Source organism: Pholcus phalangioides, unplaced genomic scaffold (genome assembly GCF_987345545.1).
Source record: "Pholcus phalangioides strain wild (caught in Gottingen) unplaced genomic scaffold, Ppha-v1.0 ptg000002l_1, whole genome shotgun sequence".
NCBI lineage: Eukaryota > Metazoa > Arthropoda > Arachnida > Araneae > Pholcidae > Pholcus > Pholcus phalangioides.
Genome location: NW_028301595.1, coordinates 15106009 through 15603395, shown reverse-complemented (window position 1 = coordinate 15603395; position 497387 = coordinate 15106009). Strand labels below are relative to the sequence as shown.

Sequence of the window (497387 nt, the reverse complement as noted above, 5' to 3'; positions counted from 1 at the left end):
TGATCCTTCTGAGGAATTCGTTTTGGAATACTTCAAGTACGTACATGTTAGCCTTCCTATCATAGGTCCTTCGAGAACACGCGTTGAGAAGAATTGGACGAACAATCGCCTGATAAAAGGAGAATCCTGTTGTAATATGACAGCTTGCTTCTTGGGGAAGCATATTTTGTATAGCATGTTGGTAGCCGCATTTGCCTTCCTTATAGTCTCCTCTACATGCTTTCCGAACATAAGTTTAGTATCCAGCCAGACACCTAAGTATTTTCTGGATACGTGTGCAGTCAATTCAGTACCATTTAGGAAAATATATAGGGTGATCCATAAATGCGTAACTAGTTCAGAAATAATTCATAAAAATCGAAGCAATTGGTTTATTTAAATGCGGTTGGCGGAAAAGTTATTTTCACGAAGAGGGAATTCCTTTTCCTGTACGGGAAGGGGGAGGAAATTCTGTCATTTTTTCATATTTTTGTTGATAGAGGGTACTACATGAAAACAAATCTTCAGAGTCCCATAGAATGCAGGGTTGGGGGATTACCAGCTCATTCATAACTCCGAGGGTAAAGATATACTTCCAACCACATCTCTAAACTTTCCACCCTCTTAAAGATGGCGTGAGATGACTCTTAAATTGTCATCATCCCTATTCTCTTATACCAACACTGGCTTCAATGCTCTACTGCATGAAATTGGCAGAGCGATGATAAGGGGGGAGGTATGAGCTGTTAGAGTCTCATCTATGGCACGCGGACATACGAGTGAAGGTTCAAAGTTCAGCTCAGATCATTTCTGAATTTTCCTGTTACTGGCGCAGATTTGCGAACGTTTAAAAAAACCCATTTTCGTGGGAAAACTTTTTCCTCAAACCGCATTCAAATATACTGATTCCTTAAAATTTTATGAATTTTTAAACTACTTATGGGGCACCCTGTACATCCTATGACGTGGCAGTATTGAATAAAGCGATCTACTCTAATCTACTCGTTTGTTCCAACAAATCAGAACATCCCAGGAATTTACGAGCACAGTTCATGAAATGCTGTGCAAGTTGGAAAGCCCGAATTTACAGTATGGCTGCAATTCATTTTTTCTATTTATAAAAGGTTCTTGAGCGATTCGCTCAAAAAACTCGCATAAAATAGACAACGTCAAGATGTCAAATTTTTATACTTTGTTTCAAAAAATTAGAACATCTGACTTAGAACGGATTATTACATGAATATTTTAATGCACAAATGGACATCAAGTTGATCGAATTTATGTACGTTGTATGGTGTTGTAGGTCTTTCCCGGTTTGCGTATGCAAATTTAAAATAGGCCAATCTTTTAACATTACGGGTACAAGAAAAGGACATTTTCCGTAAACATAAAAATCACCTGTGAAGTGTAAGAAAATGCGTGCGGATACAGCACCTCCTAAACATAGATCTTCTCTAGGAGGTGCTGGCTGATATCGTAAAAACACGTTGCAACCGTGGCCATCTCTATATTTTATGCGTCAAGACTTTGAATCGAAAAAGTCTGGATTGGACTTCAACCATAGATTCTATGGCCGCTGTTTTCAAGTGATAATAGCTGACATTAGGATAGCTTCTCTATTTTCCCCCTTATTTTTCGTGCGTATGTGTTACCACCATAATTTCTTGATAGAACTAGCATCAGATATCACAAAATCACCGAAGCGTCGTTGAAGTTTGATGTACGTGGCCTAATTCGCAATCGAAACTGCATTTTTCCATCTTCAAAGTCTTCAACTGCTTGAATAAAAAAAAAAACAAACAAACAAACAGATATTTAAGAGAAGTTCCTTTATCCTGGAATAACTCGCGAACTGTCGGTCCTCGATGCCAGGGCCGTCTTAAGCAGTGCCGTCTTAATGCATGAGCCCACCCGGGCACGGCCCGGGGACCTCGGAAAAACTAGAGGTAGTTGAATTGTTCGAGAATTAGCCAGGTAGGGCCTCGGAAAAACTAGAGGTAGTTGAATTGTTCGAGAATTGGCCAGGTAGGGCCTCGGAAAAACTAGAGGTAGTTGAATTGTTCGAGAATTGGCCAGGTAGGGTCTCGGAAAAATCACTTATCCTGGGGGCCCATGATGCTCTTAAGACGGCACTGGTCTTAAGAGTATCATAGGTCCCCCGGCCAAGTGGTTTTTCTGAGGCCAAATCCTAGAAAATTTCATCCAGATCTCATTTTTGTGAGGCTCCTCTTCTCTTGAGGTCCCCGGCCCGTGCCCGGGTGGGCCCATGCGTTAAGACGGCACTGCTCGATGCATATTTCCAATTGGTAAGAAATATCCAAATAGCATGTGGACCTCAGCTACGTCATTCATATTGAAAGTAGTTGCATAGGTTACTAATAGGGCTCCGATTTTAATGACAAGTCATATTTCAGTCATTTTCGAGCTATTGTCCGCAGTTGTAAAAACGATGAAGAGAGCACCGCATTATTTTAAAGACAACTCCAAACAAGATTAAAGAAAAACATACATACAGTACAGTGTTGTGGAGAGATTTGCCGTTGTATCGAGTGTCATTGTAGCGAGGTTTCACTGTACTACTCTGGTAGGATGAAAACGTCCTCTCATTTTTAACTGATTTAGTTATAAAGTCTCATACTCTCCTGCATTATCACCAAGTGGCAAAAGATGCTATCATTTAATTAACACGCGGGCAGTTCTTTTCTTCAATCTTGACCAAGTCTTGGTATCTTTCGATCAATGATCTGACCTGAAAAAACTCTTTCGAGAAAGTTCATTCACGGCAAATTTCGATTTCTCGAGAAGCACCCGGAGCCAAATGTAATTTGTAATTGCCTCCGCTGACAACTATCGCGGAGATAAGATTCAAAAAAACGAAAAAAGGAGCCAACACCTTTCTGTAACAAAGAAGACTCGCGTAACACTTTCCATCATGACATGAGAACATCGATGACCGAAGCGTCATCTACGCCCATCATTGGATGGTGAACGCGATTAGCTATTCACGCACAGCCGGCTGTGAATTAGGTTAAATACCGTAACGAGGTTAAAAGAAAATATACATGTCAAATTATTCTTGCTTTTTTTTCTTGAATTTCTTAATATTTCTGAACGTTATATCATCGTGGATAGTGACAGAATCAGAAAAAGATGACTAATTTTCTCCTTGAAACAGTTCGTCCAGTGACGTCATGCATCTCTTTTATTACACATAATAGAGTTTTAATGTCAAAGACGACGCATCATGTTACCCGATATGCATATTCTAATGAGGACGGTGGTGACACTTCATGCTAATATTCAGGTCCGGACTTTGGCTGATGCGTGTGAAGGACGCGGCCGCACTTGGCCGCTAGAGTTTAGGGACCGCAAATGGGATGAAAATGATTTGATTACACTTTGACTTTAAAGAGTGATTTTAATTTACATTTTGACTTCACGACGCAATAGCTTAAAATATTATCCGAGACTTAAAATTCAGATATCCAAGGCCTAAACACAAGACATCCAAAAATTTTATAGTAATTCTTTTACAAATGCAACCAATAAGCTGATCTGTTGCATTTGCTCGAATGCAACCGATAAATCTATTGGTTGCTTTTTTCAAGTTTTATAAAATAACTTTAATAAACCTTTTAGAGTGAAATCCCATCCTTAGATTAGTCACGAGAGAGACTCGATATAGACTCAATATCGAATAAAATATACTTGTAGGTATCGGGGGGGGGGGGCATCAAAACTATTGAAGTGCTTAGGGCCTTCAAACGTCTTAATCCGGCCCTGAGTGAACGCCGTACGGGGATATTTAAAAAAAAATTAAAACTTATTAATTAAATTTAAAAGTTATTAAAGTATTTAGTCAATTAAATACCAGAAAACTAAGTGCGGAGCCCGCACTTAGGTTTTGACGTACGCGGACGCCATCCGGACCCGCACGAACACTTCGAAGTTGCGGGCCCGTTCCGCATCGTCTGAAAAGCTCCGTATGTTCCAATAATTAAAACTTCTTCCGGACCCGCGTCCGCTCTGGGTGAAAGGGCCCTAAAAGATCTAAGATTCAAACATCTAATAAGACCTGAAATTCAAAAATCTAAGACCTAAAATTCAGACATAGAATCTTCTGGCCTAGGATTTTAACAGAACCTGCCGTAGAGAGCCGCGAAGCTGCTTTTGCACCGGGCCGCAAAATACTTAAGCCCGACTCTACTAATATTCACTGTTATTTCAAAAGAATAATAATATTTATATACGTATATCTTAATCTCTCGTTGCTGATTTCCACGCGCAGCGGCAACTGGAAGGTCCTGGTCGTACTCTTCGACCAGCCTTCCAATATCTTCCTGCCTCGGAAATTTCACGATCATTACCAATGGCGGAGCGGCCGCACACTACTCGCCCAAGACCAACACTTGAAGGTATTGGGCCAGGCTGGGCCAACAGAACAAGGCCTCCACACGAAACTTGTGACGTCACTGAAGAAGGCAATTTCTCCTATTGCCATTAATTAGATATACTGCAAAAAAGAAAATTCTTCTCTCTCTTTCTGTCTCTCTCTCTCTTATCTCTTTCTGTCTCTCTCTCTTATCTCTCTCTCTCTCTCTCTTATCTCTCTCTCTCTCTCTCTTATCGAAGAGAAAAAAAACTCACGATTGAGAAATCGCTCGTTGTACAGTGGAACCTCCCATAGAACCGGGTTTTCCTAGGAGCAGGTTTTCTGTGCTACGCGCAACGCGTGAATCGTCCAGCGCAACACGCCGCCCACTCACCAATAAGAAAAGCAGTATGACTAACAGAGCTCAATAAGGCTCACCACAGCGTTTTTCGTCGGGCGTGATTGGCCGATTGCTTCTGGAGGAGTCGAAATGCGTCGTGCGATCTTCTTCACCGATCTTTCTCTTAATTTCTGTTGTTTTTCCCCTTCAAACCGGAGCATGCAGACCACTGGGTAGGGGTCATACACTTCTTAGCTGCGCCCTAAGCTGATGTGCCAAGCTAGGAAAACACAAACGCGTTGCGTGATTACGTAGCACGTTCCTGCAGACGCGAAGTGATCCAGTTCGGTTCACGCGGCGCAAAAAACCTTCTCCTGGGGATACCCGGATTAACGGACACTTTTGTGATCCCCCGTAACGTAAAATAGGGCTTGTAGCAATGGAGGGGGGGGCACTTACGGGTCTGGTCCCCCCCCCCGAAATGTGAGAAAATGACCGAAAAAAGGGGAAAATATGGCCAAATCTATTGTTCTATCACTTTGGTCAACCCCCCCCCCCCGGAACAAAATTTCTGGCTACGCCCCCTGCTTTAATGTATTTCACTCCCAGTTAGCGGACGGTAAAATCAGGCAATCTGTAATTTATCAATTCTTTTGGCGATATACCGAGAAATTTATCATATTCAACTAGAATTATGTTTCTGGCGTTGGTAAATACGATAAATCGTCAATTAATTACTTGATTAACTGAACGTACGGAAGCAAGGCCGTAACTAGGGTTTTTGCCGGCCCCCCCCCCCCAATTTTAAAATTCGATAATTTTATAACGGTGTTCTTTGTTCCCACCCGAAAAATTGCCACCCACTAAATTTATTGAGCTCCCCGCTAGTCCGAGTTCTATTCAGGGCCGTCTCAACATCATGCGCCCCCTAGGCAAAGTGTTGCTATGGTAGTCCCATACTTAGCTGGAAATAAACAGCCTACATATTTCCTACTTATTTTCAAAATTTATTGTACTATATAAATATCATAAGGTGGGGTTACTTATGGACATGAGACCCCCCGGGCGTGACCCCTCACAAGAGTGGGACTGACAGAGCTGCAGCCCGGGCTTGATATGGTTTCCATAATTTTTGTTTTTCACACTATAAATTTAATATAGAGGAGGGGTCTGTGAAAAATGCAGCCGGGGCCTGCGAAAAACCCCATCATACAGCGAACCTGCAGCAAAATGTAGGTGGTAAGGCCAGGGTGGGGTCCATGCCCTAAGACGGCCCAGTTTTTATGGGTGGGTTTTGTTAGATTCTGTAAGTGTATAACCACTAACACATAAAAGCTTTATTTCTACACACATTAAATTTTCTTCTCTGCCCTCTGCAGCCCTCCAAACTACCTGTTATGGCCCCCTTTCTCCATTTTCTTCCGTGCACCCCCCCCCCTGAAGTATCCCAGTACCACTAGGGGTCCATACGGCCCCCGGTTGAGAACCACTGATATAAACGATGTTCTACTGTATATTGTACCAGAGTGCTGTCTTAACAGGCATACGGTTAAGACGTGTCCAGTTTGGCTCTCTATACGATAGCTCCCCCATTCTCCCTGCGGCGCGTATGTGTTTAGCCGACGGTCAAGTTTCTCCCTGCCCGGAGAGTGCGGGAGCTGCTGTAAAAATCAACTGTTAGCAAAAACCCAAGTTTTGCTTTTGTCTTTGTTTTTGTAGAGTGTAATTCGCGGCGCATATTCTGGATGATTTTGATCACGATGTTCTGACGTTCAGGTCTGATTTCAAGGAGCAGAAAGCAACATTTTTGTGAGTGTGTGTGTGTGTGTATTCGGGTGTGGACTGTTTCAACATGGGATACAGGCGATATTTTTGTGACAGTGATATGTGATCCTCGCCTCTTTCGTATCATATTGGATAATCGTAAATGGAAATCCACTTTTGAATAACGGGGTAAGTCATCTGCTTTATATTTTTCACGAAGCAACCCCTTAGGGAAATAGATATACTCACCCGCCCTAAATTTCTGATCTCAATCACTAGTAGTCCAAAGACTCGTGAAAGGCGCTAATCCACCTTAAAGATTTTTGTCTCTATGGATCGAGCTGTTCAGACTTCATAACATTTTTAAATATTCTTCTTCGCCATTTTCTTTCCACTGGCCTAAGAGAGAAGAAAACACTACGAGCATATGTAAAGAAGGACAATGAAGGAAGACAAGCTGGTGACAACGACCCCCCCTCTCTCACTCAATCTGTGAGGAAGGGAAAGGAAATCGTCCACACAAACTCGCCCCAGGCCATTCAAGGGGTGTTTCTTCTTTTCCCTCGCGTAAATACGATTCCTGCATACACATCCTCTCCACCCCCATCGCTTTTTTTTTGGACTGCAAAATTTTTGTTGTGAATTGCTGCTACTATTCTTTTTTGCATCTCGTAAAAAGAAAGAGGGGTTATATAAAAACAATGAAGAGATCCCTGCTTATATGGACACCCGATACCACTGAGGAAAGAATTATGCTGGAAATGTCGGACCGTCCTAATTCAACCCCCCAAAATGGCAGCATCGAGGGGGCCAGCCTGCTGCAGGAGGGCTTTAATGCCGATCTCCACTCTGAGGAATGGATAACCAGCGACACAGAAGTGGAAACACAAAACAGTGCCGATTGTAGTTTTCTCGCAACCCCAAAAAACAAGGGACAAATATCGACTCCCTGGCCTAAACGTGTCAAGCGAAAGGCCATAACGTTAAAAAAAAAGAAAACAAACAAACTTGCGTCCCCTCCCCCTGATAAAGAGGACACTGAACAGTCAGCATGTGGGGGCGCACTCAGGCCGGTGCTCACACCCTCTAAACGCAAGTGTAAGGTGACAAAATTCCTAAAAAAAGAGCATCTTGAGGTAAAAGCGGCACAGCAACTGTGGACTCTACTAACCTCCCCAAGGAAAGGGGGTAAGAAAGAGCGCCCTTTGGTACCGAAAGGGAGGCAACACGAGGCATTCAACCTCCTGCGAGAAATTATAGATCAAGCCAGGATTAGCCACGCCCCCAACGCTGCAATCGATACATTCAGGACGGCAGACGGGCAAATATTTCCCACGGATGACCCGAATGGGAGCAAATTACTACAGTTGTATTTGGCGAATGAAATTGACCCACTGGCCTACGATATGCCCCAAGATGAGTCGGATAATCACAACCTTCAGTGGACACAGCCACCAGCAAGTAGAGGGGGGCACCACAGATTCAACGATTTGGAAGGGTCGAAACCGGGAGAAGAGGAACCCGCGGGAAATAAAATACAAAAAACTTATACATCAGTAGGGACACAAACAGAGGAGGAATCCAGCCCGACAGCGTGCAACGAGAGTACTAAGACACAGGATCCAGTGACGGGATCGGGAGCGTCAAGCGTACAGGCAGAAGTTGCGGAGCAGAAAGTTCATTCGGAAGTACCCACCTCAATCAGTGAGGATCTCACGGCTGGAGAAACAGAAGTGGGAAAGAACGTACCCCAGAGTATCACACAAAAGAGCTGCCAGGAGAGACTATTGGCGATGGCAGGATACCCCTGGAAAAGGTGGCGAGCACAACATCCCCATATTGAAACGCATCCAGGTGTTCCGCGGAATCAAGACATTGGAGCAAATAAGAGCGTATTAACTTCAGGGCCCACAGCAACGCACCAAAAGATGCCACAACTAATGACCACTAATTCCCATGGACAGGAGAAGAGTGACAACCACGGCCAACACAAACCTGTCCACAACTTGCAAGAAACTGAACAAGTCAAGTCAAATGATAAGATCCGGATCAACAGTGGCTTCTATGGAGAAAGACTACAAATAGCAATCCACAATCATCTCGCCCCTTCAACAAGTAGCAATGCCACATACAATCTCAACAAAAGAACGGTAAGCAGACCCCAAGCTAAAGATGGTAAAGGAAGAGAAGGAGCAGGGATCGGAAAAGTAGTGGCAGGGGGAATAGAAAACAATATGAAAAAAAGAACCGCAACAGACAACACCAAATGCAAGAGAGTTGAGACAAGGATAAACAGAGGCAACGGAGAGGAAAGCAGCCTTGCCAATCCCAACAAGAACTTAAGGGAGGCGTGGAGGAATACTGGCTCACGCCAGCTGTACTCACAGGCTTTGCTGCGCAATACGGTGCACACAGTTTTGATCTACCCTCGCCTGGAAGGGGAAGATACGAATATTCCATACTTATTAGAAGATCACTTCAGCTCCTGTGAAAATGAGATCAAAATCAAAGCCATCAGAAAAATATCCCGAGGCTTTGCTGTTGACTGTTTCAGTGAGGGGGATAGTGAGACCATTCGACAAGCGATACTTAACGTTGAGCACCTGAGAGAAACCCTAGATACAAAGCTTCCAGGCAAAGCAAGACACCATATTATGGTGAGGGAAGTTAGACGTACATCGACCTCAGAGAAGGTGGCAAAGTTACTAGCTAAAGCCTTCTCCACCCCCGAAGACGCGGTTATCTTCAAGACCTCCCTACGCTCTAAGAACCCAGACACCGGACACCTGGTATTTCAGGTACCAATAAGTAAAAAAAGTGTTGAAGCCTTGCGTAGGGGACATCTACTCTTGGGCTTCTTGGACTATAGGATATCGGAATTCAAGGTCACCAATCGTTGTTTTAAGTGCCAAGCATTCGGGCACAAAGCAGCAGACTGCAGATCAGGCGATCCATTCTGCGCTAAATGCGCAGACAGACACAATACCCGGGACTGCCAGATGAACAAACTGCACTGCATAAACTGTCTGTGGTCAAACCAGGCAAAGGGCACCCGATTCAGGTCAGATCATATGGCTTCAAGTCTGAACTGCCCCTGCTTCAAAGCATATAACGGGGCGCAGCGCAGTGCAGCACAGGTCGAGAGACACTCAAACCAATAATCAAACGTCATTAAAGACAGGAAAAGAGAAGAGCATCGGTGACTAACTTGGTATGTCTAAACTATCAACCAATAAACTGCTTCCTTCTCACGTGGGAGTAAATCCATCACCCGACAGCAAAGTCAGAATTTTACAGATTAACATGGACCATGCTCGGAAAGCCACAAACCAACTGATGCAAACAGTGGCAGAACTCCGGGTGGACATAATCCTCGTTCAAGAGCCATGGGTTGCAAACGGGAAATTAAAGGGGATCCCGATGGCCTGGCAAAAATGGTCCTCTGCTAACCTAAAGGCTGCCATATTTATTCCAAATCCAAATATTAGAGGAGCAACGCTGGCGGTGCACGACCACACGGTTGCAATAAAAATCGGCCTGATGGGGAAAGAGCATATCCTCATCAGCAGCTACTGCTCTCCAATTCAAGACATCACGCCAGCATTGGAGGAAATTTCAACAATATATAGAAAAGCAGGCTCTACACCTACGCATACTGCAATGGACCTGAACGGTAAAAATAGTTATTGGAACTATAAACGGGAGGACGATAGGGGACAGGCCATCTTGGATATGGTCATAGAGCGAGATCTGTATATCCTCAACGGGGATAACATCAGACCGACATATCAGCTCGGGGACTCAGAAGGATGGCCAGACCTCTCACTAACGAATACGAGACAGGAAAGCCCAACTAACTGGCAGGTAGGGGAAGAGGTCACACAGAGCAGCCACAAGTATCTCCACTGGTGGCTCAATGACGCCCCTCTGGTGGAACACAGAGTAAAGTTTAGTTCCTCCCAGAGAAGACTGAAAATATTTGCTAACAAGTTCGGGAAGCAAGCCACAGACTGGCTAGATAAAATATCAAATTGCAACAACATCGAACAACTTGAGCATACCACCACCTCTCTCATGCAGACGTTGAAGTTAATTGGCGAAAGAACACTCCAATCCCAACACAGACTGGCTAATAGAGAGGTGAGGTGGTGGTCATCTAAGCTGGCAGAAGAGAGAAGAAAACTAAGGGCCCTGCACAAAAGATGGGAGAAATCAGCCGATGCGAACAAGGCAGAAGCCCTAACCAAATATAAGAAGCAGAAGGCCATTTACACCAAACAAATGACAGCAGCAAAAACGGACGCATGGCGCGCATTCTGTCATAGTGCAGTCAACCCATTTGGCGCTGTCTACAAGGCTACGGTGAGAAAGTCCACGCTCCCCCCACAAGTGCTACTCCTAGGTGATGGGAAGAAAACGATCCTCGAAGCAGTAGAGGCCCAACTACACACACTATACCCAATAGATGAGAGCGCAGATCTGGCTGAATATATATCTAACGAAGATGAAAATGTTTCTCACATCGCAACCAATGTCAATCCGGAACCTAGCATTACTAAAAACGAAATCGAGAGAGCACTAGCGAGAACAGGCAGGAAAAAGTCGCCAGGGCCTGACAAAATAACGATCCCCATGCTGACCATTATACACGAAAAATTTCCAGATATCCTCGATGCCCTATACAACAAATGCCTCGGACTGAATTCAGTGCCTGCGGCTTTTAAAACGGGACAAGTGTTAATGTTCCTTAAGAATGGCAGATCCCCCGACAACTTGGACTCGTTCCGGCCCATCACATTGCTGCCACACATGGGCAAGATTCTGGAGCGAATTCTAGTGCAACGTCTCACTTATCACCTCGACAAAGTGAATTTTTTTCACCAGCACCAATATGGCTTTCGCATGGGCCGCTCCACAGAAGAGGCACTCTGTGACCTGCTGGACGCCATCGATGGGGCAAAAAGAAGCAACCGCTATGTCGCACTTGTGTCCCTGGACATAAAAGGAGCATTTAATTCACTGAGATTCCCCATTCTCCGAAAGCTCCTAAAATCAATTCCGGCGCCACGTGAAATAACAGCAACTCTGGAGAATCTCCTGTTGGACAGAGTTATAGGCATGGAGACACAAGGACAGTTCGTCTCTCATCACCAGACCAGAGGCTGCCCGCAGGGATCATGCTCGGGCCCCATGCTATGGAACCTGGTGGCAGATCAACTGCTCAAACGCAATTGGCCGGAAGGAGTGAGAATACAAGCGTATGCAGATGACGTCCTCCTCCTTTTATCGGCCCCGAAAATTAATGGCGTGACGGCTAGAGGGGCGACTGCGATGAAGATAGTCAGTGATTGGTTAACAGAGTACGACTTGGAAATTGCTGCAGACAAGTGCCGGTACATTTGGTTTAGTGAGAAATCCCGTCCCACTATCAAACTGAATGGGGAGCCAATTAGACATTCTGCTACCCTCAAGTGTCTAGGTCTAACCATAGATGGCAAACTAAATTTTTTAGCACACATGAAGGAGCAAAAGGCAAAGGCAATGAGGACCCTACAGCGAATGCGGAATGCAGCGGGACCGCAGTGGGGCCTCAAAACAAAATACCGAAGGATTCTCTATACCCAAGTTGCGGTTAAGATAATTACATATGGAGCAGCCGCATGGGGGTCCTCTATGACGGTTAGAACGCAGCGCATGCTGAATTCCGCACAAAGAGGATTTCTCCTGTACATGACTAGATGTTACCGCACGACGTCTACCATGGCAATGCAGGTGCTGGCAGGTACTCCTCCGTTGGCCTTGATCACGCAATTCCTTGCAAAATCCGCCAGACTCACCAGGCTGGGAAGAAACATCACGTCAGCAGGAATACACCTTGACTCAACCAATTATGAAAGAAATGCGATAGGATGGACCCAACACCCTGCCAGTGAGCCCATCGATGCCCAGATAACAACCGATGAGCAACTCGTGGACCCCAAATGCAAAGCAATCTACACAGACGGCTCCCAAACAGCGGACGGGACGGCAGCAGCCCTTATATGGCTGACTGATGGAATCACTACCAATCAATGGGCCGCGAGGCTGCAGGACGGTTGCAGTGTCTTCCAAGCGGAGCTGTGGGCCCTCAAAATGGCTACAGAGCAAGCCATAAAAACAGAGGAAAGAATAAGGATTTTCACGGATAGCAGAGCTAGCCTGGAAGCAATAAGAGACCCGCTCACACGACACCACAATGCCAGACAGATCCGCAACTACCTGACCACCAACAGAAATGTCAGTCTGCACTGGGTGCGAGGTCATTCTGGTATCCATGGCAACGAGTTGGTGGATAAGCTCGCCAAGAAAACCACCAAATCTGCTCAGAGCGCAATGTTAATTAAGCTTCCCCCTTCCCATGCCAAAAGACTTCTGAAAAGTCACTTATTAAAAATGTGGCAGGAGGACTGGGACGAACCTGAACACCCAGGCAGACTGATTCACGATATCCTACCTCGAGTCGGATGGAGGGCTGTGGGATGGTCCCGAGAGAAAGCCATTTTCTTTACTGGTCATGGACCATTCCCCAGCTACCTCGAGAGATTCAAAATATCTAACAACAACAAATGTATGTGTGGAGAAGTCGGCACACCACTCCACTATGCCACCAGCTGCCCTTACACAAAAGTCTTCCACCTGATCAAACCAAGGAGCTGGTGAAGGAGTGGTTTAGGAGGATGAGCCGGCTCGAAAAAGAATCACGAACTCTTGAGAATCTCGTGCGCTATCTCGAAAAAGAGGGCATTGAAAAACTCCACAGGAGGAGAATAGACATAGGCAACCACACAACTAGACCAGATCAGCCTACGAGAAGATCCAGCAGACTAGCAGCACAGGCAGCAACACGGCGCCATTGAACAATAAGTTAGCGACCAAGTCACGGCCCAAGAGACCCCCGGGACAAACTGTGATCAGGGCTATGAATGGTTGTGCATAAAAAAAAAAAAAAATGAAAAATGTCGGTTTACATAGCGGCGTGAAATCTTTATGTATATAATGTATATATCATGTAAATATTTTTCTTTTGTCTTGCTTTGTAAATATTTTTTCATAAACAATAAAAAACCCGCATTAGCCCCCCCGAAAGGGATTCGGCAGTAAATTGTCCCTAGACGATTTGCCGGGGCTATTGTCGGCGAATTGAATTGAATTGTATATTGTACCTTCTCATTAGCGGGAAAAATTCTCGGTCCCATCGGTGTCCGTTATCGAGAGGTTCTACTGTAGCGGTAAATATATCTCGTAAGAAAAATAAAGAACTATACGCATTGCGCAAGGTGACTCGAGAACCGAAAAGACCACCCTTTAGGCATTAAAAGGCTACCACCTATGCAATATTACACATCTCTCTCTCTCGATTCTGATGGCGACCCCATTGCCCTATTAAGGTGCTCTCTCTCTCTCTCTCTCTCTCTCTTCCATGACACTCTCCTACTCATCTTTCCTTTTATTGTTCCGTAAATAATGATGTCTTATAGGGTAACGGAACAAATAAGAAGTTTATTAAAGGAACGGACACCGAAAAACAAGATGGCGTAATTCTCCCCCCTCTCAATTGTAAGAAAAAGAAACTCATTAAAAACGATCTTCTTTCAAAGATTTACTGCCGTAATAATTATAAGAGGGGAATAAAATATATATATATATATAAGAATTCCTGTGATACTTAAAGCTCGTTAATAAGATATTATCATTATTATACTACCGTGACGTCTGTTATAATCTCTCGCTTTGACTGCCGCGCAATGAAAATATCATCAAAACGTAATTTTTTTTGCAATAATAATCGAAATGTCTTCGTGAGAAGTGTGTGTTGTACGACTTGAAAGTCTTTATAATATATATTTTGCGGTTTCTTTTATACTCCCGTATATTTTCTAGTAATTATCGAAGCAATAGCCGGTGTTTTTTCCGTGTGAGGATTAAAAAAAAAAAAAAAACCATTACTAAGTACGTATAATGTTAAAAAAGAAGTAAATGAATGAATGAATGGAATCAATAATCACCTTCTTCTTACGCGTTTCGTAACACACCATCTGAATACAGGTTTCGAAACAACGGAAAGAAACGAAGAAATAACATGGAGAAAAATTAATGATTATAGAACAATTAATGGAAGGAAAAGGAAGGGAAAAATATGCACGTCTGTTAAAAAAAAAAAATTATAATATCCCAGAAACTTGCTAGCGTAGCACCAGACGGGTCACGGTCCTGACCCGTAGCTCAAACTTGCGAGCGTAGCTGCTCCTGAAATGCTCAAGTTTTTAACTTGAGCCCGAAAATTACAGTATGGCTGTAATTTGCATTCCCACCGCTCAGGAATCCCTGGCTGTAAGTGGATTTTCACGACTCGTCTCGGAAGCTCTGCGAATCAAATTTGTATAGTGACCGGTAGCTCAAGAACCCCTGGATGCAAATGAATTCGTACGATCTTCTCGAAAGACCCTACGAATCACGTTAGGGTCGTGACCCATAGCTCAAAAATCCATGTCCGTAACTGGATTTTTACGGTCCGTCTCGGAAGCGCTGCGAATCAAACTTGTGTAGTGGCCCGTAGATCAAGAATCCCTGGCTGTAAATGGATTTTTGTGACCCATCTTGAAAGTCCCTGCGAATCAAGTTTGGGCCGTGACCCATTAGCTCAAAAATCCCTGGTTGAAAATAGATTCATACGACTCTTCTCGGAAGACCCTACGAATCAAGTGATAGTGATAGGAACCGAGATAGGAACCGAAGTGGGGGTCGTAGCATAAGAGCCCCTGCCTGTAAGTATATTTGCACGACCCGTCAAAAAAGCCCCAGCGAATCGAGTTAGGGTCGTGATCCGTAGCTCAGGAATCCGAGGCTGTAACTGGATTTTCATGACTCATCTCGGTAGCCCTGCGAATCAAATTTGTATAGTGACCGATAGCTCAAGAATCCCTGGGTGTAAATGAATTCGTACGAATCACGTTAGGGTCATGATCCATAGCTCAAGAATCCCTGGCTGTAAATGAATTTTTGCGACTCTAAGATTGATACGGCCCTTCTCCGAAGACCCCACGAATCAAGTGTGGGTCGTAGCACACGAACACACCTGGCTGTAAGAGTATTTGTACTAGGTTACCTATCTCGGAAGCCTCTGAGAATCAAACTTGCGTAGTGACCCATAGATCAAGAATCCCTGACTGTAACTGGATTTATACAACCTATGTCGGAAGCCCATACGACCCGAGATTGGATCATGACCTATAAAATCTTGGCCTTGCTCAAAAATCCCTGGCTGTGTAAATGGATTTGTGCGACCCTTCTCTTAAGATAGTAAATCAAGTTTGAGTCGTGACCCACAGCACAAGAGACCCCGGGTTTTAGTAGATTTGAAAGACCCATCTCGGAAGCTATAGGTTAAGAACCCCCTGTTCTAGAGCTTATCGGTGGCGAAAAATCCGCATAAAGTAGATTGAGTGCGTCCTTAAAATGCCAAATTACTATTTTCCCCTCTTCGGTTCCAAAAATCCTGAAACTTGCTTCAAAAAATTTGAAACTGAAAACGGATCATCACGTGAATATCTTCATGCAAATGAACATCATCTTGATCGGATAAGTGTGAGTGTGTGTGCCTTCCCTGGTTATGTAAGTAAACCTAGAATAGTTCAATCCTCTCATTACGGGTGGAAAAACGACACATTTGTGCAAATGCAGAATTAAGCGTGTGTTTACTTGGACAGAATGAGAAAACGCGTGCTGATATCTATCATACGGAATACATTGTACTCTGGCCATTTTTTGGCTTTAACCAGGGATTTTACACATCAAGACAGTGAATTGATGTCTCCGGCATAGATTTGTGTTTGCCAGACTTCGACCATGAATCCCATCGTCGCTATTTTAGAGCCGATAGCAGCTGGTTTGCAATGGATCAGCCTTTTTAGCTCGACTCCACGATCTCTTGATAAGATTCAGCACAGGCACAATCACATGTACGCAATCCAGAACAGTCCATGTGAGCATGGACAGGGCTCTAGCCCTGGGGCCCGGGAGAGTTCTCATCATTTTTAGCTTTTTCACGCTGTAAATTAACTACAGAAGGGGCCCGCTAAAGATTTCAGCCTAGGGGCCCCGCTCCAGGATGTGGGGATCATGCAGGTGGGCATATAAAGAACAGGACACGCTCATTGTTCGCGGAGACCTCTCCTCTTCTATCTCTCGAAGACATCTCGAAGAGATATGCTGCATCGTCTTTATGCGGTTTCACCCTCATCTAGAGCGAGATAATTTCTAGTTACCATATTTAGTTAATTGATAGTGAACAAGAATTTTATAAATAAGGTTAGCCTCTGGACACGTAAGCTAGAGTTCAGCCAGCGAGGGTTGTCTCGTGGATGTTCTATGCCAGGGGTCTTCAAAGCATGTCCCGCAGGCCACATTTAGCCCTCAGAGCTTTTTGTTGTGGCTCGGTCGATCATTTTCAGAGAATGGTTGAAAACATTGAAAAACGATTGATTCTAGAATTAATGAAACAAATAATTTCGGAATTGGTGGAAAAAAAAAGCTTATAAATGAATATGAGAAATGATTTCGTATTTTCTGATAGAAATTATTTTACAATCAGTAGAAGAATAATTGTACGGTTATTAAAAGAAATGATTTTTCACAAGATATATTGGAAGAGAAATAATTTTTCAGCATTACCGAAATAAATAATTACAGAATCATTCAAAGTGATTTCAGATAAAAATTAATCTCAGAATTCATTAATCAGTAATTAATCAAAAAAAAAAAAAAATTCAGAATTAGTGAAAAAAAATCATTTCAGAACTGACTGAAATTGATAATTAATAAAAGAAATAATTTCAAAATAAAAAAGTGTAGCTCGGCTGAAAGAACTGGTTCTTGGTGGTTAGAAGCAGTTCCGACGATGGCAACTACCAAGATTTAAAAAAGAAAATCCGATAACCATGGTCTGCATCTTCACTGAAGCTGGCCATCACCAAAAGTCCCATAACCAATGCCTGTATCGTCACCGAAACTGGACACTACCATAATCAATGCCTGCATCGTCACCGAAGCCGGTCATCTCCAACCACTCCATAGTCAATGCCTGCATCGTCACCGAAGCTGGTCATCTCCAACCACTCCATAGTCAATGCCTGCATCGTCACCGAAGCTGGTCATCTTCCACAATTCCATAGTCCCTGATTTCATCGTCTTCCGAAGCTGGTCATCACCAACCATTCCATAGTCCATGGTTTCATCGTCTTCCGAAGCTGGCCATCACCAAAAGTCCCATAACCAATGCCTGTATCGTCACCGAAACTGGACACTACCATAATCAATGCCTGCATCGTCACCGAAGCTGGTCATCTCCAACCACTCCATAGTCCATGATTTCATCGTCTTCCGAAGATGGTCATCACCAACCATCATTCCATAGACAAGGACTTCATCGTCACCGAAACTGGTCATCTCACCAAGGATTCTTCTATCTCCGCTTCGTCGTGTGGACCAGGGACTTTCCATCCGTCTCTTCGAGTTCTACCAACGATAATGTGTTTCTGTTATGTCCAGTCCGAAAACACTCTCTTCAAGTCAGTTTGAGGCCGTCTGGCCTTATATACACCTAACAAGATTTCGTTTTGATGCAATATTTTTCTTATATGATCCAGGGGCCCCCTAAGAATCAATTATGAATATCTCGATCTAGTAAAAACAGTGTTTAAGAGGGAAAAGAAAGTATGTTGAGTTTTGATATATTGTGTCAATATATTGAGTGAATTAATTTTAAGATGTTCTTTTTTAGATTACGAACCCCTGGGTGAATTACTAGAGAGCCTTCCTTCCCCTCATAGGCGGAGATTGACTTGGAAGTCTGGGAGGGGCAAGGTCATTATTGCTGGGGGGCACGATGATGATGATGTCAGCTCATATATACATTAGATCAGTCGACTCCACCTGTGACGCTGGGGGGGGGGGGGGGGGCAATGCCACCCCCCCGTATCTCCGCCCATGCTTCTCTTCACGGCCAACCCTTCTAGTCAGTTTTGAATAAATTAAATTTTAATTCGTAGTTTAACTCAAATGAACCATATAACACATGTAATGAGCAAACTTTTTCAGGAGCGGGCCAAAAGTCAAAAGGAACGAAAATTCTGGCGGGCCGGATAGAACCTCTAAGTGGGCCGCAGTTTGCCAGTCACTAGTTGGGGTGGGAATAAATAACTCTATTAGGGAGTTGCTGGTACACCGTCCATATCAGTTGTTCTGATATGGACTGTTATGTTCTACAGTCAGAAGTCGTTTCTGTTATGTTCTACCTCGGCGCACTACAAGCCTAAATTTTAGGATGCCGAAATAGTGCTGTAGGATCGATTAACAGGTCTGAAACTAGATGCTCGGTCAGCCGCAGTAAGCACACATTTCTTAACATTACAAAGGGGTAATGTTAAGAAGAGTTTAAAGGGTGAAATTTGCGACCCTCTGGTTCTTCGCCTAGGGCACCAGACCAGCACCTCCTAGAGATAGAAGGCCTCTGCACTGTTTGAAATAAACGTCGTTCAGACTACCTAGGGGCCGTTCAAGTATTACGTCATCATGGATGGGGGGAGGGGGTTTCCGATTTGCTGACTTTTGATGACAAGGGGGCAGGGGGGTCAAAAATGGCTAAAAATTTGCATCTTCATGATTGGCTCACAAATACCGCATGGTGATTGGATGTGGGGTGTAGAAATCGCCAATTCTGAGCCCCATCATTTCTTTTCCTCACGATGATGCTGACATTTTTTTCCCTGAATATTCTGAGGGAAAATGGACTAATTACTGACGTCACAAGCAGACTGTGGAGCCTTTCTATCTCTAGGAGGTGCTGACCATAACCCCCCCCCCCGCCCCGCCCTCACTAGTCGCTGTCCTGTCGATTATATATAATCAATTATTATAATATAACAGTACCAATATAATCATGCTTTCTAATATAATCAATTATATAATTATCATAATCAACTACAAAATGGATTGTCATTTTATATGTTAAATAGTTCGCAAATTTCAGTTGTTTTTTTTTCAGGAATAAAACGGTCATTCCCAATAGCGGCCCGTACATTTTCACGGTCCCGTAAGTGGCCGTTGTTGGGAGGTTTTATTGTATTTCAGAGCCATAGCTTTTCATAGATGTGTTGTTGTAGAGTCGCACTCGCGTTTGATCATTCCATTAAAAAAAAAAAAAATATGGCATTCAGCAACCAATTTACGTGCCGGTTTATTTTCAAATATTTTTTAGGTTTACTGACAACCAGGGGCGCTTGAGTTATGGGTCCCGATTCAACCTCGATTCTCACTACCGAAATGGACCATGCAATAATACATTTACAGCCAGCGACTCTTGAGAACCAAACTTGATTCGCAGGGGCTACCGAGATGGGCCGCACAAATCCACTAACAGCCAGGGGACTCTTGTTCACGACCCAGGAGCTTGCTTGACGAGTCGTACAAATCTACTTACAGCCAGGGATTATTGAGCCATGGGTCACAACCTAGACTTGATTCGCAGGTGGGGCTTTCTATAAGATGAGTTGTATACAAACCCACTTACAGTCCTGTTAGAAATGCAATTATTGCATCACTGGGCTTTATCACTTCGAAAAATAAAATAGTCCCACGAGTCCCGCGAAGCTGATCTTGCTGTTGATTTTGGGTAGCGGCTGAAAAAGGTTAAGAACCCCCTGATTTAAATCATTTTAAAACCGAAAAATAACAATATTTCCTCCATGGTTCGAAAAAAAGCATGTTATATGACCAAAAAAAGCGCACACAGTTTTATGACCTTTATGTTTGCGAATTGAAAGCACGTTCTGAATCAACGTTTTCTTTCCTTATCATTTTTTTGACTGACGTCATTCGAACTGAAATGATCAAATTTTCACGTCATTTGTGACGTCACGCCGCATGAAAATTAGGAAAGAGGTAGGAACAGAAAAATTGGCGGCGGTAGAGAGACAGGAAAAGAATGTTATTATTACAGGTAGTTTCGTAATCCCGCGAAGAGATGCAAAAAGACACTCGACGGGATGTGATTTGTGGGCGATTGATTCTCTACAACAGGAATTACTTTGCATCGCAATTATGCGCAGAGGCGTATTTAGATTTGTGTGTAATCGCGGTTTTTTATTTATATGCTTGTTTTTTGCCGTCCTGTCAAGGCCGTACGACAGCTGCTTCGTTAAGTTCGTTTGTGGCAAGGGTGGAACTCCGACCCCGCGGGCCAAATGCGGCCCGTAAAAGTCGTTCCGGTTGCAAAGTATCATCACACACACACACACACAACCCGTTAATTGCCTGGGATGACCATATTTCCTAAATAAAAGGACGATAAGATACTCGATTAAAGTGCCAATGGATGTGTAGAGGTGTGGCTAGTTCGATACCCTGTTCGTACTTGTCAGAAGCTTTCCTGGTGCTGGGGTGCAACCATCGAGCTTATATTACTTAGAACTCCTTAATACACTACATATATGAAGGCGTCTTAATATTACTGGAGGGAGTATGACGTCAGAGGTCTGCGCCTTGGCAGTGCTGAGAGAACGGTGTCCCCTAACATCTTTCGTCGGAAGATCACGTGACTCGGTGAAAACAAACACAATCCCCCCCCCCCCCGTCATTTTCTTATGGCATCCACAAGAATTTAAAACAATAAATGAAAGAAATAATTTCAGCATCGATTAGATAATTCCAGAATAAAGGAAAGAGATAATTCCAGAATTAAGAAAAAGAGATAATTCCAAAATTAATGAAAGAAAAATTATAGAATTAATGAAGAGATAATTCCAAAATCGATGAAAGAGGTAATTTCAGCATTAATGAAGTGATAATTCCAAAATAATTAAAAGCGATAATTCCAAAATAATTAAAAGCGATAATTCCAAAATAATTAAAAGCGATAATTCCAAAATAATTAAAAGCGATAATTCCAAAATAATTAAAAGCGATAATTCCAGCAGTAATGAAAGATAATTTTAGATTGATGAAAGTGGTAATTCCAAAATTAATGAAAGAGACAATTCCAGAATTAATGAGGTATAATTTCAGAATCAATGGAAGAAATAATTCCAGCATTAATGAAAGAATTAATTCCAGCATTAATAAAAGAAATAATTTCAGAATCAATGGAAGAAATAATTTCAGAATCAATGGAAGAAATAATTTCAGAATCAATGGAAGAAATAATTTCAGCATTAATGAAAGGAACAAATCCAGAATTGATGACAGCAATTATTCCAGAAGTAATGAAAGAAATAATAATTAACAAAGGAAATAATTCCAGAATTAATGAAGGAAAATTCAAGAATGAAAGAAATTTGTCAGCATTAGCGAAAAGAATTACGTTGCACATTTCTATGGGCAAATTGCCAGGGGCACGAACTTTGTTTTGCACCGAGTCACGTGATTTCCTTGCATTTGATGTCGCTGCCGTCGCGGCGGCTCGATGCTCCCTCCAGTAATACTATAAGCTCGATGGGTGCAACAGAAACTGCTACGTCACCACAGAAAAAAAAAAGGTACCGCAGGGAGTCCCACACCTTACTACAAGGTTAGAATACCAACCTCTCGATGAGTATATATAAAAAAAAAAAAAAGGAATACCGTTTCCCTCGAATTGGTGATTATTTGTAGGTCCCGTTCTAATTAGCCCTCGTGTGCAGGAAATGACCGTGGCGCCGCACAAGTGATCAATGATCTTAAATGAAACTTCCATTTCCAACATGGAACACAGATGGCGAGTGCCGTCTTAAGGCATGGACCCACCCGGGCACGACCCGGGGGCCTCTTAAAAATGGGATCTGGTTGAGATTTTCGAAAATTTGCCTGGTAGGGCCTCAGAAAAATCATTTGGCCCGGGGGCCCATGATGCTCTTAAGACGGCCCTGCAGATGGCAGCAGCCCTCGAGCGTGAAACATGCATAATTCTACTACTACTAACCAGACACGACCCAGGCTCTGTCCCTCTCGGGATATAAGCCTTTTACCCAATCAGGTTGAGTCGCGCTGGGCGAGAATCAGGGGCGCCGGGCCAGGGCGCCACCCGGAGAATATCCGGAAGGCGCCCCCCCCCGGCGCCCCCTACCCTCTATCCATGACTACAGTCGCCAACAAGCTCCATGCACGGCCCTCAGGGCATCTGAATAAGCAGCCACCAGGAGGAGCCCACAAGCCCGAGCAACAGCCCGGAGCACCCTCATCCAGATCCCCGGGACCCAACCGCAAAAACCCCTGGATTTTAATGACAGAAAAAATATACAATATATACATATACACAATATGCATCACACAGTCATCTATTTACACGTGACAGATCCGCCCACGCGACAGCTGCCCCTGTAAGGCGCGGAGTCTTTATGTGTTCTGTTCGTTTTCAAAGTCCGAAGACTCCTCCTCTGTGGAAAGTGCCCTGCAGTTTCTTGCTCTTCGCGATCGAGGCGGCTTTCCGTCGGGGATGAATGTTCTCTCGTCTGTTGTTATCCTCTCCATCAATCTTCCAATTTTTTCTTTTCGGTCAGTTCTTTTTAACAACTCGGCTCTCCAAAGGGCCAAGTTTTCTTGTGTAGGCTTCCCGAAGTGAAATTTCTTGGTCAGTGGGCATTCAGTGGCATAGTGCAGTGGTGTTCCCACCATTCCACATCTGCAGGCGTCTGTACCCCGAAGGTGGAATCGCTTGAGGTATGCAGGGAATGGCCCATGTTCTGTGAAGAACAAGATCATTGCTCTTGACCACCCCTGATCCTGGAGCCTCACCCTCGGAAGTACCCGGTGGATCTTTCTCCCTGTTTTATCGTTGCTGTCCCACTGCACCTGCCACTGCCTTAGAAGATGTTGTTTTATCTTTGCCTTCGCCCAAGACCTTGGAAATGGAATATTTCGATTGACTTCTGGTCTTTCTGTTGTTTCTTTCGCAAGAGCATCAGCTTCCTCATTACCCCAGTTACCCTCGTGGGCTTTAACCCAGGAGAGGGCGATACCGGGGTTATTAATGAGAATCTTCCTGACTGCTCTTGAAGCGTACGTTTTGGACAACGGATTTGTGACTGCATGCAGCGAAGAAAGCGAGTCCGTGTATATTTTGACTGAAGGGTTTAATTCCTCTGCCTTCCTCGTTGCCTCTAGAAGAGCCAGCATCTCTGCCTGGAACACGGAAGCCTCTGCGTTAAGCTTATGTGCCCACTTGCTGATTATTTTGTTGCCTTCCGTAACGACGTAGGCTGCTGCAGTTCCGTCTTTAGTCTTTGAGCCGTCCGTGTAAATTACTGTCGGCGTTAGCTGTTTGTCATGGTGTAAGCTGATCTGTCCGTCTTTTACCTCTACTGCTGGGTGTGAGGACCATCCGATCTCTCTCTGTTCAATTTGCGAATGCTCTATGCGCTCGTTGTTGACTGTGATAGGCCGATTGAGTCTCGTCAGCGGTGCCATTTTTGCTTCAGACTCTATCCAATGCCCGAGGGGGGCCAGTCCTGTTATCACCTGTAGAGCGTTTGTTGGTGCCGTGCAGTATGCCTTGGTGATATAGAGGAAAAAGCTCCTCTGAACGGAGTCTAGTTTTTTCTTTACTGCCTTGGTGAGCTTGGAACCCCAGACTGGGGCACCGTAGGCCAGCATCCTCTGTATCACCGATACATATAAGGTGCGACGCATGGCACTGGTTATGCCCCATCTTGAGCCTGCACAGTTTAACAGCTGTGGGAGAACTTTATTAACTTTATCAGCTTGTAGCCTCACGTGTTCCCGGAATTTGAGTTTCGGATCTATGTAAACTCCTAAGTATTTGAGAAGGTCCGTACGTTCGATAGGAGACCCATCAATCTGGAGCCCTGATGAGGTCTTGGACGATATCCACAGATATTTTGACTTTTCTGACGACACCTCAAGCCCGTGTTCCGTCATCCAGTTGTTGATCTGTTCGAGTACTTCTGACGCGAGCGTCTCCGTTCTACCTTCCGTGGGGCTGCTGACCAAGATGGCAATATCATCAGCGAACGCCTGGACTTTCACGATTTCATTTCCCCGGCCTGGCCATCTCATCTTCAGAAGGTGGTCAATTACAGCGTTCCAGAGCGTTGGACCAGAGCAAGATCCCTGTGGACATCCTTTAGATAGCCTATGTGTCGCTAGTCCCGCTGTAGTCTGAAGTGCCACTCTTCTTCCCTGAAGAGTGTGGCACATTATTTTGGCAAGCTGTTCTGGTATCGGCATATCTTCGAGTCTTTCTCTGATGATGTTATGTCTCAGTGCATCAAACGCTCCTTTAATATCCAAGGAAATGAGCGTGATATCCTGTTTTTTCGCCCTTTGTTTGACGATCACCTCCTTAATAGCCAGGAGGGCTTGTTCTGCAGAACGTCCCTGTCGAAATCCGAATTGGTTTTCTTTCCACCATCGTTTTGCCTCTGTGTGATAAGTTATTCTCTGAGTTACAATTTTTTCCAAGACCTTTCCAATGGTAGGCAGAAGATGTATAGCTCTGTATGAGGTGATGTTGTCAGGATCCTTGCCCTTTTTGAGTATAAGAAATATTTTCCCCAATTTGAAGTGAGATGGAAATATGCCCAGCTCCATGCATTTGTTGAACAAAGTTCTAAGCAGTTGGGGAAATTCTTTATTGATGGCTTTCAAGAGCTGATTATTTATGTCATCGTGTCCCGGGGCCTTCTTGTCACTTAACCCTTTTATGATTCTTGTAATTTCCGCCTTCGAAATTGTCGGCTCTTTTGTTGTCTCTTACATGCATAATTCTGGCATCATAAATACAGGGTGGTCATGAAGTAACTTTGCCGATATACGAAGCCCCCCTAGCGGCAGCAAAAATCAACGAACGCAAATGTGCGAGATATAGGTGTTTCAAAGTATGCGCTCGAGAATAAGAACAGGAAACAAAAACCTCGGTTACAGCAACAAAATTTTGAAAAATTCAAATGGCAACACTCACTATTATTAACAAAGGAAGAGTGTGGCGCCTTAAACGAAAATATCGAAATTTTCCTTGAAATTTGGTCTACGGACTTTTCAGACCTTTTCAGATTTTAATATTTTAAATATTTTTGTGTACTTTTCTTTATAATAAAGCATATATGCCCAACCAATGTCCCTCGGAGGCACCTGATGTGGCCCGTGACCTCAGCCCAAATTTTGTAAAAAAAGAGCTATAAGCGGCGCATTTACAGATCGCTTAAGTGGCCCGTGACATGTTTTCAAACCAATGAAGTGGCCCGCCCTCACCTAAAAGTTGAGCACCCTTCCAATAAAGAGTTAACACTAATATATGATAAGTTTACGTAGTTTAAAAAAAAAACCTGTTTCCTGATTTTTGTTTCTGATTTTGTGTTTTCTGATTATGTTTTGTTTTTATTAATTCCACTGGCACAGATGGTGGCCCGTTTCCAGGTTAACTTTGCCACAATGCTGTTTTTTATTTGTTTTAACGCGCAAATGTTTACTTAAAGGATGCGAAATTTTATAACCATGAATCCGCTTCTGCCCAAAGAGCGAGTGGCCTAGAGAGTTTGCAAGCATGGGAGTAAAAATGAAAGAGTGGGCAAGTAGCGAGTGAGAAAAAGAGTGACTTGTGGGGCGTGCGCAAGCATGTGAATGATTAAAAGAGTGACTCGTGGGGCGCGCGCAAACATGTGAATGATTAAAAGAGCGTCAAAGCATGTGGGTGACTGAAACAGTGTGCAAGCGTGTGGGTGATCAAAACATTGTGCAAACATGTGAATAGCCAAAAGAGTGACCTGGAGAGTATGTGAACATGAGAGCGACCTAGAGAACGTGTGAGTTTGAGAGTGACTTGGAAAATGTATGAGTTTGAGAGTGACTTGGACAGTGTGAACATGGAAGTGACCGAAAAAGTACGCAAGCATGTGAGTGATCCAAAGAGTTCTCTGGCTCAAGCTTGTGAGAGATCCAAAGAGGACGCAAGCATGCGAGTGATCGAAAAAGTTCGCAAGCATGGGAGTGACCAGAAGAGTACGCAAGGATGCGAGTGATCGAAAGAGTTCGCAAGCATGTGAGTAAGCAAAAGAGTTTCCAAGCATGTGAATAAGCAAAAGAGTTCGCAAGCATGTGAATAAGCAAAAGAGTTCGCAAGCATGTGAGCGGCCAGAAGAGTACGCAAGCATGCGAGTGATTGAAAAAGTTCGCAAGCATGCGATTGATGATCGAAAGAGTACGCAAGCATGCGATTGATGATCGAAACAGTTCGCAAGCATGTGAGCGGCCAAAAGAGTGCTCAAGCATGTGAGCGGCCAAAAGAGTGCTCAAGCATGTGAGCGGCCAAAAGAGTGCTCAAGCATGAGAGTGATCGAAAGAGTGCATGAGAGTGATCGAAAGAGTTCGCAAGCATGTGAACGGCCAGAAGAGTTCGCAAGCATGTGAACGGCCAGAAGAGTTCGCAAGCATGTGAGCGGTTGGAGACACGAGCATATTTACAGGCGTTGGGCTTAAGCGGGTGAGCAGGCGGGTTATAGCACAGGGTGGCGAATTCGAAGAATGAGTAGTCAAGAAAACTAAACTATGATGAAAGAAGGGCGGCAAAATCGTAAATATATGCTTTTGCAAGTGGAGGAGGAGGCATTTGTGTAACGAACAACATTTATCTCTCTCTCTCTCTCTCTCGAAGCAAAAATATATATCAAATGGTGAATCACAAAGGGGGGGGGGGGAAAGAAATGGTCTGAACGAACGTTACGTAAGTGTTGTAGAAATCAATGTAAAAAAGGAACCGAACACGAGGAGATACATCAAAGGCATTCAAACTGGTGAATAATGGTGATTCTGTCTCCCCAAATCACGTGGAGGGGGGGGGGGGGGCAAAATTCGCCTTATTTCTTTAACGAGAGGCAAATGGGGTTAACAAGCGGCGTTATTTGGGCGAGATCGAAATCACGGGGATAATCGAATGGGAGGAATCGTGATCATTTCTACGAATCGGAACATGATGGAGAGAATCCAGGTGTTTGCTCAAAGGGTAACTCATTCATCACCCTGCGAATTACCATTATTCGAACCATATGTACATACTCTGTAAGTCTTATTAAAGGTCTTTAAACTAACCTTTAACGAGTGCAGTTTGCCTGTACAGGTAGGCGTCAACGTTCTGAAGCACGGGAGGGGGGTGCTCAACCTTTACGAGAGAGGGAGGGCGGACCATTTCATTGATTCGAAGACGTGTCGCGGGTCACTTGACCAAGTGGTCCGGAACAGTGCTGCAAATTACTTGAAAGATCTGTAATGCGCCGCGTGCCACTCGGTTGGTCTGGAACTTTGCTGCAGGCAACTTAAGTGATCTACAGGTATGCCGCGGATCACTCAAAAGATCTGGGGATGTGCCACGATCTGTAAATACGCCGCAAGCCACTAAAGTGATTTAAGAATATACCGCGGGACACTTAAGTGATCTGAGAATTGGCCACGGGACATTTAAGTGATCTAGAACTGTGCAGCGGATCAATTAAGCGATCTGGAACTGTGCCGCGGGTCGCTCAATTGAGCTGGCTCTTGGGGAAAAATATGCCGCGGGCCGCTTGAGTGTTCTGGAACTGTGCCGCGGGTCACTTAAATTATCTGTAATGTGATGCGGTTTACTTAAGTGATCTGCAAATGTGCCACGGGACACTTTAATGATTTGTAACTGTGCGACGAGTCACTATAATGATCTGGAACTATGCCGCGGGTCACTTAAGTGATCTGTAAATGTGTCACGGGGCACTTTAATGATGAGGAACTGTGCCGCGGGTCACTTGAATGATCTTTAAATGTGCCACGGGAGGCTTGGATGATCTGGAAATATGCTGCTCACAATTCATTTTTCCCGAATTACGTTTGAGGTCCCGTCCCACATCAAATGACTGTGAGGGCAGCATTTGGCCCGCGAGTCATGGATTGAACATGCATGGTCTAAAAAGCTTGGTTCTTCCACAGGAGTCCACATAACCCTTGCGAGTCTTTAGAGAGATTTCGGGGGGGGGGGGTTCCGTCTACTTAGATGAGAAAACTATTAACACATCGTGTCTTACTGGTCCGTGGCCTTCATTTTATGGGCACAGGGCAGGGGCGCCAGATCCGGCTTGAAAGGGTGAAAAAATTTGAAATTTGTCTGAATCAAAATAAAGCGATTAAAAACGTTTTTTAACGAATTATGTTGGGAAGAGGATAAATTTGGGGGGTTTGGCTCAGGGGGTCCATGGACTTCATCCTATTGGCACAAAGGGTCCGCGGAAGAGAAAAAGAACCCCTGCCATAAAGAGGGACCTCTCTCGGCGTGTCTTGGAAAATAAATCTGATTTTTTTTCCCCCGAAGAAGGAAGCATTTACGTTCGAAGCGAACGACACGCTATCCCACGATTTTTGTTTAATCTTTCCCAGGCAACAGATGGCGCTACGAAATAATTTATATTCCCTGGAAGTTATCTGAAAAATTTCCCACGATTTTAAACTTCGGGGGTGGGGACGGGGGGAACCAAAAAATTTTCTCCGACAATCGAAATACATTCGATGCCGCTTAATATGATCACAGCGAGATTCGGGGTTTTGATATAGGCTGGCCACCGTACAGGGCCGCAACTAGATGCTTGGTCACCCGGGGCAAGCGCTCATTTTGACGCCCCCTTGTAATGTTAAAGGAGAGGTTTCAGAATGAAATTTATGCCCCCTCCGGTCTAGCGCCCGGGGCACGGGACCCGCCTGCTCCCCCCATAGTTGCGGCCCTGCTACCATATTTACTCGAGAAAAATACGTGAAATTGGACTCCGAAATACGAGAAAATACGGGACATTGCCAAAAATGACGCCAAGAATAAGCAAAGTCACACCAAATCATGCTAAAATCACAGAAAAGGTGCCAATCGAGGAAAATGAAGAGCCCCTTCTCTCTCTCAAATTGCAAACAAAACATGACGAATATGTGAAATAAATGTTCTTATTCTATCGAATGTAATTTCTGGGATGAGAAGATAATTTTAATCGTTGATTTGAAGAATAAAAGTCAAGTTGGCAACACGTTGAATACACGTAAAAAACCGGGACTGTCCCGGAAAATACGGGACGTATGGTTACCCTATTTAAAAACAATAACCGATTGATAACTATATCCGAAATAAATCCTGGTCACAAACACCTGGACCATGCTCCAGGACGTATGGTCATCGTATTTGAGGTCGGAAAATGGGAAAAACTCGTTGCAGGATATGTTTAACCGTTCCGTTTTTTTTTTTTTGGTTACTTAAAGGAGATGAGAATGAAACTGTCTAGGTGTATCATGAATTACGATACCTTTTATAACCCTTTGCGCCCCTTCACGGCCTCCCTTAACGCCCCTGAGGCGGCGAGATTAGTATTGAACAGCCCAGATATTTCGTGAAGTTGATTTCTCAATGGGACACATTCCTCTACACCCCCTTAGTTTGCACACGTAGAAAATTTTAACTTCATTAAAAAAGATACGGGATTTAGAAGAGGGTTTAGTTGTCTCTTCTGTGCCGCTCAATCTCGAGATCTAATTCGGCATCTGCGGTATCTCAATCTGTGCCGCTCTAGATCTCAAAAGAAGTCTTTAAGGAGAAAACTGTGAATCTGAACAACTGAAAGAAACTGAGCAAGAACTGAAGAGAAAAGGACATTTTTCTGTTTAATCATGCATTTGTTTCACTATAAGGTCATTGCAAAAGCATCTTCATGAGTATGTGGATCATAGCGACATTAAGTACGAAAATGTTTGTCAACAAGGAAGGGGGAAACCCGGGCCGTAATTAGTCGGGGGCAACTACTGGGGCACTGCCCGGGGTCCCCAGTGCCGTCTTAACGCATGGGCCTACCCGGGCATGGCCCGGGGGCCTCAGGAAAATGAGAAGTAGTTGAATTTTTCGAGAATTTGCGAAGCAGGGCCTCAGAAAATCACTTGGCCCAGGGGCTCATGATGCTCTTAAGACGGCCCTGGGGGTCCCGAGCCGAATATAGAGCCCCCAAAAAAATTGACACTAATTTTTCATAATAATAACCCTTTCAAGAAGGGCCTCCTTTCCTTTCCAAACCGAGCGCAACTCAGGTCTATCACCATTTATGTGTGGGTTATTTACTACCTAGCGAGTTGTGCCGGAGGTGTAATTGTGTGTGTACCTAATAGTCTTAATGCGTATGCAGTGTTGTGTTTGATTTTTCAGTGCCGCCATCTACATTTCAGAAGTAGATATCCCTAGCGGGACAGAGCCAGGTCCCTGCCTGGTAAGAAGAAGAAGAAGTGAGTGATGTGTTATGATTGAATTACATTTGTGCTGTTTGTAGGTCTGTTGCTCTCTGTGGCGAGACTTTTTAACGGGGAGATCGGCTCGCATTCGCGCCTTGAAGTAGGGAACCACAGAAAACCAACTTCAGCCGACCACCACTATGGGGACAGTGGGGTTCGAACCCGGATCCTCGCGATGCGAGTCCGTCACTATGACCACTCGACCACCACAGCGGCAAGAAGGGCCTCAAAGAAAAGTCTGCCCCGCGGCCACGAAAAGGCGTGCTACAGCCCTGCGGGGGGGAGGGGGGGAACACTTTCTAGGCTGATAATGGCTGGCCCGCAAGCTGCAAAAATACTGCGTATCTGTCCCGCGGACTGAAAATGTTGTGCTACCCTTCACTACAACATAGCAGTTCATTCAACTGCCGTCCGACACGTTTCTTCGTTTTGAATTACGCTCGTGCTGGACGTAAGGAATATCTATTATTGCGATTGTCCAACAGCAGTCAGCCAGCGTCAAGGTTGAGCATTTTCCCCTGATAACGTTGTTGTATTGCGTCGTGTCAAAACCACCTTTTCACCATATAACAACACTCGTAAAACACTTCTCAACTGTTAGCATGACAATATTCGTGTTCAGCAGGTCGAAACCATTCGGAATTGCATATTTTCATGTTGGACACAATTTCATTGTTGTCCAGTGATACCGTTCTTAGAGTGCTTTTTAACATTGAGTATGGTACAGTTGACGCTCTTTACAACGACCTCACATTATAGCGACCATTCCATTACAACGACCGGTAGGATGGATCCCAAATGCTTTCATATAGGAAATATCCTATATGTCTACCTTTCGATACAACGACCACGCAAAATAACGCCCGTTTCCGGCGGAACGATAGTGGTCGTTATAACGAGCGTCCAGTGTGATATGTAAAGAAAAGAGCCAGTATAAAAAATGTCCACGTTGATATTCGTGTTAACTGTTGTCCAGTGATACTGTTCGGAAAGTGTACTTTTTTAACGTTGAGCATGGTACAGTTGAAGCTTGTTACAACGGCCATCACCTTATAGCTACCATTCCATTAAAACGACAGGTAGGATGAGTCCCAAATGTTTTCATATAAGATATATACTATATGTTTACCTTTCGATACAACGAACGTCCGCTTTCGGCAGAAAGATAGGGGTCGTTATAACGAGTGTCCACTGTAATATCTAAAGAAAAGAGCTAGTGTAAAAAATTTTCATGTTGATATTCGTGTTTAGCAGGTCAAAACCATTCAGAATTTCATGTATATTTGCATGTCAGACGCAATTTCATTGCTGTCCAGTGTTATACGGATGAATCCCGTTATAACGAACTCCAAGAGACTGGAGAAATCACTTCGTTATAACGAAATTTTGTTGTAAAGGAATTTCAGGCTTTCCCATTCTTCCTATGTAAAGTTATGTGGAGAATTATGAAACTGTTCGTTAAATCAAGATTTCCGCTATAACGGTATTCGTTGAAACGGGATTCGACTGTATTAGTGTAAATTTTTTTTACAGGTATTGTGGAAACCGAGGAAACAAAAAAATCCCTGCGCTTGCTCAAACAAATGGTCTGGAATGTTCTCTTGATCCAGGGGTTCTGAAACTTTTTCCACCCGCGGTGCCCCCTTTCCTTTTCAATGCTTGTCTGTGGCACCTCAGAGCTGTTTAACCTTTTCACAATCACGGGCGTAATATTACGTCCAAGCTCCAGTGGAATAAATTCAAACAAGTTTTTCCTGTTTTCTTTCCTCTCTCTCTCTCTCTTCACCATCGAGAAGCTTTATTACAACCCTATTATCTACGGAAGACCTTTTTCCACACATATAATTTATCTTTCTACTATTAATATACATGTAAGAGCAACACGTAGGATGAGGGTGAAAAGAGGAGTGAGAAACAACTTTCCTTATGTACACATCTCTTATCTATTATACTTTTTTCTTCGCCCCCACCCTTCTTCATTTTTCTAACGTGCGATTAGGTTAGGACAAGGTTACCATATTTATCACCGATTCCTTAAATAGAGATAATCCGAATTTCTTGCCAAACGCTTGAACGTAAACAAAGAGAATCTCTTCCATAAACCTTTGTCAGGGTCCGCGGCGCACAGTTTGAGCACCCTTTGTCTTAAATATTAATATAGTGAGTTCAAGAAAGCATAAATATAAGGGGCCGTTCAAGTATTACGTAAGCAAATTTTTTATCATTTTTGACCCCCCCCCCCTTGTCAGCAAAATTTCGTCATCAGCTCTGCCCCTCTGAATCCTAACTCATATTTTCATAAAGGGTGGTTGATGACGTAAGCGTTATCCAAACCCCCCTCCCCCCCTTGTCATCAAAAGTCAGCAAATCGGAACCCCCCCCCCCCCTCATCGATGATGACGTAATACTTGAACGGCCCCTAAGCTGTGAGTTTTTTTTTTTGATTTTTTTTCAAACTACCTGAAGTTTCAGATGCTGTAGGTACCGGTTATGACATTTGCGATGTTAATTTCAATTTTCCGCCCTTTCTGACTATTGTTTCCAATCTGCGAGTGAATTCCCCCCCCCCCCCCCGTGCTTCTTGAGTACAGCTCCACCTATCGATAAATTTTCATAAGTTTTTTTTCTTTCCTTTGCCAAACAAAATTCAATTACTTTACTTCAGGGGTATTCATGCAAATGTTCATGTCATTGTGACCAGTGGTTCTTATTTTACAGCGTTTCGGAACTTGAACTTTAGTCATAATCACCCTGTATTTTGTTGATTTTCAGGAACTAGTTTTCTCATTCGTTATAATGAATTTTTCATTTCGTAACATTGGAATTCGCAATGCGTTGTTCCTACGAAAACTTATTTGTTGGGGGGGATTAGAAAACTTTTCGTTAAAACGAGATTTTCACTATAACGGTATTGGTTAAAACGGGAGTCAACAGTAAGGGGTCATTCAAGTATTACATCAGCATCGATGGGGAGGGAGGGGGTTTGGATGATGCTTACGTCATCAACCACCCTTTATGAAGATATGAAATATTCTTAATGGCATCTTATTCGGTGCGCCAAAAACGGAAAAAACCCTTTCGGTAGTTATTGGGCACCTGAACTAAACATTCTTTCTACCTATTGATGAGCCCCGTACAGAGCCACTTTAGTGATCTCTAAATGTATAACGGATCCTTCAAGTGCTCTGGAAATTCGTCCGGGCCGCTTAAGCGATCTGGAAATGCGTCCGGGCCGCTTAAGTGCTCTGGAGCTGTGCCACGTATCACCCAAGTGATCCGTAATTACGCCACGGATCACTTAAGTAATCTGGGAATGTTCCACGGGTAGCTTTAGTGATGCAGAAAAGCACTGGGGGCTGCTTAAGTGCTCTAAAACTGTGCCACATGTCACTCAAGGGATCTCTAAATGTGCCACGGATCGTTTAAGTATCCTGGAACTGTGTCGCGGGTTACTTAGGTGATCTTTGAATGTGAAAGTGATCTTTGAGGCCTGCTTCAGTGATCTGAAAATGTGTCACGGGCCACTTAAATGCTCTGGAATTGTGCCACGGGTCATTTAAGCTATTTGTAAATGTGCCGCTTAGTTCATTTTTACAAAATTAGGTTTGAGGGGGGCAAGCCACGTCAGATAACCTTCAGGACCACATTTGGTCTGCGCGTCAAGGGTTTACCATATATGGTTTAAAGCAGTGTTTCTTAACCTTTTTTTTTTGCCCGTGGCCCCCTTTGAACCATATTTTTTTCTCGTGGCTCTCCTGTCTTACCCAGAGTTTTCAACTCTCATCTAGAAGCAAGACACTTTATACGTATTGAAATGATTTTTTTCAGTGAATTTATACTGAACGAAAACTTTGCAAAGAAAATTGGCCTCCACACCACTAGCCTAGAATTTATTGATCTCCCAGCTAGTCCGAGTTCTATCAGGGCCGTCTCAATATCATGGGCCCCCCCCCCCCTCCTTATGCAAAGTGATGCTATGGTAGTCCCATACTTTAGCTGGAAATAAACAGCCCACATATTTTCTACATATTTTCAAAATTAATTGTACTATACAAAATATCATAAGGTGGGTTCACTTATGGGCATGAGGCCCCTCAAGAAAAACCCCATCCTAGGGAACTTGCTGCAAAATGTAGGCCGTGAGGCCTGGGTGGGTCCATGCCCTAAAGAAGGCCCTGGTTTCGTTGGATTCTCTCTCTCACTGTAAGTGTTAGTCACTAATATAAAATCTTTATTTCTTAACACCTTAATTTTTCTTCTCAGCTCTCCAAACCACCTGTCATGGCCCCTTTCTCCATTTCCTTCCGTGCCCCCTTGAAGTATCCCAGTACCACAGGGGGGGGGGGTCACATGGCCCCCGGTTGAGAACCACTGGTTTAAAGGGTGGGTCGCAATGAATTCCTAAAATTAAATTTTGCGTTCTTAGCCTTCAAATATTGAAATTAAGCATTGAAATTTACAGAAATTCATTATAGTAACATATAAAGATATTTTCTTTCGAAATTTTAATTTTTTTTAAAAAATTTTTTGCATCAAAACTTTTTTTCCATCTGGGGGGGAGGGGGCGCACACGAGCCCCCTATGCCTCCCCCCTCCCGCGTACGTTTCTGATCCCACCAATATGCGTTAGGAGAAAAGGGGGGGGCAGTGCTGACGGAATTTTGCTGACAAGGGGAGGGGTCAAAAATGGCTGAAATTTTGCTGACGTAATACCTGAACGGGCCCCTAATTATTCATAAATTAATTTCGAGAATAGAAAGAAATTGATGTTTTAACGAAATGATAACATAATAGTGATTATAGAAACAGCTGTGAAGCGAGAAATATTGGGAATGGAATATTCCCATCAAAAGAGGGGGGGGGAGGGGGGAACGGTAAAAGGGTGCATTGCCCTCCACAGGGCTATAGAATATTCATAGCCATTACCAACCCCTGACACATCCATACATACATACAACAACGATATGATAGTGCAGTAAAAGAACTTGTTCCGGTCAATCATTTGATAACTTCCGCGACCGATGATTCCGCTTCTGTATTTGGCGGATCGCTTCCGGATCGCGCGGGGTTGCGAACACGGACATTGATCGGACCGTCCCTCGATCGAAGAAGAACCAGACCGAAAACAAACATTTATAACTATAGTTAATTTTCCTCTCCGAAGGGTCGTCAACCTTCACAAACGCCTTCCTTCTTCTTCTTCTTCTCGATGAAAACGCGATATTTTCGCGTAAACAACGGAGAATATCGATATCCGATCGCACTTAATTCTAATGGATTTACCCCGTCCACCATTTTCTTTCTTCTTTTTTTAACCGAGACTTCCGTGTATCCGCTGTCTTAACGAGGTTGATGAGAGAGGGGGGGGGGGGGTAGAGAAACTATTTCCAACCATGTTTTAGGTCTTTGGGACCCTCGAGTGTCGAACTAATATTATAAACTCTTCAAATATTCAATCACGGGGTGCTTTATCATGATTGACAGTAATCCAGGGAAGTGGGAGAGGAAAGAAGAGATCGGTTGAAACGTGACTGTATATACACTGAAGAGCCAAAAAAACTGGTCCACCTGCCTAATATCGTGTAGGGCCCCCGCGAGCCCGCAGAAGTGCCGCAACACGACGTGGCATGGACTCGACTAATGTCTGAAGTAGTGCTGGAGGTAATTGACACCATGAATCCTGCAGGGCTGTCCATGAATCCGTAGGAGTAAGAGGGGGTGGAGATCTCTTCTGAACAGCACGTTGCTAGGCATCCCAGATATGTTCAATAATGTTCATGTCTGGGGATTTAGGTGGCCAGCGGAAGTGTCTAAAGTCAGAAGAGTGTTCCTGGAGCCACTTTGTAGCACGTGTGGGGTGTCGCATTGTCCTGCTGAAATTGTTCAAGTCCGTCGGAATGCACAATGGACATCAATGGGTGCAGGTGATCAGACAGAATGCTTACGTACCTGTCACCTGTCAGAGTCGTATCCAGACGTATCACGGGTCCCATATCACGCCAACTGCACACGCCCCATACCATCCCATCACAGAGCCTCCACCAACTTGAACAGTCCCCTGTTGACATGTAGGGTCCATGTAGGTTGTCTCCATAACCGTACACGTCCATCAGCTCGAAGCAATTGGAACCGAGACTCGTCAGACCAGGCAACGTGTTTCCAGTCCTCAACAGTCCAATGTCGGTGTTGTCGGGCCCAGGTGAGGCGTAAAGCTTTGTGTCGTGCAGTCATCAAGGGTACACGAGTGGGCCTTCGGCATCGAAAGCCTATATCGATGATGTTTCGTTAAATGGTTCGCACGCTGACGCTTGTTGATGGCCCAGCACTGAAATCCGTTGCACGTCTGTCACGTTTAATGATTCTTGTCGGTCCCGTTCTTGCATGATCTTTTTCCGGCCGCAGCGATGTCGTAGATCTAATTTTTTACCGGATTCCCGATGTTCACGGTACACTCGTGAAATGGTCGTACGTGAAAATCCAAATTTCATCGCTACCTCGGAGATGCTATGTCCCATCTCTCGTGCGCCGACTATAACACCACGTTCAAACTCACTTAAATCTCGATAACCTGCCATTGTAGCAGCAGTAACCGATCTAACAACTATGCCAGACACTTGTTGTGTTATATAGGCGTTGCCGACCGCAGCGCCGTACTCTGATTGGTTCCATATCTCTTTATTGGCATACGCATGCCTGTACCAGTTTTTTTGGCTCTTCAGTTTATATATATATATACAGGGCCGTCTTAAGAGCATCATGGGTCCCCGAGCCAAGTGGTTTTTCTGAGGCCCTAACAGGTAAATTTTAGGAAATTTCAACCAGATCTCATTTTTGTGAGGCCCCTCTTCTCTTGAGGCCCCCGGACCGTTCCCGGGTGGGTCCATGCGTTAAGACGGCGCTGTATATATATTTTGACCTAAGGATGAATCAGGAAAAGATGAAACGGGACATCACCACTCCGAAAACCCCTGATTAAGAGGAGATGAAGAGTATAAATGGGGAGGGGACAAAGACCCCCCCCCCCCGATTTTGAAATTTAAGGAGGCAAAGCAAAAACTAATGGTTCTTGCATTTGAAAAAGAAGAAAGAAACAATGAAGTTTGACCGTAGAGAGGGGTAACCCCCTGAAATAATTACGGGGGGGAGGACATCTGGATTTCACGAGGAGCATGGTCTGAAAAAAGCTTGGGAAACACTGCTCTACAAGGATATTTTTTTCGCGGTTCACAGACTATCGTTATATCGAGATTTCATTGTAATTTGAATCATCCTGTGTATTACAACAACAACAACACAAACAAAAAATGGAATAATTTTTCAGCGGACTTTGATAAATCTTCTGCCATGTGGGTCGGGAATACTCAGCAGCTGGAACCCATACAAACACACACACACACTTGTGTAATGGGAATTTACTACGCTTCTCTCTCACCAGATGGAGATGTTGTTCTCTATCGAACACATTTCATTCAGTACTATTAATTCATAACTACTTCGCTTAATTCATTCACGGCACATAAAGGAAAAAACCTGTAATTGACCTTTTGAGCATCACATTTATTTATCACCTTCTCCCCGCTCAAAAAAAGAAACAACCACAACAACAAAACGCCGCCACCATCATGAGCTGAGCTGAGGTTGTACGGGTTTCCAATGTACAACATATGCCCTATTATGACAGACTGGAGTTGTGAATGTAAATGCTCTCGCAGGTTTATTATTTATGTCTTCTTCTTTTTTTTTTCTTTGTGCATAATAATTCATCCTCCCTTTGTGAGAATTATTCTTTTTTTTACTGGGGCAGTCACGTGATCGGCCAGACACCTGCTTTTCGTGATGAGCTCTCCTCCAGCTTTCATTTTCAAGGTGAAGGTCAGACCTTGCCGGAGTCTTGAAAACAGTTCAAAAGCTGTTGGAGCGGCGATTCCTTATAAAGGGTGTGCCTTTTGAGATCGGTGGTCGTAGATAAAGTTGCATGTATGTAGTAATAGGGATGTGATTCCCGAACAGTTCGTCACGGCACTTCAAAGTGCAGCCGAAGCGCCTTGAAATAGGGGACGGGTGGCGTGCGTGAAATATTTTAAATCCTAATCTCTCATTTCTAATCTTTCAATTTGCACTGAGTACTTATCATGGCGTAGACCAGTGTTTCTCACTCCTTTTTTCAGCCTACAGGACAATATTTTCTTCTCGTGCCCTCGTGTCTTGCTCAGGGCCCTCTACCCTCATCCAAGAGCGAGATCCTTTTTACTTATCGAATTGAATTCAATGAAAACTAATTTATAATGAACAAAAATTGAATAAATAAGATCGATCCCTGGAACCCTTAGATAAAGGCACGAGTCCATTAGGTGGGCGATCACACCTCCGAAGAGCCGATTTATATAGGGAAAATTTGGTCTGCATAAAATGCGGGACAATCCATCCCGACACATCACCCTCGGTCGGCGCCTACCTTGAGCTAGAGCTCAGTGAGCTTCCTTCTTGGAGGGTTTTATGCATGGCCGTCACAACATCGGCGGATCCCCGGACATGGCCCCACAATTGGTGGGGGATGATAGGGCTCCAGCCAGAGGTCCCGGGAAAGATCTCATTATTTCTTGTTCATTTTTGTAATATAAATTCACTACAGAGGGACCCGTGAAAGATTTGGTGGATCCAAGATGTTGGGACCATTTACCCGGGCAGAGTGATGTTTTGGGCCCCCCCCCCATATTTAGATGGTAGTAACAGCTTACATATTTACATACCTTCATTTAAAAATCAGAACACCAGACTTAATATTGTAGACCCTCTATGGACATGAGGCCCCCGGTTCATGCCTACTTCAACCCATGAGTTAAGAGAGGCCCTAGTTCTATAGGCAGCTCTGCTCTGCTGAATTCTGAAAGTAGTCGCATTTTTCCCAACATGTATCCCTTGAAAACTCTATTTCTATCCCCCACAGCTCTCTGTGGTCCCCTTCATCACTTGTCATGGCTTCCCTTGGAATATCCCAAGGCCACGATGGTGGGGGGGGGGGGACAGTAACAATCGTAAGTGTTTAACAATTGTTAAAATTGTGAACGTTTGCCTAAATGTGTCATTTCTCAATAAAACGCCCTCTGGTGGAGACATGTGGAACTAACTCCCCCCCCCCCATAATAAAATTGAATGGAATAAAATTGAATTTTGATGCGTGCAACGCATTAGTGAACAGTGGGCGCTACATAGGTCAGAGTGGTGACACTACTCGGACCTATGTAGCGCCAAAGCCTCCTACATACTAGTTTCTTGGAGGCTTGTTTCAGTAGCGCCCGTTGTGGAGGACGTATTTCACTGAAACTTCGTATATACGTCATTTAGAACGCGTGAGAAAAGATAACTGCGATTTAAAAAAGCGCCACATTTTCATCTGGTGGTCAAAAACTGAACTATTTTTATCGGATCTTTCTTTTCCCCCAATAGTTCATATTATCCTATATACCACTATTACTCAACCGTACATGCGCACCTCGTACACATTCCTCTACGGAATTTCTAACGAATTAGTACATGCCGGAATGTACGTGTTGTAAACCTAACTTCAAGATTGTTTCCGTTTCAATGCTTGTTATGTGCAGTGCTGCCATCTGCCATCAATTTCTGTGACCGGTGTAGGCCCGTTGCTCTCTGTGTCTGAACTTTTTAACGGGGAGATCGGGTCGCATTCACGCCAGGAATTTGGGAACCACAGAAAACCAACCAGTACTGTGGTATCCTGTATACCAGGTTTCATCAAAATACCTCCATTGGAATGTGTGCTACTACACCAGACATGCACCTCGTCCATATTCCTCTGCGAAACTTCTAATGAATTGGTACATGTTGGAATGTGTGCACACGCATAGCGAATCTTCCGTGAAGTTTGTTTCTGTGTAATGCTTGTTATGTGTAGTGCTGCCATCTGCAATCATTTTTTTAAACTATGATTTTTTTTCTCAACTCATAGTGGTTGAAGTGTAATTAATGAATGAAAATTATACCGTTGTAGAGAGGTCCGTTGCTCTGTGTGGCGAGATCACATTAGCGCCTCGAAGTTGGGAACCGCAGAAAACCAGCTTCAGCCGACCACCACGGCGGCGACGGTGGAGTTTGAACCCGGATCCTCACGATGTGAGTCCGTCACTATGACCACTCGACCACCACAGCGGCTGGAGTGGGGCTACATGCGTCTGAGTAGTGCCGGTTTATTTATGACCACCCCGTATAACACGAATCCTTTTTGGCTTTCCAGCGATGTAAATTTTATGCCCTGAAGTAATATATTTCCTATTTTTTTTACGTTTGCCACACAATTACTTCTTGTAAGCACCAAAAAACCATATCAACCTACTTCACTACGTACCAACTCAGTATCTCTTAGAGATAGAAGGTCTCCGCACATTGCTTGTGACGTCAGTAAGGGGCCATTCAAGTGTTACGTAAGCAGATTTTCAGCAATTTTTGACCCCCCCCCCGTCAGCAAAAGTCAGCAAAACACTGACCCCTCCCCCACTGTCAGCAAAATTTCATCAGCAGCTTAGAATATTCCGTATCATCAAAAAGGGGTGGTTGATGACGTAAGCAACCTTCAAACACCCCTCTCCTATCATCAAAAGTCAGCAAATCCGAAACCTTCCCCCCGCCCCCCCGCCGTCGATGCTGACGTAATACTTGAATGTATTACGTAAGGCACAGATATCTGCAGCTACGAATGAAGCCGAGGTAGACAACCTCAGGAAGGAAGGCAGACTGTCTGCCGCAAACCAGGGCCCGTTTTAAGAGCATCATGGGGCCCCAGGGCCAACCAAGCTATTTTTCTGAGGTCCTACTAGGCAAATTCTCGAAAATTTCAACCAGATCTCATTTTTGTGAGGCCCCCCTCTTGACCTTGAGGCCCCTGGACAGTGCCCGGATGGGCCCATGCCTTAAGACGGCACTGGGAGACATCATCTTCAGCTGTGAATGAGGCGGAGGTAGACATCTTCAGCTGCGAATGATGAAGCAGGGACAGGCGATTTCAGATTCGAATGATGGAGCAGGGACAGGCAATTTCAGATTCGAATGCAACGAAGGTAGGCATCTTCAGATGCGAATGAGCCAAGGCAGATATCTGCAGCTACGAATGAAGCCGAGGTAGACAACCTCAGCTTTAAATGGAAGGAAAGCGGACTGTCTGCCGCAGGCATCATCTTCAGTTGTGAATGAGGCAGGGGCAGCGGATTCAGGGCTATGTGCCGGAGTAGCGACTTATCGTGTGGGCGCATCATCCCGTATTTTACGGGGCAGACAAATTTTATATTATCCGGCTCTTGGGAACATCGCCCCCCCCCCCGCCTTACCTCCGGATCCGCATTTGCGTCAAAGCTCAACGGCAATATTCACGAACAAGTGCATAGCTAAGAACCAATGAAGATATAGTATATCGAGTGAGAAATGCACACATCCAGAAGACTCTGACCTCTCGAAAGCAATGGTCAAGTTCCGAACTATGAAGTGGAACTTTGAACCTTTTGATCACAGTGAAGGACACTTCCGAACTCGAGAGCCATTGGGAAAGGCAAATAAAAAAAATTAGGTCGTTGTTCGGACTTATCCACTTTTGATAGAGGTAACAGGACATGTGGGACACCTACTGAATCCCTAGACACTAGACCAGTTCTTGAAACTCGAAACCCTTCGGCTCCCCCCCTCCCCCCCCTTTTTTTTTTACATCTTACGAACGAGTGTTATATTTTGTTAGTTATATTGTTTCCTGACTTCTTCTCTTTTAAGGCATTTGTGAGTGAACGCCCTCTACCAGTTGAAAAACTCGTTATTATTTTGGAAATGAAAAATATATACTACATACTCTACCACTACTACTCGTCGGGGCCGTTTGTGAGTCATACTAACCTGTGATCTACATGGAAACCCGCTTAATACGATGATTTCCCCTTTCTATCTCGAATTATAATGTAAGCTTTAAAACGAGAATTTGTCAGAAATATCAAAAAAAAAAAATTAGTATTTTTCCAGTTGGTTATTGTTCAAGAACTGGTGTTCGTGTCAGAGGCTTGAAGTTGTTTCTCGAATATTCAAAAATACAGCGGATCCCGCTTATAACGTTTTTCAAAAAGAACCGTCATGAAAAAAAGTGTTGTAAGCGGAAGAACGCTAAAAACGGGAGATCTTTATGAGAATTTGTCGTAGTTGGAATTCACGAAAATGAGTCGTACTAAGCGGGAAAAATGTTCTGAGTGGAAACGTTATAAGCGGGATCGACTGTATATTTGTCGACAAAAAAAAGAACCGTCATAGAAAATCGTTGTAAGCGGAAGAACGCTCCAACAGTGCTGTCTTAACGCATGGGCCTACCTGGGCACTGCCCGAAAGCCTCAAGAGAAGAGGGCCCTACAAAAATTAGATCTGGTTGAAATTTTCTAGAATTAACCAGATGGGGCCTCAGAAAAATCACTGGGGCCCATGATGCTCTTAAGACGGCCCTGCGCTCCAAACGGGAAATCTTGATGAGAATTTGTCGTAGTTGGAATTCACGAAAATAAGTCGTACTAAGCGGGAAAACGTTCTGAGTGGGAGCGTTATAAGCAGGATCGACTGTATTTGCAACGAGAAATTTCTCTGCAACTTTGCAATTGGAATTTTTTTTTGTTTTCTATCTTTGTTAGTTCCTGAGTTATATGTAACGGGGGTTGTGTTCCATGGGTCCTTCAAGTGATTTGGAAATGTGTCGTGGGCCGCTTTAGTGCTTTGGAACTTCGCCGCAAGTCACTCAAGTAATCCGTAATTATTCCGCGATCACTCAACTAATCTGGGAATGTGCCGCGGGTAACTTGAGTGATGTAGAACTGCACTGTGGGGGCCGCTTAAGTACTCTAAAATTGTGCCACATGTCACTCAAAGGATCTCTAAATGTGCCACGGTCCCCTTAAGCGTTCTGGAATTGTGTCGCAAGTTACTTAAGTCATCTTTGAATGTGCCACGGGCCGCTTAAATGCTCTAGAATTGTGCCATGGGTCACTTAAGCGGTCTGCAAATGTGCCGCTTTGTTTATTTTTACAAAATTCGGTTTGAGGAACAGGCCCCATCAGATAACTCCCAAGGGTCACACGGTCCGTGCATCAAAGGTGTGCCATATATCTCTTAGAGGTGAGCGCAATGAATTTCTTAAAAAGGTATTTTGAGTTCTAAGCCTTCAAATAGCGTTGAAATTAACAGAAATTGATTATAATAACGTATAAAGGTATTTTCTTTCGAAATTTTAACATTCGAAAATAAATTTTTGATCGTCTGGAGGGGGGGGGGCATAAGCGGGCTCATCCCCCCTCCCCCATGTCTTTGATCCCATCAATATGCGTTAGAAGGTAGAGGGCAGAGTAGACGAAATTTTGCTGACTTTTGCTGATGGGGGGGGGGGGTCAAAAATGGCTGAAATTTTGATGACGTGATACTTGACGGCCTGCATTAGAGTTGGATGAATAAGGTGAATATATGCAGCAAAACCTCTCTTTTGCGGGTGTTCTCTACATACAAATCTACAATTTCAGATCGATCGTCGCCAAATTTTGCATATATATACCAAACAGGACCGGGATTGAACCGTAGGCTACTGTAAAAGTTCGTCAGAGCAGGGCATATGCCCGAAATGGGCTAAAAACTGTCGGGCAACAATGGTTTTTGGGCCTCAACAATCACTTTCGGAACGCTTACTTTGGTTACCGTGGTTCCCTAGCAATGCGTTCCAGACGTGCATATGCCTTTATAATGGTTTGCCATTTCTTTAATGCCGCCAATATTATGCACGATAATGATGGGTTTGTAATGGTTTATCAATTTTTCAATCCTCTCAGTAATTGCAGAAAACCCGCGCAAGAGGCGGGTATTATAGCTAGTATGAGATATAAGTACTCGTAGATTACGAAAGTGGGTGTTGGTCGCGGAAAAAAGAGGGAGAAGCAGGAAAGGAAACATCTCTCAGAGAGAATCAGACATTTTGTTCAATGTCAGTAATTGAAAGGAGATAAGATCTAATTAGTTTTCTATATGAATGAAGAATGACAGTCTTCAGAAGAAGAATGACACTGAATGAAGACTGACAATGACAATGACAGAGAGTTATAAATTTAGGAATTATGTGAGTAAAAGGCTTCCTTTTTTCAAAGGGGCCATTCAAGTGTATTACGTAAGCAGATTTTCAACCATTTTTGACTCCCGCCCCCAGAACATTCTATCGCCCCCAAGAGGGCGTTAACGCCCACGTTGGGAATCACTGGTTTAAACGACTGAAAATAAAAGATGGAATAGGGAGTAAAAATTGCCTGTAAGAAGTCACACGATTCTTTTCTGAAGTGAATATTACAGTAAAACTCCTCTTAAAGGGATACCCCCCCTAAAGTACTGTCACCCCTCTTTTAGGGCCAAATGATATCTGCTTGTACGATAAAAGTATGTATTTCAAACTCCTGATAAATAGTCACTGCCCCACAGATTGGAAGACTGTATGTGAAGTAAATGACAGTGAAAAATAGAATATTTCACAATTAATAATAAGAATAGACTAATAAAATATTTAAGGCAGTAACATTTTTATAAAGGATAAATCTGAGTTTACGTTGAAGGAATTTAATATGATATTTTCCTTTCCGTTCTTGATCAATGCATAAGCAAAGGTATTTTATTGTAGAAACCTGCTCCAGAGAAAATGTAGCACATAATACATTACGTGTATTATATATAATACATAAATTGTCCACTAGGGGGCACTTCCATATTTGTTTGTCCTGGGGATCCGTTCGTTGCCTAGCAACGGGCATGTGGAAAGTGATTGGGAATCTGATAACAATGACCAGCTGGGAGGAGAAAACAGCAATTTATATTTCCCTATAGTTAACGTCAACAGTGCTTTCCAAAATTTTCTCACGCCGTCAACAATGCTTCCGAAATTTTTTCATTCTACCAACAATGCTTCCGAAATTTTTTTACACTACCAATAATGGTTTCCAAAATTTTCTCATACCTCCGACAATAGTTTTAGCTCCCATTCATTTGGCTGAAGACGATGCAACAAAATTATTGACCCCCAAACAACGTAGAATTTAAAAACCGAAGAAACTAGAGTTCCAGAAACTTCGAAACGGACACACTCTGTCAGGTAATACCCAAAGCGCTTGAAGAGATCATACTCTTCAAGCGCTTTGGTAATACCGACAATGCAATAACTTTTTTTTTTCTTGGAAGGAATTGGAAGAAAAATTCCAACCACACACACACAAACACCTTCCTTGAGACGAGATTATAATGTTATTTCACAGGAGAGAGACAAGAAAACGTTAACCCCCCCCCCCTCCCATCTTTCCCGAAAAAATCCTGCATACACGGCGCACGTACAGGGTGAATAGTTTGAAAATTCATAAAAAATTGAAAAATTTCAATGTAATAACTTATTGGGCTTGACGAATGGTTCGAAATTCCAATACTAGTCACAGGAATAGAGACTTTTTATAGATGCCTCAAAATATAGTCTAAAAGGTCTTCTTCATATTGGGAACTTTGCTTTTTGCTCCAGTTGCCTATGACTAAAAGAGTAATGTGTGGGACATTTTGAAACATATGGCTCGAATTGGTGAAATACGAGAACAAATGTGAAAATATGCGGTAATTTGAAAGTAGTTGCCGTGATATTAGATGCAACAAGACTACACTAAAATTTGGATGTTTTCTGCGTGAGTGGGATAGCCGCGACAGAGAAATTCCCGTTACAAAAGAAAGATTTGACCTCAACGTGAATGGAAAGTGGAAGGAAAAACAATGAGAAATTGGTAGCCAGTGATGGTGTCCTGCTCCCCCACATTAAGCTGAGTCTTATAAAACAGTTTGCCATGAACCCATCTGGGAGACGGTGTCGTCTTAACGCATGGGGCGGCCCCACCCTTGGGCCTCAAGAGAAAAGGGGCCTCGCAAAAATGAGATCTGGTAAGATCAAGTTTCTGAGGCCTCAGAAACTTGGTCCGGGGGCCCGTGACGCTCTTAAGACGGCCCTGCTGGGAGAGTATGGTTACGTAAATTTCCTTGTCTTTCGGCAGCAAAAATAAAGGAGGGAGTTTGTGTGCGTCCCCGAATTCAGGAACTTCAGAATGACAGATTTTTAAACAACTCCGGGCACCAAAAGGGAAAAGTGTATGGATTTGTTTCAAGAATGTAAAGCAAAACTTTCTAGGAAAGGAAGGAGAGCTAACAACTATGAAGTATTGGTTCAACAGCTGATAAAAACGCGTACAGGGATTTAGGATGTATTGTGTCCCTAAGAAGTGCATTTCCTAGATTCACATCTGAATTATTTTCCCGAGAACTGTAGCGATGTTTCCAACATGGGAAATACGCCCCCCCCCCTCCCCAGCGTCAAAGGTGGAGTCGTCTGATCTATAGCCACTAGAATAAGGGCCTTATTCTAGCTAATCCCTATTTTAATTAATCCTTATCAAGTCGCCTTAGTCTGATCTAATGTACATGTGTATATGTGAATTGACATAATCGTCGTGCCCCCCAGACGTTCAAGTCTATCTCCACCTATGATTTCCAACGAACATGGTGAAAGGTTGCATAATGACCCAAGGTTTCTAAAATATATATGACCATAGAAAAGCAATATGAATGAAAATGAATGCTTGCTGACTATGGCTGTTGTTGGAACATTATTCCAGGGAGCAAAAGAAGAAAATTCATGCAGATGGAAAAGGTAAGTCTTGCAATGAAAGAACGCGTGCTCTGAAAACATAGGCCCCTTGTTCTAAGTATTTTCGATTAGCTGTGTGTATTTTGTATCTTTCATTTTATATAAAATAGTTCAAAACTTTCAGAAAGAGAAGTGTAGGTACATCTAGAAAAATATTCCGAGGTTGCAGATTAACGCATGTGTTAATCGGTTGAGAGTAATTTGGGTGATGATTGCGAGAAAAATTCAGCTCGAGACGCGGTGGTTCTAGGTTAGCACGTGCAACCGTATCAACGAAAATCTTCGTTAGTCGAGGCAGAAAAATCATGAATACCCCCTCTTTTTTTTTCGAATTTCTTTGTTCAGCCAGTGTCCGCAGAAGAGGGGTTTTTACTGTATCTTCTCCTCTCTTGAGGACTATAGGAAAATATCGCTAATCACCCAACAAGAAATAGACTAATATAAGCCACAAATGCCAAAAAAAAAAAAAAAAAATGCGAAAACTCCATTAAAACGATACACGAGTTTTCCTCTGATTACATAATCAATAATCGAGCAATATTATAAGTCAAACTGTGTATAAAGCTGACATATACTTAACAAAGAAAAATAGAGTAAGGTGGGAGGGTCTGTGAATCTTGTAATGTTGTGTGTGACACACAAACACGTCACTACCGTGAACCATATTTCAATGTAAACGCTAAATACCATACCGTCCTCGATTTTCTTTGGAAATCGGGGTCGGTCGAAACCTTAATTTGGAGATGAAAGCGCGTGTGAATGGAAATGACTCTTTGGGAAAAAATAGTCGCACCGGCATTTTCGGGAATCACGAAACCAAAAGGGGGGAAAATAAGTATTGTGTTTTTAATGGGAGTAAATTGTACCGAGAAAAATTCCCAGGGGCTGTGGTCCGGTCCACTCTCCGAACGTTGGCCGGAAACAAACACAGATTTTTCTCTGTGTGCCATTTTTTTTTGCACGTTGTCCTGGATACCCAACCCGGAAACAATCCCTGATCACTCTTGTTTTTTCTTTCGTTTCCATGGTTACTTATTTATTGCTTTGGGGGTGGATGTGGGGACCCTATCTCTCCCCCCTTTAAGAGGTGGCCCTCAGTTCATAAACCCCCCCCCCCTCCCCATATCCCTTCCACCACGAAAGATTTTCGAGAATAAGTATGTAATTCGATTGATAGGAAGAATAGATACTGTGTGGATGAAAATTCTTAGAACTGTTTTCGGAAAAAAAAAATGTGGATGAATATTCCGATTCAGGATGTGTGGATGAAAATTTAGATTTGATTTCACACAATGTGGATAGAAGTCCAGAATTGATTTCAAAATGTGGATGGAAATTTAGAACTGATTTTTCAAGATGTGGATGGAAATTTAGAACTGATTTTTCAAGATGTGGATGGAAATTTAGAATTGATTTTTCAGGATGTGGATCAAAATACAAAATTTCAGAAGTATGGTTGAAAATTCAGAATGTGGATTAATTTCAGAAGTATGGTTGAAAATTCAGAATGTGGATTAATTTCAGGATGTAGATGAAAATTCAGAATGTGGATGGAAATTCAGGATTAATTTCAGGATGTAGATGAAAATTCAGAATGTGGATGGAAATTCAGGATTAATTTCAGGATGTAGATGAAAATTCAGAATGTGGATGGAAATTCAGGATTAATTTCAGGATGTAGATGAAAATTCAGAATTGATTCCAGGATGTGGATGAAAGTTCAATATTAATTTCAGAAATGCGGATAAATTAGTTCAAGATTAATTTCAGATAAATGAAATGGTAAATAATTCCTGATAAATGTGTTCAGGATTAATTTCAGGATGTAGATGAAAATTCAGAATTGATTCCAGGATGTGGATGAAAGTTCAATATTAATTTCAGAAATGCGGATAAATTAGTTCAAGATTAATTTCAGATAAATGAAATGGTAAATAATTCCTGATAAATGTGTTCAGGATTAATTTCAGGATGTGGATGAAAATTCAGAATTAACTTCAGATTGCGGATGAAAATTCAGAATTAACTTCAGAATGCGGATAAAAATTCAGAATTATTTCATAATGTGGACGAAAATCCGGAATAAATTTGAGAAAAATGTGGATGAAAATTCAGAATAAATGAAAAAAATAATTTTAGAATGAAAACACACAGAATTTATTTTAGATGGAGTGAAAATTCACGTTTAATTTCAGAATGAATGGAAATTCACATTAAAATAGAAAGAGTGGAACGAAACGATGAACCTCTCCGCTAATTATACGAAGTACAAATGACTGGATACCAAGGGAAGATAATTAGAAAGAGAAGTCAAATTCCTCTGTGGGGGATCGAACCACCAATCTCGCACTTTCCGTGTTCTACCGTTAAACTACAGAGGACAGACATTTTCTTTCCTAAGAACACTTAGAAAACGCGCCCGGAAAGTGCAAGGTTGGTGGTTCGATTCCCCACAGAGGAAAATATGACTTTTCTTTCCAATTATCTTCGCTTGATATCCAGTCATCTGTACTTCGTAGAATCAGTGGATTCCGCTCTTAGAGCGTTTTTCAAAAAAAAAAAAAAACAGTTCTGAAAAACGCTGTAAACGGGAAATCTCGACGAATATTAGTAAGAATTGGAATCACGAAAATGAGTCGTGCTAAGCGGGAAAATGTTCCAAGCGGGATCCTTGGAAATAATTTTAGAGTGGGTAAAAATCCATAATTAACGAAAGAAATAATTTCCAAAATATCAGTGATGGAAATAAATTCGGTGTGTGGTTTGAAATCAATGAAAGAACTTCTCTCTCAGAGAATAGTTGCAGCTTGAGGAAAATTGAGCATTGATTGAAATTCGGCTTCGATACCAGAGTGGTTGGGAATTCGGAATAAATAATTTCAGAATAAATGGAATAAATAGTTTCAGAATAAATGAAATAAATAGTTTCAGAATAAATGGAATAAATAATTTCAGAATAAATGGAATAAATAATTTCAGAATGAATGGCATAAATAATTTCAGAATAAATGGAATAAATAATTTCAGAATGAATGGCATAAATAATTTCAGAATAAATGGAATAAATAATTTCAGAATGAATGGAACAAATAATTTCAGAATAAATGGAATAAATAATTTCAGAATGAATGGAACAAATAATTTCAGAATAAATGGAATAAATAATTTCAGAATAAATGGAATAAATAATTTCAGAATAAATGGAATAAATAATTTCAGAATAAATGGAATAAATAATTTCAGAATAAATGGAATAAATAATTTCAGAATGGAAGAAGTAATTGCAAAATAAGTGGAAGGTCAGAATAAATGGAAGAAAAATTTTAAAATAGATGGGAATTCAGAATAAATAGAGGAAATAATTTCAGAATGGATGAGATTTTTCAGAATAAATGGAAGAAATAATTTCAGAATGGATGGAAATTCAGAATAAATGGAAGAAATAATTTTAGAATGGATAGAAAATTCAGAATAAATGGAAGAAATAATTTTAGAATGGATAGAAAATTCAGAATAAATGGAAGAAATAATTTCAAAAATGGATGGAAATTGAGAACTAATTTCAGAATGGAAGAAAATTCAGCTTCGATATCAAAGTGGGTGGAAATTCAAAGTAAATGGAAGAAATAGTTTTGAAATTGTGAGAAATTCAGAATTTCTATCTATTCCCATCTATTCTGAAATTCAGAAAATAATAATTTCAGAATGGACGAAAATTCAGAATCAATTTCAAAATGGATAGAAATTCAGCTTAGACACCAGAATTGGTGAAAATCCAAAGTAAATGGAAGAAACAATTTTTAAAATTCAAATTTAAAGAGAAAAAAAAAATTCAAAATGGGTAAAAATTCGTTTCAGAATAGATGAGAATTCATAATAAACGTAAGAAACAATTTCATAATCGATGGGAGTTTTCAGACTGATGAAAGGGATAACTGCAGAATGGGCGAAAACTCAGAATAAATGGAAGAAATAATTTAAAAATTTGGATGAAAATTTAAAAAAAATAATAATAATTTGCAATGGACGAAAATTCAGAATTAAGGGAGGAAAAATAATTCCAAAATTGCTGAAAATTCAGAATAGAGGAAAAAAATAATTTCAGAATTGATGGGAATTCAGAATACATGGAATAAATAATTTCAGAACGGGAGAAAATTCAGAATTTATTTCGCAATGAAAAAAAATACAGAATTTCGAATTCACATTCAAAAGTACCTATACTTGAAATAGTATAGTTATTTTTATAATAATCTTAAGTATAGTAATCTATACTTAATCTATAGTCCATAATTCAGTAATTAATAAAAAATTTCAGTGGGCTCCTGTTTTTTAACTCGAAACCCTGGGGCCATAGCCGTCGCATCCTGGAGCAGGGCCCCCAAACTAGGATCTTTCGCGGACCCCAAGCCAGACTTGTCACGGGCCCTTCTTTGTATTTTGATCCGCATCCTGAAATCAGTTCTAAATTTCTATCCACATCCTGAAAAATCAGTTCTAAATTCCCGTCCACATCCTGAAATCAGTTCTAAATTTCCATCCACATCCTGAAAAATCAGTTCTAAATTTCTATCCACATCCTGAAATCAGTTCTAAATTTCCATCCACATCCTGAAAAATCAGTTCTAAATTTCTATCCACATCCTGAAATCAGTTCTAAATTTCCACCCGCGTCCTGAAAAATCAGTTCTAAATGTCCATCTACATCCTGAAAAATCAGTTCTAAATTTCTATCCACATCCTGAAAAATCAGTTCTAAATTCCCGTCCACATCCTGAAATCAGTTCTAAATTTCCATCCACATCCTGAAAAATCAGTTCTAAATTTCTATCCACATCCTGAAATCAGTTCTAAATTTCCATCCACATCCTGAAAAATCAGTTCTAAATTTCTATCCACATCCTGAAATCAGTTCTAAATTTCCACCCGCGTCCTGAAAAATCAGTTCTAAATGTCCATCTACATCCTGAAAAATCAGTTCTAAATTTCCATCCACATCCTGAAAAATCAGTTCTAAATTTCTATCCACATTCTGAAATCAATTCTGGACTTCTATCCACATTGTGTGAAATCATAGCATGGAAAAAAACAAAAAATTATGGTAATTGTCCCGGGCCCCAGGGTTGGAGCCCTGTCAGCCCCCATGCTAGTGGTGGTGGGAGGGGGGTCATATCAGCCCCCATGCTAGTGGTGGTGGGAGGGGGGGGGGTCATACCACACCCATTAAGACGCCACTTCCCTACCCATCGATATCGATTGTTGTAGAGACACAGTTGTTTCGAAAGCGACAATAGCCCATTATCGTCGAACGCATTGTTCAGTCGAGTGTCAGGCAAACATCAGGACCCACTTTGATTTTGTTTCTTTCATCGACCTTCGCGTGTTATCAGCTGCCATGTGTGTACTTTGCTCACTTGTACCTGCATAACAATCATAATATATAACACCTGCGTATGGAGATAAACATTGGGGAAAAACAAAAGAAAGAGTAAACACAGCTAAAGCGTGTGAATAAGAAAGAAAGAAAAAAAATTACTACATTTTAAATATCCCCGGGTTTCCAAGTAAAAAAAGTTGATGTCAGGTTGCTATACTACCACACCAACACCATCATCACGGTGCCGACATATCCTACCTGAATCGATGAATCACGGATAGATGGCGCTCGCGGTCTAACGTGAAGGGAAAGCTAGCGGTCAGGAGTACATCAGTTATATGGACCAGCAGACGACAAAAGTTCAATCATCATCATCTGCGTCCGTGTGCGCGCTTTGTGTGGGGGTGTGTGTTGTTTTTGTTTCTCGCCGCTCGAAAATGTCTTCTGGTTTTTTGTGTACTATTCAGTGAGCTCTGACAGAGAACAAACAGCGTGAAGAGCAACCACACGACGGAGTAAAAAGAAAAACTCCCCATCATGGTGGACGTTGACCCTTGTGTCACTGAAAGATACGAAATTACCAATCGACTCGGCAAAGGGGTAAAAACAAAATTATATAACTTATAGAAATTATAATTATATATAATTTATAGAAATTATAATTATATAACTTATAGAAATTATAATTATATATAATTTATAGAAATTATAATTATATATAATTTATAGAAATTATAATTATATATAATTTATAGAAATTATAATTATATATAATTTATAGAAATTATACTACATTTCATGAAATTATCAATTTTTTTATTCAAATTTTATTTGTATACTCGGCGCTGACCGAGTTACTGGGAATATTGAAAAAGTGAAAACCCAAACATATGTCAGGTAGAGTTTTATTCAATATTTTATGTTAGAAGAGAACAGAACCACACACTCGGACTACAACCAGAACAAAAAAAAAACATACAGGAGCATTCTAGAAAGAAGAAAACAAAGAAAAACAGGAATAAAATATGCCTTGTTAAAGGATAGTCTGGGATTAACAATAATAATTGTTCTCTGTCCTATTTTTGCGTCTTGTCATATATCTCCCCCCTTTAAAATGTTCAGCGCCTCGCTGCAAAACTGTTTAGTTTGATTCCTCGTCACTGGTCCGGGAAGATTATGAATACCTGGAAGTCGGCTTCTCTGGACGTACATCGTCCTGTTCTTTTGGGTTATAATACGGCTTCATCCGTAAAACATATGAGCAATATCCTTCAGCTGCCGCTTCCGGGATTCTTTTCCTCACAAGGCTCCATTTCGAACGTAACTTCTGAAGAAACTATCAGAAGTCACAGAGAACAATAATTGTTCTCCGTCCTATTTTTGCGACTTGTCACAATATTATACTGGCAGCATTAAAGAAGTGACAAACCATATTGTGAAGGCATATACATATCTGAAACGTATTGTTTGGGAACCATGGTAACCAAAGTAAACATTCCAAAAGTCATTGTTAAGGCCCAGGAACCATTGTTGCCCGACAGAGTTTTTTGTTGTTGTTTTTTTGCCCATTTTGAGACGCCTAGCTCTGACGACTTTTTAAAGTAGCCTATCGTTCAAGTCGCACCCGGTTTCGTATGCATGCAAAATTTGGCGAAGATCAGTCTAAAATTGAATATTTGTATAGAGAGCATACACACTGAAAATAAATTTTATTTACATAGATAAATATTTTTGTATAATTTATTTTTTTCCACAGTGAAGAAAAAATTGGAGTTTTTTGTTCCGATACAAAGTTTGTTACGGAAACTGAGGCGGATTTTTTTTATGGCTTCGCCGCCTGCGGGCTATAAATTGAACATTGAAGGACCGGACACACTCCGCTTTCCATCTCAGAGAGATATCGAAGCGGGCTATACAGGGTGATTCAACGTACAAACTTTTAGGGAAGGTCGAAAAACACAAAAACAAAACAGAATCACATAGGAATGTATGACCGGGAACCCCAACCTGATCAGCTGGAGGATAAACAAAGATGCAGAAATGACAAGTCAATAATAGGTAGAAAAACTCTTTTTTTTAGCGATACTTTACACAAGGACACAGTATGTGTACAAGTTTCACAACAAGTGCTCAAAGTTCTTACCATCCTTGAGTTTTGAATCACCCTGTATGAACTTTGCCACCCTTGTCTCTTTTTAATTTAATGTTAATGTCCCCTTCAGACCTTCCGCCCTGGGCAATAGCCCGCTTAGCTACCCTGTAAACACGTCGCTGAACGGGAAACGTGTTCATAGTAGGGCCAGGGCCGTCTTAAGAGCGTCATGGGCCAATTGATTTTTCTGAGGCCCTACCTGGAAAATTCCCGAAAATTTCAATTAGTTCCCATTTTTATGTAGCCCCCCCCCTCTTCTCTTGAGGCCCCGGACCATGAGTTAAAACGACACTGAGTAGGGCAGTAACCTAATTGGGACATTGATAATTGATCATTTTTTCACACCACAGTCATTTTCCGCCCACGAGGGCTAATTATACCGGGGCCTGCAATTTATTGCCGATTCCGAACTGCAGCGTTCGAAATTTTACCTTTTTTATACTCACCGAGAGGTTGCTGTGTTAACTCCTCGGTGTCGGGGGTTCCTGCGGTAGTAATATTTTTCTGTAGTCACGTTGTCACTATTTCTGTTGTACCGTCGCGTCAGGAAAGTTTCGGGTATTGAACCCGCGAAACCTCTAAGCATCCTTTGGTGCTTCAGAGGAGTATCTTATCGACCTGGGCTACTGCAACCATTTCATAGGAACAACCTGGTCAGGTCCGCCTAAACGCATAGACCCATGCGGTGGGTCTTAACTTTATACAGAAGGATTCTACGATAACGAGATCTGGTGTTATAATTTCCGACAAAAAAGTATGTAATTAGCAGAGATATATTTACGGGGAGGTGGGGGGCTGAGCCACGACCACCTAGATAACCTATGGTTATATAGGAGGTCGTGGCTGAGCTCGGGACGGCAAATTCGAGTAGTCGAGAATATTAGAGTCGAATGGGAAATGAGCGGCAAAATCACAAATCCACCTCTGCTCAGAGAGTGAGGAGGACAAGTTAGTGAACAACCAAGAGTGACCTAGAGAGTGAGCAGCCAGGTCAGTGAGTAACCAAAAGAGTAAGCTAGAGAGTGTATGTGTAGAGAGTGACCTATTAGAACGAGTAGTCACGAGTGAGTAGTCTAGAGTGTAAGCGAGGGAATAACGGAAAGAGTAACCTAGTTAGCAAGGGATGAAAAAAGTGTCCTAGAGAGTGTGAAAGCACGTGAGCGTCGAAAAGAGTGACTTGGGACAGGGGTATATTTACGGGGGAGGGACTAAGCATGATATTGCTCAGGGGGTCAATTTGAGGAATGAGTGATGGAGAAAATTAGACTAGAATGCGATAAGTTCCTCAGAGGAATGTTATAAGGTGCGTGTATGGTTTAGCGGGGGATGGGGGGGGGGCTTTCTTTAAATATATTTAACACGGGGATTAACTTATTTTAATTTTGCTACTCGCATCCACAGTAAATCAATATGGGGGAAGGCACTGAAAAGTGTTGAGGGTCCTTCAAAAACTGTGTTTAAGGAATGGTATCGTTTGGTACGGGGCTGCTGCAGAGTGGGCTATCTTAGCACGTGGACTTATTCGGTAGGAGTCTCATCTGTTAACAAGACCATGTGCAAAACAAAAATAGTCTGATGCATCACATAAAAATTTTAATTGGATGGTTTTGCACTTTAAATCTGATATGGAATGTAGAGAATGTCTTTGCCATGTTGCATTGGCATATACATGAGGGGGGGGGGGAGATGGGCAATATAGCCACCCCAACCCCCCAGCTCGGGGGGGGGGACTGTATCCACTTATTGTCTTCTTTATGTGTGTCTGCTGATCAGAAGTAACATCGAACACATGCAATGCATGGCTTGGCTACGCGAATAGTAAGAGAAATGCTTCTTTCTGTGGGAACGAATCTTTCTTCGATTCGTTCCCACAGAGAGAATCGAATCGAATCGAATCGTTCTTTCAACGAAGTTATCTTTTGTGAAATATAGATAACAACCAAACTCAGACGTTGAAAATTGAATACAATCGAAAAAAAATGGTGATACAAACACAAAACCTGGATTCGAACCCCGTCACACAAATGACTGGAGATAGACATTCTACCACTACACTAACTCATATGCACCCATCCCAACAGTACAAGCAAACCTGTCAGAGAATAGAGAAATACTTTTAAAAAAATGGAACATGTCATGCGTACACCATCTGTACGTCATTTTAACAACTTCCTCTTTTAAAAAAAGGCAATCGAAATCATCGGAAGATGATTCTAGCAAGCTACAACGCTCATCATCTAGATCAGTATTTCTCAACCCTTTTCAGCCCACAGCCCCCTTTGGACCATATTTTTTTCTCGTGCAATCCAGTCTTATCCCCCCTCTCTCATCTGAGACTTTTTCTACTCATTGAATTTAATTCAGTCAGAACTAAATTTATAATGAACAAAATATGAGAAAAATAGGCATCTGTAAAATACGAAACGATCCAACGAACCTACACAATAAATCAGTCCTCCCGACCAGATGAGTCCTCACCCTAGATCCGTGCCTACCCTGGATGGTAGAGTTCAGTGAGCTTTTCCTTCATGTGGCGTTCTATGCATGACAGTCTCAACTTCATGGGTGCCCAGGCAGTGATGTTCTGGGGTCTCCATACTTGATTGGGTAACAGCTTACATATTTGCATCACTCAAAAATCATATGAGATCTCATCATGTAGGCCCCTATGGACACATAGGTTAAGGTTGCCCTGGTACCATAAACAGCTCTGCTAGATTCTGAAAGTGTAGTCACATTTCTGTCCACTATATTTCACATGGAAGCACAGTTCTTTGTGGTTCCCCCTTTCATCTGACTTCCACCCGTGCCCACTCTTAGAACATCCCAGGACCACAAGTAGGGTTATATGGCCCCAGGTTGAGAAACACTGATCTAGATCATCTTTACGGGTTAAGTAGACTCAAAATGTAAGTCCGGTAGGATCATATCTTTCGCACCTTCTCCTGAAGAACTGAGGGGGGAAGGTCATTCTTTGGGCCAAGTGCGCTCGGTATACGACGTATTGTGTGATGTGTTCGTACAATAGAATTTATATAAAGTCATCTCTGAGAGAAAAAAAAAAATAATGGAATAAATTTCTATTAATCTCTGAATTATATTGAAAATGACTCTGGACTGATTTGAATTTTTTTATCACAGCGCTTTGTTCACTGTTGGTATTTATTTGAATGTAGGCTTATGGCATCGTTTGGAAAGCCGCAGATAAAAAGACAAGCAAGACCGTAGCACTGAAAAAGATATACGACGCTTTCAGGAACAGGACAGACGCCCAAGTACTTCTTTTTTTTTAAATTCTTTGATAAATTCGTTGTTGTCGAGTTGATTATATCTGGGTCAGAGTTTCATTCAGGGTGTTCATTTAAGGACGTACTATTGATTCCGGCTTTCTGTGCTAAGACCAAGACATTTTTTGGGTTGGTCTTGAGGCCATAACTTCATATATTTCTGTGGGGAAGAGTCGACATCCAAAAAAATTCATAATATTATTATAGAACACGCACAGGAATGATGAAAAATACGGGTACAAAAAATATGAAACCACTAAAAAAATTAATGAAAATTCGAATTGATGAGAACTTGGAAGTTCATGAAAGGAGTATGAAATTCCAGAATTGATGAAAAAATCTTCAAAATTAATGGAAAAATCTCCAGAATTAATGGAAAAATCTCCAGAATTAATGGAAAAATCTCCAGAATTAATGGAAAAATCTCCAGAATTAATGAAAAATAATGTCATTTATAAAATTAATGTGACGAATAATTGAAAATTCATCAGAGATATATACATTCCAGAATCAATAAAAATTCAAAATGTGCCAAAGAAATACAGTCGAATCCCATTATAACGAGCTCCAAGAGACGGTATAAAGCACTTCGTTACAAAGGAATTCCAGGTTATTTAAAAATGTCCCTATGTAAACTTGTACGGGGAGATTAGAAAAGTGTTCGTTAAAACGATAATTTCGCTATAACGGTATTATTCGTTAAAACAGGATTCGACTGTGATTTTAGAATTAGTGAAAGCCTTCAATAATTTGGGGTCGCTGTTTGATTCTGGCCCTCTTGGTGGGACCCATAGACTAAAGATATATTATTCTAACTCTGCGGTCGGACCCTATTGAGTTACCCACTAAACCGTCACCCGATTGGTTTTATATACAAAAAAAAAATTCGAAAACCAAATGTTTTGGTTTCCGGTCAGCAGAAGAGTTTCATTCGGCCCACGGAAAGTTTTTCACTCTAGAAAAGTAAACACAAACACGATATACCTAGGTTGGCCGCATTTTCCTCGATGAAAATACTGTACGTGAAATCGAGATCCCTACAAAAGAGAAATACGGTTCTTCGCCAATTGTATCACCAAAAAAGCTGTGAATGTTTTCAGTCTTTAAACGCCTTTATAGAACTGTTTTTTTTTGGTTTCAAGATTTGCCTTATTTTTCTTCTCAGCGAACATTCCGAGAAATATGGTACCTTCAAGAGTTCAAAAATCATCAGAACATCATCAAGCTATTGGAAGTTATGAAATCTAAGAATGATAGGGATATATACCTGGTGTTTGATTACATGGGTAAGTAATACATTGTCAAACAATCGTTTTGACGCGTTGATAAAAAGAACTTGTAAATGAATTCGAAACTAAAAATGCTGCATTACACCGATAGATGGCAGCAAAATAATTAAATATATTTCCGCAGATACTGACCTCAACCGTGCAATAAAGAACGGTACTCTCAAAGAAGAATACCAACATCGCCAAATCATCCACCAACTCTTATCTGCATTAGCGTACATACATTCCGTTGACGTCATTCACCGTGATCTGAAGGTATGCATTCATATAACGCTAATCATGATAAAATAATATAATTGACTGAAGGAAAAGAAGTGTACAAGAATATGAATATTATTATTTCAGCCTTCAAACATTCTTTTGAATGAGAAATTCGAGCTGAAATTAGCCGATTTCGGTTTGGCAAGGTCACTGGATCAAGGTGAAGAGCTCTCGTCAGATCCCACTCTAACAGAATACGTAGCCACAAGGTGGTACCGGGCTCCAGAAATCCTTTTAGGTTCAAAAAGGTAAATACGATAGTGCAGTGTTTCTGAACCTGGGGAGGGATACTGGGATATTCTAAAGGGACTACGCGTAAAAATAATATGGAAGGGAGAGCCACGATAGGTACCCACGGGGCCACAAAGAGCTTTGAAAAAGAAATTCAGATGTAAAATAATGAAGATTTTGATTATATGATTTTTCAAAGTATGTAAATCGATAGATTAGTATTTCCAGTCCGGAAGGAAAGGGTCTCACATAGCTCTCTCACTCTCTTCCAGCTAATGTGCCGCCAGAAAATTCTGAGGCCCCAGAATATCACTTAGCTCGATGCTGTTAAAATGGCCCTGCTAGGAGTCTCGTGTCCATAGAAGAGCTGCACAATTAGATTTGGTGCTATGATTTTCGCGTTTGAATAGGAAATTTAGCAATAGCACATTGAATGTTGATTCTAAATAATGGGCTTTCGGAAAATTCTGGGGACCCCAGAATATCACTTTTCTTGAGGCTCATGGTGTTGAGATGGCCCAGCATAGAGCACCCACAAGAAAACCTTAGCCTAGGGAAGGGTCCTGAGATTATTTTTTTTTATAAATAAGGTCAATCACTACAAATGTATTCACTAATAAGAAATGATTTCACTCCTGTATGAGGTGGGGATGCGAGAAGAAAATATGGTCCAAAAGGGGCCATGGGCGAAAAAAAAAAAGGTTAAGAAACACTGCAGTAGTGCATTTCGTTTATCACGAGAAGTCACTTGGTCGTCACCTCGTCGGATAATGTAGGCGTGGTCAAGTGTCTTCTCGTTACGGACAAACTTAAACTGTCTCATACTTCGATACGTGGAATTGTTGTTGCATTCCGTCTGACCTTTCTAACCCACTCTTTCTCCAACAGGTACACAAAAGGAGTTGATATCTGGAGTCTCGGATGTATAATGGGTGAAATAATTCACGGGAAAGCTCTATTCATGGGAACATCAACCCTCAATCAAATCGAAAGGATTATGTCATCTCTTCCGCATCCATCCCAGAAAGGTAATGGAATTATAGCAATTCACTGGTGGAGGTGCGTTATTATCATGAGTACGACTCCACAACGAACATTCTCCTATTGCCAAACAATATTGTAGAAAAAATTTCATACATATCGATGAAATTCAAGGCTTTTTTAATGCACCTGCTGCCAAGTACCGATATGAACAGGAAGTATTCGACATAATTTCCATTAAAATTTATTGATAGCGCACTAAATGGTTTCTTCTCTTTGTTAAATTTAAAATTATATTTTATAATTTTCACAGCGGCTTATTATAAGCCAATGTTCTTCGACCGCTGGTACTTCACGACTTCCTGCTCGTCCGTGAAATATTTCACTAAATTTTTGAAGTCACTACATCATTGGAGAGCTGTATTATTCCGGTTAAGGATGCTTCTAAAATTTCTACTTATGTAAAAAAAAGGATATGGTGGCAATTATTGGGGGGGGGGAGGGATTTGGGCCCATTGATCAGATATAAGTTTAGTTTACCCCTATGCATCCCCCATATATAGTAGTAAAACCTCTCTTTTGCGGACACCGGTGGGACAAAAAAATTCGTCCTTAAAAGAGGGGGGGGGGGGGGTGTACCCGTAAATCAGGGGTCTGAAAAACGCACACTTTTATACACGAGGGGAAATTATTTGGTTTTACTTTCTTTCTTTCAAACCGAGCAAAACTCAGGTCTATCGCCATCTATGAGCAATTTACTACCTAGTGAGTTATGCCGGAAGTGTAAGTATATAGTATCGTGTCTGATTTTTCAGTGCTGCCATCTATATTTCAGAAGTGAAGTGAGTGTAACGATTGAATTACATTTGTATCGTTTGTAGGTCTGTTGCTCTCTGTGGCGAGACTTTTTAAAGGGGAGATCGGCTGGCATTCACGCCCTGAAGTTGGGAAGCACAGAAAACCAACTTCAGCCGACAACCACTGTAGCGACGGTGGGGTTCGAACCCGGGACCTTTGCGATGCGAGTCGTCACTATGACCACCACAGCGGTTTTTACTGTATTTTTGTGACGTCAAAATCCCTCCTTTGCGGACACCGGTGGGACAAAAAAATTCTTCGGTAAAAGAGGGGTGACCTTAAATCAAGGGTTTGAAAAGAATACTTTTATTATACTAAGGACAATTATTTGATCATAAAAGAGGGGAGACCGCATCTGAGAGGGTATCCGTAAAGAGGGGGGGGGGTTTACTGTATTATCAGAGGCAATCGAATACTGTACATGAAGATTTTATTTATAATTAAGGCAGTGTTTCTCATAGTGTACGTCGCGACCGATAGGGGCGTCGCGAAGAGCTGGCGACCGTAATGTGCGCCTGCTCATTACTTTGAAAAAGTTTCCGTTGACCGCTCTGGGGAGCAGAGCAGTCTTAAAGAGCATCACGGTACCCTCAGGCAAAATAATTTCTTTGAAGCCCGTTTGGAAATGTCTACTTACTAAGTTACAAGTTTAATCTCGAAACTCTTAATCAGATCTCTTTTCATGAGGGCCCCCTAACCGGGCGCGGTTGGGCTCATGCGCCAAGACCTGTATAAACGGTGCAGATAAACAATGACTGGGCAAAGTCGAAAAAGTTTGAGAACTACAGGATTAGGGGAATGACTCAAACATGTTGCAAAATTGCCAAATATTGCTTATAAATAACCATGGCAAGAAATACAGTGCTACAGCAAGTCTACTAAAACATATTCCATGGGAGAGGGAAATTAACTTGGCAAATGTGTGTGAGTTGAATATTTATAGCCATAGTCATTAAACAATTTTCAAATTAAAAATGCAAATTACCTTCTTTCCTGATCCTAATGAAGATAAGGAATTGAATTAAGGAGCTATGCTTTGGAGGGGGGGGGGGAACATTTTCATTGGGAAATGGAAGTCGGAAGGGCAAATATATGGAAATGTTTTGCATTGTGATCATGTCGCAGCAAGTCGGCGCGTCAAACATGTAGTAATGTCTTTTTTCCAACGTCAGGTGTGAACAGAATAGACGAAAATTCCCTAGACGTGATCAAATTTAATCTTAGGAATTTCTCGGGCAAACGCCATTAAAACAAATCTGTCATTATACCCATTTGGTTGCTTTTCACCGACGTTATAAGCAAGATTCATTAACATAAATCTACATGGCAGTGGTTCTCAAAGTGTGCGCCGCGGCTCCTACGGACGTCGCGAAGAGTTGGTGTATTGATGTGCGCCTGTTCAAGCTTTGAAAGGAATTATTCCTAGACAATTCTGGGGAGCCGAGGATAAACGATGACAACGCCAAGGGCGTCACGGTTGGAAAAAGTTTTGAGAGTCACTTCACTATGGGAATCAGTCCGGACCACCAATTATTGACATTAGAGCCGAGTTGGCGTTATAATCACACACAAGTTCGACTGTATCTCTGTGAACCATTACATTACGGTTAAAACGATGTTATTCGGGGGGGAAAAGTGTTCTTAAATTCAGTCTCAAATCCTAATAATTCTTAAAAACAATGGCACGCATTTGTCACAAGCAGTGTTCACCAATACACATCTAGTTGCGTGATTCACGCATCATAATTCAATTCTAATCCTCCGAATTTTGTTTGAGAAGTGAAAACATTCCAAATTTTTGGAATTTTTTTTAATAGCGTTATTTTTCACTGATAAAAAAAACCACCTCTTAAAATTTTGGAGAAGAGTGAAATTACTATTCAGAATTATTATTTCGGATAACGCTGCTCACGACGCATGGGAATATATAATAATAAACCAGCTTATCCTGTTAAGATATAATGAAAAATTTAAAAATATATATTTATACAATCTCAAACATGTGGATTTTTTTTTTCAGACATAGACAGTTTATGCACGGGTTATGCAGCCTACATTGTGGAAAGAGCAGCGAACAAGTAAATACATTTTATTCATGTTGGATTAACAGCCTCAATGAATAATTAACCAGAAGTATGAATAGTATAGAATTATACAGACATTTAAAAAAATATGTGCATTATAAAGCTAATTCATAGTTTCAAAATGTGTAAGGTCAAAATCAGAACAGGAACTGAAGGGAGGACAACTGCCCTAGATAGCAAACTTATGAGGGGCGAAAACTTTTTTGGCGGGGAACAAAAAAAAAAAATGTACATAATTATTGAATTTTACTATGGAGGAGAGCGGCAAAATTTTGTTTGTTCCCCTCTCAAAATCCTATGGAATTATGACCTAGTCAAAATCAAAAGAAGCTCAATTCAGATCTTCTTTAAAAAAAAATTTCAAACCACATTCTTACGCTAAATATTGAATAGTATAGAAGAATTGGACATTAATCCAAGACTTATTACTGAAATTTTTTTTTCTTTGGAACGCAGACCAAAACGGCTTCTGAGAGACGTTCTTCCAAATTCTTGTGATGAGGCTGTAGATCTACTGTCCAAGCTTCTGACGCTAAATCCTAGCAAAAGGATCACAGCCAAGGAAGGATTGAACCACTCTTTCTTATCCAGGTAATAAAATACAATGGCTATCAAAGAAAAACGCAATAGCTTTCACTCTCTATCTTAGGGTTAAATTAATTATATGGCTCCCTTTTATATTAGGGTTCACATGTCATTAATATCTGATTGATGTTTTTCCTGACAAAATTTTTCTGAAGAAATATATGTAAATATAATTAAAAATCGCAACCTTTTAAATGTTTTTTGTTTGTCTTTCTCCTCCACTGAATTTTTCCTGACTTTTGCCAAACGTTTCACTTTTCCCCGACTATTTTTCCTTTCCCTGATTTGACAAGTCGCAAGGAACCCTATATATCCTGTGCTTTCTTTCTAATTCATTAAATTTCAGTTACAGGCACAACAACATGGCAGTGGATGCATCCAAATGTGCACCACCTATATGTGATCGAATGAAGTTGCCAGTTAGCCAATATAGAGAAAAACTTTACGAAGTAGGTCATGATATTCGTCACTTCAGCTGAATTAAAATGTCTTTTAGATCATTTTGTTCCAATGATCAACTAATGAATGAACAAACTGAATTATAGCCATGCAATGCATGGTATATCAATCTATGTGTCTATTTTTGGTGTCAAAGCAGTTTATTCTCCAAGATATTTTTTTGCACACAATTTTTTATTATCATAACGATTTCGTCAACCAACCAAAATTAAAATTCTCAATTATTATATCATTGCTTACTTTAATGGCCATATGGACTCGTCACCTACAATACATGCTTACTTCAGAAAACTCAAAATATCTATGTAAACAATAAAAATATTCATGCTGTGTGACTGCTATTGCCTGGCAATAGAAGTCACGCAGGTAAAACTGAGGCAATAGCAGTCACCTGGGTCAACTAACCGAGGCAAAATTAAAAAAATAATAATAAAAACTTTTTCAGGAGAAAATAGACAATAACTAGCACCGTAATTATGCAGGGGCACCTAGAGCAGAGCATCAAGTCACTACAATGATTACCCCCCCCCCTCCCACAAGGATGGGGCTGACAGGGCTACAGCCCGGGGGCCCAGGAAGGAGTATAGACCCCCATTATCATTTTTTGACTACAAATTTACTGAAGAGGGAAAATTTTGACCTGGCAGGAGGGCCGACAAAGATCCCAGCCTAGGGGCTCTGCTACAGGACGTGGGAGCCATGCCGAACTCAACAGTTTCTCCAAGGTGAGCTGAGTAGATATAGAGAGAATATGTTTCTGAAGTGAATACAACCCTGGTCCTGCCAATTAAATGATTCACTGCTGTTTTACCCCGCTTTCAGGGGTAAATGAGTTGTGCTGGTATATATTATCTGAGAGTCTGTGTGTGTATCTAGTACTGTGTTTGAAATCGTAAGCAGGGCTGTAACTAAGATTTTTGATACCTGGGAAAACATTATTTTGCAGCCCCACAACATTGAAATTCTATAATTTTATAACAGTGTTCTTTGTTTCCACCTAAAATTGATGCCTTCTAAATTTTGCTGCCCAGGGTAGTCCCCCTCCGTGCTAGTTTCGGCAGTATCATAAGTGATGTGTAACAATTGAATACTTTTACCTATTTGGGGGCCATTGCTTTTTGTGACAAGACTTTTTAACCAGGAGATTAGCTCACATTAAATTGAAAAAAGAAAAGTTATCAAATTGAAAGTGAATTGTGATAACCAAGGTTCGAATTTCACCATGGCACAGTTGTGGTTGGCTTACGTTAGTTTTCTATGGTTTTCAAAGCCGATCTTCAGTTGAAAAGTCTCACCACAAGGTACAAATATTCAATCATTACACTTGACTCACAATTTGAAATATAGAAGTCAGCACTAACTTCACACACACCACCAGATACACATTCCGACTACACATGTCTACTACACAGGCCCATCATTTCAACTTCTTCCGGGGGGGGGGGGGGGGGGGGCAAAAAACATATACTCAATATATGTATATATTATCACGTTGTGTTTCTCCATTTCTATATTGTATTTTTTAAAGCCTGTCACTTTCTTTCCCCCCCCCCCCGAATGACAGCCTGCTACTACAGGCACACACACTTCCAGCACAACTCACTCACCGCTGAAAGGGAGTGAAATGGTAGTGAATTGCCCAAAAGACCAGAGTGTTGTGCTCAGTTTGGCAGAAGTCTTTGGACGTTAATCTGCTCTGAGGTTCCAGCAGCATATGATCTTGTCCTGACAATGATATCAAACATATTATGTATATGGCATGTATTAAACATACACACACATTGTCATACCTGAAGGACATATTTCAAACCAAATACTGTGAGCTATCAATTAATATTAATCTCAACTATCCTATTCAAGGCCCAAGAATTTAATTGCCTATTCTTTAACTCTGCCCCTATTCTTCTATTAACCCCCCGAGCAGTCATTTATAGTTTTCTAAACCAGTCTGGGGACAAAAGCACACATGCATCATGGAAAATGTAAAGACATCCATGATAGCCAACATGTTAATTATGAACATTTTCTGTTGCGCTTAAAATTCAAGTAGCATCGCAAATAGTCAATGATGAAAATAACATCATTTCTCAATTGATAATTTCTATTCTTTAGATGATAAAAGATAACGTCAAAACAAAACCAGTTTCACCAGTTGTTCGAGACCTGTCATCGGCATACTTAGGTGATTGAATGAAATTATCTATCTAATCATAGCTTTATTATTTTCATTGACAACTGATTTGATGGAAATTATTAAATTGCATTAAATTATAATTATTATGCAGTAAAAGTCGCTATAAAGACAGTTCACAATCACGAGGAAAATTGCAATTATAACACAAGGGCGCTGTGGCCCACGTCAATAAGATACTCATCTAAAATACGAAAGGATGTTTAGAGGTGTTGCTAGTTCGATACCCAGTTTGCCCTCTTCAGAAACTTTTCTGACACAGGGTACAATAAAAACAATAACATGACCACAGAGTCCCCCACACAGAGGGGTTAGCACACCAACCATTCAAAGGCTGCCGTTCAGAATTAGCAATAAACTGTAGGTCCCAGTCTAATCAGCCCTCAGGTGCAGAAAATGACTGTATTGCAACAAAAATGATAAAAACTATAACAGATTGTTTTCATTATAAGCAAATTTTGATGTCTCACTCTGTCACACTATGAAATTATAGAAAATTACCACTTTTTATCTGAATTACGTCTCTTAGATCATTACGTTCTAATATTAACAAAGGAACAGAATTATAGTCATGAAAATGATAGTATATTAATCTATGTATCTATTTTTGGTGCACATAGCACCGATATGGTGGTCGAATGGTTATAATATCAGGACTCGCATCGCAAGGACCCCCATTGTTGCCACAGTGGTCAGCTGAAGTGGGTTTTCTGTGATTCCTAACTTCGAGGTGCGAATGCGAGCTGATCTCCCCATTAAAAAATCTATCCACAGAAAGCAACAGGCCTACAACGATACAATTATTCAATCATTACACTTCCCTCATAGTTTGAAAAATTGATGGCAGATGGCAGCACTATAAGCATTACACAAAAACAAGCTTCATGTTAGGTTCATAACACACATACATGCAAATTTCCCAGCATGGCCCAAGTCTTTGACCACCTTTTAAAATCTTTCTATTGAGACAGAGCAGCTGGCCATGATCTGGTTAGGAGGAGGTGTACGCAGCTGTTTATATATTTTCCATTTTTTCACAGAACTTTGTATTATCAAAGTGATTTAGTTGACCAACCAAACAATTAAAATTTTCAATTATATCATTATTTACTTCAATGACTGTATAGACTCTTCAACATTTTTTTGCTAATCTGGAAAGTTTTTCAGAATGATTTTTTTCAGTCATTCGAAAAAGACTTTGAATAGCAAGCTTTGGTCCAGTGACCTCTTGCTCACTGGGAGGCAAAAGTCGAATAAAATCACTGCATCGTGTGTACAGTAGAGAACAAAAATAGAAAGGGGGAGGGTAAAATAATTGATTTTTTTCTTTGTCCATTCTTTGTTAGAAGTAACTTAGAGTAATTTTTATGAAGAGCAAGTGCCATGATAAGAATTGTAATGTCGAATCCTTGAAGAAAGAGAAGGGAAAAACTAACATTGACATTTTATAGCTTATGTTTTTTTAATTTTCAACTCACTATAACAGTATTTTTGATATCGTTATCTTTAACATTAGCTATTTGGCAATCACTTGCAAGTCACTCATTATATTGAACTTTTTACTGTATTAATTTTATAGTATGGTCTAGTACAAAGTAAATGTCATGCTTTTTTTTCCAGCAAAAGTGAATGAGAAAAGAATAATAGTGAAGCAAAGAACATGCGATGAAACTCCGACAATAGATGTAAGTTTATAGGGAATCCAGAGAAATTTTATACATGCTTCACAGTTTCAATAATACAAAGAAATGTGCACAAATGTAAAAGTAACTATTTTTCCTTATTTCTATGAAGGCAAGGAAAGAAATGTTATTGAAGAATCAGCTTACGAAGAAGCAGCTCATGCCACCAATGGGGCGTAAAGCCCTGACACCACCTTTCCTCAGCGACAAGGGCAAATTCAGTTTAGGCTTTAAGCATCCAGTCATTCTACGAGGACCGAAGGTCAGTTGTGAACAGGTGTGTATGTGTGTGTGTGTGTATATGTATCTTGAATTAGATATACATAAGTTTCATACAATACATAAATGCACTTTTTAACAACTTTGCTTTCAATGGTATGAACTACTCAAACCTCATTAAAAACTCCCTTTTACATGCAAATTCAATATTCATTCCGTCAGATGGCCATTTGAAAATAATACAATAGTAAATGTTAATGAACTCTATTTCAGATGATTAAATTGATCCATTTCAGATGATTAATCTATGTTGGCCCACTGTATTCACGGTCTCCATCTCAGTTTTTAAAAAACACCATTGCAATGCTAATTCTCATAACAGAACAATATAAATTAATGTATAATGTGAATTGACATTAACGTGTTGAATAAACATTTCAAAAACCCCTTCTGAAGTTTTTTCCTGCGCTTAAGCCCTATATATGCCTTCTAACTCCACATCCTTTCAGCTGCTTCGTCGACAGCTATCCACAGAGCATTCAGCTGCTTCATCGGGTGTTATGCAAATATTTATGCCTCGCAATACACATTACTCAATGATGATTGTACTAGCAATCGGAGAAGATGCAAATGCAGGAAGCGTCACTACTAGAACTATGGAAGCTATAAAGATGGGAAATGTTATCTCGTGTTAGAAGAACTTTTGCCTGCAATATGTGCCCCAGGACACTTCCATTTTTATGGAACCAGTGGAAAAGGTTATGAATGATATTGTCATATTAGCAAAGCAGGTGGATGGAGAAGGGTTGGATGATGTGGGCTTTGTTGGTTTGAATCGGCAATGAATTGTTTCCATAACGTAGACCCATCTATGATACGTACATTTTTTACATTTATGAAAATCGGAAGAGAGAAGCCCTGTTACCATACTCTTTCTTCTTTTCAAACCGAACACTGCCCACCAGTCTTTATCAACTTTAGCCACTTTTAGCTATTGCTCCCCCCCCCCCACCCAGACAGGACTGTCGGAGAAGTTACCATAATCTAACAAATTGACTGCGATAAAGAAGAAATGGCTAACAGACATTATAATAGGCTATCAGAAAACATAGCTGAAAATCACTGGATGCCCCATTCCATTCTACTTCGGCCACACAAAACAAGTTTATGGTTTGTGTTATTCATGGATTTTCTGCATTTGTGGTGACCCCCCCCCCCCCACAAATACTGAGGGACAACTGTAACTAGAATAAAACTGATTATTCCCTTCAAAATCACCCACTACAAACTTATCCAGTGCCTTTCAATGACAGGAGCAGAGATACAGCTTCATGATCTTCCGGCATCAATCATGGAGATCCCAAGATGCAATATGTACTGAAATCACCACGACCTTTAGCCCTTCAAGGCATCTCTACTACATTTCACAAAAAGGGAACTACGAAAAAGGCAAATACACTGAAAAAATACAGAATTCCTAATGCATTTTGACACTGTGTACTGTTTTCAGAGGATAAATATAACCACTATCACGCTCACCAAGGGTCCCATTTGGATTAGTTATTAAATCTTAACTCCTGATTGCTTAATGGAAAAAATATGCCTGTTGAAGTCAAACGTTTATGATCAGAATAATAAGCTTAAAACTTACAGGTTAAGTCTAATGTAATGTTCTTATTGGTTGCTTGGAAATAGAGTGATAGTAGAATATTGTGATAGTGTGTGTGTGTGTACCGTTTATATTTAACCTCTGAAGATGGCACCCATAGGCAGAGCCTCCCCCTCCACCCAGAGTTTTCACTGGCCCTGCCAAAGTGAATTTATAGCGTAAAAAAATCCCCCCCCCAACAATCATCCTGGGGGGGGGGGCCTGTCAGCCTCATCCTTATGAAGGGCCCATGCCCATAGTGTGTTGCATTAGGACTTTTGTATTTTTCGGTGTATTTGCATTTTTCATTGATGGATACAGACTTTTCATCAGAGCACCCAGGCCCATTAACTTTAGGCAGAGACAGAACACTACCCAGCCCCCCCCCCCCACAAACCAAACATTTACACTTATTTTGTATAATCCAAGGAAAAAGTCTGCTCCAGGGCTGTGAGAAGGCACACTACAGCCTTAAGAGCACCCATCTCTGACATTTGTTCTCACTTAAATGAGCATAAACTAAAATACTGGACTAGGACACAACTTGTGAGAATATTTTATTGGGGAAGACCAGCACAAAATAGAGTATGAGTATTAATCGATTAATACAAAATATTTTCTGTGTCTCTTCGACTTGGCCTTGATGAGGGTTTGACTGTATAAAAAATGAACTATACTTAAGACTTTTTAAAGCATGTCATAAAGTTAGAAAAAAAAATTTATATGTACTTACGGAAAACAAAATTTTCACATAATTTATTAATACATTTCTTAGCTACCAGCAGCAGGAGTCAAATCATCAGAAGATAGACAACTGCCAAAATATGGAAGGCGTCAATATGGAAATCCGTCCAACAAAACCTACAGCAGTTCTGCAAAAGCAGCCCTACAGAGCTACAGTAAAGAAGGATGCTACGCAACAATTTCTGCTAGTGCTTATCAAGCAATTAGAGAAGCTTATTGGAGATGAGAAAAATATCAAACAATGTGTTCCTGTGGGTGATCAAAAAAACAATTTTTTTTATAGATTTTTTTTTTTTTTAAATAAGTCTAGTCATGTGTGGTTTATGTTCCTCTAAAAAAAGATTGGTTTTTACTTTTGATGTCACAATAAAAAAAAGTAACCTTGATGTTTTAAGTCGGACTGTGATTTTCAGTTTATCAATCAAAAGAATTCAATCCAGGAAAGAAGAGTGCCTCATTCCCAACATTTTTCCTTTCAAGGTGGCTGTCCAAGAAATAAAAAGAGTAGTTAATTGTTGACATAAGACCTAAGGGTGACACTTGCGCCATCCTCTCCCAGGTCTTGCACCAATAAATTATCAACTATTCCATTCACTGCTGAACCTTCATGGAAAATACTTTTTTGAACGAGGTAGATGTGATTACTTTGCGCCCAAGACCCCTCAACTTTTATCGCATGTTGGCAAAAAGAAAGCTGATTGCAGATGGGATCACATTGAAAATTAACATGAAGCAGCATTTGTTGTATTCCCATTTGTTTTTGATGATCTCATATAACAGACCCAAGCATTCCCAGTCTTTATATGCCTAGGAAAGCATATGTAAGTGCAATCATTTGTAAGGGAGAGAAACACAAATACCCAAATTTATTGTTAGAAATGGTTGTGTAAATCATTAACTGAATTATATAAACCGGTTAGTCAACTTGTTTGCCCTGGTGCATATTGCTTTATAGCATTAAATACAGGGTTTGACAAATTGAAGAAATATCTAGGTGCCAGCCACATTTTTTAGGAGGCAAGCACATTTTTATCAAAAGAAATGGTAAAAAAATAAAGGTTTCCTCCCCCCTCCCCTTCCTTTCTAAGACTTGGTGATCTCATTCCATGTTCAATCACGCCAGACATAATTTTCAAAAATTTTGTATTGTTTTCAGACTCCACTCTAATAATCACATAAAGTTCTAGGTGCCAATGCCAATTTTCTATCCCCCAATGGTGACTTGGCACCTGGTATTTGTAATACCCTGATTAAATATTAACCATCCGAGGATACTTGGCAATGATTGATGCAAATAATAAATGCACACATTCAAAGGAATAAAAATAATGAAATGATTCAAAACTTTTTTTCCTTTATGTGAAAAATAAATATGAATAATAAACACAAATGACAGATGTAAATATGTCTAACTGACATTTAGCACTAAATTCTTGAGCAATACAGAAATTCCTCAGAGCTTTTATTAGACATAACTCTGAAATTACTTTGTAACAGTCAAAAAATTCACACAAATTCAAGTAGAATATTATGAGGTTCAGATAATGTATAAAATTTGAAAAGAAGACCATGCGTTTATAGTATTAAAAAAATATTAGGCAAACTGGAAATTTAGTTTAGCATTTAGCAAGGTATGAATTAAGAAACTTATAAAATGAAAAAGTGAGTGTAGCTTCCACTAAGCTTCTCCATTTGAATTTCTGAAACGCATTAATTTCCTAAAATGTGAAAAATATTTCCTTAAATAATATATATTTGCCTTTCTTAGACACAAGTTTATAACTTGAACAATTACAAGAACACGGTTCTTGTTATTTCCTTAAGAGCTTTACACTGGCTCTAAAATGAAACTGATAAATGGTGGAATCGATGAGACTGAATCCTTTTTCACCTCACTGCACACCATTATTTGGTAAATACCTTTTTTTTTCACCATTAAAAATAAAAAAAATTGGAATTTGAATGAAGCAAAACTGTCTGTTCTGAAAACTAGGGATGAAGTTTATGTTACAAAGTACATAAAACTTTGAATTTTGAACTAATTTCTGTTAGAAAAATTAAAAATATTGAATTTTTTTTAAATGTTAAAAAAGCAGAAATTCTGAAAATATTGCATGAACAACATTCAATGACTAGACTGTGAGAAGTAGCTTCTAGTACTGGCAGTATTTAATCATTTATGAGATATTTATAGATGCTAGACTAAATATGCTATGAACACTAGAAATGTGTCTCAATAAGGCATTGGAGAGGATCAAAGAATCCTATATGAAACAAATACAGCGTTCTGCTCATATTTATATTTGAGCGTGAGAAAATGCCCTTTCTATACAAATAATAATAAAAACTTGAAACACTTAAAATAATTAAACTCATGCTGTGCATAACTAACATGAATGAGACAAATTCTGTATCACTGGTTTCAAACTATACAACACATACATTCTTCAAAAGGTGCTGTAGGTGAATGAAAAAAATTGCCATTTTTTCATAAATCAAACATACAAACAAAAATACAACATGACCATTTCTAACTTGTAAGTAGTCACTTAAGATCTTGATGCAAACCAAACAAAGCACAAACTTCCTTTCCAACATTTTTTACTTGTGTTCAAAACAGCATACGGATCACCTTTCTACAAAATAAGCAAATTACTAGCTTGAATAATGCAACAAGAGCACTAAAACCCAGTTTGAGTTTGAAACCTCCTGTAGAATCTTCGTAAAGTCTGCCTCAAATCATTCAGAACATGCATCTCCTAAGAAAAAGAATAAACTGTTAAACAAGTTTGTATAAAAATATTGCAGTTTTTACTAAATATGAAATTTTTTAAAAGAATTAATACACAAATAACAATCTGAGTTTCTCTGCATCAACCAGCATACCGGGAAACAGCAAGGAAGACCAGCATGTTGATAGAAACCCTTAAATAGATATTCAAAAAATCGATTGAATTGACGGATTTGAACCTCTTCTGTTTTCAGCATTTCAGAATTCTTTGTATTTTATGAACTACTTCAAGACAGTTGAAGCTTTATGCTTGCTTTTGGGACCGTATAAATCTTGGTTTATTGCAAATGTTAGACACTCATATTGCATATTGATTCTCATGCATTAGATGAGCTAAATAGAAAAACTAGCAGGCTGCAAAGTATTTTTAAAAATTCTTCGATCATGCATTTAAGATTAGCATAAGCAAAGGAAAAATAAATTGAAGAATTACAGTGGGAAACAAGGTGTATGTAATACAAAAGTGATCACATACAGTGCACCACAAAAGCTTAGACACTCATAAACTTTGCTCTTAAATTTAAAAAGAAACAACAAATTATTGAATAATAAATATAATCAGATAATTCTCTCTCTTTCTGTCTCTAAAATTATTATACAAACATTTGAATACAAAAAGCAGTGCTGTAATTTATATGTAAAAAAAATAAGTTTTTGCAAAAAAAGATGAAATTCATGTTTGCAAAAGTTTAGACACAATAAAGAATATTTGCAATCAGTCATCAAAATATGCAAATCCGTCACCAATGGCATCACAGCTGTTCGATATTTATGTCCTCAATGCGATAACATCAGTTATTTGAGATGTCGAAACTACAGCGAACAGTTCTGAAAAAGTAAATAAAATACGGAAGTTGAATTGGAAGGGCAGACTGTTTTGGAAATTGCAGCTCTCACACAACGTTCTAAAATGCATATCTGCCGAGTATTATCTGGAGGTGGTATATATATACAGCCCAAAGCTGATCAGGAAGGTCACACGTTACAGATAAAAGAGAAGACAGAAAAATCCAAAGACTGGCATCTACGACTTTGACTGCAAAGGTTGACTGAGCAGAAATTTAAAAGTTTATCTGGACTATCAAGTGTGAATAGATATGAATGAACGAGTGCGGCGGATGCTTGCAGATTGATCTGCGGCTGACTTTAAGAATGATAGTGGATGAATTGGGGATTAGAGAGGCCCCTGCAAACTTCTTTTTGTTGTCCTGACTCAAGGGAGTCATGAAAGGTTTACACTTTGTAGACGTATTGGTAGTAAGTAAATGTACTTTGCAGACATCCAAGCAAGAGTGATACCGTTGCTTCGGGAGATTCCAAAGAAAGCTTTTGCTGAAAGTTTTCAGCAGCTTCATAACCATTATTAAAAGTGTATTTTAGCTAATGGAGATTACTTTGAAGGCCAATAAAGGAAAAGACGAGCATCTTACCACTGCTCTACTCTGGTCACACAGACACTGATCCGGTGAACCTCTAGTTCATAGAGTTTCCCACGCTTTTTCGAAATCTATCCCATAGGATCCTATGTTATACCAGCATCTTCTACCGTCCCCCAGGGGGGCGTTAACACCAACGTTGGGAATCACTGCTCTAGCTGGTTCCCAGTGGGAGTTTTAGCAAAATAATACTGGCAGGTAATAGTTATTGGCAGATCGGGCACCCAGCAGGTTGTGCAGAAGTCTAGCTTAATGTGCAAATTATTTGAAGTTCTCGACTGAGTAGCATGTGGCCCCGATCTCAAACCCATTTAGAATCTTTGGAGCATTTTATCGAGAGGTTTATGAAAATCATCGATAGTATTCGTCTGTAAAAGATCTTAGAGCTTCCATTGAAAGTCATTGGCATAATTTTGAGCCGTACAAGACTTAATTCATCTTTTTATGGAGGATGGAAACGATGCACCCCTGCTCCTAAAAAAATTGAAAACATATTTCAAAATCCTGATAACTATAAACAATGTTTACCAATGTTCGATATATGTCTGGTCTGCATTTTGTGAAAGTGATAATAATATATGAATGATGACATTATCAATGACTCCAATGTGCACCATCTATTTTATTTATAAATCAATTATTAGTAGTAGTAGTATTAGTAATTATTATTATTATTATTATTAACTATATTGCTTCAAAACTGAATTTGTGAGCAATAATGCTGCAAAATTAAAATAGATAACATTTAAGTGACAATCATAAACCTGTTTTTTGCATTTCTATGAAACCCTGCTACGATAATGCTTAATTATAATGATATCCATTGCTGTGATAAATCCATTTTAATAAAGATATTTTTATGTCCATAAAGATATTTTTTAATGTCTCGCTCAGAATTGCTTCCAATATAATTATGAACAGCTCTGTAGTTTTTGTTTTTCCGAAGGCACCTAGTAACATCTATATTGCACAACATTTGTCCGGATGAAGATATTAATAAAGTTACTGTCCCTACTTTCTATATGACATGAAAGTATATTGCGATGAACTACAGAGTGCTAAATTTACCAAACTGAATTTTATTAATTAGCCAATTAATCATAATTTTGTGACACAAATAAATGTAAAAACTAAATTTTCTGCCATTACTGAGAACAACGATTAAAAAGAGATATCGATAAAAGCATAAATTTGCGAAGATGATTAAGATGTCTCTCTCGATATAACCATGATTTCTCTACAAAAAGTTTTTTTAATGTCAGAAGATCATTGTATCAAGATTTCAGTGTACCACATATCCAAGTACAAAGTTGTGCATTACTGATGGTATACCACTGAATATTTATGACAGCACTCGGGGGAAGGGGGGTGGGTGCGCAGGATCGACTGCTGAAAGGAGCACAACAGCTTTTTGGAGAGGCACAATCTCTTCAAGAGAAACTTTAAGTTACTAACCTACAAAGAACATTTTAAATTGACAGAAATTGATTAAGATAGCATATAAAGGTACAGTAATACTGATTTATGCTAACTGAGTTGCGCTACTTTAGAGTTACATGATTCTCTGTGAAAAAAATTAACATTTCTTAAATTTATCACAATCACAGAATTATTGCTGAAATATTATAGATCATTAAGTGGTAATCAAGTAAAGAATTGTTTTATTCGATCAGAACATGGTATGTGATGAAACTATACCAACTTTTGAGAAGCTACAATATAGCTACAGTCCGTTTCAGGTTAACTTTGCAGTGAAGAGGAAGCTACGAGGGAACCTCAGCACTCGTTTCTATGGCAACAAAATCCTTTTAACCAATGTATCAATGCGCAGACTCGGTAAGGTATGGATTATTTCTAGGATAGCGCGTCAAAATGTGTTGTGGTTGCTATGGATTTTTGATCATGGCAACCAATATTTTTTTCTAATTTAAAAATTTCAAACAAAGAAACATTGGTTCAAAATGATATTTTTCATTTTTTCAAAATCATTAAAAAAAATCGAAACATTCTGTATAAATGATCATCACATAAAACTCCGATATATGGGAACTATATTTTGCAGCGAAGGAGTACAATCTCTACCTTTCTTTACACTGCAAAGTTAACCTGAAATGGACTAGGGAAAATTATAGAAAACTTTGCCAGGATTTAGAAATGTAATCCTTAGGCTTGGTTTGGTATCTGTCATTTTTACAAAGACAATCAGAATTTTTTTTTAATGGCAAAACAGCACACATAAATACATGAATACAAAATAATATACAAAATAAAATAAATAAAGAGAACAGAACAAAAGACAAGACCCATTCGGTCCGTCCTAGAGCTTAAAAAAAAATTCTATACATAATAAACAGCATGCTCTTGATTTATTTACTTTATCCATTCATTTTTTTTTATAATAGATATTTCAAATTTTTCCTTGGTTACCTATTTATATTTTCAATAAACTTTTCAAAATGTGAAAATTTCTTTCTTTAGATGTTTATTTATTCTAAGGTCTGATAATTTTTTTTAAAATTTGTTACAAATGGTTGGTCCTAGGTAATTTATAATTTTTTGAACAAGGTATTTATTTGCCTAAAGTCCAATGCCAGTTTAAAAAAATAATTTATTTAATGTATTACTCTTTGATGACAATGCACCTGGTCCACAAACATTCACTTAACTTCAACTCGTGACTGAAAATTGTTTCCTTGTCTCCAAACAAAAGCAGCTCATTTCTTTCGATGGGCTAAGGTATTATCAAAACATTTAAAGCGTTTTGTGCACAAGAATTTTATTTGCACAGATTTAAGGGGAATAGTCTTTTTTGCTGTACTGGGATTGCAGTCACAATGTGAGATTTCCTGATGCAATAGAGAAGTATCACAGCAACACAGTCATAGTAAGAAAAGCCTCGTTTACAAGTATAAGATTGGGGGGTCACTTTGATGATTATTACCTGCATGGTAACTTTTTTCCTCGCTGGGAAAAAAAGGAGGGACGAAGATCCATCACAAGAGTCCCATCTTTGTTGATGGGCCTGATGTTGGGTGACTCCAGTCTCCTCTCCCATAATCCTTTGTGCTGTGAAAACTACTGTAAGGTCTTTCATCAGCCATCTTGAACCAACCACTTCCGTTCAACCCAAGTAACCAGTGACGACTTCCAGAAGGAACAGAGGGAATACCGGTATAAACTAAATGCCATGTAAACAGGTTGTAGCGAAAAATCCCTGTTACAGGTAACTTCCCGGGATATTTTATTGCCCATGTACACAGGGCTAAAAAGTTCTTCTGAAAATCTGGTCCCAATCAACAAGTATTTATATGGGAAAACCTGTACCCTGACTCACACAGTTGTTGTCAGTCTTACTTTTCGTGTAACTTTGAGGTATTACTGTATTTCCTTTTGATATTTTCATTTTTGATCATTTTGGGAAGGGGCAAGGGTCCTATGCACCCTCCCTGCATACACTGCTGATAGCGCTTTTAAATGGCATGGTAGAGGCAAAGAGCATGCAGAAAAATTAAATTTATTATATAATTTTCTACAGAAAACATTTTACCCACATATATCAATCTCTGGGAAAAGAAATGCATAAAATGTTTGAATTAAATAACTTTTACGCACCACACATGAATCCATCAGCAATAATAAGACACTCACCTGTTGATCCACAAATGTTCTCCTTCTTGTTGCAATGTCTTGAGTAAATTGTTTCAACACATTTTTCTAAAAATGTATACATTTAGTAAGTTCGATCATTTGTATCAAGCATTTTATGAAACAATATTTTGTTCAACAATAAATCAAGGAGTTGTTCTTCCCCCTTACACACACTGCTTAATATCTATTGAGGAGACCCCACTTTTCCAAAAGGACAATTTTCTGAGAAAAGGAGGGTTGCCATCTTAGAGAAGTTTTTTATTTGTGCTAACATATTGAAAATTTCAATGTTTTGTTGAAAACTGATTTTTGGAAAATATTTTGATGCATGTATCAATATACTCACTTGTAATTGCTCCAGCTCAATATCCATCAAGTCGTTTGCCTTGATATAGACATCAAGAGCTTTCCTCATATTACTTATGCTGCAGAATAATAATAAAAACTAATAATTTTATTATAAATAAATTTCACCATAATTCCTCAATATAAGCCATAAATTGATAAAAAATATCTAAAAAGCTAAACTTTAAAATTGAAATTAGAAGAGGTGAAGATTAAGATGAGAATAAGAAAGGACTTGTGAATGAGAAGTGAAAGTGGCCAAATGCCTGAATTTTATGTTGAGTAAGTATCACGTTGTAAATCTTAATGCTTTTTGTGGAGAGTGAAGCTAAAGACTACAGTAAATCCACTTCAGCTGACCTCTGTGGTGCCATCTGCAAGGATCGCACCTCAGCATTTACAATATGAGGCCCTCACAATATCAACAAAACTCAGCATCAGCAACGATTGGCTGGGTGTTTTGCTTTCGCCTTATAGAAATATGGTTATTCATGTGTGGGTGTGTCCCTGCTTTAAGACTTCAACAATTGAAAATTTGATATTTCCATTTGATAAAATAGTTTATTGTCGGAGAAAGGGAGAGGAATCGCATTCTTTCTGAAAGCGCTATATTCAGAGAAATCTGTTTCAGTCAGAGGGTATGGGGAGTAAATGGTCAAAGATGTATTTAAAAAAAAAAAAAAAAAAATAGAGAGAGAGAGAAATTTTTAAGGTTTACAAAAAATTATTTTTAACCTCTTCCCAGCATATTCAGACCACGGGTACACGTGATTTGCTATTTTCATTGTTCCTGAGTGTAGGCAGCTAAGTCACATTGTTCTTTCCTGCATTGTTTGGATCACTTAATTTCGGACTAACAGATGCGAACAATAAGGGCTAGCCAAATTTATTGCCCCACATGCCCAGTGCATGTAAAATTTTTGAACAAACATGTATTTTTTTTACATGTCTGATGCGGGCATATAAAAAATAACCCCAAAAATATAAAGGCTTTAAAATTTTAAATTGTTTTATTGGCATTGATGCAAGTGTTTCTACACAGATATATGAAATTACGTCAAGAAAGGCTATTAAGCAGTCATGCTACAATGCATAGTCACCAGATTTTGATTATGGATGAATATGATTGTTGAATTGATAGTTTTTCTAGGCTTTTAAATTTACATGAATAAATTCCATCTTTCACACATTCCATGGAATGGAGCTTTTTCCTCCTATATATAAGCATTTTTAATTCCTTTTAATGAATGAATTGAACATTTTTTTTTCTTTGCTCGCTTTTGGCTGAAGTCTGCTTCTACTTCTTATCTTTAGCAAAAGCCTTTAGAAGCTTGTTTACCAATGTGTTATATTTTTCACATGGTGACTACCATCATATTATAAACACTCTATTTTGTCTCGTTCCCACGTTTGGACGAAATTCCAGAATTAGCACATGATCCTATCAACCAATCAGAAAATAGCATCTCCGTCAGATTGCTCTAAATTTAAGTGTATCATACACTTCTTGGCGGGAACTTTTAGGGTAGGAAGGCCTGGCTTTTCGCTGCCGGAATGCCCCGAATTACTTTGAAAATCAATTTTTTAAACATGTAATAAAATAGAATATGAGTTTTCCTCCCATGGGAGTGCTTTCAAGGGCAGAGGCAGAGGATGATGGTGGGTGAGCGTTGTGTTTTTTGTATTTTGAGTGGCTTTTGGCAAGATTATTCTAGCTTTTATTACAATTTCTATTTGAGTGGCTTTTAATATGATTCTTTCCATAATGTGAATTTGCTTTTTGTTCTAATTAATTGAATTCCTATATCACGACCGAAGTCAGTTTTTAAAATGTCAAATGTTCAAAATAATATGCTCATATTTTGAGTTGGATTAATCGTTTTGAAGCTTAATAAATATTTAAAATTTAATTGTGAAACAATGTAATGTCACCTCTGTTTCTCAATGAGTACTGATTATTTCATTTTAAATAAATACTGTGATCCATTATCACAACAGAAGCAAAAGGTTTGCAAAATATCTCTCGTGAACAGTCAAGCATTGAAAATAACTGAATTAACCCCCTACAGTGAGTTCATTGAGATATTTTTTATGCATGTAATGTAACTGAGATATTACCTCTCCAACACAATTCTTCTGTGTGCTGATGCCAATTTGAGCTGCTCGTTCAAGGAAAGACCTTCATATTCAGCCTCAAAATTTCCCTGGTTGATGGCGTAATAAAGGTGTCTTTGATATTGCACCATACTTTCACTACAGGAAAAACAATTGATTAAAAAATTTTCACAAACAAAATTTTCAAAAACAGTTCTTTTGCTCTTAATTTCTCAGAGAGAAAGAATGCAATAAACATAAAAATCGATCAAAATTTATTGATACTTCAACATTATTGACAAGCAATTGAGATTAAGTCCCCCCCCCCCCCCTCAACTTTCTCTTTTAACTTTTTTTTAAGTTCATTAATTCGACAGCTACACAGAAAATTCTGAGAATTTTTTTTTTTTTAATTTAAGCAGCAAATTATAAATTTAATCAGTGCAACAAGTGTGGAGAAAACGTCCAACCAACATTCTAGTGAAGGCAGCTGATCAGGGTTCATACAAAATTTCCTAAATAAAAAATTAAGGAGTTTTAATGTTTTTGCTTATCAGTATTCATGCTTTGTTATATCGCATATACGTAACTTCAACAAAAGAAATTTTGACCATATGCGCGCCACTATAATCTTCGATTATTATCCAGGACTATTGGCTGCTAAGCCATTTCCCTGCACGATAAGACAAACAACTTTCTTGTTACCATCAGAGTGTTTGTAAAACTTCCTTAAAATGGGAATTTCCCCATTTACGACGAGTGACGTCATTTCGAAAGGGAAAAAAAAGGGCTTCATGCCCCACAAGAAATTCCTTAGGGACTGTTTTCATAAGCGGGGATTTTTTAATGAAGTAGGTAATTTTTAGGGACAATTAGGGATTTTTGTGATTTTCGTAAAAATTCGGGAGATTTAAGAACTTTTCGGGAGGTCGAGCGATGAAGCTAAAATTCGGGAGATTCCCGAAAAATTCGGGAGACTTGGCAGCTATGAGAAGTGGTTCAGAAATTACAACTTTTGATTTGTTATCCAGCATCATAAGAATTCATAAAATAATCAATCTACATACACACTTTTCTGTTGTCACCAAAGTATTCTAAAACTTTGAAGTTTCGGTCAAAAATATACCTCATAACAGCATCACATAAATTATAAAAATTCTAAAAGTGATATTCATTCCCCTTCCCCTAATTATTCAAAATAAAAATCCACAGCTGACAAAGATTTTTCTTACAAAATTATATTTGCAGCAACTCTTTATTTATCTCTCGCTCAAAGTGGATCAACACATACACAAATTCTTTAAAATTAAGTTTTTCAATTATCCTTCTTGTTTTTCAGTAGTACTCAGAAAGAAATTTTTGCAAAATGAGAGCAAATTTCAGAACATTGAACACAATATTTGGCAATTTAGCACTCGTTATTTGGCGACATCGGCAATTTAACACTTGTTATTTGGCGAAATTTACAAATTAACTCTCATAATTCGGCGGACCAGCTCTTATTCATGAAATGAATTCCCCCCCCCCCCGAAACATCGGAATTTGACACAATGACGATCGTCCATTGTAATGTCTGCTGCTTGCAGTGGCGACCTCTTCTTTTCTTTGTTTTGAAAACTGAAACCGTGGTCGGTTGTTGAGAAACACTGGACTAGAGTAAAGCATCTTCAGCTGTACGATCAAGGATATGATCGTGGTTTCACGATGGAAAGCCCGATAGTTTGAATAAGGAGCTGCAGTTATCACAATCCGATTTTCGGGGACAAAATCAAGAGCGGGGGAAAGCCTTTTTTTTAGAAACAGCTGGAAGGATTTTAAGGCTTTTTTAAGGGCCCTTAAAAAGGAAATGAAAATTAATGACTTTTTAAGGAGTTTTTAAGCACCGTACGAACCCTGCTGATTCTATGATCAAAAGTTGTCAGGCCGTATTAGTAGTCATAATGAGTTAATAAAAATGCTAGTTACTGCATTGAATACCTATATAAAGAACCATGAAAGTACTGTTATGTCTAGAAAGTAAATGTACTACTGTACTATCGTAAAAAGCAACCCTCTATAGTATATGATCAATCAATAAACATTTCTGTACATAGGTTAATGAAGTTTGAAATTAAAGTCAAACATTACCAGCTCAAACAATTTAAACAAAATGCCACACATGCGCATATATGTAGGTTTTACTTACTAAAAACTGCTTAGGTGCTGTTGGACACTTGAAAGGAGTTCTTTGAAAAGGTCTTTCACCTCATCGAAAAAATCAGATGAAACAAAAAAGTTTTTCTGGAAAAAATAAAAATGTTTAAACATACAGGTAAAATGTTATAAAAAATTTAAAAATGGTTCCCCTGATTTCAAAAGATTGTTTTTTAAAGGATGAAACATGGAAAATTACAGTAAAGAAAAAATTATTTGAGGATGTTCAAATTTTTCCTATCGGCAGTGAGTGATAAGTTGAAGCGCCCCCCCCCCCCGCCTCCACCACTATTCATGAATATACAACCCAACACACATGTGCTCCCCCCCAAACTCTATGTCATTTGACTGCATGGTGTGTTGTATGGAGAGCTAGCTATAAGTGCTAATTGGAGAAGGTTTTCAAATCATGCTAATTCAGTTTATTTCTCTCGAATTAATTTTCAATTAAACACATATAAGGCAGCAATAAATAAAATTTACTTTAACAATACAGGTTAAGCAAAATCGAGGAGTTATAATGACTTCTTGATGATATGAAATAAATCCCAAGAGAATAAATTAAAAAATAGTAAAATAAAATAATTAAATCCTAAGAGAGAAAGAAAAAATAACTACACAAACCTCAGGGCTTGATTCACCGCTAGACGGAGAACTAGAACGATAAAAGTTCTTATGCTTATGAGGATTGCGATTCATTTTCAGTGTAGGACTGAAATTCACTTGAACAGAAGCATCTATTTTCTCATCTGCATATAATTTTGTTTTTTTATCATTTCTTGATGTACGGAGACCTAAATATAAATAAAATAGCAAGAAAAGTTACAATCACTCACGTGGTGAAGAATTGCAATTAAAAGTATCATATCATGTTCTGGATCAAAGATCCCTACACCTTTGTATTTATGGCCCTGACGACAGCATTAAATACAAGGTTTGAATCAAAAAGAGTTGATCTTGCTCAATACATAATTTCGTTAGACCTATATAAAAAAATATTAAAAGGAGAAAAATTCTCAAATGAGTTTATATTTAAAGACTTAAACCTTTTAAAATTTTATCAAGCTTCAAGGCCATCGTGCGGGTTGGAGTTTGCACTCAATATTATTTCTAATAATGTTGCTTCAACTAATATTTTTCAATGACTCACACATTGGTGTTTTAAAAAAATATGCGCTGACCTGAGGGTTTATCCTTGATTGTGACATTACCATCAGAAACATTTGCATATGTATCCTGAAGAAAGAAGGAAAATTAATAATACAATAATTTTTTTTGCACAGCATGGGGAAAAAACCACAAATACTATACTTATTCAGCAGGGGGTATGAAAAAATCATGGTTTTTTTTTAGTACTAAGAAATTGAATTTGATTCTTTTGATTTTATATCAGATTTTTTTATTTAAATTAAATGACTACTCATTAATAAAAACAAATCTTATTAATCATTAAGAATGCATATTTTCATATCACCTATATATTTTATTTCACTCAATCTCTCAAATTTAATTCAGCATTGATGAATAAACTACAAATGAACTACAAGCAAAAAATACGAACACCAAAATTCTGTGTTGATGTAACATGAAAAATTGTTAAAAAATTGAGCCCAAATTAAGTTAATGAATTAATATTTCCCTCATAGAGAAAAGTGCTTTCATTCTCTTCCTCTTTGAAGTGAATGCCTGGTGGTGATTCAGCATCACATATGATGCTAGGTTATGATATTTATATTTTTACATTCTCTACAATATCAACAAATGAGAGGCTAACATACAGTACTTCAGATTTCAGAAATAATTTAATCACTAAAGGAGAGGCTTGAAACACTCACTAGAAAAGTAATTATTTTTCTTGTTTTTGTCACTGATGCAAGTCTAAGTTGTGCTTTTGTTCTCTTGAGTTGCAAGCATTTTTGAACATTTGATCTTGCTTCTTTTACTAGAATTTACCCCTTTCATATTTAAAATCATGTGTTTCTTTTTGAGCTCACTCTTGATCATTACCTCAGTTTAATTCAATGTATTGAGATAACTTCTTTTTGCTAGATTCTAAGAAATTTAGTATAGTGATTAAAAACTATAGACTTGAATTATTTTTAACTTGCACTATAGTAATTTAAACCATAGAATTAAATTATTTTTAATTTAAACTGTAGAAATAAAAACTAGAATAATGATTCAACTATTCGATATTTAATAGAATGATTCTATTTTGACAAAATGCATAGCAACGCCTGATGGTGAAGACAGATTCGTCATTGCTGTTTTTCCAGTGCCGATAATAAGTTCTTTCACAAACTTTTCCATTCTGTTAAAGGATACACAAATGTTTTATCAAATACAACCAGTCAGGGAAAATTAATGCAATTTAAAAATAATTAATGTAAGGAATGCATAAATCAGAGGAGTCAACTTTTTTGTAAAAAAAGTAGTTGGAAACAGTGATTGAAGGTTTTTTTCACTATTCTGCTAATGAGCGGCAACTTGTATAGTTTGACCCTATTTTATACGTTGTCAAAAGCCTGGGTGTCAATCCTAGTGAGGGGAGGGCCCTAAAGCTAATTTTATTTGTGGCCCCCCAAGAAATCAAATTGCGAGGACAAATGATGTTATCAAAAAATCAACTTCTATTGCGATGCATGCAACTTCAAAGTTTCTTAAGGAAAAATTTGGTTTTTGGTGCAAGATGACGCAGCATTTTTTTAACAAAATGTAGCAAACGGCAAGAAATTGTAGCAAAATATAGCAGACATTGGAAATTGTAGCAGCTTGTAGCAATTGTAGCAGATTTTCCACTCCTGCATGCAGCTTATATGCCACAAAGGCATCAAAATTATGTTTTGCACAGGTGAGAATTTTGTCTCAAGCCTTCCCTGCTCCTTCACATGATTGCACAGGGCCTATTACATAAATTTTTTTAATAAAGGGACCTGTGAAAAATTGTGATCCGAGTGTGCATAGAAAATAACGACCTACACAAACCACTTTCCTAGATATGGAAGCCCTTATAGCTGTCGGTATAACAGCCAGCTTTATCTCAAAGCAATGTAGCCTGCGTGGGATGGCCGTCAAAAAAAGGACAGCTCCAGGACGATTTATTTCATAGGTTTGTTAGATCATCTTGTATTTTATGATACCCAAATGTTTCTTATTATATTCAGACCTTGGAAGGGGCAATTGCCATTCTATGGAACTGTGTCGGTTTTGGAATCGGCTATAAACTGTAGATCCCAATACAATTAGCTCTGGTATGCAGAATATGATAATGTGACAAAAATGGTCACTGTGGCTGCGAGGGATGCTAGCTTGTTACCTTATTATTTTCATTATCAGAGTGTACCACATACTCAAAGAAAAATTTTGTGAATTTTTGTTGACCTCTGCTTTTCTGCCTAAATAAACTTTGCTGGAATCTTACATCAACCAATGCCTTTCAAACCAACCACGAAAATGGCCTAGACTCCATTGAACACTAAACCTGCCGGTGAATGGTGCAAAAGGAAATGGCATATCAAGAAAATGAATAGTAGAAAATGAATAATAGAAAACTTGGAAGCAAAACGAGAGACTGAAAATCTGTTAAAGATGCTGCAAAATAAAATACATGGAGCAATAACAAATCAGTTAAAAATATAGAGTGAAAACAGATGCACTCGGATTGAATTTTTTGTGAAAATGAATCAAAGGAGTAGACTTTTTTTCGAAAACAATAGCTGGAAACAGCGATTGAAGGGTTATTTGTTTTGTTGTTATTCGGTGAATGAGCAGCAATTCGCGTAGTTTGACCCCATTTTATATGTTGTCGGAAGAGTAGACGCTGAATCCTGAGGAGGGAGACCCTCAAGCTAATTCCATTTGTGGCCCCAAGAAATAAAATTGTGGGGAGGACAAATGACGTCATCGAAAAGTCAGCTTCTATTGTGACATAACTTCAATTCTTAAGGAAAATTTTGTTTTTTGGCACAAGATGGTGCAGAATTAAAGAATTTCTGCGTTTTTGAAGTAGAATGTAGCAAATAAAAGGAAATTGTCAAAATTGTAACAGAATGTAGCATCCGCCTGTGAATGTAGAAGCTTGTAGCAATTGTAGCAGATTTTCCACTCCTGGGTCATGCAGCATCAACGAAATGAAAAACATTCTATTGACAAGATTTTTTCTTCAATATTATTGAAGTTAAATGAAGTAAAAATAAAATTTTAATTTTGTGATTTAAATAATGATTTAAATCACCATACCCTGATATTCAGGATAGTTTGCCTGAAATTCCAAGTAAGTCAGAAAAAATTAGAAAAAAAGTAACACAAGCAACATGAGCATATAAAAAAATACTTAAATACTAAGAGATATAAATGAATACAAATACAAAAGTTTACATACATTCAGAAATCTTTCCAAATGAATTTTTTTTGCTCCACTGTTTACTGCAGGGACTACAAAAAAGATTATAAAATTTGTAAAAACTAAAGTACAATATTATGTAATAATGTCTCTTGACAGTAAAAACAGCTTGATCAAAAATTAACAAATTAAATTTATAGTTATACATCACATTCTGATAAAAAAAAATTATAAATGAACTTTGTGAACACTGCAGCTCACATTAAGAAAATTTTTTTTTCTTGCCCTCGTTCTGCATAGCCATATCTAGGACCTTGCTCTCACAAATACAAATACAAATACAAATACAACGCCACAACAGGCAAAATGCCCAACGAGGTGGCTGATAAAAAGATGCCCATAAAAATATGGTTGTCATATGTTTCAAAAATACAGCAACCCAATTAAAAATGCAATTAACACAAATTACAAACAATATATACACATGATAAAATATTATACGATGCCCATAAAGATTACTTATGGTTGTCTTATTCTAAGAATGGATAGCTTCTCGATTTACCCCAACATGTTTATCGTATTTCTTTTTAAACGTGTCAATTGTGTTACAATTTACTACCTCCGGGGGTAAGCTATTCCATTTATTAACAACCCTATTGGAGAAAAATTCCCTGCGACACCATAACCTTGCATTGTCCCTCACCAATCGATACTGGTGTCCCCTTGTAAAAGCAGTCGATTGGCGGTGTACTAAAAGTTCATGGTCCATCCTATCCATCCCATTGAAAATTTTGAACACTTCGATCATATCTCCTCGACACCTGCGTTCATCCAATGTAAACATATTCAAAAAATGAAGTCTTTCTTCATAACTCAAGCCCTGTGTGCCAATAAGGACACGCGTAGCTCTTCTCTGCACCCCTTCAACCAAGTCTATGTCCCTCTGTAGGTATGGTCTCCAAAACCTTACAGCATACTCCAGTCCAGGACGAACTAAGCCTCGAAAAAGAGGAAGAATGACTTTAGGAGAACGCGAAGAGACCTTTTTGAAAATGAGACCAAGCATTCTATTCGATTTTTTGACAACCGCTGAACAATGTTCAGAAAACTTAAGTCGCTCGTCAATGAGAATTCCCAAATCGGTGACTCTAGTTGCATCCGGGATTGTTATAATTGATATAATGTTATTTAAGAATTAAATAACATTATACACACTCAAAACACATTATGTTCCATAATACCCTTCCTATTTTTCCCCAAGTTTACTCGACACTACTGCAATTAACTGAACTATACACAGTGGAGGATGAAGTGCCATTGATGCAAGAGGTATACACGTACAAGGAAGGTGCATGAAGGCTGACCCACACAACTACAGTTGAGCATTCCATTGACCAAACCAGCCAGAGAGCTACCAGACTTTTGTCTAAAATGCCAGAGTATCTAACCCTGCTGCTCTGTTGTCTATGGTGCTCCAAAGCTGATAACAAAGTTTCTTTGGTATAAATGACTTCAACTTACACTGTGGTATCCAAATTGGACTTTTCTGAAAAGCAAAGGGTTTGCCTTCTTGGATGAGTCTCATTCTATCCTGAGTGGAAAGTGTGGCTGCTGTTTCATCCAGGGTGAAACCTCAGAGAACAAGACTTTTTAGCCATTGCTGGGAGAATACAAACAGGTAATAGCAGTAGTGCTGTCTGAAATTTATTGTCTCTATGTTATTATAACATTATCTAGGTCCACTGCTACTCCTGGAATCCATTTTTAACTGTTATGAATCATGTATACCAATGAATATGTTTGTCTTTAATAGGGCGAGGGGCCATGGGATATTCAAGAACAGTAATACAACATAAAATTTCACCCTGAAATGTGTGAAAATTATAGAAATTGCATGGCCAAAATTTCTAAATTATTTTCTGGTCCCCAAACTGACTTGAATTCAATCGAGCTATTCTATCTACAGATCTTCTGCCACATGTTTTCTACTCCAACTAAATGGACAACAGTCTGCCTGGATCTAGGTAAATGTAACAATCTTCCAATATCTAATTGTGTCACTTCCAGACCACATTGCTGTGACCAGGACTGCATTAAACCACTTTTTTGAATATAAGCTGGTGGTAGTATTAACGTGGCTCCCCTGTGTACCTACAAGAAAACTTATAGTACAATAAATTTACAGTAATGGGTTATCATATTAAGGGTTGTTATGAACAAAACTTCTTACAACTGCAGTCACGGCTGTATATTATTTCCCCCTTTCTGAAAAATATAAATGTAAAAATGTCCAAGGAAGTTTCTCACAATTCACATGACATACAGGAAGAAATTGATCAAATTACTGTACTAAGTAAAAACAAATTTCATATTCAACAATATTGAACCGAATACTTGCAATTATTTAAAGTTAGCATAAAAAATAAAACTTATCATTTATGTTAATGTTATATATTATGTTCATTTAATTTAGAGCAGAGATTGTACAACTTTAACATTCATGGCATCTATACTGAATTTCAAAGCATTTTAACTACAAGACAGTGACACACTGGTGAATCATAGCTGTATCAAAATGTTACAAAAATCTACCAAAAATGAAAATTCCTTATGGAAGTATAAATATAAGAGTAGGTGCATAGGTTAAGCATCTAAATGTAACATGGAAGTACAAAAAAAAACTTTCAAACATACTTGTGGAAGTTATCTCATCCTCGATACTAGATGCATATTGATGACAGACCTACATGGCAACAGAAAAATTAAAATGTGTTATGCTCACAAATACACTATCATCATTTGAGTAGCAAATTACTTGGCTATGTTAAGCCACCACTATCATTTCAAGAGCACAAAGGATGACTACACTGGGATTTATAATTTATTATTTCAGGAAAAAATGATTCAATGTAAAGTAAAAAAAAAATCAACAACTTTTTCGAATGTGCGTTTAAAAAATTTACAATAGACTGTAGACAAAACATGCACTCCATGGCTTAAAGTTCAAGAATCGTGTAAATTTTTCATACAGTGCATAAATTTGGAGCTGTCCTTTAGATGTGTCTATATCTGGTTAGCCAAATTTCCACAATTAATAAATGGCTAGCAGGATCCCTGATTACATTAATCAAGCAATACAAACATATAAATGCAGTACTAATAAAATGTACCATCAATAAATAAGCAGTTAATTACTAGAAGATACACTAAGATGTTAAGATACCACTGTAAAAATCATTAAAAATAATTAAAATTCCAAAAAAATCAGCTGCTTAAATTTCAATGCAGTAATGTGTCAGATACTTTATTTTGCTTTATCATCTGAACTTCATGCTAACTGGGGGGGGGGGGGGGGGTCACCTGTTGTTGTGCACTACTCATAAATATTATTAAACTTTTTCCTTTTTCAGATCTTGCAAAATATTGTTTGACTGGTCAGCTTGATGGTTTGATGTTTCTTCCATTGAATGAGAAGAAATCAGCCACAGTACTACAGCATTTAGCAAAAAAAAGTTTAAAGCTTATCAGGACTAACTAAATATGTGAATTTATATATTAATACAATAAATAGATAAAAATCAATCATAAAACAAACTGAATAAAAAAGGCAGCTGTACATCACAGCTTTGACACAATTAAATTCACTTTCATTATTTAAAAACATCACAGTATAAGTTTTTCTTACTTCAGAAGCAATCACAGCTTCACCTGTCTCGGAAACCGCAGAAGCAAACTGTGACGAATGGGCAGTATTGATATGCCTTGTCTTTAAAGCTTTGTGAGCAAGAAGTTTATTTTCTTTATTTTTTTCAGTGACTGTCCTATATTTTGATTGTGTCAGTATTTTTTTTGAGTCATCTAAATGTTGTTTATTATGTTCAATACTTTTAATTTCTTCATTTGATTCGGCTCTTTTCTTCTTGCTTATGATATGGGTAGTGTTTCCCTCATTAGAAAGATCTAGATTGTTTGTTAAAGTAGCATAGCCTTCAAGTAATGAAAGTGAGCCAGTATTAGGAGGTATATTATTCACACCAAAGTCATCAGAGAGTTTCTGCACATGTGTTTTTTTCCCAGCAGACAAGTCACTTGCTGTTCCATGAGTGTCATTTCCACCACTGAATTCTGTTGTAGAAGACTTTTTGTTTCTTTCGAATGTTAAGGGAAATTTATCAATGCTGGAATAGTCTAATACTTCTTTTTCTAATCTTTCATCATTGATCCAATCCAAGTTGTCTTCCTGATTTTTTCTTTGCTTTGTTACAGATTTCTGCTTTTTTGGCTAAAAACACACAAAAAAAAAGGGGGGGGGGGGGTTAAGATGAAATGAATAAGAAAATAAATATTTTATGAGAAACATGACAAAAGCTTCCACACAGTATATAATAAGTGTAATCCTGCTCAAGTACCCAGTATATTTTCAAGAAGAGCTTTCCATAACTTTTGACATCCTGCATTACTTGCTCTTCCCATCTAAGTAACACAAAAGCTTAACGTAACCCTTGACAAAATAACTTGGTAAATGTATGGTAAACATATATTAACCAATACATAACTTGGTATTTCCAGCTCATGGTCTCATCTTGTGAATAATTTTACTTAATTTTTGCATTATTATTTTTTTCTACAAAAGAGTATGAATTTTAATTTACTGGAAAACTTATGTTGTCAGAAAACATTTCCTAAGAGAATTTAATGATGTCCATTGTGTATATATATATATATCTATATCATTGTATATACAGTATATATAAATGTATATATCTATTCTATAAAATCACAAACTCGAAAAGGGCCTGTTTCTAAGCAACCGAAATTAGTGACGATTTTATGTTACGGAAATGAGTGACGAAAATCTGTTACGTTTTTGTGTTACGGAAGTCAGTTACGATTTTGGGTCGTATTTTCATTTAACTCCTGAGGACATCGGGAACCGCTTGACCTGTAGGGATCAAGTTTTGTGCATGTACCCAGAGCTATGTATACATCACCAGTGCTCCCAACACACAGGGTCTGGGTACCCAGGGCGGGGCATTGGACAGATCTCTTTATGGGGAAATTGACAGGTTTCATTTTGAGTCGAGGATGAATACTTGCTTCTCATTGCATTTTGTGCTGCATTGCTTATTGTGGCACTGCAGAAATAATGGTGCATTACTGATTGCGGTGCATTGCATATTGTAGTGAATCGCGTGCTGTATTGCTCATTGTAATGCAGCGTTTAATGCGTATTGTGGTACATTGCATACTACAGTGTTTTTATAGTGCTTTGCTTATTGCGATGCATCGCATACTATGCTGCATTGCTTATTTGTGGTGTACAATATTACTGATTACACACATTACTACATTACTGATTGTGATGCTTTACGTGTTGTAGTGCAATGAGTGCTTATGGATTGATGATTATTGTGGCTCATTGCGTATTATGGTGCTTTGTTTAGTGCGATGCATCGCATATTATGCGGTATTGCGGTGCATGAGGTATTGTGCTGCATTGCTTATTGTGGTGCCCTGTAAATATTGGCCAATTGCGCATTGTTATGCGTTACATATTTTAGTGAATCACGTGCCATATTGCTTATTCTAATTCAGTGCTTTTGGTGTATTGTGGTGCACTGCATGTTGTGATGCATTGCTTATTGTGTTGTATTGCCTACAGTGGTGGTGTATTTGTTATTGTGCTGTATTGCCGATGTGGGTAAATTACGCATTGTGTTGTTTTGCTTATTGTGGTGTATTGCGTATTGTGCTTAATGTGGTGCACTGAATATAGTGGTGCATTGCTTATTGCAGTACTTTGAATATGTTGGTGCACTAATTATTGTGCTGTATTGCCTGTGATGGCACATTGCTTATTGTGCTGTATTGCCGATGGTGGTGCAATAAGCACTGTGCTGTATTGCCGATGGTGGTGCAATAAGCACTGTGCTGTATTGCCGATGGTGGTGCAATAAGTACTGTGCTGTATTGCCGATGGTGGTGCAATAAGGACTGTGCTTAATGTGGTGCCCTGATATAGTGGTGCATTGTTTTTTGTGGTACATTGTTTTTTGTGGTGCCCTTAATATAAGGCTGCACTACTTATTATGCTGCATTGCCTAAAATGGTGCATTGATTATTGCACCGAATCGCAGATGGTGTAGCATTGCTTATTATGCTGTATTGCTTATTGTGGTGCATTGCACATTGCAGCGCATCGCATGATATATTGCTTATTGTAATACAGTACTTTTTGCATATATTATGGTGCTTCGCTTATTGTGATACATCGTGTATTGTGGTGCATTATGTTTTAAGCTGTATTGCGGGACACTGTAAATAGTGGTGCATTGCTGATTGCGGTGCGTTGCTAATTGTTATGCATTATAGTGTATTGCGCACTGTATTTCTCATTGCAAGGCAGTGCTTATTGCATATTGGGCTGTACTGCTTATTGGGCTGTATTGCTTATTGCGTATTGTGGAGCATTGCTTATTGGGCTGTATCGCTTATTGCGTATTGTGTATTGCTTATTGTGATGTACTGCAAATAGTTGTGCTTCGCTGATTATAGTGTATCACTTGCTTATTATGTTTCAGTGGTTATATCGTATCGTGGTGCTTATTGCGATGTATAGAGCTTTATTGAATATTGAGCTGCATTGCTTATTATGGTGTGTATTGCGTATTGTTATGCATCGCGTACTGTATTGCTTATTATAATGCAGTACGTATTGCGTATTGTGCTAGATTGCGTGTTGTACGTACATCGTGTGCAGTATTGCTTATTATAATGTCGTGCCTACTGCGTATTGTGGTGCACTGCAATATGGTGAATGTGGTGCATTGCGTATTGTTATGCATCAATGCAGTATGCGCATTGTATGGTACATTACATATTGTGGTGCATTGCGTAATGTATGCATTACCTAGTACATCGTGTTCCGTATTGCTTATTATAATGCCGTGTCCACTGCTTATTGTGCTGTAGGCCTTATTGTAGTGCACTGCAATATGGTGCATTGCTTATTGTTATGCATTACGTATTGTGGTACATTGTGTATTGTGCTGTATTGCTTATTGTAATACATTGTGTATTGTGCTATATTGCTTATTGTAATACATTGTGTATTGTGGTGTATTGCTTATTGTAATGCATTGCCTATTATAGTGTATTGCTTAATCTAATGCAGTGGTTATTGCTATTGTGCTGTATTGCTTATTGTGGTGCACTGCCAATACAATGCTGATTTTAGTGCATCACATGCTGTATTGCTTATTATAATGCAGTCCGATGCAGTCTGCATTGCGTATTGTGGTAAATTGCTTATTGCGATGTTTCCCTGATTGCAGTGCATTGCTAATTTTGCTGGTTGTTGATTTGTACTGTTATTCATTACGTACTGTAGTGCATAACGTGCTGCATTGCTAATTGTAATGCAGTTCTTATTGCGTATTGGGGTGCATTGCGTATTATTCTGCTTTGCTTGATGTGATACATCGCGTTTGCGTATTGTGGTGGATTGCATATTATACTGTATTGCTTATTGTGGTTTATTGTATTGCTTATTATTTACACTGCAAATGGTGGTGCATTACTGATTGTAATGCATTGCGTGCTGTATTGCTTATTATTGTGTTTTGTTCAATGTGATACATTTTGTACTGTGGTGCATTGCTTATTGTAATGCAGTGCTTACGGTGTATTGTGGTACATATTATGGTACTTTGCCTATTGCGATGCATCGCGTATTGAACTATTTCGCAGGCATTTGCAGTGCCTGAGGAATATTTTGCTTTATAATTAAAGAAGTATGACGAGTAGTTAGCTCCATTAGAGGAGTTGGGGGGGGGATTGGACGCTGGAGGCGTCAGGGGGGCTTTGTACCCCAGTACAGTATATATAAATGTATATATACAGTATTTTAACGTACATAAGAGACTCCTTTTTGCCAAAAACTGGGTCCCAAAAATGAAGGGGGTTCTTATACATGGATAGAGTGTTATAGATATATCTTTTTAAACTTTTTTCCAAATTTTAAGCCCAAAAAATCACATATTAAGATGTGTCAATGTATTCATCATTAATCTGACTCTAAATGAAATCTTTAAGTTTTTCTTTCAAGCCCGAGTTTGACTGCCATCTATTTTTCACAAAATAAAACCAGAATTTTTTTGCTTGCACAAAGAGAAGTGAATCTCCAACTATTTGCACAGTTAAAGGTTTAAAATAGCAACTCTGTGTAACTATGCATTTTAGCCAGAGTTCCAACTAGAGGCAGATCTATGCTTTTGCCACCTTTTCCCAATTTCATTCAGTAACAGACCTACAATGAATAAATGAACGCCAGAACTTTGGCACTAGACTTATCCCGTTGCTGAGATCTCTTCCAGCCCAGCTCCGTGGCAGAGTCTGGAACATGTAACAGACCTACAAAAATACTGCTATTCAATCATTACACTTCACTAACAGTTTGAAAAATAATTTGCAGCACTAAAATGCAAATAAAACACTAGATATTAACTCAGACTAGAATACAGTATACATGCACACTTCTGCCACAACTCATTTGGTAGTAAATTGCCCATACCGATAGACCATGTTGTGCACCGTTTGAAAAAAAAAGAAAAAGTACTTTTTACTACTTCTCATACTATTTTGACGTTTTTTTTCAACATATTACTTAAACACTCATCAAAACTACAGCATTCCATTTCAGAAATAAATAGAATCTCATTAAACATGTACCAATTCATTAGAAGTTCTGCAGAGGAATGTGGATGAGGTGCATGTGTTGTTTAGTAGTAGAATCTTGATACAATGAAATCTCCATCAAAATGTTTGTACTCAAAATCAATCTACTTTACAGTACAAATTTTCTCTACACAGAATTTTTATGGAACAAAACACAACTTTGTAATATGAAAACTTGACTTTATTGTAACAAAAATATTGAAGATCAGTGTAATAAAATAAGAAAAAAATGTATACCTTATCAACTGTAACTTTTCTCAGATTTTTCTTCCTGAAAAAAAAAATTGAATATTATACAAAGCATTTAACCCTTTGCACTCGAGGCCTTTTTTGCTTGGGCGAATCAGCAACTCGAGACGATTTTCGGCATATTTGGTGAATTTCTTACTAAAAACTAACTTAAAATGATTTCACACACAATTAAACGTTTAAAACTTTTATATTTTAATATTTTATATATCTTTATACTTGAAATAAATAAAAAAATAACTTTAAAAAATCTAATGGTTCTTTTTTACGTCTGAAGATACTTGCGGTCCTGTGGCTCTTTCGCCGAATACAAACGGTATTCTTTGCTGTATTTCTTCGTATGTATTGTTGAAAACACTTATGAAGCGATATTGCCCAAACCAAACCTAAATAAACATCACTACCACTCGAATTATCGCGTCAAACCGAGTGGTGATCGAGAGTCACCTCTCGAGCGCAAAGGGTTAATATCATTCTAAACTATTTGAAATCATTTGCATTCAAATATGAATTTCTATTTGAAAAAAAAAACAAAAAAACATTGATATATGGTTTTATTTTGCATTAAAAAATTTAAAGACTGTGGCAAGCCTCTTAGTTATACAGCGTGCATAGGTAACAGTGCAAATGGTATTTTTCTGGCGAACCATTGATAGTAGAGACATACTTCCAGTTAGAAAAAGTATCCAAATAACATGTAGTACTCAGAAATTTCATTCATGTAGCAAGGGGCTGTATAGTTATTGAAATAAAAATGTTTACTTTTTATACCGACACCCTGTGCTCAAGAACTCAATTATAAAGTTGTTGCCCTTTCTCTCCTGATGCCAACAAAAAAAAAATGTTCCACGTTTCTAAGTGCAATATTTACTCAGGTATTTGAATTTAAAAGAAAGAGGAAAGTTGAGAAAAAACAGCGTTGAATATGGCTAAACCCTTTTGCCTGCATTTGACGCTGGTTTTTCTCTAAAATTGATACTGTTTTTTGAATTTGAATATCTCATTGAATATTGCACTTACAAATGTGGAATTTTTGTTAGCACCAGGAGAGAAAGAGCAACAAATTTGTAATTGGGTTCTTGACCACAGGGTGTTCATATAAAAAGTTAACATTTTTATTTTAACAACTACAACGCCACAACAGGCAAATTGCCCAACGAGGTGGCTGACTTAAGAACATCATGGATCCCCGAGCCATTTTTGGTGGCCCTACCTACTACTGCTACACCGCACATGCACCCCGCCCACACCCCCCACAGAACCCCCAACGAATCGGTACATGCGGGAATGTGCGTGTACGCGTAGTGAAACCTGATGTGAAGTTTTTTTTTGTTTCGCTGTAATGCTTGTTATGTGTAGTTCTGCCATCTGCCACCAGTTTTTCTAACTATGAGTGAATGATTTATCGTTGTAGGACTGTTGCTCTCTGTGGCGAGACTTTTAACGGGGAGATCGGTTCGCATTTGCGCCTTGAAGTTGGTAACCACAGAAAACCAACTTCAGCCGACCACCGCTTTGGGGTTCGAACCCGGATCCTCGCATCGCGAGTCCGTCACTATAACCACTCGACCACCACAGCGGCTTTACAACCCTTTGCAACATGGAAGACATATCTGAGCACTACATGCTATTTGGATACTTTTTCCAATTGGAAGTATGCTTCTAAGATCAACTGTTTGTCAATACAATACCATACCCCCTGTTACCTACGCATCCCTGTATGTACACCACAGAGCCTTCTAAATTAAAGTTTGATTTTTTTACAATAGATTTTTGGATCCACCCTTAAAACATGATGAGAAACATGCATGCCCTTTTGAGTACGATGCTAGTAAAAAGAAGCATTATCTTTCAACACGGCCAAATTAAAATGGTCAAACAGTATTTCAAACATAACAATTTAGTACATTCAAGAAGGTACTATTTATATATTTCTTGAGCAAGAACATCCCACAGCATTCAAAAGTGCTGATTTTTCTTAGCACCTTTTTCAAACAAGAGTTTGCAATCTGATTTGAGAAAAAAAACTAACAATATATATTTTTAAAACTTTTAGAAAGTTGATATTTCAATGCAGAGAGAAATAAAATTTCTAAAACAAATTAGTCCTATGAATTATGATAACATGTAATTACTCAGATGTTCTATATGTCTTCTTAGGTGTTTCAAAAAGATTATATTTCTTTTTTGGTTCTATCCAGCTGACATCACTTCCTGTACTCTCGACATCTGTAAATACTTTCTTTTTCTTTTCTGCTTTTCCTTCATCCCTAAATGATTTTTTTTTCAAAATCAATAAACAATATACTTAATCAATGAAATTGGATAAGATAATGCATTAATAATGTACCAGACTCCCTAATAAATACGAAAGGGATTTTTCCAAATAAAATAGGGATTTTCACACATAAAAGTTAAAGCATAGGGAATAAAATCCCTACTCAAAAACTGGAGTCAAATTAAAATAGGGATTTTACACACATGGAAGTTAAACCCTTGGGTATAAAATCTCTACACAAAAAACAAGTGAAATTGGAGGCCAAAATGGTGATCTAAATAAATAAATAAATATTGTGTTCAATCAGAAACGCTGTGAACAAGCATTCTGCACAAATGACCCCAAAATCATCAGAAGATGAAGGGGAAAAAAGCTTCAATTTTTAAAGAACACAGACTTTTTGTGTGACACATGCTTGATGTTTTTTTTTTTTCATTTCACATGAGTGATGATGGCAGTCTTTCCATGACCGATGTTTATGTCCGTAACACAACTTGTACAAAAAGGAAAAGTCGGCCCTTTTCTGAAGAATTTGATGAAAGGAAATTCATCGGAATAAGTATCTTTAAAATTGATTAAATATGTTTTTGCTTATCAGTATTCATGTTTTGTTATATTTTGACCATAATGCACGTCAAAAAGAAATTTTGACCATATGCACGTCACTATAATCTTCAATTATTATCCAGGACTATTGGCTGCTAAGCTATTTCCCTGCACGATAAGACAAACAACTTTCTTGTTACCATCAGAGGGTTTGTAAAACTTCCTTAAAAAGGGAATTTTCCCATTTACGATGTTTGACGTCATTTCGAAAGGAGAAAAAAAAAAAGAGGCTTCACAGAAATTCCTTAGGGATTGTTTTCATAAGAGGGGATTTTTTTTAAATGAAGTAGAGAATTTTTAGGGACAATTAGGGATTTTTGTGATTTTTGTAAAAATTCGGGAGATATAAGAACTTTTCGGGAGGTCAAGGGATGAAGCTAAAATTCGGGGGAATTGGCAGATACGCATTCATAAACAGAATGTGTACAGTTACATATCATCATAGCTGCAGGGGGACTGTTGCCAAGTCCCCACACACAAATCCTCAAAGGGCACAAAGCTACAGTCCCACCATCCATTGAACACATTACATAATTTCTATTCATAGCACAATAAAAATGCATGAAATTGGTTAAAAATTATACGGTCATCCCACAGGGGTTGCGTTCTGGAGGTGAACACAAATATGGAAAATCCACGAATAACACAAACCATAAACTTTGGTTTTAAGCATCTGATTTGTGTGGCAGAAGTAGAAGGGGCATCCAGTGATTCATGAGGATGTTTTCTGAAAGAATATTACAATGTCTGTTTGCTGTTTCTTCTTCATTTTAGTTAATTTGTTAGAGTATGAACACAAGGCTTCCTCAATAAATTTTTCTACACGTGAAAAACGTCTCATAGATGGGTTTATGTTATGAAAACAATCCATTGCCGGGTTAAATTTATGATGCCTTTATTGAGCCTATGTTGTTCATAATAAACTTGTCTTCCATTTCTTAATTTTGATCATTTTCGTGGAGTATCACTTCCGTTTCAGGATTAGTCAATTCAACTAATTCCTCCTCTGTTGATTCCTGAATTGGTGTTAATTAATTCTATAACTTATTTTTTATGTCCACATCATTGAACCCTTCTCCATCCATCTGCTTCACTAATGTGACAATGTCTTTCATAAACTTTATGGCTGTCTCCGTAGAAATGGATATGTCCTCAGGCACACATTGTGACCAAAAGTGCTTTCAATATGAGACGACTGTTCCCATCTATATAGTTTCCGCAGCTCTAGCAATGACACTGATGGTATGAGTGAAATTCATTCTTGACTTTAAGACGATTCCTGCATTTGCATCTTCTTTAATCGCCTGCACAATCATCATTGAGAAATTTTTATAGCAAGCTATAAATGTTTGCATAACATGAGAATGCTAGATGTTGAGTTGGAAGGCATATAGAGAACGCCATGGTGTTCAGGGACATTATCCAGTATCCAAAGAACTTTGAATAGCATGTGTTTAATGCCAAGGAACCTTCTAACTTCCAGAACAAAACAATGTTTGAACCAATCCAATTTGTTTTAAAAATTAGAACTGTTTTCCAGTAATGAAACAAACTTCACATCATGTCAGGTTCACTACACACACATTCCAACATGCACCAATTCGTTAGAAGTTCCGCAGAGGAATATGGACGAGGCACATGTGTGGTTCAGTAGTAAACTGGGAAAGAGACAGTGAATACAAAAACCATGAAATCTGCGAATACTAAGGGCTGACTGTATGCATTTAAAACTTTTTCTACCAGCATTGTGGTGAGCTGTTCAACAATGAAACAGCCAACAAAAATATCTTTGAGAAATCTCTAATGTCAAGAGTATTGAATTTCTATGAAACTGCCCTATAAATGTGCAGTTATCTTGACAAGAAAGATGTATTACGATAAAACAATTCTTTTGCCAACACTGGCAGGACAAAAAAAATTTACCCATAAAAGAGGGGTAACCGTTAAGCTGGTATTTCAAATAAATACATTAAACAGACATGAGAAATTATTATTTGGTCTTAAAAGAGAAGAGTGACAGTTAAGAAAGGTTTAAAACTATATCCAATGGTGCCCCTTTTGATCAATTTATGTCATTTTCCACAATTACTGTTTCACTATCAAATTTGACATTTTACATACAACAACCTAATAGTAACTTTATGAAATCGGTGCAGATAGATATTTGGCTTTCAATACCTAATATTATACAGTGCTATTTAGGCGACCCTTGACTTCGTACAATTTCGCACATTTTAAAAATGAATTTTTTCAAAGATTTTTGTCGATACTGCAAAAATTGTTTGCTTTCATGTAGTCGCTCCTGCAGAGTGCGGTAGCTAGGGGTCACATTATAAAGACAAAATTTATAATTTAAAGCATTATTAATCTTGGACAATGCTCTAGGATACCTAAAATTTCTGCAGAATTTATACCCAGAAATCAATGTTGTGTTTCTCCCTCCCAATACTACCTGCCTTATACAGCCCAATGGACCAAATAGTGATAGCTACGTTTAAACAATATTATATGAGGACAATAATGAATCAGTTCATCATGGCAACTGACAGGGAAGGTGGGAAATTTTTGGAAGAACTATAAAATATGGAATGCGCAATTATTATTGGAGAAGCGTAAACTGAAATAAAATAGATGGCTTTTTTCTCAGCCCGAGATATCAAGGAAACAGTTATTTTCCGGATATTATGCTGAGGTGAACTCGGAAAGAAAAGTCATCACATCTCGGCAGAGACGGGATGAAAAGCCATCTATCTCTCTAAACCGTCCCACCCGGGGGCCATTTCCTGAAGTTAAGAGAGGCTGCTAATGCCTCTACTTCAGCGCCTCACAGTGCGCCACAGTGTGTGAAATAAGGAAGGCAGGGTCATGTCTCCAATGGTGTAGATGGTAGCATGCTTGCCCGGTATGCAAGAGGGCCTGGGTTCGTGTCACGGTGGAGACGTGATGACTTTTCTTTCAGAGTTCACCCCAGCATAATATCTGGAAAATAACTGTTTCCTTGAAATACAATAGTCAACAATGAAAGGTTCGTGGAAACAATTACGCCCAGAAATGATGAGTAATTTTATAAAATTTTGAAGAAACTCTGGGGACTATCATGGATGAAATAAATAGTTATCCTAATGAATGAACTAAACTTGGACATCAACAATGAAGATTTTAACAAGTTGGTTGAATCTCACTATGTCAAATGAATACCTAATTGTGCAACAAGAGTTAAATGAAATATACAGTGAAAGTAAGGAAGAAGCTAATGATAAAATCGTCAAGACTTTGACAATCAAAAATATGAACCATACATCTTGACAAATTTTTGACTATCATGGATGAATGTGGAGTACATATATCTCAAGTACGTAGGGCAATTGAAAAAAATACAGCATGTTATAGAACACTATCAAAAAAAAAGAAAGAAAAAAGGGTGGTAATCAAATAACTCAATAAGTTTACCTGAAAGCAAATAAACACACCTCATTAACTTAATTATGCACATTGTGCAATAAATATTTTAAAATACATGTACAATTTTTGATGTTTTTTTTACATAATCTACTTTTGAAAATTTAACATTCGTACACATTTTCAGGAACCAATTATGTGCGAAAGTCAAGGGACACCTGTATTGCAGTTTTCAAAATTTTCCAGTCTTCACATTTTCCAACTTCGAAGCAAGAATAAGAACAGGTCTGCATTTTGAAAAAGTCTCTTTCCACAGAGAGCAGGCCAGACCTTCAACACATTACCTACACAGCATGAAAATTTGGTCATTCATCATTTTAACTTCAGAGTATTGAAGACAAATGGTAGCACCAGTATAACATGAAACAAGTGTATCTCTAACAATATAAATATATTAGTCTCACATATTTTTTTCCCTGGATGGATCATGCTGATCCCTTGGGAATACATGAAGATCACATTATTAATTAAATAAAAAAAAAAAAAATATATATATATATATACACACACGCACACAACAGATTCACGTATCTATTCATTAGAATTCCTCAGAGAAATGTTTATGAGGTGCATGTACAGCAGGGTTTAAGCTACGGTCGCATTTTTTGTAAAATGTGAAAGAAAATTGTAGAATGCGAAAGAAGAAGTAGCTACTTTCGCAAAAATGCTTACAGGAGGTACGAAATGAGTAAGACATTCAACCATCAATCATTACATAGCATTGTAGCATTTTGCTAAAGCTTTTCCCCCAATTTTCGCTTTTTTGCAAAAGGAATTTTTTATATATATATCCAGCTTAAACTCTGATGTACAGTTCGTTAAATTGTAGTCTTTATAATATTATACCATATAACCTTTTTATACCCAGTTTGCATGTAAAGTAAACAACTATTTATACAAGCTAAACCTGTCAGTCACCATTAATATACAAACCTTTATCATACAACCCTCATTTATCTGGAAACTTCTGTTAACCAATGGTGGTTTTCTCCATGATAATTTTTTCATGATAAGTAAATCATGAAAGTCCAAAATTCTCCTATCGATGAAAATGAGGATGTTTCACTAATTGCAAATAAGCAACAACAACGCTTCTATTTTTCCGAAGGGTATTCTGTTGATGCATCAAAGAGGTATTACAATTCATAAGAAATAATGTTGCTAAAACAATTTGGTGGCACATCTGCAAAGCAATTAGTCCCTTAGTTCTATGTATATGGAAGATGTGCATCAAATACTGTTATGTAATACAGAGGGGGGGGGGGAAACAAAAGGCAACCAGGCTCTGTCACAGAACACAGAAGTGATTTTAGAATAGTGTCTTGAAAAATGTGGTAGTTGTGTTGTGTCAAGAAAAATTAGTAATTTGTTACGTAAATGATGAAAAACTTACAGTTTTGAAAAATTCATATCCTCCAGATCATCAGATGTAGTATAAGGGCTCATGATCAGCTTAGTTTTTCTTTGAGACATTACAGCTGCTCTACGTTTTCTCTATTAAGCATAAACAGAGACCAATCAAAAATGAATAAAACAGTGTGTATGTTTCAGTAAAAGGGATAAACTAGATGCTATGTATAGCCACCAATTGTGTCAGTAGGTGTGATAAATTTGACTATATAGAAAAATTATAAATATAGAAAAACCATAAGAAAATATAACCTTCATTCAACCACTTATCAGCTTTGCCTAAACGATATGTATATTACATAATATTTTGTAACAAAAATCATGTAATTTGCTTCCTCCCTATTCAACAAGTGCAAACATAAACACCATTTCTATTGAGGGTTTGTAATCCTAGACTCTGAATTTTATTTTTATACATACTCTCAAAATTCAAGTAATTCCCTTATGTATGATTCATCATATTTTCTAATAAAAGCTGCAGATTACACATAATAACCAATAAAATGTGATAAATTCACAATATATGAACAAATTTAACTTAACTTATTATGGATAATCACTGAATTTATTACGCTTTCAAAATGGATTTTTATCTCTAGTAAAGCAAGATCAAAGAATACAAAAAATAACTTTTCAAACATTACAAAAAATATAGGCATAACTCTCTGCTACTTTTTTTACATAACTTCTATTTTGATTCAGGTACTTACCATACCTTGGCACGAGAGTTTTATTATGCATTTCATCAAAAAATACTTTTCATATTCCTCTGAGGTAACCCATATTTAGGCTTTTCTGAGGTAACCCATATTTAGGCTTTTCAAGACCAATTAATAAATGACAAGAAATCAACACCCTCTATACCATTGCATTACCTCAATTTTATGTCTAAAAAAACGTTCATTCTTGGGCCAAGTTAATTCAAGCATTCATTTTCACTGTCAGCTCCTTGTGAATAGGAAGACAGTGATTTCACAATGACAACTTCATCTAGAGCAGTAATTCCCAACGTGGGTGATGAAATGTTCCAGGGGGGAGGTAGAAGCTATGGATATAACATAGGATCCTATGGATTAGATTGCGTTGGGGGCGATAGGCAGGGCCATCATTTAAACTTTTTCCAGGGGGGGGGGGGGCGGCGGCAAAGCATGTGTACTCAATGTATGTATATATATGGGGTGATTATAAAAAACTATCCCGACATATGGGCTCCTAACTATCATTCCATTCACAGAAACTGAATGAAATTTTGGCATAAGGTATTTTGAGGTATGCGCTCAAGAATGATATGGAAAACAACAGTGTCACTCTAACAGTTACGTTTACAGTGAGAAAATTTCGAAAATATCAAATGGCAACACCAAGTTTTTTGTATTGGAATGCGATCTCCATACTGAAAAACACTAAATAGCGTTGGAATGGCACCTGTAGCACGAAAATCCCCGGAGCTAGGCAAGGTAAAAAGGACTTTGCCGTGCACCAGAGCATTAATGTTTGTTTCATTCGTCACACCGTTTCTTCGGCTGAGATCCCAGCCTGATTAGTCCTCCACAAGGCCATGTGGAAAATTTGTGAAACACAATAAAATGCTTTATTTTATGCTGCTTCTCTGTCCTTATTGGTTGTCCTCACTTTTAGCCTATCTACCGCCGGTGATTTTCATGCTACAGTTGCCGTTTGAACGCTATTTAGGGTTTTTCACAATGGAGATCACATTCCAATACAAAAAACTTGGTGTTGCCATTTGATATTTTCGAAATTTTCTCACTGTAACCGTAACTGTTAGAGTGACACTGTTGTTTTCCATATCAATCTTGAGCACATACATCAAAATACCTTATGCCAAAATTTCATTCAGTTTCTGTGAATGGTATGATAGTTAGGGGCCCATATGTCGGGATAGTTTTTTTATAATCACCCTGTATATACACTATCTACCAATAAGTATTTGGACACCTGTGATAGAAAAGAAAAACTAACTTTATTCAAAATCGATAGTTGGTAGAGCCTCCACGAGAGGCAATTACAACGTGAACCCGCCGGGGCATACTTTCCACAAGTCCTTGTGTGATGGCTAGTGGTATTTTCTTCCACTCGGCTTGGAGAAGACATGTCAGTTCCTTCACCGATTTTGGACTGGTAGGACACCCCTTAATTCGGCAATCCAACTCATCCCAGAGGTTCTCGATAGGGTTCAGGTCTGGGCTCTGGGCAGGCCAGTCCATTCGATGAACCCCATTGGCACCATACCAAGCCTTGGTTAACCTCGCAGTATGACAGCTGGCATTGTCGTCCTGGAAATAACAGGGGTCCAGCCCATAAAACTGCCACAACGTAGGAAGCACATTGTTATCCAAAATAGTGCAGTAGGCATCGGCGTTGAGCTTACCATGAATGGGGACCAAGGGTCCCAGTCCATACCAGGAGAAACATCCCTAGACCATAATTCCACCTCCGCCGAACTTGACTGTTGGCACAATGCATTCTGGCAGGAGACGTTCTCCAGGCAGACGCCAGACCCAGACCCTGCCATCCGAACGGTAGAGGGTGAACCTTGATTCGTCGCTCCAAAGAACCCGTTTCCACTGATCTAGGTCCAATTTCGATGTGCTTTGCACCACATTAACCGAGCAACGCGGTTGGACTTTGTGATCAAAGGCTTATGGGCAGCAGCACGACCATGAAAACCAATCAGATGTGCTTCCTTACGGATGGTATTCATTGAAACAATACTCCCGGATGCCTGTTGAAACTCCTCGGGGATGAGAGCCATCGGTTGGGTGCGGTTCCTCCGAATTTCTCTGGACAGCACCCGTCTGTCTCTATCTCCTAGTTTCGTTGGTCTGCCGACTCTGGGCAAATTCCGAAAATCACAGCTCACCTTCCACTTCTTAATCACATAGGCCACTGTCGATTTTGGGTACTTCAGCTCGCTAGATATGTCCCTTAAGGATCGGTCATTTTTGTGATACCCGATAATTATACCTTTCTCGAAATCATAGAGCTCTGAACTGCGAGGCATCTTGCATGCGACTAATGCCGATGTTGTTGCCTACGCGATATATACCGGCAAAGGGCGTGACGTATCTCAGGACTGCAGATATCGTCATTTGCATAGGTGTCCAAATACTTATTGGTAGATAGTGTATATATACCATTTTTAGTGTATTTTCAAAAGCCCCCCCCCCCCAATGACAGGCCTGGTGATAGGAGAAAAAAATCTGAAGAAGGGGGCGATGGGACAAAAAAGGTTGGGAAACTATGATTTAGAGCATGGTTTCTTAACCAGGGTTCATGAGCTTGATTGAGAGAAAATTCAACTAAATACATTTTTGCATACACTGAATGAAATTAAGTGTTCGTATTTTTTCAATGTAAAAAGTTGTTCAGTCATATTAGTAGCATGTGTAATCACAAGTTTTTGGAGTGATCTTAAGAGTTGTACCCTTATCATTAAGTAAAATTGCTAATTTGCTAATTTGTCACTGGATGCCAATCTGGTGTTCAGGTCTGTCATCTAGCAAATGAATTATTGAGCAAAGTAGTTGCAAGTAACCTGGTAACTCACCAAAGTTGCCTACTTAGTTGTATCCTTACTAGATTTTGTCTTTTTTTTTTTCAATTGTTTAATTGAAGAAAAAGCAATCTAAGCAAGTATGATGAAAGCTATGAATTATTTGATTTTACTTGCATCAATGAATGCTATAGGACTCAGATGTCACAGGTTTTTCCTGTGGAAAAAATTTTGCAAACGGTAGCATGAAGCCCCAGCAAAGCTGAAAGAACATTTCACGGCCATCCATATGGAACAAGCATCTAAAAATTAGAGTTTTTTTCCTTCGTGAAAAAAGGCTCAGTTCGAAAAAGCAGGAATATTCCAAAACTTGAGATTGCAAGTTTGTGAAACCCTTTTCTTAAAGCATCCTACAAAGTTGCTTACTGGATCACCAAACAAAAAACCCTACTCTATTGGAGAAACTTTGGTGAAGCCATGCTCACTAGAAATGGTCCAATTGGTCTGTGGACTCGAACAGAAAAAAAAACTGGAAGCTGTTTTACAGTCAAATGTGATTTATTGTAGAATAACTTTTAATATTTAAAAGCAAATCATCAAAAAATTGGCAGCTGTGTCATTTCCCTTCAGTATGCAGTTGGATGAAACTACAGACATCTCTCAATGTTGCCAGCTTCTTGTTTTTGCTTGCTATGTGCATGTTAGAGTCACATGAAAGTAGAATTCTTATTCCACGAGTATCTTTTGGGAACTGCAAAGGCTATCAATGTTTTCAATATTATAAAAACATTTTTTTACAAAGTTTTGATTGGAAAGTGAAACTTAAATCAATTTGTACTGATGGAGCTTCTGAGTTACTTGGTAAATGCATCTGGTTTCGCTACTTTAGTGAAAAAAGAAGCTCTTCAAGTCATTGTCACTCGTTGCTTTTTGCAGATATGCACTGACAACAAAGACTCTTCCACCAACTATGAAAGAAATTTTGTCAATAGCCATAAAAGTTATTAACTATATCAAAAGCAGGTCTTTGAATCATCAAATTTTTAAAAGCTTTTGTCAAGATATGGGAGCAGAATATGAGGTGCTTCTCTGCCGCTGTGGTGATCAAGTGGTCATAGCGACAGACTCGCATCGCTAGGACCAGGGTTCGAGCCCCACTGTTGCCGCAGTGGTGGTCAGCTGAAGTTGGCTTTCTGTGGTTCCCAACTTTGAGGTGAAAATGCAAGCCGATCTCTCTGTTAAAAAATCTAGCCACAGAAAGCAACAGGCCTACAAACACTACAAATATTCAATAATCACTCTTCACTCACTTCACTTCTGAAAGAAATATCCCATTCTTGCAGCATTTTAGAAAACAAGATTTTATTCATGGTTTGGCTTTCCTGTAAGATATTTTTCACCATATGAATGAAATAAATATTTCCATTCAAGTTCGTGAAGTGACCATTATGGATGCTTCTAAAATATTGCATGCTTTTTGGGGAAGGTACCAATACAGAAAAATAGAGTAGTGACCAAAATTCCAGCTAACTTTCCTATGTTGGAGGAAGTGTTATGTCGAGATGGAATTGGGATGCAAAATGCTCTCTCAGCTGCTTTAAAAAAAAAAGTTTCTTGCAAACACTTAAAAATCTTACGGTATTCTTTTGGAAATTTTAACTTTGATGGCCCTTAAATAGAAACATGGATAAGTAATCTTTTCCTATTTAATATAAACAGCATTGTCGAAGATGCTGATTCAGCAAAAGATGAACTAATCTACCTCAGAGCCAAAGACCTTCCACGATTGGAATATGATTTAAAAAGCTTTATGGTGCAGCATGAGACAATTATTCCCCCATCCTGTAAAGTGAGTATTGGAGCATTTGATTCCATTTGTAACTGCATATCTATGTAAATTAGGATTTTCAATGCTTGCATCAATCAAAACAAAATATTGCAATCGATGTACAGCGTGACATGCGTGTTGCACTTGAGACAGTACCACACACACGCAATACAATATTCTCCTTCAAGATAAACAGCAGCAGTTTTTCGATCATTAAGGATAATAATCCTGATATTCAGTAAATGTTTTTCGCTAAGCAACTTAACTATGTTCGCACTGAAATGTTTGAAATAAATTGAAGTTAACTAAATGTAGTAACATATACATTTGTCCTACGCACAACCTGAATAAGGCGGAAACTTGTTGAATGTGAACAAATTTTATAGTTACGGATGTTGCAATGTTATTTGTTTTACATGAAGTGGAATGTGCCCAACGCAGAAATGGAAAGAAATATTTGAAATGTTTGAGTGAAAAAAAATAGTACACAGGCTGTCCCAAATTGTTTGTACAGCGCTAACAGCTGACTTTCGAAACATACTTTCAATTACAAACAGTTTTCAAATGATGTGCTGAGTTACTTAAAACCTCACAATTTATTTGAGGGGGTGTATACATGAAAAAATGAAGAAATTAACTTCTTATACAGCCCTGTGTGCCCCAAAACCCAATTAGAAAGCTATTGCCCTGTATCTCCTGACGCCAATGGGAAAAATTCCAAGTCTCCAAGTGCAATATTCACTGAGATATTTGAATTCAAAAATGGAGGAAAGTTGGGAAAAAGCTGTAAATGTGGGAAAAACTTATTTTACCCGCATTTAAGGCTGTTTTTTTTCCCCAAATTTCCTTTGTTTTTCTAATTCAAATATCTCAGTGAATATTGCATTTGGAAACATGGAATTTTTTCTACTGGCATCAGGAGATATGTTCTACAGGGACATGTCCTATAGATATGTTCTATAGGGATATATTCCCTGGTTTTCCCCCTGCTTGGAATGTCTGTACATGCACATCTGTGTGTGGGAGTCAGGGAAAAACATTCCCTGAAACATAACCAACAAATCATGTTGTTTCTCTAGTTTTGGCTACAGTTAATTTTTTTGCCTGAACCGGAACCCTAGCTTTCGCCGTTTCATCTCGTGAAGATTTTTTTTTCCACTGAAATCACTCAAAACAAATGAAATTATACTAAAAAATGATAAAATTTTACCATTTTATTGTCATTTCAAAATGATATGAATTTAAATAAAGAAATTTCTGTATAAAATTTCACCTGTCCGCTGAAATTCTGTAGCAATTTCACATGTAATAGAAATTATTTTACTTATTTCTTTGTAATGATTTTTATTTATTTTTGATAAATTTCAATTTTTCCAATCCCTGTTAACATGATAGTACCTGAAGATAAAAAGTAGAACTGTAGACTATGCTGTTTTTACTAATTTTCCAGGGCTTTGAATGTTTTTTTTAGTAGTGCAGTATGAGGGATAATGGGTGACTCAAATCGTTCAAGTTGAGGCAACTCGAGTTCGACTTTAGTTTCCCGTGTGAGGAGGACCTTAGAGATATCCACTGAGTAAGCAACTTCTGATAATCTGCGTAGTGGAAAGTATTTAAAATATACATATAACATAGATTTAATTTTATTTATAGCTCTCATACACACATTTTTTTATTGTTCTGGAAACATCTTCTGATGTCTTCACGGATTTTAATTCAGGAACCACCGCCACTGATTTTCATTCATAAATATGTATGTACCGAGTATAAAATGATTTTGATTTTCAAATTTTGATAATGCAGAAACATATCCAACTTTGAAAATATACACTGCCCCTTGTGATTCTGCTTTAGACAAGTTTTACTGTGCATTTCAAAGGTGTCGAAGAAGAAACACACTCATTACATGACTGTGTTTTGTGGTTTTATTTTATTACATTTTATATGTGTGTAAAAGTGATTTTCAGAGAGAGGGTCTGTGCTCTCCATTTTACTGACACAAGGGGTTCATGGCAAAAAAAAAGATTAAGAACCACTGATCTAGAGAGAAGTAAAAATCTTCACAAGCTAAGACTGGTCCATACGGTTACTTCAGCTGCTCTTATCTGAATATCTGTGGAAGTTCCTGAATTTTCTGCTTTTGTTCTAAAGTATATCAACTTCTGCATTTGTTATAGGGTTTCACAGAATTATTATGTAGAGTGGAGTAGCAAAAAGTTGTACCTATATTTTATTCACAATTTAAAACTTCAAAATTTTTTTTCTTTCCTAGTTTTTAATTCTTCTTTGTTAAGGTTGAAAAAAATAAATCTCTGCAATCATAATGTGAAAAATAATTACCCTTGATGTTTGGGTGATGCTGCTATCATTATGTCTTGATAAATCACTAAAGAAATACAAAACAAGCTTAGTAAGAACCAGAACGAAAACCTCTATAAAGGATATTCACAGATTATAGCAAATAAAAATGAAGCTAATACAAAGTAAAAAGTAGAAGAAGAAAAATTAATCATGAAATCCTTTCTGAAAAAGTGATTGTACCCTTGAAATAATAAAAGCAAATAAAAAATAATTATCATTTTGCTTTCAATTCATTTTTATTTAATTTCAGTGGAATTTTATTGATAACAAATTTATTATAAGCAGGTGATTTTTATTTATACAAATACAAATATACAGGCAACAACAGGCAAAATGCCCAATGAAGTGGCTGAAAAAAAAAAATTCCCATAAAAAATGTGAACGTCGAATATAACAAAAACACAGACCTAAAATAAAAGCAATTATTACGAAAAAACTAATATACACTAAAATAAAACTAATAGTTATGATAAAATGAAATACACTGCCCATAAGAAAAAATCATGGTTGTCTTATCTAAGTATTCATGGCTTCTCGATTCCTCCAATTATAAACATTTCTTTTTAAATGTATCAATTGTGGTAGAATTCATGACTCCTGGGGTAAGCTATTGCATTCATTCACAATCCTGTTAGAGAAAAATTCCCCATGACACCACAATCTGGAATTGTCCCTCACTAAACGATACTGGTGTCCTTGTTGAAACACTTGATTGACGGTGTATTAATAACTAGTCCATCCTATCCATTCCTTTGAAAATTTTAAAAACCTTAATCACATCCCCACGACACCCCCATATTCTTCCAATGTAAACATGTTAAAAAAATCCAGTCTTTCTTCATAGCTCAAGCCCTGTGTACCAACAAGAGCACATGTAGCTCTTTGCTGCACCCCCCCCCCCACCCAAGTCTACGCCCCTCTGTAGGTACGGTCTCCAAAACCTTAGGACATACTCCAGTCCAGGTATGACGATTTAAATCACCAGATTTAAAAAAATAATAATTGATTTAAATACCAAAATTAAAAAATTGTTTTTTATCCTTTACATTTAACTTCAATGATATTGAAGTAAAAGTAACCCCTAGTGTAGTATGCATGTTGCTGATATGTGCCAAAGTTCGTGATTAAAAGAAGTACACCTAAAAGATCTTTGGGGCAAATATAGACTTGAACTGAATTTCTAGATACAGTGCAGAAAGAAAGCTGCCCTAGTTTTAGATTTTGTGCATGAGAAAAAATTGCAGAAAAATATAGGGTGCTAAACTTAGCTAAACTGCACTAACTATTTTCAATGCATTACAATGGGGCACTAGGGTTCTCCTGATTAAAAAAACAGAGGAATTATTATTTTTTGTATAAAGCTTTGAATTCTATGCCCTAATTGCTGAATCAAAATAATAATCAATATTGTACCAACATAAATATCATTGGCTTTCAACTTTACTTTTCATATTAAAATTTTGAGTATGCTTTTTTTTTAAATAAAATGCATTAAATCTGTGAAAGAATAAAAATGTGTAAACTATTAAGCAACATCATGCAAGTCCAAAACATATCTACAAATTGTGCAAGAAACACAATCTTGTCAATAGAATTTTTTTTATTTAGTTGATGCTGAATGGCCCTTTGGTTGTTCATCCATTGAATTGAGATACCTGCACCATACGTGTAATACTGATTTGCCACCATGCATTCACTTTAATAGAAGGGGAGACCATGAATAAAAGCACTTCACAAGAAAAATTTTATTCCATGAAGTTAATTTGGGCTCCTCGACCTTTCATGTTACATAAACACAGATTTTTGGTGTTCATATTTTTTTCTTCTAGTTCGTTTGTAGTTTGTCCATTAATGTTTAATAAACTTCGAACAATTAGGAGAAAAAAGCAGTTAGGCAATATGAAAATATGCATTCTTAATGATTAACAAGGTTTGTTTTAATTAATAAGCAGTCATTTAGTTAAAATAAAAAAAAATCTGATTTAAATCAAAAACTTGTCCAAAACTTGTTAAGTCAAAAATGTGATTTTTTTTTTTAAATCATACCCTGAGTCCAGGACTAACTAAGCCCCTGAAAAGTGGAAAGATCACTTTACGAGAACAGAAAGTGACCTTTTTAAGAATGAAACTGAGCATTCTATCTGCCTTCTTGCCTACTGCCAAACATTGTTCAGAAAACCTAATTCGGCACCTCAGATACCAAATTTCATCAGCTGGGTCAAGCCATGAGTAAAATTTGCCAACTTTCTTCATGGCCCTTAGACACGCGTCTCCAATATGATCAAAAATAGTAAGTATCTGTTTGTTTCTTATCACACTAAGTGCCTCTTCAAGTATTTCATTTGAGTAATTGCGGTAGGGTTGTGACCACCCAGCTTCCGCACGTGCTAGGACAATAACAAACTAATGAAAAAGGGACAAATACTCTGAAAAAACAGGTGGTACAAAGTCACCACCTGAATCACCATTTTTTTTTTTCATGCGTCATATTTCTGCCAAAATCCAGTATTTTTACAATTCAAATAGGTATTTCTTATCGTATAAATAACTTCTATATAGAAATATTAAATTACCTAATGTCCAAGAAACACACACTGTCTGCACCAGGAGAGGTTTATGTGCATTTGAAAAATTTCGTGTAAATCACAATATAACCTAAAAAATTCTCTAGACAACAACTGACAGCAGATGATGCAATAAATGCTGTCGGTGAGTCACCTACAGCTCCTCAATTGGCATGAAAAGTTTTGAAATCGATTGTTCCTCCATACGCTCCCGGAAGCACTTGCATCCTAAAATCTGAATGGCGCATAGTCGGAACCTTTTCACAAAGTCATCCGTGTTTAAGGTATGTAACAACATAGTGTTGAGAGACACACAGAGTCTCAAGACATTTAAATGAGTGATGTTTGAGAAAAAATGTTCCTTATTTAAAAAAAAAAAATCAGTTTTCAGAAAAAAGCATTTTAGTGGAAAAACATTAGCATGTGTAATGCCTGCCGCCAATTTATATTAAAATATTTTAAGAGTATTTTAAGTACAGGTATAACCTTGCTTTTGTCTATACCAGGTTTAAGCTATGGTCGCATTTTTTGCAAAATGCAAAAGAAAATCATAGAATGTGGAAAAGTAGTAACCACTTTCGCAAAAAATATGTACAGGAGGTAAGAAATGAGTAGACATTCAACCATCAATCATTACATTAGCATTGTAGCATTTTGCTAAAGCTTCCTTTCTCCCCCCCCCCCCCTCATTGTCGCTTTTCAGCAAAAGGAATTTTTCATCCAGTTTAAACCCTGGTCCATACTTCACAATTTTATTCTTAAATAATAAAATAAAACTTTAAAAAATTAAATACTATATAAAAACAATGTGCTATCCACATACAGTGTGGTGAAAACAAAATGAGTTTAAAGATGCGGGCCTGCAAATATGTGCTCATGTGAAAAGGCATGATGCGGATCCGGACCTGCTCCATGTTTAAGGGGGCCTTACTTTTGACAAAATGAAAATAATGATATAACGAAACCACGATATAATGATATTCTGCGGAACAAGAAAAATATCATTGTAGACGGATTATCATTATATCCAGAGGCAAAATTGTCCTTACGTGTGATCAAATTTGTGGTGGTGTTCTCGTCTTTTCTACATTGACATTATTAATACCATCAGAAAATGTGCTTTTATGTATTTATTCACTGCAAAAAATTGTAATTGATTAATTTATTATAAAAAATCACTAAAATGCTTTGTCCCTGCGAAGAAGTTTAAGCATTGCACTTTTGTGTCGTACACAAAAAGTAGTGATAGCTTTCTATAGTTTTTGGTGGTTTTTTAGTGCAAGATGTTGATGTTATCAGTTGCCTTAACGAAAACAAGTGACGAGACAAAGTTAAAATTTAATTCAAAATGATTTTGAGAAAAATATAAACAAATATTGTTTTTTATAGCAGTTTCAAAAATCTCCTAAAAATATGGTTATAGACGGATTTATCGTAGTAAAAGATATTGTTATATCAAGTATCGTTGTAGTGACGTTTTGCTGTATTTAAAATAAAAATTGGGAAATTGCATTCCTTTTTTAAAAAACAGTGACAATGAGATCAACAACCAATAACGTTTGTGAAAGAAAGATTCTAAATTTAAGTAACATTTAAATTTTGCGTTATTACACCTCCATGAACTCCATTTTTATGTTCAAATAAAAACGTGTTTCTTTTTGCTGGTGACCATCTCTACACTGAATGAAAACCTCTGCAGTTGAAAAAAAATATATATTGCTAAATTGCGAACAAAAATACGTATTACTACACAGAAGCATATTACAGTCTCCCAAAATTATCAAATGTTTTCCAAGAAATAGGAGTGTTTTCTAACAGAAGTTACCATTTCCATTATACACTGAAGAGCCAAAAAAACTGGTCACCTGCCTAATATCGTGTAGGGCAACCCGCGAGACTGCAGAAGTGCCGCAACATGACGTGGTATGGACTCGACTAATGTCTGAAGTATTGCTGGAGGTAATTGACACCATGAATCCTGCAGGGCTGTCCATAAATCCGTAGGAGTAGGGGGGGGGGGGTGGAGATCTCTTCTGAACAGCACGTTGCAAGGCATCCCAGATATGTTCATGTCTGGGGATTTAGGTGGCCAGCGGAAGTGTCTAAAGTCAGAAGAGTGTTCCTGGAGCCACTTTGCAGCAATTCTGGACGTGTGGGGTGTCGCATTGTCCTGCTGAAATTGTCTGTCGGAATGCACAATGGACATGAATGGGTGCAGGTGATCAGACAGGATGCTTACGTACCTGTTACCTGTCAGAGTCGTATCTAGACGTATCAGGGGTCCCATATCCCAACTGCACACGCCCCATACCATCACAGAGGCTCCACCAGCTTGAACAGTCCCCTGTTGACATGTAGGGTTCATGGATTCATGAGGTTGTCTCCATACCCGTACACGTCCATCAGCTCGAAGCAATTGGAACCGAGACTCGTCAGACCAGGCAACGTGTTTCTAGTCCTCAACAGTCCAATGTCGGTGTTGTCGGGCCCAGGCGAGGCGTAAAGCTTTGTGTCGTGCAGTCATCAAGGGTACACGAGTGGCTCCAAAAGCCCATATCGATGATGTTTCGTTGAATGGTTCGCACGCTGACACTTGTTGATGACCCAGCATTGAAATCTGCAGCAATTTGCGGAAGGGTTGCACGTCTGTCACGTTTAATGATTCTCGTCAGTCATCGTTGGTCCCGTTCTTGCATGATCTTTTTCCGGCCGCAGCGATGTCGTAGATTTAATTTTTTACCGGATTCCCGATATTCACGGTACACTCGTGAAATGGTCGTACATGAAAATCTAAATTTCATCGCTACCTCGGAGACGCTATGTCCCATCTCTTGTGCGCCGACTATAACACCACGTTCAAACTCACTTAAATCTCGATAACCTGCCATTGTAGCAGCAGTAACCGATCTAACAACTATGCCAGACACTTGTTGCGTTATACAGGCGTTGCCGACCGCAGCGCCGTACTCTGATTGGTTCCATATCTCTTTATTGGCATACGCATGCCTGTACCAGTTTTTTTGGCTCTTCAGTTAATATATATATATATATATATACAGGGCCGTCTTAAGAGCATCATGGGCCCCCGGGCCAAGTGGTTTTTCTGAGGCCCTAACAGGTAAATTCTAGGAAATTTCAACCATATCTCATTTTTGTGAGGCCCCTCTTCTCTTGAGGCCCCCGGACCGTTCCCGGGTGCGCCCATGCATTAAGACGGCACTGTATATGTATTTCGACCTAAGGATGAATCGGGAAAAGATGAAACGGGACATCACCACTCCGAAAACCCCTGATTAAGAGTATAAATGAGGAGGGAGCAAAGACCCCCCCCCCCGGTTTTAAAATTTAAGGAAGCAAAGCAAAATTAAAATATTAGTTTGCTGACTTCTGATGATGGGACGAGAGGGTCAACAAAGGCTTATGCTACTGTGGTGGTCGAGTGACCATGGTGACAGACTCTTATCGCAAGGTCCCAGGTTTGAACTCCACTAACGAAGTAGTGATGGCCAGCTGAAGTTGGTTTTCTGTGGTTATCAACTTTGAGGCACATATGCGAGCCAATCTCCCCGTTAAAACATTCCCAACAGTCCTACAAACGATACAAATATTCAATCATCATACTTCACTTCTGAAATACAGATGGCCGCACTGAAAAATCAGACAAAACACTAGATACGCAATCAGACTGTTAGGTATACACACGTACGCTTCCGGAACAACTCACTAGGTAGTAAATTGCCATAACCCCCCTTTGTAAACATATCAAATATTCTTAATGCCATGTTTACCAGGAACGTGAAAAACGAGAAAAACCTTTCCCTAGTTTGTGGGCACCTGAACTAATTCCTCCATCCTACTGACAAGTCTTCAAAATACCTCCTTTGATGAGGACTTTGCTGACAGTGGAGGGGGGGGGGGGGGTTGTCGAAAAAGAATTGACATCTGCTGCATCTAAAAATACATTTCATGCCAAATATTTTGCATTAACAAATGATAAATTATCAGAGAATTTTTTTATGATTAGGGGGGATACTTATCATACTTTTTTGTTTCTGTAATAGGTTTTTTAGGTGTGAGCTCTTCCATTACAATACAACTGTTTGGTGATGGTTTGTTAATCAATGTAATTTCTGGATCAATGTATTCTTCCTGCAAAGAAACCAAAAAAAAAATTATTTAAATTTGCCAAAGGAAAAATTTTTTGGCTTTCATTTTCAAGTTCATACCTTCATAACTTAATTTAGCTAATTTCTGAAACTTATTTAACAAAGAGTACATATGCTTATTGAAATTCTGATACAAATCAAAATATATGCTACAATAAAAGTAAAAAACCAGTGATTATGGATTTAAACTGATTGCCTCAGTAAATTTGAATTTCATTACATTTATCACCACCAGAAAATAATATCCAAATATTGCTTGTTAGTTTGATAAATATGGGAAAAATCCATATGAGAGTACCCCCCCCCCCCCTCCCCTCTATTTAACCACCCATCAATTTTGTCAATGTGCAATACACGTATTTTACCATAAAATTAAACTAAATAGAAGTAAGCAAAATAAATGATTAAAATCAATATTTAGATCACTTGATTTAAATCCAGAAATTTAAATTCACATTTTTCTCTATTTTTCTTTACCAGGTTATTTTTACTTGAATATAATTATAGTATGCATTTTATTGTGATGCGGTAAGGTCATAAATTTCTCTATTAAAAGAAATACATATCTGATAAATTAGACTTGAATGCTATAATTAGATACAGTGCAGAAGGATAGCTGTTCTATTTACAGATTTCCTCGTGTATAAAAATACTTCAAGGAAAATATAGAAAGTTAAACTGCACCGAGTATTTTTAATGCATTACAACAGAGGGAACTTTTCCCAACTTTGTGTAAGCAAATTGACAACACTTTAAAACAGAAAAGGCTTGTATGTTTCAAAATGAAAAATATTTTAGTGCTTTTAGTATAAATAAATCATGAAATTTTCAGCTAAGGCAGGTTCACTCCATGATTTCATCTTTGGGGGAAACATTGTGTCCTAAAGCTTCCTTCAGATTGGTGGATGACACATTTTAATTAAAGAGTTGTGATGCAAAAGACAAAAAATATATACTTTTGCATCTGCTGAAAGATCTATTACATGCTTTCAGTTTAGCACGATGGTAATGTTGAAATAAGTTGAGCAACAAAAAACCGGTGAACTGCTTTTGTATAAAGCCTTGAATTCCATGCCCCAAGTGTTAATTGAAAATAATACCATATTCCTCCACATTAAGCAGCATGCCAGGAAATTCGAGTAACAGATCTTGGATAATTCTTGAATATCAGGACTCTTAAGAATCAAATTGAATTGGGTGATTTAAACCTCTTACTTCAGATCTTTTCTGTTTTATGAACTACATTCACATAGTTCACACTTTATGTTTGCTTTGCTAATACAAATCGTGGCTTATCCAAAATATCGGCTCAACAAACTTTCATGCTACAGTATTTAACCGGCATGCTGAGAAACAGCGAGGGAGATCAGCATGCCGGAATATCCTTATTTTACCACATGCTGAGAAATTAAAGTAAAAAATTCCAGAAAATTCTTAAATATCTAGACTCAAAGTACTGACTGAATTGGCTAATTTGAACCTCGTCTATTCTCAGCACCTCAGGATGCTTTCTATTTTACGAACTGAATTAAGATAGTTCACACTTTGTTTGCTTTTGCTACAGTAAATCTTGGTTTATTGCAAATGTGTCAGATGATGAGCACATTTGTTTACAAAGATTAGATGAGTTAAATAGAAAAATTAGTAGAATACCGAACATTTTGATTACATGTGCAAGATTTAAAAGAGTAACAAAAAAAATTACAGCATGAAACAAGATGTTAGCATACTTAACAGTGTTCAAATTCATTGGTGGTCCGAGAACAGCTATTAAACAATCGGACTCCCGAGAAAAAAATTGTGATGGTCCGCGGGACCTGCAGCGAAAAACCTGACCAGTCAGTTTGATGCCTTCACTTATGTGAAGATATTTTGTTTCAATTATTTCAATGTTGCAATTTGAATCAGTTAAAACTATTCAGTATATTATACTTTCTTATAATTACAAAATATTTTCTTAAAATACAAATTATAAAAGAATGCCTCTTTAAACCTCCAAACTTATATATCGATATGGCTACAAAATCAACAGTGGTGGCTTCAGAAAATTTGACTAGAGTTCTAATAATTTTTTATGGCTTTTTGCACCCCTCGGTGGTATATCACTCTTCTAAAAGACAATATATATATTTAGGAAAATGAATTATAATTATGCAAAAGAGATTTTTTGTTTAATGGACCACACATGATGTCTGGCAACCAGTAGTTTCCCATATTCACTGGTGATTTTTATTTTTCAATTCTAATGCTGCTTTAAGCAACAGCATATTTCTTTAATCTGTAAATATGCTTCAAAAGTACAAACAGTACCTGTATTTCTGTATTAGGTTAGTGATAATTTAGGTTACAGTGATAAGTTAATGCTTAATTTTTATTATTGTTATCAAATTCTTAGACAAAACGTGTTTGCTAATGAAAATTTGCAGTGAAAACTATTATTTTATTCCAATTAACATATTTATTCAGTAATTTACAGTAATTTCTCACTTATGCGTCCTCTTATTTATACACTGCTCAAAACAATTAGGGGAGCAAGAAAAAAGTGAAGAAAAACGTGCGAGACAGCCACGTATTCGCATACAATGGATAGTACAAGCATATCAATGCGCAATACAGAAAAAAGACGTAAAAAAATTTGGAATTAAGCTTTAATTCTTTGAAAATATGGAAAAAAACATGATTTAGGGCAACAATTTGGTTACATGTAAACGATAAAAAAAAGTACTGTTTAGACATGATGCATGAGTTTTAATAGGGCGTGTGGTCTCCTCGAACAGCTAAGACTGCTGCACACCTGTTTGCCGTGGATGCGATGAGGTTATCGATCAGACTTTAGGGAATACTGTTCCACTCCTCAAGAAGTGCAATCTGCAAGTCTCGGACAGTAACAGGCGGCCTTGGTCGCGCAGCAATGCGTCGTCCGTGCATGTCCCAAACATGCTCGATTGGATTCAGGTCAGGAGAGCACGCTGGCCATTCCATACGCTGTATTGTTTCAGCTTCAAGCATGTTCTCCACCAGACGAGCTCTATGCGGTCGGGCATTATCATCCTGGAAAACAAAGGAATCTCCAGTGGCTCCAGCGTAAGGGATGACATGAGGTCGCAGTATCTCGTCTGCATACCTTCGGGCCGTCAAAGTGCCATTCCGAATGATATGCAGGTCCGTACGTCCGCCTATGCTGATTCCAACCAGCTCGTCTGTATTGTGACCTTTCACGAACGAATGCAGGGTTATTTTGAGTGTCCCTGTCCCTCCATACCAGAACACGTTGGGTGTCACACCCCAGACTGAATCGGGACTCGTCTGTAAACAGCACTTGGCTCCAATCATGTTGCTCCCAATCTCGATGTTCAGCAGCCCATCTTCTTCGGCCGCACGGTGGCGTGGGGTCAACGGAATGCAGACCATTGGCCTACGTGCATAGAGCCCTCCCTCATGAAGCCGATTACGTACTGTTTGGCTGGACACCCTTCGTCCTGTTGCCAAGAGCAACCGTCTTTGCAGCTGCGTAGCATTCTCTGTTCTGTTAACCGTATATACCGGTCATCAGTTGCTGTAGTGGCGCATGGCTGACCTTTCCCTGGTCGACGTCTAACATTTCCTGTTTCTTGGAATCGATTCCACAGCCTTGCAACAACACTTCTGATGACTCCAACAGCATCCGCGACACTATGTTGTGTTTGCCCGGATTCCAGTCTGCCTATAACACGCCATGCCATGGATTGCGGTAAATCACGTTGTTGAGACATCAAGTTACCTTGTCTCAAAAAAAAATACTGCACAATCAAATTTCACAGTTACGGCAGTAAAACAGACGCTTCTGCAACATCCCGATTTCTGCCCTTATCTCCTTTTTCTGGTTTTTGACGTCATGAACTTTGATTTGCATATGAAGTTTTCTTCTTCCGTTTCCTGCTAGGCTTTAAATTATGGATGATTCATTTTATGTTACTTATCGGTATACATCTTTGCGTAATTTTGTTAAAACCATGTGCTCCCCTAATTGTTTTGAGCAGTGTACATCCCTCTCAATCATCAGACAATTTCATGCACTTCAGGCCAAAGATCATTTGATCATTTTTGTCACACCACGGTCATTTTCTGCACATGAGGGCTAATTAGACCGACAGACCAGACACGACCGAGGCTCTGTCCCTCCCGGGATATAAGCCTTCTACCCGTCTGGGTTGAGTCGTGTTGCTCTTAGTCGGGCTAATTAGACCGGTACCTATAATTTATTGCTGATTCCGAACAGCAGGCTTGTTTTTTATATTCATCAAGAGGTTGGTACGCTAACCCATGGACTAAGACTACATTGCTTTTTATGACTGACTGGATATCAATCAGAGTGGAGTCCCCTTTAGAGGTTCTTTTGCCTTCTGTAGACCTCACATTAGGATTCTGGTATCTATCCTGACTCTGCCTAGTGAAACTTCTCAGTATTGATAAAACATACTGCTCCACAAGTGCTAGTACTAGGAATTTCAACTGAAGGTGTTAGTTGAATTGATGTGATGAGAGATTGGCGATAAGGATAAGAAATATCAACCAATGGCAAGTTATTCATAAAAAGGTGGCACATTTTGATTTTCACTAGAGACTGCATTTCGAGTTTGTCTAGACATTCTAGCCTGTATTAGCTATGCTATGCTTCAAAATAGGTAAATGAAAGCAATTATCAATTTCACTGAAAATGAACAAATACACTCATGTCCATAAATTAAGAATCACTCAGATAATTCAGAAGCACACGGAAATCGAAATCTAAAGTAAAAATTTCACCTGTACAATTATCACACATATCTGCAAGAATGATATGCAAATTTCAAGAAGCCACCAGATGATGCCGATAGTACGTCACAATGACAAGAGTGTAAGGGGGGGGGGTATATAAGGAATGGTGGCAAAGAAGTAAAATTGTTCACAGGAGTTCTGTAAGGCGCTCAGTGCCATAAGCGAATAGTTATGATACAGAGGACGCATGTGGATGATTTTTTACGTGGTAGAATTATCGGCCCCCTGGAATGTGGGCGTACTCAGGTGGAAGTATCCGAGGAAATTGGAATTGGCTTTGGCAACGATTCCAAGATAACAGAAATGTCAGTAGACGTTACAGTACAGGTCGCCCCCGAGTTACAAAGCCGAATGAAGACCGGTATTTGGCAGTAACTGCCAAAAGAAGCAGACGAAGTACAGCATCCGACCTGTCTCGTCAGCTATCTGCAGCCACGGGTACCACAGTTTCAAGGCAAACCGTGTACAGACGTTTGGGAAATATTGGTCTATATGCTCCCAGGCCTGTCAGATGTGTTCCGCTCTTGGCAACTCACTGCCGGCAGTGATTAGCCTGGAGTAGAGAACATGCAATGTGGACATCGTCACAGTGGGCTTGTGTGATGTTTTCCGACGAGTCCAGGTTTAGTTTGCAGTCTGATTCACGTCTGACTTTCATATGGAGAACGCCAGGTACCCGTTACCACCAAGATAACATCATTGAACGGCACCATTACGGTGGTGCAGCATTGCTCGTTTGGGGTGGAATTATACTGGGTTCCAGAACAGATCTGCATGTTCAAACCGGAACCCTGAAAGCTCAAATTTATCGGGACATCATTCTGGAACAACATGTAGGTTTGTTTAGGGGTGGCAGAATTTGTGTTTATGGATGACAACGCCCGTCCTCACCGAGCAAACATCGTAAACGAATGCCTTGAATCTGAGGATATAACCCGTATGGAATGGCCAGCATTCTCACCTGACTTGAATCTGATAGAGTATGTGTGGGACATGCTTGGCCGACGAGTTGCAGCCCGTCAACCACCTCCTACATGTGTACCGGAACTTCGAAGAGCATTGCTTGCTGAGTGGAGTGATCTTCCCCAAGATCAGATCGATAATTTGATACTCAGCATGCCTAGGCGTTGTACGGACTGTATTTCATCGCCTGGAAGACATACAATGTATTAACCATCATACCAACCATGTAATAGTAAGTTTTTGTAAAGGAGATATTTTTTTATACAATTGCTCCAGGGAGCAAAAATAATAGTTTTTATGAATGGTATCATACATACACCATCGTTTTTGTTCTTTATCTTTTGTTTAATAAATGGGCTTTATGAATGAGTAACGTTTGTTTTGTTTCTGAACCTTTATTTGCCGGAGCTGGCATTATCTTTAATTTATGGACATGAGTGTAAAAGCTTGATGATAAGTTGTTACGAGAACTGCAAAATATTGGATGGTAATACACAATTGCAACAATAAAGAGATTGATGCAGAAGATAATTTAAAAAACTCTGACACATTTGCAAAAGCTTTAAAAGCAATAAAGAAAAACTCTTCAGAATTACATAAAACTTCACAAACTGATGCAACTTTTTCTAATTATTTGAACTTGAGATGGTAGTTTTCTGGGATAGACTGCAACAAAATCAGTCTTCAAATTGAAGGTATTTCAAAATATTAAAAATTTAATAATGTAATAGTATTGTAATCATAGGGATGTTTTTCATGTTCATCTGAATTCGATGAAGAAATATTATTTACCAACATTTTAAGAATAAAGCCAATGCCTTTATATTCAGCCAAGTATTTCACTTACTTGCATATATTAATTTTCATGTTATGAATTCATTGACAAGATTAAGATTAATTTTTTGCTTATTAAGAAATTAAGTTAATTTGAATTTTTAAAAAATTATAATTTTTTACATTCCTTGGGAAATAAGTGTGAAGATAGAAACAAAATTATTATCAGTCTTGTAATGTTTGCTTTGTTCCCACATATCGGCATGTGCAAAGAAAACCAATATTACCAATCAAGTTCATCATCCTAGACTGAAATATGAAAAATACAAACTGGTAAATTTGAGTAATTCATTGACGATTCACTATATTTACCACTACTTAATCACCAATTCTATGGATATGTATATTACCTCTTCGTGACCATCTTGAACAAAGTCAAAAATGAGTTCTTGATACATGGAATACTGCCTTGAAGGTAATTGAAAACTTCCTGCAGATTGAACTGTATGCATGGTTCTAACTGTAGTTTTCTGAGGTACCTGTTTGCTAGGAAAGGGTGTTTCAGGAAATAGGGGCCATGTGTGATAAAGGGAGGTCTTGAATAAGGATGATTAAGTGTTAAATGTGGAATAGAATTTTTAAGTATGTTTAAAGGTAATTGGTAATGTGAGAAGCAGGAAAAAAATATTATGTTTAGACCCATTAAAAACTAACGATATTAAAATAAATCTATCATTATCTAAATATTGATCTAATGATTTATTATTGCAAAACAATTTTTGAGATATATACAGTCAATTCTCAGTAACTAGAATTCAGATAAGTCAAATATCTCTTTAAGACAAAGTTTCCTCTGAAGTTTTTCTCTGCTCCAGAACCTTCACTATTATTTTAATGTTAAAGTTTTTCCGGTATGAGATGAATTTTTTAAAAAATTTCATTTATCCTCCCCATGAGGAATTAAAGGTATATGGCGTACATAAATAAAAACATTTTATTCCCCCCCCTCTTCTATTCCAGTTTTTTTCTAAGCACTGAACAATGACTAGGAACTTGGTCATCTGCGCGTGGAAATTATCTGTTGCGTGTATGGTCTTGCCAAAATCACCATTTCTTTTTCATCCTGCTGCGAGTAAATTGAGAATTCAAATGCTAATACATTGAGCAGTGATTTTTCAAAAACTTTGCAGGAAAAGTTTAAAGCTTTAGATTTGAAAGAAATGCATTTCCCAAGGAGAATATCATTGTTAGAAAGTAAAGCATCCCTCCAAATACACTATCAACAATCTTAAAATAAGGACATTATTCAGGTAAGGTTCTCTTCATATATGGTTGAAATAAAAGACAATAAAAATTATTGAATTTTTTTATTGAGAATAATTTTGTTTTCTTTTTATTCATAATTTTGTTTTCTCTTTATTCATAATTTTGTTTTCTCTTTATTCATAATTTTGTTTTCTCTTTATTCATAATTTTGTTTTCTCTTTATTCATAATTTTGTTTTCTCTTTATTCATAATTTTGTTTTCTCTTTATTCATAATTTTGTTTTCTCTTTATTCATAATTTTGTTTCTCTTTATCGATAATTTTGTTTCCTTTCTACTGATAGTTTTAGTCTAGACAAATAATATTGTGTACACGTTTATACTCATAATACATATATTCACGTATTTTTATTTATTTTTTAAATATTCCAAGGATCCATTCAAAAAACTGGAAAAAGTAGAATGCCGGGGGGGGGGGGGGTAATCCAAATAAAAGTTTCCAAAAGTATCTGCTAAATTTTGATAAATTACACAAGGATGATAAGTAAACAGAATAGAGCACATGGACAGACAGTTGAATTCTCACAATAACAGGGAAAACTGTTATTATAACAGACTTCTCATTATAAGAAAATTTTAATATTTTCTCTGTAGAAAATATTGTAGTAAAATTTTATAAAATTTCTGCCACATATGATGATATAAGATGATGCCACATTCTAATGATATAAGTCTTTGTATCATTTTGTAATAATATTAATGAAAGAATAGGACTGTGCAGTAGTAAAGTTGGTTTTTGGGTGCAGTTGATTCTATAAAATATTTTTGCAAAGAATTTCATATTCTCAAAACGATTTAGCAAACCAAATGAACAACTAAAACCAGGGCTGTTTGGTTTAAACCATATTGGTTTTAACCAAGTGGTTTTTTTAAAAACACCAGCATGGTTTTTTTTTTCAAAAAATCAAATAAAAGTGGCCTAAATATAATTTTTTTCCATGAAAAATATCATATATATTGGTCATTCTTAATCAAAATTTTTCATTCTCACCACATTTTATATTCTTGGGGTACACTCTGATAGTATATCTTTAAATAGTATAAGATGATATAAGTGGTTTTTTAAAGAAGTTTCATAAAAGTGGCTTGAATATAATATACTTATATATAATTTTTTTCCCACATAAAGTATCTTAAAGTTATATACAGAAGCCAAAATTTCTCATTCTTACATTTTTTAACTTTTGGCTGCATTCTGATGCTCTATCTTTAACAAATCACCAAGTCATAACATTCAACAGTTGTTATACTTTCATCTTTAAGCCCAGTTAATCAGGGTTCTAATGTGTAGTAGTAACAGATTTATGAAAAATAATCAGCTATATACAGGGTGATTAAGATTGAAGTTTTGATTCCAAAGCTATGCAATAAGAACTACTGATAAGAATGACTTGAAAATTTGCATAGATACTCCTGAAGCAAATGGAAATTTCTTTGACAAAAGAAAAGAAAAAAAAAAGTACAAGTAGTGCAAAATGTGCAAGTAGATGATGCTGTACTTGGCCAGCAGTAGGTCTATAATTTATGTTGTGCAATCACATCATATTGGCATTTCAACAGCATCAGTGTGTGGATAGCACAACTTTTATCAAGATGCACATTGCGATACCAGCAACGCAGCTGCTGAAGAACCATTTTGGCAATAACAGGATGACATGACACTGGCTGGCTGCCAATTCACCTGACCCTTGAAATTTCTGGCTGTGAGGAGGTACCTCAAAATGTTATGAACAATGATTGGATTGTAAACTTTGGTGAATTGAAAGCACATTCCCATTATTACTACGACATAGCCTGATCTGTTGCTAAACAAGCATTTTTGTGATTTCATCTCATATCAGAACATTTCGTCCAGAACACAGCAGACAACATATTTAACATTTTTTGAGTAATTTGTAGTTATTTGTTCAATTACTTCACTTTTTGGGATGTTTCCCAGAATTATGAAATTGTGTAATACTAATAAAGTTATCATTTTGCCCTGACTGGCTGTCATTTCCATTCTGCAAGCAGATTTCTTAAATGATGGACAGTGTCGTTAATTTTACATTTCTAAGTATTTTTCCCCCTTTGCCATACAAAATTTCATTGTTTCAGGAATATTCATATAAATTTTAGTCATTCTGACAATGGTTCTTTTTTTTTTACAGTGTTTTAAAATTGTGTTTAGACATGTACCAATTCGTTAGAAATTTCGCAGAGGAGTATGGACAAGGTACATGTGTGGTTTAGTAGTAGTAGTATTTTAAAATCAGAATTTTAGTTACAATCACCCTGTATATAATAAATCATTGCTAATTAATCTGCATTATTTGTGTTTCATTAAATACATTATATTCACCTAATTTTTAATCACAATTTTTGCAAAATAGCTTTCTAATTAAGTGTACTGAAAGTTACTGAAGAAATTACCTTTATATCACATGGTTAATAGTAACATTAAGAATTTTCAAACACAAAATAATTCATTGAGTTAATCAAAAAATAATTAAATTGCAAAAGCTGGTTTTTGTTGAAATGTAAGAAATATTTATAGATTAATTAATATGGGAATAGTGTGAATTACGTTGACATTTTATTTTAATTAATTATTAGAAGTTTTAATGATTTTTTGGAAAATTTATTGTTTTTATTGTTAATGCTATTTAAACCAAAAAAAAACTGGTTTAAACCACAGTTTCCCAACCTTTTTCGTCCCATCACCCTCCTCTTAAGAAATTTTTTTCTCCCATCGCATCACCAACGCAATCTAACCCATAGGATCCTATGTTACACCTGTAGCTTCTACCGCCTCCCCGGGACATTCTATTGCCCACATTGGGAATCACTGGTTTGAACCAATAAAACCTGGTTTTTGGTTGTTTTTTTTTACCAACCCTGATTAAAACTGAACTGCAGATTTCATCAACTTGGAAACATTTTTTCTGCTCATCTGAAAGTTTTTTAGCATGATTTATTCAGCTGTTGAAAACGACTTTAATCAGTCATCTGGCCAATTAATTTCTTCTTTTCCTCTTTCTTTTCTTTTAAAAGTTTGAAGCTAATAAAATATATTTTCCCGATTAAATTTTTTTATGAATACATTGAAACTGACTTCATCATATTCTTAACTGCATTTTTAAATCATCAACAAAAAAATTATAATAATTAAAGTAACTACTAATTAGTTTTCAAAATTGAAATAATTTGACAAAATATCTTTGCAATGGCATATGCCATCATAACCAGATGAGTTCTGGTTCCAGATGAGTTCTGATGCAAAGTTCTGGTCCAACAAGCCCTAGCAGTGACCATGATCTCAGAGTCACTTTGAGAGACTAAAGTCGAATAAAATTGTCACATATTTCATGTGTATAGGGAGAAAGCCTAAAAATATGAAAAAATAAAAAATATGACTTTTCTGAGTACATCCTTTGTTAGAAGTACCTCAGAGTAATGTTTACAAGGGCAGCATGAACGATGATAAGTGATAGTAACCCATCCTTTTAGTTTAATTCTTCAAGGAAAAGAAAGAAAAACTGACCTTTTAAGAGATTTTTTGATGTTATAGCAAAAGCTCTAATTTGTACTTGTTATAACCGAATATCTTTCTATCTTTAACATCAGCTATTTGAAAATATGTTTTGTACACTTGTTATACTGAGATTCTCATTAAAAGCAATCCTCATTGTATCAAACTTTCACTGTAGCTAAAATTGTTCCAGAAATTTGTATCACTTTCACTTACTAGAAAGACCAAACACACCATGTTCCCCAATCTTATGCAGATTTCAGAGCATATAGCAACGTGGTACATAGTGAGAAGTGAGTGAGCCACTTCGACTTACTAATAATTCTCATAATAGAACTTTGATGTCTATAGATAATACAGTGAAACCTTGCTACAATGATACTCAATGTAACAATAAATCTCTCTACAACGATATTTTTTCAACTTTTTTAAGAAATGTCTATACTTTAATGCTGAATTGCTGCTTCTCAATATAATGATAATCCCTCTACAACAATGTTTTCTTGGTCCGCAGAGTATCTTCGTATCGAGGTTTCACTGTATATCACACCCGCATAAAATTACTTTGACATATTCAGATTTTAAGTTATAGAATTTTTGACTAAATATAATAAAATATAGAATAAATACCTTTTCTGCACCAATACTGTCTGCAGTAATTTCTTTGTTACTTACACTACAAAAAAAAGTTATTCAAAAAAATTAAATCTTCCCTGAAATATGTTAACAGTAAAATAAGAACACTGGCATTCTACAGAATGTCTAATGGGTTTTGGCAAAGTATGAAATATGAGGGCTTGAATTTAGAAATTAACCTTTTCCCTATTCAAGGGAGAGATATCTCTGCCTAGAATAGATGGAAGAAATACATGAAAGTGCTCACCTTTATCTTATTGATGCTTCATTGGTAACCCTACGAAGAGGAATTCCATTTTTGTTTCCCCATTTTACCTCAGCATTATTTATTTTTATTTTCTCCCTTGCTACAGTTTGGTGATAGGAAAAAATACAATATTACATAGGAAAAGGGTGGGGTGGAAAAAAAAATAAAAACCTTCTTCATTCAACATTTATTGAATAAAGGAAGAAGACAACAAAGATACCAGTTTCTGAGATTTATCCCTTATTAGAAGACACCTCCCATTAACTGACACTTTTACATCCTGTAGAACAGGACTTCTATATATTTTGCTATATATTAACAGAAACTCTTTGTCAGCAAACAACAATTTTGGTCCCATGGATGTCTGCCATTGAAAGACCCCCCTTCTGTGTGATATGCTCACACAGAAGCTTATGATATTGATATGAAGTATTTGTAAATACTGCTGTATTCATTGATAATTATATCAGTTTTACTTGTAAATTATATAATAGCTCTATGTAAAAATGATAATTAGAGAAATTTGTATCACTAGTAAATTGTAGAAGGTTCATGAGACACTTGGCAAGATTGGCAATCAAGTCAATGACTTTGACAACTTTCATAAAAGGGTGTGGAGATTTCTCGATACTATGTAGGAACGCGAAATTTCTTTCCCTTTTTAGAATTTTTTTCTCTTCTAAGGTCACTGAAATTCATGCCAGGGAACAGATAGACAGACGATAAGAGAAACAAAACCAAGCTCTATGCTTTATTATAATGTTTTTTCACTGTGTGTAATTGAGCTACTGCCTGCCTGATAGAATTTTTTTTTGTTATATACATGAATTTGTGTCCTCCTGTATTGAATCCTCATGCCTTATTCTGATCAAGTCCTCTTAAAATGGAGTAAGTTGTAAAAATATGTACAAAATAACTTTTGTTGAAAAAGTTTTACATGATAAATTTTATTATATGTTAATTATACCTATAATTAATGTTAAAAGCCAATACTTCATACCTTGCCAGCATTCTATAAAATGCTAAATTTTATACTTTACAGATAACAAACATATAAACATAGTGTAAATATAATTTCAACATTATGATAAATTTGAAATATACTGAACAGAAAATAATTGAAAATGTAATAGTTGTTATAATTTGATTTATTCTGGTATAAGTGTGGCAAAATTTTGTGGAGGTAAGGAAGGCAACTTCTACTGCATAATGGATTTTCCCTAGGTAGAAATAAATTACCTTTTGGATGAAACAATATACTAATGAAAAAATGTGTAGACCCAAAATTGGAAAAAGAAACCACAGCTAGACGTGTTTCGGAACTGTATGAAGTTCCTTCATCAGTAGAAAAGAATTGGAAGATAGTGAAAAAGTGATAATGATTTTGACTCTGTTGTCTGGAACAGAAGTAACTCTCGAACTTCATACATTTAAAAAATGTGTCTAGCCATGGTTTTTTTTTCCAGTTTTGGGTCTATAGACGTTTTTCCCCTAGCATATTTTCCCTAGGAAGTTGAGCGAAATCACATGATATGTGCTGGTGGTCAGTCGATAGTATTGTCTAACAGACAATCATTGTTGTTTTTTTTTCATCTACGTCTGCCGAATGTTTGGGAATAAGAGCAGCATGGTGCTATTCATATTTGTGACAGAAGGAGTTTGCAAAGTGCATCAGCAAACAAAGGCAGTGTATGGTGAACATGCAGTCATTGACTCGTGTGCAGGACTGGCACAAGTGTCACCACTGTGTACTCAGTCCTATAGTGGAATTTCTCTGTAATAATGGCATGAACAGAACCGAAGAAACTCCTCCTCTCTTGCCGATGTCCCTTATTGTGTGTGTTCTCTGTTTGGGTTGGTTATGCGTTTGAATTGTTTCACTAAAAAGCATCTGTAATGACAAGGGGAACAGGTCGAAAATCATTATTCACAGATGTCCCTCACGCAAAAGCTTGTGCCAGACCTGCACAGAAGTCAATAACAATACGTGTTCACCCATACACTGTTTTTGATTGCAGATGCACTTTGAAACCTCCAACTCCTTTTGCCACAACAGTATGAATAATACCACGTTGCTCTTCTTTACTCATAAACATTCCACAGATGCAGATGAAAAAACAATGATTGCCTGTTGGACAATACCGTTGGCTGACCACCAGCAAATATCACAAGATTTCGTGTGACTAACTAAGACTCCAGTCCATTACGGGTCTAGGTCAATTCGTCGCGATCAACTTGTCGCACGACAATTCGTCGCGATCAACTTGTCGCACGACAATTCGTCGCAATCAATTTGTCGCAGCGTCAATTCGTCGTGCTACAAACTCGTCGCGGTACAAATTTGTCGCAGAGTCAGTTCGTCGCGGTACAAATTTGTCGCAGAGTCAGTTCGTCGCGGTGAAAATTTGTCGCAGACTCATTTCGTCGCGGTACAAATTTGTCGCAGAGTCAGTTCGTCGCGGTACAAATTTGTCGCAGAATCAGTTCGTCGCGGTACGAATTTGTCGCAGAATCAGTTCGTCGCGGTACAAATTTGTCGCAGAGTCAGTACGCCGATCAAATAAATTTTCAAAATTAAATTTTCACTGTATAAGCCGCACTCCCGCTTTCTGGCGGGATCTCCATTTCTCACAGCGAGTGGCGTTGGGCGAACACACCAAGATGATAAATTACGATAAAATAAATTTTCAAAATTAAATTTTCACCGTATAAGCCGCACTCCCGCTTTCTGGCGGGATCTCCATTTCTCGCAGCGAGTGGCGTTGGGCGAACACACCAAGATGATAAATTACGATAAAATAAATTTTCAAAATTAAATTTTCACCGTATAAGCCGCACTCCCGCTTTCTGGCGGGATCTCCATTTCTCACAGCGAGTGGCGTTGGGCGAACACACCAAGATGATAAATTACGATAAAATAAATTTTCAAAATTAAATTTTCACCGTATAAGCCGCACTCCCGCTTTCTGGCGGGATCTCCATTTCTCGCAGCGAGTGGCGTTGGGCGAACACACCAAGATGATAAATTACGATAAAATAAATTTTCAAAATTAAATTTTCACCGTATAAGCCGCACTCCCGCTTTCTGGCGGGATCTCCATTTCTCACAGCGAGTGGCGTTGGGCGAACACACCAAGATGATAAATTACGATAAAATAAATTTTCAAAATTAAATTTTCACCGTATAAGCCGCACTCCCGCTTTCTGGCGGGATCTCCATTTCTCGCAGCGAGGGGTGTTGCGGGAACACACCAAGATGATAAATTAGGATCAATGCCCATCCCAAAGCACAATTTGCCTAAGGGGTCATTCAAGTATTACGTCAGGATCGGGGAGGGAGTTTCGGATTTGTTGACTTTTGATGGCGGGGGGGGGGGGGGTTGAAGGTCGCTTACGTCATCAACCACCCCTTTTTGAAGATATGAAATATTCTAAGCTTCTGGTGAAATTTTGCTGACGGGGGAGGGGATGGGGGTCAGTGTTTTGCTGATTTTTGCTGACAAGGGGGAGGGGGTCAAAAATGGCTGAAAATCTGCTCACGTAATACTTGAATGGCCCTAATTCACTATTGAATATGTATCTGCCATGTAGGGAATACATCTTTGAGGAATTTTTTACCGACAATATATCTAAGGCTAGCATTACACTATGAAAGTGTTCTAAAAGTCCTTTTATAAAACTTGAAAAATTCAACCAATAAGATTATCGGTTGCATTTGCTCGAATGTAACCTATGAACTTTATTGGTTGGATTTTTTGAGTTTTCAACTTGAGCAACTTATCCGGTGCAAATTAAATTTTGAAAATGTATGTGATCGCAATTTATCATCTCGGTGTGCGCCCCAACTCCCCTCGCTACGAGTAATGCAAATCTCGAGAGAAAGCGACAAGTGTGGCTTATCCGGTGAAAATGAAATATTAATTAAATTAAATTATTAATTATTTCAGGTTCTTGTGGAGATACTGTAGTGGTTAATGTTGGTGGGAGTCTCGATTCCACATGGGACAGATACAAGTTTACACTTAAAGACAGCCTCCGCTGTACTGTAATTTGGGGAATATCATAAACACCGACATTTTTTTACAGAATTTTAAAATTTTATCATAGAAAAAATGATTTTTTTAACATTTACAATAATTAAATAATAAAACATTAATATCAATTGTAATTTTAATTTCGATGTAATTTCGATGATTTTTTTCGAAATGACAAAAAAAAAAATTTAGTAAACTGTGTGCATTTCTTGATGGAAAAAAACTTTTCTTCATGTTTATTTTTTCACGTATGAGACAAAAAAACCTACATACAGATCGCGTGACGAGTTGACTCTGCGATAAATTGACGTCCCGACGAATTGGTTACACGACAAATTGTCACTGCGACGAATTTGTACCGCGACGAATTGGCTCTGCGACGAATTTGTACCGCGACGAATTGGCTCTGCGACGAATTTGTACCGCGACGAATTTGTATCGCGACGAATTTGTACCGCGACGAATTTGTATCGCGACGAATTGGCTCTGCGACGAATTTGTACCGCGACGAATTGGCACTGCGACAAATTGATGCGCGACGAGTTGAGCGCGACAAGTTGATTGCGACAAATTGACCGGCTACGAGTCCATTACACAATATATAGGGGTTGCTTTAATTATCTCCGGCTCTACCTCTACACAAGGTTTTGCCACTACACAAAAAATAAACCAAATTAAAACAATTGTTTTGTTTTCATTTGATCCACCCTTACATATACTTGAAATTTACCTATTTGCTACAGCATCTTCATTTTGCAATAATTCTTTCACAGCAGCACAAGCTACTTCTGCAAATAAAAAATCCAGCCAAGATAAGTGATGATGCCATGGAACACTTTATGGTCCTGTGCATATTTGAATATACACAGCAAATACATGGTAGGAAAAAAAACCCATTATACAAATTTATTTTCACAATTTTTTTTGGTATTTTAGAAAGTATGCTTTTTAGTGCCATTTCAATATAAAATACAGCTATATAAGTACAATTCTTTTTCATCTATAAAGACTTGATTCTTTGTCAGTGTCGGTTTTGAGAGCTGCTGAAATTTTACATATTCATAAATTTATAAATTCTCACCAAATTGAGGATATTGGAAATAAATTCACTGCAAAAACTATTCAACTTCACCAAGCAAGTTTTGATCTGCTTATGGATAATATAAAAATCATGACAATTTGTTACCCTTAATTAACTATTTTAGCTAATTCAAAAACCACTCAAATTAATTAAATTGCTGTGTTGATGTATTGTTTCAATTAAAAATATTCTAATAGAACCAATTCACACCCGTTATTCAACAACAAAAAATTTCAATAGGGTCATTCCATTTTAAATCACCCAGCAAAATGCCAAAATCACACCTATAGTCTCAGATTTCAATGATTTTTTTTTATTTGTTGCTTTTACCATCCGTATTAACCGTGTGAAATATTATTTGCCTATCTCTAAAACTTTGAGATAAAAAATGTTGAAATTTGGCAAAAAATGATGCAGATGCCTTTTCCGAGGCTCAACTTTTAAGCGGCATTGTTTGAGGAAAAAAATAAATCATAACTTTTTCAATTTTCAATATATTCAAGTGAAGTTTTCACTAAAGTGTTCACAAAAACATACAGAATATGAATAAAAATAATTCATACACTTACATTTGAAATATACATGCAAAAAAATTATGTAAGCTTTATTTTTGTGGAATTTTTCGTTAGAAAAAACAATTTTTCTAACATATTTTTAGACCAGAGGAGAGCACAGCAGTTACCAAAACAACTTTTATTTTAAATTTCTCCTAAATATATGAAGTAAAATACTGGAGAAAAAAATAATGGTTTTTTGACTGTTAATATACACTGCTCAAAACAATTAGGGGAGCACATGGTTTTAACAAAATTACGCAAAGATGTATACCGATAAGTAACATAAAATGAATCATCCATAATTTAAAGCCTAGCAGGAAACGGAAGAAGAAAACTTCATATGCAAATCAAAGTTCATGACGTCAAAAACCAGAAAAAGGAGATAAGGGCAGAAATCGGGATGTTGCTTCGCCTTGGAGACGTCATTCGTGGGGTTAGAAAACCATTTTTTTTTCTCAAAAAGTGTTTGAGATACCTACATGAAATTTTGCATGATCAACAAGGATGATAGAAGTAATAAACAAAAAATAATAATTGGAATCCAGGATCATGGGTAGCATTTCAATATCTAGTTGAATGATTTTAAATCAGAGCGATCGTCTTATTTCAATGAATTTTGTGTTGCGAGCCAGAATAAATATATTAACAATCAAAAAACCATTATTTTTTTCTCAAGTATTTTACTTCATATATTTAGGAGAAATTTAAAATAAAAGTTGTTTTGGTAACTGCTGTGCTCTCCTCTGGTCTAAAAATACGTTAGAAAAATTGTGTTTTTTCTAACGAAAAATTCCACAAAAACAAAGTTTACATAATTAATTTTTTTGGATGTAAATTTCAAATCTAAGTATATGAATTATTTTTATTCATATTCTGTATGTTTTTGTGAACCCTTTAGTGAATACTTCACTTGAATATATTGAAAATTTAAAAAGTTATGATTTATTTTTTTTCTCAAACAATGCCGCTTAAAAATTGGGTCTCGGAAAAGTCATCTGCATCATTTTTTGATAAATTTCAACATTTTTTTTTTCTCAAAAAGTTTTAGAGATATGCAAATAATATTACACACGGTTAATAAGAATGGTAAAAGCAACAAATAAAAAAAATCATTGAAATCTGAGACTATGGGTGTCATGGCTGGGTGATTTGACATGGAATGACCCAATAAGTTTTTATGGGGGAATGGGCCACAGAGAGTTAATAATATCTTTTGATGAATCAAACTGAAATTAAATTATCCAAATAAGTATGATAAGCCATTTAAGAAGAAAAACATCATGTAAAAGAATAAATATTGTTCAAAGACGAACATACATATCTATCTTGAAACAATATAACAAGAAACTAATAAAAACTTGGCTGATGAACCAAAAAAATTCAATAAATCTTACAGTACTTGGCTGTGTGTTGTGTTTTCCATAATGCTTTGAAACAAGTGGTTTTAGCTGTTTGAAGTGGAAATTTTGTAGTTTAGTAAATTTTAATGAACATTTTTTCATGTATTTCCTTGAATGCGGTTAAAAATAATTTTTTACTTTAGGAAAATGTCTGTTTAATCAGTAATATCATAAAATTTCCAAAGAAAATATAAAAAGATAAGTTGAGTACACAAAATTTAGTTTCATTCAAATTAGTTTTTTTGTTCTTGCATTAAAATCATACACGACTTATACAAAGCTGCAGAGAGTAAAAAGCCACAGCATTTCCACTTATTTATTGAAAATTAAATTAGTTAAAGATGCTAAAATATAACAATTTTTACATAATGGCTTTTCCCTACCCAACCCAAACTTCTTTAAGATGTGAAAAAAAAAGTCATTACGCAGGAAAAAAGTGTACACATGTCAATGTGGTTATGTTGAAAAATAAATTTATAAATATATCAGCATTTTTGGTACATCAATTTAAAATTAAGAATTATATTAGCAAATTACACCAGAAGTCCCCACCGGAACTTGTTAAATGGCTCTGAGAGATTGAATAGACGTTTTATGTACAGTAAAATCTCCTCGAACGGCCACCTCCAAACAACAGTATGCTCTGAATAACTACCACATTCTGTTGGAACAGAAAGATAAACATCCCATAGACTTAACACTGCAGGTGATCCTAGAACAACGGCCACTTTGGACATGGAGTTGGGCAAAAATGAACATACGTGATGAGGAAAATAATTTTCAAAAGGTAGTTTTTCCCCTCCTTTGAACCCTATAGGTGAAAAAAATAAGATTTTTTCCTGGGTACAAATGGTATATTGAAGTCAATGGAGAGGAAAAAAAGTGTCACTTAAGCGATCTGAATGCCACTTAGTGCATTCCTACAAATTTAAGTTTGAGATTGACCCGACATTTTGGCCGTAATGGGTTAAGCATGTATGCTCTAGTTTATAGTTTCCCAAACTTATTGGCCCATCAACCCCCCCCCCCCACCCCAAAAAAATTTTTCTTCTCATCGCCCCCCCCCCCTCTCACACCAACCCATAGGATCTTATACTAAACATAAAGTTTCTATTGTCCCCCCCCCCCCCAGATCTTTCCATCGGCTCGCGGGGCGAGGCATATTATTAGGGAAACACTGGTCTAGTTGATCTCGTGGGTGGGAACAAATAACCATCTGAATTTGCTGGTGCACTATGCTGGTCCATATCAGTTTTTTTCAACAAGTCGTTTCATTGTGTTCTATACGAGGTGTTCTGTTAATGGGCAGACAAACTCAAAGGGTTGTTAGTAGACATCAGGGGGAACAAAAATTACAAAGGAACACGGTGTCATATACCTTATTGAGAGGTGAAATTCTCGAAAAACACATGCAGGTTTCAACGTCATACTGGAACGCCAAAAAGTGTAATAATAACTACACAAAAAGATTTGTATGATTAATTATTATAAGAGTTGTTGGAAGTGGCGGCCGCTGATGTCATTGCACAGTCTACAACGACGTAAAAACTATTCCCGAACGTGTTCGAATATACCAGGTATGCTTTTCATGTCTGCCGCAGCGACGACAATCCGATCTATGAGACCCTACTGTGTCCACAAGCGTCACTGTGCTAAGTGCCTATTGCCATCTGCTCGACCATAAATCAGATGCATATCAGCGTATTCCTCATTCATGTAGTCAGCCATCACAATACGCATTGAAACAGACAACAAACTAACTGCTACACATGCTTACTACCCTGCAGCAATATAGCACTACTTTACATCGGCTGCAGCATGTGATCTTACCCCAGCACATATGTTTCACGATGCTGCTTTTGTCAGATATAGTGAGCAAATCCACGAACGCATTCAGCGATCAACTGACATCCACCTTTCATCTCCTCTGGACTCAGAGTCTGTGCATACGTTTTTCGCGATTTTCACCCTCTCAACTTGGTTAGCGACTCCATGTTCCATTGCAATTTTTGTTCCTCTTGATGACTACTAACAACTCCCTGAGTTTGTCGGCCCATTAACAGAACACTCTGTATATATATACACACACCTTGGGCTGTTGAATAGTCTTTACTTGTTAACTAGGAGAAGACCCTTTAATTGCTTCATTATGAGGACTTGAAAGAATTGTCTAGAAGTGGAGGCTTAAAGTCTGATCCGCACCTTCTCGTGGTGCAGCCTGTAAGTATCCATGTTTAACACGTGGTGAACGGACGTTGATGGGCTTCCTCCAACCCGCACTGGCCAGCGTGGAGGATTACGGCCAGAACCCTCTAAAAAGAAATATGAGCTCTGTCAATAAACTAAGGCCCTCAGTCCCCAGCAGTCTGAGTGTCCCTGGTTACAGCAGCAACCAGCAAGACATGAAGACAGAGGGTGCTAAAAATCTCTGGGGTTGGGCCAGGCTGCCATAAGATGATGACCTTGGCCACGTATAATGGACGATCTTTCTTCAGAAAATCATTTGAAGGAGTTGGAGGAAGAACTGGAAAGAATAAATTGGGACATCTTAGGCATCTATGAAATAAGAAGAAAAGGAGAGGAGAAAATCGAACTTGCCAGTGGACATGTATTTTACTAGAGAGGAACAGATAATGGAAGAACCAGTGGAGTAGGATTTCTCATTCATAAGAAGTGGAAAGATCACATAGTTGAGTTAGATAGTACATCTGATAGAGTTGTAAAGCTGGTTATGCAAATGTCAAGCAGATATCGGATACAGATTATACAAGTCTAAGCACCAACAACAAGTTATTCTGAAGAAGTAGAAGCTTTTATGAAGAACTAGACGAGCTGCATAGTAAAGGAAACCATCATATCAAAATAGTAATGGGTGACTTCAATGCCAGAATTGGAGAGAAGAAATGGTGAAAGCTCAGTTGCAAGTCATCGTTATGGTGAACGTGAACGAAATGACACAGGAAACCGACTCATCGAATTTGCAGAGAGCGAACAGTTATGCATCATGAATTCATTTTTTAAGAATCCCAAAAGAAAGTGGACCTGGAGAAGCCCAACTGGAGCAACTAGTGAAATCGACTACATCCTATCTAATAAGAAGCATATGATCCAAGACTGCCGTGTCTCAACAAATTCAATACAGGAAGTGATCATTAACTGGTTAGATGTAGAATAAGACTTAACACTAGAATGGAAAGAGTGAAACTTAACAAAAATAGAAAAACTGTCATTGATATGGTAAAGCTTTGAGAACATTGATATAAATTCCAGTTAGAGCTGAAGAACCAATTTGATTTACTATATAACACCACTGATGATGAACAAGATGTCACCATGATAAACAAAACTTTAACCACTACCCTAAAAGAAGTAGTAAAAGAAGTCGCTGGAGAAAAAGAAATCAAACCGGTGAAAAAAATAACAGAAGAAACAAAGAAACTTATGAAAGACCACAGAGAATTTCAGATTAAGAATGACCCTAAATCAAAAGTGGAATATGCAGAACTTTGCAGGACAGTACGAAAGCGGATTACAGAAGATGTCAGAAAGTTTAATTGTGATATTATAAGGAAAGCATTGGAAAATAATAGGCGCTTAAAATCAGCAAAATAAAAACTGTGTGTAGGGAGAAAGGAAATTTTTGCACTAAAAAAGGAAAGATGGAACCATCACAAAAGATGGAAATGAAATCATTAGTATTGTTGATGAATTTTATAATACTCTATACAAACATGAAGAACAGGATTGGAATAAAGGAAAGGGAGCAGGAAGAAAAGAAAATGGAGCCGAATTTTTAAAAGTAGCACCTGTGCTGAAAGAGGAAGTCTATAAGGCTATAAGATGTACGAAAAAAGGGAAATGCCCAGGTGAAGATGGGATTTCAATAGACATTATTAAAGAAGGAGAAGAATTTGCCAGTATGCTAGTCGCCTTGTTCACAAATTGTCTCACAAAATCGGATGTGCCTGAAGATTGGAATATCGCAATGATGGTTCTTATTTACAAAAAGGGAGAAAAAGAGGATATTAAGAACTATCGACCAATCAATGTCTTATCAGTAATTTATAAAATCTTCATCAAAGTGCTGACTGGCTTGAATCCAAATTGGACGAAGTTCAACCAAAAGAACAGGCAGGATTTCGAAGTGGATTCAGTACAATGGATCACATCCAAACAATCAGGGAACTTATAGAGAGACACAAGGAATACGAATTACCATTGTGTATGGCCTTCATTGATTTTGAGAAAGCGTTTGACTCTGTCTTCACATCTGCTGTTGTTAAAGCTCTAGATGTAATTGGGGTAGAGAAGACTTACATCAATATCATCAAGAAAATATATGACAAAGCAACTAAGCGATTTGTTTGGATAAAGGAAAAGCAAAGATTTAACTTGGAAAAGGAGTCAGACAGGGTGATACTATCTCACCAAAACTCTTTACCGCTGTTTTAGAAGTATTCAGAAAACTGGATTAGGATAAAAAAGGAATTAAAATAAATGGAGAATTTCTCAACCATTTGCGTCTTGCAGACGATGTTGTTATCAGCAGTAAATTTAGAGGAGACCTTCATCCAGCAGTGGATTGAAAATGGTTGATGATGATGATGACTGACACCTCAGTACTGCAAGTCTAAATTTTAGGGTGCTAAAATAGCATTGTAGATCGATAAATCAATTATTAAAATATTATCAATACAATCATATATTTTAATATAATCAATTACAGAATGGATTACCATTTTACTCTCTATATAGATCGCAAATTTTAATTATTTTTTTTCTTCAGAATTTAAACTTTCATTCCCAATAGCAGCTACATTTTCATGGTCCTGTTAGTGGCCATTGTTGGGATATGTTTTACTCCATATATATATATATATATATATTGCTAACTTGCTGCATACCAGAGTAAAATTCACATGGAAATATAGGTAGAAGTACTCATTCATATTTATATTTTTTTAGTTAATTGTTTATTCATACCTTTCGCTATAGGTTCCTTTGTTTCGACTCTTGTTGTTTTATAAGGCACCAGTGGTTCATCATCAGAATCCTCTGAAAACACAATCTTAGTTACTTTTTTTCTCCTTCCAGTACTGGTGTTTTGTGAACTTTTTTTCTGACTTTTTATTTTTATTTTCCCAGAATCTGGCACAGCAACATACGATATTGGAGGCTTCATAACAGGCTGCGAGTCTGCATTAATAGACAAAATGTGTTCTGCATCAGGTTTATAAAGCAATCGCCTGGAATGTTTCCTTGTCCTGGTAAGGTTTCTACTTGCAGTACTTTGCTGAGAAAATGCATTGCCATCAATATGGTTGATCTCAGTATGGTCTGCTGTACTTTTTGTATCCGAAATTTCATGCAAAGAAATCTTTCTCTGAATAGATTTATCACATGACTTATCATCTAAGGATGTTTTTTTCTCTTTTTGTACCAGGTTTTCCCTCCTGGAGGGAGCTTCATTAGAACCAGGCTGATCCTCTGGTAACAAAGCAATGCATGGATCCACAGCTCTCATCTGTTGGCTTGAGGACCCACCAGATTTAACTCTCAATTCTTTATGGGACCTTGTTTTTATAACATTAGGTACACTGTTAACTGCTAATTTTAAACTCGATTCATCAAGGCCCATGAGGGTTTGTACTTTACCAGTTGAGATTTCATCATTAACAGGCAAAGGTACAGTTTCAAAAACAGGATTGTGTATAGTTGCACTTTCCTGAAATTAAAATTGAAAATTAAACTCAACTAAACATTAGAAAAAACAATGATGGATTTAAAAAAAATTTGATTGTTTAATATATAATAATTAAAAGAATCCCAATTAGTCTCCTCGCAGGTGGTGGTAAGCATCTCCTATCAAGTCAGATATCAATGATTAATTTTGTGGTTGATGAATTTCACCTCTACTGTTCATATACCTCTGAATTATCTCTCTAGATTTGCCATAACTTTTTATATAAAGCTGATTTGACAGCATCTGCCAGTATCAGAAGACAAATACAAGCAAATATGCTGTTGAGTTGGTACAAATATACTTTATTGGGTTATATCTGCATAGCGTAGAATGTGACTCTCTTCCAATGAGACAATCCTTTGCCAATAAGAGATTCAATTTTGGTACTACCTTGCAAATTGAACTTTGCACAAAGAAATTTTGTTACGATTGGTTGAGTGACAATCCACCAACTTTGCAGCATCATATACACGGGAAGTTCACTATGCTGACATTTTACAGAAAAGTCAGCTAGTGCCCATTTTCATTTGGACAGTGGATTTCTCAACTGTAATGCATGAGTCTGCCTTCATAAATCTCAGTATATAGACATCAGTTTTTTCTCTCTCATTAACAGCACTTAGAGCTCTGCTGTCTATTTTCCAGTTTACTTTGTTCTGGTATCATTCATCTAATTATGGTACACATAAACAACATTTTGCAACAGAATAATTCACAGATAAACCACTCAGTTTCATACTGCAGTGCTCTGCTAGAGAGCCAGCAATCATGCTACATTTTATACAGCACATATCACTTCATATTTGTACGATGCAAACTCGCAACTCTTGCCTTATTTCATTAGCTACATGCAGTTGATGTAAAAATAGGAAGTCACAATAATATGACTCAACTATGCATATCTTGCTGCTGCAATACTCCTTACCCATCATTCACAGTATATTTTAAATAGTCTTGTAAGTTTGTTTTTTTTTCAAGTGAGATTATTTGTCTAAAAAAAGAAAAACTTTCGTTATTTTTAACTAAACTTAGAATCATTAAAATACCAATGTAGGTAAAACCTAGGATTTAATGCTTTTCAGACTTTTACAATAGCATGCATATGTAGGCTGAAATTTAGTAGCTATGTCCTTAAGGATAAAAGAAACTGTATTTTAATAGTTAAAAAGAAATTTTAATCAATGCAGTTACCTCTGGCTGATTTTGTATAACATACTTGCTACTTTGTGATAAATTTCTGCCAGTGGAAGAATTCTCCTCCTCTTCAGTACTTATTTGTTTGCCACTAATTTCTTGCCCTACATCACATTTCTGAAAACTTATAGAAGCTTGGAAAACAGATTTCCCAAGCTTTTTAGAAATTTTCTGTTGCCTTGGAAGACTGCTGCTGCTGAGATTTACTTCAAGCTCATTCTCACAGGATGATGACCTATTTGACTGAAAGAAAACAATAATACTGAAAATGAGTATTTCTCCCTATGTCGTAGCCAATTTATATTCGGATGAAATAACAGCAAAAGGAAAAAATACCAGATTATTTTTTAAATGCAAGATTTACAAAATTAGCAGCACCATTTTTTTTAAAAGTTTATTTAACATAATGAAATAGTACATAATAATGCAAGAAACTAATTCATCAAGAGAGCCCGTGGATCTATTCTGATGAACACACAGTATCGATGAGTGAATTGCAACAATGCAATTTCAAGGACAGAACAAACAGATAAACAAAAAAAACAAAAAATATTAATAAATACATCAAAATAATTCTGCATCTGTGAGCAAGTATGCAATCAGAATACAGTACGACATTTCAAACATACAGTGCATTTTCATATACATTATGAATGGAGAATATGAAATGCTAGAATGATCGCTAGAAAAGTTTAGCGATATCGACAATTGGAGGCAAAAAGCAGGAAGTGTACTTAGACATTGATAAAATTGGATTTAGCACTGACCAACAGAGCTCTGTTGATCTCCATCTGTCTCATTGCAGACACTATACCTTCCCCACCAAATTTTTTCTTCATATTAGAATAAAGCACATATGACAAAACATTCTAGGCTATGCGTCATAGCCAGGTGAAAATGCATCTGCACATGAAAACCACTAAATACACTATTGGTGCATAAGACAAAGGATTGCCTTTACAATGCACAGGCCCAATTTCATAAATTCTTTATACAGTGGAACTTCAATTCACAAGCGTAATTTATTCTGTGAATATGCTTGTAATCTGAAACCCTCGTATATTGAATAAAATTTCCCCCATAGGACGTATTGTAAACACAAATGATTCGTTCCACGAGCAGCCACACTCATTCCAGCCACGATCCTTTTGAAAGGAAAAATGCAGGTTGATTTACTTTTAAATTACTGTATATTTACTTATTTCATATTGAAGGCTCAAGTATTTCTGCAATGATAAAGAAGAGCAGGGTTTGCTTTGATTCGAAATTGCATTCCTACACAAGAGGGTGAGACACAAGTCTTTCATTGTCTTGTGCTATGAATGCCACTCCTGTAGTCAGTGATGTCATAATGAATGGGCCCAAATCAAACAACAAAGCCTTAAACTATTGAGCGGTTATATTAATACACATAGTTATGCATACAATATATTTTTTAATTTGGTATTTCTTTAAAATGATAAAAAAAAAGCTTCAAAAAATGCTTGAGCATGGCCCTAAGATGGATTTGCTTAAAATATGAGAAAGCAAACTGTCTGCTTTTTAGTTGTGATCATGTGACACTCAGCAGACAATGTGAATACACTGCATAAGTAATAGATTAATGCCCATCTAGGAACCTTTATTACAAATAAATACAAATAAAAAAACCACAACAGACAGAATGCCCAACAAGGCGGCTGAAAAAGAAGCCCATAAAAAATTTGGAGTTCGAATATATATCTAAACTATATCAAAAATACAGCAACCCAATAAGAGCAACAAAAAACCAAAATAATTATGATAAAATATAAATATTACATAATATGTTGTACTGCTAGAAATATATTGTTTATCAAGGCAAAATCTGTTTATATTTTTTTAAATTTTTGCTTATTTTGTGAGACATAACTAGTTGAGTAAATATTTATTGAAAACTTTTGCTTGTCTTGCAAAAAAAATGTGTAAATATAATAGATTGCAATCTGAAGTTTTACTGTATTTTCCAGATTCGGATTTGCCATGTCCCAATACCAGACACTTGTTGTTTGTTGCATAGTCATGCTTTGTTGCTGGCTTAGATTAGAAGAATGCCACCATATTTGTTTCAACTTAGATGAAAAAGCCAGACTCTCTTAATGATGAACAATATGTCAATTTGATCACACAAGAATACTTATTTTCAGATAGTGGGAACTACAAAAATAAAAATTTTCTCACTTGATAAGAGAGAGCATCAACATTTTTTTCTAATCTTGTGCTCTCACAGATAGGTGTACAGAATGGCTCAATACTACTGTCAAGGAAACCTGATTTATTTGTTTTCTCTTGACTTTTTCTCTGATTCTGCAAAATGATCAAAAGTCATTGTGACTAAAAATAAATAAAAATTTCATTTATTTCAGGCACTTTAAAATCTATAATGCAAGGAAAAGAAAGTTGTTTTTCATATAAAAGAATAACACAAGTTTCACAATAAGTGATCTTTTTATATTTTTAATCGGAATAAGATTTTATCATTATTGTAAATGTAATTTCACTAACCTTCTGAGTTATATCCAAGAGACTTTCTTCAAAGTTGACTTCAGCTGTAGATATTTTACTTAAATGATCATATGGTACAGCTTTTTGAAACAATGAGCTAGCCCCTTCTTTGGCTTTTGAGAAATCTTTCCTCACTGGCATGTCAGGCTCAGCATTCTGGAACAAATATTATCCAATATATATGATTACGTTCAAGGTATTGGTAGACTCGAAACAAACTTGCACTCAACACTTTTAGCTATCATGAGAGATTTACTAATGACACATCTTTCTTACTGATATATATAAAATGGATTTTCTGTCTATGTGTGTTTGCATGTTCTTTATACAAATCCACAATTTTAAACCGATCATTGCCAAATTTTGAATATGGGCCATCTCCTAAAAAAATTTAGAAACCATTTCCGAGACTTTGGTAGTAATTTTTATTATTTTCTAATTCTTCATTTAATTGTCTGTCGTATGGTATTTCTTAATTTGTTTTAGATGGTATCTAATTTTTTTTAAATCTTGGTTTGTAGCAAATCCTCAAAATCTGGCTGTCCCAGCTTGAAAAAAAGTGTTAGAAACTTAGGTGCAAATCTGGAATTTTTTCAAAAAACTTAGATTCATGTTTTATATATGTGTCATAGATGAATAAAACTGACAATAGAATTTGGAAGAAAAAAAATTTACTTATGAAAAACTATTTTTCGTCCCAAAATTTTTCCAATCTTAAAATGCCCACACTGTTACAGTCATTTGGGAAATATATTTTTATACCAGATTAAATCTGATAATGCTTTCAAGCTCGTTGAAAGGTTCACTTTTAATGCTTGATCAACTTTTTTGGATTTGACTTTTGAAAAAACAACTTAATATTCATGTTGTGTCTTTAGTACCAGACTTTTCACTGTGAAATGCCCACCCTGTTCATTATCATAAATGATTAGGATTTTTTTTCATCTATTTCATTTTTGATCAAGTATTAAAAGTGAACCTTTCAACGAGCTTGAAAGTGTTATCAGATTTAATCTGGTATAAAAATATATTTTCCAAATGACCGTAACAGAGTGGGCATTTTAAGATTGGAAAAATTTTTGGATTTCATAAGTAAATTTTTTTTCTTCCAAATTCTATTGTCAGTTTTATTCATCTATGGCACATATATAAAACATGAATCTAAGTTTTTTGAAAAAATTCCAGATTTGCACTTAAGTTCCTAACACTTTTTTTCAAGCTGGGACAGCCAGATTTTGAGGATTTGCTATAAACAAAGATTTAAAAAAAATTAGATACCATCTAAAACAAATTAAGAAATACCATACCATCAACATCAAGTGCATGAAGATAGGCTTCAAAATATAATGAAAATTTTTATCAATCATTTAAATTTTTAAAGAAAAAAAAATAGGCTAATCTATCCACTCTGTTACATCTTCCAAAAACTCAACCAATGCCCCAGAATGGGAATTATGATTTAAAGTTTTCTTAGTTAAATTAGTTGAAGTTTTAAGTAAAATTTAATAAGTTATTTATTCAATTTAAACTTTTTACCACAAACACACGCATTCTCCATCATGTTATTTTTCAGTTAAATATGAAAGTTTAGTAGTGTTTGATTTTGACGATCAAACACTACTGCCAGGGGCACAGATCCAGGGGAGATGTGTAATAAGGGGCATTTTAGTATGAGTAAAGGTCATTATTATGATAATAAATTCTGTATTTTATGGAACAGAACCATTATTTCTCTATATTATTTTCATTTCCAGGCTCTACCCCCCCCCCCCCCAACAAGTTCACTCTGGAACACTAATGCAAGAGGCATAAAATAAATATGAGATTTATACCAACATCAAAATACTATTCAATTTCAACAAAATATTTTGAAGTGAAGGAAAAATCACCATGATGACATAATATACAGCTGAGCAAGTCCAGTGTCCGCTTTGAACAAATTTTAAACATTTTACCAGAACCAAAATTCAAACTACAAGGGAGGGAGGATGTGTGATTTCTGAATTCCCTCATGGGAGAGGCCATTTTTCAAAGGTTATAAAGGAGTCTGAGTCACCTATCACATTTTGTATATAATTTTTGAGAAAATGAAAGTGTAGCCTATTTAGAATATTTGAGTGCATTTCTGTGCATTCTGTTACGGGAAGCATTTTTGCAGTTCACAGGCACAAAACATTTAAGAACACTTCAAACTAAGATGTTAAATTATAAATTACTAAACCAGTCTGTCAGAAATAAAAGGTCTTGATTTTAAGTAGCTAAATATATGTAAAAAATAAACTTTTCTATTTTCTATTTTTAAAAAAATCAAGAAAAACCATCAAAACAAGAAAAAAAAGTCAACAATTTTTTAAAACTGCCTTTTTTTAAGCATAACAGAAATGGACAAAATTCACGACTTTCAGTCATAGAACCCAAAAAATAAAAGTGAAAGATTTTAGAGTGAGATAGATGACTTTTTTCTCAGCCCGAGATATCAAGGAAACAGTTATTTTCCGGATATGATGCTGAGGTGAACTCGGAAAGAAAAGTCATGGTAGCATGCTTGCCCAGTATGCAAGAGGGCCTAGGTTCGTGTCCCGGCGGAGACGTGGTGACTTTTCTTTCCGAGTTCACTTCAGCATCATATCCAGAAAATAACTGTTTCCTTGAAAAGTGAAAGATATTTATAAAATATTAAATCAGTGGCTATAATTTGAGACCAATTTTATTTTGAAAAATCAACTTTGAATTTTTTTGCTTCAAAAATGCAGAATGTACACTTTTTTTTGCGAAAGACCATTTATTCTAAACGGGACTTGACTTGAACAATAGGCTGTTTAAAGGTTTGTCAAAGTTGGGCAAATGACTGAAAAACTATCCAGCAACATGGTTCGTCTTCGTCTTAACAATGACTTTTGGAATATTAATTTTGGTTAATGTGGTTCCCACACAATAATTTCAGACATGTTTATACCTTTAAAGTTGTTTGTCACCCTTTCAATGCTCCCAGTATATGAAAAAAACCTGCCAGTGCCAGGTATTGTAGCTAGTACCAAATAGTTTAAAATATTTTGCATTTATGCACAAAAAAAAATGTTTCAAGAATATGAAAAATTTTTGTACATTAGTTAAATTTTTTACAGGAATGATCATAAAAAGTGTATGATTTCTAATCTATATATATAAAATTGATTTTCTGTCTGCGTGTTTATGTTCTCTATACAAATCTACAAATTTAGATCTATCGTATTCAAAAACATTTTGCATAGGCCTATATATATATGCAAAGCTATATAGCTTCTCTACTACTCTTCTTAAATATCGGAACAACATTAGCAAGTTTTGATCCCTTGTTACGATACCCTCAGCAACATTACTGTATATCTGTGCGACTGGCCTCAACAATTCATTAGCACATTCCCTGAGGACCCTGGTATTATCATACATAATACTGGCAGCATTGAAGAAGTGACAAACCATTGTAAAGGCATATGCATGTCTGAAATGCATTGTTAGGGAACCACAGTAATAAAAGTAAACACTCTGAAAGTGATTGTTGAGGCCCAAGAACCATTGTTGCCGAACAGTTTATTGCCCATTTCTGGCATTTGCCCAGCTCTGATGAACTTTTAAAGTAGCTTATACTCTAGTGTAGAGAAGCTGTGTCCAATTATTGTCCAATGAGTTTGACGAGCTCCGTCTCGAAAATTTCGGAAATTATTATCAAAAGGAAGTTTGTGAAGTAGATAGATGAGAATAATGTATTGTGCCATAATCAGTATGGGTTCAGGAAGGGGAAGTCATGTGTGATTAACCTCCTTTACTTCTATGATCATGTGACAAAGGGTTTGGGCAAAAATGTACATGTTGTTTACTTTGATTTCCAGAAGGTATTCGATTGGGTCCAACATGGTAAACACCTGAAGCATTTACACGAGATTGGTATTGGAGGCAACTTGCTGAATAGGATAGAATCATGGTTAAGCGACAGGTCTCAACGAGTTATGGTGAACAGGGAATTTTCTGGTTTGACAGGAATCACAAGTGGAGTTCCTCAAGGAAGTGTCCTTGGCCCCATACTTTTTTCACTTTTTATCGATAAACTCTATCAGGGTATCGATGGGATTACTAGCAAATTCGCAGATGACATGAAGCTAATGGGGAATCAAAGCGATAGAGAGTTGATGCAGACCAACTTAAACAGGATTGCAGCATGGGCAAATGAATGGAGATGATGTTTAACGTTGATAAGTGCATTTTGGTTCGAACAACCTACGGTTCTCTTACGAGTTGAATGGTGTCACTATACCAGATGCAACTAAGGTCACCTTAGGCTGAACACATAGTGAAACGGACAGCAAAGCAACGATGGGAGAAGAGATCCAAGCAGTGAAATCAAACACACTGATTCCAATGTGTCTGCGTATAGTGCCGCGCACCGCAGCAGAGCGGGAATTCTGCGATAACCGATAAGAGCAGCGCATTCAAGATATTGTTTTCACCGTTAAAAAGCGGTAATGAGGTCAAAAATGTCACCAGAATCATTGATGTAAAGTGCTCGACATACTTCAAAATGGTGTGGAAGATCAAATGAAAACAGCAAGTACCGAATATAATTTTCATATATTTCCCATCCAACTTTTTTCGTGTCACGTGCTTAACAAAACCGAAAATGATTTATATTCAGAGTTAATAGCATTTATATTTTGAGTTTTAAGCTAATCTATCCTGCACCATGCGTGGGTAAATGTATTTCAGTCGTCTGAATTAAAAATCATGTGTTTCTGTGGAAAAATTGACAAGTTTTATGTGTTTATTTTCTGTGTACTATCAATATTTCCATACTTTAAGCATACCAAATGTTTTTTACACTGGATTTTTTGGGTGTTAATAATTACATTTCTTGTGTAGAAACAATGAAACCAACAAATATTTCTACAAATAAAGCTATTCAGAGGGGGGATTTCCTACTTCTACCCTCCCGCTTATGCTAATAATACAAATTTAAACGGTGGTGGGGGGGGCCTTTGATAAACTTGATTTTTTCTCAGTTTTTTACTCATAAATTTAGTAGAAAATATCATTGATCTTTCGAGAAGTGATCGCACTCAAGTGCCGCGGGAAAAGATGAAGGGCGGAAAGCGACCAAAATAATGAGGAATATTTCCGTAGTTATATTTAAAAATAGTGATATTCACTCAACACTATTATTTCTAAACTGATGTCTGAGCAATGATTTTTATAATTATGGAATTTTTAAGCATTCTTTAATTTAAAAAAACCAAGCTGATTGCGAGTTTCTTTTCGATACTCTCTACTATATTAAACGCCCGTACTATGTGTATACCATGTTCTACCTATATCTACCCATGTTCCTTGCTCGCAGCTATATTCTCGTCTCGCTTCTCTTCCTTCTCATTCGTCATTTTGCTCGCCGCATCCGCTATGTTCTTAGCCTTAGGTTTTCTGAACATCATTCAGCGGTGGTCAAAAAAGCAAATAGAATGCTTGGTCTCATTTTGAAAAAAGGTCTCTTCGCGTTCTCCTAAAGTCATTCTTTCGCTTTTCCAAGGCTTAGTTTTTCCTGGACTGGAGTATGCTGTAAAGTTTTGGAGACCATACCTACAGAGGGACATAGACTTAATTGAAGGGATGCAGAGAAGAGCTACGTGTGTCCTTATTGGCACACGGGGCTTGAGTTATGAAGAGAGACTTCATTTTTTGAATGTGTTTACATTGGATGAACACAGGCATCAGGGAGATACGATCGAAATGTTCAACATTTTGAACAGGATGGACCATGAATTATTACCACACCGTCAATCGACTTCTTTTACAAGGGGATACCAGTATCGATTGGTAAGGGATAATGCGAGGTTATGGTGTCGCAAGGAATTTCTCTCTAATATGATTGTTAATAAATGGAATAGCTTACCCCAGCAGGTAGTAAATTGCAACACAATTAACACGTTTAAAAAGAAATACGATAAACATGTTGGGGTAAATCGAGAAGTCATTCATACTTAGAAAAAGACAGCCATAAGTATTCTTATGGACATTGTATAATATTTCATCATGTATATATATATACAGACAAACCTCGTTAGTGCGTCACCCGGTTAACACGTCACTCTGCTTACCGGTTCACTTTTTGGAAGTCCCAATTGTCCTCAGGCAGGAATTGGCACAGCTATGTGTTACTCCGTTTAACAGTCACTCCGCTTACTAAGTCATATTTTTGCTCTCCCAAGAGTGACTCATTAACGAGGTTTGACTGTATGTATGTATATATATATATATATATATATATATATATATTGTAATTGCATTTTTAATTGGGTTGCTGTATTTTTGAAATATATGACATCCATATTTATTATGGGCATCTTTTTCTCAGCCACCTCGTTGCGCCTTTTGCTTGTTGTGGCATTGTATTTTTATTTGTATAATAGTACATTCATTTATAATGGTTTCTCATTTTTTCAATCCTCCCAGTAAATGAAGAAACCCCGGGCAGCGCTGGTTATTATAGCTAGTTCAATTAGCCACTGTGGTGGTCGAGTGGTCACAGTGACGGACTTGCATCACGAGGATCCGGGTTCAAACCCTACCGTCGCAGCACACACAGCCCGGGTTCTTACCATATAACTGGGAGCATAAGAGAAAAGACCAACAATAGTAAAGGGATGAGCATGTCTGAAACACATGCCTGGTGAATTTTTAAAGTAACCGATTGTTTAAATCTGGTCCTCTTTGGTGGATATGCAAAATTTGGTAGAGATCTGTCTAAAATTATAAGATTTGTTTAGAGAACATGCAAACACAATTAAACATTTATGGATTAATCCTTTTATATACATAAATAGTCATTGAAACAAAGCTGAGAATGAGAATTTAATTTTATCATATTTTTATATAAAATGTAATCAAAATATAAGGTGGTATTGTTCAATGATATTTTTGACTTATTTTTACACTTTTTTGTTATGCAACTGTTGTTTTTAGAAACAGTAACAGAATCAGATTAATTAATAACCTACAGGATCAAATATTGGTGTGTCAACAGGAGAATCTCTGGCACCTGAGCTGCTCACATAGCCTGTGTCTGCCATAGATACTTTACGTATATGACTGATTTCTTTGGAGGTAATACCAGAATTTATCAATGTATGGATAGTACAAGATTTCTGTGGAAGAGAGATTAAACAGCTTGCTGTTATTATAACCTTTACCACACATTATCATATGCTATAACCTATATCTCATATTTTTTTCAACTAAAATTACACATTTCTGGGTCTCTTGAATTTAGAAGAGCAACATAAAATTTAAAATAAAAACAATCTTCAAACCAGCAATATTTGGTATTTCTCATAACAAAAGGTAAAGTTTGGCTGATCAAAAGCATAGTCTGTTCTAATTCAAAAACAAAAAACATACTTGTGAGTTAAAGATAGAATTACGATGGACTTTGAAAAAAAATGAACACATGAATAACAGTACACTCATACCTTGGCTAACGAAAACCATTGTTGTAAAATCACATTTTGTTAGCCAAAACTCTATTTCCTGTAGGTTTCTACAGAAAAATGTTTAGTTCGTTACACACTAATGAAATTCAGAGATTTTATTAAAATTTACCTTTTTTTCCTCCATTTGCCTTGTAGAAACCATTACTTCTCTGCCATTTTCAGGCAACCTATCTGATACTTTGCTTGGAGCACTCTCATAGTTTAACCCTGATATTGATGCTTTACGAGTTCGTTGTCTTAGCTTAGATTTCTGGGATTCCTGTAAAACATGTTACAGGAATGATATATTTGGCATTGTCATAGATATATGATATTTGGCATTATCATAGATATGTGATATTTGGCGTTATCATAGATATATGATATTTGACATTATCAAAGAAAAATTAGCTGAACCTACTAATGTGGGCATACAAAGAAAAATTAAACATTATTTTTTTTGGGCAGCCCAACACTATAGCAAGGTTTGACAAACCTCAGGCATCAAATCACTAGGTAACTAAAAAAATCTATATTAGCGCTTGGAATTTTCTAAGTGTGGTTACTAAATGAGAATCTGGGGACAATGAAAAATTTTTAGAATTTATGTAACCTTTTTCACCAACAGGGAAAATGGCCAAGTCCTGGAAAAGCCTAAAAAAAATATTTTGACCATTCTTTTAAAAAAATGTTTGGCTCCTAGAAAAATTTGGCTGGCATCCAAATTTCTTTCTTGATTTATCAATACCTGTTATAGTGTATACCTCAAGTGCAAAATATAGAATCAAAAAAAATGGCACTGAAGAAAGTGAAAGTTGATGGAATGAAAAACTGCGTCTGCACAGTTTGACAAAATGGGTCTGTACAGTTAATATATCTTATTGTATTGTATTTTATTAGTATAAAAAACTCTATATTAGGGTGGAACGAAAATAAAAATTGAAATTGCTATTGTAATAGAATTTAAAATATGCCTTTATGTGAAGAAATACTATTCCTAATTTTTTTCCCCAAAATTCAAACTTCTTGAGGTTCCTCATCGCCCCTAAAGTTTAACGCAAGTGTGGAATTCTGTAACATGACACCGCAGAGGAGGCTTTGCCATTCCCCTTCCACACATGATTCGTTCAGTGACCTCTATGTTATTCCCTAGTTTTCAGTATTCATTTGCAATCTTACCCCTTAACTGAGAGGGTGTATAGCAGTCAAAATAATGACCAGAAGCTTTTATGGCTGTGACATTTTAGGAAATCCTAAAGAGTTGGATTTTCGGGTCTTGTCCACCTATGGCGATGTTATGTTTTGTTATTTGCTGACTCAACGCAATATGAAGGCACAACAATCAAGAAAAGATCCAGCTATTGCAGACATTCTTGAAATTATTGTGCCAAAGATATAAAATATTTGGAAAACTGCTTCAATTCCTACGGTTTCTCACCAACGGATATGCAAAATTTTCAAAGACTTACTGTAAATACAAGAATCCTCAGAAAAGTATTAAAGCAAAGGAAAGATTCTCTCACTTTCAAGCTGAACTTCATTTTTTCAGTGCGAAGCATGGAAATTGTTTGACATTGCAGCATGCAAATGTGATTTTGAAGACTGTAAGTGTGACAAGTTGAGAAAGGTCCGAAATTTAGAGAGAGATTTCTTGCAAGATCAAAGAAGTACACGCAAGATGGCCATTGGTCAAGTAGGTGTCCTAACAACGAAGAAATCAAAAACAATGAACAAAGGGAAATGGTATCCCGTTTGAAGTCATCTCAAGAAGAAACGGTGGGAACTAGTTCATCAACCACTAAAAACTCATCTACATCCAACGATTCTGAAGAAAATGACCTATATGAGCCAAAAACACAGTTTATCGTTGAAGTTAGCATTTCCATCTACAAGTACTGAAGCTAATGCATCAATCGGTGCCGAAGCAAGTGCTTCATTTGCTTTTGAAGTTTTACCATCATCCTAACAGATGAGAACTAAATTACCAAATACTGCTCTTGCTTGTGATAGAACTGGTGTGTCTCACCGATCTGATTGATCAGCTGCAATTATTGCGAATGCTGTGCTGGAAGATGTTGGGTTATTGACGAAAGAGAAGCCAAATATGACAACAGACCAGATGAAAATAAGGCATGAAAGAGCATCACAGAGAGTTCTTTTGCAAGATAAAATTCCTAGAACAAATGTGTGAGGAATATATTTTGATGGTCGAAAAGACAAAACCTTAGCCAATGTCAAAGGTAGGTTCTTTTCAAAGAACCATATCTGATGAACACATAACTATATTGAAAGAAGCCAGGTCAATTTATCTCAGTCACACAACTCCAAGAAGCAGTAGAGCAAGGGATATAAAGTCATCAATCCTAGACCTTTTTGAAGCAAGATTTTGATATGAAAGAATTGATGGCGTTCGGATATGACGGGACTGTTACCAATACTGGTTATAAAAATGGTGTTATCAGATTAATAGAGAAAGAAACAGGCCATCTCTTGCAATGGCTTATTTGTCTTTTTCACTTTAATGAGTTGCCTCTAAGGCATCTTGTGAAACATCTAGATGGATGTTCGATCAGTTCACACAGGCTTCAAGGTGGTATTGGAAAAGTTTGAAAAATTGTGAAAGATTATGTATTGTGAAATTTAAACCAATCTTTAATAACCTTCCGATAATGGACAGTGAAAACAGTGATTTAAGTGCAGATCAGAGATATCTTGTGGAAATAGTATGGGCAATAGAAATGGGTGATTTACCTGCTTAGTTATCACATTGTGATCCAGGTAAACTTTCGCATGCTAAACAGCTAACACTATTTTAAGGTTATACTCTGCAACAGAAAAGCCCAATGAAAATTGTAGCATTTTGACTTAGTACATAACGAAAGTTTACGCACCAATGTGATTCAACATTAAGATACAGTCATCGTGTTGTGATGGAGCAAGACATTTTTTCAATTTAGTGGAGTTATCCAGGTTTTCACCTGACAAAACATTATGCATCATTGACCCAGTTATTCAAAGAAATGCTTTCCACGCCCACCTGAAGAATTTATTGCTATCATTACTCTCAGATAAAAATCTCATTTACAAAAAATTGGAGTCAAAACTCATTTATCAAGAGAATTCTGAAAATTAGAAATGAAGGATTATCAGAAGCAGAAATCTGTAATCTGTACATTACATGTTCCGAAAATAACATTTTCTGCTAAGTGTTTAGTGATGCGACTACATCGATTACAACCGAGAACATAACTGACACTTTAATAATAAACATCCCGCCTAGACATATGTTGCCATAACAACCAAAACAGCATTCGAATGCCATACTGTTGCCATTCCGTGACTCGTTATAATAATAATGATGGTACATTAACAACATCTTCCTCCCTTTAGGAGAAAACCATAAGTTTCTTACAATTTATGAGAATAAGTCAGCCTGGATGGAGGCTTTACCAGGCGACCCGATCTTGTTACCGTGTAAGATCCATTATCCCGGATTGTCTGTGATGACGGGCCTGCTACCTGTTTCTGTGGTGTTGGAACCTGGCATTGGGGTGATACCTCATCCTTGGTTGCTGGAGATTTAGGACCACTTCTGTCTGGCTTGTACTCAGGCTCTTGCATCTCAGGTGGGGATGCCATATTGTCTTGGTGGTGACAGGCTGGCTGTGAAGCTGTTTGCTTAATTTCCATATCTTGTTGGACACGTGGTTTAATGAATTGTCTACTTCTTCTCAACGTGGAGCCCTCATTTGTACGATCTCATACGTGCGCAGACTGATCTGTTTTGTTACGCACGCTTCTTCCCAAATCAGTCTCTGGTGTAGAGAGTTCCGGTGCCACACTGAAGCTCCAGGATGCAATGGCACAAGGTCTTGTGATGCTCTATTATGTCGCTGAGCCATCTCATTTTGCCTTTCTAGCAACTTTGCATGGACTTCAGGAACCTGCGGTAGAGTGAATTGTAGACACTGGCTACTGGTCGGCAGGCTTGTCCATGTAGGTCTTCCAAAGATCCTTTGCGCAGGACTGCACCTCAGTTGACTACCTGGCGTGTTACGTTGAGCTTTAATAAGCCCAGGTATGGGTCCTCTCCTGAGCGAGCACACTTTTTGAAGATAGATTTCACAATTTTAACAGCAGATTCCGCCTGTTCATTGGAGCGGCTGTTCCCTGGGCTCGACATGAGATGACGGAAGCCCCAGCCATTAGCAAAATCTAGGAACTGTTTGTTCTTGAATTACGGACCACCGTCTGTGATGAGCATGCAAGGGATTCCGTGCCGAGCAAAATGATGCTATTTGCTTCAATTTGTGGATTACTGTGCTAGCTAGAGTATTTTGCAAGAAGTCTACTTCTATGAACTTGCTGAAGCTGCAACCAGCAACTTGCTGAACCTGCTAATCCACCAGGACCAAATAATTTCGCTGAAAAATATCAGCATCCAGTTTAAGCCACGGGCCCAGAGGAATATCATGAGCTATCATCGTTGGAGTTGATTGGGCTGGAGCGAAGGCAGCGCATGTGCCACATGACTCGAGATACTGCCGAATATCTCCTGACATGTTCGGCCAGAAGACAACTTCTCTCGTTCGACTGAGACATGCATTTATGCCTTGCAATTATTTTTTTCTTCATTTCAGCTCGAAGTGTTGTTGGCACTACAATGCGGTCTCCTCTGACAATAATGCCATTGGAGATAGCCAATTCATCTCGATATGGAAAATATGCCGCCGCCATGGCACTGATATTTGTGTTAGTCTCTGGCCAACCTTCCAATATAAGACGTTTAACTTCCTGCAAAGTAGAATCACTCTTCGTATGCTGTTGCATGATAGGTAGGTAATGGTCAGACACTGGTAAGAAGCTGATGTTCCTAATCGAATCCACCACATTTGCCATATGATGGAGTTGAGGGAGTGAGTCCCTTGAAGGAGCTCGTTGCCAGGAGCACCTCAATGCCAGTTCGTGCAACACGTCATCTATGGTTGGAAGGGTGTAATGATCTCTTTGAAGAGCCTTGTTGAGGTGGAGAGGGTCAATGCAAAGTCTCAGTGATCCATCTCGTTTGGGAACTATCACGAACTGATTCACCCAGCTGGTTGGCTGTACTACTCGTTTGATGATTCGTTGCTCCATGAGTCGGTGCAGCTCTTGCCTGAGTTTTTCTCTGAGAGCAATATGAGGCTTTCGAGGAGGGGAGACCACAGGTACAACTTCCGGATTCACTTTCAGCTTGACTTGTCCCGGAAATTTGCCGACTCCTTCAGAAAAAACGCTTTCCAGTTCTGGCTCCAACATCACATTGGTAACTCTGATGAAATTGCTGTGTTGTACAGATATCAAATTCAAGGCTTCACATGTGGGAAGCCCCAGGAGTGGTGACAGTTCTTGGTCGACTATAACAAAGTCCACGGTGTGTCGCCACCCAGTCTTAGGGTTATGTACCTCAGCTTTACAATCTAAACTTCAAATATACAAATACAACACCACAACAGGCAAATTGCCCAACGAGGTGGCTGACTTAAGAACATCATGGATCCCCGAGCTATTTTTTGGAGGCCCTACCTACTACTGCTACACCACACATGCACCCCGCCCACCCACCCCCCCCACCCCCCGCGGAACCCCCAACGAATTGGTACATGCGGGAATGTGCATGTATGTGTAGTGCAACCTGACGTAAAGTTTGTTTCTGTGTAATGCTTGTTATGTGTAGTGCTGCCATCTGCCACCAGTTTTTCTAACTAAGAGTGAAGTGTTATGATTGAATGATTTATCATTGTAGGACTGTTGCTCTCTGTGGTGAGACTTTTTAACGGGGAGATCGGCTCGCATTTGCGCCTTGAAGTTGGGAACCACAGAAAACCAACTTCAGCCGACCACCACTGTGGGGTTCGAACCCGGATCCTCGCATCGCGAGTCCGCCACTATAACCACTCGACCACCACAGCGGCAAAGTTTTTACATGGCCCGTTTGCGATAAGCTCAGAATTATTCCACATTTACAGTTTGCGACGACATGGCAAAACATTTGTATTCTGTGCTACTTTTGACCTGAGTAATAGGTTGATGGACGACCCTGTGTCTAACTGGAACACCACTCTTCGCCCGTTGACATGGAGAACACACTTTGCACAATGTGTATTTACTGAAGACACACATTCTACATACTCGTCTTCCAGTTCAGGATAAGTCTCATCCGGGTCGTGCCCGATTTGTCGGATCCGCCTAGCTTTGGGGATGATAGCCTTGCTTGTATCTGACCCTTCACTATAGACATGCACACGGTCTCAAAATGATTAGCTCTGTTGCATTTTTTGCACACGGGCTTCCATGCAGGACAAGATTCTTTTCTCAACGGATACTCAATCCCGCAATATTTGCATTCACAGCTTTTATGATCTTGTGAAACTCTAATGGGTTTTTTGACTGCATGTACCTCAGCAAGTGAACGCAGGACTGTACTCTCATGAGTGGCTTTGTCTGCTGTCCTACAAACATCAATGCATTTCTCAAGCGATAGAGACCTTTGCTTAACGAGCTCTGTATAAGTATTCGAATCTCGGATTCCAACAAAAATTCTATCTCTGAGTAGCGAGTCCATACATTTGTCACAATAACCGCATACTTTAATCTGGCTTCTAAGAGCCGCCAAGAAGTTATCGAACGACTCACCTTCGTTTTGGCTTCTTTTATTGAAGAGGGCTCTCTCATAAGTCTCGTTCGTCTGGCCGATCGCGAAAGCTTTGAACTTCTCCAAGATCTCGGACACCTTTCGATCATCTTCATCGGACGCGAAATCCAGACCATCGTAGAGTCATATGCCGTTGTCATCTAAGCACAAGAGAAAAAGCGCTACTCAATATGGCTCTGGCTGGTCGTCCAGTTGACAGAGGGCGAGGTAGTTGCTCCATCTCCGGCAAAATAACTTCCAATTCGTTGCAGGTTCTTCTCAGAATGTGATACTTGGTAGCTGCAAACCATGGATAGGCGGCGGCCGTCGGCTGATGATTTCACGCTGTTACTTACAACACTGCTGCCACCATGTTTAGTGATGCGACTACATCGATTACGAAAGAGAACATAACTGACACTTTAATAATAAACATCCCGCCTAGACATATGTTGCCATAACAACCGAAACGACATTCGAATGCTATACTGTTGCCATTCCGCGACTCGTTATAATAATAATGATGGTACATTAACAACATCTTCAACACTAAGCACTATTCGGAACTAATTGCATGGGATCAAGTACGAGTGATTGAACCACCTATTATAAAAAATCTGGAAATGGACCACAAAAATGATCTGAACCTACTTTTCCATCTATACCGAATTTTTTCCATGTCACGCACAAGCAGTTGAACGGTGCGTACGACTGAAGCATCTTTTGCTGTATCAACAACCGAGAGTCATGAAGGCTTCATTCAAGCCAGAATAAAATCAAGGAGCACTCTTCCATCGTTTGAAAAAAAAAAAGCTGACTATTTTGCAAAAAAGTGAAATGTAATAACAGTGTGATAACAGAGGAAGCAATAGAGGCATTCTCCTGATACCTATATCGTCAAACTATGGTTTTTTTTTTCTTTTTTTTTAATTTGGAACATGGTTAGTTTTGTCCCCCTCCCCCAAAAAAAAGGGGTTTATTTTCATCTCCCTCTATCAACCACTATGTACGGAGTGCTTGAAAAATTATCCTTTCAACTGCCATGACAGCTGCAATGCTGCATATTTGCTTGTCAGTTAGGTGTTTATTTTTTCTTTTGGTGCATTTTGAAGATGAAGTTGTACCAGACTTTTTTCCCTGTTGTAAGTTCTTGTTATCAGCCTGCAGACTATGTAGAAGGTCAGAAGGTGTACGACCTTCCTTTGTTAATGAAGACCGAAAATACAACGTGAAATAGAAAATGGAAAAATTTAGAAACCCTACCCGCCAACATATAATTGACACTCATGGATGCCATTCTCAAGGTGAAAAATGTTCTCAGGTTCACTGTACCACTGAAAAGCATGGTCAGAATGAGAGTGTGTCTGTGGTAGTAGAGAGAATTGTTTGCTTCATTTCTGTATTCTTTCACCTCGTTTTTCACCTTGAAATAGGCACCTATAAGTGCTGAAACATATGTCAGTATATTTCTAAATTTTTCCATTTGCCTATTTCATATTATATTTTCGTTCAGAATATTCGAATAATTTTGCCTAAAACTAACAAAGTTATTTATTCGATTATTGTGCGACCACTGATATGATCACATTATAATCAGCATGGGATTTATAATCAGCATGGGTTCAGGAAGGGGAAGTCATGTGTAACTCACCTCCTTTGCTTCTATGATCACATGACTAGGGGCCTTGGGTAAGTGTAAAAATGTAGATGTTGTTTACCTTAATTTCCAGAAGGCATTCGATCGGGTCCAACATGGTAAACTCTTGAAGCATTTACACGAGATTGGGATTGGGGGCAACTTGCTAAATTGGATAGAATCGTGGTTAAGAGATAGGTAGCAACAACTTATGGTGAACAGCGAATTTTCTGGTTGGACAGGCGTCACAATCACAAGTGGAGTTCCTCGAGGAAGTGTCCTTGGTCCCATACTTTTTTCACTTTTTATCGATAAACTCTATCAGGGTATCGATGGGATTACTAGCAAATTCGCAGATAATGTGAAGCTAATGGGAGTAATTGGGAATCAAAGCGATAGGGAGTTGCTCTAGACCAACTTAGACAGGATTGCAGAATAGGCAAATGAGTGGAGCATGACATTTAGCATTGATAAGTGCATGGTCGCTCGTTTTGGTTCGAACAAGCCACGGTTCTTTTACGAGTTGAATGGTGTCACTATCCCAGATGCAACTAGGGTCACCGATTTGGGAATTCTCACTGACGAGTGGCTTAGGTTTTCTGAACATTGTTCAGCGGTGGTCAAAAAAGCGTATAGAATGCTTGGTCTCATTTTCAAAAAGGTCTCTTTGCGTTCTCCTAAAGTCATTCTTCCGCTTTTTTCTAGGCCTAATTCGTCCTGGACTGGAGTATGCTGTAAGGTTTTGGAGACCATACCTACAGAGGGACATAGACTTGGTTGAATGAGTGCAGAGAAGAGCTACGCGTGTCCCTTTTGGCACACGGGGCTTGAGTTATGAAGAGAGACTTCATTTTTTGAATGTGTTTACATTGGATGAACGCAGACATCAGGGAGATACGATCGAAATGTTCAACATTTTCAACAGGATGGACCATGAATTATTACCACACCGTCAATCGACTTCTTTTACAAGGGGATACCAGTATAGATTGGTAAGGGATAATGCGAGGTTATGGTGTCGCAAGGAATTTCTATCTAATATGATTGTTAATAAATGGAATAGCTTACCCCAGCAGGTAGTAAATTGTAACACAACACGTTTAAAAAGAAATACGATAAACATGTTGGGGTAAATCGAGAAGCTATCCATACTTAGAATAAGACAACCATAATATTCCTTATGGGCATTGTATAATATTTTATCATGTGTATATATTGTTTTTAATTTTTATTAATTGCATTTTTAATTGGGTTGCTGTATTTTTGAAATATATGACATCCATATTTTTATGGGCATCTTTTTCTCAGCCACCTCGTTGGGCATTTTGCCTGTTGTGGCATTGTATTTGTATTAAGTGAAATGCACTGTACTAATCAATCAATATGAAAATTTTCAATCTTACAAATATTTCTTGTGAATTACTCTGTGCCTGAGTGAGTGTGATACCATCTTCTGTTACTTGTTGATATGTCACATCAGCAACATAAACTTTACGAGACAATGGCACTTGCAAATCCTAAGAGAAAGAAAAAAGACAGCACTCTATACATTATAAAGAATTCTTTTCATTTTTGTTTAGCTTGCTTGTAATTATCTGTTGGGCTCATTAAGTTCATTACTAACATTATCTCATGTAAATCCAGCTCAAATGAAACAACTTTGATTACCTATATGATTACATACATATAAAAGAAATAATCTATAGGCTTTTATTAGAACTTGCATTTTTTTGTTCCAGCCTTTTATTCAAAACCATGATTTCGTCTCCACTCTTCGACCACCTATCTGATATATTTTTTGGACTATTTCCATAGTTTAATCCTGATATTGATGCTTTTTGATTTGGTTGCCCCTGGTTTGATCTCTGGGATCCCTGTAAAAAGATAATGGGATGCTATAATGAACAACCAACTGTTATTTTGAACAACATTTTCAGCAGAATAAATCAAGATATAAAAAGTAGTGCATGATATTCAGTCATCAATGTAATATTGTCCCCCTCATGCTACAAGCACGAATGCACAAATTTTCACTTTTTTTATCAGCTGGTTCGATACCTTATTTTGCAATCCAAGTTTTGCTTGAAATGCCAATGTGTATCCCTATTGAAACAAATGTTAAAAAACATTTTAGGAAAATAACTTCCACAGAGTAACATGGGTAGAATAAACATTCAAATGTCTCATTTCCTACATTATTTTTTTATCAAGGACATTTCACTTTCATGCTTCTAGCATGAAGGGCATGATATATAACAACAAAACCAAATAGAAAAAATTAAATCAAAAACAATTAATTTGAGTCTCATTTCGATTAACAAGCAATATACATAAATGCATACAGTAAAAATTTATCTTTAATTTCAGCTACAGATAACTGTTTTAGAAGTATCTTATAATGTTATGCAATATATATATTTTTATTTAAAAAAAATGTCAAAAATAAATAGCATTACTTGATGATTCACTAATAGAATAAGATAAAAAAATAAAAAATTATAATATTCATAATTATTTGGTATAAAATGTTGAATTTTTTTTTTGTAAAATACTTTGAATCTGAAAAAACCCTGAAGCAGCAGTATAAAAACATTGTTTATATTTGATGCACCCACTTGGTTATACAGAATTTCTCATTTGCAAGGGCATACTTTAGTATGTGTAGATGTTTAAGAGATTTCCATCAACACAAATATACTTGTGTGCAAAATTAAGAGAATTAGCACATGTCAAATTTCTGAAAAACTAATGGACAGATTTTAATGAAATTTGGTACGAATACACAGTTATAGCAGAGAAAGATATACTACACTGAAGTCATAGTATGCACGCATGATTTTCTGCATATATTGTCCAATATATCATCCAGACACAACGGCATACTGGACACGAGGCAGTTAAGGAGTCCCTGAAGCAATCAGCCCCACTCTTGCAGCAATACAGTTTTCAGCTCTGGGATAGTTCTAGGAGGGAGATGATTTAGGTCAAGAGATCTGGCTGACCAATCCATATACCGGATATTCTTACTTTCCAGATAATGTAATGTATCCATAGACCCCCCCCCCCCCCCCGCCCAGTCATAAAAATTCGAAATCATCATTATTTAAACACATTAATGTTTGTCTTTTGTTTTTCATTGGCAATTGGCAGTGGTGGTTGTGTAACGGCGATCAATGTTACAATCAATCGTAATGTTGCCAGTTTCTGATCAAGATATTTTATTCACGATATGTAAATAAAATGACCTTGCAACTGATTGTCTTGTCAAGACACATGTGGCTGGGAATTTCCCAGTAAAAAACTGCTATACGATATCCTACCTCCAGATAGGATCCCAATGATCAATGCTCACAATGGTATTCATAAGTCACTAGGCAATATATTGTTGAAAAAGCATTCTTGTGCTTCTACCTCATAGCCAGAACAACACATTTAACATTTCTTATGCAAGTTGTAGTTATTTTATAACTTCATTTTTGTGATGCTTCCATGAATTATGAAATCCTGGATGCTAATTAACTTATTTATCATTTTGCTCTGACTGGGGAATCATTCCTATTTTTCAAAAAAATTTCACACGTGTTGGATTGAGTGCAGCGTACAGCATTGTCTATTTTACATTAAGTATTTTTTCCTCCTTTGCCATACTAAATTCTATTGCTTCAGGAATATTCATGCAAATTTCCAAGTCATTCTGACCAGTTCTTATTTTACAGTGTTTTGAATTTAGAACTTTAGTTGTAATCATCCTCTCTTTAGTTATAACCAAACTCTATACATCTTAAATCATCCCTAATTAATCTGCATTGATTATTGTTTCATTAAACATATAGTATTTACCTAGTTTTTATCAGTTTTGCAAAATAGCTTCCAATTAAGCATATTGAGAGTAACTGCGGAAAACATTTTTATTATATGGTTAATAATAACATTAAGAACTTTTCAAACACAAAATAATTCCTTGAGTTAAACCATGATTACACTATAAAAGTTTGATAAAAGTACTTTTATAAAACTTGAAAAATGCTACCAATAAGATCATTGGTTGCATTTTCTAGAATGTAACCAATAATCTTATTGGTGGCATTTTTCAAGTTTTATAAAAATACTTTTATCAAACTTTCATAGTGTAATTCCGGCCTTATACAAAAAAAATAAATTGCAAAAGTTGGTTTTTGTTAAAATGTAGGAAATATTAATTAGTAAGAAATATTAATTAATATGGGAATAGCATTAATTACATTAATGAATATATTATTTTAATTTATTTAGAAGTTTGAATTTTCTTAGAAATTTTATTGTTTTAATGTTTATGCTATTCAAACCAAAAAAACCAGTTTAAAGCAAAAAAAGTTTTTTATCAACCCTGATAGTTAAAATTGTCTTGTAATTTTAGCTTTACTTACATGTATACGTGACAATGAAATATTGCATTCATCATCCAAGACTAATGATTATTCATAATGGCCTACAAATGTGATAGAATCGCAGTGTATGAATAAAATTGATCAAATTTACTGACATGGCTGCTGATTATACTTAACAACTGATTCATCACTTTTACATAAAATATATTGCATGGACCCATGGGTAGGCTGGAAAAATTTCATTCCAGTGGTTTGGGAAGAATCTTCATTTGATTAATCATATTGGATGAATTTTTATGTACAGTGAAAGCTCACAACAACGATACTCGATATCACAATAGATAGATCTAAAACACTAATTTTTCAATTCTTGTTTGGGAAAAATGTCTTTACTCTAATGTTAAACCGCTGCCTCTCAATATAACAATATATATTTATTTATTTATTTTTGTTCACAAAATACCATTATATCAAGGTTTCACTGTATATTTTTATTTTTTCACTGTAACATGTCTCCGAAATTACTATTTTTTGTTTCTCTTCAACCATATTCAGATTTTCTTAAATAAACACCATTTTTCTGTCATAGTGTTATTATAAAATTCCTTTATCTTTTCTGGATCTTGTGATCATGTTAATTTTCAACTGGGCACTAATTTATCAAAGGCCACATTCTCCAAAAGAGAAATTACATCTAACAATCACATTGTGGTTATATTCGCAGCTCAAATCTTAATGCATTTCTTACAAACCAATTTTTACATATGCATGATCGATTTTTATTAAGAATTAAAAAAAAATGGTACACCCTCCAGGATAAGAGGATTATGAAAAATCAAAAGAAAAAGAAAAACCTCAGAGATTTTACATACTTGATTAGGTTTTTCGTTCACTACTTTCTGAATATTTTCTGAAATGTTAGAATTATTCATCCCTTCATTTTTGCTGGAATCATAATTATTTCTTTTTTCATTTGACATAAGTCCATTGGAACCTAAACTTTTTTCAGGAGACAGGTATGGAGAACATGTTTTCCTTGAATATTCAGTTTCTACAACATCTGAATGCTGAAAAAAGGTGTAAAATGACATTTCCAAAAACATGTAGAAATAAAATATTTTGTAAACAAAAAAAACACACACAAAGACAAAATCAATTTTATATATAGATTGCACCACTCATATTTCAAAAAATAGATGGAAGCACAACACAGAAACAAACTTCACGTTATGTTCACAACACTTATATGCACATAATTCATTAGAAGTTTTGCAAAGGAATAGGAATATGGATGAAGTGATGTCTGGTTTGGTAGTAGTGTATTCCCACTATAATCAGCCAGTTTTTCCCATACTAATTAAGTATTGGTGCAGATAGTTTTATACCTTTCAATGAATGTCCTTTTTCAAAACCCTAACGTTAGGATCGATAAACTCTAATTTACATACACTAGAGATAAAGCACAATGCTTGATTTGATCAAGTTGGTGTCCATTTTCATAAAAATATATATGCAATAAAACTTTTTGTTTACATTTTTTTGTTTTTAAAACAAGCTTCAAAATGTTCTATCTTCCAGAAGAAAAGGAGAGAAAAGTGCTTATATTTTGAGAGGGGGGCATTCAATCCTGTTAATACAAATATTATACCATAGATATGTTCTAGAACCTTGTGTGACAAACATTTAAATTTATAGTATACTTTAAAAATTTTCTAATTCTCTAATTTGCATGAACTCTGCTTCTGAGTGTTGTTTCGATTTTTTATTTTCATAACTCATATTCACAAAAGCTGAAATGCAATAGAAAAGTATGTGTATACAGAAGAATGTGATTGAAAAAAAACTGATGTTTAGCATTCATATAGGAAAAATCTATGATGATAAAATTCTGCATCCTTTAAATCAACTGAAAAAGTATTCCAAAACAAATTTCACTATCTACATGGTAAAGTTATGTTATTGTGAAAAATTCTAATTTTCAAAATCAACAGCATAGGCTATGAGACTCACACAGCGGTTCTCAACTGGTGCTCCGTGTGCACTCTCTAGGGGCTCTGCGGCCCAAGGCCATAGCAAGGGGGAACTTGGGGATCTAGACCTCCCCCAAATGTAAGAAAATGACCAAAAAAGGAAAAAAATAAAAAAATCTATTTGGTTCACTTTAGCTTCCCAAGTGGTCCCACTCAGAACGAAATTTCTGGCTAGATGCCTGCTGCAGCCACTAGAGGAAAATAAAATAGTAATAAAAAAGTCAATTTGAAAAAAATAATTATAAAGGTTGAGAACTATATACCATATGCTGCAAGATATAGTGTGAATATAAATTGGTGTGTCAGCATTCTGAAAATGTATCACTTATTATCGCAGCAGATTAAACAAGTTTTTTAAAAAAGGGATTGTGTCAGCTGTCCAGCCAAAGATCTTGGTATATTTAAAAAAAATACAATTCCCCCACAGAAAGTCTTCAGCTCCTTCTTATTTGTTAGTATTTCACAAAGCAAAAAATTATCATTCATTTAAGAGCAATAAAAAAACCGAATTTCCATCTTTATGTAGACAGTTTTTATAAGGAAACTGAGGAAATAAAAAATTATTAGTACATAATATTAAAGCCAATGATAACACATCCTGGATTTTATTAAACACTAGCTATAATACCCGGTGCTGCCCAGATTTTCTTCAGTTAGTGGAAGGATTGGAAAAGTGACAAACCATTAGAAGGAACTAAACCACAGGGTGTTTCAAGAAGAATCACCCGATTTGAAATGTGTCTATTACGAAAAATATTGAATATAGACACTTAAGATTAATTTTATATTACATGGTTGATCAAAGTTTTTTTACAAACCAAATTAAAGGTGCTCAATATGTCCACCTTGGGATACACAGCATATGTCTATACACGGTAGTTAAATTCGTCCCAAACTTTTGAAAGCATGTTTGCATCCATTGCAAGTGGATTTCTGTGAACTACGTGCAAAACTCTGTTGGATGCACTCCACATTTCCATCTGACATGCGGGGGCAGCCAGGGGAATTCCTTTTACACAGACAACTCGTGTCTCGGAATTGTTTATACCAGTTTCTCAACCTTTTTTGTCCCATTGCCCCCAACATAATCTAACCCACAGGATCCTATATTATACCCGTAGCTTCTACTGCCTCCTTGGAACTTTCCATCTTCCCCAAGGGGGCATTAATGCCCACATTGGAAATCACTGGTTTATACCATCACCTAATGCTCTGAGCTGTAGGAAGTTCAACACCAGGGTATTGTCCACAATAAGCATGATGGACAGTTGTTACAGACTCACACTTCACGAAGCTTAGAATACAAAACAATTTCTATTGTGTAGTCGCCATCTTGACAAACACTGAAGTGGCAGCCGAAGGAAGAGCGTCAGTGCTACCTCTCTGCAACTGTGTGAAACTCGAGATTTCCCTTTTTCTACCCATACATTATTCGATCAAAACAGATTAAAAGCTGAATAGTTATGATTTTTTTAAATTGGATGATTCTTTTTGAAATATCCTGTATTATACATAATACTGGCAGTATTAAAGAAATGACAAACCATTGCAAAGGTATATAGATGTCTGAAATGCATTGTTAGGGAACCATGGTAACCAAAGTAAATATTCCAAAAGTAATTGTTGAGGCCTAGAAACCATTGTTGCCCAACAGTTTTTTGCCCATTTCTAGGAATTTACCCAGCTCTGGGCATGAACTTTTAAAGTGGCCTATTGTTCAAGTAAGGTCCCTACTTGGTATATGTGCAAAATTTGGTGGAGATCAGGGTTGGCAGGTTTTTGACACATGTCAGTTTTTGACGGTTTAAACCACGGTTTAAACTGTCACGTCAAAAACCCTCCGTCAAAAACCTCTGTTAAAAACTGTCAAAAACCTCAAATACTGCTTTTCAACATATAAATTCCTATTGAAAATACGCACATTGATTGCATGTAATGCTTAAAGTGACTATGCTGCAATACATAATGTGTGATTTTAAAATAATCTTCCCCCCCCCTACATAATTATTTTGGACAATTATATACATGTATATATACTTGTAAAATATAGAATTTGAGTAGAGCATAGCATAAAACTACGGAAGGATATGTAATGTATTCAAGATAGTTTCAACCTTCTAAAATTTCTTCAACTGTTTATTTATATATGAATATATATATATATATATATATATATTTGCATATCAACATCTGCTCTACTTTTTTTTTTTACAACAGATACATGTTTAAAAAGTTCTTTCATGCTTGCTATATATAATGGTGATTTCTGTTATTATAGGCCTATTATCTAGACAATCCCAGATATTTAAAACAATATTCTTATTGTACATAACATTAGAATATATATATCCAGCAATCAAAATACTAAATTATCCTAAAATAATTTTTCCCCTGAAAAATTAATTAGTTCATTATTAGTCAAAATTTTTCATTGTTACCACAGTTTCTATTCTTGGGTTACATTTGGTGGTATATTTTTAAATGATAAATGTTCTTTTTCCCTTCAAAAAGACCTTATAAAAGTAGCCTGAATATACATATTTTTTATATAAAGTATCTTAGTTACTTAAGTTATATTACAATATCAAAATTGCTAATTCTTACCACATCTTCTAACCTTGGGCTATGCATTCTGACGTTCTATTTTCAGAAAATTCATGAATGGGGATTGCATCACAGATCTAAATGTAGTGGTATATTATCTCACAGGGTTTTGTTTTTCTTTTCCCTTCACCAAGAAGCAGCAACAGTAGTGACTGCATTATCATGCTAGGGGCAGATGGTCTTATAATCCAATAAAGACACCAGCTGCCCTTAGAGGACAAAGACCAGTGTACTAGAGAAAAGTCCAACTTTGCTATTTATTGTTTGAATTGTAAAGTAGTGAGGATTAATATGGAAACCAATTTCAGAAATTTCATTTGATATTTTTTTATGTTTAGTGAAACCAATTTCTAAGAAATCATAAATATATTTTAAACTAATAATAGACTAAATAATGAATCGTGGTGGAAGGCCACAGCATATAGCCTGGCAAAATTTTGATAAAGTAGAGAAAAATGGAAAGATATATGCAAAATGCATTAATTGTGGAGTTATGCGATGTATTCGTGTGGACAGGATGAAGAGCCATATAGCTCAGTGTATTGGAAGGGGCAATGATGTTGAACAAATACCTGATGTACAAAAAGCAACTACATCAACATCTACAGAGTCCACTGCTTCATAGTCTATTATTTTGTTGGAATCAACAGAACCTGAAATTTTCACTCAAAAAAAGAAGCAAAAAATTGATGACTTCATTGTGAAATCAAATTCTGCTACAACTAAAAAAATTGATTTATTAGTGGCAAAGTTTTTTTATGCCAATAATATCCCATTCAGTGTTGTTGAATATTCAAGTTTCAAAGATCTAGTTTCTGCTTTGCGACCTGATACATTCTGAAGGTAAATCCTATTTTCTTGAAGCTGTTGAGTGTGGTGCTATTATGAAAAATGCAGATTACCACAAGCAAATAATTAACAATTCCATACGTTTGGCCCACGATAAATATTCTTGTGAAGTAAAGGCAAGGCAGTTGTAACTGATAATGCAAAAGTAATGGAGAAAGCCAGGCAACTTTTGCTTAATGAGATTGACCAAAATTTAATAGCATATGGGTGCTCTTCTCATTGGCTCAACTTACTCGGACAAGATCTAACACCTGAAGCTGTGCTCAAACAGGTGGTTAAAATACAAAAATACTTTAGAAACCATCATTTGCCTTCGGGATGGCTTAATAAACATATGGGGTCAATAAAACCCCAATTACCTGGTGATACTCGATGGAAGAGTACACTTGCTTGTCTTGAAACATTTTTACACAATAGGCCATTTTTTCAGAAAATAGTAGAAGATCACGAAAATGACATTGACAAAGGAATTGTTATTTTAATCAACAATTATAATTTATACAAACAGTGTAAAGATCTTTCATTCCAACTCAAGCCAATAAGTGTTGCATTGGATATTCTTCAAACAGATACAGATACAATAGCTGACTCATGCCGTGTTTGGCTAAGCCTTCTAAAAGAAAGTGCTCTTCAGCCTCACATTGAAAAGATACAAAACAGGATGAACCAGATTCTGAGACCATTTCATTATTTGGCATATAATTTGCACCCAAAATATAAAGGTGAAGGACTGACTGATGTGCAAAGTGATTTGGCTCGCACATGGGCAACAGAGAAAATTAACGGTTGTCTGCCATTGCTAATTTCATATGAAGCGGAAGAAACTCCTTTTCTACCTTCTTATTTCAGTGCAGCAGGAAGAATGACAAACCCTGTGATTTGGTGGAAAGGACTTTCTAAATGTAATGCTTTTTCAGCTGAGCCTGCATCTGAACTCATAAAACTAGCAATGCTTTTGCTGTCCAGTCCCGCCAGCTCAGCCTCCATTGAAAGAGTATTTTCTAACTTTGGATTTGTCCATTCAAAACTTAGAAATCGTTTAGGTGTAGAAAAATACGCAAAATTAGTTACATGTTATCGGATGCTACATGGTAAAAATGAACCATACTATTAATTATATATCTATTCTAGACATTTTGTACCTCAAATTCAAAATCGCAAATTATAATTAATATTTTGTTTCAATTTTAATAAATTAGTGTTTGAAAATGAAACATTGTAATATCAAAGTGCCTCATCATTAAGTTATATACCTATTCTATTCGGAACATCCCAAAGCATTCATTTAGGTTTTTGACGGTTTTTGACAATTTTGACGGTTTAAACCAGTTTTTGACAGTTTAAACCAGTTTTTGACACTTGTCACGTCAAAAACCCAACCCTGGTGGAGATCAGTCTAAAATTTGAGATTTGTATACAGAACTTAGACAGAAAATCAATTATATATATATATATATATATAGATTATCATGGCATAATTTGCAAAGCTAATAAAATTTCATTCATGTTATGTACAGCATAATGTGATGCACAGAGGTTGTCATACACTTTCTGTGTGTACATTCGCCTGACTCTCAGGAGTTCTGTTCACAAGTATGGAACCCTTACGAAAGTAAGGACATAAAGCTCATCGAAGAGCAACATAGGTCCTTTATCAAAGTAATAGCTGGCTTGAGTAGCTGGCCTTATTGTGAGAGACTTGAATTTCTGGGTTTGCAATCTATGGAATGGCATAGAATCGCTGCAGATCTCATGTGTTACGAACTATTCCCCCAAATGGTTTATCTACCATTGGGAGAACCTTTCTTCAAGATCATGGACAGAGGAGTCACTTTTAAATAAGAATGGCAATGGCCAGAAGAGATTGCTTTTTCATGGGTGCAGATGACGTGCCCCAATAATATGGAACAGTCTGCCATCGGAATTTGTATGCACCAGGGTTGTTTGGTTTAAACCAAGTGGTTTTTTTCAAAAAATCAAATAAAAGTTGCCTAAATATAATTTTTTTTCCTTGAAAAACATCATATTGGTTCATTATTAGCCAAAATGTTTCACTTTTACCACATTTTATATCCTTGGGATACATTCTGATGGTATATCTTTAAATAATATAAGATTTTATAAGTGGTTTTTTTCAATAAGTCTCATAAAAGTGGCCAGAATATATATATTTTTTTCATATGAAGTATCTTAGTCATTTAAAGTTATATATAAAAGCCAAAATTTCTCATTCTTACATTTTCTAACCTTTAGCTACATTCTGATGCTCTATCTTTAGCAAATTCATGAATAAGGATTGCATCACACATCTAAATGTAGTGGTGTATTATCTCACAGGGTTTCTTTTTCCCTTCACAAAGAAGCAGCTACAGTAGTGACACCATCATGCTACGGGCAGGTGGTCCTATAATCCAATAAAGACACCAGCTGTCCTTAAAGGACAAAGACTAGTGTACTAGTTGTTACATTACCTCACATACATTTTCATTCCCATAAGAAGTAGCACATCTCCTACTGTATATCTCCCAGTCTTAATATTCAATAGTTGTTTTTTTTATACTTCCATACACACGCTGTTAAGCCCAGTTAATCAAGGTTCTACTGTATAGTAGTAACAGATTTATGAAAAATAATCAGCTATATACAGGGTGATTATAATTTAAGTATTGATTCCAAAACTATACAATAAGTACTGATCAGAATGACTTGAAAATTTACATGGATACCCCTGAAGCAATGGAAATTTCTTTCGCAAAAGAAAAAAGTGCAAAATGTGCAAGTAGATGATGCTGTACTTGGCCAGCAGTATAATCTATTTTGTGCAACCACATCATTTCGGCACTTCCACAGCATCAGTGTGTGGATAGAACTTCTATCAAGATGCACATTGCAATACCAGCAAAGCAGCTGCTGAAAACCCATTTTGGCAGGATGCACCTTAACCCTTTTAACTTGTGGCTGTGGGGGGTACCTCAAAGTGTCATAAACAGTGGTCAGATTGCAAAATTTGGTGAACTGCAATCTCCAGCACATCCCCTATATGTTGAAAGTTATTCAGGAATATTAACATGGAGGCGCGTTTGGTTTAATGAAGCTGAATTGCAAGCACATCCACATCATGACCATGGCATACTCCGATTCTGTTGTTGAACAACAATTTTTGTGCTTTCAACCTCAGGTTGGACAACATATTTAACATTTCTTAAGTAAGTTGTAGTTATTTGTTCAATTACTTCATTTTTTGTGATGTTTCCATGAATTATGAAATCATGAAATACTATAATTAAGGTATCATTCTGCCATGACTGGCTATCGTTTCCATTCCGCGAGCAAATCTCTCACATGTTGGATGATGTCATTAATTTTACATTTTCAAGTATTTTTTCCCCTTTATCAAATAAAATTGCATTTTTTCAGGAATATTCATGTCAATTTTCAAGTCATTCTGACAATCGTTCTTTTTTTACTGTGTTTTGAAATCAGAATCTTAGTTATAATCACCCTGTATATCGTAAATCATTGCTAATTAATCTGCATTATTTATGCTTCATTAAATACATTATATTCACCTAATTTTTATTACTTTTTGCAAAATAGCTTCCTAATTAAATATACTGAAAGTAACTGGGGAAAAACCTTTATATATTATATGATTAATAATAACATTAAAAGAATTTTCAAACACACAATAATCCATTGGGTTAAGCAAAAAATAATTAAATTGCAAAAGTTGGTTTTTGTTAAAATGTAATAAATATTTATTGATTAATTAGCATGGGAATGGTGTTAATTACATTAATAAACATTTTATTTTAGTTAATTATTGGAAGTTTGAATGATTTTTCATAAATTTCATTGTTTTTAATATTAATACTACTTAAAACAAAAAAAAAATGGTTCAAACCAAAAAAACCTGGTTTAAACCAAAAAAAACCCGGTTTTTTTTACCAACCCTGGTATGCACCACCTATGAAAGATTTGCTTCCACTATTGAGGTTTTGACCTGGCTCTATATGCGAAGTGCTTTCCCTGAAAACTACTTTTATTTATTACTACTTTTCCCAGTGTAAGTGAATTTCATTCTTTTTGGGGTTATTGTAAATAAATAAAACTATGCATACCTGTGGTTCTTCTTTCACTTCTACAGAAAAGTGGTCAAAGCTCAAATCACTCTTAGCCTCATCAACCCATCCCTATCATAATTTAAATTGTAAAAAAAATTTCAGTAAAATACTTAATAAACTGAATGAATTGACAACAAACTGTAGGTATATAAATATTACAAAGTTACAGTAGTTATGTGCAAAATGTGTAAATTACAAAGTCCAATATAAATAAGTCAAAGTGGACCAGATAGTTTTACTGCATTGCCCATCCCTTTTTCAAAAGGATTTATTTAAATTTTAGCGCACATCACCAGTGTACTCGTTTTTGACAAATAGAGCACTTTCATTTCTAGCTCTTTGCTGAGCATTGCAAATATTGTTTGCCTCTGCATGCCCTAAAAATACAGAAGACAACTGAATGTTATTGGGTAACATCAGTCACAAAACCTAGAATAAGCCTATGTACCCAACTGCTTTGATATGCAAACTGTTGTGTCAAACCTATACACAAAATGTACACTATAATTTTGAATGATGAATGTTACTGCCCAAGACCCTGATGTAGTAAGTACAAAATTATTTTTTTTTCAACCAGATAGAAGTTTTTAATCACTACTCTACTTGTTGAACCCTCAAACTAAGCAAATGAAAAATTAATAAACCAGCAAATGGTCCACATACACCACCCCAAATATTTTTAAAACAATACAGTTTCTTCTTTGGCAGAATTATTAATTGCAATCTACTACAGATGTATTATTTGATATTATATCGATGATTCCCTCCTCAATAAAATCAATTATATGCATTTTGTTGATAGGTTTTGGTAAAAAAAAATAGGAAAAGCAGGACAAAAACCAGAAAATAGGACAAAACCGAGAAAGTAGGACATTTTACCAAAAAAGTAGGATGAGTGGGAGCCCTGCATCGAATAAGTAAGCATTTAATTCATGCTTTGTCTAGGTGTGAGATATCAATAACTTCATAGAAGAATTTTTCAATGTACATTCAATCACTGATTATGTACTGGATAAGTTGTGTGTTGCCAGTTCTTTTCTGACACATGGAAGATTTAAGTGAATGTTCTATGTATGTGTCGAAGACCAAATATGTTTTTTCATCATACCATGACAGTGTATATTTCTCAGTTTCCTGTTAAATTCATTTGCAAGATCGCTAAGGTTTTAACACTACATGTTTTTTTCTTGGCTTGCAATTACGCCATACCATCAAGAACTGTCACTGTGAGCTTAACAGGTGTATCTACTACTGGAGAACAACTTGTGGTGACAGGGATCTGATTTGCTGGTCACTGTAAGGCATCAGCTATGTCTTGTGTCAGTTATGTGTGTGTGACAACCCTGATGACCTAACAATGAAGATTCAGAGGAGAACTTTCATGCTGATCATAATTTACTTGAAACCTAATTTATTATCATTAAATAATGTATTTAAATATCAATGCATAACAAAATTTTACAGACTTATAATTACATGACGTGTATGAATGCTCTGGAAGGAGGTTTTCTTAATTTGATAGATAAATATCGCATGTCATCTTGGATTTTTGACATTATCGAAACCAAACCACACAATTTGAAGGTAAAAACCTGGTACTACATCAATAAGTAGCATACAATAAATAGATTCTGCATAGTCGTACTTTCCCTTCAAAAAAATCCCACTGTAGCCATATGTTGTTTGGAACGTAATTTATTTAAGCAAAACACAAATTACATCGGAGAGATACTGGTTGGCCTTTATTGTCACAGACTCCCCCTCTGGTTTCGTGACACCAGGAACAATCTTTAAACATAAACAAAGCAGTGCATAATGCAATCATGACAGTACATTACATATAAACAATAATCAAATATCTGACAAACACATTTCAATAATGGAAGGCAACAAAATAAGAAAAAAATTACGTATATTCAAAAAAAGTCCATTCTTCACAAGTATGATGACTTGTGGGTATATCAATCTGCAACTTTTTCGGTGGACGTCTTCTCCGATGCATAGGCATCATCGTGTTCCTGCAATGTTGTTGCAAAGTCAAAGTGCTGACATAATAAACTCCAAGCGGTACTCGAGGTTGGGATGGCTTGGCCACAGGATGTCTAGATGGGGATATCTGGGACATCTCAGACGTTTGTAGACTTGGAGATGAGCGTTTACAGTTTTCGTCTTGTGGAACCCTACATGCTTCTGGAAGACGGATTCATTTTGGTATGTCATCTCACAATACTGACAGGCGATCACCCGGACGTGAATCGGCTGCCTCAATTCTGAGAACACTATCGTTTCTTCAGCATATGCCTTGTTCATGTAGGGCATGACGTGCATTGTCATCTGCAATTTCCAACTGGACTGGCAGATTCCGCAAGCGTAGGCAGCCTGCGAGCAACTGGCGGACATGACCTTGCCGTTGCTTGAATTTGGTGACTTTGTGGATATGGAATGGGTCCTTGAGTGTTGCTCATTAACATGCTCTGAAATGGACTCTTATGGGTGAAAACGAATGGCAGACATGACATCTGAATGAGTTTCTGGAATCGAGCAGAGTATTCGCTGCGAACCGTTGTTTTCGTCCACTGACCAGAGTTGAGTGTTCAAGCTCATGGCTCACCAGATGCTGCTCATCTGAGACCATCTTGTTGCAGATGTTGCATTCGAAAAACACTGTCTCATCTTCACTCCACTCTAAGGACTCCTGGTTTTCTTGATGAAGTACCCTGTCAGGGTTTCCGAGATTTCCTTCAATCTGTGTCTTCATGTATTCAACAAAGGTGACTGTCGTTAGCAAGAGGGTGTGACTCTCATCACACTCGAAGTTCTGGGTGAGCTCTTTCAACGACTGCTTGTAACTTTTCCTCCTTGTAGAATCGGCACATCTCTCTTCATCTGTGATCTGGTCGAAGACGTCCATCCAGCGAGCTGCACACAACTCCTTCAGACTTACTGTCCTTTGCGAGATTCAGTGCAAACATGTTATGGAGTAAGTCCACATTACATTCAACTGAGGTTTAAGGTTGGACCCGTGTTTCTTATCATCTTTTCCAGGCATAGCTGTCCTTTCCATCATAGCCTTGGCCTCTTTGTGTCCCCTTGCTCTCTGGTTTCGGATGTCCACGAGTCCCCTCTGCAACCCTTCTTGGTTTCCGCTGGAGACATTTGGTGCCGAGACACAGCTATTAGTTAACTATTACTGGTGTTGATGTGATACTCAACTGTTGTAACCTGTTGGAATAAGAATCGTAAGAATCGGAGATAAGGAATATCACTTAAAAGCCAACATTTCCTCTTCAGATCCACAGCAATGCCTGCGGCCATCAAGAAGTCCAATCCCAGCAGTGATCGGCAACGCCAAGGTGGTGGTCCTGACAGTTCGATTTCCAATGCGTACAGGTATTTTGACTTCATAGACCTTGCTAATAGACCGGGTACCATCAGCCAAGGAGAAATAGTCGTGTTGGTACTGTTACTACATCATTGGTACATTTTTACTTATGAAAAGCTAGTATAACTACTTTAATTTACTTAGGTAAAGCTAGTATAGCTCGGTTGCAGTTCCCCTGCAACAGAGTGCACCGCACCTGCGTCAGTGCCTTATAAGACCACAATCTTAATATATATTTGAATTTCCATCAGCTGTAGTGATACCTGAGCATCTGTGAGTTGACAGCAGGGTTTAAGCTATGGCCACATTTTTCGCAAAATGCAAAAGAAAATTGCAGAATGCGAAAGAAGTGATAGCCACTTTCGCAAAAATGCGTACAGGAGGTACGGAACGAATAGACATCCAACCATCAATCATTACATTAGCATTGCAGCATTTTGCTAAAGCTTTTCTCCCCATTTTCACAAAAGGAATTTTTTTATCTAGCTTAAACCCTGGTTGACTGCTGTACAAAATAGCTTTGTTTGGAGATTTAACAGCTGTCACAGTTGATGGAGAAGAATTAGGATTTGCTTTCATGAACCCTGGCATACATCAATAGACGATTTGTGATGAAAAGTATGGATTTTTGGGGTTGCACAGTTTCACAAATTGTTTGGGTTCATTCAAAAAAAATTTCCAGTTGAAAAAAAACTTCTAATATTATCATAGGCATCCAGTTTATCGGCAAGAATAGCAGGTGAGATTACTTCTGTCCACTCATTCATTAGATGCTCTTTGCATTCAGGAGGGACTTTCTTTTTTATCTGGTCTATCACGATCAAGTCCTTTAAGTTATGGAAAGTCATGATGTTTGATTCAGTTAACCAGTTCTTGAAGAATGACCTGAGCTCGAAATAATAGTCATGCCAAGCACTGTCTATCTACAAAATTATTCGGCAGATAACCGGAAACATTTCAGGAGGATCCCTTTTACGTGTTGATAATCAGATGCTTTATCTTCAGGTTCTTGTGTGATGAGCGATGTTACACTACCCTGCAGAACTGTGTTGAGGTGAGATACCCAAAATTCTTTAGGGACGCTTCGTCAATTTGAGTTGCTTTCAGCAAAAGATAGAAACAATGATATGTCGTCCTTTTAAACGTCGAAACTCGGGAGCAGTTTTTGAAGTTCAAATTTAAGTTCTGGGGATGTTGACAGAGCTGGCACCGTTAAGATTCACTTCGTTTTGAAGCTTAAACTTTACAAGTTTGAACTGTATCTCCAACATTCAACTTTCAGACTTCAATTTCCTTTTCCACTTGAAGCGTGGCTTGTTCAATTTGATCTTGGCGCTTAGTCTGAAATTCTCTCATCGATGACAGTTAGTAGGAATTCTTTCATAAAGTCCTCATCATAATCGTCATGGTTGACTATGATAGATTTAACTGAAGGACTGTCATGTCAGTTGACATGGCTACTCCCAATGATTGAGCTAGAACGATGAGGTCTTGCTTCTTTTCTTTTGCTAAGTAAGACCTATTACAATATACAGGGTGATTATAATTAAAGTTTGTTTTTGAAAAGGCTGTAAAAAAAGAACCATTGGTCAGAATGACCTGATATTTCACCTGAATATACATTGAAGCAATGGGATTTTGTCTGGCAAAAGAAAAAAAAATTCAAAATTGGCCTATAGATGGCGCTGTACTCGTCATAAGATGCAAATTAAAAGACGTGACCGTAAGAAAAATTGTAGAAAAGCAAACGGTGATGAAACCATCAGGAAAAAGATGTGGTAAATTAGCTGCTACTTGAGAAATGTTCAATATGCTGTCCACCGTTTTCTCCTATGAGCCGAATGTGCACAACAGGATGTTCCACAACAGATCGAAGTGTATCAGGGGTGATGTTGTGAATGTGTTGCGTAATGCGATTTTTCAACTCGACCACTGTACAAAACATTTTTTAGATGACACCTACAGCCAGAAGTTACAAGAGTTCAGGTCAGGTGATCGTGATTGCCAAACTGTGGAAAAATGGTGACTGATAACCATAGGCAGAGATAAACTTGGAAGTATGGGGGGGGGTGCACGATGATGATGTAAATTCATATATACATTAGATCAATCGACTCTACCTTTGACGCTGGGGGGGGGGGGCACGCACGGCCCCCTGTATCTCCGCCCATGCTGATAACACTGTCATTGCCAAAATGGAGATTCAACAGTTGCTTCACTGGTGTTGCAATATGCGAAAGAGTGCCATCGTGCATGAAAATTGTGCTATCCAAACATCCGCGCTGTTGCAGTGTTATCTACACATCCATGCTGTTGCAGTGTTATCCACACATCCGTGCTGTTGTAGTGCCGGAATGAGCTGGTTGCTCAAGAGATTCATACCGTGTCCCATTAACGGTACAGGTTACAGGACCCGAAGGACCTGTCTCCTCAGAAAAAAAAAAGGACCAACGATAAATGCTGCAGTAAACCCGCATCACACAGTGACTTTTGGAGAATATCCATATCCTTTACAAGGGGACACCAGTATCGATTGGTAAGGAACAATTCTGGGTTATGGTGGCACAGGGAATTTTTCTCTAATAGGGTAGTTAATAAATGGAATAGCTTACCCCCGGGGTAGTAAATTCTAACAAAATTTACAGGTTTAAAAAAAATACGAAAAACATGTTGGGGTAAATTGAGAAGCTATCAATATTTAGAATAAGACAACTGTGAGTATTCTTTATGGTCATTGTATAATATTTTATCATGTGTATATATATTGTTTAAAATTTGTGTAATTGCATTTTTAAATGAGTTGCTATATTTTAGAAATATATGACATCCATATTTGTTATGGGCATCTTTTCCTCAGCCACCTCGTTGGGTATTTTGCCTGTTGTGGAGTTGTGTTTGTATTGTTTATTTTTATTTTATTTTGTTTATTTATTTATTTTATTTATTTTTTTTTTTGTCTCCTAAAAAATGCAGTTTTTTACATACAACATTTTGCATGAACACCAACGATACTCAAAATCGGTTTTATAAATTTCAAATCAATTTTTAATTTACAATCAAAATCATATTCATAAAATTCCATTTCATAAAAGCTGATATTTCATTCAATAACAGCTCATCAATGTTTATGATCACAAGGAAGAAATTCAAAATTAAAAGCAAAAAACTGAAAATTAAACTTAATAAAACAATTTAACCCAAGAATACTAACTCTATGTCTCAGAAACGTAGTTGGTAATATAGGTAACATGCAGTTGTTATTTTAGTTGATATTCTAGGGTTAAGAAAGAAATTTTTTTTTTCAGTTTCCAAAAAAAAATTTTTAAAAATTGGGAACTTTACAAAATTTAAAAACTTCATTGTCTTCAAAACTTTTCCTAAGTTCATTGAAGGTAACAAACCAATAACAACTAAGTTTCTGAATATACACAATCACCAGGGAATATTTTCCAATTGTAAGACAATTTTTATTAATTTATTTTATATTTTATTCTTTCTTATTTAATAAATTCAGACAAATATGCTTCATTTCCAGCAGTTCCCTTACCTATCATAACTAGAAGAAAAACAAAGAATGACACAAATTTGGTGGGACAAGGTAACCTATATGAACATCAAGGGACAGAAATAATTTTCTATGTTTTAGACAGGTTTCTATTTTATAAAGGCACATCAAAGAACTAATGATTTTTTTTTTTTTTTTTTGACAGAATAATCTCTTCATTTCATTCTAGACAGGTTTTCATCTCTTAGAGTGCCTGTCTTAGAAAGGTTTTACTACACTGCTCAGGGTCTAATGATTTATTTATGCCCAGGTTCAACTTTTAATTCAAGTGGAAACCTGTTATATCAGCTGTATATATCCCATCTCTCAGTTACACAATTTTCACATTTGTACAACATTTGGCTCCGGTCATTATTGATTCCGATACATTTTAATGTCAAAATATTTCATTTATTTGATACACAACCTCAATTATTTGATGTTTTCACTTCAATTCAAACTCCAAATCTTCGAAAAACTACATCATTTGCATCCATCAAGTCCTCATAATTTTTGCAAATTGGGAAAACATGTCATTTAAGTTTTTGATGAACAATGTCTCTGCAAAACCATTTAAAAACTTAGTAATTGTTGCCAGATACGAAAATAAGCTTTCAGCCGTCTATGACCATTTGCACCAAATTCATTGCCTTTCTGAAAACTCAGCAGACACTGCAAGGCCCAAGGAAACTGTTGAAACAGTTCTTCTTGTTAAATAAATAGTTGATAAGGTTTTCGCGGCCATCATTTGATAAAAATTGTTTTTTCGGGTTCGAAGACCGTCGTCCGTTTGAGTTAGTTCTCAACGTTTCCCCAACACTAGTGGTTGGCATCATCAGGAGAATTGATAAACTGGATCAAAGTCTAGTTTTCCGGAGTCTCAGGTTGTATTTATGCACATAAGTGGCTTGAACTACACTATTGTTTTGCGATTGGTCAGTTGATTCTATGGCTGGCAGCGTATTGTAAACAGTTGTTATGCTGGTAGAACCTGATTGGCCGAGAGATGTGGAGTTATCTGATTGACTGTTGTCGTCATTCTGTTGCTGGATCTTGAAAGGGAAGGTTCTTGTTCTTCTGAGAGCTGGTGTCCAGGAGACAGGTGGTGACAGTCGGCCAGTACAGTCGCAGTTTTCTTCGCTCCTCGACCAAGTTTCAAGACGGAAAACGATCGCCGCGTTAGTATCATAACGGGTGTCTCAGCGGCGGAGTACCACGACGGTATATGGACTTCACGTTCTACGGACTTCTTCGTATCCCTGTCTGTGGTGGATCTTGCGATTCGTCCAGTGCTATTCTTCTGGAGTGTGGTGTGAATCTTCATCTCTGAAGTCATCGATGCTGTTTGCCCCCTCCCCAGTGAAACGTCTGCCCCAAATGTCCCTGTGTTTAGATTTCTCACTGCTGATTGGACACGCTGCAAGGTAAGTGGTTGATATTTGTGTGTCAACAATGGGTAAGGTGTGTCCCTTTGCAAGTGTTGATAATTCAATTGTGGAAAAGTTATGTATCGGGGCCTCAGAGACAAATGAATCCCCGAGCTTGAGAAAAAGGTTTATTGATTTATTGCTTGTGTATGTTAAAAGCAAAGTGAAGGAAAGTGATGAATTAAATCATGTTGGCCAAAATTGCATTATCGCCAACAAATTTGACTCAATTATTGAGGACTTTATTTCATGGAAAACAGCTTCAAAGCAGGATAAGCCTGGAAAATTTGATACTTTCGCAAGTAACGCGATTGATTATTTTGATTCACTGAATTTCGAATCATGTATGCATAAATTATCTACACATTTTCTAAAGGGTAATAATAATGCTACTTCGACTACTATTGAGTCCACCTCTGATGCTAATAAGGGTAGGAGAAAGAAAAAGAAAACAAAAAAGGTAAAAAATTTCTTGAACTCAGAAAGTGAGACTGGTTCTGACAATACTCAAACTGATTTGTTAAGTGACCATTCTGACAATATCCCTAATATCAATTCTGACCCTGAAGAAGGATCAAACAACATCTGCACTGACCTTTCAAACAGCTTTCATTTAATCCCAAATGAGGTTGACCCAACCCCCCCAGTTGAGGATAAGAGCTTAAGTGATGAATCATCGACTTCATCAACAAGCGAGAATAGCTCAAAGAATAATTCAACTAGTAATTACACATCGTCTGAATCAGAGCTGCCAAATAACATGGGTAAAGGCGAGGGCAGCCCAGGGAGTGGAGATATAAGTGTGGTACAAGACACTAATCGTAGTGAAGTTGATGCAACTATTCCTTCACTCACAGTAAACATCTCTCCCATAAACATTAACCACACACAAAATCAGGAACCCAATGACCTAGCAAACACTGATATTCAGGGGGCTATTTCTTCTTCCAATTTGATTAATAATGAACCGGATGACACGAATGATCAGGTCTCTAATAAAGGGTCTCCTATAATACCTCTTTCACCGACAGGTGATAGCAATGGACTAATGGCAAATCCTAGAAACCGTTTGGTTGTCACTGACAACTCAGAGAGTGACAGTGGTAATGGTGATGGCTTCACTATGGTCACTGGGAGAGGAAAGAAAAGGAACACACAGACAGATGGTACACCTCGACCAACAAACATGCCAAACAACAATGCAAACACTAACAGGCGAACCAAAATTCCAGCAATAATTTTATCAGACTGGGGTAATAATTGGATTAACGATTTCGTGGCAGTCAAGAAATTGTGTGACATCCCTCCGACAGCCAAACCTACAAACAATACTGTGGTGGTACAGGTATTTTCTGAGAAAGATCATAGAACTATTACTAAATTTTTTGATTCAAAAAAATTCAAATACTATACATATTTCACCCAAAGTGAAAGGACTCTCAAGTTTGTTGTGCGTGGCTTACCTGCAAATATCAACACGCAGGAAATTAAAGCAAGCCTAGAGAAACAAAAATTTAACCCTGTAAAAATCAGTAACATGAAGAACTATCATTCTGGTAGAGCATTACCATTGTATCTGGTAGAAATTCCAGTCAATGAGAAGAGCTTTGCAAATCTCACTAGCATTTCAGACCTACCTATAGAAATTGAAAGATACAAAGGGCTTCAGAGCCCCATTCAATGTAGATCATGTCAAAACTACGGGCACAGCTCCTTTCGATGCAATCTAACGCCTAATTGTGCATTCTGTGCCAAACAACATGAGACCCGGATGTGCCAAGTAAAGGGGAACATAGACAAAATAAAATGTTATCATTGCGGTGGACCTCACACGGCGACATACTCTGGGTGCAGAGCTAGACCCGTGCTTTCGCAGAATAAGGCACGTTTATTTATTCCCAGGGTTCCTGTTAACTTTCAGGGACCAAATACACTGGACTTTCCCTCGCTACAGAGCAATGTGCAAAATGAAGATCAAGAAGACGATTTCTCAATAGGTCAAGGACCAATCACCATTACTCGCAATCTGAGCAATATGAAATGGACCAAAACAATCTTCTTTTCGGTTGAAAATGAACAGTTATCACAAATAAATATTCAAAAACAAAAGGAACTGGATAAAATTGTTAGACCGGGAACACATCCACTTACAAAGCAAGGAGCAAACTCAAAAGATGTAAATGAAATTAAACTCGATCTTTTAGAAAAACATGCTAGGATCACTTTTGGCAGAGTGTTAAACCAACTCATCACATTAACAGAGAGGCTGAACATAACATCAATGTCAGAAGCCAATGATTCTCTCGCAGATTCGCAATCTGTAATGGACTTTAACGTGCCCACAAACTGCTCGATGATAGATGATAAAGCTGCCACGAAAATTGTTGAAACCCCTAGCACACACACACTCATAAACAACACTTTCACTATCAGCACACATACAGATCACCCAAGAGGCCACACTAATGACTCTAGTGGATCACACAAGGCTGTGACATCAGCTGTCAATGTGAAAAATAGTTATCCAAGCTCAAACAGCTTCTCTAATGGTAGCACAGTGGAAAGTAGTCAACTCTCTAAAAATTTTTGTCAACTGCTGAACCAGGCAGGCATTTCTAAGGACAAAATCGAACAGATTTTCCAATTTTTGATTTTGATCCTTCAGCCCAAAAATTAATACATCAAATACCATCTATAGTAGGCCATTGTGTGTTATGGCTTGGAACTCCAATGGACTTAAAAATAGTGTTAGAGAATTAAGAGAGGAATTATTTCTCAACCAGGTGGATATTCTTCTGGTTTCAGAAACTTGGTTGCTCCCAAGCCAAAAAATAAAACTTTATGGATACAACGAGATTAGAAAAGACCGACTTCATAATCGAGGGGGAGGGACAGCTATTTATATTAAGGCTGATATTCCTTATCAGATTAATACCTTACCACCATCCACGCAAATGGAAGTTTGTGCAATAACAATATACATTAACAGAACTCCTCTAAATTTTTGTGCCATATATAAGCCCCCAAGGAATACAATTGACGTGCCGCTCCTTGAATATATTTTTAACACAAATATTCCCACACTTGTTGCAGGTGATTGGAATAGCAAAAACAGCATTTTCTACAGTAAACGTAACAACAGGTGTGGTCGTATTCTGAGGAAATTTTGTCTTGATAACCTTCTTGAAGTTCACTCTTCAGATATTCCTACACATATTCCTTCCTGTGCTAGATACAGCCCTGATGTAATAGACTTTGGTATTTCTAAAAACTTTTTATATGAAATACATATGTATACCAAAACAGTACTTAATTCACCGCATAATCCTATATTTTTCCAAATTGACTTCCCGGTCCCTCACAGACAAAAAATATATCGTAAAACTGACTGGAACAAATTTAAAGAGCTGCTTGTGAACGAGGGAACGCATAATGACATTCCAGCACGTGCACACACTATAGATAGTGCAGTCAATCAACTTACAGATAAAATTCAATCTGCAATCGAAAATTCCACAACTATCTCAATACAAAAAGAAAATAAATATGGCCTAACTAAAGAAATTTTGCAGAAAATAAGGCACAAAAATAGGGTTAGAAGCCTCTGGCAAAGATTCAGACGGCGATCTGATAAAATTACTTTGAACAAATTAAGTAAAGAAATTAAACTTGAGGTTGAAAACTTCGTAAATTGCAGATTCACAAATTTTATAGAAAATGCAACATGTGATAATACTAACATATGGAAGGCTTGGAACCTTTGCAAGCCCTACAATAGTAGACGAATAAACAAGATTCGAGGTGCAGGGGGCATAGTCTTCTCAGATAATGAAATAGTTGAAACTTTTGCGGAGGCATACAGAAGGCAGTTCTCACCAAATCATGTTCAGCCGCTCCGTACTCAAATAGAGCTCAAAAACAGAGTAGTTGGGTACGTCCACCAACATATAAACAAGTATGATGAACAAATTCCATCAACAAGTGTGGACGAAGTGGTAGATATTATTTCTACTCTCAAAACCAAAAAAGCGTCTGGGTATGACAACATATCAAATACGACTCTAAAAAACTTACCTTTTAACATAATTTCAACACTCACAGATATCTTTAACTCAGCCCTTAAGATTCATTATTTTCCTAAACCATGGAAACATTCTATTATTAAAGCAATTCACAAAAACGGAAATGACGTATTACTTCCAACCTCTTATAGACCTATTAGTCTTCTAACTAATATCAGCAAAATTTATGAAAAAATCATAGCCACCAGATTGGAAGCTTTCGTTGACACTAATGATATTTTAAGACCTGAACAGCATGGTTTCAGGAAAGAACACTCTTGCGTGACGCAATTAATCCGTGTAACTGAATTTATCACAGATGTCTACAATCATAAAGAATATGCTGCTGCTGCATTCCTAGACATTAACAAGGCATTTGATAAGTGTGACTTTGTTACTCTCCTCAACAAAATGATTAACCTGCAATTTCCATATTTCTACATAATTTTCTTCTACCACTACATAACTGGTAGAACTTTTCAAGTAAATATTAATGACACACTTTCTACTGTTCAACCTGTAAATGCGTCTGTCCCACAAGGCAGCGTTTTGGGTCCTCAACTATTCTTATTGTATATCAACGATTTTCCAGAGCCTCAGGCTGGTATATTATCGCTTTTTGCTGATGATGCGGTAGTACTCTGTAGACACAGAAAGCCAGGTGATGCTGTTGACTTTCTTCAAGACTCAATAGACGATATCACTGAATGGTGTAAAGACTCAGACATAGTCTTGAATAGCAATAAATGTAAATTTATCTGGTTTACTCGATGTAAAAAGATACCCAGATTGCGTCGATTACATATTAACAGCTACTCCCTTGCTCCAGTTGACCAAATTAAATATCTGGGTGTAATTCTTAATAGTGCTCTTACATTCAAACAACATATCAGATATGTGCGAAATAAAGCCAATGGGATACTTGGTGCTTTAAACAAGATTACGTTCCCTAGAGCGAAACTTTCTATTAAAAACAAAATTTTACTCTTCAAATCAATCATTAGGCCCACCCTTCTGTATGCCTCCCCAGCTTGGGCGTTTGCTAATAAAGCTAACATTAAATCATTACAAACTGCACAAAACAAGACTCTTCGGAGGTTCACCGGGGCGCCATGGTTTATAAGAGGAAAAAACATAAGAAAAGATCTCAGAATTAACCACATCTGGAAATACATTAAAAAGCTTAATAAAAATCAATTTTTACGTATGGCTAATTCCACATACTCTCATATCAATGAAATTGTCAATTATAGTGAAATCCCTCCACCAAGGACTTCCAGAAGGAAGATCTACAGACGTCCAAAACAGATCTTTCATCTCCCCTGGAGTAACATTTAATCATCTTTCTTACTCTTCCCTTGTGTAAATATGTACATAGCTCTTATCACTCTGTGATTTTTCACTGTATTGTATGATGTCTTGGCTCCTATTTATCCTTTTTTCAGGGGGAAATCCCAAACTGCATTTTGTTCTATTGGAATCTATTTAACCTCTTATCTTATATGCTTTTGATTACTTCTGTACGTGTTACTTGTACAGTATTTTTTCTTTTTGCGTTTTGGCACCTATTTACTCTCTTGGCACCTATTTACTCAATATTTACCCGTAATAAATAAAAATAAAAAAAAAATAAATAAATAAAAATCCACACTGAACGGATCGAGATTCCTTTGATATTGGGTAGGAATGGCAAGAATGCTTGTGATAAACATTTTTGTTGACACACAAAGTTAACCACTGCTTTTGTTGTGATGTCCCTGTGATATTGAGTGTACTGCTTTTGGACTTGCTCTCTTGGTTTTATGTTTTATTTCAGGTGTGGCGGCATTGAAAAAAAAAAAAAAAAAAAAAAACTTACAAAACTAGGCTAAATTCTGGGGAAGCCATGACCATTTTATTTGACCAGACGTTGACTTACTTTCTCACGCACAACACATCACTCACTCATTTTCTAACACACACCAGACACAGTCTCCTCTTTCAACTTCTTCATAGGTCCATCTGGACCCGTCTGTAACCCCACAGTCAGCCTCAACGGCTGGGAATGGGGGCGAAAATCTAATGCTGGTCTGGTCTGGTGGTGTCCAGGATCTGCTCAATTTCAAAGTTTCTTCTCTTCTATTATAGCTGTTTTTGTGCTTGTATATTTCAATAGCCTCTCTGTAGATTCGTGGGAAGAAGTGGTCAACATTAGCTATTACCTGTGTTTTGCTGAACTGTACACTGTGGTTGTCGTAAAGCGCATGCTCTGCCACCGCAAACTTTTCTGTTTGGCCCATTCTGCAGCATCGTTCGTGCTCTTTTATTCTCGTGCCCACAGATCTTTTTGTGGTCCCAATATATACCTGACCACAGGTGCACGGTATTCGGTAGATCCCCGGTGTTGATAGAGGGTCACGGTGGTCTTTTGCTGATCGCAGCATTTTACATATTTTTCTGGTTGGTTTGAAAATGGTCTTTATATGATGTTTTTTCATGACCTTGCTGATTCTTGCCGTCACTCCGGGGATAAAAGGCAGCACAGCTTTTCCAATTGATTGTGACTGCTCATTTTCCGTTGGTGATTCCTTGATGGAGCATAAGGCTTTCTTGATGTTGTCTTTTGTGTACCCATTAGAGCGGAAAACTGATTTTAAGTGCTCAATCTCTTTACCTAGATCTTTTCCTTCACATAGTCTTCTTGCCCTCTCGATCAAGGTTTTCAGTACACCTCGTTTTTGGTGAGGATGATGATTGGAGAGCTTATGAACATATCTGTTGGTGTGAGTAGGCTTGCGATAGATGCTGTTTCCTAAACGTTGACCTTGACGGCTGACCAGAACGTCCAAGAACGGAATCTGTCCTTCTTTCTCTATTTCCATAGTGAACTTGATGTTCTCATGAATTCCATTGAGATGGTCCAAGAATCGGTGAAGATTTTCTTCACCATGCCCCCAAACAACGAATGTATCGTCAACGTAGCGGAGCCAAATTGTTGGTTTGAGAGGCGCTGTTGTTACTGCCTGCTCCTCGAATTTTTCCATAAAGAAGTTGGCAACTACCGGGCTCAAGGGGCTTCCCATAGCTACTCCATCCATCTGTTCATAGATGATGTTGTTCCAGGTGAAACAGGTTGTAGTAAGGCAAAGCTGGAAAAGGCCTACTATATCTTTTTCATCGAGTAGTGCTAAGACCTCTTTCAGTGGCACCTTGGTGAACAATGATACGATGTCAAAGCTCACCAGCATATCATCAGGTTGCAAGTTGATATTTCTTATTTTTTTTTATATTTTTTTCTTTAGTTCTTCTTGTGCTTTTGAATCTCAAAAGCGAGAGGATGAAAATCAACAGAGCCTGGTTTCCCATCTTAACAATGATGAGATTGAAACCCAAGCATTATCCAGAGCCCTTGGGAACAATTTCGGCCACTGGGAAAATCTGGCTCAATGAACCAATCCCAATTTTTGTGAATGGTTAATTCTTTTTGAAAAGTATGAAGCCGGAGTTAGAAGGTTTGAGGTGTCAATATGAAAATGACGTGAAGAATTTTAAAAAGGAAGGATAACCGAGAGATATATCTACCGGTAAAAAAAGGTTGCATATTGAGTTGGCGCTTGAGCTGTGACGGAGGCAGAGGATAACCAACAGTTAAGAATGAAACGGCGGATTTATTTTGAATAGATTCTAATTTGTCTATATTGGAGAAAGTATAGGGGTCCCAGATTTCACAGGCATATAAGAGTAGAGGAAGGATGTAGGTTTGGAAGCAGAGATGTCTAAGGTGACGGGTGGAGTTTTTAAGGTTCCGACGAAGAAAAAACAGTTTTTGTAGACACTTATGACAGAGGTAATCAACGTGGGAATTCCAATGGAGGTCGGCAGAAATAATTACACCCAGATATTTATAACTAGAAATTTCGGTGATCAAGGAGTTATCGATAGTGTAAGAAGAAACGAGGGGAAGTCTTTTGCAAGTAATTCTCATAAAAACCGTTTTTGAAGAATTAAGGGATAATTGCCAGGACGAGTACCATTGAGAGACAATGTTGAGGTTATTTTGAAGAAATGCTTGGTCAGATTTGTATTTTATATATTTTTACGTTCTCTACAATATCAACAAATGATAGGCTAACATACAGTATTTCAGATTTCAGAAATAATTTGAAAATGAGTATTTTAAGATTTAGCTTGTAGACCTGGTAATTACTAATTAAAAAAAAAATCACTAAAGGAGAGGCTTGAAACACTCACTAGAAAAGTAATTATTTTTCTTGCTTTTGTCGCTGACGCAATTCTAAGTTGTACTTTTGTTCTCTTCAGTTTCAAGAATTTTTGAACATATGATCTTGCTTCTTTTACTAGAATTTACCCATTTCATATTTAAAATGATAAGTGTTGTTTTTCGAGTTCGATCTTCATCATTATCTCAGTTTGATTCAACATACTCTTTGAGATGACTTCTTTTCCTGAGCAATTATTAGAATATTTTTTCAAAATTCTCAGAAATTTAAATACAGTGATTAAAACTATAGATTTAAATTATTTTTGATTTAAACTACAGAAATAAAAACTATAAAATAATGATTAAACTATTAGAAATTTAATAGAATGATTCTATTTTCACAAAAAATTCAATCCGAGTACATTTGTTTTCACTACCTATTTTTCACTGATTTGTGATTGCTTCATGTATTTTATTTTCTAGCATCTTTAACAAATTTCCAGTCTCTTGTTTTGCTTGCAAGTTTTCTATTATTCATTTTCTACTATTTATTTCCTTGTTATAGAATTTCCTTTCACGCCATTCACTAGCATGTTTAGTGTTCAATAGAAAATGGTTTCCAGATGAGCATTAATTAAAATTCCTTTGTCTAGACCAGCCTTTCTCAACCTATGGTCCACGACGATGGCGTAGGTGGTCCACAGGAAAACTTGATAATTCAATTTTAACTGGATTGAAAATTATTCAATTGTTGTAATTCATATTATAGTAATATCCATATGGATTTGCAAATGAAAATTGTACCTTCATACTTAGGTTCATTATACCTCATCAAGGAAAATGCGGGAAATTGTGATTCTAAATACACTATATTTCTAATTTGCAGCCCAAAAATGTTATTTACGACAAATTTGCTAATTAGGCCTACTGCTAAAAGAGATGAAGGCTAGAGAAATAAAAGGTAAATACAAGATTAATTAAAAGACTGGTTATTTGTGGAGATGATTACTAGGAAGAAAATTCATATCTGCCCCCATGGGGACACAAACCCTGGTCTCTCGTTTGCCGGACGAGTGCTCTATCAACTAAGCTATGGAAGCAGATGGAATATTTCAAGCTTGGAGCGTATATGTTGAAAGGTTCTGTACATGGACGGCGGCAGCAATCAACTAATAGTTTGTGAATGGCATAGGCCACCAGATGGCCACATGTATATAGAAATGTCCTCTCCACTTGTTAATGCAAGATTCATCGAAAGACTGGTTATTTGTGGAGATAATGATTACAAAGAAGAAAATTCATCTCAGTCCCCTAATCTTGTATTAACAAATGGAGAAGACATTTCTATATAAATAAAAGGCTACAAATTAAAGTAAACAAAAATTTGATGGAAAAAACTTTCAAATGACTGTAAAATACAAGGCGTCAGCAATTGTCTTTAAAAACATTGCCATAAGTCAACAAAATCCCTAATTATAGTGAAAATTGCTGAAAATTGAGGAAAAACAGTTTAACTTGACAATGTTAGATGAATATTTGCATTTATACCCAAAGTTATCATGTTATAAGAGGCCATTCAAGTATTACGTCAGCAAATTGTTAAACCCCCCCCCCCGTAAGCAAAATTACGTCAGCACTGCCCCCTGCCCCCTAACGCATATTGGTGGGATCAGAAACGTATGACGGAGGGGACATAAGGGGACTCTTGCACTCTCCCCTAGACAGAAAAAAACATTTTTTATGTGAAAATTTTTTTAAATTAAAATTTCGAAAGAAAATACCTTTATATGTTATCTTAATCAATTTCTGTTAATTTCAATGCTATTTGAAGGCTTAGAACTCAAAATATCTTTTTAAAAAATTCATTGCACCTACCCTCTAAGCCATATATGGTACACCCTTGGCCTGCGGATCAAATGTGGACCTGAAGGTTATCTGATGTGACTTGCCCCCTCAAACCAAATTTTGTAAAAATGAACTAAGCGGCACATTTACAGATAGTTTAAATGACCTGTGGCACAATTCCAAAGCATTTAGGGAGCCAGTGGCACATTTTCAGATCACTGAAGTAGGCCCGCGGCACATTCGAAGATCACTTAAATAACCTGCGACACAGTTCTACTTAAACGATCTGTGGCACATTTAAAGATCTCCTGAGTAACATGCGCTACAATTTTAAAGCACTTAAGCAGCCCCCACTGTGGTTGTACATCACTCAAGTTACCCACGGAACATTCCCAGATAACTTAAGTGATCCATGGCATAATTATGGATCACTTGAGTGATGCGTTGCACAGTTCCACTAAAAAGCAGCCTGGAAACATTTCCAGAGCACTTAAGCAGCCCGAAAACATTTCCTGAGCACTTGAAGGATCAGTGAAACATTTAGAGATAGCTGAAGTGGCTCTGTAACAGATTTATCATTAGGGAGAATGTTAGTTCAGATGCCCACAAACTAGCGAAAGATTTTTCTCATTTTTGGTGCACAGAGTAAGATGCCATTAAGAATATTTCATATTCTCATAAAGCGTAGTTGATGACGTGAGCATCATCCAAATCCCCTTCTCATAAAGCGTAGTTGATGACGTGAGCATCATCCAAATCCCCCCTCCCCCTTGTCATCAAAATTTAGCAAATCGGGAACCCCATCTAAGCTGACGTAATACTTGAATGACCCCTAAATACATCGTTTATTAAAGATTTTAGTGAACATTATCAATTTAAATAAACATCATTGAAAATCACAGGATAAATGTATAAAAAAGAAATTCAGAATCACTAAAAATACAAAAATGTCCCGTAATATGGGACACAAGTGGTCCATTGAATTATTTCAGACATTTTACTGGTCCTTGGGTTCAGAAAGGTTGATAAACACTGGTCTATACCATGGTCGTGGTTGGTTTCAAAGGAACAAATAGATAATATACTGAACAAAAGAAAAATATAATATACTGAAAAAAAAGAAAATAAAAGTGTTGTGCTTGTTTTGTGTTCAAGTGTTGCCATCTATCTTTGAAATCAAAAATTAGAATGAAAATTTTTTCTGCAAATTTCAAACTATGACTGTGTTGGATGGAATAATTTGCTGAAACTATTGTAATTTCTAATTCATTCCATATAACTGGAACACGACTCAGATAGTATACAATAAATATGTATTATGTATAAGTTTATGAAGTAAATGAATATAAAGCCCAGGATAAGAGCTTTAATGACTAAACTGCCTATGTTATCACCATATTACTTATGGCATATACAAATCTGTGATTTTCCCCCCAGACAATTTTACTCATGCAGCTTATATGCCAGAAGCATAAAAATTATGTCTTGCACAGGTGAGAATTTTGTCTCAAGCCTTCCCTGCTCCTTCACATGATTGTGTGCACACAGGGGCTATTATATATATATTTTTAATAAAGGGACCCGGGACAAATTGTGGCCCAGGTGTGCATAGAATGTCAGGATGGCCGAATGGTCTAAGGCGCCAGACTCAAGGTGTACATAAAAAATAACGACCCACACAAACCACATTCCTAGATGTGGAAGCCCCTATAGCTGTCGGTATAACCACTTTATCTCAAAGCAATGTAGTCTGCATGGGATGGCCGTTAAAAAAAGGACTGCTCCGGGATGATTTATTTCATAGGTTTGTTAGATCATCTTGTATTTTATGATACCCAAATGTTTCTTATTGAATTCAGACCTAGGAAGGGGCGATTGCCATTCTATGGAACTGTGTCGGTTTTGGAATTGGCTATAAACTGTAGATCCCGATACAATTAGCTCTGGTATGCAGAATATGATAATGATGTGACAAAAATGGTCACTGTGGCTGCAAGGGATGCTAGCTTGTTACCTTATTATTTTCATTATCAGAGTGTCTACCACATACCCAAAGAAAAGGTTTGTGAATTTTTGTTGGCCTCTGCTTGTCTGTATAAATAAGCTTTGCTGGAATCTTACATCAAATACCTTTCAAACCAACCATGGCATTGGTCTAGAATTAGTGGTCAGCAAACTCATTAGTCAACAGAGCCAAATATCAACAGTACAACGATTGAAATTTCTTTTGAGAGCCAAATTTTTCAAACTTAAACTATATAGGTAGATACACTGTTATTAACTTAATTAAGGTACTCCTCAGCTGGCCTTTGCTAAAAAAGTCCTGGATCTGATTGAGGTACGTTCGCTGAGGTAGACCCAACTCTCCCATCCACACTCGACTTGTGTGTGTACACTTGTTACATCTACTTTCGTTCATCCTCTCCATATATCCAAACCATCTCAACATACCTTTTTCAATCCTCGACACTACATCCTCTTTTACTCCACAACGCTCCCTAAAATTAACTTAATAAACTTTACTTGAAGTTTATTAAGTTATTATTTTACTTGTCTTATGGATATCTGGCTTCCTTCTCTGGGAAATGTGTGAAAAACAGGTTCACTGTAAGTTCATCCAACGAGATGTTAGCCGGAGGACGTCGTAGATGAAAGCCCAAGGCTTGTGGGACAGATACCCCAGGAACATAGTCTTCGGTTGGTCGCCCCAGTGGATTGCTTTAGCAGCGATGACCAATGTTGGATGCAGATGGAGAGAGGACAGAAATACACCTACCAACTCTACAGGTGATTCTGGGGCTTCAGCCATTATCCCTGAAGATAGAATTCCTGGTCAGAGTAATGTGTCTTCTAAAGCTTCACAAGTCATGTCCATTGCTAGAGGGAACATTAGTCCCGGAAGCCTTCGAGCAAAAGACTATAGGCTGGACCTCGCATCCTGCAGAATCTCTGCAAGTCAATCAAGTACTTCTAGATTCATCGCAGGATGAATCTAGAATATACCTAAGGAAAAATCAGTCGTATATTACACTGATGGCTCTAAACTGGAATCAGGTACAGGAGCTGCCTGTATAAAAACCGTGGGAACGGAGATCGTGGATAAATGGGCTGCTTAACTAAAAGAAAACAATTCAGTATATCAAGCTGAGATGCTCGCTATATTTACAGCAGCTCTGGATGCAGCTACGAAAAGGACGCAGACTGTAATGAGATCGAATAGCCGTTCGAGTATCCAGGCCATTCTAAATTTTCTCTCTGAAAACGCAATGGCCAGAAGGATCAGAAGTGTACTTGTATCTCACCCTTGAATACGCATCTCCTGCATAAAAGCCCACAATGGCCAGTGGGGAAACGAGCTAGCGGATGCGGCAGCTAAAGAAGCGACCAATACCGGAGACTTTTCCAACAAACTCTTATATATATCCAGCTTCTTACGCCAAGTCTTTCCTCTGGCAGGACATGATAGCAAAGTGGCAACTGGACTAGGATATGCCGGAGGCATCAGGAAGATCAACTCATGAAGTTATAAAGAAAGTAGATACTAGGAGTAGGGGCTAGTCACGTGAACTCATCTTATTTGTCACAGGTCATGGACCTTTCCCGGAAAACTTACATCGCTTTAAAGCAATTTCCAGTGATAAGTGCTCTTGTCTTGAGCCTGACGCCCTTTCACTTCTGTTCGCCGGCTGCCCATCTACACAGAACATGGATGCTTGGCATACTAAGTTGAAAAGAATCAAAAGATAAGATAAATGGTGAAATTCCTTGAACATCCTGAGAAGATAAGGGATCTGTCTCCTCCAGCTCCTGTAACTCCAGTACCAGCGCCTCCGTTAAGGAGATCGCCACGTCTTCATCCTGACAGTTCACTGGTGGCACTGTTTGCAGACGAGGAGCAGGATGAATCCCAAATCTAATCAAGTCCCGGAGATATTTTAAAGATCTTCAACAGTGATCAAAAGCGAATTGGACTGAGTGTATTGAACTGCCCGAGCTCAATGGGGTGCTCTGCCCTTCTGTCATACAATCCTTGATCAATCGAATTTCTGATTGCGCCTTTTGCGATACGATTTTATACAACTTTCTATGATTATTTATTATCCGTACCCGTTGCACTTTGACTTTAACTTGATTAATTTGATTCTTCGTTTTACAGAAATTTTAATTTCCTTGCACTATATGTAATCTTTGACGTATCAATAAATATTGGTTTTGCCGGAGATGCCCTGGGCTTCCCACCCTCCGGGGGGGGGGGGCGAAGAGCTTACGTTGCTTCTTGCGACAGAGCCTGGATGTCTTGCGGTTTCTCCAGGATGATGGAAAACGTTGCATGCTTCCCCCCCCCCCCTGTTCTGAGAGGAGACTCGTCTTTTGTGTCTATCTACGACAAAAAGCCTCGTTTTCGACAACTTCTACCCAAACTTCCCAGTTTCGACCCAAAATCCAGTTTTGATTGGTTTCGGATGTGTCATGTGACAGCAGTGTCAGGCTTTCACTCTTTTTTTTCCAGCAAATGCTGATTCACTTGGTAGGGAAGGGAGCGAGAAAAAAATGGCCAAAATGTGTGTCTGAACATGAAATCTGGAAAAATCTGGAATTTTTGTGCACCCGCACATACTATTTTGTGGAAGAGCCACACTCAAGGGGCCAAAGAGGAGCATGAGGCTCGCGAGCCGCGGTTTGCTAACCACTGGTCTAGACAAAGTAATTTTAATTAATGCTCATCTGGAAACCATTTTCCATTGAACACTAAACATGCTGGTGAATGGCGTGAAAGAAAATTCCATATCAAGAGAATGAATTAGTAGAAAATGAATAATAGAAAACTTGGAAGCAAAACGAGAGATTGAAAATCTGTTAAAGATGCTGGAAAATAAAATACACGGAGCAATCACAAATCAGTTAAAAATTAGGAGTGAAAACAGATGTACTCGGATTGAATTTTTTGTGAAATTAAATCAAAGCAGTAACTTTTTTTTTCGAAAAAATAGCTGGAAACAGCGATTGAAGGGTTTTTGTTCTGTGGATGAGCTGCAACTCGTGTAGTTTGACCCAATTTTATACGTTGTCTGAAACGTAGGTGTCGAATATTGAGGGAGATCCTCAAGCTAATGCCATTTGCGGCCCCAAGAAATAAAATTGCAGTAAAGGACAAATGACGTCATCGAAAAGTCAGCTTCTATTGACATAACTTCAAAATTTCTTAAAGGAAAATTTTGTTTTTGGCACAAGATGGTGCAGAATTTTGGAGTTTTTGTAGCAGAATGTAGCAAACATGGGGAAATTGTCAAAATTGTAGCAGAATATAGCAGACGTCTGTAATTGTAGCAGTTTGTAGTGATTGTAGCACACTTTCCACTCCTACAAATAAGTTTGTTATCCAAATTTATACATCATTTTGACCCGGTATCATGAAAACAGTGCAAACAGGATTCCATTGTAGTACGTTGCAAGTTAGATTGCTGGACACATCTGTTTTTTCTGATTATCACTTATGTCACACAAATCCACCATAATAGTTAAGGGTTAACTGCTGTTTTCCTTCCGGATTATCATGAACAAACATGGAAGAGCATTGAAAAATTTTGGAAAGCGTTAAAAACAAAATTTTTCAAATTTTTCTACAAAAATTCAAAATTAACTAATAAGACTAGAAAATAATGGTTATCACAAAAATTAGAACTTTGCCTGGTTTTAATTTATACAAAAAATTGACACATTTTTAAGATCAATTAAATTTTATTTTTCTTAAAAACGTGTCAATTTTTTATATAAATAGAAAATAATGGTAAAAAATATGGAAGTTTCAGCAATGCTTTAAAATTTAACACATTCTCAAGCATTGAAAAAAAATTCATTTTAAATATAAATTAATACAAACCCTAAAATTTTCACCAAAGATGTGTTCAAGATGGACAGCAATATTAACAAAAACCCAAAATGTAATTGTAAACACATCTGTTTTTTCTGAGTTTTCATCACTTGAGAAGCAATTTTCTAATACATCATAAGAATGCTTTAATCGTAACATCAGTATCACAGATTTTGCATTTTCATCTCCTAAAATAAAAATACATAATTTTTTTAACATCTAGTGATGTAAAGTTTTCAAATACAATCAGAATTCAAGTCATTAAATTTTTCCAAACAAATCAACATTGATCTTTTCTGTCATACTACTGTGATTTTCTGCACCTGCCAATTTGACAAAGAATATAACGACAAGCATAATAATCAACGTAAATGAGTTGGCTAGAAATATACAGTGAAACTCCTATAACCACAATACTTGAAGGACCAGGGAAATGTAGCATTATAAAGGATTTATCGAGACACAGTGGAAACTGCATTTGGACCATAGATTAATATCATTATATAAGCGATTCTAGTTATAAAGGTACCATTGTATAGGAATTTTCACTGTATATTCAAATGAAAGATCAATGAAAAGATGAAAGATGAACATTATTCAAGCAAAAATTATAATTTTACATATTCCAGATTTCTTTTCAAAAAACATTTATATTATATATGTACTAGCTATAATACCCAGCGCTGCCCGGGTTTTCTTCAGTAAGGCTTTTTGGATCACGCGATTTCCCCTTCTTTCTTTGAGGGACATACAAACCGTGTCTAAGTTAACCAATATGGCGACTCTTGAAAGAAACAAATCCAGAAACGTAGAAATGAATACATTTTTTTCCTTTTTTAAGGGGCGTTAGGTATTTTGATGCCCCCCCCCCCCGAACTTCAAGTTATCGAGATCTGCCTGTTTTCAGCCTCCAAAAATGCTTAATTAAAGCTGTGGAATGTTTCGATGTACTTTTACGGGTTCATAATTAATTTTAAATCATTAATTAATTTTAATCAAAAGACATTACGGAGACATTAATTTTCATGCTTGAGAAAATATGAATAAAAAAATTGAAAAATCAATGTTATTGTACGAATATCTAACTCAAAAAGCCGGTCCGGCTAATTACTTCATATTTAATCTTCTGGGCTTCGTATATCTCTAAGCGAATTCAATATTTCAAAAATCGAGAATTCTATACAATTTTTAAAATTACTGATGTGGCAGGAAACCCCCACTAAATTTCCGCATTTCTACATTAAAATCGGCAATTTTACAACTGATTTCCATGAGATCATCCTTTGCCTGTCCCTCAAAGTGATGCTGATGACGACTCTGACTATTGAAAAAGCGGCAAGCCATTGTAAAGGCATAAACACGTCTGAAACGCATTGCTAGGGAACCACGGTAACCAAAGTAAACGTTCCGAAAGTGATTGTTGAGGTCCAAAAACCATTGTTGCCCAACAGTTTTTTGCCCATTTGGGGCATTTGCCCTGCTCTGACGAAATTTTAAAGTAGCCTATCGTTTAAGTCGGGTCCCATTTGGTATATATTCAAAATTTGGCGACGATCGATCTAAAATTGTAGATTTGTAAAGAGAACATACACACAGACAGACAGAAAATCAATTTTATATATATAGATAAAGTGTACTACTACATTTTCCCCAGCGTATAATAGATGAAGCCATGGATAATAAATGTTGAAAAAACATTAGAACTTCTGCTTGCAGATATAGGCAGTTGCATATTATATGCAGATTTTTTTTTTTTTTTTTTTTGAGAAATTGGAGTAAAAATATTCAAAAAAATTTTATTGTAAAAAAATAAATTTTTAAACACACATAGATGTGAATTGCCATTTTTTCTAAAAAGTTATCGCCAAGAACCATTTCTATTCTTTAATATTTTATAATTGGTGAATGGAATTTGCAAACGCTCATTAAATGCTGCTGTGAATAACAGGAAAACATTTTTTTTCCAAAATAAAGAAATTTGCATAAGCAAAGATTATTCAGTGCAGCAGACTGTGCAGGAAATAAAATTCCATAATACAGGGTGATATTCTTATAAAACCGACCCAATCAATTCACTAATAATTCCATAGTTGATACATATATCTGCTAAACATTAAACATTAATCTCTTAGGTTTGTGGAGTAGAATAATGGAATAATTTGCAGATGGCACAAATATATGGCAGTTAACACCACAGTAACTGCAGTATGTTTGAAGATTTGTGGAGCAGTTAGATGATGTAGAACTTACTAAGGATTATTTTCAGCAGGATTCAGCAATGTGCTACGCATTCAGTGTCCATGAAACTAATTGAGAGCTTTTGGCATGAATACATCTTTTAAATCATCTGATGATATCGGGAGCATTTGCAGAAAGTTTGTGACAAAATTCATTAAACGTTCTTATCTCAAAAAGTATGCAAGGCAAGTCAGAAAACAATGATATCGTCATATGCACATTGCAAAGGTGCATTTGAGGCAACACAGCTACCACGGGATGATGTGTCCACGTAATAGGGAAACGAGCACAATGTAGGAGCTGCACTTGCGTTTGCCACTCAAACCAGACAGTCCCGCGGTCCGCATATCATAGCTGCCAACTTTTGAAAACTAAAATTAGGGAAATTTTCGCACGGACCTGTATTTTATGCTGAAACCATTCCCTAATAAATACAAAAGGGATTTTTAAAAATAAAATAGGGATTTTCCACACATAAAAGTTAAACCCCTGGGAATAAAATCCTTATGCAAAAAAAAAAGTGAAATTGGAGGCGAAAACTTCAAAATGGTGATATAAATAAATATTGTATTTAATCACAAATGTGAACAAACATTCTACGCGAATGACCCCGAAATAATCAGAAGATGGAGAAAAGCATAAATTTTTAAAGAACACTGACTTTTTGTGACACTTGCTTGATGTTTTTTCGATTTCACATGAGTGATGATGTCAGTCTTTCCACCATGACCGATGTTTATGTCCATAACGCAACTTGTATAAAAAGAAAAAGTTTGTCTTTTTCTGGAACGTTTGATGAAAGAAAATTGATGGGAATAAGTATCTTTAAAATTGATTAATATTTTTTTGCTAATCAGTATTCATGTTTTGTTATCGCACGTATGTAACTTAAACAAAAAAAATTTTGACCACATGCGCATCACTATAATCTTCAATTATTATCCAGGACTATTGGCTGCTAAGATATTTCCCTGCACGATAAGACAAAGAACTTTTCTTTGTTAACATCAGAGGGTTTGTAAAACTTCCTTAAAAATTTCTGAAGCCATGAACCCGAACTCTTCTTCAACAGTGCAGAGTCCTTGTTCTTAATTCACAAGATTGAAGATGCTCTCATGAAGTTCCACCTCATCATCAGAATGCTTGGCCCAAACGAACTGAAGCTTGAAAAATTGCTACTTCAATCCGAGGACGCAACCTAATGCACCTACAAGAACCTCAAGGATACTTTACTTTCCGAATGTGCCCAATCAAAGAAAGCCAAAACCAGGCTCCTGCTGCAGCTCCGTCTAAAAAGTCAACGCCCTACAGCTCTTCTACGAAATATAAGTAAACTTTCTGAAAATTCCCTCAACCACAATTTTCTGAAATCACCGTTCCTGAACCTACTCCTGCAGCACGTGCGGAGTATCTTGTAAATTTCAGAATAGCCTCTGGACACCTCAGCGAAACAAGCCAACCAGATCCTTGCAGTGACTCCGATAAATTTGAAAGCACAACTGTGTCATCAGAAGTGTCAACAGCTCGTGCAATCGCAGAGCTCACAGATGAAGTCAACAGAATTTCCAGGTCTCGACAACAGTGCAACGGTGTACCGGTTTGACCTGAGAGCCGATCCCCACCACGAGATAACGCAAGTATGTGTTATTACCATTCGTGTTCCAAAGGGAAAGCATGCAAATGTAGGTCATCATGCTCTGCTCGTTTTTTTGTGTTTCATATAACACCGCCACCCACGTGCATTCAAAAAACTTGCAAGCAGGGAGGGAAATGAAGCAAACTCCTCCCTTCTTTTCAAATCTGCCAGTCATCTTTTTTGTCCATAATATCAATGACAACAGGGTATTCCTGGTCTACACTGGCAGCCAAGTCAGCATTATTCCTCATCCGTCACCCACGTCGCGCAATTCTTCAGCCGAGTTTAGTTTACATGCTGCGAACGGTGAGATAATACCAAATGGTGGTATGCAAGTCATTTCAATAAACCTTGGCACTTCTTAGGGACATCAGCTGGCTTTCCATCTTCACCAAAACGTCAAAAGTCATTATTAACACTCCAGCAGACTTCCTGTCTGGGTTACAAGCTGACGCCCTCCATCTCGACAAAATCAACTGCGCTCTTCTGGCCAATGCCCAACAGACCTATCCAGAACTTGTCAAACTTCTCGACTCTAGTTCGACAAGTAATCAAAATTCATTATAAATTCAACAAATGTTTATTCCGAATATAGGCTGAACCTCTATGCTGATCATTCGCAAAAAAGTCCCTCAGTTATTTGTTCCCCTAGCATTTTGCAAATAAGTGTTTAAAAAATCTCATTCTCTATGCCATCCAGGGAGGTCAAAGCATCTGTGAAACTCAGCACAGAATGTTTCGTCTGGCTGAACATAAAACGAGGTGTCACCAATTTTGCCTGTGCTTGTATCGCCTATCAAAGAACCAAAGTGTACAAACACACCCGATCGCCTAGAACCTATGCAGTGGGTAGTCATCGGGGGAACCCCATACATGGTTCGAAAAGTGTAGGCGTTTTTTATTTTATTACTTCTTTTATAGTGCCTTCTTGTTGTTTTATAAAAGGTTATCTTTAAATTTTAAGTAGTGATGATCAAATTAAATGATTTTCCATAGAAATGTATGGGGGAAACGTGATTTCAGGGAACAAATTATCTTTATTACTGAGGTATCGCTGTAAAATAGATGGGATATGAAGCACATATGGGAATTAATAATAATATAATTCGGGTTAAGATATATCTCCATGTCTGCATTTCACAGTTATCATAAATTAGGCGTGTTGCCTCCTGAAGGCAAAAATAAATTAGATGTATTGAGACATGAGACCAAAAGTCAAGATGAATATGTCGAACATAGCCAAGAAAAGAGGTCACTGCATTTTTAATTGGAAAAAAATATGACAGTTTTAGGCAAATTAAATGACTAAGTTATTTTAGGTGTAAATTCAATCATACGGAAAAATGAAGTAAAAACATTAAGAAAGTGATACAAGTATACAAATCGATTCATCCCAATACTAATAGACAAGTTCAACAATGATATGCAATGCAAATAAAAAACTTTAAGTCATGGAAACCATTTTAAAAAAAAAGCTGAAGTGTGTCAACTTATATTTAAGAAAAATTTCACTCAACCATAGTTTTTAAAACAGAGAAGTTCTACTGTATATGTTTAGTAATACAAAGAAAACCAAAATTAGGCATTTTAAAACTAAGTGGTATTATGAATGGTTTAAGATTTTGTTATTTATCATTGATTCACACTGGATGTCTCTTCACTGAAAATGAACAAAGTATTGAGTTGTAAGTAATATATAAAGCGTACCAAAATGGTGGTAAGTACAAAAAATAAAAAAATCATGGGAGAAATAATAAAATCCATAAACCATCTCAAGTAATTTTTTTTTTCTTATGAGAGTGTAATATACAAGTTAATATATTTGTCAAATGAAATTTTTGGCAGCTGCAAATTTTTTCACTGGATTTCTATTAAATGATAGGTACTCACCATTTTTTTTCAGGTAACAGCATCTAATGTTATCTTTATGCAATATGATTGTTTCCCACTGAATCATAGCAACATTATTCTGAAAAAAATTGCGGAAATAATCATCAATACACAGAAAATAGGAATACATCCTCGCATGCCAAAAGCACGAATGTACAGGGACACCTAATTTTGCTATCTAGACTTAAGCGTAGTTCCATGGAGCCTAGCAATGCAAACATAGGTCTGGCGTATTTTGCTATCTAAGTTTTACCTGAAGCGTAAATGTGTATCTCTATTTTGAAACTCCTTACAAAACATTATAGAAAAATAGAGTAAACATTCAAATGTCATTTGCCACATTCTTTTTTTTTCCAAGAACATCGCACATTTGTGCTTCTGGCATGGGGGGACATATCATATTCATCTTCAAAATTGTGAACACAACACATTTTTCATTACCAATACATCTTCATGATTATATCCATTCATAGTACTCATAAGAAATGTGCTTACATGGTCACATAGATCTATGAATCATTACTACACATTTTTATGAAATTCAAATAATGTGATATTTCCATCTTCTGGAGCCAATTCAGCAATATCGTGAAATGAACCAGACATGAAACCTATTTTATAATTTTGCAATTACTTGTATGTCTTCCCTATCAAAAAATCATAATATTCTGTTGGTCTCTAAATGTTATTTATTGCACTTTCAATTACTTGAAGGTTGTTGGCCTTCCCATTTAACTTTTGCATTTTTCTTAATGAGAGTATACAAATACAAGGGCCACAACAGGCAAATTGTCCAACAAGGTGGCTGAAATATATGTATAAGCATATATAAATATAAGTAAAATATATAAGTATATATTTTTTTCTATATTAATTTTTTACTATTGTGACACAATGTCACTTCTTTTTCTTTATTTTGCTGAATCCAGCTGAAATTTCTGCTTCAACTCACCCCTCACAGAGGTAAGTAAATTTCATGGGTTATTGTCAGTTATACAAACATTATGAAAATCCAAGAAGAATTGATGTTGAACATAAATTTTCACAAATCTTACTGCTATCTTCATGCTTTTGTACATACCCAGAGGAGCTAAATAAAGAATTCTGACTTCATTATTTGTGAAGTTAAGTATATTTTAAACTTAATCAATAGAATTTAGAAAATTAAAAAATTTTGTGAGTAGCAATATTAAAAAAAAAATACTAACCTCATCAATGGCTGGATCCATAACATAAAAGGATATGCATCTGCTGTTATAATTGAAATCAATCCATAAATCACTTCCATAAGGTTTCTTCAGCTGTAGAATAAATGAGATCATATATAAATGAGATTTTGTAATCAGGTTTCGAACCACAGTGATGGTTATTTTCAAAAGTATAAAAAACCACTGTTTCGAAAAACCCTACAACTAACTTTCACAATCTACTTTGCATATGATCAAAATTTCTTTTCAACCAACCAATTCCGGTGAAATTTATATGCAGCACAACAGATTCAATATTAGAAAATATAATTAATTTGCTCATGAGCATAATTTCGGCAATATGAAGTGATACAAGTATCCAACTTTTCTTGAATTATTTTAAGTCATAAAACCATTAAAATTTTCAATCCTCATATTCAATTAACTATTTTAAACATGAGAAAGGCTAGGATTACGCTATAAAATTAAAAAAAAAAACAATAAGAGCATCTGTTACATTCGAGCAAATGTAACCAATCTGATAATTGGTGCATTTTTCAAGTTTTATAAAATAACTTTTTTGAAACTTTTACAGTGTAATTCCAGCCAAAGACAAAAAGCAATGATACGTTGTAAATTTGAGCATCCAGAATTTATGAGTGTTTTCATTTTTTCCCACAATAATTTTCTTTAGTTTGAGATATCTAATAATATGAAAATTATTTATACCCACAGTAGAAACTGAAGAAATGCAAGAAGCTACTACCTGTTTTTTTCCACAGTGCACTGATGTAGCAATTTCAGAGAAAACCCTAGGCAAATAAAAAAATCCAAGTTTTATAAAATACAGCTCATATCATGCAAATTCAGAGATTAAGATAAAATGTGATATAACTTTTATCTAGTTCTAATGTTAGTTTAATTAACAACAGTGGTGGTTCTAATTGATGATGCAAAATATTGGAATGCTCATTATAATGAGACATGGGTGTAATCAGCAGCTACTGCACATAAGCAAAACATTTTGCTTATAAAATCATAGGTAATTTCTGTGAAAAATCTCATGACAGTACCACAATCATTTTTACCCAATCCTTTTATTATTAGTAGTGAGAATTAATTTTCTCTTATCAAATGACATTTAAATTCTAAGTATTTGAATTTTACAGTAAATAAGCTGAACTAAGAAAAATTATCACAGTAAAAACAGTAATTAATCTTCTATGTAAATCGATCCGAAAATGAATGGTCAGGAGAGTGTGTTTACAGCTGAATCCCATTCTAACAAGTTCAATTTGCTCTCAATTGGATTTAGAGCTAAACTTGGCAGAAGCCAATCCAAGAGCATGTTACTTTTCAACCAATTTTTCTAGTTAGAAATAATGAGCCTTGACATGGTCAAATCTGTCTTAACATCGTCATTTTTGAAAATGTCTTAACATCGTCATTCTTGAACATATCTTAACATTGTCATTCTTGAAAATGTTCTAGCAGTCATTCTTGTACATCTCTTAACATTGTCATTCTTGAAAATGTTTTAGCAGTCATTCTTGAACATGTCTTGGCATTGTCATAATTGAATATTTGATTATTTCACTATATCTCTAGAGAAGAAAATTCATATGGGTGAGTGAAGATAGCTATTTGTAAGCTGAGATACTCAACTGACTTTGTACTACTGTACATTCTACAGTAATACCTTGGCTTAGGAATATTTCTTTCAACGTTTTTCTGTGTCCGCTAACGATTATGGGTTGGTTAACTAACATTTCAGTTGATATGAATGCATAAGCTAACATAAAACAGCCCCATGTGAGCTGAATTTTTGTGCATAACAAAATAAATCCAATAAGTAACTGTCACTTGTGAGCCATATTAATTTACTTCCACCTCTGAATTTCTTTCCAGATACACCTCTCTTTCTCTTTCAGAAAGATTTTCAGCCATTTCATGTAAGATAAATGATTAAGCTAAAGAATTAAGCTAAGAAAATTCATTAAAAAAATGGTTTCAGTGCCCACGATAAGACTCTTAATACCAAAATGAACATTTTAAGAACTTGTTTTTTTCATCTTCTTATGTGAGAGAGAGAGAGAGAAATGAGTTAACTATATCACATAGCACACACCCAACTGTATAGCATACATGATGTAAAATGAAAAGATGTTCAGTTTTTCATTTTCCTTTAACTTTTCCTTCATCCAATTGTGAAGTTGTTTATCTCAGCTTTAGGTCAGTTCTTTTGCATATATGTACAGGGGAACATGGGGTCTAATGGGACAAGGCCAACAATTTCAGTATTTGTTCAATCATTCAAAAAAATGATTTTTGGTCAGAGCCAATGTTATCTATCAACCTCAATTCAACTTCCTTTTATCGCTTTCTTCAACACTCTTCTTTTAAAGTAATACAGAAGGCTGACATAGCGAAAGGTGTGAATATGCTAACAAAACAGAGATCACAAACAGTTGAAGATGTTGAACAATTCTTATTAAATTGGATCAATCAAAGACAGATGGTGATTCTGGAGACCATCATATGTGAAAAGGAATGCTGATCTCTAAGAAAATACCTGGGACGAGTGCTAGTGTACTGAGTGATTTTAAGGCCAGCAGAGGCTAATTCGAAAATTCAAGAGGCGCACTAGCATACATAGTGTTACTAGGCATGGCAAAGGTGTGAGTTTGGACAAGTCAGGGGCAGAAAAATTTGTGTTCAAATTCAAAGATTACGTAGAGGTATCAATTCTCGTTGCCAGCAGAAGATTGCGATAAAGAATTGCGCCATCTATCGTTTATAATTCGTAACAATAGTTAAAGACTTGTTGGGGGATGAATCCCCTTCAGCCTCTATGTAATCTTTGAATTCTGACACAAATTTTTCTGCCCCGACAGTTCATCATTATAACAACCTGTTCATCAATATAATGTATGTATATTATTATATATAAAACATTAAAAAAACAAACAGCAGATTAATTGTCATCACTCAGAGATAGTACCTAACAAAGTGTTTCCTCTCAAGTACGAGGCAAGTAAGTTACACCATGGTTCAGTAAAAAAGTGATTGTCTGCAGAGGTGACCGTCGAATAGAGGTTGTATGACAGGAAATCTACATTTTGGGGAAGGCTGTCAAAATAACGGTTTTAAATGTAAAAAAAAATTTGTCCAATTTACATACAATGCCCAAGAAACACAGCTACATATGCAGTGAAACCTCACCACAATGACACTCGATATAATGATAAATCCCTCCACAATGGTATTTTTTCAAATCTTGTTTGAAATCAAGAAATTGAAGTCTGTAATGTCAAACTGCTCTCAATACGATGATATTTTTTACTATGAAAAACCCCTCTATGAAGATATTTTTTGAGGATTTCAAAACCGCTATGTTATTTATTTTTCACTCGAAATATCTTTCAATATATTTTAAAATTCATCACATAGTTTCTTCCAAGGACATCTAATAATATCGGTCTTGGGCATCACCAAAGGTGCTATGTAGCCTATTGCTACTCTTTTCATGTTGTAGTACACCACAGTGGGTCGTGATAAATCCCTTTACAAGGGCAATACATCTGACTGAATTTCTTTTATCAGCTAATCTATTAAAATATTTTGTGGCAAAATACTCAAAAGTGGATTTTTTGGTGGTACTAACAATGCGGTTCAGGAAAGATGCCAACAGTAGCATAAATTTGATGACATGTGATGATAATGTTGCCTTTTGATATAATGATAATCCCTCTGCAACAACAACATTTTTTTTTTGGTCTGTATCGTTATATATGTTGAGGTTTCACTGTGTTTTGTTTTTATGTAGAACTTGTCACATACAGTATTTAAGTTCTTACAAAGCTATCTGATATCGGTATTGGGCATCACCTAATCACCGAATATGTTCGGTATGGCTACTTTTTGTGTGGTACACCAAATTGTGTTGCGATAAACACCTATACGGGGGCAATACACAGACGTCTAACTGAATTTACTTTATCAGCTAATCAATTAGAATACCAGGGCACTCAGCAGTACATTTTTTGGTGGTACTAACAATAGTGATTCAGAAGAGATGTCAACAGTAGCATAAATTTGATGGCACATAATGATAATATTGCCTCTCTACATAACCGATAATCCCTCTACAATGATATTTTTTCTTGGCTTGCTATCATTATGTTTATCAAGATTTCATTATATTCTATGCAGAATTTGAAATACCAGATCCGATCAATTCCTCAATCTGTATTATCAGGTATCTGTTCTTTCCTTATAGCAAGTACTGTACATGTTCTTTCCTCACACATTTCTTTTACTTCCTCGTTACTATTATACTGCATCTCTGCAAGCCAAAACTCCACATCCTTTACCTATTCCGTAAAGGTCATAGGTGATTTGCCTGATTTACTTTCTTTCCTTCAAACAGAGCACAACTCTGGTCTATCGCCCTGGGCAATTTACTACCTAGTAAGTTGTGGCGGAAGTGTAAGTGTGTATTTAACAGTCTGAGTAAGTATATAGTGTCGTGTTTGATTTTTCAGTGCTGCCATCTATATGTTGTGAGTGAAGTATAATGATTCAATATTTGTACTATTTGTAGGTGTGTTGCTCTCTGTGGCAAGACTTTCCTTTTTTTTAAATGCACAAAAGCAAAGAATTTTCAGTATAAGTGCATATTTTTGAAGGTTTATTTAAGCTCACACAATTTTTTTTATAATTCTTCAAATAAATATTATTCATAATATTTTCATAACATCAATTTTTTTTGTCGCACGTGAAATTTAGTGAATTAATACATATTTATATTTTTATATTTATATTTCTGGAGTGGAAAATGAAAATTTAATTTTTGTAGCAGGAAAAATGATTTTTGTAGCAACAAAAAAATGTTTTTTGTAGCAAAATTTATCAGTTTCGTAGCACTTTAAAATTTTGGCAGTAAATAAAATACACAGTTTTTATATACATATATGCAGTAGCATACACAGGATTGCATTTTACTTCAAGAAACAGTGTTATCTCAGCTCGCAAGAACAGGGTTTCCCCCCCCCCCCAAGGTACAAAGTACATAGCAACTTCATCTAGAAAAGAAATAATTATATTTCTTTACATCATAAAAAATTTTTGAGAGACTTGATATTTTTTTATATTTCTACATTGTCTACAATATCAACAAATGAGAGGCTTTCAACATAGACATTTTAACACTTGGTGTGTTTAAGATTTAAAAAATAATTTGAAAATGAGTGTTTTTAGATTTAGCTTGTAGACTTGATAATCAATAATTGAAAAAAAAAAAATCACTAAAGGAGAGGCTTAAAACACTCATTAAAAAAAGTGATTACTTTTCGTAATCAAGTTAGTTTACTAACTACATTACTTTAGTTTCAAGCATTTTTTAAATTGATCTTGCTTCTTTCACCATATTTAAAATAATAGTTTTTTTGTTTTTTTTTTAGTTTACTCTTGATCCTTGTCTCAGTTTGATTCAACATACTTTGAGATGACTTCTTTTCCCGAGTCATTCTTAGAATATTTATTAGAAATACTCAGAAATTTAATAGAATGATTAAAAATTAGAATTAAATTATTTGTAATTTAAACTACAGAAATAAAACTATAAAATAATAATTAAACTATTAGAAATTTAATAGAATAATTCTATATTCACTAAAAATTCAATCCGAGTACATTTGTTTTCACTGTTTATTGTTAACTGATTTGTAACTGCTACATGTATTTTATTTTCCAACATCTTTGACAGATTTCCAGTCTCTCGTTTTACCTCCAAGTTCTCTTGATATGCCATTTCCTTTTACGCCATTCACTGACATGTTTAGTGTTTAATGGAAAATGGTTTCCAGATGAAAATAAATAAATAAAATTACTCTATCTGGATCATGGTTGATTTCAAAAGAACGAAAAGTTAATTCATGTAAGTGTTGCGCTTGTTACTTGTTCAAGTGTTGAGATCCATCTTCCAAATCAAAAGTTAAAATGAAAATCTTTTCTGTAAATTTCAAACTATGACTGTTTTAGATGGAATAATTTGCAGAAACCATTGTAATTTCTGATTCATTTCATTTAGCTGGAACAACATTCAGATAGTATACAATAAATATGTATAAGTTTATGAAGTAAGTGAATATAAAACCCAGGATAAGAGTTTTAATGACCAAACTGCCTATTAGAATTTAGCTGAAAAGTTTTTGGGTTTTTTGGCCGACGTAAAGTACAGTTGTCGTCCTTTGACGTTTCGTTTGCACGAGTGGCAAACATTTTCAAGAAATTATTATGTAACAACAGGCAAAAGGCTACTATTTACACCTTCTCCCTGCTTGCCTCATCGCACTGCCTCATCGGGATTGGTCTGTTTTCCCCATTGGCCGAAGTTGTTCCTAAGGGTTCTGGATAATGCTTGGATTTCAATCTCATCATTTTTAAAATGGGAAACCAAGCACTGTTTATTTTCATCCTCTCCTCTTTTTTTTTTTTTTTTGAAGTTCTTGTGCTTTTGAATTTTGATTTCTTCTTTAAAAATACGTGGAAAATATATCATGTTGTTGGATAACACTTGGGTGTTTGTGAAGAGTTTTGTGGTCCTTGGTCAGGGCATGCTCTGCTACAGCTGACTTGTCAATATCACCCAGTCTACAATTTTGTTCGTGCTCAATTAATCTGGTCAATATCTATCTTTTTGTAGTGCCTATATACACTTCACAACTGCATGGGATACAGTATACCCCCCCCAAAGCAGAATGTTTAGCACTGTTCTGCGACGAGCCCTTGGCTGACTGGAAATGTTCTGCGGTAAAAAATCCCCATGCTGTAAAATAGGTTTTTTTTCACTTTTTCTTAAAATTCTTCCAAATTGTTCTGCGACGTACGTCGCCAATTTTGGCACATTCTGCTTTGGGAGTATACCCCAGCTGTTTTTAGTCTGTCACGTTGATCTTTGACCGACCTGAGGCATTCACTTAGCTTTTTGGTTGGCTTGAAGATGGTCTTGATGCAAAATTTTCTTAGGTGTCGGCCAATTCTGTCCGCAAGGGTTGTAAATATCAAAGGACAAAACTGTACTTTACGTTTGCCAAAAAACCCGAAAACTTTTGAGATAAATTCTAATTTACACTATGGCCACGAAAGCCTTTTTTGTTTCATCAAACTGCTTATGCTATCTCTCACAGGCGCAGACCTATGAGGTGGGGGTTGGTCACCCTGATCACCCCCCAATCGAAATGTGAATATGATATTGCATTTAATAAATACATTGAAAATTACTCGTATCAATATTTTTGATTAAATAACAAATTCAAGAAAACTTAGACTAAAAAACTGGAGCATTTTTCTCAAAAAAAAAAGTCTGGAGAGAAACCCATATTTGCCTTGAAAATACAGAACAATGTGACACGTATGGTCACCCCCATCCACAACAATATAAGGAGAGGAAAAAACACTTCTCCCAACAGAGAGCTCTAGATATGCCCCTGACCTCTCGCCATATTACTTATGGCATGTATGAAAATCTGCGAGTTTCCCCCAAATAATTTTACTCATGCCAGAGGCAACGAAATGGATGTCTTGTACAGGTGAGAATTTTGTCTCAAGCCTTCCCTGCTCCTTCACATGATTGCACAGGGGCTATTATATATTTTCCTAATAAAGGGACCGGTGAAAAATTGTGACCTGGGTGTCCATAGAAAATAACGACCTAGGCAAACCACATTCCTACATGCCGGAATAACTGCTCTATCTAAATGGCAAGGGTTTTAAGCGAGATAAAAAATTCCTTTCGCAAAAAAGCAAAAATTGGGAGAAAAGCTTTAGCAAAATGCTACAATGCTAATGATTGATGGTTGGATGTCTACTCGTTTCGTACCTCTTGTAAGCATTTTTGCAAAAGTGGCTACTACTTCTTTCGCCTTCTAAGATTTTCTTTCACATTGAAAAATGTGGCCATAGCTCAAACCCTGAAATGCACTGTAGCCTACGTGGGATGACTTAAAAAAAAGGATAGGTCTAGGGCAATTTATTTCATAGGTTTGTTAGATCATCTCATATTTTATGATACAGACAAATGTTTCTCATAGTATTCAGATCTTAGAAGGGGTGATCACCGTCCTCTGGAGCTGCGTCTGTTTTGGAATCGGCTATAAACTGTGAAGACCCCAATACAATTTGCCTTGGCATGCAGAATATGATAATGATGAGACAAAAATTGTCACTTGATGTGAGGGATGCTAGCTTGTTACCATATTTTCATTATCAGAGTTTCTACCACATACCCAAAGAAAAGTTGTGCATTTTTGTTGACCTCTGCTTGTCTGCCTAAATAGGTTTTGCTGGAATCTTACATCAAACACCTTTCAAACCAACCGTGACCATGGTCTAGACAAAGTAATTTCAATTAATGCACAGCTGGAAACCATTTTCCATTGAACACTAGACATGCTGGTAAATGGTGTAAAAGGAAATGACATATCAAGAAAATGAATAATAGAAACTTGGAAGCAAAACGAGAGACTGAAAATCTGTTAAAGATGCTGGAAAATAAAATACATAGAGCAACCACAAATCAGTTAAAAATAGGGAGTGAAAACAGACGTACCCGGATTGAATTTTTTTGTCAAAATAAATCAAAGGAGTCGACTTTTTCTTTAGGAAAAAATTGCTGGAAACAGTGATTGAAGGGGTTTTTTTTTTTTTTGTTTTGTTTTGAGGATAAGCAGTAATTCGCTTCGTTTATTTTATACGTTGTCAGAAGCTTAGGCGCCTAATCCTGGGAGGGAGGGGACCTCAAGCTAATTCCATTTACGGCCCCCAAGAAATAAAATTGTGAGGACAAATGGCGTTATTGAAAAGTCAGCTTCTATTGTGGCGCAACTTCAAAGTTTCCTGAGGAAAAATTTTGTTTGTGGTGCAAGATCACGCAGAATTGAAGAATTTTGACATTTTTGTAGCAGTATGTAGCAAATGAGGGGAAAATTGTCAAAATTGTAGCAGAATATAGCAGACGGAAATTGTAGCAGTTTGTAGCAATATTGTAGCAGATTTTCCACTCCTGATATTTGTATAAAATGAGAAGATGAAAAATACAAAAATGAAATAAAATGGAACAATGAGGAGGTCGTTCCGAGGCGAGTCCCTCGCAAAAAAAAGTTTGTTTACAACATGTTTGTTTGTAAACATGAAATCACTGCCACAACCCACTGCGGAAAAACGATTGTTAAATAATTAGTAGTAGTTGTAGGCTTCAAACAGCATCCCGATTGGTTAGAGATCTGTTACTCTCGAAACCAAAAATTTTCTCCCCCTCTAACTACTGTTTCACGTCACGTGACCTTAAGGACTGGTAGTACATAGTACCTCTTAACTACTAGTAGTTGAAGCGGTCCTTAGCTTCAGTCCTCCGACCGGTAGTTCATTAGGACAAGTAGTTACTAAGGACTGCAGAGATAGTTCACCCCCAGGTCTTTGTCCTTTAAAGACAGCTGATGTCTTTACTGGATTATAGGACCACCTGCCCCTAGCATGATGGTGTCACTACTGTTCTTTGTGAAGGGAAAAAGAAACCCTGTGAGATAATACACCAGTACATTTAGATGTGTGATGAAATCCTTATTCATGAATTTGCTAAAGATAGAGCATCAGAATGTAGCCAAAGGGTAGAAAATGTTGTAAGAATGAGAAATTTTGGCTTTTGTATATAACTTTAAATAACTAAGACACTTCATATGAAAAATATATATATATATTCTGGCCACTTTTATGAGACTTTTTGAAAAAAACTGCTTATAAAATCTTATGTCATTTAAAGATATACCATCAGAATGTACCCCAAGGATATAAAATGTGGTGAAAATGAAACATTTTGGATAATAATGAACCAATATGATATTTTTCAAGGAAAAAAAATTATATTTAGGCAACTTTTATTTGATTTTTTGAAAAAAACCACTTGGTTAAAACCAAGGTTTAAACCAAACAACCCTGAATAAAAGTCTCTCCTTCCATCTCTATTTTATGCAAAATATTTTTAAGATATTGAAGAAAGTTTTGCCACAGTCAACTATTATAAAAGTTGGTACCACAAGTGACAAATCTAAATTTAATAGGTTTTTGTGAAATTTAAGTGACAAACAAATATGAATAACGAGACAAGAAGTAATTTTGTTTTTTGAGAAAAGCACAATTTCTGTAGTCTATTTCTTTTAATGGTCTTGCTATTTTGGTGTAAGTGCAAATATTGTTACATTCATTGAGCAGCAAGTTCTTGTAATATAACTTGCAAATAATCGCAAAGTTATTAGCTGCCTTATCAACGACTGTAATAACAAATTTATCTTGAATGTTTTTAATCTCTTCAAAAAGTGTTTTTAAAGTTGCCGAAATATTTTCTCTCAAATTCTGACCGATAACGATGTAAACCAAGATTGTTTTTGATGTCGTTAAAAATATTGAATTTCCATTCTTGGAAATCTTCAACAGGCCAAGAGTATTTACGAGAAATTTTGGCAATCAATAAATTGATATTATATAAAATATTAAGTTGTTTATATTTGTATATTTAGAAGTATTTTACGAATATTAAACGTTTTATTGTAAGGATATTTCTACAAAGTGTTACATTCTTTTCAGAAATAGTGTCGAAATTCTTTTGTTACTGGTATTTTCATTATTGAGCAGTTAAAACAAACTGAAAAGTAAAAAATATACAGTTAACGGAGGCTGCTATGACTCCACTCAGCGCTTCACACTACTAATGTGTGTTATAAGGAATTGAAAAGTGTCTCTGGTGTATTGGTTAGCGCACTTGCCCAGTATGCAAGGGGATCCGAGTTCGATTGCCGGAGGAGACAATTCACATTTCTTTCCAAATATCAGTTTCAGCATAGCATCCAGAAAATTCAATTTCTCAGAATTTGTAGAAGTTATTTGCATATGTGGTATGTGTGTGTGTGTATATATATATATGAGGGGATATTTTTTGTAAATGAAAATACATATGCACGAAAAAAAAGAAAAGATGCATTTTAAAAACACATCTTTTTTTTTTTTTTTGTGGATGGTGATTTTATTAATGGATATTTTCTCATTTTTTGCACACATTTCAGGATTTTCAACTTTTTCAAGATTTCTAGTGCATATTCTGGCATGTTTAATGCATATTTTGGAATTTTCAGTGCATATTTGGAATTTTAAGCGCACATTTTGGCATTTCAAGTGCACATTTTGGCATTTCAAGTGCACATTTTGGTATTTCAAGTGCACTATTTGTATTTTAAGTGCTTATTTTTGCATTATTAAGTGTATATTTTTGCATTATTAAGTGTATATTTTTGCATTATTAAGTGTATATTTTTGCATTTTTAAGTGCATATTTTTGCATTTTTAAGTGCATATTTTTGCATTTTTAAGTGCATATTTTTGCATTTTTAAGTGCATATTTTTGCATTTTTAAGTGCATATTTTTGCATTTTTAAGTGCATATTTTTGCATTTTTAAGTGCATATTTTTGCATTTTTAAGTGCATATTTTTGCATTTTTAAGTGCATATTTGCATATTTTACCACTTTTTAGTGCATATAATCCGGGCTCTAGTAATCACACACACATGCTTAAATAGCGAAAATGTAAATAAAACGAAAACAAGATGTGTCTACTCACAATTTGGTTGATTTGTTGATGTGATTCAAAATGCGTCTGCAATCCTAAATAATCAGCATTTTTTCCCCCATAAATCAAAAAAATAAAGGAAAAATATAATTTTTAATAAAACAAACTATTAGAAATTAATGTTTTTCAATATCAAAGCTAAAATTGCATTACTTGACAAAAAATATTAGTTAAAAGATCATTTTAGCAGACTTCACACTTTTTTTTCGTGAATTCTGAAAGTTTCTGCATGCCAAAGCAGACTATAACAACTGCCCCCACCCCTTCCTCTTTTAACCATTTCAGGTAACAACTAAACTTCTCAGCTGACTATAAAATTGGATTTAAATTTTCTAGCATTTGGCAAGAAAAAAACACAGTAATATTTAAAATAAATCAAGCAATGAAGATTCATTCCTGAAACTTTGTATGAATTATAACTTATTATAACTTATAATATTATCATTAACCCTCTCACCTGCATTGACAAGATATCTCGCCTTCTTAGAAGCCATCTATTTTAGAAATGACAAGGCTAGATATTTTCTAAAGCTGATTTTTCAAGTAACACATTTCCCTCCTTTCCCCCACCACTTCTCCTTTGCACCTGCTGAAAATTTCAAGGAAGCCTACTTCATGAAAAAGATATAGTATTTTACAAAGGGTTTAGTGATTTCTGCTATGGCAGTTGAAGAGTTGAAAGTATAACTTCACAAGTATGTGACATATGTGTGATGTTCAAAATGCAAATGGAATCAACATAGCTAGAGCAGGGATTTTTAAACTGGGTTCTATAAACTCCTTAGCCCCATTCACATGGAAAATAGAAAAACCAGGTTTAAACCCCGCTTCAAGAATTTTCACCAATGACTGCTCCCCATTTCTTTGGGGAAAGAAAAAAGTAATCAAGAATAAAGAGGGTGCAAGAACTCTCAATGCTACTGCAATATTTGCGCATGTGAACATGGCTTTTGAGGGGTGGGGGTGTACACTACACTTTTCTAGGGTGTCAGCAAAGGTTTCCTTTGTTCAATGGAATTTTTTTCTCTCTAATTAAATTCATTTTAACTAAGTATTTATTGCCTCCTTAGTCAAAAAAGAAAAACGAAATGTTAAAAAGACTGCACAAAGTGGTTTGTCAATTCAGTTTTCCAACGAATATTAATAATGTCGATGAATTCAATTTTAAATCTTTGTGATCAGTGAAGTCAGAAGAGTATGTAAAGGGGATTCTCTAGTAAACATGAGATTAAGGATCACTGAGCAAAAACTACAATCATAAATATTGAATGGTGCAAAATCGTCATCTGTTTTCGTCAAATGATTTAAACATTTTACCACAATTTATCAAATGATACTAATGGGCCTCTTTCTTTCTTTCCCTTTGCCAGATTGCGAACTGATCCTTGAAGTGCAAAAATATTAAGCACCATTCACCATTAATTTTTAAAATGATAATCATTACAAAAAGTATTTATTGGGAATCAAGTAGTTTTTAATTCATAGAAATAATAGTACTTTGTAATTCAGCCGCTTGGCAGTCCAGTGGTTAGGGAGCTAGCTTCTGAATGTGCAAGTCTGCATTCAAATCCCGGTTCGGGCATGGATGTCTACTAACCCACTAACAAATTCCCTGGACAGATCGTAAAGATCTCTTGGGAATTCGTGGTGATATACGTTATCATTTAGTAAGATGAGCACTCTCAAAATAAATCAAAAATTATTCCAAGCAATCAATTTAGTGCCCAATTAATGAAAGCTAATAAAAATAACTATGATGAAATTTAATACTGATTGAATGAACAAACAATTAAACCAATATTTAAGTTTTTTGGTCAGTACAAAAAATCTATTCTATTTCTCAATTAAAAGTGTGGTTAATTTTTACAGCGCCACATCTGTGTGTTACCTAAAATTTCACTTACATATTCACACCTAAAAGATTTCTTAGCTCAGATTCTACTAATTCAAATTTTGAAAATAATCTTTAGACTGAAGCTGAGATGGCGGACGGTGTCAAAGTCATGAGCAAATTTTTTCAAGCTCTTCCGCCAGGGACAATAAGGAATAATGACGAGCTGGCAGGACCAGAGTATGCCGATAATCATAATTAAAATCATGTCTCAAATCAAAAATCATCTTTTAAATCACTTGATTTTTAAAAAATTATTGATTTAAATCAAAAAAAAATTTTTTTTTACATAACTTTAATGATATTGAAGTAAAGGTAACTTGGTATGGTTACTGATTGCATGTTACTGATATGTGGCAAAGTTCGTTATTAAAAGAAGTATAGACTTGAACTTGGTCCCTAGATACAGTGCAGAAATAAAGCTGCTGCTCTATTTCTACATTTTGTACATGGAAAAAATTACAGAAAAATATACGGAGTTAAACTTAGCACTTAACTAAACTGCACTAAGTATTTTCAATGGCACTAGGGTTCCCCTGATTAAAAAACAGACAAATTATTTTTTGTATAAAGCCTTTAACTCTATGCCCTAATTGCTGATTCAAAATAATAACAGATACTGTACCAACATAAATATGATTGGGTTACGACTTTACTTTTCATATTGAAATTGAGTTTTCTCATTTTTTTACCAAAACCCATTAAATCTATGAAAGAATAAAAATGTATTAAACTATAAACCAACATCATGCAAGTCCAAAACATATCTACAAATTGTGCAAGAAACCCAATCTTGTCAATAGAATTTTTTTTATTTAGTTGATGCGGAATGGCCCTTTGGTTGTACATCCAGTGAATTGAGATACCTGCACCATATGTGTAATACTGATTTGCCACCATGCATTCACTTTAATGGGGGTGGGGGCTCATGAATAAAAGAACTTTTCTCTATAAAAAAAATTTAAATCCATGAAGTTAATTGGGGTTCAATGACCTTTCACGTTAAATAAACAGATTTTTGGTGTTCATATTTTTGCTTGTAGTTTTTTTGTACTTTATTCATTAATGCTTAATTAAATTTGAGCAATTAGGGAAAAAAAGAAGTTAGGCAATATGAAAATATGAATTTTTAATGATTAACATGATTTGTTTTAATTAATAGGCAGTCAATTAATTTTAATCAAAAAATTGATTTTTTTTTTAAAATCATGATTTTTTTTCATACCCTGGGCAGTACTTGATAGCCAAAAAGCATTGCTAGTTCAGATACAGCATCTGAAAAGGCAATTCCTCTAGAAATTCAGTGCTACCGAATCATACAATAAGTCACTTTTTCTGTTGTATTAAGGATAAGAAGAGGTAAGGGAGTTTCTTCAACTTCCTATGCAATCAGCACTGACAGAAATGCATTAATTTTTCCTATTACACATGTGCAAGCTGAATCAATTTATGTCAGTCAAATTCCATCAAAATACAGTCAACACTCATTTTAATGACTATACGTTAAAAGGTATCAAAGCAGAAGTTTCATGTTTTGGATTTAAAATTTCAAATAAATAAATATCAATTAAATGGAAAGAATCCCAACTGATAAGAAAAAGTTTTTAGCTGAAACGTGGCTATTCCCCTGAATGAACATCCTATAAATGATTTGAATTTAAAAAATTAGGACACTCTATAGGCAAGACCTCAAACATGAATTGAAAATGCAAAATAATGAAAGTGTACTATTTTCTAGAAATTTCAAATGGTTTTTCTCTGAAATGGTTCCACGAATATTGGATGTGAAACAGCAACATTCCAATGGTGCACTAATGCTTCATTTATCTGTCTTTGTCACTTTCTTTATCTTTTGTAGTTTAAAATGTTTACTGATATGATGTTTGTCAGTGAATCTGTACTTTAACAAAACAAAAAGTCTGAAATCATAACTTTCATTGAGCTGAACTAATGATAACTTGGAAGTTTTTTGTTGGTCCTTTTATATTTGACTAATCAAGATTTATTTGACTGTAGTTTAAAAACACCAACAATGGTATAAAAGCAGCTTTTCAAAGATATATTTGTCAGAAAATAATACAAAAAAATGTTTATATAAGATACCGTAAAAGTCTGATATAACAAGTATGGCAGATATAACAGCAATTTTCTACAATTTTATAACCCAACAAAGCAAAAAAAAAAAAGATATTTACTAATAAAGGGAATTTTATTATAATGACAATTGTCCTCGTGATTTTGAACTGTTGTTATAATGGACTTTCACTATATAACATGAATATAATGCATATAAATATAATGTCATACAAATACAAACATACTGCTTCAATTAATCTGTAGAAAGTAAGAACTTATTCAACCCTTTCCACAGTTTTATCAATTTTACTGATCTGCATTATCAATGACACTAGGGAAATGACCAAACCATAATGTGGCATCTGTAAAATGCCACATATTTTTCAAAAAGACTTTTTTCCAATTTTTTAGAGGTGATAAAGCTGCCCCCTCCAAATATTCCTTTACTACCCCAAAGTTGAAAGAAAAAATATGTATATTCACTCATCTCTTTCTTTTATCACATATAACAAAGTCTTTCTTCTTTTATCAAAATATGAGGAAAACTGGCTTTACCCACTGGCAGTTAATCAGACAAGTTGGGGTGATGGAAAACGTTTGACTGAGAAGCAAATTTCACAAAGTTTCTTGGCTTGCAATTGCTGAACTAATAGGGTTTTAAGGAAGAGAGATATTTTGACAATTGCCAAAAAGATATATATAAATTAAAATAGAAATTGCCATATTTTAACCTGTGTAAGGAGCCCCTTATAACCAAAAATAATTATTTTAAGATATAAAAAAAATATTTTCTTATTCATCATTAGAAACCATTAAACTTCTCATAACTCTCATCTGATACATCACAATCTGCTACATCAACTAGTTCACTGTGATCATTAGAGTTATTCTCATTGTAAATTACAAGGAATTTTTTGTTTGTTTGAGTGTGTATGTACATTATATATATATACATAGAGAAAGAAAGAGATACAATTCCCCATTCGTTTTTGGTGTAGAATGACTTTAAAGCTTTAAAAAATAGTGATAAAGTTTCGGTATACTGAGGAAAAACTATTATACTCTAAACTTGCAAACTAGTTTTTCTCAAAATATAACTTTTTGCTGTAAAGAGTAGTCTTTTCCCCTGGACCCTTCCTATGTTAAAATACAGTATATACTGCATAAACTTACACGTTCAAAGTCTGATGGGTTGATGTTGAAAAAAGCATTCTTGGTAATTTCGTCAGAAAACCAATGTTCTATCCAAAACTTCCTAGTTCCATTACTGCTGATTCGAACAAGTGATTCCATCAGTATTGCTTGGCATTCAAAATCTAAAGATGAAGAAAAACCTGTTCATACTGTGTGAAAAGTTATATATTACATAGAAGTCTGATACGATTTTATGAAAAAAATTATACATTTTTCATTTTCATAGGCCGAATGGCTTAGAAAACCCAAAGACGAATTAGGTAAAATTGTGGAGCGTGATAGCCCAGGTTGATCAGATACTTGTCTAAAGTACCAAAAGATATTTAGAGGTGTTGCGAGTTTGATAACCAGTTCGTCCTTGCCAAAACTCTCCTGACACAGGGGTGCAACAGAAACGACAACATGACCAGAGAAAGATTGCGACAGCAGGAATTTCCACATCGAGGGGTTAGTGCACCAACCTCTTGGCACGTATAAAACCAGCAGGCGTTTGGAATCGGCAATAAATTGTAGACCCCGGTCTAATAAGCCCTCATGTGCAGAAAATGACTGTGGTGCGAACAGCCACCTTGTTGGGCATTTCCTGTTGTGGCGTTGTATTTGTGTAAAAATGATCAAATAAGCATTGCGGTGAGACAGTATCTGTCAAATAAAACCGCTTATATGTGGTTAGATAACTTTAAAAACAAAACAGCCTAATCAGTTCAAGTGACAGACTTCACACGCAGTCAATCCAGAGCCCAACCTATCTAGCCAAATCAGCTCTTTTGATCTGTATTGGTTGTTTTATTTGTTTGATCATACTTGATCAAACCACACAGACATGTAGCAACTAAACATAGCAATCTCATTATTGAATCTCTTCGAAAAGTGCTACAGATGTGGCAAAACGTCAGGACATACATATCCTGGATCAAGGAATTATAACCTACAAGTTGAATATATTTCATTTTATATATAAATTAAGTTGTATCAGTTACTAGTTGAAGTAAAACTTTACCACCAATAGTTGAAATCCTTCTTCCCATCTTCTTACTGAAATAAAAAAAAATTGCCATGTTTAGAATATGTGCCAGTTGAATTTGTTGTCTTTATATTTTAATAACAATGACCAAATAATTTTTGCTTACATTTAAATGTATTGGTGAAGCAATACTATAAATTCTGCTCATGCAAATATGCTGCTTTCAATAAATAAGTAAATGCTAATATGCTATATGTTTTTTGAAAGCATTTATAAGAGTTATCAATTCACACTAGTCAGGCCTAGAAGTGAAAATTTGAAAAAAAAAGTAGGAAAAATAGGAACACTATTGACAAAAATAGGGAAAAAAATAAGAGGAGAAAAAATGGAATTCATAAATTACCGTGGCATTTAAAAATGTTGTGCCATTGAGATTCGCACCTATATATTTTAATTACAGTATTACCTATTTATATCTCAAGAAACAAGTTATAACAAACTTAAAAGTCTTTCATTTCCACAGAATGTGGGATCAAAAACAATGTAAATAATAAAACTAAAAAAAATTAATAAAATTTCTACTGTTACTTGAAAAGTCTAATTAACGACTGTGATCTATTTTTCCCGTGCTTTTCGGAAGAAAAACCCCCTGTTTAGGTGTCATAGAAATGTAACACATGCATGCTTAACCAATTGCCCAAGGGCCAAATGTGACCCTGGAGTCATCTTATGTGGCCCACAACCTCAAACCTAATTTAGTAAAAATGAACTAAGCGACACCCTTCCAGATCGTTCAAGAGACCCTGTGGCAGAATTTCAAGTCATCCAAGTGGCTCGCGTCCCATTTACAAATCACTGCGGCACAGCTCCAGATTACTTAAGTTACCCGAGCTGCTGTTTCACTTCACTTAAGTGACCTGTGGAACATTCTTAAATCACTTGGGTGACCTGCGCCACTGTTCACCAACATTTAAGTGACTAACGGCAGAGTTTCAGACCATTCCAAGTGACCAGCGGTACATTTACATGTCATTCAAGTGACCCGCAGCACATTCCCTGATCAGAAAATATGTCGCAGCATATTTACAGATCAATTCGGCACAGTTCCAGAGCACTTAATCGACCCATGAAACTTTTAAAGATGACTCAAGTAACCCGCGCCACACAGTTTCACATTCTTTGTGTGCTGTGGCATATTTCCAGATAATTTCAGTGACCCGCAGAAAATTTACAAATCACCGCAGCACAGTTTCAGAGTACTCAATTGGCAAAGAAATATTTACAGGTCAGCTTACATGAACCGTGACACTCTTTCACTATATACATTGCCTTTCTAGTGGCTATAATTTTAAACTAAGCACACCATACATGTGTTTCTAATTAAAGATAAATAAGCAATACTCACATGGATACTTTATACAATTCACTTTCATTGACTACATTTATTACAGGCTCCATACTCATCAGCCTATTAAATATAAGGCACGCCTGCAAATTTATTAATCAATAAAAAATTAATTTTTCATACTAATGCAGAAAAAAGGTCTACATAACGAAAATACTTAAATACTATCAGTAATTATATTTCACACCAAAATCCATATACACAACTGATCAACGAAAAAAAATTTCAAACTGAAGAACATGATACAGAATACTAATTTATACTGCAAACATGATTTTGAAAGAGACAAACACTTGATGAATTTGCTAATTAGATTGGATAACAATTTCAAATCTGAAAAATTGAAACAAAATTTGTCAGATAAAATACAGAACTTTTGTTAATGAGCGATTCGCATAACAATTGCTTGCTAAATGGAGAAATTCCTGTTGCTTATTCTCACTGCAAAAGTAAGAATAACTGTTCGACTATGATATAGTGCATTTACTATCATCTATATAATGCAATAATTTTTAAATTGAAGCTGTATCTAAACGTACAAAATAATGCTTTTTTTTTACCGCCTGCTATATCTATTTTGATTGAAAATATTCTTAAAAACTCTGGATATGCAACCTAAGCTAAGAAATGTTTAAGTAAAAATAAATGAGTTAATTAATTAGTGTATTAACAGATGCTGGGTGAGAATTTTTTGATGGAATGAAGTTTTGGGCAGATCAGAAAATTCAAACTATCAAAATAGATATTTCATACAATAATTGTAATTAAAAATATAAAACACTTTAATCTACAAAAAAGTGTTTTCTTATTTAACATATCAATAAGGTTAAAAAACTTTTTTTCAACATTTACAATAAGTTTTTGACTGTTTTAATACTGAGTTGGTTTCTGAAGTCAAAAACCTAACCCTGATCTCTGATCATATCAAATTCTGAGGACAGCTCAAAATTAACAGAAATTATGTAAGCATGTCTGCAAGAATGAGAACAGGTCCCAGACAAGTCAAAGAATACACTATTTTTGACCAATTTTGTCAAGCAAAATGCTTGGCGACCATGAAATTTTGCTTCCGCTTAAATTTTTTTCTTTTTTGTTTGATTTGTCAAGGTTGTCAAGCCTTGAATATAACATAGCAATTTGGCTTATTATTGAGTTAGTAATGTCTTCTCAGACCAAAAACCAACAGATGTTTCACTATGGAAATTACATTGTTGAAAATCTGTTTATGGTATATTACTCAGTGCAAGTTCACCAATACTCAGTAATGGCAAAACAAATTGGGAAAAAGCAATAGAGAAAAAATAATTCAATAGAAAGTGACTTTAAATTAGCAGCAAGAGTCAAAATGTTACTTTCAAAACTGTACCCTATAAGCTGCAGCATTATTAAAAGTAATCACTGTGTTCTGTAATTTGAACTTTATCTCATCAGCTATTTGTTGTAGAGGTATGGTTTCAATTTAAAAAATGTTAAATTTATGAGTGAAAACAGTGTCACAAAATAAAAAAAAATCTGAATTTTTATACAGTCACCCCGTCCTCTAACTTCCAATTCGTAAGTTTTTGCCATCTCTTCTGCACTAAACAAAAAATAATTTCCATGTTTGTAACTGCAATATTAGTTAAAATCAAGGAACAGATAAAAAAAAAACAGCATGACAAGCTTGTTTGTTACTTTGTCAGTCTTTACCATCTTTTCTCAAATTTTTAAATTCAAATATTTTAGTGAATATTACAGTTAAAAACATTGGATTTTTTGTTGGGCTCAGAAAAGACAGGGCAACAACTTTCTAATTGGAAGTTGGAGGAGGGGGCATATAAAAATTTAGCTTATTTTGTAACACCATGTTTTCACTCTCAAAACTGGTACAGGATGATTTCTGAACACATTTTCAGTATTTTTAAATTGAAATCATAGATCTACAACAAACAGTTGATGAGATATAGACTGAATTAGGACTTTCATAGGACTATTAGATAGGACATACTTACATAGGACTTAGCAATTTTAGATTGATCAAAAACATTGTGGGATCAATCTCTCAGTTAAAACTGCCTAATTGATGTTTCAGTTTCGATAAATTTATTTTATTTATTTACCAAATCCATTTTTTCAAACCCTCTAGTAGGTGCAGTAAAATATAACTAGTGTCACGGTGGGAAAAGTTGTGGGACACTTTTCCCCCTTTGACAAATAAGCCTGACATATTTTAGCCCAGAATAGTCATGTCTGATAAGTGTAATTAGTCAAATTTAGATATGATTGTGTTGTTTGTCTTGTGAATAGTTATTGGGCTTCTGTCTTCATGTGATTGTTGTAGGCCGGTGTAACATTTCGTAGTAAATCATCGCTCAAGTATAGAAAGACACACGCTCTTTATACTATGTCTTTGTTGGGAAATAATAAATATTAAATGATTTGCTCTGACATCTCAATCTCTCGAGCTCAGCAACAAATTCTTTGATTTTTTCTGATTCTTAGTGTAAAATTTTGGGAAATTCCAAATTAATTTGAACGAGAAAATGTGTTCTCTTGAATAATATATTCTTTCTTTTGTGTGAGAGAGACACCTAATGATCCACAGATAATCAGAGAAGATATCGCCATACTGATGAGTCAAACTTTTCTTGTTCTCGCAAGGACGAACGCTTCATGTACATGTAAAAGGGGATTCTTTTATTTTTTTTTTTCTCTCGTCGTTCGTACCTGTTGAATATTTTTTTATTCTTGAAAAGCCGATTTTTCGTCTTAAACATATTCTGAGTTGATGTAGTGATTTTTTAAAAAAAAGGAAACAAACATTTTTGTTAATCATGGGTTAAATAATTTTGAGACCTGTGAGTCTTTCAATTTTAAAATTAAATTTTTTTTCTCATTACTTTCCTCTCCACTGTTTCCGATGCTTGAAAAAAAAATTTGTGTTGTAAAATATTGTGAGGGAGAGAAACTTTGATATAATGTTATATGATTGAAATTGATTTCTATCATCGAGAAAGTGTTAAATTTGAATTTTTCGGCATGTCATGAAACAAGAATATTTATATATGATGTCGGGTATCATTGGAAAGCTTGTTTTAGTTCCCAAACTGAGGTGATAGTTTCAAAATTGTGTGATATAAAATGTGTGATTCAATCAAGATTTTTGAAATCAAATTATTTCTTTGTTTAGACTACATTGCCTGAACTGTTGTCCAAACAACTTCATTAGTTTTATTTTCTTATTTTTGTTCTTCAGCACCCTGAGTGGATAAAAGTAGGAATGATGTTTTTTGTGCATCCAATGATCGGATGCGGTTCCTTAGATACTGCCCCCTTTATATAGTCGGGAGAGAGAAGAACTCTCTCTCTCCTGGTAATTTGTCACTAAACAGGGTCTCAGACCCTTCTTTGTCTCAAATCGCCGTTTGCGATGGTGAAAATGTCTCGTTTGATATGAAAAAAAAACAAATAGCTAGCAACTATACCTTCTAAATTTAGGCATTTTTCAATTTTTTTCTTGAGATGAAGCACTGATGCCGGTACCACTAAAATTTTTGTCCCCACGCCAAAATCTACTGAATCTTCTTTAAGTGTTGTCTTCTAATTTCACTATGGAAAATTGGACTCTTTCGACCAGGTATCCGGAAATCAACTCACCCTAGTGACCACCTTCCTCTCAAATATCTGGACAGCGTGATCGCCTTCATTTTGGTTTTTTGTTGGACAGCGTCAAGCAGTAACCGAACGTCCTTCGTCAAACCCCACCAAAATCGAGGCAGACCATACCGCATCTGTTTCATAGATCGTGTTTGTTATTCCGTGAAAATGGTCATTTAGATGTCATCCAGACATTCAAGACGTTTCCCTTCACTCGTTCACCAGTTCCAGAAACTCAAAAGACTTCTTTTTTTTCTCCTCATCCATGCACTGAACTCTATTAATTAAAGGAACTTATTCTTTAAGAAAAATTCTTAGAAGAAAACGCCATGTGAGTACCAAATAATTTTTTTCCATTTTGTATTCTCGGTTGTGTCAGGCTGTGTAGACTAAATGATAATATCATAATATCCTCCGAATTGCCCTTGTTGTTGGTGAAGTAACTCTTAAATTCAGACATGTAGTCAGAGTGTTTGTTTAATTGTTTGTTTTTATTTTGCTTATAGTTGAAACTCACATTCGAAATTTGAAAAATGTTTTTTTTATGTGTCTAATCATGTGAAACGTTTGAGATCTAAAGTCTGAACTCTAAAAATTAAATAACTTTAACAAACTTAAATCTCTGTGTGTTGACATGTTATTTTCTTTGTGTGTGACTTAATTATTAAGGTTAAAATGTTCTAGTGCATATTTGATCAGGAGAATTACTCACCGTCACAAAGGGTTGTTGAGGACACGGCAACAACGCAAAATTTGTATCCCCACTATTGTGATCACTAAGCTGAAAGTTTTTTTTTGGATCTGTCACAACTTAAATGGTACTCAGGGAATGTTAAGTACAACATAATTGCTACCGTTCTCCTACTTAAGCCTCATTTCAGAATAGAGTGGTAAAAATCAAATATAAAACACACCATTACAGCCCCACAGCACCGTCACACAATTGGTGCCTTTCAACTCAAGCCAAATCTAATTTCATTTCCAAAAATAGAGTGTGACAAAACACCTCTTTAACACTAGTTTATCTCTGGGATACTAGTCAACATTTGTTATAGCGACCGTGTGTTATTGTGGCCGTTCCATTGTTACAAGTACCACCAAATTTTTTTCCTATTCATTCTATACCATTTTTAATCCAATATAACTACCTACAAATATCATTCAATCCAATACAACGTCTGAACTCGGCTCTGCTAGTTTTTTTGCAGACATGAACAAAATCTGTGTTTTTCATTTGCCAGAATCATGTTTGACATTGGAGAATTTGATACATAGACGCATGTAATTAATTATTGCAATTTTATTATTTTCTTACCAAATACATTTTCATTTTACGACTGCTTACATTATGACAAAATAATTAAATAATAATTAAAAATAAATAAGATAAGCACTGTTTCATACTTCATAATATTTTATGAATCTTGATTTCAAACATAATACACATGAATCACTTAAATACTGATAAAGTATCTGAAGGGCTGCGCTTAAATTTTTAGTATACAAGGTTACCTTATGTGAATATATTTGAAGACCAATATATTAATCTTCATCTAAATTTTCATATAGCCTTGTTCATGTCTCAATACGTAAAATGAAATTTCAACAAAACCATAACAAAAAAAATTAAAAAAAAAACCTACTTCTTTCCAGGTAGTCAAACATTCCAGTTCTGTACACATAAACAAAAGTGGCCCTAATAGTCTACAGTATTGCTCAAAGTCTAGGAAAAAGAATATAAATAAACATAGATTTAAAAAATTCAATTATCAAATGTGTTTTGATAGTAAGTATGTGTGGATAAATATAAGAATACACTGGCCCCCTTTGACATCAATCACTGGTTTTATGCATCATAGTATGCAGTGAATAAGTTTCTGGAATGCGTCAGAAATCAATCTTAGCTATGGCATTTGTGATTGCAGTTTCTAAGCAATTGATAGAAGCTTGCTCACATGCAACTAGTTTAATGGCATTACATCACATACCTCCAAGTAATTTTGATTTCCTGTTTTTTTAATTATTCCTGAAAGTGAAACAAATTCTGGAAACCACTTTGAGATATCAAAGTAAAATAGCATTTTATAATATGTGTGTGCATCAGTGTCCCTATAAATTAAAATATTTAATTTGAAACAAATAACATGTAACTAAATTAACAACTAAAAAACTATTGACAACTAAACGAGATAAAAAAATATTTTTACATAATACTCACCAAGATTAACTTGACGTTGCTCTATCAATCCCTAAAGAGAGAAAAAAGGCTCTTCACAAACTTGTTATATAAAAAAATCAATGGCACCTGGTAAAAACAAAGTTGAATTGCCACTAAAACAGCTATTTATTGCAAAACGAGATGATGGGACAAATATTTACTTTCTATTAATCAAAAATTCACAGCACAAGTGAATTCATCTAACTACAAGAGGTTCAACTCCACATAACTGAAATATTTTTCTTTTACCGTACAAAAGTAAAAGAAAAAAAGAAAATACTGAGCTGAAAGACTTTTAGAAAAATACAGAAAATGAAATAAAACATGTTCAAAAAACTTTTTTTAAAGCATGTAAACCATTTAAAATCATGTGAAATTTATATTTTCAATCTTTACTCTAGGCCAGTGGTTCTTGAGCAGGGGTCCACAAACAGATTTCAGGATATCCATAAGCTTGGATGGAAAAACCGTTCACTTAATTGGTTTTACATTGTTATATACTGAATATTATTCTTTAAAGGTGTCTGTGGCCTTTAAGTAATTGACACAAGGGATCTGTGAAACATGCAAATGAATCGAAGGTAAAGAACCAAAGCCCCGCCAAACTGAGAAGTAGCCAAGAATAAGTTGGCCACTTCATGTGTGTGTGACAAGCCTAGACTTGGGACATTGGCCATACATATAAACATGTATAGTTAAAACTTATGCGAACCTCTGCTCTCTTCCCTATGGGAATAATACAATTTTTTTTAGTGAAGAGGTGGTAGGGGGAATGATCTGTATCTGCCTATAGACACTCTAGAGACATAAAAAAACTTTGATAAGAATATCATATCAAGATTGATATTTGACTACTCAGTGGTTAGAAAGAGGCAGATATCATCCAACATATTCAGATTAAAAGATTACAATGATGTGAGTCGAACAACATTTGAATGTGTTTTTCAGGCTCTCACTGGTGTCTATGAAAAAATTGTATATGCATTGAAAGAAATGAATTTAAAGGTTTACGATTATGAACATAGCCTATTCACTGTGCACCAGTTAACATATTATTTACAGCAACACCATTCACTATATATATTTTTTTCCCTACATCCGATTGTATATATTTAACTGCAACTCATTGAATAGGCCTACACCAATTAATGAAATAAACAAATCAGGTGAATTTCTCGTATCATTTATTTCATATTAAATGTAACAAAATATAATTTTGAATTTCATTATAAAATTACTTCCATAAAGAAATAGTTTCTTCAAAGGATGTAAATTTTTTGTATAATAAAACTTTACATAGAAATTTCTTTTTCAAAGTCAGCGTAACTGTGAGACTAAAACTTGTAAGCGGATTAAAAACTTTTTTGAAATTTTCAGGAATTGCTTCTTAATAAATAAACAAAAATTTTCTTGATAGTAATAAAAACTTTTCAGAAATTGATAAAAACTTTACCTCAAAAGATTTCAGCAATGAAGATAGTTTGCCATCAGTGTCTAAAGGATCTTCAAAACATATCTGACTATAGAAGCATATTTGCAAAGAGAAAAATAAAAGAAATGTTGAAAAGTTACATTATTTTCATATAAATGTACACATAATCTTCAAAACCAGAAAAAAAAAGAAAAGACCTCAAAATACTGATTGGTAGTACAACTCCAAAATCCTTGTTCTGTTACAGCGAAATCTGTCACTATCTTGAATTCCTTCAATCGAAATGACACTTTCTAAAGCTTACAAAGAGCTTAATGATGGTGACCGTACTTGAGATATTTCGATAATTGTGGTTGAACAAAAAAGACCTTTTGGAGGAAGATTGTTCATTGTAAGATTTAACATCACATAAATGGGTTTCCCCCCACTATAAAAGAGTTTTACAGCAAAAAAAAGGGCGGGGCACATATGCACAAATATATATATATTTTTTTAATTTTCCAAACAAATTTTCCCTCTTCTCAAAAATATAGACGTAGAAGTGGTTCAGAAATTACAACTTTTGATTTGTTACCCAGCATCATAAGAGAGAATTCATAAAATAATCAATCCACATACATAATGTTCTAAAACCTTCAAGTTTCAGTCAAAAATGTAACTCATAACAGCATCACATAAATTATAAAAATTCTAAAAGTGATATTCATTCTCCTCCCCCAATTATTCAAAATAAAAAACCACAGCTGACAAAGATTTTTCTTACAAAATTATTTATATTTGCAGCAACTCTTTATTCACCTCTCGCTTAAAATGGATCAACACATACACAAATTCTTTAAAATTAGGTTTTCAATTTTCCTTCTTGTTTTTCAGTTATACTCAGAAAAAAATTGTTGCAAAATGGGAGTAAATTTCAGGACATTCAACACGATGTTTGGCGATTTAGCACTCATTATTTGGCGACATTGGCGATTTAATACTCGTTACTTCGCGAAATTTACAAATTAACTCATAATTTGGCGGACTAGCTCTTTTATTCATGAAATGAATTTTTTTTCCACGAAACATCGGGATTTGACGCAATGACGATTAACCGTAGCCATTTCTGCTGCTTGCAGTGGCGACTTTACTTTCTTTTTTAGAAAATAGAAACTGCGGTCAGTTGTTCAGAAACACTGGATGAGTAAGCTGCAGGATTAAGGATATGATCAGGTTTTCACAATGAAAAGCCCGATGAGGGGCCGATAATTTAAAAAAGGAGCTGCGGTTACCACAATCTGATTTTCGGGGACAAAATTGAGAATGGGAACTTGCTGGCAAAATCCAATACGCATCTGAATTCAATTTCAATCCTCCAAATTTTGTAGAGGATGGAAAATACTCTTTGAAATTTAGCGTAACTTTTTTTTCACAAAATAAAATACCGCTTAAAAAAAGAAAATTTTTTAAAAAGACTAATAAAAAGAAGTTTTTTAAATACCTCCCTTTAAAATTTTGGAGAGGAGTAAAATTATTTTCCCGGATAATTACAAGTGCGACTGTACGAAGGAATAAAACACGCTCCCTGGGAAAGAATCGTTTCATGCGAAAACAAAACTTTTTTTGTGCCCTTTTCCAAAAATATGAGAATTTAATTCGCTGAGCGTATCATTGTACACACTAAGAAAATGAAACAGCAAATCACTCGCGGCACAGTATGAATGATAGCAAGGCCCGGTTGTTGAGGAAACACTCTGCTCTAAGGCCGGGATTACATTATAAGTTTTTAAAATTTTAAAAATTCAACCAATAAGATTATCGGTTGCATTTGCACAAATGTAATCTATGAGCTTTATTGGTTGGATTTTTCAAGTTTTATAAAAGGGATTTTATCAAACAAACTTTTATAGTGTAATCCTGACCTAAGGTACATACAAGGCAGGTATAAAAGTATTTTGAGGAGTTTCCAAAAAAAAAGAAAACAAGCGCTATTTGAAGTAAAAAAATACGAAAATACACTATAGGAGCAAGATGTTAATTTTGGCGCAGAGTTCCCACCACAGCATCATTTTCTGGCAGGAATGATAGTTACAACTTAGCTAACTTCTTTATTTCAATTTCATTTTCAATTTTTTTGACAGTGCAACAATCTTCTTTTCCCATTTTTCTCAGCATATCAGAAGCAGGTGTGGCCACTGTAGCCCGACCAATCAGGTGTTGTTAATCTCTTAGCTGCACTGGTCGTCGGCAAAGCTGTTCCCACCCGCTGCAGGGTGGCCTTGAAATTCCTATAAAGAAATCTCCCCCTACCGGATGCCTTTTCTTTTTCCTTCTTTTTTCCAGGGACTTTTTTTCAGCATCAAGTACTACTCATCATCAACCTTAGCAGGAAATATTTAAGGGTGGGGGAAAAGTCGACTTTTTTTAGAAACAACTGGAAGGATTTCAAGTGTCCTTAAAAATAAAATGAAAATTAATGACTTTTTAAAAAGTTTTTAAACACCGTACAAACCCTGAACAAATTAACTTTTTATAATATATTTGTCACTATTACAAAAACTTTCCCTTATATAGAAAACAGTGTTGGTGGTACTGTAAGCCTAAAACGTTTGTGGGCAGTTTAAAGTTACATAAATGAATAGTTAAACTGTCTTCAATCTTGTAATTCTGCAATTTTGCACAGAGTGGGCCACATTAAAAATTCCAATGAAACCTGTGAGCCAATAAGCTATACTAATTATAATGTTATACAGCTATATTGATCAGCATTAGGCTTTACTATCATTTAATTTTTTTAAATAGCTGGAGAGTCATGAGGACCTCTGCCAGCTATTTTGTATATTAGATTTCAGCCTCATTTAAGCTTCTCACATTTTTCTGTCTTATCCACTTATTACAAGCCTCTTTTCAGGGATTATATCACTCTACTATGTTGCTTGAGTCAACAGCTTAATTGATAATATCACCTCTGAAAAAAACTACCATAGCAGGTCATAATAATTGACTCTGGGTTGCCAGGACTTAAACAAAAATTCATTTTTTTAACATTTGCATATTGATAAAAATAATAAAAACACTTATCTTGGTTATAACTTGATCACACCTATGTTCTATTGCATCCGAATCATTCAGTAAATCTAAAGCTACTGGCTCATCTTCAAATAAATAATCAAGGAAACTTCGCTCATCTTCATTTTTTGTAACTGGACCAGCAATATCAGTCATCATGCTTTGATAAAATCAAATAATAATAATTAATATCAATATTTTGATAAAATGATGAAAACATATTTTTTTGATAAATATAACAAGAACCCTGATTATGTCCAATGCTTACATACACAAGAACTCTAACACAAACCAATGTCCATTCTTTTAAGTGAATTTTTTCTTTCGTGATGAGAATATCGTCAGTGTATCTCGAATTCTCTTGATACTCATCTGCTTCCAAAGATGTATAGATCCACTGCCAAAGTCATATATTTGTGATCAACAGTATACCTGTTGTTAAATGTCTTTTTTTTTCTTTTTTGCATTTTATCCTGCTAATATTTTGAGTAGAGATGTAAAATTCTCGAGAATAATCTTTTGGAGAATATTCTCATTAAAGAGAACATTCGAGAATATTCTCTGCTAGGACTACTATTATAAATAACTTCAGAATATTCTTATAGAAAATAATAAGAATTATTCTGAAGTTATTAATAATAGTCCTTCCAGAGAATATTCTTCAGTTACCGAAATCTTTCCAGAGAATATTCTTCAGTTACCGAAATCTTTCCAGAGAGTATTATCAAGAATATATGTAATAACATGTATTATAATAAATAATCTCGATAAATGACTTGAGAATAGTAATTATTATTTTTATATAATTATCATTTTTGATAAGAATATTCTCTAGCACAATTTATAATAGTAGTCCTTTAAGAGAATATTCTCTGTCCCTCTTCCCGTCAAGAAGATGGGTATATTGAAGTTTGTAGACCACAATATTAAAGCTGGAAAGCAAGAAAATTAAACCAACAGGGCGGAATTGCACAACTTTTAAAGAAATGTGAGTGATACAGAATTTAAGTGTATGTGCATTGAAGAAAACAGCAGTTCTGTATTTTCTTAGAATGAAGGTGATTGTATAAGAATAGCTTCTTTTATCAATCAACTTTGATTTAATTTCTTTTGTTTTAAACATATTTCTGAAAATTTATCTGATTTTAAAATAATTTTTTAACGTTTTAATTTAATGGTTTCTAAAATCTTTATAACCAAACTTTTAAAACCTCTCATCATGACCTGGAGAATATTCTGAGAATATTCTCGAACTAAAGATGTCATTGGGGAGTGATTATACCAAAAATTGTTTTGTTGTAAATGTTTAAGGCAATGAAAACTGATTTATATTTCACAATATAAACAAAATTAGTAAAAGAATTTAAATTATTTAAAAGAAAAATGAATATTCTCGATTATTCTCCAATTTTTACATCCAGGAGAATATTCTCACCTCACATCTCTAATTTGGAGACTGCCATGACCAAACTCGCCAAATTAGTCTGCATTTGACTATCATGCTACTTTTGCAATCGCCACATAGCTTACTGTAAATGACTCTATAAGGCTGCTTCTGGAACTCTGAAACAAGACTAGCCTATCAGCGATTAAGTTTACGTGACAGGTTTCCACCTATGAGAAAGTTTTCATTCATGAAAGTTTCAGAACTTTTCACTCAGTCTCACGACACCAATCACGTTAGATTATTGAGACTGATAAAGAATGTTTTTAACATTGAAAAATTTAAGAGCTTATTTTGAAAAACATTTCCTTTGTGACTACTTTTACTATTTTACTATACATGCACATAGTATGCATTCCTCTGTGGAATTTTGAATGAATCGATACATATCGGAATGCATGTTCAGAGTGTATGTGTAACCCTAAAGTGCTGATATTGTCAGAGTTGTACTTGTTTCATGTTCTTGCTGGTGCTGTTCCATTGTGATTCCCTTGCTGTCCAAAAATATTTTACCCATTTAGCTGCGCATGTCACACATGCCTTAATAGGCATAAGCATATATATAGGCCCTTGAATAAGGGGGATCACAGACACAGAGAGTGTGTATAGCGAATGGGGGAAAAGGCAATGCCCACCTACACCAATAACACTTTTCACTGAAAGGGTGGGCGATCCCTTACTCCTGTATCTGCCTATGTAAATCTAGATATAAAATTAATTTTCTGTGTGCCTGTATGTTCTCTATACAAATCTACAATTTTAAACCGATCGTCACCAAATTTTGCATATATACCAAACAAGGCCCAGATTGAACAATAGGCTACTTCACAAGTTTGCCAGAACTGTGCAAAAAAATGTAGGGCAACAATGGTTCCTGGGCCTCAACAATCACTTTCGGAATGTTTACTTTGGTTACCGTGATTTCCTAGCAAGGCGTTTCAGACATGTACATGCCTTTACAATGGTTTGTCATTTCTTTAATCCTGCCAGTGCATATATAATAATTCATCTTTATAATGGTGTATTGTTTTTCAATCATCCTAGTAATTGAAGAAAAACCTGGGCAGCAACGGGTATTATAGCTAATAAGGTCATAAATGTAGTTATGAAATCTACCTGAAAAACCTTGTTGCTTTATTTGGAACAACTATAGTAAATCCCTTTTTTTCTTTGGCGATTTCTTTTTTGCCTGATGGTGCTTCTCTTCCTGATCTGTGATGATCAGCTATTTTCTTCTGTTGACTTTTTTTTCTGCCAGTTATTATTACTATTCCTTTGGCTTCTGGGTTGATATTTACTTTTTTTTACTATATAATGTTATCCCCTTTCCTCTCGTCCGAAAGTGATGTCAACCTTAACAGTTTGCTAGTAATTATAAAAGGCTTTAGCACAAGTGCGCAACATTTGAATTTATCAAATCCGTTGCACATGCACATTAGAGTTAATTTTTTTGTTTGTTATATCCGTGCTCAGATGGCAAAATGTTATGTCACTTTTTTAAAATTTCACGATGACAAATTTGTAAATAATATTTTGGCAATATGCAATACTGTTGGCTTTTTGACTTATTACAATTTGCCTCAGTTGTTTCCTCATAAACTGAAAGAGATGAAATTTTGCCACATTCAAAAATTTTAATGAACGAGACTCCAGAATGCGAGCAACTCAACTTTTTGAGAAAAGTGACATAACATTTAGTCATTTGAGCACAGATATGTTGTATCGTTCATACCGTCTTTCCAATATGTTCCATTCCGTTTTTGTTGTTTGAATATTCCAAAAAATTTTTAATGAAATATTTATTTCATTTGGAATTTTTTCTCAGGATTGCATGTGGACACCCCCAGGTCATACACATTTCATATTTCTATTTTTTACATACTAGTCATTGTAATTTTAATCTCACAATCATATTATAACTATTTATTGAACCCATGACTTCCATCATGGAACATCTGCTGCATCTGATCCATGTTATTTTGGTGGGGGCGGCAATCCCCCATCGTACGACAACCTAACCCGTCACCTAGTCTACGTCTGAATATCTCCATGGTTACCCAAGCTGAGCATCATGGAAGCAGGATGCTGAAGGATCAGGCGAACCCGAGAATCAACCCAGCTTCAACGGGAAAGTCTGTGGCATCCCTGCATTCCCCGATTCAATTCCATATCTGATCAAGGATGTCATATTTTTAATCTCAATCCCTTATTCAGTCTAAGAATGTTGTTTTGTTATTGGTTTTGTTGTGGTTTTATCACCAATTTTTGTTTTTTCAGCCATAGTGTTATAACCTCTTGAGGATGTGTTGGCGATTCTTTTCTTTGGAAAGAAACATAGCATCTAGACATGGGCAGGCTCATTAAGTGATAATGGTGACGTCTCAGTACTTGGTGATAACAAATATGATGGCTGCACATTTGCTCTGCTGTTATACTTTAACGTTTTAATTGCATTAAGGGTTTTTGTATAGGTCGCTGCAAGTGACCAGGCAAAGACACATTTACAATGAACAAACAATCAAAGAATTCTGAACAGTAAAGTTTATCACCTTTTTTACAAGTCAGGGAATTCAGAGGGGTCGAGACAAGTCAACGATCAATCAGCCCTCTTGACAAGTAGTAACGAATCTGCAGGGTCCAGTTGATGGGGATGAACGATCGGTGACAACGAGTAGTCAACAACGAGTCTGTAGGGTCTAGTTGGTGACAATGAGGTCATTAGAGTCCGATTGGTGGAACAAGTTTTCTGCAAAGACGAGTCCATAGTTCAGAGGGTCCACTTGATGGTGACAAGATAGTTGGGTCCAGTAAGCAGCACTCAACGATTGGCGATAACAAAGTCATAGGGTCTGGTCCGCACAATAAATGCGAAGGCTACCGCTGATATAATTAGTCCATCTGATGATGAGGCAAGGGTGTTCAAGAATGGTAGATTAGTCCGACGTAGTAGGTTGAGATGAGTCTATGTGACAACTCAGCATAGGCAACTTCTGCTGGCAGTGATCCTCAAAGAAGAGCAGTTTTAATCTTGTTTTTTCAGAGATCTCAATAATGACTTGGAAGATCGCTTCTAAGGATGGAGAACTCCTAGCACACCAGCAGTGCTAACAATCCGTGAATTCACAAATGCAACCAAGCAAGAAAGAACTGTCTTCTTATACAAGATGAAGTGCTCCAAGTGCCATCTAGGCCAATTTGCATAGTAGGAAGAATTTCTCTCTCCATAATAGTTCAGGGTCGTCTTAAGAGCATCACAGGCCCCCGGGCCAAGTGATATTTCTGTTGCACTACCTGGCAAATTCTTGAGAATTTCAACCAAGTGTCATTTTAGTGAGGCCCCTTTTCTCTTGAGGTGATCGGGTGGGGCCCATGCCTTAAGACGGCACCGGGTGTAGCCGAAAGACACATCCGTTGATGTGAGGAAGATGATGTCGATTCTCAGGAGACGTACAATCTAGGATCAATGTGCATTCTACAATCTGAGATCGTCACAATACAAGCTATTATAAGCTAATATTTCACACCATCATTTCTTAAAGTTTTAATTTATTATTTTCTCCTAATAATACAGGGTGTACATAATTGAACATCCCAACTTTGCAGGGCTGTTGAAAGAAAGCTAAACAAAGTACAAACTTGTTGTTCATCGGAAATCAAAAATAACAGTTGAAAGTTCATGAAGATTTAGATAGATAGCAGGAGGAGGCCGTCAAACTGAATGCTGCGAGTTTAACGTATGTGATTCATTTCTCGCCACAGTTAGAAAAATCAGGTGATTTTATTCTAGAGCCGGATAATGCACGACCCCATTGGCACTTAGCAGTTCGTGGATTTTTAAATGACAAATTCCCGCACTGGTGGATTGATCGCTGAGGACCCCAGGGTTTTGCTCTTCATCAATGGCCTCCTCGCTGCCTTGACATCACTCCGTGCGATTTTTTTTCATCAAACATTTTTGTTTTTTTTCCCACCGCTACCAAATGACATTGACGAACTTAAAACACACATATCTGCAGCCTTTCAAACCGTCACACAAGACATGCTGCTACTACTACTACTACTTAACCGAACATGTACCTCGTACACATTCCTTTTCGGAATTTCTAACGAATCGGCACATGCCGGAATGTGTGTTCTGAGTGTATGCTTGGCCCTAACGTATTTATGTTGTTGAGTTGCGTTTTTTTTTTTCGTGTTCATGCTGCCATCTGGCTTCCATTTTCTGAAGTAAGGATGGAAATGCTTGAATTTTCATGTTTTACACTAGGCATGCTGAAAAGAGTGTGGGATGAGTTATCGTACCACCTCGATATCCTTTGTGTTACTAAAGGGACTCGCATTAAGCACTTATAACTGTGTCGAATTTAAGCGTTCAACTGATATTTTTGATTTCCGATGAACAAGTTTGTACGTTTAGTTTTCTTTCAATAGCCGTGCAAAGTTGGGATATTCAGTTATGTATATCCTGTATAGGTACTTGAACACCTACTGGATATCCTCGTCTTTATGAATTGAGTGGAATTTTAAAAAATTTACATTTCCAAGGCATCGTCAGCCATTACCAGGCTCACAAAGGTTAGGAAATTAATGATGAGCCCGTTGTATTTATAGGCTTCCTAGCAAGAAACACGTCCATAAACATGACTGTTTCACTCTTGGCGACTTATCGCCATGTTCTCTGCTGTTTAAACACCAAGGAATCCAAAGAAAAAATCACCAACACATCGCCAAAAGGGATTGCACTATAGCTGTTCCTGTATTTTAGATGCATCACTTTCAAGCACATGAAAAATAATTGACCCAACCATCTTTTACACCACCTATTTTGAATGGTTACGGTGCCTGCCATAGCACCAAGTCCCTCAACATGCCATTCAATGAGAATGCTGTACTTTAGTTCAGCAAAAATAATACACAATTCCTGCACACTCTATATATATATATTACTTATATCTATACAACTACTTGATATTGATCTACAAGGGCGATTCGATTGTTTGAAAACAAATACTGTCGAACCCCGTTTTAACGAATACCGTTATAGCGAAAATGTCGTTTTAATAAACTCTTTTCCGATCTTTCCCAGATAAGTTTACATAGGAAAAATGCAAAAAAAAACCTGGAATTGATTTATAACGAGGTTTCGTTATAACGAAGTGATTTCTCCGGTCTCTTGGAGGTTCGTTATAATGGGATTCGACTGTAGTAGCTACGCGAACACCAATACTAAACAAAGGATATGCATGGCGCAACATGGTTAAAACTCAAGTAATAAAATATTCAAAACCGAATGATAACATCTTACTAAGTCACTCGCTTTGTACTTTGGGGGATGAAAATTTATTTCTCCTTCAAAATTATCGCGGCTTCTCCCAATTGCTTCTTCATAACGGAGGAAATAAATTCCTCCCTTGAAATTTTGTCAAAACAACCGCGGTTTCTTAGTCTACACATGTATTCCTACGGCCGTGACTACTACTTTCGTCTGCTTTTGTCCACATAATAAATCATATGTAACCATCGAGTGACCATATATAAGACATCGGTTTGTGGGACTTCATATGAGGCATTACAAGGAAGGCGATATGAACCATAGGTAGGGTGACCATACGTCCCGTATTTACCGAAACATTCCCGGTATTTTGTTTTTTTGGCCGTCTCGATTTTTTGGCAAAAGTGTCCCGTATTTTACATGAAGCCTACTTGAATTTTTATTTTTTATTGAAGTCAAAGATTGACATCATTTTTCAACTCATAAATTATTTTATGATAATTACAACTATATATGAGAATATTAATCTCCCACATTTGCCATGCTGAACGTTTTTTTTTCGTGGAGTGCATTTTGATCCACTGCTATTTGTAGTAATGCATCATTTCTGACATTGTGATTTTCTGCAATTTCAACAATATTTGGCTACTTTGTTTTGTTTTGGCGATGTCCCGTATTTGGTATCCCATTGTCCCGTATTTCTCTCGAAGAAATATGGTCAGCGTAGGTGGCTATAGACTTGGAAGTCTGGAGGGGGGGGGTGCAAGGTCATTATTGCTGGGGGGCACGATGATGATGATATCAATTCATACATACACATATACATTAGATCTGCCTAGAACTCCTTAATACACGAGTATATGAAGGCGTCTTAGATCTGCCCACTCCATTTTTGACGATGGGGGAGGCAATGCCCCCAACGCCCCCCCCCCGTATCTCCGCCCATATCATTAAAACACCTTCATATACTGTATAGCTTATATACTGTATATATATATACACAGTATACTGTGTATTAAGGGGTTCTAATATTATGAGGCTTTCGAATAGACGTCATAGTCATTATCAGCATCACTCCTGATGGATGATCCCCTTGTATCAATGTTAAAATTGCCGATTTTAGCGTAGAAATGCGGAAATTTGAGTAGGGTTTTCCACCACATCCAAGCGACTTAAGATCTTTAATACAGCTTTTGGCCACATCATTTTACCGAGGCCGCGCATCGATACATTGGTTAAGAGGCTTTCGTTCCCATAGCAACGAGTGATGCGGTTCCCTCGTAGCTTCCCCTTCACTGCAAAGTTAACCTGAAACGGACTATAGGAGGTGCTGGCGTGTCGTTCTGGGCAATTCACAATGTACCGAAAAACCTGCTCTTAAGAAATCCCAGCTTTATTCCACCAAAATATGGTCAATACATATATTTTTAACAAAAAAGGTTTTATAAGTTAAGGTCGTATAAATTGAGATCTTACAAAGCTGAAGGTAAACACAGATGTGTGTGCAGTGCAATCATAAAACAGCACAACTTAACTTTTTCTTCTTCTTGAAGTGAAATTCAACTGCGATGTATTGTCCGAACTGCTCGTCTTCCTTGTACGTGTACGAGGGTCCTTCGTCGGAGTGCTACTTCGGTTGTTATCATTGTTGCTTCTCGTCACGTATCAAGAAGCCCGTCAAGAATCGGGTCTACCAGAAGCTGAAAGAAGTGGACGCCATCATCAGCGAGAGCCAAGCGTGGGAAAACGTCGACTCGACGGAGGAAAGGTGTCCGAAGTGTTCTCATCCCAGAGCCTATTTCATGCAAATCCAGACACGATCGGCTGACGAACCAATGACAACGTTCTACCGGTGTTGTAATGTTGAATGCGGACATCGTTGGCGAGATTAATACGTCCGCCGCCAAATTTAAGCTGCATTATGTATAGAATAAACGATTATTGATTTTCTAGCCTGGTTTGGGAAACTTGAGAATTTCATTTTTATAGTGAACCTACCTCGCTACAATTATATTCGATAAATCCCTCTATAACAATGTTTTTTTCCCTTCAAATCTTGTTTGGAATCGCTAATAGTGTAATGTTAAACTCCTCTCAATACACGATAAACTCTTCACAATGTTAAGAGATTTTGAAAACTGCTGTAATGGTATTCTTTATATTTCACTTAAAATCACCTTCAGTATATTGAGTTTATCAGTGTTTGTTTTGAGAATATTTTGACATAAATCTTTCGTACCATTTGAACATCTAAATCAGTGATTCCCAACGTGGGCATTAACGCCTTCGGGGGGGGGGGGGGCAGTAGAAGCTACGGGTATAGCATAGGATCCTATGGGTTAGATGGCAGTGGGAGAAAAATTTCTTAAGGGAGCGATGGGACAAAAAAGGTTGGGAAACTATGGTCTAAATGAAGTTACTTTCTATGTTGTTTCACACTGCTCTTGTTTACTAATAATTTTATGTGTCAATTATGATTTGTTGTTGCAAATAAATGCATTTTATGACGGTACCAACAACACAATTAGATGTCAACAGCAGCAAATTTATTGGCAGTTGATAATGCTTTGACAATAAACTCTCTGCAACAATGTTTTTTCTTGGTCCGCAGAGTATTGTTATATTGAGGTTTCACTGCATTTTAATAGTCTGTGCAATAAATAGGGGGGATTAACCATCATCAATGTTTACAAATTTTATAGTAGTGATTTACCGTAGGCTTTAGTCTCAAAATTCTGTGGTTCAATATTACTCCTAGCATAGCTGTTTATTATAATCATGTGATATACAGTGAAACGATATAAATGATTTTCAGTGGACACAAAGATAGCCTACCGTTGCAGAGATACTATTGTTATATACAGAGGTAGCATTATCATCGTGTGCCCCCAAATTTATGCTGTTATTGACACGGCTTCTGAATTGGCGATATTAATGACACCATATAAAATGTATTTATGTGTTTATTCACAGCAAAAAATTCTGATTTGTTGAGGAATAAAGTCTTGGACGCTGGGTCACCATAGTAGCTAAAAATTAGTATTAGTGCCTAGTTTTCTTTGTGTAGTTGCTAAATGTTTGGACATTATATCAGCATATCTGCCAACATGAAAGGGGGTCACTATGTCCCGAAAAAGTCAAAATAAAAATTATTTTAAATCTTTATTATTATTTTTTGCTGTCTAAAAATCGTTCTGGCACCTAGATTTTTGATTTATCTAGAAGTGCTAGAGTAGTTTACTGCACTTTTTTTTTTTACACAGAAAGTAGATTCGCTGCAACTTTATTAACAGAGGATAGATAGTGCAAAATATGAATGTTATTAAACACCCTCGTAATAACAAAAACTGGTGAGGAATTTAAAAATATATAACATATCATTGCAGCAGTTTCATAATCTCAAAAATATTGTAAAATAGGGAGTTAACTTAGTAAAGGCCATCATTGTTTCGAAAGGAGTGCAACATTAGACTATAGGCCATTTCACAGATTTTAAAAAATATCATTGTATTGAATATTGTAGCGAGGTTTCACTGTAGTTACATCACAAACACTCCTGTGATGTGGGGGAGGGGGTATCAATTTCCAGCTCACACCGATTTTCTGCATTGAAAGACGCATCCTCTAAAAAGCAGAATGTTTTTCAAAGTTTTACACTGATACCTTGACTGACTGGAAACGTTCTGCAGTAAAAATTCTTCCAGATTGTTCTGCGACATACGTTACAGATTATGGCATATTCTGCTTTGGGGGTCATGGCCAGTCATACATATGAAGTTATGGGAAATATTTGGGGGCTCTGAGAAGCACATGCAACTAATACAAGTTAAGTGTATGCCTTTCGGCACAGTATCCAAATCCTCATTTTACAAGAGAGTTGTTCTTTAGTTAAAAAAGAAAGCCGATATACAGTCATGTTGGCTGTGAGATAGACTTGTATTAACAGGACTCACAAGGCCTGTCTACACAGAGAGTCAAGCGACAAAGTACAGAGATCTGTTCAGCCAAAATTTAGGTCCTTTTTTTTTCAGACCCTTCATAAAATTCTGAATCTGAAAAATAGACCCTTCGCAAAATAAAAATTGAAAAAAAAACAAAAAAACATAAATTTTTTGACATTGCATTTCTTTTATAAAATGTCAATTAGATACTTCTAGAAGTTCTAGTTCCTCACTTAAGTCGGGTTAGGGGAAACGGCTTTCCCCCTAACCCGACTTAAGCGAAGGTGCAAGTGGTGCAGTAGTCGCACTTAAAATTTTGTAAAAATTTCCAGTAGTAAAAATTCACATGATATAACACTTTTCAACAATTTCTTGATGCCAAAGATGTTGAGAATACTTGAGGGAACGAATAGGGCCTAAGAGACTACAATACCAGAAACAAGAATGCACTGTCAAAAGTTGGGTAAGGTTTTGGTGTCCCACAACATCCAGTAATTTTTCTGGAAAGGTAAAATAAAGAAAAAGGAAAAATTTGGGTTCTTACTTTGGAAAACCAGAAACAAATTAGAATAAATTCATTAATAAAACTCGCCTCATAATACTTGCTCTTCACAGGCAGTGGCATCGAAGCTAAGGATGCTGTAGATGACAAGAATCTGCGACATGGGTCTGAAGAGCCCCAGTAGTTTTATATTATCAAAATTTTATGCATAAAGCTTAAGACAAGCAGTTTGCAGGATAAGTGTAAGTAATGATCATGGTGTCCTCCCCCCACCCCTCATGTGATACTGAACATTTTTCGTTTTTTCACACCATAAATTCCCTGGACCATGGTAATGGCTCATCAGTAAGAGCTGTAATGTGGATCAAGTTATCTGGTGTAATTGAGAATGGTAAAATAATACTGGACCTGAATGCAGGACAGTTTCGTCACTGACATTTTGTTTAGTAAATGATGATATGTAGAGAGCTTTGTACTAAGAAAATGAAGATGCAAGCCAATCTCCCCATTAAAAAGTCGCAGCAGAGAGAAGCAGGCCTACAATGGTAAAATCTTCAAACATTACGCTTCACTCATAGTTAAAAAATATGTGGCAGATGGCAGCACTATGCAAGCATTACACATAAACTAGTTTCACGTAAGGTTCACAACACGCATATCCCAACATGTACCAATTCATTAGATGTTCCGTAGAGGAATATGGATGAGGTACATGCGTGTGTGGTTGAGTAGTAGTCGGTAGTTGAGTAGTAGTTGGCCCTGTAAGCCTCCTGTCAGGGTAGTTTTTAAGGGCATCACATGAGGCTTTACAACTGGGTGGCCTAAACCCCCAACTTATTGGAAACATTTACGATTTACCCCTTGGTAACTGACAGTATCACTTTAACTCATTATTTGGCAGAATAGCTCTTTTGTGTGCAAAACGAAACATTTTGTCAAAAATTTGGTGCGAGGATGATTGAAAATAAAACCCTGGTTGTTTTTGTTGCTTACTGTGGTGACTGTTTTTTAAAAACCGAAACTTACTTGCATTCATGCTTTAAAGCTGGAAAATTGTCTTCAGCTCACCTCCTCACAACCACTACATAATCACAGGTATCTATCAGGCCTTCACGAATCACAATCAGAAGCCCAATAATGGGTTCATGATTTTGTGCGGTAAAATAGAGCACAGGAACTTGCTGGGAACATTACGAAAACAGATTCCCAAAAAAAAAATCCGTGACGACCTTTTGACTTCCATGACCTTTTTTCATTTTTTGTGACCGACTTTTCCATAATGGTGGGCACCCTGTTAGGAACGACTGATTTACATGATGTTGAGCTAATTTTTTTCTTTTCTGTTTCAGAAAGAACGGAAGGTAGCTCATAAATGTTCATATAGCATAAAATTTTACAGTTCTCAATTTAATGAAATTCTTACTAGAATGCTGATATTTTCATTAAATTGAAAGGTTTTTTTCTGTAGTTATTATTTTTTTAAGGAACAAAGCAACTTTAATAAAATGGAGACAATTGTCTGATGAAAACACATTTAACAAACTTTTTAACTTTTATGACAGGGATTGACAAATCGAAAAAATATTTAGGCACCAGCCCAATTTCTTAGGAGGCGCGCATGGTATTTTGCTCAGGAAAAACGTTCCTAAATAATCTTAAAAGATATAGCGTGATGAAATCAGAAATTTTTGACACCCTTAGACTCCAATTTAGCGACCACATTTAAAAAATTTCAGGTGCCAATAGTGATTTTCTAGTCACCATGGACACCTGAAGCCCTGTTTCATGATGAAATCCTGAGAAAAAGTTATTTTTCATTATCAAATACATTCATTAAAATAAAGAAACAGGTTACAATAGATTTAAAGTAAACTTTATTCCTCTGTAAATGCAAAAAAAAAAAAAAAAATCTTGTGATCAGCTCCATTTCATATAGATATTCTTGAAAAATATACACTCCTACACAGACTGTCTATATAATCATATTCACACGTTAATTGAACATTTTGTCTGCATATCAGCTCCAGAGGTAGTCAGATCACAGAAGAGATTTCGACATGTAAGGTCCATCGAGATGATAACCCAGTTTTTGATAATAATTCCTAGTACCAACTCCTGCAATCACAGTAGTTATCAGTAATCATAAGAATATTATCCATGAGAGAAAAATTTTGCATGTGGTTGCAATTATGAAAAATTTTATTTGGATTAGGTTTAAAACTAGTTTAAAATGCAGTCGGACCCGCTTATAACAAATTTAGAAAAAACAGTGAATTTATTAGTTAAACACAAAATTCCACCATGAAGTCCACCATCCAGGTCCACTGGTTTGATTCTGAGGAAAGAACATTGAGAAAATTACTTCTTTACATGGGAGAACCATCGATCCTTTATTTCTCAGCCAACTCCATTGGTTGGAAATTGCCGAATGGCCATATGACAGGAGTTGGTGTGCGGTTAAGTATTTATGAACACATTATATAAAAAAAAAAATATTGATAGGAAATAATTTAGAGAGATTTCTCTTTTCTAAAAAATCCTAAATGCATGATAAAGCAAAAACAGGATGGTCATGTTGGAATAATTGTTGTGCTTAGCAGAAATTGTTATAAATAAAAAACAAAAAAAAGAGTACCTGATATAACAGCTATTTTATTAGAGCCATGTTCTTCCAAAGCTATCCTCTCTGCTTCTTCCATCAACAGTGTGCCAAAGCCCTGATTAAAAAATAAAAGAATTATGCACATGAGTCATCTTTATTAAATTTTATCCATTTTGTGTAATGTATTTTGTGAAGGGTAAAAACGTACTTGGTGTTGGAACTTTGCTGGGTCTCGACTACTCACTGGAACAACACTGCCATAACTAAAGTTGTAAAGGTAAATAATGCTTAATATATTATTATCCAAAGACCAAAAAAAAAATCTCAAAATTTTTGAAATTTTTTTTGCCTGGTCTAACCGAGACAGAGGATCAGCCAACTTAGAGAAAAACTGGTGAAACGAGGGAGAATAAAATCATTGCAAAATTAATTATGCATGAATATGAATGAATTAATTACTTGTACATATATTGAGCCTCTCAAATGCTACATTATACATATATTGCATTCAAATACACAAATGCCACAGCTGGCAAAATATCCAACGAGGTGGCTGAAAAAAGATGCACATGAAAAATATGGCATAGCTGCCAACTTTGGAGAATGAGAATTCTGGAGGTTTTCGTGAGGATCCAAATTCTGTGCAAAAATGAATATAAAAAAGGATCTTTAAGACATTTTAAGGATTTTCATTAATAAAAGGGAAATTTTAAATTTTCCCCATTGCAAAAACCATGACACCGTGCAAGCAAGCCATCGCTAATCATGGCCAACTAGTAGATTAAAGTCCTTGGGTTAAATTACCTCTCAAAAATCAAATCTTGCAAACCAAAAAATCTCCGGCGGGCCTGAAACGGGTCATATGGATAAAGCAGATCGTGCCAATTTTGGATTTCACAAGGCTGAATTGACGCTTGCTGGTTGGCTAATTTTGTGTTTTCTCTCCAAAAATGAAATATTTTTGTGATTTGACGAAATGTTGACAATTTATACAAAGTTTAAGAAGAAATTCTTTTTCAGGTAAATTCTTGGGGAATAATTTTTTCTCCTAAATGTAGGGTTTTTTTTATCTGAGATATAAGAATATTTCCTTGAGTCCGGGAGACTAGAATTTATACTCTGAGCCTCCCGGAAAATCCAGGAGACTTGACAGCTATGATATGGATGTCAAATGTATAAAAAATACAGCAACTTAATAAGAGCAATAAAGGCAGAATATAGCAACCCAAAAAAAGAGCAATAATTATAATAAAATTAATACATTGCCCAAAAAAAAATTATGGTTGTCTTATCTAAGTATGGATAATTTCTCAGTTTATTACAACACGTTAACAGTATTGCTTTTTAAACGTGTTGAAAGTGTTAGAATTAATGACCCCCCCCCCCCCCCCACCGGGACAAGCAATGCCATTTATTCACAACTCTATTCAAGAAAAATTCCCTGTGACGCCACAATCTGGAATTATCCCTTACTAATCAATACTGATGTTCTCTCGTTCAAGCAGTCAACTGACGGTGATTGATAACTCATGGTCTATTTTATCCAACCCATTGGAGAAATTGTAAACACTTCAATCATATCCCTTGACACCTCCACTCTTCTAATATGTAAGCCTATTCAAAAAATGAAGTCTCTTTCTACAGCTTTCTATAGTCCGGCGTGCCATTAAAAGAGCACAGCCAGACAGCTCTTCTTGGCACCCCCTCAACCAAGTCTATGTTTCTCTCTAGGTATGATCTCCAAAACCTTACGGCATACTCCAATCCAGCAAAAAAATGCATGGGTATGGCCCTCTTAAGGCAAGGACACAACCAGGAATGTCCCATAGTCCTTTGATGTGCAAGAAATCTCATGACAATTATATTTTTTATGTACCTTTCCTGAGCTGTTCAGATTAAGCAGGTTTTTGGGTTACTAGGATTCTAATGTGGTTACTTACTTAATACACTGTACAGAAAAAAGCTATTCATAAACAGCATCTGATTTCAATGCAATAGATTTGTGAATTTGCCAGGGAGGAGATGCTAAAAATAAGAAAAGGATACACGTGAAGCTCTCTCACAATTGAAACACCGCCTTTCAGTTCAGGGCGAAATGTTTCTTCAGAGCATTTGCGAAGTCTTAACATTCCGATAAGAATATCTTGTTCAGGATCTTCATAAGACAAGAAAGTTTCCCAGCCACCATTCGCAACATAATCTCTTCTTATGAGCTGAACCTAAAAAATAAGGAGAGAAAAAGGTGCCTAAGTAGTTCCACGCAGCTGCATATACACCACCAGCTGTTCAAAAACATATTTATGTCTTTAATATCATGCCTTTGAAATGATGCAGGAACTTACCTCATAAGGTCTCACTTTATTGTGAATTTCTTGAATTCCAACTTCCCTTGTGCGAACATCTCTGCATTTCAAACCAAGATCCTTCATTCTGGCAAGAGCAAGTTCCCTAATGTTGCCATGCTCAACCCCTGAAGTTACTAGTGGCATGGGGATATCTCTTAAATTATATACAAATATATAATTACTAGCTATATTTAATTCACCCAAAAAAAATTTTTGCAATACAATGAAAATATTTATAAATTCTCTAAAAATCTACACTAATATATTGTACTGCAAAGCAGATTTAGTATATCACCTTTTCATGTTCCCATCCACAATAGTTAGAAAACTAGACATTTCTCCCTGTTTCCTGTCAATAATGTGTTAAGATACATTTACTTACACAGATGTATGCTATGTGCATTTAAAATAATGCACAGTCGAACCTCGATTTAACGCCACTATCTGCCCCAAAGAATTTCGGTGCTACAAGTTTAGGGTTATATTGAATCATAGTCAGAATGTTTCTGAGAGGCTGTATTACATGAATTCACATATTTATTACAAGCTACTGTATCTCTATGCCTTATTGGAGTTACTCCATGAATAAAATAACCTACTTTGTATGCATTCAATTTCAAGTTGAGAAAATTGGTAAAACTGTGAACAATGTACAATTATTTAAATATTTCTGCATATAAAACTTGACAGAAACACACACACTTACCATTGAAATTATCACAATTCAGCATAAATTTACTGACCCATTTTGTAAGTGCAAAAATAAAGTAAACAAAGGAAAATAAAGGATGCATTGCTTTTAGTAAATATAAATAGGTTTTATAATAGAAAATTTCCGGTTTTTTTTTCAGATATCAAAAGAATTTTGAACACAATTGAATGAAGCAAATCAAGGGAGGTTATTTCTTAATGAACAGACCCGCCTGATTTCCAGCTCCCCTAGAGGGGCTAAAAGCGGGCAGGTCTGGTGCTCCAGACCAAAGGGAGCACAAATTTCATTCTTTAACCTCTCCCTGAACATTACAAGGGTGCGCCAAAATATGAGCTTACCCCTAGCTGATCAAGAATCTAGTTGTGGCCCTGTTAATGACTAATGGGCCAAAATGTAATGATTAATGAGTAAAAAACACATGCAACTGTTGAAAAACTTACCTTGGCAACGTTGAACAAACTAGTACAGTAAACTCATTGTACTCTTTCCATATATCTGTTTAATAATTAATCAATAAATCTGTTTCTTTGAATTGGTTGTTTAGCTCAAGATGAACGCATGTGAGCAAATATGTGTTCAGATATTTAATGTGCTTTCTAAACCCTCCTACGAACCATATCATTCTTTATACTTTGTCATTTGCTCTAAACTGTTGTTACGCTGACAGATAGCAGTGGAATGAAAACGATAAATCAACTCGTTTTGAAGAAAAAAAAATCGCAGAAAATGGCACATTGACTCCATATATATTGAAACAATAGTTGATGTCATAACGAGATGACTCTAAAATGGGTTTCTCACATTATAATTGCTATCTAGAAGATGTGTTCACTGAAAATTTGCGGTGCTATAAGCAGGATTGGTGCTACAATGAGATTCAACTATACTTCTCGAATTAGAATTGAGTGAACTGAATATTGCACAAGTTTATTTCAGAATTATTGTGGGACTCCAGCCTGCTGTACCAACTTTTAAAAAAAAAATACAGATGACCTTTGCACCTCAAGGTTGAAACTACAGAAAAAAACCTCAGTTGACAACAGCAGTTATGAGTTCAATAACTTTGAGCCATAGCCTTTGTAATTTACTGTACTCAATTTAATTGTATTTCAATTCCATTGTGCTGGGTATTGCTTGGGACTTGTAAACACATCACACTATACGTATAGCAATAAACATAATTTTACACTAACAATAATTCTCCAGACAACATTATTTTCATAATCAGTGCTCACAGCTAGGTGGACATATGCAGGGTGATTACTCAAGTCCCTTCGCCACAAATTACTGGTGAACCATTGATTGTAGAGGCATACTTCCAACAACCTCAGTAACGTCATTCACATTCCAAGAGGTTGTATAGTTATTGGAATAAAAAATGTTACTTTTATTTGGTCATCTTGACGTAAAAAATCAAATTAGAAAGTTGTTTCCCTGTCTCTCCCGAGACCAACAAAAACTTTCATGTTTTTAAGTAAAAAAAAATTGCTGAAAATAACAGCATAACAAGCTTGTTCATTAATTTATGAGATTTTTTCCCTCATTTTTGAATTGGGCGAATATTGGATTTAAAAACATGGGGTTTTTTTGTTGACTGTAGGAAAGATAGGGCAACAACTTTCTCTATTTAGATTTTTCAAGATCAGATGACCAAATAAAAAGTTAATTTTTTTTTATTTCAATAACTATACAACCATTTGGAATATGAATGGCATATCTGAGGTCTAAATGTTATTTGGATACTTTTACTAATTGGTATGAATGGCATATCTGAGGTCTAAATGTTATTTGGATACTTTTACTAATTGGACGTATGCCTCTAGGATTAACAGTTTGCCAGTAATTAGCGGCCAAGGGGGTTTAAGTAATCACCCAGTACAAGTAGTAGATACATTGTACTTGTATTTTACTATATTTTACTTTTGCTTTTAATTATACTATATGCAATTTCCTTGAAAAAATTGATTTTTATTTAACATTGTCATACCTTTGTACTCTGTACACCCTTGTCCATGGTGGTACTAATGACAGAATCCTTGCAAGCAAGTCAACCAGAACACTAGGAGGATAACTTTTATATCGTCCAGTTCTCCACAATTCATATAATCCAGTGCCTCGAATTACTAACGTAGGATAAATCTTCATACCATCAGCTCTAAAAGCTGGATTCTCAAAAAACTCCTGAAAATGTTTAAAATACAAACAGAAAATGTGAGTAATGAAAACTTAATCCTGTAAAAAATTGTAATTTTTATCAAAAAAACAACTCAGAAATATCAGTTTTGTTTCCCAAAGTGAATTCACGCACAACAAATTGCTCAATGTCTCTTTCCAGGTCAACATTAGGCAAATCAGGCATCATATGAACCACCACCTTGAAGCCACAATCTTTTGACAGTTGAAAGGTCTCACAAACGGCTTTGATTGTATGTCCTCTGCAAAAATAAAATATATTCAGGATGTTTCTCAGAATCGATCATTTAAATTTGAAGAAGTATGGAGTAGCAAAAAGAGCACAATTTCACATATTAAAGTATAGTCACAAACATAGGCATGACCAGTATGATAATACGCATCTGGATGCATGATAACACATCAAAAAATTCAATTTTAACACTAATTTACCATACGCCAACTCTGGTAATATCACCATATGGCAATTTTCAACCAGTGAAGTTTAGTGGGAAATGAAGGCACCATCTATCGGTGGTAGCCCCAGGCTCGATAGGTAAAGAAATTGTTTTCTCAATGTTTTTCCTTCAGATTCGAATACGTGGACCTTGACAGTAACCTTCATTGTGGAAGATAAGCATCTTACCACTGCACAATTCGGACGCCAATTTCAACACTGAAAATTACCCAGTTAGAAGGTACTGTGTGTTCACTTCTGTTCATGTGTAAAGTTGTCCAACTGATGCAGCCATTTTACAAAGTGACTTCACAGAAGACGTAGCACTAGCTCATCACGCAAATGCTGTATGCGATTACTAAGATGGACCAATCTCCCCACCAGAAAATACAACAGATTTATTTTCAATCAATTTCTTTGTGGGTGGGGGGGGGGGGGGTGCATAATGTGTTCTTTTTTCTTTCAGCAGGAGGTGAGGGTGAATAAGTGAACATGGAATGAAACATACATAAGACAAAAACTGTTTCCACGGCTTCTATATAAGTTAGGCTAATAGGGCTCATTAGTGATATTTTTATTTATTAGTTTGTATTGTAAATTTACTAGAAACTGGCCCATCAAAAATTTTATCTTAGGAGACTGCTGGAAATTCAGGCCCAGAATACCCATTCTAGGATGTGGGTGGAGAGGGGGGTTAGCCTCTGAACAATTCTTCCCAAACCTGTTTCCTAGGTAAGATTATGAAATATTAATAAAATTAAATGACATTTTTGAATTAAACTTTCCATTCTGTTACCAAATATATAAATATATACAAAAATATTTTATTGCCTGCACAGGGTTAAAAAAAGATCATGGATATATTGGGGCCTACAGAAAATTACAGTTACATAAAACTATTGTGTAGTGACAATATTAATATTCATTAGTTTATTGAAAACTGGAGTAAATCTATATCTTTAGCAAGAATGCGTTTAGAGAAAAAATTGTGAACAATTTCAAACTCTTAAAGGCATCTACATGACCAAGGAAAAAAAACTACACAACTATAGAATTACTAAAAGTAAAATACAGCTACCTATTAGTGTCACGGGCAACATCTTCATAAACACTCTGTACTCCAACTTCCAGTCTGGTGCAGCCATACTTTAACATGTCACTAGAAAAACAATCTGAATAAATTATCTGCATCATACATCTGAATATAAGGTAGACTGAGGTAAGTGGAACCACTTTTTTCTGTAGTGCAATATAGTCCTTATCACCTTCACCTTGTATGAGCATCTATTGCACCAAGCACATTTTAACTAAAAAATAAAGCACGGAAAGAAAACGTCTGCAAGAGAGCGCTCAAAAAAGCCAATTGAATTTTACAAATCACATATGATTCCACTTACCTCAGTGGACCTTACCAAAAACTATTAACAAATAGTAAATTTTAAGCACTCCACTTTTATAAAGGTTATAAGCTAATTAAATTTTATTGTCAAATTCATTTTTTACTCAAATAAATAAGAAAAAAACAAATAAATAATTAGTCACCTCAAATGGCGTTTCAAGCAATAATCTGGTCTAGTCTCTATGGTTATACCGATGCATCTTGTTTTTGATCTCTCACTATATTTAACTGCTTCTTCCACACTAGTACTCATGTGTCCAGAGAGGGCATCGTGGAGACTTCTTATGAAATAATCTCTATAATCTTCTGACAAACTCATGAATGTGCCACCCATTATTATATATTCCACTTTGTCAACATCATGGCCTAATAGCTTCAGCTGAAAATTACATAATTCAAAATATTAAGCAGCAGTACAAATATACAAGGTATGCTGTAAGTGTTAATTCACTCTTTATCTTATAACCCATTGATAGTAGAGATATGGTTTTAATTTAAAAAATGCTCAAAATGTGTTCAATAATCACTTTGTACATGTTTCCCAGAGTGAAAATACAGCGTCATAAAATGAAAATATTGAAATTTTTATATTGTCCTCCTGTCTAACTTCCAATTAGAAAATTGTTGCCCTGTATCTCTTGAGGCCAACAAAAAAAATCCTGTTTCTAAGTGCAATATTCCGAGGTATTTGAATTCAAAAATCGGAGAAATGTTGGGAAAGAACAGCATAAACCAATGTACAATGCTTCATTCCCTCATTTATGCCTTCTTTACCAAGTTTTTGAATTCAAATATATCAGTGAATATTTCACTAAGAAATTTTTCTTTGTTGGCCTCAGGAGAAACAGGCCAACAGCTTTCTAATTGAAAATTACAAGGTATTGTCTAAAAAATTTAGATATTTTATTTTATGTGACACACTGTACTTTCACGCTCAAAACTGTACAAAGTGATTCCTAAACACATTTCAAGCCCTTTTTAAATTAGAGCCATACCTATATGACGAACAGTTGATGAGAAGAAGGCCAAATCAGGATTTGCAGGACACCCTGTTTATTAGGGAATTGTTGATAAGCTTTTTTTTCTTCAAAAAAAGATGCATTTCACATATAGTTTTACTTTTATAACTTAACAGATATTTTATTTGCATTCAACACAACTGTATATAAAACTATGGCAAGACACACTGTTTGTCCACAAAACTAGGCACAAATCAATTTTCATCCCATGCAAGTCATATGCAAATGCAGAACCGCCCTTAGAAATGTGAGACAGGTACAGCCACAACTGGCCCTGCGCTTGTGGGGAGCCAGGTGATTGACGGTAATTGAAATGAAAAAATATGCATTAAAGAATTACAAAGTTAACCTCCCTTTTTTCACCAAAATCCATAGAGACAGAGCTGGATTTCCCTATAGACTAGAAAGGCTGCAGCCTAGAGACACAGAGGTCTGCAGAGGGCCCCTAAAATCTTTAACTGTTATTTTTTGGAGAAATTGCTCCAAAAGATTAAATTTTGAAACATTGAAGTAGGAAGTTCAGAATGTTGTTACCTCACATTACAAATGTTTAAAATGCTCTAGATACGTATTAGGTCAATAAATTATCATATATCATGCATGCAACAATTTGTTTTTGACAAAGGACAGCTGGAGTTGGACATATAATGAGCCCCATTTACCTTCAATAGCCTAGTGCCCTATTAAATTTAAATCCAGCCCTGCATAGGGAAATAATAAAAATATATGTTTGCCACAGGTAGCTAAATGCATTTTTGTTTCTAATTGTAGATGCAGAACCTCAAATCAAACAGAGGGGCCAAATCATTGAAGGCTTTCACCAATTCATAAATTATTACTTTTATTAATTCAGAATTTTCATGAATAGTAATTCTAGAATTACTTCTTTAATATTGAATTTTTACCAGTTCCGAAATTATTTCTTTAATCACTTCTGAAATTATTTCTTTAAATCTATGCTGAATTTACATAGGTGCTAAAATTGGTATTTTATTCATTAACCCTAGAATACTAATTAAAATAAAAACTGCATATTACGTATATTACCAACTGCATTTCTGAGATGTACAGTTAGTATTCTAGGGTTGGTTCTGAAGTTATTATTGTGTGAATTTTTTTCATTAATTCTGAATTTACATAAATGCAGGAATTATTTCTTTGATTAGGTTCTAATTTCCATTAGTTTTGAAATTAATTCTTTCATTAATTCCTCATTTTCTCCAATTTTCATAAATTTTTGTGTTAATTTATATTTAATTATTTATTCACACTTTTCAGCATTCCTGCACATTAGTTTTTTATGTATGAATTTTTTGCAGACAATGCTTCTCCCCTCCACAGAATATATAATATCACGGCTAAAGGGGCTCTAAAATTTTTTTGATGTCCTGATATAGTCAAGATGCCAATGAGCCTGCTATTATTTTTGCACCAAGCCCTACTTCTGTTAAGGGCAGCCCTGTGGAAATGTTATTGAAACATTATTAATTGAGAAATTAGAAGTCACATAGCTCACAGTTTTATATTATTATAAATATTTCAACTTTGTTATTTTTTGTTCATAAAGAATCAAAATGTGCATTAAAAAAAGAATACACTAAAAAACAAAAGAAATATGTATAACAAAACAATGATTTTACCTGTTCTAGCCTATTTCGTGCTTGCATGTATGGGTTGTAACGAGACCGAATTGCCCGCATGGATGTAGGCTACAAAACACAAGTTATAAGTATTTACATTTCATTTTTATAATGGTCAATCATTTGGATAATACTCCTTTCACCATATTAAAAAAATAAGAACTTCTAATTACAAGGTGGAGCACATCTTATGGAGCACAGTAAAATCATAAAAACCAAGAAATAATTTATTCTTTTTCAAAATATCTTCCCTCAGATGATATGCAATGGTCCCATCATTCAATCCACTTTTTTAAAAGCAAGTAGAGAAAGCTTTTTCTAGAATCTGCTTCAGTGAACCCTGCACAACTCAAATTTCTACCAGTTCACTACACTTTCTGTATATGTTGTTGCAAATTTTTCTAATCTGAAAAACATATGTAAATGCAATATTGAAATCATGCCTTAACCCCACTTACAGTCCGGATCTTGCACTATGCTATTTCTGGCTGTTTACAACGTTAAACGAGAAACTCTGTGGGTTTATTGTTAGTTATTTAAGCTGTGCAAGGTGCACTGAGGCAGTTTCCAGAGAAAGCTTTCTCTATTTGCTTTAAAAAGTGGATTGAATGATGGGATCATTGTATATCATCTGAGGGAAGATATTTTGATAAATAATAAATTATTTTTTGCAGTACCTATATATTAATTGATTTTTTTATGATTTTACTTTCAGTTCTTATGGCATGCACTTCAGACATAGTTCTTCCTTTTTTATCATTTAAACAAAAATCCGGTTCATTATATTATAATCTCATGTTGTTGTTACTGTGATCAAACATTTCAATTCTCTGAAATATGGGGAGAAATCAAACCTACTATAAATTGGAAATTAAAAATAAATTGAATACATGTCTCAAGTGAAGTTCAATAAGCATTCACTGATCCAAACGATGATTTATTTAAAAAAAAAAAAATTAAATATAACTACTTTTGATAGCATATCTGCTTTCACTATCTAAGAAAAAGGGAATACTGCAAGCAGTCAATATACAATATTTCTGATTATAGTAGAGAACCTTGTTATACACTTTGGCTGTCTGAAGTATGTGTGTGTGTGTGTGAGTAATGGGGATGCCTTCTCTTCCGACAGCTAAAGTATATAAAAGCACCTTCTTCCATAATACTGCACATATAAATAAATTTTAAGTAAACAAATTAATGAGGGAAAATGATTGAGATGATACATCCGATCGCGCAGAAGTAAGGGCAGAGTGTATAACTGAATTCTACTGAATATTTTTAAATGCAGTATTTCATTCTCTTACAACAAGAAACACACGTGTTTATTTTCAATACATAAAGTAGAGTTCATTTATATATATATGTGTAGTGTTCTTTTTCAATTTAAACTGACTAAATTGAGATGAAATTTATTCTTTACTGAATTTATATAATTTATATAATTAAGAATTTATATACACTGCTGGCCACCCAAATTGCAACACCAAGAAAGACAAGAGATATCGCAACAATATTTATTTTGTAGATAACATGTTGACCAAGCATCAAATGATTAAATTTATAGACTTCTGTGAAGTGTGGTTCCTGTCAAAATCACTTACCAGAGTAGCCGCCATTGTTGGAGATCACCGCTGCCACACACTTCGGCATTGATTCAAAGAGACTTTGGATGTGTTCTTGGGGTACAGCAGACCAAGCAGCTTCCACGCGTTGCCAAAGTTGATCTGGTGTGGCAGCTGGGGATGTAATCTGGGTCAATCGTTGAGCAACCATGGACCACATGTTTTCTATCGGCGAAAGACCCGGAGAGCGAGCTGGCCAGGGAAGCAATTCAATCTGGCGATTGACGAAGAACCTTTGGACAATGCGTACCACGTGTGGTCGCGCATTATCCTGTTGAAATATGGCTGTGGACAAGCCCTGAAGGTAAGGAAGGACAACTGGCTCCAACACCTCGGAGATGTAGCGCTGGCTTTTTAAAGTACCGGCAATGCGTACTAGAGGAGTGCGAGAGTGATATCCAATACCGCCCCATACCATAATACCCGGTGCAGGACCAGTGTGGCGGTGCATAACACAGCTGTTCAGCATCCTCTCTCCACGGTGTCTCCAGACTCGAATCCGACCATCGTAGTGTTGCAGACAGAAGCGTGACTCGTCAGTAAAGACAATTTCATTCCATTGTGCCGTCCACATCCTTCTTTCATCGCACCATTGGCGGCGGAGACGTCTGTGGTTCTGCGTCAAGGGTAGACGAAGCAATGGACGCCTTGCGGACAGACCACTCTGATGTAAACGGCGTCGAATGGTGCGCGCAGACACTGGATGATGCGGTACAGACTGAATGTGCTGTGCTATGGTTCGTGATGTGGCTGAGCGATCCGTCACTGCCATACGCCTGTCATCACGTGAAGTGGTGCACTGAGGTGGATGCGATCGAACACGTCGGTCCGTCGTACCCTCCTGCATCCAACGATCACATATCCGAAGATAATCCACAATCTCGGTAGGCCACTATCCTTCCTCTGTCGAACTCGGATACTTGATCAAAAGATGATCGCTGTCTTCTACGAGGCATAATTGATCGTTTTTTTGAAAAAACCACAAGAAAAACACAATTGCCGTACTTCAAATCGTCAAAATCTCCAAGCCTTAAATAGCGCTTTGAAGTGGCGCCACAGGCGCGCGTGATGTGTGTCTGCGCTGAAATTCTAATCATTTGCATATCTCACCTCCGCTAATGCATGTTGTAAATTTCATATTATTTGCATGCTTCCTTCAGGGTGTGACATTTACGGTGGCCAGCAGTGTAATTAAAAGAAACTTTTTTTAAACATGTTTTTTTAGACATGTTTTTCTTTTGTAATGATTCAGCCTTATTGCAGTAAATAAAATTTCCCTTTTAATTGTTTATGCATACATACAGCAAATCTTACAATATCTTATTAAATTAGAGAGTCACTTACTTCATAGCCTGTATATGACTGGGTTGAATATTCAAAATCAGAGTCAGGACCTCCTGGGCAATATCTAATCAAATATATCAATGTTAGTAAAAGTTACACACTAACGATCATAAAAATCATTAAAATGAAAAATGTGTATTAGAGAACGCTATACCATACAACTTGAACTTACACACAAACATTGCCTGTCATGCTTATATGAGGACATCTATGAGGCTTACACATAACAGCAATCACGGCAATCTATAAGAAGAATGTATTTCAAATATTTATCCTACATATATTATATTTTCACTATTAAAAAAAACCCTCTTTCAAATAAATTTACTTACACTTTTTATGATACTTTGTGTATGCAGTAGAGCCTCTCTAATCTGGCCTTTTATTATCTGAATCTTTTCCAACTTAGCACTTTAAACAAATCCTCCCATGCTTTGATGTTATTATGATCAGTGATTATTTTTCTTCTGATTGTCTAACGGAGATGTTCTGATGCTATTTTTAGAATATGCTAGGATCCCCCACTCCTAGTTTTGGTGCTTGAGCAGAGTGTGAGGTTTTAATTTATGATAAATTCTTTAGTGTCTATTCATTTCACATAATATTTTGGTGTAAAGTACTCAACTGATATTTAATGTATTTAATATTAAAAAAAATCAAATTTACAGGGTTTCAATCTCCCTAGATCAGGGGGGGGGGGGTAGCCAGAAATTTCGTTCGGGGGAGGAACCGCTTTCATTTCGAGGGGAGAACCAAAGTGATCGAACAATAGATTTGGCCATCTTCTTCCCTTTTTTCTGTCATTTTCTCACATTTCGGGGGGGGGGACCAGACCCCCAAGTCTCTCCTTGCTAAGCCCTTGCCCTAGATAGTTTGGATTTTTACTAATTGGGCTGGCGATTGGTTCCAATTAGGCTAGATAAGAGAGGTTCTACTGTACATTACATTCTTTTTTTCCAGAACTCATTCATTTTCATGGTATATCAGCATTCACTTGCTAGGAAAAAAGGGAAACACTGCAAGCAGTCAATAAACGATATTTCTGATTATCGTATTATATAATCAATATATTTAATTGTGCATGATAAGAAATTTTTTACAACAAAATGGTTTTTCGAGTTATTATTAATCATTTTGAAAATTTTTTTTTTTTGAAAGTTGTCTGAAGCTTATAATGCTTAAAATCTCAAAGTTTCCTGGGCATAGTGCTGTGATCCAGGCAAAATTAAACTATTTTTATTTGTTATATTACACCTATTGTAAGATACTTTCAATGATGACAAAGAGAACCTGATTGTCCTAAGACAACTGAATTCTTAATAGCAGTTGCTTGTTTAAAATACAAAACAAGGGAAACTTGAACTGGACAAACTTGATTCACCTAAAACTTCCCTTATAAGTGAAAGGATGCTCCTCTCAAAAAATCTGGAGTGCTCTCCAAAGCAAATAAAAATTTTGTATTTTTTTTAGCTGTTCATTATAGTGAGGTTCTACTGTAATATAATTTAATAATCAAATATGCTCACCCCACTAGCAGTTCGAATTGGCTTAGCCTTAAGTTTTGGCAGCAGAACCTACAGTAAAATATTTCAAAGAATATAAAGTATCAAACTGGCATTTAACATGAATACAAGTTATAATTCACAAATTATAAAAAGTGAAATTAGGGTATTGATCATACAGTCAACATATAAAACAAGATTGAATATGCTTAGAATTATTCAGAAAACAAAGAAATAATAAATTATTTGTTTTAAAAATTTCATTCAACTTTTTTTTCAGAGACAATGCTGCCAATAGTTTACAGCATTTTCAATGATCAGCAATTTGTAATTTCTAGAATGTATGAATCAATCTGCAATTCTAAGAATGTTCAGATTAAAATTTTAACACACAAAAACCTAGTTTGACCAACATTATCATATGTGATATGACTGGAGTTGGTGGACAGTGGAAAGAAAGGGTTATCAAAACTGATATGACAATTTATTGTTGATTCTAAATAACCCATTGAATTATAAAATCAGACTTTTTAAACAAAAACCTTTTTTAACCGTTTACAATAGAAGTACCAAAAATAATAATGAAACACTTGTCTCAATGATGAAAGGAGCTCTATCACTCCCTCACTCTGTTACTGCAGTCTTCTTCCTATAATGACTATAACCAAAATGAGTACTTGGGCTAGTATGTTTCATTTCTTTTTTCTTCTTAAAAATTGAATCATTCTCAATTCAACTACCCATTTGAGAGGTTTCAGTATTATAGCAGGACTTGAAAAATTGAAAAAAAATTTAGGTGCTAACCAGATTTTCTTAGAAGCATTTCTCCTGAAAAAAGTCTAAAATTCATCCCCCCCCCAACTTTTCAAGATTTTGGTGACCTTTCTCCTTGTTAGTGGACACACTGACAAATATTCCCAAAATTTTAATGCTTCACTCTGGTTCCCAAATTTAAAAATTTAATCTCACATAAAATATTTTAGGTGCTAATTACATTATTTTAGTCACCATGGCACCCAGGATTTGTCAAGTCCTGCATTATTTATTTATACAATATTGTTTGACCGAGGCCAATACAAGAGGATGCAGTGATGGGATTTGACATAGGAGACAATTGATGCTACATATAAAATCAGAAATTGAACTACAATCTATAGTATTTGATGGCATATTGTTCTAATCAATACTTGTTCCGGGGAAAACTAAATTTGAAGCAATCTGTGGATGCAAGAAAGGGTTTGAATTTTTGAGAGTGATTGAGTCTATTGGAAAAATATGATGATTTGATTAGAATATGGGAAGTGTCAATGTTAAAATAGCCGTGGATAATTTTGAAAAATAGGGATAGACAAGCGATATATCTGCGGGAGGTAAGTGGTAGGATATTATGTTAAAATATTTGAGCTGTGTGATGGAAACAGAAAGACCAGCAGTTTAAAATAATGTGGGTAGATTTATTTTGGATAGATTCCAGCTTATCTATATTGGTATGTGTATGTGGGTACGAAATTTCACAGGTATAAAAGAGGACAGGAAGGATATAAGTTTGGAAGAATAGATGTCAGAGGTGACCGGTGGAATATTTAAGGTTACGACAAAAGAAAAAAAATTTGGAGGCATCTTTGAAATATATAATCCATGTGGAGGTTCCAACGAAGGCCAGCAGAAATTATCACACCCAGGTATTTGAAATAGGAAACCTCTGTGATTATAGAATTATTAATTGAGTAAGGGAATTCAAGGGGAGATCTTTTGCAAATAGGTTTCATGAAGACTGTTTTAGAGATGTTTAGAGATAGCTGCCAAGACGAGCATCATTCGGATATAGTGTTAAGATTGTGCTGGAGGGAATCTTGGTTGGGTTTGCTGTAAAGTTTGATAAATAATGCTATCATCAGCAAAAAGTCTGATGGAGCAATTGATTGATATTGGTAGGATTATGATGGCTAATTCAGATGATTCTGAAGTTTAATAAATTTCAGAATATAAAATAACAATTAATAATAATATCATAGCTGCCAACTTTTGAAAATGAAAACTAGGGAGATTTTCGCGTGGACCCGTATTTTATACTAAACCCCCCTCCCTAATAAATACAAAAAGGGATTTTTCCAAATAAAATAGATTTTCCACATATAAAAGTTGAAGTGTAGGGAACAAAATCCCTACTCAAAAATTGAAGTCAAATGAAATAGGGATTTTACACATGGAAGTTAAACCCTAGGGAATAAAATCCCTATGCAAAAAACAAGTGAAATTGGAGGCCAAAACTTCAATGGTGACTTAAAAAAAATGTATAATGTTCAATCAGAAACGATGTGAACAAACAGTCTGCGTGAATAACCCCAAAATCATTGAAACATGAAGGGAAAAAAAGCGTCAATTTTTGAAGAACACAACTTTTTGTGACACACACTTGCTTGATGTTTTTTTTTTATTTCACAAGGGTGATAATGTCAGTCTTTCCACCATGACCAATGTTTATGTCTGTAACACAACTGATACAAAAAGAAAAAGTCGGCCCTTTTCTGGGACGTTTGATGAAAGGAAATTCATCGGAGAATAAGTATCTTTAAAACTGATTAAATATTTTTTTGCTTATCAGTATTCATGTTTTGTTATCGCACGTACGTGCAACGAAAGAGGAAGTTGTGACCACATGCACTTCACTACAATCTTCAATTATTACCCAGGACTATTGGCTGCTAAGCTATTTCCCTGCACCATAAGACAAACAGCTTTTCTTGTTACGAATGAAGCAGGGAATTTTTAGGGACAATTAAGGATTTTTTTGTGATTTTCGTAAAAATTCGGGAGATTTAAGAACTTTTCAGGAGGTCGAGAGATGAAGCTAAAATTCGGGAGACTTGGCAGCTATATGATATCCTTATACAGTTCCAACACATCATCACTGCATGAAGATGATGCCACTCTGATATTCACTTAACGGTTAAGGCTACTGGCTTATGCAAAGATGAATTCAAGAAAGGAAATTCGACTGTCTCTGCAGGGAATCAAATTTTCATCTTGCATAAGCAAGTTGCCTGAACCTTTGTACACCTTTACTGCCACATGCAAAAAAAAAAAAAAGTTTTTTGCAATTAAAAAACCCCTGGTGAATGTAAAAAACGTGAACATTCCCCACCCCCAAGAAAAATTTAAATATTTTACTATACATCTTACAAACAAGAGTTAAATTAGAGTATAATTATGTATGAAATTTATGCATACCTTTTTGTACTTTGTAGGTACAGCTGCTATTATATCAGTCAGACGAGGTTGAGAATCTAAGCCATACTTTGATGAGATATCACATTTCATTCTGGAAACAAAATTTGAACAAATCAAAGTGGAAAAAAAGAGCTCATAATAATTCTCATGCACCCAGTGAAACCAAGTGATCGAGACTATTGAAAAGTCCAGGCCATTTTATAAGAAATTCAAACTGATGGACCACTTCGAAGAAAGGGCATCCCAACAGTGTGGCGGAAGTCTTAAATTATTTACAAAAAAAGCAATAGGTCATCAGAGGTGACCGTTAAGAGGGATTTTACAGTATTAGTTTCCAGGTTGTTGAAAAGTTTTGCTTTTGTTAACTTTTCAGGATAGAGACGATATAAATAGGATGCAATATCCATAAGCAGGGATTGACAAATCGGACAAAAGTCTAGTCACCACCAAAGAGGAGGTAAAAGCCAAGCAATTTCTCTTTTTTTTGAGACAGAGAAATAGTCCAAAATAAAATGTTTCTTCTGATTTTTTTCAGAATGTAGTGACTCCTTTCCGTGCTGGTAGATGCACTGATAAAAATAGAGATGGGCAGCTGTTTTCTCAGCCCAAGATATCAAGGAAAATATATAGTTCCTAGATATTATGCCAAGGTGAACTTGGAAAAAAAAGTCACCTGGCCTCTGCCGGGACTCGGATCCATACTCTTGCATAGGTTCAAGTCCTGTAGAGTCGAGTCGGGTGAAACAGTTTTCTCACATTTAATGCTGTTTTTTCCAACTGTTTTTCAAATATAAAAATTTCTCAGTGAATATTGCACTAAGAAAAGTGGAATTGCTTTTGTTGGCATCAGGAGATATAGGGCAACAACTTTTCAATTTCAATTAACAACATTAATTGGGTTTTGGGGCAACATGGGGACTATAAGAAGTTAATTTTTTATTTTAATAACTATACCACTTCTTGAAACATGAATGACATCTGAGTACCACAACTTTTTTGGATACTTTCTTAATTGCAAGCATGCCTCTAGGATTAATGGTGTGCCAGTAAAATGTCACACACATACGCCATGTTACCTATGCACCCTGTATAATTTTTCTCTCTCTCAAATCTATTTATGTAGTAAGGTTACAGAGGATGAGTAAAAATTCTGGAAATTAATGGATTGAAAATTTGTGTCTAGTGTCTGAATATGAAAATATTGTTGTATTAACCCACAGAGCATAAAAAACCACTTGAATAATTCCTGGGTCATATATAGAAAATTATGATAGCCAAAAAATCAGTACCCCATAGCCAGGTCAAAGGCAAGTCTAAAAACGTGATCTTGAAGAAGAGCCCAAAAACATCTTTAGTAGGAGGTTTTTTTAGTTGCTTTCATCTGGCTCTGAGGTAGCTACAGATTTATTTTATGGGTAACACAAACATAAATCATCAAATCTAAGACAGAAAAATTATATATATATATATATATATATATATATATATATACAGGGTGATTATAAAAAAAACTATCCAGACATATGGGCCCCTAACTATCATACCATTCACAGAAACTGAATGAAATTTTGGCATAAGGTATTTTGAGGTATGCACTCAAGAATGACATGGAAAACAACAGTATCACTCTAACAGTTACGGTTACAGTGAGAAAATTTCGAAAATATCAAATGGCAACACCAAGTTTTTTGTATTGGAATGTGATCTCCATACTGAAAAACACTAAATAGCGTTGGAATGGCACCTGTAGCACGAAAATCCCCAGAGCTAGGCAAGGAAAAAGTAAAAAGGACTTTGCCGTGCACCAGAGCATTAATGTTCGTTTCATTCGTCACACCGTTTCTTCGGCCGAGATCCCAGCCTGATTAGTCCTCCACAAGGTCATGTGGAAAATTTGTGAAACACAATAAAATGCTTTATTTTATGCTGCTTCTCTGTCCTTATTGGTTGTCCTCACTTTTATCACATCTACCACTGGTGATTTTCATGCTACAGTTGCCGTTCGAACGCTATTTGGGGTTTTTCACAATGGAGATCACATTCCAATACAAAAAACTTGGTGTTGCCATTTGATATTTTCGAAATTTTCTCACTGTAACCGTAACTGTTAGAGTGACACTGTTGTTTTCCATATCATTCTTGAGCACATACATCAAAATACCTTATGCCAAAATTTCATTCAGTTTCTGTGAATGGTATGATAGTTAGGGGCCCATATGTCGGGATAGTTTTTTTTATAATCACCCTGTATATATATATATTTTTTTTTTGTGTAAACCATTTTACCTATTCAAATTCACTTTTTTGTTCTCTTTGTGGGCTTGAATCAATTCTTTCACGATCTCCGCCACCGTCTTCATCATGAGCTCTTGCTTTGAGCATTGTTGAAGGGCTGTGGAAACAGCAACAGATTAGGATCAATTTTTCATATTGGTAAAAGTTTTAATGCTTTGAACAAGTGCGTAATTAGGCTAATGACAATGACTTACCTACTGAAACGGCAACCCAGTCTATATTCCAAAGAATTTACATGACAATGACTAAAAAAAATAAAACTACGCAATCTGTAGGTAGATTTTAACATTTAATGGTTACAGTGCATTAGTCACCAGTACACACACATAGTGCTCATCATACTTTTTTCCTAGTTTCCAGAACACAACAAGCCTTTACATAATAATTAGAAATATCCATATTTATCGACAAGAAAATCAATTTGCACTGCTATCTCTGAAAGAAAAAAACATGGACACAATAAAGGTTGGAGATCACTGGTCCAAATGAATAAATTATCAAGCCAATTATTGGTTTTATTTACTGTATTAGCTGATGTAGCATGAAAATTGGGGCTTAACAGCCTTTTGAATGTTAGAATCAGGTCCATTCCTTGCATACCAAGAAAAAGAAAATTTAGAGTAATGATGACTATATACACTGTTCATACAGAGTGCGCAAGACTGTATACCAAGCAAAGATGAAGATGGAGTTTGAAAAGAAAATTTCAATCCCTCCGCAGGGAATGAGGAAAAAGTCTCACACCTGTAACTTGATGGTGAAGTACTCGCCCGGACTATGAGAGCATATGCAGGGTGCATAGGTAACAGGACATATGGCATTTTAATAGTGAACGGTTGATACTAGAGGCATACTTCCAATTATAAAAAATATCCAAATAGCGTGTAGTACTGAGATACATCATTCATGCTGCAAGGGGTTGTATGGTTACTAAAATAAAAATTATATAATATGTATATATAATTTCTATATGGACACCCTGTGCTCAAGAACCCAATAAGAAAGTTGTTTGCCTTGTCTCTCTCCTGATGCCAACAAAAAAAATTCCAAGTTTCAAAGTTTAATATTCCCCAAGATTTTCTCCGTTTCATGAATTTGAATAATTCCAGAAAAAACAGCATTAAATGCAGGAAGAACAATACTCACATTTAAAACCGTTTTTCCCCAATTTTCCAAATTCCTATATCTTAGTGAATATTACACTTAAAAACGTGGAATTTTTTTAACAAGCATCAAGAGAAACAAGGCAACAACTTTTTAATTGGGTTTTTGGGCACACAGGGACTGTATAAAAAGTTAATTTTTTTATTTTAATAACTATACAACCCCTTGTAACATGAATAGCATATCCGAGTACTTCACATTATTTGGATACCTTTTATAATTGGGAGATACCCTGTTACCTATGCAACCTGTATATATCCAGCCTTTCGTACTTTGTAAAGTGAGGTTTAATAAGAACTACACAATAATACACATCCAAAAAGACTGATATCAGTTCGCATCAAATGCTGAATAAATAAGCGAATGAGACGAAAATAATCGTTTTTACCTATAGCAGATCCATTTTGCTAAGGAATTTGACAACAATAATTATACCTAAGCATTTATTTAATACTCTAATTTGATAGCAGTTAATCTAATAGGAAATAGGCTACACATAAAAGGTTTTTATGCCATGGTGAACTTGAAAAGTCAGCTGGTCTCCATCGTAAATCAAACCCAGTCCTCCTACAAACTGGGCAAGCACGCCACCCATATACACCAGTGGTTCTCAAACTTCTGTTACCCGTGGCTCCCTTGCCCAATTCAGTTTATCTGCAGCTCCCGAGAAGAGTTTGGTTGACATTATCCCATACAAAAGAACCACTTCTTGGCATACAAATCAATATTTCCAGTTTACGGTGATGCCCCTATGAGTCGCTTCACACTTCAAGAAACATTGGTATATACCACAAGAGAATATACCATTTGTATATTCTCTTGTGGTAATTGGTATATACCCATTCTACTTGCGAACTAATCTTGCCAAAAAATTTCCTCCAAGCTAAATTCATGCTTCTGTAAGTCACTTGCTGCTAAGCTTTGTCAATAAGAATCATAAGCAATGTAGTATAACATAAATGATGTTTCTAGAATTCTGTGTCAGAGATTATTGTGAAACATCTCTAAAAAAGTTCCCCAATGTTTCAAAAGTTTGAAATGAGTCCTGCTGGTCCATGGGCTGGATAAGAAATAGTCATGTTCAGAGGAAAGAACTTTAAAAAAATTGTCATGCTAAATTTTTCTAGTACTCATTTGGATTTATTCAATTTTTTTCTAGCTTGTATGTTCGTTAAAATTTTCTTAATCCACACTATAACTACAACAGTGGAAATCACTGAACCCTCTGTAAAAATGCCACACCTTTTCTCAAGAATAATATTTTTTCCAATTTTGTGCCACTTATAAAGCTTTCCCCCTTCCCCCAACTCAGGGAACAATAATAAAAAGACTGGGAACAAAAAAAAAATGCTGCTATAACTGTGGCTTTTTTCTATTATTTATACTGAACACCAGGGGTTCTCAAAGCGTGCATGCCTCCACCATTGGTCAGGGTCAGTTGACAAAGATTTTTCATAGAGATTCTTTGTTAAACTGATCAGAGGAGTTGCGGATAGGAAAAGTGGTGCTGTGGGTGGAAAGGTTTGAGAACCACTGTTGTACGCATATTCCTATACTACTCCAAAAAAAGATTTAAAAAGTCATGAAACTTTGAATAAAAACCGACTCCATCCACTTCCAGTTCATCTAACAGGTTGAAGGGACAATGGAAAAGGTTTGACTGTGAAAAAAACACAATGCAGTATCTGGGTTTGTCATTGCCGAAATAAGAGGGTTTTAACTAGGGCTAGTTCGATTAATTAATAATCACAGTTAAAAATTTTAGTTGAGTTACTCGACTTGATCAATCCGATTAAAATTTCTATTAAAAGTTTGTTGCTTATTTTTATTTAACGAGACTAATTAGATATCTTAAATTAATATTCCTAGTTATGTAATTTCAGATAAGTGACTAAATTTAAAAATATTTAAATCAATATTTTGATCAAATTTTTTGACATGGGGTAAATGTCATGTTCATTAAAAAAAAACTGAATATTATTTCAGTTTTAAACTGGGTTTGACTGAAATTCCTGAATACAAGACCAAAATTTGTTGTCCCCACTGTGAACAGCAGTTTGCATATTCAGGAAAAACATCAGCTCCCTTTCCCCCATCAGTACCATTTGGGAGCAGTTTCTAGGGATAAAACCAACAGTTTGATAGTTTCGAAATTGGAGACTAACCTAAAATGACAGAATTAGAATTAAGTTTAAAAGTCTTTCGACGTTTCATTCGCATGAGTGGTGGCCATTTTCAAGAATTACCTGACAGTGGACAGTAGGCTACTTACGCCTTCTCCCTGCTTGAGTAGCACTGCCCGCTGTTACGTAATGCTTGAAAATGTTCGCCACTCATGCAAACGAAACATCGAAAAACAAAAACTGTACTTCACATCGGCCAAAAAACAGAAAACTTTTAAATTTAATTCTAATTTACACGGTGGCCACGAAAACCTTTCTTGTTTTATTAAAATGACCGATTTTCTAAAAAAAAAAAAAAAGAGAAGATTCCAGAGAAGAAATTTCAGGATTTGATAAAAATGTACAGCATTACTAAGCTGCAGCCTTAATATTCTTTATTTTATTCTAATATTCATTTATGTCTAGTGAATAGCAGAGTGAAATGATTAGCATACAGGGTGTCCCATCAAGACTGCCCAAACTCTGCACAGCCAAATTCCTCACTGGGAATACATAAAAATGTCCAAAGAACTGTACCTGTACGACACATAGTTTGAGAAAAATGTGAAAGAAAAGTATGATGTCATATCCTGTGAACAAAAGAAACTTCATTGGAAACATGAACATTGGTATTTGCATATGTTTACATAAGACAATGTTCAAAATGTCCACCGCGCATATCGAGGCATGCATACGCGTGCGCTATGGAATGACGTCAGCCAGCTCCGTGATATCTCCCCAATGCCACTGTAAGGGTTAAGGTTCTTAAAGGAATGAATCGGGCATTAGCATAATTTTATCTAGGGTTACCAGGTTCAAAAATTGAGAAAGGAGGACACGTGCATGTGCACCATTTGTTACGTCACTTTTCACAACAGATTTTGCAAAATTTATCGCAAGTCCAATCAAAAAATTCTTCAGGACCCCCACACCTCTAGTAATATTGGCACACTTGAAGCTTTCCAAAATAAATCCGCCCTCTTTATTCACAACTGTGTGCTGGTGATCTTTTAGGTCACCAATTAAGGTTCTTAAATTCGAACGTAGACTTGACCACCCCAAAAATTTAAAACCAATTTTTACCTCTACACACACACACACACAGACTGTTATAAATATATAGTTTCTTTCCTAATACCATAGTTGAATGGAACAAGCTCCCTTCCACTATTGTTAACTCCCCATGATCTCTGCTTTCTTGTCAAATGTTACAAAACATCTGTGCGCAAATCCACCACTTCCTCTTGTATAGGCCTTTCAGACCAACAATATTGCATATATAAATACACAGATGGCGCCACTAGGAATCAGCACTGAGTACCCTGTTTTTTTTCCATTTCTCAATGGGAAAAAAAAGAGGCAACACTCCCCCCTCCCTCCCCTCTTCAGTACATGGCATTAGATGTTGGTGCAATGGTATTCTCAAAACGGATTTTGCCATTTTCTAGTCTTCCAGAACTGTTTTTCAGACTGCTTTTTTCATTTCATCCAAGAGCGAGCTAGGAATAGCATCTGCTGTCCTACTAGCAACTTTGGTTCTTGTATTCTAGGAATTTTGATGGCGATTGGTCAAAGCACATAAACGTGTAGACAAAAACCACGCACACACTCATATCAATGAAGAGATTTGTTTCAGAGTGGAAAAAAAATTATACGGAATTATTATCCTGCAAAGGACAAAAGGGGAGTTTTCCAAAACGTAGGTAGGAGGATGCTTGAAATGACATAAAAAAGGACATCTGGTAACCCTAGTTTTACCAATTTCATTTATTTCTGCATAGGAGGAAAGCATGTTAACACATTGAGGCCCAGTCCGGGTGCACTTCATGGTAATGAGACAGGGCCGTCATTTCAACTTTTCTCAGGGGGGGCAACGCCCTTGATGGGCCTGCAATGAGATCTAACGCTACGATTTTGAAAAGTAAATTCACAAGCCAACCAATGTGGTCCTTCTGCGGCCGATCAAGTCTCAGAAATGCATATAGAGAACAAGTTGATGACAGTAGATGCATGAAGCCTTTCTCGCTTGCCGCTGAGACTTACGTTCAAATAACCTCAGATGATGCCTGCCACAGATGTGGGCGAAACGTCAGGAAGAAAATCTCCTAGACCATGGCCTAATAACCCGGAAACCGTTTGCAAGTCATTTAACGCTGGCCATGAAAGCCTCAGACAATATTACCGATTTCTTTTTATCATTTTCACCTCGCCATCCATCAGCCACCTCGTTGGGCAATTTGCCTGTTGTGGCGTTGTACTTGTACTTATTTAGAAATATTTATAATTATTTTTTTGAATTTTACTTTTTATTTTCCTCGAGCAGCCTCAGAGCCCCTGGGGAGCACATATGAAGCTCCAAGGGTGCCGTGGAGCATCGGTTGAGAACTGCTGCTATAGAATATCTTTTATTTATTAGAAAAATGTAAGTACAGTAAAACTTTGATTAACCATCACTCGTTTAACCATCAGTTTCTGTTATCCGTCTTCGTCTAAAAAAATGCATGAGTATCGACAAAACAGACATCTTTAAAATTGTATATGGATTAGTTTTATGCCCTTCTGTATAAAGCCGAAGCCTGTGTAGTTCAAATAAACAAATATTTTGGTTTGGTTGTGGAATGTAACAAAATGGATGGGGCTTTAAAATCTTGAAACTATTTCTAGTGTGACTACCATTAAAGAAATTGTTGACGATGAAGGATTGGTTCTTAACCAAAAACCTACAACTAGCTACTCAGAAGTAGAAACAATGTTATCAAAATGCATCAACTGGTTAGAAATACAAGAGGATGCAATTGCAACACAGATCCTACTTCTGTGTAAGATACGGAACATCGCCACGCAGGAAGCTTAAGCCTCAAAGAACACAGAAGGGAATGACAGATTATTTCAAAGTACCGTAACATATTTTTATATTATTACAATACATTTCCGTACATTACTACTCTTATATTGATCATTTTGTAAAATTAAATACAATGTCTATGTATTATTCACTTTCAAAGGATTTTATTTTAATTTTCGCCCCAAGCCTGCAGTGAAATCGTTACTGTACATATATATTAAGAGATTTCCGTTACAGCCCTTGTTCGGATGGTGATGGTTAATCAAAGTTTTCCTGTATTTGACCAAGGAGTTCAGCTCTGAGAATGAGGGGGGGAAGAGTTTCTGTAAAAAAAAATGAAGAAATCCAATTCTATGAAATGGAAATGCTTCTTTTTAAATCACAAACCTTCACAAAATCTTACATAACCAATGGAAAAAAAAAAAACATATGGAGAACTGAACATGAAATTTTTGTAGCATGGTTAGTCGGCACACTGATAATCCAGGTTCTACTGTAGTTGTTAATACATTTATCTTGCCTCAAAACTTATTACAAAAAACCCCATCACTTGGTTCTCCCACATCATTCGAAACAACCGATGTTTTGAGTCATGTCGAGGCAAGAAAAATTAGAAACATCCATTAATTTCACCAAGGATTGCTGTCAGTGTTTCTTCAAAATGTTGCAAGGTTAAAAAAATTTTTTTTTTTGCACTTAAATTCTTAAAACATGACTTTTTTTTATGTATTTTCACCCTGATATTTTTCCCATTTGTGTGTGTATATATATATATATATATAGTCATTATTTTTTTTCTACACAGCAGGTGTGAGCAATGGTAAATTTTTTTCAAATACTGTTGTTTTCTTTCTTCTTTATTGGTTTTATTGTGACAAAATGCATGATTTCTTCATCATCAACTGACAGTTTTGTGAATCATTCTATTGTTCTATCGTGATGAGATTGGATTCTAGGTACGTGTATCGTGAGCAAGGTGGTGAAAAAAAAATTCCATGATAAAAAGTTGAGATTCTGAATATGTTTAGAAATAGTAATTCATTACCGCAATCAACTATATAATGAGAAAAATCTTCTTTATTCCTGGGTAAAACCTCTTATGTTTCATTAGCCTGAATGAAAAAATCATCATTCCCTTCCCCTTAAACTTTGCTTCCGTGGTTTGAGAATCGATAGTTGTGAATTGATTAGTTTCCATTGGATGATTGGGTAGCTGAAATATTGAAAAAGATGGAAAAAAAAAAAAGATTAAAATATGTCATTTAATAGTAATTTTCTCATCTTTACTCTCAATATGTATACAATTCATCTTCCTGTTTTAATCCCCAAAAAGTAATTAATCTCCATGATATTATTTATGTGTTCTACCCAAAATAGATGCTTCAAGTTGAGAATTCACTAGTAAGCATCCATTAGGGCTGCAAAAATGTATTGCCCAGGGCATGTAAAAAAATTCAAATAAAATTTTTTTTAGGGTTCATGAGAAATTTTGAGTTATACAAATATGTATATATGTGATATACATATTTCTCATCATTTTTAAATAGATGGATTAATCATTAATTTTCATTAATAGATAGCAACATTTGTTTTGGATAAGTGGGGGAAAATATTATGAAAAGGGAAATCTCCTTAGGCAACACTAAGTTTTATGAAAATTCTTTTTACAAAGCTTGACAAATGCAGCCAATAAGCTTATTGGTTGTATTCGCTCTAATGTAACCAATACGCTTGTATTTTTCAAGTTTTATAAAAGAACCTTTATTTTGAGATTTCATCGAATAAATGAATAATTTGAATTCTATATTATTTGCATACTTTCATCAACAGATAGCAGCACGTTCATTTTGAATGTGTGGAAACATTTGCTCAAAAGGGGGAAAAAAATAAGCAATATTCTCAATATTCTTCGGGCATATATTTTTTTCAAGTTACATTCCGCTTTAGATTTGTCCAGCCCTGACACCCATGCTTTTTAAATTTGTAGAGATAAGAGTGGAAGACGTGATATACCAGTTGGAGAGACATCGAGTATTCCATTCTTGTGTAGATTTTGTTTTCCCTCATGCTCAAGATGGTTTTAAGCCCTCAGATTACCTAGAAAGTCATTAAGCATGCAAACAAATATGTGGTCCAAGCTTCTTTTTAAGTTAAATTTTTTTTGGGGATGTTCCTTGTATACCACATTCATTACTATATATCCTCCCAAAACCCTTCTATCTTCTATAAAGAAAACATGGAACATGCTATAGATGTTTTAATGCTACTGATGAAAACATATGGAACATGCTATAGATGTTTTAATGCTACTGATTTCTCATCTAGGTGTCCCAGTGACAAATTACTTAATATGAACAATTTTTGTGCATGATGGTGGCATTAGTATTTTTCGAAGATCAGTGAAATAAGCAAATTTTAATACTTTTAAAAAGGTAGGCCTATAACATCGCATGACACAATGACGAATAAAGAAAGGTTGTGACTGCGATTGTATTATTGGATATGTACTTGCAGTTTTTGGTCTGAAATTAACTTCTTTCTGTTTAGCCTCAGTAATGGGAGGGAATTTGACTTTTCCGCTGATTGACTCACAGTATGTCCTATTTTAGTTTCAATGATCTGAAACGCACAATTTGAGAGACCAATAACTAGGATTTCTAGGGTAAAACTGTCATTTATCACATAATATGAGGCATGTTTTTTAAGTAAGTACCGTTTTGAAATTCTGTCGCTGCAGTCGGCATTCCATACATGCTCGTTGTGTACCTACATCTGTTGGTAAACCAGACGCCATTACGGAAACATTCGAATTGTGACATACGTGCTGCGATTCGTTTTCTTAGTGCTAAAGATGTGAAAGTGGCTGAAAGCCATCGTGATATCAGTGAAGTGTATGGAGGAAACATTATATGAGCGATGGAATGGTATGGAAATGGGTTAGAGCAGTGATTCCCAACAGGGGGCGGTAGAAGCTACCGGTATAACACAGGATCCTATGGGTTAGATTGCATTGGGGGGCGATGGAAGAAAAAAGTTTCTGAAGGGGGCGATGGGGCAAAAAAGGTTGGGAAACTATGGGTTAGAGCTTTTAAAGATAGCCACACAAATGTTCATGATGAGGAACGAAGTGGGTGACCTTCTGTGATTACTGAAGATTTGGTGCAGAAAGTTGACGAAAAATTGAAGGGAGAACAGACGCTTTACAATTTCATCATTTTCTAATGAGTTTTCTCAAATTTCCAGAAGTGTTCTCTATGAAATTGTGACTGAATGCTTAAATTATCGAAAGTTGTGCAATCAAAAACAAAAGATGTGGTATGCTGAGTAAGGGGATCATTTTGCTTCATGACAATGCCCGTCCACACGTGGCTAATCGAACCAAAGATCTCTTTGCCTCATTTCGCTGGAAACTTGATCACCCTACGTACAGTTCCAATCTAGCACCCAGTGACTACAACATGTTTCTCCATTTGAAGAAGCATCTGGGTGGTCAATGGCATAACGACGATGAGGTCACAACAGCCGTGTTGCAGTGGTTGTCAAAACAGTGTGCAGACTTCTATGAGGATGGAATTCAAAAGCTGGTTGTACGATACGATAAATGCCTTGTAAAATTATGTTGAAAAGTAGATTAAGGTACAGGCTATCAAGTAAAAAAAATTATGAAGTCAACCTGTTTTCTTTTTATTTCAAAACGGTACTTACTTAAAAAAACATGCTACGTACTTTAGCAATACTTCTTATAACAGGGTTGGCAGGTTTTTGACATCAAAAACCTCAAATATCGCTTTTCGATATAAAACTTCCAATTGGAAATGACACGTTAATTGCATGTAATGTTTCAAGTGACTATGTTATACAAAGAATAAATATTTAATATGATTGTATAAAATTATTTCCCACTCTATACAGAATTATTTTGCACAAATTATGCATGGTTTTTTTTCCTTGTAAAATATACAATTTGAATAAAGCATAACATGAACATTGAAGGGAAAACTGTGGAACAATTTGACATTCTTTGATTCAAGATGATTCTTAACCTTCCAAAATTTTTTCAACTGCTTATATATGTTTGCACTGATATAAACCATCTGCTGTAATCTTTTTACAACAAATAAGTGTTTAAAAAAGTTTATTATATCATATATGTAATGTTGATTTCTGTTATTAAATTATCTTGATAATCACTGAGATATACTTAAAACGATACTCTTATTGTGCATAACATTGAAATATATCTAGTGATCAAAATACTAAATTGTAGGACTAAAATGCCATTTAATTTGACAATGCTAGCTTGTATATGATGCTTAAGAAACTCCTGTAACTTATCCTTCGTCAAACTTAGTTATTCTTACTTTTGCACTATGATATGGCATATTTACTAGCATCTATAATGCAATGGTTTTCCAGTTGAAGCTGTATTCAAACATGCAAAAGAAAATGCTTTGGGTATCAGTCCCATCAGCTCTGCTTTGGTTGAAATACTCTTTAAAACTCTGTGAATTTATAAACACTGAGCTAAGAAATTTTTAGGGGAAAATAAATGAGTTTATTATAATGAGTGTATTAACACAAACTGCGTGAGAATTTTTATAGGGAATAAAATTTCGGGCGGATCAGAAAATTTAAAATATCAAAATAGGTATTTTCCCTCAGTAATTATAATTCGGAATATAAAACCCTTCAATCTACATAAAAGTGTTTTGTTATTTAACACATCTATCAGGTTAACAAAATCAGGGGTAACAAAAACTATTTGACATCATTGACAGTAAGTTTTTGACAGTTTTAATACCAAATTAGTTTCTGGGGTCAAAAACCTAACCCTGATGCGGTTATAAATATTTTGAATAAACAGCTCTATTCTGCTTAGCAAATTGAACACAAGAACCATATATATTTTATATGTTCTAAACTCTTATGTTGAAAAATTCAAAATTGCAAATTATTAACATTTTGTTTTAATTATTGAAACATTAATAAATTAATGTTTGAAAATAAAACATTGTAATATGCAAAAAAAGTAAGTTTTTCATCATGTTATATACCTATTGTGTTCAAAACATTATTAAAAGACATTAATTTAGGGTTTTGACAGTTTTTGATGGTTTAAACCAGTTTTTGACATCAAAAACCCAACCCTGCTTTACAACTCACATAATCATACTTTTCAGGTATTGGACCTCTTTATATTACAAAAAAACTTTCTCCCGATTTCAAAAGCAAAGTGTAAAACAAAAGTGTTATTTCCTGTCCTATTTAATTGCAAGTCACTGGGAAATGAGGCTGGTTTCCCAACATAAAAAAATGGAGTTACATAGTGCAAGATTTCCCCATAATAAAGTAGCTGTTTATATAGCTTTAAAGAAGTCAGTTTTTAACTCTTTCAGCTAATTCAGCACAAAAACAACTCATCTAATAACTTTCATCTTAGTATGACAACAAAGGGGTTCAGATTCTCATGAAACATTTATGCGTTTCTTTTTAATTTAGTTAGATAATTACATTTTTACTCAAGAGAATGTCTTTTAATATTGTAAAATTCAACATAAGTAAAGTTAGGCATAAAAAATTACATATGGCGTATATAAAGCTGTAATGTTTCTATGAAAAATATTTTTTACTTAGTCTTACGAAGTGTCTTATCATGCAGTGTGATCTTAACGCATGTGCCCACCTGGGTACGGCTCTGGGGCCACAAGAGAAGAGGGGCCTCACAAAAATGAGGTACCGTTGAAATTTTCTAGGATTTATCACGCAAGGTCTCAGAAAAACCGCTTGACCCGGGACCCCATGATACACTTAAGACGGCCCTGTTATCACATACTGTTCAGTTATTTTACAATATTGGGGATTTAATACTAGTTGACGACGTTGGCAGTTTACACTCATTTATTTGGCAGAATATCTTTTGCTTACGGCCCTTTAACGGCCCTGTTATCACATACTGTTCAGTTATTTTACAATATTGGGGATTTAATACTAGTTGACGACGTTGGCAGTTTACACTCATTTATTTGGCAGAATATCTTTTGCTTGCGAAAAAATTTTTTGGAGAGATTTGGTGTAATGATAAAAAATTAGTTTCCGTTAATTACTATGCAGGCATTTCTAATGGAAACTGACTAACATTCATGCTATATATACCTAAGGTTAGAAAGCAATCTTCAGCTCTTTCCACCACTGCACAAAAAATATTTTTCTTAAACAGTGGGGTTTACTGTATTCAATTGGGAAAATTAGGCAACTTGAAATTTGATCAGTTCCTCATCCTTGTTTAACCTTACTACTAGTTTGACTATATCACCCATTATTTTATGGGACATTTCCATATTTATGGCACTATCAATTTTTTTAGTGTATTTCCAAAGAAGCGTTGAATTTTATATATAGGGTGGGCAAAAAGTCTGTAGAAACTAAAAATGAATAAAAACTGGAAAAATAACAAAAATAAAAAACAGTTTGCAGGGCTAGCGCGCGCACACACACACACACACACATCACTAGAATTTTTTTAAGACAGGGAAAACAAAACAGCCTCCATGGGCGATGGTACGAGTTCGATGGAAATGTACAAACAAGACAGTAATAAGAACTTGTGCTCCTAATCCACAATCAGTTCACCATTGTAAACAGCGTATGTGGACCTATACATAATAGCTAAATTAATGGCTAAGAATGACAAAATTTTCTGATTCCTTAATCAATTTATCTTCTGATACCAAAAAGTCATTACGTCTCGGAGAGGTCAAAAATATATTTAGGACTTTCTTGGAAAAAACTGCTTGGCTCCTAAGAAATTTATCTAGCACTAAATTTTTTTTTTTGTTGTCCAGCCCTGCCGTATATTGAGAACTTCTCAATGAAAACTAACCAATAGGGTTTACTATTCAAGCAACAATTTTTAATCAAATTCACAAAGGTTACCATTCCAAACACACTTGTCTTCAGAGCAACACTAAAAATCACTTGAAAACATTTTTTCTTGCCTTCAATGTTCATCAAGAGTTCGATCGTTGGGATAATTTACTTACCACTAGGCAAATACCAGTCGAGGGTCAAATAATCAAATTACCTTTCATTTGTTTTACAATTTTAATCAAATTGTCGTTTTATTTTGAACTGTTTTGAACATATATAAATTCATATTTCATACTTGGCAATAGCATGTAGCAACTAAAAATTGGGATTGCCAAATATTTTTCAGAACACAAATTTTGGGATTCATGTCAAAGTAATCTATCGTATGTTGGAGGTAAAGGGCACCATATGCCTAAAGGAAAATTTTACAGGAGTGTCGTTAAAAATATTTTTTTAGGACGACTTTCTATGGAGCTCACTTGTTTTATAAAATGAATATCTGTTACATAGCTGCCAACTTTAGAAAATGAGCATTCGGGAGGTTTTCACACTGATCCAAATTCTGCACAAAAATATGTGTGTAATAGGGATCTTTTAAAACATTAAGGATTTTTTATTAATAGGGAAATTTTATACAAATATATTCACCATCGCTAATCATGACCAAGCAGTAGATTAAAGTCCTTGGGATAAATTATGTTTCAAAAATAAAATCTGTGAACCAAAAAAAAAAAATCTGTCGAACCCAAAACCGGAAATATGGATAAAGCACACAATCATGCCAACTTTGAATTTCAAAAAGCCAGATTGACGCTTGCTGATTATCAAATTTTGTTTACTCACAAAAATAGTTTTTTTTTGTGATTTGACAAAATGAATTTACATAACGCTTATGAAGTTGTTTTTCAGGTAAATTCTTATGGAATTTGGGATTGTTGGATTATGGAATCCTTGGGAGTTCGGGAGATATTGAGCAGAAATTCAGAAACCTCCCGGAGACATGGCAGCTATGCTATTATTACCTGAAAAAGGACATTGCCCTATACCTAAAGTAGTGCAACAAAATTACAGAAAATTAATAGCATTATCCCAAGATTGATAAAAATAGACAGTGCCCTTACCTCCAGCATAGATATATCAACATGAATTGCTTATGTCCTGAAAAAATTTTCTAGCACTTCAATTGTGATTTTGAGCCCTGGGTAAAAACAAAATTATGAAAAATCCTTGCCAGAAAAATTTGAAAATTGTTAAACCCTCTACATAATGCCACATCTTTTTGAAAGTCAGGTTCAAGGCAAGACAAATATAGAAAAAAATATAGGAAAAGTATAACACGTTCACCAGTTTTTATACTTTGGACTAGTCATTGCCAAAACAAAGAGGCTCTATTAAGGTGATAAAATATCTTACCAATTCAGAAATAGTGCATCAAGTTGAATAAGGTATCAATCAGGGTTGGGGTTTTGGACAGGACACACGGGATAAACTGTCTGAAACTCTCTAAAACCTCCAAGTTTCAAAATGTTATGTGGAAACCTTTTGGATTTTTTGTTTTTTTTCATGATACTAACATATTACCAAAAATTCTAGCAGAAAATAAAACTAAATTAAAAATATTTCAAAAAGGTGTCATTTGTTTTTTTTCCTAAGTAAACTTTCACCAAATTGATGGTTTTAAGTTGGAAATCTGATAGTAAATTAATATCACATATATAACTGTTAACACTGTTTTCAGTTTGTCATAAATGTTATTTCTACTCCACATCTTATTTTTCATGTATGATTATGAAGCAGGTACTGTATTTAGTACAGTGATTGTCCAAAACCCTGCCGAATCTCTCCAAACACTTTTCTATAAAAAATATATTATACTGAAGGTACCATATATGCATAGTCACAGTTATAATCATTGCATTATTGTGAAACTCAACATAAATATTATTTTTTATTAGATAGCAATATAATGATGTGAATATATATCAATGGTGTAGTGTTTATTTGATACAAATTGTTCTGTTTTGACTTCTCAAACTTTTTTTTTTAAATTTTAAATACATAGATCTTTCTATTTTACATTTTCAATTTTTAAAAACTAATTATAAATAAAGGAAAATATATCTGAAGAAAATGAGGCCACTATGTAGCACCTACTCATGACTAACAAAACACAATTTCACAAACACTGATTACGCCTGTATGATGATAAAAGACTTCAAGACCCAAAGTTTTTGTTAAATTTAAATTGCTGCGGTTATGAGGCTAGGAGATATTTTACCGAATAAATTCAAGCTATATTTACAATTCTATCATTCAATACAATACAATTCATACAATTGCAATTCTATCATTCAATACGAAAAACACTGGAAGGCTTATCAAAAGACTGTCTTTGACACATTTTTTTTTTTATTTTCATGTCGCCCAAGTTATGCATGAATTGAAAGAATATTTTCAAATTTTATCTTAGAAATCATTTTGGCACAGATAGGGCAGCTAAATTAGTTATGTTATATCAAATGTTAAAAGGTGCAGCTGCGCTTGATTATTAGTGCTCGATTATTACGCAAGTTTAATTTCATTCTGTAGTCATATCTATTGTTTTTTTCTGATTTCCATGCAACAACTTTTTATCCCATTCTTGTATCTTTTATGTTTTCATAAATCTGATATCTAACCTCAAGACAGTTCAGTTTCAATTGCTTGATAACCTGATATCAGTCATATAACCCTTTGCACATACTGTTCTGAATTTCAAAATTTTATATTTAATGTAATTTTAATATTATAATATAATTTGTATAATATAAAGTTTATTTGATTATAGAAGTTACCTCTTCATCAAATTGCAAAGTTTTTCACTTAGTTATAAATATGAGGTTTTGGACAGCTTAGGACAATACGATTTTATATTTTACCGTACTACCCAAAATCTTGCCAACTCTGGTAAATATTGTTTATGCCTATTCATGCCTTAAAAATACAGAAGACAACTGAATGCTATTGGGTAGCATCAGAACCACCAAACTTAGAATAGGCCTATGTATAACTGCTTTGTAATGCAAACTGTTGTTTCACCTATTTGCACCATAATTTTGAATGATGAATGCTAGTTACCGTCCAAGACCATGAAGAGTAATAAATACAATTTTTTTTTTTTTTTTTTTTCAACCAGCAGAAGTTTTTAATGACTATTATACTTATTGAACCCTCAAACTAAGCAAATGAAAAACTAATAAATCAAATGGTCCACATACACCTCATCCCCAAATAACCTTTAAAGCGATACAATTTCTGCTTTGGCAGAATCATTAATTGTAATCTCCAACATTTGTAATATTTGGCAATATATCAAGGATTCCCTGCTCAATTAAAATCAATTACGTAAATTTTGTTGATAGAATTTGTGGTAAAAAGTAGGCCAAACCCGAACAAGTACGAGTGGGAGCCCTGAAAATGGGTGCTTGTTGCACACCTCTAGTCAGTTTAATTTCTGATCTCACAGCAAAAAATCATGGCTCTTAATATTCTTGTACTGAAATGGGTATTCCACTACCTCTCTAATATTTGGTCTAACTTTTTGAAACACCCTGTATTGTTTTCAAATTAAAAAAACATTCAGAAAGTGACAAAAAATTTATAAAATGAAAAATAATTTACACTCGTTTCCAACCCTTTGCATATACTGTTTTGAATTGTATCAAATTGCAAAGTTTTTCACTTGCAGTTATAAATAGGTTTCAGACAGTTTAGGACAGGAGGGTTTTTGGACATTACAGTAAAAACCGTGGTTTTTACCGTACTGTCCAAAACCTTGCCAACCCTGGTATCAATAGAGGCAAGAGAATCAACCTATAACCTAACAAGCAAGGCTTCACAAATCGGGAAAAAATAGACTTCAGTAAAAGACACATTGGGTATCTTCTCTCCCTCACAAAATGTGTTCAAAATAATGTAATTTTCACTTTATGTCAAGGACATAAATCCCTTTTCCTGCTAAGAGACCGGCTGACATTTTTGATAATTTCGTGCCATCCTTACTTATACATGAAACAGTAAATATTCAATTTTTTTTTTTAAATTTCAGAGATGGTTCAGCAACATACACAAGTTTACCGTGAATTTTACTTCGGAAGCTCGCAGCAGCTCATAGCTGTGGCCAAGTTGCCAAATACGAAGACTGTGCAAAGCATTGTAATCAAACATGGCTTGTGACGTTCAATTACTGCTTAAAATACCCATGGGAGAATTAGATACATTAATACACGATGGAAAGTGCTGTGTGCATGACATAATAAGACTATGCTTTGTGTTCGAGAAGTGCTGCTATACCCAATATATTCATTATCACAGTCAACGTAATCAGAATTATAATTTTAAAACAAATCCACTCAATCAAAATCAACAGCCCAGTTCATAAATATAATTTCCCGAGTTATTGCCTCTTTAAAAATTACATTTACACCACGAGAATGGGTGAATGAGAACTCAACACCAATTTAAATAAACTCAATTCTCATTCAGTCCCATACAAAACAAATCTTTAAATGCAGATGCGTCAAAACAGAAAATTGAGCTATTACCCTTTTTTAAAAAAACAGGGCCATAAAAACACTGAGCTCGAATTACTCAAACGACACAAGCTATAATATTAAAAACTAGAATGAAGCAGTCAATTTGTGATTTGAAAAATCTCAAGACCAATCATGACACTTACTAAGTTCTTATGAACATAATTAAATATATTCACCTTTACTCTTTCCCATTCTTGATTTTTATTCTTGTACACCTAGTTCAGTTAATTGAATCACACCAATCTCAGCATTACCACAAGCTCCTACAAGAAAGAAATTAAGGTGTAAATTTTACGAGTTTAAGCCAAACAAGCATGGACATACAATATTCATTATTAGCTAGTGGTAATAGCTGAGGATTGGTTAGGTGCATAAGTGCTATCAATTTGTCAAATTAAAAGTGTAGAATATGAAATATTTATGTGAATTTTTCCAAATGAGAATCAGCAAGCAATATTTTTTAACAGTTGTTTCACAATAAACTCTGCAAGCTAATTGAAATATAAACCTGCAATTAACATACTCGCTTAATCCCATCCGAAAAACAAACCAGAATGTTTAAATATTTCCTCACTAACATGGAACTAAAAAATTGAACTCAAATATAAAACGGAATGGATCCTCGACACATCGGCACGTTTTCTTAACACACACAACTGTTTATTAAAATCAAAGAATGTGTTCTAAAACAGCTGACATGATGAATTCGAAATACACTTTTTTTTTTCAAAACTTGCAATTACAAAGCAATGATAACCTACTACTACATGAGAAAATGAAAGAAAAAGCTACACAGTAACGACAAACATAAATGCAGAGAACGGGAAAAAAAATAAAGGAAATCATTACAGAACATTGAAATGTGTGGGATAAAGAATATTCGATGAACACGAGAAAAATAATTGTTACTGGCATGCCTCGTTATTAAACCACACCAAAGATATGCGGGTAACATAACAAGTGAAAAAAAAGTTCCAATATCCAATGTCTTAGATAACGAGAAGACGGGAACTTTTTCTCTTGCTGCAACGTCTCGGTTAACATGGAAAGTGGAAGAGTACCGTAACAGTCACATGTAAACGAATTTATGCTTCATTCTCCCCGCCGTGGTCTTCATCTGCATTGTTGCCAGTGTGCCAGGTGAGACGTTCCTCGTAGAACTTGATGACCATCATTGGCCACTTCTGGTTGGCCTGCGTTGAGGGGACCAACTCAGCCTCATCTGTGTTTTCCCATTTGATGAGAAACATTAACTGCCCTGCTGAATCGGTGGCTCCAATGATCCGCTCTGGCACCTTGTCAGCTATGACAGTAGACCTGTTGGCTTCACCACCGCTTAGCACATATGGCAACTGGCGTTCGTCTGGTTTCCTCTTCTTCTCACCGGACTGGTCACTGGTCAGCGAGTCGCTGCCGGTCTTCCTCTTCTCGACTGGGGCCGCTGTACCAGCAGCTTTGCCCTCAGCTTTAGCTTTGAGGGCGCTCTCGAAAGCCTTGATCATGACAGGACAGTCCAAATTTTCTTCCGGCTCCCAAGTGTTGTCTTCGTCCGGGTATCCTTTCCACTTCAAGAAGTACTCCACTTTGCCGTTGTTCATCCGCTTGTCGAGGATTTTCTCGACGGTGTATTCCTCGACTTCCTTCTTGGAACCCTTCTTGCGACTCGACATCTTTCTAGACGGCGACCGGTATCACGAATACGAAACACAAGAGATGGCGACAGTCTATCAACGAAATGGCGGCAAGCGTTCGAGTTCCGCCTGTTTCCCCTTGAAACGAAATATAAATATGGAAAAAATAAGCTTCGCGGGAACGTAATAATAATTAGATTCAGCACAGTTTCGTCGTAATAACGAAAGCGGTTGTGAAAACGAAATAATAAATCGAACAGTTACCTAAATACTCAATAACAATGCACCGAAACGCCCAGCAGTATTTAAGGCTTAACCGTAACGAACGACGTGCTCCTGCTGCGTGCTGCCACCGAATGCAAACTGGAAATTATTCCGAGGGAAAACCGTTGCAGAAGTTTGCACTTCTCGTCTGCGTTCGAAAACAAAATTATCATTTCGCAGACGACACTGAAAACTTTTTTTTTAATGTCTTCAAAAACTAAAATTCACACTATTAACTGAATTCAACCTAATTAAAAATTATTTTATCTTTTTTTTTTCTAATTGTTTATGAACATTTTTAAAAAAAATTTCATTTGAAATTCCACAGGAGCTCGACCCTTATGACCATATATCCATAAAACGGGACACTTCATTGATGCACAATTCGCATTTAATGAAGAATCAAAGAATAAAAATTTAAAATTTAGCATTCATAAAAAGTTGATGCACTAAAACATTTGCTCTAAAACGATGAGTTAGCCCAACTAAATATTATGCAAAAAATAATTCTGTCTTGAAAAATACGGGTGATATGGTGAAAAAGAATGACTATCCACTTTTTTCTCCTTTTTTCTTTTTTGTTCCAAAAAAAAAGGTAAGGGAAGCTTATAAATTAAATTATGCTAATGAGGCTTTTTTAATATAGACGTCATAATCATCATCAGCATCACTTTAAGGGACAGGCACAAGATGATCCCCATAGAAATCAATGTTAAAATTGCCGATTTTAACTGCAGAAATGCGGAAATTTAGTGGGTTTTTCACCACATCAATAATTTTAAAAATTTAATTCAATTCTCGATTTTCTAAATATTAAGTTCGCTTAGAGATATGAAGCTCAGAAAATTAAATATAAAATAATTACCCAGACCTATTTTTGAGTTGGATATCCATGCAATAACATTGATTTTAATCTATATCTTCTCAAGCACGAAAGTGAAAATTAATGTCTTCGTATTGTTATAACAACAATATCTAACTGAATCAATTCAGTAGTTTAGGATGTTTTAAAATTGGTTATGGGCCCCGTAAAGTACATTGAAGAAATTCCGCAGCTTTAATTAAGCATTTTTTGAAGCAAGAACAGGCTGATAGATAACTTTAAAGAATTTTGGAAACATCTAGCGGTCCTCAAAAAGAAAAAAAAATTAATTTCTACGTTTCTTAAAATTTGTTTCTTTCATGAGTCACGCATGAAGCTATCATATTGGTTACTATGGATACGATTCGTCTATCCCTCAAAGAAAGAGGAAGATATCACGTGATTCAAAAAAGCCTCATGATTAAGGTGACCATATTTCCTCAAGAGAAATACGGGAAATTGGGATTCCAAATACGGGAAAATACGGGGGATCGCCAATTATCGCTAAAAATGACGCCAAACCCCAACAACCGCCAAATATTGTTGAAATAACGGGAAAATCACAATGGAGGGAAATACAGCATTACTGCTAATTGCAGTGGATTAAAATGAATTCCACGAAAAAAAAAACGTTCACTAAGACAAATGTGGCAGATTAATATTCTCATTTATAGTTGTAATTATCATAATATAATTTATAAGTTGAAAATAATTTCAATCTTTGATTTCAATAAAGAATAAAAATTCAAGTAAGCTTCATGCAAAATACAGGAAAAACCGGGACACTTTTGCTAAAAAGTCAGGACAGCCAAAAAAACAGAAAACACCGTGACTGTCCCAAGAAATACGGGAACGTATGGTCATTCTACTCATGATGATTGAATTAAAATTTAAACTCAATTTTTTTTTTTCAAGTGACATGAACAAGAAAAGAAAGAAGAGATAAACTAAAACGTGATTGGTTGATGAGTGAAGTGACCGCGGCAATATATCTGATGTCGTTATTACTCGTATATTAATAATAATTAGGGTGACCATACGTCCCGTATTTCCCGGGACAGTCCCGGTATTTTCTGTTTTTTTGGCCATCCCGACTTTTTGGCAAAAGTTTTTCCCGTATTTACACGAAGCCAACTTGAATTTTTATTCTTTAATGAAGTCAAAGATTGACATTATTTTTCAACTCATAAATTATTTTACGATAATTACAACTATATATGAGAATATTAATCTCCCACATTTGCCTTGAACGTTTGTCTTTCGTGGAATACATTGTAATTCACTGCAATTTGCATCATTTCCCGCCATTGTGATTTTTCCGTAATTTCAACAAAATTTGGCAACTTTGTTTGAATTTAGCGTTGTTTTTGGTGAAAATTGGCGATGTCCCGTATTTTCCCGTTTTTGGAAACGCAATGTCCCGTATTTCTCTCGAGGAAATATGGTCAGCCTAATAATAATAATATAAGCTGGATGGATGTCACACTTTGCACAAAGATGGCAGAAAAATCAGCCAGAATTTTTAAGAGATGGAACGTAGCCGCTGACGTAACGTACTTTTTCCAAAACTGCTGCTTGCCGTGAGAAGGTAAAGTCGTTTCAAAGGCAGTTTCAGCTGAAAGTTTTTATTTTCCCTGAAGTAGCTGGTATTCATTGAAAAAGCTGAATATTTTTAGTTTAATTAACAAAACTGATCAGACTTTTAGAGGTCAGCAGCTGATGTTGATCCGTTAGCAGAGCCCTGATCTGTATTTGCTCAATTTCTTTTTTTTTTTCAAATTTTTGTTCCGCCCCGAATTTTGATGCGTGTCAGTGAAATGTGAAATATACCAGTGGCGTATTCTCAAGGATCCTCATCGCGAAGGACACGCAACACGCCAGCCGTCGACGATGTATTGCCTACAGTGGTTGATTCCCGTGCTGCTGATACCGAAGCCGATGAATCCCGCTCTGCTGCAGAATCACATGATGTTCATGGTTTTCTATTTGACTGGATTCTTCCTGGAGCGCAAGCCATGTACCATATGTAGCCTCGTGTTTCTAGCCGCTGTTTTCCTCATTTGTTACAGTGGAATGGGGAGCTGCATCTTCTCTGCGCTAACAAATTGCAACACTCTCCAGTGTGAAGCAACGTGATGCCTCCGGTGTGGAGCGACGTGATGCTTAATACAAAGATTAAAAAAATGAAATGACAGTAAAAGTGTGTTCGATACTTTTCCCCCACTCATGTTGATTGCAATGCTCCCGAGTCTTGTTTGTAGAGTTCTTCCAAATTATATCATGATCCTTCCTCGTTTTTGATCTGTGAATATAAGTGAAACCTTGGTTCTTCCCATGGGTGTGTGTGCAATGGCGCTGATAAATTTGCTTGAAAAAAATTATTTTGTAGTCATAACGACCCGGTTAATGTTCTTCAATATGGAAAAACTGGTGAAATATTTGTTATTTGTCCCAATAATGAAATGTTTAATGATTATTTCTGATTACTGGTTTGGAATTATGGCACGACTCGAGGCTTCTTTTCTTTAATGATTATTATTGATTTGTTGTGGTCATATGCATTCCGTGTGTGTATTTTTCCATTCTATCTCTCCCAGCAGGATTGTCAATGCTCACCATGGCAATAAATGTATTCTAATATGTTTTTATTGCATTGTGTCGATACATGCAAATGTTTTTTCATACTTTTTCCTTCTAGTGATGGTATGCAAGGTTTGTTCTAAAGTATCTGACCATAATTTTCTGTGCATAAACCAATGAAGCTAGGGGGGAAAGGCATGGTTTGGTGCATGTGTGTGTAGGCAATCTTAGTGCATGTGCTTTAATTTTTACCTGCCTACAGAAGCATCCATTCACCAGGAAACTGCCATTTAATGGGAGAGTGTAAGTCAGCGTTATTGGGTTTTTGTTTTTGATGAGATGGCAGGAGAAACTCGAATACTACTGCGTTAAATTTTGAGTGAAGTTTGGAGATTCTCAAGTGGAAAGAATCCACAAGATTCAACAGACCTTTGGAGATGAAGAAATGGACACCACGCCAATAATGGAGTGTTATAGAACTGCTTCAAAGATGGCTGCACATCAATGAGGGAGTAAAGCACATTCTGGTAGATCCTCAGCATCCAGAAATGATATGTTGTTGACCAAATAAGGGCTCTGGTGATGAAGGAACATCGAATTGTAATTTGAGAACTTGAAGACAAGGCGAGCGTTAGTATTGGATTCATTCATGCCAGTTTGACTGGCGATTTTGTCTTCAGAAGATGCAATGCTAAAGTCATGTTGACTTTTTTCTTTACGTCAGTGGAATTGTTCATCACTAGTGCGCACCGCATGGCGCAACCATTACCAAGAGGTCCTGCATCACAATTGGTAGCTCCATCGCAATTAATGCAGTTGCATTCAAGTTTTTCCTGTCATTTTTATGTAAAAATGCTACAATACCCACTTGCACTTCCTCACTCATCAGCGGCAAAAAGGAAAAAATTCAAGCATGTGCAATGTGCTGCAAACCTTGCCTTCTTAGCTTTATTGGTTCACGTGCAAAAAATAATAGTCAAATACTTTTCGAACAAACCTTGTAATTCCCCCTCTTACTACAGTGAAAATCCTATACAACAATATAGTGGAACCTCTGGATAATGAACACGTGGGACAAGGTTTTATCCACTAACAAGAAGTGTGTCTGTTAATATATAGCGAAATATGTTGATACATTGTTTCACACACTTCAAAAGTGTCTGTTGGTGGGAAATGTCCGTTGTGGAGATTTCAAAAACCCAGGTTGCCATGGACAGAACAAATTTTAAACAGCCAAACATTTTTTATTTTTAGAAAAATTTGTCGGGCGTGGTAGCTCAGGTCGATAAGATACTCACCTGAAGTATCAAAGAATGTTTAGAGGTGTCGTGAGTTCGATACCCGGTTCGTCCTTGTCAGAAAACTTTCCTGACACAGGTTCCACAGAAAGGGCGACATGACTGCAAAAAAAATTGTTACTGCAGGGAGTCCCACATGGGGTTAGTGCACCAATCTCTTGCTGAGTATAAAAACAAGCCTGCTGTTTGAAATCTTCAATAAATTGTAGGTCCCAGTCTAATTAACCCTCATGTGCAGAAAATGACAGTGGTGTGACGAAAATGATAAAATGGAAATGTTTTCTTTAATTAGGACATAGCATACCCTATCATGTTGGTAGATATCTCGCTGTTTATGCAAAATGTCATATATGTCAAAATTTTTAAATATTTTTTAATACCACTTAAAAGCATCTTCACATGTTTTTGTGTTCTGTGAGAATGTCATATTTCTGACAAAGAGAGAGACCGATATGACATTTTTACATAACAAGGATAGACATGTAAAGATGCTTTTAAGTGCTGCTTAACAAATTTAGATTTCGTCACATGATATTTTGCACAAACAGGGACAATATGATGGTATAACTTCCAAAAAATATTAGCATTCTCAGACTAATTTAGCAACCACACATAAGAAATTAATACCAATTTCTTTGTGGCCACGGTGGTCTGGGATTTGTCTCATTCTGTTGGTAGATATGTGACTATAATTTCAGATGATTTTATTTTGTCACTCCAAACTTTTAACTTCCAAATTAGTAAGTGATTGAAGAAAACTTGTTGTCCCAATAGCACCATCACAGGCTGCAAACTCGAAAAATTGAACCTCACAGCTTTAAAATTAATCATGCTCTCGGGTTGGCATGGCAGCTAAAAAAATTGGCATTGCAGCCTAAAATTTTCTATGTGTGATGACTAAATTAGAGTGAGAACAGTATAAAATTTTTGGAATTTATGTAAATTTTTAAACAACATAGAAGAAATGTCATCAAGGTGTGGAAAACCCTTAAAAAAATTGTTTCTCTCTAAAAAAAAATGCTTGTGTCCAAGAAATTTAGCCGGCGCTTAATTTTTCTTGTCAAACCCTCTTTGAGAACAAATTTTTTTCCTCATGTTCAAATTTCAGAAAGTATATAACAGTTCAAGTGAAATTGTATCTAATAACCGTTTCACACATAATTCTGGGCTATAACATTGGAATATAAAGAAAACTGGGTATTACATTGAATTGCTGTGCTAAACCTTTATAATACATTTTTTGTAGAAGATACATTCTCTGATAATTTCTGCCATCAAGTAGTATTGAGGGACCAGAACGAGGTTTGACTGTTTTCATTTTTTTTTAGGATATTTTCCCAAAATAATGCCGTTGTAACCCCCTCCCTCATGATTTTTTGGTGACGATATCCCTTTCTATGTCGTAGACATGCTGACATAAATCTTCCCCCCCCCAAAATTCCCACTTGTGTTGATACAGTAAGTATGTATACAAAATATACTAAGCACCAATATATACTGATTTTTCATTTGACCTAGGATAAGAGGTTTCGCAGCCTGTGGACTGTACACAAATTTTGCTGTCCTTTATTTATTTCACTCCAATATTTTTGATCACTCGTTCCTAAATTTTTCACCCTGGGATGTTAACCTGCTCGTCTCCCCCTCTGGAAATATGCTTCTGTCCCTAAGTGTCAATCTTTTTTGATCACTCCATGTGCTTAGACACTCTAATGGGTTACTCTTTTTTGTTCCTCATTCACTAGGCTACTCTTTTGGTCACTCTCATGTTTCAACACCCTTTTGGTTGTTTTTTTTTATATTCTTTGCTGTCTTAAGTAACTCACGTGTGATTTCATACTCCTATACTCTCACACACTCTATTGGTCACTCTTTTTAGTCACTCATTGACCTAGCTCCTTGCTTACTAGTTCACTCTTTTTGGTTGTTTATTGATCTGGTTCCTCTTTCTCTAGGTCACTCATACCCTTACATCCTTTCTATATCACTTTTTTTTATCACTCATGCGCTTGCACTATCTCTAGGTCAATCTTTCGATTGCTCACGTGCTTGTGAATCTTCTGAGTCATTCTTTCGGTGGCTCATTGACCTGTCTTTTGCTCTGCAGGCATATTTATGATTTTACCGCTCTTCTTCTACTCTAATTTTCTTAACCACTAATTCTTGAAATTGGTCACCCTGGGATTAAAGCCCACTTATCCCCCACCCCTGTAAATATGCCTCTGCCTGGGATTCGCCAAGCCCTGAATTAATCCAGCTATTTTCAAGAGCTGGTGATATCTTTTTTTTACCCTGTAAAAAAATTATCCCTCCAAAGTTATTATTTGGAGTAGCACTGAATCCAGAATAATTCAAGGTTTGAAGCTATTTTCTTTTATCAATAAACAATGTTTTGAATCATATGGCCCCTTTCAGCATTCCATGTGAGGAATCTTATCAGAGATCTTTAACAATTGATTGGATATTTTATCTTCTCTCTCTCTCACACACATATTCCCATATCTGTGTGGTCATTATCTATAACTTTGATATTTATTGATTGAATGATTGACAAGGTTATATAGATAAAGAAATTGCTGGCGATAGAGTATTATCTGAATTCAAGCCATCATTTTCGGTTTGGTTTGATAGAAGATTAGCTTTTCTCAAGTCTGATTTTACTGATAGTTGTTATTCACTTTTGTTTTGCCCAATAGCTCTCACACAATTAGGAAAGCTTTATAGCTCCATATTAACACTGTAATGATTAGGGACGAGATATCTTGGTCTAACTCAAATGGAAGAAATACGTTCCAGCTCTCTCCCTGTTTTTTTTTTCACTTTTATCATCATTGCAAAGCTTCATTGTAACCTCATGAATGGAATTTTTTTTCCCCCATCGTCCCAAACTCCTGGTTAGTGATCCCCTTCCACGCGCGTGTGTAATGTCTCTTTCTACTATATATATATATACGAAAAATGTGGTTGATCACGAAAGAGAAATCTGCACGCTTTTTTTTCTCCCTCCTGTTTCTAACGTGAACAAAAAAACCAGTTTTTCATATACATCGCTGATACAGTAGTCTCGAAATTTTGAGTTTCTGCAGATAACCCGAAGCACTGAAAACTTTTGAATTTCCATCTTGAAACCCTCTCTATTTTTTTTTCCACTAAGAACCCTACTATTTTTTCCTAGGACTAGGCAACACCCAGCCCTATTTTTCAAACATGGCATCTACTATATCTTATTCAAGAATAAAAATACAGTAAGTATGCTAGTACTGCTTTTGCTTGTCTTTTTCTTTAAAAGTAAAATCAGTATTCTGAATATTGTTCAGCGGTGGTTAAAAAATCGAATAGAATGCTTGGATATATGCTTATATAATTTCCGGGGATTAGTTCGTCCTGGACTGGAGTATGATGCTGGGCTATGGAGACCATACCTACAGAGAGACGTTGACTTGGTCGAGGGTGTGCAGAGAAGAGCCATGCATGTTCTTGATGGCACAGGGCTTAAGCTATAAAAAGATTTGATTTTTTGAAAATGTTTACATTGGTAGAGCGCAGATGTTGGGGGAATGTGATTGAGATGTTTTAAAATTTTCAACAGGGGGGATAAAATGCACCATGAGTTATTAATACATTGTCAATCAACTGCTTCGACAAGGGGACACCAGTATCGATTCATAAGAGAAACTTCTAGGTTGTGGTGTCGCAGGGAGTTTTTCTCCAATAGGGTTGTGAATAAATGAAATAGCTCACCTTCAGGGGTCGTGAATTCTAACACAACACGTTTAAAAAGAGATGATAAACATATTGTGATAAATCGAGAAGCTATCGATGCTTTGATGAGACAACCATAATTTTTTATGGGCAGTATGTATATTTACATTTCATCATAACTGTTTTTTGTTTGCTCTTATTGGGTTGCTATATTTGTGATATAGTTCAGATATGTATTCGACATCCATATTTTTTATGGGCATCTTTTTTCAGCCATCTCGTTAGGCATTTGTCTGGCCTTTGTATTTGTATTACATTTAAAGCATTTCTTATTTATTTTCAGATAATTCAAGTTTTCAATAATCTGAGAGGACCTTGGTCCCATTCACCTTGGATTATGGGGATTCTACACCACAAAATTCGTTGCAAAAAGCCTGTTGCTTGAAGTGGTCAATATATCTGATGTATGATCACTTTTTCGGGAGCTTTCCTATGATCAATTACAATATAACCACTCTATCTTGAGAAAGATATCTTAAAAAAAGATCAAATTGATACAGATGGGTTATATATACGTGGATGATGATCAATCATTGAGAAAAAACTAGCCAATCCTTATGAGAGATTGTTTTAATGAAAAAATATTTCTGCTCAAATTTACAAGTATGAATAGGAATGCCATCGAAAGTGGTCTAAGTCAGCATTCTTCAAGCTTTTCACATCTGTGGATGAATCTTCTCTATCGTTCCAATTTTAGTATATGTACTGCCAAAGCGAGTACAAAAAGTGATGCCAACAGCATGCTGTGTTCCCAGGTGGGCACCCTCCCAAGTACTAACTGCGCCCAATGCTGCTTAACTTTGGTGATCAGGCGAGAACCAGTGTTTTCAGCATGGTATGACCATTGGCACATCTGCGGACCAGTGAAGGTAGTTGAACAGTTTCACAGACCGGTGAAATTTGGAATTAATTTATGGACTGGGCAGAAATGGAAGAAATAATTTGTGGACCGTCAAAAAATAAATAACTGGGTGAAATAATTTAATGACCAAAAAAGTAATTAAATAAGAGAAGTAATTTGAGGACTGGAAAAAATTTGTTGGAAGAAATTATTTAAATATACAGTTGAATTGCGTTTTAACAAATTCTGTTATAGCGAAAATCTCATTTCAATGAACACTTTTCCAATCTTCTAGATAGGAATAACCTGGAATTCCTTTATAATGAAATTTTGTTATAACAAAGGATATAATATACAGTTAATGGGAGAAATAATTTGCATTCCTGCTGATGGCCAAGACAGAAATATGAACCAATTTAGAGACAGCATAATATTTATTAAATCTAAAATTACATTTAACAGCTTTATGAATTGGGCAAAATGTCCAGCGGACCAGCAGGAAATTCCCACGGACCTGTAGTTGAAGATCCCTAACCTGGATCATATGTCAATTGCCGATGACCGTCCCAAAAAAGACCAGTACCAAATATTCCCGGCTTTTAATTACCTCAAATGCATAACTAAATGGAAGCATTTTTTCACTGTCTCAAAGCGTTTGCTTTAAAAACATCTCTATCTTGGAGGTCAAATCACAATGATAGTGAAAACACACACAAACTATTGGTCTCATAAACTATACTTTCTTTACGATTAGAAAGAAAACTGAAAAAAAAGAAGAAAAGTTGTGAAGATAGAAGACATCATTGTAACGATGGATATTGTTATTGTCACTCGTATCAGCATGGTATTGTTAAAATGGAGGGAATACAAATCACGTTGGTGCTAACATTGAACAAAACAGGGGGGGGGGGGGCAGATCAAAAATTGCAGTGCCACCCGACCCAAAAGAAATCACAGGTCCTTGTGATCATGAGTAAATGTTTGTTTCAAGTTGAGAAATAGAAACTTGATGTGCTTCCAAATTAAAAAAAAAAGGAATATTTTACAAATATATATCTCGTATATCCTTCAGTTTACAAAATATATTTGTAAACTGAAGTGAGGAGAGGTGAGGGTGTTATCTCTTCCATTCAGAAATAAAGAAAATAGGATGCAAACAATAGTCCATTCTAATTCCTATGGCAAATCACCTCTCGCCTCTCCCAAAAGAAAAACAAAACCGGATGGGGTAAAAGGACTTCTATGGTTTGAATTGGACTTGCGCGGCTCAGAGAAAGGTAAAAAAATGTCTTTGTTTGATACAAACTGAAAGTGTCTGCTGCAACCTCCACAAAGCTGACTGGAAGTACTGCTGAGTTTTGGCATCAGCATTAAAAAATCCTCCCCAAACAAAGCTATAAAAGCTTTGCAAGTAAATTTAATAAAAGATAACATTTTTAGCCAATGAAAATCTTACCATGCTCCAGACTAAAGCCACAAAGCAATAAAACTGATCAGACAGTGGAAGAATTTGTTGTAAGTGAAGGGAGACGGATCAGTATCTATTCTGTTTTTGGTATTTTTTTTAGCAGTTTCGTTTCAGTTGGGAAAAATTCTTGTGGTGGGTGGGGTTTTTTGGTGAGTCTAGTGGCACCACCTGTTGTCATAGACTTGGAAGTCTGGGGGGGCAAGATGATGATGATGGAAATAATTCATATTTGCATATATACATTAGATCAGTCGATTCCACCTTTGAAGGTCCCCCCCCCCCCCGTATCTCTGCCCATGACTGTTGGGGAAATTCGGAAAAGCAGCACAACAAAGGTGCATGCAGGTGTCCTCCTTGGACTTATGGTTGGGTGGTTCCACAGAACCTAGCACTGTGACTAGACGTCTATTGTACTCTAGGTCTCTCTCTTTTCTGTAATAAGCTCCAAGAGACAGATTTTGACTGTTCGCAGAGTTATGTGAATCCTTCAAACACTTTGGTGTACTCGTAATGTGTACTGTACTGATATAAATGTTATATAATCTAATTAAAAAATCCAGTTTATTGCAATGAGCCTGGATGGGCCTCATCACTTTGCTCCGCACCCAGTTTTGATTTATTTAATAAGAATAAGACCCAGTCTTATAATTAATGTTTGCTTCAAAAAATGCATTAGGGTTTGTTTTCACAGGTGATGTCTCTTTTGTTTTCTTCAAAAATTTGCGAGTTCATGATCAAATTTTCTTGAATTCATCCTCTGATTTCTTTAATTTAGCAAATTTGATGTATCGAAAGGTGGGCTTGATAAAGTTTTCAAGCTCTTTCTATGTACTCATTTATTTCTGTGCACAAAGGGTTTTTGAATGTTGGGAACAATTTTTCTGGTTGCTATACCGATATGAATCTTAGGAAAGAAAAATTAGCTGTCTCCTCCAGGAAGCTAACTTTTCTTTCCTAAGGGAAACAAAATTCTTCAACATATTAAGGGCAGAAGAAAAAAACAGTCCTTGAATAGTTTGTTTACAATAATATCAAAAAAGTGGGGAGATAAGTCATTCCTGCGCCTATTTTTCCTTTTGTATTTCATCAAGAATTAAACTAAGGATGAATTATCACACATGCTCCCCCTAAACATCAATCTGAGTTATTTCTAACGAGGAGGGCACAGAAAAAAAGTCACATTTTCCACCAGCACCTCTTCCTATTCTTATGCTTTCCAAACATACATACGGGATATGCAACGACTTCATTTGCCTATTTCCACTCCCAGTTGAATAACAGACTATGGTCATCTATAAAGAAGCGGGGTGTGTCCGGTCATCAAAGGTCATTTATGAAGGGAACATATTTTCTGGATATTATTACAAGGTGAACTTGGAAAGAAAAGTCGTCTGGTCTCTGTTGGGATTTGAACCCAGGCCCTCTTACAAACCAGACAAGCATGTTACCATCTACACATCACCCAAAAAAACTGTCTATCTCTCTACGGTCATCTTTCTCTGACTGGAGACTTATTTAACTAAAGCGTACTGAAAAATCACTTCCATCACAACAAATCATGCTAAGAAAACCTTTCTGATTATCAAAAAGATATCAACGAATCCATAAAGCCATGCAATTGAGAATTTTAATTGTTCGGTGATTTTGTGAGCTGGTTTATAAAAACTGCTCTCAACATTTTGCCCCGGGACGTTTCAACCATGGTACATTTTGTCTGCCTTGACCGTATGAGTGATCAAGTTAGTTGGACATTTACTTCCCCCCCCCCCCAGACATTTCGCCTGCCCTGGCCATATGGGTGAGCAACTAAGTGAGTTGGGCATTCAGCCCCAAATATTCCACACCCCACATTTCGTCCCTATGTATATTATGTCACTCAACTTGGTCACTAACTCTCATATGCTCATACAGCGAGTTACACACTAATTTATTTACCTAATCATTTGGTCACTCGTACATTCAGGGCAGGCTAAATGTCAGGTGCAAAATTTCCGGGGACGAAACATCCCAGGGTTAAATTTATGGATCCCATGTGAGCTCGCATTATAATGGACTTTTACTGTATTATAATTTAAGTATAAATGTCAAAAATATTTATTTCTATTTTATAATTTAATGCATTAGTCATAGCAAAAGACATGCAAAATGTTTGTTTGGATGATTTTAACTGAGGCTTATTTTTGGGATATGGCTTATACACTATGTGCATACTGAAAAATCAAGCTGAAGCTCAGTTTTCGTTAGGTCTTATTTTCAGGAAAGCACAGTATTTTACTCTCAAATAAGTCTGGCACTTTTTTAGGTTTTCTTATAAAGAGTTCAAACACCTTTGGGCTAATTAGAAAAGTTGCAATTGTTTGATTAAACAGCCTCGTTTCATCCAGGCTTATTGCAATAAGTCAAATTTTTATTAGCCTACATCAGCGTTTCTCAACCTTTCTGAATCCGAGGACCAGTAAAATATCTAAGACAATTCAAAGGACCTCTAACTTGCAGCACAAGTAGCATGACAGAACACAATACCATGTGTTCTGTATTTTACGGGACATTCCTGTATTTTTGTCTATTCTGGTTTCATACAATTGTCCCGTTTTTTTTCAATAAAGCTTATTCTCAAATTTGTTTTCTTTACTTAAATTGGTGAATGAATATAACTTCCATAACATATAAATTATACTATGATAGTTCTGACTAAAAATATAAATACTCATCTTAGATCTTATATATTTTATGTTCAACGTTTTTTCCCCGTGAACTACATTTCAAAATTCACTGTCAGTCCCAGTACAGTCCTTCATTTTTCAACGATTCATAATTTTCTCACCGATTTCAGCAATAATTGGTAATTTTTGCCAACTTATGGCAGCAGTTTTGGTGATAATTGACACTGTTCCGTATTTTACCATATTTCAGATCAGTTTCCTATAATGAAAATCGTCCCCGGTAATGATGAATATTTTTGTGTGTTTCCATGAAATTCATTTTAGTTTGCTGCGATTCGCTGCAGTCTTTTATTTCCTGACTCTTCAGGCAATTTTAGAAAATCTGTCATAAATTACATTTTTTGGTTACGATTTACTTCATATTTAATGTAGCAATTTCCTGTATTTCCTTCGGTTAGATATAGTTACCCTAACTATGAAGGTCTAATTTTTATTTGAACCCATAATAATGTTACTAATATTAAAAAAATCAAGTCTGCCTGCCGGTAAGTATGCCCACTTGTACCATTGTCACTGGCCTACATCATACATGTATAACGCTGTGATCTGTGACAATCATTAACAATAAAAATCATTAAGAAAAGGCAATGAAGCTTTTAATATAATTTTCAAATATAAGCACATACATATAATTTTATACACAAGTGCAAAAAAAAACCAAAAAAAAGATAAAACTATACAAAAAAAATAATAAAACTGACGATAAGGAAAAAAATTTACAGTTTTGTGTCATAATCAATGAAGTGCCAAACAAGGGGTAACGAGAAATATAACTTGATATGCTCCATCTTCTTTTTCATACATTGCGAACAACACTTCTCTCACTGCATAACATCAGACGTATTACAAGAACTTAACCATGCGATAAGCAACAACTTTGATAAAATTTCGCCAATAATTGTGTGAATTGTAGGATGTTATATACAGATATATAATTTTAAGGTGAAGTGTTCCAGAAGAAAGAAAAAGTTAAAATTTCATGTTATGAGATAGCATCACCGAAATGCTCAATAACAAATATATTTGTGGTTTTTTATGACATGTGGCTCCACCAATGTAATTACATATAATTCAATTCTCGAATCATTCGCTTTAAAATGTTATACTTATATATTCGTAGAGAAAATAGATCTGCGGGCAACAAGATATTAGAATTATGAGCAACAAAAAACATTCTCGGTTGATACCATCATATATTTTTCAATCTTTTTTTTGCTTAGCAACATTTTTCAATAAAAATGTTCTCAAACAGATACCACAGTTAATCATAAACAAACAACATTAAATCAAGAATATGGAATCGCGGGTTAAAATCATTTGTATAATAGTATTTCAAACACAGCCAACATTTTTACATTCATCGTGAATACTTACACTCGATATATTTATTCACATATAGAACAGTGAACAGTTCATTTGGACTTGATAAAAATTTCATGAAAATCAAACAGCCATTAATACTGCACCATATTTGAGCAATCGTCAGTGGATTCATCACACTTACGGAAGAAAATCCTCTAACTAAACACCTTTGGCAAAATAAATGGATATGATGCAACACACGACTTAAAACAATGAGAAAATGATTCTTTTACAAATTATTAAAAGTCCCCACCAAGAGAATCATTTCCCACTGGAGTTCATAAATGCAGCACCTCCAAATAGCACCAAGAAAAAAAATTAAAGGGAAATAAGCATTCGCAGAAGTTTTTTTTTTTAAAAATTTGTGTATTTTTTGATTAAATTCTCATTCTAATTCAAAACAGACACTAAATATATAAAAATTACTGCAGTACCTGAATACGGTGAAAGTTTCGCCTATACAAAATGGATGTCATAAGACAAAAAGTGCTTGATCATTTACTACTGTAATAGGAAAGATGCGTGAGCCAAGTCTGCTTTTAAACAGCGTTTAACTACTTTCATAAATCAATAAAAACATTTCATGATCCCTTTATAAATTTCCCAACTTCTTACGAGTATTGTATCTCGATACATATCACATCATATACACATTTTGCCCATGATGCCAACAGTTTTTGCTTCCACTTATTATTAAGACTGGCTTCAATGATATTTTCTAAGTAGAAACATTCATACAATACCTGCAATTAGTACCTTGTAGGTGAAACCCTGCTTTCGAATTTGATCCAAAAAATTTCTTACATCATCGTCTCTTCTACAGCTTTGCTGTATTGTATAGCACTTACCACATCATATATATAAAATTTACAATTAGATATTAGCGCCCTTCATCAATTCTCTTTCATTTGTAACGGAGTGTATTGATTCAACCATGTACAGTGGTGCCCCAACATACAAACTGAAAACTTTTTCATAAAAATGGTCAGGGGCTATGAAACTGAACCAACACCCCATTCTCAGATAATATTGTAAACTATGTTATCATAAGCAATTCTGCCCAGAATATGCTGTACTGCACCGTTTCGATTGATTTTTAAATAAGTATTAATATTCCAGAGGTGTTGGAATGAATTGGCACGATCATCATTGTTCTATGAGAGAAAGTTCGGTTTTTTTCATAATATAGTAAGACCTCTGTATAATGTCATAACTTTTAATGTTACTAAGTCTATGATGCCACTTTTTATAAGTCCCTGCCAATATAATTAATGGACTGGGATTACTCATTATTAAGTCATGCTGCTTCTGGATATTTTCTATTCAGTCCCCTAGTGGTGACGTTACACAGAGGTCTGGCTGTGTGTAAGCAGGCATGTAGCCAGAAATTTCGTTTGGGGGGAGGGGACCAAAGTGGTAAAACAATAGATTTGGCCATCTGTTTCCCTTTTTTCAGTCATTTTCTAGCATTTCGGGGGGGGGGGGGCAGATCTCCAAGTCCCCCTCGCTACAGCCTTGTGTATAAATAACTTTTAGGAAAAAAAATCACTCTTGTATGTTGAAGCACCACTGAATATATTGGGGGATCTTCAACCTTTCAGACTCGCAGGCCAAATTGAAACTTCCCAATGGCCACCAACTTGTGTAATTTAGTTGATTTAAACAGGAACAAAAATAATTGAAAACTTTTATTTATTCTGAAATTATTTCTTGTATTAATTATCAGTTTTAACTCTGAAATAATTTTTTTGCTGATTCTAAAAGTTTTTGATTAACTACTGATTAAATTAACTAATTTGGAGATGAATTTCAATCTGAAATCATGTTAAATGATTCTATAATTATTCATTTCAGTAATTCTGAAATTATTTTCCTTCTCAATGTTTCTTGAAATTATTTCTTTCAAAATAATTATGCAATTCTTCTTTTATTAATTATGCAATTCTTCTTTTATTAATTATGCAAAAATTTCTATCGGAAATTACGATTTTATTTCTCTCATTGATTTATGTTATTTTTTTCAGTAATTTTGAAATTATTTATTTCAAAAATATTCTAAAATTATTTATTTTTCAGTAATTCTGAATTTCCATCAATTCTGGAATTATTTTCTTCATTAATTCTGAATTCTTATCAATTTGTTCTGGAATTATTTCTTTCATTATTTGTGTTTCATCAATTCGTTCCAGAAAATTATTTCTTTAATTAATCATTTTTCAATGTTTCCAACCATTTTTTCTGAAAATGATCGGCAGGGCCACAACAAAAAAGCTCCACGGACTGCACGTTGAAGACCCCTGGAATATATCATCCTTTAGAATGATTCTACAGTTATATCGAATATTATTTTACATAATACATTAAAACTTTAAACCTACGCCAGGTAATTAATATGTCATAATTCTTCTTATCCACATTATCTATGGCTACAGCATTCTATTTAACCACAGGCATGTAAGAAATTATGCTGTCATCAATTTCATAAAAAAGTTCCTTGAGCGCTATCAAGTTCATTGAAAAAAGATACTATAAATGATTTGGATTACTAGGCTTCCAACAGCGAAATATATACGATATTAAAATCCTCACGATGAGTTTGAAAAGTTATTTAGACCATCTGCATTACGCAAAATCACCTAGTATATCAAGGCACCGCATATACTGATCTCAATCACATTTGATTCAACATTCACAACCTTGAAAATACATAATTTTTCCCTCAATTGTCTTGAAGTATCTTATATTTAATTCATATTGATTTCATGTGAAAAAATTAATTTTATATAATAAATAATTCTTTTTTTCGAAAATGATTATAAACTTCCTTGACATTTTCAATGATGGAATTTGATATGCTATACATGAATTTCTGCAGAACTGTTTTTTTAAGAAAACATTCGATAACAACATATTTTATGATTTTTCTTTCACAAATGATTTAATGGACGTTAAATGTTTTAACGACGAATCCCCTCATTGCCATTAGCATATTATGCTGGCCAACATAAAAATAAATGGTTTTTCAGGACAGTTCATCTATTGAGAAATTTGTAAAATAACTGGATGTAATGTATTTACAGTATTAGCTAAAATTTATCCTCACTGGGAATGAAATCCTGGAATTCAATTGGCACACAAGTAATACTTTGTTCAATGACCCGGAATGCTGGTTTACAATGTGAAATGTATATTGGGATACCCAAAAGTAACCAGAGTGGCAACATTGCATGTGGGTCAGATCATGCTGCTAGGCATTGTTAGCTTGGAATTTCCTATTTCGATATACAGGGTTACATTATTTTTTTAGTCATCAATCTATGTGGAGCGATTCCTCTTTGGTGCTCCTTTGTCTATTCTAGTCATAACATTCTATGATTTTCAAGATGTGATCACAAAAAGTATAGGTAGAACTTTGGATATGACTGTAGCTGAGACTAACAATTGTATGCATATTGAGAGAGACATCTAGGGCTGAGAAAAAGCCATCTATCAAGGAAAAATTTATTTTCTGGATATTATGCTGAGATGAACTCGGAAAGAAAAGTCATCTTGTCTCCACTGGGACTCGAACCCAGACCCTCTTGCATGCTTGCCTGGTATGCAAGAGAGCCTGGGTTTGAGTCCCAGCGGAGACAAGATGACTTTTCTTTCTGAGTTCACCTCAGCATAATATCCAGAAAATAAATGTTTCCTTGTATGTATATTGCCACAACAATTAACAAATGTATATTGTACCCTATGAAAGGGGGGCCCCCCCATCCCCCTCCTTGTCTTTCAGAATTTTCTCCGCCATGACTGTGCCCGCCGGGCAATGAACTAAAATTGTGTAAGCAACAGAACCTGGTCATGCTCAGTCTGTTCTGTTCTGTAACTGAGACTGTTAATGTCATGCACCAATTCATTAGAAGTTCTGCAGAGGAATATAGACTAGGTACAGGGGGCCATTCAAGTATTACGTAAGCAGATTTTCAGCCATTTTTGACCCCCTCGTCAGCAGCTTAGAATATTTCATATCTTCAAAAAGGGGTGGTATTACGTAAGCAACCTTCAAACCCCTCCCCCCTTCTCATCAAAAGTCAGCAAATCGGAAACCCCCCTCGGAAACTCGATGCTGACACAATACTTGAATGACCCCCATGTGTGGTTTGGTAGTAGTGGTAGACTGTTAATATGATGCAACAAAAATTTGAAGATGGTGCTTTAAACAAATCAGTTTTATGATGAGGTTTTCTCATATCGAAAAAAAGAGACTTGTGAATAGAAACCTGCCACAAAATGGATGTACTTTGATGCACAGAGATCATAGAACAATGAAAGAAGATTACCAAAGACCACTGGCAGAACAAAAACTTAATCATGGATTACCTGACAGAAATTTCGGGAATGGTACAGTGTCTGTCAAGTTTGTGCTGCTTATTTTGAAACTGGAACAGGAAGATAAATGCACAATGAAAATTGGTTTCTATGCTAAAAAATACACTGGCGTGTGTGGCTCTCTTTCTAACAGTTCTCGCCACTCACCCTGCTACTGTACCATTTAACCATACATGCTACCAGTACACATTCCTCTTCAAAGTTTCCGATGAACTAGCACAAACAGAAATGTGGTGTGTGTATGCATATGCATGGTCCTAACATATTTATGTTGCCAGAGTTATTAGGCTTTTGGGGCATGTTCTACTGGTGCTGTCATCCTACTTCAATATTTTGAAGTGGAAATGATAAACGCTTAAATTTTCATGTTATGTGAGTACTGTATTGAAGGGGGTGTGCCTGCTCTCTGCACAGACTTTTTTTTAAATGAGAGGATTTACACACACACATTCACGCCTCGAAGTTCACCTTACTGCAGACCTCACACATACATTCTAGGTGACTTCTTTCCTGTTCCCTCAGACAAAACAAACTCTGCAGCAGAAGTAATTTTGTGATAGGGCCGTAGCCACAAATTTCATTCAACGGGGGAACTGGTATTTCAGGTGGGGGAGCCCCCAAATAGAACTATAGACTTAACCATATTATTCCATATATGTCATTTTCTCTTATATTTAGGGCGTGGGGACCAGGCACTCAAGTGTTTCCTATTGCCAAGATCTAGCCTTATGATGTGAATTAGGTTGAAGAAAATTTGTCAAAAAAAGAAAAATGTTAAAACAAATCATTGTGAGGCTGGTCAAGAACACCTTTAAGGATAATAAAATAATAAATTTCAATAAAAATTTCATAAAAAATGATTCTGGTTACTTTTGGGTACACCCTCGTTGACACAGTGGGTTTGGAAAATTTACATCAAATGGAATGTCTGCCGTAGGTATGCCTAAGAATACCTGGGTATCTCATTGTACATAGGGGTATATGTATACATAAAATTATCTGGTTAAAAAAATCTCTGGAATGTTCATATATTTAAAACTCTGTAATGAATCCAAAATGAAGTTTCATGTTTTTAATATGTTTTTTGAGATATCCTCAATTACTGGTACAGTTTTGCATTACATGATTTATTCCTCCCCCCCCCCCTTTAGCAGGGTTCTGCTGTAGTTTAGTATCACAATTGCTCTTCACTATAGCTCCTTTGGATTGAGTTATTTTATCACAAAATTTTTCAGGTGTTTTTTTTCGGGGAAATTCGTTACTACCAAAACTCGGAATCGGCCAGCTCGCAAATTTGTGAATTTGGTTAAATATTGATCCTGCCAATCTCCAAATTTTTTGACTTTAGCCAATCAATTTGAGAAGTGACCGGGGATCCCTAGCCAAAGTTCAATAGCAAAAGACAGGATTTGAAGGTCCTTGCCAGGTTGGCGTAATTTTTTGTGATAATTATGTCCATGTCAGCAATGGCAACCCATCTAACTGCAGTTGTGATGTAGTGATTTTTTCCTTCAAAATTTGACAGAGAAAACTATACATCTATATTATTATGCAAATAGTTTTTCTCCCAAATTTCTCTTTTTTTTTTAATCTCCCATCATATGGAACTAATCCAATACAGCTGCTACTTATAGTATGTATCACATGTTGACGATTAAAAAAATGGATTTGGTGCTTACCGGGCCATCTTACATCAGTGCATTAAATTTTGGCTAGGGATCTCTGGTCAGTTTGCGAATTGGCCAACCAAAGCTCCAATCATTTCTGAAAATCAGACTTTGGCAGAACCTCTTGGCCATTTTGTGAATTGGCAACATTTCAGGCTTTAGCAGTAACACATAATTTCCAGAAAGGACTTGCCTGGTGTTACCTTACCTTTCATATTATCAAGATATTCATTCTTCTACTTATTTGATTTTTTCTCTGTCATACACTTACAGTGAACAAATATCAGGCACAATTTGCCGTAGCCCATAAGACATTTCTAAATGCAAAAAATGATGATTCTTTTTCATTCTTATCATAGCCTTTAAAACATATTAGACGTTACTTCATCTTTTATAGAAAGATCTCATTTTACCGCAATAGCATTTGGCACTAAGAGAAATATGACTTTTTCAAATTCATTCACAGGTATACTTGTTTTAAACAATTTCGTTTAAAAAAGATGGTTCATTGACTCAGTATCAGTTACTCTGATGGCAAACGCACAAATCTCACAAGCCCAGAAAAGCAAAAGCCAAGAGAGTGTGTGTAAAAATTGAGGGTTCGCATTGATTTGCAGCAAAAGATTTTTCACTTATGCGAATGTGATTCAAGATAAAATAAAATACACCATGCAGGTTGCAATAAATATGACACTCATAAAAACTCATCGTTCAAGTTAGAAGAGACTGTTTCTTCTCGAAAATCAGTAGGCAATGGAAGCTTCCTTATACTCAGAGCCCTCTAAGGTAAAGAAATCTTCCAATTTCCACTGGAGCGTCTCGAACGTTGGCCTCTTCATCGGATCTTTGTGCCATGTTTCCAACATCAGTTCGTAAAGTGCTTGTGGACAGCCTGGGGGACAAGGCATTCGATACCCGTGCTCTACTTGATGTAGCACTTCAGCGTTGGTCATGCCTACCACAAAAAAAAAATCACAAATTTAAAATGTGTTTAGGACATTTCACCCACCCTTTATTTTGTATTTCGATTAAATGAATAAAATTATTTTAAAAATCAAGAAATTGGCACAAAAAAAGAGCGATTTGCATCAAAATGCTTTTCAAGCCATGCAGTTTTTTTTGACGAATAATAAAAACGTTCAAAATTTCACTCACAGATGGTGCTGTATCACAAAAACCTCAACGCAACACAAACAGAGCATAATTAATGTTTATTATGATTTACGTTGCAAAAACTACCATACTTCAACATGAGCACCCTTTCACTCATTTAGATATTGCCCAAGCTAAAAAGGGTGCTCATATTTAAATGTGGTAGTTTTATGTAACGCAAATCACCATACACCTTAATTATGCACTTTTGTGTTGCATTTTATTTGCTACATTTTTCATGACACATCCCAATCTCTGCATGTGTGTGCGTGAAATTTTTAACATTTTTTTTTATTCATCAAATAAAAGAGTTTCTGCCTTGAAAAGTAGTGAAAAAATGTGTTTAGGACTTTTCACCCACCCTGTATTAAAAAAAATTTAAATTAGCCAATACGCTAGATGAATCATTAGTCAAATTGTGTTGACAGGTATTAACAACCCAGACTTTAATTATATCTAGACTCATGTCACTCCTCATTCACGTTGTCTCTTCCTATGAAAATGATTTTTATTCAATTAGATGCATTTTAAGCAAATCTTGAAGGCTTTTGACGTCACGTTCTTAGAATGTAAATATTAACCTGTGAGACACTTGCAGGGAAAAGAGGAATAGATAAGAATGAAGATAATCTGCATAATCACCTTTCCCCCCCCCCCATACATAGAAGAGAGAGGCATTATCAGCAGACAAATTTACTTTGACTTATGCCATTATTCTTTAAATAAATTATTGATGTAGATCGGGGTATCACTGCATCAATTTCGATGTTCTACCCTCACCTTCATGTGACAAAATTGTGAGAAGAAATGGTACAAATCTACAAATGAGAGCTCTATGTCAAATTTTTTATTTCTATGGACAAATAATTCTTCTTTTCAGGTATTAACAATGGTGTGAGTTCTGCACAGGAAATTTTAGTATGCACTGCCATTAAATGGATGCCAAAAGTGATATTTAATTCTTGAATGATATCATTCAAGCTGAAAAGTCTATTGCAAAACAAAAAGTTCATAATTGTCTTCAAGATTTTAATTGAGGGTTCTCATTCAGATATTGTCGTGTTATTTGCAGGGCTGTCTTAAGAACATCATGGGACCCTTCCCTCCTTCAGGTAAAGTGATTTTTCTGAGGCCCCTATATGGTTATAAATTTGTGTCTTTCAATTTACATGCATACACTAAAAAATTTTAACGTGATCTAATTTTCATGAGCCCCCCCCCCGGCCATGTTTGAGTGAACCAATGTATTAAGATGGTATTGGTTACTGTTATTCACTGATTTATCACCCTGCAATTGAGAATACCAATCGGAATCAAATTTAGAGTAGACTGACAGAATTTGAATTTCTGTTATTTTTGCTACAAGTGTGTGCATGCAAGCATACAGTATGAACAAACAAGAATATCAAGCTAAAATGCTTTCATACCTGGATATGGTATTCGTCCATATGTAACAAGCTCAGTCAACAAGATACCGAATGACCAGACATCAGATTTGATGGAAAACTTGCTGTAGTTGGCTGCTTCAGGAGCAGTCCATTTGATTGGGAATCGTGCTCCTACCCGAGCTTCATACTCGTCCTCCTGTCCGAAATGACAAACTGAACTATATACATGTATCTCGCATATGAATTTTTGTGAAAATAGGAAAGCATTTATTTATTAAAAATATAAACAAATTACCATACAAGACCTAAGGTAAAAAGTTTCACCTTATCAAAGCATTATAAATTTTTTATTCATGAACGTTTGCTATTGATCATCCCTCCAGAACTTTCTTCTCTGATAAATTTATAACAAAATTAGATTTAATGGAGAAATCAGCTAAAGGAGAATCGCTACTACTACTTTACCACACACAGACTCCGGTCATATCACCACACATCAATTTCCAACCAATGGTGTAGGGTGGGAAATGAAGGCACCCTCCATCGGTGGTTTCCCTAGGATTGGTAAGTAAAGAACTTATTTTTGATGTTCTCCCCCAGATTTGAATCCATGGACATTGACGTCAACCTTCATGGTGGAAGATGAGTATCTTACTACTGCACAACTCGGGTGCCACAGGAGAATCACTGGCAACGCCATTTATGAAAGTGATTCTCAACCTTTTTTAAACACTCCTACTGAAATTAAACTTATGTTCTCGAACTTCTTTCAATAATCACATCACAGAGGATTTACCAGCTCTCAATCTCGAAATCAATCTCTCTGCAGCTTTTAAAATTGTATTCCTGCACCCCTAGTTGAGAACCACTAATTTATAGGCATAAACATTTGGCAGCATCATATTAAATAAATTCAGCTGCCTGTTGCATGTTTAAAATCTGTGAAATGAAACTTTTGATTGAAAGCAACTGAGTACTGCAGACAAAAGACAGGTCCATTAATAATATTAGACACTTTGCTTTACCCAAAACTCTGGTTCGCAATTGTTACATTTGCTTGAATCTAACTTGTTCTTGCTAAAATCAAACTTGTTAGTCTGTGTGTGTTAGAGTCAGAGACAAATTAGGAAACAATCGCTTTCTACATTGGTGGATGTTTCTGTTGGCAATGCCTAGCAGTATGCCCGAAAGTTTGCCATAACTGGTCAGTAGGTGATGCAATCTGTTTTCAAAACTGGCAATGATTGAATACCTGATGCAAATACATTTTGGTATAGTAGGTACCATACAACTGTACATTTTTGTACAGTATTCACTCACTGTGGCAAAAGTTTATTGATAGTTGAGCTGCATGAAATTTAAGATTTTACCATGGTGCTTATGCTTCAACTGTCAATCAGTTAGCTTCAGTTGTTACGATAGCTATGAATCTCATTTTCCTCGTCTCAAACATGGAATACTGTGGTAGGAGCATTAATCAAAATGAGATGATTAAAAAGTACAGAGGAAGTTCGGGTACAATGGAATAAAAAGTTTATTCTTCTTCCAGGTATGGCCACCAAGTGGAATAGTGTTAAACTACATAAAAATTCAACCCCCCCCCCTCCCGATGTTCAATACTCTGTATTGCTCAACTGTCAACATCATTCTGCTATAGGAGATGATTTTTTTCTTTTTTCAATTTCCAGAAATTTAGATAGATTATTTTGCCAGACAAGTTTACAAAAATATGCCATAATTATCAGAAGTGTGCCCAATAATTTGAACAAAGCCTAATGTGCATCACAAGAGTTGCATTTCATTATTGTGATACTAATTTGTTTTTAGTTAGTGATTCTTTCTGGTTAGATGGGATACTACATTTTCAAAGACGTCATATCAGGTAATGTGGAGTACTATAAGTATCATCTGAGTCAGGCTTTGTACTGTCTATGGTACGAGATAAAGCCAATGCAAAACATCTCTTCAAGATGGGTTTTCTTTGTTTCCACCCAAGATTGCCACCCCCGTTTAATTTTTCCGCTCAGGACTGTTACCCCCCCCCCCAGTTCCGGTCCTGTATAAATTCACTATAAAAGGGCCTGTGGCCTGTGAAAAGTCTGGCTTGGGGCCCAATATAGATCCCAGCCTAGGAGGCCCTGCTCCAGGATGTGGGAGCCATGGTTTCTTTGATATATGGGGCTGAGAATAAAGCTCTCTCTCCTCAGCTAAAGTTTGTATTTGTGTGGTTTTCTTGTGTTTTAATCCAAAATCTGTTATTGAGTAACATTCATAAATGTGAATGGCATTACATGATACCCAAACTTCCTATAAGTGAAAAGAAGAAAAATTGAGAAACTTGCATAATATCATCTAATGAATGTAAAAAAGAAGAATACAAGTCGTTCATAGATTCATTGAGAGAAATCACTACAGATGAGAATAATAGCTCATCAGGCAAAGTAAAAATACAAATTACCTTTATCAGCCGAGCCAATCCAAAATCTGCAATCTTCACAATATTGTTTTCTCCAACTAAAATGTTTCTAGCCGCTAAATCCCTATGTATATAATTTTGAGACTCTAAGTAAGCCATACCAGACGCGATTTGAGCAGCCATGTCGATGAGTTGTGGAAGCTTTAGAGAACGTGCTTTTTCTGTGGAAGAATAATTAATGTATCAATCATTTTCAAAGAGGCACAATTTATGCTTATAAATGTGCAAATAATATAGTCAATTTGTAGACAGTAAATATAAAGGCAGCATTCTGAGATCTTACTGAAAGGCATAAATAAAATTCAGATGTTCAAATTTCATTTTTCGGAGTATGTAAGGGCTATGATAATGCACTGACAACTTATTGAATAAATAAGAAATACAGCCCATGCTGCTTATTAGAATAATGGATAATACTATCGTTTGGGTATTGTTATCACTTTTGCAAAGAACGGAACAAACCAATATCATAATATGGGAAAAATTTTGCTTATAGTTATCAAAACTTCAGATAATGTTATTTTTTTTCTGTCAAAAGTTCTTTTGCGCATTCTGAAGCTAAGGTTTAACCAAACTTATCCCCCCCCCCCATAAGTTATCATTATCAGGCTGCAAGACTATGTGGGAGGCTATAAGGTGTTCTCCCCCCCCCCCCCTTGTTGACAAACATTTCCATACTTAATATCCTAATCATTCAGCAGCATTCGCTCGTGATAGAAGCACGTGTGGAGCTGCTTTTGCACACACAATTTCCTTTCTACAGTGAAGGTGAATGTATGATGAAAAAATAGCTTTCAGTTCTTGATCAGTTTCCTTCGGGGCCATTCAAGTATTACGTAAGCAGATTTTCAGCCATTTTTGACTCCCCCACCCACAACCTTTCAGCAAAACACTGACTCCCCTTCCCTGTCAGCAAAATTTCATCAGCAGCTTAGAATATTTTACATCTTCAAAAAGGGGGTTTGGTTGATGACATAAGCAACCAAGCAACCTTCAAACCCCCCCCCCTCCCGTTGTCACCAAAAGTCAGCAAATCCGAACCCCCCCCCCCCGATGCTGACGTAATACTTGAATGACCCCTTCAGTTCTTGATCAGTTTCTTTCAGTTGATGAATTCAAATTTCTTTTTCCCCAGAGACTTTCTCGAGGGAAAAATGAAACGTATTGTAAATTAAAAAAATATCATAATTTGTGAAATACATTAGACAGTTCCATTTGAATAATGCCTCACAATGGCTGAATAAAAAATATGCAGGATTTTTGCTCAAGGGAAAAAAGTGGGGGGGGGGAAGAGAGAGTCCTGTTTTAAAATAGAATTGCAAAAATTGGAATTATTGAACAATTACAGAATCAAAATTTTATTTAATTTGGTGGAGCCAATTTTAAAGGTGAATATATAAAATTTCATTTTAGCGCACAAAATCAAAAAAATTAATTTCACAGCATTGTGGGGGAGGGAAGACAGAACATACAGGTTTTTATGTACTTAATCAAAAATGCAAAATGAATAATTATGCAAAAAAATAGCAATAATAATAATAATAAATAAAACCGCATTTATACAAGACTGGATTATTCAGGGCTGAAAAATTGGTTTTAATTTCCAGATGGATCAGCATCGAGAAGACGATGTCGCAAACAGCAGTTAAGAAAAATAAATGTGTTTGATTTTAGTTATTCGCATTTAGTAATTACCTAAAATTGGAAATGCCACTCCTGAGCAAATAATTATTTCGAAAAGTTCTGTAAGTTGGGCATTTGAGAAAAGTATGTGTTCTCAAGTTTCACTTCTACATAGATTACAAAAGCTGCATATTTCGAGAGGCTCGACTATGGAATATTTATTTCTCTGTCTAATAGCTGTCAAACCAAGTATAGCAAGTGTTACAAGTATAGCAAGTTTGTAAACACTGGAGATCTGTTTGTTCACCCTGCAAAATCAACCATTTTAGGACAAAGGGTATGTAATGCTTAATCACGGCAGGATGAAGGTTAAATTAAAAAAAAAATTTATCCACTCTCGTAAAAAATGTCCCAAATTGTTGCCAGCTAATTGAATTTGGTATCATATTCATTTAGAAGCTTGTTGTATAGGATTTTTTTCAGGCGAATTTTCAGAAATCTATTACTTTTCATGATTAGAATTTGCAAGTAATACTAGAGTAGGAATTTTTTTACGACAATTTGCAACCAAGAATGAGAAAGAAAATCAGAGTTGTCCCATTTTGCCCACTTACCCATGGGCGGAGATGCTGGGAAGGGGGAGGTAGCAACAAAGGTGGAGTCGACTGTTGTAATGTATATGCATATATATATGAATTTACATCATCATGCCCCAGCCTTTCAAATCGATCCCCACCTATGCACTTACCATATGTCCCATTTGATCAAACAGGATGTATGGTTACTATACGTGCAAGCGAAAATTTTCCTGGATAAAGTTATCACTTGGCTATTCTTATCAGAAACCCTGAGAGTCCTGATGTGACCACGTTAAGTGGCTGGGCTGGGAAATTACCCAATCAGTGGCACTGCCACTTCACAAATCATTCTACAGATGCTCAATATGTCCCTTTAAATTAACAGCAATGTGTTTTCCATTTGTAAAACTGCATTTCCCACAGCAGAACACAGTAAGTCAGCGTTGGTCTTTACTACAGCGGGCTTCCCAACTTTTTTGCCTTGCAGAGCCCTCATTAGAATTAATTTCTATGGTGGAAGTCCCTTTAGCCCTTTTTATTTATTTTTTAATCAACTAAATTTACTGATTTATTCTATATTTTCCAGAAGCTACTAATACTAAACTGCACATGCACTTCGTAAATATTCCTTTGTGGAATTTCTAACAAACTGATGCATATCAGGATGTATCATGTATGTATGGTGTAGTTAATATGAAGTTATTTTTTTCTTCTGAGAAATGCCTGTAATGTGTTCTTGAAGTGCTACCACTTGTCTTCTGAATTCAGGAATTGTTTGTTGTGTTACCTGATAATTTTTTAAATAGGCTTGATTGCACTTTGTAGAGACTTTTTTAAATGACAAATCAGCTGGCATTTAACCTTTTTCTGAGGCTGAGCTCCTGGAAATTGCACACCGAGTATGGGTTGGGGAAACACTGCTCTCTCTCTCTCGAAAACATACAGACAAATGCTGGCTTTCAGATGCAATGGGCTACATGTTCTCAGTAGACCTGCAGATAGAAAGCATTTTGGAAAACAAAAGGGGAACACAGACGCGGATTGACGACGACGTAACAGGAGGGGCAAATTACGTAAGTTTGTTTAATCGTCTGGTATTTTACAGGAAAAAAATTTTCCCATGTCATTCGGCTCTTGGGAGGGTATTCCTTCCAATTGTCCCACCCCCTCTTCTGGATCCGCTCTTTAGTGAAAGCAGATATCTTCAGCAATGAATGAAGCTGAGGTAGACATCTTCAGCTTTGAATGCAGTGAAGACAGACATTTTCATTGGTGAATGGAGTGGATACAGGGCGATGTGCAGAGAAGTGACTAATTGTGTACATGCATCGGATCATCCCGAATTTTATGGGATAGACAAATTTTCTCAATATTATTTGGCTCTTGGGAGGGGCGATGACCTCCAGTGGCCTAGTTTGATTGCTGCGCAAAGATGTGACATGGACGAGATCGTCTGTCAAATGTCAGTCAGTGTCCAGATCAATGAACAATTGAACAATATTGAATACCTTACACAAATTTTTGCGAATGCTCATCATAAAAAAAGAAAAAAAAAGATGGGAAGGGAAACTACCACGGGCTGTAATAACACATTCAGTCTAATCAACAACAGAGTTCAGCGCTTTTCTCACTAGGGACCCCTACAGTTCCTTTTCTTTACAGTACAGACCTTTCCTGCCGAGATTGCCATTAGTTTGATCTACTGATCGCCTTGAAGAGTAAGCATATTCTCTCCATTCGAATGGTTAGTAATGCTTAACATGAAAAAAGTTGCTACAGTAATATTGTGTATCTAATTGTTAATATTAAGTGTGAGTTTCTAGATACCACTTTTAATTGAATATCTCTTGAACGAACCTTGAAGGTATTCCAATAGACTACCATTCTTCATAAGCTCTGTAATAATATAGATTGGTTCCTCGAGGGTGCACACAGCATAAAGCTGAACCAATTTTGGGTGTCGTAACTTCTTCATAATCTGAGCTTCAGCAAGGAAATCCTTTGGATCCATCGTCCCTACGAATACAAGGTAAATGTTATTGCACTGAAAATCAACAAACGTAAAATAACAATAATGATAAGATTTTCTTAAAGGCTATTTCACATCAAATTTACCTGTTTTCAATGTTTTAATAGCTACAGGTGTTGTGTTATTCCAAAGTCCTTCCCAGACTTCACCGAACTGCCCCTGTCCAAGTTTGCGAACAAAATTCAGGGAACTGCGGTCGATCTCCCAGTGGTCTCTTGTGTTATGTGATAAACCACCAGTTGTTGGTTTTTCGATCTGTGTCAATGAAAATTTTAAACAGTGGGGTGAGATAAGTTATACAGCAAAAGATTTAAATCAATTTAAAGCATTTTTTAAACATATATCTTCTCGTTGAGATAGTTGGTCCTCATTTTTTTTCTTCCACCGAATGAAATTACCAATGTCAAAAGAAAAATATTGTGAAAAAAGAGATATGGGATGACATAATATCAAATGAACAATGATAACATCAGCCTGAATGTAATAGCATTTTATACAAAAGGTTTTCAACAGCTGGCTGATGTGAATTCAGGAAAGAAAGAAAATTCAACTGACCTTGTGGGGAACCAAACCCACATTCTTTCACTTGTTGGGTGAGCGCCCTAGGCCCAGGGCAGTCTTAAGAACACCATGGGCCCCCGGGCCAAATGGTTTTTCTGAGGACCTACCAGGTAAATTACAGAAAATTTCAACCAAATCTCATTTTTGTGAGGCCCCTCTTCTCTCGAGTTGCCGGGTCGGCCTATGCGTTAAGACGGCACTGCCTAGGCCACTAGACTACAAAGGAAATGAATCTCAACATTTTCGTAGAGCTCGTGTGCACTGAATGGGACTGTACATGTACAGTCAGACCTAACTCAGGCCAAAGCTTACAATTGCTGACACTACCACCAAATGGACTTATCCCAGGATAAGTCGACATCACGAGCAGTGTACACAAGTTCTAAAGAAAGATTGAGATTCATTGACTTTGTAGTCAAGTGCACTCACCCAGCAATTGAGAGGATGTGGGTTTGATTCCTCTTCCAAGGGCAGTCAAATTTTCTTTCTTTCCTGAATTAATTATCGCATCAGCTAGCTGTTGAATGATATCTAGTTGAAATTTTCTAGAGCATGTATGTAAATCTGTAGGCAGGTATTTCTAGCTGTGGACGGGGGGGGGGGTGGCGCTAAAATAATATTACTTTTCCCGGGGCCTATGATTCTATTAAGATGGATCTGTGTTTAGCAATCACAAGTTCAGAATAAATGTCACTGAACCCGGGGCCATTTCCTGAAGTTAAGAGAGGCTACTAATGCCTCTACTTCAGCGCCTCACGACACAGTGCGTGAAATTAGGAAGGCAGATTCATGTGTCTCCAGTGGTGTAGATGGTAGCATGCTTGCCCGGTATGCAAGAGGGCCTGGGTTCGAGTCCCGGCGGAGACGTGATGACTTTTCTTTCCGAGCTCACCTCAGCGTAATATCCGGAAAATAACTGTTTCCTTGAACAAGAGTAAGTTTGCCAACTATCTCATTTCTGTAGGTTAGTTATTTTACTCAATATTGGGGGGGGGGGACCCCAAAAAACAGTGAAGATAGTGCACAATATACATCATGCACTATTAGTATGTTATGCATACTTGTATGCATGGTTTCCGTAAGTTAACACAAAGTCCATCGGCATCCTTGCTGTAATGCTCGACCAACTCCTGTAATGTCCGGAATGCTGTCCTCCTGGCAATGAAGAAACCACCTTCGTCTAATTGGCGGATTCTATAGTGTTTCACAGTATCACCGTCTCTCACTAAAGGAAAAAGAAGAAAGAAATCAGTAATAAAGTAACTCGTGTAAGTGAATTACTTGTAGTGTTTCTTAGACATTGAATAATACAGGATGTCTCTTTGTTTGGAGGAATTGACTCGCTACTGTGTTTTACTTTTCAGAGAAGATGTTTGATGGAATGAGGTTCTGAATATCATTTATAACAACTTTTACAATTTTTTGTGAAGTCCTAATGATCTTCATCCTAAAACTATATATCATGCGTTCTTTGCATCGTTAATGGGAAAACTAAAATTCAAATAAGGTTTGCAACATAAAGAAATTCATCAGTGTGTTTTTTTCATTCACATATTTACATGCTTTGAACAGATCGCTGCCGAAATTCGCTTAGCTCAAGTTGTCTCATAGTACCTCATAGCCTCACCCCTTCCCAGATGCCAAAGGCCTGTTTCGTGCATGGGCAAATGAAGCACATGTTCAGGGCCCACAATTTTTTAGGGCTCAGAAACTGACTGCCCCTTTGTATTTCAAACATGAGCTCACACGCTCCCACCCCCCCCCCCCCCTGCACATGTCACTGCTTCAAAGAACATTATATATAAGAGGTACCAAAAATTCATATTTGTCCAAGGCCTGAACTTAAGATTACTTTACACATTTTGAGCAAGGAACAGCAGGCCCTTAGCCAGAAATTTCATTCGGAGGGGACCAAAGTGGTTGAACAATAGATTTGACCATCTTTTCCCCTTTTTTTCAGTCATTTTCTCACATTTCGGGGGGAACCAGACCCACCAAGTTCTTTCCTCCCTACGCCTTGAGGAACAGGCCCTACTGCCTGTACTAAACTGTCCTTATCAGACATGGGACCAGGGGTATCTTGACAATTGTGAGGCCCTATAAAAGTTTAAGGCCACTTTTGCCCCCCCCCCATTTCACATATTTTATGTGAGAGAGGAATTAGCATCCGAAAATGCATATATTATTATATGATGATATCTGCACAAGGACAACAATGATTAAATGTAAATTTATGCAAACATTAGTGAACTTTCATCAATTCAATGATGAAAGTTCAGCACTGAAGATAATTTCACAATTAATGAAAGAAACAAAAACTAATGGAAATTTAGGTAATTGATAAATGAAAAGTTAGAAAAATGATTAAAAGAAATAATCCCAGTGCACTGGGAAAATTCAGAATTGATGCAGGAAATAGTTCCACAACAGACAAAAATTCTTAATCAATGGAAAAAATAATTTAAGAATTGGAAATGCCTTCAATAATTTTTGCCCAATTATATTGTCAACAATTCTCAATGTTCGGTTTGAGCTTCTCCGAGTCTTTGGCCCACAACTAGGAACAAAAATATTTAAAAAATAAGGCTGCCATCTATGTTTTCTTTCCCCCCTACCCATTTAACAGCTGATCAATAAAAACATATCCCATACTTTAATTTTTTCGGAATCGCCACCCCCAACAAACTCTATTAAAAAGCATAAGTAGGTACTAGTAACCAATATTCTAATTCAGTCGAACTTGGTTAATTTGAAGTTCAAAATCATTGGAAAAAAGTTCGAATTATCTAATTAATCTATTCTGCATCTGTAAAGTTACTACAAACTGCAACCTAATCACCATTCGCATAGGATAATGCTTATCGTTTATTATTTTACCATCAGTTACAAAACTGTTCCCAAATTTTAATATTTAATTAGAATAATTGACCTTAGCTGCCACTGTTCTGGAATCAGCATCACTGTAGGATTTCTTGATCATTGTCAAAGCCTGATTTGCAGCAACGGTTCATGATCATCAGTTACGAAACTGTTTCCCCAAACTTTGCTTATTATTTGTATGCTATCAAGGAAATATACTTTCACTAACATATTACAGAGTCTGATATTTTCAATACTTTCCATACTCTTAATGATGATAAAAGATTCAGATTTTGAATGCTACACCCTGATCTATAGATTGAAAAGCATAATCTGTATCAAGTGGTACACATTCTTGATGAACTCCAGCTGAAAAATGTTAAAATGAGCAATGGTATTAACAAAGAAACAGTGAAAAAAAACAGAATTTTCAAACTTTTCTTAGTCTTTAAAAATTTGTTGTTTAAAACAAATTGATCGAGAAAAGCTAAGTCTGGATTCTCTTTTGGGGTTTTTTCGAAACTAAATTTATTCATATACAAAAATCATGATTTTTCCCCTCCAACTTCAAATTATACAAAAAAAATTTGAATTAAACAAGAAATTTTGACATTAAACTAGATAGAAAACTCAAGAACTCAAGGGGTGTTCATAAAAGCTCAAATCATCCAAAATTCGAATTAACCATGCTTTTTCTGTAATAAATTCAGCTCATTGTTTATACACGAAAATAGAGAATATTTGACATGAATTTCATACAAACCAGATAAGGAGTAATCGTTCCGTCTACTCTCACTGTCCCGTATGAGAAAAGCACCGTGTTCATTTTCGGGAAGTAACAGTTTCTTCTCTGCTTCGATTCTTTTGATTCTTCCGAAATACCATCTACAAAAAAAAAAGCACACCAATTAATTTTATATTATTTTCCCTTTTGTTAGATATACAACTTATGTACCATACACAGTTGCGTCTTAGTAACAACATGGACCCCTGGGAAAAGCAATGTTCTGGGGGCCCTCCCTACCCTAGCTGGACATACCCGAATACCAATTTGCATACTTACTCTGGAAAATCACAGTACCAAATCTGATTACCATGAGGCTGCCTATGCTAAGCAAGGTTTAGCCCATACATCAAGACAGTCCTGCATACTTACTAACATCTATTTTTTACAAGCAGTTTTGTTTCACATTATGTACTTCACATTTTTTTCCCATTAAAAATTCTCGCCACAGAGAGCAACAGGCCTACAACACACTACAATTATTCAACCATTACACCTCACTTATAGTTGGAAAAATTGATGGCAGATATCAGCACTATAACAAGAATTACACAAAAACAAACTTGGTGTTAAGTTCACAACATGTACACGTGTTCATAGCATGTGTGTACACGTGATCCGGCATGTACCAAATGGCGGATCAAATCCACCAATCGGCCTGGGACGATTTTTATACATTTTTTTCCAACAATATAAATTCACTATAGAGGGGATCTGTCAAAGATCTCAGTATGGGCCACCTGCAGGATGCGTGGACCATGCTCTGGGCTATAGCCCGCATAACCACCCTTGTAAATAGCCCTCTAGTCAGTTGCTAACGACAGGGCTGAAAAAATCGCAAAAGAAATCTAAACACCAAGACCCAAGACAATTTTTTAGGAGCGAAAAAATTTTTATCTGAAGAAAAACGTCCAAAATAATGCTTCTTTTGACTTTTTGAGGCCACAGGAAGAGGGGACTGAAAGGGCTCCAGTTCTATCTGCGGCCTGGAACGATTTTCAACCTTTTTTGTTATTCTCACTACAAATTCATCCGAAGGGCCAGTGAAAAACCCCAGCCTAGGGGCTTTACTGCAGAATATGGGGGCCATGATGTGGCAGATATGTTACTATAATTTTCAAACATTTTGTGCTCCCTCAGAATGCAATTTAGTAACTACACAAAGAAAATTTTTGGCGCCAATACCAATTTCTTAGTAGCCATGACTTCGCGCCTGGAATTTGTCCAGCTCTAGCTAACGGTATACAGATATGTAGTAGTAGAGGGCCGCTAAATGCCCCCAGCCAAGTCTCGAGAGTCCCCAAAGCTGCATTAATCTTAGCTGCATTAGCTTATTTTTCAAGCGGCTTTGAGAGTCCCTGACTAAAATTAAACATAACACATTCGGGTTCTTCTGTTGGAGATACCTGGGGCTGGATTCTCTCCCTGACCCAACTTAACTGCCTGCAAGGTGTGATTGTTTTGTCAGTTCATTATGTCATGGAATTAGAGATTCACAAACGGTAGTTCTCTCCTTCAGTGCTTTTCCTGTTCAAAGATCCAGAGCTGACAATAGCTTTGACCAAGTCGGCGGGAGCCTCGACCAGATTAGAGCAGATTCTTCCTCCATCAACCAGTGCTATAAATAACGGGACAAAGAAATGGACACGTCGGAATAATGAGCCCTGGTACATATAATAATGCGCACGAGTCATTGTTCTTGAGAGAAACCAGTGTGTTGCTGTTGTATCCGGAAGGGACAGGCCATCTTGGATAGAGCATAGAAGAAAGGGCGCACACACAAACACGCGCAGGGAGCACGTCGAAAAACACAAATAATGAAGATGTACAAATAAAAACAAAAAACTCATCCATGCGAGCAACCCACTTCAACGAACCAACGTTAAACAAACAAAAGCAAAATTATAAATCCATTTTCAAAGGACTATATATCGCTCGGAAGATTATCATTGTTTTCTTAATGCGTCCGAAATTAGAACCAGTCTTCATACGTAATCACGGGGAAAACTCGGACAATGAGTCTTTAGCATTAAAATTCACAGTACTACCAGAAAAATCAATCAAGTACACTGGAGAACCTCCCCTAACGGACACCCTTCTGATCCCCGGTCCCGTGGATTAGGGCTTTAATGTATTTCACTCTTCGTTAGCGGACAGTAAAATCAGGCGCACTAATTTTTTTTCCAGACTAATTTACAATTCTTTGGTCATATAAATAGGGCCGTCTTAAGAGTATCATGGGCCCCCGGGCCAATTGATTTTTCGGGGGGCCCTACCAAACAAATTCTCGAAAATTTCAACCAGATCTCATTTTTGTGAGGCCCCTCTTCACTTGAGGCCCCCGGGCCGTGCCCGTGTGGGCCCATGCCTTAAGACGGCACTGCATATTGAGATTTATCATATATACAATAAAGTTTATGTTTAATCCCAAATTCCCAAGCTCGTGTTGGTAAATATGATAATTAATTACTTAATTAACTCAACATGAATACGGTCCAGGATAGTGAATTCCAATGGTAATGTCGGTTTTGTTTCTTGATACGTGTGAAGAAAGCCAACATTAGATGCAAGACTGATAATGTTGTTTTAGGAATGTTTTATCTTGTACACACTTATATGAATTTAATTTTTATTGCGAAATATGTGTAGTGCACATATTATATAAGGGTGGAAAATAATTAATTGGTTTAATGAAGAAAAGAAAGGTTATAAATTAGTCCATATTTATCAACCTTTCCAACTTTATTTGGTAATTATGCATAATTGCCGGTGAAAGTGGTGAATGTAGTGAAATTTAATCAAACTTTCTTTATATATCGAGACGATTGATGATTATGCATATAATATAGGCCTGTATAATCACTGGGGATTATCCCTTTTACACACAACATATACATTTTAACATTAAAATGTACAGTAGCGACCAATCGTGACCGAAACCAAACGTCGTATAAATGTGAAAGTCGTATAAACGAGGTTCCACTGAATATCGTACTTCCCCATTAGCGGACAAAATTTTCGGTCCCCCATGGGTGTCCGTTATCGAGAGGTTCTACCGCAGCGAGATTCTCGTTATAAGCCGTACTCATTATAACGGACAATCGTCATTTTGGAGGGCCCAGGTTTTCTTGAGGCCCCGGACCGTGCCCGGGTGGGCCCATGCGTTAAGACGGCACTGAGAGGGACTCATAACAAAAATTCGTCTCAGGCCTCGCTATATCGCCGACTATATGGTCACTACAGTAGATCCTCTCGATAACGGACACCCACGGGACCGAAAATTTTGTCCGCTAACAGAGAGTGCCCGCTAATAGGGGGTAAGATATACAGCGGAACCTCATTTATGCGACTCAAATTTAAACGACGTTTGGCTTCGAAATAAATGATACATCGGTGGTTACGCATAATTACCATCCAGCTTATATTACTATATAATATAAGCCGATGAGAGATAATCACCAATCATCTCGATAAAGAAAGTTTGATTAAATTTCATTACATTTCACCACTTTTACTGGTGTTTATGCATAATTCCCAAATAAAGTTGGAAAGTTTGACAAATACGTGGACAAAAATTTATAACTTTCTTCTCTTCATTAAACCAATTAATTATTTTCGCTCGTACATGATACGTGCACTTCACACATTTGCAATATAAATCAAATTAAAATAAGTATGAAGAAGATAAAAGCACATTCGCAACAACATTATAAGTCTTGTAGTGTTGGCTTTCTTCACATTTTATCAACAAACAAAACCAACACATTACCATTCGAATTCACCATCCTGGACCATATTGTTATGTTCAGTTAATTAAGTAATTAATTGATGATTCATCATCATTCCAACACGAACATAGGCGAAGATTGACTTGGAATTCTGGGGGGGGGGGGTGCGATGATGTCAATTCATCTATAAATATATGCATTAGATCAGTTGACTTCACCTTTGATGCTGGGCAAGGGCCCCCCCCCCCATCTGCACCCATGAACACGAACTTAATCATAAACCATAATCTTAGTTGAATATGATATACTCTTGCTTTATGACCAAAATTAATAAATTAGAGTTCAGGAGAAAAAAAATTCGTCTGCCTGATTTTACTGTCCGTTTAGCGAGTGTCAGCTAACGAAGAGTAAAATACATTGAAGCCCTATTCCACGAGACCGGGAATCATAATAGTGTCCGTTAGGAGGAAGTGCAACTGCAGTGACAGGCTATAGCCCAGGGCGGCAAGTTCAGAGAGGCGACAAATTTGAGGAATGAATGGCCAAGAGAGAAAATTAGTAGAATTCGAGAGGGCGGGAAATTTGTATGAACCTCAAAATCTTTCTTTGCCCAGACAGCAAGGGACTACCAAGGTTGAGTAAGCAAAAGAGTGACCTAGAGAGTTCGCAAGCACGTGAGTGTGCAAAAGCGTGAGCAAGCGAATGACCAATCAAGTGACCTACAGAGTTTGAGCAAACATGTGAATGACCAAACGTGTGACCTACAGGGAGAGGGAACAGGTCAGTAAGTGACTTAGAGCGTATGTAAGTGACCAAAACATTGTGCAAGCAAGCGAGAGACCGAAACAGTTTGCGAGAATATGAGTGAGCAAAAGAGTGACTTACAGCTAGAGCAAGAATGGGAATAACCAAACGAGTGACCTACAGAGCGAGAGACCAGGTCAGTAAGTGACCTTAGAGCGTGTGCAAGTATTTGAGTGTACAACACAGTGTGCAAGTATTTGAGTGTACAACACAGTGTGCAAGTATTTGAGTGTACAACACAGTGTGCAAGCATGTGCATGGCTAAAACAGTGTGCAATCATGTGCGTGGCTAAAACAGTGTGCGAACATGTGAATGACTAAAAGAGCAACTTTTGAGGCACAGCGTACTTGCAGGAGTTGGGGGGGGGGGTGGGGGTGCAAGCTGATTATAACACAGGGTGGCGAATTCGAGGAATAAAGAGTAGCAAAGAAAATTAGACTGTAACAGGAGAAGGGCGGCGAAATTCGCGTGGCCCACACACACACGCTGAAAAACCATAAATGCGCCTCCGTTCAACTGTATAAAAGGGTCATACATCACAAGTGAACATTCTCGCTCTTTATTGGTGGGCCAAATAAAAAGCCTGATGCGCTTTTTGGCCCGCTATTTAGCATATTAAAAAAAGGATTGAAATAGTAAAAGTCATTAAGAGAAGTTAACAGGGGGGAAAAAATCGTAATAGCAACAAATAAGAAAAGCAACTTCTTCAAACGACGGAATATTAAAATAAGAAAAAACATATTGCATTAATTAAATACTAGAAACACATTGGGAAGAGACGGAGACAAGAATTGAGAGGATTAAAGAAACGCATATACGCGGGGATAAGAATCGAAACATCAATAACAAACACCGCACAATTAATGAGTTTTCATTCCAGAGAGCCCATGGAGAAACGGCGTATCGCATTTTTTCTCCCCATTGGAATGGAATACGGTACATCTCATACGTATGAGATGTATTGTCTCGCGCGGCACATTTCTCAGTAGATAATCTTATCTCCTTGATCGGCCAAGCGCAGATCCCGTTACCGATGGCGATGAAGCATCCAAAAAACACATCAAAAGAAAAAAAAAAAAACCCCATTTTCTTTTATATCATCCTTTTCAACAAAACGGTAAAGATTTTCCAGCAGCAAAATAGAAAAGACAATTACCGAGCGAGACAGAAAGAATTATACTGTCGATGGAAGGAATGTGGAGCACGTGGATTCTCTCCATTTCGGCACCATCAGGAATCCATCACACCATAATCAAGGTGTAAAAAGTTCCTTCGCGAATCATTTTTTCCTTCCCTTAAGCATATTTTTCTAAAGGAATTTTTTTTATATATATGTAAAATTACACTATTTCCAACAATATTGTAGAATCGTTTTCGTTGAGATAATTCATCTAATAATTAAGAATATTATAGTACGATAGCTCAATTTTAATAATTGATTGATCATACTCAGTGGCGTATTTACAGGGAGGGGGCTTAAAGGACATTAGCCCGGGAAATATAGTAGAATGAGAGAAAGGCGGCAAAACCATAAATTCACCTCTGCCTAGTGAGGAATCAGATCAGTGAGTGATCAAACGATTGACCTAGAGTCAGGGCAGTCTTGAGAGCATCATGAACCCCCGGGCAAAGTAATTTTTCTGTGGCCCTAATAGGCAAATTATTGAAAATTTCAACCAGATCTCATTTTTGTGAGGCCCCCCTTTTCTCTTGAGGTGCCCGGGTGGGTCCCATGCCTTAAGGCGGCACTGCCTAGAGTTTGCAAGCATGTGAGAGAACAGAAGAGTGTGCAAGCACGCCAGTGAGCAAAAGAGTGACCTAGAGCATGTGCAAGCATGTGAATGGCTTAAGAGAGGCAAATTTCGTGCACACATGTGAATGGCTTGAGAGAGGCAAATTTCGTGCACACATGTGAATGGCTTAAGAGAGGCAAATTTCGTGCACACATGTGAATGGCTTAAGAGAGGCAAATTTCGTGCACACATGTGAATGACCAAAATAGTGACCTAGAGCATGTGCAAACATGTGAATGATGAGTGACCTAGAAAGTGAAGGATCAAGTCAGAGTGTGGAACCAAAAGAGTGACCTAAAGAATGTGCGAGTATGTCAGTTAGCAAAAGAGCGACCTAAATAATGAGTAAGCATGTGAATGGCCAAAAGAGTATGTGAACATGGAAGTGACCAAAAGAGTGATCTAGAGAGAAAAGGGACAAGGCAGTGAGCGATCGAAAGATCGAGTGACCTAGGGAGTGTGGAAGCATGTGAGTGACCAAAGCAGAGTGCACGCATGCGAATGATCAAATGAGTGACCAAAACAGAGTGCACGCATGTGAATGATCAAATGAGTGACCTAGTATGTTACTGACCAAGAGACAGAGGCGTATTTACAGGAGTGGGGGCCAAGAGGGTCATAGCACCAAGGGAATTTGTGTATCCCACAGGCGGCAAAACCATAAATCCGCCTCTGATCACACCTGTAACTAAATAATATACACATTCCCCTCTCCCCTTCCCAAACACATTGACCTATACTGGAGTCGAACCTCTGGTGAGAACAAAATGAATTATTTCTACACTAATCAATGTACAGTTATTTAATTTTTTTAATAAATTAATAAACAAATAATTATTTGATATAAATTAATGAACTGATAACTAGAGATTACATGCAATCGCATATTTTAGCACTTTTTATATTTAGTGCATAAAAACCACCAAAATTTTAGAATAAATGCGCTTATTTTTAGCATTTCTTTCTATTAATCGCATTGCACTTTCTATTTCTTTAATTTTTTTTTTCAAGAAAATATTTCACTATTAAATATTATTCATTTTAGGGCACATTTTTTTTAGGCATTTTTAAATGCTCATTTTTGTTGTTCTAAATGCGTGTTCATTTTTTTTGCTCATATTTTATTTTTTTTTTTGCATATTTTTCTTTTCTCTCAGGTTAGGCCATACTTCAGTGCTTTTAATATATATTTATTTCATTTTTGTGCATATTTTTCATTTTTAGGGGAACTTCAGCATTTTTAAATGCATATTTTGTATTCATTTCACGTACTGTATATTTTTCAGTGTACGTGTACATGCCCTTTTAGGCACATTAAAGATTTTTTAAGGCGTATTCTTCCATGCATATTTTCGCAATTTTTGTGAACTTTTCCATTTTTCGATACTTGGAAATGCATATTTTCATTTTTGTGTACACTTTATAATATTTAATACTTTTACATATTTAATTTTTAGTGAAATGCTACGGCATGTGATATTAGATGGATTTGTTTTAATTTTTTGCACATATTTTTGATTTCATAGTACTGTATATCCCGGCATTTTTCAGTGAACACTTTAGCGTTTTTTTAAAGCTTATTTCTCTCCCTCTGTCAGCGTTGTTAGTGCATATTTTGCTACTTTTTCAGTGCATATAATGGGTTCTATTGATAAATATATATACATTTTTATGATATTAAATACCTTCAAATTGCTCAAATGTTTGCTATAGCTGAATGCCGGGAAATTCCCGGGATAGAAGCATCTAAATTCCCGTTTTCCCGGGAATGAAAAAAACCCGGAAAAACTTTAAAGGGGGGGAGGGAGAAATGATAAATAAACTAGTGCAGGCAATAGTTTAATTTAACAAGCTGAATAATTAATTTGTTTCAATCAATTTACATGGTAAAGGTATGCAATTCATCGTGCAAAAGAAGTTACGGTTAAGAGGCACTCGCGTTTGATCTCGACAGCCGATCTGCGGAAAAGTGCTTTTTTCGTAAAGGTGTGGTCACTATTTCCGGACACGACGCCAAAGAAACGCAGTAGAAAATTCCACCTGCCACTCGTGCACATAATGAAGATTGAAAAGCAAATAAAATGCCAGCCATTCCTGCTGCCTACTCTTCGTCCTTGTCTAAAGAAAAATAAATGGCGATGGAAGTCACACATTCGCCCCGTTTTAAACATGCGGTTTCCTTTTATTATTAAATATTCATCCATTGGTTCCCTCAAATGCGTATTATATGCTATATTAACCGATTTCTGTTACTTTAAATGCTCTTTGTGAAGGGTGGTAATTCAGAATTTCTCGGGAAAATTTTTTTGTGCTCTCAACCAACACCCACTAGATTCTCTAGTAGATGTTGTCTCAACCCCCCCCCCCCCATGGCTTTTTTCGTCCGTATCCCTTGAGGAACTCAAGGGATACAAGGGATATCCCTCAGGAAGTCCTGAGGAACTTCTAATGAATCGGTACATGCAAGGGCGTAGCCGGGGGGGGGGGGAGGGACTTAGGGGTCTGCCCCCCCCCCCGAAATGTGAGAAAATGACCGAAAAAAGGGAAAAAGATGGCCAAATCCATTGTTCTGTCACTTTGGTCCCCCCCGAACGAAATTTCTGGCTACGCCCCTGGGTACATGTTGGAATGTGCATGGACGTGTTGTGAACCTCACGCGAAATTTGGTTCTGTGTAATGCTTGTTATGTGTAGTGCTGCCATCTCCCATCACTGTTTCTAATTATGAGTGAAGTGTAATGATTGAATAATTGTATCGTTGTGGGCCTGTTGCTCTCTGCGGCGAGGCTTTTCAACGGGAATATCGGCTTGCATTCGTGCCTCGAAGTTGGGAGAATAACCTGCAGATGACACACGTGTTACGGAGGGAGGGGGAACTAGCAAAAGGCAGCAACTGCCCAGGGCGGTAAGTCCGGGAGGGCGGCAAATTTCACTCTGGCGTCAAAACCATGAAGCCGCCTCTGGATGCCCGAAGAGAAAAAAAAATTCCAATATTAAGAGGATTTTAAAAAAAGAAGCAATGCAGGCGACCCTGCAGAACTGTAAGTCGTCTATCGTGTCGTTTTCGGCATTTTTTGAAAGGCTTTGCGAAAAATCTGATCATCACCACCAACACCGTGTAACGAAATGCGATGTCTGCCACTACGTGATGTCATGCGTCGATGTCTTTCCGGCTTGAACCAAGACTAAACGGCAGTAGAATCACTGAACCGCAATCGTCCCCGAGATATAAAATGGCAATTAACTCAATCCTTTATCGTTTCCCCATAAATCACGTTCACTTTACTCGGGTAAAAAGAAAAAAAATGGAACCCGTGGCGAATCTTCTTATATCCGATCCAAAAAAAAAAACCACCTCCAAGCGCTGCAGTTTGGCGCAAAATGAGGTTTTTTGAATGCCTATTTTTGAAAAAAGATTACGAGAAAAAAAAACCGCCATCATCATCATCTGGGACAATCGACATAGAAATCAATGTTAAAAAGTGCCGATTTAACTGCAAAAATAGCAGGAAAAAGAGTTTATATTTTCAATTGCGCCAACAATTTTAAAAAAATTGCACGGAATTCTGAGTTTTTGGAAATCTTGAGTGTACTTAGGCCGGGATTACACCGTAAACGTTTTAGGCCGGTATTACACTATGAAATTTTTCTAACAGTTATTTCATAAAATTTGAAAAATTCTACCAATAAGATTTATTGGTTGCATTTGATCGAATGTAACCTGTGAGCTTTATTGGTTGGATTTTTAAAGTTTTATAAAAGGGATTTTATCAAACTTTTATAGTGTAATACCGGCCTTAGAAAAGTTCTTTTTCAAAGACTTCAGAAATGCAACAAATAGGCGCATCCGTTACACTTGGACGAATGTAAAAAAAAAAAAAAAAAACACCAATAAGCCTATTAAGTTTTGTAAAAGATATTTTATCAAACTTTTATAGTGTAATCCCGGCCTTAAGGGATAACAAACCGTAGAAATAAATAGAAAATGGTAAATCGAACTTCTTTAGAGTTGGGTAAGAGCATATCACAACACGCATTGATTGAATTTCAACTTTTTATTTAGATTTCGATCAAGTGTGAAAATGTACCTCCATATATTAAATTTTATGTACAACTGCATTCATTCATTGATAGGGTGACCATACGTCCCTTATTTCCCGGGACAGTCCCGGTATTTTCTGTTTTTTTGGTCGTCCCGACTTTTTGGCAAAAGTGTCCCGTTTTTTCCCGTATTTTACACGAAGCCTACATGAATATTTACTCTTTATTGAAGTCAAAGATTGACATTATTTTTCAACTCATAAATTATTTTATGATAATTACAACTATAAATAAGAATATTAATCTCCCACATTCGTCTTGGTGAACGTTTTTCTTCGTGGAATTCATTTTAATCCACTTCAATTTGCAGTAATGGTTCATTTCCCACCATTTTGATTTTTCTGCAATTTCAACAACATTTGGCAACTTTGTTTGATTTTGGCGTCATTTTTGGCGATAATTGGCGGTGTCCCGTATTTCCCCGTATTTGGAATCTTAATGTCCCGTATTTCTCTCGAGGAAATATGGTCAGCCTATTCATTGATATAGTAAAGTTTTTTTACTTATTTAACATACAGGGTGAACGAAAAGTCCTGGACACGTTTAAAAAATTAGTAACAGCAAATCAACCAATTGACTTGAAAAAAGGTGCGGTTCGCACTAAAATACTTATCACGGCCTAGAGCAGGGGGGGGGGGGTCTTCAATCTGTCACGAGCACTGCCTATGTTTATCATCAAAACAAACAGCCCCCCCCCCATGGCAAGGGTGCTCAACCTTTAGAAGAGTGCGGGACACTTCATTGGTTTGAAAACGTTTCGCGGATCGCTAAAGTGATCTGGAATTTTGTCGTGGGCCACTTTAGTGATCCGTAGATGTGCTGTGGTAGATCCCTTGAGTGATCAGTGAATGAGCTACGGGACGCTTAGATGATAAATTTGCCGAGGGACGTTTAAGTGATCTAGAATTTTGTCGATAGCCAATTGAGTGATTTGTAGATGTGCTGCAGGTCACTTAAGTGATCTGTGAATGTACTACTGTCTTAAGATGACCTTCCGTAACAATTAACTATAAATTGTGCTGCTTCAATGGTACTTCCGTTTGAATCTCCGTAAATGAAATGAGAGTCTGCTTTCTCATTATTACTAAAGTGCGCCATTATCCCGTACGTTGGCGTCCGAGCCTTTTATTCACTGTGACGCAGATTTTCATACGGTTTCTTTTTCTTCCCCAGGTTACATTTGCATGCAAGGTCCTCCTTTTTTCTCCCGATAAGTTTCAACAGGAATGCCGTTTTAATGTTTGTGGAGCGGCCGTTTCACGTTAGAACAGCGCTTCACAAAGTGAGCAATATCGCCCCCTCGTAGGCGATGGAATGGTCTGGGGGGGTGCGATAGAAGCTACGGATTTAACATAGGGTCCTATGGAGTCACTTGAGTTTGAGGGGCGATGAGAAAAAAAAAAAATTCATGAAGGGAGTGATGGAACAGGAAGTTTGGGAAACTGTGTTGGACCATAGTTTCCCAAACTTTTCATTCCATCGCCCCCTTCTAAAGAATTTTTTCCCTCTCATCGTCTCCCGACTCAAGTAAACCCACAGGATCCTATGCTAAATCCGTAGCTTCTATCGCCCCCCTGGACCATTCCACCGCCTACCAGGGGGCGATATTGCCCACTTTGGGAAACACTGTGTTAGAGACCATGCATCCTTTGATGGCAATTATTCGTATTGGCGTGTACTATCACCTCTCAAAGTTTCTTCCACCTTTTCTGAATCACCCTGTATAGGCAATTCCAAACACAAGATTTGAAAATATATCGTTGTCTATATCCGATTATCGATATCTATCGTTACATCGAGTATCGTGTTGTAGTGAGCATCTCCAACCCAAAAACGACAAACTTCCACGCTACTGGGAATCCAGCGGTCCATATATTGAAAGAATTCGTGAGGATTTTCTTTTTACATTACATCTTGATAGACGTTGCCTGTATCAAAGTCGTGATTCATGTCGTACCCACGCAATCTCTAAACGACTTTCACTCTCTCTCTCTCCCTTTATACAATCATCCCCCCCCCCGTTTTTTAAATACTGTAATAAAACACTTCCGTTACAAAAGAACGGAACTGTGTCGTGATAGAGCCTCACGCGGATGATCTAGTTATTATGTCACATACGACGTCTTGGTCTTATGGAAGAAAATAAATGAAAACGGAGGAAGGCAAAATAAAAAAAACCCCCATGCCATTTTTTACCTTTTTTAAAGAACAATCACCATTGTCATTTCTGTTCCTCTTTTGCGAAGGGGAATTCAAAATAGAATTCGAGTGTAAAAAAGACTCGAAGAAATTATAGAAGTTAATACGCTCTAGAATAGGTTAACGATGGGGGGAAAAAATGAGACATTATACGAGAGAATAGATGGCGCGACGTGCGATTCCCGAAATGAATTGCTGGTGCACGATACAAAATAATCTGCTACCTTTTTTAAATGGATTGAGTTATTCTCCGATTCGTGAACGGAATTAATAGCCACGTACATTCAGAGGTGGATTTATGGTTTTTGCCGCCCGTGGGCTTCATACAAATTTTACCGCCCTTTTCTCTTATTCTAGTCCAAATTCCTTGACCGCCCATTCCTCAAATTTGCCACCAGTTTGATATGTCGGTTTGATCTTCAGTGAGATTATTAGATCTCACTAAAGATCAAACCGATTCTCAAAAAGCTCAACCTAACAACCATAAATGTGCCTACTAAAAACGTAGGTTTCAAACGCCCCTAAAGATGCTAAACTACAAAATAATGAGGCATTTATTACATTCCACGTGGTGATTGCCCTCTTGGCTATATAGGACAGACAAGGAGACCCATAAAAGCAAGATAAATGATCATGCTCGCCGTGTTAAGGAATCGGGAATGTGAAAAATCGACCGTCGCCGCTCACTGTTGGCAAGAGGGACATAGATTTAAAGTTAAGAGAGAGTCCACAGCTTATTTAGATTTCTATGAAAGCACATATATTCAGGCCTTCAAAAATAAATTAGTAAACGGCAATAAATCCACACCACCGATTGCAATGCAATGGCTTAGATTCATTACGAGCGAGAATTCTGAGGAAAATTGAATAGACCAATCGGGTAGCTCCATTTCACAAGCGTCAAATCAAGGCGCAGCGTTAGTCTAACACGCAGGCTCTCAGGTTCATTCTGAGTTCTGACCACGACGTTTGAAGTGAACAGACGTACTTTTTTCCCGCTTAGCAACCAAGAGTTAAGATTTGGTATCCAACCCAAGTGGGAGCCTCGGTCGGCGTGATTAGTGGTTAAATTATTTCCCCCTGAACACGACACCCACTGTGTGTGTGTGTCGAATTGCATTAGGAGTTTTTGTATTTTTCGTATACTTGCCTTATTCGTTGTTGTCTTGTTAATAATGTTAGAGGGAGTGAAAATGATGGTTAGGATATGTAATGGAGTAAATGAGGGCTAAGTAAGTAAGATAAGAAATGAGAATTAATGATAGCTAAGAAAGGAAAGGGAGTAAATCATGGTTAGGTATGGGGAATAAACGATGGCTTAGGGGTAAAAATAGATAAGGATTATAGATGGATAAGGTAAAAAGGGAGTGAATGATGTCTAAAAAGTAAATTCAGTGAATAAATGATGGCTGAGTACATTCAGTGAATAAATGATGGGCGTAAGGCAAGGGAGTAAATGATGTCTTAGGTAAGTAAGGTGAGACAGTAAACGATGTCTAAGAAAGGCGGAGGGGTAAATGATGACTCAGTAAATTAAGGGAGTAAATGATGGCTGGCTAAAGCCACTCGCAAATGACATCTGAGTGAGTCAAGGGAGCCGCAGGTGACTGATGGATAAGTTTCACAAGCGGACACTATTAAATGATTATCTAAGAATGAACTAAGGCAAAAGGGAGTCGGTGTGGGGGGAATAATGACTGAGATAAATGAAGAAGTAAAATGACAATCAGACTAGAGAACTGCTGGTATATGATGGCTACGGTAAGACCGGCAAGAGTAAATTATTGTTATGGAAAGCAAGCCACGCGGAGTCAAAAGTTTCAAGAAATACCCCACGAAGTCGTTGTAAAAAAAATCTGGACGCCATCTCCTAAATAGTGCAGTGTACTGTAATTAGGTAGCTCGAGTACTACCAGGCTTAGTACGTACTTCATTTACTCATTCAGTACTTCACTGAAATTTTTTTAATGTGTACCGGGAAGGTTAAAGACCCCCGCTGTAATGCGCCATCCAGTTAATCGAGGTAATCACGAACGGAATTGTTTCATAGCCATGAAAATAGGCCAAGGCATAGCCCGATACTCCTCCATGACCCTAAACCGAAGCTTAATTCTCGAAACGAATTACCAAAGCATTGCTAACATTTTCCATTAGCTCGGTTCCTTGCACGGACAGTTTTTTTCTTATTATTCGTCGTCTTGAAGCTGAATATCCTCATGTAAACACAAAGGTGTAAAAACACATATGGTATGTAATAATGAAAAAAAGACTTTTCTTTTCCCTCTCTTCTAACCACGAATGCGTGGAATTACTTTCATGGTATGTGTGTGAGAGAGAGTGCGTGTATAATGGAATAAGCTCCTCGCAACGCACAATTATAGTAATATAAATACATATACACATGTAAAGAGGAGTGTCAAACCACGATTTCGGACAACCTGGATATAATGGCGAGACATCACGATATACGTACGACTAATTTTCTCAGCGGGGCCTCCAGAATCGTCTCGAAACGAAAATAGACACGATCAATTAAGACACGGCCAATCATGCAAAACATGGAATCTTATAGGAAAAAAAGACAATTTTCGCTTATTTCTTGATATTTGTTTAACGCAATTCCTTTTTTAGACATTCACTTGAGAAAAAGTTAGTTACTGACAATTTTACGCGTAATTAAAATAACCATGTGACATATATTTCGCGGGATCTTCCCGTTTTCCAAATTTGTCCTGTCCCGTTTTTTTCGGCGAAACTTAAATTCTTAATTTTTAACTAAATTTCGGATGAAAATAATTTGCATAGCTTATAGCTTCCCTCATGATATAGTCATGACTATAAATATAAATAGAGCTAGCGATTCCACTAATTAATATTCATCTCACATACTTATATTGTATTGTTTCAAAGTTTATATACCGTATTTTAACGTGTATAAGGAGCCCCGATATTTTTGGATTAAAAATTAGAATTTGGAAAAAAGTTTTCATCAAGGATATTTTTTTTTTTTGTTCATCATACCTCATCACTCATTTGATACACATCACAATCGGCTATAATATCAACAAGCTCATTATCATCAGAGTCCCTCTCATCTTCAATTGCATCATCCTCAGTACCATCCATATTGTTGCTTAAATGTAAACAACAATGTTTGTTGTACAAACACATATAATTCTAGAATGGATGCGAATTCAGAATTTATGAGAGAAATAATTCCAGATCTGATGGAAATTGATGAAAGAAATGATTCCAGAATTGAGGAGAGAAATAATTCCAGATCTGATGACAATTGAAAGAAATATTTCCAGAATTCATGAAAGAAATGATCTGATGAAAATTGATGAAAGAAATAATTCCAGAACGTATGCAAATTCAGAATTAATGAGAGAAATAATTCCAGAACGTATGCAAATTCAGAATTAATGAGAGAAATAATTCCAGAACGTATGCAAATTCAGAATTAATGAGAGAAATAATTCCAGAACTTATGCAAATTCAGAATTAATGAGAGAAATAATTCCAGAACTTATGCAAATTCAGAATTAATGAGAGAAATAATTCCAGAACTTATGCAAATTCAGAATTAATGAGAGAAATAATTCCAGAATTGATGAGAGAAATAATTCCAGAATTGATGAGAGAAATAATTCCAGAATTGATGAGAGAAATAATTCCAGAATTGATGAGAGAAATAATTCCAGAATTGATGAGAGAAATAATTCCAGAATTGATGAGAGAAATAATTCCAGACTTGATGCAAATTCAGAATTAATGAGAGAAATAATTACACCATTTTAAATTGATGAGAATTCCAAAACCAAATCAGTTGTAACCCAAATGGCTACTAAAAAAATAAAAACATACTGTAATTGTACGTTTTTGATAGATGCGTATTTTTTTCACTTCTATTACCCTAAATTCGCCCCCCCTCCTCAAACCGCTGCGGCCCTGTTCTCGTAATAAACAATGCTATACCCTCTAGATACCGTCAACGGTTATTATCTCAAAATCAAAACCGTAATTGTGACCAAAGCAAACAACAGTTATTGTACGAACCTTGACGGGAGAAATTAACCAGTTACGAACATCAGAAAAAAAAAAAAAATTTATTCATAAAACGAAAATACGGTAAATCAATCAGTTCGAAAACAACACCTTGAATTACGAACCAAGACACGCGAAGTAGACGGATATCTACACGAAACGCACACTTTTGAATGAACCTATTATAATACTCGCCGAAGGTCGGCTTAAGATCAGTATACAGTGTATTAATAAAAATTGAAAGAAGAAAAAAAAAACGGGTGCGCCATTCATGGCGGCCAATTAACATCTAAAGAAAACGTGTCAATTAATTGCTAAAACAGAAAGAAGTCTTACGGTTAATTCCGAAACGGAACCGAACTGATGATAATAAATTCTCAGGGACAGGAAACTGTTTTGTGGAACGATTAAGAAAATCGACCTTGGATAAATCGAGAAAAGAAGTTGATGCAATGTTATCTTATCGTTGATTCTTTTATCCGCGCTCTGATTGCTTGCAGACATACGTCTCTGCTTGGATAAGAATGCTCGGGTAAAAACTTAGCTGCTTTTCGTAGGGAAACGCAGGTGAGTACACGGAATTAAATAAATAAGTAATCAGCTGAGTAAGCGGATGGGGAGAGAGTCTCAGGGGGGGGGGGGATATGAATCAAGTTCAAGTTAGTTTTCTAAATCCGTTATGAGTGTGATGAGAGCGATCGGTTCCGCTTCTTGTTTTTTGCCAGGGCCGACCTTACCTGTCGTGGGGGGCCAGGTGCGGCGGAAATAATTTCGGAAGAAAGTTGGGAAAAAATAGCTCTAAATGCGGGGAAAACCGTTTTGCCCGCATTTAACGCTGTTTTTTCCTCAACTCCGTTTTTCGACTATCTCAGTGAATATTGCACTTAGAAAAATGGAATTTGTTTTTTGGCATCAGGAGAGACAGGACAACATCTTCCCAGCTGGGTTTTGGGGCATACGGGGATTGTGTAAAAAGTTGGTTTTTTTTTTATTTCAATAACTATACAACCCATTGAAACATGAATGACTTATCTGAGTACTACACGTTATTTGGAAACTTTCCCTATTAGAAGTATACCTCTAACATCAACGGTTCGCCAGTAAGATGCCATACCCCTTGTTTGCTATTCACTATGTGTATACATGGGGTACATAGCTAACAGCACGCACCGTAAATTAATGGCGAAATTTTGATCCTAGAATCATTCTTCCAATTAGAAGAAGTATCCAGCTGTGTACACCTCAGATATGTCATTCATGTTGCAAGGGGTTGCATAGTTATTGAAATAAAAAAATCAAATTTTCATACGGATACCGTCTTCAAAAACCCAATTAGAAAGTTGTTGCCCTGTCTCTCCCGAGCCCAAACAAAAAAAAAAAATTCCCCGTTTCTAAGTTCAATATTGGCTGAGGTATTTTTGGATTCAGAACAACGAAAAAAAAGGTTGGAATAAAACAGCATAAATGCGGATAAAACGCGTTTTGTGTGCAAGCATGGGAATGAGCAAAGGGATGACTGGCCTGACAGAGGTGTATTTACATCATTAGCGTACGCAAAGGGGGATTTCGGGGTTGTAACCCCCCCCCCCGCTTTGAGCCAAGATTATAGTATTATTTTGCAGGAAAAAACGTAGGATCCCCCCCCCCCAAGAAAATTCTGCGAACGCCTATGATTTGCAGTATCCAGGAGGGGTGGGGGGGGGATTTGAGAAATGATCAAGAAAATTTGGCTAGAATGGGAGAAGGACGGAAAAATTTGTGCAGCCGCCTCTTGAGGCTACTCGATCTTCCACAAGGAACACACACAAAATTGCGCGTGTACGAAATCACAAACGCGCGCGTTTCAAGAAAAAATATATTGCTGAAAATTCTTCAATTACATTGAAAACTCGCTTTCAGCTTATATTAAGCTCATTCGTCTTTAGAAAGCTGATTTCCTCAAGCTTCATTATATCCTGAGAAGCTCAGTAATTTCATCCAACAGGGGGGAAAAAAAGAAAACGAATCTGAAACCCGTGACCTCACGGAACAGACACAAAAAACAGATGCGAAACCATTTACCGTGAGAAAACAGCATTTAAAATTGCGAAAATCCCACCAGGTAATGGATCCGATCCAGGGATTTCATTCCGAAAACCGACAAGGATACGTATCCGCTACCTTTTAACGGTCCGTTAGAAAATAACTCATTAATTCCATCTTGTTTTTACTTCTAATGACATGTTACGATATCTTTTAATTTATGCGACGCATTATGGATTCAACGAACCACAAAAATGCATTACGACAGCTTATTTAACAATCTAATTCATAACTTTGAGGAACATCCTGTAAGATTATTGTAATAATCATTAAGGAAAACGATTATCATGGATAATCAAGGAATCTTTCCGATGAGTAAGAACATGAACGAAAAATTACAATAATGGGCCCGATTTTGATGGGTTTTGCAGGCAGATGCAATGTGTCTAATATCCTGCGGGGAAAGGGGGGGGGGGGGAGACCAAGATTTGGTGACATCCCCCAAATTTTGTCAACGGCGTCGTGCATAATCGGATCTAAGATATTAGTATATATCACAAAACAGAATTCCCAGCAAAACTTGATAATGGAATGACCATTACACTGATTTAACTTTCCTAGACCAAAACTCAAAAGAAATTTTGACTCTACCTAACCAAAGCTCTGAAATTTTCGTGACTTTCCCTGACCAAAACGAAAAACTTTCCGTGACTTTTCCCGACCAAAAAATTTCTTCGACTCTTTCCGTGGTCAAAACTCACAAATTTATCATTATCTATGCATTGAAGGGGTCATTAATGAATGCAACATCGATGGCATGTTGGGCAAGAAAAACCATCAAAACACGTACTTATGCAAGACTTCATCATTATCACAAAGAGTCAATTGGTCAAATGCGTCATTCTCGAACACTGAAATGTGAATCCTTTCGAAAAAGACCAGATTTATAGTCATCAACAAAATGGCAAACTATTTACTTTCTGGTTGTCATCCTTCACCTCATTCATTACCATACATCGATCAGACGTCGAGTTTTATTGGAAAGACACGTATATTCCGGAATTACGTGCTTGGCAACCAACGGCAATAGTACAACGGGAAAAACGCAAGTGCACCAATTAAATAAGTTACTATCGATTAAGTTGTGTTTAGAAAAATCGTTTTTTTTCCACCAGTTTTTTTAATTCGAATGACTCGATACTGTGTCTGGAACCTTGAAATATATAACATATCTTTTCCTCTCAAGTGAATAAACGGGTTTCATTTCCTCCAACACTAGAAATTTATGAGATCCAGATTCACATTGAAAGAGAATTCGTGGCCACAGGAAACCGACTAAACTGTACACATTTTCTAGTTGATTTTCTATGTTTAGGGGTCATTCAAGTATTAAGTCAGCATCGATGGGGGTGGGGGGGGGAAGAAGGGGTTTCGGGTTTGCCGACTTTTGATGACGGTGGGGAGGAGGGGGGTTGAACGATGCTTACGTCATCAACCACCCTTTATAAAAATATGGAGGAGAGAATATTCTTAATATCATCTTTACTGAATGTGCCAAAAACGAGAAAACCTTTTGCCAGTTTGTGGGCACCTGAACCATCTATTGATAAGTTCTCTATAGAACCACTTTAGGGATCTTTAAATGTTCCGCGGTTCCTTCAAGTGATCTTTGTCCGGGTTGCTTATATAAACAACCCTACATTTCTAGCTACATTGTAGAAATTTAGCGCATCGTGGTTCGCCGAAATGAGTGATGAACCATTACGTCACTCCTGGTGAAAGTTTTACAGGCGACGTTTAACAATAGATACATTTAATTGTGCTGGAATCTAACACCCACCATTGGAGTAACGGACGAGACTCGCGTAACGAAGGTTGTGTTCGATTCCGTCTGAAACCCATCCAAATTTTTTTCTCCATCTTTGCTGCCATTTATTGATTTACTAAAAAATGTTTCCACTTTTGTTTCTGATTTAATCAAATGCGGTTCATATGTATCGAGAAGACAATAATAACGGCTCGCGAAGCGAGCGCCCAGCGATGTAACACCATAGTGTCTCCAGACACAGTCTCGAGACATTTGAATGAGTGACGTTCGAAAAAAATTTTCCTTATTATCTAACAAAAAAGGTGAGTTCGAGAAAAACGAACTTTAGTAAAAGACATTAGCATGTGTAATGCCTGCCAGCAGTTTATATTATTTATTTATTTATTCAATATTGATTGGCCGAGGCCTATACAAGAGGATGCGGAATTTATATATAACGAAAGTGACGATTGATGGAACAAGAGAATTCGGAAATCTACAATATTTGATGGTAGGTTGTTCCAGTCGATTATAGTTCTTGGGAAGAAGCTAAATTTGTGACAATCTTAGGAGGCAAAGATGGGTTGTAATTTTTGGGAATGTCTGAGTCTAACAGAGAAATGTGAAGGTTTGATTAGAATATTGAAAGTGTCTATATTAAAAAACCCATGGAGAATTTTGAAAACAAAAGTTAAACGAGAAATAAGTCGAAAAGAGGAGAACGGTTGGATATTGAGTTGACACTTGAGTTCCGTTATGGAGACAGACAAATTAGAATCTATCCAATTCCACTCGTTTCATTTTTAACTGTTGGTCTTCATCTATGTTGGTTTAGGTGTGGAGATCCCAGGCTTCACAGGCATAGGAGAGAGCAGGGAGAATATATGTCTGGTAGCACAAGTGACGGACATGACGGCGAAGGAAAAAGAGTTTTGGGAGACATTTATTTAAGATATAATCAACGTGAAGGTTCCAGCGGAGATCAGAAGAGATTATAATGCCCAGATATGTATAATGGGAAACCAAAGAGTTGTTTATTGAATAAATGAAATCGAGGGGAATTCGCTTACGGGTAACTTTCATAAAAACAGTTTTTGAGAAATTGAGGGGTAATTCCCAGGTTGAGCACCATTCGGAAATAATGTTAAGGTTGTGTTGGAGAGATTCTAGGTCGGAAAGATTGGACACTGTTTTATAGATGAGACAGTCATCAGCGAAGAGTCTGATACGGCAGTTTATAAAGTTGGGTAGATCATTTATGCAAATTAGAAATAGTAATGGCGAGAGGACCGAGCCCTGGGGTGTGCCAGAATTGACATGAAGGAATGGGGAGTTCTGACCCTTGTACGAGACAAACTGGCTACGGTTAATAAGGAAGGCCTCCACCCATTTCAGCAGTTGAACATTTAGACCAAGGTTTGAGTTTTAGTAGAAGTTTGTTATGGGGCACCCTGTCAAATGCTTTGGAAAAATCTAGGAAAATGATATCGGATTGATGGTTTAGTCAATGGAGTCTGTTAAGTCATGTATAAAAAGTGTTAATTGGGTAGATACAGATAACGATGATCTAAATCCATATTGGTTAGGAAAGAAAAAGTTAATCGAATCGAGGTGGGTACGGATATTCTTGGCAATTGTGTGTTCGAAGAGCTGCAGCAAGAGGTGATTGCGATAGATCTGAAATTGAGAGGTTGGGACAGTGAACAAATTTTATGGATGGGAATATTATGGATGCAATAAATTAATATATTTAACAGAGACGTAGAAAATTTCATAGTATTTAAAAATAAATTCGAAAATGTGTTTTTTGAAAAATTTGCGTGCACCAACCCCCTTAAGTGCTCTGGAGTTAGGCCGCAGGTCACTCAAGTGCAGCAGGCCACTTAAGTGCCTCCCCCCCCCCCCCGAAAGCACAGTAATTTCTGTGCCTGAATTCCAGAAAGTGGGAGTTTTGAAAATAACGGCATAAAATACTAACAGCAAAACATTACTCGGAGAATATGTAGATGTAAAGTCTTTAGAACTTTTTCCCTCCGCTCCTACACTACTCTGCTCAGAAAATGCTAGGAAAACGTTCAGAACTTTCGGAATAACGCAACACGTAACTTTTTGATCATAAAAAACAAAATGTCGGATTAGAAACCTTTCACAAAGGAATACCGCAGGATCAGCTAAAAAATTCTACACAACTTTTACCTTTTTTCTGATTACATCAATTCTGGGGGATCTATTTTCTCTCATTCATTCTGAACACTTTCTCATTATTTATTTATTTAAAGATACAAACTACAGGCAAAAGCCCAGTTACAGTTTGCATATATGAATTCAAGATAAAGATAAAAACATACGTATATATAAAATAACAATAAGATGAACATTTAAAAATACGCATCATCATTATTACTGCATCTTAGAAATCGGTACAACGGAGAATTTTTCACAACATTAGAACTGCGGCGGCTCACCAAAGACTGTGGCCAACGGTCGCCAAGTGCGGGGACTGCGCGAGAGAATTTTTTGTGACTAGACAGACCTGAAGATAACGCTGATTCAACATGTTATGTTCTCGATGATACAATAAAAGTGGACAGTAACAGTGGTGACCTAGACCGAAGCAACCTTCTGATGACATAAAGATGACGAATCTACTCTGCCGAAGCCCAATGTGTGCAGCACCGCCGATGCCATTAAGATCAGGGTAGGACCTTTTTGTGATCGCTCTATTTTGTTTGGTCAGGATAACAAATGTTCTTATTTTTATTTTCGCAATTATATAACTAGATTCGCATAAAAGTCTGTATCCAAAAATGCCTAACGATAACTCTCCTAACCCTTCGCCACCTGACCCATCACCAGAAAACTTACAAATTTGTCGCGTTGCCTTGAAACTCCCGCCCATATGGCGGCAAAATATAAAGTTATGGTTCATTCAAGTGGAAAGTTGTTTTTCAATATCCGCCATAACTAACGACGCTACCAAATACAATAACGAGATTGCGGTTATAGATCCAGAAACGCTCGCTTCCGTTTCAGATATTTTATTGAACCCACCCGAAACAAACAAGTATGAGACTCTTAAACAACGGATAATCGAAGAATTCTCTGATTCTAACACTTGTCAAGTACGCAAGTTGTTGTCCGAACTACAGTTGGGGGACAAAAAACCTTCACACCTATTAAGGGAAATGAGAGATTTAGCCGGCAAATCTGTAAGCGACGATTTTCTAAAAACTCTATGGTTCCAACGTATGCCGTCAGAAACACAGGCCATCCTATCAGTTAGCTCAGAGAGCTTAGAGACATTAGCGAAAATGGCCGACAAAATAATAGAAGTTAGTAAAGACACATACAACAACAGCATCTATGCCATTCGGAGAGCGGAACGCACAGGGACCCCGCAGCTACATGTCAACAACGTTGAACCCAATAATCCCTCCCCTCTGACAGAAATGAGTGCCATGAGAGCGGAGATAGCTTCTCTTAGCAAAAAACTCGACCGCTTGTCTAGAGAGAGAGAAACAAACTATACTAGACGGAGGTTCAGATCTCCTTATCGTCGTTTCACTCCCTCATCACAAACAACCGGCTATTGCTATTACCATGCTAGATTCGGCAACAACGCCTTCAGATGTCAACAACCGTGCTCTTTTCAAACCAAGGAACAGGGAAACTAAACACGGCCGTCGACTATAATATATCGGCGACGTCAACACCGATGGCCGTGAAAACTTGTCGCCTTTATGTATTTGATAAAAGATCCCATTTGAGATTTTTAATTGATTCAGGATCTGACGTCTCTTGCATTCCACTCACAAAACATTACACAAAAATAGTTCCTGATTCATTTGAATTGTTTGCTGCCAATAACTCTAAGATACACACTTACGGCACCAAAGTTCTCAATGTTGACTTTGGATTAAGACGTTGTTTTGAGTGGAAGTTTCTCATTACAAGCGTACCAATACCGATCATAGGCGCGGATTTTCTTCTCAACTTTGGACTTTTAATTGATCTCAAACACCGCAGATTAATGGACAGTGTCACGAAACTTTCGCAAATTGGAAAAATTGAATATAACTCTGAAAACTATTCCATTAAGGTAATATCCGAAACTTCGGAATATCACAAAATCTTGGCAGAATTTCCTGAACTGACAAAAGTGTCGCACAAAGTGAAGCCTGTTCAGCATAACACTGTACATTACATCGAAACCACCGGCCCGCCTATACATAGCAAACCCAGGCGATTAAATCCCAAGCTCTATGATGCTGTTAAGGAGGAATTCCAATTTATGATGAATCAAGGAATATGTAGGCCTTCTAAATCGCCCTGGTCATCACCATTACATGTCGTATCAAAAAGTTCAGGCAGTATTCGTCCAGTGGGTGACTACCGCAAACTCAATGCCTGCACGGTCCCAGATAGGTACCCCATTCCTCACATTCAGGACTTTTCAAATGCATTACACGGTAAAAGTTGTTTTTCAAAACTTGACATTGTGCGCGCGTATTTTCACATTCCTGTTCATTCCGACCACATTCCGAAAACAGCTGTTTGCACACCTTTCGGCTTATTTGAATTTCCTTACCTGAATTTTGGCTTGTGTAATGCTGCCCAATCTTTCCAACGATTTATGAATGAGATTCTTGGTGATCTGAAATTTTGTTATGTCTATTTAGATGACATTTTGATTTTCAGTGACAGTGAAATTGAACATAAGGTTCACTTACGCACTGTTTTGCAGCGGCTCAATAACTATGGCCTCACAATTAATGTTTCCAAATGTGTCTTCGGTGTTGCGGAGATATCATTCTTAGGCCACTCCATTTCCAAACAAGGCACCAAACCCTTGCCAGAAAAAGTTGAGCCGATTCTCAATTATCCAAGACCAAGAACAATTAAAGAACTACGACGTTTCCTTGGACTACTCAATTTTTTTCGTAGATTTTTACCACACGCAGCACATACACAAACTACACTGAATAATTATTTGAAAGGGTCAAAAAAAAACGACAACAGAGAAATTGCTTGGACTGACATAGCAAATAAGGAATTTCAAAATTCCAAAACACTATTGTCCAACGCAACCCTTTTAGCACATCCGAAACCCGATGCCAAACTCGTACTTCAGGTAGATGCATCCGATTTTGCCATTGGCGGCGCACTGTTTCAGGTGGTTGACAACGAGCTTCAGCCTCTTGCATTTTTTTCTAGGAAATTATCTCCCGCGGAATGCAACTACAGCGCGTACGACCGTGAATTGCTGGCTGCATATGCTTCTATAAAGCAGTTTCGGCATATGTTAGAAGCTAGGGACTTTTCTTTACTCACGGACCATAGACCACTAACATATGCCTTCAAGCAAAAATTAGACAAGGCTTCCCCTCGTCAATGCAGGCAATTAGATTTTATTGCCCAATTCACTACTGACATACACTATATAAAAGGTAGCGAAAACATACCCGCAGATGCACTTTCCCGCATAACATCAATTTCAATGCCCAATCCTATTGACTATAACGAAATTTCAAAAGCACAAGAACGCGACCAAACTTTAACTGATCTTTTACAAAATCCACGAGGATTACAGCTCAAAAAAGTGACTTTGCCAGACTCAAATACTTCACTATTTTGTGATCTCTCCACTGGCACACCTAGACCATACATACCAGAACAGTTTCGTAAGCAGGTTTTCGAGACCATTCATAATATTTCCCATCCAGGAATTAAAGCTACAACTAAATTGATTCGGACTCGCTTCATTTGGTCTTCATTAAATAAAGATTGTAATAACTGGTCCAGACAATGTATACCTTGTCAAAAGTCCAAAATAACACGACACACGAAAACCCCATTAGGTTTATTTCCTGACCAAACTGAGCGATTTGATCACATCCATCTTGATATCATTGGTCCTCTTCCTCCTTCTGGTGGCAATGCCTATTGTCTAACTATGATCGACAGGTTCACACGTTGGCCGGAGGCGGTCCCGATTCCAGACATCAGCGCCGAGACTGTAGCTCGCACATTCTACGCAACATGGATATCTCGCTTTGGGGTGCCATCCAAAATCACAACCGATCAAGGCCGTCAATTCGAGAGCTCCCTCTTCCTAGCACTGGCAAGAGTACTAGGAATTCAACGAATACGGTCTTCACCATATCACCCGCAAGCAAATGGCCTCGTAGAGGAGCTACACAGACCCCTCAAAGCTGCCATCAAAGCCTATAACACAGAACACTGGTGTACTGCTTTGCCCACTATATTACTCGGTTTCCGTAGCGTCTTCAAAGAAGATCTGAAAGCTACCACCGCGGAATTGGTATACGGCACTAGTCTCAGACTTCCCGGAGAAATATTCGATCCCACTCCGAGGGAAACATCATCAAAAGAACTTATTGAGACTATCAAAGAACATTTTACAAAATTACGACCGCGACCAACATCTTGTCATGCACCACAAAGTATTTTCGTCCACCCTCATTTGAAAGACTGCTCACACGTATTCATTCGGCACGATGGAGTGCGAAAGCCGCTTCAAGCTCCATATGACGGACCATTTCAAGTGATTCAACGACGTGAAAAGACATTCGACATCGATGTCCGTGGAAAAAAAAGAACAGTTTCTCTGGACAGACTGAAACCCGCCTTCCTGGCTTCAGACGTGAACGATTCCAGTCCGTCACCAACAAGAATTACCTTACCTACGCCTCCCGTTCCTCAGACAAGAAAAACACGTTCCGGACGAACTGTCCATTTCCCGGACCGTTTCGAACCGTAAGTTCGCTACTGGGGGGGGAGTGTGCGGCGGCTCACCAAAGACTGTGGCCAACGGTCGCCAAGTGCGGGGACTGCGCGAGAGAATTTTTTGTGACTAGACAGACCTGAAGATAACGCTGATTCAACATGTTATGTTCTCGATGATACAATAAAAGTGGACAGTAACAGAACGATATGGAGGAACATAAAAAAGATTACGGCATCTAAGATTGATTCGTGGGCAATAAAATGTAATGAGGTTAAGAATATCAGCTGCATCAATATCAAAGTGAAGAATTTTTACAAAAAAAACCTAGTAAGGGCCCTGATACGGCGAGTTTCAAGTGAATAATAACTGAACGATGAGCGAAGTATTTAGTTTGATAAGTAATGATTATATGTGGCTGAAGTTTCTTAAAATACACATAGCGTAAAAACCTGTTTTGAACACGTTCAATTTTGACTATATTAAATATAAGCACAATGCGGATTCCAAATAATGCTACAGTATTCCAAAACAGATCGAACATAGGAACTGAAAAGCAACAAGATAGTTTCAACAATTGTGAAAAATTTACTATTACGAATTATAAACCAAGACTTCTGGATGCTTTAGACACAATATAATTAATATGGTGGTTAAACGAAAAAGAACTGAAATATCACACCTAAATCCTTCACACAATCAACCCTTTGAAGTAATTAACCATCAATACTGTCAATCATATACAATATAAGTGGAGAATGCCTCCTACTATAGGTAATAAATTTGCACCTATCAATGTTTAAATACAACTTATTATTTACACACCATAAATTAAGATTCTTGTAATTTAGCAGCGTCATCGACATTATTAATAACATGAAAATTTTTTACATCAGCAGACATTAAGCACATTTAGTATCAATACGCAATCAGGCAAATCACTTATAAATAAAATAAAAAGTAAAGGACCCAAAATCGACCCCTAGGGAACACCAGAATAACATGCGTATAACGCGGGTTTACAACCATTAAAAATTACTCTGAGCTCTCCCAGTAACGTATGACTCAAGTCACTCGAGCAGATGTCCAGAAAAGCCCCAACTCCTGATCTTCTGAAGAACAATATTTGAAATTTAATTAACACATCAAGACAAACACAGAACACAAATACACAAACACATATTACATTCCAATATTAACCCAAGGGATCCTACGATCCGTCCAGGGTTAAAGTTATATGAGTGATTGAATCAAAAGCCTTTGAGAAATCAATATAAACAACAATTTTCTGCATATTATCTATAGTTTGTGCTATAACTTGAGAAAATTCGACTAGATTAGTTAATGACGATCTCTTGGCAATAAAAGCTCGGATGCTTGGCAAGTCTTCCAAATTGAAGGAAAGACACCTGAACTAATAGAGATATTAAAAAGGATAGACAGAGGGACAGCTAAATATGAGCCACAACCCTTAACTATGTATAGGGGAATACAATCATCGCCTAGGCCTTTATAGCAGACAAAACATCATGTTTAGTAATGGAAACAAAAAAAAAAAAAAAAACAACTATTCACAAAATCATAACTTAGTAGTTCAGTCGCAGTGAAGTTGTTGGAACTACGAAAAACTGAACTACAAAAAATCTTTAAAATATTTGGCAATAACAGGACAATCAGATGATGATCTGCCACAGTAAGACATGACACTGGGAAAGCAATTACAGGATCTCAAATTTCGGCAGAAAGACAAAAATTTATTAGGGTTGTGATTAATATCCTTTTCAAATGAAGAAATATAATCATTATACTGAAGACGTATTTTACTCTTAATTTCAGCCCTCACAATGCAATGAACTTTAAATTAATTCTGAACTTTCATCAATTCTGAAATTATTTCTTTCACTAAATCTGAATTTTCATAGAATGAAAAAGTACCAATGTATAGATTTTTTTTCGAATTATTTTTCGTTCCCAAATCATAAATCCGAAATTTTCACTAGATTTCAGATTATTTCTTTCATTAGGTCCAAATTTTCATTAGTTCTGGAATTATTTCTCTCGTTAGGTCCTAGTTTCGGAATTATTTCTTCCATTAGATCCTTATTTCGGCATTATTTATTTCATTAGGTCTTAGATTCGGAATTATTTTTCCATCAGTTCCTAATATTTTCGTTAGTTTCAGAATCATTTCTTTCATTAGTTTCGGAATTATTTCGTAGTTATAGTTTTCTTTTGTACTAAATTTTCACCAATTCGAAATTTACATTAAAATTGTGTATTTCTATTTTTTAGGGGTAATTTTTCTTTCCTACGAAATTCTGTTGATATTGCCAGCTAACGCAGATTCCTGTTTTGTTTTCGTAGTGGAAAAAACCGTCGTTTGAATCATGCGATAAAGAATCAAGGTTGTTTGTGTGCTCGTGGGTATATTTTGGTTTCTATTTCCCGCAGTGTATAATAACCATAAATCTTTCCACATCTGTTTCTAATGGAAATGACGTTTCGACATGGAAGTGAAAGCTTGTAAAGATTGCGGAAATGGTAATCGCGTGAAATCCATGCCGAATCACACCAACAATATCAAGTGAATATTTTTATTCCCCTGATCAGCGTAAAGGAAAAAAAAACATTATTTTCCTCGGAAAAACGTGACTATGCGTGATTTTTAAAGGGGAATTTTACGTATGTAATTATATTTGAAAAGAGAATTCTACGGCACTGGAAAATCCCCTTGCAATGTCCTTTTAGTGGGTTTTTGGAAGATGCTGGGAATGTTGTGAGAGCATCTGGTTTCTGAAAAGCATTGTTAACGGAATGATAATTACTCAGTAGAGAAAGGGACTAAGTAGAATTGATCACATAAATACTGTTAAGCATTCTTGCTCACACAATAGTTTTGAAGAACATTAAAAAAATTCTTTTTTTTTTTCAATTAAATACTATCTGGAAAGCATTGTTGATGAGAGAAAATTTTGATAGAATTCACAAACAATTATTGCTGATAAGGGAAAATTTGCAACTTTTAAGAACTAATATGGAAAGCGTTGTTTTGAGAAAATTTACGAAGAATTACTTCTGGCAGAAAGTTTGAGGCACTGCTACGGTCCAAGTTTACAAAGCATTTTATGTATAAGAAAAATTCACAAAACATTTATATTTAAAAATTTGCAAAACATTTTTTAAAAATTTACAAACATTTATACTAAAAAAAATTTACAAACATTTATACTAAAAAAAATTTACAAACATTTATACTAAAAAAAATTTACAAACATTTATACTAAAAAAAATTTACAAACATTTATACTAAAAAAAATTTACAAACCGCATATATATTTTGATAAAAATTACGAAGCATTGTTGTTTAAATTCCTTTATTCATTGTTGTTTAGATTAAATATACCCTGTTATTTTAAGCAATTTATAAATACAAATACAACGCCACAACAGGCAAATTGCCCAACGAGGTGGCTGACTTAAGAACATCATGGATCCCCGAGCCATTTTTTGGAGGTCCTACCTACTACTACTACTACTACACCACACCCCCCCGGAACCCCCCAACGAATCGGTACATGCGGGAATGTGCGTGTACGTGTAGTGAAACCTGACGTGAAGTTTTGTTGTTTCTCTGTAATGCTTGTTATGTGTAGTGCTGCCATCTGTCACTAGTTTTTCTAATTATGAGTGAAGTATTATGATTGAATGATTTATCGTTGTAGGACTGTTGCTCTCTGTGGCGAGACTTTTTAACGGGGAGATCGGCTCGCATTTGCGCCTTGAAGTTGGGAACCACAGAAAACCAAATTCAGCCGACCACCACTGTGGGGTTCGAACCCGGATCCTCGCATCGCGAGTCCGTCACTATAACCACTCGACCACCACAGCGGCCATAAGCATTGTAGCCATAGCATTGTAAGCCATAAAGCATTGTTGTTTAAATAAAATATACATTGTTACTTTAGAAATTTACTAATCATTATTACTTTAAAGAAATTTACAAGGCAGTGTAAAAAATTACAAAGCATTGTTATTTTAAAAAAATTACAAACATTCAATCTTTTTTAAAAGTTCACAAACCATTCACACACATCTTTTTTAGAAAGTTGGCAAAGTATTTATATTTAAAAGAATTTACAAAGCATTCGTTTCTATTAAATTTACAAAATATTTAAAATTTTATTAAATTTAGGAAGTAATTTTATTTTTAAAAATGTGTAAAGCATTGTTGTTAAATAATGCTTGTTATTTTGACCGAATTCACCTAGTATTGCTATTTGAAGACATTCACAAAGCATTTCAACTGTAGAAACAGTTTCCACAAATCCTTGTCACAAAAAAAGAAAAAAATCATCGATTGTAAAAATGTACAAATTATCGTTTTTGGGGGAAAAATCGCACTAAAAGCTTCAAAAAAATTCACAAAGCGCTGTTACCTTGAGAAAATTATAATTAAATACTTTGCGAAATTTTTCTTCTGGCGTGGGGGAGTAGATAAAGCATTGTTGCACAAACAGCACACATTTAAAAGAAACTTCATTGTAAAAAGAATGTGGAAAAACGTTGTTGTCTGAATACTGTTGGAAAACGTTGTTGTCTGAATACTGTTGGAAAACGTTGTTGTCTGAATACTGTTGGAAAACGTTGTTGCCTGAATACTGTTGGAAAACGTTGTTGCCTGAATACTGTTGGAAAACGTTGTTGCCTGAATACTGTTGGAAAACGTTGTTGCCTGAATAGTTTTTGAAAACACTATTGTCCGAATATTTTTAGAAAACACTATTGTCCGAATATTTTTAGAAAACACTATTGTCCGAATATTTTTAGAAAACACTATTGTCCGAATATTTTTAGAAAACACTATTGTCCGAATATTTTTAGAAAACGTTGCTGCCCGAATGGTTTTAAAAATTGTTGCCCAAATAGTTTTAAAAACATTGTTGCCCAAATAGTTTTAAAAACATTGTTGCCCAAATAGTTTTAAAAACATTGTTGCCCAAATAGTTTTAAAAACATTGTTGCCCAAATAGTTTTAAAAACATTGTTGCCCAAATAGTTTTAAAAAGCATTGTTGACAGAATAAATTTAGGAAAAGTTGTTTCCTGAATAGTTTTGGAAAATACTATTGTCGAACATTTTAGAAAACATTGTTACCCGGATAGTTTTAAGAAACTATTGCTGCCCAAATTATTTTAAAAACATTTCTGCCCGAATACTTTTAAAAAAATTGTTGCCCTAATTTTTTTTATAAAGCATTCCTTCAGAGAAAATACGATCGAACGTTATTTCAGGAACACATCATCCAGAAAACATTTTGACGAATAAATATTCGCACAGCATTACTGCAATGAATATTTAGAAGCGATATTGCCCAGATAACGCAGGCAGAGCCGGAACTACAACAATACCGTCTAGAGCAGAAGGTAATCTGCTCTAGAAGGTATTGAACTAGAAGGGGTGGGGGCAACTGCCCCGGGTGGCCAAATTTAGGGGGGTGGCAATTTCCGGTGAAATCAAAGAACACCGTTATAAAACTATCGAATTTTAAAGTTGTGGGGGTGGCAAAAATCCTAGTTACGGCCCTGAGTGCAGGGTGACCCATAAATTTTTAAATAGTATAAAAATTCAATATAACAATTTCTTCAGATTTTTAAACTGTTTAAGAATTTATGGGACGAATAACCCCTGTAACAGTTAATTTTTTTCCTTCTCGTAATCAATTTTACTTTTCACTAAGTTTCCAACAACGTTAGATCACTCTCATTCCATTAGCATTGTTGTAGCTGGTTTTTTTTTTTTGTTATCAATAGTCGCATTTCAGGTATCTTATTACGAGGGAAGGAGATAGAATAAGCAAACCTAATCGAGAGACGATTAAAGGTCCCGTGGGAAGACCTTCGATCATTAAATCTCTCCAATTTACTTCATCCAATCCTCTGCATGCCATGCATGGCTTCTTAAAAACCAATGGTGGAGAGAGAGAGAGAGAACGACCCGGCTCTCTTATTTATATTCTATTTCTTCTTATTTAATTCATCGCCCTCCGGTTAGATGAGCGATGGGTGGTTTTTTTTTTTGAGGTCATCTCAAATGGACCTATTCTTCTCAAGAGAGGTCACAGGCCGCAGTTTTTCATTTTTTAAAATTCTTCTCATATTAGCGGAATTTCAAGAATAAGAACGTTCTCGATTTGGTAATTAAAGGTAAAATATTAAAAATAATCGGGGAAAATATTCGAGATTCCAATCAGAAGCATATCCATGGGGGGGGGGAATAGGGATATAGCCAAGGGCCGGAAATTTTAGAAATGAGTGGGCAAGAAGATTAAGAGTAGAATCGAAGGGTGGCGAAACCATGAATCCGCCTCATCCTAGAGTAGTGGTGAGCAAACTTTTTGAAGCGCGACCCCCCCTTTTGACAAAAAAAATCATCATCATCATCATCATCATCAGCGACCTCTACATAGGCTGACCATATGTCCCGGAAAACCGATAAATTCGCATTATCTTTGTCAACAAATGTACTGTCCCGAAAGCTTTTTCAGAATGCTAGTTTCGATTTTAATCAGGCACGACATTGACTTCCAAATATATCCAATTTTTTTTAAATATCATATAAATATTTACATTGTTTTTTGATGCACTTAGTGTCCCTTATGCAAGATGGAAGTGTAGCGAGGTGTATGGTCCTTGATTTTCGTATACAGCAGTTTCCCCAACTTTTTTTTGTGTCCCATCGCTCCCTTCTTCAGAAATTTTTTTCTCCCAATGCAATCCAACCCATAGGATCCTATGTTATACCCGTAGCTTCTACCGCCCCCCCCCCCCAGTGAGCGTTAACGTTCACGTTGGGAATCACTGGTACACAGGGTGATTAAGAACCATCCGATTTCAAAATGATTCTACACTTGAAATCGACAATTAACACAACTAGTTCATAAAACGTAGACACATTTTCCCCCGTACATTCACATATTACTTATCATTCTATTCTGTGTTTTTAATTTTTAAGAAATATAAAATTTTGAAATCGGGTGATTCTAAGTCACCCTGTAAAAGTACTAACTTGATATCGTCCGCCGCATGCCAGAAGCAGGAACATACAATTTTTTTTTATCAGCTGTTTGGAAAACTTGCTTTGCTATCTAAGTTGTGCCTGAAACGCGAATGTGTATCCTCCCTATTGAAACACACGTTACAAAACATATTAGGAAAATAACTTCCATAGAGTAACATGGGTAGAGAATCCATTCAAATGACATTTCCCACGTTCTTTTTTTGCAAGGACATTGCACGTTCGTGATTCTGGCATAACGGAGCCGATATATTGATTATTGTACAAGTGGAATTAGCTGAGATCACATTATATGTACGATACATGGTAATTAGCCCAGCTGAATAAAGGTATTCTTTAGTTATGACATAAAGGGGATTGTGACCTACAGTTTGCGCACCACTAATCTAGAGGACAGATTTCTAACCGGTGATCTGCGGAACCCGCTAGGAGTGAGGATTTTTAAAACAAAGAACTCTTAAATGATAACTTTACGGAACACCCAAAGCTACCAAGATGCATAGGCACGGCCTTCACGATGAGATCTAGCACTATGGTCTATGAGAATACGTATGTGAATTAGGAGGTGATGTCTAACCATATCACTTTATCTCAGGGCCATGGTGCTAATGGAACGGCCTCGTGAGACACCCTGTATATATTAGGGAAATATTCAAAATTTGTTGGGTTACGTGTGTTGAACAGCCTCATAACAATTCAAGGTTCAACGAGAGCTGCTACGTTGGAAACCTCTGATCTAGAGAGTGTGCAAGTATGTGAGCGACCGAAAGAGTGACCTAAAGAATGTGAGAGATCAACAGAGTGTCATAGAAAGCGAGGGACCAGATTATTGAGTGAACAAAAGAGTGACATAAATATCAGTGTGTAGGTATGTGAATGACATAACAGTCCAGTAGAGAGCGAGGGTCTAGATCAGTGAACGATCAGAAGAATGTCCTAGTGAGTATGCAAGCATGTGAGTGTTCAGAAGAGAGTCCTAGAGACTACGTCTGTGTGTGGCCATGATTGTGACTTAGAGTCGCCACTAGAAACGCAAATTTACTGTCACGCGTCCAGTGTCCGTTTTGGTGTCCCTCTTCCCGGAATTTTGAACGGGAAAACAGTAAACTTATCACCCTTTTTGATTCAGCACCCGGAGCACCAGACCCCCTACTCCTCCGCCCTTCCCCTAGGAATGATCTAGGGCGGTATTCACCGACAATGGTTTAAGCTATAGTCACAATTTTTTGACAAGAGAGCGACACGGATTGGTTAAATTCAGGGTTTTAACCAATCTATGTTGATCTCTTATCCAAAAATTCAGGTTTAAACCATGTCGGTGAACACCGCCCCCAGAGAGTTTTGAAGCATTTGAGTTACCAAAACAGTATACGAGTTTTCGAATGACTAAAACAGTGGCATATTTGAGAGTGTGCAAGCATATGAACGATCAATACAGTTACATAGGCAGAGGAATCGACAGGTAGGGGAGGGCGCTAAGAGGGCTAATAGCCCAGGGTGGCAAATTTGAGGAATGAGTGGTCAAGAAAATGGGAGAAGGGCGGCGAAATTTGTATAGCCCAGCGTGGCACAACAGTAAATCCGCCTCTGATTCCAACCATATTGGATTCAGAAACACATTGGAATGATGTTGAAAAACTGCAGTGTACTTCCACTGGAAAAAGGTGCAAAAAAAAAAAAAAGAATGTCGACGGCATTCACGATGGAATTCTGAAATCCCCTCTTACAATATTTCCCACGGAATCTTCAAGGACTCAAGCCCTTGTTGTCAAGAAGGAGAGGAACGTCTCTCCCCACTTTTTTTTGAGTTCGTGGAACAGCGCCAGTCTATTACACACAACACGCACTAACGAGAAATGCGAGTTCCAACCCCACTATTACTACTACATACTAAAAAAAAAAGGTCAAGCAGGTCGGATCTTTTCACGAGTTATCATCAGCGGCGAGACATGGCTTGAAAAGAAGAGGTCTCCATAGTTCCACACACCATGAAGGTGGAACTCGAAAAATACGTCATTCGGTTCCGTAATTCTATAGGATTATACTACCTAAAGGTTTATGATGTCAAACAACGTTCAGAGAAGTTTCGACATTCATCGTTAAAGGTTCATTAATGCTAGCGTAATGTGGCAAGGAGAAGATTTGCTAAGTATTAATGCCGAGAGAAGATTTACGAAACATCGTCTTAAAAAAAAATTGACCAAATCATTGCTGTAAAGAAAATTTGCGAAGCAAAGTTGGTGAGAAAAAAAATTACGAAGTATTACTGTTACCGAAGTATTAAACTGACAAAGTATTTTAGCAGATGAAAATCCGCATAGCAATGATATTGGGAAAAATTCACATCACAATGTGTGGCAGGCAGAAAATTCACATAACCATCTGGCAGGCAGAAAATCCACATAGCAATGTTGTTGGGAGAAAATTCACTCACATAGAAATGTGTGCAGAGAGAAAATCCATATAGCAATGTGGCAGGCAGAAAATTCACATAACCATGTGGCAGGGAGAAAAATTCACATAACCATGTTGCAGGGAGAAAAATTCACATAACCATGTTGCAGGGAGAAAAATTCACATAACCATGTTGCAGGGAGAAAAATCCATATAACCATGTGGCAGGCAGAAAATCCACATAGCAATGTTGTTGGGAGAAAATTCACTCACATAGAAATGTGTGCAGAGAGAAAATCCATATAGCAATGTGGCAGGCAGAAAATTCACATAACCATGTGGCAGGGAGAAAAATTCACATAACCATGTTGCAGGGAGAAAAATTCACATAACCATGTTGCAGGGAGAAAAATTCACATAACCATGTTGCAGGGAGAAAATCCATAGCAATGTTGCAGGGAGAAAAATCCACACAGCAATGTTTGCAGGGAGAAAATTTGCGAAGTATTTGCTGTCGGGAGAAAGTATACAAACATTGGTGAAAGAAAACTCACAAAGCACTATTGTTGGAGAAAATTTTGAAAAAAAAAATTGTTGCTAAAGAAAATTCGAAAAAAAATTGCTACAAAAGGGAAATTTACAACGTGCTGTTGCCGAATTTTTTTTTTTACAAAGCATTGTTAAAGGGAGAAAATTTACAATATAGGGAGACAATTTACAAAACATTGTTGCAGGGCCGTAACGTGTCTTTTCGGGACACCAGGGGCAAACTTTTCCTTCAGGATCCCTTCTTAAAAGGGTTGTTATTATGCAAAATAAGTGTAAATTTTTTTGGACTACCCCCCCATTAGGCTCGGGATCCCTGGGACAGTGCCCTGTTTGTCCCGGCCTAGTTACGGCCCTGCATTGTTGCTATAGACCATAGTTTCCCAACCTTTTTTCCTCCCATCGCCCCCCCCCCAACGCAATCTAACCCATAGGATCCTATGTTATACCCGCAGCTTCTACCACCCCCCGAAACATTCCATCGCCCCCAAGGGGGCGTTGACACCCACGTTGGGAATCACTGCTGTAGAGTATAGACAATTAACAAAACATTGTTGCAGAGAAAAAAAAATATTTACCAAGCGTTCCACTGATTGCAAAATGAACATACGAGTGAAGACGGGAATGGGCGGAAGAAAAATGTCGTGTCATCGCATTTTTAGCATGACTAGCGTACGCGAGGTGAAAAAGATAATGATTTTAATGATCGAGGACTAACACTAATTAATCAAGTGCATCCCGTGAATCACGAGCGCGTGAGTTTTAATGATATCAGTCGACTTCGAAATTAAAATCTTCCTGAAAACAATTGGACCTATCTTAAGCCAGGGTTTTTGACGGCCCTTCAACCAGGACTTTTAGTCACACACATTGATTTTCCTACGAAATACATGTATTGTGGTGGAAAAATATAATACAGTATAAGGTCGATCTGGGCCCTGCTAGCCTCTCTCTCGTGAAGGGCCATACAAATAGATACAATAGAGGACAACAAAATTGTTTCCACAATGGTCGAAAAAGCATTTTTCCGCTCTGGTTGCAAAATGTTTTATATCGCTCTAATAAAAACATACCATCGATGTTTACCTCAACTGTATACTTTTCGACACGAAGTCTTTGGCATGCAACTTTTTTCTTGTGACGGTTTGGCACCTTAATTTGAAAATGTATTTACATCGACGGATTATTATTGTGTTGTCTGTGTCCAAACAAGATCCGTCCATAGGCACAAGTTTTATTTATTCTGTATTCCCCTCCCCCAAGATATATAAGCGTTCATATTGTGTATACTACAGTCAGACTCGATTTCATCGAAGATTTTGTCATTACCTGGGTATCCTTACAAACGAGGTTGACGTTCGTTTTCAAGATCTTTTTTAACGGAAAGAATAATCAGACGCAATCAAATACTGTGCATGAAGTTGTTATTTCGGGTGACCATATTTGATCGAGTAAAATACGGGATATCGCCGATTGTCGCTAAAAGATGTTGCCAATTGTCGGCAAAATTTATAAATATTGCTTATATCCTTAGTGAAAAATGCAATGCTATACAGTGAGTCTGTAGTGAATTAAAATGTATTTCACTGGGGGAGGGGGGAGATAAAATTTGAACATGGCTAATATGTGAGATGAATATCTGTAGTCATATTTGTTGAAATATAATTTATAAATCACGCAAATTGCCTTCATCCTTGATTTCGGAGATTACGAATTAAAGGGAGTGTTGTTGGAAAAACGGGACATTTTTTTGTAAGAAAAAAATCAAGAAGGGTAGAGTTATGGGGTAACATGGTGATATCCTGTGCATGGAGCATGTCAAGAAGCACGCCAGAGCCTCAAAATTGTAATTATTATTATTATTTTGTCAACGTTAAGGCACCAACTACTGACGAACATCTCCCCCCCAATTTTATGAGCTGAAGTTCTTGGAATTTCTTGAGAAAACACCATAAAAACGGAAACGAAAGCGACGACAAATGTATCGCTACATCCGAGGTTGGTGGTGTTTTCATGGCGATGTGGCCTGGGTATCTTCCGGTTTGACGGTGTTTTCATGGACGTTGTAAGCAAGGTTCGTTAACATTAGCCTTAATGGGAATCAGCTCCGACCGGTAATTATTGAAGTTATAACCGAGTTCGTATATACGACCGTCAATTTTCGGAAATACAACGATTCGTTCAAATGGTTGATTACAAAGGTTTATCCACGTAAAAAAAAGTGGATTTTCCCGAAAGATTGCTGATCTCAACACTAAAGTATGGACGTCACAAATCGGAACTGAATCTAATTAAGGGAGTAACGTGATTAAAGCGTTACAACAGGTGAGATACGAAAATGCCGATTCATCGTGAATTTGACGAAGAGGAAACGACACTACGACATCCAAAAAAAATAAGATCACCATAAAAACAAACGAGTTTCTTTAGCGCGAAAAGACAACCAAAGCATGTACTGAATACAAACTCCATTCGACTGTGAATGACAGCACCACAGGTGCACCACTTTATAAATCCCATTCCATAATCAAGACACATACAAAAGAAACAAGGAAGAGCGTGATAAAATTACTCAAAGAAAACCAGAAAAATGGTTACGAAATTTCCAGGTTAAATACAGCAGAACTTGGTTAATTCGAACTTTTACGAACGCCGAATAAGGAGAGACTGTGAGAGCGATCGTATCGTTTATAGACGTACGCAGGATTTTCTCGGTGGGGGGGGGGGGAGTCCTCACATCAACTATTCTTTGTCTGGCGTAAGTTTGGTTTTATTAATGGGAAGTAATTTGACCTTTTTGATGATTGGATGTATGTCCCGCTTTGTTTTCAGTGAAATATGGTCACCCATAACTTGTGAGATCAGTGCCTGGAAACCCTAGGGTAAAAATATCACTTATCGCTTAATATTTTCGTGATACTTTTTTTACAACTTACTTGATCCTGCTTTTGAGATACATGACATAAAATAACAAAAAATCGCTCTCCCGGGTTCAAAAGCAAAGTTTAACTTAAAAAGAAATATGATAACATGTTGGGGTAAATCGAGAAGCTATTCATACTTAGAATAAGACAATCATAAGTATTCTTTATGGGCATCGTATAATATTTTATAATGCATATATCTGTAACTCCAAAATCCCATTTTTGACACATAAGCATTTTCATTGTCATTTAAAAATCAAAAATAAAGCATACACACAAATACAAATGCAAATATCATACATCAGCATGTTGTTCAGCCGTACGCACGTGTTTGTGCATTTATCTCACTTCTAATTAGTTATAATCAGCAAGACTAATCAAATTTAGATCAAAAGCCATTTTTTGGAGATATCCTGCCCTGACCAAACACCACAGATGGTTTGTGATTGTGCATTTTTAATTGGGTTGCTGTATTTTTGAAATATATGACATCCATATTTATTACGGGCATCTTGCCTGTTGTGGCTTTGTTTTTGTATTTGTATTTAAAACAAAACTGTTATTTGTTGCTGTTCTTCTTAGTTTTTAGCCATTGGAAAATGAAACAGGTATATGAGAAAGACAGAAAAACCATTAAACATCTTTTTTCTTTTTTAAACAGATTCTAGAATCTTGAAATTCAAGAAAGTTTCCATTTCACGGAGAGACAGGATCAGACCGAAGAGATGAAAATCTTGTAACCTGTTGAACCTGATTATAAGACATCAATAACTTTTCTTCTTCGTTTTTTTAACCAATATTAAAGAGCAAAGAGACGAAAAAAAAAAAAAACAACAGCTTTATTATTATTATTTTTAAACAGAACGAGGTCATTTCTACCTCGTAGCTCGTTTCGCGCACCGCGAAATATTTTCACGTAGACTTTACACACGTCTGAAAAAGCAACAGAAACACAAAAGACAACGGCAACAAGTTGAGAAATAAAACAGACGCGGTGGTAGTGGTGGTCAAGAAAAACGAAAATACTTCCGAAGCAAGTGGAATAACATGCTCTATAATATATACACTATTATATATATATAGGCACACACACACTGTATATACTCTCTCGAAGAAAGAAAATGAAATTGGGTCACTTCATTTTTATTTCGCTTTGGAAGAGGACAATGGTGAGAGAGAGCGGAGAATGAATAAGGAAGTGTCTCTTTGGTCGAAGAGACGCTAAGACTTGTATTTGCGGGCCTATTCCCAAGGATAACAAGTCCCCCCACCCCACTCCCATCGAACAGCAACGATTACGCCTGAATAAAGTAAATAAATCGCATTGTATCGATCCACACAATGGCTGGGGAAACTGCCACGAGCCATTTCTGGAACGGAATTGAACTCCCCTGTTTTGATTCGTATCCGATGCAATGTATAAGAATGCCCGCTCGCTCTCTCTCTCTCACCTTGCTCTTGCATGTTGTGGAAAGTGGACGCCGTCAAGACCTGGTCGGTGGGCCAAGTGGGTCTTGAATCTAGTGTGATAAGCTAAAAAGATCACGGGAACAATGGAAATGGTGACCCGGATGGTAGTTGACCCAGCCCTCTTGATAGCGAGGTCTGCTAGCAAAAGAACTTTTAGTTGGTTTGTTGGCAAGTCGGTAGGAGGATATCGTCAGAGCGGGGTTACAGACAACACCTAGACGAGAGAATAAGATGAAGCATTGGTGTGAAGTTGTTTTGTTTTTCTTATTAGCACTAACCCACGAGCCCTATGGTCATATTCTGAAGGAACCAAGGACTTTTTGCACTCTGTATCATAATCAGTCGTTTTATTTTCATTCTTGTCACTGTTTTGCTTTCTAAACACATCCCGGGAATAAGACAGAAAACCCCTATATCAAACCTTCCCTCGCCAAGGGTCCACGGACCACCTTATGAAAAACACTAATATGTAGAAAAAATGTGTTGAAAGAATTGCTAGCGGGATATTGGTTAGGAAGTCTTCTTGTCTGTGAAGAACATCGACAAAGCATTTTTGCTAAGACAAAATTCAAAAGCATTGTTAGAAAAAATTAACGAACTGTTATTGCTTGGAGAAACGCCACAGAGCATTGCTACTGGGCGAAAATTCACAAAGCATTTTAATGAGAGAAAATTCCCAGAAAGCTTTGTTTATTAGAGACACGGCTGATAACAGGAAGTTATGGAAAATTGTTGCTAGGTCAAAATTTACGAAGCATTGTTGCTGGGAAAAAAAACTTTAGAAGCTTTGTTGATGAGAGAAAATTTACAAAGCTTTCTGTAATATGAAAATTACGGAGCATTGTAGCTAGAGCAAAATTATATAGTATTGTTGCTAAGAAAAAAAAATCACAAAGCTTTGTTGATTAGAGAAATTGCAGAACATTGTAGCTGGAAAAAAATTCGCAAAGCATTGGTGGTAAGAGAATTTTACTGATGAGCATTGCTACTCGGAGAAATTTACAAAGCATTGTTGTTAGGAGAAAATTAAAAAGCAATGTTGCCGGGCGAAAATTCACAAAGCTGTGTTCATGGGAGAAAACTCAAAAGCCTTTGTTGACAATAAACTACAGAGCATTGTTGTTAAGACAATATTTACAAATCATTGTTGCTAAGAGAAGAATCACAAACCATTAATGGTAGGAAAGAGCATTGCTACTAGGAGAAATTCACAAATCATTGTTGCCGGGAGAAAAATAAAGGATTGTTGCCGAGAGAAAAATAACAAACCATTGATGGTGGGAAGCATTGCTACTGGGAGAAATTCACAAATCATTGTTGCTGGGAGAAAAATCACAAAGCATTGCTGCTGTGAAAAATTTACAAAGCACTGCTGATAAAAGAAAATTGCAAAGCATTTGAATTAGCAGCGAAGTATCGGTGCTGCGTGGAAATTAGCAAACCATTATTACTGGTGAAGAACTAATCAAACGAATTAATTGTTTACAAAGTTTTAAAAAAAAAACCACATTCATGAGGGTGTCAATGAGCTTTCCGACAATAACAACCATTTTCTAGTATCTGACACGAATGACTCCATCCTCAAATGGATAATCAACATGAAGACCAAAATAAATAAGACCAAAGGAAAGAACCGATAATGTTTTTTTAATGCTGTCTTTTTTTTCCCATACAGCAATATCCAGAGAAAATTCCAGCTTTTCTTTCAAGAAATTCTAACGAAATTCTATTCTTTTGCTTTCCTACAATCATCCATCCAGCAGCAGCAGCAACAAATAAAAACGACAACAAAGGCACCACAACAACAACAACACATCCGGCAGTATATATACAGCATTCTTTTCTTCCCTCTCTCCTACCATTTCTTTCTACATTATATTATTTCACATACCATCAATTTCAGAGGCATGGCATGCCATTCATTCCACACGATGGAGGTGGGGAAGAGAAATGGTGGACTCACGACTGAATTATACGCGGACGGACCGACGGAAAAAGAAATTCCTTATATAAAAAAAATGCAAGTGGTCCTTAAGAAGCTGAAATAATAAGGGGGGAAAAAGATAAAATTCTCTACATGGTTATATTCCGAAAAAAAAAGGACGGGGGCCCCCCAAACTGTTCATTTTCTCACCCATTAGGGGAAAAAGAAAAATCGTTCCACCAAAGTGAGTAGATATGGTGAGATCATTAAATATAAAGAAGCATCCAATGAGAGCGCGAAGAATGCATCGTCCAAATAAGAATGAATCATCAGCTGAGGGTTCGAGGATGTCCTGTTGAAACTTTTATAGAGATAAGATGGAGAACAAGGAGAGATAAAACTCTCTCCTCGTCGTTTTTCAATCGGAATCGATTGCCGTTATCAATGGACCACTAGAATGAAATGAAAATTGGTGATGAGAATAAAAACGCGGAAATTGGGATTGTAAGGAATTGGGGTAGTTGCAATTTATGTAGGTCTGGAAAACAAGGGTTTGTGACTTTTTTGTATTCCACGGGCCTTTTGTGCTAATAAGACAAAAGCCGCCGCTCCCCCCTGCCCAGTGGTTCTCAACTTTTTCTGTCTCCCTTTTTTTAGTATATAATTTTTATGGCGGAGCTCCGCACAAGCCTCTTTTGTATTTATCAGATTCACCGATTTATTTTATTGCCCTGGAGCTATTGCGGAGCCCAAGGCTCCGCGGAGAACTGGGTGAGAATTGCTGCCCCTGCCAATAATAAGATGAAGGCCACGGGCACACTTTACCTTTACCGAATAATATTCAGCACATAATAATGTAAGAACATTAAATAAAAATTTTGTTTTCTCGTCCAACCTTACAGACCCCCCCTGGAACCTAGAGAGCGTTCGCCAACCTGTAGACGACAGAGAATGAGAATTAGAGTCATAGTTATAATAATGTAATTTATAGGTTTATGAGAACTTCAGTATGATTTTAGGAAAGAATAAAATTCCAACTAAACTTTTAGGAAAAATGGACGCATCTCAAAAAAGAAAGAGACGCCAAAATTACGGCAATGCCAAGTAAAATCAGTGCTATATAGTCGGTCACCTTGGATAAACCATTTACAGGCCAACGAGCGGCGGAAATACCGCAGAGCCCGCCCGCGGACTGAAGAGATTGTACAATCCTACTTCACGAGATGTAAACCCTATTTTAGGGGATAACTGTTTCGCGGCCAGATGAAAAAAAAAAAAATTGGAAAAATAAGTTGCGGACCGACAATAAAAAGAAATAATTTTGCGGACGACAATAAATAGAAAAATTAAGCTGAGGACGGCAATAAATACGAAAAATAAGTTGCGGTCCTGCGATAAATAGAAAAAATAAGCGGTGGGACGACAATAAATAGAAGAAATAATTTTGCGGACGGCAACAAGTAGGAAAAATAAGTTGCGGACCGACAATAAAAAGAAATAATTTTGCGGACGACAATAAATAGAAAAATTAAGCTGAGGACGGCAATAAATACGAAAAATAAGTTGCGGTCCTGCGATAAATAGAAAAAATAAGCGGTGGGACGACAATAAATAGAAGAAATAATTTTGCGGACGGCAACAAGTAGGAAAAATAAGTTGCGGACCGGCAAAAAACAAAGAAAAGGAGAAATAATTTACATACCAAAAAATAAATAAAAATAAATAGGGAAAATAATTTTTTGTTAATCATATCGGCCGACCGCAAAAGTAGAAATAAAAACAAATTTAGAGAGAGAGAGAGAGAGAGACAGTATTTCATTTTTAAAACGTGAAATTGTGTACCCGCTGCACTGATTTGGCGAAATTTTTTGCGGACCAGCAAATGAACACTGCCCTAAACCAAGCAAACCATTCCCGGAAAAAGAAAAAAAAAAGCTACGGTATTTGAGTCCGAAATTCTAACATAAATTGGCCAACGCCATCGAGTCTTACTCCATCTCTCTCGATAATAATTATTATCAGGGACCGGATGTTGATGACGTTTGCATTTTATTTTTTTCATTGTTAGGGCATTTTTTTAGAATATTCAAGCATTTTTTTGGCATATTCACGATATATTTTAACTTTAACATTTTGGAAAATGGAAAAGATCGGAAAAATTATATGAATACACTGATTGCATTGAGTCCGTATGAAAAAATATGCTTGAATTCCTTGCGAAAATAAAATAAAACATGGCTTCCTAACCACAGGCTTACACAAAATTTTCTCGGGGGGGGGGGGGGAGGGAGGGTTTCATTTTTCGTTCTTTACTGAAAAAAAACCCCAATACCCCCTCCCCAGTCATTGCTCTCACATCTAGCGACAGGGCCGTCCGGCCAGATTCTTCACGAAACTGAAGAAGTGAATTTCAAGCTCAATAGTGAATTTCTTGGGAAAAAACAAAAAATGATAAGAATCGTCCCGTCGGGCTCCAAAACAGGAGCCCTGTCAGCCCCACTCTTGTGAGGAGAGGACGGTCATAACGCCAGCGTTTCTATCCGATTCACGAACTCGTTTATTAGAAAATGTATATATATTTTTTTGATGAAACCTAAACGAGAGAGAGAGAGAGAGAGAAAACTTGAAGAAAATTTACGTATGATTTTTTTTGATGCCATCAAAAAACTTTTTCTTTCGACATTCGAACATCTCACCGGTTTTTCAAGAGAACTTAGTTTCGTTATTTTGATGACTTTTCATTTTTAGGGCACATTTTAAAGTTATTTACCGAGGCATTTTAGGGTAACAACATCCGGGGGGTCTTGATTATCATTATTATCTTTCGGGGCCCTCTCCTCCCAAATTATATTTTTATCAGAATCGAGAGCTTTCTTTTATTCTTCTTTTCCCAGACACTGTGCCGAGGAAATTCTACTTTGATTGACTGACGTAGCAGAAAATGGATGGAAAATACAAAATGAAAAAAGTTTTAATCTATTTTAAACGAGACGTCATTACCATCATCATAAACTTTTCTCATGTATTTTGGTCTTTTATAGACTTCACAGATAAAAGAAAAAAAGACCTCTCCCGTATACAGGGATAAACCAAGTTAGTCACCCGATCATAATCCGAAAACAAATAAGATCTTTCGTCGTATTCGTTCATCCCCCAAAGGTAAACTTCATAAAAATAACACGCGGCAGATCGACTTCCTCTTAAGGGAATAAATAACTCCGCGATTCTTTCTCCTCATTGTCTCCAATTTAGCAGATTTCAAGACGAGTCCGAGAGGACCCCCCCCCCCCCGCGATGTATTTCAGAACGAAACGGAAACCAAACTGAAAATACAGTCGAATCCCGTTATAACGAACTCCAAGGGACTGGAGAAATGGACGAAATTTCTTTATAAAGGAATTCGAGATTATATTATATCGTTTCTATGTAAAATTATTAGGGGGAATTCCAAAAGTTTTCGGAGAAACGAGATTTTTTTTCGCTATAACGGTATTCGTTAAAACGGGAATTGACTGTATATCAGGTGACTAACTATGGCAGCATTTCTCAACCTATGGTCCGCGTTATCCGCAGACAGGTTTGATCATTGTAATTCTAATCAAATGAAAAAAGTTCTTATTGGTTTTAGCAATATTCTATCGATACATTTTATTGATTTTAGTAATACTCTTACGAGTTCCCAAGTAGGAAAAATTACACTTTCACACTTATATAAAAAAACCTTATCTAATTGAGAGAACACCGTTTGTAGCGATATTAAATATGGAGTAAATTGAAGCCAAAAATTCAATTTATGAAAAAATTTGCTTATTGCTAAAATTGCTGATGAGTGGTGGAAAGATAAAATCAGTTAACTATAATGTATTTCATGAAAAAGTGGGGACATCATGACGGGACGATTTTCATTGGGGAAAAAGACTGGAAACTCACCGGAAATACGGCAAAATACAGGATATTTTGCCGTTTTTCAGGTCAGTTAGCTGCAAAATACAGCAATTGTTTTCTTAAACATTGCCACAAGTTGGCAAAATTACCAATTGTTGTTTAAGTGGGTAAAAATTGTGGATGAGTGAAAAATGACGGACCATTGGAGCTCACAGTAACTTGAAATGTTCATCTAAAAAAAAAAACTATTACCATTACCGTGTGTGAGATGGGTATTATCAGCTATAGTCATAATTATCATAGTATAATTCATAAAATGATGAATGAAGATAACTTTCATAATTTAAGTAAAGATCGGAACAATTGTATAAAGTCGGATCGGAGAAAAATACAGGAATCTCCCGTAAAATACGGGACACATGGTCACGCAACTCGTGCTGTGAGTTGGGGAATCTGTCAAATCATCTCAGATATTTTCTCACTTTACACATACAAATACGATCTTGTCTTTCCCGTTCACACAGGTTCCCAAAGGAGCCCATTTTGAGGGCGGCTAATGTCTGAAAACAGATAGGTCCCGCCATATAAATCTTTCTTCACTTCCACTTCAGATATTTTACTGATCCTTGGGTTCAGAACGGTTGAGAAACGCTGGACTATGGTATCGGTTTCCAACTGGTGAGAATTTCTAGAGGTTACACACTGCAGGGTCAAACTTATGGGAATGCGAAAGTAAATCGAAAGCAATTTTTTCTTTGATTCTGAATTTTCATTAATTCAGAGAAAAGATATCTTTCAATTATTCTGAATTTTCATTAATTCAGAAAAGATATCTTTCAATTATTCTGAATTTTCATTAATTCAGAAAAGATATCTTTCAATTATTCTGAATTTTCATTAATTCAGAAAAGATATCTTTCAATTATTCTGAATTTTCATTAATTCAGAAAAAATATCGTTCAATTACTCTGAATTTTCATTAATTCAGAGAAAAGATATCTTTCAATTATTCTGAATTTTCATTAATTCGGAAAAGATATCTTTCAATTATTCTGAATTTTCATTAATTCAGAGAAAAGATATCTTTCAATTATTCTGAATTTTCATTAATTCAGAGAAAAGATATCTTTCAATTACTCTTAATTTTCATTAATCCTGAGAGAAGGAGAGAGAATGAGAGAAAAAAAAAATTTCGTTCAATTCTGAGAAATTCTTTCTTCAGATCTTAATTTTTGTTGATTCTGAAAACAATTTTTTCTTAAATTCTGAACTTTAGATCTGAATTTTCATTAATTCAGAAAAAGATTTCTTTCAATTATTCTGAATTTTCATTAGTTCTGAGAACAACTCTCAATAACTCTGAGTTTTCATTAATTCCGACGTTATTTCCTCAATTCTTATTCTGAAAACAATTACTCTATATATATATATTTTGAATTTCCAGTATTTCTGAAATTATTTCTCTCATTATTTCCTCAACTCTCATAATTTATGATTATCTCATTGTCTTTGAAATTGATTTTCATTGGCTCAGCTCAGCGGTTTTTTTTTATTTGGGTCCTTCAGAAACAACAAATCGTGTTCCACAGAGTATGCCACGAGGCTCAGCTCAGTGGTTCTCATCCTGTTTCGATTCGCGGAGCCCTTTTCGGAATCAATTTCTATGGCAGAGCTCCTCTGGCCAGGGCTAATGTGACGTAACTATATAGCCCTGCTTTGACCTTCGGTATTTTACCATAGGGTCTACGGGTCAGTACTAATACAGTCGAATCCCGTTTTAACGAAAACCGTTATAGCGAAAATCTCGTTTTAACGAACACTTTTCTAATCCCCCAGATAAGTTTACATAGGACCAATGCAAAAACCTGGAATTCCTTTATAGCGAAGTGGTTTCTCTGGTATCTTGGGGGGTTCGTTATAACGGGATTTGACTGCAGAGAAGAACATAGTTTTCATTAGTGTTCTCTCACACTACATCGTGTTTTCTCGTCTAGATGCTGTCTGCAACCACGCTCTCACGGTATTCCTCACGGCTTTCCAACGAATCGACTGCAAATTCCTTTGCTTCATACAATGGGGACTGTAGACGGAGATGAACGGAAGAATCTAGATGATGGGAAAATTCCCAAATGTCATCATAATTGTCTCCGAATGGAGGTGGTCGAAAGTTACTGACCTGCAGCTGAAAACGGGGCACAGAGCAGCAGTGAGACGGTGCAAAAGTCTCCTCGCAGCCAGAAACACACACACACAAACGAGGAAAAATCGATCCCGCCGCCTACACTCACTCTCTCATCTTATTTTTCCCAAAGAAGGGCAGACATTTCTTATTTTTCTTACTTCTCTTTGTGACTTACTACCTTTTCCCCCATGATGAGAGACTCTTCCACCATCCAGAGAGAGAGAGAGAGAGGAGTCAGTGTCTTCTGCCTCTGACCCCACCATCACTGACGTATTGGCTTTTATGTGTAGGCGGGACACAGTTAGTCGCTCGCCAGTTGTGTTTCTGCGTATACATACACAGGGTATTGATTTCCAACTCTTCTACCGTTGAGGAAGATATAGAAGCTTCTCTCTCTCTCTCTGTGTCTCTTCCACTTTCTAGGGCTTTGACCTTCAGAAGGAACCCACCGCCGGTACACACACACACACGTCCCCCTCTGTGGGAACATCGTAACACACTATGTATCACCATCATCATCATCAACGATTATTATCATCGCTGTTATCACCGTCATAGATGGAAGCAGGAAACGGTAGATTGGAGGAAAGAGAGCGACGATGATAAGATGAGATTCGACAGTGTCTGTCTGTCTGTCGGTGATTCGTGGTCGTCGTTACCGCATTTCAAGGAAGGCAGCTCTCGCTTTATCGCCACTACCACCATTAACGCATACTCGATCCCTCTGAACATTTTCGGCTTAATGGCCGTGTCGGATCCGCCTACGACTCCCATCCTGGCTGTGGAACGTTATTATGGGAACCACCGCGAGGAGGGGGAAAAAAAAAAGGAAATTTCTGATAATGGCTTGGTGACAGGCTATGAGATATACGTACACAGTTTCACCGCTGCGATAGGTTGTAAAATAACAAGGCTTTTTTTCGTTATGGAGCATTTGAAAAAAAGAAAAAAACGTCGCTATCACTCAACGATATGTAAGGAAATTTCCTCTAATGTATTTTTATAGACAGTCGAGACACATTAATTTGATCCCCGCCTTATATACAGGAGTGCAGTCTCCTGCGCTGCATCAAGAGATGGCCTGGGGATGACAAAATAACCATGCTGGGAGGTTGAATCTATATTCAGACGGACTGCAGTTCATTCAAGGTCAGCAGCAAAATCTGCTTGATCATTCACTGGACATTCACAGACAAAAACTCAATAAGTTTTCTGACTTTTTCAAACCAAAACTAAAAAAAGTTCGCTGACTTTCGAAGCCAAAACTCGAGAATTTTCCCTAACTTATGCTCAAAAATTTCCTGGACTTCCCCTTAATAAAAGTAGAAAATTTTCCCAACTCTCCCTGACTAGCACTCAAAAATTTCCCGGACTTTCCCTGACTTATGCTCAAAAATTTCCCAGACTTCCCCTGACATGCTCAAAAATTTCCCAGACTTTTCCTGACTAATGCTCAAAAGTTTCCCGAACTTTCCCTTAATAAAACTAGAAAATTTTCCCAACTCTCCCTGACTTGCACTCAAAAATTTCCCGGACTTTCCCTTAATAAAACTAGAAAATTTTCCTAACTTTCCCTGACTTGCACTCAAAAATTTCCCGGACTTTCCCTGACTTATGCTCAAACATTTCACGGACTTCCCCTAATAAAACTAGAAAATTTTCCTAACTTTCCATGACTTGCACTCAAAAATTTCCTAACTTTGCCTTACCAAAACTCGAAAATTTCTATGATTTTCTCTTAGCAAAACTCAAAAAATTTCCCTAACTTCCTCTGATTATCAAAAACTTCTCCAACCACCCCAGACCCAAACTCAAAACTTGTCCGACTTTTTCCCTGACCAAATCGCAAAAATTTCCCTGCTTTTCCTAGACGGAAGCTCAGAATTTCCTATGGCTTTTTTCCTGACCTAAAAATTCAAAAATTTCCCGGCATTTCCCTGATTAAAACTCAAATATTTCCACGACTTTCCCTGACCAAAACTCCTGTGGAAAGAATTGCAATTCAAAAAATCATAACCTTCTAAACGTTTTTTTAAGGGTTTCTGTTTTTTTTTGTCTTCACAGAATTTTTCCCCTGACTTTTACCAACACAAATTTACGATTTTGCCGCTTTGTGAGCTATACAAATTTAGCCACCCTCTCCTCTCATTCCAAGTCTAATTTTCTTGACCAATCATTTTCTCTGAATTTGCCGTTAAATTTTGCCACTACAGCCTACTAAGCCAGGAAATGCGAAAATCGTAAACTGCATACTGCTGCAGTTTTCGGTCATGCAGTCAACTGAGTTTTGACTGCATACAGTCAAACTCAGTTATAACGACATCGAAGGTTCCTTCATATTTTGTCGCTGCAACCGAGGTTGACATTTTCTTATGAAAAATATACTCAGACGCAATCATACATAAAAATTAAGGCATTTTACTATGATCAGGGTCCACCCATGGATCAGGGTGACCATACTTTATCGAGAAAAATACGGTAAATTGGCATCATAAACTCGCCACACCGGCAATTCTCACTAAAAATATTGCCAATTTTCGGCGAAATCGCCAATTATCGCCTATAAATAACTCCTTGGCTGGAAAAATGAAGTGCTACAGCAAGTCTGCAAACATTTCAAAATTATTTCACAGCCAAAAAACAGTTTCCACGTAACACGCCGTATTTCACGCCGGAAAAAGATCATACAAGAACGGGACCAATGACGACTGACGAGAATCTTTAAACGTGACAGACGTGCAACCCCTTCTGCAAATTGCTGCAGATTTCAATGCTGGGCCATCAACAAGTGACAGCGTGCGAACCATTCAACGAAACATCATCGATATGGGCTTTCGATGTCGAAGGCCCACTCGTGTACCCTTGATGACTGCACGACACAAAGCTTTACGCCTCACCTGGGCCCGACAACACCGACATTGGACTGTTGAGGACTGGAAACACGTTGCCTGGTCTGACGAGTCTCGGTTCCAATTGCTTCGAGCTGATGGACGTGTACGGGTATGGAGACAACCTCATGAATTCATGGACCCTACATATCAACAGGGGACTGTTCAAGCTGGTGGAGGCTCTGTGATGGTATGGGGCGTGTGCAGTTGGCGTGATATGGGACCCCTGATACGACTCTGACAGGTGACAGGTACGTAAGCATCCTGTCTGATCACCTGCACCCATTCATGTCCATTGTGCATTCCGACGGACTTGGACAATTTTAACAGGACAATGCGACACTCCACACGTCCAGAATTGCTACAAAGTGGCTCCAGGAACACTCTTCTGACTTTAGACACTTCCGCTGGCCACCAAAATCCCCAGACATGGACATTATTGAACATATCTGGGATGCCTTGCAACGTGCTGTTCAGAAGAGATCTCCACCACCCCCCCCCTTACTCTTACGGATTTATGGACAGCCCTGCGGGATTCATGGTGTCAATTACCTCCAGCACTACTTCAGACATTAGTCGAGTCCATGCCACGTCGTGTTGCGGCACTTCTGCGTGCTCGCGGGGGCCCTACACGATATTAGGCAGGTGTTACCAGTTTTTTTGGCTCTTCAGTGTATTTTCATCGACTTTGGAAGCAAGATTAATTATCATTCTCCACATAAAACAGCGAACGTCGAGTCACCGAATACCGAGGTTAAAAGTCTAGGTGTCGTTACAACCAAAGTCGTTATAACCGAGTTTGACTGTAGCAAAGTCACTGTTTGACGTGTGGGGGTTAATGGTGAAAAACACCAAAATATCTCAGCTCCACACTTCCCTTATTGCGTCCGCCCGCCAATGCATGTGCAGGGTAATAAATTCGTAAGTAGTTTAAAAACTCAAAAAATATTGAAGGAATTGGTATATTTGAATAGGGTTTGCAAAAGTTATTCTAATGGGGGGGATTATTTTTTGGTACTGAAAAATAGTTCAAATTTATGTTGATAGAGGGCACTGTGCATGAAATTAAATCATTGGTGATTGGGCTGGAACTTTTTTTTTCCAATCCCATCTGGGTCCGAAACCGCGCCGGATAAACCATTAAGCAAAATAAGCACGTGCTTAGGGCATCAGGAGAAAAGGAGTACCACAAAAAATAATAAAATAGTACATTGTTTTTAAATGTAGAATTCCCCCCCCCCCCCATCATCATCAACCATCCAATAGAAACTCCTAAAAATTTAAGCACACTTGATTTCACAACAGAAGGTTTTTATCGAAAGGTTGACCAGGGCTACAACAGGGGGGAGGGTCTGTTCCCGCCGGTGCTGGACCAGGAAAAGGGCGTCAAGTTTACTTTTTCCCTTAAAAATTAAGGGAAGGGGGGGTGCCAGAATGAATACAGACCCCCCCCCCAACAAGCGATGAAGTAAGCCCTTAGGGTGACACAAAAGCAGATAAACTAAGTTAATTGCGAACAAGAATTCGCATTTGCTGCTGATTTTGTGATTGAGATTTTGCTGATTTTAATAAAGCCCAGAGTCATATAACAGTATGATAGGCCCCCGGGTAAATAGGCTCCGAAATAAAAGTAAAAATTTCAGCCCCCCCCCCTCCCCCAGCTATACTTACCCTCTCCAAAATTTTAACCAGATCAAACTGTTATGAGGCCTTCCCGGCACTGAAGACTCCTGAGTCGTGGCATCGCAGGCTTCGGACAAAAATTCATAATTCTTCTGAATCCCTCCCCCCCCCTCAACCCACCTAAAAATACCTGCTTGCCAGTTTGCATAACCTACTTATAGAGCCCGACTTTGATTAGATGGTGGAGGCACGCTGGGCAACAGACACATTGGAGGGGGGCGGTTCTTTCGACTGTTGTGGAAGAGGTTTGGTACGTCAGAAAATACAACATGTTTGTAAACACATAAAAAAAGGGGAGATATATGCACTATTTTAAACGCGAAATGTAATGTGAAATTCTCAATGAAATATCTTACAATAAATGTTTTTTTCGCACTCTCATATGAGCAAATCACACACATTGAGACAATGTCATCAAAATCTAACTTTCGAGTTATATCTCAGCTTCAATGCACAATAAAGCTAAAAGAGAAGACAGTTTTTCTTGTAAAAGACTCGATCGAACAGATGATTTTATTCTTTTTTGATAAGAAAAACGATTTTTCTCTAGAACAGTTTGATATATATTAGTGATGTTGTCAATGATGATTCAATGCTGCCTTAAAATTTCGAAACATCCCTTCTAAACTTCTATCGTTATTTAACATTTGGGGCATTGTGTCACCAACCTGAAACTTGAGGCCCTCTCCAAAATCTCGAAATACAGTGTTCGCAAGATCAGATGCATCAAGTTCTGCATTTCACAAATATAACAGAATCTTCATGAAGATTTCATGTCGATCAGATACGCAAAAGTTCTTGTCATCATTTCATAAATCATTCAAGTTCAAAAAGAGGAATCTAACAAAAGATTGAGACACATTGAAAAGTATTTTTGTCGTGAAGTTAATATTGCAATAGGTGCATTGTATACGTGCTGTAAAGTCTATTATTGATTGGTATAATATTGAAATTCATATTTAATATGATTTGCTAATGATGGGCACTGGAAATAGTATGATGTGATTAAGGGGGAAATTCTTTGATTTTCTTTTACCAAGTAGAATTTATATGAATTTGAATAAAATGTATACTGTTACAAATTAGGGAACCCCTACAACAGCGGTTCTTAGCTCAGCGGTGCTCCGCGAAGCCCGTACGCACTCTCCGGGGGCTCCGCGGCCGCTCGAGGGAAAAAAACCAGTAAATTATGGAAAAAAATTATAAATTTTTGTAAATCAAAAATAAATCAGTATGTTTGACGAATAAGTAAAAAACATGCCCACGGGGGCTCCGCCGTAGAAATTTTCTATTAGGGGTCGTTCAAGTATTACGTAAGCAAATTTTTAGCCATTTTTGACCCCCCTGGTCAGCAAAATTTCGTCATCAGCTCTGCCCCTCTGAATCCAACTCATGTCTTCATAAAGGGTGGTTGATGACGTAAGCATTATCCGAACCACCCCCCCCCCGCTTGTCATCAAAAGTCAGCAAATCGGAAACCCCCTTTCCCCCGTCGATGATGACGTAATACTTTAACGGCCCCTTAAAAGGGGCTCCGCGAGTCAAAAAAAGGTTGAGAACCGCTGCTCTATAGTATTATCTTCCATGATAATATTCTCTGCACTATTATCCTCGATGAGAATATTCTCTGCACTATTATCCTCCATGAGAGTATTCTCTGCACTATTATCCTCCATGAGAGTATTCTCTGCACTATTATCCTCGATGAGAATATTCTCTGCACTATTATCCTCGATGAGAATATTCTCTGCACTATTATCCTCGATGAGAATATTCTCTGCACTATTATCCTCCATGAGAATATTCTCGATTAAGTTTATTAAAATATACACTATTACGAATATTCTTGAAAATTCCCTCAAGGAGGACTGTAACATAAATAACAGGAGAATATTCTCATTGAAGAATATTCTCAAGTTCTTTATTAATAGCAGTCCTTGCAGAGAATATTCTCCTAAGGATTGTTGTCGAGAGCTTTGCATCTCCAGTTCGGCACGAAACATGCTCCCGACTCGAATTACATCACCGGCAAACATGTGACAACGAATATCAATAGCCTTTCGGGCGGGGGGGGGGGGGCGTGATTTTTGCAGACACAAATCCAACTTCATACGATAAACGGAAAAAATTCTTCACATACGTATATTGCTTGCATGTACCGACACTATCGCGCCCGTGGACTCAAAGGGATTCAAAAAAAAAAAGTAAGTACTATTAAGACAAACATGCGTGGCATCTCTGGAAGCTTGAGGAACTCCGCCCCTCACAAAAATTCTTCCCTTCCGAATTAACATGAAACGGACATGTTTCTTTCTGCCCTATTTCTCCAATGATGAGATCCCGAGGAGAGATTCATTCCATTCCTGCCCAAGAAATAAGAGAAGTAAATTACTTCTCTTATTTCGCGATTCGAATCAACGGGTTCTCTGTTGTATAATTAATTAATTCAGTAATTTAAAAAACCTGAAATAATTATAAATACTTCTTTTTCCTTCCTATATACAGCACGGGTCTTCAACCTTTTTTCTAACCGCGAGCACTGCCTCCTGTACCCATCATCAAACGAAGAGAGCACCCTTATAGCAAGATCGTCATTACGAGAATGCACATTAAAAAAAAAAAAAAAAATCAAGATTATTTTAATCCTTGAATACAATTTGTATAAAGGTGTCTTAAATCGGGACGTCGATTTAAGTGCTCGCGAGCACGGAATCGGACGTGGGCATAGAGCACTTTTGGCGTGGTGCTCGCGAGCAACAGGTTGAAGATGCCTGCTGTACAGTGAAGGCGGAAGGGAATTTACAAATCGTGTATCAGGAAATGATCGCGGACTCTGATATTTATTTATACAATACAAAATTATTTTTAGTATCTATAGCGCCGCCAGAGGTCAGGGATTTTTTTACTTTCCGATTTCCCTTTCTGTGTGTGTTCTCCGATACTTATTTTTTGTTTCTCTATTACAGTAGAGTGAGTCTTCCCTGAAGCCCGCGGGCCACCACACCAAGTCATACTGCGATATTTATAATCCTTAGAGCAGCGGTTCTCAACCTTTTTTGACTCGCGGAGCCCTTTTAAGTAAAAAAACTCTATGGCGGAGCCCCGTAGGCCAACTTTTTAATTATTCATCAAAGTTACTGATTTCTGTTTACTACTAAAAAATATTATAATTATTTTTTTTAATTTTCCTCGAGCCCCTAGAGAGTGCACGAGGAGCCCCAAGGGCTCCAGTTGAGAACCGCTGCCTTAGAGGAATCATTGCTCCATCCCCTCAAAATTGGAAATTTTTATTTGTTCTGAAATAATTGCTTTCAGTAATTCGGAAAATACTCCGATGGATTTCTCGTGGATTCTGAAATCATTTCCTTCACTGATTCCGAAATTCTTTTTTTCACTAATTTTGAAATTATTCTGATGGATTTCTCATGGATTCTGAAATTATTCTGATAGATTTCTCATGGATTCTGAAATTATTTTTCATTGATTCTGAAATTATTTTTCATTGATTCTGAAATTATTTTTCATTGATTCTGAAATTATTTTTCATTGATTCTGAAATTATTTTTCATTGATTCTGAAATTATTCTGATAGATTCTGAAATTATTCTGATAGATTCTGAAATTATTCTGATAGATTTCTCATGGATTCTGAAATTATTTTTCATTGATTCTGTAATTATTCTGATAGATTTCTCATGGATTCTGTAATTATTCTGATAGATTTCTCATGGATTCTGAAATTATTTTTCATTGATTCTGAAATTATTCTGATAGATTTCTCATGGATGCTGAAATTATTTTTCATTGATTCTGAAATTATTTCCTTCACTGATTCCGAAATTCTTTTTTTCACTGATTCCGAAATTATTTTTTTCACTAATTCTGAAATTATTCCGATGTATTTCTCATGGATTATGAAATTATTCTGATGGATTTCTCATGGGTTATGAAATTATTCTGATGGATTTCTCATAAATTCTGAAATTATTCTGATGGATTTCTCATGGATTCTGAAATTATTCTGATGGATTTCTCATAAATTCTGAAATTATTCTGATGGATTTCTCATAAATTCTGAAATTATTCTGATGGATTTCTCATAAATTCTATTATTATTTTGATGGATTTCTCATAAATTCTGAAATTATTCTGATGGATTTCTCATGGATTCTGAAATTATTTCTCATGGATTCTGAAATTATTTTTCATTGGTTCTGAAATTATTTTTCATTGATTCTGAAATTATTTTTCATTGATTCTGAAATTATTCTGATAGATTTCTCATGGATTCTGAAATTATTTTTCATTGATTCTGAAATTATTTCTTTCACCCGTCAGGGATTCTGAAATTATTTGTTTATCAAATTCTGAAACCATTTCTTTCACTGATTCCAAAATTACTTCCTTCACTGATCACTTTTTTCTGTCACCTATTCCGAAATTAAGAGGATGCGGACTTCATCGATTCAACTCTTTTTTTTAAATTTAATAATTTAATCGTTTTTCAACGTATTATATTATCAGATATCTCCTTAAAAATATTCGGCGGAGCACGACGAAGAGCTCCGACGCCCACATTTGGCCCGTGGGCCATACGTTGTCAGCAGCTGCAGAGTCTCGATAATTCGAATCCCGCAAGTTCGAGGTTCCAGACCATCCGAGAGAGGCGCTGCTATTTTTTAACAATCCCTTTCCAAACCCTTCTTCTGCCCTTTTTTTTTTGCCAAGAACGAACTTCATTTTCTCTTGTTTGATTGGTTCCTCGAACGAATGTATGATTTCAGTTTTCTAAGGGATTGGGGGGGGGGGGTCTAGATACCTAGGTTGGGGGCAGGGCCGTCTTAAGAGCATCATGGGCCCCCGGGCCAAGTGGTTTTTCTGAGGCCCTACCTGGTAAATTCTGAAAAATTTCAACCAAATCTCATTTAAGTGAGGCCCCTCTTCGCTTGAGGCAACCGGGCCGTGCCCGGGTGGGCCCATGCGTTAAGACGGCACTGGTTGGGGGTTTTCGGTGGAAACCCCCGGCGAACCCCCCCCCCCCCCCAAGAAACATGCGAGATGTTTCTTCTTGAAATTTGATGCAGACAGAATGCTTGGTGATACAGTATTTGCCCTGGGTGACCCAGGGCCAGAACTGGAGGGAGGTAAGCAACGGGGCAACCACTTTTAAGAGTGTGCGACAGGTGCGGTCGTGCCGAGCTTTGGGGGGTGGGGGGCTCCGTATTTCCCCATATTCTGAAATGATGGATGGCGATTCCCCTCCCCCCGCCCTAAAAAGATATATAAAATCGGGGCAAAGGAGGGGGGGGGGGAATTCTACACTCTTATTTGGTGCCTTGAAATCGTTGAGACGCAGCAGGCTTCGCTATTTTCAGCCTCGCGTCTGGTAAGGGCGGCCTTGATTCAATATAATAAAATCACCCATTTTTCACATTTCGAGGGGGAGGTGGGTGGCAGGACCCGTGTATACGCTATACGGCCTTGGCCAACCAGGGCGGGGCCCGGTGCAAAAAATAATTTCGGTTCTCTTTAGCCCCGATTTTACATATATTTTGTGGGTGTGGTGAGTAATCGCCATTTAAAGATTCCGTCCCAGGATCATGGTCCCCCGGGTGGGATCGTTGGCGGGCCCGAAAGCCAGACTTTTCATGGGCCTTTCTATAGTGAATTCATAGCATGAAAAAACAAAAAATTATGGTATTTGTCCCAGACCCCAGGGATCCCCCATCCCCGTGGGTGCCATGACGCCCATTTCAAGGTTAAGTACTGTTGCCGCCACCGCGGTCTTGACTCACGGGCCCGGCCCGTGTGGGGCATGGGCAGAGATGCGGCGGGGGGGGGGGAGGAAGCCCATTGCCTCCCTAGCGTCAATGTATATATGCATATATGAATTGACATCATCGTGCCCCCCAGACTTCCAAGTCTATCTCCGCCTATGGTATGGGGAGAGGTCTTTCAAGATTTTGGAGAGGGCCTCAATTTTGTGAGCCTCAAGATTTTAGAGATTAAACATGAAAATCGGTAAACAATCATTTTTAGTCAGGTAGTAGGCCTCAGAAAGATGAATTTGCCCGGGGGGGGGGGTGATGCCCTTAAGACGGCCTGGGAAAAGTACCCACTTACCAATTTACATACTATCTCTGAGAAATCGTAGCATTTACTGAAAAGATCTGATTATCATCATGAACCCCTATGTAGAGGCATCGGAACCTGTGGGTACTGTACTGCCTCTATGAATGTTAAGGGCCATGTCCACAAGGGGGACCCTTGACCAGTATACTAGCCTTAACTATCGCCTACATAGTCAGACAAAATTGATGTTTATTGCAATGCAAGGTAATCATAGGCCGGTTCAAAACATTAAAAGGCCACGGGTAGGCCCACATCAGACGCCGCACCCCCCCCCCCTAAAAAAAATTGAACTGAATTAATTAAAGAGGACTTACGGTTCGGCTTCGATGGACTTCAGCTTGGCGACGTAATTAGACGGAATGTATCCTTCTTGTTTCGTGGCCTTGGACCTCGCGAACCACCAGTCACCCTGAGTGTCGTTGAGCACCTCGAGGTGCTCGCCCTTTTTGAAACTCAAATCCTCGTCGGTCCTGGCGTCGTAGTCGTAGAGCGCGACGAAGACTTTGGTGCTGGATCCGGACGAGTTGTCCGAGTCCGACGGCACCGGGGGGAGCGTGGGCACGCTGCGGATGGCCGGGTCGACGTATCGCATGTTGGAGGACGGAGGTTCGAGCGTCTGCACGCCCAGGGTCGACAGGGAGGCCGGACAGTTGTCGAGGATAGTCCTCTCGACCGGGGACTGGTGGCCGATGATGACTTCTTTCTTGGTGTTCTTGCAGACCGTCGTCCGGCTGAAGCAGTTGCCCATCTCCTCGCGCAGAGATTATTCACAAAAATATCCAAAAGATCTGACACCTGTCAGACGCACTGGTTGTCAGAGAAAATAATAATAAATAAGAATTCCTTCAGAGATTATCCGAAAAGAACCAATTGAAGCGATGGAAGAAATCCAGGCACATCCATGGCTGAAAGTATTATTCAATCAACACACCCGACAAAATGGTTTTTTTTTTTAAAGGGATCTGTTTACTTTGACTCAGCTGCTGAGCCAGCGCTGACGGAATCCGAAGGCTTGACCCATTGATGATTGAATGAGACGACGGCAACCTGCTTTGCGCGAATGGAGAAAAACCCCTCTGCCCAGGTAGCGCTACAATGATGTTTCGGAGGTTAATGTTTTAGCGCCATCTATAGTTATTAAATGTAAACAAGGTCTAACCTTTATCGAAATGAAGAATCGACGACCTCATTTTTTAGCTGAATTTTCTCGATCACTCTCATTCTTCAAATTTGTCACCCGAGGCAGCACCATGGGCGGAGAAGGTGGAGCGTCAAAGGTGGAGTCGACTGATCTAATGTATATATGAGCTGACATCATCATCATCATCGTGCCCCCCCAGACTTCAAAGTCAAATCCGCCTATGGGCAGCACACGACCTCCTATATAACCTAGGTTATCTAGGTGGTCGTGGGCAGGGGCGAAAGATGCAGCCGCACCGGGCCGCTAAATTTTAGGCGCCGAAAAATTAAATAAAATAATACTTTATATTAAATTAACTCTTTTTTGACTTCTCAATAAAAGCTCGAAACTCCGAAGCAGAAAACCCATGGCCCCCACAAGGGTGGTGCTGACAGGGCTCCGGCACGATTCTCATCATATTTTTTGCTTTTTCACTCTATAAATTCACCATAAAGGGCATAGGCGGAAATAGACTTGGGAGTCTGGGGGCACGATGATGTCAATCCAAATATACATTAGATCAGTCGACTCCACCTTTGACGCTGGGGGATCTCAGCCCATGATAAAAGGGCCCTGCTCCAGGATGTCGGGGGTGGCGCGAGGGTATATAGTGCCCTGGACGAAAAGGACTGATGAATTCTCCCTTTAACGGTGTATTTAAAACTACACGGGGTGTGGGAGGGGGGGCAGGGCCGCAAGTAGATGCTTGGTCACCCGGGGCAAGCGCGCATTTGGACGCCCCCCTTTTAATGTTGAAGGAGGGGTTTCAGAATGGGATTTGTGCCCCTCGGGTCAAGCGCCCGGGGCGCGAAACCCACCTCTCTCCCCCCCCCCTTGTTGCGGGGGATGCATGCTTACCCCGGCCGTAAGAATTTAGTAGCGTCTCTCGGTAACGATCGTCTATCAATAACAGCCCTTCCATTGCGGTGCCCTGGGCATTTCTGGTTTTGCCGCCCTTCTCCCATTCTGGATTCATTTGTCTTGACTATTCTTTCCATGAATTCGCCTCCCTGTGCTATAACCAGCTTGGTTTCCCTCCTTTCCTGCAAGTTTTAAGTCACTCTTTTTTGGTCACTCCCACGCTCCTTTTATTAACTGACATGCTCTAGGTCACACTCTTTCTACTGCTCACTGACATGGTTCCTTCCTGGGTCACTTGTTTGATGATTTACACACGTTTTAGATCACTCACATGCTTGCACACACTGTAGGCAGAGGCGCCGCCATGAAAACATTGGGGTGCTGAAAAAGTTGCTAGTCGTCCCGTATATACGGGACTCAAGCGCGTACGCAGGAGAGGGAAGGTGCATTGCATTGTTTTGTCAGAAATTATTGAGGGGAGCCTCAGCTCCCTTAGAAAATTTATTGGGGGTTCAAATGGTCTCAGCTCCCTACGTTCCAGCGCCTATGACTCTAGATCACTTTTGGTCATTCACATGCTTTCACTCTTTAGGTCCCTCCTTTGATCATTCACATATGCTTACACATACTCTAGGTCTTTCTTTTGGTATAATTCACATGCTTACTCTAGGTCTCTTTTGGTCACTTGGAGCGTGTGCAAGCATGTGAACACGCTCCACACACACAAGTCACGCTTTCTCTCCTTCACACATGCTTGCGAACTCTCTATGTCACGTTTTTGGTCACTCGATGACCTAACCTTGGACAGAGGTGGATTTATTGAGGATTATACAAATTTTGCTGCTCTGCTCCCATTCAACTAATTTTCTTGAACAATCATTCCTCAAATAATCTGCCGCCCCTCTGAACCCACTCCTGCCATAAATGCACCACTGCCTGCGTATTTACGGGGAGGGGGGGGGGCCTTAGCGGGCTGTAGCCCATGGTGGCAAGTTCAGAAGAGTGCAAATTTGAAAAATGAGTAGCCAAAAAATGATTGGAATGGAAGGGCCGCAAAATTTGCATAACCCTAAATAAATCTGCCTCTTCCGATACAGTAAAGGACTAGGCCGGTGAATGACCAAGAGTTTGCAGGCACATGTAAGGGAGAAAAAGTGTGATTTCGAGCATGAGCAAGCATGTGAATGACTAAAAGAGTTACCTACAGAGAGGGACCAGTTCCATGAATGACCTAGAGCATATGCAAGCATGCGAATAACCAAAACAGTGTACAAGCATGTGTGAGTGACTTAAACATGTGAACTTGAGAGCATGGGAGTGACCAAAAGAGTGACTTAGAGACACAGGTGTACTTGCAGGAATGGGAGGGAGGCCATGTGGGTTATATTACAGGGTGTAGAATTCAAAGAAAGAGTAGTGAAGTAGTAGACTAGAATGGGAGAAGGGCGGCAAAATTCAAGTAGCCCACACGTGGCAAAACCATAAATCCGCCTCAGATAGATATTATAGATATTGCACACACAAACTAGGGGCTGTGTGTGCAAGGCTCTTCATGTTTCCCAGGAGCTGCCAAATATGCTTCATTTTGTTTGATTGCATAGATTTCTGTTAGAGCATCCTAATCAGTTCTAGACAGTCTAACTGCAGGACAGGATGTGTGATCCTGAACGTCAGCTGGTGATTCTAATGGTGCAACTCAAAATTACATGTAATTAGTAAAAAGCATCATCTATATAATTGAAATTTTGAAACAAATTTTTTGATCGCAAAAAAGATGATTTATTCAAAGAAGTTCATTCTCAACAACACATTAGTTGTACTTAACATGCATAATTACAATAGAAACCATTTTTTTTATTAAAAAGCTATGAATCACACTGAAAACCCTTCAACAACATAAAAGTCACAAATTAACGAGATTTCATGCATATCGCTTAATAAAAACAACTATATATATAGGAAATGTGGTGAGGTTTTAACCAACCGTGTTCCATTCACCTACAACAATACTGGTTAGAATTGCATACAGAATAGTTTTCAGAAACACACAGTGGAATGCACACAATATGGAATCATGAGAAGAAATATCATGCAAATGAACAGCCCAATCCCAGTGTAAAATGCTAAGCCCAAATGAAGCTGTAGTAAGATGCTCGTCTTCCACTATTGAAGACAAGTCAAGGTCTACGGGTTTGAATCTGAACAAGAACATCAGAAATAAGTTCTTTACCTGCCGATCCTGGGGGAAGGGTGTTTGAAATTGCCGTACAGTGATATATATGACCAGAGTTGGTGTGGGATAAAGTAGTGCAAAATGCTGAAATGTACGATTACGAAAAATGGTTAAATACAGTCTAGCTAAAAGAAATTAGGAATGACTAAATAGAAACTTCGTAGATCGTTCCATCTGTTTGCGGCAAACAGAAATGTGTAGCACAAATATCACTCTTTGTAGATACCAAATAGCATCAGTTTCCATTGAATTCTTACCGAGATACATTTTGCCTTTTATATTTGGCCTTATTATCGGTGTGTGATAAAGTTTTTTTATTTTTAAAAAGCTATCGAAGAAAATGATGCAGAACACATATTTCGAGTGTTTGTCTTGGTTAAATGTTTATTTTTGGTTGGAGGGGTTGAGAAATTTCAAGATGGTAGAGAGGATGTTAAGGATACTTTAGCATTAGTCAAACTGGCTTGAACATTGAAGCTATTTGAGCTGCGCACCAGTCATTTTCTGCACACAAGGACAAATTAAACCAAGCCCTACAATTTATTGCTGATTCTGAATGGCAGCCTTTTTATACTTACTGGGAGGTTGGTGTGCTAATACCCTTGGTATGAGACTTCCTGGGGTAGCTATTTTTTTTCTCGTGGTCATGTCACTGTTTCTGTTATACCCCTGTCTCAGGAAAGTTTCTGACAAAGTTGAACTGGGTATCAAACTTGCGAAACCTCTAAACATCCTTTGGTACTTTAGGAGAGTATCTGATCGACCTGGGCTACCACCCCCTTTTTTTTGTTCTCGAAGTTTGTCTCTCTGGAGCAGCTCATGCAAAACAATTCAGAGCTTCGCAAGGGTCATATGTAGAATGAACCTAGATTTTCTGTATGACTGTGTGTGTTCTCTATAAAATCTACAAATTTAGACAGATTGTCAAAAAATTTTATATACAAGATGATTCTAAATCCATGTGACAAACTTTAAGAGGTGATATAAGACCCCTAAACAAGCACTTTCGGTTAGAATGTGTGGTCAAATAAGAATAGCAAAGGCAGTAGAAGGTGTTTTTAGAGAGTGCTCAACAGTACTTCACCGAAAGCAAATATAATATTTTTCTGATGGATTTCCTGCAAAAAGTACAATCAACCATTCGAGGGCACAGGGTATCATAATGTGGTAAGGCCTTCACATGGTGCAATCTGGGTGACGCAAATTCCATTACAAGTCATTATACCGATTGATCATTGTTTGGTGCAGAATAACCTTGATGGTCCTTGCACCAATAAAAAACAAACTCCAATCCAATCGTGCATATGCACCTCAAAATGGTTGATAGCACATATTACAGCAAATCCGTGGGAAAAATATATTTGTTTTTGAGTTGTTGAGTAGACTCTAAAAAAACATCCTCAACCACCTTAGCTATTGTGATTCGACCGCACACTCTTTGATCAAAAATACTTGTTTAGGTGTCTTATATCACCTCTTTGTTTGTCCCATGAATTTAGAATCACCTTGTATATACCAAATAGGACCAGACTTGAACGATAAAAGTTCATCAGAGCTGGGCAAATGCCTGAAAGGTCAAAAAACAATGGCAACAATGGTTTGTTAGCCCCTGCCTCAACAATAACTTTTTAAAAATGTCGAAGTGTGGAAATATTGCCAGTAAAAACAAAACTGTGAAGGAAAAAAAATGCCTTCCGAAAAGATATAAACAAGCTATAAACTTATAAATGAACAATTCGGAGATTTCGTATCAATTAATAGGGTTTCGATTTCACACATTATATTCATGAACTGGACTATTCACACTGCAATATTAAGTTCACATATAATTCACTACACTAAGGATTATGGGTTGACTTCTTTCACAAAGCAAAATTCACACGTGCAGATTCTAGACAAGTAATTATGGGGTACTCAGTTATGATTTGCATAAGGGCATATAGTTTACAATTAATTAAAGATTAATTATGATTAGTGATTTATTTTCCTTTATATTATTGTTTACACTATAGTTTCCCAAACTTATTGTTCTATCGCCTTCTTCTTTAAAATTGTTTTTCTCTCGTTGCCCCCCTCAAACTCAAGTGTGCTCATAGGATCCTATGTTATACCCATGTCTTCTATCGCCTACCAGGGGACAATCTTGTCCACTTTGGGAAACATTGGTTTACATGGTCCCGTTTACTGTGGATTATCGAGACTCTACTGTATAAAACTTCTATACAGCAATATTTTCATGCATCCTAACTTTACACTTGAGTTTATATCTTTTTCCCCAATTGTTGTCAGAAATGAGTTTTAACACAGCAACCCCAAAGTAAGTAGCTTTTAAATTTTGTCATTTCGAGTGTGTTTAGGCTCTTGATAAATCTGAACCTGATTTAATAGTTTCCTCGAGTTGATGAAAAAAAATTCTAGAGTTCTTCCATTTTTTTCAATAAGGGTTCGACTGCTTCTAGCCTGTAGACTGAAAAGGTTGTGCCTCCTTGATTTTGATAGGAAGAAAAACGAACAGCATACAAAAAAATAGATGACACTATTCCTAATAAAGTGAAAGCATAATTAAGAAAAAACAATTTAATATCATGCTTTTTCAAGTTTTGAAAAAGTTATTCTCCAAAAAAAATTGAATAAAGCCTAATTGAATGGAAGACTATTTCCCCTCAATCACCTGTTGTTTGAACAATGACTAGTGACTTCATTCAGCAGCGTCGCACGAATCAGCTTACCAACACCACCACCAAATAAATTCTACTTCCAATAGATTTTCCAGTAGAAAACTTCATATGTCATGTGAGAAGAATAAGTTAAAACTATATATTAAGCTAGTAATTAATTGTATCACATTGAGTACAGGGTTCCCAGCAAAACCTGCTTGATTTTTTTTTTTTTTGACTAAAACTCAAAAATTTACCTTATTAAAAGGACATACACAATATCAGCTTTGGTGAAGCGCTAATCCAAGCATTGGCAAACACAACATCTAAAAAAGACACATAATTCTAAACCCAAAACTTTCCAAATATTTCACACGTCTGTTTTTCTCACTTTTCCCAGATTTTTCTTTGACTTTAAAAAAAATATTTGCATATTGCCTTAACTTTCGCCAAATATTTAAGAAAATTTTTGACAATTTCTTTCATTTCTCTGATTTTCCAGGTCGTTAGGAACCCTGGAGTAACACAATCTCGAATATAAACTGATTTAGGTTATGCGATTCTTTATGACAAACTTTAACCTGGAAATAATATATTCCACCTTCATTTCATACACTGATATGGTGGTTTAGGAAAAACAATCACATTCTCGAGCCACATCAGGGTTTAAGCTACGGTCACATTTTTCACAAAAGAAAATCGTAGAATGCAAAAAAAGTAGCAGCCACTTTCACAAAAATGCGTACAGGAGGACGCAACGAGACGTCCAACCATCAAACATTACATTAGCATTGCAGCATTTTGCTAAAGCTTTTCCCCCCAATTTTCGCTTTTTTGCGAAAGGAATTTTTTTATCCAGCTTAAACCCTGAGCCACATACATATGAAAACTTGTATAGAGATGGAATTATTTACAAATAATGACCATAAATGCATAGCATATACAGATGTGGTAAGGGCACAAATTTTCTTGACCTTATTTACACAGATAACAATACTAATGCTTTTCGTTAGAAAGTGTAGCATACAAAATTTTTTCGGGTATTTACACAATCAACTGCATAGCACATAGTTTGACACAAACCAGGTGTGGCCATTTACAAAGGTAATTGCAGACTGCAGTTTTTTCTTTTTTCTCAGAGGGTAAAAATGCAACTTTCTCAGAGGTCAGCATTGTCTGTCTGTATGTCAAGTAAATGAGATTGGAAAGAAGTGAGAATAACACTCCTTATCCTTAGTCAAATCACTTTTCAGAAATGCTGGTGACTGATTTCAAATACAATTGCTTCACCGTATGGATTCGCTCTAACTGGAAGCAACAGTCGTCATGCCATTTATGATCTATCAATAAAATAAGAGAAAATAAGTACAACTCTGCTCCACCAATAGATGTAAAGATTACCTTTCAAGACTCTTACATCAAAAGGTTATCATTCAGGTAAAAAAATTTCACGAATAAATTTCTCTGACTTATTCATTCCATATGTTCCAGAAAAATTTTTAAGTAAATTTCCAGACTGTAATTTCAAAGTTTAACATTCACAACAACTTGTTTACCACACAAATAGATGAAAGTGATGATTACAACCCCTGGAAAAAAGTATTTAATCAGTCATCTGACCATGATGTGTTATTTCGTCATGGTAGCAGAGGGAAATTAAATAGCCAGATAGGTGGTTAATAAAAGAACAAGGAGACTGAGGTGATGAAAAAGAAATGTTTATTACAAACCAGTGAATGAACCAAATGAAATTGATAGTATGCGATTGTTAAACCCAGGAAAATAACATGTTTAAATCAGATAGACATCAGTTTAATTTAAAACAACAGCAAAAAACAAAAGTATAATGTTGGAGAAAAAAATATTTAATATTGAATTTACTTAGAGAATCTAATATTTGGTTGCGATAGTAACATACATAAAGGAAATGTTCTAGCACTGGTGCTTGCTTGGTTCCAGCACTTGGTTGCTGATAAGCCATTCAAATGGTTTATGTAGCGAAATGTTTCAAAACATGGCTAAATGTTACAAAATTAAAAACAACTTTAAATAGAGCATTGTACAATGTTAAAAGATAGGAAAGCATAAATGGAAAAGGCAGATTGATGAATAGTTTGCAAAACGTAATGTATCCAAGACCTGAATAAGTCAGAATGAATGACAGTCTAGATATCCATGTGAGTTAATTTGGGCACACATCATCAAAATATACACACTTTGCAACAAGTAAACATTCAATGATCAGAATCACCTTGGAGATTAGTGTATGTGACAGAACAGTTACGAATCTTTAAAAAAACAACACATGAGAATTCATTTGATTTGGTCTTACCTTTGCTTTTTAAAGCTATTTTTACAATTTCTAACATGGTTTTTTTTTTGTTGCAAATTTCTAATTTTTATATTTTGACTATGTTTGTTCCCAAATTGACACAAATGAATATTGATCATCTATATCACGGGTGCAGAAACTTGTATACAAAGAGTGATCATATGATCTGTATTTTATGGGATATTCCAGTCAGTTTTGGCTGTCCCAACCCTTTTAAAATGTCCCGTTTTTTTCTCTTATTTTCAACAAGGCTTAGCTGAATTTTTGAAATCACACTAACAAGAATTAAAATTACTTTTATGACATGTGAATTACATTATGATAATTATAACTGTCATAATTAATTACAGTCTTATAAATATAGTCATATGTCAAACATATAAATTTTTTTTTTGGTGAACTATATTTTGACGAAGTATTCTGCACATGGTGATTTTTCTGCAATTTTAGTGAAAGGTGGCAACTTTATTTGACTTTGACAATTTTTTTAGCTATAACTGGCAACTTCACTGGCTTTTTATTTTTTTGGCTGTAAATGGAAACTTTGCTTGCCTTTCACAATTTTTTTGTCTGCAACTGGCAACTTTACGAGTATTTGCATTTGAAATATTTTTTCATGAAAGGAATATGGTCAGCCTAGTTATTTATCGTGTCGTGCGTGTTGATAATTTTCTTCCAGAACAACTTTTGCAAGCAGGAGGTTGTGCATCCGATCTAAACTGTGAACCATTCTGAATGATCCAGGTCTTGTGCGTATACATTACATCTTGCAAACTATCGCTCTTCCATTTCCATTTGTATTTTCACATCGTTTAACATGGTCCAATATTATATTCAACGTTATTCTTAATTTCATGTTTGGAAACATTTCACTATTAACCATTTCAATTGATGAAAAAGCCACTTGAATGGCTTACCAATGATCAGATAGTGTTAGAGTATTTACTTTATGCTATCAAAAAATGTTTTTCTGAACACAGTTGTAATAGAATATTAGATACTTTATTCAAAACAAACTCGATATTAAATTTATTTTTCTCGAACACAATACTTTTGTTTTTCGTCATTATTTCAAATTCAACTAAAAAGCTAAAAAAAAAGCATCTATAACTCTATTATGGGGTTGTCATGGGTGTAGAAATTGTATTCCATTAATTTCATTTACTGGTGTCTGTAATAAATGTTTTTTTTCATCTCTGTCTCCTTATTCCATTACAAAATACTTTTTCCAGGGGTTTTATATCTATATATAATATTGATTTTCTCTATGTCACAACAATAAAGTTTTACGTTCAACTAAAAAAATATCAGGAGCAGATATATTTGGAATGTTTTGTGAAGCTTTTGGGGAAGAAATAATGATCCAGGTGAGCGTACTGTGATTGCATAAGGAGTTAAAAAACGGGAAGGATGTGCTTCATTTGCCTCTCTCTCTCTCTTGTCAGGGGCATCAAATTAGACTAAAGAGGTAATGGTGAACACAGCTCAAGTCATTTTATGCTACAAGATTGCTAAATTACTGCCAAATTTTTGAAAGAAGAGTATTCAGACTATCCCCCCCCCCCCATCTACTGTATATCCAAGATCTTTGCCCTTTGTGACTTTTTGCAATTTCCAGAACGTAAAAAATTAAAAATTGTGATGGCAACATTACCCTTGACAATACTTTTAAACAAATATCTACAGAAGCAATTAGAAGAGATTCTCTTCTAATGATTGGATGTTAGTGTTTAAGAAATGGGCAAGACAGATTAATCATGAAAATACCATGTTCATTTTCATGATTAATTACATGTATTCTAAAAAATAAAATAGGTATGGTTTTTTTTTAATATCAGCCCTAATATTGAAAACCCATCATTCCTGGCTGGCAGCGGTTTGATTTCCTTATGAGCAAAGAAAATTACCTAAAGTAACATAGAGTATTTCCCATTTAAAATAATACACACAGAACATGTGTGTGAAGAAAGCATTCACAACATTTTAAAAGTTTATATATATATTTTAAAAAAAAACTGCTTAATTCAATAAAATATTCATATTTTACATGTGGTTTAGAGGTGAACTCACATTTTTTGCAGCAGTTTTTATAAACTCCCTCCTCTTGCTTATATTTACCACAGGAAATTGTTCACCAAGCTGAAATAATAACCAATGGTAATAATATAACTATCACACATAAAATTGTAAAATAATACACATAAATAGCAGATACATAAAGCATTTTTTAGAGATCACGATTTTCACATGCATATTTCGCAAGATATATCGCAAGCAATACAGCTGAACCTTGTTGGGACAAACTTGTTTTTTTTTTTCTTCTTTGACTCTATAAATGTATGCAAAGATGCACTGTTTAGTAACATTATTTCTGATGAACGCAATGTGTGTTCCTGCTGCTCCAATAAAGTAATCAAAGTTCTACTGTATTGAAAATCATGAACGAGCCATTTACAGCAGTCTACCAAGTTCAACATCTAACGGCAATGTGAACGGTTTAAAGGTTAATAATACTCATGAAAATATTTCGTATTTGTTACCATCAAAGATATAATAGTTGATAAAATCTCATCTGAAATTTAAATATCAACAAATGAATTTACAGAAATTAAGAGTTATCTTGCCTTCTCTATAATCATCCGTAAGGTAAGATTTTCGGGATCAGATCCATGGATAATGTCACGTATTGATGCAAACAGATCTTCATCCTGAAAGCAGAATATAACAGAAAAAAATAAAAAAATTTCTAAATTTTGGGAATCACTGGTATCATGCAAAGTACAATAACATGGTATGTATACTTGACATGACATTATCAATTTGTGAATGATTTTTATTTGCAATGATTTCCTGCGTACAATCCATTTAAAAAACACTTGGACTTTTTAGTGCAAATTATAGGTCATCTGATTTTTTTGGGATGAAAATAAATATATTTTTTCTAAAATATACAAAAATTACATTCTTATAGATCAATGTTTCTCAACCGCTGGGCAGCGGCCCAGTACCGGGCCCTGACATCAGTCAAACCAGGCCGTGGATGTCCAGAGGTTGAGAACCACTGTTATAGATAACAGATGGCTAGTGAAAGCAAGCAGAACAATCAGTATTTCTCCCCTTAAAACAGAGCAGCAAACCCTTTCATTCCTTAAGATTTCATTAGTGGTGATAAAAATCACTGCCATGGTGCTAAACGCAAGATCTAACTTTGTTTTGAGTACATTCAAATTAAGAGGTTAATAGTGTTTCTATTTCACACAATGAACAGAAGCATCTAGTTTTTGACATTTCCAGGGCACCCACTGACTGAATTAGGACAAATGACAAATGTTTTGGTTATGGTTACCATAATTCAGTCAGATGAAATCATCCAACATGCAATGCTTGTTGATAGTACAATAAAAAAAAAAGGTCTTTAAACTCACAATCAATGACATCAATTTCAATACAATATATAATTTCTTAATTATCACTTAGTAGCTGTGCATCAAATCTTTCTTTGACATGTTCACGGCCCTACTTCAGTATACAGTGGAATTTGAATAATTTGAACTTGGTTAATTCAGATTTTTTTTGGATAACTTTGAATTTTAAGTTTTCTATTTAATTTTATATTGAAATTCTCTCTTTAATTCAAATTTTCCCCCAAATGTTGTGGATAATTCAAAGTTTGATTCAGATATGTCATTTGCAAAATGTCTGTTTCCTCAAAATCATCATCAAAGTTGCTTATCTTTCACAGTCACACTTTTCTTTATTTCATGGATTACTGATCTTTCCCAGAAAATAACATGTAGCTAAAATTTAAAAAAAATTTACAATGAACAAAATCTAAACTTTTTTTCACACACACACAGTTGCTTTTGTCTTTGCAGTTTTACTGGATTTAGGATGACTTCATTAGTACCTGTCAATGGCAGATGCATATGCTACTACTCAAGAAACACAAAAGTGTGCGTGTGTAGTAATCAACTTCTCTACAGACTTCGGAGGACTTAACAAGAATTGTTAAAAACTGGAGTGCTGTAATTCCAATCACCTGTCTGTTTAAAATGTTTTTAAGATTCATGCCTTACTATCATCATAATTCATTTGTTTTGGAATATCAATGTAGCTTAGCAATATTTCATCATGTCCAAACGAGATTCATAAGCCTGTTCAACTCTATAAAAGAAAAATTATGGTTCACTTACGGATGCGGTTAAAAAGGTAGAAAATGAAGTAACATTGAATCTACTGAAAAAGGCGAAAACAAATCTAAGAAAGCAACAGAGGTCCTTATTACTTGCAGAACCTACAAACATGTTAGAAAAAAATTTGACTGTTGAAGTTCAAAAATCGCATAGCTCATTCTTTAAATCAACCAAAAGATTTTGTACAATGTTTAAGAGTATCCAGAAGAAAACAAATGGATATACCAATTTTACAAATGAAATAGTTTTTGTGATCATTAACATTCTTTACAAACACTAATTGCAAAAATGAGGAAATTGGCATAGTGAGTAGGCCTAATACCAGCATTCAACACATTTTATATAATAATAATTTTTTTTTTTGAGTTTTTGTGAAAGTAGTTATCTTATATAGATGAATTGAGCAATTTGAATTTTGGATAATTCAAACTTTTTTGCTGCACTCTTGAGATTCAAATTAAGTTCGACTGTACCACTATTTAAATATCAGGAAGATTGACTGTTAGACCACTTTCAAAAGCACTGTGCAAAATGTGTAAATTACAAGGTCGAAAATAAGTCTAGAGGAATCAGATAGTTTCAACTGCATTGTCCACCCATTTTTTAAAGGGATTTATTTACATTTTGACTTTCCATTGCTAGCATGGTTGTTCTATGGTGGTTCTTGACAAATGAAGCACTTTTATTTCTAGCTCTTTGCAGAGCTTTGCAAACATTGTTTATGTTTTTCAATATCTTAATAATATGGAAAAAAATATAATGCTGTTGGGTAACATCAGAAACCCAAACCAAGAATAAGTACCTACACATCCAACTGCATTGTTATGCATGAAACTTTTGTTTTCCCTGTACACAAAATATATACTAAAATTTTGAATGATCAGTGTTAGTTACTATACAACGAATAGTAAAAAAAAAACACAAAGTAGTAAATATAAAACCTTAGCTCCATCCAGACAGAAGTGTTTGAAGACGATTCAAAACATTGATGATACAAAATGTGTGCGAGTTTTAAAATGATAAATGGTACACATATTTCCCAAATAACATGAAAAAATAACAAAATTTCTGCTTTGGCAGAATCATTAATTGCAATCTGCTATATTTGAATTATTAGGTGATATTTAGATTAATAACCTCTTTTCATGTACAAAAAAATTCAGTACTTTTTTTACAGGATTCAGAAAATAGGACAAAACCTGGGGATAATAGGACATTTTACCCAAAAATAAGACAAGTGCCCTGCATTTCATTCACTGCAGATCATTGGAGGAATTTTACCACTCAAAATTCACAATTTCAGATTATACATGTGGACATTGTTTTTTTTCTCAGAGAAGTGAAATTTACATGCATTGTAGAAAATTACAAAAATCTGAATACCTTCACTAAAAATTCAAAATCATTTATAAAAGCTTTGACAAACGTAAAATATTTCTGTATATAAAATGTTAGTTGAAAGCAGGGGAAGTACTTACACTGGGCACATCTTGCTCTTCATCAGCATCGAGTACTATTTCTTCTGAAAAATAACAATAAAAAAAAATGCAAACACAAAAATATTATCTAATCTTTAATATTACACAATCAACACTTGTTTTCACAATTAGTGAACTTGTTAGAACAATTAGTTTGTAAACTTAAAAGTTTGTAAATGAGAAAGGCATTCAACGAAACATGTTTGAGGTCAAAAGGAATACAGGGTTATCAGCAAAATCAGCTTAATCATTTCCCTGATCAAAGCTCAAAACTTTACCTGAATTACCCTCACCAAAACTCTGGAAGAAAGAAATATGATTCAAAATCTTAACCTTCCAAATTTGTAATTTTTGTTTTTCTAGTTAGGTTTTTCCCCCCTTCACAGAACATTTTTGTACAAGATATGTATATGTATAAACGGGACCGAAGAAGAATTTTTATAGCATTCCCGTTACAAATACAATGCCACAACAGGCAAATTGCCCAACTTCGCTACAACAACAAGTGAAACTTCGCTACAACAACACTCGATATAATGATAAATCCCTCTACAAAGATATTTTTCAAGTCTTATAGATATATGACATCATCATATGCAACAACTCTCAACATAATTATGCCACAAGGAATCATAACATACACATCCCACTCCAAATCAAAAACGAATATATGAGATGCAATCTAAATGTTGTTGGTCCAATGATGTGGAACAAACTCCCCAGCAGTTTCAGAAAACTTAATAGCCTTTCAATTTTCAGGAAACATTTAAAAACCTGGTTACTCAATGGAAACGCTGTTACAAATTAATATAGATATTGCAAAACATGTTCAATATCTATTTTGTATCTTCTATTTTTTTTTGCCCCCCCCCCCCCCCGTTTGGAATGAAGTCATGTATAATGCTAGAAATTGAGAAAAAAAAAATGTAGCCCTTCTTTCTTTTGGCTAAATTTATTTGTCATTTTAAGACCTCTTTATCATGGAGTTTATTGTTGCCAAACGTGGTAGTGGGAACCAGTCAGAGCATATAATTGCCCTTTTTTCCCTCTGCCAGCTCAACGACACTCACATAACAATAATCATGATGAAGTTTCTTTTTTTGTTCATTGGCATTGGTTTATGTAAATTGTCTGTTGGCCTCCATGAATCTGACTTTTTTTTGTCTGGTTTTTTTTTGTTTGGTATTCATCTGTGTTGTTGTGCAAATAAATCTATCTATCTATCTTCTTTGGAAATAGCTATAATGTTAAACTACACTGTCTTGATATAATTATAATCCCTCTACAATGATATTGTTTCTTGGTCCTCAGAGTATCCTTATATCAAGATTTCCGGACTCCGATACAACAAATTCTAATTCAACAAATTCCTTGATTTAACAGTTTTTTAATTCCAGGAAAATAAAAGTCAAATCCCTATTCCATGAATAAAATAATTATATTACCCTTGATATAAAAGATTTTTTTCGCACTCCTGTTTTTAATATATTTTTTATAATTTATTTATATAAGAAAGGGTGAGACAGCCTTTCATGTGCTTGTGATACTATGAATGCTATTCCTGTAGTCAGTGACATCTGAATGAACGCATCCAAATCAAAGGAAACTATTGAAAACTACATGAACTATTGAAAGGTTTCGTTAATACACAAATGCATACAATATATTTTTCGATTTGGGTCTTTCATAATTGAAGAAAAGAGCCCCAGAAAATGCTACAGCTCTGTCTTTCAACTTGTTAAAATGCTTTGCCTGCAACGACAGAAAGCAAATCATTGGCTTTTTAGTTGTGATCACGTGACACTTAACAGTCAAGGTGAATACACAAAGAAATAGTGCTCATCTAGGAGCCTTTGGCATACATAGTACTTATATTGCAGGAAATATCAATTTTATCAAATCAAAAATTCTAAAATGTTTGTTTGCCTTGCAGGATACAGCTTGTTAATCGAATCAAAATTGGTTAAAAATCTTTGTCTTGCAAGCCACTCATGATCTGAAGTGTGACTGTATAATACAACTGATATTGCAGTTGAATCTTTCATTTATGAAGTGAAAATAACTTACCATGTGCAGGCTTCTGAGAGGTAGAAGGCACCGGTCTTGGAAGAATGTTTTTGAAGTTAGATGAAGAGCTTGATGCTGGACTAACAAATACTCTCATCTGTGATGACTGTCCAGGAAGCCTCTGAGAAGACACCAAATCCATGGGATTAAGTGAACCAGATTTAATCTGTTCGAGTAGTGGATGGTTTGGAGGAATGAGAAATGTTACGCCTTGATTAGAAATTTTCAGAGGAGTTGAGTCATGAGAGGAACTCTGGTTAGATTGAACAAATTGTTCTTGAGCTTTTCGAACACCAGTATCTTCAGCTGATTTTGCAGTATTGTCCTCAAATGACCCAGCCTCTAAAGGATTCAGGCCCATTTGCAATTGTTCAGAGTTCTGAACTCTTAACCCATCATTAACAGCAGGCACTTGTGAATAATTTTCCGCTTGAAAAGTGATTTTACCACCCAGTCTGCTTTTGACCAAAGCTCTTGCATTAGCTTGAAGCTTACACAACAAAGGATTATTAGACTTGACAGGGCCTTTTACTTGACCAGCAGCTGAGGATGTGGATGGCAGATTTACAATACCGGTAGAATTTGCTGTCAGCTGGAACGAGTCTTCACCACTGATAGTAATTTGCTGTTCCTGTGATTTTGCTATGTCAGCCCGATTGCTGTTAATCAGCAAACCTAGCTGTGATTTCGTTATCGTGAATGTGGTACTACTCTGTGTCCCAGGAGTTGAAACATTTTTTTGACTATTTGATGAATGTGACTGGAATTTCAGTGGTTCTGTGACAGTATATTGCTGTCCTGGGGAGAGAGTAAAGCTATCTTTGTTCCTGCTATAATTTGAACCTTGACATAGTTTTTGTGGTACGGAAGAAGTGCTGTTCAGTCTATTAACAGTGACGGTACTGTGAGGAAAAATCTCATTCGTTCGAAGAGAAGGTAGAGTAGTTGATTCAAGAACTTCAGGACAACCAATGGAAGGAGACATAATTTTTCTGGATTGTAGAGAAGAGCTGTCCAATGTTAGAGATATAGAAGGTTTGTCTGAAGATACAACTGTATGCACTGGAGACTTTTTGGATGATGACTCCGCATCCACTGATTTCTGAGAAGGAGAATGGTGAACATCATAAGCCGCCAAAAAAGAATTATTTGGATCCATAATATAGTACCTAGTACCAGAGTTTGTTTTAAGTGTAGTAGAAGCAACAGTGTAAGGAGAAACAGGTGAGCCGCCTGCATATTTCAAAGTCTCTTCTTGAGAAATAACTGGTCTAGCAGATGGCCTGGATGAACTAATGCTCTTCCTTGCAGTTGAAGAATGAGGTTTGTTGGGGTTCGGTGCCCTTGAAGAGAACATATTCACATGCTGCGAGGCTGAAAGTATTGCTTTCTTCATCAATGGAGAAAACTGTTTCTTGGCAGTTTGGCTTGAAGAACTACTTGTCTTTCCCTTCGAGAAATTCACGGTTAGGTCACTAGTTCTCTGAGCTGTGGAGTAGGGATATCTTGAATCCCTTCCAGAAACAACAGTTAATGCAGCATATGGAAATAACTTTGACTCATCACGAAGAACTTCATCGAGATCCGATAAATTCTGAGAGAAAAAAAGTTAAAATAAAAATATTTGTAGAGGAATAAAAAAAAAACGACAACTTACATTATAATTGTTTTGAAACAAATGAACAAAGATCCACTTGCCTTATACAACTCAATCTTATCAAATCCTAATGGGAAATCTTGGAAGAAACTCTGAGGAAATTCTCGTATGGGTACTTCTGTAACAATATGTGTAACAGTATTTGTGTAATTATAAAAACATTTCAGTACAATGTAAAAAGGCAAAAAAAAACAAAAAAAACACTCATATAATCAATTCAATATAATAAGAAGAAAATCAACTTTTATTGCACGCTTTTTCCAATATTTTCATAAATATGTTTCATGCATTTCAGTGTAGTCAAGATTCTTTTATTTTCCCTGTATCATTAATTCCTGACATGTGACACAGAGGTGGTAGCACTGCATCATTAGGAAATTCTAGTAACACCGAAGAAAATCATCAGTCCGAGACTACATCAGGTGAGTAGACAACGTTTAAGCAACAGTGGTATGATGGATGCATCCATACAAGTTCAACATGTTGCAATTCATTTCCCATGCAAGGAAGATACTTTAGCAAATCAAATATTTTGTTGAATGGAAGTGGTGTACACTGACATACATTTTGATATCAACATTACCACCACTCACTCCCAAAACCTGGCACACCATTAGAATCCATTGCCTTGTTTCAAACACACCCCAAAGCAGAATATGCAGAAATCCGCCACATATGTTACAGAACAATCTGAAAGCATTTTAAGAAAAGTGTAGAAAACACCATTATGAGAATTTTTGCAGGAAAATATTTCCAGTCAGCTGAAGGCTCATTGCAGAACAGTGCAAAACATTCTGCTTTTGGGGCACACAAGTCCCTGCACACAACTGGTACTTGATAAATACAATTACAAACACAAAGGCCACGACAGTTAAATTGCTCAACGAGGTGGCTGAAAAAGAGGTGGCTCATAAAATATATATGGACGTCAATTATAACCGTCAATTACAATAAAATACAGCAACCCCAAGCATAAATCATAAGAAACTAATAAGTAATACTATATAATACACTGCCCATAAAAAAGATTATGGTTGTCTTACCATAGAGAAAAGGTTTGAAATAAGATACCATTGATAAAAGATTTCATTTGCTGAAGCATTTTCTGTGGATTGAAATTGAATCATGTATATTGTACCAGATTCACAGCATTTATCACACACCACTGTTATTTAAGCATTCTTCACTCAGTCAAATCTCATCTCAGATTGACCGAATTCTACGGTTGTGTATTCTACTGTTGTATCACCAATGGGGTTGGACAAACGGCAGGTCACCATAGCAACTAAAAAATTGGTATTGGCGCCCAAAATTTTTTTTGTGTAGTTACTAAATTGCAGACTGAGAGCAACACAAAATATGTTAGGAATTTATAGCAGCATATCTGCCAACATGAAAGAGGGTCACTATGCTCTGGGAAAGTCAAAAGAATCATTATTTTGGAAATTTTCTTTGGGCAAAAATTTTTTCCTGTTACCTAGATTTTTTTTTTAAGATTTGTCCAGCCCTGATATACAAATACCCACAACTCATATCCAAAGGTAATTTGTAAAGCACTGAAATAAATTAGAAATTTCTTTCTTCAATTCTCCATATATTTACTTCTTCTATCAAACAGTTGTTCCAAGCCCATACCAAATGATTTACATCCCCCATCAAATATTTAAGTTGCCAACTTTGTTTATGCTTCATTTAGTTCTTACAGTGGCAATGATGAGATATCTGGCCTAATTTAATGTCTTTTATTTTGGCATTTCCAAGATATCTTGTGTCTTTAAAACTGTTTATTTTGGCAATGCCGAGCGCATATACTGTTGTAAGTTTTATTTTCCTGATAACATGTGTTTTCCATCCTCTCAACCTGTCAGATCAACTACCAGTGGACAGAGTCAGCTTTTATTCAAATTTTGATAACAGGAGACACTGTTTTTTCTTATTTACCTTCGGAATAGTGTAGCAATATGTGTACAATATAAAAAATATATAGAGTATTTTTCTTCCTTGTTTTTTTGTATTATTATTCTCAGTGGGGCACTTATCAACTGTACAATATCGGAAAAAAATATTTCTCTTGAAAAAAAGATGACATTTTACAGAGTTTAGTGATTTCCACTGTTACAGTTATAATGTGAATCAGGGAAATTTTAAAAACTACTTAAAAGGGACAAGCAGGGATGGGATTGCTGTTGACTCTTTTCGGAGCAGTAAATTTAGTGTTTTGGAGCAGCAATATGTGAATTCGGAGCAGTGCACAGAATCATTTTGTCAAAAATGAAAATTTTTTGAACCAAGATAATCAGATTGTTCAATTTTGAACATTTTAAACAGTTATAGGGTTTCTGCGTCAAAAATCAGTTTTATATGTTTGATAAAACTTGCATCCACTTATAGGGACGTAAAAATTAGTCATAATCCAAGCTGGGCGCAAGAAGAAAAAGTTTACAAATCAAACAAATAAGCAAACATTAAAAAAAAAAAAAAAAAAAAAAAACCATGACATTTTGTAGACTCATGACTCTGTTTCCCTCCATTTTCTCAAGAACACTACACATTTTTTTCTTTCTGTGTTTTCAGCACCCAACTTGCCCACTTTCGATGTCTACAAAGTTTTTTCTCTTTATCCCCATTTCTATCATTTTTTCTGCAGTGTTCAGCATAATTTTTGATGATGACAACTGAATTTCCAACTCCCTTTCTTCTGCTTTTAGTCTTTGATTCTCATCTGGTCGTGGAACTTTCTTATCAAAAGCTTTTTGGTGCTGAAGTCTGTCTTGGTACTTCTGACGCAAGCTGTGAACAGCTTTCAGAAGATTGGCATTGACATCAATATCTATAGCATTTTGAGAATGCTGTACATAAGATTTTATTTGCCTAATGCCATTGATACTTTCAATCGAAAGATTTGATCTATGTTGCAGGAAATGTTTGTTTATACTAAAGCCCCTCTCGCAGTCCGCATTTCCATGTGGGCAAGGCTTTGACAAGCACAAGCAAAATTTTGAACTTTGCACTTCCATCCAAGTTTTTCAGATCAAATATAGATCCCCAATACTTATCTAACCTTTGATAACTCGCATGTATATCTTCACACTGAAGAGAAATCCATTCATCCAAGAGAGCAGGGGAATCCGAAGGACGAACTTGCGGTAGCTTCGAAACAATGTACTTAATACATGATAATGAAGAGTTTTCCAGTCGGAAAATGGGATGCAAACCGTCATTTTTTCCAGCATTGGAAAAAAATGATAGACTAGCACCTAATAGAAATTTTTTGTTGAGAACATTCCCCCTACTCAGCAAGATTGGATTCTATTTCAGCACCAACAACCACATTTTTCCTCCAGTTCTCACTGCTTTCTATAGCTAAATTCTGAAGCTCATCAATTCTAACATTCTGAATATGTTCAGATTTCAGGAAATGTGCCATAATTTTTCTAACAAGAGCTCCTAGCTCGTCATACAAAAGAGGTCTGAGGGGCTCTTCTTTTTCAAATAATGTCAGAAAGCCATTCAAAAGTTCTGATGCTTCTTTCAGAAACAAAGCTTTCACCAAAACACTTTTATCTGAAAAGACTTCCTGGATTTGATGCAGTCGAGATGAGTCTGATCTGGACTCCTTACTTCTGAATCAATGCTGAATTATCTCTTTCATTAATTCTGGAATTATTTCCTTTATTAATTATTTCTTTTACTAATGCTGAAATTATTTCTTATTAATTTTGGAATTACCTTTCATTAATTACAGAATTATCTTTAATTAATGCTGGATTTATAACTTTCATTTATTTTGCAACTGATCTCATCAAAACTAGAATTTTTCTTTCATTAATTTCAAATTCTTTCACTTTAATGCTGTAATTATCATTCATTAAAACTAGAATTTTTCTTTCATTAATTCTGGAATTCTCTTTCATTAATGCTGGAATTATCACTTTTATGATTTTAGAATCATCGCTTTCATTAATTTTGGAATTATCTCATTGATGCTGAAATTATTTCTTTCATTTATTATTTTAAACTCCTATTTATGCCATAAGAAAATAACGGGGGATTGTGCGTGTTTTCACTGAGTCACGTGATCTTCTGACAAATGATGTTGCGAACGGCGTTCTCAGCACTGCCAAGGCGAAGACCGCTGACGTTGTACTACCTCCAGTTCGATAGTGCAAACATAGTGCATCCGCATTTTAGATTCCAAAAACCTGCGTCGTCTGCGATAGGTTAAAAAACCCGAACTTTTTTTAGCTCGAAATTCAATTTTTTAATCAATCGGAGACGACGCGACTTTTCAGAATCTGAACGCACTATTTTCACACCCAAATGCAGGAAACCTTAGCAGAACCGGTTATCTTGATGAATTCTACAAAAAAACCGGAACATACACAAAGGTTTTCTATAAGTTACAGTAGCAACGCCGAGGTTGACGTCACAGCATGATTCAAATGACATCATCAAAAGCGAAAGTTGAAGAGGGAAATTTTGGAGAACCTCGAGATTGGCGCAAATTTTCTCGGAAAATCAACGTTATGGCGCAGTATGTAGCAGGAAATTGCTAATGGCGCAGCAATCCCATCCCTGGACAAGTAACTAGCATCTTTTCTATAGTTCAAGCCGGCTTTACGGTTTTAAAAACATACTTTGATATAAAATAGGTTAGTATTTTCACATTGCATCATTTCTAATCTACAAAGTGCTATTTATTTTACGTAGTTTCCATCATTAAAAGCCATCACCAATTTTTTAACAAGCATTTGGGGTGTACACTTTGTCCCCGAAAACAAACATGTTGAAAATTTGAATAACAAATATAAAAAAACTAAGCATTATTGTCTGCATCTGAGAAACAGAGTTTAAGTTGATAAACATCATATAAAATGAAAAAAAAATTAGACTCACGTTTCACCATAATGGGTGAACTCAGAAAACGCATCACCATTTTTGCCAACATGTGTATTTTCATCACATTTTTCAAAGGAGTCAGTCCAAAAATGAAGGAAATCCTTCTCGTTAAATCTATCCCAATCCTATAGAAAGGAAATTATAATATAAACTAAAAATGCTCTTTCAAAAAGTGTCAAGTTACAGAAATAAAAAAATTATGAATTGACAGAAGAACAGTAGACTCTCGATAATTTGGATGTGTGCTAATCTGGCCTGTCCAGTAATCCCGTGATTTTAGGGGGGAGAGGGATTTCTTTGCCATGTCACTTCATGTCTGTACGCATACGTTTATGTTCTTTAAGTAGGCCTTTTCAACTAACTTCCAATAATCTGCCAATTTCGGTAATCCAGCACACACCCTGGTCCGATATGAACCAGATTAGAAAGAGTCTACTGTAACTTCTTTTTTTTTGATACAGTGATCTCTTTTTATTATATCAATCGTGCATGAAGGGGGACGGCTCTTGAACTTTGCCACCCACGCGGCCGCTGCTTTAGGAGGGGCACAAAATTTGAGTTGAAAAAGCAGTAAAAAAAGGCTTTGACAACCTAAAACATGGTGCTGGATGACATTAAAATAAGGTCCCACGCAGGTAGATATTTTTTTCTCAAGCTGCCCCTGCGTGCATTTCTTATAAGATGAAGGAAAAAGTACTATACACTGAAAAATATATTTAACAATGACTTAATCTAGGATTTAATATTAGATTACAATTAGCAGTTCTTATAAAAGACATATGCGATTGCATGAATCTGGTATGTTTTGTGAAGTGTCTCTTCAGAGGTTCTGTGTCGTTAATAATGGAGAGAACATGATTGAAAACCACTTGGAGTCATTGGCATGTGGTTGCAAATCTACATGCAATTTCTCATTTCAGTTTCAGTGTGTTTTTATTTGTTGGGAGCTCCATCTTTATTATTTTTTTTGACAGAACACATGAAAAAATTACAAAATAAATTCCACAAAGGGACAAAAGAACACAAAAAAACATACCCACTCATGTTGTGTGATCACTAATACAAATACAAATACCACGCCACAACAGGCAAATTGCCCAACGAGGTGGCTGACTTAAGAACATCATGGATCCCCGAGCCATTTTTTGGAGGCCCTACCTACTACTGCTACACCACCACACATGCGCTCCACCCACACCCCCCTGGAACCCCCCAACGAATCGGTACATGCGGGTATGTGCGTGTACATGTAGTGAAACCTGACGTGAAGTTTTTTGTTTCTCTGTAATGCTTGTTATGTGTAGTGCTGCCATCTGCCACCAGTTTTTCTAACTATGAGTGAAGTGTTATGATTGAATGATTTATCGTTGTAGGACTGTTGCTCTCTGTGGCGAGACTTTTTAACGGGGAGATCGGCTTGCATTTGCGCCTTGAAGTTGGGAACCACAGAAAACCAACTTCAGCCGACCACCACTGTGGGGTTCAAACCAGGATCCTCGCATCGCGAGTCTGTCACTATAACCACTCGACCACCACAGCGGCTAAGGGACTTAGTCGCTTTCGCACAGCAAGTTAAAGTGGAATTTTGGTTAATGAGTGATTAGAATAACGAACAAATATTTCGATTCAATATATGAGCAATGACTTTCGTTATGAGTAAAAATGTTGCGCTTTGTTTATTTAGCTAACATCACAACTGAGCCGATGGTTTTCTGCTTTCCACGTACTGTGGGATTGTGAATAACATTCAATAAACCCAGGTCAGCATGCTTCACTCAGAAAATGAACACACGTGCGAGAGTACTATTTATGATATCAATAACCACATGTATGTGTGCTTGAAGTTTTTTTTATTTTTTCTGCTTGGAGAAAACAGTGGGTATTATTGGCGCTGTGGTGGTCAAGTGGTTATAGTGACAGACTTGCGATGCGAGGATCCTGGTTTTGAACCCCACAGTGGTGGTCGGCTGAAGTTGGTTTTCTGTGGTTCCCAACTTCAAGGCGCAAATGCGAGCCGATCTCCTCGTTAAAAAGTCTCGCCACAGAGAGCAACAGTCCTACAACAATAAATAATTCAATCATAACACTTCACTCGAAGTTAGAAAAACTAGTGGCAGATGGCAGCACTACACATAACAAGCATTACAGAGAAACAACAAAACTTCACGTCAGGTTTCACTACACGTACACTCCCGTATGTACCGATTCGTTGGGGGGTTCCGGGGTGTGTGTGGGCGGGGCGCATGTGTGGTGTAGTAGTAGTAGGTAGGGCCTCCAAAAAAAAATGGCTCTGGGATCCATGATGCTCTTAAGTCAGCCACCTCGTTGGGCAATTTGCCTGTTGTGGCGTTGTATTTGTATTGAACGTGACTTTGAAAAGCTAGCTTATGAACAGGAACCACCAGTTGTCGAAGAGATTGTGTCTTTGAGATAGACCATCGGATTGGAGGTGAATGAGAACAAAATTCGAGAACTAACGAGCAGGAGTTGACCACAGACAAACTGATGAATCTGCATTGAGCTTAACAAAAAGAGCTGATGGACAGTATCTTGTCTGAGGAGGAGAAAGGAAGAAATTAGGTGTCCTTGAAGTTCATGTGAGATTGAAGAGATGTGTGGAATGTGGGAATCTGTGCAAAATTTTGTAGAAAAGAACAAACCAAATAAAACTGTAGCAGGGCAAACAATAAATCTGGCCAACGACAATTAAATTGACAAGAAATCCTGAAAAAGAGGCAAAAACATGTGTCATTGGATAGTTTTTTTTTTAAAGCTGGTACAAAAGAAATAAATTTGCAGACAACAGCGAGTCCGTAAATTGCCCTAAATGGTAGTTAGTCCTCCTCTTTTTCATTGTTTAGGGTAAGTTAATATGTAAACATTATTATATTGTATGTGTATTTATGGTGTTATTGTATTATTTTATCATAGGATTATTGTATTGTTATGCTATCATTGTCTTGTACTATTGATTGAATGTTATTTTTATTATTAATTTTTATGTGAATGAATAATTGTGGAATGAATTATCCAAGTTATTTCATATGGGGAAGTTTGATCGGACATACGAGTGATTCGGAAAATGAGCATGTTCACAGAACAAATTATGCTTGTTAACCAAAGTTCCAATATATTACAACTAAAATGTAGGCATGATAGCAGTATTCTTCGATATGGTCTTTATGCAATATTGTAACCAACCAGACTGGGTACAGAAAAATTCAAATAATAAAAATAGGAATATTCATTCATACCTATATAAAAATTCTAGCCTAATTCGATAGTTTATTGAGTCTTCATCAAAAGGAAACCCATCAAATTCCAGAATGTTCCTACGAATCCTTGATTTCTGGATAGAAAAATAGAAAAAAAAAATAGATGAATAATATAAAGTTAGCAGTACTACTCTAGCATGAACCACATTTTTTTGGCAGAATTTTCAGTGTATGCATACACATAAGAGGATACAGGGAGGGAGAGTTCCCTACTGTTCCCCTGAAGCTACCCCACTATGCTAATAATTAAAAAAATCATATTAGCGTACAGGGGAGAGTGTAAGTAGAAAATGTGTTTCTGTTCACTATTGATCATTTAGTCCCTCCCCCACTGAAAAGCCCGATTCTACTTATGGGTGCACACAGACAAGTACAGGAGTGGAGGAAGGAATTCTCCCTGACTTGAGAGCAATTATTAAAAAACGAGTGACAAGGATAAATATTTTTATGTGGAGTAGTGGCACACATAAGCAGGAGTCTGTTCAGACTTTTTTGTAGGGTCCTGTTTTTTGTGGAAATTTTCCTCATTTTTGTGAATAATTAAGAAATTTTGTGGGAAGTGAAATAATCTAGTTAATTTATCACAGAAGAAATGAAATGACCAAAAAATTATGGTTTCATTAATTCATATTTTGTGAAAGGTCAGTTTTTTAGATTCAAATTTTTGTGAAGGTCTATATTCAGATCTGGAATTTTCTGAAGGGTCCAGAAAATGGACCCAAATTTTGGCTGAACAGACCCCTGATAAGGTTTCTGCTCTTGATATTGGTATGGGTAAAGAAAAGGTTCATCAACATCTGTAAGTGAACAATAAATTTCTATTCGACTGCTTATCAGCTTGTATGTGTACAGAATGTACTTGTAAACATTAATTAACATGTAAGAAGCTATTTTTATAGTAGAGTATGGTAAACAAATTTATAATGAAGACATTCAGTTGTACTTTGCTGAACTTGATAAGTAAATATTCTGCTTTCAAGCCAAAAGGCATGCACTCAGAATGATTTGATGCATATATATACATTTTACATAAGAATATAAAAATACTCACAGCACCATCTCGAAGATACAGAAAATTATGAATCAATTCCAAGTCTTGATTACCAAGAGCAACAACCATAAACTTCACTAAGGAAGAAAAACATTGAAAAAATTTATAAGGACACAAATTATTATTTACATTGTTATTTATGCCCCAGCATGATATTTTGACCACTCTCATAGAACTGCACAGAAGAAAAATTATAACAAGAAAATTCTTAATGCAAACTTCACAAAAGACAACACATGTACTGTAATTCTTGGCCTACCTATTGTGGCACTTCTGTTTTTTGGGAAAAAAAATTGAACAATTAGTTCTCAAAATTAAAAATTAAAAGGACAAGGTGCATGTGTGGTTTAGTAGTAGTACTTTTCAATATTAGGACCGTATATACAGTGAAACCTTGCTATAACGATACTTGATATTATGATAAATCCCTCTACAACATTTTTCGAGTTTTATTTGGAAATGCCTATTGTCTTATGTTAAACAGTCTCCTGATATAACAATAATCCCTAAATAACCATATTTTTTCTTGCTCAGCAGAATATCATTATATTGAGATTTTATTGTGTATACAATTGTATAGAAAATTCTTAGAGGAATGTTTAAAAGGTGCATGTATAACAGTAGTAGTATAGTATTTCATCATCAGTGAGCTCTTTAACACTGGTGATATGGGCATCTACATTCAGTTAGTCTTGAAAAGCTATTCATTCAAGAACTTTAGCACTTCATTCTGGAAGAGCTCCTACCATGAATTCATCAGATAAAGCTTTTGATGTACAATGTTACTTTATCTATTTTTTTTTAATTCTGCATGGCGGAATAAAAGGGCAAGAGTGCAAGCAGATACATCATTCTATACAGTAATTGAGAAGTGCACTGTGACAGGGACATTAATTTTATATTTCCACATTCAAAATGACTCTACTATAAAAAGTTGTCTTCTGCAAATGAATAAATGAAAGAATGGGTAAAAATGACAAATATAGAATTATATGATTAAGTAATACAGGGCTTGACAAATCGAAAGAATATTTAGGTGCCAGCTAAATTTCTTAGGAGTCCATGGTTTCTTGCTCAAGAAAAACAGTCCTAAATAATGTTTACTTTTATGTTTCCCATGCTACAAGACAAAGTGTAACGAAATCAGAAAATTTTGTGTCATCCATAGACTCCAATTTAGAGACTTACTCCGATTTAGCAACCATATTGAAAAAAAATTTTAGGAGCCAATAACAATTTTCTAGTTGCCATGGTGACCTGTATTTGTCAAGCTCTGAAGTAATGTGTAAAAAGATTATATATAGCTTGGTTCCCCTTTGGAATACTTGTTTGCCACCCCCCCCCCCCCTTGCAAGAGATTTCCAGCTACAGCCCCAGAATAAAAAATAAAAATAACATTGAAAACAAATGTATCGGGAAACATTACTAACCATGACTGCATTCTTCCAGTTTACCTATGCCACTACACAGTTGCCTAGGCACAGTTTGGGTCGATGAATTCCTGCATTCTCTTGAGCTTGCTGGCGCTAAACAATTATATAGTAGAACTTGGTTAATTCAAATTTTGGATAATTTAAACTTTCAGAACTTCCTCTCTTTAGTTTTGTCATTTAATGTAGAAATTTAGAGCCTATTCTATCTAATTCAATGTTAAATTCTAATTTTTTCAAATATTTTTGAGAATTCAAAATTAGAGAAGAAAATTGTGATTTCAGTACATGGAGCAAATGTAGACAACTGGGAAAAATCCACAAAAATAGGAAAAAAGATAAAAATTCTGATGTTTCTAGATTTTGGCACACAATGGGTACTTTTTTTCGACCTTAACTTCTGGCTCTCAAACAGTCATGCACACATTCTGTCCACTGATCAACATGTAAGTAATTGTCACGCCAGTCCTAACGATAACCCCAGGTTTTATGACAACTTGGGATAAAAAAATGTACACATCTTCCTTTGAAAATAGCCCTTTGTATGTCAGAATTCAATTTGCTTTTATTGTTTAGTGTTTAGCAACTTAGTTCGAAAAAATTACCAGTTTTGATGCTCAGGAAACCAGCAAAACCCCATGATCTAAATTTGTAAAAAGATTATCCGTACCAAATAAATCAACCAAAATTGTTTGCATGACTAGTGAACAATTTCAGAAACAACAGTCTGTATAGAATTAAAAATGCAAAATTGTGTTAATTTTTAGTTTTTATAATTTAATGCCTATTTCAACACACACACACACACACATTGTTCAGCCAGAATGCATCACCATTGCGTACCACTTGATAATACTTATAATTTGGGTGTTTAACCTCTGGAAACAGATTTCTTCACAGAACAGTTTCTTCTAACAAACTCTAATGAATACATTTCCTTTATACCATACAAATGATTAGCAAAATTTGGGAAACAGTTTTATAACTGATGATATCAGTAACTGTTTCCATAAATCTGGTTTATGAGCAAGGTAGAAAAATTCTACAGTAATGTCGATTCAGGAACGGTAGAATAATGTAGCAGCTAAGATCAATTATTAATCCCATATGAATATTGATGACTTGGTTGCAATTTGTAGTCATTTTATGGATGCAGTATAGATTAATTGGATGATTTGCATTTTTAATAATTTGGACTTTTTTGTTGTTTTCATAACCCTTCAAGAGGCAATTAGAAATCACCAGACCCTCCTTCAATATACCATATCCTTTTTAATGAAGTAGGCGCTTTCTTCAGATTTTCAGCAGATGCAAACTAAGGGGGTATAAGGAAAAATTTTCCATTGATAAATTGACTTTACAAAATATCTGGGCTTATCAATACTAAAATAAGAGGCTTTTGCTGAGGTGAGATATTTTGTCATTGCAACTTAAAGGGTTCGAATTAATCAAGTTTGACAGTATGTCAATGAGCAAACAAAAAGAAAAACTTATTGTACTATAAAGAATTATAATTTATTATAGAATTATAAAGATATCTCAAATTTTTTTCATATTTTACAACATTTTTCAAGTTTTGTAAAAAATATCTGTATGTACAATACACACTTATATACACACTTATCTTCAAAAGAAAAAGTTCTAAGACTCCACAGGTAACAGACAATTACCAACAATATTTTTTAATGTGATTGCATGTAAGAAAAAAAGTGCCAATACAGAATTTCAACAAAGCATGTGTCTTTTTTTTTAAAAAAAGTATGCAGTTTAGCTTGTTTATGCTGCCCTGCAACACATGTTATTTGCAAAGCACAAAACTCAAGACACATGTCAATTTCACTTCCAATTTGGAAGAGAGAGAGAGCAGCATTTCTCAAAAGCCTGACAAACAATTTCAAGCTTGCACAAATTAATTGGAAAAGATTTCTGGGCTATAGAGTCTGGGTCTAAATACGTGATACAAATGGAAACAGGAAGGAATTTTTACTTTTCGTTAGTAACTTTATTCCATTAATCATTCAATCTATGTGTTAGGGTGTTGTTGAAACCTCCATGAGTTATTTTCTCCATATAACATTCTTATGGCCAATTAATGCTACTGATGGCAAAAATATAAAAATGATAACCAACAACATTGGGAAAACTAGAGCAGAAATAAAGCAGTCCCACATGAAAGGAGTTCAGAAGAAAATTTGGCTTGGATTTTCTGGATTCTGGTAATTTTTGGCTGCTCAAGACTACTTTTACAAAACTGTGGTTGAGTCCTATTCATCAAAACTCACTAAGAAAAATCTTTAAGAATTGGAAAAATGTATGATTGATGAACCTCAAGAAGCCTTTTGTTACTAAGTTCATAACAATGATAGGATAGAATAACCCAGTGGGACACAAATTATCAAACCATGTTGCAAGAAAAATGTTTTAAAATTATTCATTCACAAATATTTCTTTTGCTCTTTGGCATAAAGTTTTAATTTCTTTCATCATCATAGAGAAATCTTTATCCTAATTCCAGCCATGTAAAATTCCACTTACTCTTTACACGATTTTGCATTAAACGAGTATTTCAAGGAACCAATTAAACACAGAGAAAAGCAGCTGAATTTTAGGACTATCAGCATTTATAAAATTTGAATAATGCAAATTATTAATAAATACTAACACCAAATAATATTATTTTAAGTTAATATAATTTTATAGACAACAAATAATACTAAAAGGAGTTTGGAAATTTGACTTTAAAATCAGATTTTTTCAAAGAACCATACAAGGCCATGCTCTGTAGGAAACTGACTAGGCCTATACTAACTGAGTAATACAAAAACAGAACTGATATAAAATAAGCAGTTACAAAACCAGATACTCACTCAAGTCAAAAGACACATTACCAACACATGATGAATCATCGTTTTCCTCAGAACTCTTCACTAATCGGAGGCTTGGAGAACCAGACAAACTGAGAGAGGATTTCCACTTAGGTGCAACCACTGTTGAGGTTTTATTGGGCAGATTGTAGGCCTAGAAAATATAATTAAAATTTTGGTAATTGGTGTAAATGTCATGAAAGCACACATAAACTTCAGAATATAATTGATTACAATTGATTCGATGGGCTTAAATCTTTCAATTGATTACATTTAATTCAGTTTGCTGAACATTTTCCAGCAAATTATTAAACACACATATCAGATGCAAATGCAAAATTCATCATACTTACAAAATACAGAAATTCAGGCATCAGCCATTTTAACCTCAAAGTAAGATAGATGCAGCACACCACTAGAACACGATTCATGCGTAACTCTGACAACAAAAATATGTCACGGGCCACATAATACATTCAGAACATGCAATGCAGCATGTATGAATTTGTTAGATTCCAATACAAAGAAATTTTTACGAGGGTGCATGTACGTTTCAGTAGCAGTTATTAACAGATTGTACGTATCTAAGTTCATAACATATTGAAGTGCGCTGGTGTAACTATAACATTATGTGTGTGGAGATATGAGTGTTTTATGTGAACACATATATGCGTTGCTGGTCTGCTCTTTGCTATGGCGAGACTCATCAAAGGAGAAATTGACTGAAATTTGCAACTCAAAGTTGAAAAGCCCGGAAAACCAAATTTAGCTGACTGGATGGGGTGACACGTAAAGTTTCATTCCCATAAGCATTACCAAACTCTTGATTCCATTTTTGTGGAGGAAAGACTCTGTGGTTGCAGCTTTTTGGAAGGTGCCATTTATCAATTTCCATCTGAGGTTCAAGAGGTTTATGCTTCATTTACTGCACATCTGTTTCTTTGCAGGAAAGTTTCAAAAAAATTTTTATCGAGTTCGTATGATTTACACAACACATACTTGAACCATGGCTCGCAGGCCAGATGTGGTCCTCACTCATATGGCAAGGCTTGTGACTACTAAATTCAATAAGTAATTGATAAAAATATATTCTCACATTGAAACTGAAATAGTCCTTTGCAAAAATTTTACATACAATATTCACAATTTATATTCACATTTATAATTCACATAATCCAATAATGTTCAATGGGTTCAACAAAAAAATCATGATCTCGATTTTTGTTTTAAAATGGTTACTATGCCATTTAAAACTGTAAAAGAAATTTAAAATTATAAATCATTTTATCATGCACGGCTCCACCACCTTTTACCAAACCATCTAAGTGACTCACTCTACAAATAAAGGGTTTAGCATCCCTGTTTTCCATGGTATGTTTCATTATATCTATTGCTTGATAAGAGAAACCTTCTTGAATAAATAAAAAAGCGCTTTCAACATTAATATTATTTCCAGTAATAGATAGTTACAGCAGAACCTCAATTAACACGTTAGCTGCAGGCAAGGCTAATATCATGTGTTACGTATTCTATAAAATTTCACGGGTACATTATTATTGCATTTTATATACACAGTGAATAAAAATACCCAGTGATTTTGTACAGAAAAATTCAAAACCCACCCACAGCTGGAGGGCTAACTAAGGGGTGATGAATCCAGTCAACTTGAGTAATGGTTCTTGGCTAAAAGTGACGATCCTTAAAAATGTGAACTATTTTTATCAATGTTCAGAAATATGTCCAATAACACCACAAAGTTTGAAATTCACACAAGCATGCAAATAAAGCAGAAACTGATGTGTTTATCAAAAAAAATAAACATTGACAAGCAAATTCAAGTACAATCAAATACTCATCAAGTTGCTCCGTTTCATCAAAAGATTCATAATCAACAAATAAATTTCCAAGATAGGATGTTAGAGAAAATGTGAGAAATATTCTTTAAAAGAAGAATTCATTCTGTCTATTATAATTAGCAAATGCACCAGTCTGAGCTTTTCACATCATAAAACTTATTACTTCAGCAATGTATTCATTTATGATATGGTTCAACTAAGGGGTGATAAAATTGCCTCAGATCAAAGCTGTTGTCACCGGCACATCCTACACTACTCAAACCAGTTCATCATCAGAAATGTTTAATGTGGGATAAAAAAATTTAAATCCTTTCCTCAATAGATGAAAGATATATGTATTTTTGATTTCATCCTTTTTCATTTACGCACGATAACACGCCCTGAATTCAATCACTTTAGAAAACATGGCTTAAGTATCCTGCAGAAAACTGGTGATGAATAGGCAAGCAGTGTTGGTTAAGCCTCGAACCTTTTACTACAACATCATAGGCAAATCGGATATTTTTTTAGAAGTTTTGTTACTATATATATATGTGGTTCTCTATAGAATAATTTGGAACAAAACATAAATATCAATTATTATACCATTGTCCTTGTTAGCATAAAGTTATTTCACCCTTTCTTACATCTGACCAAAACCACAGCATAATCTGAAGTTATTTCAGATTAATATCAATTTGTGAAAAAATTACAGTAATATATTAAATATTTCAATCCTTTGATGGTGGGGCTCGAATCTGGGTCCTCGCGATGAGAGTCCGTCACTATGACCACTCAACCACCATAGCGCTAATATTTCAATCCAAATGAAAATAATAGAAAACAAATTCTGTGACAAATGTCTTGCTAGGGCATCTGTGCTGAATTTACAGCTTCATTACAACGATGGTTGTATCAGCACATCACCAAGAGGAACAAAACTTACTAAAATTATTGATTTTTATCTTGATTCCTTTTAAAATTCAATTAGTTCCTCTAATTTTATTTTGCCACTGCAAGCACTACCCTTCAAGTTGGTTTTGTTGTAACATTTTAAGCAAATCCATAGAATGATTAAACTCAGACTTTGTGTATGTTTAACAGGAAAATTTTTATGCGAGATTCATGATTTATTGATACTTTTTAATTATGCTATACCGACCCGATGCAGCAATAGATGTTTAGAATAGGAGACCTAAATGATTTTGTTCTGGAATTGGGTATTTTTCAGTTCATTAACACATTGTAGACTGGTTTTCTAAGGAAAAGCTCATTCATCACACCAGCTATGTATGAGTACAGAAACACGAGTTCGCTTGTGACCAGTGAACATGTTGATTGGATTCTTGCGAAAAATATGTTTCTCCTCTTGTGTTATGATACTGACAACTCAAAAAAATTATTAAAAAACTTACTGCTCTTAATGCTGCTGCTTCCCTTTCTGCTTGCTTTCTCTGTCGTACCTCGTCTTCTATTTCCTGCTCCTATTCATGAAATGTTATAACTATCTAATTGTTTTCAACAAAAAAACTAAATATGATAACTAGTGGAAAATATAAAAATATAATGATAATAAATAAAAATGAAAATATAATAATGACTATCAAAGCTAATTTGATAGGCGATTTTATTAGTTTTAATTAATGACAAAAAGTGCAGTTTTTCGAAAAATTAGTTATATACCAAATTATCTAACCTGGTACTCTGAAGTATGTTAGATAATTTACTACACAGTATTTTACAGCAGTGGTGTGCAAACAGTGGATCACGGCCTAACGTCAATGAACTAGAGGGGTCGCTAGAGATTCTCCAAAATTAAAATTTCCAAATAAGAAATTCATTTTTATTTAAAAATATGTCAAAACTAAAGAATGTCTTTATTCAGCTGAGCTAATTACCATTTACTATACAATGCAATTTTATCAAATTCTACTTGTACAATAATCAATATATCGGCTCTGTCATGCCAGAATCATGAATGTGCAATGTCCTTGCAAAAAAAATGAATGGGGGAAATGACATTTGAATAGTTACTTTATGGAAGCTATTTTCCTAAAATGTTTTGTAACGTGTTTCAATAGGACATTATTGTAACACAAGTATGTTACATTTGCGTTTCAGGCACAACTTAGATAGCAAAAAAAGGTATCTAAACAGCTGATTAAAAAAAATTACATTTGTGTTTCTAGCATGCGGCAAATGATATCAAGTTCGTACTTTTACAGGGTGACTTGAAAAGAATCACCTGATTTCAAAATTGTGTATTTTTAAAAAATTAAAAACACAATAGAATAAGTGATATGTGAATCATTTCATCATAATCATCAACAACCATTTTCAATCCACTGCTGTATACTTCTTCAAAATTGTATATTTCTTAAAAATTAAAAACACATTAGAAGTTGGGAAGTGGTTCCCAACTTCAAGGCGCAAATGCGAGCCGATCTCCCCGTTAAAAAGTCTCGCCACAGAGAGCAACAGTCCTACAACGGTAAATCATTCAACCATAACACTTCACTCATAGTTAGAAAAACTGGGGGCAGATGACAGCACTACACATAACAAGCATTACACAGAAACAAACTTTACGTCAGGTTGCACTACACGTACACGCACATTCCCGCATGTACAGATTCGTTGGGGGATTCCGCGGGGGGGGGGGGGGGGGGGTGGTGCTTGTGTGGTGTAGCAGTAGTAGGTGGGGCCTCCAAAAAATGGCTCGGGATCCATGATGTTCTTAAGTCAGCCACCTCGTTGGGCAATTTGCCTGTTGTGGCGTTGTATTTGTATTTGTATTTGTATTGTATAGAAGGATAAGTAAATTGAGATGTCCGGAAAACTGGGACACATGGTCAGCATATGTCGGGGTAGGCAAAAATTTTTTGGTCAAAAGGGGGTCACACTTCAAAAAGTTTGTGCACCACTGCTTTAGAGTACCATGTCAGGAGATAAAGTGTTAAGATAGTGTTCCATTAATCGAAATATAGTACACAACACAGGAAAAACTTTGTTCAAAACATTTGATTTCGGTTGATATAATTTTATTTTTCTCATTCACCACCTCATTAACAATCTTTATTTGTATTTGGAAACTGAAATTGCATCACTTTCTTTCTCCATTAAGTTATCACTATGGGCCTCAATGAGAAGAATCATTCCAGCTCCACTGGATAAAGGATTTTTTATATGAAAAAAAATCATATTAACACCAGCTTTTTATTCTTTTTATCGTTCAGTCATTAAAAGATATGTTCAGGAGTGATCATACACATTCTAGACAAGGGAAGGTTGAGGCAAGATGGGGTAGAACTAAACAATATTGCAAATGAATTTATAAAAAAGTAGTCTTCCAGACCAGAGCAGTGTGGAGAATTTTTTTCAAGGTGAATAGTAACTTTTTCACCAACTAACAACAGTAGGTAAACTTCTCAGAGGTAGGCAATTTTCTTAGTAGTACTTGGAGTAATTAATTCATTCTCTTGTAAATAGAGTAACAAGTTCTAATCATGCAATGTACTAATTTCTCTGTTGAGACATCAAAACAGGGCCGTAACTAAGATTTGGGTATGTTTTGAATAACTTTTATTTCCATTTTGTCTCTAAAATTTGCACAACTGCCAAAAGACTAATATTTTTACTTATGATTCGAAAATATTCACACTTGTTTCTAAAATATGTCTATCCCCTCGACAGAAAACAAAGCTACAGCGTGTCCCCCTATCAAAACAAAAAATCAGTATAAACTACATTATATGCAGGTTAAAAAAGGAAACATGCATAATTCATAACTTGCAGCTAAATTAATCTAGTGTAAAATTGAACAAAAATTCAGAATTGTAGCATGGTATACTCTATCGGTACTTACCAATTTCATTAGAGTTTCCTCATCCATAAGTATCTTTCCTCGCATCTTTGTTTTTGATGCAGGTTTCGAAACCTTATTTCAAAAATAAGAGAAAATATAAATAATTTATAACAGCTGAAATATCAAAACTGTTCAGGTTAAGATGTATAAAAGTATGAGCACTGTTATTCGGGACACAAAAAGAAAAAGAAATACCAATAAAAAAAACTCATATAGAACAACTATATATCTGAGTTGACTAGCGAAAAGAACATGCAAACTCTGGTCTCAACATATAAGAATAACCTACTCCATAACAACCACATCCTACAATTTTGATATACAACATTTGACAACGGGCAACAAATGAGATACTACACCGCTGTTTTGATAACTTTTTGCTACTTCAAAATAGCTAGATGGGAAACAAATTTGGTATTATTAATTATTGGTATTGCTAATTATTACAAATTGGGTAATACATCATATAAATTTGGAACTCTTTGATTAAATATACAGTGATACCCAGACTTATGTAATTTTTGTTCCAAGACTATGACATGAGTTAAGGTAAATTTTTGCACAGATAATGTTTCTCCCTTGTCAAGAAAAAAAGGAGAGAAGAGAGGTAAATGTGCAGATTTTCTTATTTTTCCTTAACTATTCCTCTTTTTGACACAACGCTCATGGGAGAAACATTTCTATTCTAAGAATAAGATGCCAAAAAAGGGTAAAAAATGTTCTTAACATAAGTCCAATAAAAATAATTTTCAGGATGAGACCAAGTGAACTTGGAGTGATGTAAATCAGGATGATGATGTATATAGCCAGACCCTGATGAAGCTACAGTAGTCTTACATGTAATTTTCATATTTCAATTATTTTCGTACATCAATCAAAATATTTTATACAAGTATAAATTACCACAGATCTTGCTTTTTTCCCACGAGGTGTTTGATCAGATTTCGTCTTCTTCCCTTTAAAAAAAAAGAAAACAATTTTTCTTTCCATCTTAACAATTGTATCCATGACATTAATAACATCCATGACAATTGTATACAACAGTTGATTATTCAAATCTGTGTTGTAATATCAGGGGCATTACACGCAGGATCACCCTTTAGACGAAGCACACAGGGTTTTGGAAGGGGGCACAAGGAATCTCTTCCACAGAAATGTTGAGTTACCAACCTTTAAAAAACATATTGAATTAACAGGAAATTGATTAAGATGGCGAATAAAAGTATTTTAATATTCCAATTTTTTTCATAAAATGTTCAATGAAATTTATTCTTGATCGCTTAAAAGGGGAAAGCATGACCCCCACTCCTCCATGCGTACACCTCTGCTTAATATGATAAAAACAAAAAAGAAAACAATATTCATACTACTACTGTGACTATATAATCCATAGGCGCCAATTCCAAGACTTGAAAAATCTGTAGCTTTTCACAACAATGAAATATTCCATACTGAAGAAAATGTCATACAAATAAAAGGGAAAACTAGGAATTTTTTGGGATTGCATTGGATGACTACATAGGGTCATTCAAATATTACATTTGCATCGATTGGGGGGTTCCGATTTGATGAATTTTTATGACAACGGGGAAAGGGGAATTTGGGTCATCAATCACCCTTTATAAAAATTCTAAATATTCTTAATGGCATCTTACTTGGCGTGCCAAAAACAAGGAAAAACCTTTTGCTAGTTTGTGGGCACCTGAACTAACACTCTTCCTATTCATAAGTCCCCCTACAGAGCCACTTTAGTGATTTCTAAATGTTTTGCGGATTCAAGTGATATGGAAATGTTTACAGTACGTATTTGGAAAGAAAGAAAAAAACTGCCCGGAGGCGGCAAATCACTTTTCTAAGTGATTTGCCGCCTCCGGGCAATGGTTGCGCTCTTTCCCAAAAGGATGGACGGTCTCGGAGAGCATTTACATGTACAGTAAATTTTTAGTAAATGAATACATACTAACAAATAGAAAAAATGCATTTTAAGAATATATGCTTTTTTTTGCATAGCGATTTTTTTAATGCATGTTTTCCAATTTTTGGTATGTTTTGCAATTTTTAAATGCATAATTTTTCATTTCAGGTGCATATTTTTTCATTTTTGAGTGCATATTTTTAGAGCATATTTCGCCACTTTTTAGTGCATATAATTTGGGCTCTAATCACGTATTCCCAAGAGATTCGTAAGATCTATCCAGGGAATTTGTTAGTGTTACTAGACATCCATACACGAACCAGGAATTCAACCCAGACTTGTACAGTCACAGACTAGCTTCTTAATCACTGGACTGCCATGCAGTTGTTGTAAATAAATAAATAAAAGAAAGCTAGAACTATCTGAACGCAGTTTGTGAAATAGAAATGATACTAAAGCGCAAAGCGTGGGGGCCCCCCCCCAAAATGTGAGAAAATGACCGTAAAAAGGGAAAAAGATAGCCAAATTCATTGTTCTGTCACTTTGCCCCCCGAACGAAATTTCTAGCTACGCCCCTGGGGAATATGGTATATATTTTGCATAATAATTCTCATACATTTAGTATGGTATCTGGTATTTAGAAAAAATAAATAAATGCTCACTAAAATCAGGCGAAAAACAGCACAGACATATGTGATAGATGTGTTTGGTCAATTTAAGTAACAATAGAGAATCTAGCTAATATATGCCTGTAACGGAACTAGTGTATGAAAAAAGACAAGTGCACGTTTTCATAAAAATATTGACAGGATTGAAACTAGAATTGGACTTCTCCACCGGGGATCTACGGATATGTTACAAGCGTAAAATGATATTTCAATTACTTGATACAGAGATTTTTAATTTTACAATAAGACTTTTTTTACATCTCTTTTTTTTAATTTAAACTCTTTTTACATACTTTTACAGGCAGCCAATTAAGGCTGATGAAAGATGTTCGCTTTTCAAAATCTAACTTTTTGGATAAATCTTTGGTTTTAACAAGTCAAAAATGCTCTAGAATGGCAGTTCCCTACCCTTTTGAATCAAAGCACCTTTTTTTAAAAACCATTTCTATGACAGCGCTCCTTGAGCTTTTTTTCTTAAATTTATTTACTGAATCCACTCATTTATTTTGTTTTCCATGAACGGCTGTGGAACTGCTAGAAAGTGCACACTCAGGTGAAACACTGGTTAAGCACAGTGCTCTAGAGTAGCGGTTCTCATCCAGTGCTTCACGAAGCTTGAGAAAAATTTAAAAAAAAAACAAAAAAAACAGAGAATTCAAAAAATAATAATTACAAACTTTGAATGATAAAAATAAATCAATAAGTTTGATGAATAAATAAAAAATAGGCCTACTGGGCTCTGCCATAGAAACTATGTAACAGAAACGGATCAGCAAGTTAAAAAAGATTGAGAACCACTGCTCTAGAGGAAAGTTCATTTCGTTTCTTATGCACAACAGTTGCTGATTATATTCATGGTGCAAATGTAATTAAAATTTATTGAAAACATAAACTTAGGCAACAGAAAATAATTTTTTGCAACACAAAATAAAAAAAAAAAGCCAGTTCAGTTTCACATCAAAATAGTTCAAATATATGTTCATCCTGTTACATACAATGTCACTAGAAAAATAAGATTAACCTTTTCATAATAATTTTCAAATGGCATGCTTGGTTAATTAAGAAAGAAAATAAGAAGCACATACTTTTAACTGTATTTTTCTCAACTCCATCTCCATCCATTTCATTTGTCTTGGCTATTAAAATAGATTAATATGATTTAAAATAACTAAGAATATGGAGTGTGATACAGTTTGGACAATTTTCACACATAAAAACTAAATCAATGGTTCTGTTGCTTTTCTGCAATTTTTTTATTTGAATTTGTTTCCTTTCACAAACGTGTGGCAACAGCTAATATTTTTGCAATCACAGCCGTCCAGCTTGCATTAGTTTATTGTTGTTGTCCCCTCCATCTTTTCCCGTAGCAAGCATGCTCTCCTACCAGCATTTTGACTTCATTTTTTAAGATTTTTTCAAATGTTTGCTTTCACGTAACATGTAAAAAGACCAGCTCTTCAATGGTGGTACATATTTTTTCCAGAACTTGCACAAATGGCAACAGTACACTTCTAAACACCTGTATAAACTGTCAAGGTGGTATACTACAAGCAGTGAAACCACCACCTTTCTGGTGCATTTCACCAATATAAAGGGACAAATCAAGAGGGTGAAGATAATTGACGAGGAGATGAAGTACATCATAGTTGGCGTAATGCAGTGTTTCCCAAAGTGTGTCACTGTGGTGGTCATAGTGATGGACTCGCATCGCGAGGATCCAGATTCAAACCCCACCGTCGCCACAGTGGTGGTTGGCTGAAATTAGTTTTCTGCGGTTCCCAACTCTGAGGTGTGAATGCGAGCTGATCTTCCTGTTAAAAAGTCTCGCCGCAGAGAGCAACAGACCTACAACGGTATAATTATTCATTCATTACACTTCACTTACTATGAGCATTATACAGAAACAAATTCCATGGAGGTCACTATACGTACACACACATTCCAACATGTACCAATTCGTTAGAAGTTGAGTTCGTTAGAGGAATATGGACAAGGTGCGTGTCTGGTTTAGTAGTAGTGTTTCATAAAGCGGGCAATATTGCTCCCTGGTGGACAATGGAATGGTCCGGGGGGGGGGGATAGAAGATAGACTTAACATAGGATCCTATGGGTTCACTTGAGTTGGCGGAGCGATGAGAAAAAGAAATTTGATAAAGGGGGCGATGGAACAAAAAGTTTGTGAAACTGTAGTGTAATGGATCAAAAACTCCTCACCATTGTGACATTATGTCTCTGCCTGGTTATCATCTATACTCTCTTAAGGAGGCTCTGCCATTGCATATATGACCAAATCAGAAATCACCCAGATAAAGAAACGACTATCCTGTTTAGATTTAGATGATAAGCGTGCACTATAATTGCTGAAGGAGATAGAAAAACCTCTTAGCAAAACAAAAGGTGAGCAGAAATATTGTGAAATCACCTTGGCTGAGAAACTCTGCCTCATCATGCTCAAATAATTTTATCAGTGAGCTCAGAATCATCAAAGTTAGTCAAATTCAAGAAACTTGCGATAACCAGAATCGCAGTGTCATGTCTGTCACAAAGCCAGAAAAGATGATGCGCCTCAGCGATCATTGTATCAAATATGCCTCGCCTCTCTTTCGGCACAAGTTTAAAAATTACCAAATGAAGTGCAGAAACTGAAACAAGCTAGACGTCAACACAGCTCTACTGGTCCATCATTATTCCAGTGAAGCGATTGCAGAGATTAAAAACAGCACAGCAAAGAAATTTGTTGGTACCATAACAGCTTCAAAAGTGTACAAAGCTATGAACCCACCGTATTCCCCTGCATTAGCCACCATGCAGGGAAATTTGAATCAGACAATGGAAAATTCTTAACTAGCTTTATTTATAATTATCCATTGAATTGGCTGGTGTGTGAGTGAGTGCGTGTGTGCGCGCACACTAAAATCAATGATTAAAATATTTTTTCCACATTATAATTTATTGCTGTGGTAATTACGACTATAAATACGAATATTTTTTTTTATTAGTCTCTTATGTTTTAAAAATGCAGTAGAGATGAATTCCAGATATCTGAAATTTCAGCAATAATTGATGACTTAGCTCCCCTTTTAGCATCATATTTAAAGACAATTGGCAATTTGCTGTATTTGAAATCCAGATTTTTAGTATTTTTCACAAGGAAACGTGGTCAGCCCAGGATTGCAAGGACTGAGAGAATTTTTTGGATTTTTCATTTTTGCAAAACATTAATTGACGATTTTTCTATAAAGATCTGAAAAATCTAAAGGCTCTAGTTTCAGATTAGATTCTAATAAGGCTACAAAATCGGGTTTCCCGAAGGTAAATCAGAAGCACTGACACCTATGCAACTGTTTCAATTGACACCAAGAACAAACGTGTCAGGACTCTACTTACGTGTCTTCCCATGTTTGACTTGCAAATCATGTCCTGAAACCACGATAAGAGTAAAAAAAAGAAACAAAAAAAAAAATTCTTTCCCCCTTCCCCCTGTTCCGCATAAATCTCAATTTTTCTGAGGGGGTGGAAGAAACTAGAAAGGAAATTTGTGACAATTACTACTCATCATGGTGGATATAGTCACTCATAGGTATGAGAAACATAGAAAGAAGAAAGGATAAGAATTATATGTGGTTAGCATTGAAGGGGCTCAGACACAGACAGAGGTCAAGAATTGCTATTCCCGCTGTAGGCGAAAACAGCCATGTGTTACTAGTAGGCATAAATAAATGCTGTTCGGTTGTTAGTTGAGTAATACTGTATCTATAAAAAATAAAGATCACCATGAGTGAAAGTGAAGTTGCAGCAAACTTTGGAATTCTCTGCAGTACTTTTACACATCCCAATGTTGTTGTCCTTCCTGCTCATCCCTCTTCTGATGAAGCATAATTTGATAAATATTATTAAGCATAATTTATTCTCTTCCTCCAGCATTTCACTTTATCACTTTCTTCATGTTAATAAAGTGTTTTGTAGAAAGATCAACTGCCCAGTTCTTAATCGCTTAGAGACCACAGATTACCTTATGTAAGTCTCCCACTGATTTCATGGACCTCCAAGGTTTGTTTTTAACATAGTGTCAGCTATAAAGATAAAAGACCTTTCATTTCACTCATGAGTTTTTCTTGCCTTTATAAAACTTTACATGTGATCTTCACAAACCTCTTAGAAAGATGCCACACACCCCTGGGGTAAAAAAAAAAGTCTTTCTTCCTTCACTGAATTTTTCCTAGAATTTTATCAAATACAGTGAAACCTCATTAGTGCGTCACCCGGTTAACACGTCACTCCGCTTACCAGGTCACTTTTTGAAAGTCCCAACTGTCCTCAGACAGGAATTGGCACAGCTATGGCGTACTCCGTTTAACGAGTCACTCTGCTTACTAAGTCATATTTTTGCTCTCCCAAGAGTGACTCATTAACGAGGTTTGACTGTACATTCATGTGTTGTCATTTCCCTCACCATTTTTTGTTATTACGTTTTACTGACTTTTCCAGGTCACTGGAAACCCTGTAATAATCAAACACCATATCACTGTGTAAAATTAGTACAGTAAAACCTCTCTCTTGCAGTCACCGGCGGGACAAAAAAAATTTGTCCATGAAAATAGGGTGACTGTTAATCAGTAGTTTGAAATGCATGCTTTTATTATGTAAAGGGAAATTGTGGTGACCGTTAAGAGGGCTTTTACTGTAGTTGTTTATTGATGTGGTAAATTTTCAACAAGAAAATTGTGGTTCCTCCAACAATATGTTTTCAAAAGTGCAATGAAGGAAACATAATTATGATGACAATTTTTTCTTGGCCACACACAGGAATATTTATATAAATTACAATTTGCTCATGACATGCAAACTCATAAATAATAAAATACACTTCTTTTCGCAGGATACATTTTGAATACCATTAATCGTTGCATACAAACAAAAAATGTTCACCATCATTTAAAAAAAATTGCTGTACTGTCTTTACCATAATTACTCTTATCCAGCAGTGAAGATCGTGGTGCCATCAAAAAGTCCATCAGACGATCAATCATTGGTGATGGGCTGTCATTTGGAACATGAATATGAAGAAGGTCAATATATTCTCTAACCATGCTTGTTGCCACCCTGAAAAATTGAGCTCAAATCATTACAATTCCTGAAAACTAAAAAACTACCTTTCAATTTGCAAACTAGAAAATCGAATACGACAACTTGTAATTTTCATTATAAAATGTTAATTTTACAAGACAGGGATTGATTTTTTTTATTTTTTAAATGCAACGTTGAGTTTATGAATAATGCCATTTACACTCATGTCCATAAATTAAGGATAAGTCAGAATCACACGGAAATCGAAATCTAAAGTAAAAATTTCACCTGTAGAATTATCACACACATCCACCAGATGATACCGATAGTACGCCACAATGACGAGAGTGTAAGAGGGGGGGGGGTATATAAGAAATGGTGGCAAAGAAGTGAAATTGTTCACAAGAGTTCTGTAAGGCGCTCAGTGCCATAAGCGAATAGTTATGACACATGTGGATGATTTTTTACACGGTAGAATTATCGGCCGCCTGGAATGTGGGCGTACTCAGATGGAAGTGTCCGAGGAACTTGGAATTGCCCAAAGTGTCATCTCTAGGCTTTGGCAACGATTCCAAGATAACGAAAATGTCAGTAGACGTTACAGTACAGGTCGCCCCTGAGTTACAACGCCGAATGAAGACCGGTATTTGGCAGTAACTGCCAAAAGAAGCAGACGGAGCACAGCATCCGACCTGTCTCGTCAGCTATCTGCAGCCACGGGTACCACAGTTTCAAGGCAAACCGTGTACAGACGTTTGAGAGATATTGATCTATATGCTCGCAGGCCTGTCAGATGTGTTCCGCTCATGGAAACTCACTGTCGGCAGCGATTAGCCTGGAGTAGAGAACATGCAATGTGGACATTGTCACAATGGGCTTGTGTGATGTTTTCCGATGAGTCCAGGTTTAGCTTGCAGTCTGACTCACGTCGGACTTTCATATGGAAGAATGCCAGGTACCCGTTACCACCAAGACAACATCATTGAACGACACCGTTACGGTGGTGCAGCATTGCTCATTTGAGGTGGTTATACTGGGTTCCAGAACAGATCTGCATGTTCAAACCGGAACCATGAAAGCCCAAATTTATCGGGACATCATTCTGGAACAACATGTACGTTTGTTTAGGGGTGCCATGGGCGCAAAATTTGTGTTTATGGATGACAACGCCCATCCTCACCGAGCAAACATCGTAAACGAATGCCTTGAATCTGAGGATATCACCCGTATGGAATGGCTAGCATTCTCACCTGACTTGAATCCGATAGAGCATGTGTGGGACATGCTTGGCCGACGAGTTGCAGCCCGTCAACCACCTCCTACATGTGTACCGGAACTTCGGAGAACATTGCTTGCTGAGTGGAGTGATCTTCCCCAAGATCAGATCGATAATTTGATACTCAGCATGCCTAGGCGTTGTATGGACTGTATTTCATCGCATGGGAGACATAAAATGTATTAACCATCATACCAACCATGTAATAGAAAGTTTTTGTAAAGGAGATATTTTTTACAATTGCTGCAGGGAGCAAAAATCGTAGTTTTTATGAATGGTATCATACATACACCATCGTTTTTGTTCTTTATCTTTTGTTTAATAAATGGGCTTTATGAATAAGTAACGTTTGATTTGTTTCTGAACCTTTATTTGCAGGAGCTGGCATTATCCTTAATTTATGGACATGAGTGTAATAATGACAAACAAACAAACAAAAAAAAAAAAAAAAAAATGCACAGCAACAGAAAAACAGAGCAATACCTTGATGCTGCAAATAAGATTACAATCTATGTAGGCTGTTCTGAATGTTTTAAGTGAGAACACGACACAGATTTTGTGGGAGCTATTCAGTGAGTGCCACCAGCCAAAATGAATTGCAAGGTTTTCTGCTTATTTGGGTACAACTGATGAACAGATTTTTTGTTTGATCTACATAAAAGTTGAATTGCAGTGCATCCTCCAATGACCAACTAATTCAATGTTGTGATGCATGTTTTTTAAATGAGTGGGAAAAATATTCAAATTTTTAAAGGAAGGTTACTACTGACAAATCCTTCATAAGAATTTGAAATCCTGGATGAAAAAATCAGTCAAGGGGTATAGGATACACTGACTTCCCACCCAAAGAAATTTTGAGTTTGAAGTTCCTCAAAGAAGTTAACAAAAAGAACTATTACCATACACAAACTCTTTGAAAAGTAATCTGCATTATGTGTTTTTGAGAGGTTAGTGCACTGTGAAGGAACTGTGTGAAGATTGCGATATTTGCTATTTTTAAACAGATTCCTATACTAAACCTTCAGTTCCACATCTTTGTCAACAAACACATCTTTCAAAACAGCCTCCATGCACACTCAAATTTTATATTCCAAGCTATCACCACTGATTCATTGATCATTAAACATTAAATACTGAAGTTACAATATGCAATTCTTTTGAATATTTGTATCTATTAATTAAAGTAACTTTTCCTACATTTCTTTATGTGTTGCTTGCACCTTTATATAAAATTATAGCTGATTACTCATTCCTCACCTATTTTGTTTATCATACTTGTTTTACTATTATATTAATTTTTTTAATATGTATTATGCCACTTAATAAATTAATCAGCTAAGTTTTTCAAAACTGACTTCAAGACAATTTTGAATTCACGCTAACAGCAATAAAACTCTTCATGTAGACTTAGTAACTCATGACCCTTTGCCACCATATCCCCTGATGGTTCAATACTTTCTCAAGTTTAATACACAAAACTCCATTTACATGTGCAATATTGTGGCAGCATTGGAAGTTCTAGCACCCACTCCATGACTTTTTTCCCTTGTAAAGAAAGAAATTGAGAGCAGGAATTAATGAAAATTCTTGAAGCAGGTTTTAAAGCCACATTTTCCATTTCCCATGTAAACTGGGTCTATACAAAACAAAATCTAGAATTAATCAATGTAGTGAACATAAAAATTTATTCATTACATCAAAATTTTGTCAATTCATTTCTTTACAGGCAAAACCATTCTCAAAATTTCAGTATATGCAGTCAATTTCGCTTATAACGTTTTCCCACTTGGTACAACTGATTTTCATACATTCAACTTTTTTTCCATATTGATAATGTTAACTTTTCCTGGATACAAAGGTTAAATTTTTGGCTATTTACCCTTACAACATTTGAAAAATTCACATTAGGCTTTTTCCTTCCTTAAAATCAGTACTTCACATTTTTTTCATGTAGAGAGACTAAAATGGTGATTATGTGTGCACTAGCATTGAACATTTTTTGAAAAATGATTGCTGATAAACGCAGAACTGAACAAAGTCACATCTTTGTCAGTTGCTTAAATGCGATTACCAAGATTTTTTTTATCGCTACTCGACGGAAATGACCACGGCTGCCCTCTATGGGTGTTTTCCCTAATGATGACGGTAATGATTGACATCACAACAGCATCAAAGCTAGCGGAAATCTAATTTTCTGCCAAAATCCAGAGAGCAGGAGGAAGGGTTAAAAATCTGAAGTCTCCCGCCTTTTTATCCGGAGAGTTCGCAGGTCTGAAATCATGTAAGGAACCTTCATGTTCATTAGTAAATTAAAAATGACATAAAAAGCTATGGTCGGCACAAAAATATGTCTTATAATTCTTATAGACATTTCCCGTTTAAAATGTTTCCAGCTTATAACGGTTTTAATTATGGTTTCTTGAAAACATTATAAGCGGGATATTATTTAAACATTATAAGCGGGATATTATTTAAACATTATAAGCGGGATATTATTTAAACATTATAAGCGGGATATTATTTATACATTATAAGCGAGACTGTATATGCACATCTAGTGGAACTCTCACTACTTTAATCGGATAGGACAAACAAGCCAAAACAAAAATCATGAAATGTAATAATAAAAAAAACTAAGTTTGATCACAAATAAGTACAAGCACATGCAATCAAAATGGTTAAAAAATAAATACATATCAAAATATGTTAAATTAAATAATAGCAAAAAATACAAACACAATTAAAGTTACATCAGGGAAATTGCTTAAATTATTGCAAACAAATCAACAAAGTGTTACTTACAAAGATAAAATGAACTTTTTTGAATCCCAATCATCAGAGTATTTCTCAAATGGGAATCCATTGAAATTTAAAATGTTCTTCTTCATATTTTCTGGCTACACAGAGATAAAATAAGATACAATCACATTAGAAAATTTTGCATGTTACCTATCCCCTTTAAAAAAATCCATATTATTTCAATTGATTTTTTTACACAACAAACATCATCCAGAAGTATGAGTATTATCATATGGCATGCTATTTCCCCTCTCCACCTCTTCTTTCAATTCAATATAAGATTTACTTTTAGATCAGTTTTAAATTATAAGAACAACTAAGAGTATTCAGTGAAAAATACTTGTGAACAAACTGTGACAATAGTAGAAACAGAATTTGTTTGTTTCTACTGTTGTCACAGTTTATGCAAATATGTAAAATCCTCAATTTTTTTGCCACTAAAAAGCTTCTTCACATGTGTTTCTGTATTTTGTAAAAATGTCATATGTTTTTGACCAATAGACAGCTGTAAAAATTGACATTTTACAGAACACCAAAACACGCGAAGAAGCTTTTAGTGGTGTAAAAATAACTGAAAACTCTGACACATGACATTTTACACGAACGGCAATATGAATTATAAATTGAAATTGTTATTATTCATCAGTAGATAACAAACATACTGAGCAGGAATAAAATCTTGAAAATTAAAACACTTGAATTAACACAATGCAAAATTAAACACTTTGCTAAACATACTATAATCAGTTATCTTCTATTCATTTTGTAACACCACCACGGTGTTGTATCATGATACACCAGATTGAAAAGCTCTCTTAATTAAACAAAACTTAAATTATTATTTAAGAGGGAGGAAGATTGTGAGAGGGAAATCATTTATAAATCCAATCATAAGTTTTTAAAACTGTTCTTTTGGAAAATTTTCTATTGTATTGTAAATACCTGGTCAGAAGTTCCATATAAGATCACATGCAGACGTTGCAATACACTTTTTTCAGCATGATTAATGCTCTTACGAACTAAAAAAAATTTGAAAAATAAATTATCAGAAAAAAATCATCACCACTTAAATTTCTGTGACATCTTCAAATACACAGGGGGAAAAAGATAAATGAAACAAAGATACTTGAATTTTTTAAAATCTGTAATCTTTAATGTAATTAGAAATCATGTTGAATAAATTCATCACAACATGACTCCTAAAGCAATAACATGATGTAACAATCCTTTGCGGAACTTCTAACAAATTGGTACACGTTGGAATATATGTGTTGTGAACCTAAGAGTTTGTTTTTCTGTAATGTTTTTTATGTGTAGTACTGCCACATCTGCCATCTGTTTTTGTAACTATGAATGAAGTGTAATAAATGAATAATTGTATTGTTGTAGGCCTGTTGTTTTCTATGGCAAGACTTTTTAACAGGGAGGTCAGCTCAAGCATTCGCGCCTCGAAGTTGGGAACCACAGAAAACCAACTTCAGCTGAAACTTTCAAACAGGACAGCAATTTCAACTTTTCCAGGGGTAGGCAAAGAACATGTACTCAAAGTATGTATGTATGTATAATTTCTAAAGCCGAGGGGGGGGGGGGCAACGCCCCTCCTGACCCCCCAAATCAAGGGCCAGCTTTAAAATGTGACAATGGTGAGGTATGAATCCGGGGCCTCACAATGTGAATCTGTCATTATGACCACTTGTCAATATCCACGTTATCACCACAGTGGCAATATCTGTATGCCACAGGTAAAGGGCACCATGTCCATTTTTGTCAATATTGGGATAATGCTATTAATTTTCAGTACTTTTGTTACACCACACATAGGTATAGAACATTAAATCCTATTTCAATAAATAACAGAAATATGCTTTTTTTTATAAAACAAGTGAGCTTCATAGAAAGACATGCTAAAAAAATATTTTAACGGCTTTCCTTCAAAATTTCTCTTTTTGTGACAGGGTGCCCTTTACTTCTGGCATATATATATAATTAACGCATCGCTGCTACTGAAAAAAATTGCTTTCATATTTCCAATAAAATTTGTAATGAAAGAACATTTAATTATTTAAGAATCACCAAAAACAAAAGTGCTGATCTCTAACTAATCACATCATAAGATCTTAAGTGGAGTTTCAGCATTTTACCACAGCTTTTCCAACCTGTTTGTAATGAATGTTATAATGCAGCACTGGATTTATTGGTTACAATAACTTGTCAACAAATACTAATACTTAGCATTAAATAATTATAATAATATACATCTCATACAATGTTTTCTAATGCATTCTTTATTGGCATTCAAAAATTGGAATTTAGACTTGAAAAATATTATAAATCATTCAGAACTGATTGCAGTATTTTTAAATACAAAGATCAATAAATAAGTATTTACTTTGAGGGAAGTTGACCAATTTCACACCAGAGCTAGTCGGTTCTTTCTTCTTCTTCTTTTTTATTGTATTCTTCGCAATAATAACTTGAAATAAAAGACAAAACTGAAAAGGTTAGTAAATGTGCCTGAGAAATCCTCTACTACAGCACAGTATAATTAGAAAAATGAAGTACTTTATGAAAGTGTGATTGGAAACCTTGAAAATTCCTTACCAGGGTCAATTTCTTGTGTTTCAGAGGCCTGTAAAACAAAGCAATAGCATTAGACTCAGTACTCAAAAAATTCCAAAGATTTTCATATATCACCAATTCATGAAATAAAATTTCACTTCCTATATACTTATAGAGCAAGTACGCTCAGCAAACATTGACATTCTTGTTCTCCCTACCCCCTGTAAACTTAATTTTACATTCTCGTGCTGGTTAAAATAATCATCATGAAACATTTTACAGCTCTCACCCCCCTCCCAAAATTGTCCTCTAGCATCCCTGGTTAACCATTACTATAGAGCTTTCTCTAAAGTGGGAATGAAAAATCTGACATAAATGAAGAAAACATCAGCAAAGCCTAATTTTTTTTAAAGTTTCACGGGCTAACTTAACCTTTTTGCTGACTATGTCACTGTAAGATAAGTTTTAAGTATTTTTATTTTTTACATCAAAGCAGAAGAAAAAAATTAAATATGGAAATAAAATAAAAATACAGTAGCTCCTTGCTATATCACACACATCAGGAGACAAAAGTGTGATATAACTGATGTCTCCGTCTAGGTCCTATAGTTGGTTAAATTTTAAATGGCTGTTCTAATAATGTACGAGAAATATTTAAATGCGAGCTATAATGCGGTATGGCGTGACAATGGACTATAGTATTCAATATTGATATTATTACACTTGATTTTATTTGCATGTGTTAAAAGAAGACATCTATTCCTCAACAGTTGTTAAATTATTGTGAATAAAATAAGAAACAAGCATAGGCATAAACTTGTGTTTGGCCCATGACTAAGGACCCTCCCACATCAATATTTGTTACCATCTCCATGATACCTATAGAAATAGTGTCAACCCTTGGTTTATGAATGACTAGGTATGCGAACAATTTGGTTTATGACCAACAGAAAATTATGGTCCCATGATTCAATTTACGAACACACAAGCCGGTGAAAGGCAAGAATTACAAAACATGCCACAAATAGACTAAAAAAGTATAATTATATGTCAATGGCCCCCCCAGGGCCATCATTTCAACTTTTTCCGGGGGAGGGGCAAAGAACATGTACTCAATGTACGTGTGTGTGTATGTATGTATATAATTAATGTATTTTACACTGATTCCTATAAGAGAAATTATTTTGGTTTGCAAACAATTTGGTTTATGAACTGATTTCTGGAATGAATTAAGTTCATAAACTGGGAGTTGATTGCTTTGGATTCGAGCCATCTCAATATTTCCAATAACTTTATGCCTAGGGAAAAAAGGATAAATTCAGCATTGTTGTAATAATTAGTGCTGATTTCTTTTCTTTGAACTATGTAAATTTAAACATTGAACATGCGATATAAAAAAAATAAACTTGCATCATCAGTTTCTTCATTGACTGGAGATGGCCTTTTCTCTTGGTCAATGAGCTTCCTCTTCTTGAGTCTTGACTTTTTTGAAGGTCGACTAAGGAGAGTTGACTTTGGTGTTTCTATCCATAAATATCCAAAAAAATTTTTTTTTGGTTTATTATTCCCTTACGCCATATATTATACATCATATTGCAATTAAATTTTCAGAAAAACATAAAAGTGTAAATGTGGTAAGTGCCGAAAGTGAAAATGTTGGGAAATAAAAAAAAAAACGTTTGTAGCCTACAGGGGCATTCACGCTTGTGACATCCTTACAATCCTTTCAAGTTTACATTATAAATTGCATTATTCATTTGACATTTTAACGTAAAAATTGTTTGAATTTTTTGGCACTTGCATCATTTACCACCTCAGGGTTCATACAAAATGAAAAGTAAGGAGTTTTTAAGGACTTTTTAAGGAGTTTCGAGCAGTTTTTAAGGAGTCATGGCAAACTTCATAACTTACAAGTTTTACAGCAAAAAAAGGGGCAGGGCACATATGCAAATTTATTTTTAATTTGCAAACATATTTTCCCTCTTCTCAAAAATATGGATGTAGAAGTGGTTCAAAAATTACAAGTTGTGATTTGTTACCCAGCATCATAAGAATTCATAAAATAACCAATCCACATACATGTGCTTTCTGTCGTCACCAAAGTGTTCTAAAACCTTCAAGTATTAGTCAAAAATATAACTCGTAACAGCATTACATAAATTCTAAAAATGATATTCATTCCCCCTCCAATTATTCAAAATAAAAACCACAGCCGACAAAGATTTTTCTTACAAAATTATTTATATTTGCAGCAACTCTTCAGGGTTCATACAAAATTTTCAAGATGAAAAGTAAGGAGTTTTTAAGGTGTCATGGGGCCACGCCCCCTCCAAAAAAAAAATTGCACCACTAGACAATAAAAGAAGTCCACAGAAAAACAAAAGAAGCCCACATATGTGAATTGATTTTAATTTAAATGTCTTTTTTCTTTAATTTCTATTTAAATGTTTCCAAGATTTCAACTTTCAGAATAAAGGGTATGATGGGTAGGAATTTCAGCTGAAAAGGAAAGATATGCCGTGACTGTATGCGCAAGTAACAAGCAACAAGAGAACACAAATTCGAACAGTAACAGAGCATGATGATCAAGATTAGGTATTGAGAAGTGTAGTAAGAAAGAAGAGAGAGTTGTGGTAGTATATAGTATTAAAATGATTTAAAGAAATCTGAAGTGATGTACTGAGTTTCCAATAAATTTTGTTTTTATCTTGCTTGAGCTGTGGTCACTTCTGCCAGAGAGAGATACAAATACAACGGCACAACAGGCAAAAGCCCAACGAGGTGGCTGAGAAAAAGATGCCCATAAAAATCCCCCCCCCTCCGCCCGGAAATCACTCACTCTAAAAATCTGGGAATGTGCCGCGGGCCGCTCAATTGAAGTAAGAATTTTCTACGAGCCACTTAATTCATCTGTAAGTGTACCGGCGCCACTTGAGGCAGGCCACATTTAGGCCATGTGTTGAGTATATGTATGCTTTAAAATAAGGGGCTGTTCAAGTATTACGTCAGCGAATTTTCAGCAATTTTTAACTCACCCCTCTTGTCAGAAAAAGTCAGCAAAACTCTCACCCTCCCCCTGTCAGCGCTCTGCCCCCTTCCTCCTACAGCTTATTGGTGGAATCTGAATCTGAATTGGGGGCTTCCCCCCAGATGATCAAAAATTTATTTAATCCACAAAATATTTTTTAAAAGAATTGTAGAAATATTTGTTACAATTTCAAAACAAAATATCTTTATATATTATTATAATCAATTTTTGTTCATTTCAATGCTATTTGAAGGCTAAGAACCCAAAATTGCTTAAGAAATTCATTGCGACCCTACCTCTCTAAGCCCTTGACCCACGGTAAACATTCGGCCTGTGTGGACCAAATGTGGCCCTGGCGTTATGATGTGGCCTGTCCCTAAATCTATTTTTGAACAATGAACCAAGTGACACATTTACAGATCACTTAAGTTGTAACAATAGTTGGGAACCTTTGGGGAATTTGCCAAACCTGCCTCTATCTCTTATTTTTGAAACATGTTTATATAGTTGTAACTGTATAATCCTTAATAGAATTTGTTATAACCTTACCTTTTTATAACCGTGCACGATTGATTCAATTAGTCTGTGATATTTTCATTGTTCATAGTCCGGTAAAATGTGCGATCTTGATCACATCGCCATTTTAAGTTATTGTTGTTGCCATTCTTATTTTTGTAAAAGTTCCTATAAAAAATCTATTGTCATTTATTTATGTAAATTAGATGTTGTATTTTCCTATTGGCTGTGCTCTGTGTATTTTTCTGAGATGGTCGGTCCCAGGAGTTGGATCGTTCCGTATTTCCTTTTATAGGTATAAATTCCCGGAGCCACTTCGCATTGTCTCGCATTTGTTCTCGCCTTTCAACTCAAAATACATCACTTTAGGTGAAGGTGGTCACCTTTGGGTGAGTCATCTGAAGAATGAAATAGTTAGTCTCTCTGGTGCTATTACATCGCCGGCTGGTTCCGGACCCATCATGCCACATCTCTAGTCAATGGTTGTCGTCCTGGTTCCTGTCATCGTTCATCCGTCCGTCGCATGGTTCTGCATCGATCATTGCCTCCGATTGTCATTTCGGCCGCCAAGTTTGCAACTCTTAGTGCCACGTGAGGCTTCGTCTCGGATCGTGACTTTCCGTCAAGGTCGATGAATGGTTCCACATCGATCATTGCTTCCGATCTTCATTTCGGCCGTTCAATTTGCAGCTCTTGCCGCCACGTGAGGCTTCATCTCGGATCGTGACCTTCCGTTCAAGGTCGATGATGTCACAGCTCGTGTGACCCGACAATGATCACCAGACTCCTACAGTCGGACTAGATTGATGAGACAATGGACTTGCATTGGTGTACGGTATGAAAATTGAGAAATAATTCTGTTATTCGTTTATGTTCTGTTATTAAATTTACTTTTGTTAAAAACTGGAAATTTCTTTGAAATCATTTGTCTCCCTCCTTTGTCTATCGATTGCACCGATTTCGCCAGACCAGAATCCTGGGTAGTTATGCTGGGTTGTCGCAAAGTGACTCGCGGCACAATTTCAGACCATTTAAGCGATCTGTGGCACATTAAGCGATCCCTTGAGTGACATGTGACAAAGTTTTAGAGCATTGGTCCTGCCACCAGTGCGGTTCTACATCACTCAAGTTATCCGCGGCACATTCCCAGATTACTTAAGTGATCTGCGGCATAATCACGGCACAGCTCCAGAGCATTTGGGTCCGCTAAGTATTTGAAGATCACTAGAGTGGCTCTGTAGGGGACTCAATAGGGAGAATGTTAGTTCAGGTGCCCACAAACTAGTGAAAAGTTTTACTCGTTTTTCGCGCACCGAGTAAGACGCCATTAAGAATATTTCATATTTTTTATAAAGGGTGGTTGATGATGTAAGAATCATCCACCCCCCCCCCCTACATCATCAAGTCAGCAAATCCAAAATCCCCCATCCATGCTGACGTAATACTTGAATGACCCCTAACATAAAGATACCCGAAAGTTATTTTCAGAAGGTTAAAAGGTTAAAAAAAGTGGGTTCAGCTATAGCGGCTGATCGGCTCGTCCTCCCCCCCTCCCCTCCTGTAAAACCAGACGTGGCTCGGGCTGTCACTTTTAAAAGCCGGGTTTCACAAGCAGGTTTTCTATGCCACGCGCAACGTGAATCACCCAGCGCGACACGCGTCTATTCATCAATATGAAAAGCAGTATGCCTGTTTTCCTACAGAGCGCAATACGGCTCACGACAGCACTTTACGTCAGGCGTGATTGGCAGACTGCTTCTGGAGGAGTTAAGCGTCTTGTGCCGCGCGTTTCACACAGCAATCTTCCCTTCATTTTCGTGTTGTGTCTCTCCCCTTTAAACCGGAGCATGCAGCCGATAGAGTAGATGACGCCAGGGTCATATACTATATAGCCGTCCTGAGCCGATGCGCCACGCTTGGAAAACGCAAATGCGTAACGTCATTATGTAACTCATTTCTGCCGACACGAAATGATCCAGTAAGGTTCACGCGGCGCAAAAAGCCTACTCCTAGGAAAACCTGGCTTCAGGGATGAACGCTCGTTACGGGATCCCAGGAGAGATAAACACATTGTCTCTCTCATGGAATCTCTTGTGTGTTGATAGAGCCTGTTCCTCTTTTTTTTTTTTTTGCCTTTTTATTTACGGCAACCAATCTGCGAAACAGATTCGCTTTCCCCACTGGACTTCAGTTTTTAGCACTTTAAGGCGCAGCGGCGAAAAGATACGCTTGTCGTCATCCCTGACTCCAGTGGAACTGAAATTTTTTTTCCTTTCTTCTTTTCCAGTAGCGAGTTGCAATGTGAATAAAACACAAAACACGTCAAAAAAACTGCGGAAAGCAGTGACATTTTGCGGTTTCTCAGAATTTTCGCAGTGAGATATTGGCTGTAAGCAAATGGGAAGGAGGGATAAAATAGGAATAGTAGGAGAGAATTACGGTTAAAAAAAAGACGATTGTGGCGAAAGTAGGAAAATAGTAGGAAAAATAGGAAAGCTGCGAGGTCTGCACTCAGTATACTGCGTAATATAGGAGGTTCGAGACATTGTTTCGCCGCATAAGTAAACACTTAAAAAAACTTTCTCACCACTGGGCATGGGGGAATTTTCGGCTACTGGTTCAGCGGAGTGATGTCATTCTACGGACCATCGATTTCCAACGCTGGCCAGTTTGTGACATAGGCAGGAAAACACATCAAAACTAGCGATTCGGTAAAAAATCGTATTTTTAGAAGCAAAAGCGTATAATCGTATTAATTTACTAAATACGACAAAATCGTAACGGTTGGCAGGTATGCACAACCATTGGATGTTCTAATCCCATCCCCTGCTTTCATATTTCCTATTACAAAGGGAGAGAGCGTTTTTTTTCTCTTTTCTTCCTCTTTATATTCGGGGGAAGCTTCCTCTTATTTTTCTAGGCAATGCTATTCATCACCATGGGGAATGCCTATTCTAAGAAAGATCATCCCTTCAGAGAAAAAAAAAAGGACTTTTTCAGGCGTGGCTGCAAAAGTAAGGCGTTATAAGGGCCCTTCCAGAGGGAAATGAAAAGTTAGGAGTTTGTAAGGATGTGCGAACCCTGCACCTTTAGTCTTCAATTTCTCATTGTGCAAAACCTTAAAAAGTTACCAAGTATCAAAAAAGACAAAGTTATCTTGTGATAACTGATCCAAAGATAGCAAGAATGAAAGAGTTTAACAAAATAAAGTTAGAGGACATGAAGTTAGCTAAAAAGTGGGAAGGGCCACCACAGCTTGCAGTTCAATGCAGCAAGTGACTAAGTTACCAAATAAAAATCATGCCACAGTTTAAGAACTAAGAATGTACAGATAAGACTAAAAACCATGTGATGATAATAAAGAAGTGTAATTCTATTTTGCACATGGAATTAAACTGGTATAACTCGTAAATGCAAAGTCATAAACAATTGGTACTTTTTAACCCTTCAAGTGGCATTGATGAGATATCTTGCCTCCTTAAAAGCTTCTTATTTAAGCATTGACTAGCCCAGATAATTCATGAAGTTTAATTCTCAACAGAACACTTTCCCCTATAAACCTTATTTTGAGGTCTGAAAATTGGAGGAAAACCTACTCCATTAAAAAGATATGGCATTTTAAAGATAATTTAGTGATTTCTGCTATACTACTTAAAAAGTTAGTGCATCTTGTCAAGGGCTTAACTAAACCTTTGACAACACCTTAATGCCATGTATTGTATCTCAGTGTCAGAATAAAGGTATCTATTCTTGAACTCTTGTTTCTTCTTGAGACAACCATGATTACTGAAACGATTGTGGGTGATAAAAACTGTGTTGGATACAAAAAAAGTTACTGAGAATATTTTTTTTTAAAAACCGTATAAAATGAGAACAAGGCCTTTATGGCCTCATATTTTCTAGGGAAAAAAGACAAAGAAATTATCTCTGAGTTTTCTACACAAAATACTGGGATCTAACTACCAAAAACTGAATTTTTGCTTCAACACAGTGTTAGCAAGTTGAATGTTTTTAAGAATTTAAAAACGACAGGGATTTTTACCTTCAGTGGACACATGAGCAGGTCTGAAGGTAAATTGCATTCACTCAATAAGAAAGATCACATTTTTTTCCTTCACAAAATTAACGGATAAAAACTAATTGTGTGTGTGTGTGGGGATCCTTGAGAGGGATTACTTACTCTTGATGGGTGTTTCCTGCATTTCTTGACCATATTTGGAATTTGCTATAGCTATGGCCTCTGACATACTTCTCTTTGCAGCTTTTTCAAAATCAGCTTCCGTAAGTCTTACTATCTGCACCTCACACCTCGGGATCTACGTGAAATAGAAATTTTAATGAAGAATTTTTTATTTTTTTATCTGAATGTATCAGACACAGAAATGAGCTGACCACATCACAAATGGATAGAGGACACCTACAAACTTGACTGGGTTGTGCCAACACCAGCCTTTAGTAGACTAAAGTTGGTGCTGGTTGTATATAAGTAAAAAGATTGTGTAAAAAGATTTTCAGTGTTTCGCATCTTCCTGTAGATTCTCATTTATCCAATTTTGAAGCAGTTCATTTTAGCTTTCAATCAGTTTTTGCTCTTTCATATCATTCCTTGGTTCCACGCATCTTTAAATTTTAGGAGGAACCTGGAATGACCATAGATTTTCGATAGAAACCTATGTAAAATCATGCTAGCAAACATGATTCTGGACCAAATCATCTTTGTTAGCCGAGGTATCACTGTACTTGTATTTTGTGTTTGTATTTTATGTGTATTTTGTTTTTATGCATATTGCATATATTGTGTTGTATGTGTGTGTGGGTGAATGTAAATAAATTTCTAATTTCAATTAGCAAGGGATTCTATAAAGCAGAATCTACTGTATATATACACACAACAAAATCCACAAAAGCTTGTAGCTCACTTGCAATCCTTTTAATTCAATTTCTTCATCTTTGCCACCTAATAGAGATGATGGTAATTTGAAAACACGATTTTTCGTCTCAGACTCATCTTGCACCAATATCTTTTCTTTCTGTAGGTTCCTTGCTTTTTTCACTGCGTCCATTTTTTGTTTCTTCAATTCCAGTAATCTTTTTTGTTTGAATGTGTCCACTCTTTTCCTTTTCACCGGAAGAGCTTTCCATTTCAAAACAGTTCTTTCCTTACGTTGCGTTTCATCATCTCTGTCTTCAGTTGTGCTGTTCTGGTTGTCTGGCATCTTCTGACCGGTTTTTGATGCAGAAGACAATGACCTCTTCTTGATTGGCAATTTAAGTTGTTGTTCTTCATCATCATCAACAGGTAACTTACGTTTTTGTTTTTTCCCCCTTTTTTTAGATTCCTTTTCATCTTTCTGTTCATCTTTCAGACGTTTCATCTCCAGATCTGAAGGAGGATTTGAAACAAATATCAAGGAAAATATAAATTGAAATGCCAAATCACACATGTGCTAGTACAAAAGTCTAATTGAATGAAAATATAGTCACATAAATATCAATCAAATCCTGTGTATAACACAACAAAATTCAACAGATTCTAACATTAAACAAAAGAACGGTGCTTGAAGGTAAAAAAAATTCAGAGCAATATATTTCTTGAATTCTTTCCGGGGTTAAAATGACCGCAGTTTTTGACAGACAAGGTTGGAAGAGTAAACAACTGGAGAATTACTGTTCCTCACTTATTTAGTCATCTAATGGGATTGCATTTGTTTAAGCGACTCTGTTTTTGTCAAACAGAACAAAGAAAAGCATCAATAACAAGGTTTGATTTTAATTAAAAGATATTTATGTTCCGGGATTTCTAAGAGTTCATCACGTTTGATTCTACAGAACCCAGAGAAAGTTTTCATGGAACACCAATTAGAAATCTATATGCTCCAACTTATTAAGTATGAAAGTCAGGTTTTTCACTCCAAAAATTATTTTTTCCATGAAAACTTGCTACAAGTACACCTTCACTGACCAGTAATTTATAACATAATAATAAAATTTACAATTCTATTTAGTACTTTAATCCAAACATACCAATATTAATCTTTTCCAGCATGACAACAGGCTGCATTTTCAACTCGTAGTGCTCTGAAGTCTCTGAAGGCCAAGAAAGAAATTTTAGGATTCTCTTCGCCAAAATACCCTTAATTCCGCTCCCACAACCAAATATGTGACTGATAGTTTTCAAAGTATTATATTGTAACCTGAAATTTTCACACAAGAGTATTTGTATGTGTTATGATATACAGCAATACTATAATAGAAATAAATATTCAAAAAACCACATTGATATGTAAAAAGTTTTTTCTTAAGACTTATGCAAAATGTGTACATAGAAAAAATCAGCTATTTTCCGATATTCCATATTTTTTTGTAATTTCCACTACGAAATATGGTCAGCATAGTAATGTATAGAGGAAATATGGTAAATGAATCGTTTACCAACTGTTTTACTATTAAAACATGAATTAAAAAACATTTCAAATGTGAAAGGGGCCGCCACGTTTGTTTACGTTCATAGATTTAGATGTGTTTGACCAACTTTCATACAGGCTATTGTGCCAGGAGTCTAGGTGGTGCAAAGTCATAAGAGCCTTGTCATGTAATGTGGACGGCTTTCTAAAAAAACTCTGGCAGTAAAAAACAGCATACATTCAATATTTCTTTTCTTTGTTTTTATTCTTTTTATGTCAATGGTACATGGCATTAACTGAAAATGTCAATTTGAATTCATAATCCTAAAAATCCATGAATGTTGTGAAATCTGGCATTGTTGGATTAAATCAGTAAAGTTAATAGCTCTCTAAGTTTGTGGGTGAAAATCAAGAAATTCCTTTAAATAATGCACGATTGAAAAAAATGGACATTATTCATAGAAGACTCTTCAAATATGAATGAAATGAGAGGAAATCAAAAATTAGTGCATTTTTTTTTATAGAATCACATTTCATTTATGCAAGTATTGTGTATATATAATACAGTATGCATGTGTACACTTATAATACAGTATGCATGTGTACACTTATAATACAGTATGCATGTGTACACTTATAATACAGTATGCATGTCCACATCTTTTTTTTAATAATCTCATTCAACAATTATGACAATATAATCATATAATAATATGATTACATCAGAATAATCTATCCTTGCCAATTTCTTCATCTTCATTAGACTTTTTACTAATATGATATTCGCAAATAGCACTGTTATTTTAAGAAATATTTTTTCTCCTTTGCCAAAATCAGATTTTCTGATGAGTCGAACTAGCAATAACTCATCTATGTTTTTTCATCCACTGCAACACATTTGACAAATTGAGATTCGACTGTATATGTATTTACAGACGTGCCAACTTTTTGGAATCCAGAAATCTGGAAATTCTCCGGGATGGGGTACCCCTCTCCGGCACTCAGACTCAATCAAAAAAAATCACAAAAAATTTGAAATTTTTCTTCAAATCAATTACTTTAAGTTCAATTCCCCCCCCCCCCCCCCCCGGGCAGATTCTGCATTGTGCCCGAGCAGAATATAATTCCATGTCAGTCTTTCCATGCAGAATAGAGAAATCACATCTACATACTGTTCATAAAACATAAGTGTTTTCTTTCATGGATGGTATCAGTGATTGATAATCTTGTGTATACGAACTCTTAAAAGCTTGATATTCAGCTTTATATAGCTTAGTTTTATATTTTCTTTCTGAAGACATTCAATTGGAGGAACAATTTAAAAACTTACAGGATTATACTATTATTATTAGTATATTATATATACTATAATATATATACTATAATATATATACTATAATATATATACTATAATATATATACTATAATATTATAATAAATATTTCGGCAACCAAGGTCATGTCCCTGATAAATGATTGCCGATAAACGCTACGTAAACAAAGTCACGTCTTTGCCAGTTTCTTAAATGCGGTCACCAAGACTTTTTTTACGGCTGCTCAATGGAAATGACCATGGCTGTCTTCTATGGGTGTTTTCCCTAACGACAACGGCAGTCATTGACATCACGACAAAGTGAAAGCTCGCATAAAATCTAATTTTCTGCCAAAATCCAGAGTGCGCGAGGAAGGATGAAAAATCCGGTGTCTCCCGCCTAAATCCGGAGAGTTGGCAGCTCTATATTTATCATTATAAACTTTTCCATAACATGTATGAAGTCGTCCTGCATATTTTTCTCAACATTCTGAAATAAGGCTGCATTTTGATTCCCCCCCACCCCCCCAATCATATGCAGTTCTTAGTAAATTTTATTAAATGGACACTATTTTAACAGTAAATTAAAATTTTTTAAAACTAAAAGAAATTCATAAAATTCAAATTTCCACCATATTTCAAGAAGACCTGAATTCTTACCCATTGAGAAGCTTTTTTCTGCTCAAGTACTCTGGAGATTTAGTTGAAAATGAGAACCCACTGAATTGCAGAATTTCTTCCAGAACATTGTTGATATTATTCTACATGAAAAGGATTTTTTTAAATGCTATTATAGAGTATCATAGCATGTACACATCACAGAAAATAAAAAGACATCAATAACACCACAAAAAATAAAATTAAAATTGCCTTCAGTGAAATCCACTTGATTATGCTAACCATCATATTAGAACCTCCTCCCCATCTTAAACTTTCTTTACACCTTCCTTCTAAACGTGTCAGTTTTATTATATTTTTATTTATTCATTTTTTGCAGAAAGTTGTGAATTTTTATCTTATGTTGAATCAAACCTCAGCCAACTCGAAAAAACTGAGTTCTGATAATTTTGAAAGCGAGTACATTTTACCATCGTCATGAGACAATTTAATCCTTCGAATTTACATCTATAACTGGAAATAAAATTCTAATAATTAAACAAATGAATTGAGGGCTTACATAGAAAGTTAATTTTTAATATGTAAACAATAACTGTTGGGAAAGAAAGGACACATAACATGGGTAGAAAAGTAATGATGTATTGCATACATTGGGAATGCTGACTGTGATCATATGATCCTTCACCTTCTTTTTCATAGTCTTTAGTCATTGCAACGGCAAGTCTGGTCAGAGTAGCAAGAGTTTACAATGGCAGCGCCAATGCAGAAAACCGTCGATCGTGAAGTGGACCCTCTTATATGCTTCAAATGCAAGCACCCAGAAAGAAATTGGCTCAGCTTACAGAAACCGAATAGATAAAATGTAAGGATGTGGTGATTCGCTAGAGACAAGACCGAGCAATGATCATCAGCAGTGGTCTCATACATATTCATCAAAACCCAAGACATTCATAGCCTCAATTTCAGTAAAAAAATTCACTTCTGGACCAAGATTTCTATTTTTTGAGACACTGGGGGAAGGTGCATTTTTTTTTTATTAGCTTCATATCTCCCAGCATCACAATTAATGCTGCTGCATATTGCCAAATCCCCAATGCCTTCGATGGGGGGGGGGGGTATTAAAACAAATGGAGGGTGAAATTTTGTTTTCTGCTTAGGCTTACACTGTGAATATCACCAATGCAAAAAGATTCAAATAAAGTTTCAACCATGAACCTTGTGGCAAGTGACTTTCATTTGTTTCTTCAACTGATGGAACATCTAGGAGACAACACATTCATGACTAAATAAAAAGCAAGTTACAATGTAGTTCCGGTAGCCGACGGCAGATTCCTATGCCACTAGGGATAGAAACTAGTACACAGACCAAATAAATGTTGGGACAATGGTGACAATTATTACATAAAAAATAAAGCATGAACTAGTGCAAAAAGGGATAGTAAAGAAAAAGTTGAATCTAGGTTGGCAGATAACATTGGCTCTGACCCAAAATCATTTTTTCGATACGTGAATAATGGATGCAAGGGTACAGTTGGTCCCCTCTCGATAGGAGGGTCTAGGTTAGAGAGCAATGTAGACATGTGTCTACATATGCTTTCAATTACTTTTTTGCATCGGTTTTTAATGGAGATAATGATATTCAATATACGGGCATTGCATGGGGTAATAAAATCCTCAACGATATTCAAGTGGAAGACGTATCCTCAAGTGGAGTTCCTCAAGGAAGTGTCCTTGGTGCCATACTTTTCACTTTTTGTCGATAAACACGATCAGGGTATCGATGGGATTGTTAGCAAATTCGCAGATGACGTGAAGCTAATTGGGGTAATCGGGAATCAAAGCGATAGGGAGTTGTTGCAGGCCAATTTAAACAGGATTGCAGCATGGGCAAATGAATGGAGCATGACGTTTAGCATTGATACATGCATGGTTGCTCATTTTGGTTCGAACAACCCATGGTTCTCTTATGAATTGAATGGTGTCACTATACTGGATGCAACTAGGGTCACCGATTTGGGAATTCTCATTGACGAGCAGCTTAGGTTTTCTGAACATTGTTCATCAGTGGTCAATAAAGCGAATAGAATGCTTGTGTGTGTGGTCTCATTTTCAAAAATGTCTCTTTGTGTTCTGCTAAAGTAATTCTTCCGCTTTCTAGAGGCTTAGTTCGTCTGGGACTAGAGTATGCTGTAAGGTTTTGGAGACCATACCTACAGAGGGACTTGGTTGAAGGGGTGCAGAGAAGAGCTACGTGTGTTCTTATTGGCATACAGGGATTGATTTATGAAGAGAGACTTTTGAATGTGTTTACATTGGATGAACGCAGGTGTCGAGGAGATATGATCAAAGTGTTCAAAATGTTCAACGGGATGGATAAGATGGACCATGAACTTTTAGTACACCGCCAATTGACTGCTTTTACAAGGGGACACCAGTATCGATTGGTAAGGGACAATGCAAGGTTATGGTGTCGCAGGGAATTTTTCTGTAATAGGGTTGTCAATAAATGGAATAGCTTACCCCCGGAGGTAGTAAATTGTAACGCAATTGACGCAATCAAATTTAAAAAGAAATACGATAAACATGTTGGGGTAAATCGAGAAGCTATCCATACTTAGAATAAGACAACAATAAATACATTATGGGGCATTGTATAGAATTTTATCATGTGTATATATCGTTTATAATTTTTGTGATTGTGTTTTTAATTGAGTTGCTGTATTTTTGAAATATATGACATCCATATTTGTTATAGGCATCTTTTTCTCAGCCACCTCATTGGGCATTTTGCCTGTTGTGGCATTGTATTTGTATAGTGAAAAATTTGTAGACATTTTGTCAAAAAAAAATGTTTTGAATAAATAATAGGCATTGTATCTTTACTTTCTGAGCCTCTTTTGCATTTTTTTAATTATCACCAAGGTTTTGATACAAATAATGATAAACATAGAAACTTACTGGAGGCCATTTGTCATAAATAACACGATACAGCGTTTTCAGTTCATACTTCTTTATTTGTTCAATATTTTTCCGAACTAAAGAACAAAAGGAAAAAGCACATCGTGAACTTTTAAATTACTAAAAGAATTAAAGAATTCTAAAAAAAAAAGTATTACACCATTTCAAAACCATGACACGAGTAAGATAAAGCTACTACCACAACCAGATAAGTCTATATACCTATTGGCATGTTTTTCAAAGTTGACCTTTCAGCATCCTCAGACTTATCTGCTGATTGCATGCTCGCAATTTCTTTCTTTTCACATTCAATTTGCTTTCGTAAAGGCAGTTTCCCTGTCAATAAAAATATGCAAAACTGCTGTATAGTTTACAGATAAAATTAGTTACATTGCAGCTATAAATTACAGATAATGTTTTCAGTCACAGTATCACCAGCTAGTTGCTTTTCATTGATCCACATGGGCAGCAAATTTTCTACATCCTCCAGCACATGTGGCCATTGCTTTGATACTCTTGTAACTCCTTTAGCTGTGTTTAACTCTCTTCTTTGTCCTTTAATATTGTGCAAATCATGGATGTAGTCTTATAAGATCTGGTGATGTCTGCAACTCCTATAAATTGCTCAATGATTTCCTTTTCAAGTTCCAAAGTGATCATCTTCCTACGGCTTTTTTCTTCTTAACCTTCCTCCTCATGGAGGCCATCGTTGGAGCACAGGTACTAAAAGAACAGAGTCACTATACTTGGATGAAGAATAAAAAAGGCCTTTGAGTGCATATAGCAATGATTAAGATGTTACTTTTAGTTTCATGTCGTAAACAGTCAAGCTTGCATGTGTTTCATTTTTCGAGTGGGGCACGCTGACAGGAGATAACTTATGGAAGAATATTATCCACAATTCCACAGTACATGTGTGGGTGAAAGCAAAAACCATCAGCTAAGTTGTGATGACCAGGAACTAAATAAACAAAGCACAAAATTTGTGCTCATAATGTGAATTATCGCTCGTTAACCGAGTCAAAATTTCCTCAAAATTTTTGGCCGTTATGCGAATTGCTCGTTAACTGAAGTTCCACTGTAAAACCATACATACACATCATAAAAATTCTTCAAAAGAATTAATACATGATGTATATCAATATTTATCTGTGTTGAAATTGATAAACATTTTTATAAAAAAAATGTAACTATAATGTAAATACATAAATTTTCAAAAACTTTTGAGACATAGATGGATGAAAAAACTAATTGAATTGTGAATACGCAGGGATTGAAAGAAAAGTCTATGTTCAACTGCTAAAGGAGGAAGAACAAAATCAGTGTCACCAGTCTTAAAGAATAGTTATATATATTCGGGACATACTTCTAAGGAAACATTTTGAAGAATCTAGGTTGTTTTATTTTAGGTGCAACTATCATTTCATCTTAAACAGAAGCTCAAGCTTTACGTGAACTTATTAAACAAGGGTAATAACTAAAGCCATGGATGTTCTAAAAACTTCTAAAAAATGCTCTAGAAAGAATACATTCATGCTATTAAAAAACTGTAAATATAGCCTATAAAACAAAAAATATTGTCCTAAATTTTTTTTTTCATTCCCATCTCAAATAACATTAGTTTTAGCAAAATATGTTAATGAGAAGTATTGAGGCAGTCTAAACTATTTTGAACCATTACTTATTTATATAAACAAAAATTTCTCTTCTAAGTTCCCCCCCCCCCCACAAATTCAGAATTTATGTGCTGCCATCTATAAGTAAAAATACCTAACCAAGTACTGTATTTAGCTAGCTTTAGAAAAGCCTTGCACAAAATTAAGAAAAAAAAAGTTCACAAATGATTCTTTTTATTTGATAAAAACTCTAAAAACTTCCCACAAACCAGGGTTTAAGCTACAATCATATTTTTTGCAAAATGCAAAAGAAAATAGTAGAATGCGAAGAAGTAGTAGCCACTTTCGCAAAAAATGAGTACAGGAGGTACGAAATGAGTAGGGTTCATCCATCAATCATTAGCATTGTAGCATTTTGTTAAACATCCCCCCCCCCTTTTCGCGAAAGAAATTTTTTTTATCTACCTTAAACCCTGCCATAAACGATAAAAAAAATCCCCCACCATGTGTTACCATCACCAAATCAGATGATTAATCTATTTACAGCCACACACCAGTGTGGTTGAAGGGCAAGTATTTTTATGCTCTAAAAATTCAATGCAGTTGCTGATTGGTTGAAAAACCTGAATTTCAGGATTTTTTATCAATCAGCAACACCGTTTCTTTTTCAGTGCATGAAAATCCTAGCCCTCAGAGCTCTCATCACAGGCAGGAACCAAAAAAACTAGTCTGAAGCGGGATTGGAATAGCGAGAAAAAATTTACTTTCCATCAAAAATTATGAAATATGCAAAATATGCCTTAAAATTTTGAAAATGTGCTATCACGTAAAAGTAGCGAAATATGCAAAGGCATAGAAGTCAGAGCTTTGGTAATAACTATTATATTCCAATATGTTCCAACGATAAAAATTAAGAAAATATTTACAGTAGGCTTAAGGAAGTTTGACTTAACAAGTTGTAATTGTATTCTGATTCTCAGTCTGATGCAATTAAAAAGAGAAGAAACCAAATAAAAAAAATCACAAACAAATAATTGTGAATTTTTTATAAAAAAAAATAATGCATTTACTTTGGCATGTAATGGGAAATTCTAATAAAAACAACTTACTTAATTCTTATAAAAAATCCTAACTTACTTAGCAAAGGTCTTTTTCTTGTTTGAGCCTCAATTAATTCCTCATAGAGAGTTTTCCCTTCTCCTAGAGTGCAATAAAAAATGACAAAAGTTAAAATAAGACTAAACAAACAGACCCTTCATTATTTTCACAACTTTATCATTAATAAACATCAATAACAAAAAAAGAAAACATAGAAAACGCTTGAATAAAAGAGGAAATTCCTCAAATAAAAGAGGAATGTTCAGCCAAATTTGCATTAAGATTTTTCCCATAAATGTTTCATTTAATAAAGATAAAATACTCAAATTTGGTACTTACACTCATCTCCCAATTAGGCAGAACATATTTAGCTAATATTTCTACATAACTACACTCTTACTTCTGAATAATACTTGAGTGGGTCCATTTATATGGTGGCACACAAAATTATTTCAGAGATGTACAAAATGCACAAATGAGAAAGAGAAAGCTGTTGTTTCACGTGAGAAAATTAAATTCACCAACATTATAAAATACAGTAGCCACCGCTTAAATGAATCACTGGTTATAAGAATCAACCGCTAATAAAAATCAAATAGGCCAAAAAAAAAACAAAAACCAAACACTATTTTAAGGTAGGAAAATCATCGGTTATAAGAATCAGATTTCTTCTTATAGGAATGAAAATAACAATTCTCCACAACTGCCACCATTTATCTCAGTAGTGGGAACTCGTACAATATTTTTGTACAGATTATTTTTAAGAACAACTTATTGTCACATTTACTTTTGTAATATAATCATTCTATATTGACCTTAGACCTCAATTTGTGTGAGCCAGGGTTCTACTGCATAATAATAATTCACCAAATCCTCTTCGTCAAAAACTCAGCCAATTGCATGAGCAGTAGTGCATTTAAGCCATTATTGGAATACGAGCAAACCTTATCAGTCATCCTATATTGACTGACCCTCTCGATTACAGCTTTATAGCAAAGTGATCTTCCATGAAGGACAGAACACCCAGGTTTATGATAGGAAAAGAAACCAGACACCCATAACTTCTATTGTCCTCCTGGACCATTATTGCTTGCTTTAGGAAACATTTTTTTTTTAAATTGTAAACAAATACACACAAATACTGGACAATAACACACAAAAAAGAATACGAATGAAAAAAAAAGACATACACACATAATGAATTACGGCCTATGTGGCCGTAACGAATATACACTAAGTCCTTCCACGAAGCCAAAAAGACATTGTATTACATTTTTTCGCCGCCAAGTACGCAGTATAATTATAGAAAAACATATAACACATGATGTATAACAGTTCAATGTAAAATGACAATCCATATTTGGTGAAATTCAAATAAGATGATGTATGTTCTGGGTACAACAGTTCTGGGTTCGAGTCTCCATGGAGGCAGAGTTGAATTTTCTTCCTAAATTCATCTACAAATATAACCAGTCTTTCCAGGAATCTTGCATGCTATGGATATTTAAACCAATTTTAAATTTGATAAGTTTTTTTTACTTCAAAGATATCAATCTTGGTGCAAGACCCCCTTCCCACTCCTTGCGTACTCCAGTGGTAACTATATAAGAGCAACAGGAAAAAAATCTCGGGACAACTGCTTAGAAAAATCAAAATGGCTGAACCAAACATGATTCTTACAAGCGGTAACTACTGTAGTTGATTTATCAAACTAATTTCAGAACACAGTCTAAAAAGATTCAGTTTGATAAAATTGAGTTTTCAACCATATTCCAGTCATGAACTTACAACAAATAGTTATGATCTGCTTAATACAGTCTATGCTCATTATAAAGACCCCACATTATAGCGACCACTCTAATATCACAACTGGTATGATAAGTCCCAAATGTTTTCATGTAGAGACTCTCATAGGCCTATATGTTTTCCTTTTGATATAACGATCATTTTTGACAGGACGAATGGGTAGTTATAAAGAGCTCCAACTGTATTACTGTTTTGCCATCTAAAGTTTTTCTCAGTTTGGGGGGGGGGCAGGGCAGGGGGGTAAAAAATTTAGGTGCCAGCTAGATTTTTTAGGAACCAGGCATCCACCCTGCCCCCCAACTGAGAAAAAGTACCCAAGATCAATGTTTTCCCTGCCTCGATGGCCATTTTCCCTGTTAGTAGACACTGGCATGAATTCCGAAAATTTTGTATTGCCCAATTGAATTCATACATAAAAAGTTTTAGATAGGCCTACCAATTCCATTTTTTTAGTCGCAATGGCAAACTGGGATTTGTCAAGCTCTGACCATCAGTATGTCTCAAAGAAAATCGATAACACTAAGGGTGGTCATCAGGGTACAAATCAAAACAAGATTCTCAAGGAAAAAGAAGTTTTAAAAAAATAGCCTACAGAGTTTGATTCCCTGTTTAAACGAGAAAGAAACAACAGTTTAGTTTTCATAAAGGTATTTTTTACTAGAAAATATGATACATTATGATATGCTGAAGCAAAACAGAAAGTGAATCAGAATAAATGCTTCAAAAGAATTTTTTAACAATCACTACAATTCAATATGTTGTTAATTTGGCATAATTTCAATGCAAATTAGCATTCAGCAACAGATTAGTACTGAACTATGAGCCACTTCCTGTATTTTAGACATTTAATCAAATAAGAATCGCTACTGAGACAGTAAATCTCAAAGACTCAAATTCTTTCTCTTAAATTTATTTTCCATGTTTATTAAAAATAATTTCAGCCCAAAATTTCTTTCAATCTCTGATAAGAAATTAAATTTAAACTGCAAATACACAGCTGCGGCTATATTCCAGCATTGCTTTGAAAAAATTCCATGGAAAAACATCCACATAACAATGCCACATCCATAGTATAGCAAGATTGCATTCACACCAGTGTTCTCTTCAAAATTTATTTTCCAGCTGATTGGTAGGAAGAAAAATCTGAGCAAGAGGCTTATTGTGCAGAGTATGGCAACTGTTCAACATTATATCTAGCCTTCAGCATATAATACGTGACCTTCTTACTAATAACGAAAAGCCTGTTTGTCACAAAAACAAGATCTTGCATTAATGGATCTTCACGGTAGTTCTATTTCAAATACAAATTCTGAACACCACTGTTACAAATGCAAAGTGGTGATACAGCTGCTCAAGTAACGCCATGCAACTGAAATACAGTAAGCCCTCAGTATAACATCAATGGTTTTCAACAGGATTGACCATTTTGCCGGGACAGTGGTAAAAGCCAGGGCAAAAATGACAAAAATGGTTTTATGAATAAAAACATTTGATTCAATGTATATTATATGTAACTAGATGAAATAATTATAGAAATCAACTTTATACTGTTGTATTGTGCAATAATCTGGTGGAAAATATATTTACAAATAAATAAATAGAGATACAGTTGATGCTCGTTATAATGACCCCACGACACCGTAACGATCATTCAATTCAATGACCTTAGGAAAAGTCAGTTATGTTTTCCTACAGATGAAGGGTTGTTATAACATACAATTCTTTAGCAGCAATTTTTTTATTTAAATGTGTGATGCTAGACATAAATAAATTTGGGAAGTATCCATTTGTTTTTATGCTTGGCAGAAACATATTTTTGACATAGGACTTTTTTACTCTAGTTTTTTCTAGCTATGGCAAAAAATTACCAATCATAAAAATGATTATTAAGTCGAAATTTGAGTTCAAAACTATGTCATTTGCATAATAAATGGTAAAATAAATGTATAAAAATGCCTCACATGCAAACATAGATGAAGAAAGAAATCTATTTTTGATGTGCCAGATTTTACCATGGCCTTTTCACCTATGGCAAAAACTTGCCAACCATGATAGAGTAAAATCTTGATGTAATTATACTCTGTGGTCAAGAAAAAAATATTGTTTGTCGATATTGATTTTTCCATAACTTGAGGTGACGACTTATCGAGGTTTTACTGTATATACATATACTAACAGGATTAGAGAAGTGACAAACCATTGTAAAGGCACATATACACGTCTGAAACGCATTGCTAGGGAACCACGGTAACCAAAGTGAACTTTCGGAAAGTGATTGTTGAAGCTCAAAAACCATTGTTGCAACAGTTTTTTGCCCGTTTGGGGCATTTGCCCTGCTCTGACGAAATTTTAAAGTAGCCTACCGTTCAAGTCGGGTCCCATTTGGTATATATACAAAATTTGGCGACGATCTATCTAAAATTGTAGATTTGTAAAGAGAACACACACACACAGACAGACAGAAAATCAATTTTATATATAGATTAATAATTTAAAAAATTTTCAAATCTGAAGTAATCCATTGAGTTAAGCAAAAATAATTAAATTGCAAAAATTGCTTTTTGTTAAAATGTAAGAAATATTTATTGTGATTAATTAATATGGGAATAGTGTTAATTACATTAATAAACATTTATTTTAATTAATTATAAGAAGTTTGAATGATTTTTCAGAAATGTTATTGTTTTTAATGTTAATGCTATTTAAACTAAAAAAAAACCGCTTTAAACCAAAAAACCGTTTTCCGGTTTTTTTACCAACCCTGATTAAAACGTTTTTGGTATAAGGGCCCATCTGGGGATTCAACTTGCAGACAGCCAAACAAAGAAACCTTTACAATGACTATCAACAAGGTTGCTCCACTTCATTTCAAATTCAGATCAATAATCATTCTTTGGAGACACTGTCTTTGAGTGACATCATTTTGTACTCGATAGGATAACAGAATTGTGGGAAATCTCCAATCACAAACAAATACTTTTGAAAAAATAGACTCCGTAGAAACTACAGATATTCTGTACTACTTGCCAAGTATATATATTCCATTATTTTTTTCATTAAATATAACAACCCTTTCAAGACAAATGGTCTGCTTTTTTGCTATTTCAAAATTAACAAAAAAAAATCTATTTCCTCCTTAAATTCTAGACTAACCTGCTATTTCTGTGCGAAAAATGTATTTTGATAGTGAGTTTTCCTATATGCACATCACGAGAGCGCCCACTTACTTGTGAAACCATACTTACTTGTCATTAAGTGTCTTTTGTTTGTTCCCTAGAGGGGATGCTATACACAGAGGTCTTAATGTACAACTAGATTTTGAAAAAAAGTATTCCTCTAGGAATCTGACCAAGTAAATCGACTATATCTACAGTTGATGTTCGTTATAACGACCCCACGTTATAACACCCATTCCATTACAACACCCGATAGGATAAGTCCCGAATGCTTTCATAAAAAGAAATATTCGATATAATGCCAATATAATGCTCATTTTTGATGGAACAATAAGGGTTATCATAACAAGCATCGACTATATATCAGTATTAAAATAAATTTATGAATTCACCTTGTGGATCTGATGCTTTTTCTTTTTCTTTAGGCCGGTCACTGTCTTGGAGTTTCCACCATTCCTTGCTCCAGCGTTCTTTCTTTTTCGTCGGAGAATCTTTCGAAGTAGACTCATCACTATCTTTACCTACAGATTCTAAACCTAGTTTTTCAACAAATGATTCCTTAGACGAACTCCCATCGTGCACTTCTTTAGCTACTGCCAGAGTTTCGTCAGATATCACCTCAGTATTGTCAGATTTCGCCACAGTACCATGAGACGTTGCCTCAGTAGTATGAGCTATCACATCAGTACTATGAGACATCACATCTGTACTACGAGTCATCGCCTCTGCATTATACGACATCACCCCAGATATGATCACATCATCATCTCGTTTCTGGCTGGTAGATGGTTCAATGTACGAAAGCATTTTTGTCGGACTGTGCATAACAACCTCAGGTTCATCCACCTCTATAATCATCTCGGCTATCATTCCATCAAGAGTAAACTGATTCTGATCCATATGAATTGTCGATGTTGTTTTGGACGACCTTGACTGATCATCATCACTTGAATCCAGTTCAATAATATCAGCTTCCTTATCCATACTGTTATGAATCTGAAAAAAAATGAGACACATTGATATCCGTACAATTTTAGAAATGTAATAAAATTTAAAATGCCTGAAGTTTTATGCAAATAAGAAAAATTATGATTTCACAGTACAAAATATGACATCAATAGGAAGCTTCTGCATGGAGTTTATGGCTGTATAAAAATATAAGGAAAGGAAGTTGAAACCGTACTGCATTTAATACATCCTGTTTTTTTTACTAGTTTCTGCTTTAACCCTAGAAGGGTAGGCCCTATAGGTATATGTATTAACAAACATACATTTTCCAGATACCACATTCTAGGGTTAAAAATATATTTAGCTTTTCTCTTCTAAATACTTCTATGAAGTAGAATATCCATAGGAATTGAAATTTAAAAAAAAAAAAAACCTTTTCAAAATTATAGAAGATACAATGATGATAAGGAAAATATAGGATAGTTATGAATTAAATACCTGGGTTGATGTTTTAATAGCAGCAACAGTGGTGTAACGAAGCCATGAAATTGAGCCAGGCCGTGTCATTTATACAACAAATAAGTTAAATGCCTACCCTTTCTCAGAGCAAATGAACTCGCCGACAAACGATAACAGGAAAAAAGCAGTTGTGGACTTTGAAACAGTTTCTTACTATTTTCGAAACAGGAGCTGGTTAAAAATTAAATGTGCCAGAGGAGGTCGCAAAGTGCCAGTGTCACCAAGGACTACTACTACACCACACAGGCACCTTGTACATATTATACTATGGAATTTCTGATGAATGAGTACTTGTTGGATGTTTGACCAACACCAACTATAGCAGAAAGCCCCCCCACGCTAGATTCGTGACATCATCAACCTTGGTCATCAAAATCTGTCATCCTTGAAGTGGTTTTCCTGCAGCACCACAAACAAGCAACTCCACACCCCCCACAGCAGAATGTGCCGAAATGTGCGACGTACGTCACAGAACAACCAGAGCTGTTGCAGAACAATCTGGAAGAATTTTAAGAATAATGTAGGAAAACGCTATTATGTATATGCGAATTGTTACGGCAGAACATTTTCAGTCAGCTGAGGGCTTGTTGCAGAACATCGCAAAACATTCTGCTTTTGGGCTCCACATTATGCTTGTAATCCCGATATATTATAAATTTGTCCCAAGTTGTTATTTTAACTTAATTTTTTTGGAAAAAAGGGGATTGAATTAGCAAAGAAATGAGCACTCGAATAGATTAGTTCAGCGGTTCTCAACTTTTTTTTGGCTTGCAGAGCCCTTTCTGGTATATAATTTCTATGGAGGAGCCAGCAAGCCTATTTTTTTTATTATTATTCATCAAAGTTAGATTTAATTTTTATCATTAAAAAATATTTATATAATTATTTTTTTCAAAGTTAGTTTTTTCACTTTCCTCGAGCGGCCGCAGAGCACCGGTTGAGAACTGTTGGATTAGTCTGTACTTATAATTCAACATAATTTTCACGGATCAATTAGGGTCAACCCTTTTATTAAAAACTTGAGAAAATTTGAAAAAAGAATAACCCTTCAAAACCCCAAAAACTTCAATAAGAGCATTAATTTTTGAAAATTTCTTTTTTGTTGATTTTATCCAAAAATAACCATTGAACAACAAAAGAAAACTGAGACCAATTCAACTATATAATATCCTTTATTTTTCATTATGATTGAAAATATATAGTGATTATTGCATATGTTTGTCATTTTTAAATAAAAAAAAATATATTTAAGAAACTTTCTACATAATGTGTATATTTTTTTTATTAAAGGGAAGAAAAATCAGCAAATGAATAAACAAATATACTCTGCCTTTCTCTTTCCAGAATTTCATCATTAGAAAAATTATAATTGAAACTATGGAACATGATTCTTATTCATACACAAATGCATAACATTCTATGCAAATTACGTGATTCAAGCAGTAAAAATCTATTTACAAAAATAGTTACTTTTTATTAAAATGTCACCACCTTCTTCGTACAATTGTTTTACTATTTACTTTTCTTTTTAAAAGTGCATTTTTATTTGGTGGTTCAGAAACACGTTAGAAAAAATGCACAGAATCTTTCTATCTCTCATTCTAAAACTTACCTCAAAGAAATATTGTTAGTACCTGTCTATATTTCCCAAACATGGCTTCTAAATTAGTATTTGTACATTTTCCAGTTAAAACATTCAAAACCCCATTCATCAATACAGTATTTTGTAATTTCTAAAGTACCTAAAGCTGTTTATCATGACGCATTGTGGGTCTATTTTGAAAATGCACCTTCAGTACACATCATTGATAAACGTAAATTAATTTTTAGAATTATATGATGAAGCAACGTGTGATATATGTTCAAAACAGGCAAAATAGGAACCTGACAAAATTTATAAACGGGGCAAAATTCAAGTTATAATACTTCTTGCAACACATATTAATATACAATAAATAATCACTTGAATAATTTTGAATTACCTTTTTAGTTTGATAATACAATTGAATAATCGAAGTTGGATATACCCAAAATTCCAAAACGAACACGGCTATATGCATTTCGGAACTATATGAAGTTCCTTCATCAGTAGCAGAAACAAAGAAGAAAGAAATTATTGAAAAACTCCTTATAGCGGGAGTTACTCGCTGTTGTAGACAAGAGTCCGCTATAAGGAGTTTTTCAATAATTTCTTTCTTCCTTGTTTCTGCTACTGATGAAGGAACTTCATATAGTTCAGAAACAAGTATAGCCGTGTTCGTTTTGGAATTTTTGGTATATCCAACATCGATTATTCAACAGTATTAATTTTGAGTTGTTTTATATGTTTTAAGTTGCCAATTTCAATCTCTTCGCTAACAAAACTTATTATCACTTCATTTTCTTTACTAACAGGTCATTCAAGTAATTAATGTTTTTAGGGTATTATCTTCGCAGATTGAAAGCATACCTCCAAAAGAAAACTATACATCACTGCAAAAAATTACACAAGAAATGAAACGTGCCAGCTGAATTTAAAAAAATCTTTACTTGAACATTTTCATGAACAAATTAATATACGCAGAACTTGATGCAAATTTTCTGTGAAGGACTGAAATATCATAATCACCATCATTTATGCATAGAAACACCTTTTAAAAAAAAAAAAAAAAAGAGGAAAGGTGTAAATATACCAGTAATGAGAACAATTTTGAAGATTTCAAAATAAAAAATATATATTTAAGGGGAATTTGAAATTTTGAGCTAATAATGATAGATAACAGTTTGAATCATATTTAAAAGTAATTGAGTAAATGTTATTTCAGGTTTTGAAGGTAACTAATTAAATGTTAAGTGTTCCATTATTTGTAAATTTATCTAACTTGATCAAAACATTCAAGTTTCCTCTTTGAGCATTTTTCATTCCTAATTTATTCTTTTCTCTTTGTCATCTTTACTCATACACAGATTTTTAAGTAAAATTAGATGAAGTCCATAAAATTTGTCGATGCACACCAGCTTCCACGTGACTGTTGCAACATTCATATGCATTTCCAAAAATGTCAAACTCTTAAAAGACGGTAAATGTTGTATTTACAAGCACTTCACTGTGCTTTTCACTCAACATAAATTCAACATCATTTTTCAGTAACAGACAAGAGTTGGACACGACAAACCTCCTTTATCCAAATCTTGTATGACTATGAGTACGAAAGCGTCATTTAAAACGCTTTTTTAACAGTTAAATATTTTCTACACTCAAGACATTTCAATTTTTTTATCAAAGAATGGCAGCAATAACCAGCTAAATACATCAAAACTTTTAAGTATTCAGTAGCTGCCCTAATGTCTTCATCAAATATATGCATGTATTTTTTCCCTTTGCATTCAATCAAAAAATTATTTGGAACACCTTCCTTATACTCAAGAGTAAATGCACCACCTCTTAATAGAATATCAGCATATGCCAAGATTTATATCCTCAACTTTTTTTTCACACTCTAAAACCTGCTTCAAAGTAACATTATAATGTGCATCAGCTAAATGCCTGTATTTACAAATCTATCCCTAAATCAGGAATGGCCAACAGCTGGCCCATGAAGTGATCTTGTGCAACCTCAGACAAAGTAAAAGTATTAAATTAAATTTGACATCATTATTTGAGCTATTGGTTCCAACAGCAAATTTCCTGATTAACAAATAACTTATTCCTAGTGACAAAAGTAATTTAATTAATTAATTAAAATAAGGGTGCAGTTTATACACCAAACTGGCACCACTGATGTGGCCCATGACACTGGAGCGGACAATTATGTAGGCTCACGAACAGAAAGAAGTTTGCCACCCTGCTCTAAATCATTGGTTTGAATTTTTACAGGCAGAATATAGTAGAATGACAATACCCCCACACAATATTTTCTCAATTCTAAAATTGCTGTTGCGGTTTGTTCTAGAGCCTTATGAGTCTCTTTAAAAGTCTCCCATTGTACACTTGCCTTCAAATAATTTAACCCTATCAAAAAAATTTCCAGAAAAACCACTTTTCACTCATTATCACTTTGCATGGGAGTCATAAACACCTCCCTTTGATTTTTGCCTTTAAAAGCAGTTTTTACATTCATTATCTCCCATCACTTTATGATCACTCCGATAAATTCAGCAGTATCAGTAAAATGAGGGATATTTTTGTCTGGACCCAATATAATCAAAGCCTCACACGTTATGCACCTACAAATAAATATATACTATACAGGTCATTTTGTATAATTAGTTTAATGAGTATTCAGTTAGTTACTATATACAATATTAGTTAATATTTAATCCCTCTCTAGGCACATGTGTTCCCTCACTCCATAATAATGACCACTGGCCTCTTTTGCCTTTACAGTGGCTGTGATCATACACAACATCTCTCAAACTTTTAGGCTACGTAGTCACTCAAATATATTGGGCATTTACAAATTCTTCCCACTCTAGTAATCTTTTGATTAATGTCCGTATGCAGTGTATGAGGATCATTTTGGGTATGTTCATAGTTTCCAGAACCTATGTTTAGGTGATAAAACAATTCCTGATTGTCAATTTCACTGACAATTCCAATGTGATGCATTGTATTTGAAAGTTTGGCACTGTGATGGTCGAATATGACTTTTGTTTCTTGTGAGAATTCTACCACAGGGTGTTTTCACTATGAATGATCAGGGAAATTTGTGAGCTGAAACTATCTCTGCTGGTTCCCATTGTTTCTTTTTGAAATTCCAAACTCCTACTCTTTCACCATTGTTTAGGATTCCTAAGGGGTGAGCATTTCTGTCATAATATAGCTTCTGCTTTCTTTGCTTTTCTTTCAAAAGGTGGGTCACATTTTTGTTTAGCTTAGTTTTGAGCAATTCTTCTGAAATGGTTAATTTTGTATTCAGCCGAAGATGATTAAACATTAATTGAGCGGGAGAAAAAATGCAAAAATGAACTCAAAATTCCATGTATCAGCAAATTGTTTTTAATGTAAGCTATTGAAAGGGTTATTGTTTGAAACAACTTGGTTTGGTAACCCAAATTTACTGAAGAGGTCTTTGAGTGTGGTAATTACTTCTGATGCACTTTTGTCCTCATCCCAATTTATATCTATTTTGAGAAATAATTAGTCAATACAAGATAATACAAGTCAATACAACACCAGCTTTAGAAAAAGGTCTGTTAGGAATTGAGTGATTTGTCAGTGGTTCTTTAACATTCTGCTTCCTGCGCAAACAAATATATTGAATACTGAGTACAAGTTTGATGTTTTGTCTCTCTAAATTGAAAGGTCTTTGAGATTTCCATGTTTCACATATACCTCTTGCATGTGAGACAACATTTGCAGTCATCCAGTTGTCTCAATGATGTAAAAGATGCCATACAAAAAAATTCCAATTGAATATTGAAGTTTAGATAAAAATAAAACTTACCATAATTTTTTTCATTGAGCAAATTATTCCTGATATTATTTAATGAATTCACACTATATATTATAAGAAATACTGGTCTCAATAGACACTGGGGGATGGGAATGCACATATAAATACTTACGCAGCTTTGTGAACAAGCTCACTGCTTTTCTATTGATAGCATTGTTACCAGTGACAACACCAATAACTGTGAAACCAATATTTTCTAAACCTAAAATAACTTTTAGGATCACCTTATGCAACAATACATGATTTATTTTTGACACAGGTAAAATATGCACAACTTCTTTAAATGGGGACATCAAGCTAGAAACCATAAATACAAAGGCACTCTTTGCAGCTTTATCTGTGTTAAAGGCTATGCCAACAACAGAAACTCCTTTGTAATCAAAATAAGGTTTGATATCAATGTCATCCACAAGAACAATGACTTTTTTATCTTCATCAGAAATATATTTTGCTCTGGCGTTTATGTATATCAAGAAATTTTGACTCATCTCCTCAATTAATGAAACAGGTAGTAGCTGACTAATTTTTCTCAAAGTTTATGGATCAGACAGTATAATTTTACAGCTGCAATTTTATAAATTCGTATCATGTGGAGAAATATTGAATGTAACAAAGTAGAAAATACTATGATGTCATTTGAGTATTTCAAGTTGTGTTTTGTACAATGACCAATTTTAATTTGTTACTCCACAAAATTTATCAGTAATTCAGTTTCATCAGTCTTCAAAGAAGACAGAACATCAATTAAGACATCAATTTTAGAGAAATTTTCCTCGCACACTGAATTCATACTTTTAAGCGTTTCTAATATGTCAATAAAGTCATTGAAATTTGTCAACTTGTATGGGAGGGTAAATTAAATTTTTTTTTTCAATGCAATACTTTTTAGATAAACAGAAACATTAAGATTACTTACAACCACTGAGTGCGAAATCTGTGGATCCATTTGTTTCTCCAAGTGAAAAACACAAAAATGGTCACTTTGATTCGACACTTCATAAAAACTATCATGACCAAATGTTTCATCAGATTGCTGCAAGTCCTCTATGCTGCTAATTTGTCTCTGTTGAGAATCTGTTACTGCCGCACTTTCCTCAAGGGCCACTTTTGAACATGCTTTCTTTCTCATTGTCTTTTTGGACTTCGGAAATAACTGTGGCACAACAGGACTTGCTATAGAAGTTGACGGATATCCTTCAAAGATGGAAGGCACAGCATTCTTCTTTCTTCTCTTATTCTTCAATGGAAAAGTCAAAGTCTTGCCACTTTTTGCATCAAATGCCGAAATTTCTGTTTCGAAATCTGTGGCCAGAAAATGCAGTTCACACACCTAGACATAAAATAAGATAAAAGATGGGAATCTGTAACATCATGAAAATAATTTAGTCTTTCCATTACTTTGACCATTTTTGTTCTTCATTACAGATGGGACGAATATTCCGGCTGCAAACCCTTTTGCCAAATATTCAGTTTGACCAAATAATGCTCAGGTATTCCGTCGAATATCTGTATAAATCTAAGCACAACTCGCCCCACAACAGAATGTTTCGCAATTGTTCTGCAATGAGCCCTCGGCTGACTGAAAACGTTCTGCAGTAAAAATCTGCACAATAGTGTTTTATATACTTTTCATAAAATTCTTTTAGACTGTTCTGCAACATACGTTGCAGATTTCGGCATATTCTGCTTTGGGGAGGATAACAAACTAAAAAAAAATTAAAACAATTGCAACTTTTCCCATAAATTAAAAATTTACTGACTACATTTTACTGTGTCATGTGTATCCCTTTCTCTGAAAGAGGTTATGTCAGAGTGAACTTATAGGATAAAGAAAGCATGAAACAAAATAGAATCCTACTGCAATAAGGTGGAAGTGAAGTGAGCATGAATTATACAAGTTCCTTAACTGAAGGATGTACCTAGACAAGAAGCATATTGAAGTACTGAAAGAGGCAAAAAGGGTAAAGAGCATCTAAAGAGGAAAAGTGAGAAAATGAGTCTTAAACTATATGATGCATTATTAGTTGAGAGGAAATAATAATTTATATTTTCTTGATTAGAATTGTAATTAAGTGTTGAAAAAAAAAAGAAGATTCTGTGAGCAACATTAGCATACAATATATCATTGTTAAATTTGTTTGTTCTTGTAATGGCAATAAAAATCTTACAATTACCAGTTTTTTAATATTTATATGAATAATAAATTGTATGATTAAAATTCAATATCAATCATTTGAACCACCAATAATTTTATTTTTAATTAAAAACGTCAATTTTATTCACTATTGTGACAAATTTTGAGGAAACTGATATTCAGCCATGGAATACTTGGTATTTGGCCAAACATTAGCTGAATATTTGGTATTTGGTTATTCTGCCAAATCACTATTCGTCCCATCCCTATTCTTCATACATTATTCAAGTGCAGTTTTTTTTGTATTTCATACTTTTTTCAGTTTTTCCTTAAAGAATAAAACAATAATATTTGTTACCACACACACAAATCAGTACTTACTCTACTGTGGTCAGTGGGCACAAAATCTTTTCTTTGGATGGCATTCAACCACTTCCTCTTCAGATCTTGACATTTTGGAAAACTAAAAACGGATACTTTTGGCCCTGAACTAGTATTTCCTTTGCAATTCGAAACACAGCACTTGTTAGGCATATTTCTAAAGGAGCCAAAGAAAGTGAAATGCAAGATAAAAATTCAAGTATTTTATACAAATATAAAGGTTACAACAAGCAAGATGTCCGAGGTGGCTGAAAAAAAGATGTAAAAAAATTCCGATCTTAATGGACAAGTATTCACCTCACAAGTTTGAATGGTCAACCTGTAATTCTTTGGATAACATCAGAATGAATAAGCACAAAATATGAAACTTAATACTAAGCCATTAAAAAAATGCAAATACAGTAGAACACCTCGTTATAACAGACTAATAGGGGCTGAAGGTTGTCCATTATAATGAAAGTTCCGTTTATAACAAATAATTCTCATGAGAGGTGCAATGCTACAGGGTGTAAATCAACACAAATACAACGCCACAACAGGCAAAATGCCAAACGAGGTGGCTGAGAAAAAGATGCCCATAACAAATATGGATGTCATATTTGTAAAATACAGCAATGCAATTAAAAATGCAATTGCAAAAACTAGAAACAATATGTATATGAATGAAAGTAAAGTAGCCAGCAATAAAAAATGTTTATTATACATCAAATACAAGTCTTCAACCTAGGTTGAATCAAAAAAGATGTGTATGTTTAATCGTCGTGTATTTGTATTAATCGTTATTTTTCCAGCTGACGAGCCCTAGGAGTCACGCAGTGTATCCATGTTTACATAAAACAATAGTCGATGTTCAATCCTTTGCTTGGAAGTGCTTTTTAAATGAGTTAATATTTTCTCGATACTTAAAATAAGTTTTAAACTCATCAAACAAAAATTTCACAATTGTTTTTAGCTGTCCGTTATAAACACAGTCTGTTATAGAGGGGTCCCGCTATAGTGAAGTTCTACTGTAATTGTTTCTTTTACTTATCATACTGTTAGCAATAAAAGCATGGTCTCACACAGAGGGAGGGGAAATAAGAGGCCCTCTGAGCAAAATAATAGCAAGCAACCATCCAAAGATCTTACCAAGGGACTCAGTTTCAAGAGGATATGAGAGGGGACCATGAAATAAAACATTTCTTTTTATGTAATTATTCGAAATTCAGATTGTAGGATCAGTGAAAAATATTGCTGTGGGGGCCTACCCCAAAAATCTGATCAAGAAGCCCGGCTCCAGGATGTGGGGGGGGGGAATGAAATATATATAATGTATAATTTTCTATAATTATTCTAAATTCCATCCCACTGGTTATTCGTCATTTCTTTAAAATTTCTTTCGCTGAGAAACATAATATTACAAAATAATTCAAATGGTGCAGCAGCAAGATTATCAACTAACTTAGTATAAAGTATACTAATAATGTACGCCTATAGTACTCAGTTTTTGAAAGTTGGTATTAAGAGATTAACGATGTTTGCAATATTACAGAATATTCATCAATGTATTTAATGCAATTAGTAAAAATGAACTCACCTGATTTTACACGCAGTTGTCATACAGATATAGTGTCTTCATTGAAACAAAGCTCGCTTCCCGGAACCACTGTTGTTTCCAACCGATCTTATAAAAGGTCTTGGGCAACAATATTGCTTGTTGCCTTTGCAACACGTGAATAAAATAAGCATTCAAACAAAGCGAACATTTTCGAAAATGATAACCACGTGCTGAGAGCCGAACTACCGTTGTAATGGCAAAGACCGGGGACAGCCAGCGTCAGTCGGAGAGAGAATATTGACTAAAAGCGATGACATCACAGCATCAAAGAGATTGCACGCAAAGGGGTTTGACAGACAATGAGATTTTTTTTCTCCTAATGTATGTTTTACAAACTTAATTTCAAGATGAGATGCATTAGAGTCAACTTGTACCGCTATTCACTGACCATAAAGTTAATAAAGTAGAAACTCTCAAATCCAGACTCCTCTGGACCTACATAATTCTGGATTAGGAAATTTTCCGGATTATGGATAAAGTTTTGTTTATTTTCAAGGTTTTCATATTTCAAGCAGTGATTGTTAGAATATTGTGTTAATGGACAAACAATTGATTAAGTTATTTCTGTTTTTGGTATCTAGCAACACATTATGAGTCAAGTATTTAGTTTCAGAGTTTTGGCAACAGCACGAAAAACATGGCTGCTCATCTGAACAGCAACAGACATTGAGCTTATATTACTGGAGGGAGCATCCAGCTGCAGCGACGTCATCTACATCTAATGCAAGGAAACCATGTGACTCAGTGAAAAGAAACACGATCCCCCATAGAGATCAATGTTAAAATTGCAGATTTTAGCATAGAAATGCGGAAATTTAGTGGGGTTTTCTGCTGCATCAATAATTTTAAAAATTGAATTGAATTTTTGATTTTCGAAATATTGAGTTCGCTTAGCGATACGAAGCCCAGAAAATAAAATATAAAATAATGAGCCAGACCCACTTTTGAGGTGGATATCCATGCAATAACATTAATTTCAGCTTTTCATTTATATCTTCTCAAGCACAAAAATGAAAATCAATGTCTCCGTATCTTCTGTCTTATATTATCCAATTGCATCAATCCATATAGTTTATGTTTTGAAATTAATTATGGAATTATTTCTTTATTATTATTCCTTTCATTACTTCTGGGGTAATTGCTTTAATCAATTCTGGATTTGTTTCTTTCATTAATGCTGGAATTATTTCTTTCATTAATGCTGGAATTATTTCTTTAATTAATGCTGGAATTATTTCTTTCATTAATTTTGGAATTATCACTTCATTAATGCTGAAATTACTTTTTTCATAGATTTTGGAATTATCTCTTCCATTAATTCTATAATTTTTCTTTCATTAATTTTAGAATTATCCCTTTTTCTTAATTTTGGAATTATTTCTTCATTCTTAATGCTGAAATTATCGCTTTCATTTATTTTGGAACTGAAATTTTCTGTTTCATTAAAACTATAATTTTTCTTTCATTTATTCTGGAATCATCACTTTCATTCATTTTTTAATTATCTTTCATTAATTCTGGAATTATCACTTTCATTTATTTTGGAACTGAAATTATCACTTTCATTTATTTTGGAACTGAAATTATCACTTTCATTTATTTTGGAACTGAAATTATCACTTTCATTTATTTTGGAACTGAAATTTTCTGTTTCATTAAAACTAGAATTTTTCTTTCATTTATTCTGGAATCATATTTCATTAATTCCGAATTATCTTTCATTAATGCTGGAATTATCACTTTCATTAATGCTGGAATTATCACTTTCATTAATGCTGGAATTATCACTTCCATTAATTTTTAAATTATCAATTTCATCAATGCTGAAAGCATCTCTTTCATTAATTCTGGAATTATCTTCCATTAATGCTAAAATTATCTTTGGTTAAAATTTCGAAATTTTTTTAAGTTATTAATCTGCCTGTTTTTGCTTCAAAAAATGGTTGATTAAAGCTGCGGAATTTCTTAAATAATTTCAAAATACGGCCCATAAATAATTTCAAAACATCCTAAACTATACGGATTGATGCAATATAAGGCAATACAGAGACATTAATTTTCATTTTCGTGCTTGAGAAGATATAAATGAAAAGCTAAAATTAATGTTATTGCATGGATATCCACCTCAAAAGTGGGTCTGGCTCATTATTTTATATTTAATTTTCTGGGCTTTGTATCGCTAAGCAAACTCAATATTTCGAAAATCCAAAATTTTTAACATTGACCTCTGGGGGATCATGTTTGTTTTCACAGAGTCACATGGTCTTCCGACGAAAGATATTGGGGACACTGTTCTCAGCACTGCCAAGGCGGAGACCGCTGATGTCATATTCCCTCCAGTAATATAAGCTCGATGGCAACAGATGTTGTCTCTCACTTTAAGTGTTTAAATCTCTATTAAATATATGTCTTTGTTCAATTGAATATTGTGGTTATAATTACTTATACTCACACACATCATTAGTAAGAAGGGCATATCAACAGATCCAAAATAATAAGAGTGATATGCCTCTTAGGGATACATGAGTTTTGAAATTTTTCTAATGTCCTACCATTACTTGTAAGAAAATCCCTTTGTGTTTATTCTTCATACACATTGGCCGAAGTCAGAAAATCTTCTGAATTGCATTTTCAGATTTTAAATGCACTGTACATAATCGTCCAGTTTCCAAGTTGTAGATCTATTTACCAACTCAAATAATTTATGAAAATGCATGCAGTTTTTGGTTTTGCAATTGACATTCCCAAAGGACTAATTTAGTTTCGAACGCTTTAACGTTGCATAAAGATTATGGACAAGTAGGTCTTTTCCCAGTAAGCGGTAGTTTAGATCATTCAGATGACCAGTGATATTGACATTTCAATCTGAACACTCCTACTATCAGGCGGGAAAAAAAACACTTACACGCAAGTCGTGATGATGCGGTCAACATGATCCCACGGAAACTTTGATCAATGATATAAAGGGCAGAAAAAGAGAATGACATAAGTTTGTCAAATACATGTAAACAACTAGCTTGAAAGGTACTGAAAATAAGATAATCCGGATGCATTTCTTTCTCAAGGGGTGGCAAGATGAAGAATATGTGGAGTCAAATTGACCCCCACCACGCCGGTTAAAGGTTAAAAAGTTTGGAAGGTTTAAATTGAATTTAATAAGTTGTCTAGGCCTATTCAATTTAATTTAAACCCTTTACCACATTCTCCATCATGTTATTTTTTCAGTAAAATATGAAAGTAAAGTAGTACAGATTGTTAAAATCACTGCCAGGCACAGATCCAGGGAGATGGTCATAAGGGGCATTTCAGTATGAGTAAAGGTTGTTATTATAATACATTCTGTATTTTATAGAACAGAACAATTATTTTCCTATATCATTATTACCAGGCTCTACTTCCCTTCCCCCAGTCCACTTTGGATCACTAATGTGAGAGGCATAAACGTGAGATTTATACCAACATCAAATCGCTATTCAATTTCAACAAAAAACTTTGAAATAAAAGAAAAATGATCCTGATGATATAATATACAAGTTCAGTGTCCACTTTGACCAGATTTTAAACATTTTTCCAGACCAAAATTCAAACTACAAGGGATGGAGAGCATGTTTTTAGAATTTGGTCATGGGGTGGATGTTTTTCAAAGGTTATAAGAGGAGTTTCTGGGTCACCTATCATTCACATTTTGTATATAATTTTTTGGAAAATAAAAGTGTCTATTTGCATGACCTATTCAGAATATTTGAGATATCTTTCTCTCAATTAAACATTTCTGTGCATTCTGTTACAATGGTGTCCACTCTGTTACGGGGAACATTTTTGCAGTTCACAGGCAGAAAAATTTAAGAACACTTCAAACTAAGATGTTAAATTATAAATTACCAACCCATTCTCTATGAAAAATAAAAAGTTTTGATTTCAAGTAGCTAAATATATGTAAAAAATAAACTTTTCTATATGCTCTTTTGAAAAAATCATGAAAAACCATCAAAACGACAGAAAAAAGTAAAAGAAAATGTTTTAACTGCCTTTGTTTTTGACATATGTGTAGAGATGTAAAATTCTCGAGAATAATCTTTCGGAGAATATTCTCATCAAGGAGAATATTCGAGAATATTTTCTGGTAGGACTACTATTATAAATAACTTGAGAATATTCTTATAGGTTCTTGATGAGAATATTCTCCTGTTATTTATAATACAGTTACATAAAAAATCCTAGAGAATATTCTCTGGAAGGACTACTTTCATAAATTACTGAGGAATATTCTTATAGAAAATAATAAAAATTCTGAAGTTATTAATAATAGTCCTTCCAGAGAATATTCTCCTTATATGAGAATATTCTTCAGTTACCAAAATCTTTCCAGAGAGTATGATCAAGAATATATGTAATAACATGTATTATAATAAATAATCTCGATAAATAACTTGAGAAAAATTATTATTTTCAATAAGAATATTCTCTAGTAATTTATAATAGTAGTCCTTCGAGAGAATTATTCTCAAGAATATTCTCTGTCCCCGTCTCTCTTCCCATGAAAAAGATAGGTACATTGCAGTTTGTAGTAGAGATGTGAGGTGAGAATATTCTCCTGGATGTAAAGATTGGAGAATAATCGAGAATATTCATTTTCTTTTTAATAATTTAAATTTTTTACTAATTTTATTTATATTGTGAAATATAAATCAGTTTTCATTGCCTCAAACATTTACAACAAAACAATTTTTGGTATAATCACCCCCAATGACAACTTTTAGTTTGAGAATATTCTCCAGGTCATGATAAGAAGTTTTAGAAGTTTGGTTATGAAAATTTTAGAAACCTTTAGATTAAAACCTTAAAATATTATTTTAAAATTAGATAAATTTTCAGATAGAGATGTAAAATTCTCGAGAATAATCTTGAGAATATTCTCATCGAGGAGAATATTCTCTGGTAGGACTACTATTATACATAACTTGAGAATATTCTTATAAGTTCTTGATGAGAATATTCTCCTGTTATTTATGATACAGTTAGATATAATATCCTTGAGAATATTCTCTGGAAGGACTAATTTCATAAATTACTGAGGAATATTCTTATAAAAAATAATAAGAATTATTCTGAAGTCATTAATAATAGTCCTTCCAGAGAACATTCTCCTCGATGAGAATATTCTTCAGTTACCGAAATCTTTCCAGAGAGTATTATCAAGAATATATGTAATAACATGTATTATAATAAATAATCTCGATAAATAACTTGAGAATAATTGTTATTTTTGATAAGAATATTCTCTAGTAACTTCTAATAGTAGTCATTTGAGAGGACCACTATTAGAAGTCTATAGGACTACTAGTCCCCCCGTCTCCCTTTCCATCAAGAAGATGGGCATTTGAAGTTTTTAGACCACAATATTAAAGTTTGAAAGCAAGAAAATTAAACCAACATGGCTGAATTGCACAACTTTTAAAGAAATTTGAGTGATACAGAATTTAAGTGTATGTGCATTGAAGAAAACAGTTCTGTATCTTAGAATGAAGGTGATTATATAAGAATAGCTTCCTTTATCAAACAACTTTGGTTTAATTTCTTTTGTTTTGAACTTATTTCTGAAAATTTATATAATTTTAAAATAATTTTTTAAGGTTTTAATGTAAAGGTTTCTAAAAATCTTTATAACCAAACTATTAAAACCTCATCATGACCAACTAAAAGTTGTCATTGGGGTGATTATACCAATAATTGTTTTGTAAATGTTTCAGGTAATGAAAACTGGTTTATATTTCACAATATATAAACAAAGTTAGTAAAAGAATTTAAATTATTTAAAATGAAAATGAATATTCTTGATTATTCTCCAATTTTTACATCCAGGAGAATATTCTCACCTCGCATCTCTATTTTCAGAAATAAGTTCACAACACAAAAGAAATTGAATCAAAGTTGATTGATAAAGGAAGCTATTTTTATATAATTACCTCCTTTCTAAGATACAGAACCGTTGTTTTCTTCAATGCACATACACTTAAATTCTGTGTATCACTCACATTTCTTTAAAAGTTGTGCAATTCAGTCATGTTGGTTTAATTTTCTTGCTTTAAAACTTTAATATTGTGGTGTTTACAAACTCCAATATTCCCATCTTCTTGACAGGAAGAGAGACAGGGACAGAGAATATTCTCTCAAAGCACTATTAGAAGTTACTAGAGAATAGTCTTATCAAAAATAACAATTATTCTCAAGTTATTTATTGAGATTATTTATTATAATACAAATGTTATTACATATATTCTTGATAAGTCTCTGGAAAGGTTTCGGTAACTGAAGAATATTCTCATCGAAACTCTGGAAGGACGATTATTAATAACTTCATAATAGTTCTTATTATTTTCTATAAGAATATTCCCCAGTAATTTATGAAAGTAGTCCTTCCAGAGAATATTCTCAGGGATATTATATCTAACTATATTATAAATAACAGGAGAATATTCTCATCAAGAACTTATAAGAATATTCTCAAGTTATTTATAATAGTAGTCCTACCAGAGAATATTCTTGAATATTCTCCTTGATGAAAATATTCTCCGAAAGATTATTCTCGAGAATTTTACATCTCTAAATAATGGTTTGAAAAAATTACTGTTTTTCCCTACTCTTTTTTGTTGATAATTTAATGCACATTTTTAATGTTGTTTAGCTTGAGTGCATGCATTAAGACTGTGTACCACTTCCACTCAATACAGATTAATGCTTTCAACCCATAGATCAAGGTATAACATTTAAAATCTGAATCTTTTTGTCATCATTAAGAGTATGAAAAATATCGGAAAGTTGAAATTGTGTAATACGTTGAAGCAATTTATTTCCTTGATAGCATAAGAATGATAAGCTAAATTCCGGGAAACAGTTTCATAACAGATCATCATAGGAACTGTTTTCTGCAAATCAGGATTTGAACATTGTAAAGAAATTCCGCAGTGATGCCAATTCCAGAACAGTGGTATAATGTAGCAGCTAAGACCAATTATAATTATAAATTAATAAAACTTGGGGAAAGTTTCGTAACTGATAAAACTTTAATAATTTTATAATTATTATCCTATGGGAATGTTGATGATCAAGTTACAATTTGTAGTCATGTTGCAGATCTAGGATAGATTGATTGGATAATTCAAATTTTTTTTCAAGTGACTTTTACTTTGAGTTAAACAAGTTCGACTGTAGAATCAACTATCAACGATGACAAAAAATTCAAAGAAATTGATGAAAATTGATTGATAAATGTAATCAATTACAAAAAACTAAATTTTATAACATTGAAAATGCATTATCCAGGGGGGGGGGGGTACAGACATAGCCCCCACAAGGGTAGGCTACTCAAGACAATTACTGTAATTTTTTGTTTTTATGATATAAATTCAATATAGAAGCCCCCCCCCCACCTAAAGATTCCAGCCCAGGGCCCTGCCCGAAGAAGTGGGGGGCAATGGGTTCAGGATGGAAAAATATTTCATAATTTTATTGATTTGATTGAATTAAATTTCACCTATATTGGGACAAATTGCAATTTTTAAAACTTGCAAATTCACAAAAAAAAAAACTAAATTATTGAACTAGCTTCAATTTTTTTTTTCTAAATAAAAACAACTTCATTTTGATGGAAAGGTTTTATTTATTGAGGAAATTAAATGATTCATTCCAAGCGCGAAATACGCCCCCACGTATCTTCGATCAGCATTCGTTTTCAACGATTAATCCAGTAGGTCCCCCCCCCCCCTCACACCCGCTCCTACGCTGGCCAAGCAGCGGTCCAATGACCTTCCAGCTGCAAAGACGCCATATTGGATCTGTTACAAACAACATCCGTGTACGAAATCAGCAACACGCATCTCAACACTAACAAAGTCGATTCAGCGCGTGCGAAACACGAGCATTCCGCGTTATTGACAAGAATTAATGGAAAAATTCAACTGTGATTCGTGCATAACGTCGGGTGTAGACTCTACTGGCAATATTCAAATTACATAGCGATTTCATTTTCACGTAATGAAAATACAAAGAGCACAATGGGGCTTAAATTTTTACATTACAAATTACGATAAACAATTAAACAAAGTAGGTATTTCCACATTTATTAAAAGAAACTCACCTGTCACACAATCTTGATTACGAGACTTACAAACAATTACGTAACAAACACGCAATGGCGTACAGCCATCCAACAAAATGGTGGACGTGGATAATACGGTTACGGTTATTTTACACATGCGCAGCTGTCGGTTCCTGATTGGCTATCTAAAAACAAAACAGTTCATGAAAGTTATAAATTAACCCACACCCTGTATGTGTGTGTGTACAATTCGAGAATGACCGATAGTTTTTTGCTGTTCTATGTCGAATATTGCAACTGTTTTTGAAGAATTATCGAATTTTTTGTTTTCAAAGTTTCTAAATCTGAGGACTATCGTGATTAATAATATCATCCGATACTGTCTTTAACGTGTGGGGCCCTTCCAGGATACGGCTTGGGTCCTCAAGTGAGGGACCTAAAAAAATAGGATTTGGTTGAAATTGTGGAGAATTTGACAGGTTTTGAGCCGCAATATTATCACTTGTCCCGGAGGCCCGCTTTGCCCTTAAGACGACCTTGCAATCATCGTAGCTTTCGTGTATACAGGGTGTCTAAAAGTGATTAGAGCGGCTGTGGTGTTTCTTTATTGCTACAATATTAAAGATATGGTGATCAACTACGATGATGCTACTACTACTACTTTTATCACTGAACCGCACATGCACCTTTTGAAAAGAACTCTGAGCAACTTATAATGAACTTTTGCATGCCAAAATGAACAGTGTGTGTGCGTCTTCTGTACCTAAAGGCCGGTTTAAATGATTTGAGTGATTCAGTAGTTAACTAAATTTCAAGTCGTCAAGTTCCTTAGAACAGGGCTTGACAAATCCCAGGTACCAGGTCACCATGCAACTAAAAAAATTCATATTGGCACCTAAAATTTTGTGTGTGTGATTAATTGCTCAGACAAAAGAAATTCGCTTACCTCCTAGAATACAGTAAAACCGCTCTTCTGCGGACTCCGACAGGATAGAAAAATTCGTCCGTAAAAGAGGAGTGACCGCTAATCAGGGGTTTGAAATGCGTACTTCAATTATGCAAGGGGAAATTATTATTTGGCCGTATAACAGAGGTGACCGTATCTGAGGGGTGTCCGTTAAAAGATATTTCGCTGTATTTGGATGGCGACTAGATTATTTTATCGAATTGTCAAGCCTCGCTTTAGAGTGCGTGCAGACGTCAAGGTCATTTACATGTAAAGCTATATAATGAGGCTGTTTCATGGCTCGCTGGAGTCGGTTCTGTAAGACACCAGCTGACGTCATGCGGGACGTCATTGTCCTGACAGAACCGAGTACGGTGAGCCCGCTTTACTGCCTGCTGTTAATTTGGATACAGTCAACCCTTGGTTTTCGAACTCGATTTGTTCCTGAAGTCCATTCGGAAACCGAATTGTTCGCAAACTGAAATAATTTTTCCCTTAAAAATCAATGTAAAATCCCTCGCTGGGATTCCGAAGATTTCAAGCGTGAACTTTTACTGTGCTGATCCTGTGTATAACCGATATGGTTACCATTAAAGCCACCGGAAAAAACTGCCATAATTCGAAAGACATAAAATGCAAACGATAAAAGGGTAAAGTCTGGTTTCGTGAATATGTATCCTCCATTTATCTGAGTGTCATAGCCTTCAAAATCTCTCTGTAATGAAGATCGAGTTGAAGCATTTTGAAATACAGTGAAACCTCGCTACAACGATAACTTTTCAAGTTTTGTTTGAAAATGTCTATATTTTAATGTTAAACTGCTGCCTCTTGATATAATGATATTTAGGCTGACCATATTTCCTCGAGAGAAATATGGGAAATTGGGCATCCGAATACGAGAAAATACGGGACACTGCCAATTATCGCTAAAAATGACGCTAAAACTACACAAAGTTGCCAAATATTGGTGAAATTACGGAAAAATCACAATGACGGGAAATGAAGCATTACTGCAAATTATAGTGGATTAAAATGAATTCCACGAAAAAAAACGTTCACCAAGACAAAAATGTGGGAGGTAATATTCTTATTTATAGTTGTAATTACCACAATATAATTTATGAGTTGAAAAATAATTTCAATCTTCGACTTCAATAAGGAATAGAAATTCAATTAGGCTTCATGTAAAAAACAAAAAAACCGGGATATTTTTGCCAAAAAATCGCGATGGTCAAAGAAACAAAAAATACCCGGACAGTCCCGTGAAATACAGGACGTATGGTCACCATACTGATAGCTCCTCTACAATGATAATTCCCCCCCCCCCCCCCGAATAGTTTTATTTGTAGAAACATTTGTTGGTTTCATTTTGTTTCATTTTTTTTACACAAAAAACGTAATTATTGAAAACCAAAAATCCAGCATAGAAACATTCGGTAGGCTTCCGGTATAGAAATATTGACGGTACACAGAAAATAAACAAACAAATAAAACTTGACAATTTTTCCACAGAAACATACATGATTTTCAATTCAGACTACTCAAATACATTTACCCACACACGGTGGATGATAAATTAACTTAAAACTCAAAATATAAATCACTTTCGGTTTTGTTACTCTGGGGACAGCAATAATGCGTTCAAAGTGAGTGTCATTTGTTTGTTGTTTTCTTCAACGGTGCTTTGACCATTGATGTTCCACAGTGGCCTGTGGCATGGACATCACCAATGACTGACTGACTGCCCCGGAGTGAGGCAACGTTCAGTGTCGTTTAAAGTATACCCGCAGCATGCACTGTAATAACCTTCTCCTAGCAGGGCCGTCTTAAGAGCATCATGGGCCCCCGGGCCAATTGACTTTGCTGAGGCCCTAACAAACAAATTCTCAAAAATTTCAACCAGATCTCATTTTTGTGAGGACCCTCTTCGCTGGAGGCCCCCGGGCCGTGCCCGGGTGGGCCCATGCCTTAAGACGGCACTGTCTCCTAGGAAAACCTGGCTTTACGTCGGGCGAGATTGGCCGACTGCTTCTTGAGGAGTCAAATGCGTCGTGCTCGTGTGCCGCGCGTTTTGCCGATGTTCTTTTCACTCTTGTGTGTTTTCTATCTCTTCCTTTCAAACCGGAGCATGCAGACTCCTCCACTTGCCAAGTGGTCCGAAGTGATTGGGTGGTCCGAAGCCTACAGGAATTTCTCTCTTGATGCCAAGGCCATATACTATAATATAGCCTCCCTGATCTGATGAGCCACGCTAGGAAAACACAAACGCGTAGCGTGATTATGTAACACGTTTCTGCCGGCGCGAAATGGTTTAATTTGGTTCACGCGGCGCAAAAAACCGGCTTAAAGCCGGGTTTTCTTAGGAATAGGTGTTTTGCCCGGCGTGAACCGAACAGTATAATTTCACGTCGGCAGCAACGTGTCACATAATCACTTTACGCGCTTGTGTTTTCCTAGCGGGGCGCATCAGATCAGGGTGGCTATATTATAGTATATGGCCTCACATCAGCTACTCTGTCGTCTGCATGCTCCGGTTTGAAGGGAAGGGAAAGAAAACACACAAGAGTGAAGAGAATATCGGCAAAACCACGGCGCACAACGCATTTGACTCCTCCAGAAGCAGTCGGCCAATCACACCCGACGTAAAGCGCTGCCGTGGGGCGTTTTGCGCTCTGTAGGAATCAGTCATGCTGCTTTTCTTATTGGTGAGTGAACGGCATGTCGCGCTGGGCGAATCACGTTGCGCGACTCACAGGAAACCTGCTTCTAGGAAAACCCGGCTTTAGGAGCGTAAGAAGCCATCAAAATCAAAGAACCTGGAATGAAGCAGACGACAGCAGAAGTTTTCGTTCACGACAGTTCCCTACGATCTAAGCCCACAAACTGAACTGGACGGCAAGTTCAGTTCTTTCTTAAGAGCACAAGGAACCATAAAAAACAAAGCACCTAGAATGAAGCAGACGACAGCAGAAGTTTTCATTCACAACAGCTCCCTACGAGCAAAGAGACAAACTAAACAGAATGACAAGTTCAGTTCTTTCTTCGGAGTGTAGGAAGCTGTCAAAAACAAAGAACTTAGAAATGAAACAGAGGACAGGTGAAATGAGAATTTGTAATAATCTATAGACCCTGACACTCGGTGTCAGTAACATCGTGCCAACGTCTCCTATAATGGACCGAGACCAAACAAATGCCACCAAAATTATTGAATTAATAAACACAAGATTTTCTTTTCAGCTTATTTTAGTGGATCCCTCAGGAAATTTTTGGGGCACCTGCTCCGGTTCACCACTTAGTGTTTGCAAAGTACTGTTCTCATATATTTATATATTTTTTAATTAATTACCGAAAATAAAATTTCGAATTCCGTCCCTGTCCAGGGTCGTTTAGTTTGGGAACGGGAAATATTTTTTGGGACTCCTTTACCCTTCTCCTTCCTTGCATTAAATATCTTTTATACGCATAATTTATGTCTACGATAATTTGCTTGAAGGACTACTGGGGGCTCCTGGTGGGCTACTCACTCGCTTCCACACTTTTCTGGTCAATCTTTTGGTCGTTCACTGACCTGGTCACTCCTATGCTTACAAACTCTCAAGATCAATCTTTTGGTCACTCACTGCTCTGGTTGCCCCCTCTAAAAATACCCTATATTGCATAAGGTAGCGTGTTATTTTGTCGTTCAGCACAGATAGCGAAATTCTGTGCGCAAAGAAACAACAGGTCTGCGCAGGTGTCAAAATTAGAATGTGACCCCCCCCCCCCCTCTTCCCATGTGGGGGAAAAAAGGCAGGAGGCACATTTCATGTGAGAATAAAATTTTTCCTTTCTCTGCGAGACCGTCTTGATGCTCAACAACGTCGTTGTCCCCCACATCCTGGAGCCAAGTCGCCCTAGACTGAGTACTTTGGTGGGCGAATTTATAGTGTAAAAAAACAATAATAATAAAGGGTTTCCGTGAAAAAAAGTTAGCTTCTCACAGAATTTAAAGAAATGATTAAATTTAAAAGCGAAATGCAAAAAACGAGAAACACAAATATCATATTTACTTAAACAATTTTTCAACATAATAGCATGTTAATAGATTGAAAAAGTTTTTTTTTCTGCTGTTTTCTCAGCCTGAAGCTTGTTACAATATTTTCTATACGAATCAAGAGTCGTTTCTAGAAGTTCAACATCTCAATGACAATTTTTTTCAAATTTTTCATGCCCTTGAACATAAGATTTTGTGTGTCTTATTCCATTAAAGCATTGGGTGGACAGATTTTTCACTGTTCAAACAGACTTTGTTAACACTGAACTCTCTTTCACTGTCTGCGTCAAAATGTGCGAAAGATAAAAAAACCTCCTCCAAAACTTTGGGCTGCTTACAAGGTTACAAAGTTTGAATATGTCTGCCCAATATCTATCTATCTATTTTTTGAACTGATTTCACTTCTTGTAATTCTTTGCATACACAACCCATTCATCACACATAATTGATAGTTCTGTTTGTGATACAATGTTAAGCAACACCCCAGCAATGCACGACAGGGAGTGCGGAAAACACGAAGAGGGTGCAAACATTTCATTCTCTCCAACAACATGTTTTGGAAAGGTAGGACATTTATATATAATAGGTATCTCACAGAAGTTATGTGAAATGAGCATGATCCTAGTACAAACTCCTTCCTTTCGCTATTGTTAAGAGCATGCCCCACCCCCACCAATGCAGGGGCAGACCATGCGGCCATATTGGAGAGTTGAAATGATGAAAAAAGCTTTGTCGACAAAAAAAAAAACGTGACCAGTAGCGTAAAAAATGGGTTCCGGATGGGTAGAGTTTTTTTTCCTCGAGCCGCCCTTATCCACCAAATCCGGATTTTAACGATGTGAATATCGTCACGATCGGCAACCGCCGATGATGACCACACGACCGCAGAGTGGCTAGATGACAAAGTTATGATATTTTAGCTGGAGTTTATACAGATCCCGTTTTTTTCCAACGATCTCCGAAAAATTTCGGTAATTTAAACGATTCTAAACCAATCCCTTTTTCGATTCTTCGCAAAGGCGCGTGTGCAATCTTGTGGGAAATAAAGCGAATTTACGCCGTAGATATGCTGTCTTTGAACGCAGGTTGGCAGCCGCGAAATTACCGTTATTTTTAGTATATAACCCGCAGGAGAAAAAACGCTCTCAGAAATCGGAAAATTTGGCATATTCATTCAGGAACCTTGTTACTTCGCGGGTTACACAAAATAACAGTACAGGACTTTGCACTTCACAAGGTAGTAGAACCATCGAGCTTATATTACGAGTAATATAAGCTCAATGAGTAGAACTACTTTCCAAGGTCAAGACATAACGCGATTGTGGTAGATGGTGGGAAGTGAAAAAATTCAAGTTTCCCCCTCCGTATCTTTTTCCTTATTTCGGAAAGAATGCGTCCCGTGAACAAAATTTTCATGCTTCTTTTTTTCCTAAATTCTGAGTAGGATTACTATTTGACGCACTACAATGCATTAGCTGTACCTCCGCGAACCATAAACAAGAATTGGCGCAAATGCACAGGAATTTGGCGCACCATTTAGCAAGAGAACCGTTTCGTCGCAGCTCTTGCACCCCTGCACTCTGAGTGCTTCAGGAAGCACCATGGTGCTCGCCAGGGCCACAACTAGATGCTTGGTCACCCGGGGCAAGCGCGAATTTTGACGTCCCCTTGTAATGTTGAAGGAGAGGTATCAGAAGGAAATTTGCACCCCCTCGGGTTCAGCGCCCGGGGCACGAGACCCGCGGGCTCTCCCTTCCCCTAGTTGTGGCCCTGGTGTTCGCGAGCAACGGGTTGAAGATGCTTGCTCTACGTCCTAGCTAGGTAATCATATGCCTCTGCCGAGCAGCTGTGTAATCAGTGTTGGCATCTGAGCAACAAATATAGTAATACACATGTTATTATGTACATAATAACATATTTCATATAACATACTTCACATATGTATATAATACCCATACATATGAGTACAAAGGGTAATTACTTAATTCTCCCTTGCCGCATCTTACTGGCGAACCGTTAATCCTAGAAGCATACTTCCAATTAGAAAAAAATATTCAAATAATGTGTGGACCTCAGATATATCATTCATATTGCAAAGGGTTTCATAGTTATTAAAATACAAAAATTAACTTTTTACACGGACATCCTACTTTCAAAAAACTCAATTAGAAAGTAGTTGCCTCGTCTCTCCTGACGCCAAAAAAAAGTCCACATTTCCAAGTGATATTTGAATTCGAAAATTGTAGTGAAGTTGGAAAACAACACAGGAATAACGGACAAACGCTTCTTCTCTTATTTATACTGTTCTTTCCCAACTCCCCTGCGATTTCTAAATTGAAATATTTCAGCGAATATTGCACTTGAAAACATGGAATTTTTTTATTTACCTCACAAGGGAGAAGGCAACAACTTTCTAATTGGCTTTTTGAGAGCGGGGTGTTCGCATAAATATTTATTTCAATAGCTTTACCCCAAGCGCAAAAGGAAATAGTAGGGTCCTTAACTTAGTAAAAAGTGTGGAGTTAAGTTTTGCCGGGGTCTCTGCAATCAATGATTTACCCGCAAAATGCGGTAAGGAGAATTGAGTAATCACCCTGTAAGTATATCACTAGGTCTTATATCATGTATCTAGGTCTTATATCGTAAGTATATCACTAGTCTTAAACGCGTGGCCCGCCGTCGCTATTTTGGTGGCCCTCCAAAACATTTCGATCGATTGACGCAATATCATTCAAAAATATTGTAAAACGAAGATTTTGACAAAAAAAAGTCACCCAGCGTCATATAGACTAATAACAAGGACAGGCTGATCAGCGTACAGTATTTAGCTTCTTAATAAGACCTTTAACGCAAAAGAAATCACAGCATACACTTCTTCACCATAAATAACTTCGAGTACATCCCATTATCCTTGAGTGGGAGAAAGCAGAAAGAACGGAATTTCCATAGTATCGTATTTCTTGGGTGCATGGTTGGGAAAGGAGCAGGTGGATGTGTATGTATGTATGCATCTTGATTGGTTGGAAGAAGGATTTGTACAATATTGGTGCAGTTAGTTTACTTGTGTTTTTGGTCTTTGAAGCCTTTGATCAGAAACCTTTTAGTCTTTAAATGAGTGCTTGGTGGCGAACCGTGATAGCAAAAAATGAAGAAAAAGTGAGATTATTTCAAGGAAAAAAAGTGGTCATCCCTTTATTTCTTCGTCGAACACAAAGCTAAAGCAGTTTGTCTCATTTGCAATGAGAGCGTAGCCATGATGAAAGAATAAAATATTAAGAGACATTTATGAAGTTTTGTTTACTCAGTAGCTATGAATGAATCGACGGATGCAACGCAAGCAGCCATTTTCATTCGTAGTACAGTCAAACCTCGTTAATGAGTCACTCTCAGGAGAGCAAAAATATGACTTAGTAAGCGGAGTAAACCGTAGCTGTGCAAATTCCTACCTGAGGACAATTGGGACTTCCAAAAAGTGACCCGGTAAGCGGAGTGACGTGTTAACTGGGTGACGCACTAACGAGGTTTGACTGTATTGCCAAAAACTTCAAAATTACTGAGGAGTTAGCTAGTGTTGTTGCACTTACGGATACCGCACGAAGTTCGACTTATATTCAAGTTTGACAGAAACATTGCCAAATGTGAGTTGGACTTAGACACAACATATTTGCCATAACAAGGCGTTCCATGTTTTCCTTGATGAGGGGTGGTGTTCCCGTCCTGTTGCGGGTTCTCTCTCGTGTCCGCGGTGGAGGTTCTTGGGGTTGGTCGGGATCTCCCTTCGCGGGGCGTGTTGGGGCGCTGTGGACCGCTCCGACGGGGCCTTGTCGCAGGTGTCGGGCCCGCGGTGCTGTCCTGGCTTTGTCGAGCGGTGATGTGCCATGGGATTGGGGGTTTGGGTGTGGGGATGTGGTTGTGCTGCTTGGGGAATTGGCGGGATGTTGGTCCGAACCGGATGTGCTTTCCCGGCCAGCTTGAGTTTTCTCCGGCACGCCCACGATCTCACGATCAATGAGCTTATATCGCAAAAGCGACCGAGCCTGGGCGTGCTCAGTTCTATACTATACTATCTGCCATAACTACAGATGGTGCTCTCTCTGTGACCGGTCAGAAGACGGGGTAATCACATTGATAAAGCCAGATGCCGAAAAATTCGGAAATACGAAGATGATGGCTTTCCACTGAATGAAGAATACGAAATCAAAAACTATGTCTGACTGATCGGCATTTGGAGGATACTTTACGAATAGCAACAACAACACAAATTTTACCTAACATTGAAGCTTTAGCAAAAAACAATGTCAAGTTTCGCTTTAATTTAGAAATTACATCCACTCGCATTCGTAATGTAAGTAAGCAAAGACTTTTTTTGATTTGGTACGTAATTAATTCAACATATACATGGATAAACAAAATCATCCATTTTTATTCTGTTTCATACAATATAAAAAATACCTAAAATAATTGGTCTTACCCCCCAATTCAGCTTAATTTTCTAAATTGAAAGCTACATTATGGAGTCATAAAATATGTAGGACGCGTCGCATTTTAATTTATCGGATCTGAACGCACGTAGGATCAACCTTTCGCTTTCGCAGGAGTGTGGGACACACTGAGATTGATTGGAGGCACAAGGAATCTCTGAGAAAAATATAGATTTACCAACTTTCAAAAGCATTTTCAAGTAACAAATGTATTACAGTAATATAGCAAGTGGTTTTTTTTACACTCTAATTTGAAATGTTTTTTTAAATCATTCAAAATTAATATTTGTTAAAATTAATTGAATGTTTAAATTTTTTAAAATATTTTTAAACATTTAGTTTGTGATCGTCTTTGGGGGGGGGGGGGGTGGTACGCCATTAATGAGTGGCCCACGAACGCGATAAATATTTTATGTGGCCCTCGAGCGTAAAACGTTGAAGACCCCTACACTAGGTTAATCATATTTTGCCAAGAAAAATTCGCGAAGGTAGGATCTCAATTACGGAAAATCACTGGATGTAGCCAATGATGATAAAAGTTGCCAATTATTTGCTGAAATCACCAAAAATCGCCAATGGTGGGAAATGCAGCGCTTCGAAATGACGGTGGCTGTTTGGCGAGTTTTGAAAAGAGCATAAGATCACTTATAGCTACGAATACGTAATTTTCGTATTTACGAAATATATAAATGTGAAATTGCCCGATTTTGATGTCCGTAAATGCGAAAATTCGATTTTTATTACACTTCCTTGATATCTCGATTTAATCGTTTCGTGTACAAGCTGTTGACAACAAATTTCGATTATCTCTATCTGACGAATAGGTGATAAATATGATAACCTTGTCCGAACCTAACCGTATGTTAGAAAGAAAAATAGAAGGAAGCCAAAAAAAATTGAATAGAGGAAACTGGATTTTTTTTCTTTTCAACCTCTTACCCTCCAAATTCTTTCACTCCTATATAGTTGCATAAAATGGGAGGGGAATCACTTACAGGAGTTTTGAGGGGGGAAAAAATGGGGAGGAAAGGTAACAACTTTAGTTCAAAGGGTAACAATAAAGCTTCGAAATGATGAGAGTAAAGAGATTGTAGAGAACTAGATCGAATTTTTTCCGCTGGCGTATCGTATAAAGGGGATAAACTTTTAAAGCGAGAATATTTGTTGTCCCGCTAATAGCGGGGACGTTAGAATGTACAGCGGATCTCGTTTATAACGTTTTTCAAAGTACCACCATCAAATAACGTTGTATGAGGGAAAAGGTTTTAACGGGAAACCTTAACAAGTAACACTATAGGTTGGGACCATGGAGATAAGTCGTACTGGGGTCACTTTATTTTATTGTTATCTACACAATGCCATTATTATCGACACTAGGAGAGAGGTCGTGGGGTTCGATTTTCCGTAGAGGCGCAGTTGACTTTTCTTTCCTGTATTCCTTCACATCATGGGCCAAAAGCAGTAAAATGCCGCATAGTCTAATGGTTAGGATACTTGACCCTCACCCAAGAGGCCCGAGTTCGATTCTCGGAGTGAAAAGCTTTTTTTTTTAACTAGCCGCTGTGGTGGTCGAGTGACGGACTGACATCGCGAGGTCCCGGTTTCGAGCACCCCACAACAGTGGTTCCCAACTTCGAGGAGCGCGAATGCGAGCCAATCTCCCTGTTAAAAAGTCTTACTACAGAAAGCAACAGGCTTACAAACTGTATAGATAGTCAATCATTACATTTCACTCGCTTCACTTCCGAAATGTTAGATGGCAGCACTGAAAAATCAGACACAACACTAGATACGGACTTACACATCCGGCCCAATTCAATAGGTAGTTAATTGCTCATGGCGTTAGACTTGAGTTGTGCTTGGTTTGAAAGGAAGAAGCCAGTTGTTAAAATCTTCATACAAGGCAAAGGCTTAATAATGTTATCAGCACGTATTCCCGAAAGATCGTTGCAGTCTGTCCAGGGTATTTGTTAGTACTAGTAGACATCCATGCCCGACCCGGGATTCAAACCCAGACCTGCACAATCAAAAGCCAGCTCCCTAACCACGGGAGTGTCAGGCGGTTGTCCAGCTATTCTCTTAAGAAAGAGAACAATGAGACTACTAAAATATTAGCTTTTTATTACTTTAATGCTTAACCTCATAATTAAGCTTGAGAAAAAAAATCTTATTGTTAGTTTACTTCGTTTCTGCGAAGGAATGCAAAATTACAGATTTGGATTTTTTGTGCGCCAAATTTAAGTAGTCAAGTACACTTGTAACATATCTTGGATATAGCACATATGATTTTGTAATCCAGATTTTTGGCCCATTCACTTCCTTAGTGATATATTCCTTATAAAACCTTCATCTCTTGAACTGTTAGCACTGACCTACATGAGAAATTAGAAAAACTTCCTTCTAGCTCGGTGACCGTTTTTGATAGAATATTTTCAATTAGAAAAAGTATTCGAATAACATGACCATTTTTTAGATACAGCGGAAATTTGGTTGATGAGCGTTTGTCAATTTTCTCTCAAGTTTGTCCATAAATTTGTGTAGTGTTCTTTACTCATTTTCAGTCATTTTTAAATTCAAATATTTCAGCTAATATTGTAGTTAGAAACACAGGATTTTTTTTAGTTGGGCTTAAAAGAGACCAGGAAAAAGTGGATGTTGATTGAAATACTTTTTTCAATATTGCAAATATCTTTCTATCCTTAACGGCTCAAAAGATAAAGGTGTATAAAGATAAAAGTGTACACAGTGTATATCAGCAGAAAGTTTGTATTCTTGAGAATCAATGATTATACTGTATTTGTATACTGGAAAATAATTTCACAAATTGTTGATTTGTTGACAAATCGTCTTTATACAATTCTTTACTGAAAACAAAACAGACAAACATAAATTCACTTGAATGGAAAACATTATACTGTAATATATATATATATATATAAGCTTCATAGTCGCAATCATTTCACATCATTACCGTATAAAATCAAATACATTAATATCATTGGATACTCTTCATCCCCATATTTATTCTCAAGAAGACAATACAATTTTGTTGTAAATGAAAGGGGGAGGGGGGCAAACATGTCTCTACATTTCAATAGATGATGTCTAATATGTCAAATGAACCACAAACATAGTCGCGTAAGTCACACATTTTCAGAATAATAGTACTTATGTATACAGTGTAGTAAATCAATGTCCACATATCTGATAGTTAATGACAAAACATGGGCTAATGTAATCTAGATTATGAATTATGAGTTTGAATCTGAATACAAAAGTCAAAAGGGGGGGGGGGGTTAAGTCTGTGAAGAAAGATAACATCGTAAAATACTTCCAAATTTAAATAAACGACCCTCAATGAAACTTTTATGAAAGTATACAATGGTAAACAGAGCTGTAAAATTGAAAATAATAATAATAGAAAAAGACGACATTAAATCAAATACATTCTGAAGAACATTAGCAGAAATAGACATCAAAGTCATGACAATGATGGGTATCAGTACAGATAGCGAGAAATTTTTCTCTCACAGATACTGTACGAGATGGAAACCTACCTAGAACGGAATCGAAAGACAGTCCCATAGACAATTAGTGGTTCAACTCTTTAATGCCCAATGATGGCCAAGATAGGGAGTCAGTGGAACCGGAGGGTGCAATTCAGAAATCAAAGTCTGCAACAAAAGAATTTGAGTCGAGCACTCACAGGTCCAAACACTTCCAACGCCCTTGCAGACATATACACAGGATTTTCTCAAGGAGGGAGGTTTTAAGTTTTTTCCTGCAAAATAACATTATAATTTTGACTGGAGGAGGGGGATGAAGAGAAGGGTTAGAAACCCCAAAATCTTACCCCCCTCCCTTCTTTGCATACAACAATGCTCGTAGGGAGTATGTGTTTTGGAGACTTGTGAATGACAGGGAGAAAGATGAAAGCTCTCGTCAGAGGCAAGAACTGGAGACACAGGTCTAAGTTGCACAGGAAAGTGGGGGAGAAAGAAAGTAGTCAGAGCTTAGACGAATCCATTTTCAGAAGAAACATTTGAGCAATAAAGGATTAATATGTGCACCTTTATTAAACAGAAACCTGTCAAAAATTGAATATTTCAATCTCTTGACGTTACGTTTCAAATATAGTTCCACTATGTGTTTCTTTTCATCGCACACCAGCATAAAGCAATTTATTACTGATTGAATCATGTCAGAAATTGTCCTCTCTCTCGAGAAAGTCCCAGCTGCCATTAAAGACTATACATATGATTTGAATTAAAATTAATACAAGACAAAACATACAGGAGGTGGGTAAAATAAAGACATGTCCATGTCTATACATTTCTAATTGGATTCAACAAAGATTATGACTGAAAACGAACGATGGAAAGGCATATACCCAGTCCCATTTCGCAACAAGAGACTGAGTTGTCAAAGATTAGGTGATAACATGGGAGTAAACCATTTCCCAACTTTGAGATGTGAATTGATCCCCCTGTTAAGACTCGCCATAGAGAGCAGCATAGTACAATTATTCAAATGTTGCACTTCACTCATAGTTAGAAAAATTTATGGCAGCACTACACATAACAAGCATTACACAGAAACAATATTCACGTTAGTTTCACAACACTTACACACAAATTCTGGCATGTAGCAGTTTGTTAGAAATTCCATAAAGGAACGAAAGAAAGTGTACGAGGTGCATGTATAGTTATGTAGTAATCTTCTCTGTTTGAGAAATGAAAAACGCTGTTCTTCGATGACATATGCCTAATCGCCAAACAGGGGTGACGCATGGGCCACAAAATCCATGAAAGGGTAGAAAAAATTTGACAAAAAAAAAAACAAAAAAAAAAAACCAGAAGAAATAACTTCTGAAGGGGTGAGGATCACAAAATCTGAGATGAAAGGACAAAAAAAAATTACTCACCAAAAAATATTAAGGAAAATTATTTCTGTCCACTCTGAAAAGATGCCACATTGCAGCTGAAAGGATGAAAGAAAAATTAGGGAAAATGATTTCTGTCGATTTTAACAGGAGCACCAAAATGAGAGTGAAAAAATTATTTTTTTGTTGGGAATTTTTAGGATGGGAATAAATTGGGAGAAGGGCAGGCAGGGAGGCACCGGAAATAGGTCCCACACAGGTAGAGATTTTTCATTGAGCCGCCCCCTGGCGATAAAATTCAATTTTCGTGTAATATCCGCTTCCTACTATTTCTATGTCTGAAGAGCAGGGTGGGCAGAAACTAAGTAACACTGATTTGAAGAACGAACCCCCACCAAACCAGGATTCATTTGGCAGATAATACGGCATCCTCTTGACCTTATAAACAAAGAGTTTGGTACCCCTCAACTTCATCCATTTTCTATTCAGAGAAAATTTACTTGCTCAAAAAGTTTCGCTTTAAACTTTCCAAGTGCTAGTAAACAAAAAAAAAAACAAAAAAAACATGGATTTCTGATGTAGTTGAACAGCAAACTAAACACGGTTTCAGAAATATTTGTATTATGTGCGTTCTGGTTTACATAAATTTAGTTGTTTTGGTAAAATAGAAATAAAGGAAGGATCTCCAACTGAAAAATTAACAGAATATGTTCCCCATTAGGGCTTGACAAATAAATTAAAAAAGGAGGGGAGGGGGAAGGGGTACATTTAGGTCAGCTGCGCTTTCATAGGAGCCCAGTATTTTTTTTTTCCTCTGAAGAAAATGGCTCAACATAATTTTTGGGATTATTCAACAGATTTTGGAGACTCTTTCCTTGTTGGCAGACTACGAAAACTTTGTGATGTTCCCAGATTCAAACTTACTAATCACCCACAGAAAAGTTTAAGTGGCAATACTAACTTTTTTAGTCACCATGGGAACCTGGAATTTCTCAAGTACTGGTTTACATTACTACGGGATGCCTAAGGCAAGCAAACGTTTTAATCAAGGTAAATACAAGAAAAAAACGTTTTCTTTGTCAGAAATTCAACACTAGGATATTACTTTTTTAAATTTGTACATCAATAGGCTTAGGTTAAGCTTCTTCACATACCGAACTATGAAGCACCATGAATAACCACTCAGATGCATTACAGATAGTATAAAATGTCATAAAACACGTACGCGCGACATACAGTATATAAAATTTCTTAATGTTGTATAAGTTCAATAACGATCTTATATAAGATATGTGGTCTAACACAGCCATCTAAAAATTTCTTTTCGAAGCTCATCTGTACAAATTTTAGATAGTCAATTGTCAACGCTTCATATGACAGTCATTACGAGAAATAAAATTACCAATTATCTGCTCAAAAGTCTTTAGGAAATAATACCTTGGCCGCTGTGTAATATTTGTGTGTAACTAACATGTTTCTCTGAACAAGCGTTGCAGTGAGAAAGAGCATAAGACATTTTTGTGAGACATTATGGATGGTATGTTGCAATAGAAGCAAATTTTTATTATAGAAACTTGACACAGTGCATGCTGCTTAATGTGATAACATTGAGAATAAGGGGTTCTGATACCAATAACTGATTGATTAATATATCTGAAAAAAAATCCATGGTGTCATTATGATGAGCATGTGTCCCGTTGAGTGAAACGGAACATATGAAAATAGGAAAATTATGTTTTTGTTGCTCTCACATTGTTGTTTCAAAACGTTAAATTGTGCATTTTTTTATGCAGTGAAGAGATAGATATTTGTGAATTGGTCATTTACAATTGACTGATTAGGTGATTGGAATATTTAAATTAACATAAAAAAAGAACTGTCCACACTGATAATCATTTAAAAAACCCTGCAAAAAACTTCCAGAATATAATTCATGTATCCTGAAGGTTCACAGGAAATGAAATTAGTTAAAATAGAATTTTAAATTAAAAAAAAATAATGGGATTTTATTCTCATACACACTTCATTTTTACGTTTCAGTCCTTTCAAAAGTATGCAGCTCTATGATACTTTCAATGTGTTCTTGATATAGAGATGTTCCAAGTCAAGAATTCTTTTGGTAAACATCCACGCCTTCTTTGAATTTTTGAGATGAGCATATGACATGTGATGCACCCACTTGGAAAGACATTGAGCATTCATTTTTGCATAGGTTCTTATGTTTTTACTCAAACTCAAGGTGGTTTTTTGTCCTGCGATTACTTAGGAAGTCATTAAGCACGTGAAAATAAAAAAATATCCCAAGTTTTTCTTTTTCAGTCTTTCAGTTTTTTTGAGAAGCTCCCTGTGCTACACATTTCTTTACTGCAATCCCCATAAAATCCCCCTTTTAATCTTTGCCACAGAAAACATAGGGAACGTGTTGTAAGGGATTTATTTTCTAGGCCTGTGACAAACTATTATAAGTGACCAATTTTTATGGTTTTTATTTTGTTTGGTGTAACTTTGGTTATGGTAATGGGAGGCAATTTGATGTTTTTGATGATTGACTGCAAAAC

At 36.4% G+C, this 497387-nt stretch overlaps 8 protein-coding genes and 1 pseudogene across 14 annotated transcripts; 3 read left to right on the top strand and 6 right to left on the bottom strand.

The window, feature by feature from the left end:
- Positions 1–53030: 53030 nt before the first annotated feature.
- Erk7 (Extracellularly regulated kinase 7) lies at positions 53031–71926 on the top strand. 2 transcript variants are annotated; one of them, XM_089238756.1, is made up of 13 exons: positions 53031–53461; positions 58190–58288; positions 59466–59586; positions 59714–59844; positions 59935–60098; positions 60970–61109; positions 63941–63998; positions 64461–64595; positions 64936–65038; positions 67161–67230; positions 68860–68924; positions 69034–69183; positions 71564–71926. In XM_089238756.1, exons 1-13 carry the CDS (start codon positions 53399–53401, stop codon positions 71756–71758), a joined length of 1494 nt encoding a protein of 497 aa, XP_089094882.1. In that variant the 5' UTR covers positions 53031–53398; the 3' UTR covers positions 71759–71926. The 2 variants fall into 2 exon arrangements, with proteins under 2 accessions (XP_089094882.1, XP_089094879.1); XM_089238753.1 differs by having other exon boundaries at positions 53033–53461; positions 69034–69198.
- A 2190-nt stretch (positions 71927–74116) lies between these two features.
- LOC149089463 (uncharacterized) lies at positions 74117–245821 on the bottom strand. Of its 2 annotated transcripts, XM_089238742.1 has the most exons (41): positions 245689–245821; positions 238952–239099; positions 235913–235993; positions 234460–234490; positions 233885–233964; positions 228606–228688; positions 227237–227271; positions 226216–226358; positions 221067–221110; positions 210163–210208; positions 209418–209510; positions 208210–208288; positions 202455–202633; positions 178111–178182; positions 169379–169573; positions 165864–166013; positions 165543–165656; positions 155961–156110; positions 155360–155506; positions 148338–148493; positions 148014–148139; positions 145812–146057; positions 143861–144602; positions 136570–136627; positions 131553–131598; positions 126497–126682; positions 119429–119535; positions 112802–112847; positions 105103–105203; positions 99502–99636; positions 97355–97388; positions 92067–92663; positions 91076–91124; positions 88421–88473; positions 85221–85275; positions 84664–84833; positions 84032–84126; positions 81871–82005; positions 79754–79832; positions 79408–79473; positions 74117–74291 (listed from the first exon to the last, which is right to left on the bottom strand). In XM_089238742.1, the coding sequence occupies exons 2-41, from the start codon at positions 239096–239098 to the stop codon at positions 74214–74216; spliced, it is 5229 nt and encodes a 1742-aa protein (XP_089094868.1). In that variant the 5' UTR covers position 239099; positions 245689–245821; the 3' UTR covers positions 74117–74213. The 2 variants fall into 2 exon arrangements, with proteins under 2 accessions (XP_089094868.1, XP_089094872.1); XM_089238746.1 differs by lacking the exon at positions 126497–126682.
- A 1146-nt stretch (positions 245822–246967) lies between these two features.
- Polr3K (RNA polymerase III subunit K) lies at positions 246968–247607 on the top strand. Its single transcript, XM_089238733.1, has one exon. It carries the CDS (start codon positions 247224–247226, stop codon positions 247545–247547), a length of 324 nt encoding a protein of 107 aa, XP_089094859.1. The 5' UTR covers positions 246968–247223; the 3' UTR covers positions 247548–247607.
- A 4348-nt stretch (positions 247608–251955) lies between these two features.
- Elp3 (elongator complex protein 3) lies at positions 251956–292069 on the bottom strand. Its single transcript, XM_089238719.1, has 17 exons — positions 291949–292069; positions 290230–290316; positions 272433–272538; positions 270147–270237; positions 266940–266987; positions 265586–265656; positions 265414–265477; positions 262445–262513; positions 259929–260164; positions 259465–259545; positions 258066–258192; positions 257745–257938; positions 255043–255199; positions 254747–254919; positions 252909–252963; positions 252734–252815; positions 251956–252213 (listed from the first exon to the last, which is right to left on the bottom strand). The coding sequence occupies exons 2-17, from the start codon at positions 290243–290245 to the stop codon at positions 252137–252139; spliced, it is 1647 nt and encodes a 548-aa protein (XP_089094845.1). The 5' UTR covers positions 290246–290316; positions 291949–292069; the 3' UTR covers positions 251956–252136.
- Positions 290688–291723, bottom strand: LOC149089461 (chromobox protein homolog 3-like). The gene has a single exon (XM_089238726.1). It carries the CDS (start codon positions 291721–291723, stop codon positions 291139–291141), a length of 585 nt encoding a protein of 194 aa, XP_089094852.1. The 3' UTR covers positions 290688–291138.
- A 2321-nt stretch (positions 292070–294390) lies between the features above and the next one.
- bc10 (BLCAP apoptosis inducing factor bc10) lies at positions 294391–295454 on the top strand. The gene has a single exon (XM_089238716.1). The coding sequence runs from the start codon at positions 294701–294703 to the stop codon at positions 294944–294946; it is 246 nt and encodes an 81-aa protein (XP_089094842.1). The 5' UTR covers positions 294391–294700; the 3' UTR covers positions 294947–295454.
- Positions 295455–301180: 5726 nt separating this feature from the next.
- Positions 301181–301299, bottom strand: LOC149089458 (5S ribosomal RNA; annotated as a pseudogene).
- A 9570-nt stretch (positions 301300–310869) lies between these two features.
- LOC149089457 (tyrosine-protein kinase Src42A-like) lies at positions 310870–387745 on the bottom strand. Of its 2 annotated transcripts, none has more exons than XM_089238704.1 (8): positions 386998–387745; positions 326315–326436; positions 323754–323917; positions 322218–322386; positions 321960–322118; positions 317884–318062; positions 315465–315621; positions 310870–313840 (listed from the first exon to the last, which is right to left on the bottom strand). In XM_089238704.1, exons 1-8 carry the CDS (start codon positions 387429–387431, stop codon positions 313629–313631), a joined length of 1596 nt encoding a protein of 531 aa, XP_089094830.1. In that variant the 5' UTR covers positions 387432–387745; the 3' UTR covers positions 310870–313628. The 2 variants fall into 2 exon arrangements, with proteins under 2 accessions (XP_089094830.1, XP_089094835.1); XM_089238709.1 differs by having other exon boundaries at positions 312465–313840; positions 315465–315618; positions 386998–387718.
- Positions 387746–390491: 2746 nt separating this feature from the next.
- On the bottom strand, positions 390492–480633 carry LOC149089456 (uncharacterized). 4 transcript variants are annotated; one of them, XM_089238682.1, is made up of 32 exons: positions 480527–480623; positions 470793–470949; positions 469194–469607; positions 461768–462371; positions 456433–456495; positions 453902–454015; positions 453680–453756; positions 450764–450864; positions 448413–448582; positions 447308–447771; positions 446569–446704; positions 440255–440367; positions 438887–438914; positions 438675–438758; positions 437228–437304; positions 436289–436383; positions 432107–432246; positions 428229–428279; positions 425464–425516; positions 424561–424632; positions 422111–422179; positions 418864–419014; positions 415997–416092; positions 414567–414643; positions 413495–413589; positions 410238–410365; positions 405383–405459; positions 403685–405278; positions 401618–401661; positions 398571–398654; positions 398017–398085; positions 390492–394954 (listed from the first exon to the last, which is right to left on the bottom strand). In XM_089238682.1, the coding sequence occupies exons 2-32, from the start codon at positions 470943–470945 to the stop codon at positions 394919–394921; spliced, it is 5529 nt and encodes a 1842-aa protein (XP_089094808.1). In that variant the 5' UTR covers positions 470946–470949; positions 480527–480623; the 3' UTR covers positions 390492–394918. The 4 variants fall into 4 exon arrangements, with proteins under 4 accessions (XP_089094808.1, XP_089094800.1, XP_089094792.1 ...); XM_089238674.1 differs by lacking the exon at positions 480527–480623 and adding an exon at positions 472369–473242 and having other exon boundaries at positions 405383–405456; XM_089238666.1 differs by lacking the exon at positions 480527–480623 and adding an exon at positions 472369–473241.
- Positions 480634–497387: the final 16754 nt, after the last annotated feature.

Bases quoted from the DNA above. Each gene is read 5' to 3' on its own strand.
- Erk7 (XM_089238753.1), top strand. From the start codon at position 53,399: ATGGTGGACGTTGACCCTTGTGTCACTGAAAGATACGAAATTACCAAT. The intron at 59,845-59,934 runs GTATGCATTCAT...TTATTATTTCAG, and splicing joins TCATTCACCGTGATCTGAAG to CCTTCAAACATTCTTTTGAA. The intron at 63,999-64,460 runs GTAAATACATTT...TTTGGAACGCAG, and splicing joins GTGGAAAGAGCAGCGAACAA to ACCAAAACGGCTTCTGAGAG.
- LOC149089463 (XM_089238742.1), bottom strand. From the start codon at position 239,098: ATGATGACTGATATTGCTGGTCCAGTTACAAAAAATGAAGATGAGCGA. The intron at 169,574-178,110 runs GTATGCATAGTT...ACCTTTTTTCAG, and splicing joins AAGTGAAAGAAGAACCACAG to CATTCAGATGTTGTAGAAAC. The intron at 79,474-79,753 runs GTGAGTATATTG...ATACATTTTTAG, and splicing joins TTGAGCTGGAGCAATTACAA to AAAAATGTGTTGAAACAATT.
- Polr3K (XM_089238733.1), top strand. From the start codon at position 247,224: ATGTATTGTCCGAACTGCTCGTCTTCCTTGTACGTGTACGAGGGTCCT.
- Elp3 (XM_089238719.1), bottom strand. The intron at 255,200-257,744 runs GTATGACAATGT...ATATAATTTAAG, and splicing joins AGGGTGTACAGAGTACAAAG to AGATATCCCCATGCCACTAG. The intron at 254,920-255,042 runs GTAAGTTCCTGC...CTTATTTTTTAG, and splicing joins ATAAAGTGAGACCTTATGAG to GTTCAGCTCATAAGAAGAGA.
- LOC149089461 (XM_089238726.1), bottom strand. From the start codon at position 291,723: ATGTCGAGTCGCAAGAAGGGTTCCAAGAAGGAAGTCGAGGAATACACC.
- bc10 (XM_089238716.1), top strand. From the start codon at position 294,701: ATGTATTGCCTACAGTGGTTGATTCCCGTGCTGCTGATACCGAAGCCG.
- LOC149089457 (XM_089238704.1), bottom strand. From the start codon at position 387,431: ATGGGCAACTGCTTCAGCCGGACGACGGTCTGCAAGAACACCAAGAAA. The intron at 323,918-326,314 runs GTTTGTATGAAA...TTTTTCCTTTAG, and splicing joins GAACGATTACTCCTTATCTG to TGAGAGACGGTGATACTGTG. The intron at 315,622-317,883 runs GTAATTTGTATT...CATTTCGGACAG, and splicing joins GATTGGCTCGGCTGATAAAG to GAGGACGAGTATGAAGCTCG.
- LOC149089456 (XM_089238666.1), bottom strand. From the start codon at position 472,391: ATGACAACTGCGTGTAAAATCAG. The intron at 446,705-447,307 runs GTGAGCTACAAG...TATTTCACGTAG, and splicing joins TTGAATTAAAAGGATTGCAA to ATCCCGAGGTGTGAGGTGCA. The intron at 438,915-440,254 runs GCAAGTTTATTT...TTTGTTTTACAG, and splicing joins TCAATGAAGAAACTGATGAT to GCCTCTGAAACACAAGAAAT.